The sequence below is a fragment of the Polyodon spathula genome, chromosome 15 (genome assembly GCF_017654505.1).
Source record: "Polyodon spathula isolate WHYD16114869_AA chromosome 15, ASM1765450v1, whole genome shotgun sequence".
Classification (NCBI taxonomy): Eukaryota; Metazoa; Chordata; class Actinopteri; order Acipenseriformes; family Polyodontidae; genus Polyodon; species Polyodon spathula.
Window position 1 is genome coordinate 18,010,947 of NC_054548.1, and position 412,500 is coordinate 18,423,446.

The 412,500-nt window shown below is 37.0% G+C and overlaps 10 protein-coding genes across 29 annotated transcripts in view; 3 read left to right on the forward strand and 7 right to left on the reverse strand.

Annotated features, from left to right (window-relative positions):
• Window positions 1–1,038, reverse strand: part of LOC121327931 (GRIP and coiled-coil domain-containing protein 2-like) — a 26,003-nt gene extending 24,965 nt beyond the window's left edge. The window contains exon 1 of the mRNA XM_041272288.1: window positions 901–1,038. Within this exon, the coding sequence (XP_041128222.1) occupies window positions 901–906 (6 nt within the window). The 5' untranslated portion in view covers window positions 907–1,038. The remainder of the gene's footprint in view (window positions 1–900) is intronic.
• A 38,967-nt stretch (window positions 1,039–40,005) lies between these two features.
• On the reverse strand, window positions 40,006–49,282 carry LOC121327705 (high affinity choline transporter 1-like). Its single transcript, XM_041271853.1, has 9 exons — window positions 49,109–49,282; window positions 48,160–48,393; window positions 47,439–47,552; window positions 46,475–46,630; window positions 44,613–44,761; window positions 44,253–44,396; window positions 43,854–44,007; window positions 43,111–43,328; window positions 40,006–42,481 (listed from the first exon to the last, which is right to left on the reverse strand). Exons 2-9 carry the CDS (start codon window positions 48,341–48,343, stop codon window positions 41,831–41,833), a joined length of 1,770 nt encoding a protein of 589 aa, XP_041127787.1. The 5' UTR covers window positions 48,344–48,393; window positions 49,109–49,282; the 3' UTR covers window positions 40,006–41,830.
• A 9,225-nt stretch (window positions 49,283–58,507) lies between these two features.
• LOC121327766 (serine/threonine-protein kinase 24) lies at window positions 58,508–93,993 on the reverse strand. Its single transcript, XM_041271955.1, has 11 exons — window positions 93,350–93,993; window positions 75,409–75,639; window positions 73,033–73,089; window positions 72,548–72,656; window positions 70,403–70,560; window positions 67,167–67,352; window positions 66,485–66,630; window positions 64,000–64,129; window positions 63,681–63,749; window positions 62,522–62,658; window positions 58,508–61,899 (listed from the first exon to the last, which is right to left on the reverse strand). Exons 1-11 carry the CDS (start codon window positions 93,389–93,391, stop codon window positions 61,863–61,865), a joined length of 1,302 nt encoding a protein of 433 aa, XP_041127889.1. The 5' UTR covers window positions 93,392–93,993; the 3' UTR covers window positions 58,508–61,862.
• A 10,636-nt stretch (window positions 93,994–104,629) lies between these two features.
• Window positions 104,630–214,742, reverse strand: LOC121328165 (dedicator of cytokinesis protein 9-like). 16 transcript variants are annotated; one of them, XM_041272703.1, is made up of 56 exons: window positions 214,292–214,742; window positions 168,445–168,561; window positions 161,781–161,870; window positions 158,975–159,057; window positions 157,347–157,416; window positions 155,276–155,371; window positions 154,016–154,150; window positions 149,723–149,897; window positions 147,706–147,773; window positions 146,446–146,520; window positions 146,170–146,328; window positions 145,634–145,846; window positions 144,763–144,885; window positions 144,041–144,123; window positions 143,247–143,369; window positions 142,611–142,690; window positions 142,323–142,510; window positions 141,861–141,926; window positions 139,847–139,939; window positions 139,241–139,364; window positions 138,596–138,717; window positions 138,376–138,465; window positions 137,966–138,055; window positions 136,146–136,261; window positions 135,647–135,716; window positions 135,388–135,513; window positions 135,082–135,153; window positions 134,276–134,422; window positions 133,448–133,531; window positions 133,082–133,193; window positions 132,308–132,349; window positions 129,097–129,275; window positions 126,941–127,057; window positions 126,708–126,819; window positions 125,857–125,990; window positions 123,390–123,504; window positions 122,868–122,934; window positions 122,510–122,557; window positions 120,086–120,222; window positions 118,878–118,993; window positions 118,496–118,633; window positions 117,488–117,670; window positions 117,001–117,114; window positions 115,694–115,909; window positions 114,897–114,954; window positions 114,423–114,529; window positions 112,378–112,500; window positions 112,124–112,237; window positions 111,493–111,498; window positions 110,969–111,004; window positions 109,620–109,766; window positions 108,723–108,933; window positions 107,626–107,816; window positions 106,574–106,674; window positions 106,293–106,431; window positions 104,630–105,330 (listed from the first exon to the last, which is right to left on the reverse strand). In XM_041272703.1, exons 1-56 carry the CDS (start codon window positions 214,406–214,408, stop codon window positions 105,202–105,204), a joined length of 6,387 nt encoding a protein of 2,128 aa, XP_041128637.1. In that variant the 5' UTR covers window positions 214,409–214,742; the 3' UTR covers window positions 104,630–105,201. The 16 variants fall into 16 exon arrangements, with proteins under 16 accessions (XP_041128637.1, XP_041128641.1, XP_041128634.1 ...); XM_041272707.1 differs by lacking the exon at window positions 214,292–214,742 and adding an exon at window positions 190,441–190,952 and having other exon boundaries at window positions 120,086–120,153; XM_041272700.1 differs by lacking the exon at window positions 214,292–214,742 and adding an exon at window positions 190,441–190,951 and having other exon boundaries at window positions 146,188–146,328.
• Window positions 214,743–224,976: 10,234 nt separating this feature from the next.
• LOC121327836 (ubiquitin-associated domain-containing protein 2-like) lies at window positions 224,977–304,583 on the forward strand. 5 transcript variants are annotated; one of them, XM_041272081.1, is made up of 9 exons: window positions 224,977–225,197; window positions 226,846–226,973; window positions 227,589–227,708; window positions 228,137–228,243; window positions 265,761–265,884; window positions 275,493–275,540; window positions 283,120–283,365; window positions 288,191–288,319; window positions 304,268–304,583. In XM_041272081.1, exons 1-9 carry the CDS (start codon window positions 225,146–225,148, stop codon window positions 304,367–304,369), a joined length of 1,056 nt encoding a protein of 351 aa, XP_041128015.1. In that variant the 5' UTR covers window positions 224,977–225,145; the 3' UTR covers window positions 304,370–304,583. The 5 variants fall into 5 exon arrangements, with proteins under 5 accessions (XP_041128015.1, XP_041128014.1, XP_041128016.1 ...); XM_041272080.1 differs by lacking the exon at window positions 304,268–304,583 and adding an exon at window positions 290,317–291,390; XM_041272082.1 differs by lacking the exon at window positions 304,268–304,583 and adding an exon at window positions 290,317–291,390 and having other exon boundaries at window positions 224,977–225,176.
• On the reverse strand, window positions 229,066–233,699 carry LOC121327838 (N-arachidonyl glycine receptor-like). Its single transcript, XM_041272085.1, has 2 exons — window positions 233,582–233,699; window positions 229,066–231,216 (listed from the first exon to the last, which is right to left on the reverse strand). The coding sequence occupies exon 2, from the start codon at window positions 231,181–231,183 to the stop codon at window positions 230,191–230,193; it is 993 nt and encodes a 330-aa protein (XP_041128019.1). The 5' UTR covers window positions 231,184–231,216; window positions 233,582–233,699; the 3' UTR covers window positions 229,066–230,190.
• Window positions 246,074–261,872, reverse strand: LOC121327835 (G-protein coupled receptor 183-like). Its single transcript, XM_041272079.1, has 2 exons — window positions 261,640–261,872; window positions 246,074–249,260 (listed from the first exon to the last, which is right to left on the reverse strand). The coding sequence occupies exon 2, from the start codon at window positions 249,256–249,258 to the stop codon at window positions 248,080–248,082; it is 1,179 nt and encodes a 392-aa protein (XP_041128013.1). The 5' UTR covers window positions 249,259–249,260; window positions 261,640–261,872; the 3' UTR covers window positions 246,074–248,079.
• A 2,645-nt stretch (window positions 304,584–307,228) lies between the features above and the next one.
• LOC121328185 (G-protein coupled receptor 183-like) lies at window positions 307,229–309,339 on the reverse strand. The gene is made up of 2 exons (XM_041272746.1): window positions 309,264–309,339; window positions 307,229–308,730 (listed from the first exon to the last, which is right to left on the reverse strand). Exon 2 carries the CDS (start codon window positions 308,702–308,704, stop codon window positions 307,679–307,681), a length of 1,026 nt encoding a protein of 341 aa, XP_041128680.1. The 5' UTR covers window positions 308,705–308,730; window positions 309,264–309,339; the 3' UTR covers window positions 307,229–307,678.
• Window positions 309,340–329,521: 20,182 nt separating this feature from the next.
• LOC121327824 (transmembrane 9 superfamily member 2) lies at window positions 329,522–353,588 on the forward strand. Its single transcript, XM_041272047.1, has 17 exons — window positions 329,522–329,861; window positions 331,651–331,718; window positions 334,745–334,838; window positions 335,003–335,130; window positions 336,647–336,776; window positions 339,577–339,701; window positions 340,281–340,395; window positions 342,198–342,277; window positions 342,361–342,469; window positions 343,259–343,391; window positions 345,875–345,994; window positions 346,774–346,831; window positions 347,749–347,908; window positions 348,062–348,213; window positions 350,570–350,681; window positions 350,984–351,155; window positions 352,870–353,588. Exons 1-17 carry the CDS (start codon window positions 329,703–329,705, stop codon window positions 352,935–352,937), a joined length of 1,983 nt encoding a protein of 660 aa, XP_041127981.1. The 5' UTR covers window positions 329,522–329,702; the 3' UTR covers window positions 352,938–353,588.
• A 4,205-nt stretch (window positions 353,589–357,793) lies between these two features.
• clybl (citrate lyase beta like) overlaps window positions 357,794–412,500 on the forward strand; it is a 62,318-nt gene continuing 7,611 nt past the window's right edge. The window contains exons 1-6 of the mRNA XM_041272528.1: window positions 357,794–357,863; window positions 388,655–388,862; window positions 403,346–403,534; window positions 409,409–409,510; window positions 410,500–410,593; window positions 411,016–411,183. Coding sequence (XP_041128462.1) covers window positions 357,814–357,863; window positions 388,655–388,862; window positions 403,346–403,534; window positions 409,409–409,510; window positions 410,500–410,593; window positions 411,016–411,183 — 811 coding nt within the window. The 5' untranslated portion in view covers window positions 357,794–357,813. The remainder of the gene's footprint in view (window positions 357,864–388,654; window positions 388,863–403,345; window positions 403,535–409,408; window positions 409,511–410,499; window positions 410,594–411,015; window positions 411,184–412,500) is intronic.

The window sequence follows — 412,500 nt, forward strand, 5'->3', positions numbered from 1 at the left end:
CACACCTTGCCTCTGGATTTTCCTGAATGACTGTTTTGTTAAATTTGCCAAAAGCTGCTTACTACTGCAGTACTCCAAAGACCAACTTTATTTAATCAGTCAGTCACTCTCACTGTGCTCCTAAATTACAGGAGAACTCAAAAATAGAGCCATTATATATTGGATATCTAAATATTATTTTTTAATCACATGGTGGTTTTATTAGCCATGATTTGTTTCGATAAGATTTCCACAGTAAAAACAGATCTGATGTGTTATGGTTTACTGAACACTGCCCTCTGATCTCAGTCTGTAGAAGACACAATTACCAACGGGGCACATGTCAGTTACTTGAAGTATAACTCCAGCTAAGGAAGAGACAGGATGTTCTGTAAGCCTCAGTCCTGTTCTATCTGAGGTGTGTGTGTGTGTGTGTGTGTGTGTGTGTGTGTGTGTGTGTGTGTGTGTGTGTGTGTGTGTGTGTGTGTGTGTGTGTGTGTGTGTGTGTGTGTGTGTGTGTGTGTGTGTGTTTGGGGTGTGCAAGATGTGGTGTGTTTTAAATAAATCATACCATATGGGTTTACGGGCTAATAAAGTTTCAAAGGAAAGCTGCAACGGGATAAAGCAGTTCAATAGTTGTGGGGAAAAACAATGCAATTGCATTTCCTGAATAACAATATAACTTAGAGTAGCGACAATTTACTGTATTATTAAAGACCAAAGGAAGAAAAAAATAGGAAAAATAGGAAACAACCAATCACTACAAATACAACATTTTCAATATTATCATGTGCTTCTATATATATACATATATCAGTCATATCAGACAATATATATACAGTACATACATATATAGTATATACCAGGGCTCGCTCGCTTCAGTGTTTCAAGATCATTTACAATAACAATAATTCTACTCACCTCCATAGCTGCACAGCTTTATATTTCACAGTTAAATATAACAACGTTGAGATATTATAAAAGCAGACCTCTGTTACGTTAAAATTAAACCCCAGCTAAACAAGAGCACCAGACACAGATCTCTGTATTTCTCGTATTGCTTCCGTCTTCGTAGGTAGTGTTGATAAACACGTCACATTTTTGGTTCAGGGGTTAGGCGGTTTCAGGAAGCTGTGGTATCCATGGAGACGCTAAAAGACAGAAGCGGTAAAAACAGGTGAGGATAGTTGCAAGAGCCGAAATTCAGGTTTTATTCCTGTTCCCCTTTTTGTACTTCAATAACAGGGCAAACTGGATGTGTTCCTTTTTCAAATGAGAAGTATCGATAAAGTTAAACAGCTATCCTGGCGTTTGAGACCCCAGAATATTGTCACTATTTTTTTTTTAATAATAATAATAGTTATATATGCTCATACAAACTTCAATTTTTAGTCAGTTATGCTGAAAATGGCAGATATGGTACACATTGTATTTAATCTGACTGATGTTGTGTTTGAGCTGTCTAGTTTACGAGGGCCACATAAACGTAAATTACAGGAAATTAACCAGGTGGTGTCAGCGGGAGATATGTGGTTATTACACCTGTAATCGGGGCTACACACTAGTTTTCTTAGTTTTATTCTGTGCTATACTACTGCAATTTACTCTGTTGCAATCGTTCTTATTTTGCAAGTGCTGAAAAGTACAAATCACAAGGCAAATGAAGCCATTTATGTACAGCTTATCATAAAGGTTTAAGTAAAGATAGGCTTCTGTGATTACTTGGATGCAGTGGGTATAACACGATACGGGGCCTTACTGCTTAAAAACATGCAAAGAAAGTAATAAAAAGACTGAAAATGCTTATTTTAAACAGACGTCGTAATGTCTAGATCAGTGGTTCTAAATCCTGGTCCTGGGGGACCTGCTGGTTTTTGTTCCAATTAAGCACTCAATTACATAGTTGAACCCTTAATTGAACTAATAATTTGCCTAATCTGAGTTTTTTAATTTCAAACAGTGTTTCTGATTGAGCGACTGAGATGTTTGATGTTAATTGCAGCATTCCCAAAGTCCAGCACTGTATTTTATTACTTTATATAATTAACATTCACAGTTATAAACTCGCCAGATACAGTTTCAGTTTTGGTGGTGTAATGCAAAACGGGCCTATTAAAATATCATGTTAGACCTTTGCATAATAAGGAGACAAATATGATCAGAATTTTTCTGTAATCAAAAGGTCATATAGGCAAAGACAACAATGAATCTGAAATTTATTATTTATGCAATGCCTATTTTGGGAATGTGTAGGCTTTTGAGTTCGCCTTTAATTTAAGAGTGCTTTGGGCAAAACCTTTTACGATATTCTATCACATTCTGCTTACAAAAACCAGATTTGAATATCAAGGAATAATTTGAAGCACCACTGGACTTTATATTTTATCATTACAAAAGAGTCAGCTGTCAGTCAGGAAATGTTTGTGTCTTTAGAGAATAGAATTACACATTTATTCCATGCCTATTGTCATTAAAATGTTGAAATTCAAATGTATACAATTTGTGTATAATTTATTCAGTTGGTAGCACATTTTCTTATGTTTATGTTAGTTTTCAATGACTGTTATATTTATATTAGTTAAGGAAAAAAAATACCTTTTTTCACTTTACCCGCTGCTAAAATATATATATATATATTATATATATAAAAATAACCAAGACTTTTAAAATGTTTTTTTTCATATGAGATATACTGAATTTTCAAATACAATGTATAATATGAATACTTTACTGTAAAAGAAAGCTTTCATCTGATTTTCTAAGTTTTGGCCAGTTTTAACAAAGGGCTAGATTCTCAAGCTCTTTACTCCAAATTGTCATTTGAACAGTTTTGCCAGAAAGGAAGAAAATACCCTTATAAGTTATCTGAAATTAACAATGTTTCATTCAGTGTCTTAAGTAGTCTTACAGTAAGTTGTTTATTTTTTGTTTTAGAAATGTATTTGGTGTTAATTGATGCCACTGATGATTTGGACATGTTGATTTGACAAGCTGAGCAATAGTATTTGCATTCTCCTGAGAACCATAGGCTAGAAATTGTGTTGTAAAACCCCATTGTGTATAATATAACTTATACTAAGGTCAATTCACGACTGCCTCTCACTGTTGTGCCGGAGAGAGAATAAAAATGGCACTTAAGTATAAAAGCTTCTTATCTTCATGCACATCAATAAAGAGGGACAGTATGAGGTATCTTGACTGTAATGTATTTGTTGACCTTTCTGATGGTCACAGGCGCTAATTAAATTGTAGTACTCAAAGATGAAACTGTGAGTAATAAAATTAAGAGACGGGAGAGTTTGCATTAAATAATCAGGAAAGCCGTTCGATGTTCCCAAATGCAGTATCAAAAATGCTAAATAAAACACTGGGAAAACCCAGCTAATATAGTAAAGTTGCCTATAGGTGGTGGAGCACAGTTTCCATTAAAAAGGGAGGACCTGCTCCAGGAACCTTCACTAACTCCCTGAAATATACGTGTTTATGTATCTTTGTTAAACCAGAACCCCGGTTCGACGCAAAGTGGTAAATGGTTTGTTGCTTTTACTCTACGAGTTTTCTCTTGTTCTTTAGTTTTCCTTTGTTGCAAAAAGGCTGTCACGATATGGCTTACAGCACAGGGGGTGTATCTGGCTCCTTTTTATAGCCTGATGCTCCACTGGGACATGACAACCAGTTGGTCAAGGAACCGCAGTCGTACAATCCTCGGCTCCGATTTCCTGTAAACAAAACTCAGTTGATAGCACGTCACAAGCGGAGAGTCTCATCTCTCCTGCAGATGCACACATTTGTCCAAGAAGCCAGTGATGATACTGTACGTTGTCCCTGTTAGACCGGCTTATATGTCTGGAGTCTATTAAACAATGAAGAATTTCTTTCTAGTATCCTCTACATAATCACAACACTGGATACTTCAACTCCCACCTGAGGAATAATTATTAGTCACAATTATTACTACACGCACAACCGCTTCCTTTTTTACAGTGTGAGGAGTAGGCAGCTCTTCAGCAACTTGCTACTTTGTTTACCCATTTGTTAATAACCTTCAGGACACCACATAAAAATATGCTGACCGCAGCACAGACTTGCCACTGCCAGTATGTGAAACTTCCCATCACTAACCTAATCACCACAGCATATACAGTATATAATTTAGATACCCTGAACCTGGGGCTGGCTACCTCTGATTTTGGTGTGATAAAATCATGCAACTATATATATAAAAGCCTTGAAGACTAATAAAGAATCAATTAATAAAGAAATACATTTAGTAGCAAATCAATTCTGCTACAGAACAAGTAATCTCAGCATTACTCCAATTTCCAGTTTGATGCTATGCTTGCAGGCAAACATTTTAGTCTCTTCAAGCAAGCTGGTATTTGCAATAATACAGTACAGTGCCTCTATTTTTGATTAAGTTATTAATATTAACTATTTTTCTGGAAGGCACAGGTATCCCGTAACAAGGCATTGTAACTGTTTGCATGAATAGTCAGGTGGCAGAACTTAATTAGATTCTCCAGTTTTACTAATATATTCCACAGATTTTATAAGAATACAGGCATGAAAACACTGAAACATCAAGGTTTATTGTGGCAGCAGTGACTTCAAATAAAAGGTCATGGTTTTTTTTTAAAGATTGATGCATTCATTTTATGGCCATAATAGAATGAACACAAATTGGTTCTGGTTGTTGCATATGACTCACAAAAAAAAGATGCAGCGGATGTATTGCCAGCTTAAAATAGGTTTGCATTAGAAATGAGAAATAAAGAAATAAAATAAAAAAACTTCCTGCTAGAAGACTGTCTAGTTAATGAGATAGCCTTTTCATCAGATAACTATTCATAGTAATGTGTTATTCTTCATATCTTAAAGAAATGACAACAATTGATTTAATTTACATTACAGTTGATATATTTACATACTTTTATATGCAATTTAAAGAGTGTTCTTTTATATATAAAAAGAACAGGGTTAAAATTTGTAGTCCATAAATGAAACCCTGTGCCTTTTACAGCTTTCACTAATGCAGTGCCACACCTTTCACTATAAAACCAGTTAGCACAGCAAATGTGATTAATATGAAGTACTTTCAATTTGTCACAATTTTTTTTTTTTCAGGAGTACAGTGTACCTGACACAATATTTTGATTTCACAGATGTTTAAAAGGAATAATGGGTAATAACAGCCATATATATATGTTGTTAGGCTATTATTACCCATAATAGGATATAGGCTGTTATTACCCATTATAATTTTTTTTTCATTAATGAGCACACAGTAATACCTGTTGTACACAAAAGAATCCGATATACTGTACTTCCCTCAGCTTTCCCTAGAACTCACTATTTATTTGGCAGGAAGTGACTGGAGCTTGGTGAGTTGGGGAAGTTCCTTTACTGTGATTTGCATATATAAGAACTTGTCAGCATATATAAGTACAGATCATCTTTGCTGCAAAACAAGGTCTGTATATATATATATATATATATATATATATATATATAGAGAGAGAGGAGAGAGAGAGAGAGAGAGAGAGAGAGAGAGAGAGAGAGAGAGAGAGAGAGAGAGATATTACTAAGTGAACAGAAAAGTAACATACTACATACATTATGTTGTTTACCCAAACAATTGGTTATTACAGTTTCATAATTTGGGGGTCCATAGAAAGAAAATTGTCCATTAGCATCTTTGGTTTGGGTCCTTTTTATATTTTTATAAAATGTGTTAACATGGTACTCAGTTCTCCCACTCTATGATGCTTATGCAGCTCTGAAATGTTTTTGAGATGGCTTTTGGATGCTTGTAGGTAATACTATTTTTTTATTATTATTATTATTTATCCCCAAATATCTTTGTAAAAGTACATTTTAGATATTGATTATTATATTATTGATATTTTCAGATAATTATTTTGTGTTGAAAAGCCAAACCGTACAAGGTACTGGCACCACCCATCTTTGTTGCTGTGCGGATCAGTTTACACACATTTTGAATGAATGACCTTCACATTAAATTCTTCACATTAAACTGAAGTTGGTTAGAAAAAGACAAATTGAAGGTAATGTGATCAAAATCAGGTTGCATGCTGAGGTCTGCCAAGACAACGGATAACGCATTTAACAGACCCTAAAGTGAAAATAAAACTTTTTTTTTTTTGCATCTGCACTTTTTTCTTTATCAGCTGCCATTCTTAACGAGCTCTTTCTTCTTGCAAACACTTAGAAAGCTAGGGATATTTAAGATAAGGAAATACTTGTATTTTTATTGTAGTCAAAACAATTGTTAGCTAAATATATATTTTGCTAAAGCTAAATCTAAAGTTTTCATGACAATCAACATGACCAGCATACAGTTTAAAATAATGTGGTTAAAAGTCAGTTTGAATTTTATATAAATTAATTATAAGCAGGTGAAACACTATTTATGTTGGCAATATCAGCATATTAGTTTTTATATTTGCTGATAACTTTACTGGAAAAAAATACAAAAAAACAACAATGATATTCAACAACCTTTTTCAGTATTCATCACACACTCAGTTGTACTGTGGTCCTTGAATATTGAACTTGTCTGCGTTGACATCAACGACAGGACATGCTGACAGATCTTCCCTAACTGGCTGTTTTTATTTTGACACAGAGCAGTTTTACAGTCCTGCATCGCTGCTCCACTGAGCACAGATGCTGTAATGTATCCATGAGTTCATCTTAAAGGTATCCAGATGCCATAACCTCCACGTCTGGGTCACATAAGACCATCCATCAGTAGAAAAAGTTTTTAAGGGTTCAATTCAGATTGTGTTTCGTATTCAGTAATCATTTTTAAAAACCCATCAATCAATTGCTCTTCTGATATCACACAGCTGACAAAAAGCATGGCTTTAAAATATAAAAATACCAATGGCATGCCAATCAATCTAGTTTGGGTCTTCTTACTGCTATCTCTTGCCTTCAATAAACACATTTTTGCTGCTGTCATGCTAAAGCCTGATGTATAATCAAGAAATATGTTTGCATCTTCTAGTAAGACACTTCCTTTTTTATGTAATTTAAATTATAAGTCTCTTTTCAAAATAAACAGCCCCAGGAAAGAACATTTCTGGTGAAGTGAAGTGATGTAAGGCTTAGCTGTGTACAGTACTCTGTATATTTTTAAATAAATGCTTTGATCTGAAAGTGGACATCCAACAATGTGCAATGTCAAAATGTACTTTCCAGATGTTCCACATGTTTACTGTTTCAGCTAACTTATTAGCTATACATTTTGATGGAGTGGAAGATATATTTGATACGTCCATGCAAAAAGATGTTCCATTATCCCATCATGTGCTTCAGCAGTGCAAGAAAGGTTCTTCACAATCTTGTGTTGATTATTTCATTTGGGCTTAAAAAAATGCTGAAGATAGTCAGGAAACTGGCCTGACTTGGCGTTTGGTGCAGAAATAAAAAAACTGATTGCTGTCTGCTATATTAATTATGGATGATTCTTGACATTTCCCTGAATTTCTAACAGTAATCAGGATTTTGAAGCCATCCAGGAAAATAATTGCCCTCTTGCTGTGTGATTGTTAAAATTGCTTTGGGTTAAAAGTCTTGTTATCCTCTTCCTCAACTCAACTACATAATTGGACTTTGCTTCTGATTGTTGTTTTTTTCTGTATTTTCAGTTATTGGTCCCATTATTTGTCCTGCAATGTCTTTAAACTAAGAAACAACTCATAGTGCTCATACCTACACTTTAGTTGTTTTCTGCTTATAGTGTACAATGTCAATGTTTACCATGACTATTGGCACCCAGAATGAGAAGGTTTATTTATTTATTTATTTATTTATTTATTCTCACAATCTAGGTCTTTGAAATCTGTGTTCCAAGCAGGAACTCTGAGAGGAGGTAGCCCAGTGACACTGGCCAAAAGGCTTCACATTACAGGGACAAATTGAAGAATCATCATCTTACTGAGACAGAAATGCACTTATCTTTGTAATCCTGTTGCAAATCTTGTGTTAAGAAAGACTTCTCTCACAACTCAGTATGAAAGACAAAAAAAAACAGGGAATGGGCATGGCGCTACATCAGTGCTTCCCCATTACTGTCAACAATACTTTCTCTGGGAATTTTACTACAGACATATCTGGATAATCTCAAAACAGGGTAATCTGTTTATATCTTTTTAAAAATCTTAATAAAAAATACAGTATAAATTCAAGGTATACACACCTCCAGATTGTTGCTGCTAAAACTATGTCACTGTCCATGTGCAATAAATTTCAAGAATGGGTTAGCAATATGTATTCTGATTCGGTTAAAGTGGAATCCAGAATGTATCCTTCACATTCTCACTGTAGTACATTTTAATATTGTTTCTTCTATTGCTTTGAAAACTGATTCTAGCAAAATGGGGTTCAATTGTCCAAGAAAAATCTGCGCCAGCTGACCAGTTTCATCAGGAATAGAGCTGCTAACACCATTATCCCTGGCCTTTCAATGAGCATTCCTGTGTGACATTAAAAATGTGTCAGTGGTTGAATATAGCATTATTTATATGAGTCAGTAAGACCTGTATTTTTTCAGTTTCATTTATAAGTAGTGTATTGTGAAAACCAATGTGCTTGACTATGATTGAATTAACTTAAACGTTCAACTTTAACCTTTAGAAGGAAGACAAGTTACCCATTATGTAAGTTTTAACAAAGGTCCGTAAACTACTTAGGGAACTTAAATTTGATTGGGCTGAGTGGTCCTATTCTTAATAAGAACAAAAAAAAAAAAATGAATTACTGAATATCCTTTGGAAGCACTCACATTTCCAGTGGTGACCTTCTTGAAATAACAGGCTTTTAGTTTCAAGGTAAACAAAAGATTGTCAGTATTTGTGATGTTTTATTTATTTATTTATTTATTTTTTTAAATCAATTGAGCCTGTAAATCATGAATCAGTCATGACTTTGGAATTCTTAATCTAACACTCAGGGAGATGAACCTCTATGACCACTATTTTGATACAATAGCTGCTGTACTTAATCAAGTCCTAGATCAGACAGATGGTACGAATATATCTCTTGAGAGACTTGACAAGATCACTTGCTTCTGATCTGCAGCATCAGATTAATTTAATGTTTTAATAACTTCCCATTAAATCGTAATGAAACCCATTTTGTTTTCTTGTAAAACCTGCCAGCCGGGTCTTCCTCCATGGCAAAAAATCATTAGGCTCAAAGCAATTTTTTTTTTTTTAAAGCAACAAATCACAATTTCAGTCAGATAATAACAATCTCTGTACCAATGATGTTAAGGTGTCCTATGTCCTATTGTAAGTGACTCTGCAATAATTATTATATTTAATAAATCATAAATAATACAAATATTGCTATAAGTAATTACAATAATGTAACTTAAGGATATGTATGTAGATAATGGGTATTTAAGAGTACTTCAGGTCAAATATTATACATATGTACCAAATAAAAAATTATAAAATAAAAAAATACATGTTCATAGTAAGTATACAAGGGTATAGCAGTCTGAATGGATGAAGACTGGTGTCTCCAGGTATACTATTATATTTATCCAAACTGTACTATGTCATGTTATATGATTACAAGATTTTGAATCCCAATGAAAAGGAATGGCATTTTTGCAACTGTCCTTGTGACAGGAGGACTCCCCAACTGCCATCCCTTAAAACACGCAGACATTAAAAGACAAAGAACAAAAAATATTTTTATATTAATTTTGGAAAGAGGTGGGTCTATTCTATACAACTAGTGGCATCACCAGACCCCTGCACAATGACAGTCTTGTCTGCTTTCAAAAAGAGATAGCAACAGTGTATGGATTTAAAACATTCAGTGTATTTTTACTAAATGTTTGTATTGTCAATTTGCACGTGTTCTGTTTTCCATGCCTAAAAACGTGTTTTAATTATAAAAAAAAAAAAAGAAAAAAAGGCCAGTTTGGTATTTTAGATTTTATGAACTTTCTCCGAACTTTATTTATTGGTCTAAAAAGTAGGTTTTGCATGAGAACAATGTTATTAAACCACAGATATAGAGCAAATAAATGCCTGTCCCAATAGCCATTCTGTGCATTTGAAGATCAAGTAAGTGTGCTGTTACAGTGTTCAATTCTATTCTATATCCAGCTCCTGAATAACGAAATAGCTTCTTCCTGCTGGGTTGAGAGGACAAACCCTTCTGATCCTGTCAGTCTCTTAATCCACCAGCTCAATTATTGAAGAGCCTGTTTGTTTCTATGCTGGTTTTTCTGTGACATGTGAAATAACACTGAAAACAGATTGTGATCCTGGTTTGATGTCTGTCTTTGGTCTCACCTTTCAACCTCCTTCCCTCGGTAACTGTAACCCTCTGATTGAGGCTGAATGCATTTCCTTGTATTGACATGATTTTTTATTCACAATTTTGGAAAGAGGTGGGTCTATTCTATACAACTAGTGGCATCACCAGACCCCTGCACAATGACAGTCTTGTCTGCTTTCAAAAAGAGATAGCAACAGTGTATGGATTTAAAACATTCAGTGTATTTTTACTAAATGTTTGTAAACCGCTGTAATTAAATAATGCATGTGACATTTCAAAATAAATATCGAAGTATAAATACTAAATCAATTCTACTTTTATATTAAAATTTTTCCCTTTTTTTTTTGTACAGGCCTAAAAAATAATCTTGCTTAGTTGTAGTCTTTTATGCAAAGATGACTAGCTGCTTTACTGTAATACAATTCTAGAATAAAGACCAACAGTTGTTTCAGCCATAAATAACCACAGGTGACACTAAAATATGTCTGCATTGATGCTGTCATTTTTCAGCAAATTGTCTGGTGAAAGTGCAGCAAAAATGGTGAATGGAAATAGAATGGTCTGTAGTAACAAACTAAACTATGTTCTGACAGTATTGGTGTGCATCTGGTTCCAGGCTTTGGAAGAATGATATAAAGTATGGATTTAACAATTACATGTGCATTGCTAAACATGTGTTGCAAGTACTGTAGATTAAATGCAATGTAAACCTTCATCTGTTTAAAGTATGAAAGCAATAGCCAACGCAATTGAATTTGTTTCTTATAACAATGGGCAGGAGCCTGCAGTCCCAGGTGCATTGTTCAAGTGGAAACTGGTTCTTATCCTACTATATTTGTTTTTTGATTATTTATTGAATGCAACTATTCTATGTGTCCTAAAATCCTATTTTACACTGCGATTTGGGGCCTATTGACCAATATATAATCGCCTACAATTACACATTGTCAATTTGCACGTGTTCTGTTTTCCATGCCTAAAAACGTGTTTTAATTATAAAAAAAAAGGAAAAGAAAAAAAGGCCAGTTTGGTATTTTAGATTTTATGAACTTTCTCCGAACTTTATTTATTGGTCTAAAAAGTAGGTTTTGCATGAGAACAATGTTATTAAACCACAGATATAGAGCAAATAAATGCCTGTCCCAATAGCCATTCTGTGCATTTGAAGATCAAGTAAGTGTGCTGTTACAGTGTTCAATTCTATTCTATATCCAGCTCCTGAATAACGATATCTGGTGACCACAAGGGTTGCTAAAAAACTGTCAGTAAGAGGTAAAAATAAGGATGCTGTGCTGTCAGCAGGGAAACATTTCTTCATTAGAAAGACTGACAGAACCAGCAGCCCTCTGCATTTATCATACAGGCTTGATTAGGGAAAACACCGGAGTGAGTCAGCTTTCCTATGTGATTTGTTTACGCTGACCTTTTTTCCTGTGGATTCAGTTGGCTGTCGAGTTGGATCTTAGATACATATTTTTGTGGATGTTCCGTATTCCTAGAACGTGTACATTTTAATAAAGAAAGGGAAAGTTCATTAAACAGTTATTCTGAACTTAAATGCCTTTTTCCCAGAGTTGAAATCTGTTTTCTACCCATACTCAATAAACCAGACAGCCAGGAGAAACGATTTGGAAGACATGTAAAAAACAATACATGTGAAGGTTACATTCAATGAAAAAAAAAAAACATGAAATTAAATTGGTACAATCCTCCAACCAGACTTACTGTTAATCTCATAAATAAATAAACATGTTATTCAAAATCTACTGCACTTTCAAGATCCCAGTTGACACTTCTTTTCCAGATTTCCAGACTTGGAAATTAATTTCTTATTGTGGCAAATTTTTTGTCATTTCTTAAGTATGGCTTTAGTTTGTGTATAATATCCAGCAGCAGCCTTACGTTTTATACACGCCTATAACTTGTATTCACAGTACAAGATTTCTTGTTTAATGCTTCAGTGCTTCTCCTGTTTAGCAACTAGCCATAAAGCATGGCCTTTAGACACAAGTGTTTGTTCTTTAATCATGCAAAGGTGCAGAGGGTCACAGCTGTTTAATATGGTTCATTTACTACAGTAAGATCTATAAACCCTGATGTGTCAATAGTGATAAAAAAAAAATCTGTCTTGCATGCTTGTCAATGTGATACATTTGTTCTGTACAGTATCCTCTTCTGACGCCAAAGATTTACAGCGATCCAGTCAGGTTAAAATGTAACAAATGCAAGTTAGTTCAGTGTTAGTAACATACATCCACTGCCACAGCTGTACATTCAAAATCAGTCAAATGTCAACACTAGGTACAGAATAGTATAGAATACAAATGATCAATCGCATTTTCCAGAAATACGCAAAAATATAAATGTGACATAAAGGTTTTTGGATGTATGAAAAGATGACTCCCCATATATATCCAGAATGATATTCTCAATAACCAAATGTTTAATAGTGTTCATGACAACTGAATAAACGGTTTTCCATATACATAAAAAATGGAAAGTGTGAACTAAGTGCATAGGGGTTGATAATAGGGCCTGGTTGAGCAGTCAAAAACGCCGTGAAATCGTGTTCCATGGTTGGGTTTACATGCACATGAAAATTGACTCTACAGTCTTGACTCTGCGACGTTGTCACGCAAATCTGTGATGTTGTCAAGCAAAACAGCAAAAGAACGTCCTTTGGTCAGCTCGACTTTAAGGGCAGGGTCAATCGCTTTCTCACGATAAAAACAGCTGTAAAAACGGGATAGCCGTGAGCGGGTGAATGCGTGTGAATTTGACTGGAGTGATACTGTGAGAAACAGAAAGGCTGAGAGAGTGCTTGTCTGTGAAGCAGTGTGTCAACCTCAAGTGAGTTGCACCGGAAGAAAGAGAGAGAGAGATTACCTGTTTTATTATTTAATTTTATTAAGAGAGAATAAAAGAAAAGTAGAATCCCTTCTGGTCTCACTGACTTGAGTCTGTGTATATATATATCTATATATATATATATTATATATATATTATATCTATATATATATAATATATATCTGACCGTTCTGTAATTTACAAACTGTCACAGAAACCTGAGCTAGAATTGTCGATCCTTTAACTCAACTGACATGAGCTGACTTCTCCGGGTACACACAATAAAGAATAATAACCGGATACCCTTGTGATGCTAATATTAAAGAAGACGAGGTTCAGCAGTACAGTTGGGTTTTTTAAACGTAGTGTTTCAGTGCTGTATAGACATTCTATGTCGTTATCCGTTAGTGATTCAGTTTTATTTGGATGATTGCCTTTACCTTGTTTTAATTTCCCGTTCCTCTCCAGTTTTTCTGAGATACAAATGTACCAGCTTCACGTCATTTTTTTTTTTTTAACGTATTCTCATTTTTTAATGGGAAAGGGTTGATCAACATGAATTGATTACCCATTTCCGCCATTTTTCCGATGGTTTCCAGTGTTTATTGGCTATACACTCATTTACCCACCCATAGAAGAGCCTGCTCCTTAATTATTCAGCTGTACTGGTAAATTATCCTATTTCATCCAAATTATCCAAATAACATCTTATATAATTTTGGTAATATGTTAATTTAGCACTACTGGTACTGCATGGTTTGATTATCATAATATGTTATCAATTGGTTTGCTCCCAAAGCAATCAGTAGATGTTACTCATCTCATTGATCATTTGACTTGTTTTGGTAGGATAGATGGATTAGCAAGACTGTACTAAGATTTAAATGACATGGGTACTGCCATCCAATTTTGAAATGAAGTTATTTTGCAACATAAGTAATGTTGTATTTTTAGCACTGACAGCAGAGATGCATGTAAAATATTACTGCTTATAGGCTCTGACACACTATGCAGTATCAATTAATCTGCTGTAGTCTTAGGTTGATTTTGCTGTGACAATTTTCTCATCTAGCACTTCAGCTCTGTCAAATTACTCAATGTGGCTGATGAGTTCACAGGAAAAGGGTGCCACTCTTCACCTTCGTTTTAGGATTTAATCTTCGTACCCTCACCTTCAATCATGGCTAATGGATCTCTGGCACAAATTCAGCATGCTGTTCATAAAATACAGTTCTGATTTCTGGATTGTTTTAGCACAACAGAGGGGACAAAATGGAACAGGACACTATGCCTCCTCTAACAGATCATTCATTCATGTTTTCCCCTTTTTGTCTAATGTGTATAGGTATTATTTTAATCCTAGTGAGGACTGGTATAATTTGTTAGTGTCGTTTTTTTTATGTAAGGATGTAGCTTTAGTATTATAAATACACACAGTACTATGATGAGGTGTACATAAAACTGGTTCTTAGAAAGGTTTAAACAGATAAAGCCAACTGAACCCATTGGTGCATGCACTTTATAAGTCCTCATTTTTGTGTCTGATAGAAATGTGTTTGAAGTTTCCAAGGGGCTTTGATTATAAAAAGAGCTGACAGGTTCATGCAGTTGGGCCAGTGGCTTCAATTGATGTGATGTAAACCTGATACCGTTATCAACAGAAGGCTCTTATTTGGAGGTGAATGATTTATTTAAATTTCAATATGGTTAACTGAAATTGTGAGGTGTGGCTGAGGATTTCAAAAACCCACAAAGGAGATTTAGCATACATATTCAGCAAATCATGTTTTTACAATGTTATACCCAGTAGTTTTGGAACACATGCTTAATAGTTACTTGAATATGTACAAGCATATCAGGAGTCTTAGCATAATAAGACTATCAATTGTCTATTGAGTAAACTATATCCACAGGGTATCAATTAAAGGAAGCCCAAGTAGGACTTTGTAATAGAAAAGTTCTGTACTTTTAAAACATAAATAAAACTTGAAAGATGTCTTTCACTGTCATTCTCTTTCTTTCTCTCTTATTGAACTGTTCAATTTCTTAGTCTTAAGTGAGTTCAATAGTTACCGTTTAGAACTAAAGCCAATCAAACAGAAGCCTAAATTGAAAACTTACCAGTGTTGTTATTATTATTATTATTATTATTATTATTAGTAGTAGTCGTAGTAGTACTACTACTAGTATTGTTATTATTGTTATTATTTTTATTGGTTACTATTGAATGGTTAATACTATAAAACAAACTTTTAAAAAAGCTCTGATGAAGTGAACTATAGAGGAGGACATAACAAATCTGAACTAACACACAGGTGTAAAATATCTTATCCATCATACTCTTCATTGTTGGAAACCTTCACTCCCACAGGTGCAGTTCATAACGCCCCTGATTGCCCACCCAAATCTAACAGTTAAACCATGTTTGACAACAATTTAATTGACTACTGTTCATTTGTTTATTGTAATTTATTTAATGTTTAGATTTTTTTAATTGACAGTTATTGTTTGACATATTTGCCCTTATCTGTGGGTTATTTAAGCATAGTTGCAATAGTGAAAAAGAAAACAAATTACACTGACCGTTTGTTTATTCAGCTCTCCAAGCCTGCCATAATAAAATGAACTACCTTCCAGATCATTTTGTTGTAGGGTACTTGCATCAACACACTGTATCTTGCAGAAGTAATTTGGAATGTCAGTCTTGTAACCTCTGACACAAGCAGTGAGGCACAGTCATAAATAATACTAGAGTGCATATGCCGGCTGTATTTAACAGCTATTCGGTATTCAATACAAAAATTATGGAACACAAAAAATGTTTTATTAGAACCAGTAAATATGGCAAAACAGCACTTTTAAGATTCATTTGAACGATATCCATTTGCAGGGTTTACTTAAACACAATGCATGTAAATGTTTACCTCAACTGGAATATTCATCATGATGTTATTTCCTTCTAGCAATGATGAACAGATGCACCATCTCATTGATTCAATCGTGTTTTAAAATATATCAGTGGTGCACTTTAGGAATTAAAGAGCTTGGTTAATTGATACAAGTAGAAAACACTACTAGTTCATTTTATCTTCAGGTAAATCCTGTCTGCATGCAAATATTTATTACATACTGTATGGACAAAAAATAGCATGTCCTGTTAAATAGCAGATTTATGGTTTGTGTTTGAAATAATGCTTTTACTGATTGGTTTTACTATAGGACCTCACTACTTGGTGCCATGCACCCACATTCTATTTCTAATTCAACCTCCTTATATGACATAGGGTGGAGCTAAGAACCATAAAATAAGAGTTTGATAGATAAATAATTGGGGCTTTGAATACATTAGGCAGTTTAACAAGTTTACACCACTGCATACATTAAAACATTATACTACCATGGTAAAAGGCACCATGATTGCATTTCTGTATTGTTAAAGCAAAGCGCAGCTTTAAGAAGTAACACCAGTTAATTGTCATTAGGGATTATATAATTCTTTTGCAAGCAATTAAGCACCATTGCTCACTTGGGCACTGCCTGGATGAGCACTCAACGCAAATGACTCCATCAGCATGATTACTTGTTGGCAGGGATTCGAGATATATTTAAAAAATGCCCTCTGTAATGTAATATGGTAAAGACAGCCAGCTTTCCTGCTTTCTAATTCAGTAATATGCTGTAACTAACATACCCACAAAAAGCTACCATTTTAGGTGCAAATGTTGGCAGTTGCTCACACCTATTAAAAACCTACTTCACGTACAAAGGAGCAACTCATAGCAACTTATGAAAAAACTAGTAAGTATCACTTAGTATGGACTGTGCTTGAGTCCTGAAATAGGACATGTCCCAATCTCCTTCTCAGCTTGTAATTATACTGACCCAGGGTAGATCCCTTGTTTAAATTAAGATTCATAATTTGTGTTAGCTAATTGGGTTGATGTAATGCAGTTTGAGGATCAGTATTATAGATAAACAATGGGAGTATTAGTGCTGAAAACAGTTTGGGAAAAACAAAGTCTTTTATTTGTATTACGGAAGAAGTAGGGCTTCCATCCAGGTCTAGTACTAAAAAACAAAAGTTTTATCTGCCCTTATAAAAGTTTACCATGGCATTTTTGCAGTTTGTCATGCTTTTCTCATGGCTATACTATGCATTTACCATAGTTTACCCTGGTTTGCCATGTTTATTAATATGCTTTACCATACCTCGTTATTTTTTATTATGCTCACCTATTCTTTATCATGCTTTCGTATTTGCTATGCTCATGCTATGGTAAACATTTATAAGGGTGGGATTTGTGTAAGGTGAAAAGTCATTCCAGTGTTTTCAGTTCATCTATTGTGCTGCCGTGACAATAATTAACTGAAATTTACCCTTAAGTATATATGTGAAGTAGCTATACGCACAAACACGGTGTAATCAATCATGTGGTATCAGCAACTCATTGCTGTCCATCATAGCTATAAGCAGTCAGTCTTCCTTTGAGAGTGACAGTGGGGGGTCGACAGGAGCAACGCCTGAGCCAGCAGGAAAGGTTCTGCCACTGTCACTGCCAGAGACAGTCCCCAGATCAACATCTATCAAGCTCTCTGTTCCCTGACCAGTGCAGGCCCTTAGCAATGATGTGCATACTGAGTTTCTACAGGCTGATACTGTCTTCATCTCCTCTTCTCCGGGATCTTAAAGGAGTGGGAACTAAGGCTTCAATTCATGCATAGGGTTAAGCAGTAACCCCATAGGCATTTTATTGGGTTTGATGGGTTCCCCACTACCTGTCCGGTGCCAGAACAATATTAAGCACTCTATGCTCCCCTCATAAACTGCAACATGCTTTGCTAGCCCTGATCTCTAAAGAAACTGATTACTACATTTCTTTTTACTACTACTTTGTTGCATGTTCTGTACATGTTCTTGGTAAATGCATACCAAAAAAAGCGTACCACTTTCGAATATTACACGGGTCAGGTTTTGGTACGCGTACTACATTATGGCGATGTACCACTTTATAACACTACACTGGTTCTGTCTAGTGCTTGCCATCTATATGTGACACATTCATGTTTTCAGCCACCACTGACAGCATAGTTCATAATCCAACATCAAGTTCTAACAGTCTTCATCATGTTACTGTATATTAATTAATATTTTGGGGTCTATTACATAGCACATAACAACACAGCAAACAGATTACAGGTATCAACTTCCTCAATATAAGATGGGAGGAAGAAGCAGCTTCATGAAAGTATTTTGAAGACAATATGCTGTACTGAAACTCTACATAATATTCTCCATTTTATTTTATAATGAAAACCTGCTGAGTAGAACACAAAGTGGGTGTGTGTTGAACCCAAAACTCTGGAGGTTGAATGTTTGCACATATTAGGGCAGGGGCTAAGTTTTCTGAGGAATTTTTAAATATTCTACACATTTTGCACATATTCCTCCAGTATATTTGTTTCACATGGGATGACTGTTCAGCCTTTTGGCTTATTTTTTAGTTTCTGTATCGTAACAAAATTAAACAACCTACTGAAATAATGCACCAGGCACCTTTCTTTCACATAAAACAACAAAACAAAAACAAATTCTGTAACTCCCAGCTGTCTGAAGGTTAACAACCTGAACCAACGCACTCATATCGTAATGTGATCATTTCACAGCAGTATCAACCATTCACATGCTATTTTATATTAGGTGGAGGGCACTCTTTAGTTCACTGGAGCAGTTATCCAGATGTCTAAGTTTAAAGGGATCTGGATACACATTGATAATGGCAAGAACGAGCGCCCTGGGAATCATGAAAGCACCACCATGCCTGTAGCTTATGGACACTGTATTGGTAGATTAACAAAGGTTGTTGCACTTTTTTGGCCATATGTCTGCTAAGACATTATAGCAATCATCTACCTATATGAGATTGGTAAGATTTGAAATTAGATTTCATTGTGCAATTTAGTTAGCTGCAATGCCTTTTTAATGTCCCCTTTCCTTGTTCAATTAAACTTTTTTTTTTTACATGAAATATTCATGTTATCCTGTACAGTATTCATTTCCTGCAGCTAACACAGGAAATATACAACACACAGAAATGACCTTGTTCAACCACCCAGTGTCTTTTTCAGTTAGTGTAGCCACAGTCTTTAATATTATGCAAGAAGTAGACTGAGGATGAGGAGACTTCTGTGCCAAGAGAGCTGAGCGCCATTTGCAGGACAGACAGACACATTATATTATTCAACTTAGTCAACTACTGGAAAGTTTATTACAAACCATGAGTTGTACAGTACTTCAAATTCAAAATAAACAGGCAGTCATCAAAGAATGAATACAAGACTGGTCCTCTCTGCAACTAAATAGTTCATTGCTTGTTTAATAACATTGATGGATGTTATAATATTGACTAGATTTAGTTACACACAGTAATGTAATTGCATGTGTTGTTCAGTTAGTAATATTAAGGTTAGAAAAACAATTAGTATTAGGAGCCATGAGTACCAGATGCCAAAAGGGGTGAAGGATAAAGACACAAAGCAGCCACTTGGATGCAGTCTTGAGTAATTTTGGTAAGTAAAACTTCTGAGCTATCCAGTAATCTGTTCAAGTCAGTGATTTAATGATCGATGAATAATATATTTAGGCCCAGTTATTGGGTTAAGATCTGTATTGATTTTATGTTTTGTCATTTAGGCCTTTCAGAAAAAGTAAATGGTCTGAGTTGAAGAAGGAACCCACAGACTGCAGACTGCTCCCTTAGTATGTTCTGTTACTTAATATGTCATATGTTGCAATTGAGACAATACAAGGAAATTCTAAATAAATGCAATGTTCATAAAACTGCTAAACAACAAGACAACACTTCAACCGTTGACTCGAAAAAGAAATCTGCACCACGTGATAAGGATAAACAAAATGCTTATTTTTAATGCTTCAATTGAACGGCTTTCCAAAAATGCAATTTACTGAATAAACATCTTAACTGATGGAAAACAGGATGACAACTCCAACATTATAATCCCTAATTATCATTTATTGATTTTGTTTGTTTGTTTTGCAAGACAATATTTTCTCTTTTATAATAATAAAATAAAATACGTTGACATACAAATAAAAGTTCAGTGACGTGGAACAGAGGTGCATTAAAGTGTTTCATGAGTGAGCTTGGGACCTGTTGGCACTCAGCCAATAGCATATACTGATTGGATTAGCCCCTTCCTCACAAAAAGAGTTATTTATAAAATGTGGATCGATGTCCTTCTTATCCGACCTTCTTTCACTTAAAATAATTAAAAAGCCAGCCTGTTGAGAAGTACCTCCCCTTCTTCAGTCACCGCTGGTTGGGCACTTAAAGTGATTCAATTTTTACTGCTCTTCGAAAGCCATAACATCTGGGTTGCTTTAATTACAGATGAGACACAGTGAAATGATTTTTTTTTTTTTTTTTACTGCAGAATAGAAAAACGACCTTGTTACTGTATTAATCAATCCTGCTTTCTTCATTTTAGTTCTTATTCACCTTTTTCTCCACTGAAATCATTACATGATGGCAGTGATTTGTTAGGACATGTTTTATGTGATTTCCAAGAATATATTTGGTGATGGCTTCCATTGCCACCATTTTATGTGTCGCCGTCAAGAATACAAATGTAAAGGCCCACTTCTTCTAATTAAGCTTGGAATAGTCTCTTCATTGTAAAGCTGAAAGTATTGTGTCCAAGTTTGGTCGCCACAGCTGCAATGGGACATTGTGGCCCTGGAGAAAGTCCAGAGGAAAGCAAACAGACTAATCCCAGGGCTTAAAGGGCTGAGCTACAAAGATAGGTTGAAAGAACTGAATCTATTAGCCTGGAACAAAGACAAACTAACATGTCTGAAGTCTTTAAAATCTTAAAAGGAGTTGGCATAGTTAACCCAAACCAGTGCTTTATGTGCAGCACAGAAACCAGGACTAGAGGACACAGGTGTAAAATAAGTGGAGATAGATTTGGGACAGATGAAAGCAGACACGTCTTCACAGAGAGAGTGGTGAGTGTATGGAATGGGCTTACTAATCATGTTTGTTGAAGCAGAATCACTTGGATTCTTTAAGATCCAACTTGACAAAATTCTGAGAGCAATCAGCTACTAGAAACTGAACACATTTAGATGGGCCAAATGGCAGCATCTCGTTCATGCATTTTCTAATGTTTCTATGTTTTTTCATGTGAAAATGTATCAGCATTATGCATATTGTTTTCCCAGTTTCTTGGAACTCAGTCAATTAAATAAAAACAATGTGTTATTTAATTGATACAATTTGACTTAAATAACAATGATATAATTTATTGAATATTTCACGAATTAATACACAGTTCAGGAATTCATCTTTGTTTTTGCAGGCGACATCATGTCACAGCGACTATTGGTTCATTTGTGTGAGACTACAGAATTTCCATTGGGATGCTGAAATGATGACCCCAATCTCACTCGATACTGTGAACTGTACACTTTCTTTTCTTTCCATCAATACTATTCATCCCTAGACAAATGCACCTCTAAAACACTGTGCAAGTTTGATTCTTATTCCCTTGGAAAATCCTTTGTTTGCAGAGCTGCCAGAGGAAAAGAAAAAAAAATCACCATTGTAAGACCACTGCATTAGCTTTCTAGATTTGTGCTTGTTTTTGTGTTTGAAGCTTTTGCAGTTCATCATAGAATAATACAGGACTTATGAAAGGATGAGTGTTATACAGTAAGATATAACATACTGTATGGTTACAGCATAACTGCATGTCAGTGATTATAAGCACTAAGCAGATTGAACCAGCTGAGGTTGATTTTCGCAGTGTTTGATATAACCCATACACAAACATTAGCTGCTTCTTACTGCAGGTTACAGTATTTTCCTTGAGGCTCCAGAGCAATCACTCTGCTGACAGTTGTCTTGTTCCAGACTGGCTGATCTTTTAACTCTTTCCTCAGCTGCAACAAGACAGGCTTCCACTTAATTAGATTATTGTACTTCAAAAAAAATAACACTTCACTAAATAACACTATTTATTTTGTTTTAAGAACCTACAAATGAATCCTTAAAACACTGATCTTCAAAAAAAAGGACCTATGTACAGTAACTGGTTGTTATTGTAAATTATCTCTATCCCTAATATACAGGGTGCTGCTGTTTCACTAAAATGTAATAAAAAGGTAAGAGCATAATAATGTAACAAGCACATTAAAAAAACATACAGTAGTAAAGCATTGCACTGTCAAGACATAGAATAAGCATGATAAAATCATAGTAATCTGAAAATATTAAAGAGTTGTAGTAAAATCATAAGAACAGAGTGTCTGTTGATTTCTCTCCTTCATTCCAGCCCATTGCATGTTTGTCCCTATGTCTAGATGCAAGGGGAAAGCTCAGTGGTTGGATATACAGATGATTAAATTAGTTTATCTTTTATGTAGTCTATAAATTGAATTTGCTGCCATGGCTTCCTGTATTGATACAAATGGGCTACATCAGAGCTGGTCTTTGGAAAAGGCCTGCATGTGCAAATATTTTTCATCCCTCCCCCTCTTCCATTTCTCAATTAGATAAGCTGCAATTGCATTACAGAGGGCCCCGCTCCTGGATCTGGATCTCATAAATATGTGTAAGCCCTGCTGTCGGCTGAAATTCAAAGTGAGAGCATTTGGACCTTGCTTCTTTATTCTTTGACATGGTTTCATCAAAATGTACAGTGCAAGATGTTTGTTTTCTTATTTGTATTAATGTATGTATTTATTTATGTGCCAATTCTTATTTATGACACAATAGACATGTGTTCTGGCTTGATGTTTCTATTTTTATATTTTTTCTCCTGCAGCTAAGCAACCATTGTCAGAGTTTCCATTAGGCCTTTGAATGGCTTATAGCTGGCCTTTGGGTGTTAAAAAAATAGGCTTATGATAATGTCACTGCCATAACAAGTCATGTTACGGAGTTGTACTCATCTGAGCTCAGCTCAACTTTTCAGAGTAGTTTTAAAAGGCTTTGCGTGCCTCCAGGAACACCATAAATAAAAGGGACAATGCCTGGCCAGTGCTAATGCATTTCTTTTTTATATAGTCATTAATTACATGTTATGCAGTACATTGCTCTTCATGCCGTTGGAAATGTATTGCTCTGAAGCCTTTCAGGCTTATAGTTTTGCTGCTGATTTTTAAAACATTTTTTTAAGGAAGAAAACATTTTTTTGAGGTCCAGATGGTTTTTTGTTTTGCACATTGGAATGTGAAAATTGGAATTGAATGTACAATTCTGAAGTCACTAAATCTGCTGTTTACAAATATTCATTTCGGGCATGTCAATCAACTCATGGACAAAAAGAAGACACCATGTATACTAATATGAATGAATGAATGAATGAATGAATATGTAAAAGTCAAGATCATTGTGGGACCTTACCTTTTTATATCTTGCATTTTTCATGAGCGCATTTAATAAAATTGATTTTAGCAAAAACATGTTTTTTTTTAATCTGATTTAACTGTTGATTTGATATGCCATTTTGATTTTTTTGTTTTACAATAATAATTCTTGAAAATCCAACAATGAAAGGTATTTCAACAATACAGAAAGATAACATTAGAGTAATTTAGTGTTTTCCTAACCCAGTTAGCAAGTATAGGATTTGACAGTAATAGGAACAATACCCATTCCTCAAACCCAGTGCAGTGTCATATCAGTTCTTATTAGTGGGACCATTTTAGGCCTACTTTTAGCCTAACAATCAATTATTGTGTGAGCCATCTCCTCTGATTCAATTGAAATTGTTACTGAGAGTAGAGAAGTGGGATTTTGAAACTCCACAGCAGCATGCCCTGAAATTGTAGCTAAAAAAAGAATTCTGTTCTTTGGCTTCCATGGCTTCCACACAGTTTTCTTTAACCTAGGGTAGTATCAAAGGCAAAAAACACATATGCATGGCGAAGAAATGTTATGAAACTATTTTGCTAGCTACAGTTACTATAATGCGGTGCTTCTGTTTAATCACATTTCCAATTGGGCTGATTATTCTCATACAGGTGCCATACTATTTATATATAAACAGTTTGCAAGAAAAAACAGATATCCAATTACAGGATATACTTGAACAATACTTGATGATTGTACAGGAAAATAATGCAGTCCAATGCCAAATTTGATCATTTCTACGCTATTACTGTATTGGGGGCCAATGGGTTTTACTTTCTTATTGGGACATTATTAATAAAAACAATAGTGTAACTGCAGTGGGTCTCTTGTTGAGAACAGACACTCAAGTTATTATTTTTATTGAAATAGTCTTCATTTAGGTGCATTTCACTAGCAGCCACACAGTCCTAACATGTAGACTGACACAGTTCAAGGAACTTTAGCCTTATAACTAAACATGTAATTTTAAGGCCTTTGAAAATCTAAAAGGTGATTAAAACCATTGTGCGTTATTAAAAATCAGTGTCATGATTATCTAATGGGAGGCTTATGTTGTTTGTTACATGGCTACCTTAAATGCAACCTGACTGCGTCAAAAACAATTTCTGGTAAACAGATTCTTAGCCTATCCTGAATCCTGTAATCTTTTCAATTATACATTAACAAGGACTTTTCATGATTAAATAAAAAGTAATGAGACATTTTTTTTCCCCAATGGCAAAAATGCTCTTCTACGCCTTTTCAAAAACACTATTTGAAGAACAGATAGTCCATTTAATATATTTGGTTGCATGATCACTTCTTTTTTAATCATAATACAGTTGGAAACGTCTGTTTTATGTGTGTTTTAAGTGTAGGTCTCCAGTTTGGGCCACACCGACTTCAGATGATAAGAGGCTGAAGTGTGAATATGTCCTCATTGTCCTGTCTATGAGATCATGGAGCAGAGGGCAGACATGTTATTCACCTAATAACCTCCCTCTGCTCAGCTTCTTTGAGATTGGAGTAAACTAGGGCCGCGCCCAAAGCCACATCTGTATCGGATTCAGAACAGAAATAACCTTTTCAGATAGCATTGAATGCATTCATGAAATCATTACCAGCAGAATGACTGTACTGTGGGTCAATGACATATTGAATCACAAGCAGCAGAAACAGAATGACCAGGAGCAGATATAATATACATGTTTTACTGTAATAATGTGATATAATCATAAAACACCTTTACAGTATATACTTGAAAATATAACTGAAGCTTTTTACCATTTGTATATGCCATTAAATGCTGAAAGGTGAACTTCCATCCCAGTTTCATGTTTCTTGCAGAGGACAGCAGTTTTCTTCAAGGACTTCTCTGTACTTTGCTCCATTCATTTTCCCTGCTATCCTGACAAGTGCCCCAGTCCCTGCCAATGAGAAACATCACCATAACATGATGCTGTCACCACCATGCTTCACAGTAGGGATTGTGTTCTTTGGGTGATGTGCTGTGTTGGGATTGTGCCAAAAATAACGATTTGCATTTAGACCAAAAAGTTCCATTTTAGTTTTGTCAGACCACAAAACTTTTTGCCACATGGCTACAGAATCTCCTGAATGTTTTTTTGCAATCTTCAAACAGGATTCAATGTGGGCTTTTTGAGCAATGGCTTCCTTCTTGTCACCCTACCATACAGGCCAGATTTGTGGAGTGCTTGGGATATTGTTGTCACATGCACACTTTGACCAGTCTTGGCCATAAAAGCCTGTATCTCTTGTAAAATTGCCATTGGCCTCTTGGTACCCTCTCTGATCAGTCTCCTTTTTGCTCGGTCATCCAATTTGGAGGAACGGCCTGATCTAGGCAGGATCTTGGTGGTGCCATACACCTTCCACTTATTAATAATTGTCTTGACCGTGCTCGAAGGGATATTCAAGGCCTTTGATATTTTTTTATACCCATGCCCTCATCTGTACCTTTCAACAACTTTGTCCCGGAGTTCTTTTGAAAGCGCCTTGGTGCTCATGGTTGAGTCTTTGCTTTGAAATGCACTACCCAGCAGAGGGAACCTACAGGGACTGCTGAATTTATCCTGAAATCATGAGAATCACTACAATTTAACACAGGTGGAGGCTACTTAACTTGGTGCGTGATTTTGAAGGTGATTGGTTACACCAGAGCTAATTTAGGATTACAAGGTAGGTGGACACTTATCCAACCAAGCTATTTCAGTTTTTTTATTTTTAATTAATTTTCTACAAATTTCTAGGGTATTTTTTGCACTTGGAAGTTGTGGGGTAGGATGTGTAGATAAATGAAAACATATATATTTTAATGCATTTTAATTCCAGGCTATAAGGCAACAAAAGGTGGAAATTTTGAAAGGAGGTGTAGACTTACTATAGGCATCGTATGTAGTTCTTCAAGTATCAGCAGTAGTAGTGTAATTTTGGGGAAATGTTGAGAGTAGTAATTTACTCTAATGTAGCAGTAATACATTCTACCAGAGTCATTGTCTGATCTCTTATCAGTCTACACCCCATCACGCAACCTTCGCTCAACTGATCTTGGATTGTTGTGTGTTCTCTCTGTTCACCTGCGTTCTATGGGCGACAGGGCTTTTCGCTGGTCTGCCCCAAAACTTTGGAAAACCATTCCTAAAGAGATCAGGGACTCTGCCACTCTTAATGCTTTTAAATCTAGCTTAAAGACCTACTTTTATAGAAAGGCATTTTTATGAATGTTTTTATTTTCTGCTTTGTTTGTTTGTAAAGCGCTTTGAGATGTTGCTTTTAAAGGCGCTATATAGAATAAAGTTGATTATTATTATTATTATTATTATTATTATTATTATTATTATTATTGAGAAAGAACTGTCCAGGAAATCTACAAAAAACATAATTTTTTTAAGGTGTATTTATTAACCAGGCAAAACAGAAACTAAAATGGAATACAATACATTCAGACACTGCTGTCTTGTAGACTCTTTTCCTGACAGGAAGAATTAAAACTGACAACTTCCACGAGGGAGTTGTCACAGCAGTGGCAGCTTCAACTAGACTATGACTGCTTCTCATGAGACACCCTCATTCTCTGTTGTCAGCTAAACTGTGGCCAGTTTAATAGAGATAGAGAGAAAAGCGCAGTGTGACTCACTGGAGTTATAAAATGAAATTAGACAGTCAACCTAAATGTATCACTGTCACCATGAGCCATCACATCAACTTTTACAGAAACAATATTGCTTGGCAAAAAAATGTTTTTTTTTTTTTTTTTTTTTTTTAAATGACACTCATAAAACATTACAATGACACGTAGATAGGCTTGTAGGAGTTTATACATTGCGGCAAAAACAAAGAGAGTGCTGGTTGATTGTAAGAAAGACAGATTGGAAAATTGCTGCAATACATTTTAACTTCGTTTTGAAAATACAACTTACAGTAAGTAACAACAGTCACTAAAATAAGTTTATTTTATTTTTATTAAACATGTTTACACATGCGAGAAAAACCTCATTAAGTTGGCACATCCAGCTTGTTTTCAAAAAAGACACAGGAAACAAAGTAGACTAATATAGATTTAACATGATTGACTCTCACACACATTTTCTTCAATCAATAATTGCATATTATTTGAGCAAGAATGTCATTGTGTTTAAATGTTTAAATGTACTCAGTGAAGCTGCATTTAAATTGTCAAGCGGGAACTGTTCCTTTGTTATGGTTACAATACGACCTGGAGGAGTAAAGTGAAACCGCAAGTGTTTAGTGTTGTCTTGTCTGTCTGATTAGCTGTTGTTATTTATTTGTCATTGTAGACGGCTAAAATCCGGCAGCTGTCACTTTTAACCCAGCATCAAACCCGAACGTCAGTGAACCATTGTATTTACAACACCACTTGTACCCGGAGCACTCACTATTGGACTTGTGAACATGTAGGTGTTTGAAAGTGTGTGTACTATTATTTCAGGCCTGAACCCGTGTTTTTACTGACTTTACACATCGTTGCGTATAGTCAGTATTTATTTAAAGCAATTAATAAAGCTTTGTTTTCACCATTGAAATGTTGGTCTGTTGTCTCTCTACACCTGTGCACTACAAACCACTTTGCCACAAGCAGGTAATGAAAATTGCAGACATTTTTACATCTATTATAATTTAATGTATTCGCAACCTTTTAAATTGTAAACTAGAAGAACAGTAATTGATGTAAAAATGCATAATTAACCAGTGGACAGGATTGACCAGAACCTATAAGTGCTTAATGAAATAGGCAGGACTAAAAAACACTAAAAAGTTGTATAAAATAAATTTAAAAACTGGTTGCGCTCTTACAGTTCCTTTTGTTCCTACCACACCCGGTTCCGTTTCTGAATCATAATGCTGCATTGCACAAGTGCCCCTAAAAGACTCTCATGTGAGAATATGTGAGAAGGAATGGACCTGAACTGGTGTGGTTCAGCAACTAACAGGTAAAATAGCTTGTTACAGAAGCCTAGCAAAGAGTAAGTCCTGTTACCTGCACATGAATTAACACAGACTAATACTGATGCTAAGACTGGTACCCTGTACGATCCTGTCCATCGGAGACATGAATTATATCGTTGTATCCCTAGTGAGTCACTCACTGTGCTAGAATTGTTAGATTTATTACACACACAATGTAACCGAACATTTGAAGTGTCCTCCAAGGACTACAACCCCTGTGCAGTTTATGCATTAAGTAAATCAATTTAAAAGATGGCTAGTCTTCTTGCCTGCTATGCAATGTCATTTATTTCTCAAGGTCTTTAGAGTTCATTGCAAAACCTCGTAATTCTATTTCCGTTTCCGTGACCAGACTCCGGGCTGTCAGTTTACCAAAGAAGAAATTACAATCTGTCAGCTTTAAAAATATTATAGGATAATGCATTTGTATTCACAACATAATTTGTTATTGTATTAATTTGTTCTTGGATTAGTAAAAAAAAAAAAAGAAAGAAAGAAAGAAAGAAATCTCTTAGTTACTTGTCTTTCATTTTTCCCTCTTTTTTTCTGTGTTGTTCTTCTTGTGAATAAATGTTAAGGGCCCTTCTATATATTTTCACATACAGTGCCCTTTATCCTTTGACTCACAAAGTTGTATTTCTTGACTCGTTGCTTCACAAAAGGAAACTACACACCTACACACTGAATACGGACAGTACATTAACCCTTTAGGGTCCAAGCTATTTTCGATTGTTTTTTGTGTTTTGTTTGTTTTTTACTGTTGTTAGCATTTAATCCCATGCACACCGAGCACTGTGTACACCAGGCACTGTTTGCACTGTGCACCTAGCACCACTTGCACCAGTTGAACTGAGCACCGTGTGCAATAGGTGTACCGAACACCATGTGCGCTGAGTACTGTGTGCATTACATGCACCTGGTACCACACAGCACTATATGCGTGTACACGGAGTGCCGTGAGCAATGCTTGCACTGCGCACTGCATGCACTAAGGCACTGTGCGACCAAGACACTGAAGTACCGTGCGCACCAAGTGCACTGAGCACTGTAAGGACCGAGCACTGTGTGCAATGAGCACAGTACGTACAGAGGCACTGAAGTACCATGGACTACACCGTGTTCTGAAGCACCGGGGGTCAGCTCTGCAGCGGTGCCTACCCTAACCGCGTGTGGTTACACACCTGGTCAGCGCACAGCATACACCAGGGAGACACAAGGGCTGAAGAAGCGATGGGCGATCTGAAAATCAAAACACAGCAAAAACAATGAGGGAGAACACACTGTTGTTGTTTGTTGTTATGAAGGCCAGACACACAAGGTGGGCGGGCCGACGCAGCCGGCAAGGTCTACTCTACAGCGGGGTGTATGTAAACATGTGGACTGGTGGAGGAATACACAGCTGCTTGGCTGTTGTTGTTTAAAACAACTACTCTGAAGCTAATCCACAGCACAACCCAGACAAGCAGGGTTGTGCAGTCTGGTATACAGACAGGAGGATGCGTAGCAACAACCAAAACAAACAAGGCCCAGTCCAGCTGCACAGACGGCGGCTGGTGGAACCACTCGACATCGGGGATGCGTGCAGCAAGGCCTAGCCCCGGTAGAGGAACTGTGTTCTCCCAAGTGTATAGACTAGAAAACATGTACACATGCACTCCTTTAAATAGTTACTGCACAGGGAGTCGCTCACTCACCACAGACAGTAAGGAAAGGCAGCCTGCAATGCAAGTGAGCCGACTGCTAAAAGAAGGAAGAAAGAGAAATTGCCTTCAACTTTGGACACACTGATTCCAGGAAAGCGGCAAGCCAGCTTTCAGCACGAATGCAGGGGAACTGCAGTCGACTCAGAAAAGCTTTTTTTCATAAAATGCTCCGTTCAACACAGAGGTCTTACCTTACCATCTTGAGAGGCAAAAAGAGAAATGGTTTCTGTGGAATGACGGGTTTAACCACTCAGTAAGCGGACAGAGGATGTCATCCAGGAAGGGGCCTATCAGCAGCTCTGGTATAGGGAGCTCAGTGAATACCTACCAATAGGCAGGCATATCCCATATCTAATGTTTTGGTGGTCATCTTTGAATTGAAAGCGAACTTCATTTTCTAGGGATAAGGTACATCTGTCATCATTTTGTCTCAGTTATGCAAACAGTTTTGTGGTGTGGTTTATAGAAAATTATAAAACAGGTAAAGATTTTTCCTCTGCACATTTTTTTTGAACCAGAACATGGTTGCTAAATGTTTAATAATTAAATTATAAATGGTTAAATTGCTTTTATGGTTAAATTGCTTTATAACCGCCACAGCCCTGAATTCAGGGTTTCTACTCATCATATCTCTCTCTCTCTCTCTCTCTCTCTCTCTCTCTCTCTCTCTCTCTCTCTCTCTCTCCAAACAATACGATTCTTTAACATTCCCTTGGGTTGAAACAAATCAGCTCTGCAGAGTCAATACTTGTTTGCTGAAAGAAAAATCAAATATGACTTTTAACTGAAAACTAAACTTTGCTTGACTAAAAGATTTATACATTATGTGAAAGAAAATTGTGTCATTGTTTTAAATATTATTGCAAATGCTTCAATCAAGTCTCCATTAGAGATTCTAAATGCAATTGCTTCAACAATGTACTGTAAATTAAAAGCCAACATCTAAATCCCCCTGGCCTCTAACAAGGATTCGGTTCTGTAATTCTCTCTCTCTCTCTCTCTCTCTCTCTCTCTCTCTCTCTCTCTCTCTCTCTCTCTCTCTCTCTCTCTCTCTTCACTCAAATGAGATTATACTGATCACATGAAAATGTTTAGAAAATACCATTAGTTAACTGTACAGATTAACAATACCTACTCAGAGCACTTGGGGATCTTACAAACATATTGATAAGTACTTTAACAACCGGCATATTTTTACCCTCTCAGCTTCCTTGTAAACATCTACATATTAATTATGCTAAAGTATCAGCTTTTACAATCACCTCTTGAAGGAGAACACATTCCATTTAAGTACCTTTCCAGTACACAATAGGGATTGACCCTTCCACATTAATCCTGTCCTACTAAAAACATCTCATTTTGGCACCAGCTGGGCAATTTTAGATTTTTCTTCATAGTGATTTTCCAGTTGGTTTTCCCTATCAAATTTTATGACAAATCAAATGAATGTGCACAGGATAAGATGAGGGATGTCAAACTCAGCAATGTGAATGCTGAGGCAGGAGTATAACCAACACGTAATAGTATTTTCAAATGTTTTCAAATCATATGTTACTCAGGGTCTGTGCTCTAAAGCACATTAAGGTCAAACTTTTGAATAGTAAAAATGTTATTTCTTTATCCTGTCATTTTTTTTTTAGAAAACTTGTAGTTCTGTTGAAATGATGTGTCTCTGTGTAAAATGAAAAGGATGTTGTCTCAACTCTACTTGAGCCCTTTGAATAAATGAAGCTGTCTCACACAAACAAAGGTTAGGAGTCTATGATAAAAGTTCTTGTGATCACCCAGTATATTGTGACAGACTGATGGCTGGATGAACACAATTAGTGTATAGTAGTGTCCCTTTTTTGAACGAGGACTCGAATAAAAAGTAAATAGCTAGGTGTGGTAATCACTGTACATCTGTGATCTGTCCATATACCATACTACTGCATGTCTGTTATGCTTTGCAATATTCAGCATTTGAGAAACCTAAAATTCAACTGAAGTAAATTAAAATACTGTATTATGACATTTGGAGCGTCTCACAGACAGTTAAACTGGCATGCCTTGTTAATGGTGCCTGTATTTTTTTTATTTCCCTACTGTTTGATGACCAGCTGTCCCATCACCAGAACCATTTTAGTCAAGAAGGATTTCACAAGATCAAGGATTTGTGATAAAAACCAGAGCGAGGAAAATCAATACTGCTAAATAGGTGGTAAGATGCCCTGCAGATCAACATCAATCATGTTCCCCATGTTGCCATTTTACTGTGGGTTTCCACTGAGAATAACTAAAAAGGCAGAAATACAGTGTAGGGGCATATCTTGCAGTAAAAGAGGGAAGCCTTCTTTTTTATAACAACAATATCAAATGATACTGTGTGAAGAAGATTTCAAATGGAAGTTTACTAAACACCACAATGTCTTCAAGTCATTGAGAAAGACTTGTAGTTGAAACATTTTGGATGCAGGACCTGGTTATAATAAAATATATAATTCAACTAAAACAATATGCAAGTTTCAGTATGTTGACCGTAATATTTTAAAACAGCTCTACACTGGCAGTGATTAAAATGTGAGCTGTTTAAGTTCTGTAGGCTTTTTATAATAATTCTCAAGAACGAGGAGCTGCTCCTCAGTAACCCCAAAAAAGTAGCATCACTGCTGACGTGAATCATTGCTTGGCAACAGTGGGCAAGTCCTTAGGAATTGATATAGTTCGCAAAGTGCCAATTCATGCAAGTCTCTAAGGGAGCACTGGTAAATTGCATCTGCTTTACCAAGGGCATATAGTGTACTATACATTTAGCTCCCATAATGCACAAGATCAGGAAACAGAATGACATGATATTATTTGAAGCCTCCGGTTATAGGCACAAAGAAACTGATGAAGAAAGTTTTTTGTTCAGTAGAAACCAAAAAAAAAAAAAAAAAAACTATTTTATTTGTCAGAGTCTACTTAATGCAAAATAATAACTTAAAAATATGTTTTCAATGCTTAGAAATTTTACACCCAAGATGTGAAGTTCTTTATTACTTGGTTAAGCGGAACAAGTAGAACAGAGCAGAGGCTGGGCATTTGCGGTTGTAGAGATTTTAAGTTCATCTCATTGCACTGACGGGACAGAATCCGTAACGGCAGTGTATTACACAAGTGTTTGTTACAACAGCTTCATGTGGGGTATAGGCTCTATTCTAAACAACACCATTGTGGCAGGATGGCTGGGCGGGTAAAGTCACCATCCACGGGTTGAAGAGCAGTTGTGGTGTTTATTAAAATAAATCAAACAAACAGAAACACTTTAATTAAACAAAACGGCACGTTGGCCAAAACAAATAACAAACACAGTAAATCACACACATATTGGCTCGAATGCAGCCAGCCGGATAGCAGTTGTTTTTTTTACCTTGTGCTTCTCGATCTCTCTCACTCTCCACAACTCTCTCACCCCTGCTATGAGTGCCTGCTGGGCTTTTATATACGTGGTCATCTCCAAATTAATTCAGTGATTCTGGATGGGGACTTTGAACCCCATCCATGCTGCAAAACAACAAGAATAATCAATCCCCTGTTTTAAATAAACACAAAACAATACATTTAAATCATAATAATCCATTTACCGGCAGGACTCTGCCCTGCCACAGTCAATATTGTTGCAGTATAATGAACAATTGTTTTTCAAATCAACATTTATATATCATATCTTTATTAAAAATGTTTTTTTCTAACAATGGTTGTTTATTTTTGATGCGTCTAAGTTGTCAACTAGAAATTATTATTCTTAACGCAAGGCTGGACCTAAATGATATGACCCTCACCACTGTTATTTTAGTTACTTAACAATGAGTGAAGAAGTGCTACCATCATGTGAAGATTAAGAATATTAGAGATGACTGAATATAGAGGTGAAGTACAGTAATAGTCTGAATCTTCTTTGGCATAAAGACCCCTAATAATAATAATAATAATAATAATAATAATAATAATAATAATAATAATAAAGCTTTGTGTTTCGAAGAGCCCTTACTGCTTCAGCCCCTCTTACCCCCTGCTCCTTCTCCATGTTGTGGTGTGTTGAAGTTAATGGCCTTGTCTGCTAGTACTCTCACTAATGAACTCTCTGACAGTGCCTGGAAGGTTGTGTAGTTTAGTTACAGGTTCCCTGTAAGTGACCTGCAGTGTCATATAAGTTCTAACAATACCTATAAGAAGACCATGCCGTGCTGTCTCCTTCCCGAAAAACTTAAGCTAACTTTCAGTACTTTTTCAATATTATGAACTGCTTCGATGTTTGACTGAAATTCTAGGATTAGCATATTCTTTCAGGCAGTAGCAGTTGCACCCTGATAAAAGTCAGTAGATGCACTTGTTTCACATTTTTGAGAAATGCCTCGTGAAATGATAATTGTATGCAGTAATTTTAATACAGAGACTTTTATAGTATAATTGGCATGTTTTACCAGCAATCTGGTCTTACTCCCAAATCTACTGACAAAGATTGATGGGAAGGGTTAGTGGAAAAAAGTGCAGAGCCTCTATATTGCGTGCCTCGTGGCAATGAACAAATCCACACAGGTTAAAACTCCTGTCACATCAGCATCAAATATAGATGAAATTAATTTGCTTTGCCTGCTGGATACACAATTGTACAAGGCATTAGGTTGGCGTGATGACTGTATAACGGAACAAAAGTATGTATTTCCCAATAGAGATCTGTTTATTGCAGAAATCCTCCCCATCATAGCATTTCATTGTCTGTATTTAAAGAGTGTAAAAGTCATTGTTTGGGTTACCCTGACCTCAGGACTCCTAATCATGTGAATCACTTCAATATCGGCAATGTGAGTAAATATTAGAAACATCAAATAGGCTCTTGTCTCCTCGTTCGAATTTTTGTAAATCATCCATTTCAACATTTGAAGCTTTCCTTTGAACAAGACCCCTGGTTCAGTAAACTGGGATTTTGACTTCTAGGCATTAAAAATGTATGGTCTGTTTGTACAAAAAGGCCAAGCTCATTATCTTAAAGGTCATGCTCGCTTTCAATCCTTTATCTCCATTATTATTGTATAGTATGTAGAAGTGGTCAAAACATTCATAGCTTATGGTGTAAAAGAGCTTACAATAAGTGAATATAGGAAAAGAGTCAGCAGTACTTATTATGCTTGAAGATCGGTAGTCTACTCTTTGCTAACCATTTAGAGAGCCATGGTAAAATAAATTCATATTCATAAGACATAGTAAGAGCTATTTCTGTTTCAAATATCAGAAAATCAATAGTGCTATCATGAATGATTTTCCATCTCTAGTCACTCAGGATCCCATTACATTTCTGGATAAGTGATCACTTGCTCATGTTTACGAAGAGGAAAGGAAAAACAAGGACACAAAGTACAGCCCCTGTATGAGGAAATATTGGAAATCATGAGCTGAACCATGTACTTTGTCAAATGATGAATATGATTGTCAAGGTGATTCACATTGTTTACATTGTTTCATGAAGTTAATCGCTGGCATCATCTCCTGTCAGTTCAAAACAGTTGTAGTGCCTATGGACATAAATAATGCCAAATGCCCACTCTTAGATGTAATTATTTACTGTATTATCTACTTTACTCATTTGAATTTGATCTTATTTACTACAGATTTTATTGTACTTTATAACTGCTCTTAACTGTAATGTGACATTCTGTAATGCGATTTTCTGTACTGTGATATTTTGTAAGGTGATACTTTGTATTGTGATATTTTGTAATAACTGTAATTTGCCCTGGATAAGGGAGTCTGCTAAGAAATAAAGAAGAAGAAGAAGAAGAAGAAGAAGAAGAAGAAGAAGAAGAAGAAGAAAGAAGAAGAAGAAGAAGAAGTCATGGAAAATAATGACACTTTAAATGAGTTTTATCTTTTGATCTTTTTGCATTGCTTGAGGAGGACCAACCTGATACATTCAGTGGTTAAATGTGTGTTTTTTTAATTTATGAAAAAAAAAATTATTCTGATTGATAGTATAAAGCTTTGTGAATGTAGTTGTTTTTTCTCAGAGTGTATCTATTGAATTGCGTGATGCGAAGGCTTAAAGCTTCATGCTTTTTGCTGCCAAATATTTATTTAATTGGATAAAGTCCAGATTTTCGTCGGGACTTAATGCATATCATTCATATTGAGCAATGGTTTACTGACTGACAGACCTGGGAGCATCTATAGGTACCGGCTCCTGTGCCAAACAAGAAGTGCCAACTGTATAGCTTGGCTAGCTCCCCTCATGCCAAATGGAGACAAAGGACACATTTTTAAAACAGTACAGGGTTAAATTGGGAGGAATTTGATTCAAAGATTTCTTCTGGATTTTTTATTCAATAATTTTGTTTGCATACAAAAATATTTTTTAATCAATGCTGGTCATTACAGGAATTTCCAGTTTTCATATGCTTTATATTCACTACAGTACAGTAATTAACATGAATTACCTATATTCTTATATGCCCAGTAATAGCTGTTAATAAGAATTATGTTATGGTTAGAGTTGAAGCCAGAGTTAGGGAAATGCATGGTTGTTTTTACTTTATAATATACTCTAATGTAGAATTTAAAACCGTCTCTGTCAGTATCTATACATCTTTTCTCTTTTCTGGAGCGGACCGTTACAATATCTAACATTTCTCTAGTGTCGAAATGGATGTAATATTTTCTGAGTGTTTTAGGAACTCCATAATGTCATCTGATAATGGTAAAAAAAATATATGCTTTCTTTTAGGCACTGGAAACCTTACAAATAAAAAGCAATATCGTTGATAAATCTGTTTTACTACATCTTGTTTGCCTTGGGCTGCAATTCTGCTACTGTAAATAATGAGTCTGTTAAGTGCCCTGCTTTTTAAAAACCCCTAAGGGAGCCATTCTTCAGACAGTTTGCCTTTCTGTGTTTAAAGTCCATCTCTGGAAATGTGTAGAAATGCAGGCTGTCAGCTCTATGCATACTATCAATGCTTTTAGTACATGTATCATTTCTGGTTACAGCCTATTTGGCCCTGGTCTACTAAACCACTTATGAAAAGCTTATAGGGGTAGCATTGGATTGGATGAAAACTTTACAGTCTCCTATTATGTTTAATGTCACTCTTTTTATTTATTTATTTTTGTTCTCCAGAAAATATAACTGCTGCTGTGTTGTAAACTTTAGGTGAGATTTCTGGGATTCTTATAAATTCTAAGACCTTATAATTTTGAACTGAGAGTTCCTCCCAACCTTTTTACAGGCATCTAAGGAACAACAGGTGGTGAAAGATTTAATGTAGGATAAAAGGTTGCCTATGATAGTTTATTTACAGGAGTCACAATACCCCATTGTCCCGTTACGTTGTGTATCTGCCTACCTTTATGTGTAGGTTAATTGTAAGTTGTTTTGTTTTAAAGTGTACTTTTATTATCTGTCTATGATGATCACTAAGCTGTACTGCTTTTGTTTGGTTGTGACTGCTGCAGTTTGTGTTGTCATTAGGTTCGTAAAGGAGCCGTTAATCTCAATAGCCACTCTCCTGGTTACATAAATCAGAGATGTGTAATTGTATTTATTCAGGTCCAGACTCTTGGATGGGATTTTGAAGGCTATTTTAATTAGTTTCTTTCTTGAACATGTGCTTACTTCATGACTAATGGCACTTTATACAGAATAAGGTAATAGATTAAGTAGAAGGCTCTGGGGACGGCTATCACAACACCAGCTTGCAACAGGGGGAGGTTACTTGTGGACTGAATCTAGAATCTCATGCATAAAATCAATACAAAATATATGAAAGATATTGGGCTACATCTGAAGCCTCTGATCTACTGAAAGGTTTGCTGCAAAGTGATGTATAAAGTTAGTAATAATATAGACAGATCCTTGTCATTTCTTACTATTTAAAAAATACTTCATATATATAAAGCAAACTGATCTGCTATTAACATTAATAAACAGCCTCACGTTTTCTTGATGCTGACCAACCTGGTTGCCAGACTATTGCTTAACATGTAAATCAGCTTACTACACATAGAAATCAAGACAAGTGTTTGCTTGGTGTACCTCTGCCCCGATGAATGACCTTGAGTTTAAGATTTTAGATCATGGTTTGGCATTCAAGACATCAAAACTGATGAGGGCAGGATTTAGTTCACCCTCCATTTGAGCTTCACATGTTGTCTGCTCAAAATGATTGACCAGTGAAGTATTTCATCTCATAGTGGAATGTGGAGAGCAGCATCAATCAGAAATGTGCTCAAGAGCGTAATAACTGTAGCAAGTGTCAGATTTATCAATCTAGCAAACCTAGGTGTTAGTGCTTTGTTACATGAAACTGAATTGGAACTCATAATATCTTCTTCTTAAAATGTCCATGCTACAAACAGAATTATAGACTTTGTTTTGAAATCAGAATTTCCTTGAGTTCCGTTGGCACTTTGCAGCTCTAACGGCACGTAAGCCATTTTTTGTTTTAAAATAAAAATGATGCTGGCACTGTTAAATACAGCTCTGAGTCAGGAATATTTAAGGTTAAGGAGTAAAAAGATACAAAACAATGTTGAATAATCTTGAAGTTTGTTCAAAAAGGGTGTTCTTGCTATTGTAGCAATTATTTTTATCATTTGTTTTTAACACTTTTTCTTTGCAAATTCTTATTCTTGAAGATTGGTAGTCTGCACTTTGCTAACCATTTAGAGAGTTGTGGTAAAATAAATTCATATTGATAAGACAGAGTAAGCTCTATTTCTGTTTCTAATATCGGAAAATCATTAGTGCTATCAAGAATGACTTTCCATCACTAGTCACTTAGGATCCTATTACATTTCTGGGTAAGTGATCACTTGCTCATGTTTACGAAGAGGAAAGGAAAAACAGATTTTGGACACAAAGTACAGCCCCTGTATGAGGAAATATTGGAAATCATGAGCTGAGCCATGTACACTGTCAAATAATGAAAAGAAAATACAATCGCCTGATTTCTCATTATTATTTATTATTATTATTATTATTATTATTATTATTATTATTATTATTATTATTATTATATTAATTAATTTATTAATTTATTGGTTTGTTTATTTATTTATTTAGCAGGCGTCTTTAGTCTAGGGTTGATTATGATGTATTTGGCTGATAAAGTTACAACGGATAATTATTTATGAATACTAAAGTGTACATTTTAAATAATGCTCTTTAGGCTACATAGCCTTCAAAATACAAACTCAGCTAAAATCCATTTAACAACAAGACGTATAAAGATGTTTATAGGAAGCCTACTGTATACATTATTCTTATTTCAACCTCTTTCAAACAGCATGAATCACACACACAACAGCCTGTTTTTAAATAATAGAATTTATTCAAATTACATCACTTTTTAAACACCAATTTTGATATGAACACCTCATAAATAAATATATTTCTGTAGATGGAACTTACATAACTGAGGAGCTGTACACTATTTACGAATTTCCATTGGCACATGTAAAAACAGTACTATTGCATTTGAAACATGTACTGTACGTGCATATATATATATATATATATATATATATATATATATATATATATATATATTATATATATATATATATATATATATATATATATATATATTATATATATATATATATATATATATCATAATTTATATATATATATATATATATATATATATATATATATATATATATATATATATATATATATATATATATAACCCATAATATATAGACAAAAATATACATTGTCATTTACAACATATAATCACAAATACTGTACTTGCCTGCCAAACTGCGGGCAGAACTATCATGTTCTTGCTACACCTATAACTATAGTGGAACATGTCATCTTGAAATTTATCACATCATAAACTCATGATCACATGCTTGCCAAACAATATACAAACTGAAAATACTACATTATCCAAATGTGTTTGATGAAGTTTGTTCTCTCATTGGAAGACTCACATTCAAGTTGATTCATATATGGTGATGTGCCTGACACATCTAATTTTGACCTTGCATAGCATCAGGCTAGGTCCCCCAAAGGATGTGATTAAGGCGCTTTGTCTATGAAATATACACGACATTCAGGTTTGGTATACACTGACTAGTGAATACAAACAATAACTGTTAAAAACTTGTTGAAAATTGTAATATATTGAATATTGATTTTTTTTTTCCCACAAAAGAAAAGAATTCTTTTTCAACCAAACACATAATAAAAAATCATAAGTCTCTATGGCCCTGCATAAACCTGAAAGCTATCCATGTTCTTGTTTTGAAAAATAGTGATGAAGCTTATGGCACCAATGACACTTTTGTGCTACTGGCTCAATGCACTCATAGGTAACGTTCTATTTTAACAATCTAATAGCTGGGGATTTGTATACAACCACCCTTCATTTATTATACTATATTCAAAATGAACAGAATATACTTTTGTTTTAAATAGCACGACATTGTAAAAAAACCAAAAAAAACCAAAAAAACCATTAATGTTTACCTATTCCCTAATAATATAAAAATGAGATTTGGATTTGAAGGAAGGAATCTTCTTTATGGGTTTCGGGATGCATTTGCTTTTAGCACAAATTCAAGTTTATAGTGCAGATAATAATATTTAGATTTATCGCTCCACAGAATGAAAAATAGGCAAGAAACAAATATAACATTTGTATTTTACTTGCGTATTGTACAAGTTAGAGCAATGACGGTTGTGCAAACTGTCCATCAGATTGTGATCCACAACTGTACAATAAGGAAGGGCTTGTATCCATAGAGGAAAGAGAGGTGTCGTATTTAGAGTTGGTGGACATAAGGGAGTGATTCAATTAAAACATACAGAAGCCATGATATTTCCCAGTGAGCAGCATTCAATTAAACTTTCTAAGCCGCAGTTTAGACATTTTAAATGAAGTTCTTAAAAAGTTTTGACTGTTAACTTTTTAACTGCTAACATTTTGACCAACAGTATATCTAGAAGTTTGATTAAATAGCGCAATAATATAACTCAGTACTTCGTTATCAATCTACTCCTCAGTAGGATTTGTGGTCTAAATTGCTCTTTAATGTGTGATTCCTGTAACCCTAAGTAGAATATTTGTATGCGTACAATGGCAGTTATTATATAACAGGGGTATTAATGTTAAACACACTGAATAATCCTACTGAATTACAGTCCTTTTTGTTAGTAGTTAATCTATTGCTTGTTAATGCATTGGTAGAAATTAACACATTATTATTGCTCCATTGTTCCAGATTCCCTGCAGCAAATATTAAAGAAAACTGCACATACCTATTTAAACGGAAGTCAATGTATCCAAACATGATTGTGGCTATTATTACCTTCCAGTCTAATATTGCACTGCAGTTCATCCTACAGTGCTTTTTAATAGATGACTGTGGTTCAAATTATTAATTAATCAAGTTGGTATGTTCTCATTGCCTATTGATTTATATAGCAGCAATTAAAACTGAATATCCAGATCCAAACACAATGGTTAATTGGATGAAACTCTTCTTCACTATATGTTTCACCTAAACTGGTTTATTTGTCCATTAAGGCTACAGAGCCCTGAAGAAGCATCAGTCATGTTCATTGTTTGACGAATTTGGGCTAGTATCCTCATCACTTAAAGCCTCCTTGTTTACGAATCCAGCAGCGACCGTGGTGCTATGTCTTGGTTTGACAGGTGCTAATTCAGACAGTACAATATTGTTGCTGTTAACCAACGTGGTTTTATCCATGTTTTCTTTGCTGTGCTTTGTCAAAACAGCATCGAAGAAGTCATATTTAGGAGCCAGTGAACCACTTTCAAAAAGATACTTGAATAGGTAGGAGAATGCCACGTTTGCCAAAAAAGAGGACAACATTGATATGGTTTTGAATGGGAATTTCTGAACAATGACATGTTCTATTGCTCCTGTTAGAGGATGCTCTTTCACCTGTTCGGTCCAGCCGGGATAGTAAATGAAGGGGGGGAGTTTAAGATATGGTTCTCCTCCACTGATCCTCAAAAGCAAACCAAAGATATATCCCGCCACTGACCCGTACGTGTTTGTTCCCTTAACGAAGAGCACACTCAGCAGCTGGGGGAAGATGATGACGTAGACGAGGTCTGAGCTCAAATACCACAGGCCGTACACTGTTCCAGTTAACAGGGCCATGGCCGTTGCCACAGCTCCAAACACGAAAATGGTAATCCTCATTACCCACACGATCTCTCTATCAGATGCCTATGAAAAGCATGTAAACAAAAAAAAAAACACATTATAAAACATAATGCAAAATGGTTGATTTAAATAATACTGGGTAGCTTTTTTTAAGCAACATTCTTTACACAGAAAATCAACAAGATAAGATGGTTGAGATAAGGTTGAAACTAATAATTAAAACCCTTTTTTCCCCCTTCTCACATATGTGTGAGAAAAGGGCTGAGGTACGGCTTCAGGTAGGGATGAGAAGGGTTTGGATTTTGAGTCAGAAATGGGCAGGATCAAACAGGTGGACTTCCAATTATAGCAGCCCAGCCCCCCTTTGGCACAACGTATTAATTGTTGTATTAAAATATGTACTAAAATGTGATGAAATGTGTGAAATTGCCTCGGTAAAAGCCTGCAAATTTACCATAATAAAATAATAGTTTTTATATATCATAATATACAGAAAGTCTGAATTTTAAACATTAGTAGTCAAAAATGTGGCATTAATATAAGCGTGCCGAATTTGCTTTGTGTTTGGAAATTATGCTAATTTCTGTTGATAGTATTTAATATTCTCCCAATGCTATTATGTTGAAAGTGGGAGATTCTGACATAAATCAGCCTGCCTTGATCAACATGGGAGTGCATCTTTTTCAATTTACCGTTTGTCTAAATGCAAGCTGGTAGATGTTACGGGCAAACATGGAGCTTGCAGATAGGATTGATGAATCAGCAGATGACATCACTGCAGCTGACACAGCCCCAAGACCGAAAAAGGAAATATATGAGGGGCAAAGATGCTGGAGTACTATTGGCAGAATCATGTCTGACTCCTCCTTCATCTTCGGCTGCACAGGCCCATACGAAGTCTGATTCCAGTCTGTTACCAAAAAGATGAAATAACCCATATTTATGCCTTTGGATCTCTATGCTTTTCCTTACCTTATTTAATTATTTATGAAGTTCACCACGTAAAATCAAATGGAGTAATGCAGTAAAACATGATTAACAATAACACTTGACATTGTGCGCGTCTGTTTATGTGATACCACACGCCTCGGGTGTGTGTGACATGAAGGAAAATTTTGTAAACCCTCTTTTTGCCTGTATACACTTCTCCCACCAGCACACAAGCAACAAAAAAGAGTTTGGACAGCTGTTTCACATCCTCACTGTCCTGAGCCTTTGGCATCTTTTTAAAGTTTAAGCTGTTATAAAAATCCTGCCAGCCTTGCTGAGAAAAAGAGTATTGTTGGTGCATGACAAGTTATCAGTGTTCGCTCTCCAGATCAGTAAGTCGTACCACACAACCACCATGGAATGCACCCCCTGTAAGAACCTTGTAGTAATAATAATAATAATAATAATAATAATAATAATAATAATAATAATAATCAATGTTTACCTGTAGATGCACCTATTGCGCCAATAAGAACAGATGGCACAGCCATCACCAAACAGCCGAACGCTGCCAGGAAGGACAATACTTGCGCATAGGTAGCTGAGGAGGCAGAAAGAACCCGCTGGAAATACACCTGCCAGGGAATCCCCCCCAGCATCTAAAAAGAAAATGCCATGTTAAACATATACATGGTTTGAGAACATATGTATGTAACTTTATAATCACGCTTTATTAAAGAAAGCCAGTTAGCAGTCCATAAGAATAACGTTTAACAATGCATACTGTACATCAATCCACAGGGACTTTTGTCGCTTTTTTTTTTTTTTATATTAATTTTTAGTAAAAATGTCAAAACCACCTGAAAACAAAAACATGTATTCGAATAATCTGACTTCTACTTACTAATAAAAAGAAGTTGTCCAGCCACATGTATATATCTGATGGGTTGATGGATCCCAGCCAGGGCTCCTGATGAACATATTTATAAGCGGTCACTCCTATATCTGACACGGCTGGGTTGGACAATGCAAAAGGCACACTGACCCACTGCAAATGAAAAAAAAACAACATGTTGAACTGCTCTTTTTTTAATGACTTTTTTTCTTCTAAAATGGGCATTCCAGCTGAAGTAGACCTATTCATGAGGAGGTGTTTCCTCCATTGTAATTGATGATATATCATGGCTGTAATTGGCAATTAAGAATACACACAAAGCCAATGCATTCACTCAATACATGCAAAACCACTGAAGTATATACATACCAGCCCCAAGAAAATGCAGAAAAGCTGAACCACATCTGTATAGGCAACAGAATACAACCCTCCCACCAGAGTGTAAAAGATTGCTATGAGAGCAGAGACAATGACTGACGTGTTGATATTCATGTCCACTATCACACTCAAAGTTGCACCTAAGGAAACAAACCACAAGATTTACATGAAGGTTGTACCACTACATTTAAAAAAACAATTCAAGCGGGACGTTTTATGTAAAACAATTTTGGTGTGGCAACCCAATCTGCTAAAAAGGTTAAAAATGAAGACACTCACAGAAAATTATTCAATTTTAATTGAATAACACACAAAAGGGTATTCCTCACATAGTCGTGTAATCGAAAGCATGCCGAAATGACTTCCAGTCAATAAGACCTTTTTTTTTAATTTTTATTTATTTATTTTTTTGCTTGAATATTTTAATTTCTGGAAATTGTTGTCCATTCACAGTTAACAATATTGCCCTTCTTAGACTCCATGGGAAAAACAGCAAACCTTGATAATTGAAGACGGACTTCATGGATAACCAAGATTACACACACAAAAACAAAAAGTATGAGGAAATGTTACTGTCTCTTTCCTTCTAGTTGTAGTTTAAGTACATATTTTATTGGCCAGTACTGTTAAATACACAGATAGCTTGACAGTTTATTCAATTGACACCAATTACTTTAATAATCCCAGAGCATGCTTTAGAGCCGAGTCCTTGCTGGGAAAGATACTCTGTTGAAACTGCAATATATAAAACTTTGTGTCTGAATATTTTTGGTTCCACTGTATATATTTAAAGTGTGAGATGATTCTTCCAGTCTAACGTTTTCCCTGTGTGGAATTTCTAATCAATAAGCATTGCAAGGACCATTTTGTGTCCCGTCAACACAACAGAAGAGCCACGGCAACTGATTTTTCCATTGCTGCCAGCAGAATTCTGAGAACTTCAAGTGCACATATTGATTTTTTTATAAATTCAACCTCCAATAGACCATGTGGTGCTGTACCAGAGGCAGGCAACTCAATTCCTGGCACCCTGTCACATTTCATGTTTAATAGTTACAATGCTTTGGGACAGGAGAAATGTTTTCATTTTGTTATTTCAATACTATAAAAAATAAATCACTATTGTTAGGATAAATTACAAATTGTACCTTTTAAAACATTTTATTTTCCACAGGTTGTGGAAAAAAAAAAGTTTGGGTTTTTATTTTTTTGGTTTTGTTTTTACACTATATAATACATAGGTGATTCAATTAGGTAATTTATATCCACATATTATATATTATGTTATATGCAAATTCAAATATTAACATTACATCTTTGAGGAATTGCAGAGTTGTCCTCAATATAAAAGCTGATAGCTGCAAGGATTTACATGTTTATGCAGATTAGGTAAGCTTTCATTTATTCAATTAAATTGTATAGGCGACTTTTTAAACTGGAAGAACTAACAAAACCTTTTCAAATGTGAGAAGCACCAAAAAAGCCAATTCTCTACCGTGTCTGACTTCCCACAATTCTCATTGTTTAGATGACTCCTTAAGGTAAGTACATACACACATTGCAATATAAACGCAATACAACTGTTTGTGCTAATTTTGATGTAGTTGGGTCACAAAAACGATCTAAATATACTTGAACTGAGACGGGACGTGTCACTTGGGGATAAAACCCATCATCAGAAAAAAAAAAACGGAAACCGTTTATTGTTTACTATAATCTGCGGTTAGACTACTAGAAATTGGAATGATATACAGTAGTAAAGGTAAAGGTTTTTTCCATTTTTTTTCCCCCCCGATCATGATAAATTGACCACTGTTCATTTGAAATGACACGCTCGTTTCCACTCCGCTTACCTAGCGCTGATAGGATAGCTGCCGACCAAAAGATCTCTCCCATGAGAGCGGGGATGAAGAGTAACCCTCCCATTCTTTTACCGTAGATCTGCTGAAACGGGTCCAGCATGGTAACGTAGCCTCTGGAGCGCATTGGTTTAGCAAAAAACATACCGCCTATAGATGATGGGAAAATACACAGTTAAGACTTGATCCAAGTACCGCTGTAAAACCAAATGCTGTGTATAAAATATTTAACAAAAGGGATTTCATTTTCTTACGATTTTAGTTTGTCAGCGTATTGTACAGTATTTATTTATTTTTTATTTTTTTTTACTGGTAATATGTTTTTTTCTTTCTGGATTAAAAAACAAAACAAACAAAAACGTTGCATGTCAAGAGACTCCTTTGAACAGCTAGTACACGAGTCTGTCCAAAAGAATAGCCCAAACTAGTCATAAGCATTAATGACTGGTTGTTTATTTCTGCTCATACTTCCCTTCCTGTCATTATGTTTACAGATGACACACACTGATAAAATAGCAGTGCTACTGTTTATAATTGTGTTTTTTAACATTAAAATGACATGAAAAATGCCATATTTCACATTTGACATAAATCGTAAGCAACACATTCTAGACGCATTGAAGTAAGGTGACTCGAAAGTAAGTTTACCACATCAACGCACCATATCATCGGTCTTCTTACTTTCTAATCATCCTGTACTTTATTGTACATTTCTTTTGGCTAACAGCAAAACGTGTTTTTTTGTTTTTGTTTGTTTGTTTGTTTTTTCTTTCAAAAACGAGTCGGTTCTTAAAAATCTGGAGCGTGTGGAAGACTGAATCGTGCATTGTTCCATTTGTATTATTACCATGTCTGGTGCTAGGTTACTGGATCGCATACGAGAGTTTCCAGCTGAAATATATGTTCTTCGTAAAAGATGATGTAAATCGTGTGGAAACAGAGAGAGTGTTCTTCATACCTACTATCAGGCTAAGTGCGTATCCGAATGGAGCCTGAGCCCAGGCTAGTCCAAACCCGGGTAAGTATACATATTCTGCCGTCCCATTGATATATCCTCCGCCGACCCATGTAGCTGAAATACATACTTATAGTGAGCCTTAAGCATCTCCAAACAACGACATACACTGTAGCTCCACTATAGATCTTATTCTGTGCAGAACTTCTATGGAGATCAGACATTTAAGTTAAAATAAAAACGATGTAGCTTGTTATAGATGTTTTTTTTTTTTTTTTTGGGGGGGGGGGGGGGGGGGGCTTTTACAATTTGGAAGACTAAAGAAGCTAATAAACTGTACATATATGGAATTAAAAAAAAAAGGCAAATATTGATTAAACTTACTAATAGTTTTATCTGCATTTATTAAATACACACGAAACACACAATCTGTATTAGTACTTTTAATTATTTGTTGTAAAAAAAATTATAAATAAATGTCATTAGAGTTTCTTAGTTATTGAGTCAGTCAGTTGAAATTCCTGTATAACGCTTGATTAGATCTTGACTGATTTGCCAAACAATGCATGTAGAATATGTAAATAAAAGTGTAAATCAAACCCTTTCCACAATTGTATCGATTAGTGTGTATTAAATAATAAAAATAATAATAATAATAATAATAATAATAATAATAATCAACATATCAGAGAAAAGTTGAGATATTACCCAAACTGGGACTTACCTGTCATTGTAAATCCCCCAACAAATAACCCTATATCTCTCCCGCCAACCATGATGGTTTCACTGCGATCTGTCCCGGCTGCAGTCCCGGAGTTTTTGTTTTTCCACGCAGCCCATATTCCAACAAACAGAATGAGCAGATAGAACAGAATTATTGCTACCAGCCCTTCCACGTGGATTGCCATCTTCAAATGGAGACCAAACTGCCGGCGCAGATCAGTATTGCATTGAGAACCTGCGGAGAGAAGAAAACAATGCATTACACATCTGCAAATTGAATTAAAAAAAATGTAGGGCAGCACTAGTGTTTTCTAAGTTCTTTATATTTCATTGTAGCTTTTATTCAGACTGTACTCCAAAACCCCTTGCTCTTTTTGACAATTTGCAGACTTGCTCCATATGTGCTTGGTGCTGATTTCAACTATTAATGTTTTACAATTTGTTAAAGTTTATTAGCTAGAGGACAATTTAATAGTAATTGCTTATTGTTGAGGGGTCAAGACAGCTCAAGCACAGTATACAGAGCGGTTTGATTTTCCTGGTTTATTTATTTTACCCGACTTGCGCTCTTTTGTAAGCACCATCTGCTTCTTTAATTGTATTGTAATAAGTCAAAATGCTGTTGCGCAACATTAACTTTTAGTTTATTGTATAAGAAATGCTGCAGGAAAAAACTGAATTTACTGAATGAGTTGGGAGAGAATACCCGATACAGCAAAATGCAATCAAATCCATGTTGACACCGGTCGTTTTACGTAATTATTTGAACTGCTGTTAACCTAGACGTTTTAACATGTGTTCCAAATTCGTAACACACATAATACATATTTTGCTTTAAAATTATGATACAAAACCGATATGTTTATGTGGTAGCAAAACATAGCCAACGGAACAGCAATAGAAACACAATATTAGCCCAACAACAATTCTTGCTGGCTATTTCACCATACCTTTGCAACAAGTTCTTGGAGAGTTGCCTAAGAACGCAGGACTCTAGAAGTCGAAATATTCCAAACACAGAACAGATTCCAAGTGCAGATGGAGAGCACCAGGTGTATAATTTTCTCCCCCGGTCATTCTAATTTTTTAAAGATGCCTTTTAAAGGACCAGCGTTCGTCACTGGTCTGGGGCATATGGACGTCAGAGAGATGTGAATGGAGACTGCTTTATGAATAAGAATGTCGGTTTGTGCAAATGAGGAGAATGTCCCCCAAGGTCTTCCAGGGGGTGGGCAAAAATAGCAGGCTGGGTTAATTGAAATTAGCATGACGCATAATGCAAAGAGGAACACTCCTTAAAGCAATGCTATCGTGCATTTTAATACGGACCTGCAAGATTCGTAATTTAAGCATTCTATATAAGAGAAGAAGGAGCTGTGAGGTTGGAAAATATCCGGTCCTCTGGTAAAATCAATACAATATAGCAAAAAAGCTTAACCCAGAGACCTGAAATACAATATCCACCTCAAAGCCTACCGCTACTGCATTCATCAGTTATTTTTTTTATTCTTTTTTTTTTTTTTTGTGAAAGCATGTGGATAGGTGGTGTGGTGCTTGACAATCCCTGGTACCAGAAGCTTCACAAAGAATACACTTGAATTATTTAAAGTCTCTGATTAACTAAATACACTTTAATATACTAAAATATTTTCTAGCCTGCTGTATTAAACCACCAACAACAGTTTTGAACAGTTTTGGAAATGTTAAACTTAAAGATGCTTGAGAATCATTGTATTCTTGCATTCGTTTTCAAAGAAACAGTCATTTCAATCTGCCTGCTTTATACAAACTTTATTCAAAGTTTAAAAATTGCACATCAGCAGTAAAAAGCTGTCCACCCTTGATTCTTTTTTCTACGTATAACAAAAGGAATACATATCAACAGGAATATAAAGAGACATCATTTGTGTTTAAAAACATGTAGGGGAATTCAACTTACAAATAAACAACCACTAAATAAGTCACAAGTTAAACTGTTTTCAGTAGAGTTCATTATTGCTTAAATGGGTAATTTGCAAATTAAACAGTGAATAGGTTATCCAGTTTGTATAAGGAATGTGAAATAAGTTACCCCATTTCTAGACAGGGTTCAGCTATAACAGCATCAAGGGGAGTTGAGCAGAAAGAAAATGATAATGGATGAACTCTTCGATTATTTCCTTTTTTTATTTTATAAAACAAGGCCAAAGTCATGCATAAAGAATACTTTTAACATTTCTGTTGGTTTTAGTTGTGAAAAGCCATTCTAAAAATTTAAATTTTAACTTTTCAGACATGTTAATGACAAAGCAATGGCAGTGACCTTGCCAGCAAACACCAATCTGGTGCAACGGACTATCACATTTACTTCTTATGGGTCTGGAACTTCTGCAAAGTCCATGGGGACAGCATCTATAACTACTGTAATGGGTATCAATTTAATACATGTAATCACGAATGGGGCTGGCTGAAGAAATGCTTTCTGATATAAAAAATTCTAATCTATTAAAGGATTATTTTACTCTGAGGAGCTTATTCATGGAAATGTGCTCACTATAGACAACATGAACCCATTCATCATTCAATTAGCCTGCGATAGTCATGCAAACAGTGACAGCAGCTCGCTTCCTCCTTCGCCTTGCTACTGGGACATCCAACTCAACACCATAATACCATGTGTAATTCTCTGCAATGTTCTTATTATCACCCATGTAAGGGAATAGTGGAAACCGTTCACCATCCGTTTACCCAAAAGGGACTCCGTTTGGACACACTGATTCATTTCCAGACACCTCATAATATGTTGAGATTGGATTGTGTTTCCAGCCATACCACATCTTTTCTGATCTCACTGAAATCTCAATATCTAAGCAAGGTTTGGATGGGTCATTATAGACCTCCAGTGAATCTTTATGAAGTGGTTTTGCTGGATCAGCAGAGCTTGGGATTCCCTCAAGGCCTACCAAGCTAAGAAGTGGGCCTGGACCGCTTCCCCAGTTTGGAGTTCAGAGAGGCTGATGCTGTCTTCAGATAAGTCATCGCAATTTCTACTTCCTACAGGTCTCAAGGTAATCTTTTCAAAAAGTTCAGAGGATTTAAATTTGGTTTCCTGGCCTGGTTAAATTCAATTTTCCAATTTTCCAAAGTCTTCTATTTCACTTCCCCAGATGTGGACAGGCATTCCTGAAAATGAGATGTATCGTGTTGAAATAAAGTTTTTTTTTTTTTTTATCAGTCCTTGATGCCTGTCAATCCTGAAGTTTTACTTTTCACGTGAGGCACGGATCCAGTTTCACAAAACACTGCTACTATTGGTAGCGGTCTGCTAACAGAGTTTAATGCTATAGATGAAAATACACAAAAGAAAACATCGATTATTTTATTATTTAGACTAGATCAGCAGTCCTCAAACTAGGTCTAGTTGGGACCCCCTTTGAAGTGACTTTGGTCTCAGAGGAGATATATCTTTTAACTGATAAATGATTGAAATATCTAGATTTAGATTGAATACATATGGAATTGTTTAACAATAAAGCTAAATGACATACTCTATATCTATAAAAGACTTGCTACAATGCATTGTAGCCAAAACGTACAGTACAGGTTTGTTAGTAATGTGGTTGTTTCACAACCCCCCTAAAACCTTTCCACGACCCCCCAGTCACTGGTCTAGATGAATTGATTTCTGGAACGCTGTACCATTCTGTCTTTGAATATTAGTCTGTGAAATATGTTGAAAGAAGACGGTTACTGTTGAGTATTGTTTGCTATCTAGCTGGTTCATGAAACTGATCCCAGGTGTTCACCTGGAGCTATCAAATTATAAGAAAAAAAAAACAGCAAGGAATATCTTCCCGGCATTTTCTAAGAAGTTACAAAAGACCAAGATACATGTTCTAACCTCTTCTTAACCTTCAGTACTGTTAATTATTTAACATAATCATGCACATTTATATTCAACCTCAGTTTATGATTTAACTCATGGTTTGTAGACAAACTGATGGCAATAAACATTTGATTCTTCCTCTATAATTTCCAAAGGGAATATTGAGTTGAATTATAAACTTCTTTTCAAACAAATACTCTCATCCCTGAACTGTTGATTTAGTCAGGCACCTTGGCCTACTGCTAGTTACTGTCTGAACTACAGCAAGACAGGAAATCTAAAGTTCTTTCAGTAATGACAGCTTCAAATGCATTAGCAAAACTGGATCACTTCCACAACTGTCATTGCAGATTTCTGAGTGGCCATTTTTGTGCATTGTAGATGCATACTATAACAGTAGTATAAATGCATTTTTTTTGTGTGTTCCTGAAATAATAGTTTTTATTTTAGTAATCTTATTCTGTGCTGTATGAATGTTTTAATGACTAAAACCAATCATTCTTTTGTTGCAAGTCATTGTAGTTAGTCATTAGAATGTAAGGGTTACATTCAAATAGTTATTAGTTCGTTTAATTTAGGGGTCTGTATATAATTGAAATTTGTTTATAAGATTTCATGAACAATATACTATTTACGACTAATATTAATATGCTGTATTCATTTAAAACTTACAAAATGAAAACTAACTGTAATGTTTTAATTTAATTGGACACGATGAATCATTCATAAGAACTCAATAATGGCTACATAACACTGCAAAAGTACTTCATAATCCTTCATAATCACTCATGTGGAAACTGACATAACATGCATATAAGAATCCATAAAACTGTTATCAAAATTATACTAGATAATGCAAGATAGTGTCCAATTCAAATAAAGTGTTATGAAACTAACTTCCCACAAGAGTCTGTAAAACACTCACTCAATCATTGTAATTGTTAACCACCCAACTGAGTGATGTCTGTCACATATATTAATTATATCCCTAATGAATGTATGCTTGTGCTCATCTGTGATAGAAGCATTGCACAGGGCTTTGCAGTTGCTCACTGTGCTTGCTTTCGCTTGTTGGTTGATAATTATTAATGGGTTTTAATATTTTATATTGGATATGTCAATTTACCCCAATGAATGCCACTGTAAATGAAATGTATGTGGGCTGCTGCTGGCCAAGACTCCCCGGAAAAAACAAGGACTTCAGCAAGATTCTAAATTCCAAACCAGAATAGCATTCATATGGTGGAATTGTTTTCCAATGAAATTTAATAATCTTTCGATAACTGTAATCTCGATGCCTGATGAGAATTCTTATACCATGACTGTGTTGTTATTGCAAAGCACATACTGGATATTTATGAGAATGTAAGAGAAAGTAGTTAGAGATTACATTTTCTACTGTTTCTATATGTATCCCTACATTTATTAAATGTTTGTAAAATTCTGACTGGTTCTTATTACACTTACTCATAGTCGGTTTGACCTGAGGTCAAAAGCTGCTCTTCAGACATATGTAACATTAGAGAGATTAGACAAAGTGTCATTATAAAAGTAAAAGTCAGTACCACATTGTGTAGAGGTAGGCAACACTGGCACTACCAGTTCAGGTCTTTGTTCTAACCAATTCCTTAATTGTTAAATTGAACCAGTTAAACCTTCAACCACGTCCTAAAATACTCAATCATTTAATTATACCTTTTAAGTATAATTTGGAACAACCCTCGATATTCCTGATCGAGCGTACTGACAATACACCAATGTCCACTAGATGGCGCTGGCTTACTTTTCTACAGGTATTGTAATGGCTTGGCATTCCAGTCCATTGAACAAGGAGGCAAGGGCTGGATGTGAACCATTGACCTCACAGTTCAACGACAAACATCTTACCATTGAAAGCTTTGTAATTGAGAGGCAAGTATGTGTCTTATGCTGATGTCAGTATTATTAACTCCTCAGCCACAAGGAGGCGATCCATTACATTTAATTTGTTATCCTGTGGTAGCCTGTGCAGCTAGTATGTATGGGCTGGTTTGATCAACCTCAACCATGCCATGATAAGCCACCTCTGGAATTTTTTTTTTAACCTGAGCCTTAATTAAACAAGTGACCTCATTGTCAATCCACTCAGTCGCTCAGCCCAGATTTTATGAAGTGCATCCACCTACAGTTTTACAGTGCCAAATCAACCTGTGACAGGAAGAGGCTTATTTCAATTTCAAAAACAACAGTTCATGTCAACAAGAATTTTACAGGAATCAAAAGCTCAGGGTTTTTCTGCTGAACATTTTCAGTGAATAAAAATAAATGAATCAGCTATAAAGTGCACACAGGGTTTGGACACTTCATTACAGAGGGGGTTGTTTCCCATAAACGGCACCCTATTTATCATGGCTTGGTGAAAATATTTCCTGTGCACTGTTTTGGTCGATACAGCTTTCTGATGACAGGCATTTGCTTCAATTCGTCAGCAGTTTGATCAGTCAGTGAATAACCAGGCTCTTTATGTTACACTTGAAAATGGACATTTTAAGGAATATGGGTATGAACCTAGGCTGCAGCAGTGTAACTGTTTTTCACCAGATGGCTACCTGTACATTTACAGAAAAAAAAAAAAAAAATTGTAAACTGGAAAATTTACAGAAAGTTACCAGTAAAAAACACTGTTATGATACTCCACAATTTGAAGAGTTTTCATTTTTTTATAGAATACATTTTTATTTTACAATTGCATTACATTTAATCTTCAATAACAGTGATTATTAAACATGTACTTATGTATTTTGTATATGAAAGTACAATACTGCTTCTTACTTGTGTAGTATATGTGATGTGGGTCTGTGCTGCTCCCTAGAGGTAGATTCAAGATGCTGCACTAGCCGTGACTTGAAGAGCTACTATTAGATTATTAACAAATGAGACAAATGGTAGTAAAATGTAAAATATTTGTCTTTCAGGTTGTTTTCATTTGTATCCAAATAGCATCTTAATAAAGTTAAAATACTTGCAGTGCTATATTGCATGCAGTAGTGTAAAGATTTTAGTTTTGAGATCTGCCACACGGTTTACAATATTGGCCCCTAGCTTAGGATTTCTCAAATTTTCTTTAATATTAATAAAAGCACTGGACCAGCCATATGCTAGTCCCTCTGTTAAACCAGACATTTTACTGAACAACTAAAACATTTCAATATTTTGGTCAAACTACTGCATTCAGTCAACGGCCTGAAAGCTGAAGCACTTCCTCCCCATATTGTTAATACTAACCTATGCTATAATACATTGTATGCCACTAGTATTTCTAACCCTGAAAGTGTTCTGAAATGTCTCAATTTGATGCTTTTTCTAGTCATTTGAATACTGATGTTTTATAATTAAAGGCAGCAAGATGAAGTTACAAATTGTGGACTGAAAGAAACTAAATATGGATCATTTTGTTATGTGTACTGTTACATGTTCTGTGCAAATACATAATCAGTTCTACATTTTTGATGTTTCTAAAATTATGTTGACAGATTTCTTTTCTGACTAAGACCAAAATACTGTTCAGTGGTCCTTGACACATGAAACTTTTCTGCTGTGACTAAAGGTAAGGTGATAAGAAATGCTGTGCAGCATCACACTCCAACCATGTACAGAGTTGCAACACGATAGGTAGAATTGTTTGTAGCAACAATGTTCCAACTGGGTACCACTCACGTGGCAAGCCGAGCTTCTGGTTGATGGCGATTCTTCCATCTCTGAAGTCCCTGAACACCTGTTGCCATTAAACCTTTGACCCTGGGTCACAGAACCACAGAACGCAGTTACAGCAGGCCCAGGTCATTACACAGCTCCCCCCCTTGTCCCTGAGTGGACCAACAAAGTCCCGAAAACAACGTAGCAGTCTGCTTTAGCACTGGGGTCTTGGCAGCTCAAGTCACCCACGGCTTCCTGCATCCACAAGTGGCAGTCTGTTTAGTGCAGATGGACGGGGCTATCCATAGTGTTGCAACTTTCTGTACACGTGGTTGGATTCTATATATTATAGCATTTTTGGGTTGTTCTGGGACAGAAATGAGACTGAAGCCGTGAGTAATGAAGGCTCAAGCCGTTTATTTTTGTACAGCAATTAATTAATAAAATAAAATCATGTACTCACACACACCCTCTACACCAGGGCTTCTCAAACTCGGTCCTGGGGACCCCCTGTGGCTGCTGGTTTTCACTCCAACCGAGCTCTCAATTACTTAACTAGACCATTAATTGAACTAATAATTTACTTAATTAGATCTTTTTACTTGTTTTCAGCTCTTGAACAGTTTTAGTTCAAGTTACTTATCAAATGTTACAGCTAACTCTAAATATGCAACTGTTCAAGAGCTGAAAACAAGTAAAAAGGTCTCAGCTCAGACATATTGAATACACAATGCTTGGCTGCAGCTTTTTTCAGATCAATCCAAAGCATTTCTATTGGATAGAGATCTGGTGATTGTAAATTCCATTCAGAACTTTTGTCTGTTTTCTTCAAGAAGTCGAGTTTACTTATATGATTTGGGACATGGTCATTTTGGAAGATAAAGTGTCTGCCAATCAGCTTACGAGCAGATGCTATCATTGTACTTTGTAGAATGTTTTAATACTGGCTGTGATCTACAATCAGGAGTGTCTCGTCTCTGAACTGCTAACACACCCTAATCGAACCACCTACATGCTTAACTGTAGGTACAAGGTTTTCTTCATTGAAGGCTTTCCTTTTTTTCTCCAAATATACTGTGGTTCATTTTTGGGGGAAAAGTTCTATTTAAGTATCACTGGACAAGAGAATCATCTTGAAGAATGCTTCAGATTTATGAATTTTCTTTCAAAGTGTTTGCAAGGTCTATATGTATATTCTGTGTTCAGGTGCCTTTGTACAGTTCTTTCAAGTACTATTATGCATAATGCTTCGAAGTCTTTCATTAAGTCCTTGGCTGGTAATCTTGGATTTGTATTGCTCTCAGACAATTCTCCTACATGCTGTACCTGTAATTTTCTTTGGATGTCCACTTCTTTCAAGCTGTTCACCAATTTGTTCTGTGGTACTTCACGATTATTGCTCTGATTGGGGATTGTGGTATTCCATATTTCTTTGACACACTTCTGTAGCCATTTCCTTTGTAGTAGTGTGCAACCAGAGATTCAAGACTCCTTTGTCTTGACAATAACATGCTGTGTTGCCAAAGCATTCTTCAACAGATGTTGGAAATAATTACCTCTTTTTCTGGCTATTGACTTTATAATGCAGCTTAGTTACTGTGCAATGGTTTTCAATCAATGAATATATTTGTCATTTAGTTCCATTACATTTTTACAGAATGAACAGGTGCCAAGTACTTTTGTCATGAACAAATATTTGAAATTGCTTTTTATTTTTTATAGATTATTTGTTAAAACTATCAGAAAAAATATATTAACTGGTGGCTAATGTTCAGTAAATGATTGTATTTAACACATTTTCTCGAATTATCTTCTTATAAAGTGTAGGGTGCCAATAATTTTGTCTACGACTGCTTCCTTACCGGCACATTCACCGCAGCCACAAGATCAACTGTACATTTGGTTTAATCTTAAAGTAGAGGTCATTAACTCGTTTCTGTTGCTTATGAATAAGGTTTTTTTTTATGGAACACACTTATAATTAGGCTTGCTCCTGTTCAGTGGTTATTTTTCTGGGGCCCACAACACTCTAATAAATCCCTCACCTTTTAGAGTATGCATTTGACTTGGGTTCTTTATTGGAACACCATGAGACCTGGTAATTATAAAACAGGTTTTGCCACTTTCAGTTTGTGAGTCCTGAAGTGATGACACGCCATGATGGCCATACTGATATCCAAAGCAAACAAGAAACATATACAAAGTAAACAAGAAAACATCAGGTTTGATTAACACCCTAAACATTTGCTGTGAAATTTCTTAGCTTGGATATCTCCAGCCCTGCCATACTTGATTTAAAATTAAATTAAAACATTTTTATAAAATCAAATCAGTACCAAAGTCAATGCAACCAGTTACACAAGTAATACTCTCCACAATGTTTCAATGACAAACCAAAGCTGGCTCAAAAATAAATACCTTACTCTAAAAGGATTGTGATTTATTACAGTATTTTGTTAGCCTCTAAAAAATAAATGTCAAAAAGGAGCAAGCCGTTTTATAATAGTGTGTGTAGTTTTGGAATGTTTGGAGACGGGTGAAGCACAATCTCTTCTGAAAATAAGGTCAATTGCCATAGTCTTGAAGCATTTAGTGGACTTAGTAAACCCTGTGTGCTGGTTCAGCCTGTATTGAAAACACCTTACTTTCACTAGGATTTACCCAACAGGTCAGTCAATAAGAAGCATCTATTTGACACGGTCATGTTCCTATCTCTGGCTATGGTTTCCAGTCATCTAATATAGGCAAAGTATTTTATAAAAGCAACTCCCCGCCCCATGAACTGTACATACAAGGCTCAGGGCTTCAATAAATTTGCATTAGATTTTATTTTTTCGTAATCACTTGAAAGCTTACAAGGTGTTCAATACCTCAGTGTTTAATGACATAAGCAAGGATTATATACAGGTCTATAAACTGTCAGCAATGTTACAGAAAACAAAATTTACACTTAATTAGCATCTGTAATAAGTATCCCATCATTAATAATAAACACCATGAAGTCCCATATTTTACTGCATTACTTTGCACAGTTAGAAAAATATTGGATTTCTTTAAATCTTTATTGATTCAACCCTACAATACACCTGTGCTGAAGACTGTATCCTGATGATCACCCTACTTTATTGCCATTTTTGCAAAGGTACAGTGCAGTAACAGTAAGAAATAACAACACAAAATGATGGCCTCAAGTACCACGTTTTTAAAATATCAAAAACTCTGACAAAGTGCAACACAGAGATTAAGAACTCAACTGGACAGACTCCACAAGGTGCAAAATATATTACAAAAAAATAAATCTAAAAGAAAGCATGGCACTTTATCTGGGAGATACTGAAGGTGGGAACTAGGAAGATGCTTGGTCATTCAAATCACACAGGCATGTTGCACCTGTTAACACACACCTTCACTGAGATGGACACTGAAGGTAGGAGGGGAAACAAACCCTTCCATAACAAGGGGGCAGTGTCTCCTATCTTCCAGTAACGTGCTGTTGAAAATAAAAACCTCAAGACAATATGATTAATATTTATTTTTGCAAGACTTCTAAAGGTTGCATTACTTAGTGCCTAAGGTGCCCCCCAAAAATACAGAAATGATTACCTGACCAAACTGCACCACCCAATACAGTGAAGCATGTCTTCTTAACTAAAGCCGTGTGAGATTTACATACTAGCACATGGCTGCCAAAGAAAAAAACAGGGTCCAAATGTGTTAAAATATTGTCAGTAATGAAATAAACCCTTGCGTTTCACGACTCTGTCTTTTGCGTTCCTGTTAGGCATACAGCAAACAGTGCATGGCAAGCCTTCTGCACTTGGCAAATACTCTGCACAGAACTAGGAAAACCCTTTTGAAAGCTCACAAGCCTATTAAAACCGAACCCTAACATGGACAACTAATTGTAAAGGAGCATCTTAACCACCTGTTCCTTTAGACAAGCAAATCATCGTAACTGACTTCCATTAGGAACACCAGGTGCTAGCAAACAAGATTCTACTCTTTTCCCAGACTTGCAATTAAAAAATAAAATATGCAAATAAAATATTTTTTTCTGATTTAACAAAAAAAGGACCGAAAAGAAAAAGTAAGAATATAATTAATAAATGCCAAATTCCGTATCACAAAATGTTCCTGTATTCTCATGTTTTTCTTTAAATTGATAAAAAAAAATGGTTTACAAAATCCTTAAAGCCGTGACAGTTGCTGATGCCACATCGTGGTGAAAAAGGTGTAAAAAAGATCACGCCCAGCTGCTTAGTTATCCAGTATGCTACAAAGCACACAAGCTTTATTCCATGCATTCAAAATTGCCATGCTAAGAACTCCAAAAACTGGACAACCTAACTTTGGCAGGACAACACCATCAGCCTCCCAACTTTACAGACCAATGGCTTGCACAAATGACTGCATCAGTCATCAGACACCGTAAGAAATATTTCATCTTTTTAGCAAGTGGTACTACAGTACACATTAACATGTTGTAAGTAGCAAGGTTAGTACCGACTTGAAGAATCATGAATTTAAACATATGGTGTAGAAACTGAAACATGATCACCCTTTGCATCGTATTACTATTAATTGTCAAATTAAATACATTTTCATTGTACTAAGAATCTAAAATTGTCATGTATCATAATAATTACACAACACGGCCTAAAATGCCTTAAAAATGGGTACCTCCACTTCAGATTGTATTGGTTTTGGCCGAAGACTTTTTTTTTTTTTTTTTAAATAAGGGACTTGCTCTCTGTTTTATTCAAAGAAAGCTAGTTTTCAATCCACAGAAACTGGGCCCTACTCACAAAGCCTTCACCCATCAGTTGGTAAAACAGCTTTTTTTTTTTTTTTTTTTTTTATAAATCTGTTTGTTATTCAAGAAACTGTTCTAGACTACAGTTGACCAGTTTAAAAGCACTAGCCTAGACTAGTTATAAATATCAAACCACCTTCATAAAGAATCAAACTCAAATCTTTGTGAATAGAGCACCATATGTGTATACCATTATGAGTTGCAGAGCACCAGAAAGAAGTCGTTTATAAAGAAACACGACTATGAATGCAAAATAACATTGTTAAACTACTTGAGGTACATACAGTACTTAAGAATTATAATTTTGTTTTGTTAAGTGGGGTATCAACTTTTCTTCAAATAGGAGACCACTGGAAATAATATTAATAATAAAATCTAAATCTCCTCTTATATCCAAAATGTACATGTAACAGAGGCGAGGCAATTCTCAGTTATGGCCATTTGTTTTTGTTTTTTTTTGTTGTTTTTAAATATTTACCTCTACTAACAGTATCTACAGAAGCACTTGGCCATTTTGTACACAGTGATTATTTTTCTCTCCACTCTTTCTCAATATCAGTAAAAACGACCCTATATACATATTTGTACACCCAGCAGAACATATTCCGTCTCCCAGAGGAGTCATCAACTTAAAGCAGGATACCTGAGGTTTCGCAAAAAAATGATCAATCTGCTTTGCACAGACCCAAATATACAACGGAGCATTTTAACACAAGAGACACACCTTGTAGAAATTCCAGATACTTCCAGCAGTCAAATGGTTTCAAGCAGCAGGAACCAGATTGCCAAGTTTTCTGTTGCTAGGTTTTCTGTGGATTATCACAACTCAAAAATGGGTTACCTTGTTCACCAACTGATCTTGCCTCTGAGGGAGTACAAGCACTAGGACTCATCTTCAAATGTCAGGGGCCGATGTGAACGCTTTTTCATTATCAGAAGAATATATTATGGTTAAATTTTGGTAGGCTTACTTTGTCAAGTCATAACTACCTGGCCAAAAATCCAGTTGCAATTATCTGCTTTCTTGCGAAGACTGACTGGAAGTGATTACCTGGAAATATCAAAAGGAGGAAGGCAAACCCATCTCTCCTCCCATACACATCTTTCACCCACCTTCCTCCCCACCTGCTCTTTTCTTGAATATGTGCACTACGACAATAATTAAAAATAAAAAACAGAAGAATCTTTTGCTTTAAGCAGCTGAAGAATAACGGCCCTTCTGAGAGACTTCATCTTGGCTGTCGCTCACTGGAGAACGTCCCCCTGAAGGAGAAGAGCGCCTCTCTTCACTGTTGTATGTGTGCTGTTTCAGTATATAGGAGCATCTCTTCACGTCCAAGTCGGGGAGCCATCACTGAGAGGAAGACGATGCTCCACTTAAAGAGAATCTGAATGACACAAAACAGCAGTGCATGTTATTAGAAATGCTTTATCCTTTGCCTTTCAATAAAGGCTACGTAGGCAGCGATGCAAGCTTCATTTCAGATGGCCTAGGTTATGTGGAGCTAAGTTCGAATGCTCTCAATTTCATATAAAGTACATATAACAAAACTACCAATCAATTCGGGCCAGACTCTCTCTTCAGGCTCACTTACACAAAGCCTCACTATGCATTACTACTATACTAAGTGCTTGACTTAAAAAAAAAAAAAAATTCAACTATGAATACATTTCTGCACTGTTTCATCTAGCTAAGATAAAACATGAAGGTTTAGTACCGACACCGAAATATAAATCTCAAATTCTGCTGAGAACCCCCCCAAAATTGGGAAGTTACAAGACCAGTATTGCCCTATAATACACCTCACTTACAACAACCTAATTGACTATTGTCTTACTTCACAGAGGTTACTTTAGGAAAATAGTTTTGGATTAAAAAGTGAACTGAAATTCATTTAAGATGAATAGTACCAGCCACCATCCTAATTTGTCAAGCATGGCATTTTATTCTAAATATGTCCCTGCTCTGAGGACCAATTTTAACAATACCCACCAATGCCATGAACTTACCTTTGAAGTCTCTGTACTAGTTCAGATATCATAGAGTCAGAGATTCCTGGACATGCTTCCTCTGCTAGGAAAATAGCCTCCCGCAACTCTTCTACTGCTCCTGGTTTACCGCTACTGGCTTCATTTTTCTCTTTCAGCTGTAATATACATAAGTAAGTAAATACTATAATAATCATCATCATCAATTTTACATAGCACCTTTCATTGTGGACCACCAATACAAAGCACTTTACAGATAGGCTATGAAATATGCAGAGTCACTTACAATAGGACATTGATTTAACTACTCATTCTCAGAATGGAGCACGAGGTTAAGAGACTTGCTCAGGATCACAAAGTGAGTCACTCAGTGGTAGAGGTGGGATTTGAACCGGTGACCTTAAGGTGGAATGTAGGTCTTTCTCAGTGCTCCAAATCTAAACGAGTCAGTGTTTCACTCAGTGAGTCACCATCTGCCACCCTATATATATGAGTCACTCAGGGGTAGAGCTGGTGTGGATTGAAAAGGTGACCTTCTGTGGACAGTGTTTAAACCACTGGACACTTTAGTCAATGCACACTGACCGCCCAACACCGAGTGTAAAACCGTAAACACGAGGTATTACGGGCTAACTCCAGTTTGCATTTGCAAAATATGTACAATATTTTAGGCTTGTTATTAGCGTGCCAGAACCATTAGTACCCGGAGGGGTGATATCGCAATCATCGGTCCCCACTATACGCGATAGACGAATACACACCGCAGGTGACTGGTGTGTGTATCATATGGTGTATGTGCTCACCTGTTATAATGCGAAATCAGTTATAACACGGGCGGGTTGTGGCTCCAGTTTGCATTTGCTCCATAATGCCATTACAGTAGCCCTTTTATACTCGTTATAAAGCCGAACAAAAATAGCACGGTCTTGTAATATGGCTCCCCACTATAGCGTTATAAAGGGTGAGCGCTGTGTGTGTGTCTCTCTCTCTCTTTATGTGTGTGTCTATATATATATATATATATATATATATATATATATATATTATATATAATATATATATATATATATATATATACACACACACACACACACATACACGCCATCAGTAGATGAACTGCTATATTATATTACAGTTCAGCACACATGCACTCACAGATCTGTCCTTGAAAAGTACGTACCTCAGCAAACAATGGAGAAATAATCGTAGACAAGCTCTGTGACAAAGGCCTCTTTGGAATGTCTTGTATCTATGATATATGCAAAGGAGTGTTCAGAAAGTTATCAACCACGGGCAAAAAATAAATAAAAAAAAAGGTACCTTTTTTCCTTTAACAATAATGCAAAACTATAGAATTTAACAAACAGGCTTTACTGGATTAAGTGGCAGTACACAAGCCCCTTATTGTATAATTATTATAATTTTTTTTATATAAATAGGTGCTATGTAAAGGAAATGGACTTGCAAAGAGAAAAGACGCATCTAGTCTGCAACAGCACCTTGTTCCTTTCAAACTCCTCCAGGTGGGCTGCTCCATTCTGCAGTTTCTTGGGATCCTTTTTCTCCCTAATGGTGTTAAAGATCCAGTCACCTGGGTCGTTTCCACCAGATGCCTGACCATCTTGTTCTCTGAAAATACGCATAAAGAGACACAAACAAAAAGCACATTTATACACCCAAGCAATACCTTTTCCAAATAAGTTTGTTTTCTTATTTTCTAATTCACCCATTTTAAAAATGAGAACTCTGTAAAAAGAAAAAAAACGCTTTGAACATTTAAAAACAGACAACTTATTTTGTATCATGCATTGACACATTGTCAGTTTTCTTTACCGTCACTATTTTTGCAAGTTTTATAAACTGCACAATGCAAGCTAACAGAGAAAGCCAATGACAACTAACCTCAGAATAACTTGTATAAATTAAAAAAAAAAAAAAACACAGGTTTCACAGAGCTGCTTCTCAAATTGAAGACACAAAAACCCAGAAGATACTGTTTGATGTCCTGTCAAATATGACATTTTTACAGTACCGAAGAACTTTCTTTTATGTTATAGTATATATCAATATGTTATTGTTGTGGCACATTAGGGGGACTTACCCTTACATTTGCAAAAAGTGAAAATACTATGCAATAAGTACTTAGTAATTACAGTTAAAATTCTATACGGAATGTGTAAATGTAAAGATCAAACAGTAATGAAAAAAACACACCACGAACAGAGTCAAAAAAGTTGTCTTCACTTGCGTGTTTCTCAATAAATTGTAACAGCTGTTGAGAAGCACTTTGCACCAGCTGTTCCCTGTTAAAAGCAGGTGCGTCAGTTTAGACTTTAGCTGGAATAGGCAATACACAAAGACGTGTAGTTGCTCAAATTGTTGTGACCCCTACTATTGTTTCCAGATTGTGGATACCTTATCAAAGCACAGGTTTGTACACTGGACGTCCCGGACATTGAGAGAGGCCAACCACACAACACAATGATCGATATCTACACATTATGTCCACTAATGATTGATGCGATGAGAGTCAGAGAACAATTTGCTGTATTCAACATCGCTGAATATGACCGTTTGAGGGGATTCACTAATAGTGTCGGGAGGCATCGGGATTGAAAGTGGCAAGGATCTTATTGTGCTTCCAAGGGGTGCATTTACAGCTCTGTAGTGCAAAGACACAGTCTTGGACCTTGCAGTAAAACCATTTACTGGTCCAACTGGCGAGAGTTTGTTCTGATGAAAGACTACAGCGGTTATGGACAGGCTAGCAAGAAGTCTGGAACTTAACCCTTTGTGGTCCAATGTCGGACCAGGTCCGACATTACGATTTTCCCTTTCCAGTCCAATGTCGGACCCTGACCGACATCATCGAAAAGACGTAAAGCACAGGTCTCTAGTTGTTTTTTCTTCAGAAAAAGCTGCGAAAACCATTAAACGGCCAAGTGAGACCGATAGGAGCCAAATGAAACCGAAAAAAAGGAGCGTGTGAGCAATAGCAGACAAACAAAGGAGGGAGCTTCTTCCGCATCTAGTGCTCAAAGAATATCAGACATTTGCAGAGCTTTTTGAGATGTTATGGTAATAAAATAATGACTTGGATCGCATTATTGAGGACTTTGGTGATAAAACGAGTGATCAGGAGAGGATTTATCAGTATGCACGACTTATAAAGAGGTATGTGAAAAATACAGCGAGCACGGGGTGGGGCTTGGCTGGAGATGCAGTACTGATGTCACTAAGCATTGCAATGCCCTTTAAACCAGTTTTACTTTGGCGGGGGGGGGGGGGGGGGGGGGGGGGAGGGGGGGGGGGTAAACAGCGTGTGTAAAATAAACAGCGTGTGTGAAAATAAACTGGACGTGCCTGACAAGCGCTGAATAAATGGACTGCAAAGGGTTAATCCTTGAAAATGCTTGTCACTGGTGTTAGTCACATAATAAAATGATTTAAATATTAATTTCAGTGTGTAAAGAGTGATCACTTGAAATAGTGAAAAGATAATTGAAAAGTTGATTTTTCAATAGGGTACATACTGAATCACACACAGGACAACAGTTTAACTGTAAAGATGACCTTTAACATTGTATGTTATAATTGCACTCACCATTCTCTTTCAGAGTTACAGAATTCAGTTTGTTTCAAACAGGGGTGTTCCATAATAAGAAATAGGAATAAGAACTGTAAGAATTCACAGCACTCTAGAACGCTGTGTACTACAGTTGCTAGTTCTCATTATGTGTAGCCACATATGATTCTGTGTGGGCTAGTTTACATAAGAACCTGCTCTTGTAGTATCATTCCTTTTGATAGTCATTATTTGAAGAAAGAAAAAAAAAATTCTCTCACTGCTGCATCAGTCAATATGAAGGAAGCAATCCATGGAGTATTTTGCTTCCTATGTATAGTATGTGTTTCTCAGGGTAGAAATGGGAAGGAGGGCACGGGTCTGGGAGGAAAATATATGATGCTGAAAACAGGACTTACGAATCCGACTCGTCTGAGCTCGAATCATCGTGGGACTGCTCGGCTTTCCACCTCTTGTACCGGTCTATCAGCTCTGTTAAGTAGGAAGTTTTCTTGGCGTATCGTACAATAAATTTGTGCTTCAGGAGCTCTTTTGCTGTCGGTCTCTAAGGGAAATGAGGTAAAATGGCATGTTACGCTTCTGTTGCAGGTTAAAGCAGTTTAACAATGCGTAGACTCTTGCTTCTCAATAGCCTTTTTACATTTACAGGGAAACCTTCTTAGCTACCAGCAAACAAAAAGGAAAATGTCATACAACTAATGTAATCTGCAATATGATAGCATTTGGCATGAACAGTGTGGAGAAGTAAAAAGAAAGTATGCCACCCTCCTGGGCAGCAAATGGACGTCTAAATCAAATATACTGATGTCTGGCAAACAAGCTATGTATGCTTGTACACACAGACTTGGTTTTGTTGAATGAGCAGAACCTTTAGTTCTTCATAAACACTAGACAATAGCATAGCACCACTTCTGTCTTCACCTTTTCACCTTTCAACAAGTAGTTTTCAGTATATTAATCCTTTAAAAGGCTAAAATGTAGCTAATTTCTTAATATATTGTATGCACCCCAAGTATTAAAACAGACCAACCCAGATTTCAGTTGCTACATCACTAAGAAGTAATGTATCACTCTACTTACAAAACTGGGCTCTTTGTTCAAGCAGGCCTCTATGAATTCTTTAAGAAGTTTGCTGTAGTTTCCTTCCAGTGTTGGTGGGTTGTTCTTTGGGATTAGAAATAAAACCTTCATTGGGTGTAGTTCTGAATGAGGGGGTTCCCCTTTCGCTAGTTCAATCGCTGTTATTCCTAACGACCACATGTCAGCCTAAAAAAGAACTGGAATCAGTGTCTTAAACATCCACACTTACAGAGAAAATGCAACAAAAAAAACCCAGACTTCAAACATGTCAATTAAATAAACCCAGACAATGTCTTTACCGTTGGTTAATTTTTTGGGTCAAGTTATAATTATGTATATTAATATATATATATATATATAGATAATTGCTAATACGACCATTCACTATCTAGGATATAATCTACCATAGAATACGTTAGAGACCTTTTTTAACTCTGGGAAGTTTTCTCCCATCATAGACTATCTCGAAGGCGAGCAAATGAGAAAAATTTTAACACTGCCCACATTACGAAGCTTCGTGTACTGAGGGGGTGTGGGTGTGTGCACATACATATGATATATAATATATATACATACATATACACATATGTGCGGACCACATAACACACCTTTTTTAATATATCTCTCTGTATCGTTAAATGCTATACACACACACACTACATATCACACTATTCATATATATATATATATATTATATATCATATAATGATATTCATATATATATATATATTATCCAGAGATATACTATATTAATATATATGTGATAACATACAGCTCTGGAAAAAATTGAGACCACTGCAAAATTATCAATTTCTCTGGTTTTACTATTTATAGGTATGTGTTTGGGTAAAATGAACATTTTTGTTTTATTCTAGAAACTACTGACAACATTTCTCCCAAATTCCAAATAAAAATATTGTCATTTAGAGCATTTATTTGCAGAAAATGACAACTGGTCAAAATAACAAAAAAGATGCAGTGTTGTCAGACCTCGAATAATGCAAAGAAAATAAGTACAGTTTAATTTTTAAACAACACAATACTAATGTTTTAACTTAGGAAGAGTTCAGAAATCAATATTTGGTGGAATAACCCTAATTTTCAAGCACAGCTTTCATGCGTCTTGGCATGCTTTCCACCAGTCTTTCACATTGATGTTGGGTGACTTTATGCCACTCCTGGCGCAAAAATTCAAGCAGCTTGGCTTTGTTTGATGGCTTTTGACCATCCATCTTCCTCTTGATCACATTCCAGAGGTATTCAATGGGGTTCAGGTGTGGAGACTGGGCTGGCCATGACAGGGTCTTGATCTGGTGGTCCTCCATCCACACCTTGATTGACCCGGCTGTGTGGCATGGAGCATTGTCCTGCTGGAAAAACCAATCCTCAGAGTTGGGGAACATTGTCAGAGCAGAAGGAAGCAAGTTTTCTTCCAGGACAACCTTGAAAATCTGGGTTATTCCACCAAATATTGATTTCTGAACTCTTCCTAAGTTAAAATATTAGTATTGTGTTGTTTAAAAATTAATCTGAACTTATTTTCTTTGCATTATTCGAGGTCTGACAACACTGCATCTTTTTTGTTATTTTGACCAGTTGTCATTTTCTGCAAATAAATGCTCTAAATGATAATATTTTTATTTGGAATTTGGGAGAAATGTTGTCAGTAGTTTATAGAATAAAACAAAAATGTTAATTTTACCCAAACACATACCTATAAATAGTAAAACCAGAGAAACTGATAATTTTGCAGTGGTCTCTCAATTTTTTCCAGAGCTGTATATATATATATATATATATATATATATATATATATATATATATATATATATATATATATATATATATATATACACACCCACACACACACACACACACACACACACACACACACACATACATATACAATGTAGTAGTATGTAATCTACACACATATGTGTGTCATGCTCAGACAGGTGAAGTAAACCACTTTTTGTTGTGGAATCTTTATTTGAAAAAAGCTCGTCGGCAGAAGGTTAAAAATCTTTATATTTTTAGAAATATACCACTTGTTTCTCTTTCACACAGCACCTGTGCAGTCCTGTGGCAATTTTATAAGGTCAGTCGAATTAATTCATGAAAATTAAAAGCTACTGAGTGAACAATACAAACATCATATGCTGCATTGCCCAAGCATAGACTAAATACATTTAATTGATATCAATAGATATATAGACAGAGATACAGATTATCTAAATATTACTTATTTATTAGTTTATTTTTAAAAGACCCCCATACACAACTTCACACAGAAATTCAAATTTTCATACAAGTTAAAAATAAATACACCAAATAGATATGATGCATTTCAGTAAAAAGCTCATTCTTGGAAGCCCATGTTCACATCTGTCAATACCTCTCATTGCCAGAGTGCTAATTTACATTTGGTCAATTATGCATATTATTAAAATACATTTTGACAAAAGATTTTAAAACTGGACAATGAAACTGTCAAGAGACATGGACCAAAAGAAACACTGGAACACAAGCCTGCTGACAAAGTAATCCGGATAATGGGGAACAGTTAATGGTTTGATTCTCCTATCTTTTTTTTTTTCTTTTTATTGCTATTTTAAGCAGTGGAAATTTTAATGCATTTTAAAGTTTCATGAACTTTACTGCATTTTTAATCAAGCAGGCTTCAGTCTGCTGTTGGATATGTGCACTTAAACATTTACAGTACAGTAGGTACTTTACAGTTTATGTTTAACTGTCTTTCCACTGGTTGAAGGACACACTGTCTCTGAAACTTTAAAATGAGTACATGCTGCTCTATAAAACAAAGCCCAAGCAAACTATTTCCGGACAATGGCACTGTGCTATTCAGCTTCAATAAGGACTCATGTCAGTAACATACATACTGTATCCCCACTCTATAAATGTAACTACAAAGTTACTTTCTGTTATCTGGACTTAAGAATTATTTATGAGCCAATGTTATCTGGCCCTGGGTCAACTGCCTGTCGATGCCCACAAGCTACAGTTTTGAAATAAATCAATGTTAACCCCCATGTCTCTAACCTGAACCAGATCTGAGGTTCACATATGGCTACAGAAAAAGGAAATGACACAAAAGATGATGACAGATACAGTACAGGACTTCCCCACAGGGCTGTCACTAGAAAACTTTGGGGTGTACTGCTTTGGTTAAGTACAAATTTAAACTCCCCTGGGGAGAGCAATGCAACGCCTCTTACCTTGGAATCATAAGCGGACTGCTTTATTACTTCAGGAGCCATCCAGAAGGGCGTGCCTACAAATGTATTCCTCTTTATCTGTGTGTCCGTTAGCTGTCCCGCAACACCAAAATCTGCTAATTTAACATCCCCCTGCTCCGACAATAACACATTGGCAGCTGTGAAACACCAAAAAAAAAGGAGAAAAAGGACAGTCATAAGTTATGTATGTGCCCAGCTGAAAGTGGAACCTTTGACCTCATAATTTATTTAAACTTTAACCAAGACATTACCCACTAAAACCCAAAGTTTCTACTTCTCCCAGTGGCAGGAAATCTCAATTAGTTTTAAATTGGACGCTTACATACCAAAGACGTGAACTCAAACTTGTGTCAGAATTCCAGAACTGCTGAGCATACTGTAGCAACGTTACATCAGTTAGTTCAATGACAAGTGCATATCGAATTAACACAGAAAAAGGCTTTTTACAAAAAAATTCTAAAGGGTTTTGTAGTTTATAATCTCAATCTCGTTATCTAGTTTCTGAAGCCTAACAAGTGAAAACGTGCACAGTGATAGAAGGACTATATCGGATAGTCCCTTAGTAAATGAGGAATGCCAGGAAATCTGCCACTGAAGATCTTCACAGTAATACAGCACTAGAATAAAGAAGTCTGTGGTATGTCCACACATACAGTGACTCATCTAGCTGAGAAATAATTTTAGAATTGACAGGACAAGCCATAGGGAACACAATGACGCAATAAAAAGAAATATTTAATAAACCAAACTAATATCTGAAGAAAAAACTACTCACTACTTTTAAAAGCTACTTCAGATTCAATGCTGAATGAATAAATGAGGCCTCATAGCTGCTGGGCTTCAGCACAACCTCTGTGTTGTGCCAGGACTGAAATTCATCACACTGGCCTCAAACCAAGTGACTTGATTAGAATGGATAGGCTGGAATAAACATTGTTACTTGAAAAATCAGGCATGCACTTTTGAATCAGCTGCTGACCTAGTCGGCCCCGGTGAGGACTGCACACCGGCAGAAAATGATCATCTGACAGATGAAATGATGCAAGAAGCATCCATACAAATTACACACATAGACATGCAAGAGCACTCTCTGACCCTTGTTTGAAACATTCCATTCCAGATCGACTCCCATGTTGTAGATGGAATCCATTTAATGCCTGCACTCAACGTAACTGGAGTTTGATGAATCCAATTAATTTTGTAGTGTCGCATTAAAATGCTTATATCAGAATGCTGATGTTTTAGGGATCACGACTACACTAAACTAAACTAGAAGCCAACGCACACTAATCCACGCCTCTGAAATCAGATCAAGCAAATATCTGGTATGATTTATTAACAACAATATGACTGGCACCACCTTCTATAATGATTCCAGAAATATTTGACCAACATTGCAGTTGTACCCAGAGGGGGGAAGAAAATAGGATAGACAAAGATTGCTGGAGGCTCCCCATATTGAAATTTGTGTGCAGAACAAATTGGATGGAATTTGAGCATCCTAATTTTTCACAAGAGACTGTCACAAGAGATTCAGAACAAGGAACAATGAGACAGACCTAATTACCTTTCATCTTCCTTTTCAAAAGACGGCTTGTCTCTCTCTACATGTATCTAATTTCTACATTAACCTTTCACATCCATTAACATGCTGCAACAGAATAAGGCTCCAGAGGGAAAAAAATAAATTGTTGCAGAGTTTACAAAAAGGCTTTTATACTGTAAACTATTATTGAGTTCAATAAGCAAATGCAGGTGTGTAATTTATATCTATCTATCTATCTATCTATCTATCTATCTATCTATCTATCTATCTATCTATCTATCTATCTATCTATATATATATATATATATATATATATATATATATATATATATATATATATATATATATATATATATATATATAAAATCAAATAAAATAGTATTTTATTGTTCTCAAAGGGTGCAGTGTCCTGTAATTCAAGTTCAATTTAAATACAGTCAGAGAATTGCTTGGTAACCTATTGCTTTTCAGATTTCCACCTTGTTCCTTTTGCAGCTCTCTGCAACACTCCATAATACAAAATTTCCCGAGTCCATTTTAAATCGTGTATCACAGAAAGGTTGTACTGTAGAGCTCACCTTTAATATCTCTGTGGATTTTCTTTTCTGAATGTAGGTATTCAAGTCCTTTTAATATTTCTCGGAGTATAGTGGCGATTTGAGTTTCATCCAAAGCACCTGGCTCTAACTACAGTAGAAAATAAATAAACAAATATCACACAAATACGCTACTTTCAGTGCGCGCCAGCTATGTGGTGGAATGGATCCAGGGAATAAACATTGAAAATGACAGTATTTCGGGCACAGCAGATTTGAAAGTTATGTTAAATTCCTCTCTCCAAGATTATTGGCCATCAAAGCAAAATGTACATACAACAGTCAAATACTGTTACAGGAACAACTGCTTAACCACAGTGTTGCCCAAACTATGTGAACATTGGTAATTAAATATATGTGAGAATAATGCTTCGTTCAAGAGTACAACTGAGTAACACTGGAATTCATTAAGAAATAATTGTAATCTCTCTCATTCACACCACTTAAGAAACACAGACTGGACTCACCAGATCCAGAGCCGATCCTCCACCTAAATACTCCATTATTATCCACAATTTTGTGTCCTGTAACAGAAGGAGCAAACAGAACATTAGAACTGTGTGTAAAATTGGTTGTGATTCATCTACAGGCAAAGTAGGTAATGTACAGACCAGATATCTGGGTCTTTACTTTAGCAGGAGTTAAACTCTTGATCAGTAAAATAGTGAAATGTAGAATTTTACAACAGAAATGTAGTTGGATTTCTTGAATTACTGTAGGAAAATATATCTAAATAATTCATGCTTGGGGACAGTGCAGTTGTGCTTCATTCTGTTTCGACCGAGAACGGGCATTCTACTGTAGAGACTGTGCAGCTGGACAAGGCCAACAAATGCATAACACTTTATCCTGGGCCAGCGTGAAGCACTGGATTTGTGCAGCCATGCATTTTACACAAATCAGAAAGAATGTACAGCTCACTTCATGACTCTACGCAGACACCTTTAACTTCACACATGTTGGGAGTCAGCCTTTTAATTAGTCAAGGAAATAAGCGGTACTCAAACATTAACATGTACTGACACTGAAAGCATTACCATTGACCAGGGTGCAGTATACTTTGACGACATACTGAGGCACCAAAATATCAGCCACTTACTAGAATGAACAAATCACCCTGTGGTTTGTCTAATCCTCAAGGAGTGCAGACTGCCGTACTGCACGTAGCCAGCAATGTACAGGAAGTGGAGCGTAACTAATAGCTGCGTCACCCTGAGCAGCTTGTTTTTGCAGCACTTCGGGTAACAAAGGCATACAGCAGCCTCGCTCTACACAGTACAACATTCCCATAGAAAACCCCTTGCAACTACAATGGGGCTTCTTCACAGGTTTTAGATTACACTCTGTAACACAATTTGTTCCTGGGTAGTAAGTGTTATTTCCTAATTGCTTATGCCTCAAAAGTATAGAAAATGGCTATTATTCCCCACAAACTTTGCTTTTGTGACCAGGACAGTGATATTTCAAAATATCACTATTTCCAGTGGGAAAACGGGCAAATGTTCACATAAAGTCAGAAAAACACAACATATGAATCCAAATTAACATGTATTTATACTAAAGCAATACAAAAATGACTACAAAAGATTTAGAAGCGAGTAGTTTTTCGAGATTTATGATTATACTGTAAATACGTTTTTGTAGTCATTTTTGTATTACTTTAGTATAAATACATGTTAATTTGGATTCATATGTTGTTTTTTTCTGACTTTATGTGAACGAAAAGACACATTTGCCTGTTTTCCCATTGGAAATAGTGATATTTTTAAATATCACTGTCCTGATCACAAAAGCAAAGTTTGAGGGGAATAATAGCCATTTTCTATACTTTTGAGGCATAAGCAATTAGGAAATAACATTTACTACCCAGAAACAAAAAAAATAATAAAAAATTTGTTACACAGTGTTATTGCACATGATAGTGTCTGCTTGTCTAGTATGATCAGTTTCTTCCATCTCAACCACCTACTCTTGCAGGTGTTGGTGACGTTACAGTTAATGTGTTTTTTTTTTTTTTTTTTTTTTTTTTTTTTTTTTTTTTTTTAAAAGAGTTTTAAATTGTCAAACTGATTTTGCCATGAGTACACGGGTATAGGAAGGAGGGGTCAGAAATGACAATTAAAAGGGTGTGTTTTGTACTCTACAAAACTGAAGTGAATGCATTGTCTGGGGCTCAGTTTCTCTCAATCTCACTGAAGCCCAGAGTAACGTGACCCTGTTTAATACAATTGTTCTATTCTGAGCTATACCAATAAACATATATACACACATATATATATATATATATATATATATATATATATATATATATATATATATATATATATATATATATATAGCAGCTACATGAATGCACGGGCACTGCAGTATTGCTCTTTTCTATTTCTTCATAGTATTTCTTGCTTAAATTTGAGATTTTGGTTACAAATATTATAAATTTGACCTAAATATTCGAAGTTCTGGCCTACAAGTCCAATTCCAGTGAACAAAAGTAGCTGCAGTACTTTTAGTAGCATCCCTTCAGAAAGTGGACGTATGCCTTCTGTAATTATGAGTCAAGCTTCAAGAGGAATGTTGTGACCTGATTTCTCAGCAGCCTGCACAGTGGTCCCAGGTGTTTTACCAGACCTACAGAAATCCAGTGCTCAGAGAGGAGGGGTGGGTGGGGGAGGAGTCTCCCAACAGGCCAGGCATCAACAAAAAGTGCAAATCAGCAGTGCCTGCTACTTTTGTATGCATGGCTGCTTGCAGAGGGCAAAAACAGCAACCAGTATAAACTGTATAGGTTTCCTTGTCAAAAACATTATCAATGCGGTGCTACCAAACCATGGAAGGAAACATACCTTTAAATAAGATCCATAGTACTTGGTTACATAGGGGCTATCGCACTGGCTCAGTACTGTTATTTCCTGCTGAACGTCTTCTATTTCATCTTCGGCTTCTTCCAGATCAATTGTTTTTATAGCCACTACTTTCTGAGTCCGATTGTCAATGCCTTTAAAAACTTCCCCAAAGGAGCCCTTGCCGATCTTCTCCAGTTTGGTGAACAGTTCCTCTGGATCAGCTTTTAGATTCTGTGGAAAGCAAAGCAAAAAAAAAAGTACTAGGAAAGTAAAGCTTCTGAGGCAATACTTTAGTACAGTGTATGTTTGTACTGCATACTAAAATGACAGACATGGAGAGTCACAGTTTCTGTGTTATCCTCCAAATAGAAAAGAATTACATTTCCCCTCATTTTAAAAATTATAAACATTTTTTTCCTCATTCTGCACACCCAGACCAGTTGATTGCTCTGTTGTACCCGAATCTCAGCCAGCACACTGCTCACTAGGGGCACTTGCGGCTGGGTGATCAGATATGTTTGTCAGGTGAATAGACAACCGTGTTCAAAACTGGCAAACTGATCGGTTACAGGCATAAAAGAGGAGAAAATAATGCATCAAGGAAGTCTTGATGATCCTAAACCAAAATAGGGATTTTTATAGGGGTTTTGACAGCGCTATGTTTGTGGTTTCTCTCCAAGTCTTATTAGTGTGTAAGAATTTTGTTTTAGAAACTTTTCTAAAGCAGGAATGGCAAGTGCAGTCATAGGCTAGTATTTAAAAATCATGATCTCCCTTGGGAATGTTTTTTTCTTTTTTTTTAAGATTATATTTCATTCCTAAGGGGAGTCCCAATGTTGTTACCAACGAAAGTCTGAGAGACATCCACTACCACTTCAAACTGAAATCACTGGCCACTGAGTGGACTGCAGTTTTAATTGCAGTTTGAACCCATCCCCTTTGAAATGCTGGAGGTGGCAGTTCAAATTTGGGATGAAAAAATGTCAAAGATAACACAGATGCTAAACTACTGGTGAACATGATTCAATATGTGGGAAGTCTCCCTGCAGCACTGCCTGCAGGGTTTATTTATTTATTGATTTATTTGTTTTTTAAACTTTGATTTCTCCCTGGATTAAATGTTCCAACCAACTGAAGTTACAAAACGGATAACATTTAAAAAGAACTACAGTGAACAGGCATCTTAAACGTGAATGTAGCTAACAAAACAATCCATACATTTTTCCATCATATTGAACAAGACTTAATACATTTTACCATATGAATAGTACTTTAATAATAGAACACTGTGAACAAATTAACGAGGCTTCATTACAAACATCTTAAAATATTTGTGACATATCAATAGTATAACTTAAGAAGGGATCAGCGCTTTTATTTTTGAGCTTCTAACTATCCCTCTGGATACGTATTTCCAAAAGCTCCTTGTTTGGTTTCAAAATGCCTTTTCATCAGTGCTCCGGATAAGAGGTGTACCGTCGTAATTCCCAACTAAAAAAAGCCATTTACGACCTCCCAAAAATACTGATGATTTGTTTTACAGCCGTAGAAAAACAAATGCGACCCCTGTGCGTTCTTGTAAAGCAGATTTCCGAAGTTCTGCACAGATCTGCGTAGTTCACACAACACTGCAGAAATATCCGCTTTTTAACAGACAGAAGTGCTTATTGGTGCTTCAGTGGACATGCTTAACGGTTACAATTCATTCTCTCTGTCTCTCTCACGCGGCAAACACACGTGTCGCGCAGAAGCCAAAATAAGATGAAGCAGGCAGTTAGCACTTTCTAAAAAATGTCACAAAGACTAAAAAAAAAAAAAATGTCATACAAAACACGGTTTTCTTGTTGAAGTGATAAACAGTGAAGGGTATGGTTGACTGTATCGCAGTGTTTTTGGAAAGTTGAAACAAATTACAGTATACTGTGCCATATATTGCATGCGTATTGTTCAGAGTAAATGGTATACAGGTATGTAATTAGAAACTTTAATTTTATCTGTGGAAGAGTAAGAAATGCAGATTTTGACAGTACACAACCATGTATGATAAGAAAGTAATGGAATTGTTACACTACTAGTCTATACCACACACTCCATTAAAAAATTCTGTTACCAATGCCTAATTCCGCGATCATGGAGAATCAGTAGCCCTACACCCTACAATAGTACCGCCTGTCATTTTTCCAATTCCGCTTTGCAAAACTGCACAGTGGAGACCTAAGCTACATAACAAATGGAAGTGCATGACAGGTGCAATTTGTGGAATTCTTTTGCTCGCTATAAATCACCAATAATTAACTCCCACACAGCTCCTTATTGCAATACAGCAACACCTGTACACTTTTAAATGGCATTCACTAAATCTAGGAAATTCATTTTTGTAATATCCTGCTACAGTAAGCCACAAGCATCAGAAACAGTTTCTTGCAACCCGAAGCAGCGTGGAGGACAGCAAATAAGGTCTTATTTTTAAATATATATTTTCTTTTACACTTTAAAAAACATACAAGTATGAGGGTAATATTGGTCTGAAAGTCTTACATGCATCTACCTTTCTGTGTGCTGGTTCGATTCTATTGCTCTAAATACTGGCTGATCTGAAAATACCAGCACAGTGGAGGATACTGTATTTAGACCTGCCATGGTTTAGGTAAACTGTAAACTCCAATGTCTTTTTCTGAGAGAATATTTTGGTCTGTCTCATTCGCCTGCTCCACATTAAGTGGTTTCTAGTTGGAAAGGCACTCGCCCTGCTCTGCTGTAAAGGGTTGCACCTTCAGGGACTTGTATATGAAAAAAAGCTATGAACATTTCAACAGCATAGCACTGAAATATCACTGAAAGAAAACACGCCCAATTTAAAAAAAAAAAAAAAAGTATTATATATATATATATATATATATATATATATATATATATATATATATATATATAATATCTGTTTAAATTTTGACATTTGAGTAAACTGTGGACTCGGTACTGTCCCGAATGATATGACATGTGAGTCAGGACAAAGTTACGATGTTACTACGACACCGTTAAGTTTTAACTTGTCTTAGTAAGTCACTCCCTTGTGAATGAATGAATGAATGAATGAAAGAATGAATGAACCAAACACGAACAGAAGGATTTGTATATAAATTCAGACAGTGCGTGAGAAGCTTTTGAACAGACGTCAGCCGAGGACAAGGCCAATCATCTCAGACAGTCGGCTGAAATCAGCAACAGTAGACGCCCGCTGGAATGAGACCACATCAATTGTAAATCAGACTTAACATCAATCCGCACAAGTGATGGCTTCTTCATTTTGACTTGCTTTATTGAAAGCTCAGTTCACATCTGCAGGACAGAAAACACTTAAAACAAAGACACAATTGGTCCAAATGTATTTTATCACACACCAAAACCAGCCAATCAGAACTCTGCACCGACATAAACAACCAATATAGTACCCACAACTGCCAAGTCAGACGATCGGCTCGACTGGAGCTCACCTTTCAACAGCAAATCGGGACACGGACAAGTCAGTAATATTGCTCCATTCAGATATCCACTGTCCAGATAAACCATAAGCAGCTCTGACAAGTAAACAGGTTATTTTTTTAATAAAGTAATTTTTATTCCAATTATGTACAGTATGCGATCGTATGAACATTTTTGTGGCTCGTGGAGCATAGCTCCAGTCACGGTTAACTACCACACGGTACAGCCTTCATCGACAGGCTCTATTGCTCAAGTGTTTGCTCATTTAGATTCTTCTGGTTATACAAATATAAAATACAGTAGTCCATTTCTAAACTGAGGACAAAAATAAATAAATAAAATAACATGCACATTTATACTGCACAATTTATTTTAAATGTATTTCCCTTTTTGCTATAATACCATATACATAGGGCCATATGAAATTGCATTGAGGAGAACATGGACGGAATAGTGGAATTCAGAGAAAAAAAATGGAATTAGGCACTCAAGGTTAAACAAACAAAATATATATGTATATATTTTCAAAATTACATTGAAATAGCACAGTGTTTGTAGGACAAGAGGCTTCAAGAAACACACGTCATAGGAAAAAAAAACTATTTTTGCACCTCTCAGCCACTATACACGATAGCTGGCTCTTGTGCTGTTCACTTGCTAGCTACTGTTATCACTTGGGGGAAAACGACTACCCAAGTTATTCTGAGCAGATAGTACTGTAATAACTACTGCAGAATTAGTTGTTGCATTTGTTCTCCAAAATTCTCAGGAAGATAATACTAAGTGCCTTTTTATTAAACTAGAATAAATATTTAAATAGTTCGGCTGTTATTTATATTGTTTGTCATTAATTATTAATTAAAACGTTAAATCTATTTTTAAATGTTATAGTTCAGCTTGTGTTGAAAAGAAAAACTACTAAAAAAGCCTGCATAGATTTTTTTTAAATTTACAATGTTCTATTTTGTTTCTATTACATTGTGCCAATTTGTACCCTTTTATCCTGAAAGCACTCAATTAAAACAGTTTTTTTTCATGCATTTCTAGCTTCATCACTGCTGTCAATGTTTCAAACACTTGTGGTTATAAAAAAAACAAACTAACTAACAAAATAAAGATTTTTAAGACCGAAAAATCAGAAATCAGGGAAAAAACGATCAGAAAATTCAAAATAATCAAACAGATTTCAGGGGGCTCTATATACAGTATACAAATAGTAAAATCAAATGAATACCAGTGCAATTTTTCTGCTGTAAATAATAAGTTACAAATTACTGTTGAATTCGGAAATACAAGATTTGAAGATTTGAAACTAAAGGAATTTAGCAAACTTTCTTTTGTACTTTAGTACACAAAACCATTCAAGTTGCCGCATTTAACTACGACATCATAAAGTGCCTTACGTAAACTGCACCCAATAAATACATTTAATATGTACATAGAATAGTTTGCAGTGTACACATGGCTGCAAGAACAACACATAGCCTACCTGCTATTTTCAAAATAGTCCACAATTGTTTTCTGTTGGTGTAGCATATTTTGGCAATAGGGTACCTCCATTTACTCCAGGAATACCGAAATTGATAATGAATTTGAAGCGTTTCTTTTGCTGTTTTGAAAGAGTGCCCACTGCTGCTTTCACTCACCGGCTTTTCTCAACTAAATCTCGCAAAAGCCTCCCAACCACTGGGTCATCGTTAGGGAGGAAGTGGAGGCTGCTCTAATACACTACAAGACATACTAATTCAATATTACTAGAACAGCTGGAACACTTGGAATTACTTGAATGAATTCAACGGTCATTAAAATCGTTATAATGAATACAATATCGTACATTTCCGATAACTCTATAATTGCATTAGAATTTTTATAATGCACTTTTTTTTATTGTGACTTCTGTTCGAGACGATATTAGAGTTATTGTAAATTGTCCCAACTTTACTAATGAGACACACCTGAGCTTGTTACCTATAAAATGTGACCAATCAAGCTTGTTGTAAAACCTGGAATGGGCGAAACTGCTATGAAATAGGAGTCTTACTTCCCTCCCTAAAGCATTAGGTCTTCATCTTTTGAAAAACAAAAAGTAACATAGCCACAATAAGACTGCCTTTTCAGGTCACAGGTCAAAGTGAATGGTACTGTTAGATTTTGGAGGACATCCATACAAGAACCTGAAATGCTTTTAAGATTCACTTTAAGCAGAACTACTAAAACACAGATAAGCCTTACTTGTAATAAACAACCCCAATAATGATAAAAAAACACATCTTACTAGTTCTCTGTAAAAATTTGCTAAATAAGTACCATGCAACTTTTGCCTATTTTGTGTAAAAACATCCCTGCCAAATTTTAAAAAAAACAAAGACTTTCTATTCAGACAACAATCAAATTAAATAAAACAAGCCCTTGATTTAAATAATTAACTAAGTTGTTTATTACCATATTTGTAATTTGTGACTCAGTAACTGACCAATTTTCTGACTTCAAGTGGACTATAACTTCATAACCAGACATCCTATCAGAAAAAAGTGCAGTGCTTGAATTACACTGTTTGAAAAAACTATATAAAACATACATAAAAGCGATCTTATGTGTTAGTCTGGTATTGGTAACAACACCCTCGACTTAGTCTGTTTGTTTTTTACACTCTGAGGACTGTTTTCTCAGCCTGAGAGGACAGGACTGCCACCACTGTTGAGAGAACCCAATCTGCTCACTAGACACAAAATAGGGCTGGGGCTGCCTAAAATTAGAGAGGGGCAAGCCAACAATGTGCTACTCTTTAATTACAATGGAAGAACTGAGGAAATGCATCTGTTCAGAAATGACTGCTCCGCTCTCCTTTCAACAGCAAGCTCATGAGCTGTGGCTGCTAAGACGGAAGAATTAAAAGGGGAAGTGAGGCCTGATACTGCAGGTCTGTGAAGCATGGAAATCCCCATGGTCTGTTATGGCCAGATTCTTTCTGTAACAATGTACTGTACAGTATAGTATTGTGCATCAGTTTGTTTTTAAGGCAGAAAGAGCCCCTGGTTAACCCAAGTACTTATAACATTACAAATGACTTGTCCTGGAGTACCTAACTGGTTAATGTTGTATTGCACCCACTTAGACTTTTTTTGGTTCGATACTGATTTTTCCATCTCCATATCAGAAACCGATTTGTTTTTTCTTTAATGATACAGAAAGTGGCAAGATTTCTGGCAGCTTAAAAGTTTGAGATTGAAACCGAACCAAAATAACATTTTATATTCCACCAGAATAGTACAGTAAGCCAGTAAGTTGAATTCTACCAACATCTGTATTTGTCTCCATATTGAAAAACATTTATTATTGATCCTTTGACCCAGATAGCGATTTGAGATGTTCTTCACAATACTACAAGGGTTACCAAGGTAATTTGTTTCTCATATCAGACACTGTATCACAAGAATGCTCTGTGCATCACCAAGGTTCATTTATTGTTCGACAATTCTACATAACAGTTTTCCTATATTAAAACTTTTTTTTTTTTTTTTAAATAAAATCTCCCTTCTTGGAGCAAGCAGAAACCTTTCAAATTTTTAGTTCTATTGTTTGCAAAGACATTGACTGTGAGAATATCCTATTGTACATACACACTGTGAATACTGTATTCCGTTAACACCACCACACCACTAGACAGACCCGATAAGACACGGAGTCGATTTCGCTGTGTCGGTTTTGTGTGGGGCTGAAACAGACGCGAAACGATATCAATGGATTTTGCTCGGTCGGCACTGAGCACTGACGAGCAAAATCCATCGTGTTATCGGGCCGGTCTAGTGTGAGGTGGCCTTTAGGGTTGTTCTTTGGCTCACAGAATGACCTTTAACTTGTGAAAGTGGCTACCTTTTTATCAAATGAACGTTGTGTGACACAGGACACTTGCTTAACCAACTGGAACATGCACCTGCACAAACCACCCTGGTTTAATGGGCGACACATATTTCCACTGTAAGTGAGAGACAGTGCTGCATGGCAACTCTTAGTCCGTGTGTTAATCCTGCTGTCCGAATATGGTTATTCAGACGAAAGATGGTATTGTGGAATAGTTACAGGAAGGAGGAGAGATTTGGGTTTCAAATCCAGCCCTTCCACAGGCTATACTGTATGCAAAACAAAGTCCTCTGACTGTGCCTGTCCAAATCTGTCTGTCAATGAGATTTCCTAACTGGGCTACATCCAGTAGGCAAACTATTAAGTGCTTACTAATTCAAAATGTATGAGGATGTGGAAAACATAATCATAATCATACTAATCAGAATATCCCAATAGTTTGGTTATCATGTTTTTCCTACCACACCCAGAAAAGCCTATTCAGAACAAACACCTCAGTGTAAATATTCACTAAGTGTGTTTTCTCAGTTTGAAAAACCATTAACTTGGCACAGTGAAGCGACCACTCAAGGGTTGTTTGTGGATTTGGCAGATAGAGTAATTCTCAGTCGGGAAAACATTGTAACAAATGGAACCACTAAATGTAGCTCTGAACAGAAACATTTCATTTTAAAAGAGGTCACAGAGGTGAAGGACTACTATTTGTAACATGTTGGTCAATCTGTCAGCCAGGGTTCCAACACGGCAATGGAATGAGAAAATTGAAATGGGGGGCCCAATCCCAGAATTCAGCTGTAGTTTTGACAGTTGGAAGTTTCGAAACAATCGCTAAAGCCTCCTAAAGCTCTCTGCGAACTAGTCTGTTTAATTAGCTCAAAGCCAGAAAAAAAAACAATTCTGGTCAAGACAATGGCAGCATTAGGAATGTTTCCCTTTCAGTCCCAAACCCATTCCCACGTCAGGCACGACCACCAATCAGGAACCTCCTCTTGTCTGCAACGTTGCAACACAAATACCACAAAAGGTTCGACCAGGTAAAAACAACGAGTGGCTATTGTGTGACACTAAAGTCTCAGGGAGCAAAATTGTTTTTTTCAAAACGCTTCAGTAGGAACCTAGAAATGTACCTTCACCAACTGTACTCCTTACATTTATTTTTCTGTTCTTGAATCCTTTAAAAAACATATCTTACATGCAAAAAAGACTCAAAGTCCCTGAGTGGCTCACCCAGTAAAAGTACTGCTCCTGGGAGCGCAGGATGAGTCCTACAGCTAAGGGGGCGCCAGTTCACCTCCAGGCTGTGCAAACAGACCGAACATTGCTTGGGACCCCAAGGAGGACGTCACATTGGCTCTGACATTGGACATTTCAAATTGGGGGGAAAATAAAAAAATAAAATAATAAATTGGTCACTCTAAATTAAAAAAAAAACAACAGACTTCTGTCCACTGCATTTGCATTTAATGTGACTGAATGCAACCTTTAGGCGCCTGTATTTTGAATGTATAGGCATTTAGTTCTTCTCCTCACTTTTTTTTTTATTTTTTTAAAAGATTCTTCATTAGTTGTTGATAATGCCAACACTTACAAAACACAGTACCATAGGACATATGAACCCTACTTGTTATCATAACCTTCGTCCCACAGAGCAGTGCAGAGAATCCATCTCTTATGCCAGCATAAGATGGAAATTTTTTCTTCTCGCATGCAGCTAGTAGTTGATCCTGTAGCACACTTCGGCTCAAATGAAAACCGACTTCTACGTTGAATTCTTTAGTGTGTAGATAACCTTCTGGTTTCCAGATACTGTAAGTGTTGATTCCAACTGGATGTTTCTGTAAGCAGTTTTTCTTGTCACCCATATACTGTGTGCATACATCCAATGAAACACTTACATTACTTAACAGAAATTACATCATCAGTGCCATTGATCTTTAGAACACTTGGACTGCTCTGTACAGATTGGCTGAGTGGGGCTTGAAGGAAATCCCAAAGAACCAGCTGAAGAATCACATAAGATGATGACCCCAAGCTTGACTGCTCCAGGAAATATCACTTGACTTCAAGCAAAGTATTTGGCCCACACACAGTACTGTATGAAACTTGTCAAACCATTCTAGGAAGCATGTGTCAGGTTTACTGCTGTACTGTACATAACATTTTAATTAAGATGTGAATACTTCAAGGTCTAAACATGCAGTGAAATTATGTGCTGAACTAAATAAAGACCTTCAACACTGTGGGACACTGGTATTGGCCACTGGGTTTAACGTCTAGCTACATTTAGTCTCAGTGTTGTATTTTATTTTTTTTTGTTTACCATAAGTCTACTGTAACTATTCATGCCTTTGCTATTTTGCCTGAAGATGTTTGGAGAAAACAAACAAAAAACCTTTTTGAATAGCTTAACAATGTATTAGTTTTGCTGGCATCAATTTAAATTCAGATCATTGGAGAAATATACGGTACTAAATGAAATCAAGTACAGTAGCAAAACCAGGGCTGTGTTTTTAGGTAAACTCTATCTACACTTGTTTTGCATTTTTACATGAGACATGGTAAGACTAAATAAATAAAACCTGACTGTGAATTTGGGCAAGTCACTCATTTACTTCCCTGTAACTCAAGTCTGCTGTACCTCGGGTTGAAGCAGATTCTGTAAATTAACTTGGGCAGAACAGCCTCAATAAAGAAAACATTTTAAGACTGCTGTGATGTAATTACAGGAACACCCAATATAATACACCCACATAACTGGTGAATAACTTGCTCTGCCTTGGCCTCTCCCAAAGAAAGGTACAGTTAAAAAAAAAAAAAAACATATGCTCTAAAAAACAACAAACAGATCAAGAAATCACACCTGAAAATGTACAAAATTGGGTTAACAAAATACTAGTGCTTGGTTGAACGTGGAATTTATGTTTGGCTATAAGTTCATGATTCAGATAAGCATTCAAATATTTGTTTGTTTGCAAAACGTTATCAAGGCCATGATTTTTAACACTGCAATGAAGACAAAGTAAGCACAGGTGGTGAAGGTCTAACTTTATCCAAGTGAATTAACTACAAAACAGAATGCCACAGAGTAGTTCCGATAAATAAGAAACAGTACTGTAGACACCACTGCAATATAAGTGGCCATAGACACATTTTCATAAAGTAAACATTACTTTCAAACTTAAATAAACACTTCAAATAAAATAAATGTGAAAAAAGGGGACGTTATGCAACAATATTTAATCACTTCTGTTTCTTTGTTACTACATTCCACAAGGATTAGCCATGCTCTGGCTTTGCTAGCTCTGGTAGCTCAGCTAGAATGTCAAATCTGGTCAAATTCCATTTTACCTTTTATTTTAAACTTAGAACAAATTTAAAAACATCTAGACTGTATTCTCCTTATATATTAGGGGTCAATCAAAATGATCAACATTTTCTGAACGCTTACAAAGCATGTTGCTAAGCAATATAGAAAGTCTACACCCCCTTAAACTTTTTTCACATTTCGTTGTGTCAGTGCCTCAAAGTTTCATACATTTAAATGAGGATTTTTTTCCCCACTTATCAACACACCATAATCCACACTGTTAAGGGGAAAAAAAGTGTTTATTGAGAAAAAAAAATGTATTAAAAATACAAAACTGAAAGATCATAATTGGCTATGCCTCCCCCCGAGTTAATACTTGGTGGAAGCACCTTTGACAGCAATTACAGCTGTGAATCTGTTGGGATAGGTCTCTACCAACTTTGCACACTTGGATTTGGCAATATTTGACAAATTCTTCTTTATAAAACTGTTCAAGCTCTGTCACGTTCCTTGGGGAGCGCTGATGGACAGCAATCTTCAAGTCATGCCACACATTTTCGATTGGATTTAGGTCAGGGCTCTGACTGGGCCTCTCAAGGACATTTAGCTTTTTGTTCCTTAGCCACTCCAGTGTAGCTTTGGCTGTGTGCTTTGGGTTGTTGTCATGCTGAAAGGTGAACTTCCATCCCAGTTTCAGCTTTCTTGCAAAGAGCAGCAGGTTTTCCTCAAGGACTTCTCTGTACATTGCTCCATTCATTTTCCTGTCTATCCTGACAAGTGCCCCAGTCCCTGTCGATGAGAAACATCCCCATAATATTATGCTGCCACCACCATGCTTCACAGTAGAGATGGTGTTCTTTGGGTGATGCGCTGTGTTGGGTTTGCGCCAAACATAACACTGCATTTAGGCCAAAAAGTTCCATTTTAGTTTCGTCAGACCACAAAACTTTTTGCCACATGGCTACAGAATCTCCTGAGTGTTTTTTTTTTTTTTGCATGCTTACAAACGGGATTCAGGGTGGGCTTTCATTGAATGGCTTCAATCTTGCCACCCTACCATACAGGCCAGATTTGTGGAGTGCTTGGGATATTGTTGTCACATGCACACTTTGACCAGTCTTGGCTATAAAAGCCTGTAGCTCTTGCAAAGTTGCCATTGGCCTCTTGGTATCCTCTTTGATCAGTCTCCTCCTTGCTCGTCATCCAGTCTGGAGGACGGGTCTGATATAAGCAGGTTCTTGGTTGTGCCATACACTTTCTACTCCTTAATAATCGTCTTAACTGTGCTCGAAGGGACATTCAAGGCCTTTGATATTTTTTTATACCCATCCCCTCACCTGTGCCTTTCAACAACTTTGTCCCGGAGTTCTTCTGAAAGCGCCTTGGTGCTCATGGTTGAGTGTTTGCTTTGAAATGCACTACCCAGCAGAGGGAACCTACAGGGACTGCTGAATTTATCCTGAAATCATGTGAATCACTACGATTTAACACAGGTTGAGGCCACTTAACTTGGTGTGTGATTTTGAAGGTTATTGGTTACACCTGAGCTAATTTAGGATTGCTATTCCAAGGGGGATAGATTTCAGTTTTTATTTTTAATTAATTTTCTACAAATGTATAGAATTTTTTTTTCACTTGGAAGTTGTGGGGTAGGATGTGTAAATACATGAAAAAAACAAAACTATTTTAATGCATTTTAATTCCAGGCTATAAGGCAACAAAAGGTGAAAAATTTTAAAGGGGGTATAAACTTTCTATAGGCACTGTAGCTTGAAGTATTCTCATGCCTTCCTGCAAAAGTACTATAGCCAACAGAGATGTCATTTTTGTCAGTTCATGATATTCTACTTAAGGAAAAGGATCTTCTAATGCTTGTTTTCTTTCCAGTGCACAAAAGTATAGAAGGCAATGCAGCATCAGCAAGCCCCAGTTATTTCTCTGAAGCCCCTTCCACACATAAATGCCGCTACTGAGCCATCTGAACGATGTTAAGAAAATTTAAAAATACCCAATCTACTGTATGCTGGTATAACACTAACAAAACCCTTTCACACAGCCAAACGGATGATGCGAGTACAACTTTCAAACTTGTCAGTCAACAGATCGTTTTCATGGCAAAGGCAATTATTATTAACACCCATAAATTACATCACCACGCACCGTCCCTTTCATTTGTGAATTCATCTCCTCATCAGCCCATAAAGTTAACAATTACTTAACTTATGTAGACTCCAATTACTAACTCGCTCTTGATCAGCCACTGCATTTGAAAAAAATTGAAAGCATGTAATACCAGCCACAAAAATACCCAACTGCGTCCAGTATATACGTGGGTTGTTCACTTTCAAGCTATGCCCACTATAGCGCTTCAGTGCCGGCATAGCATTTCACATATGCAGCTAAGATGGTTCCGAGACATCATGAAATCCGACCGCTCTGGGATGCTACAGGCAATTCTCACAGGCCAAACAGTGCCGGTTCCGAGCCGTTATAACTCGACTGTGTGAAAAGGCTATCAGAGTGTGTATATTTAAAACTTTTCACGGGCCTGTCAAATTCTTTTCTGATGAGGTACACCATAGTACACAAAAAGAGCCTCTATAAACAAAAACAAAAAAGAAATAAAATAAAAAAATACAGCAAGATTGGAAAATTCTGCCTGTCACGTACTCCGTTTCACTGCTAAATCAGATCAGAAAAAGTGATGCATTTCTTGCAATTCAGAAATAATTGAACTAACTAGGCCTACAAGAATAAAGATCACGCTTCCTGCAATTATCTGCAGCTTGCAAAGTGGGGAGTGGACACAAAAATGATACTTTCACTTTTCACTCTATAGCTCACAAACAAAGTAATTTTCTATGGTCAATTCTCAGTCTTGGTGTAATAATAATAATAATAATAATTGCAGGTAACTGTTCAGTAAAACAATATATAATAACTGAGTGCTGGGACTAATGTTTGACAATGTGTGAATACTATAAATGACACATTAAATGTCACTCATATTCACAATTATATCTTTTCATTTGTATAATGCATACTAAGTAAACAAACGTTGTTATTAAAATCCGCTACCAATCATACAAGTAGCAACTTCACATGGTGCAGCTGCCGTGCATGGAGCAGGATATTGTATCTAAAGCAGTGGGCTTGTACCTCTAGTGACTGTATTGCTTCAATAAAATATGTACTGAATACCTAGTGTTCAAGACAGTGTAAGAGACATGCTATGGTAGAATGTTTGAAACATACAAAATATACTTTAATATTAATAATTTTAAATTTAAAAAACTGAGCACCGTCCACCCCTCCCCACTCCAGCTCGTGTTATCCAGACGGAAACCTTTAATTTCTTCATTCGCCATCTCGACAGCAAAGCGTTGTAGCGCAAGGTGTAAGATGTATTGAAACTCTGCTGTTTGGGATTGTTTTGTTAAATGGCCAGACAACAACAAAAAAAAAAAAAAAAAAAAAGCTGAATACAAACTGTGCAAGCGACTCGTATCATTATGGAGGCATACCCAATCTCTGAGGTCACCTGACAAGCGTAAGTTCATATTATTATTATTTTTAGTAGTAGTAAAATGTAACTGATAACCTGCTTGGAACGGTGACTGTTAATTAAAGCTTTGTTTTGCCTGCTGCAGTTGGTGCTGCTGCAAGCTTTCTGTACATAGCCGGCTCAATTCTGTGTAAATAAACATTTTTTTATTTAAATGATAAAAATATGGTTACTGTTCTATACAACCTATTTTAAAACTACATACATGTGAATGTTTTATTCCATTTATATGGATTCCCTGTAAAATAATAGGATTTTCAATGAAATATAAACAAGTAGCTATGGTGACGTCACCAATAAATTATGCAAAAATTAGTACCATCGAAGGTTCGAAACTTCGGTAATGAGGACTTTGCAGCTTGGTTTAGATACTTGGAAGGTCAAAAATGTACCCCTTGTTACACGCAACGCGGGATATATAATATATATATTATATATATATACTGACTTTTTGACGAAAACTGACTTAGATGATTCTGTGATTTGTGTTAACACACACACATATATATATATATATATATATATATATATATATATATATATATATATATATATATATATATATATATATATAAAAACAGCAAAATGAATTACAAAACATAGTACAAAAGAAAGATGCTCCAAAGTCTAAAATGGTGATTAAAACACCACTGTCACTGTTTTCTGACTTTCTGAAATTCAAGTTGATGTAAACAAATATGACGGCCGGGATATTAACTGGATTATGCAGCAGTCAGCAAGCCAGGCAGAGAACTGTACGCCAAAAAAAACCTTTGATAACTATGCAGTATGAACTTCAAAAACAATTTCTGTTATTTATTTACGTATGCTGTATCACCTAGCTATATTTAAAAATATATATATAAAGTCATACTTACTATCCAACCTTGCCCCACGTATTGTCTTCACCGATTCATATATTAAATATGTAGTGCAGACTCAGTTCATAGTGGACAATTAAACGCCCCTCGGGAAGACTATTGTTACCTCCAGGGTGCCTGTGGCTTCGGGCCCCTTCAGTAACAATAGTCTACAATAATTCTCCACTATAGCCCTCCTCTCCAGCCCATATTTACTAATTTAGGGGGGAATGGCAAAAGAAAAGGCACTTTTGCATATAAAAAAACTATATATATTTTACTGCATCACCACTCACACTGGTGTTGCTTTAAAATGAGCTGTTTTAGGAGACCTAACAGTTGTTATCACTGTGAGATGGAGCACTCAAAGTTTTTGCTGCAGCAGAGGAAAAAGGTGCTTTTCTTTTTAACCAGCACTCCATTTCTTTTTTTTAACACTTTACACTCATCCATATTTCTGCCTATTTTTCACTGTTTTCATTTGTGTATGTTTAACTATTGGACAGACAGTTTGTACTGCATGCATGTAACATATCAAATGAAAGGTGACAACATTTCATATTATGTAAGTTCCAACACGACCAGGCATACTATGTGGTAGAGATAAGAATATGTTTAAAAAAATAAAAAAATAAAAAAAAAAAAAATTTTTTTTTTTGGGGGGGGGGGGTCGGAGTTTAGTTTCTAAGCTTTCCAACAATACCACCATTTCAGTAGCTGCTACAATCACAGAGCAATAGACTCAAAACGAAACCTTTGCTGTAAACTCATGATGGGAGGCTTAATTTTAGGATACTGTGGTTCTGGCTATGAGTACTGTATACACACAATGAATAGGTCGTCAGAAATCCCAGAGTCTGTACTTTTAAACAAGCCATGAACCATGTAGGTGGCTTTTACGGTGCCTGTGTAATGTGTGTGTAACCTTTGGTGTGCTGGCTCCCCAAAATGAATGGGGCAGAGTTTTAAAAGCTAAAGCGAAAGTCACCGTTTGTAAAAAAAAAAACAAACAAACAAACAAACAAACAAAAAAAAAAAACACCTAGATAGCCTTAATACTGTCTTTTATAAAAAAAAAAAAAACAAACAAAAACCAAAACAAAAAAAAAAAACGTTTACTTACTGCAATGTACTGAGTTTCTATAATGCTTAAAGAGATAGCGTCCGAGAATCACGTACAATAAATAGTAAAAATAACTAAATAAGTAAATAGTAACGTGATAAACATTTAAAGTATAGGCTGTTTTGTACTATTTATAAAGACTTTCCCCAACAGAATGCGAAAGATTCCTAAGTACTACATTTCAATTCTTTGCATCCAAGTTTTACGAATGAAGCCTACCGTTTGGTTTTCTGTCTCAGCAAATTGTCAATGCCAGACTGTTGTGTAAAATTATATATTTAAAATAAACGGGAGAAAAAAAGAAATGTGTTAACCAGATTATTCTGCCTTTTATTGCAACTGTGGTACCATTCACAGAAAATTGTAAAGGGTAGTTTAGCTGAAACTTCCCGACAGAAGGGGTAGTTTAAAAAAAAAGGCTGAAAACCCCTGAGTTAAGAGAAGCAAAGTGTTACCTAGCAATAGCCAATCGAGTGCGTTTTAGTGCAAAACTTAATGATGAGAAGACGGGGCCTGCAAATTTTTTTTTTTTTTGGAGTGCATGTTAACAGCAACGAACACAAAGGAAAGAAGATATGTTAAGGTGGGTGCGACACTTGCAAAGTTAAGCGGCATCCTTCAACACCATTGTGAATTGTCTTATACGCAAATTTACCACAATGTTGGTTGTTCTACACAGTATCAGTATTCTTCAGTATCTTGTTTAAACACTGGGATTTGAAAAATGTATTTAAACAGTCTTAAGTGTACAGTCATCTGCACTTTTTTTTTTTTTTTTTAAAACCAGGACATAGCATTTATTTTCCACTGATCAATAAGTATGGTATACTGTATGAGCACATCGTACAGTGTACAGACTCCACTGACGATGCAGTGCAAATCGGCAGCTGGCATCTTAAAAAAAAAAAAAAAAAAATAAATAGAAATACTTCCCACTACATTTGTTTCTGCACACCTTATCCTCCTAATAGCAAGCCATTGCTTGACACACCCTAACAAGACCTAAAACTTGAATTACTTAAGGAAATACGTCAACAGCTACCTACAGAACGTGTTGCTAAATATTACAGAATTGAAAGTTATTCATCAGTGATCAAGTGATGATTGTCTTGTTATTCGTCTGCCTCCTGATTTGTTTTATTTACTTTAGGCTTAAGTCTGTGAAGTCTAATCCAAAAGCAGGTTTACCTTAGAAAACTTGGGCATAGGTATGAAGTCACCACCCACACAGTGCCCCGAGTGTAAACACAGTACTAGTAAAAATGAACACAAACGTAATTTAAATGTTATGTCCCAGTCCACTATAACAATGAGTTTCGCTTGGTTGCTCTCACGAAGCGCATCTCGATTACTTAAGAGCCCCAGAAACAGAAGCACAAACCGCTTTAATAGCACAGGCCTCAATGCCTCTGCACTTCCTTATATAGTTAACACTAGTTACTGCGCAGAAAACTGCCACATCCAAGTAGTTTCCAAAATGCAACGGCTTTTAAAACGCAAAAAAAAAAAAAACGTTGACAAAAGTTTAATGTATGTTTTAAGGTTTTTGTGTGCAAACCATTCTAATTTCAGTACAGTCCAGTACGATACAGTTGTTTATTCCATCTGATATAGGTATTGCTGCATTATATAAACCATAAGTCATATCTCTTCGTCATTTGACGTACACCACTCTGCAATACGTATCATTATAAGTTCTGTTTAAATGTACTGCTGTATAAAAATAAAAGGTGATTATATCTTACCTGCATCCCAGGCAAGCCTGACTGCACCGGGGAGTGAGCCATGGCGTCGGGCGATTTAAATTACAAATACAAAATAAAACAGACTATACAAATTCCCAATCTCGTTCCTTTAAAATTATTTTCGGTATATCCTATTCTCCTCGATTTCCAGGAACAGATCCTCCTGAAATCAAGATGCCCACAAGAGTTAAATGATAAATCAGTCAAGATTGTGCCCAGCCTTCAACAGCCCAGATCTGGTTTACACTTGCAGTTGCACAGTGTGTAAGGTTCCTTTACTTTTTTGGGCTCTGATCGAAACATTCAACTCTGCAAAAATAAAACCAAACGTAAACCAGTTTAAATGATCACAGTCCTGTAAGTTTAAAATAAAAACGTATGCGCTGATAGCTTGAGGTTGCTTGACATTTTTTTACGCAAGTAACGCTGGCTTTTATCTTGGTTAGGTTTACAATTTTCCGCTGATTTATCTTGTACAAGCCAGGGTGCACTTGATCAGTTTTTCCCAGCGCCTGGCTGATTCAGTACAGTCGCAATGCTAACGAATGTCGGTCTGTTATTATTATATTGTTGTCTTGTCCTCCTCACTTTGCTCCAGTGCCCTCCGCCATCTTGTTAGTCCTGTCACTGTGACATCAGGGCGGATCAAGACTCAGTGACAGGACTCTACCTGAAGGGGGAGCCCGACTAGCTCGCTCCCTCGACCGCCCTATGGCTGTTGCTCAACCGCAACTCAACAGACCTGCCCTCTGTGGATGGAAAGTGTCAATATGTATTTGTTTTGCCAAAATATACATTTTAAGGAAGCAAAGATGTGAAGTGCACATATTGTACACAAAAATCACACATTGTCAGTAAATAATAATAATAATAATAATAATAATAATAATAATAATAATAAAGATGAGTATATTCAACTTGCACTTCACATTGAAACTGCACTGCAAAACATCTACCCATGGAACCAATCATTTAAAAAAGAAAAATACACAATAAACTATGGGTAGAAGGACTTGTTCAACCTATTATCTTGCAGATAAGGATTCAGATAAGGATATGATTTGTTGTTGTTAGTGTAGGAGCTTGCATCCATAATTATGCTAGCTGTTTTGAGCAAGACTGATAAAAATATATGTTACTAATACAACAAGTTAAGTAAAAAATTTGAAACAACAGACTTGATCCCTGCACTGGAAAGTCCACCAATTGCTGATGAGCTGGTAACGGCTATTAGGAGTTGGAAGAAATATTTACTGGCCTTTACTGGGCTCCTAGCAAGTGTATAAAATCCCAGACAGCAGATGGGTTCATTTAAGAGTGTAGACAACAAATTGATATAAAAGTGATTTCATAAGGAACATCATAACATCATAACATCATAATCACCTCTGAACTGAAATTATAGCACTGTGTCAGGAAAATCCTGGGTTATAACACATTAAACCCCTTTTCCACCTGCACACCCGATCCGTGAGGGCTCCAGGCCCTCACGGCTCTGGTGGTTTTGCACTAGCAAGATACCCGACCCAATCCGACCTCTACCGTGAAACTCCAGCCTCGCAACATATGGCTCGGGGCCGAAGCAGGTGGTGGGCGGGGTTATTGCATTTCGTCATCACGATCAAGCGTCAATCCAAGGAAAAGTGAGAAAAAATAGGTGACATCGATGTCTGTAGAACAGAGGAAAGTAAAGGCTTGGCATGCTGACGAGGTGCAAGCACTGGTCACTCTCTGCGCTGATACAAATGTCCAGCAACAACTGGAATTAAGCATTCGAAACAAGAAAACAAGCTACCCGAGCCATACCAGGCTGGCTCGGCTCGGCTCGGCTCCGGTGTGCAGGTGGAAAAGACTACCTGCTAAAAGGCTGCTTTTGTTTCAGGTGTGTTTTGAAAGTTGTTGTCATATTTCTACAAGTACTTTATTAATTTTATTTGTATGTATATGTATATTTAATGAATTTTTTTACATTGTCCCAATTAGGGACAATCGTTTTTTTATATTATGCTTTTTTTGAGTTTGATATTCCATGTGTTAACATTTATTCAACTTACATTTACTTGTGCTTATCTAGACAGGTCTCCAGGCGCTTGAATGCCCAGTGCCCTGAGTGCATTTTCATTAGTTCGATACTGTATGGGAACAATATAGATTAAGAAAGGGATAGAAACATCTTGTGTAGAATAATCTGTTTTTATCCCAGAATTTGGTCTGAACAATTGAAGATTTATATTATTTTTAAAAAAGCAGTGTATTTGTTACAATGGATTTGAATGCAGTTTCAATTTTAAATGATTTACCAGGCAGAATGAATGTAGTATAAAATGCATTCTGCTGATCCAGATCAGTGTACAGGTGATTGTACAGCTGCATTTTAAATCATGTTTAATATTCAACATTTAATAATACCATTCAACATGTATTGTAGATTTTAATGATCTAGGGGTACCACAGCAGTTATCTGTTTATCTAAGAATACAAAACATCTGTCTTACAAGTGCAGTGGTAACCCAAACAACGTTAGTTTAAACAGCTGCATGGGACATCTTCATTTAATGAGGTTATGCAATGGTGAGTGTAGACAGACTGTTTACGCTTCGAATGTTACACCGACCTTAGCAGTCACCAGTGTATACACTAATTGTTTGTAATGATTGTAAATCATTATTTAAAAATAACAATTATAAAAATGTGCGTGATAAATTGCATATTTCAGTGCAAAAAATAAACAAACATTGGAAATGTAGTGTACAGTTTATATTCTTTTGTTTTACTTATACATTGTTCCGTGTGGCAACAGTATGGTACTTTATATAAAACAAAACAGAGGAAACAACACCTGTAATGAAACAGTGGTTTTGAAATAATAAAAAAAAAAAGGTTGAAATTGTTTCAGCATTTCTATAAACAAAGAGAGTGAAAGCAATACTGCTGTACAGTGTACAGTTTCCCGGTCTGTCAGGCTCAACTTTTTCTATGTTTAGAGAACACTTTCTACAGTCCAATTCTAATGAAAGATTTTGGGAAATTACATTAAATATGGGGACATTATAAATTCATGTAATAAATCTATGTAATAAGTGGTGCAATAGGTATTTGGTAATGTCTGAGGTAAGGTAAACAAAAAAATACAATCTGTAATTGTTGGAATATGTCTTTTCCATTATGTGGAGTGCAGTTGACTTTGAATCTCCAGCATAATCTGAGATTAAATAAAAAGCACCATTATATTTCAGTTTAAGAATAAATATTATATTTTTATGTCAGCACCTGGAAGCGCTTGGATTTTAAGGAACCCAAATAATTTGGCAGTGTTTTACTGTGATTTAGAATTTAAACTGTAGGAAGGCCGAACACCCGCCAATCTGCTGCTTTTTAAAGTTTAATTTCACTATCAGACTTGCAATAAAGTCCCAAACAAATATAATTCAAAATGAACAGGTAAGGGAGATACAGTTTACACATCACATATAATTGCACTGCACATATAGCAGTTACAACAAACATGAGTTTACCACTGAGTTAACCCACGGAGATGGCTCATAATAGATCTGGCTGCTTAGTCTGTCTCACTACAGTACTCAGAGGCCCTGATTATCTAGTTAACCATGCCAAATATAGATCTCTGTCATCCCCTGTCACTTAACATTGAATAACAAGTGTAACATGACCAATAAGTTGCCACCAGTTCCACCAAAGCATTACACACAAAAGACAATATTCCTCCGTCCAGGAGAGCAACCACCAAGAAAAGATGTTAAAACCAAGCCTCGTTGCTAGAAACTGGAAGATGCTGGCAGATGTTGGTCAACAGCTTATTTTTCCACCCGAGATTAACACCACTAACCTTCGACCAGACATTGTCTTGTGGTCTGGATCAGCACGCCTTGTTCATATGGTAGAGTTAACAGTGCCATGGGAGGATGCTGTGGATGAGGCGTATGAGAGGAAGAAACTTTGATATGCTCAACTAACTGCTGAAGCAGAACAGTGAGGATGGAGAGTCCGGGTTTACCCAGTGGAGGTGGGTTGTTGAGAATTTGTGGCACCCTCTACAACCCGGTTTCTTAGAGATGTTGGGTTCAGTGGGCAAGAGTTGCGTCGCACAGTGAAGAACTTATCTGAAGCAACATAAAGGAGCAGCAACTGGCTGTGGTTGATATGTAAAGATTCTGGCTGGGGTTCAAGTCAGCAAGAAGTTTTAACAACTACTCACATGTAATGGAAATCATGTGTAGCCACACTTGTCTGTCTCCTATGCCTTCTGTTGATCAAATACAACAGTACTAATGTTCCTCACCACTGTGTAACTCATCTTGCTGGACATAAAAGTGGGCATTTGCTGTACAATATATCTGAGCCCTTTTTCATTCTGGTGTGACCGCCCCATAAATGACTTATAGTTATCATTATCGTTATCGTTCCAGGTGTGACTGGGGTATCTATTTTTTTTTTTTTTTTAGCTTTCCAGACGATTCTCCTACATACTGTACCAGTCATTTTCTTTGGCTGTCCACTTCTATCAACTGTTTCAGCTGAATTGTGTCTGTGGTACTTCTGATTATTGCTGTGGTCTTGCATTAGGTATTCCATATTTCTTTCATACTGCTCTGTAGCTATTTCCTTTGTTGTAGTCTGCTACAAGTGCTTTTCACATGAATCCATCTGCTTTGTTGCCAAACTGTTTTTCTTCAGTACATGTTATTAATAAATAATTATCACTTTCCTGGCTATGACTTTACTTGACTCCATAACTTTAAAGAGTAAGTAACAGGGATCCGGAAAATATACAGTACTGTGCAAAAGTTTTAGGCAGGTGTGAAAAAATGCTTTAAAAAATAGACATGTTAATAGATTATATTTATCAATTAACTAAATGCAAAGTGAGTGAACATAAGAAAAATCTAAATCAAATCCATATTTGGTGTGACCACCCTTTGCCTTCAAAACAGCATCAATTCTTTTAGGTACACTTGCACAAAGTTTTTGAAGGAACTCGGCAGGTAGGTTGGCCCAAACATCTTGGAGAACTAATCACAGTTCTTCTGTGGATTTAGGCAGCCTCAGTTGCTTCTCTCTCTTCATGTAATCCCAGACAGACTCGATGATGTTGAGATCAGGGCTCTGTGGGGGCCATACCATCACTTCCAGGACTTCTTGTTCTTCTTTACGCTGAAGATAGTTCTTAATGACTTTCGCTGTATGTTTGGGGTCGTTGTCATGCTGCAGAATAAATCTGGGGCCAATCAGATGCCTCCCTGGTGGTATTGCATGATGGATAAGTATCTGCCTGTACTTCTCAACATTGAGGAGACCATTAATTCTGACCAAATCCCCAACTCCATTTGCAGAAATGGAGCCCCAAACTTGCAAGGAACCTCCACCATGCTTCACTGTTGCCTGCAGACACTCATTCGTGTATGACTCTCCAGCCCTTTGGCGAACAAACTGCCTTCTGCTACAACCAAATATTTCAAATTTTGACTCATCAGTCCAGAGCACCTGCTGCCATTTTTCTGCACCCCAGTTCCTGTGTTTTTGTGCATAGTTGAGTCACTTGGCCTTGTTTCTACATCGGAGGTATGGCTTTTTGGCTGCAAGTCTTCCAAGAAGGACACTTCTGACCAGACTTCTCCGGACAGTAGATGGGTGTACCAGGGTCCCACTGTTTTCTGCCAATTCTGAGCTGATGGCATTGCTGGACATCTTCCGATTGTGAAGGGAAGTAAGGAAGGGAAGCATGTCTGCTGCAGTAAGTTTCCTTGGCCGACTACTGCGTCTACGGTCCTCAACGTTGCCCGTTTCTTTGTGCTTCTTCAAAAGAGCTTGGACAGCACAACTAGAAATCCCTGTCTGCCTTGAAATTTCTGCCTGGGAGAGACCTTGCTGATGCAGTATAACTACCTTGTGTCTTGTTGCTGTGCTCAGTCTTGCCATGGTGTGTGACTTTTGACAGTAAACTGTCTTCAGCAACCTCACCTTGTTAGCTGAGTTTGGCTGTTCTTCACCCAGTTTTATTTCTCCTACACAGCTGTTTCTGTTTCAGTTAATGATTGTGTTTCAACCTACATATTGAATTGATGATCATTAGCATCTGTTTGGTATAATTGTTTATTCATACACCTGACTATATGCCTACAAAATCCCTGACTTTGTGCAAGTGAACCTAGAAGAATTGATGCTGTTTTGAAGGCAAAGGGTGGTCACACCAATATGGATTTGATGTAGATTTGTCTTCTGTTCACTCACTTTGCATTTTGTTAATTGATAAATATAATCTATTAACATGTCTATTTTTTAAAAGCATTCTTACTTTACAGCATTTTTTCACACCTGCCTAAAACTTTTGCACAGTACTGTAGCTTTACTCGCCCCCGCAGCTGTTGCTCCAAATTTTTAAATGCAGACCTGTTAACTCTCCAGTATTCACTGGGAGTCTCCCGTATTTTGGACCCTTCTCCCAGAAATCCCCCCCCCTCCCGTGTGTGATTACTGCAATCGCCGTCTGTACTAGCAGCGTTTAGGTCCCAGGGGAGACATTCATTCAGTGCGTGAGGCATCTGCACCCCCTCAATTTTGTATTTTCAAAAGTTGACAGGTATGAGATTTCAGTTTACAAAAGCTCCCCTATTTTAAATAAGTAATAACCTGTAACTTATTTTCTTTGTTAACACCCTGACAACTTTTTCCACTTATAACTTTAAAGTCTGTTTCAAAGCTCTTTCCAAAATGTCAGCTCCAATGTACTTTATTAATACAATGTACTTTACTAATTAGTTTATGGATAATTGCCCACACAATTCCAGCTTTGTTGCGGGTGATTTTTTTATATTACATTATTAAATGTTATTGCAATGTAAATCATACCATTAACATTATAACTATATTTAGGGCTGTACGTTTAATTTATAACGAGCAGCACCAAAAGCACGGCTTGAGAGGAATGAAGACTTCATTAGCAGAGGTAGAAACATACAAAGTAATACCAGCTCCGCTGTAGTTTTATTATCTATAGCGGTTTTTTATTTTATTTTATTTTTTATCAAAAATGTATTTCGAGGTTTCCACAGCTATAAAACAAATCTACAGCCTGTGTTCCCTTTTTCGTGTGTCCTACTAATGTTTCTTCCCGTTTTCCCCTCTGCCTGGTTACTCCATTACTACCAGAAACTATATCCTGTTTCTAAAAATGCTTGCATATATATATATCTTATAGTAATAGTAATCAATGAGAGACTAACCACTGTAAAATAATTCAACAGGTCAGTTTAATCATACGTTTAAAAAATCTATACATTTGACTATTTATATTTACATGACATCATGATTTTTCTTAAGTCCCAGTGAAAAAGCTAAATTATCAATCTGTCCCTCAGGCAACAGCTTTCTCTCGAGTGGAAGACAACGAAGACGTTGCGCGAGGACAGAAACTCTGGCCTAAGTTAAGACCGCCCAGAAAATTGTTTTGTGAAACGGACTTAAGACTCGGTCATAACAAAGTCAGCAAAAACGAATTAATCGCTTTTTTGGTCTTAGACTTAAGTCAGCTTTGTGAATACAGCCCCAGGAGTGTAAGAACAATAAATAATTAAATAAAATACATCTCAAGTTACATTTAGTAGTGCATGTCAGTCAGTGGGGCATTTGAGCTTGCCTGCTACTGCACAGCAGGTCAATGCGAGATTCAATGTTCCAAAGAGAGAGTCTTAAGTCATCTTCAACCTGGAGTTGATTTCTGTATTTACTTTTCAAGGCTGCAAGTTGAAAATCCAGCTTCTCACAAGTACGTGGAAGCAAAAGGCAGGAGTACGTTCACTGCAGCAGTAGAAATCTGTGGGAATTCCTTTGCAATAGAGTGAGAAATGTGTGTGAGAGCAGGTGCCAAAAAGTTGCTTCAGTCTGTTGTCACTCGATAAACTGTTGTTCTATGTTCCCGAAAAGATCGGTTGAAACAACTGAAGTGACGAACGGATCACAAACCCAGACAACGGAACTGTGATCTTCATGGAGGTAGTCGACAAACTGTTGTTTCAGGCCTGTGACATGTTCAACAATGACGGCTTTCAGATCACTGCAATACACACTACCGCCACAATTCTGGATGAAATCTGAAAATTTAGGAAACATGTCGAAATTTCCACCTGACAGTCGAGCGACCCAAATGTCCATTTTTTTTTTTCTTTTACCAAAATCTGGTACTTTGCCAGCAAGGAGCAGGATATTTGCATGCTTGCCTTGCATTGACGCATTCACTGAGTTCAGACAGTCAAAAAGACACTTGGCAGACACTAGTAGTATTTTTATTTATTTATTTATTTATTTATTTTTTTTTAGAAGATGAAGCTGTACATTTGGTCTGTCTTTATTCACGCAAAACAAAAAGATCCATTTTGTGTAACCTCCTGAACAGTGTGCAAAGCGGCGGCAGTAACTTTCACTGTGCTGTTTCAGCACAAATTTGCCCTTGATTGGCCTTAATGGTTAGTTTAAGCACAATTTTTTTCTTTTTTAAAACATAAAATATAATAACACTATGTAACACAATTTTTGTTCCTGGGTAGTAAGTGTTATTTCCTAATTGCTTATGCCTCAAAAGTATAGAAAATGGCTATTATTCCCCACAAACTTTGCTTTTGTGACCAGGACAGGTAGATTTCAAAATATCACTATTTCCAATGAGAAAACGGGCGCTTTTGTATCTTTTCGTTCACATAAAGTCAGAAAAAAACAACATATGAATCCAAATTAACATGTATTTATACTAAAGTAATACAAAAATGACTACAAAAGATGTAGAAGTGAGTAGTTTTTCGAGATTTACGATTATACTGTAAATGCAGGTAAGCTAGGTCGACATGGACCATGGATCCAAACAACAATGGTGCTTTAAACATAAATAATGCAAATAAATAATGTGCAGTGTATACAAGTATGCTGATATTTGAACACAATTCAAGATACCTGGTGTTTATTCCAGTACTTCAGCACGGTTACCATGGATACAGTCCACATCCCCTCTTAGCATTCTTTCTAACCTGATTAACAGTGTGTTCAATGCGATTTCAGGACACGTGGAACCTGCTTATTTATTTGCTTTCGTGTATGTATTAATGTACTGTCAAGAGTTGTTTTCAGTTGATTCCTGAAAGTTTTATGTTGCAAGAGATTTCTGAAGACAAATTCCAGCAAATACTGCACCATAACTTGCAGATACAGAGATGTCTTATTCTTGACAATAAAACCAATGATTTATTATATGTCAGGAAAGCCTCTTGTTCTCATTGTTTTACCCACTGTAATAGCTGTGACAACATTTTAAAATTGAAGTGCACCCAGGTTGCGTCAGGTTGAAGGAATAAAAAGAGCCTCAGCCCCACAGGACCTTTTATTAAAGCTGCAGCCATCTTGTGGGTACTGATTTCTTCTTGCTTTTTCAGGTCAGTTTTATTTCTATAGATTGCAAAATGTCTACATTGTTTCTCTCCCAATCATCTTTCTTTCATTCATCTGCTTTTTTGTCACCACACCCTGACTTCTTGTGACGATGTCCAATGTGTTTTGCTAAGATGAGATTTAGGTTTTCAATTCTTGATGAATCCCCTTTGCTACATTTCTTGGAAAAGCTCTTCCTCCTTATCATGCATTACATCTCACTCCAGTCTTAAGCATGGAAAAGGCACAGCGAAGGGTGTGATGCAGTCTGCTTGTACGTTTTATATGTGGCCTCCACAAGTAGTGACAATTGATACATCAAGCTGAAAAGCACTGCACATTCTATGACACAGCTAGTCACTTAAACGCAATACAAGCATGCTACTTTTGGCAAATACAGTTTGGAAAAGAAAAACAGTAAGATGTGGGGAACTTCTTTCAGATATGTTAGCCAGTTACGCAGTATGATAACTCTATGTCAACGCAGCTGAATTGAGCACCTGTAGTTGCGCGACAACATTCTAAAGAATCTAAATACTGCTGTTTCTCAAATAAATGAATCCTGCTGGCGGTATTAAATAACTGCATACAATACAAATACAATGGAAGACCAGTTTTATTTGTATTTATATGTGTTGCAGGGCTACCTCTTATTGTTTTAATCATGCGGTTATACATTCTTTGTGGGTAAGGCCTGCGACACTGAATGCAGTTGTGCTTCTACGAAGGCTGCTAAAGATAAGTTGCCCTCCAGTCGTATCAAGAAAACGTAAAACAAAAAGGCAGAATTTCTTTCAAAAAACATAAAAGAAATGTTTATTTGCCTTTCTGTTTTATCTAGTTCAGATTGTTGTTCTTGAATTAAGTCACTAGATATATCAGCAGAATTTAGCTGCTTCCATGTTTTCCATTGGGAGTTACCGTAGGTTACCGGTACCAGTAAGAAAGCGAACGTAAAGAACCTTTGTTGACGAGGCAACACTTGAATTTAAAAAACAGCTGTATTATTACTGTCCCAGCTGAAATGATCTACTGTGCCGTAGCTCAGAACAGGCTTGAAGCAGGCAGCATATTTGAACACTACCCGGTCTACACAATGTTGAACTGTACATTTCAATGCAGGGTCCATTTTTTAAATACAACCACCACCTATCCAACTCGATATTTAGCATTTTGGTAGATTCTCTGTTTAAAAAACAAACCCAACAAATCACAAATCTTGAAAATCTGCAGAGAAATTAGTGATTTAATTAAAATAAATGCATTAGGGAACATTATAATTTAAATACAATAAAATAGTTTTTTTTCAGTTAAATAATAATACAAAAAAAAAAAAAAAAAAAAAAACTTACTTCCCAAATATAAAATTACTTAATGGTTTTAAAAGTACATTAAAATGGTAAAAGACTTAAATTACAACAACCAATTCCACAGTATGCATTGTCACTGGTCACATACTCCATCACTTTGGCAAAAGGATGAACGTTATCATTACAGTGTATGAACCAAATATTGCAAAGACACCTTGCTGAAAGACGAATATTGCACTTGTTTATATACAAGAATACACATAGAATTTGATCTAGCATGTTATACACTTGTCTTAAGACAATCAGTGTTTAAAGCAGAAGGCTAAAACGTGTATGGGAAGATTCTTTAAAATAGGACAATTTTATGCGTAGAAATATACATCTTCATGTACGTTAAGTTTGGAATATACCAATGAACATTACATAAGGACCAATACACATTGTGCAATAAATGTTCATTAATACATTCTCCCATCTGACATTCTGACCATCCAGTTCTAGAGCAGACATGTTTAATACACTTGGATACATACAAAAAGTATGGACAAGATTTTTAGGCCCATTAATACAAAATAATTTCCCAATATGCTAGAACAAGGTGACTAATTACATGCATAAAGTGTTCTTGTTGCTTAAAATCCACATTCTGAAGTCTCCACAGGAAACACTACACAAGAACACAATACAGTTACAGTTTAATATGTAAAATATACAGAATAGCTTTCAAATAAGAAGTACGTTTCAAATATGCTTTCAAAATACCCTTTTTTGTTGCTTTTTCTACACCCTCCTTCTCCTTGTCCAGAAAACCTACTTGATTAACCTAATGTTAATACTTATGTACAGAATAATACAGATTTGTGTAAACTGGCATAAAAATATCCATTAGGTCCTCTTTACAAGACATACACTCTATTCCTAAGTAAGACATGGTACACAGGAGGCTGGACTCCAAATACCTTTTTGGTTTCACCACACTTACCTGCTTGCACATGCCCAATATTCAGCTTTGGAGAAATCCAGAGAATGCAAGCAATAACTTAAAAAAAGAAAAAAGGAGTTCTTAAATATTAAAATGTATCTCTCTGCGTTGCAGACTGCATGTTGCTGTCACACGACTGAAGATGTGCTGGGGACCCCATGGACTGTGGTGCTGCTTGGAGTTCCACTGATGGCATTGAAGATATGAAGTGAGTTCGGCATGACGCTGCTCTTCATCCCATCTTCAATGGGAGAAATCTTAAAATAATAATGGAAAATGAGTCAGCACTCCACAAATCTGACCTGCTCCTTTAACATTTCAGCACCGCACAAACATCCTGACATTTGTCAAGCCTATTTCACAGCTATTGGCCCATTTTACTTGTGCCATTATGAGATGACGTGGTATTCCGATTTATGATGATCTAGTCCAGCGATGACCGAGACGTGGAAATGAACCCATTTTCTTATTATGAAGCAGCAAAACTCATTTAATTCTGACAATTTTGGTGCCACAGAGAGATGAGGGTCAAGTTCGAAACAACTGGGCACTGTTGGGCCTAAGTGGAATAATGATGCCAATAACTAGTACCCCCATTTTTCACTGCCGATTCAGGAGCACTGTTTGCTAACCAACTTGATTTTTACAAAAAACAACAAAAAATATGTTTGAGTGTAAAATATTAAACCGGACAAATAAACATTGCACATTCAAACAAAATGATACACAGTATGCAAAAGTACGACAAGAAAAGCACCATATTACCATCCGATCTGTTCATGTTAGCACAAGAGAGCACGAAGGAAAAAAGATAACACTTCAGTTAGTTGATATATTCAACAACATACGCTTCTATATGCCTCAACTAAATGAACACAGCTTATTTAAAAAGGAACACATACCAATACCTTTAAGCTACCAGGGTACCATTATTATGGTAGACATTACTATAGGTACTGTCTTAACATTATCTATTCTAGAGTCATTGAAGGTGACTTCCATCAAAAACACTGTTCACCCTGTCTAATGGCTAATACAGTTTGTTATTTGCTTGTTTTTAGTAAGTATTGCATAGTTTGTGGTTTATTTGGTAAGATACACTGTTTTGACTAAAAAATGATCTAACAGCATTGGGTGTAAGAGGAACTAGAAAACACATTCAGTTTTACAGTAAGTCTATAGTAAGAATTTTAAGTTACGGATAAGCAGCAAAACATACCTGCTCGTGCATAATTTCAGAAAGCTCTCTTGCCATGTCTCTGTAGTTGGCCTTCATTTCTTCCTGATATTCCAACTGATCTTCTTTAATTAGTCTTTCATTTATCCCTAAACCATGACCACTGGCCTCCACAAATTGTCTGCAAATAAACAAACATTTCAGTGACATATATAACTCCACCCCTATATTGAGTGGCAGACATAAATAACGTAACTACCTTTTACAACAAATCACAGCTTGTTACGAGCGTTTCTACAAGGTCAAAGAGAACTGAAACTCACCTAAACACCTCCTTTAGCTGCTTCACTTTATTATCAGGGAATCTCTTTGTACTGGCGTCATCTAGGAAAGCTCTTGCATATGCTAATGGGCCGACATTTACCTTGGGGAGGGGGGGGAAGAGAAAGTGAAGAACCATTACTATTAATTCCACATTTCAATAACATGTCATTTAATAAAGATGATTGGGTGTGAAGTGCCTCCATCATTTTACAATGGCAAATTTCTATTAGTTATAGGAATAATCCGAGATCAGGAACCTGACCCCACAAACTGAACCACTTTCAACCTCACATCTTGCAAGGTCATAAACATTAGATCAAAACTGACTTGCTACCAGGTCCAAAAATCTACTGTATTTTAAATGTGGGGGGGGGCGAAGGGGGGGGGGGGGGGGGGGGGGGGGTACTCCTGTCCTAAATCTGGACTTATTTATGCCTGGACACAAGTTCCTATGGATACGTATTCAATAGTTCAGTCTAGTGCATAACGTCAAATTTACATAAATTATTAATTATTATAAAAAGTTTTTCTTTTTCTGTTTTTCTCGCAGTTTGAAATAGCCAATGACGATTTAGGGGGGGTGGCGCTCACTCCACCGCTCACTTGTGTACCACCCCCACCTCGCCAGACTCAGGAGTGGCGAAGATGAACACATGCTGTCTTCCAAATGTGACGTGTCAGTGATCCGAGGCGGTACGTCTCGCAGGTTGAGTCAGCCAACTCGATACGTCGCAGCCACGTCTGTGGAATTTACCGTCCACAGTCGGCAGCCGTCACCTTAACGGACCTGAGCTTGACCGTTGGAATCCTCCAGCCCACGTAGGGACGTGAGTGAGGCACTCCACGCCTCGCGCCAGTAGCGGATGCTACCGCGACCCCCTAGCGCTTGTTTAATATTCTATAAAATTTTAATAAATATATCGTTTCTTTATAAATTTCGCAGGGCATTTTCTTTTCTTTGAAAGAAATACATAAAGCAGTCCTTAAACACCTGGATGGCCTAAATTATTTCTCTAGTGATTTTCTTTTTTATGGAGCTGAAAGTCCTTACCTGCACACTCACACTACCCTGGAGCTTCAGCTGTAGTTTGATCATGTCAACATCAGGAGAGGAACAAAGCTGCCTCAGCTCTGCCACCTTCTTACTCATTTCATCGATAGCCACCTCAATGGGGTTCAGATCTGTGTGGTGCTGGTACATGACAGCTATCCTCTTCTTTACATACGGGAAACAGTGCGTAGCTAGAATGAAATGAAAAAAATATTTGTGAATGACTACCTCATGAACAGTTAACTCTTTGAACTGCGTTATAGAACCAATATAAATGTTTTGTAATTCAGATTTGATCCCACGTAGGATCTAACAGGAAAATATTTTGGGGATCTTCATTTTAATAATTTTTTTTTTTTTTTTTTCTAAAACCTGGGTTTTGGTAAACAACCGAGCCTACACCACTGTTCTTTAATGAAGTGCACACAAACAATCCAGTGTTACAGACATAAAAAGTACATAAAAACCTCCAGTTCTTAAAAAGTACAAGATGTAATTTCAAGTCAAAGATAAACCCAAGGACTAGTACAGGCCTTTTGTTTGTATATTATACACTTTATATTAGCACAATTAAAATAATAATAACATTGATAAAACATCTAGAAGCACAGGCACACATTTTACTAACCTTGACAATGTAATGCACAAGTGGGAACAAAAAATATGACTGTAGATAACAGTACCCTGACTGCAAGAGAAGATTGGTAAAAACAATAAAATACTCATTTTGCACACATGGTGTATGGCTTTAATCAGATAATGCTGATAAAGCGTATTTTGACGGACGTAAAACAAAGTCACACCATCAATGACATTTAGCAAACAATCAGTCTCAGGCATTTACCAGCTTAATTATTTATTTAAAAAGCATTATTATCACGCTGAGACATCCCAAATTACTCAAATACAGTCAAAGGGTTTGATCACATAATCTTTCTCAGTAGTTTCAAGCAGAAACATGTTGCAGCAACAGTTTCTGAAGACCAATGGTTTTCAAGTGTGAAGACGTCTATTGGATACAAACCGTTTGGAACTGAATGTCCACTTCATACTCGTAATACAGTAGATGGTACAATTCCTGTTAAAACAACACTTACTCGTTAGGATGGTCCTCCTTTTGCATTGCTCTTCAACGCCTCCTCGTTTCTTCCCCGATCCTGTGAAGGGCATCTCAAACACAAAACGCCGGATATTGTGACTCTTCTCAAAATCCGTCTTCCTGTCAACTAGCTCTTTCTCTTCAAGGAAAGGAGTCACGTGGGTGACTTGAATGTATGCAAATTTTGAATCCAAGTCTTTTGGGTTAACCTGTTAAAAACACACACACACACTTGGTTAAAGAAAAAGACAATGCATGAACCTCAACTAAAGCCAAGATATAAACTAATAAATCCAAGACATTTTTATTTTTGACAGGGAAAATTATTATTGCTAACATATCTGGGTGCATGTAATATTATAATGCCTGTTTCTGATTATTAGATTATTATTAGATTAAATGCAACATGTACAGTCAACTAATGACTGCCTTCGATTAAGCAGTTGCTGCTCCCCCACCCCATACCAAAGAATGCTGATGGGAGATCCTTAACAGGTCAAGTCTCAAATGAAAATATCTACTATGTGAAACTGGCAGAATAAAAAAAAAAAAGAGTCTGGAATAACTTGACAGGATCACTGACTAAACCAAAAACCTTTTTATTTAATGAGAATTTTATATGTTAGGCAAACTTACACTAGGAATACATGATTAAACATGTGTGCTCAAGTTTCACTTAACTAGTTTATGACTTAGGCAAAGCATGTGAAAATGCTTTTTGAAAAAAATTATGACGTAAATGGCACTGCAAAGCCCAATTTACATAAACACAGCAGTCATATCACCGATGAATCCTATTCCAGTTATCTCATGAAATTTGGACTTTGCTGGCATGTTCAGAGCTTTACTCCCTTGTACTGCACCACAGTTAAAGGGAAGAGAACATTCCCCTTACCTTCCCAGAATCTTGGATTATTTTTACATTCTCTTGGCCAAACTTGTCTGAGTAGAGTTTAAGCAGTCTTTGGGAGATCTCAGACAGGGGTGTAAATTTGGGTTCTTTATAAATGTACTCTTTGCCGTCCTCATCCTCAAAGAATCCCTGCAAAATAAAAGAATGGTGATCCCAGAAAATATATTAATAATACAGCTTCAAAGACTAGAGATCTATCAATCATCCATTCCATTTGATTGCCACAATGTATGTTTCAAATACAGTGAATATAAATCAAACATGAAGAACAACATGTATGGAACATAAAATCAGATAATTAAAAAATTAACATAATAAAAATGTAATTAATTTCAGGGCTGAAGGGCTTAAACCCGAAGTCCTACAAGCAAATCACCTTTGTAGATAGTGAACCACATAGTGTCATGGCAAATAAAGTGGTACTAGTTCAACGTACAAATATTGGCCTTGACAGAAAGCAGAGTCCCTGACGTATAGATTTTTTTAATTTATTTTTTTACATGGGTATCCATACGTTACATGTAGAATACTTCCATCCATGAGACTGGTAACACAACACAAGCTAGCATAAACCAATTGACCCTTGAACTGTTCTGTATTTTCTTGAAAAGAAAATCCTGTGTAGGTTTCAACATGCAAGATATCTGTGGATTTTATAATACAAATTGCAAAACAAAACATTAAACAAACAAAAACGCAAAATATTGTCCATGCTGATTTAAAACATGAAACCTCAAGCTAATAAATAGTTTAACCAACCGAAGCAGCAAAATATTTTATAAAATGATAACACAGACTTTTGGTTGAGTTTGATGGGTACAGCTTGTATAGCAATGTGTGTTTTCATCATCCTTGCGTTGGCACCTTAGGAACTATACCCAAGTTAATTTTGTTAAATCTCTCTACAGCACAGTACTACAGGAGGAACCTTTACCAGTTTGGAATTACTTTTCTACTTCAGAAAAAAAAAAAAAAAAAAAAAAAACTGATGTAACATCCATTTCACGCACGTTATGAAAATACCCGTTGAACTCGTTTAGCAATGTCATTTTTTTTTTTTAAAAGACAGTTTAGAGGAATGAATAAAATGTCACACTTACGTAAAACAATGTTGCGATCCAAGGTATTAAGAAAAAAAAAAATATGTATGTTCCAGGTACAAAATGGAAAAAAACAAACAAAACAAACCAATGCTGAAATGGATGAGCTACAGGGAGATAATGGAACACAGGTGGGGTGTGGACTCTGACTACACTCACAGAATCACATCAAAACCATAAGCTTATTGCAGTACGATTACTGCATTACTTGCTTTGCTAACATTCATTTACCTCCACATCTGTCTCACTGTCAGTAAACTGGTACTGCTACAGGGTTGTAAAACAATAAAGAACAAAACAAAAGTTATTTCTAGTATTTTGGATGCAAGTACCTGGTAGACAAAAGCTAATTGCGTAAACTAAAATGTAAAAGAACTATGAACAAGACACATCATGGCACAATCACAAAATCTGCATTAAAAACAAAAAACAAGCAAATAGTTTTAATGCTTCAACATAACATCTGAACAGCAGCAACTCAAACCAGCAACATATATTAATGAAGTCAAAGACATACAAATATCAAATGCAAAGCAGAGAAGGGCAACAGTTTTACAGCACTTTTCAGCTACATGCATTGCTACTACTCACATAGCAAGCTGCAGAACAAGTCAATGCAACTGATGTGAACTTTAAAGAACAACATTATGGCTGAAAAAATAAAAAAAGCAGACTTTTCTAGAAGCAAAATAGCACACCAAAATAAAAGCATTTAGGCTGCTTAAGGTTTGTTAGAGGGCCATTGCAAAACTTACCGCTGCCTTAAAGGAAGACAGAAAAAAGCATAAAGAGTTTTATTATGATAGTTCAGAGGAAATGCATGATGGGGTTGACTGCTGAAAAAACTTGGGTCTCACTACACCATTTTTAAATTATATCCTAAGTGAACACATCCAAATACAAAACTTGAATTTCTAAGTATCTCTTTGGAAACCTATACAGAAAAATATAATCATTAAATATGGGACATTTTTAAAATGCCAATAAAGCCCTTTTGATTTCTCAACAGCAGAACTAGCCTATTAAAGTGTACCAGTAAAGGTCTGGATCATCCAATACCATTGAAAAATACAGGCAAAGTTGGTGATGGAGCACAGCTTTAATTAGCATTCCCAGCTATTATAGTCATGCGCACAGTGTGGTAATAAACCTAGGACAAACCACAAGATATATAAATTGACATATGGCGACTATTTTTAACCAACCAGGGAAAACTGGTCAGTGATGGATTTTCTTGAAGATGTACAGTTCACACCATGAACAACCAGCTGTCAAAACTGGAATTCTATTTTTTAAGGTTCTTGTAGCTGCAGAAGAAACTGTTCAGTTGTCAGCCAAGCTATTTACAAAGTAATTCCACCCAACACCATGTTCTTATTTACTCACCTGTCCAAAAAAGGCAACTCGGAAGTATGTTCCCAAAAGCCTTTTCCCTGTGTGGGTAACCTCTGTCACTTTACTGTAAGCACGGTGCAGCGTGTCATACAAGTGGGCAAGTTTCTACGAGAAGAAAAAAAAACTAAAAGTAACAGCAAAGCAATTCTAGGATCACGGTAATTGTGCTTCACCAAACATTACAACTGAAGCTCTGAACATGATTTTCTACAAGCAGTTAACGTCTGTGCACACAAAGCCAGTACCTCAAAATCTCTGCGTTTCTCATAGATGGGGATGATGAGCTTGTAAATATCAGCTATTAGTTCATAGCGCTCAGCTTTCCACAGCCCATCTGCACACTGCTCCAGCAACTCCATCAGCACATCCTGTTCAAACAGAAAACCACCATGGATGAAGCACTAAAACACCAGGAATAGCAACTAAGTGCAATAGATGTAGCACTGCTTCAGCAATTATGTTTGGTAGTTAAATGTGCATGTTGAAACCCTTGCATATTAAAAGCAGAGGTTATATTGTGATTTTCCCCATTGTTGCTTCTAAGGAGGTCCCAGTGAACAAGGATTTGAACAGTTTTGGCACCTGAGTGGACCAGGAGAGTATATGAAAACAGTTTTTATCACACAAGCGCAGTGAGGATGGCCCAATAGCACAGTGGCAAAGCAAGTATCTGCACTTCAGAAATGAAACACAGACACTGTGCAGAATACACACACAAAAAAGTGTGTCCTCAGGTGGGCACAGTGCTAATTATGAAAGCACAATGGGCTAACCTATAGCAATATATTATCATGTGGAATGAATTGCAGGGGTATTCCGGTGAGGAGTGCTTGCAGAGCTGTGAGGGGAGGCTGTGTTTGACCATGCCATGACGACTACAAATCAGTAAGTGCCTTTCCTGCATATAATGCTGTCTCCAATGGGATATTACAAAACACTGTATTACAGTTTTACTTCAAAAGTGTTGTGTTTGTGTTGAAAGTGATTAAAACCTGTTAAGATACTACTGCACTTCAGTCACCCCAGCCCCACCCCAGGAAAACACATAACCTTGAATAGCAATATAATCTATCAGCTTGTTGCAACAAAATATTTACACAAGCTGAAACATAATAGGAGTTACCAAGACCAGGACTTCAAAATACACCAACACTGTTCTTACATTAAACTTTGAAGCCCATACTTATTCACCAGAGAAGGTTCATAAAAAACTCACTGTTGATAACCATTTCCCTTTATCATCATTATTTTTCATTTCTTTCCACAAATCCTTCAAGTGTTGAATTAATGCTGTGAAGATAATTTAAGATCTGCCTCATGTACTAACCTTGCAACCTCATTTTGTTTCCCTTACTAAAAGCACCCTTACAGGCATAATCACAACGAGATCTTGAAAGGGAACACAATTAAACAGTGTAACTTACTAAAGGGTCACAGTTCCATAACTGGAAATAAAGACTCACTACAAGCTCGATTAGCCTCAGTGTGTAGGTAACAAGCTTATTAAACTCATGGCAAAATCAGGATTGGATCAAACCGCTGAGTTTGTGTTTTAGGTTTTAACATCCAAGAACATTAATTAATACAGAACTTTATTCAAGCCTTAAAAATAGACAAGCTAATGTGCTTACTCTGATTAAATCAGACAGACTTGGCCTCTAATCAAAGCTGGCAGATATGTACTATATGTACACCTAAACAGTTATGGTTAAAGCAACTTTTCTTTCAAGCAGTAGATTTAATGTTTTAATCATTTTATCTTTAAGTTAGTTACTATTTTATGGGGAAGGATTAACAAGAATGGTTTTGATCACAGTTAATTTGTGTTGAAAGAACTAGTCAAATCATTTATGTTATTATTATTCTGCTTGCTTAAAATGAAAGTAAAATCTGAACTTTTTCAATGGGGAGTTTTTTTTTTTTTGTTATTTATTTATTAAGCACCATATACACGGTCTTACCCTAGCAACTCCACTATAAGCGAAGACCAAGTTGTTATGCTACCATTACTTTTTCCAAACATTTTCTACCACAAGCCTGCTCTTCACAGATTTACTTTTCATAGAAAAATCAAGAAAGAAATTGGTTAAGTATCTTTTCAAACCTGACCTATTGTAATGTGCAGCCTAACAAACCTACTGTGGATGAAATCTGTAAATGACTGGGCAGAACTGTAGCAAGCAGTCCATATTTGAAACTGAACATGAAAGGGAAGTCTGTAAGGTTAAAATAAAGTTGAACCCGTTTACAACTGTACATAATGTACTGCAGTCTACCTATCACATCCTACCTCATTGAAATGAACATCCTGCATGCCGACATCCTCCATCATAGAGACTTCTTCATCGATGTTGGGTGTGATCACTCGAAAGGCTGAGCAGCCCTGTTTAAACATGCCTGAGCAATGGCAAAAGAGTATGGTTAATGCTCTACTAGATATCAAAAGATCCAGTGTGGGGCCTCAGGGAATAATTGGTATAAAATGGCAGCTAAATTATATTTAGGTCGAAAAGGTTCTACAGGTTCTACACGTTCTACAGCGTAAACATGCATATATATATATATATATATGTATAGTATGTCCTAGTGGGCACACACACACACACACACACACACACACACACACACACACACATATATATATAGAGACACACACACACACACATATATATATATATATATATATATATATATATATATATATATATATATATATATATATATATTTTTTTTAAACTTAATACTGAGGTTTTAAAACACTTACCTTTTCTTCTAAGGTACTCGGCAACAAGTGCCGCCACATGTACGTAACACATTGCTGCCTAAATAATAAAAAACACAAATGTTATTTTTTGGAAATTATCAGGAAGGAAATAAGACATTAACTGGTCAGTAAGTAAGCCTGTGTTGCAACATGTTTTCACTAAGGGGCATCTGTTCAACGGCTTTCTTCAGTCTTTAATTAATCATTTTTTCAAAATAAGGAACATTTGTTTGTTTCTCTGTGTGTTTTAATGTAGACTTATCTCCTATAAAAAAATAAGAGGTAAAGTAGCTGCAGCTAACAAAATAGTTCATAATTGTTCTTCACCACGCACTCATTTATTATATGTGTCAAATATGCAGTTTTGAAAAAAAACTATTTTTTATCAAATGTGTACTTTCATTTTAAAATATGAAATCTGGTACTAAACTAGATTAAATAAATCATTGTTTTCAAGCCATGCTGTTAGACTGTATTGCACTTCCTGGGTCATTTTACCTGGACAGAGAAATTGTCCTGACACCGTCACAGTCTTCTCTCCTGTCAATAACCAATCAACTGCTTCCCCTACTTACTGACATGTTTTCAGCCAGTAACATGTAGTTAATCAAAGTGCAAAATGGGTAAGATTTATGGAGTTACGTTATTAGCCACAATAAGTTTAACACTTTGAAAACATTGTCCAATTTCTACACATAACATTTCATTATGTGACAGCTATAGCAAAAATAAGACCCGGTGCCCTACATCCGAAACACATGGAATGGAATATCTAGCAAATGGTTCACTGTACCAACCTCGGACAGGTCTCCGTTTTTGACGTGAATTCGTGCCATGCTGTCCAGCCAGGTTTTCCTCAGCTCGGGGGTGCTGGCATATGACTTCGCCAGACTGTACTGCAGATCCACCAGCATCTCTGGGTCATTCTCATGTTCTTTCATCTGGGCCGTTGCCATCAGCACCGTCCGGATTCGCTTTGTCAAGTCTTTCACGTCAGAAGGGAAGGCTGTGTTCTGAACAGCAGGAAAACAAATTAGTTGTGAGATTGTTTTGTACCTCATAAAGCATAATACCTAATAGTAATACAAAGGGTTATACAGGTACTGAAGCGTAACCCTCCAAATACAGACAGACGCTCATAAAAGGCATCTGATTATTATCCTACTGCTTGATCGAGGTGTCTTGATTTCAAAAGCCAGCCGATGTGTGCTGTGGCTCTACCCAGTTAATCACAATCCCATTCAAAGACTTTTTAAAAGAAATTATGTTTATTTTGTGATGTCAAAGAGTTCTTTTAGAATATCTGAATTGGAAGAGTGCACTGCTGTTTTGGTAACTGACTACAAAAGTATGTTGGTACCATGGGCTTTTTTTTATTCATAACAGACCTTGAAGACTGGTTACCTGCTCTACACTTTCCTCTTCCAAGGTGGGAGACATGTAACAATTTGAAATCGGATGAAGGCATATAGAGTGCTGCAGACTACTTAAAGTATGCTGAAACACTGAAGTAAGCATGCAGAGGTTACTACATACTAGTTCAATTTAACAAGAACACAGAGATGACTTTTCATTGAACTATTAAACACGTTACATCTCACTGCTCTAGCTAATCATTAAAAAAACACAAACAAGATAAACCCTGATGACTGACTGACGTGAACATCAGTTCAAGGATACCAGCTCTTTGACTCATCAGCCGAATCAGACTTAATCAAATCAATTTAGTCTCAATTAGCAGAGTTTGCGCACCACAAGAATGACATCCCAGCTGGCAGTGGTACTTTCAAATAGTTTATGAAGACAAAAAACACATTTTTGATAATTTTGCAACTGCTTACTGTGCTATGGTGCAGATTCTGATTTAGGAAACCGAGATGCTCACTGAGACGCATTTTGTTTGGTTGGTGGATATCTTTTCCGTTCAACATCACCAGCTAAAGAATATTGTTTTTTGAATGGTAAAAATCAAGCACAGTGAAAAAAAAAACATATAAAGTAGGACAAATTTATTCCTTCACAGGCTGCTACAGCAGTTTTTGTTTTGTCAGCGATATGCTCTGGTAGAATCCTATGAACTACAGCATACAAGGAAATAACCTACCTTAATGGTTCTGTCATTGTTGGCACAGTTGTTAATGATGGACAAAGAGTGCTGGAACCTGGTTCCTCCAATTCCAATCACATCAGCGATCAACTGGCTTACTGCAATAACCACCTACACAAAGAAATGTTACACATATTCAGCAGTAATACAGGCTCAAGGACACAAACAACATGGTGTGTGGGATGAAATATCTTTGAACACCATTTGTCTTAAAATACATTTAAGACACATCTTTCTGAAAGCTGGTTGATGCTGTTTATAATTTAAATTAAATTATATTCTGGACAATTGGAAGATGCTCATTAATAATTGTTTCAGGCATTCTTTTTTTCATTGCACCTAACTGTGTTTCTTTGGAAGCATGATTATCTCCATGGGTTGGGTACACAAAACTAGGAGGAAGGATATCCGAAATCCTACCAAAAAACATGACCTGCCTTATAGGAAAGCTAGAATTCTTTCTGTGGATGCAGCTGTAACCAACCTGGAGGTGTGTTCGGACAAAAGACTTCCTTCCTGTGTAGTCGAAGTTGCTTTTCATGAGGAAGTAGAGGAGGTGGGCAGCGTCACTTCGGATTGAGCTCAGCTTGGAGTTACAGCACTTGAGGACCTCATAGCAAAAGGCAGCGCACATGTCTGCCCGGCCTTCAAAGAACGTACACGGAAACTAGAAAACAACCGGAGATACAAACGTTTGTATTTTGTTCTGAATATATTTCGGTCCCTCTACAGATAGTAAGAAGTACCCAACAGGCTGTAAAGTATATATTTTTTTAAATTTATTTTTTATTTAGTAGTCGCCAATTCGTTTTTTTTCGTTATTTTCTCCCCAATTTAGTAGTATCCAATTATTGTTAGCTCAGCTCACCGCTATCACCCCTCCGCTGACTCAGGAGGGGCGAAGACGAACATACGCTGTTCTCCGAAGTGTGTGCCGTCAGCCGCCCGCTTTTTTTTTTTTTTTTACACACTGCAGACTCACCATGCAGCCACCCAGAGCTACACCGTCGGAAGACAATACAGTCCTGGGCAACTTACAGGCAAGCCCGCAGGCGCCCGGCCAGACTGCAGATGTCGCTGGTGCGCAGTGGACACCCTGGCCTACCTAGCCCTCCCTCCCCTGGGCGGCACTTGGCCAATTATGCACCGCCCCCTGGGAGCTCCCAGGCTCGGCCGGCAAAGGAATAGTCTAGACTCGTACCGGCGACGTCCAGACTATAGGGAGCATCCTGCACTACATGAGTGCTTTTACTGGATGCGCCACTCGGGAGCCCTTGTAAATTGTTTTAAATCGCACTGTTGGATCTTTTCTTCTACATACTGCATTATTAATTTCATCACACTTGTTTAGGCATGCTTTGTAACAAACAACTGCACTTAGATAGTCAGTGCAACACCATTACCTAAAGGGTTCTTCACACAGTGTTTTCCTATCATGCAGTAAAGTCTTCTGAATGAATGACCTGATCTTAACAGTATGGATGGCACTCACCTTGTAAATAAATGTCCGCAATGAAATAAAGACCTGCTTAAGTGCCATTTCTGACTGATTGATTCGAAGGAAGCACAAGTGGACGTCAAAAACCTTCTTCATAAGTGGGTTATGACCATGGTCAGCACATAACTGAGGCTGAAAAGAGAAAACAAAAAAAAAGTTAAAATTGAGAATTTTATATTTACAGTTAACTCATATTTAATGAACCATGGGATCTGGAGCACATCCTGTGGTCACGAATGTTGAAAAGTGAGAAAAGGGCAAGAAACAATTGAAATGAACTCATATTTCTATATACACACTCAAAACAAACACAAGAGAATGCTCAGAAAATACATACTCAAGGCTGAATGTTGTCAATAGTAGTCGTATAACATACCTTGAATACCACAGTGAATATACTCAATGTATCCAGAACAGTGAAGCACACTTCTGTGGCAATATTGGCTTCCAGCAAAGACTGGTGAAGGACATCTGCATCCGAATGGCTGTAGCCTGCAGAGACAAATGTATCAGGACTGTGAATTCATTCTTTTTGTTTTCTTTAACTAACAATAAAAAATTACAAATAAATCTTTCTTAAGCAAAAAAATGTAATAAATAGTAGAAAAAAAAGCAGGCTTAAAAAGATTTTTTAAAAAGCTGCACAGCTCCTATTAAACAATATTATATTAAATGAAAAAAAAAAAAAAAAAAGATTATTAGGTGCTATTTTTTATATTATATTGTCAAAAATCTTCCCTTTATGGCCAGGCACAGTTTGTTTCTGACCAGACGTAGGACTTTCTTTCAAAAACAGTTTTAATAAAATAGAATGCAATAATATAATCACATGGGGGCAGGTGGATGGGGAAGAGGGGAGGAGCTACTAGGTGCGTTCCCAAATGAAAGACATGCTGTAATTACAATAACATTGTTCACTGGATGCTTACTCAAGTTTGCAAGCTAGCTATCAACCTGATTAATTCTTACCATGGTCTACAGAAATTCCAAGTATACTTGATATCTTTCTTACACTGAAAACACAGAAAAAGTCACTTTATTACGTGTTGTTAAACACCAGCGCAAAGTCGGTCATGGACTTAAAGGGAATGTACAATACCGATGAGGATTAAGCCATATCCAATGGGGACGTGATTATTTGAAATGGCGGCATAAACTCCCTGTGTGGAGTTTTGTAAAGGTCTTGGCCTACAGTTTATTAAACTGGCCTTTCAATATTTTTAAGGATTGTTTTAATCTTGGTAAAACTACGTATATGTAGAACCATCAAAAACGCTCTTACTTTAGTTTAAAGTTATTATATCAGTATATTTTTGTCATTTCAAATAATCAAGTTCCTAAAAAGGATGTAGATGTGCGTACTTCCAAATATAAATTTCACTCATCTGTAAAAGACCTGTTGCTGTTCATATACCAATTCATATTGTGCTCCTAGAATGTATGTATGTATGTATGTAATTATGTATGTACAGTCCATGACTCGCTCTGGGGTGGTTTTGTGGTGGGCATCCTGGAGATTTCCTTTTTTCCCCGATGAGAGGGTATGGAGCAGAGAGGAGATTGTCTGGAGGTTACTGCACTTACTGTGGTTAAAAGTGAAAGAGTTATCCAGGCTGTTGAGCTGCTGTAATCTGGCATGCATCATTCCTGCTCTGTTACGGGACACAGGCAAAGTCTGAGATTTCCGATCATGTGCTATGGGTCCCACCCCCTCCTGGTTCCTAACAGGGAAATGGGACATAAGGCAATGTTAGACAAGGCCAACTTGCAGCGAAGCAGAGTTAGTAAGCAGCCTATTGTTTTCTAGAAACCATCAATAGCGATGGAATAATGAAGATATCTCTACAGCGATTTTAAATGCGTCATTGGCAGTACTTTGTATTCCTGCATGAAACATTTAAAAAAAACTAAAAAAAAAAAAAAACGCACAAACTAATACACATTGTGCACAATAATACACAAACAGTATGTGTCATATTATTACTCCACCCTCCCTGAGACAGTCCTTTGAAGCAGAGTTCGCTCTAGCTGGAATTGCTGTATAAAACCATTACGCTTCCCAAGTCTCCTGCACTGTCCGACATACTATTACATCTGATATAAAGCTCTAACAGCAGGAGGGTGGAGAATATTTTGTTAAGATGCCTTTTTTTTATTAAGGAAACAAAAAAAGGAGGTGGATTCTTGCAAACCAGCAAGCAGCAAAAGCCAAAACATGCAACGTAGATTGGTGTTAAAAAACAAAACAAAATAAAATCACACATTCAAAAAAAAGAAAGAAATAAAGAAATATGTGACAAAGCATGAATGATGAAATACAGCCAGTCGAGACATGAAAAAATGTGAACACCTAAAATCTTACCCAAGCAGGAGGGGAGGGGAGCCAAACACATTATTAAACTTGTCAGCATTCAAGTGTGAAAAACAGAAAAGTGAAGGTGGGTTAGCAAGGGCTGTCATTTAGATCCAACATTGTACCACCACCAGGGTCTTGTGGGCATTCTGTGGCGTGTGAAGTGCAATGTGTTGAAGGAGGTTATAATGAGTGGACAGTGTTATCATTACAAAACAGGCCTGTGAACACATTAGTCAACAAAAAGTTAAATTAAATTCAGGCAAGAACCATTAAATTATATTTGCATGTGGGTAGAGTGGCAAATAGCCCATGTTAGGAAAACCAATGAGGCAATACATTGCTTTTTCTCTCTCACTGATTTGTTGAACATTCTGAATGTTAGTTCTGCTGACATCATCATACATTCTGTACAATCATATCCTCCCAGTTAACCCTCCAAATATTGCCGACAGGTCTGCTACTCTTTGGCATTTTTATTCTCCTTCCTTCATCTTATGTCGAGGCATTGATAATGATCGAGTCCGAGCTGGACACTGAATATGCTCTGAATAGCCAGACAAGTTTCATTCAGTTTGAGGGTAAGATCAATTGGTGTAAAAACATTTTACTACTTCACTTTGATGTTGGGGGGGGGGGGGGGGGGGCATCTATGGTATATTTTAATTATTGGAACAAGAACTGTACTTTAAAATCCTCCGTTCTATACAGACCAAGAGTTGCAGATTTAGGGAAGGTTCACTACTAAATTAAGTTGTCCAGTATGTAACATTAAACCATCCAGTTACAATTCAAAGGGTTAACCAGAGAGACATCTCAAGAATCACAGAATAATACATGTTTTTTTACATGTACAGGCGAGGTACTATGTGATTGAAAGGGCCCTATCCATAAAGGATTTACCCTGCTAGAAGTTTGCCCACTTTTTTTGTTAAACAAACAAACTGCTATCAGAACTAACAAGAAACAATTAAGGTGCGTGTATAGGAGTTCTTAAAATGAACCCCCTGTTATTTATTTGAAGCTTGTTAACATCAGTGTTTTGTTTTTATCTGATGTTAACTTAGCCAGGTGATAAGTGCTCTGCGAATATGGTCCAATGCAAGTGGTCACAACTACGTTACAGATTCTTGAGTCCTCTAATTAACTTACCACTATTTACATATTAAGTGTCCCTGTATTATTATTAGCATAAAAAATAAGTCATGTTACAGTTAAGTCTTATAAAATAACAATGTTTTGCTTTACAATCTTATCTACTTCAACTTACATAGCTCCAAACAATTAAGGGCTATTCAGAGATTTGTATATTAAATGTTATCAAAATTCTAAATTGAAATTAATGTCCAACATCCCTCTAGAATCATTTTAATGTAAAACAGATACAGTGTCAGGTGATGGAAATATCCAAATATCTTACATTACAGTCTGTACAGAGAAAGGGAGTTCAATATTGTCAACCTTGCATACGTCAATGTGATCATCACCGACTCCTTTACAGGCTTGGCATTGATTATGCATATTGGAAATAAATGTGTCAAAGATAGCCTGTATAGACAAGCTTAACATACACTCCGAGTATCCTCTCATTGTTTGGTGCAGTGTGTTTTCAGATCTCAAGAATACAGCAAAGTAAAAAAACTGCAACATGTTACCTTGCAATGTATCTTTTCCCCATGTATCTAAATTGATGAAGACACACTCTGTATAAAAAAAAAAAAGAAAAACAGAACAAAAAAAGTTCAGGATTATTTTCCCAATTTTGTTCCCCTCTCTTCCACACTGAAAGCCTGTACCCTGTAGATGGCGCTGTTGTACTTCAAGTTTATATTGCATACTAAACCATGTACACAGTGTGTACAGTATAAAGTGCTGAGGGGAATGAACAGGTGAATGTCTTTGTAGCTAAACTGTTAGTATTGATACACAGACAGGCACTGTAAACGTGTGCATAGCAATCAGTGCATTTGTGGGATGTCTGATGAAGCTATAAAAATAATCAAATAAACCTACTCTGTTAATGTGAAAAAATCCATAAGCTCTGCTGGCGATGCCTTGTTCCAGTATGTAAAGAGAGCATCTGAAAGGAAATGAAGTTGCTTTAAATCAATCAAAACACGCTTCAAAAACTCTGCATTGGCCAGTCCCCAGAGACTCCCAGGAGGTAAAACAGACACGGTCCTCAAAAATTGCAAGAACACTAAATATTGATTGGGAGACACACTGTACTCATCTCCAATCATGGTATACACCACATATACATTAGACTGTTCTACTGTAATCTTGTTAATTTTGCAAAAAGATGTTCTGTCATAATATTGCAGTAATACCTCTACAGTGAAGACTGTCACAATTTACAGCTTGACATCTGTATCGTGACTCGCACATACTTCATTCACTAGTCTTCTCAAAGTGATTACATCCTGCAAAAGCTTTCTTAAAAATGATGATCTTTTATACACAAATTTCAATCTCCCAAACCCCATACACAAACAGAACAGATGCTAAAAAGCAGCATCACTAATTTAGTCTTACCTTCCGACATGCTCTTTAGCACATGAAGAAAACACATTAGCAGGCTTTTGATCTCGGACTGATCCAGTTTGTCACAGCGAACAACAGAGCCTCCTAGAGTGGCACTCTGCTGGTTCTAACAGGGGAGAAAATGAAAAGTCTTTAAGAGCCATTTCATATCAGGACTGAAAAAATAAAATAAAACACGCCTCACTGCAAATTCACTGCAGCACCCCAGACACTAACACAAGAAGTCACAGGCCACACTTCACTGTAATGGAAACATGATATCATTCCAAGGTTTGAGACTCTCAATACCACTCTAGATGTACTGTCAAAGTACTGCCATGGTATGTACATCTAGTGCCTCCTGTGCCTGGGAAATTGAATTCACTGAGCAGTATTACATGTGTGTGATAGCAGGTGCTGTAAATACACAGTTAGAGCTACAGTGCAGCGTCAGTATCATGAAAAAGCAGATCTTCATGACCTACATATGGCGTATGTAAAAAAGTGAGTCTGTAAAACAGTAAGTGTGACAGAACAGAGATGACAGACCCCAGATTCTGAATGAACAAACGTGTACACAGTGAATCAATAGAATATTAAAAGTACAGAGAATGGAAATCATCTCTCATAAACACTCCTCCTTTGAGGCATGTGTTTTTAATGGACCCCAGGGACTTCTGATGCACAGCAAATTACTACAGCCTCTCGGGATCTCTAAACTGTAAACTAGACGAAGTTAGTGCTGTAAAATTCAGCTCAGCTCAATGCACAGCTTTAAATGCAAAACAAAAACGTCACCCCCTCCCATTCTATACATTGGAAATAGGTCACCACAGTCAGCAAAACAGTGTAACACCAAAATTGCCATGGCTATGGGACAGATTCTTCCACAACAAGCTACCTAATTCCAGTACAAGATCAAATATTCACCATTCAATTAAAATAACTGGATGGGAATCATGTAATCAAAAACCTGCCCCGAGCCCTAACACTTAGACAGCACCCTTTTTAAATACAGATTCAAATTAGACTGTAAATTTAGAATTTGGAAAGATGTTAATTTCTGTACCATGAAATGCCACGTGAAATAGGAATTTCATTTTAGAATGAAAGTGATTAATTAAACCTTAAATCAAATGGACCACAACTTACAGTATATTCACCATTGTATGGCAAATACCTGTACACACAGTATTTTTTGCGTCAGAGTTTAAGGAAACTGCTTAACATCTGTGGCAAAGAAAAAAACCTCAGCAAAAAATACACTGTCACTCCCAAAAGGACACTCTCTTAAGGTGTAGTGGGGAGACAGAAGGGTTTTATACTTGAGAAAAAGCAGCATGCAAGATTTTCTCTGACAAGGCAGGGACAGTGAGCAGGGAGAAGTCCATGATAATACAATTTCTGAGGGCAGCACGGGAGTTCTCCTCAGTCTTCCCACTGAAACGCAGCATGCTCACAGAGTGCCTCCGCATTAGTGTCTCTTTCTGCCAGCAGGAAGGCATGTGAGGGTTCAACGGTACAAGTCAAGGTTAGCTGACTGTGGAAGGGCATGGTGGAAACAATATGGACACAAGCAGGAGATGCACAAATAAACCTTCACATCAATATGGCACTGAACACTGGTTAAACAACGTGGCTTGCCTTTTTACGCTACATTAAAATGATCAATGTGGAAAGTTTTACTCTTTACTTTGGATTGCTGTATTGGTTCACTTCAAAGCACTATTACAAAAAATAATTTCTGACAGTTCTGAAAGAGTCTAAGTTTAGATGAACAAACATTTTATTATTAATTATTTTAATCCCGCTTAAGTTTAATACTTAAAGGGATCTAATCAATTGATCTTTAAGTAATTGTAGCAAACAGCATAATTATGTAAATCTTAGCGATTTTGCACATTCATTAGCTATATACATCTCAAAAGGTGCAGTTTTAAAAGAAACTCATGTTCTAGCCTAGTACTGTCATTTAAAAACACGATATCTGGTACTGTTTTAGGTGAGAGGAAACCCTCACTTTCTACGCCTTATTCTTGGGTTATTTGTTTGCACTTGTACTTCCTGGGTCATTTCACCTCAGCAGTGTCTATTGGGTAAGCGCATGTTCCTGGCTGAAAGCACGTCAGTCTATAGGGAAAGCAGCTGATTGGTTATTCACAGAAAAGACTGTCATGAAGCATGGCTTCCGAATATCGTTTTATTTAACTTAGCGCAGAACCAGATTGAAAAGAGAATATATTTTTGCTGTAACATGTGTTCTTTCAGAACTGCACATCTGAGAGCAATAAAATGAACAGATTTGCATGGTGGAGACATTTTATGGAACTATTTTGTTGGCTACAATTACTTTAACGGTAGCAGAACCAAATACCGTCACAGTCTAAATCAAGAACAGGACTTTGTGAAACCTACATCAGTAGTACTGTGTTTGGAGTACTTAAAGGAAAACGAAAGCAGAATGGCTGTGCAGCACTACCTTATCCAGGGAGTTGGTCTTCTCGCAGTTCTTGTCAGGTAGGCTGTTGCCAGAGTCTGTACTAATTAGAGAGCCCCGGGAGTCAGCGTGCCGCACTGAATTGATGTTCGGAGTAGATGAGGTGTGAGGAGAAGCTGCAGAGAAGACAGGTGTTAGCAGGGCAGCAGAAGAAAGTCTGTCTACTATCTAAATATCATGCATTTAAATATGTATGGTTGACTTCAGCAGGCTACTGCATTGTATTATTCCATCTAAGGGGATCTGATGGATAAAAAAATGAATCCCCATCACATCCTGAAACTGAATTTCAACATTAAAAGATCCACTGTCACTGTTATAGCTTAATAGAATAAACATCTTATCTTTTTGTACTTTTGATTTCATGTATGTCAAAAACTCATTTGAAATATTGGTTCTATACATAGTGTGTATGCATGTGTGTGTGTGTGTGTGTGTGTGTGTGTGTGTGTGTGTATATATATATATATATATATATATATATATATATATATATATATATATATATATATATATATCGGACTGCACAACTTCCCTCCTTTATGGTAAAATATGCCAACTATGTTAAAAAGAACTTTACATCCTGTACAGTTTGTCCCTTTATACCATAGAAACAGTTATAAGGCGTCATGGTCTTGAATCCCATTCTCGTTAAAAGGCAGAATACAAATAACATGTTCTTGTAACTATGGCTCCTGCATGATAAAAAGGGGGGGGGGGGGGGGGGGGGGGCATGGTATTGGTATGTCTTGGGGAAAGCAAACTGGAGATTTTTCAGCTCACTCTACCCATCATGTAAGCCACTGAATAATAGATCATGCCAGAGTGCTCACCTGTGCCTGAGATAACACCAAACACATCCTTGTGCAGGCTGCTGTCCATGCCATTGCCTGGCTTTTGAGGGGTCATCGTGGGGTTCCCCAGAAGAGAGTCATCTCTTGCGTTCTGGAAGAGAAAAGAAAATGAAAAGCAATGCCTACCAAAGAAACTGGAAAACACCCCCATTCAAAAAACTGCAAACACCGTCTTTGCAGTAAATGACCAGCAGGTGGTGCAATAGTCTTACATTGTTGGAGTGGTTCACTGGGAAAGGCGAGACATCCTTCACATTGAGTCGGTGCACATTCTCCAGCAGCAAGCCAAACAGTGGCAAATACAGTGTGGCTGTTCTAGCCTGTTGGCTCTAGAACGAAAGAGAGGAGAGAATATTGGTAAAATAACAGTTTTATCATCAGCCAAGGACACTAGTCTAGAATTGTAATGTTTATTTAACATTTTTATGGTGAAAGCTTCTTATTTCATAAAGGCTAGAACAGGAAGTTAGGTTTTAAATCCAAATTCAGCCACGAGTTACTGTTCCAGTTAAAATATTCTCTTGTGAATGGCTGTCTATACTGTATTATATTAGGGTCGGTACACCCTTCTGTTTTTATCATTGCTTAAACACATTTGTTCTAGCTTATTCATTTTATTAGCATCCACGTTTATTATAATGCTGTTGACCTCTAACGTTGGTGCAGGAACAGGGTTAGACTTGTTTTTTCTATACGTAAGGGGACTGGGACCTACAAAAACCTAAAGGATGACGATATTGATAATTGGGGAGCTTGGGTCCATGAAAAATCATACTGTTAATTGGATGGGAAAATATAAATTAGCATGTAAAGAATTATATTATATGAAGATCGGAACTCAGTTTTAGGCTACCAATAATCAGTACAATAAATTATAATTAACAGTAGAACATGCTATACTGTAAAATGCTCCCAATCTCTCTGTTGGGTAGATTTTCTATGATCGAAGGATCCCAGCCCAGAATAAAGAAAAGGAGACTATCACTCTAAACTAGGTGGCTTGTCCTTGCCTGTTCTTGAGAAATATTATTCAGCTGCAAGGATATATTCGGTCCAATGCTGGAAAACAATCAGACTATTCACATCTCCAAACTGGTCCCAAAGAAAAGTGTTTAAACATTTAAAATTTCTGGTATAATGTTTTAAAAAATGTTAGGATTTGACAATGATTATTTAAAACCGGAGAACATCTTTATGTTAGATAGTGTCTTTCATTATAAGGATCTTAAAGTTCTTTACAAAGAAAAAGGCATAACAGAAAGACTTTGCAACTGCGGGTCACAAATCACAGATCACTGAAAAAAGAAACAAGCAAACAGAATGCATAATAAAAAAAAAAAGAAAAAAGCATTAAAAAAAATCAGACAAAATAGCAGGTCACAAACAAAAAAATAACACTGTATGCAATATAATAAACAGAAGGCTTTATATTATAGCCTAGTAAAATTGGTATGCAGTCTTATTTAATTATTTTAAACAGGCAGTTTTGGATGAAAAAAAACAACAAGGTCAGCTGTTATGCTAATTTTCACTTAGTTTACTTTAGAAATGTTTTAACTAAATAAAATTGTCATTGTTATGTGATAACATTCTTTACCAAAAAAAAAAAAAAAAAAAAAAAAGTATTTCACTCAAAAACATGCCATTTTCAGTTCACAGTGCTGCTTGTCAATTTCAGTAGAAAGACTCTAGTGACTGTGTGTGCTCCAGAGTTCCAGAGAGCATGTGAAGACGCAATACAAGGAAACGTTTAGTTGGGAGCATAAACAAAGAAGTATTGGGGAGAAATAAAACAGCCTATTATTCAAGATAACTAAAAACAAAGACAGAGTGTGAAAAACATCGTTTCACCAAAAACAGTGGGCGAGTCCACCGCCCCATCTAACACTGTGTGGGAATAACTTTATACAACAGTACTTGTAATAAAACCAAGCCCTCAATGTTTTTAACCAAAATACCACACATGTATAAACACTCTTGGGAGTCCAAATGTGCTTTTCTGAAGTTACTTAGAATTTTGGTTTTAGGCTTTTTTCTGTTTAATTTCAGCACAAAATAATGCATTTGTAACTTACAGTTATATATTGTTGAGCAGAGCTTTTAAGTAGTTGTACCGATAACTACTAAAGTTGGTATCCAATACAGACACAGCATATAAACATTACTCTTTAAAATGGCTAAATATGTGTTTAGCATGACGATAATGAAAGCTTGTTACAAACATCAGGATTTGCGAATTAGTGAATAGGTTGACAGAACCAGATATAAAAATCTGTTTCCAATATGGAAACATAAACATAACAAACACACAGACACACACACACAGACACACACACGGCTGACATCAGTGGTCTGGCAGCAGGCTCACCTTTGAAGCATATCTGTCATCGAATGCGTGCTTCACCATTAGGCTCTTGAGCACGCTGATTGAGATCTGCCGGATCTCTCTGAACTCTTGAAGAGCACTCCCCACCTCCCTTAGGAGCAGGCCCACCAAGAAATGGTTTCTACAGAAGTCATCTGTTAGGGAGTAGTCGAGCTGGAGGTCTGAAGGGAGTGAGAAAGGAAATCAGAGTTAGAAAAGAGAAACAATTACAAATCATGAAACTAACAAGAGTAACATAAACCAGAAAGAGACGTGCTGATCTTCAAAATGCTGAGCATCTCGCAACAAAGCACGCATCCCTGAGCTACATCTAAACTGAAAATAAACTCTGACTGACTTCTTAAACGCTCTCTCAGCTGCAAAGACGTAAAGAGTATCTCTTTAATTTAATTCTGGTTATGGTTTCATGCCTATGAGTGGTTTGATTCAAAATAATATATCCTGTATCTGCAATGTGAACATAAAAAAAGATGTGTGTTTTTCATTAAGAAGAAATTGCAGTACGTCTGCAGGGTTAAAAAATAGTTTCAATAGTTGGATATCCACACAGGAAAGACAAGTGCAGCAAAGAAAAGCAGTATTGTAAATTTAGTAGTGGTATATAGTATTTTCATGAATTTAAGGTCTCACTTTTATGACAAATAAAAGTTTTAATTTGGGGGGATTAAATTGGATTATTATGGGCGCTTGAACGAGAGCTACTGTAGACACAGTAATGCCCACTACAAACTTCATGCACATTCTATGATGCAGCTCGTAAAAGAAAATTCTGAGAAACCATGCAGCAGAGCACACATCTGGGACATCTGAGATGTGTGTCAGAAGATGGAGATGCAATCGAAGGCTATTTTTGCTTGTGAATGTGACAAAGCCACATTGGCAAAATTAAGACAATACCAGTTAAATTAAACAAAACGAGGACAATAAAACTGACTGAAATAAAAGCAATTATTTTCTTCAGCCACAAACTATGTCAAAAATGTGGCTTCCTTGCAGTTCAAACAATAGAAGTAGTTTGGTCATCCAAGATGTAAACTGCAGCTCAGTGGAAGTGATGAATGTGGTTACTTTAAATGCTTCATGATAAGCTAGTTATTAGGCATTTACCTGTTTGCAATTAGCTAAAATGTGAAAAATATCAACACACAGCTGTTTGGGCATCTTAAAGTGTTCCACCTATTTTAGTTCCCTGCTATTCTCTAATAGGCACAATGTGGCTACATACAAAAGCTTCCATATTGATTAGTTAGTGCCAGAGCACCTAGGACAGTCATATAATCTTGTTATCCTTTTGTCATGTGCCTACAACTGTTTTACTGATCTGAAGTGAATGGTTTTTCCATTGCAGCACTGCTAAGTGAATTTGCAGACATCCTTTATGTCTTCAAGTAGTGGAAAAGCATAGATTCATAAAGGCCATTTTGCAGTAACAGTAATGTCTTCTTTAAACCCCTCCTCAAGACTTTTACAACCTGCCAGTGCAGTAATACCTGAAAGAATGCACTTGACCAGATTAGAAAGAGTAAAGCCTTTAATGCTAATAGTGGCTGGGGAAATCAGAAGTTAATCTTGTACTAGCTAACCTAAGGTAACATTAGGTACTGCTAAGTCTGTGAAAACAGACAAATATCTTCTCTTTGAAACTATTTCAGAGAAAGAATGTCACTTTTTTTCACCTTAAATGTCTTCTTATTCAGCCTGATTTCCTGTATTGCATTATTATCTCACTAAACTAATTCATTAATATTCATATCATCCATAAAACAGTGACCTTGTGATACAATTATGTGACAATGATTAGCATGAACACAGTGGCCATGACAGAAAGAGGTTCTCCCACTGGGGTAGCTAAAAATAAATAAATAAATCATACACAAACAATAAACAACCCCAAAAAATAAGCAAACTAAAGCAAGCAAATAAGCATTTTTTAAATTGTATTTTGCAAGCTAGGCAAAATCAAGAATACAGTAAATAAACAAGTACTGCAATGCACCAGATGCTGGTTAAAATATGAATAAAAGCACCACAAATCACACTTCTAGAGCTGTTGTTGCAATGGATGAAACACAAGAGTGGTCAAAGACGGGCTGATATGTGGTTTAAAACAAGCTTTGAACTTTAGAAAATATTACACCAAAAGAGACTGGGAATATATCAATTAATACTTTTCTTAAAGTTTTTGTTGTAGAAAGAAATAGGCATACATATCAGCAATTTATAGTTTGGTGAGCTAGTAAAATTCAAATCGGTCTTGCAGCAACAATTTGTGTAGTAGCAGAACTAAGAACGATGCATTATCTTGATTGAGGAAAGGTTTGTGTATAAAACATTGCCAGCATTAGTAGATTACTGTTCAGTAAATGATGGTGCACTGGTTGTCTTGGCTAGTACGCTAGACAGCATAGTTACAGTTCCTGCAGTGACAATTACACTGGCTACAGACTATTGAGGCAGGCGATTTCTGGAATTACACTGTGCTCAGAGGGAGGGCATCTACACTCGCTAATGAGGGCAAAGCCAAGGCTTCAAAACTGACCTTTTGATAAAAAAAAAAAAGAAAACCCCTGCAAGTCTGGATTAGCCAAGATAGCCAATCTGGCAGACACTGATAGAGACACGACTGTCAGCAAGTGCATCTTTATCAAAGACTGCGCAGATTATTGATGGTTATCCAGAAATAGGATTCAAAAGCGATGGCTGACTACCACACCATTGTGTAGACTTTACTGCAGATTTAAATCCCTCAACGGCACGAAGAAACCAGAGGGAAGGGCATACAGTAATTTTTGAAGAATGGTCACACACTCTACCCCTCAAGAACAAATTTAAACATATTGCAATCTCATCAAGTTCAATCAGTGCCTGACAACATGACTGTCCATGTTGCATTCACCTTACTGATAGTGTTAGAGCAGGCGTTTCTCACTTTTTTCTTTGGCACTCAGGCCTGTGCACAGTAATATACCACTCTTGTGTTGACTGAAAAAGCCAATTGCAGTCTATATTAACGACAAAGACTTCTTTGTGATTATTTTGCAATAATGGATGCGAACAAATTACCAATAAAATCAATTGATGAATGATTTTGTGGTTCAAGGGTAAATTAATTGATTTCTTCATATTTTTTTTAATTGATGTTTTGTTTTTAGTTTTTTTTCAGAAAAAGGCAAGCATCACACCTCACACCTACCTACTGGAGTATCATGTGACTCCACGTTTGGTGAAAGAAAAGCTAATTAATAAAGAAAAAAGAAACAAAAGCGGAATAAACACACAAAATAAGCTGCTGTAAGAAAATTCAGCATTCATTAATACATATCATGTATTCTCCTGGAAAACAGCGATCTAGCAAGTTAACACATTCACAAAAACAAGTGTTTCTAAAAATGAGACTGCCATCACCTATCAGCCAGCAGCTAATGTAGCAACCTTACAGCTGCGGGGATCACAAACTGGCAGCTTACAGAGACCATGCACAAACTACATTCTCAAGCACTGTCAACTGCAAAATAAAATGAAGAGGCGACTCATCAACCCCTATACAAAACAGCAGCTGACAATATTTACAAGCGGGACGTTTTAATAAAACCTTTGCCTGGAGACATTCATTCTGAACATCAGGCTGCTCTGGTCACTTGTGGAGTAATGTTAGACATTCTTGGCCAAATCTATTGGACAAATACTGAAAACTGTACTGATTATGTATTACTAGTAGGGAAAGAAATGGGGTCAAAAATAGTATCAAGGTTAACGAATTTCATTCTGATTCTACTTCTCCTTTCAGAGAGAGACTATGCATAGAAGCGCTATACAATATCATGTCAGGTCATTGTCTTTCTCTAGTGAACAAAGTTACTTGCATATTACGTCTAACTACTTTGAAAGCAGAGCTTAGTCTTTTCAAAAGGTGTGCTTAATGCTTCAAGCATGCACAAAGTCAGCAGCACCAAGTAATGGCTGTTACCTTGAAATCGCCGAATCCTTCCCTTCCCAAATGGCATAGGCAGGTTCAAAGGAATGTAGTGCTCATGGTTACACACCACGCGCAGAAACTCAAACTTGAATTCAAACAACGTCTAAAAGGAATTGTGTTTTAGAGGAGACTAATGTTACAAAGGCAAACAACATAAAATAATAAACACACACATTATCTCATATCCCAAAATACACGTATACTGTCACTCACGTCCCAAAATACACATATACTGTCATTAAGATACTTTAAGGAGGAACAAACTGTGAAAATATGAAGAGATGGGTGACAATAGGAGTGCAACTGACATACACTTGGTATAAATATAGATTAACGTTTCAAAATTTGTCACGCTACCTTTGGTTCTCCAGGACTAAAACAACTGATGTAGTTGTTGATCTGCTTGAAGACAAATCCTCTGTCCATAAATGTAAAACAGTGCTAAGAACAAAAAAAGTAAAAACAAGGGTGGTGAGTTTTAACATGAGTCAGAAGCCAGTTGCAAAACAAAGGGGTAGAGAGTCTGAAGGGGTAGAGTATGGACTGATTCATCCTAGCAGTCATCTGGGTAAACACTGACAGTGCAATACATTTCTCAGCTGTTCCCAGTGAGCGTCCAGTTAGAATATTTATTTAAATATGGAACAGTTCAGCCAGAATTTGGCATATATTTACTATCTAGCTGAATGAAGGACCACCCTGAGTACTTGGTGGTGGGTCCAGTCAGAAAGGCTAGTGGGTATGGTTAAAAGAAAAGAATATATACAGATATAATACTGTTGCAACCAGGAAGCACGAAACAAAACAAGGAAGCAGTCAAGAGATGTGGAATGATGTATTCATTACTCATTTTTCTAAATACAGTTACCATTGGCGACGAAGGACATTTTGTATCTCAATATTGTATTATCTTTGCTCTACACTGACATTTTAAAACTAGGATTGGAAGTGCAGCATACAATAACTTGGTTATCCAACTATTCATTATTTGTGTGTTTTCATTATCTTATTGGAATCAGTGAAATGGAATTGTGTTGTCCCATTAAAAGTAAATAAGCAGTTGTTAAGGTTCGAATCAGACTGGTGATATCTGAATCACCAGTGTTTCAGATATCCAAACATTAGTCTTTTACTTGGACTTGTATAGTAGATATAACTCCAAACCCCACACACCATGAACAGTACCTTAACAAAAACAGCAAGACTGTGGTTTGCATTCCTTGCTGCCTCCAGATTGTCCTTGTACTTGTGTGAGATGTGAGGCATCAGCATATTAACCAGGGTCTCCACGGTATGGTGGAAAGAAGCAGAAAATCGCTGGTTCCTTGACAACTGAAAAACAAAATGCTTATGATTACAGTGCAATACCTAAAAAGCTCAATATACTGAGTTTTTTTGGTCAAGTGGGATCACACTGGTCACTGGCATTTGGCGCCAGACTGATTCCTAACTGGACAACAATGTGCCATTTCAAGGTAAAATTGCAAACATATATTAGTCAGAATTAATTTTCTTTTTTATTAGTTGTTTCAGGCAGTGTCTGGTTTTAACAGTTAATTTTGATTATATATTTTGATGCCAGGATACAGAGGAACAAAGGGATATAAGTGGTCATGAATGAAACAGTAAATTATAATTTTGTGAAATGTCATGGGTTATGTGTGGTTACTCCAAGTTCAAAAGGGCACAGCAATAAAATAATTTGTTAAAAAGATGGACAACTTTTAAACAGTTCAAAATCATTAACATAGAATGAACTAGAAAATAAAATCATACCCTGTTGCATCGTACTATCTCTATATAAAAAGAATTGTTTAAATAGTGTTTGGCCACAATACTTTACACTTCTGTTTAAATCATTAAGATGGGCTGCCTTGTGATAATTATTGTATCTAAAAATAAGCTACAAACCCCATTCAACATAAACAAACAAAACTGTTACAACAGAGATCTGTTATAAATGTTAAGGATTTGTAAATCCAATCACTTACCTTCACCTTGCAGCTCTCTATAAGATACTGGGCCATAGATTTTACCAGGGCTTCAAAGAAAAACCACGAATACTACAAATAAAAACAATTGTGATTGGTTAGCAGAATATTATTTTACAAAAACAGGTTTACTTAACCCTTTATAGAACTTTAAGTGACAATATTGTAATAGCTAATTATCGTTATTCAATGGTTAGCCAGTTTATAACGTTAACTGATTAAACACCCCGAAAACAGATGCTGCCCTTATCCACTGTGCTTCAATAAATTTGATTATTTTACATGCACTTTCAAAATCATTGGTACCTTGAGCAGTTTGTTACTTGTGAGGAAATCAGCAGAAGGCTTCAGAATCACAGTCATTGCCTTGGTCAGTTCCTCATGCACTGTCTTAGAAGTGGAAGCACTGTAGGGCTCCGTCTTAAAAACATACTTCACAAGAGGCAAACGGGTTACTTATTCAACACAGCAAACTCAAAAAAGCACATTGTTACGGTTTCACGTAAACAAAACTCCTAATTAAATACAGAGACACTTGAGCAGCGCCTGCAGTTGTAAAACTTACCTTCACATAGGACCGTAAATAATGCTCTAATCCTTCCTCGTGGCACTGGGCGACAACATGAATAATTACTCTAAAAAACAAAACAAAATAAAAAATGCATGCAAACAGAGACAGTATGCTGAATCTGCACATAATTATTTCAGGTTTCACCTGAACTCCTTTGAGTTCTGATCCCAATTTCTACCCCCAGAATTAAATTGTACACCGACTATATGACAAATCAGGGATATTTCTTAAAAATGATCAGGATCCCTTTTCACCAGGTATTTCCATTTTTAAAAGTACATTAAAAAGGTATATTAAAATGTAAAGTTTTGACATTTTATTTGAGTATGATAGACTAGGACACATTTTAACATGCATGTTCAGAAATAAAAACAGATTTAACCGGATTTATCCCAAGTTTTTAACCCGAAAATTGTAATTATTATTATTATTTTTTTTTTTTTTATATAACACACAAAAAAGGTCAGAAACCCTACTTAAAAGCACCACTTGCCTTGTGACGTTAACAGCCACATCTTCCTGTGTTGCCCTAGTGAGGACTCGAAACAACTGGTTTAGTATGGTTGGCAAGAATTTGATCATCACATGGCCCTCCATTGCATGTAAACTCTGAAAAGAAATTTGGACATTTAAAATCTGTACCTGAAACCCATCAAATATGAAGTCACTAGCTCAAATGGCTTCTGAGAATTGAGGCTCTGACACTGTGCCAATGGCAACTTTCTATACTCGGCAGCACCTGGGGTTAATTTGTCTGGCACAATCCCTGCAATTAGGAGTCCTGTGTTTTTCGCAAATACGAAACACCACGAAATGCAACGTATAAAACGACAAATCATTATAAAGCAAACACAGAATGACATTTATAAATTGGGAGGTTTATACAAAAAACACTTTAAATAAATACTTGCAATCGTAGTTGTCAAGGCACAGCCGTTACCATAGACACGTTGTGAAGGGAACGGAAGCTCTGACGCAGATGTATAATTTGGAGCGAGTCTTTCGCCACTTTTGGGAATTAAAATTGTGTTGGAAGAAGAGACATTTGTTTCTAAAATGGCTAAACCCTACATAACAATTAAACAACGCTGCAAAGAATTTGAGCATGAGGGGATGCATGCAGCATGTGGTGACAAAATAACGATGTGCAGATTTTGCAACTGCCGGCTGGAACGGGAGTCGAAAGATACCATCGTTAAGCATCATATGGCTTGTTTGTTTGTACAGTATTTTGCATTAGTATGCTAATTCTTTGTTTTATTTTAAGTGGTGCAAATTTTGCACTGGAGCAAATGCTGTTTGGTTTTGAATGGATTTGAATGAATGCTTGTGTTTAAATACTGAGAATCCCCAAGCTTGTTTTGTATACTGGAGCCCTGCTTCAGTGCAATGGGACTGAAATACAATTCTTAGAATTTTTTGAATGGGAGTCCTGTGTGTGCAATTACTAAGTATATATATATATATATATATATATATATATATATATATATATATATATATATATATATATATATATTGTATCTTATTATATTTGTATGGGCGGTATTTACTATAAAAAAGCAGTTAATTAAAAAGAGTGGGGATTGTACGTTACAGATACTACCGCTAATGAGAAATTATGGTAACTAATGGTAACAGGCATCTTGGGTCATTGGTGAAGGTTAATGTGCAAGATTAAATATTTTAGGAGATATATATTTTTTCAGTTGTAGAAGAGGCAGCTGGATTAATTGTTGGTATTAAATCAAAGTTATTTTGTAAATGACTGATGGACAGTGACTCTTGAGTTACTACAAGGTTATAAAATGTACATTTACTTGGTCTTACTTGAAATTATGACCAAAGATGTTGAATCTAATGACTCGTTCATATTATTCTATTGTGTTTCCTAGTACATTCTCTTGCAACATTGTCCCAAATGGTTTAACATCTCAGTAACATACTAAGCTCAAAATAGCTCTAATGAATCAATTGCATTAACAATTCATGCTATGACAAACACAAGCGCCATGAAAAAACAAGGAAGGAAGCGGGAATGCGGACTAAGAGAATTTTAATGCAAACTCCAACTCCATCAGGTGGTCAGAACAATCAAGCCACTATAAATAATTTATAATGCATGTAATATTGCATCATTAATAATGAATACAGTGTAGTGCATGGGGTAAGTGCAAGAAGTATATAAATTGCTTGGTGTTTTTCTTTTATATTTCACTCTAAATTAATCACACTTCCCACAAATAAAACTTATTTCATACAAGAACATGGTAAAAAAGTACATATTAAGGCCTATTATGTCACTCGCATTACCTTAAGATATTTGACCAGGTCCCCTCCTGGTGCTTGAGCTGCAGACTCTGCAATCTGACAGTGCTGGAAAAAATTGTGCAGGTGCTGGTCCTAAGGAAATACAAAGCATATTATATTGCCATTTAGAAATGGAGGAAATGTAAAATGTTTTTGTGAACAAAAATGACATTGGACATAATGTATGGTATCTGTGAAGTAAACATGAAGTAAAGTGAGTATGTGAAATATGGCCAGTGGTTAAAACACAGTGGCAGGGAAATGTGTTTTTTTTTTTTTTTAAATGTTATTTATTAATTACTTTGCTGCACAACACTGGAGGAACTTAAAACAATATAGTGGTGTAAGATAATGTTGCATCGCTATACCCCAGAGGTGTCACATGACCAACTGCTGATGATGTAATTGCTGACCTGAGTGTACACTGTGGATACAAGGTGTGTTGCGATCTTGAACAAAGGCTTGCCCCCATCAACCCATTTGATGATTTCAGGACCGGAATGCTGCAATTCAATAAATAAAAAATATATATCACAACGACATATTTCTGCTTTTACAAAATGAAATAATGGGATTTTAGAACAGCTGAAAAGCATTATTAAAAAGGACAAATATTACAGAAAATGTTGCTACCTTCCCCATCCCTGTCTCCTGGTAGTTTAGGTAGCCTGCTGGCAGATTAGCTGATACAGGAATCTGCTGCTCGTTCATGATCACTCTCCCATCCTTCAGTAGGGGAAGCCAAGCGTATCCCACTGCAGGCAACAAGGGAGTAACATTCAGTTTATTGCATGTGCGTCAAATAAACTGGGGGGGTGTTAAGAATGTCTAATTGTAATATTGCCAGTATCCAATAGGCTTGTTGAATTCAGTGACACTAAGTAAAAGGTGTCAATTGGTGGCTTTTATCCTCTGAGACTCCCGAATCTAATTGAATTTGTGACCACACAAGCCTAGCTAGAAATTATTTTTGATGACCTGGGCAGATATAATATGGCACAACCTTCTATTTCACTGTGACAATTGCATAATTGTTTCATTTTTTTTTTTAATATTGGCGAACTTATAAAATTTAATTAAAATGTAATTAAGAGTCATATACAGTAATATAGTATAGTGGTGGTTATTGTGTCTATAAAAATTGACCAACAACTCCCTCTCCCTTAAAAAAAGTCACATTTGGCACAGAAGAATCTGTATGTTATACAATTTTCAAAGGCAAAGGCTTGCACATTCAGGCTGGTTTATTCATTTGTTGGGTTTCCTTTTCTGACTGACCTTGTGTCTCAATCTGCTCTTTCTTTTTGGTGCTTCCTTTGCTGGTACTGTCACAGGCGACGTGGTAGAATGTGAACAACAAATGGTGCTTTTCGTTGAGCTGAGTTGGCAGCTCGATTTTAATCTGAGGAGGAGAATCAGCAGAAACTCTTGTTATGAAACACACATGCTTCAAAATACAGAATTTCAACAGATACCACTGGAATTTACTTTGTATTGCATCAAAAGCCAAAGAATCCATTGCTTAGCTGACACCAGACTACACTGCAAAACACAGTGCCTTGAGTTTGTCTGAAGTCACTGCTCTCTCAACACTATTATTAATTCCAATGCCTAGCACCCTTAGCATCACCAATACCTACAAAATACATTCTATACCAAAACTACAATATTTTATTGCCTTCTTCTTTTGTCTTCCTAATAACCGCTAAAGCAAGTTTTATTTGTGCTTTAAAACAACAGCTTGGCTTTCATGTTGCTATCCCTGTAGACACTGTAGCTTATTTTTATATTAGCTTGGCAGATTTCCAGACTATATAAACATAGGAAACATGTTGTTCAGTGAATTGAATGCCATTGCAGTTAAAGAAAAACATTGCTCTTTACCTCATCGTAAAATTCTGGGTTTTGCTGGTGATGTAAAACTGCAGCAAAAGCATTTTTTGTAAACATTGGTCCTCCAGGTCTTCCATAAATACACTGAAAGATAGAGAACAGGCAACCAGTTACACTGTGAAACTGCAGACGTATTGTAAAACCTGTCCGAGACCCCAAAACAGTTTTAAAAAGCACATGCAAACGCCCACTCACCTCCAATTAAAATAAACAGCACACATTTCAATATAAAGAGAACTTGTATCCATGATGCTCTTTTAAAGAAAACAAGGCTGCAAACACCCCTGAAAAATAAGATGGGTCCCTGATTCTTTTGTACTACAAGGAAGCTTCATAATACAATTAGACACACTATTTTCTAATATAATCCTTGCCAGTTTTGGAAAGTTTGTCTAAAGTTTATTTTTAGTATTACTGTATATCTTCTGATTGAATGTTTACACTTTTGGCTCCCATAAGCCAGCAGCAGTTAATTAGATAATTTGCAGGGTGAAGTTTACTAAATACACAGCCAGGTGTAAACAAACACCCACCCCCCTAGAGAGCTAATTGAAGAACATCTCATTTTCCATATACAACAGAGATTTCTATAACCAGACTGTTTTTACCCCATGGAGAACAAGATTTGTGTAGAAATAATGGCAACACTTTATATTGCGTGGCATTATTTAATATTAAATAGATATGTGACTGCATATTAAATTCATGTTAAATTAAAATTCAATAAATATTCAATAGCTAAATGTTAACCAAATGTCGATTGAAAATGTAATTGCATATATCGTCCGTTTATAGTACATTTTGTTACCCTTGAAAATATGTAATAATTTCCCATTGTTTACAAGTTCCTTTTATTGAAAATACAGTTAATCTGACAAATGTTATTGGAAAGTAACAAGGAATAATTGAATGTAAATGTAATAAATTGCATATCTATTAAATATTAATTTAACATTAATTCAATATGCAATTGCATATCTATTTAATGTTAATTTATGCCACCCAATATAAAGCGCTACTGAAATAATATATATTAATATATATTGGACTCAATTTAATCTGAATAACACACTTGCTTGCACGGATCTTCTGTACCTAAAGCGGTTTTTGAAATGCTGTACTGTTGCCCAGCAATCAAAGTGGATTGTGCTGGTTTTGTTTAGCTGAAATTAGATCTGGGCTGTGCAAACAGTATGTTGAGCTCCTGGCTCATAAGCAATAATGCACTTTAAGAAATTTAAAAATAACAAAAAATAGAAGAAATATTTTCAAATAACAATAAGAAAAACAAGAGGATAAAGCAGGGAGTTCAAAAGTAATTATATGTCTGTGTGCAAGTTGTTTATTGTGACTGGCTCACTGCCTTCAGTGAGATATTGAGTTGTAAGTTTTCTGTTTGTGGAAATTCAGGTATTTTATATTTTTGGTTTGTTAGTCCTAGTACTGTCCCAATATTTCTTCAAAGTGTGTTCACTTCATTGTTCACTATGAACTAAAAGTAACCAAAACCAGTACTTTGCTATGACTGCATACTACAATCAAGCACACTATAATTTGACACACTATCATCAGACTATAATCTTAGAATGATAACCCTTATAACCGACAGATCTGACATTAAGTCAGTTACTCTGCTCGGCTGCTGGACTGTTGAGCTACATGTATCTATATATCACTGGGAAATGATGAACTCCAGATTGTGCTCCCAAGCTACATCCATTCCAAGGTAATAAAAGAGTCAGTACTTCCTCCTTTGGTTCACTGTAAATCAACACACAGAGCAAGCGACAGTATTCCTCTTTTTACTACTGTAACCTAATCCACGGCTTCAAAAATAGACTAAAAACATTGCATACAAGTGCCACAAAACACTGATAAAATCTCCTGTTTTAGAAAAGGTACGTATGGAGCGGTCATTGCCTGATTTCACCAGTTTGTTGGTTTATATTTACCGGTTCCCTCCTGGTCATGAGTGGTGGCAATCAAACCTTATCAATTTACTAACCTTCGCAGGTTGTGCATCTTCGTCATCAGAATCTCTGAACTCTAAGCAAACGGCAATGTTTCTGGCCTAAAAGGGAACAATAAAGAGCTTGAACACACACACACACACACACACATATTTTATTATATTATATATATATATATATATATATATATATATATATATATATATATATATATATATATATATATATATATATATATATATATATATATTCTTAAATCCAATCAATGCAATTGCTAGTACTACATATTTGCCTACAACTATTTCATTTACTGCTCAGTAACAGACATTTCTGAAGCTAAAGTTCACATTTTTATTGGACAGATAATGTTCTGCATGACAAAGTCATTCATTGTGTTGAAGGAAACTGATATGTGGTGCAAACAAATCCCTTTATTGTACTGTGTACTGTACAGCCAAATAGTAAAAACTTGAGTTAATAAGTACAGCCCATGTTACCTTTGCAAATGATTTCTGGCTGTCGTACTTCAAATGCTTTGGGTAAACATAGAGGTGATTGTTGTAAATGGTGAAAGGCTGGGAGTATTTGGGTATGCATGGAACAAACTCCTCCACTTCGAACAGGATATTTGTCTTGCCGTTGTTCTCAAACTGCTTGACAGGAATGTATGATGAGGTAACACAATCTGAAAGTACAAATAATGAATACATAAAACACAAAATGAATAACAAAACCCTCGAAAGTAATTCTTTCCACTTTTTTCTCAGAAGAACCATTTTACTTACTTGTTAAATCGGGGGCAACATTGTCGACGGTGACATCTAGATTTCCTAAGATAACAGGGAGTTTGGACATCTTTTCAGGCCTGTAATAACAAATTAATAGGCAGCAGTTGCTTAAACAGATGTCTGGTCTTTACAAGAAATAGAAAACAGAAACTTGGCACAAGCTCACAAGCAATTACAATCCAATATTTTAGTATGCACTCAAAAGCATTTTGATAGCGTGTACAAAAGAAACAGAATTGTATCATCACACTCTGGAATGTTTATTCAAACAGGTTTAACTAAACACTGGACTCAACAAAGCTTATGCAGGCAAGCATGGCCAGCGGGGTTCAGATCAGAAGCATTTGTATAGTCTTTCAACACCCTTTTGCTAAATCTTTTTGCCAATTTACACCAGATACTGCAAGCTATCACAGGGGATATGAGTCATCTTTATCTGGGTTTGAATTGCCTCTAAGAAATATTCCACAGTGCAATGCTGTGCAGCACAACAGAAAAATCATATTTTTTCATTAGCTTATGACCTTTTTTTGTAGCAGATAACACAAATCCTAAAGCATTTGGCCTAGGTGATACAGATTTTTTTTCTCAGTTCTTTTAACAGCAAGGACAGTGATAAAGAGAGATACTAACTTTCTAAAATCTGCCAGCAACTTCAGCAAGTCTTCGTTCGATAGTTTATTGCTGTCCTGTCTGTAAATTGCTGAAAATCTGGCCGACTTATCCAGAGTTCCTTGTGCATCTTTAAATAAAGGCCTACAAGAGAAAAGGAAAATAGCATTTTTATATAAAAGAACAAAGCAAACCCAAACGTTTATTTTCTCAACAGCCGACAATCACTAAGCCCTCTGGACTGCAATTCAGCCTATTTATTTTTTCCAAAGGCTTTAACAGTTTTCCACTCAGTCAAACACTGGTCAGGTCCCAGTTCACTCTCTGGTAGATTTCCTGCCATTTTACTACTGTAATGAAAAGAAACAATTGCTTAAAAACATTGCATATGCAAGCATAGCCGTGCAGAAAGCTCAGTAAAATCTAGTTTAATTTCCAAATCAACTTCTAATATATGGACTGGTTTATACTGGTTTCTGTGATGGGAATTACAGTATTACCTCAGTTAGCCAGCCCAAACTGGCTTGTGCTGAACTAGTGCTCAACAGATATATACTGTATGCTACTTCTAGATAGCTGTCAAGAAAGTAAGAAACTAATCACATTTGGAATTGAATACAAAATGACCTGTACATTGCAAACCTGAGGCAAACCCAATCATCTGTCAACATAAACTACATTATGATTGTGTAACAGTTCTGTGAGACACTGGTGTTTTTCATTACTTATTTAATACCATTATTCAAAAACCCAGCGACAAAAGAACCAGTTACTGATTAGACACAATAAACTAAAATAAAAATGAGATTTCTTACCTGGCAGCCCATGCAAACGGCATCTTGTACTGCCCAAGTCTGCTGCAAGCTAATTTGGCATTTTTAAGCACTTTTTGAGCAGCCTAAGAGAAAAACGATACTAAGTGAATCTAAAATTATTATTTAAAGGCATCTGAATTATTCTCAGCATGAATTAAATGTACCGAATTAGGTTGGCTTGTCCATTTAGCTAATCGCTATTTTAAAACACAGTAAAAGGTCTCCTTTTCAAGCCTAAGAAAAATATTGTGTTGACAATCATCTTCATAAGTGAGAAAAACAACAAGGACAAGTCATCTGTATGAGATGAAAAAATTGTCACATTAAGATAGCCATGTATTATAAAAAAAATATTGTATTGAGGGATGCAAGATACAAACTGACTTTCCTGTGACTCACAGGTTGCCATTAAATAATAAATATAATACTGTTTTTGTTGTTACTTGACTAGGAGTTAAGAGATGCTCTTCTACTTGCCAGCCTTGGACATGTGTAATGTGTAGAACACACTATCTGAGTAACTGCAATAAACACTACATGGAATGATTGCAACAACTCCCCTTTGCAAAAAAGGGACAGTAAAAAATAAAGAAGAACATGTAGTTTAAGGCTATGTACTCTTAATGCAACTACAAGTATGCAATCCTTTGGTGGCGAGTTGATTCAGGGTTTACTGTTTAAGCATCATGCACTGTATAAAATCATGAATTATTCAAAAGTACCTTTGCAGAGTCCGAACTCTTCATGTATGGTTCGGCGCAATGTGCGATTCCCCCTTGAAGTACTTTCTCTATTCTTGCCACAAGGAATATATCGGGATGGGGACAAGTCACTGAGAAAATTCCCTACAGAAGTGAAAAACACCACCATCTGTTAATTTAAAGTTTAAAACGTTTGCTTTAACCCTTAACATCCTGGAGATCCTGCAACTGTCCATCTTATGGAATGTAAGAGTGCCCTTTTCTACTTTATTTTAGTGATTAAAGAGTTAAAATAGTACAGGCTCTAATGAGTAAAGGGCCTTGCTTACAAATCTTTTCCTTTTTATTCTATAGAAAACATATATATATTATATATATCTATATATATCTATATATATATATATATATATATATATATATATATATATATATATATATATAAAATTAGACAACATGTTCTAGAATGTTGTTTTAGCAAATTGTATTTGACCAATAAAAATATATTTAATAACTCAAAGGAAAAATGTAACAAACGAAGTTAGCAACCCTGAAACTGTTCAGGCATTCAATAAAGAGGCATGTCAGTAGTTTTTTTTTTTTTTTTTAAGTGCTTCTTAATAGGCAAAGAAGCACTAAGGCACACACAGACTCTCTATTTATATATTTTAAAGAAGAGAACCCCCCCCACCCCCCCCCGGTTATTTAATGGAAGTTATGTAAGTAGGCTGTAAATGACTATCAGATCTGTAATATATTATACTTAAGCTTCATGAGTTTCTATCTGTTAATAGCTAAATGATTAGTGACTTCCTTTAGAAGGCATCAATTATGGTCTCATTAAAAGACTTGAGCTCTGAATGAACAACAACTTGCATGCCCTGTTTCAACTCACTTGTTTGGTGTATTGCAGCATGCTCTCTGGAAGACCATTAGGCATCCTCTGGGACCCCATTATATCCTCTCCTCCGCCATTCGTCTGCTGTGAGGAGGCATTGGCTATCAGCTGCATCACAGACGGGTGGTTTAGATCAACGTGAAAGTCTGCTGAGATCTTGCAGCTTTTTTGGATGTCGAACAGCGACAATGTGACAAAGAAGGGTTCCACCTGATGAAGATATAAACATTGTAGAGTCCAAAGCAAGCAACACATGCACCCAGTCTTCCCATAGAAAGTAGCTGACTGGCAGTAGAGCCTTTGAACTGTCTTTCCTCTGCACTAAATAAATAAGCAATGCTAGGAAAAAAACATGTGCGTTTCAGTTCTGAATGTTTGACCACTGCAGAACACTGATTTTACTCGATACATTTTCATTTCCACACCTACAGCTTAAATGGTAAACCACAAGACTCACAGACCATAGGTGCTTTTTAATAAACTAGCTAACTTGTGTTCCTTTCAGCCCCCTCAAGCAGAACTGTAAACTCAACTGGTTGTTTCAAACGCACATTTGTCGTAGGTCCTTCTTCATTTTCAGCCACACAGCTCTGGAGGTTAAATGACAAATCATTGCACTTCACCAAAAGACGCTTCCCAAATTTTTCTTCGAAAAGCTTTACATCTGGTTCAATTCCTGAGAAGTCAAGTTTCTGAAACAGAAAAGAAGCCTCCATTTCATATTTTACTGTCAATAATGGTAACAATCAGAACATCTGGGTTGGATTTTAGAAGTGACACTATAACCTTGTTTGGTTTACAGTACTCACCTGTGTATCTGGATCTAAAGTAAAAAGCTTCAGTCTGCTTTCACTTTTTGATTTAATTTCGGTTTCTCTGGCACCCTGAAGGAAACAATACAGTTTCATATTAGAACAATCTCTGGTGTCACACAACAGCCAAATCTCACGAAGTTGCAGTCATACAGTTCAATATATCACATTTTTGTACTTAAAATGCCTGGCTCTTCAAGAATAATAAACCATTTAAATGCCTTTAACAGTTAATATTCATGTTTAGTATCTTACCTGTTTAATGTGTTTGGTATCAGTCTACATTAAAGTTTCTACTTTATGGTAAAACAGATTCTAGATTAAAAACTTAAAACTAACAACAACTACAGTAATACATTCAATATTAGCTCAGCTCAAGCTAGCTAGTTTGTTTATGTCGATGTCATTCAACCTTTTTTTGTCTGTTTAAAATCTGAACTAGAATCAGTTTTGAAGTAGGAATGCAGTTGCAGGGGGAGGAGACTTTGAGCCGCACAACTGTAAGACAACTAGCCTGTCTCACATGCGCATCTTCAAGCCAATTATTTTAAAAGAGACGTCTTAAAGTGATGTCATAAAGTGCATTTCTTCTATAAAACTGTTTCATGAACATGAACAGGATTTCATGGAAACAATTGTATTTCCTATTCAGGAGTAGACACAGGGTATCTGTGACAATATCAGTGCCTATGAGCAGTGTGGAAGGAAGCCTGCACAGCCGGGCGTGTGTTGAGTACACCAGCGTAGTGGGAGTGTCACATTTCTCTTTCAAGTCTCACATCCTGCTTTACTCTGAAGGACAGTTTGGATTTTCCCAGTTAATTACCATGAAGGAAGCACGGGTATTTTGGTACTATTTTCTATCATATGTGCCACTGTGGTGAAATCTGATTAAAAAAATATACAATTACTATTTTTTTATTTTATTTTAAAAGTTCAAACTAAAAACGCCTTATAAGTATGCAAACCAGACAACCCTTAAACTGTTCTAATTGATATCACCTGTTAACACCAATTTCCTTTTTCATGTTGTCACTGTTCTAGTAACAGATTGATAAATTAAGAAACACACAATTAAGAGACAATGAAGGAAAACAAAATCTGAACAATTTAAAATTACAATTTTGAATACTCTAGCTGTTTTGTTTTGCACAATAAAATTGTCAGTAAAACAAATTTGTACAGGCTTTACTCTTTATGGTAGCATCTGAGTCCTAAAGATGGTTAACAAAGTTTCTCAGAAGTCAAAATGCATACCTTGGTCATGTCTGGAAGAAAGTTGTCCAAGCTAGTTGAAGAACTGTCTGCTTTACTGAGCTCATCATCTGGAAGAAGTGAAGGAACAGTAACATTAATGTAAAAGTTATCTCAAAAGTGCCATTGCCAGACAACAGTCTTGGATGTAATAAACACAGTGCTAAGTCTGGCAAGTTACACTGATTGAGTGCAATCACAGCTTGCAAGTTGTCTCTCTGTCAAAAATCACAGGAGGCTGACAGATTAAAAATGACTCTTGCAATGTTTCGGATATTTTTAATAAGAACATAAGAAAGTTTATAAACAAGAGGAGGCCATTCGGCCCACCTTGCTCATTTGGTTGTTAGTAGTTTATTGATCCCATAATCTCATCAAGCAGCTAATTGAAGGATCCCAGTGTGTCAACTTCAACAACATTACTGGGGAGTTGGTAGCAGATTCCAAAAAATTCTGTGTGTAAAAAACAAAAACTGCCTCATAGTTTCTGTTCTGAATGACCCTTTGTCTAATCTTCATTTGTGACCCCTGGTCCTTGTTTCTTTTTTCACGTCAAAAAAGTCCCTTGGGTCAACATTGTCAATACCTTTTACGATTTTGAATGCTGGAATCAGATAGCCATGTAGTCTTCTTTGTTCAAGACTGAATAGATTCAATTCTTTTAGCCTGTCTGCATATGACATGCCTTTTAAATTAAACCCGGAATAATTCGGGCCGCTCTTCTTTGCACTCTTTCTAGAGTAGCAACATCCTTACACTTTTCTCTATTAAATGTAATTTGCCATGTGTTTGCCCAGTCCTGAATCACCTGGAGTAAACTGTCACTTGTTTAAAGTGCCGTGACATTTAGTCCTATTAAAACACTATAATGAATTCACCATCACAGATACAATGCAACACACAGTATTATATATATTATTTTAAATAAACAATGCAGTAAGTGTTACCACTGTAGATCACTGTATAAAAGGAACAATAGCACTACCTGTACTAGGCAATTGCACGTATACAGTATTCCAGCTGCTCTACCACATCATCCATTCACTAACAGGTGTCCTCTGTATACATAGTAATGGCAGTTTATATCACTTACAACAGAAGAGCACTGATGTGTAAGCATTCCCTAATGAGTGTCACTTCCTTTAGGGAATCTGCTGAATGGCTCAAAGAGTCACCCCTTTCGAGATTATTCCTCTTGGAAGTTTTGGATATATAAAGCAACTGCCTACTGAGTACAGAGCTGACAGATCAAGCTGCAAAAGATAGCACAGCTTATTTATTACCAAATATAAATGTCAGAGACATTACATTTGTAAAAAGAGGTATAGACCAGTGAGTTTTTTTTTTTTTTTTTTAAAACCCCAAATATAAAAAAAAATATATATCAAAAGGAAATATTTGGTTATTTTGGTTTCAGAGATGCAGTAGTAAGTAACAGGGATCTGGAAATATAACGTTACACGCCCCCACGTGTTTCTACAACTGTTTAAATAATGTAATTTTTCTTTTCATTGTTTACATCTTGACAACTTTTTACACTTATAACTTTAAAGTCTGATCGAAAAAGGCCGCTCTAGTGTACTGGGGTTTGAAATCTGTCCTCTAAATCACTGCAGGAAGAGCGAAAAAACAAAACAAAAAACTTGCTTTTCTGTTATTGCTGTGTTACCTGTGGGCAATGATCCTTACACTATCAGTGCACTACAGCAGACTTTTTGAAAAGAGCTTTGAAACAGACTTTAAAGTTATAAGTGTAAAAAGATGTCAGGATATTGACAATGAAAATAAAAACATCAGGTACATTATTTAAACAGCTGTAGCAACACGTGGGGACGTGCAACGCTATATTCTTTGGAACCCTGCTACTTACCTCAAAGTTGCTGCAGTGTTTTGGGGTTCTGACGAAACACATGAATCATATCTCTGATGACAGAGTTACCATTTCTCCCAGCTACCAACACATTCTCATTACTTGCTGTGTGTGTGCGCGCACACTGCAAGGAAACTGTCTAAAACCTACCATCATGTGCATCTCCATTTCTTTTCTCCTGCATGGCAGCTTCGAAATTGCTCTGCAGGATTTTGTTTAATGTTGTAATCCATTCCTCCATTTCAAGCTCGCTGTCTGCAGCCAACAGATAACTGCTCTTGTCTTGCATCTTCAGCTCAAAGGCAAAACGACGCACTTTGTTGCTCTAAAGTGAAGGAAAAAAAACACACTTTGAAGAAAACAGAATGAGTTTGCAGAAATGCTGTTCCTCATCTAAATATCTGACTACGAGGGAAATGAAATATGTTTTTTTTTTTTTTCAGGAATTATGGCACAGAACTGCTTTACAAATGAAAAAAGGGACTATACAATATCAATGTATTCAATGAAAATACTAAATTGTATTTTTTTTTTTTTTAAAGACAGGATACAAGATAAATAACCCCAATAGTACATTTAATTAAGAGCCATAATAGTTCAGAATGTTCTTTTCCATAATCCAAATATCTAAAATAATTCCCACAGACAAGAAATTTGTGTTCAGTGGTTCATATTATAATAAGTCATTTACAATAAGCAACTGCTAAATTTGTCCGGGAACTTGTAAAAATTTGCAACATCAGGTAATTAATTTCATTCAAGTATGTTTTAATAAGAATTGACTGTGTGTCTATTGTTAAGACGCAGGGTTGTACTGCATTATTATGGAATTTGATTGTGTGGGCTGGATAGAGGATTTATTTGGGTTCAGTATCTGGATTACCATTTCATGAACCACCCCGTGTACTCCAAATACTGCCTGATACAGCCACCTTCTAGAATGGAAATTGCATTCCAGATACTGATCAAGCACAGCCAGTATCCATAGTATCTATGGAGCAAATCAGTCATTCTACAAAAAGGACCTCTGAATCAATTGAACACATTCACTGTATTTGTTATACATTCATGCCTAGTGACCAGCTCCTTTTCAGCTGTATGAGATAATTTCATAAAATGTTTTTCAATCATATGGTAAAAGAATGGAAAACACACCACTCCTGGAACCTGGAGAGAAAATGCAGCACACCAAGAGAAGATTCAAACTAATTCCACATGTGTGACACAAAGCTTTCAACTACCAAGATTAATCGGAGGTATTTTAAATAAAATAACTGAAGCCAACTGCCTAAATCCACAAGCTGCACAGAAAACCCTGACATCTCAGGACTTGGAATACCCTACCTAGTTAAAAGATGTTCTTCTGCCAGTGCATTTTAAGCAGAGAAGCAGACTGCAGTGTGAATTCAGAATGATTTCCAAAGCAAATTTGGTTAAAAACCAAGATCACTTTTCTACAACCGCTTCTGTACTATATTTATATTCTTCCCCTATAAATGCATTTACAACAAACCCAAAAGACATATTTCCGCAAGGTTTCATCTACTTGCAGTGTGACGTCTAAAGCCATAAAAGTGCCAAACACAAGGAATAATGTGTTACTTATTGTGCAGTAATGACTTTCCAACCATTAAAATGATTAATCAATGTACAGTACATAAAAATCAAGCACACAATTAAAGCCATGTCAGTAGCTACTGGAAGTACAGTTAAAATATTCTAAATTCTTAAATTTGTTAAAGGCTAATCATATTGTAACATCGGGAAATAATTAAAAGACCATTGCAAGTCTATATGGTCAGCCGATTGGTATACCTCCTTTCCCCCTTGGTCAAATGAGTGCTTCAAAAAGCATTAAAATGACAGATATAGTTGTCAGTTTTCTCTGACCGGAATGATTAATAACACTGATGGTAAACTCATCTCCAGTATCACTGGCTCGTTATGAACACCTGAGGTTTTGCAACTTCAGCCTCTGTCTGATTTTGCAGAGCCCAGTCTGTCAAGGTCAAGACCCCAGACCATTCAGGTTTTTCCATTTAACTCGGGAGGTTTCGAAGCCGTAATATTTCATATTCAAATCAGAACAAGAGCTCTAATGCTGTACATCATAATCTATACCAATGTAACGGGTCAGAGGTTAGTATTTTGGCCAACCATCCACAGTCCTAAATATCCTTTAGGATACGACAGACACTGTCAGCAGTATGAATATTGGGCTCTGTATGCCAAGGGCAGCATAGGACTAGACCGATACAGCCTCGTACAAATATATACGATGAATGAACCGTGCTTCCAGAGCGTCTAGTCTAATAAGATAAACTGTAAAGTTTATTTTTTAACAACCATGATCACTCAACAAATGACTCTGTCCCACTTCATTTCTCTCTCAGGGAGATACAAATTCCCTGTTGCTTTTATGTTCTCAAGTGAAAAACAAAAGCTCCAGGGGTCTAAGTGAATAGAGTATTGTATCTAGGTCAGTCCCCACGTTTCTGCTTTTAGTACAGTTTAGCTCCTGAAATAACAATACAGTAAATGGCTTGGCTCCAGTGAAGGTAGGAATGGAAAGTTGGGGTGTGCAGTCTGACAAAACCCTTATCTGAAGGGACACCAACCAAGGACAAAGGATCTACAAAACTAAACATGAAATCACATGAACAAACTATTTTAAATGAAGAGGTAAATTATAGGACAACAGCTGGCTTGGGGAACGATACAAGATATGCAGTATAGGGGTTTCGAATGACATAAGCTAGAGAAGTAAACCTAAAGCGGTTTGCAAAATTTTCAAAAAAGCCAGATTGTATTACTGGTTCACTGTAATGTTTTTCAAAAGAAGTTGGCAGTGTATTCATGACAACATAAAAGAGCAAAAGTGTTGCGATAATAACACGAACAAGTAAGCAATGATGGGGGACAAATTATATTTTGGTCTGGAGAAAATACATAGCAGGGTAAATGTCAGTACCCAGGCGAGAGTCACAGATCCCATGAGGCATACAAAATATATATGTCAGAAAAACAACATGTGCTATTTCACATCCAAGACAGATACATCAAAAATATATAGAATAATTACATCCTGGATATATTGTAAAACCCACTACAACCATATAGGATGAAAATGTTTGAACTGTTAGTGTTATAATACTAATGGGCACAGGCTACAGCCTATCATATGGCTCATCTTTTGGATACCCCAACTACCAAGTTTCATTGTTTTGTAGTGAATGGGTTTTTCACAAGAGCAACATAAAAGTCGTTGATCGACTGTAATGTTGCCAGATCCACTGGTCAAATTCAGACGGCATCAAAACAGTTTTTGCTGAACACACACCCACTACAGTATATGGACACCATGGGGAATGGGGGCGAGGCACCTCATTCATCTGGCAGCACAATAATAAAGATAGGCTTTGTTCTCTCTTATGAAGATTCAAGCCAAGCTTCTATGTTATCTTAAAAGATATTGGTTTGCAGAGTGCAGACTTGGCCCGGAGGTGTACTATTCTCTTCTTAATCAAATGGTACCCCTTAAAACCAAGCTTGTTATTTTTACAGAAAAAATGTCTACAAATGTTAAAAGAATGCAGTAGCCTTGTGAAAAGGTCAAGAGCAAAACATCTGCTATGTGCCATTCACTAAGCTCAAGACCACAACTCCCACAGCTAAAATGTCATAGATAAAAAAATTAATTAGTTTTAATGCACTCAGGGCCTGATCTGTTCATTTTGATACAACGCACTCTTTTCTACTCGCATGTGAAATTTCCAAACAATGGTTTATAAAACTGGAATGAATTTATATGCTTTCTGTTTCCCTTTATTACAGGTGTTATGGTGTATCTTACTAATTCAGTCATTTTGAATTAACTTCCACACTGACTACAATGAACACACGGGTACTGAACACTTCCAGGAGAAGTGATTAATAGTGAGTGGTTAGCAGTCTTATGCAAATCTTATGTTTGGGGACTGTTATTTGCTCCATCAATATACCCAATGAAAGTCTTTTTTGGCATTTACCAAGATTTTATCAATTTTTATCTTTTTGTCATGGTACACAATATATATCGTCATTATTTCTAAAGGAAAAAAAATGGACTGGGGTTTGGGTGGGGGTTGATTTGGTTTTGTGGTTTGAATTTGATAAAAAGCAAAATAATTCATCTCCAGTGGAAACGTATCCAAGTACTTCAAGTGCCATCTGGACATTTGACAGTCGGACCATTTTGGTTTCACAAGATAATAACGGCATCTGGAAATTAGCTCTGTGGTGTTGGCTTGAAACAAGTTTTAGCAGTAATAGCAGACATCACTCAACTACAGTAAACAATGACACATACAAGTCTTTCTGTCTGTGTGTTTTGTGTTATAGCATTATTAAGCAAAGACTTTTCATCAAAATGTTGAATTATAGAAGAATAAACATTGATGTTACCTGAACAACACCCATACACGAGTCCAGGAATATCGACCCTTTGGGTTCTCTGGACAGCTTTTCATCTTTGTAGAAATTAAGGTTGTAGGAGCCATCTCCAAGCTGTGTTAGGTGAAAGTATCTTCTTTTGAATGACTGCAACATAAATAGCAAAACAAAAAAAAAGACCAATAAAAATGGCGCTTTTTGTAATGATTGTAATGAGGAGTATTTTTTCCATCAAAAACAAAAGCATCAATGCAAAATCTAAAAGGTCCAATGCAACGTCAGCACGTTGCTAAGTGACCAGTTGAGCAGTGGGCTCGCCTGCCGCTGAGCTGATCGAGAGGTCCTGAATGGCTGGGAGGTGTGCCCGGGAAAGTTGCGCAGGGGCTCAAAAAACATCTGTACTACAGCTTGGGGCTACTGCAAGGCCACTGCTACACAGTCGGGCACCGAGTGAAAGCTTGCTTGTTTACATCAAGCAGAAGAGCGTCCTCTCCACAGTACAACTACTACGGAACCCCTCGACAGCGTGACAGCGCTCTGGAGGCTGCTCAGCCAGGCCCATCACAACAACCCGGAGTTGCTGGGAGGCCGTAACTTCTGGAGCAACAGCAATAGGTCAGTTTCGGTGACCCCAAACAGTATAGAGAGGATTACTGTAGAGTAGTAGGTTCCTGGAGGGGACGCTCGTTTAAGTGGGACTAGCGCTCTCCATTTTGTGTGGCAAACTTTTATTGTTAGCTTTGTTTTCTTTATTAAATTGACACTAGCACTACCTGTGCTGGTACCCTAGTGTCAGCACTTGTGTTGACAATAAATCTGTGCGGCCAATGCTCTGTGACTGCCTCATGATTATTCAGCGATGACCCACTAATGTAACATACCACTCTGTTACACTCCTATACATAAATTTTGTTTTAAAAGGTTCCCAGTCTCCAGTTTAGTAAGAACAAAAGTTAAGCTATATTATCATTTTATGTAAATCGCACCTGCTTCATAGTTCTGTTGCATTTAATTTTCACATGCGTGTCCCTTAGACAGGGTTATTTAACTTATATGAAGGGGATTTCTACAAGGTTTACACAACGCCGCCCCCTCGCCCACTCCCCTCTCCCCTCTCCCCATCAGCATGAGAATATAAGAAACATATCCTGTGAGGAAGTGTTAAAAGCAAAAACACAGCCAGTGCAGCTGCCTGTTGACATTAATAATACAGATCCACCATGGCATGGAATTATTTGTTCTCTTAAGAGTCGAGATCATTGGCTTACATACCCTCATGGTCACACTGATTGCGCTGTTCATGTTGCCTTTGTAAAGCCATCCATGTTTTGTTACCCCACCCTTCTGGGAGCCTAGAGAGGCTGTATCCTGGAAAAGAGAACTCTGCAAATCAGCCACACATGCAGTACTCTGGCAAGGCTTAGATGCAACTGAAATCTGCCTCCAGCCTACAAAGCTCGGGTGCTGAGGAGACAGACGGAAAACATTCCCTCACAGCTGACACCACTTTATCCTCTACAGGGAAAATATTCTAGTAGAAAAAATGAAATGTCATAAACAATACCATTTTAATGATGAAATATTATGTCATCATTATCCACTCAGGACAAAAAAAGAAAAAAGCTTTTTTTTTTATAGAACTTTCGTTCAACTTTCATTCCTGGTGTTTGAACGCTGTTCGTGAAATTTTCAAAAAGAAGAAAACTAATTTGTACATAGGCGATAGCAGGGTGCTCGCTCTGTGACAAATTAATCTTAAGCAGCCTTAACATTTATTGGGTTACATTAAAAAATAATATACATCCCTTTAACAAAATTACCACATGACTATTTGTTAGCAGTCTCGTTAAAAAAAAAAAGGAGAGAGAGAAGAACTAAGCTGGTTACAGTGGTTTAAAACAAAAGTATGTAAGATTTATTTTGTATTATTATTAGAAAAATTTGTATGAACAGATGAGCTGTTGAAGAATAATGTATTTACAATGTTAATTATAGCAGCAGCCGGTGTTAAACATTAGGTAAGCTGCAGGTATTTTCATTGCTATATTCATATCAAAAAAAAAAAACAAGCCTGCCCAAAACGTGATCAAGTGAACCTGAATGTTACGTTTTGCAAGATACAGTACTGTGTGGCTTTTCAAACAATGGGGCTTTTACCTAATTCGTCCATTGTGATGGGTATTACACTTCAATGTAACTGCCTGAAGTATTCTAGAATCTTATTCCAGTACAAGTTTAAGTCCTTTGCTATCACTCTAGCTAAACATTTTCAGTTGTTCAACAGCACAGTTTGCTGCTAAGCATCCCTAGTCTTAATAACAGTCAAACCTCCTCAGAAGTATTTTGAGAACGACTGTCAAATACAAACAACCTTAAAAAACATGATATTGCATTTTAGATAGCCAAACCTCTGCAAATGAACTCTAAATGACGTAATTTATGATGTATACATACAGGATATAGATTAAAATCACCTATTAAAAGCAAATCACTGCACCAGCCAAAAAATGAAAATTGGTTCTAGCCCTTATTTGCCAATTCAGGAAATGTTTGTTTTGTTTTGAGCAGAAGGATAGCATCACACATTTAGAGCTTTGCAACACAGTTCTCCTTTTCTTTCTGTAACCAGTCCAAGCTAATCTTTTGCAGCAAGTAGAGTACCCAACAAGCTTAATGTTTGAAGGGTTTAACTAATATATTTTCTTAAAATGTACAGACTTGTATTGCTCTCTAATTTAGCAATCTGGAAGTGATGTTTGCTTTCAGGTTTTGCAATGGTACAACAATCCAAAAGTCACAGTGTATTTAGCAGAAGCGGCTTTTACAACTTTGGTAAGAAGTGCAACAAAGTTAGGAAGATCCTGCTGCATACTGAACAAAACAAGTATTCTATAGCTATGCCCAAAGGTTTTGCATCACCCTTTAGAATTAGGTCACATACAACCTGATGAATAAAGTTATATTAACATATTGACTTACATACCGCTCTGTAGTTTTCCATATACTTAATGAAAAACTGACAATTGAAAAATTGTCAGTTTTTCGTTTTTAACATGAAATACTGTACTAGTATTATGGCTTCCGGTAGACACTTGCGATATCATTTTGTAATTGCTTTAATTACATGATAAATAAAATATTTATATTATGTTCATATAGGTATCTATTTTTTTTATTACGTCTCCATCCTAAAATTCTAGGTGATGCAAAACTTCTGGATCTTAGCAGTACAGTAGTCACTTTAAAAAATGCTGTTTGTGGAGTATTCACATTAGACTTCAAATCTTCAAGTCCTTTTCAATTTTATACAGTACACATCTGTGATTGAATACTGTTTACTTACCTCATCCTTATCTACATCTTCATCTACCTCAAACACATGGACTGGAAGCTTTTCTGGTCTGGTCACCTTACTGTAAAAACAGCATTACACATCTTATTGTGAAACACCAACAGATTTATATGCAGGAAAAAAAAAAAAAAAAAAAAAAAAAAAAAAAAATCAGGCTTAATCTTTCTTACAATAAATTATACATGTGTGTTTTTAAGTGATTAGGATTTGACTCATAAGGATAAACTCTCAAGCAGGATCAGTGTGGTCTAGTTGCTAAAGAAAAGGTCCCTGGTTCAAATACCAGCTCACTCACTGACTCATTGTGTGACCCTGAGCAAGTCACTTAACCTCCTTGTGCACTGTCTTTTGGGTGAGACGTTGTTGTAAGTGATTCTGCAGCTGATGCATAGTTCACACACCCTAGTCTCTGTAAGTCACCTTAGATAAAGGCACCTGCTAAATAAACTAATAATAATAATAATAATAATAATAATAAATAATAATAATAATAATAATAATAATAATAAATGAAAACTATATTTTATAACAGCATTAATGTAATATTCTGTGGTATTAAAAAGCTTAAACAAATACTTTGAACAATATTAAACTGATTTTTTCCTATGGCACGGGTAGCACTCTATTTAAAACATGGCAATGAAAACGGTTAAAGACATGTGTTAAAGACATGTGTTTCTGAATTGCAGAGTTTTCACTTCTTGTTTGTTTCTTTTTATGTTTCACTCTGTAACAAGTTAATTTTTGCAAGTTTACACCTGCCCCACTCAGAATTAAGGGTTCAGCAGAATGCAGGATTTGCTACATTTTGGGATGAGTGTATTCTACAGTTTTGCACTGTATTAAGCTCACCCTGTGCCTGGCCCCTTTTAGAGAGCAGAAGTAGCTTTATTGTGCAACCCACTGCATTTTCCCTGCCTGGATAACCCTTACATTTTGGAAATGTAGTGATCATTGTTTAATCTTTTTTGTTGAGAACAAAACCCTCTTTTGCCAAATAGAAAGAAGCACCAAATAAATGTGAAGCTAAAATTGTAAGATACACCATTTTACAAATTGTAGGAGCATTTATATAGAAGTTATATAGGTGTGTACTATACTCCGGTTATACGATTCTATACAGTAGCACACTTTGGTATTTATTATTGGGTAGCATACAAGATGTGTGCCTTATACGAGGGATGTTTAGACATATTATACATGAGGTGCTGGTTATATTCTGAAAATTATGAAACACAATGTAAAAAGGCAAGTAGAAAACTGGCTCAAAAAATGGACCAGGAACTTGTGGTGACCTTTTACACAAGGTTCACATCCCCCAACATTACAAGGTCCAAAAATCGCCAGATTTCGCATTCAGCAGAAAACACCAGATTGTTAAGACATGAATTTCATGACTATGAAAACTAAAAAAATCTATAACATTACACACAAAAAAACACACTTAGGAAGTAGTGCTAGCACAATCACAGATGTAACTTTCATTTTAAACACCAAGAAAATCTCTTCAATTCATTATTCACACAAATAAACACCGCTATTTGCCAGTTTCACAGTCCTGTAACTACTGCAGGATTAGCAGCAAAACAGAAAAAGACAAAGCAAAAGAGAAGACTTACTTTGGAAGCTGTCGGAAATCTCCAGAATAATCTTCATATTTATAATTAACAACGTGCCAGTCAGAGTTGTAGGTCTTGATGCACTGTGAAAGCAAATGAACACATCTTTAGGAAGAAACAATAAACATGTCAATCTCTTTACTGAACAAGGAAAAATTGTCCTTTTTTTTTCTACATGCGATTTCTGCAAATGCCCAGTCACAGAATGCAACTGCAAACCAGTATTCGTCGCACACAGCAGGACAAATAAAACTGACAGAAACAATCATTTCTGGACTGGAAAGCTGTTTTTTTTTTTTTTTTGGCCCTTTACTTTCTAGCTTTCGAATATGCCATCTGCTGTTAATGAGGCAATCCTATAGGGTCCCTGAAAAGCCAGGCACACCTTTTTCTCTTTAACCATTTCCAGGAGATCTTGGCCTGTATGTTTATTTTCAACTAAATCAAATTCTGCTGGTGGGGGTTTTATACTGGCGCTATATTGTTTATTTACAAACACAATACATGACCCAGTCTATTGTCTTATGAATGCCTTAAGAATCCAAGCTCAGTATTAAAATAACACTACTTACTTAACAGAGTTGTATCTAAAATACTTTGATAATAAGCGGTGTGAAAAGTAACGCTATGCTGCAAAACCATAATTTGTCTAAAGGCACTATCCATTCTAAACAGAAATACAGTTGTCTAATGGTTTTATAATACTTCTGCATTGCACCTCCACTCACCACACATACTGTGGCTTGGTGCTTAAAACAAACATGCAAGTCAGCATTTTGGGTTATTTATATATATATATATATATATATATTATATATATATATATATATATATATATATAGATACACACACACACACACACACACACACACACACACACACATCCCAACTGTCACACGTGGTGGGGGAAGCATCATGTTATGGGGATGCTTCTCTTCAGCAGGGACTGGGAAGCTTGTCAGGATAGAGGGGAGATTGGATGGTGCAAAGTACAGGCGAATCCTTAAGGAAAATCTGTTTCAGTCAGCCAAGACTGAAACTGGGGAGGAAATTCACATTTCAGCAGGACAATGACCCGAAGCACAAAGCCAAAGCCACACTGGAGTGGTTGAACAAGAAGAGAATTAATGTTCTTGAGTGGCCCAGTCAAAATCCTGACTTGAATCCAATCGAAAACTTACGGCGAGACTTGAAGACTGCAGTACATCGACGATCCACAATAAACTTATCAGAACTGGAGCAATTTTCCATTGAAGAATAGGCAAAAATGTCACCATCCGACTGTGAAAAGCTACTGGAGACCTATCCAAAAAGACTCATAGCAGTAATTGCTGCAAAAGGTGCTTCTACCAAGTACTGACTTAAGGGGCTGAATACTTATAGAACCAGTACATTTTATTTTGTACATTTTCTGTGCAAGTTTTGCTGACATTTAACCTCCCCTTCAAATAACAGTGTTCCGTTTGACCACTACAGCTCTGAATAAAAAAAAGTTAGTTTGAAAAACTGGACATACATTATTTGTAATTCAGCAAAAAGTGACATTATTGGTAGGGGGTGAATACTTCTGCAAACCACTGTGTGTGTGTGTGTGTGTGTGTGTGTGTGTGTGTGTGTGTATGTGTGTGTATATATGTATATATATATATTATATATATTGGTTTAGAAACATACAGGCAGGTATGTGGGAATGAATGTCTGAATGGAGACAATGCCTGTATTCACCGCTCCAATAACCACCAGCAAGAACAGCTTCTCACAATATATTCATGGCACAGTACTATACGTCAGCACAAAGAGTAATATGTAAGCGTATTACTAAACCCAAGAGCACAGCACATAATCAAGATATGTTTTCAGGTTTTTGATGTTGCTATTCATGATACTTCTAGTACAACTTTAGTCTCTGTTTTATGTCATAAGTTTCACTACCTTAAAGAAGCAAAACATTAGACATGAAATGGCGGAACTTCCTGCATAGCCTTTACAATATGCTCTGTAAAATAAACAATGGGATATAAAGCTGATTCACACTATAATGTGCTCTGTAAAATAAGCATGGGGTATAAAGCTGCTTCATACACTAATGCTGTCTGCAGCTGTTGTTCATGATGTCATGCTGCACTTGACCAAAGGGAAGTATCCTTTTCCCCCACCCATGATCCTGCTTAGCTGTAAAGTCCATATGCACTGATCTGCTTGCTAATGTAATGCATGAAGGAAATCAGACTGCATGGTTAAGTTTGTACAGGAACACCGAGTACTGCTACGTAACTGTCCTCAAATGCTGGTTGGAAAATAATGTCTTAATGAACTTTTCAATCTGCTTGCATAAGAACAGCAGGCCATGAGATTCTGAGAATGAACTCCAGCTGTCAGAAAAAACAAGCAAATAATTTAAGTTTGGAAATTTTTTATCAAAGCCAAGTTCAATTGGAACCATTTTGTGTGAAAGGAAAACTATGAATTTAACAATGCAAACTTCTACCCAAAGCAACAACCCGAGCAATGCCAATAAAACTTGTTGGGAGGTCCAACTATTTATTATCTCTCTGTAATGCTGCTACTCTTCTAACTAACAACGGACTGCCTGGATGCCAATAGTATACAAATAACTCCAGGACCCAAGGGCAGTGACTATACATAATGGTAAAGGGTTACGTGTTAATGCACATTGTGACTTCCTCTCTTACTACTGTAATTACACATTAACTGAAACACAGTACTTTCATACAATAATTTTCTAGAAAGTGTTCTCTTTTGATCAGAATGACTTACCCACGGATAACATTATGAATGGACTTACCTCTTGCACAAAGAGACTTTGAGCTTCTTTCTCTGCATTTTCAGGCACAGTAGAATAGAGTGTTCTGCCTTGGCGTCTCAGTATCGATATCTAGAAAACAAATAAATAAACACCTGTAAATACACACACACACACACACACTCGTTGTGTCATGTAAATGAACACAGTTAAAAACAAACCACACAGACAACAACAAAACACAGTAAACGATACAGTCCCAGTTAGCCACAGCACAGACCAATTATTCGTCTTACAGCAATTAACTTTGACATACCGGTAATTGTGAAAAGTTTAAAATACCATAAAGTAAGATTTTACAGAGCTTCATTCCTTACTTTGTGCCATAACCTAGAAACTAATACAGTGAAGGTTGTAATACCATAAACTATTCTTTACAATAAAGGCAATATGCTGAAGTACTGTACCCTAGTCCTGGTTTTGGAATATCTGATCAACATCAACCCAACACAGGGACTTGTTAAGTTAGGAATTGATTTTCTTATCAATAGATAGTGTACTCGCCATTTACAGCAGAGGGTATAAAAACAGAATAATGGGCACAAGGAAGGTGACAAACCCCCCGCCCCCCCCCCAATCACAGATCACAGTCATTTGCATGAGACCAAGTGCTCTGTGATTTTCTTGTAAAGATTTTTTTTTAAATATTTATTTATTTATTTATTTTGTAACTCGTGTGCCACTCATGCATTTACAGTATCTACTTGAAAAACTTGAGAAAAGAGAGATTTCAACTAAAGCCAAACTACCACCACCAACCTTTTAATAGAATTCATCTGTGTCAAAACAATTTGACACAGCGACAAACCTTATAATTAACCTCATCTGAAAATCCCCAGGGTGTTTGTGGTGCATTTCAGTAAACCACTCAGGCTCTGAACTACTGCCCTTAAATGTCATCTTTCTGACAGGTTACAAGTGGCTCCTAAATAAATTCTTTTTTTTTTTTTTTAGCAGTGTCTTTCTGCGATTGGGTTAGCATGAAATAAAACGACTACATTGCATTTGGCTATATTTCTCATGCGCAATAATGACACCTGCACGGGTGAGAAGATATCTTGCACTATATTAACCCAACCATCCAACACAGTCTGCTCTGTATTTGTTAAGCCCAGACATAAAAAATTATACTGAGTAGGGCTCATCTGGAAAATAAGTGAAGTAATGCAGATTTTAGTGCCCAGGCATCTAATTCTAAAATGCAATTAAAGTCTATGTTCCACAGATCACAACTTCATTGAGCAGTCTTCAAAATAGAGTTAAATGCTCAGACTTCAAAAGGCCTTTGAGAAAACAGGGTTGCTTCTCCTCATTGTTGGACCCCGAAGCCAAGACACACCCGCTTTGGCCATGCGCCACCCTCATGTAGCTCACAATGTATGCAATGCTTGAATGGCAGCAATCCTCCGAAAGTGCTCCAGGAACCTGGCTGGACAGACTTTTGGGTGTTTTAACTGCTGTAAAGGAGATGTTAAAAAAATAATTCTCTTGACAAACATTAAATACCACTCTGTCTAGCAGGGTTGATTTAGCGAGGGTTGTGATTTAACAACATAGCTCCTTTTCTGCTGTAATTTCACACTGCATAAGCATGCCAGCAGGGAATGTAGGGCACATTTCTCAGGATCAAGCATTTCTTTAGGTGTCCCCTTACTACAGCACATACAAGTTCATGTTGTCAGATTTTTCATCCTTTTCAAGTTTTACATAATAGCTGGTATCTTCAACTCTCTTGAACAGGAACCCACTTAAAAACAAGACACGAATCTGAAAATGTTTTTTTTTTATTTCATTATTTAGATACCATGACAAAGATTTTAGAGCTTTTTTTACGAAAGACAAATGTCCGATAAACTTTAGGAAAGTTACATTTCTTGCGATATAAAAAAAAATTAGCATTTTTAAGAACACATCTCTTCACATCTATCATGGTTTGGGGGAACTGGTCTATGCAGCTTAATTTCCTACACAATGTATATGACCAAGGCCAATCATTTTGGGCTCAAGGATGTACTGTAGTTAGTAGCGCTGCACGAACCAATTATTCGAATATTTGGATCAAGGCGAGGGTCATTGGAGTCGATCGAGCTAATTTACCATTCCAAGTGAAATAACTAAAGAAACAGCTGCTTGGATGCTTGGAGATTTCTGTTCTCCACAGAGTCTAAGAAAAACAGTAATTATCACAAATTCAAGCAGCTCTTTCTTCACTTGTTCTACTTTGAATGGTAAACTAATACAAGAAACACCAACCTTCACGTGATTGTCGGCACCCGATTTCGGAGGAGCGCTCAATTCAAATAATTGCTTTGTGCAGCAGTAGTAGGTAGATTATTTTATTTATTTATTTATGTATTTGTTTATTTATTTGTATTCTAGCTCCAACATAAACTAGCTTGAGGTTTTGCACTCATCCACTCTGTACATCACAATCAGTGATTCTGGGAGGCCTGAACCTCTTCTACATCCCACTGTGGTCGTAGCACCTCTGCAGGTGTGTGCTTTTACTTTAGTGATGTAACCTTGCATCCCATTGCAGGACTGTGATCACCCCAAAGCAGCTGAGGCAAAGCAGATGAGAATGAAAAGTGCAACAAAAATGTTGTTAAGAACTCCCAATTGAAAATGTTCCAAATCTGCCAATGCTTTATGGAAACATTAGTTTCCAAATTAGCTTTCCTGCCTGCTTCAGACAAGCTTGAGAAATCCAAAGTACTGTAACAAATAGATGTGGAGAAGACTTCTGTATGCCTACAACTGTACATAAAAAAATAATATTTCTAACAGAGCACAGTGTAACAGGCCAAGCATTCAAGTCACAGCCAAAGCACAAAACTACTGTACAGTACAGAGAACATGTCAGAGCAGCAGGTCATAATTTCTGCATAAAGTAATGTTATATCGTGTTGAGCTGTTTTAATCATTAGCTTTTTTTCATTTGTTTAAAATTTGCTATTCATATCCAAGACTGACTGCTAAAAAAATAAGAAATTTAGCTTTTTTGAAGACCCTATTCAAGTGGATTAAACTGAATGCCAGTTTCTTAATTCAAACAGACTGTAAATAGCACATCCTTGCCATTACAGACTTGTATTACTGCCGAAAAAGGCCGATAAACACAAGTGGGAGGATTACTTCAGAAGGTTTTATACCTTTTAATGATTTCTGGGCATCTGTTTATATATATATATATATATATATATATATATATATATATATATATATATATATATATATATATAAACAGTTCCAAATACAAGCACCGGAGTCAAATTTTATTGAGCTTCATTCCTTACTCTCGACTTTCTTTTTCTTTTTTTTAAACTTGGTGCCATAACCTAGAGACTAATACAACAAGGCTATTGTTCCAGAAACTATGCTTTAAAATAAAAAGCAATGTACTGCAGTACCGATCCACAGCAACGAAACCCAATACAGGGATCTCAGTCACAATGATGATCAGAAAAAAATGTGACAACTGCAAATTAAAATCGATTGTCATTATAGATTTCTCAACCAAAACTGCAGTACATGGCCCCCTGAAAATCCTATTTCTATTACCTTTTCTGGAGACAATGGTCGGTGACTGACGAATAAGCACAGTGGTGACAGATGCATTGGTCCCATACGATACAGTGGACATCATTAAGAACAATAGTAATGACGAATTCAACAGAATCAATACTGTGTCCTTCAGCAGCCTCATGAAGCCACAACAGAAAAAAGCTTTCCTAGCACATATTCTGTTCAGCTGGGAGCAAAAGGCCTCTAAGGAACCCATGATAAAATCATCAAAGTTTCTATTTGTGATCACAGCGTCTTGCCTTCCTCATCCTGTTCAGAATGTCCTGGGTTTGAGATCGCAATCGCTCTAATGCAACCAACAGAAGCAAACATGCGTGAATAAGAAAAGCCAGGATGTTGCCAGAAGGAAATGCCCCGCAAAGGAGTACTGTATGGAAAAGTAATCAATATCCTATTTAAAAGGACCTGTATTCCACAGTATTTACACACACAAGCTCACTTCATAATCAGAAATCAGAATATAAAAGCATTTCTAACAGTTGGTTATTCATAAAAGAAAAAAAACACGATACTGCCTTCATTCATTTGGTTAACTTATGATTATGTAAAGTACGATTCTGTAAGAAATAAGAACACTTTCAAAGTCTGCTTTCAAGTCAGTACCCATCCCAGGAGGGAGGGCACTGCCCAATACTGTAACATAGGCAGAGGTGGGTACTGAGGGTAACTACTCTACACTCTGAATCAGTGGGGCATCATATCCCTGACTGTAGATTGTGCAGGAACGTACTACAAGCCTTCCCTGCCTCAGACTTAAAATGTTTTTTTTCTTAGACACCTCACAGACAACAAACAAATTTAAGTTTATAAAAAGGCCTTAAAACAACAGCTGTGACACTTCCAAAATTTGGGGATATCTAAATCTTAGCAACTCAGCAATAGCTTTTGTTTCACTTCAGCGAATGTTAATTATCACATACTTAATTAAGCAAGTACTGCATTTGTCTCAGCTGCTCTTCAAGTGCTACAAAGTATTTTTGAAGCTAATTAAAAACAGGATCGAATATATTTGATATTATATAAAACAGGCTCGAGACTTAATTTTATTATTATTTTTTTTTAACTGCTTAAATAGTCCAACTGGGTATTGGACATTTAAAATAATATATCGGAAGTGCGATTTGAAGATGGCATTTCCTCCTTCACACAGAAGCCACACATCTGAGAAACATAAAACAGACAAAGAAATTCCCCATATGTAGTTACAGTTCCATATGACTTCAATCTAACCACCAATTTCAATACATTGTCTTTTTCAGGTGAGCTAACAGCCATGAATAGCACTAAAACAATTTGGAAATAATTTCAGGTTTGTGTAGTAACCAGGTTATTGATAAAGGCAACCATCAGATGTGTCTTCAGTATTCTATAGACTACTCCAAGAACAGAAGGCAGAAACTTAACTGATTGGTCCATTAATACTAAATTGAAACTGGATGAAAAAAAAATCAGAGCTGATGAATGTGTTTTTAGAACTACTTTGGTTACAGCAGTATAGTAGGCTGGTCACCCCAAGAGTTTGAGTTATAACTAATTAAACATAATTATTTTCCTAATTCATTAGTTTAAACTGTGACCTCCAGTGGTTAAATAGGATAAGTAACCAGGCCCTCTTGGTTCTTAGTACTCCACAGCCAGAACTGCTACAACAGAAAATATGATTCTTATCAGTTTTAAGAAATGACTGCTTGCTTAATAATAGCTTTCAAAAAGGGGCACTTAATACCCACAGGAAGTAAAGCCTGAAGGCAGTAAAAGCGTAGCGAGTTATTACCAACAAATGTATTTATAGTAATAAAGCTTCGGGATGCCCTGTCTGTCTAAGGCTAAACCTATACACCCACAACAAGCACCCTTACTATGGCCAAACTCTCTCCTTTGAAGAATTCAAATAACAGAAGCTGGCTTCTGAAAAGGATGTATTACAATATGTGAAACGGTACAAGTATTACATATATGCATATATATATATATATATTAACATCCCTATCTATATATATATATATATATATACACACACATATGTGTGTATATAATATATTAACATCTGTTTTGTTTTTTTTTTTTTTTTTTTAATGTATGACAATGCCAGGAACCAACACTGACCCCTGTGAAATTGCATCTCACCACACATCCCAAGATCTTAGCGTGGGTTTTCCTGAGATTCATGAATTGTTTTTGTCAAGTCTTGCGATATTTAACTCCAGTGAACAGTAACCATCGTGGCTCTCTCTCTGCTAAACACTGCAGCAGTGCACAATTGAGTTCTGTAGGTCTGAAATTGAGCAGCTACCAGTCCCTGGGCTCTCGCATAATACAATACTTCCCTAATGTTACTTTTATCAACATTTATTATTAAGAATGTTCAGGCTTTTAGTTGCTTTCGTATTTCAGATACTGTCTTTATCCTAATCCTACGGCACATGGAAATGCTAAATCGCCTGAGTGACGTACTAAAATGTTCCATTGTTTATGATCGCATTGGAACATCTGCCTGAGTGCGTGCAGGAAGCTAAACGTTTCTGCAGGTTTGCCATACTGTATATTAAAACCTTGGTTCTCTTCCTGTTTGAACTGCTAAACACTAAAGACTAATGCAAGAAAAGTAGGTGTCTCTGCTGTTAGTCGAAAAGAAATGAAGGAACCCCCGCTTCTTGTTTAATGGCCTTCCAGATAACCTTTAATCTCGGGTCAGGTCTGTAGAGGAAAAATAAGCTAACAAGCCACGTCAAATTATACCCATTCCTCCTGATGGAGTGATGGAAACAGCAGCATCATTTTCTACAATCTGTCACAGGAAAAGGCTTCTGCCAAGGATTTTAACAATGGTTTGTCTAATTTAACATGTGCTATGGCAAATTAGAAGACTCTGGCTGTCATCCTTTAAAAGGCAGCTATATCTAAAATCAAACCATTTCAAATCAAATGACTTACAAGTGCTTTAACATGACATTTTGCTGGAAGTGTTTTTTTGTGTTCCCATTTACAGAAAATGAAGAGCGTGGTGTCTGCTATGAACTGGACATGCCTTGAAGGGCTGTCCTGAGACTGTTATACTCACATAGAAATCCTCAAGGGGAAACTGAAGCATGTCCCGCAAGGAATCACTGAGGATTTGGGTCTTCCTCTGAACAAGGACATTCTCGTAGTCTATTGGGTCGACTACTTTCGGTTTTGCCTGAAATGCACAGAAATGAATACAAATTAGCTTTTAAATCAACAAAATGAAGCATAGTACTGTATATAGTTAAAAACACACACACACACGTTTAATTAACTACATTCTGTAACATTTGATTTCCGTTTCTGAACTCGTTAGAAGAAAAAATATTGAAACAGCACCCATTTAAATTATACATTTAATACTCCATACAGTAGGATTGACACTATCCTATATGAGCCTTGTACAGTGATGTACAGTAGCATATGATACACAGTACAGACTATATCAATAAACTGCTATCCTGGCCTTACTGTAGTTACTTTTGCTGCTTTGATGGGGGACAGAAAGCTTACATCATCAAGTTAATTATATACTTGTCAATTTCACAGGGTTTAATTAGTTCACGCTGTCATTATCCTGTGAACCCTTGTTTTAGCCTGAAAGTTGTGTTTTTATGCAAACCTGCATGTAAATTTGCTCAGCAAAGTTAGTGTTAATGACCTTTAAAATGTACTGGAGAGTGTCATGTACTGAACAAAATACTGCAGTGAACAATAGCCTGTGCTGGACATAGTGTGCAATTGAATTCATATAAATACCAGATAAACATGATCCCACTGAGGACATTATACTTTGATATTGGTCTTCCAGGTTCTCTTAGTGAATTCCTGGAGCGCACATGCACTGAGATCTATCCCAAAAAACTGTACCCTGACAGAAAGCCCTGATGGAAGACTTTAGCCAGTGACGAACACCTTTCCCACAAGCTAATCCGGAGCTAGACTCCAGCAGCTTGTATAATTTTCTCTTCTTCCAGTTATTTAACAAGATGTTGCTCACAGTATGTGCACTTCAGAAGTCAATCATGTTTTTAGTAATTGCTCTAATTAGAAATCATTCTCATCCACATACCGTACTTACTACATGCTCTTAAATGGACTTTACTCATTTAAGCAATTATTTTTACTGTAAGTTAACTGTTCTTGGTCAAACTCGCTCTTAAAAATATAAGCATTGTTTATTTTGCTCTTATTTTCTACTGATTTTACTGTACCTTATAATTGCTCCTGTCTGTAATGTGATAATTTGTACTCTAATATTTTGTAACAATTGTAAGTCACCTTGGATAAGGGTGTCTGCTAATAAATACATAATAATAATAATAATAATAATAATAATAATAATAATAATAATAATAATAATAATAATAATAACTGAAACAGTAATTGTGGATTGATTATAAATCACTATGGTACCCACGACATTAAAATGTGTTGATCAGGGAATCAGTTTAAAAAACAAGTTGTTTCATTGAGAAGGATACAAGATCATTGCTTTCACTGTTTATTTGTGGTTTATAAATCAGTCACAATAAAGGAACCTGGCTGGGGTGAGCAGCATCACTTGTTAAGGCAGGGGGGAGTCCTGGAGCTAGCATGCCTCAGCTGTCAAAAACAGAATGGAGCAGCACACAGACAAAGTACAGCAATACCACCACTGAAAGCATATGCTACATGAAAAAATGGGGTCTCAACCAAGCCACTACAGTAGCTGGACCGTTCTGTCTGCTTCACCACCACAAAATTCAGCATAATTGTCTCTTTAAACCCAGGACTAAATATTGCAGCAGATTTTGAAGTCAGATTTGTGATGCATTGATAGAGCATCATTGTAAGGTTCATATACAATTAATAAACAAACAAATCCATAAATGTATTTAAAAAAGCATATATTTCCATAGTCTAGAAAAAACAAAGTTCCTAATTGTACTCCCCTTCATCTTTAAATGCACTGCAGATCCGAAGGTTTAGCACAGTGGCTGTACTTTCACCCTTACCACAATGATATATGAGGACTACTGTTACACAGGCAGAAAGGCAAATGATTTCAATTAGCTGCACTTTCTGGTCGGCACATATTGACACAGTGTGCTGTAAACCGCTTTGACTTACGTGGCCCATGAAACCCTGTTGTATCCTGTTTTCAGGGCAGCAATTAACCCTTAGACCAGGCAATCTCAAAAGAGGCAGTGTGTTGGTCATGTTTGAAAGGAAATGGAAAAGGAATCATTTAAGCTAGATTTAAAAAACACTCAAAGTTGCTGAATCTCTGATCTCTAACTGAATAGAGTTCCACAGTTTTGGGGCATAGCACAGAAGGCCCTGTCACCCATAGAGTGCAGACGAGCAGAAGGGACACACAACAGTCTAAGATCAGAGGAGCGGAGGTTGCGAGTGGGTGTGTAAAAGGTTAAAAGATCTGACAAATAAAGCAGAGCCAGTCCATGGAGAGCCTTGTATCAGAAGGATTTTAAAATCCACTTGAAACCTAACAGGCAGCCAATGCAAGGCCTCCAACACAGGTGTAATGTGAAGTATTATGGATTTTCTTGTATTTATTGCATCTTGTAAAGCGCTTTGTGATGGTGTTCCACTATGAAAGGCGGTATATTATAATAAAGATTGTTTGATTGATTGATTGATTCCTACAGCATGACCTAGCCAAAATTCTAGCCGGAGAATTTTGAACATATTGCAATTTGTTGAGAATACTACTAGAGACACCAGCGAGCAGGGCGTTACAATAAATAATCTTAGAGAAAACAAATGCATGAACCAATTTTTCAGCCACAGATAAAGAGAGCATAGGTCGAAACCTAGCTATATTTCTGTGGTGAAAAAACGAAACCTTGACAGTATTCAACACATGTGGCTCAAAGGTTAACCCAGGATCAAAAATCATAACGGAATTTTTCACTTTAGATCTGAACTCAAGCATGGTACCATCAACTGACAAATTTACAGCATTGGTTTTATGGAACTTTCTTTAACAATAATCACGAAACATATAAAAATGAAGGCAAGCAGAATAATGATTTATAGCCCAGGCTTTTTGGTTTAATCGGGTTGATCTTTTTGGAACATAAAAGACATAAAATGAACATAAAAGACTTTTTAGTCTTCAAACCCCAGTTGAATGAATATGGCTTGCCAGTGAACTGCAGTATACAAAAGCAACCCGAGTAACAAAAGTATCAAACATAATGGCCCATACCTTTCATATTCCTAGAGCCTAACCCAAACCTTTTCAACAACAGTAACGTCCCCACTCTTCTGTGGCATCATATTTCATGTATTCCTTATTTATTTTTAAATCGCATCAGGTTTCAGCTTCTTCCTCCAGTTTTGGGTCACACCATCTTATGGTAAAACATGCAAATGCAATACATCAAAAAAAGGATTCTGAATCCTTGATGGGGAACAATAGCGAGCGGAGATGGTAAACCACAAAGCTGCACATCAAGCGGTTGATATCGAATGGATACTGTGACAACGTATGATAAAATAAATGTACTGATACTGATAAAACAATCAATAAAGCATACATACAGATAGTTAACCCAAGGGAACTGTTTTTTGTTTTATGAACAGAAATTTTCACCAATTTAGAAGTTTCAGCTGAAGATCTACTGAAGTTCTTGTGGCACCATTGTCTGTGGTAACTGACGACAAACACATATACAAAACTGTCATCTTCTAATTTCCCATCTTACTTCCTTAAGCTGTCCACCACTGGCTTTATCCCCTTCAAGACGGCTGTCACTGGTGCAAAAGCCGAACAGCTTATGCAAGCAATATGTAGGCTAATTGCCCAACTAATAATTTAAGGTTAAGGCTCCAAGCCATACTCTGCAAAAATGCAGCACTTTAATTTCCCATACTTCACCCATTTGCTGCGATACATTTTGACTCACAAATCTCTGGTATAAACTTGAAATTGCAAAATAAAAAAAAAAATAAAATAAAAAAAAAATCACACATCAAGAAAACCATTTCAAATATCTATTACTGTAACAATGGCCAGTCTTTTTTCTGCTATTGTAGCAGTCTGAAATTCCTTTTGGAGCACAGCCTACACATGTTTATGACTATAATCTCCTCTTTTGTAGCCCTCCCTCATAAAAGTCTACATAAATATTTAAATATTCCATATCAGAATGCAGAGGACAAGGCACAGAAGATAAAATAAACCACAGCATGTGTACAGAGATGAAAATAGCCAAAAGTGGTATTGCTTCACTGCCAGTGTTTAAATGCATTCTTCACAAAACACTGTGTTAAGGATTTTGAACCAGATCACAGAAAATTATAAATTACTGTTACACCTAAAATAACAACTATTGTACACTCTGGTATGATTCCATTGCGCCTATTGTGTGATGTCAGTAAAGGAAAAGAGCCAAGCTCAGTGACTTCAACACCAGTTCTGCTTTTACAGAGCAAGATAACTTTTTATATTTCTCTTCAGTCTCAGTACATGAAAACGGGTTTCAAAAGAAGAAGTCAAAAGCAGTTCCCTCTCCAGAAAAAAATGTTAACATTGTAATAGAGGCAAGTTATACTGATGCCCTTTAACTACACAATGTAAGGTTTTCAAGTTTTGGGCAGAGGGATCAAGATCTTTACAGTTTAGACAGACAGTTTTGAAGCGCATGTCAGCTTTACAAAGCATTTATCTACAGTACAGTAGTTACAGTTCAGGACTTCTTTATTACCAACCCAGCTGGAAGTTACAAGCTAGTATATTTTAGCTGCAAGTATTCCAATTTCTGCAAGTAACAAATACTTTAGAAAACCATAACTGGTATGCTGCAAACATTTAAAATGATTTCCATTAATTGACTATGGTCACATCTGTAGAGATACACTAATGTACAGTTTACTGCAGCTAGTGTGAACATATTTCCAGCTTCAATTGAAATCATAAAAGAGAATGTTTTGGCCAAAAATCATTTAGCAGGTCTTGACTGCAACACCAATAAACAGTCCACAGCCTTGCAAACTTTTAGGCTCCTAATTTGCAACTATTTTTTTTGTAATTAAGAAAATAGATTGCAATCAAGTTCTTAAAAAAGGGAGTAACTACTGTAAGATACATACATACTGTAGGCTACAGTGTATTCAAGGCTTATTGAGATACAAAAAGCCAATTCAAGGATATGTCAGCTTTTATTTATTATTTTTTTTAGAAAGAAATTCTATAGCCACCTTTTTTCCAAGTGATTTTGCAAAACCCATACCAATTTATATGCTGACAGAAGTATGTGAACCAAAATTAACTAACTCAAAAGAAAAAAGATTTTCGAACAACTGCATTGAGAATCAATAGACAGTATCTTTTACATAAAGGAGTCTATATGAAGACAAAAATCTTCTACACAAGCATTGTCTGCAAATTGCGAAGGCACCAATAACAATATAGAACAACAATACCAAACAGTGCTTAGAACAGCACAAAATAAAACTTCACAGAGCTACTTGCCATTTTGTGATTACATACTACAGTGTACAATATCGTCACCTGGCAACTACGGTACCCTTACAGTTCAATTTACAAATAACCAATACACTCCCACAACACACTTGGTTGCCAGTGTGTATTATCTCTAGGAAAACAATACATTTTACTCACCAGCACCTGTACTACAGTCTCCACTTCAGCCTCACAAGTAGCTGTGTTTTTGTACTGCTGAGGAGACTCAATCACCAGTTCTTTCTTAGGAGTTTTATTCGTTCTTCCTTGCATTTTGAAAGCCAGGCAATGAACACCATTTAATAAATCCCTAGCAGCGTGAGCCTGGCTGCCACTAAATCAAATGACATGCTGGAGTGAGCCTGAGTCTTCTGTGCTCTGCAAAGCTTGATCAATCAGAATGCAGAGCAAGGCAGGGCCAGCCTCCAGGGCTGTGCTACACTGCAGGAGGGAGGATACACACCTTATGCACTCTTAAATAAAGTTCAGTGGTCTGTGATATGAATGCTATTTTAATGTCTACCAAGTCACCTGATTGAATTGGAATTCACCTGAAGGTTTGGTGTTCCGGCTGTGCATTTACACTGTTTATTAAAAAAAAAAAATCCCTTCCCCACTCAATGTGTCGGTTAAAACTGAGCCCAATCCAAGGTTGAGTGTTTTCATACTCTATAACTAATCATAACTCATCCCAAACTGAGTTCAAGTTGAGTTCCAATATCATATACAGTATACAGTTACTAAGGTAACCGAGCAAAGCAGAAATCCACACACATCAACTAAAAGCAGCCCCTTTAGAAATGGGGGCTGGGGCCAAATGAAGCCATCCATCTGTTGGGAAAGAGTGAAGCACAGCTGAATTCTGAAGAGACTAAGAAATCACTTCACACCTTGGAGTTCTAGCGATCTTTACCAGAGAGGAGGGGTGGGGTGGGGGGGTGGGATGGGATTCTGACCACAGCTGCAGGATCTTCACAACTTCAGAAACCAGGATCTTTTAACGCAATGGAACCACAAAATACAAAATGTGCAACTGTGAAGACTGCCAAAGTGAGAAAGATCAAAACAATTAAAGCCACAGAAATTAAACAAACAGTCCATGCAAGGTAAATCGTAAGCAGTATGCCTCTTAAAACTATAAAATAAAACATCAAAGAGTTTAAATCTTGAAACATTGCCCATATGTTCAACATTTTGACTTTTGCTTTAACCTTTAATTCAGCTATCTCAAATATTGTGGTTAGAAGATTGAAAGTACCAAGGCCTATGGGATGACAGGAGTACAACAGGTCAGTTTTAGTGAATTCTGTTGTGACATTGATAGGACGGACGGACGGACAGACAGACACACACACACACAAATTCTTCTTTAAGTCAATGTGTTAAAGATTCTGGAATTAGGTTTTTTTTGATGGATGTATCTAACGGTCAGTGATTAATAGCAAGAGGTGAGCGAATGGTACAACATGGACGCAGCTGTCTCTCCAGGCACCTGCCTGCCCCATGTGTCATGGTTCACAAGTTTCTCACCAAACTGTACACAATATCACAGCGCCATGTCATTGCATTAATATACACTTCTCTTGTTTCTGTTGTTTTTTTTGTTTCAGGTAACAGCCCAACCTCTTTGCTCTGAATACCACCCATACAAAATGAAACTGGATACTAAACAAATAATTGTACCTCCATTTCTGTCTTCAAGATAATGACACAAAAAGCCTGCTTTGTCAAAAGAGCTTTTAGTAAAACATTGCTTTGTTTGATTTTTTTTCTTTACATGCTAAAACAGTGCTTACGATGTGGTTTAATTAGACAATGGAATTTGTTTAGATTTCCAAAAACGACAAAATACTATTGTGAATGGGAGCGAATTAATCTGAGCTGCAAATCTACCTCCCAACCAAGAAAGGCGCTAAGTAACGTTGGTGTTACGCCTTCGCAAGGATGGGCCGACTCAGTGACAGACTGATCCGGAAGTCAGCCATCTTGATGGAAGGGCATAGCTGCAAGACTGCTGAACAACTCTATTGTGATCAGCTGTGTTGCGAGTGCCGATTAGATGGCGCGTGGCACTGTGCTGATCACAGGGAGGTGTTTGGCAGTACAAAGGGGACGCAGCTACATGAGTAAAGCCCTTAGGCTGACACGTTGACAAGCTAGAGCAGTGTTTGTGGATTTGTTTGTTTGTTGTTGCAGAAGAATATTATCACAGGAGCTGAAGCTATGGAGCCACTACCACCGCACCTCAACTGGCTACAGCACCACGGAGCACAGGCACCTGTACCTGCACTAACATCACACCTCAACTGGATACAGCACCACAGAGCACAGGCACCTGCACTAACACCACAACTCAAATGGATACAGCACCACAGAGCACAGGCACCTGCACTAACACCACACCTCAACTGGATACAGCACCACAGAGCACAGGCACCTGCACTAACATCACACCTCAACTGGATACAGCACCACAGAGCACAGGCACCTGCACTAACACCACACCTCAACTGGATACAGCACCACAGAGCACAGGCACCTGCACTAACACCACACCTCAACTGGATACAGCACCACAGAGCACAGGCACCTGCACTAACACACACCTCAACTGGATACAGCACCACAGAGCACAGGCACCTGCACTAACACCACACCTCAACTGGATACAGCACCACAGAACACAGGCACCTGCACTAACACCACACCTCAACTGGATACAGCACCACAGAGCACAGGCACCTGCACTAACACCACACCTCAACTGGATACAGCACCACAGAGCACAGGCACCTGCACTAACATCACACCTCAACTGGATACAGCACCACAGAGCACAGGCACCTGCACTAACACCACACCTCAACTGGATACAGCACCACAGAGCACAGGCACCTGCACTAACACCACACCTCAACTGAATACAGCACCACAGAGCACAGGCACCTGCACTAACACCACACCTCAACTGAATACAGCACCACAGAGCACAGGCACCTGCACTAACACCAAACCTCAACTGGATACAGCACCACAGAGCACAGACACCTGCACTAACACCAAACCTCAACTGGATACAGCACCACAGAGCACAGGCACTTGCACTAACAACAATATAATTGTAAATCTCGAAAAACTACTCACTTCTAAATCTTCTGTAGTCATCTTTGTATTACTTTAGTATAAATAAATGTTAATTTGGATTCATATGTTGTTTATTTCTGACTTTATGTGAACGAAAAGACACACATTTGCCCATTTTCCCATTGGAAATAGTGATATTTTGAAATATCACTGTCCTGGTCACAAAAGCAAAGTTTGTGGGGAATAATAGCCATGTTCTATACTTTTGAGGCATAAGCAATTAGGAAATAACACTTGTTTTTTGTTACACAGTGTTATGTGTTCACACCTTCAGGAATAGAAATAACATTTTACTTGTGATTATGTCCATATCATTTTAAATATAACTAACAGAGAGGCCTTGTAAATGAGAAAGAACCCAGTTGCTGGATATCATGCTACTGTAGTTTTTTTAGGTTCTCCACTTTGAGAACAGTGAAGACCATTTTTACAATGTTTTCGTGCAGCTACTATAGCGTTTTTGAAATCTAATAAAAATTCTCCCATGTTTCATGTTCCATATGTTCGAAAACTATTTACCTCATGCTAACTTCCAAAAAAATGTGATCTTAAAGTTTCGCTTCTCCTAACAAGAACACTGTTGAAAAATAAAACAACATTTGTATTCTTTAAATTTGTGGGTCTATATTTACACCTTTGGAGCCGGTATCAAATTCTTAAACATTTTTCTATTCTTTTTTTTTTTTTTTTTTTTTTAAACGTAAAATATTGTTTTTTACTTGTTATAGGCAGTTGTGTGCCAAATTAACCCAAAAGTTAAGTTCGAGAGGAAGGACTGCCCCCTACACACATTATATCATCCAATTCTGGCCAATCATAGCAACACAAATAGACTATCAACTTACAGTACCCCTTTACTGTGTCTGATTAACTCCACCCTTGTAGCTACCCCTTATGCATTGGGGGTGGAGGTGGGGTGTCTGCTACCTCACCCAGCAGGCCAGGAGGGTTTGAGGCCATTTTTCATTTCTGTATGTCGCAAAATCATCAAAAAAAATCTAATGTCCGTGCTGCGGGGTTTGTCATGAACTCAACATCTACTGAACTCAACATCAGCAAAGCTGCTGGTAACAGTGAGATCTTGCTCGACAACAACCACCAAAAATGATACTCTGCAGAGAGAATACTGTCTTGAACTATTCAACAGCTTTTACCAAAGCAAGTGTTGACAATTAAGCCAAGGAACTTGTTCCACAGCTCTTTGAACGAAAAATACTTCAACCAAAATGACAGTGCAATTGGACTATTCCCTTATGAGAACATAAATTAACTTTTCAATTCTTACTTGCATGCACTTGGCTGGCTAGTTTCAGAGCTTTTTGCAAATATTTGCTGCACAGCACTAATACATTAGGATGCATGATTCTCTAGACAAGCTTCATGTTGACTTCAGTTTTCTGGCTGGTATCTGTCACAGCAGATGGGAAAAACTGCATGTGAATTTTAAAATGGTGAAATCATAACACTGACTCAAGCACTTTATTAGTTCATCTGCAGCTACAGCAGGATGTGCACTTTGGAAGTAAAATGTAAATGCTGAATATGAAACCACCACTTCAATAAGCCAGCCTTGAAATGTGTGCTTACAATTTACATTTAAAAGTGATGCATGTTTTTTTTTTCTTTTTTTTTCTGTTTTTAGCAACAAGCTCTGGCTAAATAATTAGTATTTCAAATTGAGAAAAAAAAAAGTACATTGTAGGAGTAAAAAATCTCTTCACTTAAAATGTTTGCCAATATTAAAACACTGAAGCAAATACAGTAATGTTTGATTAAATCTGGCTACAGTCAGCACTCGGATATATGACACTCAGACACACGTCAGTCGCGTTTTACCATCCTTGTATGAAGAATAAAATCAATCCCCATTATATATATATATATATATATATATATATATATATATATATATATATATATATACAAATTAATGCACTTGCCCGTCACATGCGATTTCTGACTCTGTCACCACTTTTCTGATATAAGCCCATCTCTTCAATGTTACAATTGACTTGTTTAACTGTCACAGCCCGTGTTTTTTGGTTTTTTCTTTACTGTGCACTGCAGTTACACAGCGCCTCCTCCAAAAATAAAGCGAACGAGACAAGGCATGGTAATGTAAAAGTTAATCATTAAAACAGTTTTAGATACTGCAATGCTTTTTTTTTTTTTTTTTTAATCCGTGATTGTCTTTTACTGTTGTGTTATTCCCCCAACTCGTGCGCCAACAAATTTCAATTAAAGAATGAATCTCTCCCTGTACAGTTCCTCGAACGCAAGTCATATTTGTTCTTTGTACAAAATGTGTGTGTGCGCAGGCAGGGGGTTGTTTGGACGGTAGGGAGCAGGTTACAACGTGCTCACCTACATACACTTCAAATCAGATGAAATAATCAGATATGCGTCACACTCGTTTAACCATCACAAGTCAAAATTGTATAGGGTCGGATGTGTGAATGCTGACTGACTGCAGTACATTTTTCAAAATATGTATGTGGTTCATTAATAGATAACAAAATGGCATCCCACCCCTCACCCCCAAGCACTATTTTAAATTACGACCCTCCGCCTCTTGTCCCTTTACAAAAAAGGATTAAAAGAAGCAGAAGGAGAGTTTAATGTCAGGCAGATCTTTAATTAAACAAGCTTGTAGTAGACAGTAACAAGGCTGTTCTGCAAAAGAGTTAACCCAGCTCCTATTCAACATGCTGGCAGCACTGCTTGCATTTAAAAGCGGAATATATGCTCATAAAAAATAAAACCAACATATGAATTATACAACACCCATACAAAGAACTAGTATGTAATTGCATGCCTTCAACTGAATTGGTGTGTAATGTGTTCAATATTTGTAATTGATTTGACTGGGGCTTTGGGTGGAGTTCAATATTCTAAGAAATGTTCTATGCAACTCCTGGCACCCCTTGGGGGAGGAAGTCGGGGGTTGTAAAAGGGGGAGGTCTGATGACCTAATAATATCCCACCCCCACCCTCGTCTGATCAAAAGCCAACAGGGATGAATATCTATGAGGAGTAGAGTAACTGTGTACAGCTATTAGTCCTTCAGAATGTTAGGAACACACATAATCGCCCTTGCTGGCTAAAACAAGAGGCTTTAATCTTGCAGATCTCTTTAAATTTGGCCAACTGTGATAGGAGAAGCATAATAAAATAAAATTGATATACATAGGTCCTGTATGATATGGAAATTTAGTAATTGTAGTCTGCCAGGATAACAACTTTTTTTTCTGTAAATATATTCATAATGTATTTCAGAAACACTCCCTCTCCACATTTACTGGAATGGCTGGTTCTCATTCTCCCAATACCTGACAATCAATTTTCACTTGCTCCATATACTGGTGTTTATGGCAATTACTGTACAACCCCAATTAATTCCCACTGAGCAGCCTTACAGATAGATCAATAGTGTTCCATAGCAACCACACAATTAACACCTCACTGCCTATTCCACGACACGAGAAAATGGGACAATCCATTTCCTAGGCTAATTCTGAAATATGTCTGGCAAAAACAACTATTGTTTGCCACTTAAGCTGCAAAGCCATTTTTTAATCTGCTCTTTTACTGTAACCAACCTCACATATCCATCACAATACACACAGGGGATCATATTTCCCCCACCACAAGTAAAATGGAAGAATCAAATGCAGGAGACTCAATTTTTTTAAAATTAGGTTCTGTGTAAACGCCTGACCTTTTTTCACTTTTTCAGCAAATAAAATGTTCTGCCTGCCATCACTGGATGTTTTGATTAGCATTACTTTTGCATGAGCGTGCAGTGAGAGAAGGGGCTACTGGGCCTGGGTGTGCTGCCACAGTAAGAAAGCAGGACTGAGGGGTAATGTCATACTGTACTGTACTCTGCCTCATTTAAAACTCCAGGAGTCCGTCCATTAGGTTCACACAGGTAAAACGTTATTCCTCGTAGTGCTAAATATTCTAATACAATGTGTGTTAGCTGCACCAAGTAAAACAATTGATGTTGTTAACAACATATTCAATAGTACCTTTGTCCAATTTTAACCACTTATTACTACACGGCTTGCAAGACAAAAACAACATATAATTACATAACAAACAAAATACTACATGATTTATGAATTTTGAGAAGAAATAATTACAGACCAGTGGTTTATACTGTCCTACTCACTCTATTAAATGAGCGGAATTTTGGAAACATTTTGGAAGTACCTGCTTCTACAAAAACTCTAGGGAGTCCCTCTATCAGATTGCCACTAGTAACATTTTATTCCTCTCGGGGAGCAAAAAAAAAGTTAAAATCTGGATTTGGGCCCCAGACTATACGGTACAATTCAAACAAATGTCTGAAATGTCTCAAACCGCAGCAATGTATGTTTGGAAAATCAATGGGTTACATTTTTGAATGCCCATAAAAAGGAAGACTCAGTTAATCAAAGTTATGCACATGAAATTAAAGGGTAAAACAAAACCTTCACTAAACAAAGGGAATATTTCTGTTAAACATGGGATCTAGTAGAACCTGCTACCACTTTTATCTTACTTTTAGAGACTGGCGGCACTATCACATTATTTACTTCATGAAGTAAATAAAACACCATTGTGCACTTCTCCTTTCAGGGAAGAAACAAACCCTCATTGTAAATTTAAAAAAATTCCAGTTTCTCTCTGTACTTTCCAATTAAATGTAGCTTTTGTTTGCAGTTATACTACTGAGCAAATAGATTCACCATTGCCAAGTCTCTAAATCTGAAACCTGCTCCCCACCCTAATCAGACCGGAGACCTACAGAAAGTGCTATTGCACTGGGAACAACTCAGCAGGGTTCCTCAGTTTCAACAGATGGAACTACAGCCTTATTATGATCAATCACATTTATTCTGTATAGCCTTTCACGCCAAGGCATCCCAAAGCGCTTCACATGACAAATAAATATTCTATACAATAATATAATATAAATACACAATAAAATATAAAAAAAATAAAAAAAAATCGGCCATGCCGACCTACAAAAAGGCGTCTGCATAAAGATGTGTTTTAAGCTTTGATTTAAATGCATTTATTGAGTCAGCTTTACGGATTTCAGTTGAAAGATTGTTCCACAATACATGTGCATAGTGACTAAAGGCTCTTCCATCACAAGAGCTGCGTTTTATCATTGTAGTCACCTGAAGCCCCACGTCAGCAGATCTCATCTGGCGTCCAGGAACACAAGGTAAAAGCATATCATTAATGTAAGCAAAGCCATTTCCAGAGACAGCCTTAAATGCCAATAACAAAATTTTAAAAATAACTCTGTACTTCACCGAAAGCCAATGCAAGTGGGAAAGAACAGGTGTAATATGTTCAAATCTGTTTGTACCTGTCGGAATTTGTGCAGCTGTATTCTGAACCTGCTGCAAGCGATTGATAAGTTTACAAGGTAGACCAGATGGGATGAAACAAAGGCATGAATTAAAATTTCTACGTCAGATTCTGCAAGATACAAACGGACTTGAGATATATTCCGCAAATGATAATAAGCGGACTTCACTACAGCTGAAATGTGATGCTGAAAACCAAGAGTACAATCAAACAGACTAAGTTACAATTTTATTTTTGCCCTCAGCCAACTTTTGATGAACTGCACTGGGATGGGAAGGCGGTCCAGTTTTTTTTTTTTTTTTTTTTACTTTAGCAACGCTGCATTGTCTTGCTTGGATTTTCTGGAGAACGCCTAGTCTTTTGGAAAAAAGACTAGGGCATCTGCACAAGGCGTCAGATTTTCCACTCGCAGAAGCAGAGGCCGAGAGAGACTGCTGTTTGGATAACGGCCCACCTCTACTCAGAAAGAGGTAAACATCATCCAATCAAAAAAAATAAGACACCACAAAATGGACTACAAAGAATCACTAATAGATTGGCAAAGAAATAAAATGCCTGAAATTATCTACAGTAAACTCATTTCAATGTTAGGGGACCAGTTAATTATATATTCAACATATTTAGATTATATAAACGGTTCATTGGATATTCACAGCCCATTACATATTAGGGCTGTCAAACGATTAAAAAAATGAAAACCGATTAATCTTTCAATTAAATATTTTAATCTGGGCTAATCTTGGTTTTAAATCGCATCTTCACCTCATTCTTCTTTCTTTTTGAATGATGCTGTTATTATTATTATTATTATTATTATTATTATTAGTTCTTCTTATTACTATAAGGCCGTACATGGTCTTGGACCTTATCTTCGTGATCTGCTCTCCCCATATATCCCTGGTTGTTCCCTGAGACAGGAAAATGCTAATCTTCTGACAGTCCCTAAAATTCATTTGAACTCTGTCTGAGCCGGGGCATTTAGTTATAATGCCGCTTGTCCTTGGAACTTGCTCCCGATTCATATCAGGAATGCTAGCACAACTGAATCTTTTCAATCCTGTTAGAAAAAGTAAAGTATTTGTTAGAGTCTGTTTATTTGTAGCTGGACTATATATCACACACAGGATTTTTTTGTATTTCTTTTGTAAAGCACCCTGCAATGCTTGCATGAAAAGCGCTATATAAGTGAACTTTGTATTGTACTGTCGTTGTATTATTATTATTATTATTATTATTATTATTATTATTATTATTATTCAACAAACACAGCATAAAAAAAGTATCCTATTTCTGGATTAATATCGCTGCCCTTCTTTATAGTTTTAATTTTATTTACACAGAATTATACAGAAAAACTCCAGCATTTGCTGTTAAATTGTTTGAACCATCTGCTCAATCACAATGGAATCAGTTTAATACTCACAATAATTCATTTCAAATTATACTGTATATTTTCTTATCAGTTTCCTTAAAAAAAAATAGTCTATAATAATGATTATTTTATAGCAACTATAGCAGTAATTACACAGATAGGCAATACTTTAGTTTAGGGATTCATTATAAGTGGTTATAAACAACAGCAAAAGTGTATAATAACTGTATTGCAAAAACAAAGCAATCCCATACAACTGGTGAGACAGACATATAAAAACAGACAGACACACAGGCATAGAAAGACAAACAGACCTGAAAAGACAGACATACTATCCGTTATAAGTGACTATAAACAATAGCACAAAAAAACAATAACAAAAGTGTGTAATAATACTCTTATTTCTATTCATGTTCTATAATTGTTAATAGCATAATTAATAACATATTTATAGATTGTTTATAATCACTTATATCGGATCCCTAAAGTGTTACCGACATTTGCTAGGCACTGCCCTTCGTTTCATTTTGTTGTGCTAGCTTGCTGGCATTTATGAACAGTTTCTTTCACAAATGTTTTATATCAATCTCTAATCAATCTGTAGGTATGACCATTCAGTACTTTAATGCTATTTAAACCACATTAAACTATAAACATAATTATTATACATGATTATAGTATTTATTTTAACAAAAAAGTATTGGTCATGATGAATTGGTAAGTTTTCAGGTCCCGGTAATGTGTACTGAAAGAGACACTTACTGCAAAGCGAGAGGATTTTGGTTTATTTGTTCTGCACACACTTCCCCACCCCTTTTTACCAGGGGAAGTCAGAGAGCAATCAGTGCAGAGCACAAACAAACTAGATGCTGATAAAAGCCTGGTGTATCAATGCAAAAATAAGTTTTAAAAAAGTAAAACATCAAGGAATAATAAAAAGACAAAAGCATGTTAAAATAATTAATCTCCAAATAAATTAACGCGTTAAAAATCGCAGACGTGATTTACTGTTACTCTACATTTCTGATCCTGCTGCCTCTCTTCCCCATGCAACTCCATTTTGAAACAGTTTGAGAAGTTCTCAGGATACAAATTGAACCTTGACAAAAGCGAACTTTTTTCCCCCCATTGATAAAGCTGCCAATCAATACCCACTTCACACCTTACCATTTAAAATTGCCCATAACAAATTCACTTATCCAGGAATTTGTTATGCACTCCCATGCAAATCTTCTTCAGTCTAACTTTACTCCACTTTTAGAATGTACTAAGCAGGACTTTATACATTGGTCCACCATACCCTTGTTACTTGCCCGACGAATACACTTTTTTTTAATCTCTTTCAATGCACCCCAATTCCTTTATTCCTAAATTGTTTTTCAATAAGTTGAATCAAGTGATCTCTTCTTCATTGTTGGATGTTTCGTTAACAAAGCAGACAAAACTAAACAAGATTAAGCTGTGTTCTACATACTATTTATTCATTTGTCTTTGTTTGGTATTGTGTGAACTATTGTAAAAACTCAATAAAAAGAATAAAAAAAAAAACCAGAAGTGAACTGTGATTAACTGACAGCCCATATATATATATATATTATATATATATATATATATATATATATATATATATATATATATATATATATATATATATACACACACACACACACACACACACACACACATATATATATATATACATACACAGACACACGAGGTAGTGGACAAAAAAATGGAAACACCTCGGCAAAATTAGGGACACCAAGTGTATTGAAAGCAAGGGCTTGTACACAGGTGTGACTCATGTGTTAATTAAGCAAATAACACCCCAGCATGTTTAGGGTTATGTACAAAAATACTGCACAGGCTATAATTATGGCTAGCATGACTGCAAAGAGGAGACCTCAGTGACTTTGAAAGAGGGGTGATTGTTGGAGAGCGTTTGGCAGGAGCTGCAGTGACCAAGACAGCTCAATGGTGTCTGAGGTGATGTCGGCATGGAACTCCGAGGGAAAGACATCATCAGCAAAGGACAACAGTGGGCGGAAGCGCATACTCCAGGATCGTGGTATCCGTGCATTAATTCGAATTGCAAGCAAAACAGCCGAGCAACTGCAGATCAATTGAATGCAAATTTCAACCTGGGGCACAAGCAGCCAGTTTCATCAAAAACGGTCTGCCGAGAACTCCACAGAGTCCACTACCATAGTCAAGTTGCAGTGCACAAACTGCTCATCACACTTGGCAATGCACGTTTACGAGTCCAGTGGTGCAAAGAGCACAGGCAATGGACTACCGAGAAGTGGAGAAATATGATATGGTTAGATGAATAATCCTTCACCATGTTCTTGCCAAATGGACGAGTGCACATGTGACGCCAACCTAAAGAACTCTACAGCCCTGAGTGCTTGGTTCCAACAGTGAAGGGATCTGGTGGTTCAGTAATGTTGTGGGGTGCATTTTCCTGGCATGGTTTGGGTGCACTCATTCCCTTAGAAGGCAAGGTCAATGCTAATCGCTACTTAATGGTACTGAGTGATCATCTTCACCCCATGTTGCAGCATTTCTTTCCTGCCAGGGGAGTTGTCTACCAGGATAACAATGCCCCTATCCAGAGCATGTTCATGATACATACTCCCTTGTTATATTACAGTTATGGAAAGCTTAGACACACTTGCCAGAAGATGGGGGCATCTGATCCTCCAGCAGATCGCCCAGATACTGATTTGCATGTCCAAAGTACTGTTATGTGGATCAACTGCTTGTGTGGTCCCCTTGCATGTTTTCTCGTGGTAAGGTACATTGTTTAACTTCACATAAACCCCTTAGTAATGTGTAATATAATTTGATAATGTCAGAATGTTACCCAACACAATTAATACGGTATACGATCACACTTTATGAAAATTTCTGCATCTTGGATTGCAGCGTTTATTGTTCCTGTTTGTTATTCAATTGATTAAAAGGGAAAGAGCGCGAGAGAGACAGCACCTACCCAAATACATTCATATATCCTGCTTGTAAGCAGTGTTAATGTACACACGCATAACATGTCTACAAAGCCTACAGGCTTAAAAAAAATAAACAAACAGAACAGAAGCTTCCAAAAATTGAATTCAATCATCGGGCTCCACCCTGTTCAACATGCCTGACAGCCAGGCCTAAATCACAATTAATGTTCCTTTAATTGGTTGTTTCATGATCAGAGGCAATTTTAATTTACAATAATACTTAAGTCAAGGTTCTCCCAAGGAATTCTGTACAGCCGGGCAGAAGAACATTATAGCTGGGAGCACTTAATGGAAAAATAAACTTGCCTTACCTTAAATATCTAATACAACAAAGAATTTGAATAACATGTTGTCTTTCGTTGACTATATCTGGTTGCTCTTTTTTATGTTCTGCATTTTCTTTTTCATTACTGTTTTTTACTATGGTAAATGACCGTGCTTATTTAGGCACTTGACGATTTGACTGGGGAAAGATAATGTTGGGTTAGTGGAGTTCACAAAAAAAGGTAACTTTTTTCTAACTATTGAGCTTAATGCTTCATTTAAATTGTTTTCTTTATGTTAAGTTTTCAAGGCATTTTGTTAATGCACGTCTCTGTTTTTCGCTGTTCTACATTTTTTTAATGCAACTGTTCATTTTAACCCTTTTTTTTTTTTTTTTACACAACAGTACTCTTACATGCTTGGTCACCATCATAACTGTTGCATGAAACCGGAGTGCAACAATCCAGCACCTCTGCACTTAAGCATTTGTATGTCAGCTGACAAGTGTTCCGCTGATATCCCGTCACGGCTTTCTTCTTAAAGGAGTACAGCCTCTATACATGAACCCCCAACGTCTCTCAAGCACCTGGGTACATATTTTTACGAAATCACAACAAAAAATAAGCTTTTTTTTTGGTGCATATCTATTATGTACTACCTTACAGTACAATAATACGACAAAAACATGGACAAAATGATAATACCCGAAAATAATCTTGTTATTTTTAATAAATTAGCCGGCGCAAATATAGCATTAGGCAGTGGGATGCGCTGATCACCATCTTGTTTTGCAAACCCTGAATTTAGTGTCACTATGTTTGCTTTGAAATCAGTTATCTTTCCTCTGTGCTTAACACAGAAAACCCGCCCCTTCAACTCTCTGATTGGTTAAACGTTGAGTCAAGACATAACACAGCTGTCATGTGGTTCCAAGATGTTTTTTTTTTCACCCAGCAACACGCAAATGGTCAGCTAGAAGCACAATCGATCCTTACTCTTAAAGGCACAGTAGCACCTGCAAGACGGGCGGATTGGGTTTTTTCAGCCGGACGACGACAGCCTTTTCGCCAGGCGATATGCCCAGCTGAAAAGGCCTGGGGAGAGCCCTGTTAAGTGCCAATGTCATGCTTGTTTAGTAGATTGGGCATCCGTGTTTGATTTGAAAATTACACTTATTGTAATAGATTTCTAGATTTGTAACCTCTAGGTTTAAAGGATTGCACATACTGGCTTTGGTCAACAAAGAAAATGACATGCGATTTCATTGAGTTTTACAGGCTTCTTCACATGCTTCTTTTAAGAACCTGCCTTTTTTAAAATGGGGAAAAAAGAGAAACTTTCACCTCACACACAGACAAGAAAGGTCAAGTCGCTTCATAACTCCTAAAAAAGAACTAGACTCCTACGCCCACCCATCTTCCCTTATCTTTCCTGGGGAAATTCTGAACTAAACACAAATAAGGCAAAGACGCTGCTGCCTCCACTTAAACTCAACAAGCAGATGTTAATTTCCTTGAGGAAGGAAACACCAGCACTCGCTTAAAAGGGACCGATTGAGAAGGCAGAATAATATCCTGTGTAAACAAAGCCACTTTATTGTTGGTGAGTGTGAGCTGCACACCCATCAGTCCTGTACACTGCAGAGATTGTGACGGGTGTTCCCAACATAGGGTGTAACCTAACATAAATGCAGCACACACACAGGGTGATTATAAAGTCGAAGGGCCACTGTGAACTTCTGTGGAAGACACTTTCCTAATCAAACTGAAGGATGCGATTTAAGAGTGAAAATGCTTGATTCTGATTCTCCTAGAACAGAAAGGTGTCCTTATGCTGACATCCTTTCTTCCCCATTCTTTTCTTTAAGATTTTTTGGATCACTTAAGACTTGAGGGAATTCCAAGCACCAATGGAGATATAAGCATATCATCAACTCTAAAAAAATGTGCAAGACGGTCTAATCTTAAAGAACAGAAACAATACAATAAGAAAGCCCTCTCATCCGTGGCTTGGTATTTTGCAGCACAGTTTCCAAATTAACCTAGAATCACATTCTTTTCCAAGCTCTCTTTCTCCCCCATATACATCTGTTCACCAACACCTCTCATACAATGTATCTTTCTCTATACAAACTACATGCAAGCCATTTCTTTCTTAATGCATTCAAGGAGGTTACCTTAAAATCTCCTAACTGAGCATTTCCATGTAATTCTTTTTGACTCTTAAACCCAGCTGCAGTACCTGCCTACTTGACGACCCATTTAATTCACAAAGCTTCATATCAGGTGACAAAGCCCTGGTTCTCTTTGTCCCTTGGAAAATTGCCAAATTATATTCTTAAATTGGACAATGCCTTTGAGTAGAATACTGATTTGGTAATCACACCTTGAAAGACACTGGTGCCAAATTAGTTTGCAAGGATCCAATAAATAAATAAATCAATACATCTTTTGGAAGCATCTAATCTCATAACACCCACTAAACAAACAATAATAATAATAATAATAATAAATAATAATAATAATAATAATAAATATCTTGCACTAGCTTTGAATCAACCTCTCAAGTTACAAAGTTTAACAGTTCAAATTGTTAAGGAAACATCTTTTACTGACTGGTAAAGGATTTGAAAGGCAAAATCTAATTTCCAAAATTGCAGAAGGCATCCAACAGCAGTGTGACTGTAGAGAGGTATTTTTCACCCCATTAAAAACGTTCTTCCTACACCCTATCCGAGACTACAGCCGACACTACGAGTAATTTCGCTTTTAACCCACAGACCCTACTTCTAGGATGCTGTTTTAATTGCCCGTGCCATCCAAACCTGTCAGTTTGTAATGAGATGGAACGCAAATGAAAAGAAGCTTCCTTTAAAACACGTACTGAGGAATATTAAAAATAAAAAAGCACAAACATTAAGGTAGGTAACCCTTGTTATTATATAACAGTGACAAACTACTCAAATTGAAAAGGGTTGATTTCATTTTATAAATCAAGATGCCAATTATTTTAGTACTGAAAATATTTTTTTTTTTCTTCACACGATAAGATTTTTTTAAAGCTTGTATTTGTCAGTAACAGACCTTTCATTAGGGGAGGCATAGCAACACAATAAAAGTAGGAGTAGGAATCCATTATCCTATAAAAGCAAATGTATTTCATGTATTATAATGCTGAAGTCCTTTTAAAAGGGGAAGTGCACACATACAACCACGCAAGTAACCATACATTTCAGTGAGCCTGCATAATTCATAAGATTCAATTGCAGGGATAGACTTAAAAGATTGACTTAATTCCTGCCTTTTCCGTTTAAAAAAAAAACAAAAAACAAAACAAACAAAAAAAAAACAACACTCTCTCAATTTCAATGTCAACAGTGCTTCAAGGTATACAGCACACAAAACACAGCAAGTCAGCATTTACCAAGGCAGAATGCATCCATATCCTGGAGTCTCCTCTGCTCGGTGATTGCGCTGCTTGTTCTAGGGCATTCTGCTCTGGCTCGTTCTTACATATGTAGCCACAGTTCCTCTCAATGACTGTGCGAAGGCCTTCAAAAAGAATGACACTGGTCGTGCAGCCCATCCCAGTAGTGTGCAGGATTCACACATCACCAGCTGCATACCCGTGCTCCTTCAGACTTGATACCTACTGCCCAAGATCCCCAGTTTAACCTCTTTCCGCTGTGCTCCATACCCTGCTGTATCTCCCAAAACGTGTAGTTGTACAGATGGGGGGAGAGGGGTCTGTGGACAGCAGCAGTAACCTTCTTCAACTGCTCAGCAATGCAGTCCACTTCAAGATGAAACACAGCACATCCCTAGGCAGTGCAAAGGTATCAGAAAAGCATCCAAGGAAACTCAGCTGCATCAACTGCCGAAATTACAGCAGAAAGGGATTGCGCTATTTCCATGCAATACTGCACAAAGGTTTCTCTGTAAGGCAAGTCACCCTTCTGCACGTTTACTCAGCCTGCTTTACAGTGCCTCTGGTGAGTCTGGTGCCCCAGATTAAAGGATGCTGTGAATGATGCTGCTGCTTCAGCTACTGCACATGATCACACTGCCAGTCTCTAGAGCTGCAGTTGCTGACGCTCATCCTAGTAACCCTCTCACTCTCTCTCTCTCTCTCTCTCTCTCATGGCTCCTTTCCTAAATGAAAGCAAACGATCCCATCTCTTTCCTTGACCCAAATCTGCAAGCGATTTATAATTTTACATTCCACTAGGGAACACACAAAGGGACAGTAGGGTGAGGGGGAGGTGGCAGTGACGAAAAAATATTGACTTGTAAATGAGAAGGCTGCTTTGGCCTCTGCTGCTGCTACAGAAACCTTTCTGTGTCAAGTACCGACCTTCAAGAACCATACAGAAGTGAGAATCAAATGCTGATGCTCAGACACCAGATGATGCCAGCTTGACCTGAGGAGGGGCACCCAAATCTCCTCCTTTCCTGACAATGTCAGGTTTCCCTCCCACATAAAATGTGGCCATTATTTCCTCTCAGACCACTGGCAGTTACACTTGTGAAACTTTAGGCCTTCAAGGGTCAAAACACCTTGAAAAATGCAAAATGGTGCTATCACTGAATTTCACCGATTTAAACGCAAGCTTGTCGAGTCTATAAAATTGCATCCCGAAATAATTGCACTGCTTCGATTATAAATACCTACAGTCTCCACTTACTTGTCTGTGGTAGACAATAATGTTTGAATCAAGTAAGAATGAAGTTCGGCTCATATTGAGACTAAAGGCCAAATACCAATACACCACTCCTCCTTCACAAGCAGTCTGTACGCATTTCCTGCAGGTGCATTGTGTTTAGGTCACTCTATAGGGAGGATTTGTTGGGGGTCGATGTCTTGTCAACATGAATCAACCTGCCCCGGAAATCTTTACAGGAACTGTTTGTCATATAAAAGATGGAATACCCAACTCTTCCAAAGAGGATTTTACATTGGTGGCATCCCACAGATTTTGGGATCCAAAATATTTGTATACATTACTTCAGTTCTATCATATCCAGTTAACAGGCCAAGTGAGTTTCCAGTTCAGGGCTTGTTTAACCCATTGGTTGAGAGTGCAGTTTTGAGTCTCCTGGGTCTTAGTCCTTTCTGAAAATGATATTTACCAGTATTTTAAAAAGCATCAAAGCATGCCCTTCAGAGGTCTCATACATATTCAATAAGATCAAACTGCTCCCAATTTCAACATGAAATGAAGGGGCAAAACGCTGCAATTAACATTTATGCTCGACTGGTCTTTTACTGCAAAACAAACCAGAGTTTTTTTCCTCATTTACCTTTCAAGAGATGCACAATAGCAGAAGCCCACTGGATCAAAAACAGGCCTGATTTTTCTTGAGTGTTTCAAGTGTCCTAGACAGAAAGGGCACAACAAGGGGTCTTCTTGACAGAATAAAAGCCCTCCAGATAGAACGTGTCACCTACTTGTTTTAAAACAGAGAAGAAAAAAAACCTGAACCGAGACGGCGAGCGCAGTAATAAGAGCTCTTCAAGCTGAATGCACTGATCCTAGACAGGAGCAAGGGAGTCTGTGGGCATTTTAATTATCTACCTTGTGGGGAACTCTAAGGAAGGGACGATTATCTCCTTCACACAACACACTTCAGTGATCAGCATCTGTGGCTCTCTAGTTAGTCATATATTATATAATATATATATATACATATATATATATATATATATATATATATATATATATATATATATATATATATATATATACACACACACTTCTTTCCCAATGAAGGGAAGACCTGCATGGTATGAACATAAAAACACTGCAGGACTGCACTCGATGAAGCAAAGAAAGAATGTGTGGGCAGGTCTACTTCTCTTTCCATTTTAGCCAGCAAAACCATGGATTTATTGTAGCAAATGAGCCAAATTATATTATCTGAGAAGACAGCAAAAGTATTTTTAGGCTTAAACCTCTGTGGGACACACTTTGTGAAGATCACTCAACGTTCCGTGTCAAGCACATAGTTGTAGTCCTGCACTCTGAAACCTTGTCTCCTTATTACTGCTCGGGAAGGTACTTTCAGATTTGTTCAACCGTTGAAAGACTAGCAATGGATATTCAGAGGGATGCTGCACCTTTAAATAACACAGCCAAGTAAATACATCGAACACCACAGGTTATGTTTTACACATTTACCCTCAGTTCGCAATATAGGAAAATAAAGGAAAATGGGAAGTATTATGTGCTCTTCAGTCAGGTCACTGTATAAGGCCAAACAAAGCCCCAAACCATACACTTATTGTTTGCGTGTGACAATCTTCACAGTATTTTTCAGGGGAAAATCTCAACAAAAGTTGAAAATCATAGCTTGAAAAAACATTTTTAAAACAATCAAATAAACTTTTGAGCAGGAGTGTGATCAGTCCTTTCGGTTTAGTGGGGGACTGACGCAATGTCAAGAACCCTTTCTTAATATCAGTCCATCTAAAATCAGCAACAGCACTGTTGGAGGTCTGTGGCTTTGCACTGTGTCAACTTCAGAGGACATAGGAATGTGTTAATTAAGCAACACAAGGAGAATTGTGTCAAGAGACTAAAAGTACTAGCTTTTATAATTTTACTTTGCAAAATATACAAATTATGTAATAAAAAAAAAAAAAAACAGGGATTGGATTACTCAAGATTGTTTGTCAACAAAATAGCGAAAATCTTAAAAGATAGGTCACAAAAGCTTTTCAATATAACAAAGCACCCCTATACCACTCTAGTGTATGGTCAGCTCTTTGTCTTTCACAAATAACCTGCTGAGTTTTAAAAGCAGTTACAAGTAGGCTAGACATGGTTAATTCTGGCAAAAATACAAAACTAACAGTAGGAACAGTACATAAACAAAACTGGTACATGCTGATAATCTCAGTTTCATAGGTGTTTGTGCAGCCATTTTCTTAACTACTCAAAAAATGTGTTTACCACTGGCATCACAACCTTTACTTTGGATTTCTATTTTCATTCTAACTTGTGTAGACATGATGGCAAAACTGTTTTAATAAACACCATGTATTTTAACAAAACAAAAAAGCACTGCATACTCTCTGGAACAGGGCATAGTGATTCAGAATAAAAAACAGCAGACATACATAACAAAAATCATATCTCGCCAGCTTACTTTCCTCTGACATAGATCATCTCTGCCTGCCTCACTTAACTGGGATCAAAATACAGCAATGATCTCAATACTGGATGTGTGTTTCCAAAAGGCTCCCTTTCCTGTTTACAGTCTTGGATTCAGTGACATCACCCTTGTTTTTAAATAGCTGTGTTCTACATACTATTTATTCATTTGTCTTTGTTTGGTATTGTGTAAACTATTGTAAAAACTCAATAAAAAGAATTAAAAAAAACACAGAAGTGAACTGTGATTAACTGACAGCCCATATATATACACACACACACACACACACACACACACAGTGCTCCCTCACTATAAGGCTCTCCGTTATAACGCTCCTACAGCATGCCCCCCAATTCCCTATACTAGTTATTCATACAATATTTCTACAGTAAATACAGTACCAGTGCTGTTCAAACTGCAAACAACTTCTAAGTCTAACTTCTGTTTCTGTCTCTCTCTTTTGATACAGTATCTGAACTGAAGAAAAGCTGCGCTAGCATTCGTTTTATAACTAAATAAATATTAGGCCTACTACGTGGTTCTTTCCTGATGTATTTACTTTTTTGCTGCGAGAGGAGTTGTTGCTTTCTCCGGGAGGCGAGACGCTTCAGCTACACTTTAGCCCCACTCCAGCAGCCGAACCTGAGAAGAACCCATTCCCTCTTCCCCCTCTCCTGACCCACTCTCCTTCTCACACTTGGTTTGCTTGTCTGTTGCTTCGAACTGAACTCCTGACTGCCATTTAGCTAGATGTTTACATGGTGCTTTATGCATGGTTAATTCACAGAAAGTTTTAATTTTTGCTTCACTATGTGTGCATTATAGAGAAGGAGTTGTTTTATTTTGTATTTTAGTCAGATGTGTGTTGTGTCCCACTACGTCCCCTACCCCCTCCCCCATTTATAACTCTCTTCGGTTATAACGCTCATATTGTGTGTCCCACGGGACCCTCATAATAGCAAGGGAGCAATGTGTGTATATATTTTACACAATTTTTCTCCCTAAATTTGAAATGTCCAATTCATAAGGCTGCAATCCCTACGCTGACTCGGGAGAGACGAAGACTAACACGTGTCCTCCAAAACGTGTGGCGTCAGCTTCTTTTCACTCTGCAGTCCCACCATGCAGCTACCTTGGAGCTACAGTGTTGGAGGACCACGCAGCTCTAGTCCGCTTACAGGCAGGCCTGCAGGCGCCCGGCCAGTCGTACAGGGGGGGGGTCACTGGGGTGCGGTGAGCCGAGGACACCCTGGCCAACCTAAGCCGTCCCCACTTTGGGCAGCGCTCAGACAATTGGGATCTCCCATCCACGGCAGGCAGTGAAATAGTCTGGACTCGAACTGGTGACAGACAGGCTACAAGGCTCATCCTGCAACCTACGAGCAGTGCCTTTAGCTGATGTGCTACTCTGGAGCCCCTACTCAGCTCTCTTGGTTTAATCAGCTTGAGACAGATATATGCAGTGCAGAACCCAGGCAAGGAAACATCTGGCATTCAAAATAAACAATGTGGAAAATCAGCATGCATGATCTAAAGGGCTACTACTGAATCACTGTGGTAAATCAAAGAGTTGTCAATACTGTCTTCAGTACATTTCTAAACTGGGTTTGAAAAGCAGCATTATTGCAGCAGTCTGTGACTATTTTCAGAAGTTTTTTCTAAGCAGATGATTGTGATCATGATAATCTCAAATTTTGATACAAAGTGGCCGCCCCACATGGCTGACAGCTGACAGTAGTGTGATAGCACTGGTATTAAAACAGATAAAAAAGGTGAGGGAGATTGCTCTGATATTGGAAAGGTAGTTGATTTTACACTGCTGTCTGTCTTATGTCTGCAGGACAGCTGTCTGCATCCTCTCACAGGCTGTCTGGACCAAGCGATAAACATATAGTATCACACACCCTCTGTGAAAAAAACATGATCAACAAAATGATTAAATTCACCTATTCTTCTTTAGGAACGCTTGTTTTTGTTAAGGCACAAAAGGGTCACAAGAGTCTCTGTTTAATAACAAACATGGAAAAACGTTTTTGCAGTTAACCCATGAGAAAACTCTGGGAAGACAACAAATGTACAGTAGGCTGCCCAAGAGGTTTCTCTCTACATCACAGGTCATGGCATGGGCAATGTTTTGTCAGCCATGCTAGGAATCAAAATAATCTTTTAAATGTAATGCAACAAAACTGCTGTGCTTGCCAGTATTTACTTGTGAGGATCCACTGCAAAGAGGAGGGGTTTCAGATACAATGGATACACCATGTCAACATCCACTTACCCAAAACATAAAGGTCAATGCAATGTGAACCCAGGGGATGATCCTTCGGAAGTGCCCGTTTCCTTGCATTTTATTATGCATTTCACAGTATATTCCTATGTTTCTACAATACCCTTGACCTTTGAGAAGCGCAATATTGTATAATAATATTAAGAAAGTTAATAACCCTTTCCCATTATTCCTTTCGCTTTGTAATCATTTCTTCGGACACGATAAAAGCCATTGTAAAAGTGATGTGCAAACCGGTTTGACTTGCATAGATCTCAAATCACACCTCGTTCATAGTTATCATACCCAAAATTGGAAATTTAGGGGGTTGAAATGTAATTTGCATTAACAAATAAATGAACTAATTAATAAATAAATGAGGTACTTAGTGAAATTTTATTTCCTGCTGCTTTCATCTAAATTGAACCACAATTAAAACACACCTTAACATCTCTATACGGTACAATGTCATGCTGTAGAATGTCAGCAAGGGTCATTCTGTATGACTTTTATTGAATTCTGAGGAGGCCAATCAACCCACAATTTGGTTCACTTTAACTAATATATATATATTAATATAATAGATATATATATCTATATATATATATCTATATTATAGATCTTATATATCCTATATATATCTTCTATCTATATTAGAGAGAGAGAGAGAGAGAGAGAGAGAGAGAGAGAGAGAGAGAGAGAGAGAGAGAGAGAGAGAGAGAGAGAGAGAGAGAACTTGGCAGATCTAAGCCAACATTAAATATGCTTCATTTCTTTTTCCTTTCAGTATTGTAACAGAATGCTATACAGCCCATCTGGCTTATAATGCAGGCTCCTGAAGTGGGGCCAGGAATTCACAAGGACCTCACAAATTCCCCAATCCCCAGCATAATAACAATGACCATTAATAAATAATATTTCTGAGCTCATGTTACTCTATACAACAAGGCAACTGAACAGCAGCCAAAGATGAAGTCTTGTTTTATTTCTTATCCCAGTTTTATTTCAGCTGTGCATCAGAGAGTAAAAGGACAGCAAAGCATTGAGCCAGTTTGTTGCTAGGGATGAAACATTACAGTAGATGCCCTTCATCTTTGATGTGTCTGCTCACCAGTTTATTCAGTAGCCATAGCAACTGTAAACGCAGAGTTCAATGGCATGGTATAACACTCTGGAAAGGTTCGCAGTACCATAATGCATTACAGAACAGTACATGGCTATAGCTTAAAAGGAAACTGGGTGTCCAAGTCTACAGTACACAGAGCAGCACATATTGGATTTGCCTAATTAACAGGGAAAAAACTCTCCCTGTTACTGTAAGCGATTGAGATTCATTCATTACTTCTGTGGCCTGGAGTGAGACTGCTGACCGTTGGAAACCCAGGGTCAAAGTGACAGTTCATTAAAAGAGAGTTAAACCACCATCATGTGGTTTCATAGCTGCTGCAGAGGAGCAGACAGACTGGGATTAGAGTAAGCAGGAGATTTTAAACCAAAAGACAAAAAAAAAAAAAAAGGTGTTTGAAACATATTCCTTTCAAATAAAAACCCATCAACTCTCATATAGTGGCAAGAGTCTTGTACAATACATAGTGACCTGTCCAGTGAGGTCACGCAGTGAGCATGTTTCAGGACTAGTGTTCAGGTGCCACTTTTTATAATGTTTAACCAGTTTTAATTTAATTTCTGATAATATTTAACCAGGATGGCGCAGCCTAGATGAAACATGCCATTTTTAGTGTGGTCCAGGTGGAAGTCTTCCCAATCCATCTGGGTAAGACTGAAGTGCAATGCTAGGTAACATCTGTACAAAACAAAGCAAATGCTGATACATTCCACAAACAGTGACTCAAAGTAAACTTTTTAAAAAGATATCTTCCTAAGAAACTGCACAGGCCACCGTGCAGTTACAGTAAAGGCCCCTATGAAACAGAAATATAGTAGAAAAAGGAAAAACTGGGTCAAAAATGTGGTGATAAAACAGCAAGGGGAGCTGATCTGTTGAGCAGGTGGAGGCAGGGCCTTGGTACCTCAGACACCAGCACCATGTAGGGCAGTAGGTCAGGGGCATAGGAAAGTCAAAAATTGAAAGCAGGTGGCCACACTGGGTGATCTACTGCGACCAAGCGGAGCATCTCTGAATTCAAAAAGAGCAGTCCACAGCATCCCTGCAAACTCGTGATGTGGCTGAATCTATGCTGTGTAGTGCAGTGCGAGGACAGATGGCAGGCAAATCCAAGTAGGGGAATAGAGTGATTAAGCAGGACAGCACATACTGCACCAAGTTTACACAGTAGATTCCCACACCACGGTACAGTAGCAGCCAAGAAGAGACTAGTATCACTAGCAGTACAGTCGGTGCAAACAGCGCAAAATAATATGCCGGTAGAATAAATTTAAGGAAAAGTCTCTCATTAAAAATTCCTGAATGTGTTGAATTAATTAGCATCTAAAAGAGACAGTTACAGTAGAATATGTCTCTACCCTCCAACAACATTAATTTGGTTGCAACCATTAGCTGCTGGTGGAATCAAGCTTCATACCATATTGCTGTGTGCTCAGTGAGCCTAAGCTGTTCTTATTCATTGGCCCTGCTTATTTAAACTTACAGTATGTTTCTACTGTTGTTTGAATGCATAAAAGAACATACAACATGAAAGAATCTCTGAACCTGTTTGCCATTCTCTGTAAGTGTAACACCATGCACGACTCCCTCCCTCTGTCAATGCAGCAAAAGAAGATCCCAGGCAGGATCTCAAACCCCAGCTGACTTCCCCCTTTATACAGTAAGCAGTCTTGTGATCTTGCTGAGGAGAGATGGCTAATCAGTATTTACAGTAAACCTACAACCTCCTGGCCCACACTTTCCAGAGATTAGCCTCATACAATTTTCTAGTGCACTTCAAAGAATTCCGTTTTAACCAACATGTAAAGTGCTTTGAGTTACTGTGGTATGAAAGGCACTATATAACTAAATAAAATTGAATTCTGGTCCTACTAGGACAGTTAAAATGGTAGTGGTGCAACAATGAACTGATGCATTGATTATTGATAATCTGTCCTTAAATTTCCTGAGCTTCGATTACATATTGGTGAATCGATGCATCAAATTAGAACCCAGTTTGAAGTCTCCTGTTGCTGGTTTGTGTTAAAACCTCAAGTGTGTGAGAGTGCGCTTCTTTTAGTGCTATTATGGTAGATAAACAACGTCTGTGCGTTGCTAGGATACACACTTTAGGCCTCTACATTCGCGTTGGATATACCCTGTGTAAAGCGAGTTGAGTTGCTTCACTGGTGTGTCTATGCGTAACTTTGCACTAAAATGTGACACGAACACAGCATACACATTTGATGTTATGTGTAATCATTTCAAAAGAATGCCAATATTAAATCTACCTTATTTTGTTTCAAAGTATGTTTTGGATTATATGGCAATATTATATAAAAAAGCTGAATTTAGTACGGTAATTAAATTTGTCAGGATTTGTGAGATTAATTAAAAACATTTTGCTTTGACTAAAACGTCAATGCATTATCGTTGCTAAATGCCTATACGATAATAGAATAAGAAATTAGGAGGCTCCCAAGTGGCGTATCCAGTAAAATGCACTCCACATGGAGTGCAGGATGCGCCCTACAGCCTGGAAGTTGCCGGTTCGTAGACAGGAGCTCCCAGGGCGCACAATTGGCAGAGCGTTGCCCGGGTGGGGGGGTTTACGTCAGCCAGGGTGTTCCCTGCGCTCCAGCAACCTCTGTAGTCTGGCCGGGTGCCTGTGGGCTTGCCTATAAGCTGCGTCGTCCTCCGACACTAACTCCTGGGTGGCTGTATGGCGAGACAGCAGAGTGAAAAAAATCAGTCGTCTGACGGCACACGCTTCGGAGGACAGCGTGTGTTCGTCAATACCGCTCCAGAGTCAACGCAGGGGTGGAAGCGGTGAGCTGAACCTAAAAAAATTATTGGACATATCAAATTGAGAGAAAATAATAAAAAATAATTGTCAACGACTACAAAAAAAATAAAAAAAATATATAAGAATAAATTAGGTTGCCGATTGCACCACTATCAAATGGTATTATAAATGGGTGCCGTGGCACAGAGGTCTTTAGATGCAAACGAGTCTAATAATTTAAGGAGACGGCACATGTCTAGTTCTGTGACAATAAAGAAGCAAACCCACAATGATTCTAGTTGTCGTGGTCATTATGACAAGGCTTCTTTATAGTTCTGTGGTGTTTCAGCAAACTAAATGAAGTAGGATTATTCTTGTTTACTTTGAACCCCAACCAGAGTCATGTCATGTAGTGTAGAAAAACAAGAAATACACAACATGATTAATTGAAAACAAAAAATATATAACTTACATTGCAGGAAATGGGCTCCTGTTTTTTTTGTTTATCAAGTTTAGACATACAAAACATGTCAGAGAACAATTAGATAGGAATTGTCAGACATGAACAGTTTTCCAGGAATGAATGATGTCCCCCCCCCCCCCCAAGGATAACTGCTTCTATGTGGACAAAGTGCCCCCAGGTTTACACAAAGACACAATAAATAAAAAATGAATAAAAAAAAAAAAAAAATCCACACGAAGACTACTATAAACACAATCCGTTTACTTATATCATTCAAATGCTCTTTGAAATGTACTGCAATTTTGTCTAATTCGAAATGGATGCACTTGACTTCTCCTTGTGTGCTGAGATGTATCATTTTTACAATTCACCTGTTTAATCACAGTGCCCTCTAGTGGAGACAAACTGTAAAAATAATTATCCAGAGTCATTCTCCGGCAGTGTCAGGAATACAGTACAAGGATATTTGGAAGGTACCCACTATGGCGGTATAGAAAATGCCACCCTCCGAGTTAGGCTTTCACAATACCTGTTGCAAGTAAGTATCTTCTCTTTTCAGCTTAAACTACAAATACACTAATTCAAATAGACAAATGAATAACAAAATAAATAAAGCTAAATTACTTTAATTAAGTGTGTGTTGGCAATAACACTAGCTATAATACTATTATAATTTCCTTTGTGCTAATTTCACTGCATTCTTCAGAAGCAAGCCACAGTCCACGGTTTTTTGTTATTTACAACTGAAGTAAGTTCCATCTTGCCAGTGCAAACCTGAATGAACCATGTTCATGTCCTTTAACCCACTGGTTAGTTCACCCTTATTTTTAACAAGGCCATGTCTTTGCGATAAAGGGCTGTGCCAGGGTGGCCGGGTGACTATGATGGTCAGGAGGCAGAAAGAAGACTCAGGACTTAAGCGCTGCAAGTATTTTATTTTATAAATAAAATATGATAAACAAAAAATACAGCTCACAGAGCCAAAATAAAAAGGTTAAACAAAACAACCATGCACAACAAATACTAAACAGAAACTCCTCACCCAAGTCTCAAACTATCACAGTGAGTTTCAATATGAACAAAGGAGCCTCCCTCTCTCTCTCGGGAGCAGCCACATTCTCACATGTTTTTGGCAGGGACAGGAATTAACCCCATCCCTGCCAACCAGTACCAAAATACATAAAACACCCACACTTTATTTACAGGCAGGGTTCTTGCTCTGCCACAAAGGCAGACAGCGGATATGACTGTATCCCTCAATCTGCCTTGAGGTCGTTAAGCACAAAAGCGGTATGAAGAACCAATTACTTATTCTGTATTATGTAATACAACAAACAACCATAAATGATAAGCACTTTCTCCAATAGAAGGAACAAGACAAACTCTTTCACACGGCATACGTTTGTATTGCTGTTAAAATCTCAAAGGTCAGCCTACTGTATGTAAATATTCAAAGTAGCTGCTTATGAGATTACAACTGGAGAAGATATCTACATCATCCGCTGGAAATAAATATAATGCTGCAGGACTGTTTTTTGGCTGAGCTGCCCAGACAAGCTTTCAGCCCAGTGCATGCATCAAAACAATTGAGACTTTGTAATCCTTTTCTGTATTGGAGGCTTGTCACTACAAAACTGACTCCTCCTTTCCGATAAAGCTGAAAAGAGTATTACTCAAAACAGCTTTTGTCCATGGCAAAGAAAAACAAATAAACAAAGGATTATAAAAAAAATGAATAAGAAATCAGGAAAGTACAGCAGAGAAGGCAAGCAAGAAGACCCCCTCTATGGTTTAATCCCAGGCTTAGGCACTGCACCTCGTTCTTGTTTATGAGGAGTGCTGTACTGTGTAATTAAAAGTTGGCATCAGGCCACTACAGACAGATAACTCCCAGTGGTGCGGAGAGCTTTTTCTGAAGCCTGAATGTCTGGGGAACAGCCAGAACTACACAGTCTGTAACCAGTGATTTCTTTAACTTACTGTAATACCAGATATTATGTTTTAAACAAATATGTACCGTACATGTCTGCACATTTGAGACCTGTATAGTGAAGTGACATGCTTGGTGGGGAAATTACTTTAAAGCAGTTTACCATTCATACATACCGGCTGTTTTCATTTAATAACTTAAATATAACTGAGTAGAGAGCACCCAGAAAAAAAAATACAATTTCACAAAAGTTTTTTTTAAAGTACATTTACAAACAGAACTCAGTAAAAGCATGGTCCAAACCTTCCCCGACACTATCTGGAATGTTGGTACAATTGTTGGTTCAATTCTCAGGACAACTAACTAGAACTGCCCTGTGCACCTTGATCTCTTGAGCAGATTACAGCCTTCGAGTCAAATTACATTTTTTTCAGACAGAGAAAGTATTTAAAGCATGTTGCCTGGTACTGAAAAACTGGAGGTGGGACATTTTCAGTTGTATGCTGGCAGTCTATTTGAACAACAGTTAGGGCTCTCTGTATGATGCTGACATCCACAGTTAGGGCCTGCTACGTTGCAGAATTAATATGCAATATGAAATCACAGCAAAATATGTCATTTTAAAAGGTATTTCAGTCTATTCAAAAAGCACAGCCATTCAATCACAGTCAACTCGCCCAGCAAATCCTACTTACTCTAAATCACAAATTCTTCATCAGAGACTTCTTCAGAGTTTTTATTGTGTAACTTACATGGATGGATGCCTCAATTATTCGAATTAACCCCATCAACTGCAACCGGATATTAGATCCATTCATTTACACAGACATTGACTGTGCAGCAGGTGGAAACAGCCAACCTCTCACTGTAAGGTTTTATGTTTAAAACAATACTATTTTTTATTTCTACTGAACATTTATTTAGTGTTTTTTTTTTCTGTGAAATGGACCTGATCCCAAAGTTTAACTAACTTCAAGTAGTAGTCTAAATGAAGCTTCCTGACAATAGTTTTTTTGTTAAATGTTTGCCTTTTTTTTTGTTAAATACTTCACAAGGAGTTCCCAGACTGCAGTCCAAAATGTTATAATTTTAGTTTATTATCCTCAAGAACTCACTCCTCATGGCCAGTTCGATACAAAAAAAAACAACAACAAAAAAAACTCCTGCTCAACATTAAGTACTGAACAGTACAATCAATGTGAAACTCTTTAGGACTGGCACCATTACATTTTACAGATTATTCACTGCTGTGTTTAACACAAGAAAACAAGTTTCTGTGAGAGGTGTCATGTTTCAAAGCAACATGATCAATGCATTCTATTCTTCAAGAAACCGATTCCAATTGGGAGATGGTTGTTCTTCGGGTTGGAACCTTGAAATATTTCTACATACGAGAGGAAATGTGGTTTCCAGTCAGTGTTTCCTATATGCAGGGCTACTGTAAAAGGAGCTGAACAGTCAAACCACTTGACTAATTAAACAATGAAAAAAACAGGCCAGGTTGTTATGGCAAAGAGTGGTCCACTCACTACACTGTAATACCGGAAATCAAATTTGAAAAGCCACAAGGAGGACTAAAGTGGGGGAAAAAAGGTTGCCAACACATCTGGGAGTTTCATTTAGCCAACCAACGAGACAAACACTCTGGGTCGACAATCGTTAAGGTAGACTTGGTTTAGTACATGACCTTCTGTTTTTTGTCTCTTAATGGCCTGTAAAACATCCTCTGAAGTGTTTAATTCAGAAAGGCTATAATTGCTTTTTGGATAGGCCAAACAAAATAGAACACCCCTTTCTCATAAAAGGTAAGATCACTAACCGCCATTTCAAACTGATGCTCCACCAGTGTGCCGAACTGAATTCAGGCACAAAATGTGAACTAAAGTGCCGTGAAAAAGTATTTGCTCCCTGTCTAATTTTCTGCATTTTTCACATTGAATTTGGTCAGATCTTTTTGTGGGCTGTAGTAGTATATAGTGAGAGTCAGAGAAAAAATTACACCAAAGTTTAGTGCTTCTTTCATTTGTTTGGTGTACAAGGTAATCAAACATGCAATCTTCAGATGTGAAAAAGTTATTGCCCCCCCCCCCCCCCCCCCCCCCAGTTAACTCAACCCAATTAAAAGAGATAATTAGCGTCAGCTGTTTGAATACTTTGGTTAACAATCAGGCCTAATTTGGGCCAGCTCTGCCCAATATAAATCTGACTAACTTTGGCCCTTACCATCAGAGTGAAGTTGTCAACACACAGGCTCTAGTGGCACATCATGCCACAATCAAGTTCTAGCGCACTTTCTTCTGCCACACCTTTGTTTCATACAGCACTCCACCAGCTAACTGTACTTAATGCTGATGTATAAAAATGATATGCTAAAGAGTATTGTGTGTCGCACAGTGGTACACTGATCACCTGTAACCACCCAAATTAACCGCATTCGCCATGTCCTTGTGCTGTTTTTCATACTGCATCATAATTACTGGATTTAAGTGGTTCAACAGCAAATTAAGCTTGACATACGGGACCCAACAAAAATAGCTTTTGCCTTCAAAATAAATTAATGGGAAATTGTATGGGAAAATCCAGTAATAGTAATTTTACAGTAAATCAACCAACTATCCCAGAACAATCAAAATCCTCTCTTCAACAGGATGTCATTGTAGCCACACATGAAGCAGAGAAAGAGGCTGGTTACAGGTTACTGAATGGCATTTGATCCAGATACTGATACCCATGAGCTACAGTGATCCCAGGGCATTCTTTTCTGTTCTCTCCCTCTGTTTCTATACAGGGATAGTGGATAGGGGATGTGCAGTTGTTTAAAAAGAGCTATGTAGAGGATCTTCACTTTTTTTTATAAAACAATGATAGGACAGCAATATTTTGTTCTTGTTTCGCATTAACCTAAAATATTTACAACTATGTGCATTCAATACTGCAGTCTGGTGAAACCAGTCAATCAAGTCAAAAAAAGCATGTCTCATGAAAGACTGCTGCATAAAAAAAACACATGTACTAGCTCACACTGATAACAACAGCATCAAAAGTGTAAACATCTCAGAAATGCAGGCAAGAGGGGCAGTTTTGAGTTTAGTTCAATTTGTCGCGTTTTACAAATAAGTAACTGTTCCAGCTTATTTGGCTCCATCAGCCATGTCGAAATACTGTAGCTCACAAACATTGTAATTCTCTGAAACTTAAGTTTCGGTTCGAATCTGAGATGCATTTAAAACATGGGGGGGGGGGGGGGGGGGTCAGGTAAATGAATAAACTAACAAGGACCAGCTCATATTTAATCTGGTCATTAATGGAGAGGTGCTGCTTTCTCTCTTCATGGCCTTTGGGGAAGGTTAAATGGATTTTCAATGAACAAATCCATAAACACTGCAAAACGCTTTCATGCAAAATGCACAATACTTTCTCCAGAACAACTGCAAGACACGGTGCTGGTCTTTTTAGCCTGCATTAGGAGACGATAGAACATGCACAACTAAAGCACTATTTCACAGCAATTTATTTTGAAAAGACCCCTTTACAGGGTCGTTGAATACAAGGCTTTCAGCTGCAAATCAGTATTTCAGAAATATGTGTTCTCTTCACTAAAACAGCGATCAGAAAACAAACACACACTCTCCCGTTAGTTTATGGGATGAAAACTAATTGAGTTTACTAAGAGAACTTAACCAACCAAAGTTTCAAAACACTACAACTTACCAACACGGTGGAAAACATTTTGGTTCATTCAATGTGACAAGACCTCTTCTAAAACAACTTAGCACAGCTGGGAAGAAAGCACAGCAGGGAATGTGTGGTAGCTCCTGATGCAGCAAATATTGAAACACAGGATACAAACTCATTTAAAAAGGGGTGACGTTACGCGGCACAGCTGACTCAAAATGTTTGCATTTCCTACATGCTGTGCAATACAATGCACAGTATGTGTTTTTACCAGCAATCTGACAATTATGTATGGCTTTTTAAACAGGTTGATTTGATTCACATGATGCACCTTTTTTGTCTTGCCAAGTAAAACACTTCTCTTAGATCTGTTCTCACACTTATTTCAGCCCATTCGTTGTTTGTCAGTGAATTTTTTTGGCCCTGTGGTATACCACTGCAGTTTGACCTAATTGCACAAACAATTGGGAAAAGTGTATTTTTCCTTTGCGCAATGGTATTAAACTGTGCACTTGCAATATAATCACAGTTCAAATTATTTCAGAAATTCCCATAAAACTGTTTCCCACTTTGTACCACCCACTTCTAAAGGTAGCACAAAGTGCCAAAATGCAACCACAAGTGTGTTCCAAAAACATTACCTAGCGCTCACCAACAGGAAAACATGCAATCTGTTTTTTCCCTTTCCAAGGCTTACATTATTTTGTTTTTGTAACCCCTTTCCCTGTCCCAATACATTATGCTTCCATCAGGAATATCAGACGCCATTAGTGGCTTTTCTGGGACAGTCAGTAACTTCATTGCTTTTACAATCACAGGAAGTCCATGCTATCTAGACTGCCACATGAGAACAGGAGTCTGTTTACATGTACATTTTGTTTCCACAAACAGAAGCCTATTTTACACAAAGATGAGGCACGAACAAGAATTTGCAGATGAGCTTATGTTCAGCTGCAAATAGAACATGTTGTTGCCAAGGGTACAGTTGGCATCTGCATTACTGCTGAAAACACAAAGAGACAGAACAGCAGTAAAGGTGTGGTTCCAACTAGTTCCGTGACAGGCATTTTCCTATTATCCTTATGCAAGGAGAGAGATCTAGATAGCAAATGCAATTATGTATTCCTATTTATGCCCCTTTATAGTAAACTGTCAGATTGTTAAGGACAGTTTAAATTTGGCCACGTTGCTGCTTTTAATATAAAGATGATTTCTGTCAGTGAGACTCGTCTCAGCAGGTATCTCTTGTGTAAATATTTTTATAGCAAGACTCCCCCCTTTAAGGAGTCTAAGAAATAAAGTTGCCTGGTACGTGTTGTATATCTGTACTGTACGTGAGGTTGTGACAGTTGTAAAATAAAGCATCATTGTTTTTCTAAAAAGACTATGAAAGGACTTTTTTCCAAAGGCTGCTTACAGTAAACACATTTAAAGAAGCGCCACCGTATTACTAATTCATACAATCGTGTGCACAAACAGGGCATGTGCATTGCTTTGGGAGCTGCAGGTTTTTATTTCCATGTTCTGTTCAATGTACAACAGCTATATAATAGGAACCTTAAGGTTTGAGATGGCTCATAAGCAAACAGTGTTAAAGTGACACACTCTCACACCACATGTGCTTCTTACCGATGCTAAATAACGGATGCAATATCTTGAAATTGTGAATGAACGAGGTAGAAATGTTTGTTTTTGAAATCAACTTGTTCCTGCTACAATGGGCTGACAATTAACTTTTATGAGCCCGAGAAGTATGCAAAGAAAAGTATGCAAATCGGCCATTCATATTGGCCCAGGGCCATTGCATGATGGATTTACAGTAACTAGTCTTAGAGGAAAAACAACATTAGAATCAATGGCTGCTGTGGGGACAACCCCCATTTAAGGACTTTCCAGTCTCAGTGCTTATCCCAGTTCAAGTACATAAAAGTCAAACAAGAAAACAGAGGCAGGCCTGTAACTTGGAATACATTATACCTTACCAGCAAGGTACTATTGTTAAAAGGATCCTTGTTTTTTTTTTTGATTAGGAAACAAGCTCCAGGTGCTTTCTTGAATGTTGACTGTAAACTAAAATGGAACATCGGGGTAGTGAGAATCCACTGCCTTGCTGGAAAAGCCAGAATGTGTACAAGCATAACTACAGTGCTGTACGCTAAGTGTCTATTGTTCACACTGCTTGGCACCAATAAATAAGGGTTCTTTACGTCATCTGTGTTCTGAACAGTGTCTAGTTGCCAAAGGGATGTTCTACTACAAAAAAGCAGGAAGCCATCTGCAAATTATAACAATCATTTTTGTTGTTAGCAACATTTATCACCATAACTGTGCTGTAAGTGGAAAAAAGAAAAGAATAAAATAAATCCCAGCAGTGCAAGAAGCTTAAGAGGTCACCCAGGGTTTACTCCGGACTGTAAAGCTACTGTACTGTACGTACGCACTGTCTCTCTCTAACTGCACAGCAAACACACAACAGGCTTCTTAGATGGAAAGTGGTGGCTAGCACACCAGGTTTCATTCCAGCATCTCATCCATTATTAATTTCTCCACAGAAAGTTAATTCACAAGATTTCTTTCATTGGTGCACCAAGATCTGCTGAGAGATGTAAAAATACCATTTTAGAACACTGATTGGCTATTAGAACTGGAATTTCCAAAATTCAGACAATAGCTGAATATCTTCTGCTACGCCTCATCTTGTTGTGCAGCTCAGCTGACAAAACAGCAGCAGAAACAAGATAATGAATGCAAGAAAAGGGAAATTCCTGTTACCAGCCACACACCTGTCACACTGAGGAATGTGTGTTCCTTAAACAAAATTTCAATAAAAGCAAGTGAAGCTTTTTACATTAATATAAACACTGTAATAAGGTGATGGGCTATAACAGAAGCCTGGTTCCGGGCAGGTTCTATGCTACTGTAGCTTTCCCACATCACGCTCACCACTGCTACTTGGTTTTGGCGAATGTCATTTTTGTGAATAAACTTAGTTTGAATCCATGTAAGTTATCAAACGTTAATGACGACTCCACAATCCCAAAATCTGTGTATAGTACTTATACAACTAGGTAGAATTACTCTGGTGCCAGAAAAGAGGTTCCCATTCATTTTAATTAGCTGCTGTCACAGTCTTCTTTTTTGCAATCCACATTTCAAGAAGCAGGCATTACAGTAACTTTCTAAAAGTATTGTCAAGTACTTTGCATTTAAACTCAGCTTCATAATTTGCAAGTGTCTATTTTATTTTAAACACAACACTTAAAAAACAGAAATGTGAATAAGAAAGATGTGACTGATGTCACCTGCAAGTGTAAGATGTTTAAAGGGTACATAAGGGCCTTTTTATTTTATTGTGTTACACGTTCCCATGTGTTGCTAAAACTGTTTAGGTAAGGTGTGTGTATTGGTTTTTATTCACATTTTGACCACTTTGTAAAACTTTTAAATTGCATTCCCTGCCTCAAGATGGCTTCACATGTACCTGTATGGACCTCTCAGAACTACATTCCCCATCATCCTCCTGCTCACACATGTAACAGATGGATTTACAGTTGTAGCAACACATGGGAACATGTAACACAATAAAATAAAAAAGGTCCTGTACGCTTTAAGTATTTCAGAATATCAGAATTTCACCTATTGTTATACGATAATGGTAAACATTTATTTTAACTGCAAACCATTTTGATAACATGCAAAAAACATCATATAGGATTGATAAACAGGCTCAAACATCATTTAGTAACAGATTACACAGCAGTCATGCACTGCATTGATAAAATCCATGTGTAAAATATGCACACAAAACCAACAATCAAAAGACTAATACTATACAATACTGTAGTAAAGTATACTATGCAAAGTAATTTGTTGCTTTTAAGTCAAGATTGAAGACGTATTTATATAAACAGGCCTTTTTATTTATTACTGGGTTTTTTTTTGTCTTTTTTTTAAATATACATGATTGGAAATGTATTTACTTTTATATACTTTTTAGTATAATCTTTTTTATGCTATTTTAATGTTTTATTATGCTGTGTGCATTATGTTTTCTGTAACGCACCTTGGGGTCTATGATGTAAGGTCCTACATAAATGAAATAAATAAATAATGGAAATCATAACTAAACACCCTGTTCAATGGTAATGTTAATTCCATTATTAAGACCATGACAAAGAACCCACAACTGTAGCAGGCAGTCACGGTATCTGGTAAAAACAGAGAACTGGAGTAGCGCTGTATACCCTGTTCAGTTCACTTACTTCTTTGTATTAAAACAATGAACAAAAAGACCTGCTAGTGGTGGACGTCATTAAATATTTATTGTGTGGAAGCATTTTTTCTCTGTATTGCAAAAATGAGCACAGCTATGCTGCATAAACTGCAAGACAAACCACATACTTTTCTAAGGTAGCCAATACACCGCCTACGCTGAGATACAGCTGTACAGTTTATTTAATTAATGCTTAAAAGGTGCCGATATGTTTGTTTTTTCTTACATTAAAATGTTCAGCAACCATGTAAAGTAGAAATATATACTGGGAGTAAGACTTCGTCCTCTTCTTGGAATAATGTGTCACTTCTTTTTAAGCACTGATCAGCAATTTTTGAAACCATTTAAAATTAATTTAAGAATTTTGAATTTCCGTAAACCAAGTATTTTATGTGCTTGAAACACTTCTGCCATAACAGTGAAGCTGTAAGCCTGACCATTCCTGTAAAGGATTACTGTAGATGAGATGTAGTTAACAAAAATTTAACATCAGTGAATGGTTTAACTTGTCCTAGACAAGAATGGGATTCTTCCAAACCTGTGATGTAATGCAGTCACTACATGCTGGTGTGAAAAATAATAAAAAGGTGTGGTATGTGTGTCTGTGGTCGTGGTTCAGCCAGTGTGCAAGTACAGTGCACTGAACCAAGCCTATACTCCGTCTCAGCCCTAGGCATTGCAGACACCTTAAATTCAATGATGTTAGTCAGTAAATGTTTACTGCAATGTATGTCACTATAGAATAGACATTTTTGCTACAACTGCTTTGTAGGTTATGCTGTTATAAGAAATCCAGGGCTGGTGCTATCCCCAAGACCAGAATATCTTCCTTTGTTCCCCTTCATCACAAAGAAGTTTCTATAAATCCAGAAGAGGCTGGGTTTGAATCACTGTTAAGGTATTCAACCTATTGCCAGTTACTTCACTGTGTGTTAAACTATGAGAATTAGAGGTAGGCAGTAGCTGCATATAGAAATATATGGTTAACAATATATAGAACATGTTTAAAGTCACAACACTATAGACAAACAACACTGCACTATACTTCAGCAGCATCTTTCTGGAGGAGTCTGTTCCTCGCCCTGCTCGCTCTTACTCTTAAGAGTCCCTAGAATATTCAGCCAGGTGTTCTCATATGCAATACATATTATTAATGTTTTGCTGGCACAGCCTTCTGGGAACATTTCATTCTGACCAGCATTGATTTCTGAAGAAGCCGTAAAGAATTACATTTTGCATCACAGCAATAGCGTACATAAATAATAGTTTATGGGTATTTTCTATACAGTAGCCACTAACATGTGCTGGTTAAAACAAAAAAAAAATGGGTTGGGCTCCCGAGTGGCACATCTAGTAAAGGCTCTCTGCGTGAGTGCAGGATGAGCGTCGCCGGTGGGGGGTGTGGGTCTAGGTCGGGCCAGGGTGTCCATGGCTCACCGTGCACCAGCGAACCCTGTAGTCTGGCCGGGTGCCTGCGGGCTTGCCTGTTAGCTGCTCCCGAGTCAGCGCAGGGGTGGTAGCAGTGAGCTGAGCCTAAATAATAATTGGCCATTTCAAACTGGGAGAAAATAAAAATAGTTGGCAACGACTAAATTAAAATGTGTGCATTGATCCATACACTTAAAAAGAGTTGAAACAAATCACGAACTTGCATATTTGGTGCAAATCTGAATCCCTGAAATACTGCATATGCTGTAATATATAAAAGCTGCATCTTCCTAAAGTATGTCGGTTTCAGTTTAAATTTCCAAGACTGAGCTGACATACTTTGAGAAGAATGATGTAGGTGCTCCACTCGCAGATGCTTCCATAATGCACAATGATGTTTCAAGAGTCACACAATTGAAATACCCTGCAGACATGAAAGCAGTCCTGTTCTTGTTGCCTATGGGGTCCATTCTCCCTATTGTATTGACAGTGTCATTTAATGTGTTTTTGTATTATTATTATTGTTATTATTATGGACAACATGTACAGTGTATTGTATAAATTGTACATTCTATTGGAAAAGTGAAATAGTCGAAGAAAAATACATCAATGTATACAAACTACAATAAAAAATATGACAAATTCATTCTAAAAAATTGTTTAAAAATTAAACAAAAGGCTTAATATTCTCATACTGATGCTTGTTCGACTGTAAATTTCACGCAGTCTTTTACACAGCCAGGAAGCATGTAACCCAATATAACCATGGAAGAGGAATAAGCCGCTCTGGAGGAGCAGGCTGAAGGAAGTGTGGGCTTGGGTAAAGTAGCATCCACCCAAACACACTCTCTGCAGCACCGCCCCCAGCCTATCAAGTGAAACTCATCTTCAGCAGTATGGAATGAGCCCCTTTCACGGGCAGGACTGCAATGAAACCATAACTTAACTTTCAATAAGGCTTGCCAAGAACGCACCTACTGTAAGTACTAATAAAAGCACAGAAACATCACTGTCATTTAAATGCAAGTGCTAAAATAAAAATGCACTGCACAAAGCAAAGGTAAAATAAAGACTGACAGTATCAAAAAATACGCAGGCTAAACAGTATTTATTTGTGTTGCATGTTTCCAATCAAATAAATGTGGCTTTGCAGTTGGTGTTACTTTGTTCACCAGTCAAAATCCATAACTGTAGAAAGCGAGGAAATGTGTTTCAGCCACACTAGCTTATACTGCAGATAATGATCGAAGAAAATGAGAAAATATTGTTTATTAATGCTTGAAAAATGTTAAATACTTATGAAACACATGAAAGGTAAAGGTGTGCATCATCTGCCATGTTTAAGGATACATAGGCTACCCTAAATAGTTACTCAGCATCTCTTATGTTGGAAGGTTAAAGGTTAACAATGGCCATACTAATATGCTAAATCATCATCTACAGTGAGCAGTATGCAAGACTTTATCTAAATCAGATCTAAGCAGGCAATGTGGGCTTTGAAAATATTGGACACATTTGAAATGCAAATGTATGACATTTAATTGTGAAACAAACAGGATTATCATACTGCATTGTACAGAACTGTGACAACTGACTGAAGAACAATAATTCTAATAGCAATACTAATACAAAAAAACTTACAGTAGAAATTAATGAAATACCAATTGCAAATCTCAGAAATCCGATAGTGATGAATATGAATTGATGATCTGCCCCAAAATTAATCACTCGCATGTTGTGAAATAGGTCAGATCTATGCTGTTACGTTCTTCACAAATATATACTATTTGTGTGGATTTCTAGGGAACTGGAACGCAGTTTACCTTTTTTTCCTAATTTAATATTCGTCTGTGAACGCATCCCAAGTTACACAATGTACAAGTATGATAAATGCATACTTTAAATAACAACACTGCACGACACAATAATAGAACCAATCAGTACAGGTAAGGCACACTAAAAACTGTTTCAGTAACACAGTACACACTAAAAACTGTTTCAGTAACACAGTAGGTTTATATTGGTTTTTAAGAAGATCCTACCTTTAAACGCAATGCCTGTAGGCCACATTGTAACTGCGGGCAACAAGTGGCTGCCGTTTTTCCACATTTTTTCCCAAATCAAAGGCCGAGCGAGCGCTCCACTCCACAAAATAAAACGTGCGTTTGACATTGAAATGTGAGTAGTTTACTTACTATGAACACGGACGTCCTGACAACCTCAGAAACGCTCTGACGGAGCTCGGCCGCGGTTCCCGGTTTGCCGAGACCCCGTGTGAACTTCCTTGTCTCCGGTACGACTGTGAAAGACATCGCCGAACGCAGCCTTCAGCAACTTATTTAATAAAAAGTAACGTTATAATAAGAATCAGAGTCCCAGGTGGAAAAAAAAAAAAAAAAAAAAAAAAAAAAACATTCGCTATATTCTTCTTTATTACCAGAGTACACCACGAGTGAAAACCGGGATCATGGTTGCTTTCTGGGATATTTGTGATATTATTATTCTGAATCTGTTCATGCCTGCTGTGTTTGTGTTTTAGTAATAAACAATCCCCCCCAACGCTGTCATCGTAGATATCTTCTATCCCTAATCTCCATGCTGCTCTACCTCCACCCCTATCTCCTGTCTGCCTCGCGTTGTGTTTACTGAGGAGCCTCCAGCTATTTCACTCCTCCCTCTTGCAATGAGACCAACTCCCTCTATTTGTCAGTACTCCAGCACGCTCGCCAAATCTGCAGGCTCGTTCTGTAGCTGCTAGCACTGTACCAGCTGATTTCCCTATCAGAAGATAAGCAAGGTTTGACGTTGGATCATTCTGATTCAATCCAGGCGAGACATTTGTTTTCCCAGGTTCCAATTTAGAGTATTAATGCATGGCAGCTTCACTATTAATTAAAGTGATTATGTGTTGTTTATACTTTGCTACATTTGATTTATTTACAATTGGTATCACTATTTAAAGAGGATAGATGTAATTTAAAAAGTTAAAATGAGAAGTTTAGTCATTAGGTGTTTGTTCATATAGGCTAGCCACTGTTAGGACAACAACTGTGGTTCTGAGTTATCCACGGCAATTCACAAATATGCAATTTACACAATGTTAATAATAACTCAAGAAATCAAATGTGGACTGAGGTTTTGTTACCAGTTTTGTTACATTAGCTATCAGTTTGATTTTCCTTTTATAAATATAAGGTACATGGAATGATGAATTTAGGACATTGTGCTTTGTGGTCTTCCACAGGAGAGCTTTACCTATTTTATAATGGAATCACTTATAAAGGATTAACAAGGTTTTTAATAAGCAAGGGAAATATAATTTGAATCCTTTTAGAACACAACATTTGAAAAGAATCCCCTATAACGAGTAGCTTCGGAGAAGAAGATTAATTTGATCTGGAATACATTTTAAACTCATGTCATGGAAAGACAATATTTTAAGAGCTTACGGTAGCTTTTATAGCCCTGAAACACTTTACAGTGCTTCCTCGATATTTCACGATTCGAGTAATGAAGAGGGAGTAATATTTCAAATTATACGTATTAAATTGGCAAGTATATGTTTTAGAAATAGTATTGGCATTTATGAATCAACAAAATCACTTGTGTCTAGGTGTGTGGTTATTTAACTAGATTTAACATTCAACAACATATTGACTGTATATTGCAATACATTGGGATATAAAGATCTTTACCACAATCTTTTATAACTACATGTAATCATATTCACATAAGAAATCTCATTTTAGCACAAGAAGTGAGTCTTGAGAACATAGAAGGAGCAAACTTGTTTTATCAAGTAACAGGTTTGGAAAGAGTAGCTTTATATGGATCAAAATTCTATATATAGTATCTCCTCAACTTGAGAGCTTTTGTTTGACTGTGCAATTGTGGCAAAGTGGGTAACAGTGTGCAGGTGCAGGTTATCAATAATCAGACAGACAACGATAATCCAGGTGCAATGGTGGTTTAATATTTATTATCCAATGGCCTGATGGCAAACAACAGTAAATAATAACAATGTTAATGAAGCAATACAGCTCTGCGTATTGCTTATTTGTAATCCGTAATAACAGTCCTGTTTCAGTTCACCCACACGTAACACATACACAACACAAACACCAGTCCACAGTGCATGCTGTAGTGCTCGTAATGAATACAGTTCTTTAGTGAAAACAAAGTGCAGTGGTGTTGATCCAGGTTTAGTGCTGGCCTTTGGCGACAGCTCCGGATCATGTTAGCCTTCTAAATAACAACAAACAGTGTTATTAATGGCAAATAAAACAAACACAACACAGGTTCTCCTTTTGGTCATGCAATTTTAACCATTCACAAAGGAACAGATCACATCACTGCATCCCCTTAAATACCGTCAACCAATACTCCTTGGTTACAAGTGCACCAGCTCCTCCAATAAACGGATCCCACATCGTTTCCCTTCCGGGTCAATGATTTAGTGTACCGTAGCTTTGCCCCCTTTCTAGACGGCCGATTTCCACCTTACCCTGGGAAAGAACTGTCAGGCCATTCAGTCCAGGTACTCTGTTCCCTTTACACAGCGCCCTCGCAGGTCGGGAGGAAGATCTAATACCAAGAATCATTTGATCTCTGTCACATATCCCACCGCTCAGAGTGGAGCTGAAGGAGCACTCGGCTGAATCTACTTTTCCCATTACTCCCCCCTCCTGGGAAAAATAATCTGCATTTTGGTGGTCTTTCCCCACATTTGTACCATGTGGTACATGAAGGGTTGCAACGCTAGGTACCTCCGAGTTATCCGGGCATTCCTGTCCTTTATTGTGCTTAACCACTTCAGTGGGGCGTGGTCAGTAAATGTCCCAGCAGGTAGTATCATAAACAGTAAGTAGCCCATTAATGGCCAAACACTCCTTTTCAACTGCGGAGTAGTTGCGCTCCAGAGGGAGCATCTTTTTACTGAGGTACAAACCAACATCCGATGCATCGGTGTGGAGGATGAATCTCTTAGTGAAGTCTGCAGTGATGAGGACGCGGACCTGGCAGAGTCTCTGCTTAATAGTATCAAATGCCCAGAATGCATCGAACTTGGCAATAGCATTTATCTTACAGAAATCAACGCAGATGCAGCTAGTGCCGTCCTTTTTGGCCACTAAAACAATTGGACTGTACCACTCGCTCCTGGAAGGCTCAATCACCCCAAGCTCAAATATCGCCCATACCTCTTTCCTAACATCACTTTATTAACTTTCTGGGATCCGGTAAGGCCTCTCTCACACTGTGACACTGCGGGGAGAGATAATGGCATACTCAACAAGATTAGTTCTACCGGGCAAGTCAGAAAAAAAAATCGTTGAACTCCTCAATTAACTTAAGTAGCTCTCGTTGCTGATCAGGAAGTTATCCGTTCCTTCAATGTCGAAATGTCTCTAGTGCTAGAGGTCTCCGGACAGGGGCCTAAATTATCCTCTACTTTGCCTGGGGCTATAAATAAGGCCTCCCTTGCCTGCCAGGACTTTAATAAATTTACATGATACATGCCTCTTTCATTACGGTGATCAAGCTGTCTAATTTCACAATTTACCTTCCCTATATCCTGAATCACTTCATGTGGCCCTAACATTTAGCAGATAGTTTCGATTCTGAAGAGGAAAGCAGCAGCATTACTTTGTCTCCTGGTCAAAAGGTTTGAATTTGTGCATTTTGTTTGTAATGCTGCTGTTGCCGGTGCTGAGACGATCTGAGGTTGTCCTGGGCCAAACGACCGACCAAATCTAGGTGATCTCTAAGTAGGAGCACATGCTTCACTACATTTTTGGATGAGCCTTTGTGCTCCTCCCACCCCTCTCTCAGCAGATTGAGGATGCCGCGAGGCTGTCGGCCATACAAGACCTCGAAGAGGGAGAACCCTGTTGAACTTTGCAGCACCTCTCTCACTGTAAAAAGGAGGTAGGGAAGAAGTGATGCCCAATGTTTTTGCTCTTGGTTCACAAAACGTTTCAGCTTCTGCCTGATTGATTGAAAAACGTTTCACCAAACCATCTTTCTGTGGATGATAAACAGATGTCCAGATGGAACGTATTTTTAGTATTTTATAAACTTGCCAGACAGAAAGTTAGTTCCATGATCAGTCAGGATTTCCTTGGAGATCCTTACTCTAGCCGTAATCTGCAGTAATCCTTTGGCTATCACAGCTGCACTAGTGGACCTCAATTGAACTGCTTCCGGGTAACGCGTTGCATAATCTACCACCACTAATATAGCTTAGTGACTGAACAATATTACAACAAGGTCTTTCACTTTCAGTATAACTATTATCAATGCCAAAAACAAGGTTATGTAAGCATAAGGCTCCATTTTGGATAAGCACTAACATACATTATGGGTTTAGTGTTGGGTGTAAAAATAAAGAGTGTTTCGGTATAATTAAAAATTGTAGATATGTGAAATTGTGCCTTGTTGAATTCTACATTTGTTTTAATAAATACAGTCCTATTCCTGGTTTGCGACTGGTGGCTTTGGGTGGTCTTTTCAAGTACCCTGTGTGTAACTGTTTAAAACATGTGTGTTTTCTTTAATATGGCCTCTTCTTATATCCCACTGTTATTAGGTTCATTGTTTTATAATCTGTCTTGCTAAACCATATATATAGTAAAAATATAAACGCCAGATACATAGTATTTTTTTCAGATGGCAAAAAAAGAATCAATTCAGGTTCAGAAGAAAGAGAGACAATAATAGAGTTTCCTTACTATAGGGTTGTGTGGCTTTCTACGTATACAGGCTATTTGAAAATGCAGAGGAATGCAGAGATGTGGGCTGGTGTTTTTTTTAATTTTTTTTTTAAACTTCCTATAGCCTTCTCACTAAAAGTAATCTTGTTTGTTTTTTCTTAGTGCTGTTATAATGTCCACAATTTGCCATTCATGTTTTTTTAAAAAAAAAAAACACCCTGGCCTCCGTAACTCAAGTTTAGCAGTCTGTGCCAGTGCATTGCTTTGATTATAAACTAGAAAACGTGGACAAAGATGGAAAGAAAAAAACATGACAAGGTTTATTTCCTATTTTGGGCCCTATTCTGTGTGTTTAAGAAACTACTTTGAAGAGCGCTGTGACAAAAATTCAATGAATCTTGGTTGTAAATCTCCCTCCCGACCAGTGAGGGCGCTAAGCAGCGAGAATAGAGTTCTTTGGACGGGCTGGCCCGACAGTACATTCCCCGGGTCGGGAAGTTGGTCAGTCTAGAAAAAGGTGAGACTCCGTTGCAAGAATGTATTGACCTGGAAGGGAAAAGACATAGCAGCTGCAGATTGTAAAGGCAGCTGCACTTGTTTACCAAGAGGTCATGTGTGACAGCATAAAAGGGGACAGAGAATCGTAATCTGTTCCTTTGCATTGGTTTGTAATGAATAAGAACCGAGAAGGACAGTAAAAGTGCATAAAATTCTGAAATTGTGAGTGTTGTGTTTTTGTTTGTTAGCAATTGTTTTGCACCCATAAACATTATCTTACTGAAGGTTAAAACAGTTAACTAATAAAACACCCTGTAAAACAATTGAAAGGGGTTAATAAACTAATCTGATATGATTTTAAATGGCATTTAAAAGTCTGATTGAGGGGAAGTGGTTTGTTGTGAGCTTTGCGAGGCGCACTAGAGCCATTTTTGCTGCAATACAGTAGGAAGGATGTAAAGCAGAAACAAAATAGAACATGTAGGTTTTTAAAAGCATATTTAAGATAATTTATCAAATCCAAATGTTCTGCATATTATTTTATTTTATTATTATTTTTGTATCTGATTATTTCCCTAGCACATGTAATAGTGGAGATTTTGGAGTTGTGCCATTTGGATAGAGTCCAAGTCCAAAGAAATGTTGGAAGTTTTTACTTGTGTTTGAGACATGATTTCATTACACTTGAATGTTTTTAGCAAACAGCCAATCTGGCAACATTAAAGGCGACCCTCCTGAGATAAATACTATGTACATATGGAAATCGTATTAAAAATTGACAGAATATATAAAATACATGGTTGACTTGTAAGAATTCAGATGGGTGGTGTAAAAGGTAGCTTTTTGAATGATTTGATTAAGTTTACACCAAATGGTCCTGAAGCAACTGTATCTGCAATATCAATAAAACTCAATCAAAATTTAAATGTGTTTCAGCTTACAATGACACACTGAAAACCACTTATATTTCACAATTAAAGAGTGTGAGTAGCAGCCTCGGGGTTTACTGTTTCTGCTTATGTCAGTAATTCTCTGCTCAAAGGGCTGTGTTCAGGCTTACATATCACCTTATATGGGGCAGATTGTATTACTTTTAAGTATGACATTGCTAACAAGATTTTCTGGTGACGACAGGCAAAATATGTTAAAACATGCAAGTCAGAAAACCTAGAGTCACATGCTATAATGTGTGCAAAGGAAGCATTAGAGCAGTGGGCACAGTAAAACAAGATTGTGAGATTATTGTGTTATTAGAGGGTAGGTACTTATTGACTTTAAAGGAATGATCAAAAAAGGCTTATCAGAAACGCTGTCATAAAATATCATGTCCTTGTCAACACCACCATGAAAATGCAGGCATTTGTTAATCCACTTTTTCAATAGAGAAAATCTACAAGTGCCCCACTCATTCTACATGTTCCTTATCACAATATTCCAAATGCATAAATGCAAGACCTAAAGGTGTGAACATGGATTTTGTAACCCTACAGCAATTTGCCCTGCCTTTTGTAAAAAAAAAAAGAAATAAGAAAAAAATAGAGTGCTTGAGACAATGGCACCACCTACTGTAGCTAACAAAATCGACAGCATGCAAATAGAAAACAAACAGGAAATCCTGTCAGGAAAAAAAAAAAAAACCTGCAGCAGTGACTCACCAATTCAGCTTCCAGAAATAGTCTAAAATTCTTAAAACTAAACAAGGAATTCCACTACGCTGTGTGGAAACAAATATGATGGCGAAGGATGAAATAGAAATGGTGGAAATGACAAATGACTGCTTCCTAACACAATTTGTGAAGGCACCCACTAGAGGGGAGGCATGCCTTGATTTAGTCTTTTCAAATAACGAAGATAGAATAACTAAAACAGAGGTCAGAGAACCACTGGCAAACTCAGACCACAACATGGTCTCATTTGAAGTGTTTTTTAAATCCCCAAAAGAAATGACTAAAGCTAAGGTTTACAATTTTAGAAAAGCAAACTATGAAGGTATGAAACAGAGACTAACAGAAGTAGATTGGAGTAAAATAGAGAAAACACCCACAGAAGAAGGATGGTTGTTCTTCAAAAATGTAGTACTAGAGGCGCAAAACAATTACATCCCTAAAGTAGACAAATCTAAATGTAAAACTAAATTGCCAAAATGGTTTAATAGATCAATTAAAAAAAATATTCAGCGAAAAAAGGCACTTTACAGAGCATTAAAAAAGGACCAAAAAGAAAGTACGCAGAAAGAGTACACAGAACTGCAAACGCAAGTCAAAAAGGAAGTTAGAAAGGCCAAGAGAGAAATAGAAATAAACATTGCTAAGGGAGCTAAAACCAATTCCAAAATGTTTTTCCAATATTACAACAGCAAGAGAACATTCAAAGAGGAGATTAAATGTTTAAGAGATACAAATGGCAAAATCGTAGATGAAGAAAAAAAATAGCAAATATGTTAAATGATTACTTTTCACAAGTTTTTACAAAGGAAGATACTGACAACATGCCCCACATGTCATCCAGTTCCTGTCCAGTTTTAAATAACTTTAGCATAACTGAGGCAGAAGTGTTAAAGGGACTAGGAGCTCTTAAAATAAACAAATCCCCTGGGCCGGATGAGATCCTCCCAGTAGTACTCAAAGAAATGAAAGAAGTAATTTACAAACCGCTAACCAAGATCATGCAGCAGTCTCTTGACACAGGGGTGGTACCGACAGACTGGAAAATTGCAAACGTAATACCGATCCACAAAAAGGGAAACAAAACTGAACCAGGTAACTACAGACCAGTAAGCCTGACTTCTATTATATGCAAACTTATGGAAACTATAATAAGATCCAAAATGGAAAATTACCTATATGGTAACAGGGTACTGGGAGACAGTCAGCATGGTTTTAGGAAAGGGAGATTGTGTCTAACTAACTTGCTTGATTTTTTTGAGGATGCAACATCCATAATGGATAATTGCAAAGCATATGACATGGTTTATTTAGATTTCCAGAAAGCTTTTGACAAAGTCCCGCACAAAAGATTAATTCTCAAACTGAACACAGTTGGGATTCAAGGAAACACATGTACATGGATTAGGGAGTGGTTAACATGTAGAAAACAGAAAGTACTGATTAGAGGAAAAACCTCAGAATGGAGTGTGGTAACCAGCGGTGTACCACAGGGATCAGTATTAGGTCCTCTGCTATTCCTAATCTACATTAATGATTTAGATTCTGGTATAGTAAGCAAACTTGTTAAATTTGCAGACGACACAAAAGTAGGAGGAGTGGCAAACACTGTTGCAGCAGCAAAGGTCATTCAAAATGATCTAGACAAGATTCAGAACTGGGCAGACACATGGCAAATGACATTTAATAGAGAAAAGTGTAAGGTACTGCACGCAGGAAATAAAAATGTACATTATAAATATCATATGGGAGATACTGAAATTGGAGAAGGAATCTATGAAAAAGACCTAGGAGTTTTTGTTGACTCAGAAATGTCTTCATCTAGACAATGTGGGGAAGCTATAAAAAAGGCTAACAAGATGCTCGGATACATTGTGAAAAGTGTTGAATTTAAATCAAGGGAAGTAATGTTAAAACTGTACAATGCACTAGTAAGACCTCATCTTGAATATTGTGTTCAGTTCTGGTCACCTCGCTATAAAAAAGATATTGCTGCTCTAGAAAGAGTGCAAAGAAGAGCGACCAGAATTATTCCGGGCTTAAAAGGCATGTCATATGCAGACAGGCTAAAAGAATTGAATCTGTTCAGTCTTGAACAAAGAAGACTACGTGGCGACCTAATTCAAGCATTCAAAATTCTAAAAGGTATTGACAGTGTCGACCCAAGGGACTTTTTCAGCCTGAAAAAAGAAACAAGGACCAGGGGTCACAAATGGAGTTTAGAAAAAGGGGCATTCAGAACAGAAAATAGGAGACACTTTTTTACACAGAGAATTGTGAGGGTCTGGAATCAACTCCCCAGTAATGTTGTTGAAGCTGACACCCTGGGATCCTTCAAGAAGCTGCTTGATGAGATTTTGGGATCAATAAGCTACTAACAACCAAACGAGCAAGATGGGCCGAATGGCCTCCTCTCGTTTGTAAACTTTCTTATGTTTTTATGTTCTTATGTTCATCTGACCTATTTTTTGGAAGAACCTTTCAGAATTTTATTCTTAGAAACCGGTGAATCAATTGATACGTCATCAGCAACCAAACCTGCTTCAAATTTGCGAAGCATAAATTGCAGCGATACATTTTAATGGCTGCCAGCAAATTCACAGAAACGCGCTCCAAACATCAAACTGCTTCTGTTTAAAAACCGACTAGCTCTGAACTGCGTAGGCATCATGCTGTGGACAATGGAATTCAAGTAGCGAAAATGGTGTTCTTTTATAAAACAAGATGGCCATACCTACATTTTCTTCTTAAATTTTAAACCGCTTCAGTTGAAAAATGGTTTATTTGATTAACTCCAAAGTTGACAAGCATCATCCCTGTGTCAATAAAACTGACTTTTTGACTTTTTCAAAAATAGTGTTTGTGCGTAAACAACTATGACCACCTGACGCATTTCTTAAAAATTTCAAAATCTTCGGTCAAATGTAAAAGTAGCTTACAACTCCTTACAAAGTGCAGATAGGCTAATGGGTACTATGGAACACATGTAAGAAACCATATGTGCTCTGTCCAAAAATGACCTTACCTGTGACCTTTGACGTCTCATTAAGTTAAATGTAAAACTAGCTTATAACTCCTTATAAAGTGCAGATAGGTTAATGGTTACTATGGAACACATATAGGAAACCATGTGTGCTATATCCAAAAATCACCTTGCCTGTGACCTTTGACTTCTCTAAGGTCAAATGTAAAATGAACTTATAACTCATTACAGTTCACATAGGGTTATGGTTACTATACAACACTTTTAGAAACCCATATATGCGCTATTTAAAAATTACCTTAATTGTGACCTTTGACCTATCCTTAAGGTTAAATGTAAAACTAGCTTATAACTCCTTACAGTGTGTAGATAGGATCATGGTTACTATGGTGTTTAAAGTTATAAAGCATTGTGAGATAATGAATTAATGCAGTATTTTGAATAGAAACTGCTCCATAAAACTGATCTGTTGCTGACACTTGTGTTGCAATGCTACAGCTTGCCAACATTTCCAACTGGTACTGAGCTTGGAAGCCATAAAACTGCCTGGCAGTTCTGGTTATTATTATTATTATTATTATTATTATTATTATTATTATTATTATTATTATATTATTATTATTGCTGTTGTTATTATTGGGTTTACAGTTGAACAACATCTACTAGTATGTACAGTGTTTTATTAAAACATACCTTAAATACATTTTTAATTGTTTGGTTGGAATAATATAACATTCAAAATGTAGTCTATTTAGTTTTATGTTTTAAAAACCTTTCCCATTATTAAAACTTACCATTAAGTTTTAATTTTGTTCTTTCACCAATCGTTAATTGTTCTATAAATTAACAGTCTTGTTGAGATCGCCTTTTTTTGTGAAAAACTATTCACACACATTTATCATCAGTTTGCTCACTGTTTAATTAAAAAAAATCTGCAGTTAAAGACAGGTATTATTTCTTTTTTCTTTGCGCATTCGATCTATGGGTGGCAGTATTGAGTAGCTTTTTAAAAGGTTTGGACCTTCTCGACCGCCTTAGTCGGTAACCTTTTCCAGTGTCACCGTCAGTTGATTTTTTAAATTTTATTTTAACTTTTACGTTAACTTTTTTTTTTTCTAAATCTTCATTACACGGTCAATCATTTCTGGAGAATTGTTTACCCCGGTTGACCGTCTTTTCTGGCTGTACAGTAACATGTTTACCACTACCGGCTCAACGGGGCTCTGTGAGTTATTTTTAATTACCGGTATGACAGTATACTATACTAATTTAGTCAAGGTGATCTGTAATCTAACACATTTAGTCAACATGCTACTGTTGCAGTATGTTGGCCTATAAAGCATTTTTTGCAAATTAATTAACGTTTATTTAATTTAGTTGGACTTACAGCCGACTGTCATTCCCTCGTATCAACATTGCAAGTGTCAAGGCAAACAGACTCATAATTTCGCCAATAACATAATTCAACGACTTTCAAATAAAACAACACTTTGTTAAAATACAGATAACTCGACTGAATTGAAAGTAAGACACGTTTAAGTTTGCTTCGTAGTTTTGGCTACTACTAGTAAGGTCTGTAAATATGAATTTCATGTTTCATTTTAATTTATTAGGAGAGGCAAATGTTCAGCGCTGTTGTGTTAGAGAAGGCTTGCATGCATACTGCGTTTGTTCTTCCTATTTGATGGATATTATTAGGCAATGTTAAGCAACTAATGGTATGCAGTATACAGAAACAAACAACATAAAAACGTTTGTGTTTGCCCCCAAACACTTGGACCAAAAAACATCTAGGTACAGTAAACAGTGCATATCACTAGTGTGGACAACAGTTAATAAACCATGGTTTCTTCATTTCGAACATGCAATGAGATTTTCTGCTGTGTACTTGTACGCACTGTGTATTAGTCAGTTCCAAGTATTAATAAATATAATGGAAATTTTCCAGCATTTAGTAGTGCTGTGTGACATGCGTTGGTGTGCTGTAATTGTATATTAAAAAGCCTGAGGAGATGCACTTTGTTGAAACTTGTGGTCCTTTAAATCCAGCAATAACAAAAAAAGAAAATACACCCAAGGAATGTAACTATCATTACTGCATAATGTTTTAGCCACTGCCCTGAGGTTACATAATCTTGAAATGTACCGCACACCATATTATAATTAATTTTGATGTTTATTTTTGTATTTTGTTAATACATTCCATCATGTTTTTTAGGTGGAACTATAGCAGTTTGTGTAATAGAAGGAAAAAGGGTTTGAGGTTACAGTTAGTCATGTGATTTTCCTCTCTTGGTTTTATAAATACACAGTGGTTGTTAATGTGGTCTTCATGTAGCACACTGTAACATTACAGAAGGCCTACATTGGCAGCCCTTGATGATCTGTTTCCGTTGCTTTACCGTGATGTATGAACTGATGACCAATGGGGTGGGTGTTTTCACAAGGCCTTTAAGTGCTGTTTGCTATTAACACACCCTCAGACCAAAAACCCACCTTTGTGAGAAATTAATCTTCACATTAAGATAGTTGCCCACCTTGTCAAAGAAATATAAGGCACTGTTAAAAACAAAACAAAAAAAAACCCCTTTGATACTATTATAAATGTCACAGGGATTAATAGGTTGTGTGAGAACTACGTATTGACAGAATAATTTTCATGCAGTTTGTCAGTGTTCTTTAATCTGATGCTGCTGATCTTGAAATACTTTAGCATTCAGCTATCTGTGTTTTATAACTGACTTTTAAAACTGTTCCAACACATTTCAGTCACTTTGGTGACTGGTTCATTTAGGTTTCATTGCATTATACTGTATACTGTAATGTACTGTGTCAGTGGTCATTTTCTGGCAAAGTAAAGCTCAGTGATATGTGCTCTCTTTTCCATCTTTCAGATAAAGCCCCCTTTTCTAAAAGCCTGCTGATCATCCTAAGTGCCCTAGCCTTCTTGTTAGCAGTGCCATTCTCAAAGTACAAGAGCCTTTTTATGTACAACCTACAAACAATCAAACAAGAATTTCAGGTACAGTAAGAGTCATTAAACCTTATTTATCAATGCTGTTGTTGCCTATTGTAACTTTCTTTTGTACATAATATACTATAGGTGTTTTTTCAGAGATACAATATGTTCAATTGTGACAAAAATAAATATCTTAAGAGGTAATTTGATACATACGCATTCATGTGGCGGGTTATTAAATGTTTTCAGTTGTGTTTTTTTTCAGAATTATCCAAAATATCCTTTTAAAGTACTTTCAGATAACTTTTACTACTGCTTAAAAGGAAGAATGGCTGTATTTTTTAAAGCATGCCTTCTCCTACCAGCATGCAGTAGGGTTTCTTGTGCAGTCGAAGGAGTTGCATGCTACAATATGTTGTGTATTTTAGCAGTCTTGCTCGTGTGATAAATAACAGAATTGATGAAATGTGAGGTTTTATCTGCATACAGTACACCAAAGTATTAAATACCAGTACATTCAGAATGTAACACTGTCTCATGAAACCTACCATTATGAGGGAATTGGAAAAAAATTTAATAATTCACCATTTCTGCCATAACATATTTTTCTGTGCTATGTATATAAAATAAAATAGAATGGAGAGATGAAACCGTATTCCTGCCCTTGTTCTGTTTTAGATCTGGAGGTTAATATGCGGAAGGTTTATTTGCCTGGACCTGACACATGCATTCTGTAGTAGCCTCCTTATCTACAATTTCAGGATTTTTGAAAGACGATACGGCAGCAGGAAATTTGCAGTATGTATTGTTTTGTTACCCACATGAGAACTGGTCTTTTTGTTCTAGTTATCTGTTTGAAAAAGTATTATTTGAACAAAGCTTTGTGCTTACATTTTTTGATGCATATAGCCTATGTTTTTAAAACTTTTTTTTTTTTTTCATTCTGCATTGTATATATATAAATGTCTTCATCTTTTTAATAAAATGTGGCTCACGTAGACAGATTGTGTCTAGAAGAAGGGGAGAGGGAAGGGGCCTGTGGCCTTGCAGCTAAAATCACTTACTGTGTAGTTTTGTGTACAGCACCTGATTCTTTAGCACTGTATCTTTCCTCCAACTGCGATGGAAGGTTTTTAAATATTCCGTGAAAAGCTTTTGTTGATAAAGATACATGTATGTTTGAAACTGGTTTCAACATGATCTGATCCTCCTGGTTCTCTTTGCAGTCATTCTTATTGTGCTCTTGGGTTTTCTCTGCCTTGTTCGACACCCTGCTTGTTGAAGCTCTGCACTACGCATGTGATGTGAAAGTGGATGTCCTACCATCGGGGCTGTAAGTTTTCTGATTATTTTACCCTTTAAATAACATATTCATTAATGTTAGGAAAAGACCAGAGGCGGTGCGCTCTCTTTCAAGTTTAATAATTTCTCTACCAAAAAACGTAATGTTTTTATTATCAGTAGCCCAACTAGTTACAGACATGATAGAAATGACACCTGCGTATCCCTTGTCATTTAATAAAGAAAAAAAAAACTGTCACTTCAGAAACTCTACTTTTTTGAGTCTTTTCAGAAGCAGACCCTGTAAAAAGAAATTATTATTATATTTTTTTCTGAAATACAGTAGTTAGTAACCATGGTAAAGTATGATTAAGCATAAACAGAAACAGAATGGTAGCGAAACAAGCATGTAAGGAATAAAAAAAGTAAGGATATATGATAAAGTATCCCCTTGGTATACTGTAAAATAAAATACAGTTTCAGTCTTAAGGCTCTCATTACTTCACAGACTGAGGTTAATTTGGCACAACTACTGTAGAAACCCAAAATGCACACATATTCTTCCACAGCATGTCATCTGATAGCATAGCCTGTACTGTACGTTTTGTTACAAATCTAAAGTGTTGCATTTTGCGTAGAGTAAAATGTTATTATCATCTCACAATTATTGAATATTTACCATGCATAAATAAAACTTTTTTGGTTGTGGTTAAATATTCACACTCTTATGCTATTTTTAACAATGTTGTATTTGATGGATGGACTGTGAAGTTTAATTAAGATGGTAAATAAAAGGTGTTAGCTTGTGCACATGGCATTTCTGTATGTTTTATCAAGGAGAGGGGCCACTTACAGATCTGAGCTTGGGAATTTATTGTGTGATGGGTAAATATCCCTGGTTACTGAGATGTACTGGAGGCTTACGCACGTATTTATGAAAATAAAGCTGTTGTGCATCTTGAGAAATGGGGAATAGACATTCAAGTTCTTCAGACTTAAGAATATAGGCGAAACAGACAGAACATCTGGACAGTTTATTTTTTAAATTGGATTTTATTTTACACTTTATTTAGAAAAACAAACAAACAAGCAGATCTTGTCCCCCACAAAAAAAAAAAAAAAAAAGCATCACAGCTTGTTTTACCTCGAGAAAGATATAGGGCTGATGATTTTCAGTGCCAAACACGGAATTAATTATATGAAATGGAATTAAGTGCTGTGAAAAATAGCTTTTTTTTGTATAAAGCAAAATGTGCTAAGAAGTTGGTTGTTCTATTGTATGAGACGTCATATGTATGTTACTGCTGTACTAAACATATCATTTATATAATAACAGGATGTTTTACAGTGGCATGTTTCAAATTGGTCATATCAGTATAAAAGTATTACAGTGATCAAAATGTTAGGTAATGCAGGGTACGAGTGTTTGTACTGCTGTAGCCAACTAATAGGTTTTTGAACGCAGTAACTTTGCGGTAGTAGTGCTACAAAACACATTTTTCATAAATGGCATATTGCTTTATTAAAACATACTATGTCCCAAACTGTGTGGTTGCTGTATTGTATATTTTTGCAAGGGATGCATTTTTGTCAACATGCTTCTTTGGAAATGATCATTACAGTAGCTCATAGAAAAGACATAGCTATATTTATGAAATGTATGTAGTTAACCTGGAGACAAAATGCCTTCAGTTAAGACCATATACATAAAGCAGGTGCAAATCAGGCATACATATGTATTTTCCTTAAATAGAAATCAACTTTTTCTGAAATGGAATGCAGTGGTGTAGAAAACAGAACTGTTCCAAATTTCTATTGGAAAATCAATCTACAAGACTTTGGAAAAGTCCCCTGTGATATTATTGAACAAGACCGTGATCCAGAGCACAGCACAGATGCACCAATGCCCACAGATCTCAAACAAGTTGACACAAAGTGAAACCGTATTTACAAATAATTCAAATAAAATGTAAATCAAAGATTTAAAAATGGTGGATCCTTAAATCATTTCACTGTTAATGTTGCTGAGTGAACGGATGCTGCCGGATGTGCGGAAACTCTTCCTTCTGACACTGCGCAGGTAGTTGCGGTACAGAATGACACTGATGACTCGATCCTGGAATTGTTTTGACACTATGTAATATAAGATAATGTCAAGGCAGGTGCTCAGGTTCATAAGGAAGGTGGTGAAGGCCCCCCAAGCGCTGAAATCCTTGCCACTGTTCTCCAGCAATTGGAAGACAAAGCAGATATGAAAGGGGACAAAGCAAACAATCACTTGAACAATCAGGGTGATGATGATCCTAATAGACTTCGTCTTGACCTTGGGCTTCAATTTGGAAGTCCGCCCATGAATGAGGTTGTCGACGATGACTGAGTAGCATCCGATCATGATGAAAATAGGGACAAGAAAAAAGAAGATGAGACGCATGAAGTTCACAGGGTTGGAGTGTTTTAAGTGTATGATGTCGCTCATTTTCAGGCAGGTGGTGAAGTTGGAGAAAGCATCAGGGTCGTTTTCTGAAGTGAGCACTGGCACCGTGCTGCCCAGAGTCATTATCCACACGCCAACGCAGGAGATCATGGCTTTGCTTACATTCTTCAGCTCCTTGGAGTGCTTGGGCTGCACAATAGCCACGTATCGATCAGCGCTGATTAAAGCAAAAAGCCAGAGAGCGATGCAGGGGTAAAAGACAGTCAAGGCGGCTGTCATCCGGCAGAAAATGTCTCCAAAGGGCCAGTAGTTCTTGCCATAGTAAACCATGCGGAAAGGCAGAACCATAATAAAAATCAGGTCCACTAAGGCCACATTCATCATGTATACAGTCACAGAGTTTCTCCTCTTTGTGGTCAAGCCAAAGACCCATAGTGCAGTGATGTTTACAATTATTCCAATTATAAAAATAGAACTGTAGAAAACCAAGGCAGCTGTTCTGTATTCATTGGGCTCAGTTTCCAGAGGCATAATACTGTAAGACATGTTGAAGCTCATTGTAGATGATTCTCTTCAAGACATGACTCCGCACTAGGAAGACAAAAAACAAAAAGAAAAAAACAGGTATTATGTCTAAATAAAAACAGAAACCAGAAAAAAAAGAATATTAAGCGTCTACATTTTCTGTTTGTTATGTCTGTGGTTCCACTGTGGTGTTCTCACGGTACTTACTGACCCTCATTGATATGTGCAAGTCCAAACAGATAATTCATTTTTAATACTGGTAAAAATTGTTTTATAAGGACACATGAACAATATATAACCATTGCAGCAATCGGAACATTATATCTAAACCTTACCAGAATGTGGCAAGGTTTTAAATATTGAGAAAGACTTGTAGTCAAAATGTGTGTCATACTTTTTGTCAAACTTTAGAGCTTCTTTTAGAACTTTGCTGGAACAACTGTTTTTGAGCTATGTCTTTGAGATGTTGCACCTCCACCAAATAAATAGGCTATCTGAACTTAATTTTTATTCATAAACCTGATAACTAATGCTACTGAAGCCATTCCAATGCTATTATTTCTATTACAAACAAAGATGTTATCTAACCACACACTGAATACATATTACTGATTAAAAACCAGCAACCAGTGTGGCTCAGACAGCCCCTATTATAGGCAGGAAACAGCTGTGTTCTAGACAAATTCATTTATAAGTGTGTGGCTTGTGATTGCTAATGTAGGTGATGTGTTTAAATTGCAGCTGCACTGAAGCGGAATGCTTCTAATGTTAATGCTGCAAAAAATAATCTAATCAATTTTGCAGGCTTTTTGCCTATTAATGTATTCTTACCCCTGTGTGTCTGAAGGATTTGAAAATAGTGGCCTAGATCCCACATAATTGTCATTCAATAATAGCTGTCATACAGTACAGTATATTGCAATACAATGTCTGCAAAGACAGTAAAACCACCCTTAGTGTTCAGGTTGAGAATTAGTTCTGTTTAACTTATGTTATAAAGTACATTGTTATAGATTATAATGTCACTGGGGTGCTGTAATAAATGGACAACATGCAATAGAACTACTATAGTGACTAGGGGAGAGGCTCCTTTGCTGTAGCTCACCTGGTGAAGTTCTAGCTTTGGAGCCAAAAGCTGGTCATGGGCAACATTGTTCAATTTCAATGCGAAGGCAATAAATAACTGTTGTACGCAGTAGCAGTTTGATTATTATTCTAAGCAGTTTCTTGCAAGTTTAATGCCAAAAACAAGTCCTGAAAGTTTTGCAGTAATTGCAATCCCGCCCACACCAGCCCAAGCTTAACACAGAAATGAATACAGAATCCATTAATTACACCCTGTAGACATTTACAAGCTTTCTTGGCTGCTGCTTGGTTCCTTAAAACCTGAAAATCAGTCAAGCCTGTAATGTGAAGTCAGTATTTTATAGGTTTCATTTTGATTCATGTTCAAATGTGTGGGGGAGTGTGAGTTGAGGGGGAGGGTGGTGTAAAAAATGTCTCTTCCACTGTGGGATGTTAATTGCCTTCAACACAAATGGTTGCCACTCTCAATTTCCAGTCCTGAAGGTGTTTTTAATAATGGAATCAAATGCTGTCCAAAGGAAGATGGCAGATAATACAGCATTATGTATGAGTAAAAATGTTAGACCAGTTTCAGCACAAAGCTGCACACATATAATAAAATAAATGACTGCAAGTATCATCATATAACTGAAAGTAATTGTCAGTAAATATTGAATTTTAAATATTAATATCTAAAGAAGGACATTTCTTTATAATGCAGTACATGCCATATAAAGCACAGCCTTACAACAGCCACTGTATTTGGAGTGTACATGTGTATGTTACAAACAGATTTGTCATGCTTCAAGTTTCTGTAAAGAACTGGCACACTGGTTATTTACTACTGTCTATATTTTTAACATTAGGTATAAAAAGTGAATCAAATATACTGTTGTGTTATGAGTCTTCCATTTAATACTTCACGTATCTATACTTTCTCTCACTTACAGAATTTTTCCATGATTTAGTTTTTTTTTTATTTTATACCTATATTCACTGGTTTATGGCTAGCTTTAGCTGTGTATTCTAAAATCTGGTAGCAGATTGTCATTCAGAAACTGATGCTGTAGTCATTGCTACAGAAAAGAAATTCAATCCACATCAAAACTGACTCAACACAAAAATAAATGTGAATACGTAAAATTGTATTGTCTAACAATAACTGTAAAGCTTATAAGAAGACTAGTAAGCATTTGTCTCAGCTAATTTCTTCTTCAGTGTACTGATAGTTACTGTAACATCCGAAAGTGGATCACATTTCGTTTCTGTAGCTTTAAAAACCAGACCCCTCATGCCTTGTTAGTAATTCACATTGTGTTGAAATGATAAAGCAGTAATTTGTTACCTTAAGGTTTTCTTTACTTACCGAGCAGTGACATGCTACATCGGAATGTCTTCAGTAGATGTATGCTAAGTTCCCTCTGTAGCTTTTCAAAGTGCAGTCGTACAAAACACAACACACAGGGTATGAGGAAGTGATGCAAGTGGATATTTCGAGCAGTCGATCTGTTACTGTGGCTTCTTTGCAGCCCCTGTGCTTCCTTCCAGTTCTTTTAAGATGTGTGGAACAAAAGTTCAATAAAACTAATTGCATTCATCAGACTAAAAACATATTTCATGTTTGATTTCTGTTTTTTTGGTGTACATTTTAAAAGAAATAGCTAGTTCAGACTGTGGAAATCCTCTCTTGTGGTGAGCAGTATAGAGCACTGACCAGTGGACAAAATACTGCAGAAGCAGAAATCTGTAACTGTGAACAGGAAATACCTTTTTCAGATATTGCTATACAAAAAAAGAAAACAGAAACATACTAAAAAGATATTTGCCATTATATATCTTTTTTCAATTATATTTCTTTCTGAAAACCACAAACAAAAATAGAGTTCTCTTTTTTTCACTTTGGACTGGAAACCAGGGGCCGTATTTTTACCAATCCGGCTCATATCTAAATTCATCTGCCTTTTTAGACAGTTTCCTTCCTTCAGATACGTGCACTACTAGAGATTAGGTTTTTTAATAAACTTACTACACAAATGTCCCACAAATGTATCTAAATGTATTTAGATCAAGCACTGTGTAAAATAGGGCTCTCCCCCTGTCATCTGACTAATTAGATAATGCTTATATAGGTTTGTGTATGAAATGTACTTGATAAGGCAATGTGCAGATACTGTGCATAGAGCTTGGAGATGCATTTAAATCAGCAAAACTATTAAAGTCTGCAAGTGCAGCTGTGGGTGATCTTGCGCTTCTGATTAACGATTGAGAAATAAAGTTACAGGAAGAGGAACATTTAGTTTCAGTTGAGTCTGTGAAACCCCCTAAAGTAAAATAGGGTACCATTTTACCGAAAATATAAAGAAATGCAAGTGAAACTTAAGAGTTTTATATATTACTATATAAGTAATCGCAAAGCCAACACATTTAATGTATCTGTCACCTTGCTGTGGCACCTTCAGGCTCTTTAAAATATTTGTTTTAAAAACTCAACAATAATACTAAAAGCAAGCAGGTCGTCAAAACATCTGATAAGTTAAGAATCGGAGAAAAGGCTACAAGGGTATGGTTTCTTATAGTAAGACTACTAGGATGTTTGGAAGAGTACAGGCAGTTAACTGTTTGCTCCCTGCAATATTAGGGCCATCAGTCATTATTTTGAAAAAATATTATTTGGTCTTGGGAGCTAAGCAAGTGCTCAGTCATACATTACAAATCATCCATTTATTACATAAATTAAACACTCCAGTGCTCAGCTAGTGTTCAACACCAGTGCAGTGCCAATGGCAGTGAATTCCAGGCTTCAGAACACTTACTAAATCATTTGGTTGAGGCGGATTTAACAGTAATGGTGACGGTAATCCATGCTTAAGGAGAAGTTTGGTTTTCAGGGAACTCTAAGGACTGTTCATTAAGATATTTGTATATTTATTTCTTGGTGGGTGCAGTTACTTCCTAAACAATCCTCAAGTAGACTGGGTGAAAAATGCTGATGCTGTACCTGGTAGCTTGTGTGTGAGAAGAGCATTGGCTTGTGTGACAGTTTGGCTCGAGTAGTGACATACCCAGACCAGGAAGCTAGCAGAGAGATGTAGGCAGGTACTTGCAGGGTTGAAAGCACTGGGGCACACTTATTTATTTAAACAAAAATAAACAAAGAAAAACAACGCTCACAGAGCAAAATAAAAGGTTTAAACAAAGTCTTGTACACTTAAAACAAATAGTACTAAGGTCAGGCTGGGCTATTGTCTTCACTGATCCTAGAACACTGTCATGATGCCTGGAAAGCAGGTAGCAATATGGTCTTATTCGACTAATAATTATATATAAAAATAATTAAAAAAATAAACGCTTACCTACCGTTTTAAGTACTTATTAACCCAAACTATCACATAGTAGGCCTATGTTTAAGTCGGAAAGTATTTATTGAAACCACCTTGTGCTCAATTAAGTAATGGAACTAATGCAATTGCTTATTAAAATGTATTTTTTTAGCCTTAAGTTCTACAAGAATGCAACCATATCTGTCATCTAAGCATTTAATATGCCATCAGTACGGTTAACCAGGCTATGTTTCATCGGTACAAATTAAGAGGTACGAAATTATCCTCTTATCTGTCAGTTGTTGACTGAGGTTTCGGTAACTAACAAATCATACACACCTATAAAGACAGTGATTTAAAAAAAAAAAAAAAAACATTTTAAAAAAAGCTCTGCATTGGTACCGTGTGCACCTGTGAATGTCATTGCAGCTTTACTATCAGCCTGCATTGATATCTGTGGATACCCTATGAAAAATAGATAAAACAGTACCATCCTTGGTCCAGTACCAGCTGTAACATACTTATTACAAGTACTGAATATCGCGCTAGCCCTGTTAAAGTAAACAATTAAAGTAAATACTACATACAGTAGCTGCAGCTCCCACCTATTATACAGTGGTGTTGCTGCTTCAACAGATATAGTCAGCCTCGGCTGGGGCACGATCTAGAAAGACAAGGGGGGCGTTGAGCACTAATGTTCCTTCAGTACTGTCTTTTAACCATACCTGTCCCCAGCCTGCCTAGCTAGCACCAAGCAGGCATATTGACAGTCCGGTTACTGTCTAGCTTTCTGAGGCAGTAACAGTACAGTTTTAATGTACATCACTGGTTATTTGCATCTCGTACTATGCGGGCCTTGTTGACATTCCATTCCAGCAACTGCACACTTTACTGTACGTTGCTTGCTATTTGCATAATGCCAGGTTTTTAGCCAGCCTGCCTGTCTAGTACCAAGCAGGCTTGGTTGACAGTCCAGATACTGTCTTTAACAAACTGAGCCAGCAACTGTACATTTCTTCTGTGCAATGCTTGTTATTTGCATTATGCCTGGGTCTTATCATTGTGACATGCAAACCAGCCTGCCTGCCTACTAACAAGTAGGCCTTATTGACAGTCCAGTTACTGTCTTATTATACATTGCTTGCTATTGCATTGTACCTGGAATTTACCTGGGGGACCCTAGGGGTTTGCTATCACAGGTCCAGGGCCCCTTCTCAGGGAGCTGTCATGCTCCCGCTGTGTCTGGAGAAATCTCACAGGACTGGGCAAGGGTGCTATTAGTAGCTCCTTACAGGCCAAGAGTGTGGTTTTTTAGTTCTGATGTAGTAATGAGCGGCCAGCCGTGGAGCCTGCCCGAATGTCGTGACCTGCTCAATAAGGTGCAGGGTACCTTGTGCCACCCCAACCCATCAAGACTGCAGCTCTGCGTCTGGCCCCTGAACGGCTGCATTTGCGCCGTCTGGGGTTATCAAACAGGGTGATTGACACCCTACAAAACGCCAGGGCAGCCTGTACTTGATCCCAGTATGGTTACAAGTGGGGAGTGTTTCAGGCATGGTTTTTGGCTTGTGGGTTCCAACCCACGATGTGCCCTATGAGAAATCCCCCTCTACTCTAAAGGTCTATTTGGTAGCCATTTCAGTCTGCCATACAAAAATCTATTCGGTCTCCCCAGGAGCTAATTTCCTGGCTGGGCAAGTAAAAAAAAAAAAAAAAAAAAAAAAAAAAAAAAAGCGACCACTGGTGAAGGACCTAGTTCCTTGTTGGAGGTTAAATTTAGTACTTTTTGTACTGACAAAACCTTTATTTGAGTCCATGCACATTTAGCTGGGCTGCACTTTTTGTCTTTCAGGACATCTTTCTTGTTTGCAATCACTTACACTAAGCAGGTGAGTGAAATGCAGGCATTCTTTTTATCGAAAGCCTGTCTGATTCTTTTCAGAGGCCAGAACGAAGGTCACCCTTCGTACTAACCCAGCTTTCCTGCTGAAGACCATCTCGGTTTTCCACATTAATCTGTCCCCCCTCTTTTCCAATTTGACAAGGAGTGCCAGCTCCATATGCTTTGTCCGGTGCAAGCGTTAGCATATTATGTGGAGAGGACTAAAAGCTGGAGGCAGTTGGAACAATTGTTTGTTTGTTGTAGGGCTAAGTCCCAGGGACAGCCTCTGTATAAAGAGCGTCTATCCAAATGGATAACAGGTGCATTACAGACTGCTTGTGAACTGGACAATCTGCCTCTGCTTGAGAAGCTCACCGGCCTTTCCACCAGGGCTCAGGCGACTTCATGGGCTTTGTTCCAGGGTGCATCTATTCAGGAAATATGCACTGCAGCGATTTGGACTTCATACCATACGTTTGCCAGGTTCTATTGGCTGAATGTCGTGGACCCGCAGAGTCCTGGATTGGCACGAGAGTACTGAGGGCAGCTTCCAGTTCACCCTAACGACAGTTTTCAGTTTATTGCAATACTCTTTGTAGCACAGAGTGGTTTTTGGCTAGCTTTGTAGCTCAGTGTTGTATACCATGTCATTGCGACAGATTGGGTATATTCACAAAACATTAGAGTTGAGTCCATACTAATGTTGTTATTCCAGCTTGCTGGTGTATTAATTATAGTCACAAGGCGGTTTCGGCTTGGCTTTGCAGCTTATTGAGGTATGCTCCATGTCCTTGTGACAGCTTGGATATACTCGCCCATTTTTTAATGGTTAATATTCCCTACTTGAAAGGGAACGTTAGGTTATTATCATAACCCTGGTTCCCTGAAATAGGAATATTGACCATTAACTTCGGGGTCGCGTCGTTCATGGTCACAGTCTTTGAAAGAAAATGGTAGGGGGCGGTGAACCTACTCTAATTGAGAATCTTTGGTATAGAGTTGTCAGTTCGGGTGTCTTAAAGGGAAGGACCCGTTTTGTAATGGTTAATATTCCTATTTCAGGGAACCAGGGTTATGATAATAACCTAATGTTTCTGCATCTGATAAACCCATTTTGGTGGTAAAGTGAAGGGAATATATGGATTTGTTTCAGAAATACACACTGTGGATTTAGGTAATTATTTTGTACTCCTTTTTTTTTTTTTTTTTTTTTTTTTTTGACACTGATAATTCTATTTTTGTAATTGCAGCTGTGACATGCAGTGTTTGTTACTCACAATCGTCTTTCTTTTTACTCAAGAGATCTGCAGACCACAATAGAGAGAGATGACCCAAGCTGCTTCCTGTTGCTGATGTGCCTGAGCTTCTTATACATTAAAAACACTTTTACTTAGCCAAATGAATGTCGGGTCTAGGGTGGGACACAACGTGTTTGTATTTATAACTCGTGAACACCTGTTTATAGCAATTGCTGTTTCTTATCGTTGTGTTTTTGTTGGTGCCTCCAATACTGTAGACGTGCAGACTGGCTGGCACCCTCCAGTTCAGGTTGAAGTGTTAGATGCACACATATATTGTTGTTCGACACAAAATAAGTTATCAGCTTTATAAAGAGGACATTCAGCTCTCTATAAACATTTTTCCTGTGCAATTCTGCAGCATTTAATCAGCTCAGTACACAAGCCTACTGCTCAAATGAGTGTTCCGCCTCTGCTTGTTATAGTGTCTGGAGCAGTCCTTAAATAGTTAATTGAGGGTCACTCTCAGCTGACGTCTTATACAGTACATTCACTAGACTAAGCACTTTAATTGCACTTTGTAAAAACTATAATTATAATAAGAACTGTTTACATTGGGGGCCTGGCTTCCTGTATTCTCGTCCATAAGAACGGTATTGGCAGATCGTTTCTTTGTTGGGAAACTGGCACCCAGCGATGTACATAATACTACTGGCCATGGAATACAGCAGCCTATTGATCGCTGACCAGCATGAAACATTCAAATAGAATAAGTCATAATCAAAATTTGAAACAAATGAGAATTGAAAGAACTCTATAGATTTCCAATGGCTAGTTTTATTGAACGTATGGTTATTCTTATTTCTGTACTGATGAGACATATTACTTCTGATGAAATTCTCTTCTGTGTCTAATTTAGCCAGTTTCCCTCTACTATATGTTTATTACATAGTCTGGAATCCTTCTCTATGGCTCACTTGATTTATATTTAGAAGACAACAATGGAAAGAGCCTGAATCAACTGGGAGCTTTTTTTATTGTAAAGTTTGCTGAGGAGTCTTTTGTAGTATCAGTGTTGTTTCTGTGTGTTTTTATCCTCCGCAAGGTGGGTCAAAATCTGCTTTAATAAAATCTTTATTAAGGTTCTTTACCTGGTTTACTTGCCCTGTCCTGGGTTGGAACCCTATCTTTCACCAGAGACACCTGCTCAATGGCTCCTCCAGTGCTGTGCACCTGTACAAGAAGATTTGAAGCACAAATACTCCCTCTACTGGTTTAAATGTGAAAGGAGCTTTTTTTCATACACGAACAAGTATGGCCTCATTGCTCATGTTTTGCTTGTAATTTGTTTTACTTTAAACATAACATATTATATAGGGTGCTGTGTTCTACAAGCTGATATCCAGTCCACTAAATCTACTGGTGGTTACTTACTGAAACTCAGATTGTATCTTACCCATGTAATATGGTTTATAATAATATAATATATTATATATATATATATATATATATATATATATATATATATATATATATATATATATAAAATCTAAGTCATAAAACTGTATGGTTAATTTTAATGTCACGTCATTTCTAACTGACAAAAACTGTGATATGAAGACATTTCAAATGGCTGTCAATTAATCATTTTCATCATTGTGGGTGGTGTGGTGGTTAGCGCTGCTGCCTCAAAGCTCCAGGGTCCTGGGTTTGATTCTGGCCTTGGGTCTGTCTGTGTGAAGTTTGCATGCTCTCCTTGCATTCATGTTTTTCTCCAGGTACTCCAGTTTCCTCCCACAGTCCAAAGACTTGCTGGTTAGGTGGATTGGCCTCTCTAAATTGCCCCTTAGTTGCCCTGTGATGAACTCACATCCCGTCCAGGGTGTAGTCCTGCCTTGCACCCTGTGTCTGCTGGGTTAGGCACCGGCTCACTGCCACCCTCTATAGGATGAAGCGGTTACAGGTAATGGATTTTCATCATTATTGTTCTTTCAGAGAAGCAGACATTTTTTTAAAAGGCAGGATTCGCTGAATACAGCAAGTGTCAAGGTACTGGGGCCTGTTTTATCCAGTGACAAACGGAATGAGATTTCAATCTCTCTGATCATTTAAAAAGAGGACATTTACACTGTCTTGGAACTGTTGAGTCACAAGTTTTTTTTGTTTTTTTTTAATAGCATCATCCTTAGGTAGTGGCTAGTGTAGAAGGTACCAAAGTTTATCATACATGCTTCTGCTTTCTTTAAAATTGAATACACAAATCAATGCAAATAAGTAAAAACTGAGATCCAATAAGAGAATTGCTACATTGCTACATACTGTTGTGTCAGGACGTTAGCACCACTGTTTCCTCTTCTCAAAGCTCTTTTTGATCTTTTTTTTTTTTTTTTTAAGCCCTCTGATTTCTGTAGCATTATAGTCTTGAATTATTTTTAAACTACCTCACAACATGTCCCATGATTGTTGGAAGATGTTGTACAGTATTTGGTAATACCTTGGGACTGACCCATAAAGACTGCTAAACTTTTAGCATGATATAACAACCCTGAAAACTATTTTAACACCAACTTTATAACTGTTTTCTTGTTTTTATTGTCTTTTTCTTATAGCTCAAATATAGTTTGTTTTGTTTCAGATTTTTTACTTGTGGGCCTTGGAGCTGATCTTAGACCTCTGTAACCCAGGCTAGGTTTTTAGATTTTCCCCAGGGGTGATATAGAGACCCACTTAACACCTAACCATTACTAGAGGCAATAAAAAAATAAAAAGTGAAATGAGTTAGCAAAAGGTTTAGAAAAATACAAGTTTATAACCTACTATACTATGATTACAATTGAAACAGTTAATTAAAAACCTCCATTAACCTGTTCAATCTTTTCCAGCTAATTCTCGATGTAACAATTGTGTTAATTAACCAGAAAAAGTTCAGTGCGGTATGTGATAAAAATATACATTGACAAGTTGCTGTCTTAATCCTATATTTTTTATAGATAAACTCCAAATTAACATGATTTTTTGACCTTCGCTGAGAGGCCACTAGTATTCGAGGAGACAGGCCTAGCATTTTTTATTATCTTGCCTATTATTTTTGCTTTGTTTTATTTTGAGTGCAAGAACAGATAAAATTACAAAAGCCATAGCTAGATGGCAGTGATGTGTAGCAACTCAAGCATTAGCTTTCTCATTTCTGATATTAGACATCTTCTAATAAGCCATTCAGTAAGAGAGATTTCACATGTTTTAATATTGTAGGTATGCAATATGAAAAAAAAAAAAACTCATGGAAACGTTTTTCAAATGAAGAATCCCAGTGAGGGGAGTTTGTTTGCCATTCCATCTCTGCTAGTACAACTGCTAATAAACAATTCTATACAACTGTATTCTATAATTCTCTGTCAAGTGGGATTCTGGGTATTGTATAAGAAAATGTACCCTTTGTGGCAGTAATTTTGACCATTTGAGGTAGTGACTCCATATTATCAGAGACTTTTTACTGTCCCCTTACCATATTATGGTGTTCTCAACTGTCCTTTTTATACTGTTATCAGTCTATGTTAAGATGCTTTCAGCTGGGTACAAGAGCTGTTCTTCAGTTGTTTGCCATAGGGTTTTGTCATCCAGAACATATTCATAGAAGTAAGAGCCAGCTACAAAGTGGTCTTCTTTTGGTTTCCTTTGTTTTTTCTGGATATACACAGCTGAGCACTGGATTAGTGCTGGTGCTTACTTTTATATAAGGCTCTGTCCTGTGAAACATACTCTATATCTGTGGAAACTAGAAATAAACATTTCCTGAACGTCTTGTCGAAGCACAATAACACAGACAGAAAAAAAAAAAAAACATTATATGTGTGTAGTTGCAGAACCACTCAGAGTAATTACAAAAATCACCCAAATCTGAGGGAACAGTAAAAAAAAAAACCAAACAAACAAAAAAAACAAAAACAAGAACATGTTATTTGAAGCTAGTTATTCTTCAATAATATTATTTCTGTTACTGTTGTTAAAAACATGAACCATTACTTTATGATACTGTCTTTGCAGTTTGTAAACAGCTACTTTCCATGATTCCTTCAAACGTTATGTTAAAAATTACTGTTTCACTGCCACATTGTTTTAACATAACCATTTTACCTAATGTTTACAAATCATTCCATCAGAAATGCCATTCTCTTTACATTAATTATACTCCAATGAAACCACAGTACAGTGGCTTGCGAAAGTATTGACCCCCCTTGGCATTTTTCCTATTTTGTTGCCTTACAACCTGGAATTAAAATTGATTTTTATTTGGATTTCATGTAATGGACATACACAAAATAGTCCAAATTGGTGAAGTGAAATGAAAAAAATAACTTGTTTCAAAAAATTCAAAAAAATAAATAATGGAAAAGTGGTGCGTGCATATGTATTCACCCCCTTTGCTATTAAGCCTCTAAATAAGATCTGGTGCAACCAATTACCTTCAGAAGTCACATAATTAGTTAAATAAAGTCCACCTGTGTGCAATCTAAGTGTCACATGATCTCAGTATATATACACCTGTTCTGAAAGGCCCCAGAGTCTGCAACACCACTAAGCAAGGGGCACCACCAAGCAAGCGGCACCATGAAGACCAAGGAGCTCTCCAAACAGGTCAGGGACAAACTTGTGGAGAAGTACAGATCAGGGTTGGGTTATAAAAAAATATCTGAAACTTTAAACATCCCACGGAGCACCATTAAAGCCATTATTAAAAAAATGGAAAGAATATCGCACCACAACAAACCTGGCAAGAGAGGGCCGCCCACCAAAACTCACGGACCAGGTAAGGAGCGCATTAATCAGAGAGGCAACAAAGAGACCAAAGATAACCCTGAAGGAGCTGCAAAGCTCCACAGCGGAGTTTGGAGTATCTGTCCATAGGACCACTTTAAGCCGTACACTCCACAGAGCTGGGCTTTACGGAAGAGTGGCCAGAAAAAAGCCATTGCTTAAAGAAAAAAAATAAGCAAACACGTTTGGTGTTCGCCAAAGGCATGTGGGAGACTCCCCAAACATATGGAAGAAGGTACTCTGGTCAGATGAGACTAAAATTGAGCTTTTTGGCCATCAAGGAAAACGCTATGTCTGGCGCAAACCCAACACCTCTCATCACCCCGAGAACACCATCCCCACAGTGAAGCATAGTGGTGGCAGCATCATACTGTGGGGGTGTTTTTCATTGGCAGGGACTGGGAAACTGGTCAGAATTGAAGGAATGATGGATGGCGCTAAATACAGGGAAATTCTTGAGGGAAACCTGTTTCACTCTTCCAGAGATTTGAGACTGGGGCGGAGGTTCACCTTCCAGCAGGACAATGACCCTAAGCATGCTGCTAAAGCAACACTCGAGTGGTTTAAGGGGAAACATTTAAATGTCTTGGAATGGCCTAGTCAAAGCCCACACCTCAATCCAATTGAGAATCTGTGGTATGACTTAAAGATTGCTGTACATCAGCGGAACCCATCCAACTTGAAGGAACTGGAGCAGTTTTGCCTTGAGAAATGGGCAAAAATCCCAGTGGCTAGATGTGCCAAGCTTATAGATACATATCCCAAGAGACTTGCAGCTGTAATTGCTGCAAAAGGTGGCTCTACAAAGTATTGACTTTGGGGGGGGGTGAATACTTATGCATGCTGAAGTTTTCAGTTTTTTTGTCTTATTTCTTGTTTGTTTCACAATAAAAAATATTTTGCATCTTCAAAGTGGTAGGCATGTTGTGTAAATCAAATGATACAAACCCACAAAAAATCAATTTTAATTCCAGGTTGTAAGGCAACAAAATAGGAAAAATGCCAAGGGGGGTCAATACTTTCGCAAGCCACTGTATCTTATTTGTTCAGAAAACCCCACATTTCTAATTTTATAACTGTTTCCTACTGTTTTATTTAGTGCCACTTTAATTCAACATCCCCCTCTGAAAAAAGTCCCTTTGCTAAATCTCTAAACCAGTAAGAAAAACTATCCAGGACACCTGCTGATATTGGTTACTTGATGTAGTTTTTCTGTTGTGATGTTGATATATGTCCAGTCATGTACAGTATTGAGTGCTACTGCATTGGTCTTTTGACCGGCATACTTTATAAATAGCTTTGAAAATATAAAGATCTTGTATTAGGCTTTAAAGTAAACATTAACTTTAATCACAACAACTTTTAGCAGTAAAATGATCTATTTTCTTTTTATTGGAATTAGATGTCTGTTTACTCATATTGAAACTTGTATAGGTTAGTATGTGAGTAAAGGTTATTTTTTCATGTTCTTAGCTTTATGATTCATTGGAGTTTTCTAATTCGTTATCTCTTGGAGTGATTAGCAAGATTATGCATGCTTTTTATGGTACAGTTTATGGAGCAGTGTTGTGTGAGATGCACTGTCGTTGTGGATTCTGACCCCTGCTGGTGAGAAAAGGTTAAAAGCTTGATGAGTGCTCCTGTAACAAGGTCTTTTGCACAGTGGTTTAGGTGCACACTTGGAGAGTGTGTGGTCACCAGCTTGCGCCAGTCTGTTTAGTTTACATTTATGGTTTAACAGAATGACTTACTCCCACCTCTTGTGCATGCACTCTGCCCCCTCTGTTAGTAACCATACACGTTGAATTACAAGTTGAAATACAGAATTTCCAGAACTATTACGCAATTACTAAAACTGGTCACTAGATGGGAAGTGTATGTCAACGTAAAGGAAACATAAGCCTGGTCTTGGAGCTGTAGTACCGTGAGCTTTTTGACAAAAATTCAGTTTTACTTGCTCACTTTTCCCTATAAAGTTCTTACTCCATACAGTACTGATGTAAAATGATCTGATCTACTACTTTTTTATGTAACTTGATCAAAAAAATCAATTTGTTTAGAGAGCTGGTGCCATAGCAGCATAATTACATATGAATAAGGCTGTGTTTTTTTCACGGTCATCACCAAGTCACATCTCTGTTATTTTAACATGTTTTTATTTTGTTTGATAAATCACTGTTGGTGAAAATAGAATGACTTTTAAAAAGTGGACATAACAAAAATGAAATATTCTCCACATTAAAACTGTTTTTCAGATAAACATTTAAATATTTCTGAACATTTGTTGTGTAATAATTCTAAAGAAAATGATTAATTTTGAATGTGGCAATATTTATTCTGCTTTAATGAATATCTATTTTCAGACTCTTAAATTCTGTGAAATAAGCAGTTATTTATTGTGAAACAGCCCTAATTATGAACTACTCTACAACTGTGTAAGCAGGTATGTGCCAGTATCTGTACTTAGACAGACCAGGAAAAAGCCTCTACTGACTATAAAATGGTGTTGTCCGAGATTAATTACCTACCTGCATTCTATCTACTATTAAAAAAAAAAAAAAAAAAAAAAAAAAAAAACAGTAGAAAGAGGAATGATCTTTGTTTACTGTGTAAAATGTATGTTAACATTTAGGAATTAACTCTTGTAATATTGACAGTAGATTTTACCACACCTAAACTGGCAGTGGTCCGGTGTTTCAGGTGCTGTGGATATTTTTACCTAGAATCAACAAGGACACCAATGCACTGCTTGATAATACTAACAGTAGCTTTAAATAGATGAGTGATCGTAAATAAAACAGGATTCTGAAATGAAAAGTGGCAGGCCTGAGAACTCCACAACTTAACAAAAGTTAGCTTCTACCATACCCTCCTTTTTTTTTTTTTTTAAATGTTGTTTGTCTCAGACCGAGCAAAACCCAATGGAAGGTCCCCCTGCATCAGTTGCTCCATTTTATAGACAGATTTCTAAGTACAGTAGTATATAGTTTCAGTGGTTTGAATTTGACCAGTGTGCAATTTCGGAAAACAAATCACTCCTATTGCAGGGGGACACACTGGAGATTTTGAAAAAAAAAAAAAAATTTTGAAGGGTTAAATTACATTTTACAGACATCCTAAACAAAGCTGATAGAAAAAAAAGCTTCTTGCAGCAAATCAGGGATCTCCTGGTAGCCATGGAAATGCCGACTCAAACACGAAGAACAGAAGATTCAAAGCAGCAAGGTTTTAGCTGTGTTTTTTAAATGTTATGTTTTCAACCTTTAACTGTGTCAACTCTGTGGTTTAAGCCAACACCACCTCACACCTCCAGTGTCATTTGCTTTTAATGATAACCATATTTCTGAGAATTGTATCTTGTGTTTCGTGTCTGACACAGGATGTAAAATGCAGTTTTTCTAGTTTTCCAGTTTGAACGACTTTTTTGTTAATACATATAACAGAGGAATTGCAGTGAACTGAAAACAGCACAGTATTGCACAACTTTTCACATAGTTTATACATTTTTTGCAGGGTAGAGCATGCAAAAAATGTGTAATTTATACAGTAAACTTTGAAAACAAGCAGCAAACTCTTTTAATGCAAATAATGTACATGCAGGTATAAAAAGGACAAACAATATATACAAAAGAAGTTACTATTAAGATTACATTACCGGTAGATTATCTTGAGGCTTTTCAGTAAATTACGTTTTACTGTGATGGTAGCAGCTAAAATATAGGTTTTACCTGGTTAAATTGTTGCTGAAGTTATAATAAAGTACTACGTTTGTAAACTCCAGTACTCTGATAGATGCAAACTGTACTGATGTGGCTGTTAAAGCACTAAAAGGTCAGTCTTTTGACGGTGCTCAATCTAACAGTTAGCTATTGTATATACATAAGACATGGCATTTTTTCTTAGAAACAAGTACAGCATTGACGGATAAATGTGTTCATTACAACACCCTTAATCTCAAGACACGTTTAAGGTGTTTTATGCAACTGGCTAACGTTCCTTATATGTGCTAAGGAAATACATAATTTTGTCATTTTTACTGAACACAGTTCATGTTTTGATAAAAAGTTACTGAATTAATTGACTTCCCGTTTTTAAAGCTAGAAGGAAAAAGGTGTTGCTGGTTCACATTCCCAACACCATTGTTGTTCAAGATTCAAGCAGAAATTAGAAACCCCTAAACTTGAATTATGTTTTGCTTATATATTTTTTAGCCAGCCTGTGTGAAAGGCTTTAATTTCAAGAATACTTTTAAACAAAGCTATAATTAGTCTTCCTAAAAATAAAAAAAAAAATAAAATACAGTGTATTTAATATTTATACAATGTAATTGTTACCCCCAAAAATGGAAAGACTAAACAATGCTTTTATAACTAGATATAAGCTTCACCACTGTACAACAAATGGAAAACATTCAATTTTATTTTATTGAGAGTTGGATGCATCTCTTGTAATAGCAAATATTTAGTGGCACATTACTCAGCAATCTCAGATTTTAATTGTAAAGCTGCCTGTGTGTAGTCAGGAGAAGGCAGATTGACACTGCTCACTGCTGGACATTTGTTTTTCTGGTTGAATTTTGCTTTCAGAAACGTTCTTGGGATTTCTCCTTTTAAGAAACACCTTGACCCTGAAACTCTGTGTTTGTAAAATCCTCCACAGTGGTATTTGTTTCTAACTTGCCACTGTTCTGGGACTTATTTTTATGACTATTTAATGTCACTAAAACTATTTTGTTATCGATTATTTCCCGTGTGGAGCCATCTGGAGAAGTCTTGACCACGCTGGAGAAGGAGGCACTGACCTGTCGTTTCAATATTTTCATGATTTTTCTCTTGTAGCCTTTGCAGGCAAAGAAGTAGATAAATGGGTCCATGCAGCTGTTGAAATTCATCAGACACACCGTGAAATGAAGGGACAGTTGAAAGGCATATTGTTCCGAACAACTGGGATCATAACTCAATTTTTTAATCATATGCTGCACAATGTCAATATGGTAGGGACTGAAGCATATTACAAACACAAGAGTCACAAAAAAGATGACGCGAGTGGCCTTTTTGTTCCTCCCAGATTTATCAGCAAATTGTTTTTGTTTTGTAGAGATTTGCAGTTTCCAACATAATCCAGAATAGCAAACCAAGATGGTTACCACTGGAATAACGTATCCTAGAAACACTGCACCCAGAAGCATATAAGGCAGGTTTGGTATTATTTCAAAGTTTGGGTATTCCATGCAGGTTATGTAACCCCCTTCGACTTCTTTGGAGAGAGACATTGTGAGTAATGGTAGTGTCTGAGCCAATACTATCAACCACACAAACATGCAGATGTATTTGACATTGTGAACTTTCCGGAACTGACTGAAGCGGAGAGGCAGTACCACAGCAATAAACCGGTCAACACTCAAGCAAGTCATGAAATTGACACCAGCATATGTGTTGATGTAGAATATCAGACTGGTAATCCTGCACAATGCATCCCCCATCACCCAGTGAAAGCCCATTGCATAGTACACTATGCGCAAAGGCAGAGACAAGGTGAAAAGAATATCGGAGATGACGAGATTGGTCGAATATAAGGTAGTAGAGTTCATTTTTTTTAAGTTGGGACGGATGACATGCAGAGCCAGTGCATTTCCAATTAACCCTATTATGAAAACGATGGAGTAATGCAGGGGTATCAGAATCCTTGCAATACTGCGATGCTGATACAGGTCACAGGTGTTGTTTATGGTGTTGTGGAGAGTACTTGATTCCATTTCCATGGACTCTGTAACACTGGTCTTTTCCATCTCTGTCAGAAACAAAAAGATAAATTGCAGGTTTTTATTTAATTGGATTTATTTTTACAATCCTCTAAGCTACAAAATCTAATATAATCTAAATCCAGAGGAAAAAACTTCAACTTGTCATATCAGTGATATCTGTGTTAATTTCCACGAAGTTAGACATGGCCGTGGTTTAATGCTTCCTTACCAAGCCAATTACAGCACCTTTTTTTAAAAGTCTAAATAATGTACAGTACTTAATTGTCACTAAGACTACCAATGGAAAAAAAAAGAGAACATTTTATATTAGTATTTTTCCTTTAAATGTAGTTTGTGTTACTGTGGCAGAGCAAAGCTCTGCCCTTTTAAATTGGCAGGGATGGGGTTAACTTCCCCTGCCTGCCTGGGTTTATTATGTTCAGGTGGCTGGGGTTGATTAGTTGATTAGGTTGATTAACGATCAATCAGCGCCCAGCCACCTGATATAAAAGGAGGCCTCAGCTTCTCATTTGAGAGAAGGGAGCTGAGGAAGCAGGTTGGTGTTTGTTTTGTGGTTTTTTGAATTTTCTAAATCCAGTGAAGGCATTGCCCAGCCTGGAAACTTTATTTTTGTGAGTTTTGTTTTTGCTTTATTTGTGTTTGAGTATCTGTTATTTTGCCCTTGTGCACTTTATTTTTGTTTATTTATAATAAAATAGTTATTTTTTGAACTGCAGTCTGTCTCTGGGCCTCTATCCACTCGCCAGCCTGCCACAGTTACATACGCTTTCCTCTTCATGCAATCCGTCATAAACACTTCACGTCAACTACAGTAATAACGTTATTGAATTGCTACTTTACCAAATACGCAGTTGATACACACAGAGAAAATTGTCTGTATAATTCGAAAAAGGACAAAAAAAGCAAGTTATTGTTACTTCCTTCAAGCAGTAGCACTTTTTTTAGTCACAGGATTTCCTGTAATATAAACATTTCCAGCAGATTTAATGCAGCTGTATTTTTACTTTTATATAGCCTGCTGTTCTGTTTAGAATTGCAAAGGTGTTTAGAATGTGTTTTGATTACTTAGTATTGTTTCTAAATGCTTGTTGCCATAAAAAATCTAAGTTTGCTGTATTGCTTCATTTTCACTTCTCTTGGCATCTTGGGGGCTTAAGTGTTCTTAATTAAATCTTTACCCAATCAAGTCAGGGTGTATTTTGCAATAGTGGCAAACCAACAAAATGTCGATCCGATGACAACAAACAAACAATCTCTAGATTCTCAAACTATTTCCAGTCACAAATTTTAGAGATGTTTTTATGTTTTGTTTTAAAGAAAACTATGGTGGGTTATTTCAACTTTGCAATTTAAATGAAAGGCACTTTCATTAGTGTGAGTGTCTTCATAGTAGCTTGGCTATATAAACCTTGCATGCTAAATGTGTTGTGACCATGACATTGACCTTCAGTTTCTTCTGTTTTTCTCTAATGTCTGGTTGTCACAAAGATGGCCGTAGTGGGTGACGTCAGACCAGAACCAGGAAATAAGCAACAGAGAGATGGAGTTTGGTGGAGCTGAGCGAATGCTTTCACTCAGCATTTAATAAATAAACAGAACAGAAAATAAAAAAGTTGTAACAAACAAAAATACAGGACACTGCACATTCGCCAAAACAAGAGACAAACAAAACAGACTATAACAGACAAACACGGTGAGCTGATTTACGATTATTATTACAGTTATTACCTCCATCTCCAATCCTGTTCTCACTGAAACTCACCGAAACACTCAACCCTGAGTGGGTGAAAACATGCAGCTTTTATGCAGCTGTACCGAGACTCGACTGCTAACACTATGTAACACAATTTTTGTTCCTGGTAAGTAAGTGTTATTTCCTAATTGCTTATGCCTCAAAAGTATAGAAAATGGCTATTATTCCCCACAAACTTTGCTTTTGTGACCAGGACAGTGATATTTCAAAATATCACTATTTCCAATGGGAAAACAGGCAAATGTGTGTCTTTTCGTTCACATAAAGTCAGAAAAAAACAACATTTGAATCCAAATGAACATGTATTTATACTAAAATTAATACAAAAATGACTACAAAAGATTTAAAGTGAGTAGTTTTTCGAGATTTACGATTATACTATAGATACAGTATAATCGTAAATCTCGAAAAACTACTCACTTCTAAATCTTTTGTAGTTTTTTTTTTCAAAAGAAATTTGTTACACGGTGTAATCAATCATTCAATTGGAGTCGCGGTACAACTTCACGTGAATTAATAGTGCAATTCCACGTGCTCGCATATTATTACTTTTTACTTACACGTGAAGTGCTGTGCAATCCTCGTGCTTAAATACAAATATACATTTTAAACACTTGTGTTACACAGATCCGTTTATATCCCGTGTACCAATGACTATACACCAACATTAAAACACAACACATAACACAAAATATACACAGGGGAAGGCACTTTGCCACACTGGTACATAGCTGTATTCTTTTTTTTTTTTTTAGTTCTGTTACTGGTGTTGTTAAGTTGAAATGAACCTTTTTAATTAACTTCATGTTTGCAAGCCATTCAATCCAATATCGCATACACCTTAAGCCCATGAAACACCAAGACACTTTCTGGCAGCTTTTTCTTGCAACAGGAAGCAACTTGTTGATGGGGAAGTTCTTAAGCAGTTTTCACCATGTGAATAGTTAGTGTTACAAATTCTAAAGTCTCGATTTGAGCTGCTTAGAGAAAACTGCTTGAAAATATCTCCACAACAAGTTGCAAGAAAAAGTGGCCAGAGAGTTGCCTTGTGTTCCATCAACTTGCTACCGTTTATGCTTTGTTTTTGCTCACAAATACTCCCATTTCTAGTATAATCACCGAAAGAAATGGCAGAACAACAGGAAACGTCACAATCCTCGTTTTCCAGTTGTTTTTTTTATGGTCCCTAAGCAAGCAGCTTTGGCCAAGCTAAGCTGTCGTCTGCTTGATGTCACGGGCAGCAGCTCTAAGTCCCCTTGTTCTTAGTTCTATGTATATAGCTAAGAGATTCATGCCCCTGTGATTTGTTTAATAGTGTTTTTGTTGTTTTGTATTTTTTTATATTTTTATTTACAGTACCAATAAAAATGCATGCAGCTTGTGCACATGCCTAGGGTCACCATGTTAGTAGTCTTGATTCCATCCATAGTCATTGTAGAAGTTTATAAGACTATGAAGAACACAGTTTTGAATGTGCTTAGGGAGATTCTGGAGAACAGACTTCCCAGAAGGAAATTAATCCAGTTATAATAGAGGAACAGACATAATGTATATCCCTCGCCCAGAACAATTTAAATTCATTTTAGTCTTGTCCCATTGAACCAGTGCAGTCCTTCATGATGGCCTGATAACCAATTGGCATATGACAAGGGTCTACTATTTTGTCAAACCTCAATAAATGGGTCATGCTTAACGGTCAAATCGCCAAAATGCAGAAGATAACTGAAAACCACAGCCTTCCTGTCACTGCTAGTCATGCAACACCAGACATCTAGTGGCCCCAGTCTGCAACTAATAGACTTAACTGTGATGATTTTAGACCTCTTACTATGATATTCAGGGTTCTCAACAGGAATTTTTCACAGCATGGTTGTGGGAGGAGTGGGGGCAGGGAAAGAAACAGAGATCTTTGCAACCCCCTGCAGGCAAGGCACATGCTTATACTTTGTGGAGGTATTGTTAGCATATCTAGTATGTCTATATCTTTGTCAGTAGGCAGAGTCTGCGATAACATACTCCCAATCGTAGCCTACTGCAAAGTAGTAGTTTCTGTATGTGAGTTGTATTGTATTATTTGTAGTTAAAATAATATAGGCTACTTATTGATTACTAAAAAAAAGCTATACTAATAATGTGCATCAAATCACATTTTAAATATTCTAATAAACTTTACTGTGAGCATGTGATTGTGGAGTTTAATATTTGTTGTCGTCGTTCCGATGTGTTGTTCCACTATTAAAAGTCGCAACTTACACTTACAATAATAAATGGAAAACCCGTTTGTCACTGTTGTTCCATAGTTAAGGAATATATAACATAAATGTTTTTTCCACTTACCACAAGTAAAACTGGACATGTACTGTGTCCCACACTTTTATATTTTAAAATCTACGTAGTATATGAAAATCTATCTATGGGAAACTGAAGTCATGCATACAAAAGGATTATTGTAAAATTGTGGAACTTTGGATTTTTTTTCTAAAGACCTTGAAATAAAAAAGATTTTATTATTTATTTAACCCAGCTTTTATGCTATTGTCACTACAAGCGAAACGTTTCCCCTTGTGGCTTAAATATTTTTCACCAAGTTCACCACGGTGGCAAAGGCTTTGAAAAATGTACTTATGTAAGACTGCCAGCGCATTCAACGTGTGCTGGTAGAGGAGTCAATACAGACTGTTTAGTTTGATTTCATTTTACCCAAATGAAAGCACTTTTGATCACGTAACATATGAATGCCACAAACATGTTGTGTTTGACGGGAGGATAGAGGCTCTAATAGAAATAACGTTAGGTTATTACCATAACCCTGGTTCCCTGAAAAGAGAATGACAACCATTACCGAATGGGAAGAGCCTCTCTGACTGTCAGTCACTGAGCAAATATACAAAAGCTGCCCTATCATGGCCCTGCTGTGAGGGGGAAGTCCCGCCCACCTCCTGCTGAAGAGGGACGTCCTCACAGTAGCACATCGCCATTTTCTTTCGAAAACATAGGTCAGCTAGCGGCACAACCTCAAAGGGTAATGGTTGTCATTCTCTTTTCAGAGAACCAGGGTTATGGAAATAACCTAACGTTCCCTTTCAATTCGAATGACAACCATTACCGAATGGGAAAGCTGTCGTGGCTCCAGATTAGAAACCAACAGAGCCCACATGATGCCTAAGGGCATGCCGCCTGCAAAACTCTAGAGCCCAGAGAGGGTATCGTTCGGTTTGTCACATCAAGGCAGTAAAAACGCACAAATGTCTGACTAGCTGTCCATGTAGCAGCATTACATAAGTCATCTAAGGAGGTGCCATGAAGGAAAGCCCACAAAGTTGCCTGGTCTCTGGCAGAATGGGCCATAATGTTCCCCGGTAACGGTGAGTCCGTCTGTTCATACGCCAAGTGTATTGCATCTGTCACCCAGTGCGCTAGACGTTGCTTCGATAGGGCCTGACCTCTAGAGTGGGACCTATAGCAGACAAACACCTGGTTGGAACTGGGCATAGTGTGTGTTGTCTACGGTCCTACTCTGACTCGTGCGGGGAAGGTCTGAAAGTTTCCAAAACCACTGATTGGTTAATATGGAATGAGGATACCACCTTTGCCAAAAAGGATGGATTTGTTCTTAATGTTACCCACGAGTCACTTCCAGTGAAAGCCATACATGTGTCATCGATGGACAACGCATGAAGCTCACTTACTCGTCTGGCAGATGTTATGGCTATTAAAAATGCCACTTTCAATGAAACAGGGCGCAGTTCTGCTGACGCCATGGGCTCAAATGGGGGACCCATAAGGGCCCGCAGTACCAGTTCTAGATCCCATTTGGGGACCATACTTTTCATGGGAGGACGAAGCCTAGGATCCCCTTTTAAGAAATTGTACTGCCAGGAAATGTGCCCCAGGGGACACAGTCAATTTTGTTATGTCACTCTGATATTACTGTCAGGTATACTTTCAAAGTGGTTGCTGATTTCCCTGCATCAAACAAGTGTTGTAAGAAGGTTAATATTGTCTCAATCGGGCAAGTCACTGGATCATGACCATCGGCAAGGCACCAGTCTTGGAAAACTTTCCATTTATATGAGTACTGGGCTGTAGTGCTCGGTGCCCTAGCAGACTTTAGTGTTTCTACTAATGCGTCTGGCAAACATTGTCTGAATAGATGGCTCTGTTCAACAGCCAGACCCAGAGTTGGAGCTGGGCTGGGTTTCGGGTGCCATAATAGCCCCTCCGCTTGGCTCAGGAGGTCCTTGCGCAGCGGGATTTGCCACGGCTGATCCGACATGTCGGAGAGGGGCGTTTTCGGCCATCTGGGTGCAACCAGGAGAACCTGTGCTCTCTCCACCCTGATCCTCTCTAGTGTCAGGGGTATTAATGGTAGTGGAGGGAACACATACAAGAGCCCCTGTGGCCAGGGGTGAGCTAGTGTGTCTACTCCCAGGGGGCCCCCTGTCTGTCCATGGAGAACCATAGGGGGCAATGAGTGGACTCGGCTGTGGCAAAGTGGTCGACTCTTGCCGGTCGAATCCTCTCCTAAATCTGTTTCACCACTTGAGGATGCAGCCTCCACTCCGAACTGTCTGATACTCCTCTGGACAGGGGGTCTGCTGCCATGTTGTCCACACCGGGGAGGTGAACTGCTCTGATGGAGCGCAAGTTTCTGTGCGTCCAGGACAGGAGTCTGTGAGCTGTGTGGTGAAGGCCTGGTGAGCGCAGGCCGCCTTGGTGATTTATGTAGGCTACCACTGTGGTACTGTCCGTCCGAACAAGCACATGTTTGTGTGCTAATTGCTGGCGAAAGTGTAATAACGCCAGGCTCACTGCTTGCAGCTTTTGCGCATTTATGTACGCTTGCTGCCAGTGTCCCTTCCATTGACCTCTTATTCCTCCCCAGCCCAGACTGGAGGCATCTGTAGTGATCACTTCCCTTCTGTAAGGGGATCTGAGGGGAGATCCGAGGCGCAGATTGTCGGGACAGAGCCACCACTCCAGTGACTTCCGACATTGTCTGGACACTCGCACCAGCCGGAACCGGGTGCACCTTGAGCGTATTTACCCAGACCTGAAGCGGGCGCATTCTCAGCAGCCCTAGTTGAAGGATTCTCGAGGCTGCTGCCATCAGCCCCAACAACCTTTGATATAGTTTGACCCGTCCTCTCTGAATAGGGGGAGTGTGGTCTCCAACGACCGAATCCTATCTTCCAACAGTGAGGCAAGCATGCTCACAGAATTCAGTTTCATCCCCAAGAACACTGTGGACTGAGACGGTACGAAGTTGCTCTTCTGTTGATGTGTTGAGAGCCCTAACATCGCCACATGATCTATGACCTATTTTGTGTGCGCCTCTGTGCGTGCTTTTGACTGAGCGCAAACCAACCAATCGTCCAGGTAATTTAGGATCCGAATACCCCGCAGCCTGAGTGGAGCCAGTGCTGCATCCATGCACTTTGAAAATGTTCGGGGTGCCAGCGAGAGGCCAAATGGCAGCATGCAGAATTCGTATGCGTTGCCTTGAAAGGCGAAGCTCAGGTATTTTCTTGCAGGTCGATCGATGTGAACCAGTCACCCGGTTGGACGGACTGGAGGATACGCTGTGCTGTCGACATGTTGAACTTCCTCTGTTTTGAGGAACAAGTTGAGGACCCTGAGGTCCATAATTGGTCTGAAACCGCCGTCCCTTTTGGGCACCAGGAAGTACCTGGAGTAAAAGCCACTGAGGGCATCGCTTGGAGTTACCAAGCGTACAGCATTCTTCATTTGAAGATTGGCGCTCTCCTGTTGAAGGAGTGTCACTCTTGCTGGTTCGACGGTGGTGAGGAGCACACCCTTGAAGGGTGGCGGACCTATGCGGAATTGTAGAGTGTATCCATGTCTCATAGTCAATAGCACCCAGGAGTCCTGGCTGCAGCCTTGTCATGGGTCATTGCCGTTGGTCAGTGCGGTTGTGGGGGGGTTTGATGGCAACCTGTGCTCCTCAGGGGCAGTCTTCCTTGGGCTTGGGAGGGGGTGGGTCTTTCTTAGGCCCCGGCCTTGGTCTCCAACCGGAGAAACGGTTACCCTTGGCCTGCGGACCAAATCCAGGAAGTCCTGGCATAAGGGGAGGCTGTGCTGTGGATGCCCTCTCTGCTGGAGGAAGCGGTTCGCCTTTCCCTCCTATTCTGCCAGCCAAGGGATGTCCGTGGCTGCAGCCGCCCGCTGCATTAGTGCCCGGAACTCCTCCCTCTGGGACACGTGTGGCAAGGGCGGCAGGGTGCTCCCCACTGTGGTCTGCCCGACAGAGGTGGCTGGGTCCAACATGTCCGACCTGGACACAGTGAGGCACAGCTCGTCTGGGCTAGGTGGTCTCGGCAGAGGGGACTGGAAAAGAGACTGTGAGGGTTGGGGCTGCCCGGTGGTAGGGGGCAGCCTGCCCTGGGATTTTAATAGGTTCTCCAGCATAATTTGCTGAGCCCTCACAGAGTCCGCCAGCTCGGCGAAGCGCCGCTTGGCCCAGCTTGGGCGCCTCTGAGGCGACAGCGATGGAAAATGTCTGCGCTTGTGTGGTTAAGGGGAGCGGTGTCTGTGTGGCGATCTTCTGTCTCCTGGGGAAGGGGAGCGGTACCTGTGCGGCGACCGTCTGTCCTCTGGTGAGCGTCCCCTTGAGTGGTACCGCCTGGGCGGTGACCCTCTTGCCTCCCCTGAGAGCTGCCTGCGCCTCTGTACAGGTGGTGGAGAAGGGGAGGGTGACCCAGTTGTGCGGGAGAGTTCCCTGGTCACTGTAGCAGGGGGGGTCCTGGATAACCTCTGCGGAGGCTCTTGGACTACCAATCTCATTCTCCCATGACTTGAGGAGAGAGACTCTGCTGGGGATATGGCTGTTCTCCTTGAACTTCCGACAGGGAGAGCAGTCCAGCTCACCTGCCAGTGCCTTGGCCTCGTGTTCTGGCCCGAGGCACCTGGCAAAGGATCTGTGTTCATACTGCCTGGGCAGCTTGGCTGAACATCGGTCACACTGGTGGAAGCCCGCTGATCCAGTTGACTGCACCGACATGTTTGCAGTTGTTGTTGTTGTTGTTGTTGTTGTTGTTGTTGTTGTTGTTGTTTATCCAAACTTCTGTGTTGAATGAGCAACCTGCAGATGCGTTTTTTTTTTTTTTTTTTTTTTTAAACGATTCACCGGTGCCGAATCAGTCAGTGCCGGGATCGGCATCGAGGCGAGCACTGTCGGTGCCGAGAGATCGATGCAGACGTGTAGCGCAGTCGGTGCCGGGCTGTAGACTACCTCGAAGCTATTCACAGGTGCCGAATCATTCGGTGTCGGGATTTGCGTCGAGAGAACGCGCTGTCGGTGCCAAACAGTCGGTGCCGGGTGGACCTGTTCCAAGGCCAACGCCGATGGTAGGCATGGTTGGGGCTGAGCTGTAGGCGGCGCCGAAGATGTTCACATCGGCTCTGGGTCAACTGGGGCCGGGTGGGCTCTGTTTCTCTCAGCCTCGCAAGTCGGCGGGAAACCACTGTCGGTGCCGAAGTAAGCAGCTGATTCAATCTCCGTAGTCGCCGAGGGCAAGCACAGCCGCACTAGGATAGCCGGAGGCTTGACAGTGGCGATAGGCCAGAGCTGTTTTTTTTTTCAGTTCGCTGACCGATTAAATTGGCGCCAATCCCTGAAGAGGGGTCAAAACCAGCTCTAGCCAGAAAACTGACGTGGGACTATAGCGAGAGCAGTGTTACGAACGCTCGAAAGCGTGATACCATGGTTTTATAATTTATTTGGAGCATAAAATAAACCAGCCAAATTCGGACGCAAACGCAGAAGCAATTTACGACCTGTCTGAGAGATATGAGAGAGAAAATGGCGGGTGGGACTTCCCCCTCACAGCAGGGCCCTGATAGGGCAGCTTTTGTATATTTGCTCAGAGATTGACAGTCAGAGAGGTTCTTCCCTTTCGGTAATGGGTGTCATTCGAATTGAAAGTGAATCACCGGATTGCGCTGCTTGTAAAAAAAAACAAACAAACAAACATGCCATCCAATGAAAGAAAATGCTATCAAATAAATTGTAGAGACCAATTACCAGAATCCTGTTCCAAAAGATGCAGCCCAAGGAATACCAGTCACCCATGTACACACAGCTAAAATATGACCGTGATATTACTCAAGGGGAGGTGAAGCGGTCATGGTTTCAGACATACACTCTGGTCCTGAAAGAACATTTTCACAGATGGCAAGCACATATCACAGCTTTTTGTGGATTCGAAGGAGGAATATTTTAGTAAAATAATAAACACATTTGTTATTATAAAAAGAATGATTGTTTTCACTATGATTTTTTGAGTTTTTATGTGAAAGTACAGTACAGGGTAGTTGACATTGTGTTTAGAGTGCATAAAACCACAGTTTATTGCTGTATTTATAAGTTTGTCAACTCCCTTGTTCTGAGGCACTGCAATACGTACATAGCTATGCCAGATATAACTGAAGCAAAAAGAGTTGCTCTGCGGGACCGTCACTCTTCTCCCGAACGGCACCTCCCTGCTCATTCCTGCAGGTAGGACTGTTTCAATCTGTGGGACTGCGCTCTATTCTTATTTCAACCACTTGTTGGTACACATGCTTGTTATGCTATTTCGGGTGATCGAGCTGGCTCAACACATCCAAGTCACTAACTATACTTATTAATGCCCAGGTTTCCTCCTCGCTACAGCAATTTTGAGTGGTGGGTGGACACGCGTTGCCTTTGGACATAACTGGGATCAAAAGCAAGGGAATTCAGTTACAGACATTTAGTAAGCAGCTCACTTGCTCTTCGTGTTTAACTTTAGCATAGTTTTTACAGCAAGGGTATTCTCAAACAGCTGCTTTAATACTATAACAAGGGCATAACGCAGTTCATGGCAAGTGGGTTTAAACAGAACTGTAAACCCGCAAGAGATAATAGAGATAAAAAAAACAAAACAATAATAACAAAAAGCTGCCCGCATTATCATTAAGGTGAACTACACCACTGCTAATCGTAAAACTGCCCATCAGCCAGTACTTTCTGCCGCCTTGGAATCCACAGTAACAACTGACCTGCTCCATTGCAGTATTTCTAGATCGTTTTCGATTACGTCTTAAATCACCTAGCAACCGTTCTTAAGAGGTGCTGGTGGATCATGTTGGTGGGCTTGTGTGAATTTTACCGATACACATCATTGAACAATGTCAGAAACGGCAGCATTTTCTCGCTATTTTAGGAAAAGTGGTGGATCGTCTAAGAAAAGATACAGTGAAAAGGTACATCCAATTGGTAATCAAGATCCGTGTGCTATTTCTGAGCAAAGATGGAGCCAGGACGTGCAATTATTGCCGAGCGTTTGTTTTCCGAACAAATTATATGGTTAGTACACCTATCCCAGACACCCTCGAAGATTTGAGATGCCACAAAGGACTGGAATTATACAAGCAGTTTATCTGTGGATGGGTAATAAGAGAGGTGAACACGTTCATCATGAACAACCTTTGTGTCATTAGAACTTTTACCTGTGTTTTTTTCTATTGTTATCTTATTTATGATACCATGTTACATTTACACAAAAATTAAAAAAAGACCCAAACACTAATAAAACAAATAGCAAGTTTACAAATGTTTACAAATGAAACCAATAATTATATATAAAAGGAAACGTTGTCTCGTCCATGCCTACTGCAATAGCCAATGACTACAATAGTGTTCACCATTTTTTTCATAAAAGCAAAGGTCAAAAACCGCTTTAAGTGAATCAGAGATACGGCTTGCCTGCCCACCAGCTCGAGACACGCGATAAGGATCTCGTGACTTGAATCGTCATTCGAAAACTCTGTAGTGATGTCTCAAGGATAAACAAGCTCATTAACATTTAAACATGAAATGCGGGTTTCCATGCGAAACTAGGCATCGATTTTCCCGTGTGTTTCGTCATTTACACGAGTAAATGAGATTCACCCTATCCCTCTCTCGGGCCATTTTTTTCGGCGATAAATCTGATTTACACTAGTAATTCTCACATGTGTAAATTGCCCCGCATGGAAACCCCGTGATTCTCATATCAAACTAGTGAAAGTTGAAAAATGTTATCAGTTTTATCCCCCAGCTGAGTTTAGATGTAAGAATAAAAATATAAGTTAATAAATATTGTGCCACAATTCATACAACGTGAGATGCATAACATTTGATGTATTATACAGTATGTACAGGTCAGCAGTGCTGAAAGAGTTGAAATAGACCCTGATATATTCAAACTATCAAAAATAAGGGTACGCAATACTATCTATTCATTTCTTAGATAGATTTTTTTCTTTTGAAATACTTACCAGCATATAAAAAGCATTGAAATACTGGGTCAAATATTTGGCTCAAATTTTTAGTTGTTTTTTTTTAATGCAATTTGAAAAGTGTTAATTCCAAAATAAAAACACAGACGGAAATAAAGTTTTTTTTTTTTCCTAAGCACAATTTTGTGAAGATAACTTTTTCATAAAGATGTCAATATTGTGAGAATAGCACACCTAATCAAAACATGTATCCCAACCTTTGAAGGCTTGCAGAGTAGTTAGTCATAAAGTCAGTAAACACACCATGTGGTTCACTGCTCCAACATTTTCTCAAAAACATGTATTGTATATACATAGTATTGATCATTTTAGCTATAAACAGTACTTACCAAATATAACTGTCGGATAATTCTTCTTTCTGTGCTCAGTCTGGGTTTTGATGACTAGTTAGCTGCACCCTCAATACACAACAGTCCAGGATCTTTCCTGTTCTCAAAACTCATTACCGGCGCACATTTCTTAAGTGAAAATAGAGAAGTATGATTCGGTTGCCATTTCCTGTGCTTGTGCACCAACCCTTAAAGATTTTTTTTTTTTTTAATAATGTTTCTGTTACCTTGATGGGAAGTGAAAATTTCCCTGTCTGCATGCAACACATTTGACTGTAGTTATTAATTGTCACTTTTTTTACCATACATCTCGAGTTTCCTGCCGTACTGGTATCTTTGTATATAAGACATGTTTTAAACTAAAATTATTCGTTTCAATGTAAAAAAAAAAAAAAAAAACAACACTTAAATATGTGTGCAAAAATGTAAGTAATGTGATATCATACAAAATATATTTTTGTGTGCGAACATGACATTTGTAAGAGATTTGTAAGGGAATTTAAATTGTGTATTAGCCAAATGAACAGGGGTTCCTAATTCGTATTTTAAAGTATGCCCAAATGCAGTATGAAAATTCAAAGCAGTTATCGTTTTACCTACATTGTGGGGCAAGGACAGGCATTTTTAATGAAGTCTCTAAAACATGAACAAAAAAACTGGCACCCAGCATCAGTCACCATGTTTTTAAATTAACGGTTTTAAGCGTACAGATGTGATCTGCCATGCTTTAAATGTGTCACATTTTCTTTCAGAATGATTCACTGCTAAAAGTCAAAGGCTCAGTGTTGTACAGGGGAATTTAAGTTTACACTAGCACTCAGAAGTTTGGAACATTAATAGGTTCCTGTATACTGTATATTTCAGTATGTTTGTTATTATTATTTTAAACAATTAAAATTTTAGGTGTTTAATAATAATAATCTTTGAATGTTCACTTGCTGTTGTAATATTGGAAAAACATTTTGGAATTGGTTTTAGCTCCCTTAGCAATGTTCATTTCTATTTCTCTCTTGGCCTTTCTAACTTCCTTTTTGACTTGCGTTTGCAGTTCCGTGTACTCTTTCTGCGTACTTTCTTTTTGGTCCTTTTTTAAAGGCACTTTACAGAGCATTAAAAAAGGACCAAAAAGAAAGTACGCAGAAAGTACACAGAACTGCAAACGTAAGTCAAAAAGGAAGTTAGAAAGGCCAAGAGAGAAATAGAAATGAACATTGCTAAGGGAGCTAAAACCAATTCAAAAATGTTTTTCCAATATTTCAACAGCAAGCGAACATTCAAAGAGGAGATTAAGTGTTTAAGAGATACAAATGGCAAAATCATAGATGAAGAAAAAAAAATAACAAATATATTAAATGATTACTTTTCACAAGTTTTTACAAAGGAAGATACTAGCAACATGCCCCACATGTCATCCAGTTCCTATCCAGTTTTAAATAACTTTAGCATAACTGAGGCAGAAGTGTTAAAGGGACTAGGAGCTCTTAAAATAAACAAATCCCCTGAGCTGGGTGAGATCCTCCCAGTAGTACTCAAAGAAATGAAAGAAGTAATTTACAAACCGCTAACCAAGATCATGCAGCAGTCTCTTGACATAGGGGTGGTACCGACAGACTGGAAAATTGCAAACGTAATACCGATCCACAAAAAGGGAAACAAAACTGAACCAGGTAACTACAGACCAGTAAGCCTGACTTCTATTATATGCAAACTTATGGAAACTATAATAAGATCCAAAATGGAAAAGTACCTCTATGGTAACAGGGTCCTGGGAGATAGTCAACATGGTTTTAGGAAAGGGAGATCGTGTCTAACTAACTTGCTTGATTTGTTTGAGGATGCAACATCGATAATGGATAATTGCAAAGCATATGACATGGTTTATTTAGATTTCCAGAAAGCTTTTGACAAAGTCCCGCACGAAAGATTAATTCTCAAACTGAACGCAGTTGGGATTCAAGGAAACACATGTACATGGATTAGGGAGTGGTTAACATGTAGAAAACAGAAAGTACTCATTAGAGGAAAACCTCAGAATGGAGTGTTGTAACCAGTGGTGTACCACAGGGATCAGTATTAGGTCCTCTGCTATTCCTAATCTACATTAATGATTTAGATTCTGGTATAGTAAGCAAACTTGTTAAATTTGCAGACGACACAAAAGTAGGAGGAGTGGCAAACACTGTTGCAGCAGCAAAGGTCATTCAAAATGATCTAGACAAGATTCAGAACTGGGCAGACACATGGCAAATTACATTTAATAGAGAAAAGTGTAAGGTACTGCACGCAGGAAATAAAAATGTACTTTATAAATATCATATGGGAGATACTGAAATTGGAGAAGGAATCTATGAAAAAGACCTAGGAGTTTTTGTTGACCCAGAAATGTCTTCATCTAGACAATGTGGGGAAGCTATAAAAAAGGCTAACAAGATGCTTAGATACATTGTGAAAAGCATTGAATTTAAATCAAGGGAAGTAATGTTAAAACTGTACAATGCACTAGTAAGACCTCATCTTGAATATTGTGTGCAGTTCTGGTCACCTCGCTATAAAAAAGATATTGCTGCTCTAGAAAGAGTGCATAGAAGAGCGACCAGAATTATTCCAGGTTTAAAAGCCATGTCATATGCAGACAGGCTAAAAGAATTGAATCTGTTCAGTCTTGAACAAAGAAGACTACGTGGCGACCTAATTCAAGCATTCAAAATTCTAAAAGGTATTGACAGTGTCGACACAAGGGACTTTTTCAGCCTGAAAAAAGAAACAAGGACCAGGGGTCATCAATGGAGATTAGACAAAGGGGCATTCAGAACAGAAAATAGGAGGCACTTTTTTTACACAGAGAATTGTGAGGGTCTGGAATCAACTCCCCAGTAATGTTGTTGAAACTGATACCCTGGGATCCTTCAAGAAGCTGCTTGATGAGATTTTGGGATCAATAAGCTACTAACAACCAAACGAGCAAGATGGGCCGAATGGCCTCCTCTCGTTTGTAAACTTTCTTATGTTCTTAATAATAATAAACTTTATTTTGTATAGCGCGCTTCACAATTAATAGTGCTGCAATAAATAACCAGATTATGCATAAAAGAAACACAAAGATATAACAATCATTAAAAATCATAAAAACTGTCAAGTCTGTTCTACACCAGAAATCATTTGAGGTACTGACTTCATATTTTCTGGGCTGTATGAACCGTGCATGCTAAATGTGTTGCTGATCATGACAATGACCTCTGACCTAAATATAGCTTTTTAAGTTCCTTCAGTTATTTTCTTAATATCAGCAGTTCCATAGAAATAGCCTGTTTACCACCATATCAGTTAAATCTCTGATCATATCAATACAGACCATGCACTTTGACATGCTGGTATACTGCTTTATTCCATTATTCTCACCATAAAGTTCCTTGACGTAACCATTTGCTATATTACAGATTCAGATTTTCATTTTACTTTGTATTTACAAACAATTCATTCATATTTGTTTTACACAGCGCCTTTCATAGTGGACCACCATCACAAAGTGCTTTACAAGATACGAGACTAGGGAGTGTGAACTATGCATCAGCTACAGAGTCACAGACAGCAACGTCTCACCCGAATGATGGGGTGGTTAAGTGACTTGCTCAAGGTCAAACAGTGAGTCAGTGGTTGAGCTGGGATTTGAAAGGGGGACCTCCTGGTTACAAACCTGTTTCTTTAACCACTGGACCACACAGCCTGCTATACACAAATTCCTTTCATTAGTCCATCATGACTCATTACTGAACTGTTTTAAATGAGCCATATATTAAAAAAGGGAAATGTAATGCCTCCATACAGTGAAGCAACACTGCTTATTTTTCCATTGACAAATTCGGCACTTTTTATTTTACAACTGTAAACACAGTGAAAATCAACAACTTCTTCTTTTTGTTTTATACATGTCAACTGCCCATTCAGTCGGAAATACCTATTTACTTTACTGTCATCTTGCTGTTAACAGCACAGTAGAAATCTAGGTCTCATCTAGGTCTGCCTGACAACCGGATAAATATTAGGTTAAAAACATTGTAGGTCTATGTAACGTTCCTCAACATGCTGTTTAACCATGCCTTTTATGTGTTTGTGTTTTTCAGTTTGGCTCCTGTTTTTGCTTTGTTTGTGCCGTTCTACTGCTCCATTCCAAGGGTTCAGGTGACTCAGGTCCTTGGGCAGTTCACAATCACCAACAAGTCCTTAGTCTACTTGGTGGGTCTTCAGGTATGTCTCCTAATGCTTGTATAACAAAAATGGCAGTAGCACTTGCTTCAAAATATGGCCCAATGGTATAATTGTAATATATTTAGAAATCAGTACAATGGTACAGTACATTTAACACAGAAATGGGATAATATTATAATTGTTTTCCAATGTATTCCCAGTTCGCCTTTAGGTTACAGCAGAATAATCTGATATGACTTGTCTTAAAAAAAAAAATAAGACATACCATTTTGTCATTGTTCTGCAAACGCATTAGTTATGTAAGAATTGAAGTGTTGCAAAGCTCATCACAACTGTGTTGTAAGACATGCCCATTATAAACCACTCTTGAAAACCACATTGCTGCAACACAAAATTTCATCTCCATCCACGATACACGAATCTTTAAACAATTTATCTACATCCCTACAGTTAATAATGTTCAACTGTCTTATATTTTAATATTTAGTTTTTCCTTATTATTATTATTATTATTTTATCTAGTTGTCTCAGCTATTTATCAGTAGCAAGTGTCTAATGACAGATAATAACATCTGAACTGGTCTCAATGTTTTGATGAATTGCTCAGGTTGTGAATTTACAATATACATGTTTTGATCTTATCCAGTGAAGTTAGAATTTGAAATGAATTTGTATAAAGTGGAACTACACCTAGAATCAGGCTACAGGACTGCTTTTCCAGTTTCTTGGTTTATATGCAAAGCTGCATGTTAATACACAAGTGCTAGAGAAGAGAACAAATGGTGTTTTTCATTTCTGAAGAATCAAACACATCTTAGTAAATTAAGGAGGCTTTAATGAAAGTGTGGATAAAATTAATCCAATAAAATAAAAAAAACATCCTCCTCTTCAATCCTGTCTGGCCCTCCTCCACAGTATAACTGTAGGGGTTGATAGAACCCAAACTCCCATGAAGCTGTCTGCAGAATTTTCTCTTCACCGAATCAGGATATAAACATTCTGAATCTACACAATATGGCTTTGTTGTTAAATTTCTAAATAAAATGTAATTTTAATAATTCAATCAGTTTGGGTGTGAAAGTTTTTCATTTTTCAAACGTGATTTTATCTTTTGAAGATTGCAAAGGTGAGGTTCAGTGGAATCGTTGTTTTTACAGCCTATCAGCCTTACCTCTATAGCATGTTAAACCAGTAATGTTACACAGTAGCATCGTTGGAGACAGCCAACATGCGGTCTTCCCTGACTAACCTCCTACACTATGATATACTACAACGATGGATATACATCTGGTACAGCTTTTAATATACACTCATATTTTGTTATTTTAATTCTTCTTAATACACACACAGTTTTCGTTTTGTTTGTATTTTTACACACGTTGTCACTAATTGTCATTCTTTGTCATTATTTTCTAATAAACACATTTTCATTTTCATTCTTTCATTTCTTTATTATGTAAAGCAGTCCTGCCTAAGTGTGAATTCGCTTGCACACTTCCTCTACTTGTTAGAAAGAGGTGGTTGGAGGGCAGCGTTAAACAGAAAGAGCACATATAAAGATCAGGCACACCCATTGAAACATGCACATCGAATCTGATGTAGACATCACAAACTTGGTAGAAAAAGACCTGTCAGTTACAATTGCTTCCTGTGAAATTGGTAGTGGAGAGCCAGGTTTGCAGCCTTAATCAGTTTTGTATGATTTGGTGCCTGAGCCATGACATTGTAGGTTGACAAGAGATGGGGAATTTACCTTTGTAAGGTAAATTCATAGAACTAGGCAGAACATCCTCTGTAGTCATCTCAAAACTACTACCAGTGTATGGACGTCATGGGCAAAGGATGTGCTAAAACACATGGTTCTAGCAAGAGGAATTCAAAGATATGAGACACGGGGAAACACAAAACCGCCACAAATTGGATGGGGGCTACACATGAGCAAAAAGGAACCCATTATGTGTTTTTACAAGATTGTGATAGACTGTTTAAAATAGGTCTGAGGAGAGCATTTATTTACAGACAAAAGCAGAGGCTATCTTGTGCTAAAATAAGTAGAAACTAGTGGAACTGACAAGAAATAGTAAAATTATAAAAAGCTTTTAGAACTAGAAGTACCGCTGTGGCTGAAAACATGGCTTACCGAAGAGAAGAAATATCAGTCAGTGGGTTCAGGTTGTTTAGGAGGGTCAGTTACTTTAGAAAGGCAGAGTAACAGGGCTATGAGCCCCCTGTGCAGGAGAAGGGGGCAGGGCAAAGCCGTGCTCCTATAAAATATATTTGTTTTGTATTATTGTTATTATGATTTTTATTATGTAAATGTGATGGTGTAGCCGTGCGTTTTGTTACTGTTTTATTAAATGTGACAGTGAAGAGTCGTGGGTGTTTTTTTTTTGGTAGTGTGGATGGGAAGCCCCATCCACAATTATTAAAAAAAAAAAAAAAAAAAAAAAAAAACTGGCCAGAAGGTGGCCATCGCCCTATTAATTAATTGTTTAATTTATTGCCAATTGGGAGATGGTCACCTGCATAAAAGCCAGCAGCTCTTTGCTCCGGGTGGGTGTTGGAAAGGAGGAACGAGAGTGAGCGAGTGGATTAGAAACAAAACAAAACAAAACAAAATAATATATATATATATATATATATATATATATATATATATATATATATATATATATATATATATATATATATCTCTATATGATTATCTATATAACAGTGAAGGCGTTTGCCCAGCCTGACCTATTGTTTGTGTTATTTAAATAAACGACACACGCCGTGTCTTTTGCCCTGCAGTACTGCCTTCAATCCTCCATTTCTTGTAATCAATCTTGTTTTAAATCTTGCAAGTGTGTTACAGTCCTCGGATAGAAATGAAGAAATTTGCTGTCTCTCAGTAGTAGGAAGGAGGGACATTACCCAGACAAGAGAGTCAAGTCAGCGTGAATTGAGTAACCATTTGTTTGTTTGATATACACTGATTACACTTTTTTTTTTATTATCCGTTAAAAACAAATAAGAAGCCCTATATATATATATATATATATAATCTGTGTGTATATATATAATATATATACACACATGTGTATGTATATAGTATATATTACACATGTATTAGTAATATATGTGTGTATAATATATATATATACACACACACAACACTATATATATATATATATATATATATATATATATATATATATATATATATATTTTCACAAATTTGAATTCATATTAATAAACCATTTGATCACTATGGTATTCCCATATTACTATGGCCATGAAGATGCTTTGTTTTTGTTCAAAACGTGTTGAGGTTCCTTACCTGTTAGGGCAGTATTGGGCAACTTAATCAGTGCAAAAACTCCAAATGTATAGGGGACTTCTCGGGAACTGATCCAGCCACGAGGGCCAGAAAGTAAAACTATTGTTACAACTAATGAACATGTGTGTCTTGGATAAAAGAGAGTCTCCATGCTGTATGAGGGCTTTAATCCACATCGAGTAAGGAGACAGGACTGGACACCTTCTATTGCTTTTGACGAAATTGAATTATGATTTTGTCTTTTTTTCTAATACTTCTGTGTAGCCTACTAATGTATTCATACTAGTAACACCAGTGTCTCAATGGCAGCAGTTAATATGACCAAATAAAATCACAGCAATAAACTCACATTGTATCAATCAGGGACAATCCCCAGACAGTGTTTAGCTTTCTATGACCAGTTGAAAAACACAAACGTTTATAAAGCTCTAGAAATCATTTTCCTTGGGAGGCCTGGGGCCTGATCTTCGATCTTCATGCAATCCCCTCGCCAAATTTGTGCCTTGCAAAAAAACAGTGCTTTGGCACAAAATGAGAGATATTCAAAAACGGCACAAAGCAGTTGCGAGACATTGGAATATAACAGTTTTTTGAGCAATTTGCAAATCTGTGCCTCGCAAAACCGTCTGCGCATTCACTACCAATATAGTGCATTCACTACGAATATAGCAACTGCACACAATAGCCAAGTGAGAATGCAGAATGATAGACAGTCACCATTAGTAATGCGACAAGCTGCTATCATTGGTGATGCCACAGTATGTACCGATATGACAACAGACGAGACCACACAATATATCGTGCACACATACATATGGACCATTCAAATACACAATTGGCTCCATAGCTAGGTGCTGACTTTTCAAATTAATGTACTGATAACGCCACTGTTTTATTGAATACGGACAGAATTGGATCATGAGGAAATACTATATATGTTTCTTTAAAGGCCAGCTGATCCGACATAGCTGTATGTTTTTGAAGTAAAATTAAAAAAAAAAAGGCTTTGGATACTGTCTTTTTTTTCTGAATGATTTTTTAAAAATATAAAAGTCGTGCCATGACAAAGTCTAACTGTGGTAGCACACTCTCTGATTTGTAAATGTAATGAAATGTTCATTCACCTGCAAAGTAAACATCAATCAAGCATTTTTATATACACAATACACAGAAATGCATTATGTTATTCATTCTACTCACCCATTTGAACATCATGATTAAGCCTAGTTTGTAAGGTTTTGAGTGTCGCCGGAATGGATTTTTTTCGTTATGCCATTTTTTTTGTAAGAATCGTAATTAATTCTACATACGCTCCTAAATTGTTAATTGTAGCCTACTATGATTTCTCAATAAATGAACAGTCTCTGAGTTCTGTAGTATTGTACATTTGTACTACTACTACTGTACTCAACTCCACAGTGGACTATTACTGACGCTATTTGAACCAGCGGTGTGCAGTTATTGGTACTAGCGGTGCGCAATTATCACGCAGATATTGGTATATTCAGACAAATTAGGGCTTTTGCCCAATTCAAATTTGATTGTGCTATGTGCATATTGAATGTCCACCTAGAATACATTTGCATCTCATATTTCTGTTTACCGATGCATTACCATATGCTAATAGAACCGTATTAAAGGAACAGAAAGAAGGCAGTGTGCTGGACAGAGGTGAGTGCATGTTTCCACACTCGTCTGTTGGGCATGGGAATACGCTATAAACGTCACTGAAGTACTTGAAAAATAGATGGTGAGTAAGTAGATTCAAGAAAATGCACAGAGTCCTTTTCTTCAATCAGTTGCCAGGTTTATTGAAATATGCAGGGAGTCTGGTCCCAGGTACAGGACAAACAACACTAAAAATTACAATGTTTGCGTGACATTAAATACCCTTCTGTATAGATGGTCCACCTCCCCTTTCTCTGACATTAACCAATGGTCAAGGTAATTTAATTTATTGCGTGAGTGTTAATGTGTGTGTGTCTGTGTGTGTAGTCTAGTGTGACAACCTCTGAACTCAGTGCATTCTTCACACTCCTGGAGACAAAAGGTCCATACATCTGCCTTTTGTTATCTCCTTGCGACCCCCATTGATGCCAGTGGGATTATCTCTTTTGATCTCTCTGAAGTCTAGAGCCTGTTCCCTTCTAGTCCACAGCATTGTTATCTCATTAGCTTGCAGTCATTGTTGTGCAGTTTGTAGACGCATCGTCTCTATCAATGGTTAGCAGTACATGCAATTTGAACCAAACAGTCTGCTATCTGCAATATTAGTCTCTTTTCAGAAAAGAACACCAGTATAGCTCTGCTAGTCCACATGCGTAGCAAACCCCTAATCAATTCTCAATCCATGTTTTCCAACAGTCACTATGATATGCATATGTTATGGAAACAAAAAAGAGGCTTATTGCTTTTATGTTTTTGCTGCAAATTGACTAATGTGATGCAGTATGTGGTTTGCATCACCATCAACTTGACTCGCTATATCATGCGGCATTGAGATACAATACACATACAAGATTTAATATTCATCATTGTATATTATATGATTTGGTAGGCTGGACTTCTTTGGCTTTACGCAGGTTGAAGCACTGGTATATTCTGGTATATAAGTCTATTCAATCTAAATTATCTGAATATACTTATTAAATGAATACCTTATAGCTTCCCATGGTAACCATAGCCTCAGATCTCATTCTTTTTTGCATTTTAAAATCCCAAATGTGCGTACTGAGGCTGATAAAGGATCCTTTGCTTATTATGCCCCATGATCCCGGTCTAAACTAAAGCTGCAGACCCAGATGTCTTTATTGCAATTTAAGAGTAAACTGCATGATTTCGTGACAGAGAGTTGTAATTGTTTTAAATAGTTGACTACTTTTGTGTATTTTGATTATTGTTTTAAATGTGATTTGCCTGTGTCTTAATTGTATTTTATTGTGTATCGTTCTTGTTGTCCGATTGACTTGCTGCTACCTGCTTGGCTAGGTCTCACTTGTTAAAGAGATTTTAATCTCAATGTGACTACAAGGATAATAAATAAATATAAAAATAGGAAGATATTGCATAGTCGGCAACCAGTTTGGGGTCATACAAGTACTAATATATTTGTGCACAGTTTTTGCAAAGGCTTTGTTGTCTAGAAGGGCTAGTATTCCGATAGTATCCTAATACTAAGTGGGTATTCGGTATCACGCTTTCGGAATACTGGTATCCAGAATACGGACGGATTCATTCGGAATACCCTGTTTACATGGCATGGAATAGCTATTCAAATTTCCCACTATTCCGAATACAACTGGAATCCTGATAGAACAGGACAACTGGAACAGGTGCCCGGATAGCAATATGGGTGCAGTCAATTGCACCTACCACGTGCGGCAGATGCGCGACCTCATAAAAACCCTGCATTATCTCCTCACTGTTTGCTCTGGTACTGGGGAATTTAATATGTTCCTCAACACGTCGCAGCAACGCGGTTATGAACCGGTCGAGGTTGCGGGACACGGCTGACTGGGTGATCCCCACTGTATCACGTGTTACCTTCTGGAAGGTCCTGGTAACCAGGATACACATATAGACAGACACTACCAATTGCTCAGATAAGGCATGACTGTGCAGGTTTGTTCTGGCCAGGTCATCATGCAGCTTGTGGCATAAATGAGTCGAGACGATACCTGGACACGATTTGCTCATTGCTGAGCTCCTCATGTGTGCCGAAGCCGGTACACCCTTTCAGCATATCTTCGCCTATGTCCGGGTTGTGTTGCTGGGTGTGCCTTTTATCATTCACATCCACATGTCGACGGACACGCTGCATGCTACCCATGTTTCCCATTGTTGCCTGTTTGTAGTCGGTGCTGGAATGGTAGTGTGGACGGAGTTAACGCAGTCCTTTTACAATCCTTATTCTCTGCGTCACAAACCTGGTTTTGTGCTTGGCGCATACCTTCGAATAAAGCAGGATCACGCATATTGTCGGCCACTCCCCCCATGTTGCGTGATGCATACATTTTATTTCTGCACAGCGTAGAATGGATTGTGACGTGCAAAAGGACGTTTCCAATATGGCAACTTGGCACAACTTCGGCACAGCGGCCATTTGCGACGCGTATACCCTTCTGTACAGTGCGCAAACCTTTCGAATATCGGGCCCCTGGTCTTGAGGTTAGACGTCTCAGTTTTAGCTATTTGTCATCATCACAAAAATATCACATCATTTCACACAACTGGCAGTCTGTTTGAATAGCAGGGGTTGTTGAAATGTGGTGGATACAGCTGTTTTTTTTGTCTGGTAGTGGGGCAGGTGGTTTGTTTCTTTAAGCAAGTTTGTGGCTGTAAGTGTTCAGTGCTTATTTACATTTTACATTTTTAAGGAAACTATTATACTAAGGTAAAAAGTTTTAAAAAAATGTAAATAAGTACAGTAAATTAATACAAAATAAAAATTGCTTTCTGTGTAAAATAAGCTGAAAAACTTGCTTGATACAAAAAATATGTGATCATAGCAGTATAAACTGATCAAATATGAATTGATAGTAACCTCTGGTTTACACAAAAGTAAAACTGGATTTTAGCCTTGCATATGCGAAGTTTATAGTTTAGGAACCCAGAGGATTAAAGATTTGACAAAGATGCAATGGATAATATGTGTGTATGGAGCGACATTTTGCAATACAGAGAACTTTGCTCCTTTTTTGCAGAATATGTGAGTTCTGTGAAGTCCCACACTGACAATAAAATTATTCTATTGGTATATAAAACATTGCGTGATCTAACCCCGACCTAATTGTCCCTTATATCTGGTTTTGAGTTCCAATGTTGAGTTTTTATTAATTTTTCCATACACTTGTCTCCGTCTAACCTCACTTGGATTTTCACATTTACCGAATGTTATGTGAGACTAGGCTTCATTCACCTGCTCGATACTGCAAATAACAATACGCACGTCCAGAACGTAATAAGACTAACTGTGAAAACGTCCGACACAAAAGAGTGTAAATGAAGCACATAACTGCAAATTACAACTGTCTGATCTCTAGGTCAGTTCAATTTTGAGACGAGGCATTTAAAAACACCCAGTTTAGTGAAATTACTTAACCAGCTACAGTGTAAAAAGTATTCATTATTTTTTCATAGCACAACAAAGCAAAATGCTATTAACTTCACAGACAACATTTTATTCTGTAGAATATTGGTAAAATACTCATGTTTAACATTGTTTTCCGTGAAACAGACTCCATTTCCTCTAATCCATTTTACAAGATAAAACGCATGCAATTTCCTGCTTCTCGGGATGCAACCCATTTAAACTGCCAGGGCAAATACCACAATATACAAGAACCTGTGAAGGCGTGTGACTGAAATAAAAAAAAAAAAATGAACTAATTATTAATAAAACACTTTAATCCATTGCGTTTCTCAAACTTTGCGATGCAATGCCTAATCTCGAGTACTGACTTTAAAATGAGATGTTTGCGTTTCTCTGATGTAAAGCTGTCACAAAGACGGCCGAGTGGGTGACATCAGAACCAGGAAGGAATGAACACAAAGACAGGACAGTGAAGTCAAATGATGAAGACGCTTGCTTGCGCCGGTTTATTGTAAATAAAAGGTTTAAACAAACAGAAAACAGGACACGGCACTTTACGCCAAAATAAATAGACACACAAAACGGACAATACTAGACGAGCATGGTGAGCAGATAGACAGACTAACAAGTATCGTGCTGGTCCCACCAGCACGCAATAGCAATTGATAATAAGCTCTATTACTCCTCCTCTCTCTCCCGTTCCCTGCTCACCGAACACCCAACCCCGAGTGGGTGAAAACATGCTGCTTTTATGCAGCTGTACCAAGACTCGATTGCTAATCAGTCATTCAGTTGGAGTCTCGGTACAACCGCAAGTGAATTAATAAAGTGCAATTCCCCGTGCTCACATATTATTACTTTTTTCTTGCACGTGAAGTGCTGTGCAATCCTCGTGCCTAAATACAAATATACATTTTAAAAACTTGTGTTACACAGACCCGTTTATATCCTGTGTACCAATGACTATACTCCAACATTTAACACACCACACGCAACATATAACAGATAATATACACAGAGGCGGGCACTTTATCACAAAAGCATTACTTTTTGATTATTTTTAAGTATATGCACAGAAGGGGGGTTTGGCTGTTATGTTCTGGAGCTCAAAGTGCCTCTGACTGGGCCTGTACATAACATATTTGAATACCACAATCCATTGCCTTCCAGTTATTAAATATAATAGATATTCTCAACCGCTTTCTAATTAATATTGTTTTTGTTTTTTTGAAGCTTTTAACATCAAGCTCTTTCATGTGGATCATTGCCCTTAGTGGACTGGTAAGTATGCAAACTTTAATAAATCATCCCAGAAACTCTGAACTTCCACACATTGTGATGGAAATAACAATGAAATAGTGAACATAACTACAAGCTATTTTAATAAACTGCAGCTCCCTGCAGACTGTCCACATGTTCCCTGCATGATGCCTATGTAGCCTACAGTAAAGTTAGCTGATGTCTCAGTGCCAGTCTCTCTGTTAATATTCCCCTCCACAGCCATTGAAGTAGCAAAGAGGAATTTTAATCAGAACTAATCTAGACTTTTTCACGTATCAAAGCACTTGTTTTAGTCCTCTAGTTATTATTTACTACAGTACACATGCACTCAATTCCTGGTCAATACAACCTCCATTCATTGTTTGAGTCTGTTGTCTTACCCCTGTATGTGCCATACTGTTGAATATTGTTTTAAGAACATGCTCCAACATTTCTTGAATTGTATTTGTCAGATCGAAACTACTCAACCACAAAGCATTGTAACCGAGAAGACTTGTTCAAAACAGCCACAAAGACCCTGTTCTTAACCAACTTTATCCACTGTGAAAGCTTTTAATTGCATTGTAACTGTGCAATTAAAAGCACAAAACTAAACTCACTCAGAATAGTGGGGGTGCAACTGGGTTTATTAAACTGTAGTTTTATACTGATAAAAACTAACTTTATAAATATGATTTTACAACAAATACAAATCAACAACAGACCTAATATTCTGTCTGTACACCTAGCTAAATTTGACTGCTTTGTAGTATAGGAGCCTCATGAATGGATGGTCTTAAGATGGACCAGAAAGCTTTTCCTCTGACCAAGTGTTTGGGTGAAAGGACTTGTATTCCCCAGACTGTAAGGATGACTGCTCATTGCACATTTGCGTATAAAAAAAAAGGGGAATTACAGATGATGGCAGGTGATTTTACATCTGGCCACAAGACCAGATGGGCTGCCTGCAGTATCATACTCTTCATACCCCCACTACCTGATAAATAAAACAGACTTGCTGTGACATTTACAGTGATCTTTGATGTTTATGTAAGTTGTTATCATTTGCTTATCATTCAGATGAAACTTTAAGTTAAAGTGGGAGATGAACCACCCCCGCAAACTCACTTCCCTAATCATATCATGATGGAAACCATGAGCTGTATCTGATGTTTCTGAAAACAAGAGTAAAGCTCTGAGCTTTGAATTGTCTTGCAATTCAAAACTTATGATTGCAGAATGTAATTAAAAGAAACGATTTAGACCTACACAGTAAATGGACACACAACAGTCTTTAGACCTCTTCTGTCCAGTGTTTTGATTGAGTAACTATTTTTAACGTGACCACGATTTAACTGGGGAAAAAAAAGAAACAACAACAAAAGAAAACAACTTTTTCTACCCAGGATGTGGTTCTGCTGTCACAAAGTATTCAGTTCAGCTTTTGTACAACAAGAAAGAACATTTTGAATTTTATTCTGCCCATAAAATGTGCCCACAATCAGATGGAAGAGTAACCTTTTTAGTTTTCTCTTCATTTAAAAGGAAAAGGCTGGTAGTTTTAAAACTTTTGCCAAAGGTTTTAGTAGGTCTGAAATGCTGCCACTGTGCCTTCCCTCCTAAGTTAAACTTACTGGGTTTTGTCATCTACACAAATACTACTTTTTTTGCAACATAGTATTGTAAATTGATTTTTTTCCTTTTTTTTTTTGAATATAGAAAAAATAGTTAATTCTGTTCCTGACACTGGTTATACTTTAAACTGGATGAAAAAAGAGTGAGTAGCATCTGGCATTAAAGTGTATGTATTTGCAGGTTGTAATTTGCATACTAACATGTGCAGAGTTGAAAATGCATGAGCCTTAGATACGCATGCATTAATCTTCCCAATTATGCAGAAATCATTTACACAAACTTGCTAATGATTACTATATATATATATATATATATATATATATATTATATATATATATATATATATATATATATATATACAAATTTTATATTAATATTACTGACCTTCCTATTTTGAGAGAAGATGTTGTAGCCATAATTCATTGTTTACTGTCATGGATTTCTGTTTTGAAATTCACTGCTTCTCTGAAAACTGCTTGTTTTCTTCACCTTTTTTGTTCTGCCAGTAGGAGACTTTAAATAGTAAATGTATTTAGTGTCTCATTTAAAAAGACACCTTAAATAGCCATAGTGAGTGTCATCAACAAAGAATAAGATCTTGGGCACTGACACGATGTGAGGGAGGGAAGTAGTGAATGTCCAAACAGCAGTGTGACAGGGTACTTCCTGCCCCTGTGCAGATTTAATGCAGTGTTATTTTGTATTTGTTGTAATATTATTATGTAAGTGTGCTGTTTTGTGTTTATTTGAAAATACGCCGTTTTTATGTATATTATTATTATTGTTTGACAGCCTGTATGGGGTTAAAATGCCCCATCCAGATAAAGTCGTGAGAATGCGTGGTCTACAGCGAGTGCTTATTGATAAACTGGCAGTTGACCACGCATATGGTAAAACCTGTTGGTCAGTGTTTGGTCAGTGTTTGTTTAGTGTCTGTTTGTTTTGGCCATTGTGCCTCTTTGTTTCTGTAAAGTGTTTCTGTTTTGTCTAAACCTTTTTATTTATTTATTATTAAACTTGCAGCAGGGCTTTCATACCCTGCGGTACTGACTGTGTGTCCATCTTATTCCGGGTCTGACATCACCACCCAAGCGATCCATGACAAGCATATATTTTTGCAGTTCTATTTTTTGTTATTAATATATACCACTCTAACAGCATGCAATGGTGGGAGGGGTTTAAAATGGTAGGTTGCAGGTGAAAATGCTGGCTCCTTGTCTACAGCTCCCAGTACAGTGTCACTCTGCCAATACAAAAACCAAAACAAACACACAGTGCTCCGGCATGATTACTGTCTCAGTGTAAGGGGCTGTACTCCTGTAGCTGCATCCCCTTTGTACTGCCTGACTCCTCCCTGTGATCAGCATGGCGCAATGCTCTACCCAATCGCCGCGCCCAGCACAGCTGATCACAATAGCGGTATTTAGCATTCTGCCGACTTCCAGTTCCGTCCTCCCATCAAATCGGCCCATCCCTGCAAAGGCGTAGCACCAGGTCGGGAGGTAGATTTGCAGCTCAGATTCATTCTCTCCTGTTCACAGGCACTTTCAATGAAACACTGCATTTTTCTAGTCATGTGGGGTCCTGTAGACCTTTCACAGTTGCCCAAAATCACTTGCACTGGCGAGGCTCTGATTTGAAGTAGCAATGGAAGAATAACAGATATCCCCCAGTTTGAGAGGTCGGAAAACAAAATCAGCATAATCTCTTGATACTTGTAGTAGTCTCATACGCTCCACCATTTCATGCACTTCAGAAATCAAAGGCTGTAGGCCGTATCTACTGCAGCAGAGCAATCTGGCTGGTCAGAAAAGGTTAGGTTAACAATGCTGGAAAATCTGGAACTGGGCACCTATTCTGAAAAATTCCAGAGGTAGTGTTTGTTGTTCCTGCAAGAAAGCTAATTATTATTCTTGCTCTGACTCATACTGTGTTCCAAAAAAAGATGGCTGTACTATAATCCCTATAGTCTGCTACCATCTGTGCTTTATCTTTACATGCCCTTGGTGAGCATTTAAAAAAAAAAAACTGAATCAACTGACAGCAGCCAGATTTGTATTAGAATGCTGCCATCAAACCCATCACTGCCAGTTACTGGCTTCTTTAGATTGGAAGTTGCTGATTTGTAGAAGGCAATTGCATGGGGTACTTTTTGTGTGCAAAACTGTAAAGGTTTGCTGCCAGGTTACCTAGGCTCGATGTTACATGTAAATATACCCAAATACATTTTACGATCTAGTCTTATACTTGCTTATCAAGACCCTTGGAGAAGGTCCTGTGTTGGCCGATCAGCATTTACTCACAGCACCCCTAAGGCATGTAATAGTCTGTACCAGAGTATTCAGGATATGCTATTTAGGGATGTGATTCTGAAATATATGTATTCTTGTAATGTAATACTGTAATTAGTATTTGTGCAAAGTAAATATATATTTAATGTGTTTTCTTTTAATACATGCTTCTAGTCAAAAGTAAACATAGATTTTTTTTAAACTTACCTTTTTAAAAAAAAACACCTGTAACAGGAATGTGCTTACCTTTTAATTTGAACATGTATATAAAAAATAATCTGAACGCTGAAATGTTGTTTTTTTAAAATAAATGTTTTGGTTATAAATTGAGAATTTTACAATATCCTTTTAGTTAAAGCTGTGTTTTTGTTATTGCAAGATGCACATTAAAAGATAAGAAGGTTCGTTCTGCATTTGACTGTTGACAGGTTAATAACGACTGCAAGAGCTGCAAAGCGGGGTTCATGCTTCTCCAGAACTGTAAACCGTCCTCCCTTTAGGTTTTGCATTATCAAGTGTATTCAGAGGTATATTTTCTGCAGAAAAGGCTTTGGTTAATTTGATGTTTGTTTCTCAGTAAAGCTGCTCCCTCCACTTTCATAAAATTGTTTCAGCTTGAACTTAGTTATGCCCCTTTGTCTATAGAACTGTTTAAGTATTATCCGTATTGCTAATGCTCTGCTAGTAGCTTAGAACTTAATTGCGCCCTTTTTTCATAGTTCTGTTTAAGTATTCTCCTTTATTGCTAACTGCTTTAACTTTGCACTGAAACCAAAGACAAAGATTAAATGTGTTTCAATGAGTAGGTTCCAAGAATTATCAGCGTGTTGATATGTTTCTGATCCCAGATTTAATGTCTGATGTTTTTAGAGTGATGTTGTTTTTAATGTTGTAAATTACTGCAATCTGTTTCTGGTCATCTTGCCAGGACACTCTTGTAAATGAGGCCTCATTGGTTTATTCTTGATAAAAGAATGAATAAATAAACAACATCCTTTTTAAAATGTAAAATAACCAGCACTGTAGCAACCCAGAGATGACAGTAACACCCAAATCATAATTTGTGCATGGACTGTAAAAAAAACAAAACAAAAAAACAAAAAAAAAACACAAGGGTGGGGTGACCTTTGTGTTAATGGTACTTCCGCTGACCTCTAGTGTTTATTTTGTAATAATTATGATCCCCAACAACAAATTTAGTTTGAATAAGGAAGCATTTTTCTAGTTTCGCAGACTTCTGTTTTGCAAGAGCATAATATCTTATTTTTGTGTGCACTCAAAGAGCACATGAAGTTTCTGTTTCTCAAATTCTATAGACCGTTACATTAATAATAAAAAGTTTCTTGTCCTTTAACTGTTCATCACCCTAATTAGCTACCCCCAGAGAGATGAATGTTCCTGGCAAAAGGGAGAAGTCAAACCTGCAAGTATGAAAAACACACAGGCACACAAAGCACATGTGGGTGCTTTTGTGCAGGTTTACATGACACACAAGCAATAAACAAACATAAGTTTAGCTTATTGTCCTTACTGCAGCACTTGAATGCTGATTTTAAGGTACGTTTATAGTACTGTAGCTTTAAAAACTACCTGCCTCACATTCATCTGTTAATTCAAAAAGGAAGCAAAAGGGGTTTTGACAAATACGCCTAAAAATGAAAATCTATAGTAGGTTTAAAGGTTGTTTGCAAAGTTTTATCTAACATTTAGGGTAACGTTGTTTGATTTGGGAGGGGGTTGGGGATCAGCTTTTCAAAAGAGACACAAAACTTTTCAGTGAAAAATGTTATGAATGAAACAGGAGTACTGTTTTTATTGTTTAATACATTTGAAACAGTTTGAAAAATACTTTTTAATAGTAAATTACATATTTGTGAATATCCCTGTGGCAGAGCAAAGCTCTGCCCTTTTTAAATTGGCAGGGATGGGGTTAATTTCCCCTACCTGCCTGGGTTTATTATGTTCAGGTGGATGGGGTTGATTAGGTTAATTAACGATCAATCAGCGCCCAGCCACCTGACATAAAAGGAGGCCTCTGCTTCTCATTTGGGAGGAGGGAGTTGAGAAAGCAGGTTGGTGTTTGTGGTTGTTTGTTAGTTTGAAAGTTTTGAATCCAGTGAAGACATTGCCCAGCCTGGAAACCTTTATTTTGTACATTTTGCTTTTTGTCTTTCTTTTTGTGTTTAAATCCCACAGCTAACACCAAATGTTGCAGACTGTCTCTGGGCCTCTATCCACTCACCAGCCTGCCACAATCCCTTATAAAAGTTTAGTGAAATAGTGAAAAGGATTATGAAAGTGTGGTAAAGCAGCAATGTATAGTAAAGCATATTAATAAACATGGCAAACCAAGGTACTGTGGGAAAAGCATGGTAAACTGCAAAAATACTGTGACTTTTATAAGGGACAGTCCAATGTTACCATATAGTACTTAAAGTTGAACTCCTTTTTATTAAACACTTCCTTTTAAACAAAAAAAAGGCTGTCCTGTTAATTGAAAACCAATTATTTAACTCTGGCTCAAGAGGATTTTAAGTATCTTTTATATTTAAATGTTTTGTGGTGAACTTGCTAACAAAGTTGTTTATGCTTTAGGAAGTCAGTGGTAATATGCTCTTATCACTGATCAGATCTGCATCGTCACCATACATGTATATGGCATGCTTTAAATCATCAAAATTGCACATGGAACTATCTAATGGTTCATATCAGCATAGGCTTACAAAGTGCAAGCCAGTGTTTTCCACCCTACACAAGGCAATACTGCTGCACTATTTGTTGTTTCAGCACCGCAGTGGAATTGCAATTGGTCGTTTAATGTGGGAAGAAGGCTGCCATTACTTAATGGTAACACTGCCTAAAATGCCAAGCCATCAGTTATCTTTGACAGTTGGTACTTTTAAAAGCTTTTAGGATAGAGGCATCACAGTTAAAGGGTAGGTCTTTTTTATTCCATTAAGATTTTAGCTTAGTTTTGTAGCTGAAAACAAAATGCTGGGCAGGTACATCTTGATAAAGAACTGTCAAAATCCTTTTGTTTGTCGATCTGGCTAGGGTCCAGACATCAGACAAAAGACTATTATGATATTTATCTTACGCACTACTTTTGGTAGATGTGGATGACTATAAAAAGTGTCACTTTGAAAAGTCTCTTTTCCTGTTGCCACACAACCTGGGTGCCACAAGTTTGTAGCCCCAGCCCCAAAAGAAAAACTAGTTACAGTTTTCAGAATTGCATGCACAAAAAACAGGAACATCAAAATGAAGGAAAACAGAAAATAAATTCCCATGTGCCACTTAATAGAGATGTTGAGAATGGATGAGAATAAGAAGACAGGACAAAGTATTGAGTCTGGCTTTGGGGAACAGGTTTGAGGTCTATAGCATTTTCCTTACTTTATCCAAATCAGAGCAAAAATAACATCTGGAAGACAAAAGGATATTCAGTTTTACTGGTTTCCCGAAGACAGTGACATAAAAAAAAAAATGCAAACAACCACCCAGACAGTGAATGCAGTAGTAGTTAGCAGCGCACAATTAGTTTTTCAGGGTGGATTTTCACACCAAGTACTGACGAAGTGGCTACTATAAAAGTCTAGCTTGTGATCACCCCTTATAAATAAACCATATTGTAATCAGTTTGGCTGATGTTTTTGTGTTGTTCTTGCTTGCAGACTTCTGGCATGCTTTACCACAAGAATGTTTTTAAAACGCAAAATGTTATATTCATCCCCGACTGGGTTGCCCGATGTGGCTCTTACACCCTTGAGCCTCTCTTCTCCATCGATGAGCCGACCCTCGAGTCTGCTGTTGGAATGGGAGCCACACTGGACATCCAGCGGCAACAGAGAATGGACCGGCTGGATCAACAGCTGCTGCTTTCACAGCTCCCACACATGAGGAGGAACACACAGCAGCAGGTACTGGTTATAGTTCCCAGTGTGTTTGCCTTATGCACAGATTGTGTCTGTCTGTCACAATCTACACGGTAAACACAATAAATGTCTTTGCACCAAGCATTTGTCATACCCTCCTAGCCTCCTACAGATGTTTCAGACTGCATTTGCGAAAACTACTTGGTTTTAATACAAATATACTGTGCAGTTATTATGTGATTACACGTGCACTGGTTGTTTTGTAAATGTAGCTGTAAAAACACGATTTTTTTTTTTTAAGCAGTAATAGCTACAGTATAACACAAAGCATGAAAGGTGGCTTCTGCCAAATGTTATACGGTATAGAAGCAGGATGTGGCTTCACATATTCCAAGCATGGGCACTAACGTAGGTAGTAGTTTTGATGTACAAAAGTGTACAAAATCAAGCATCGTGAAAGGCTTATTGGAAAATTGCAATCACCCTCTGTTTTGTTTTGAAGAGTCATTTTCTGTGAGAAAATGTCAATGCTTATAGACTTTTCTATGATCCTGATTTTGGAAACTGAGGATTATGAGAGCGAGGGAAGATTCCATTAAGGGTATTCTTTCAGATTTAAAAATAGAGATATTTTATGGTGTTTAAATTATACAACAACTGGACACTGCTCCATTGCTTTCAATGTGTTATTCAATAATTAACAAACCCTGTTCTAAAACCACTGCTTACTGATGAAACGCTTCACTATCTCCCAAAAATGAACTCTCTCAGTAGATTACAATGAATATTTTGGACAAACCGAGGTGAGTGAATGAATAGTTAAAGTTGTAGTATAATACCGATAATGGCATTGCTGTGGTGTGTTCCTCCAATACTATGTAACACAATTTTTGTTCCTGGGTAGTAAGTGTTATTTCCTAATTGCTTATACCTCAAAAGTATAGAAAATGGCTATTATTCCCCACAAACTTTGCTTTTGTGACCAGGACAGGTAAATTTCAAAATATCACTATTTCCAATGAGAAAACGGGCGCTTTTGTGTCTTTTCGTTCACATAAAGTCAGAAAAAAACAACATATGAATCCAAATTAACATGTATTTATACTAAAGTAATACAAAAATGACTACAAAAGATTTAGAAGTGAGTAGTTTTTCGAGATTTACGATTATACTATAAATAATATATATATATATATATATATATATATATATATATATATATATATATATATATATATATATATATATGTTACACGGTGTAATGAAACTCCCTCGTTCAAGTAATGCCCTCGACCTCCCGTATTGGACTTTATTGACTGGGTAATTCCATTATTACCTTGTAACACACCACAGTTTTTTAAAAAAAAATTTAATGCAATGGCAGAAGACCCTCCACTATGAGAAGCCTACTGTATCTTCTGTAGATACTGTAGTGTTTTCCCCTCACACACAATAAAACTGAGCACCATCTTGTTTCCTTGATTCCTCTGCTGATGTCCAATGCATTTGTAACTTAACATTTTGAGTTTGCTGGTTTTCAGACGTGTTTTACAAGTAAAATATTGAAAATAGCATTCCCCTCAGTAAGGCAGAATTAAACACAACGGCACTGCGGAAATTAACACAGGATAGGAGTGCTTGTCATCTGGAAGGATGTGTTGTGTGATTTTGAGTCAGAGCACCATTGAAACGTCTGTGTTATAGTAATAAAAACATTTGTACATCAAGGTGTACTCACGTGTAATTAATATAAGTTTTGTATTCGGCCGCCAGGATATGAAAGGGAATAGGACTTCATTCAAAATGATCAAGCCCAGCAGACTTGATTTCTGTGCAAAGCTTGTACTAGTTTCTCCACCACAGCGCTAGAAACGAAAGGTAAACGGTATTCTTTTTTGAAAGAACTACTTTCTCAGCAGCATTGAGGCATATTCATACATTGAGAAAATAAAACAAAACGATAAAGTAATATTTAAAAAAAAAGTTTTCTTTTTAATTTAAAACATTGCTGTAAAGTTAAGACAACTGCAGCGGGTGTGATTAACTTGAGATAATCACATCCCTAAAGGGTTAAAGACACACTGCTTCATTTAATGCCTTTAGAGGTGTGATTTGTTTTGATTTAACAAACATTTGTAACATTAATTGTCCTGGATAAATTGTCACCAGTCATCTTTCCAGCAAGCAATTACCTATCAAGCAGGAAGTTGAGTGTGCACAGGATGTAAAAATACTTGGAATGTGAATGTAAAATAAGCTAGAAAGTTCCATTGGTGACCTTGGTTTCTTCATCTACCTAATATAGTCTGGATTCTCCCCTAGTGTGTTTCCCTGTGAAAACGGGCTTGGTAAAATCCCCTTCATACCAAAGGGGAATCATAAAATACTACCCAAAGGATTTTCCTGCTAGTAAACCCCCTGTTGGATAGTAAAACAGAGTAGACACAATAGAGAAAATGTGTTTTGTATGCTCTGATTACTTGTGAATTTTTATACTGTAGATGGTGTGTGTGTGTATAGATATATATTATATAATACTCACATATTGTATGTTGGCTTTTCATGTTTAATCTATACAGAGCAGGCTATATGTGAAGAATCTTATCAAAGATTAGTCATAATCTGATTGAGGCTTCACTAACTACTTTCATAAACCAAGCTTGTGTATTTATGAAAATGGCATCATTAAACCAGACAAGAAGCAGTGTGATTACTGTCTGTGTGACTTCCACAAAGAAGCAGTGCGTTTGTCCCAGTGCAAAGGCTGTGTGTATCAGAGGTAAAATTGCTTTCTGAAGAATGGTAAACAGTGAGTGTATTTACCATTTTGACATGTCCCTAGACTGAGGGAATCTCCCTTTTAGTTGTAGTTCTTTTTTTTTTTTTTTTTTTTTTTTTTCCTTAAGGTACCTAAATTTAACTGCCATTGAGGCACTGAAAACAACAAAATGCAGAACAGATTTGGTGGTACACCACACACACACACACACACACACACACACACACACACACACACACACTAAACAAAGACTGGGGCCTCATGCTACATAGCCGTTCTTGAGAACCACACTCAAACATTTTAATTAATCCAGCTCAAAGCGTTCACACTAAAGTACTGTTTCATGTTTAGTCAGGCAACGCGTGCACACACTATTAAAGTAGTCTGGTTATAGTTCCTAGCAACGCAGTGGACTGTGGGACTTCATATGACATTATCCCACTATGCACTGCATTTTATGTTTACAACCCAGCAAATATATCATAATCTGTGTGTGTTGTTTTGAACACTGAAGTTCTCCTTGACCAATTTCATCGCTCCAGATATCAGTATGCCTTGATTTTGGGGTCTGATAACGTCCATCCATGATGCACCATTTTACAACAAGACTCAGAAATTGTATATGGTACAGTAGTATTGATAGTCGTTCTCAACTCCTTCAGACGTCTGTTCTGAGTACTGTATTTGTATTGTCCATGTGCTTTTTATTCGTTCTGAATCTTGTTAAACTCAGAGGAACCCGAGATTACCGCAGCTATTGACAAGTGATTGCTTAACACGCTGTCTTAGTCAGAAATCAAAGAAAGTAATTCCACATAATTGCCTTGTGCCCTCTGAATGCCAGTTATTGCTTGTTAAGGTAAACAACAGAATCAGCCAAGAATTTAAGAACTTCACGATTTTTTAGAAATATTATTTAATATCGCTCAAAATATAGCTATTCTTACATCGCTTACCCTAGCTTATTTATGTCCTGCCTCTGCTCACTAATGATTGGGCAGCTGCAAAACCAGGGCAGATCTTTGATTTTCCCATTGGTTAAACTCACACCCTCAACTGAAATGGAGAATAGCTTCAACAGTGTATGTCCCACCTCTGCTCACTCATGATTAGACACCTGCGTAACAAGGGGCTTTGACTGTCCCATTCGTTAAACCTACTGAAGACCTTCAACTGTTTATGTCCTGCCTCTGCTCACTTATGATTGGACTGCTGCAGAGAAAATGAATCTTCTATTGGTTGATTTTATTTTATAAAAAAATAAAATTCTGCACAATTTCAATTGTAAAAAAAAACTAATAATAATAATCTGCAATCAACTCTGTTTAGTCGATTAATCGGTCTGATAATGTGTTAAGGAGTAGTCCTAGTTAAACTGGATGCTCATAAAGCAGCTCCGGAACTGCTGTGGCCTACTTGTTCTGAAACATTTAGCTTTTACATTGAATAAATACATGTAAAGATGTAGCATTTCCCTGTTGGAAAACATATTTTTGATTTAATTTATTTTCCTTTATTTTGTTAACCATACAAATAAAGAAGTAAGCAGTGCCAAAGTGTTGTTAAATAGGACAGTAGGAAACCATGTTGATTTTTATAATGTAGTCAGACAAAGACAGACTTGAATGAAATTATTAATAGGTACTAATCACATTAGGGTACAGTGCTAACCCTTATATTGCTCAACCCATATGCAGACATTATGCATTGATATAACATGTTGTATGTAGTGTTGCACAAACATTTACCTTTTACTCTTTTGATTTATAGATATGAGTGAAAGGACATTGACATCCCCTGTTGCATGTAGGGTGTTTAGTACTATTTGTAACCATAATGCAAAACAATAGTTTTAGATGGTATGACTGGCAGAAGCTGGTAGCAGCTGTAAGTTGGCTTTGAACTTAACAGCCAGGGAGTTGTGAAAGAACATGTTTTTAAAGGAAATGCAGTGGGTTTGTTCATCATGAAGAAACGATTAGATTAGACCTTTATTTATGAATACTGTTCCCCAGTTCTTTTTCTTTGTAATTAAAAAGCAGCTGTAAATGAACTCGTTGCTGGCTCTGAATGTTGGTGCTTCCTCTCCAGGGAGGTCAAATCAACTGGAACAGGTTTTTCCCCTCTCTGCGTCAGAGGTGGAACGCTAACCATCAAGCTGATCCACGGCTGGCCCAAAACACTCCTGCCAATCCCCTCCAAGAAGTGTCAGAAGAGCAGGTGGGAGCATATTTTCTTCTTTTTGTATTGGACTCTTTAAAAACTGCGTACATGCGAGTCTTACACAACATATCTGCAGAATGCTCTAGAAATATAGGAAAAAGTAAAACAGCACTTACATGGCGTTGGTAAAGTACACACAAAACAAAAAACAGAAATACCGAAAATAATATTTCTGTGCAAAGCAGCTTGCTAAAACTTCTTTTTTTTTTTTTTTAAATAAGGAAGTTGTAGTGGTTGTAGTCTTTTGACAGTTCTTTGGGTTTTATAAAACAAATGCAAACGGCTCCATAGAATGACACAAATGGGGTGGAGAATAATACAGTATTCTGTAATCTGCATTCCCTGTTCCGGGGTCTTTATTGCACCTACAGCATTCTGTCTGCCAATTTCACCCCACCCAACTGGATATTTCTGTTTTATACGTTCTTTAGTTCTGTTCATATGTATTCCTTTCCATTTGTCTCTCTCCAAGGGCTGCTTTCTGTCAGTGATAGCACTGCAGTGCAGTTTTGTCATGTGGAGTTTTAAATTGCTATATTTCAAGATTATTTAAAAAAAAAAAAAAAATTCCCCTCTGTGCTATTAATCTTGCTAGAGACTAAAAATCATTTGAGTGATATTGCCTCACCGCAAGCATTGGAGCCACCATGTTATCAAACCTCCTCCTTGTCACACTTTTTTTTTTGCTGGCAGAGGACAATAAGGTAAAAAAGAGAGACCATACTTTTTGTTCTCGAGGCGTGCTCCTGGTACTGAACTATTGATGCATAGTAATCGCTGTTTTCCTATAAAGTTCTCAATCAACATGATTTTCAAATAAGGAAAATGTACAAATCTCTTAAGTATGTACAACATAACACCCGGTCTGATTAATAGCATGATATCCATTTACATTACTTTTTTTTTTTTAATATTGAATAGTTTATTTTTAAATCAAGTAAGTTTGCTGCATTGTCTACAAAGTTTATCAAACACTAGTTTTTATACTTTTTCTCAAACATAACATACAAAATATAATGTTTATTTTCTCTGTTGGTATTCTTTAGTTTTCTAGAGGAGAGAACCACCCCTCTCTAGTGGTTGTTGGAAGAATTCATTCTGCCTGGTTTAAAATTTGACACTTGCCTGGATATTTTGCAGTTCTTAATAAAACCCTGTGATCAGTACAATACACTATACGTAATACCCAAGTGCTGTTGTGGGTGTTCTATAGAGTTTTTTGTTTCATATTTGAATTCAGAGCTCCCTACAGCAATGGCAATGTTTAATTTGTAAATCAAAAATAAGTTACTTAATTAAATCTATCCTCATCAGTAAATTAATTTCATGTGGGATGACCATAAAACATGATGGTTTTGTTAATGCAAAAATAATCAATTTGTAAGTAAACACAAACAACTTGAGACTTTGTTCCTGTATTTACTGTATGTCTTCCCTCAACTGATTCCTTTTGTGCTACCCACTTAGAACCATTGTGTATTGTCTCAATAATAATAATAATAATAATAATAATAATAATAATATACCTAGGAGTGACAAAGCACTAAATCTCTAAGGTCCTTGTTTTATTGTTCAGTATGGAGAGGGGTCATTTTTATGTCAAGAAAAAACAATTAATTTCACACTTATTGTAAATCCATTTTATTGGCATGCCATTAATTGTAACTTTATTTTACGAAATCTTTTTAATTGCTAACTTAAATGTCTGTTAGCTGTTAATTGATGTTAGCTTTTTGTGCTCCATTTCTAAAATGTAGGGCTTCTAATTCTTTGTTTCCTGGAAATGGTTTTCAAAAGAGGCCACAGATTTAAAGTGTTTGAAATACACACCTGTTGTATTTGAAATATTTATTGTGGGATATACTGGTATGCAAACTCCACAGTAACTTGCCAAAAGTTTCTGCGAAGGGGCACATTGTATGGAAATGGGGGATGGCACAGTAGCTAATTCCTGGTAGTAAGTCTGATTCCAACAGTGTTATTTTCTGTTGCAGGTGGCTAGACTTATGGAGATGGGCTTTTCCAGGGTGGATGCTTTAGAAGCACTAAGAGCTTCAAATAATGACATTAATATGGCTACTAACTTTCTACTACAGCACTGAGAGCTGTTTCACAAATGTGGTCAACGTGGTCACACAGTGAGAGAAGGAATAACGTCACATACCAAGTGGGTATTTTGAAGTTCCTTTATAAAACACTGCTAGTTTGCATTTTTATTTCTTTGAAATGGGCGCTAAACAACCGGAAATTACTGTGTGGTTTCAGAAGGGCAGTAACAGGATGGATAGTTGATGATTGCAAGATCATATTTAATTGTTAAGTATACGCATTAAAAAGTATAGATGATATTCTATTGCATGTTTAATTGAAGGAGTTTTTTAAAACATATATATAAAAAAGAATCTGGCAAGTTCTTATAAATTACTAGGAGTCTCAAAATGAATGCACTTGTGCTGGTAAAGGGTTTATCATGTCAAATACAGTGAACTTGGTATTTGCTTTATAATCCCTAATTACTGAATTGGTGTTTAACTTTGCAGTCTGATGAACATAACCTTTAGTGAGTAGAGGTGCTACTTTTAATTTTACTTTATATATACTGTAATGATGACTAATCGTACCTTTTAATATTAAATATAAACAAGAATATACTGTGTTTGCATGAACACATTGTATTTGTATATGTCTACCGGTACTTTAATTTGTCGGAAAAACAAAACAGATCCCATGGTAATAATGGTGATCAAGCCATTAAAATAATATCTCATTTTTCTCATCAGCATTCACTTCAAGTTATGAAGTTGCACCAGAAAATGTTCCAACCCTACAGTTTGTTTTCATAGAACACCACCTGTGTTATTAGATTTGTTCATGAATGTTCTTGCACACCACAATATAAAGCACACAAATGGAATGTATGAATACAGTATATGGCAAATGGTCTGTCACTCACTTGCAAGGTTTGGTTAATTAAAAAGTAAGCAGTTGTTTTTGTAAGTCCCCTTTTGTAAGTTAAGCACTTTCCTGCAAATGATTTTAAAGTCTTTAATAAAGCCTACCTCACCGACTGTTCCTCTTTGTGTCCACTTCTTTGCTGTTTTTTTTTTTTTTTTTAATAGGTAGTTGGTGTAAACCTGGAGTCTATTCATGATCGTAACAGTGATGGTAAATAAATGTTTTTTACTTGGATTATGAAAATGAAAAAAAAGCAAACATTCTACAATGCAAAAGAAGCACCTTATCAAGGCAAGTCTTCAGAAACTGCTTCACAAAAAGATCAGGACCTTTAATCCCACTCAACAGAACTTGCCTGTTTAATTAAAAACAAGGGAAAATGAATATGTATACACTTAAAAAGTAAGAGGGTGTAAGTGTTCTATAAACACAGCACACAGCAGCCGAGTGAGCAGCTTCACAGAATGACGTGTTTTGGCACTAATGGGCCAGACAGGCCTGCATTGGTTGAATCATCAAGCACCCAGGATTATCTGGAAAATGAAAACATGTATGTCGGATTGACCTTGAAGAACTTAGTAAATAGAGGCAGCATAAAAGGAGTGGAGTCAAATTGTTCAAAACATTGATGGCTGTATGACAGCTGCCAAAAGCAAGTAAATGAGAATAGTGATTTACTGCTCTACCTACTCTATGTTCTGACTCTATGTTGACTACATAGTATTAGTAACAAAAAATAATAAAGCCAAAATAGAGTGACATTTCAATACATGTATGGACATGCTGGGTAGATACTGCCAAAATTGAGAATTGATGATTGGTTTCCCTGTCTTAAACCACACATGAAAATTATAATTTATTCTGATACACGCAGGAACATAGAACTGTATGACTTGTGAAATGAAGTCGGATTTGTTCAAATGTTGTCTCTAGCAGCTAAAATGTTTGAATACTATGACCAGAAAGTATTTCCTCATTAAATTGTGCATGGCACGGTGATAAAAATGATAATGCAAGTAGCAGTTAGGATTTTAGTGGTACCCTGGCTCTGTGTTAGCTACACTGGCTATCTGTCAGGTTCCACATAACCTTTACAGTTATCTTGTTATGTTACATTTGAAATCTGAACTACCTCTCTGAACAGCTCACCTTTATACACCCAGCCACTAGCTGAGTTCATCCAATGCATACCTTCTTCACCATACACCCTTAGGTTACCATTGGAGCCTGCCTGCTCCTAGCTGTCAATTGATATCTCCGGTGGAGTGGTACTCGGAGACAATTAGAAATGCTTCTACTTCATCACTTACCAATTCAAAATTGATCTTTATTTTAGAGCCCCCTTTACTGTTCTTGCACAAAAAACAGGTGCAAATGTTTTTTTTTTTTTTTTCTTGAAACAGTTTAGGATGGTTAGTTTTGTTTCCCTTTTTGGCTGCCAAATAATAGTTTCAGCAGCTGCCTGAAGATATTCCACATGATGTGTGTGTGTGGGGGGTGGGGGTGGGGCGTTGATTTTTAGATAGACATGCACAAACAAATGGTAACTACTTTAGTCACCTGTTTTTGTAGGATATTGTGCAGTGGACCCTTTCAAGATTCTTAATTTTTCAAAATCTGAAAGCCAGCTACAACAATAAAGGGAGGCATTAGAAACATGTTACCTTTACCTGAAAATGTACTTTCATTCTTGTGATGTGTTTTCTACCTGACAAGTGCTGTTAATAGTGCTTTCTCGGCTGAAGGGATGGATTGAGTGAAGAGGCACGGCAGTGCTCCGTGCCTCAATAAAGATGTATAAGAGCAGAAACAAGTACATAAAGGCAAAGCCCCGTTTTTGTTTTCCCTGTAGATTGCAGAGTAAGTGTTCATGGATTAAATGGCTGTACCTGAGGACTCCAGTGTACAACTGTGTACGACTGTTTTTTTATGTTTTTTTTTTTTTTCTGTAGCACTGGAAATGCTTTTTTTCCCCATTTCATCTGTCTCGTTCTAATTGAAATGTCTCAGATATACTGTATTTGTTGTGGTGCTTTCACATGGGCTCAGGAGCTGCTCTTCACTTCTACTTGCCTATCATATATATGAAACCTGGGGCTGGATCGGCCAATGGCTTTATACGTGTAGGAGCCACACTATCTAGTGATCTTCTAAAGAAACAATAGAAGTCTGAGATTACAGTAACATACAGCTATGGCCAAACATTTGCATCACCCTATAGAATTAACTGATTTTGCTTCATAAAGTCAAATGGAACCTGCTCAATAATGTTAACATCATTTGTAATTTTCTATATACTTAACGAAAAACTGACGAAAATATATGTGACATTTTGAAATCTAACATGAAATTTTATACTACTATTATGGCTTCCAGTAGGCTTTTGTGATAACATTTTGTAGTTTCTTTGATTACATGTTAAATAAAAGATCTAAATTATGTTTCAATCCTAAATGGTGATGCAAAACCTTTGGCCATAGCTGTAATTAACCAGGGGCTACATTTAAATAATGCATCAAAGTGAAGTATTGGAGCAAGATATCGGAGCACGGCTGCAGGACATGATTTGTTTAATGCATACATTTGTTACACTTTAATGTATAGATATGTAGTTGCAAGTGTGATCTTGTTCCTCTCATACTCATCTATGCCACTTTCTTTCATCTCCTTATATAATATCCTTTCAAGCTGTATTGTGCTTCACATTCAATTCATCTTCTTGCCCTTGAAATATTCTTTCAGATCACTTACACTGATTGAGGAATTCATTAAATTATACAACCGTATTAAAGACGGTCCAGAAGATGGCAGCAACATCATTTGTCAAGCTTAAAGAAAGGAACCAAAAGTTTGCATCTCATGAAACTAACTTTATTAGTAACTTGTTGATTGTAGTAATGAAATAAATCAGTGTGAATAGCCTGCTGAGATTCCTTCACCATACAGTTGCATAAAATGGGAAACTGACATTTTGAATTTTGACAAAATAATCTGTGGCTTGCTAACACCATATTGACAGATATCTTTCTGACAACATTCTACTTGTATCTTATTTTACTGTAGCATATGCCCAAACGATTACACAATCTAGGCTTTTGATTTGTCCTGACTACACTAGATTACATCTCTTCACCAGTAAGACAGCATACACACAAGGTACTAACTTATAACACAGTAACACCTTGAGGAAGGTGAGCAATGGGGGGGAATATATTAATTGCCCCATACCATCCAGTCTTATAAGAGGCTGGGGATCAGTGACCAATCTGTTTCTGTAAAGAACTGGAATGGATTTTGTCTTGCTAGTTCATGAATCTTCCGGAGAGAATAATACAAGCAAACATAAAATAAACTAGTATTACAATTTCATACATTATATATATATTTAAAAAAAGAGTGGTCATATCAACAGAAATACTGTAGATATTTTATTTATTAGTATTTATACCATAGCTTTATTTGCAGAATTTTGTATTGAGACTTTGTGTTTGCTTTTACATCTTGTTATTAATTGGGATAATTAATTGAAGGTTCTGAGGTACAACATTCATTAATATCATTAATGTGTTTTCCAGTAGAATAGCTGATCTGTGTGGTGTGCAGGGTGAGTCATTTAGTCAGGGCAGTGCAGGTTTGTGTCCTGGATGTGCAGAGTCGCTGGTCATCGCTGGTGATTTCAGAGGGAGCATCACATTGTTTCTGGTGTACATAACATTTCATTCTCCACTATACAAATATTGAATATATGGAAGACTCGGGCGTTGTGCAACATGAGACGGTTCAAGTGCCTCCAGCCCCCAAGAAGTCTGTATATTTGATGATGCAGGCACCCTGAAGGGCTTTATGCATTTATAATCCAGGTCAAACAGTGGTGTTAAATAATAAAAAAAAGTAGAAGTATTTTATAGGGCAAAAAAAAAAAGTTTTTTGTTAAATATCCTTACGCTAATGAAGGGATCACAAAAGTATTCCCATTTATAACTTTGAACTACACATTAAGTTAAGCTGAGTAAACTGATTTAATTGAAACATGCAAAAGTAAGTAAATATTTATTTTTGATGTGTTGAATTGCACTTTGCCATTGAAAAGATTCACCAGGAAGCGAAGCTGAGACAGCACTGAATTCATTTTTTCTGTGAGTGCAAGACATTGTTGTTTCAGCAGAACAGGGGACATTGCAGTTGTATTCAAACTTTTATTTCTAATGTATTTGTATAATCACTAGTCAAAATAGCAGCCTCCACTAGGACCCAGCGGAAACACCAATCAGCTGAGGAAACGTTGGTGCGCAATGCATTATGGTCGATTTCAAGCAGAGAGGAGAAGGAAGAGTCCAATAGGAAGAAAAAGTTTTTTTTTTTTGCTTTTCATTGTGAAATTTCTCAGTCAGGATATGATTTCTGATGTCTATGTTCTCAATACTATAAATAAAAGATGATATTGGAACACTGGGATCTTACTGTCATAAAGTGGCTGTGAGACATTCCCTCTTGTCCAATGAAGCTCTTTTCAAGTTCACAATGCAAAGGGGCCAATCTGAATGAAATTAATTTAGCCCCAGCAACAGAAACTGTCCCCCCTACTCTTGAAACTAACGTTATGCCATTGGTTGCAACCGAATATAATTATGGTGCATTTCAGATGTTATTTTTCTATGGATTTTGCCTTTGTTCTCATAATACAGAGAAATGCATAATACATGATAGTAGCATTGTACATGAAATAGTAGCAGCAACACAACAGCTAATAGCAGATATCAGTCTTAAAGATCATGGAAAGATGGGTCTTGAGAGTTGATTTAAAGCGAGCGACGGTGGGAGCATCACACACCAAAGCTGGGAGAGAGTTCCAAAGAGTCGGAGCCATGAAGCTAAACGAGTGTTCTCCAAGTGTGGTGCACTTTTGCTTGGGGATAACAAGCAGGCCAGAGTCGGAGGACCTCAGCTTGCGGGCAGGGACAGCAGGTTGAGGAGGTACTTGGGACCTGTGTGATGAAGGGCATTGTAGGTGAGCAGGCGAGTTTTGAAAATAATCCTGAACCTTACAGGTAGCCAGTGCAGATGGGCAAGACGGGGGGTGATGTGATCACGTTTTTTACATCTGGTAAGGATCCTGGCAGTGGCATTCTGAACTAGCTGCAGTTGGTTTATGGTGCGTGCCAGGAGACCACCATATAGAGAGTTGCAGTAGTCGAGACGAGAGGAGACAAATGCACGACAAAGTATCTGCAACTGGGAAGGAAAGGTAGGGACAGACTTTGGAGATGTTTCGAAGATGGTAGAAGGAAGATTTGACCACAGAGAAGATGTGGGCATCAAAGGAGAGGTTTCTATCAAGAAGTACACCAAGGCTTTGTACTGTGGGATAAGGCAAAAACAGACTTTCTGAAGTTCAGGGCAACTATATTTAGAAGATTGTTAAGTTGAGTTTTAGCTCCTACTAGGAGTTCAGATTTGCTAGTGCAGCTGAAGAAAATTGGCAGACGTCCAGGCCTCGATGTCTTGAATTGAAGCAGAGATCCCGACCATGGCAGAGGGGCTACCAGGGTCTAGTTTTATGTAGAGCTGGGTGTCCTCAGCATAGGAGTGAAACATGAGGCTGTGTTGGCAGATGAGGTGACCCAACAGAGGGAGCACCAGCATCAGCATTGAGCAGGAGATCATTCACAATCCGGAGCAGAGTAGTTTCAGTAAAGGGATGCAGCCAGAAACCAGACTGTAGAGATGTTTCATCAGCTGACTGGCTGCAGCCCTTTCGAGAGTTTTTGAGAGAAAATGGAGATTGGAGATGGGATGGAAATTAAATACATCAGCTGGGTCAAGGGAGGGTTTTTTGAGTACCAGCATAACTTGGGCAAGCTTAAGGGCAGCAGGAACTGAGCCAGGTTAGTCCAGGGACAGGTTGAGAGTGTTCATAATGGAGGGAGCAAGATCAGAAGCACTGAGATGGACAAGGTTAGTTGGCCAGGGGTCCAGGGGGAATGTCAGTAGTTGATTTCAACAGTAAGCCAGAAACATAAGCAACGGAGAGAGGAGAGGAGAGAAGGAGGAGAGGCAGGAGGGGCAAACCGGAGAAGCGTCAAGACGGTCAAGTAGTAAACTGGGTTTGTGGTAGATGTCAGTGGTATAGTAATCCGCCCAATTCTGAAAGAAAAGTAAGCATTATAAAGCAAAGAAAGGTATGGCAAAAGATGGCAAACTAGAGTAAATGCACAGCATAGCCATGAAAAAGGATAGAAAAACTAGTAAGTTACAGTGCAGATTTATCGTGGTAAATCTTATAAGGGCATGCCCATGGGAGAGTTGGTTAAATCATTGAGGCAAAGCTACAATTTCCAGTATTGTTATTGCATCAAAAAAAAAAAAAAAAAAAAAACTTGTTTTCTGCAGTTTCACCAATAGTCACCAATAGTAAGTGTATATAACTGACTCTCTTTACCAAACATGAAGAACAGAACTGTTAGACACCAGTGTAGACATTATACACTGCATATTGCATGCATAGTTTCAGTGTATGCAAATGTTCTGTTTAACTGTATCTAAACCAAAAATAAGAAAAAGCAGAAGTCTGGTTTTCTTTAATCTGATGCTTTGCACATATTTGTTCTCTTTTGCAGTAGCAAAAAGTTAAACATACAGATGTTATCTGTGTGCAGCGTGTACTGATAAGAACTCCAGGTAACTTGCAGGGTTAGGTCTTTCTTTATGAGGGTATACAACCTTGTTCTATTTCACTGCCAGCGTGGAAAATATTAATGTCTGCTAAAAGAACAATATATACAAATGCATACAAACTTTGCAAACAAAGTCTTGTATGGCAAAATAAATATACATCAGTGAGATAATACAGGTAGATACATCAAAACTAATTTCTGCAGTGGCTTTTGTTCATTGTGGTCAGGTTGTTTTTACAGATAGGAATGTACTATGTGCACTGTCCTTGCTGTACAAATGAACTGTAATTATCAACATATTGGAAGAAATGTGGTAATATACCAATATCAATGAGATCTTGAGTTTGAATCTCAAGCATAGATTACATTGTGTTTTCCCCCACAAAAAAATACAAGTTCTGATGATTCTTAATCAGTAGTTTGAAAAAGGTCAACAAGAGCGAGTGACTATATTTGAAAGCTTTGATTACTAATGAACTTTTGTTATTATCATGCATCTGTCTTACAATCAGCTCACTGAGAGTTTTTATCATCTGTCACATAGCTTTACATCTCTTGGCACAGTATTATAATTTAGACTGTTTACTTTTTTACCATTTAAAGGCTGAGTCTTGGTAACTGCTCATGAATTCAGTGAAACGTTTGTTACCAAAACGTACCTATATTATGAATTTAGGTTGCCATGGTCCTGGAGTAGTGAAAACTGCCTCTCAGAATTTGAAACAAGTTTTATAAGATGTTTTCTTACTGAATATTAAATAAAAATCTGCAATTTATGCATGTGTCCACTGTTTGGTTAGATTACTACACTAGTGACTCACTGAAAAACAACCATTAGCTTGCTTTACACACCTTGTTGGTATTCCTGGCACCCTACTGATTGCGCCACGAGCTTGTGTTTGTCTGTTGGCACAGTGAATACAATTTGTTTTGCTACAGGGGATTGTGACTGGGCGCAAGCACTGTTGTATTGTTGCTCTTTCAGTTTGGCAGAGATAGGGTTAATCCTATCCCTGCCAAATACACGTGCAGACTGGGACTTAAGTGATTAATTAACAATCAATTAAGCCCAAACACCGCTATATATATACATGGAGCAGCCTATCCACTTCCGGGGAGAAGAACTCAGGGCAAGGAGCAGAGCAGAGCAGAGCAGAGCAAAGGAACCAAATCAAACCAAACCAAACCAAACCAAACACCACAGTTCTGTTTCTGTTTATTTCCCAGACTGAAAGCAGGTAAATACCTCCAGAACACCCAGAGATTACCTGCCAGCCCAGCATCTACAGCTGTGCATGTTAACAAGGATACCATTTGGTTCTTACTTGGACTCTGTAGTATATAGTCTCATCATTTTTAGAGACACTGTACCAGTTATTTTGATGAATATTTATTTTAGTTTTGTTTGTAAATAAATATGCACAAAAGTGCGTAAACTGCCTCCTTTTGCCTGTGCCTGCTATTTTACAGCCATTCAAGGCTGCACCACAAAGCTGCTCGTTCACAGGGATACTGAGTTGTTTTTTTACAAAAACACACTCTTCTACTTTCTACTGTGTAACTTTTACAAAGCATATGCCTAGAACTATATTTAGAAACTGAACATACAAAAAGTGTTCTACATTTTGTAAGACCACTTGTGTCTTTTTTTAAGCTGTATGGTGAAAGCAAACCTGCAACATTGTACCACAGAGCTTGAAGACAGAGATGTAGTCTCTCGTGAGTAAATGGGGCAGCAAAGATAAGAGACTCTGTGGTTTCCTTTTTTCCAGGTAGAGCTCCACCTCCATTCCACTCCTTTGCAAGCTGTAGACTCCCACAAAGCGTTACAGTATGTTGAGAGAGTCGCTCACTTCGCTTTCATGGATGATGCGGATTGAAGATAAATCTTTGAGAATGTCTCTCATTTACTCTTGTAAATGAAAAACGAGTGAATAACACGTACATTGGAAATTCAGATGTTCTCAGAACATGTCACACACCCTCATAAAAGCATTACTAATCCAAGTGCAGTTTCCAGTGTTTACCACCAATATACCACGTTCCCCTTCCTTTGTATGTGCTTGGAGTCAACAGCTGTTGTGTTTCTCCAGACTAGCACTCTTCAGCAAGACATATAAAAAAACAATCCGCCAATAGTTGGAAGTTTAACTGACCAGGAAAGCTCACTTTCCTAGACAGAATATTCTTGTTAAAGTAAATATTTAGACCTACTTCTGGACTATGTGGTCCTCCTCGCTTATTAGTAGTAACTACATTTATGAGGTATTGTGTTGTCGGACCTTTGTAATACAATAATATTTTTGATTCACCTGCATTTTTAGGAGGTTTTACAACAAAATACATTTAGGGCATACAGTACAGTAAAATAAATGTAAAATAAGCTGTTAACCATATAGCAAAGCTCTTTATAAAGGTGTTTTTTTTTTACCTTGTACCTGTTGTCTTTTAAGAAGGCGCAAAATATTATAAAAGCCGACATCCTACAGCCATATTTTGGAGGAAGATTGCAGGTGAGATATCTTCATCGGTCTGTGCAGGCTTTTATGTAATCGATTGCAGATGTACAATAGTAGGCATTGGCAGATTAACAAACAATGTGTGTGCGTGTATAATGCTCATTGTTCTAACCCCTCAAGAAAACAATACATTTTTAACTTCCATTTTAAGGTACTGTATTGTATTGTTGCAAGATTAGGTGTTGTTTTTTAATGTTGCTATGCTTTGTCTGGGTATTTTCTTTAACTCAATGTAAAGGCAAGCTTGGGGAAAGTTACTGATAGGGACACACTCTGTATTTGGGTCTGATATGATGTATGGAGATTTACTGGGTCTTGTACTCTTCCTGCATCTTGTTCTAATCTCTTGTAGTGATATCTTATTAGCAGGATGTGTGTGTCAAATGCATGAATTGTGATTATGTTTATTAGTAGCACCAAGAAAAAAGTATAGGATGATACCAAGCTGCAGAACAGTTACAAAAAGAAAGAATTGTTGAAGGATGGTGCACCAGAGGTTAGCTATAAAAATACTTATTTAGAGATATTTGTTAGACCAGAGGAAGAAAAGACTGCAATACAAAATAAAATAACTCCCTCTCTATAATGCCCATATACTGAAGCAAAAATGCAACTTTCCGTGAATTAACCGTGCATAAAGCACCATGTTATCAATGCTATATATTTTACAAAAAAAAAGGTAACATTCCCACTCATGGATCATTTTAATTAGCAGTTTTTAAACTATAAATAGTCTGGCTAAACGGCGGTCAGGAGTTCAATTCGAAGTGACGGCCGGATCAGGCGAGGAGAAGAGGGAATGGGCTCGTCCCAAGTTCGGCTTCCGGAGCGGGGCTGAAGCGAAGCTGAAGTATTTTGTATCCCGGAGAAATACATTAGCAAAGATAACCATGTAATAGGCCTAATATTTATTTAGTTATAAAACACATGCTGAATAAAATGTCTATGCTATAAAGTGCCAGCGCAGCTTTTCTTCAGTTCAGACACTGTATTAAAAAGAGAGAGACAGAAACAGAAGTTAGACTGAGAAGTTGTTTACAGTTTGAACAGCACCAGTATTTTATTTACTGTAGAAATATTGCATGAATCACTAGTATGGGGAATTGGGGGACATGCTGTAGGAGCGTTATATCCTAGGCGTGTTATAACCACTGATCTATAAACACTGGATATAGCACGTGACACTGTCAGGCTAAGGCAAGGGTTGAAGTCACCGAAGTTTCCCATGTCCAACTTACCCCACCCAACCAAACCTCTCCTGCTATGTTTGTGTATTAAATTCTCCATTCATTTGAACAATATGCCTCGCTGCTCAGCTTTTGCCTGCAGCAAGTTATCGACTAAGGGATGTGGCAAGACGTCCACTTGTAAGTATTCATTTTAGGTTCATAAGGTATCAGTTAAAATAATTTTGTTGACTTTCAAAATGAACCAAGTCACACCTCGGACACTCCCGCCTACCTGCTTAATAATATAATAGTTTCTGTTATTTCATGTAGTTTTTGAAATATTGATTAAGATATGTATATATTTTATATATTTTAAAGTAATGTTTGTTAGTTATTTCATTTAGTTTTTGAAATGTTTACTTTTAAGTGCAATAGTGTAATGTTTGTTTTCTAATTTTGTTTTAGAATATTTATTTTCTAAATCCTCTTAATAAGTTAATTGTTATTGAAAACTTTTCTTTCTGTATTTTTTTTTTCCATGGTATTAGATCTGTTTTGACTAAGAGAGGGAAAGTAAAAACCAAGAAACTTGTAGTGAGTCATAAAAATGAGACCCCCCCCCCCCCCCCCCCAACACACACACACACACACACACACACACACACATACTTACATCCATAGTAGATAGCCCATGTTTATATATCTATAGCATAGATATACATAAAAAAATTGGAGTTAGCATAGATTCTATAGATAAAACCAAGCTGGCTAACCATTCTAAATAATTGTGTGTGTGTATATGTGTATACTATATATTTTTATATATATATATAATATATATATTTATATATATATATATATATATATATATATATATATATATATATATATATATTAGCAGTTATTTTGAGAAGATAAATAAATGACTTTACAATTTTCATTAATCTCAATTAACGTTTCCCCAGTGAAATTTTCCCCATCTTCAATTTAGAATAAAGAGTCTGTACACATAGCGAACGTATGAAATACATTTTACTTTAAAATAAAAGGGTAACCCTAGGAAAAAAACCAAACAAACAAAAAAAATTCAATTCCTGGAAGCAGGCTTGCCACTTCCCTGGAATCAGAAACTTCTGTGAACTCAGCTTTAAACGCTGCACAACCGCGCTGTGTTAACTCTTTTTCTTTTCAACAGCCTACATTGCTTTACGATTGCAGTAATACAGATTTACACCTCACCCGCTTGGTGTGGTGACTGTGTTTCTCCCATCGTTGAATTACAATGTATGTAAGCCTATATTGTTTTCCTATTACTGCCTTTGCAGTTAAAAAAAGAAAAAAAAAAGCTGCACACTTTTTCTTCCTGTCTAACACACTGGAGCACATGGTCCAGAACCAGGTAATCGCCACACTGCACCCTTGTGCATCACCATTCGCTTCCCTGTACTGCTCTACTGATTGCCTACTGCAGCCACTCGAGCCTGTGTATGCAACCCGGTGTATGCTATGCGCTACCCTGGGTTGTTTTGACTACACGTGGTTAAGACTAGGCACCTCTCGGTGCCGAGACGCTCTATGCCTCGGTGCTTAACGCCTCAGCATGTCAACAACACCAGCACTCGGTGCTCCGATTCTTCAGTACTGTATTATACCTCACTCAGTGTCCTCGGTGCTTCTGCACCTTTGGTGTCTGAGTGCTTCAGTACACAGGTCTACACCCTCTGGTGTTTAAACAACGCCCTTAGGGCCATACAGACATCAAGCATGTCTAAATGCCATACCTGCACGTCCTGCACAACGTCCCCTGCTAAAACGGCTGATAATGCTGCACGGCGGTCACCCTAGATGTTTCAGAACTGGATGTCAGCATTGCTGAGGAGGACCGTGATGTGACTTCAGTAGCAGCCCTACCCCCCCTGACCATTTCTTGAACCAGAGGTAGAGGAATTGCTGCAGCGCTCTCACTGAGAACGCAAGGTGTCTTGGCAGGTAGCCTCCCCTCCTGTACTCTGGTACGGGAGAGAACGTGATGCTAGCGTCTGCCGTACTTGCTAGAGTGTCTGACCAGGCAAATGGTTTATAACAGTGGACCGAAAGGACGCGTATTCCACATCCCTATTCGTCCAGCGCACAGGAAGTATCTCCTCTTCGCCTTTCAGGGGAGCGCTTCGAGTTTTCTGTGCTGCCATTTGGCCTCTCCACATTTTCCAGAGGTCATTACCCCAATTATTGCCCTATAGCAACTATTTTGCAGTTTCTGCAAGGGCCGTTAGAGTCGGGTTGATCCATCTCTGCGTTGAAAGTGTACCTATATCCACATATAATGTCTCAGTCCTAAAATTCTAGGGTGATATAAAACTTTTGGCCATAGCTGTACATCAAATGAATTCATTGTATTTAATAAGTTAATGCTTTTAGGTCAAGTCTACATTCCAACACACAGAAACTGCATTTATTTAAAAAATATAAGAACTCTTAACACATCTGTAGGGATGCTTCTGATTTATTTTAATATTTTAAGAAGCAAAAAGTATGCAATTATTATTTATTTTATTTAGTCGTTGCCAATTATTTTTATTATTTTCACCCAATTTGATATGTCCAATTAATTTAATTTTCTTTTTTTAGGGTCAGCACGCTGCTACGACCCCTGCGCTGACAAAGGGAGCGGCGAAGATGAACACAAGCACTCCTATATCACATTTACTGTTGAAATGTGTCTCAATTTAGCAGAGCCATTATGGAAGTTTAACAATCAGAGCTCTACATTGGAGTAAGCTATGATTTTGTACAGTGTCAAAAGCATCTCTGTATAAGTCTTCTTTTCCATGGCAAATTTTGATAATAATGATTCATAAAACACTATCAAACATACGGTTCTCATCCTTTTATAATGCTACAGTCAGGAGCCATAGTTAAGAGACTGAACTGTTTGTACTCTGCCTTATAACAAGAATACTAGTGTTAGTGTAATGGCATTATGGGGCAAATGGGAGCCATGACTGTATCACCTTATAACCTGTTCTGCAGTATAAAGGGCCGCCTTACTGTATTAGTTTGAAAATGTACTATGTGTTGCTGTGTTAGAAGAAGCATTAAACATTGATTTAAAAAAAAAAGCAAAAAAAAAGCGCTACACTGTTTTGAACCAGACTATTATTTAATCTTCTACATGATCAAGTTTAGCTTTCGTGTTAAAGGACATACTGTTTCTGAAACACTCGGGTATACCCCAGGATGGGCGTAAAAGGCATGAACAGTTTATTGTAGATAAGACATCACTTCAGCTTTCCCTTGAACTCTATGCGAGAAGCCACTGTCTATATATTTCACAATTATTCATAATTACCTTAAACATTTCTGACTAATCTCAATGAAAATTCGATTAGACTTTTTAAAATCTTGTTTGCTATCTGTGAAGCTCACGCAATTCTTGAAATGAAAACTCAAGCCGTCATAACAATGTTGTAAAGTAAGGTTTATTTCTCAAAAATAATAAATCCAGTCCCCTTGATGTGACTTTCAATAAAAAAACAGTTTCATTCCGAGGCAAAGAGGAAAATCCAGTGAAACACAGTACACATATACAGACTGCACCTACAGATCTCAAAACAAAATAATACTGTAGGTTTACTCCTACAGGACTCTTCAGCACCATCAAATGAGTTTGATCAAGAATCCCCTAGTACAGAAAATACAATGGTTAAATAGAAGACAATAGCAGCCCCCCCACCTTGGAGTCGTCCAGCTGATGTCTTCTGTAGATCAAACCAGCTGAAGCTGGCCTGACTGTGGCTCTTACCTGGGATCGCAATCGGCATTTTAATTAACAAAGCAACTCATGTTTAACAAAGAGGTTCTCAACCATTGTCTAGATCATAAACTGACTGTTTACCTGCATGTTTACAGACCTACAAAGAGAACTGTAGCATTTACAATTAACACTTACAATGTGTTTACTGTGTTTAAGTGTTTTCCACAAAACCCATTCCAATATTTTGTCACGCAGGATGCATCTGAATAATTTCAAAGCAACTTTGTGCGAAAGAATTTCAAACTTTAAATCCAAACCGGTAAATCCAAATTGTGTATTTATTTAACAGATTATTTTAATTTTGAATTATTATTTTTTAAAACTTTAACAGTTTCCCCTGTTTTTTTTTTTTTTTTTTTTTTTCCATCGGAGAGGAAGCTGTTATGTGTATTGCCTGTTCATAAACAATATATTCATTGTCATTGTCAATCAACCCCTGGCCACATGATATAAAAAGACAAAGGAATGCTGTAAGAGAGTGTGTATGTGTGGAGGAGAGAGAGAAAGAGAGAGAGAGAGAGAGAAACTAAAAGTAAGAAAGAAAGAGACAAGGAAGGAAAAAACATAGCCATAGGTTTGGTGTTGTTTTGGGGTTTTTAGGGTTTTGTTCAAACTTTTATTTTGTTCCATTGTTGTGTTTATTTGTGAATTATTATTAAATTGCAGTTTCTGAGTTTGCTATTCCTGATATTGACCAGCCTTGAGCGCCCGCTACTTTACCACAGGATCCTGATAAAAAATGAGGATAAGTACTTTGGGACATTTCAACAGACAGGTTGAAAGTTTTTTTTTTCAAAGATTGATATTTTCTTAAAATGCTTTTACCCAGCTATAACTGAACTGAGCTCTTAGCCTCTTGGTATTAAAATGACACAAACTATATAACATATAATCACGGCACTAGTGTTGTGTTTTTTATTTAAAATACTAAAATAGACAGAAACACCCAGTGCAAAAATTTTTTATAAAAATAAAAGGTTTATTTAAAACCAAACAATTACAAAATGACCTATAGAACAGGTTTCACATTTCATTAAAACAATTACTGCAAAATTTCAACACCTTACTTAACTGTATGAATATTTCATACAAAAATATACTTCTGTATTAAAAAATACAAGTGTAACGTGATTTATTACTATTAGGCAAATTAAGTCAACCTCATTTTACTGAAAAGTCAATCTCATTTTACTATATTGTTATTAATTTTGCCCCATTTCTAAATTGCACAGTGGTACAAGAACATCAATATCGAGATCAATCACGTAGATGCAATTATGTTTTTTTTTTTTAAGTGATCTAAAAAAACAAAATGTAAATAAAATACTAAATTCAGTCGAAATGACAAAAATATGTTCACACCAAATATACAGTAACATGTTGACCAATTAAAGAAAAAAAAAAAACTATTCACATTAAATTTGCATCTGCCCCTTTCTGAATCTTTTACATACAATTATTATTTACATTAGCTAATTCATAACTTGTTAAACTAATGAACTAATAAGCTTAATAAATGCTCAAAATTTTTTTTTTTCCCAAAACATGAGCGTGCATACAATACAGTAGCCAGATTTACCAGAAGCCAGCAGTTTATAAGAGTGAATAGCCCACGCATCTATCAAGATTTCTCTTATCTTATTGTTCCTATTATAGAAAAGGTCAGATAACAATTATATATATATATATATATATATATATATATATATATATCATATATATATATATATATATATATATATATATCAGCAGTTTACAGTATGTAATTGCAGGCATGGAAGCATTAAATTGTGTTTTTATTTTATTTTTTTGAAGAGTAAAAGATTTTTTTATCTCTTCGGTGAAACTTGCAGCCTGTAGTTAATCTGTCTCAATCCTTAATGTTAATTTAGTCACACCAGGCTCTTCCTTCATCATTAATAAAATAGAAAAACTCCAAACAGCTTATTAAACTACAGTAGGAAAAGGAATCTTAGAATCGTGCTTAGAAATCTATCTTTGTATCCGTGTCTTATTTTAAATAGTAATTATTTTCAATTCCTCAGTTTGGAATTTAGATTTAGTATAATATCCTGATTTCAGTTTAAAAGCTGTTAAAGGTTATTTTCATGGAAGTTTGTCAAAATGTTCTTGAATAGTTCATTGTTTAACCTGCAGAGTGATCCCGGGACTGGATGGAGATAGATGACTTGCCAAAACCTGCATTAAGGCCAAAACATGCCAATTTAGCTAATGCTACTGCTGTCAGAAGGTGTTTTTGATGAAAAAGTAGACGTGGAAATGTAGGTCTTGAACAAGCTCATGAGCTTTTGTTTGTAGCTTTTCACAGCAAAAAAGTAGATAACTGGATCTAAGCAACAATTTATGTTCATGATGGACACTGTGACCTGAAGAGACATCTTGAAGGCTTTAAATTCCTCACAGGTTTGCTGGTAATAAATCTTCCTGATCATGAACTGCATGATGTTTATGTGGTAGGGGCTGAAACACAGTACAAAGGTAATGAGGATGAGAAGTATGATGTTGGTTGCTCTTTTATTGCGGCCAAATCTGCTGGTTATCGGGTTGCGTTTTGCAGCTTTGAACAGTTTCAGGTTGATTTTTGTGTAGCAGCACGCAATGACCCCCAAAGGAATGCAGTAACTGATGGTGCAGGCAAGCAAAAGCAGGTAGGGCAGTTTTGGAGATGCTTCAAAGTTAAAGTACTCCATGCATGTTTCTTTGCCATCCACAGTTCTCACCATTTTCTTGAAGAGCAGAGGTGCTGTCTGACAAAACACCAAGAACCAAACAAGGCCACAGATTATCCTCACAACCTCAACTCTTCTAAGCTTTGTGAGACGATGGGGGTGAACCATTGCAAGATAGCGGTCAATGCTTATGCAAGTCATTATTGCGATGCCCACATAGGTGTTTGTGTAAAATATGACAGTGGTAATCCTGCACATTAAATCACCAAAAGGCCAATCAAACTCCCTGATGTAGTAAATTATTCTTCCAGGCAAGGCCAGAGTAAACAAGGTGTCTGAAACTGCCAGGTTGATTAAGTAAAGGTTTGTCGAGTTGACCTTTTGCTGTTTTTGAAAGGTAATGTAAAGGACTAGTACATTTCCAAATATGCCAACAAGAAACACAACCAGGTAAAAAAATGGGAAAAGAAATTTGGCTGTGTTGCGGCAGATGTAAACATCACAGTTGCTATCATTCAAGGTCTCATTATTCAAATCTTCATTTAGTTGCCTTGATTCCATGATTGCGTCTAAGACTTATGATGTCTCTGTAAACAAAACAAAACTTGTTTTAATACATAAAACAAACACGTTGGAGCTGCTTTAATTCAAGTCTGTATTTTCTGTTAATGTCTATCTATGACCTTAATCATAAATGGGTCTGGGTTATAAATAGTACAACTTGGAGAGCCTGAAAACATTATAGCAACAAATATTGAGGTGTGCTATACATAGGGTTTGAAGTTTTAGGTTTTAACTGATAATAATCGAAAAAAAAACAAACAAACAAAAACACCGACAGTATTTATAGTATTTACTATAGTTGATAATAATAAGATACATTTTGCTTGAAATCCATCATAGGAAACAAAATAAGAAATGATAAAGTTCTTGAAGTAATATACATCATCCTCGTTTAGCTTCCGCAGTCCACTTAATCATAATGAAAGTATCCCCTCTTATCTCTCTCTTATAAGATCAGAAATCTTTCAAAAGACTATTTAACATAATGATTTTAATCCTTCATATTATTTTGTTATATATGTGTGTATGTGATAAAAATGCTGATTTAAATACTCACAAACTCCTGCAAAGTATTAAGGCAGAAAGAAAAACTCCGTAGCAATGTAGGTCTGACTTTTCTCACTCCAAGTGACTTCACATCAACTGACTGCTGGCACTGTTGCTCTGCACATAGTGTATGTGTGTGGCTTTCTGAGTTTATCTAAAATCTAACAACCACTCATCATGCAGCTTTTAACTACAATGAATTGTATGTTTTGCAACTGTTTTAAGAACAATGGTAGAAAAACATAGGAATTTTTAACATGGGATCTGTAATCCACATTTGAATAGTTAACTTGAAGAAAATGTTGTCATACTGAGATGTAATATAGGACATTTTTTATTGATTTTAATGTTGACTAATTCTTTTTTTTCTATTGAAACTATTAAATTAATGGTGTATGAAAATGGTATGGTGCCTGTCTGGTTCACCCTAAAAAACATAATCTTTGGAATGTAGAATACATCACTGCATATACAACATATTTTATTACAGAAGAACAATAAAAGAGGGGAGACGTGTACTGACTGTCTGACGCATATGCGTGGTACTCCAGGTAGGAGGCAGCAGTCTCAGATCTACCTGTCAGGCATGGCAGTGATACGGAGAGGTGGGGAAACAGAGTGTGGCTTTCTCTCTCTCCGAGTGGCTGAGAGGCGGACCTTGAGGGATTGCTGGTCCTGTAAAGATTATGCTCTGTGTTCCCTCAGGCTGCCCCTCTACATGAATACGAGCCAATGGAAACGCTATGGATGGACCAAGCGTGACTGGAGAAAACAACAACATAACGAAAAAAAGAAAGTAAAGATTATTTTTGCAGCCGGGGAAAAACTTGGGCAGACCCCGATAATTGTATAAGGCAGTGAGGGAACGCATGACTGTAGGATGGAGACCCGGGTCGTACGGGTAGCAATCGGGGTACACGCTGCAGAGTGCAGCACCTTTGTTTTGTAGTTTTATTACTGTATTTTATTTTCCATTTTTCTTTCGCCTTTTGTCCTTTGTGATTATTATTTACAGAGCACCTGTGGGTGCACCTTCATTGGACTGTGTACCTGTATTAGTACAACCGGGGTCTTGTTTACCGTTGCCAGTACTCAAGCCACAGACAACAGCGCCCTCTGCGTGCAAAAGTGAGAATTAAAAAAGGAACACAATAAAACTGGGCACCTGTGCGGTGTTTCCAATTACATCTTTCTGTATCCCGTGTCAGTGAATATCCACACCCTTCCACACAGGGTAAAATATGTTTTCAACTCAATTTGTGAATAAAATAAATATATTATTATTATTATTATTATTATTATTATTATTATTATTTATTATTTAATTTTTTATATTCAATTCAATAACTTTTTTAAATGTTTGTAAATTTCGGAACTACATTCACAGAAAATTCCTTCAGCATCTCTTCATAACTTGAATTTGATGTGTGCATAAATCATAGTCTAAATGATGTCTGATTGGAGATAACTGATTAAGAGTGCATTTTAGAACAATTGCGCAAAGAACATTGCCTTCCAGTCCAGAAGTAGATTCCCTGGGTTGAGGAACAATCTCTGATAGATGTCAGAAATCAACCAAGACTGGGTGATGGGAGACATTGAACCCCCTGGCAACTGGAGAACCCCCTGGCAAGGTAAGACCCTTATTTAAGCCATTAGGCCATTGCTGATGGCATCACAGAGGGCTGTAATCTTGCCCCATTGTGCAGACGGAAAGTCTGCTTGAAGTGTTCCAACAGTCTACTAAGAGTAACAACAACAGCAACAACATTTTATTCATATAGCGCCTTTCATAGCAAGTATCCCAAGGCACTTTACAAGATTTAAACAAAAAAAAAGACAAAGTACAATTAAGCACAGTTAAAAGCCAGATAATAGACAAGAAAGTGAGTACTAAATATGATTTGATAGATTTTGTTTAAATACAGCTGTTATAGAACATATAAATAAATATTACAGCAGAGAATTCTCGGAGGAGTCAACTGAGTTTGTTAACATTGCAGTTATTTACATATTCGAGTTGGATTTTTTTTTAATCTTATGAAGTCAGAAAACACTGAAAGTTAGCAGTATCTTTGTTTTGTAATATAATTTTGTCATTAATTTTCTGTAATTTCAGAAAATCGCTGTCCAGCAAGATACAGGTTTGTCCGCCATTGTGCTTTGTTTTTTTTTCTGGCAAAATATATATCTGGCAAAATTAACCCCGATATTTACGATAATTAATGTGGAGGTTTGTTTTTCACCGATTTTCGCCTGTTTTTAAGTTTTTGTGTGTGTGTGTGTGTGTGTGTGTAGAATTATGTTTCTGATTTTGCTCTTTGTTTTCTTTTTAATTAGTGATATTGCCCCTTTTTGATTTAGTCTAAAATTCCCATTAACTTTTATATTGCATAATCTGGCTGTAATATTAACTGATTCACTTAGACAAATGTATTGCTGACCAAATTGTCTCAGAAATAAAAGTTTATATTAAATCTGTTTTTGTCTCTAACATTTCTGCATTAATGATTGGAAAAGGTAACTGCTGGTTACACAATAATGCACATATATATTTTTTGTCATAGATTAACATGTTCTCTTCAAACATTACAAAGAGAGTTTGTGAGGGTCGACTCTGGTAAATCACTTTAAACTGCAATAACATTCTATCTACAAGATATCAATTCTGTTTTCACTGGTAACTGGGTTACAGCACTGAGCAGTTCAAGCTGGGTTAAAAAACAGGGATTGGGGAGCAGTCTAATGATGGTATTAGCTTAAACATTTGTCTAGTTTATTATACATTTATATTTGGGGGACAGTCCATGAAAATGCTATGGACTTTTACACAGACAAACAATCAATAATAAACTAGTGGCAAGCCCAAGATTTTCATACTGGTATTTACACATTTGGTCTGCGATCTGTAGGTGGTTTAAAAGGTGAAAGTGTGAAAACAACAAAAGATAACTATAATCTAGGGCCTACATTACGAATAAGATATGTGTATAAAATGTGGTTAGTAGTCAGAGCAAAACGCAAAAAAGAGGGTTGAGGTACAATATTTTATTTGTGTTCCCCTTTCGGCTGTTGTTATTCTTCAAATCAATATTTTTCTCTGTTTTTGCTAACAGTAACAGTAGCCCTCAATTTCGTTACTCAAGCCAAGGTCGTTATACGAAAAATATTCTACATGATTTAACTGAAACTGCTGAGGGTCGTTTTAATAATTTAGGACCTGACTCATGTGATTCGCAGAGCTGGGTTTTTGTTTATCCAAAATTCAAATATACCTTATTAGCACACATCACGCTCTTCCAAATCTCATGCTCGTCATGTCAAAACATCTCTAATAAATAGGTAATGGCTGTTAATATGATCAGATTTAACTCTGCAGTCCTACAATGTACATGTCATTCTGACCACTTCTTTTATGCTGAAATATTGTGCATATAATCGTGTTTGCTAATATTTGCATTGACTTTAATATATTAAATATTGTATATTTCTATTTTGAATAACAAGTTAAAAAAAAAGATTACACATACAAAATATGTGCACGTGTTCTTTCATATGCTCAAATTGAAGCGTATTACCTTGATTTCATGATCCCATTACAACAGGATTTCCAAGCTCTCCGTTGTAATTATGTAGCTGTTATTTTTGTAAATCCAGAACATTAAACACTGAAACATAATATAAATAGTTGTGCTAAAAACAAATTATACTTGTACTGTATAGCTTAACTTAAAAACAAACATCAAAAGGGTTTATTATTGCTGTATATTCACAACAAACCAGTGAAACCTCCTGTGAAATTATTATTGAGGTGAAAAGGTAACATGACAGAACAATGTTTCTTCCAGCACAAGACAGATACATTATAAATTATTGTGCTTGTGACAGAGAAAGAATTAATCTTGGTTATAAATCTCCCTCCTTGTCTGTAAGGGCGCTGTGTAAAGAGAACAGAGTGCCCTGGACTGGATGGCCAGACAATTCATTCCAGGGAAAGGTGGAAGCCAGCCACCTAGAAAGGGGGCGGTGCCACAGTACATCAAGTCATTGACCTGGAAGGGAAGCGATGTGACAACTGCGGATTGGAGGAGAAATGGTTGCACTCGCTAACCAAGGGGGTGTGACTGACGGTACATAAGTGGATGTAGCAAGGTGATCTGTTCCTTTGTTTATGGTTAAGCTGAGCCGGAAGGAGTACCGTGAGTATTTTATTTGTTTTGTCGTGTCTAAAAATCTACTTGTTTGTTATTATTAGATGGCTAACACGATCCAGAGCTGTCGCTTAAGACCAGCACTAAACCCAGACAACACAGCACCATTGTACACGGATAAATTGTATTTCACCATGAGCACTATCGCACTCACTCTGGACTTGTGAACATGTGTGTCTTTGTGTGTTTTACGAACTGTATGTTATTATTTTGGGACTGCAACCCATTGTTTTGGAGCAGTGCAATACACATTGCTGTATATTGCCAGGGATTATTCTTTGTGGTGGCCACACCAGAATTACAAAAATAAAACCTGTTTGGATTGTGAACGTTGTCTGTCTTCTGTTTCATAATCACATCACCACCTGCGCCCTGCAAACCACTTTGCCACAGAGCTATTTTAAACACTGACACACATTCAAATGTTGTTTATTCAGCTGTTTTGCAGTATAGCAGTCAAGGGTGTATAAGACCTGTGGCAAAGTGGTTAGCTGTGTGCAGGTGAAGGTAATGCAGCAGCGATCAACAAACTGACAGCGATAATCCAGGTGCAATGATGTTTAATGGTTTGTAATCCAATTGATTGATGGCGTAACAACAGTAAATAATAAACAATGTTAACAGGCAATACAGCGGCATGAATTGCTCTGTTTAAATCTATGGTTGGTTCCCAAATAATACAGTCCCACTCTTTTTCACCCACACGTAACACAGTGACACACATAAAAACACAGTCCACAGTGTGTGCTCTGGTGCCCCTAGTGACAATACAGTTCTTCAGCGATACAAAGTGCAGTGATGTTGTCCAGGTTTAGTGCTGGCCTTTGGCGACAGCTCCGGATTGTAGGAACGATTCAATAATTTATAATTTAGAGTTTATCTGGGTTGATTAGTTCTCTTTATTAATAATATTTAATTGATGTGTTACAAAGATCGAGGATTTACTATGAACACACTCGCGCAGACAAAAGGCATATGTAGTTAACAGTAGTATTTTATTAAGTACACAAATATTAAACAGAAATCAGAAAAGTCAGAAAGTAAATCTCTTAGTCTCTAAGCACAAAACTCTCACTGCACTCATGCTGGCTAGCAGGCAATTCAAATATGACTATGACCTATCTCCTCACGCACAAGGCAGCAGCCTCATCAACCCAAGGAAGCTTTGATGTAGCTAGTAACTTGCTCACACACATACACGCCCACATACACACACACACACACAGCCTAAACTGTAATGATGCAGACAATCCTAGAATAGATCACATTTAGCTTATTAATGGTATATAGATTAAGGATATGACAAGTATACTTTTAAAGAAATTCTTCATGGAACAATATGACGTAGATTGCTTATTGTTACTTCATCAAGTTTCACTAAAAATTATTTCACACGCAAAGTGTGCAAACTAAATAATTAATTGTTCAGTTCTATGCAAATGTGTTACAATTAATTAATTTAATTAATTAATTAATTTACAATTAATTAATTTGAAAGGAAAATGCAACTGGAATTATACTCAGTGGTTCCTTGAAGCTTAGACTTTTGGTCTGCTGGTTTGGAAACTCAATCTGTTGACGTGTCCAGTACAAAAGGCTCTCCTCTCAGTAACAAAGTCTTCAATTCTTGGGAACAAACTCAACAACTGAGTTTTCAATTCTCGATAGAATCAACAAACAGCTGCAACAAAGTCTTCAGTCCTCGGTATAGAATCCACATCAGCGCCCGTCTGCTCTTTCCTCTTCACTGAATCTTTAGCTACACAGGTAGCAGGGCACAGTTTCTTTTGGATACTGTGTTTTAGGTGTACAGCAGACCTAGACTGGTTTGTCTGATAACAGTCACTGTAAGTTTTACAGCAGTCCTCCAGCCAGGCCTCAGTCTTGTTGCTTGTGTTATTGACTCGCGTGCAGCTTGTTTACTCTTCTTGGGTCCGTTTTCAGGCAGTCACTTCTTGCGTTGGTTTTTCGGCATAGTCCCGGAGTTGCAGCTTTGCTTAGCAGAGTGACAGCACCTTGTTTAGCATTTGATGTGGAGAGCAAAATGTTTAGTTTTGCTTGGATATTTATATTTTTTTACTCTGCTAAATTGCCACTTTCATGAGCTCTTTTGTGTATCCTGCCTCCTTAATCTCCCAGTCCTTTGATGTTTTAATGTTCGTTTCCACTAGGACATCACTAGTTTATATCTTCCTTGTGTCAAAACGATTGTTGTTGCATGTGTGAATTATCTGTACATAATTCAGCTGTCCTTTCAGCTTAATCCAGTCCAGGCGCCACCTAGCCCTGGTCACCTCGTTTATTAGGTCACATAGTTCAGTAAGTCTGCAAGAAAGAGGCCCCTTCTCAAGACACAGCAGTTTGCCTTATTTCTCAAGACACACAGTTTCATTAATTAATCCAGTTACATTTCCAATACACGTTCATGTATTATCATATTCAGGGACTATGTCCCTGTCACAGAAATACAATGATTCTTGGTAGTAAGTCTCCCTCCCGACCTGTGAGGGATCTAAGCAGCGAGAACAGAGCTCCCTGGACAGGCTGGCCTGACAGTTCTTTCCCAGTGTTCAAGTGAAGTCGGCCAGCTAGATAGGGAGTGGGACTCCACTGCATTAATGCATTGACCCGGAAGGGAAACGACGTGGCAGCTGCAGATTGGAGGGGCAGTTGCACTCTTTTACCAAGGGGTCATGTGTGACGGCATAAAAGGGGAGAGAGAAACGCAATCTGTTCCTTCCCTTTGGTTTGAGTCATTGAACCTGTAAGGACCATGAGAGACCCCGTGAGAAATTACGTATCGTGAATGTTTTGTTTGTTTGTCTGTAATTGTCTTGTTTTATAAATTAGTGCATGACTAACACGATTCTGGAGCTGTCATCATGGGCCAGCACAAAGTCGGAACAGCACTGCACTACTGTCACTGTCACGAGCACTGCTGCACACACCCAGGACGGGTGACCATGTTGGTATTATTGTGGGGTGGATATTTGTGTTTATTTTTTGGGACTGCAACTCGTTGTTATTTACTCCGTGCAATACACATTGTTGTGTATTGCCAGGGTCTTATTATTTGGTCACCAGACCTAAACACAGTAAAACCATTTTCCAAACTGGATTACAACTCTTATCAACTTAATCACTTTGCCACACTCCCACACGATCATGTTCAGCCATCTAATAATAACAAACAGTGATTGTTTAGACACGACAGAACAAAACAAACCAAACACTCACAATAACAATTCCCACATTCTCCTTCCAGTTCACCTTTAACCAAACAAAAGAATAGATCACATCCCTATGTCCCCTTAAATTCCGTCAACCATGACCCCTTGGTTAATGAATGCAACTGCTCCTCCAATCTGCAGATGGCACATCGTTTCCCTTCCGGGTCGATGATTTAGTGTACCGTAGTTCCGGTCCCTTTCTAGATGGCCGACTTCTGCCTGACTCATCTGATTCTATACTATAACTGATGAAGTCAACAGAGTTGAAAGGTCACATTATCACTGAACCATTCAGACTGATTGCAAACATCAAATAAATACTTTTATTTTGATGCATTGCTTGCTGTTAAACACAATATTCCCTTGACTGTTTTCTTAAATCATAATGACGGAGGCGAGAGACCACAGACAGTTTCCATTTAGCTTCTCTTGTATTATGTTAATGATATTTGTTCTCTCTGACATGATTCATTTTAAATAGATAACAACAGGGGTAGGCGTTGCCTTTTGTTTCGTCATTCCAGGTAATATATTAAAATTATATTTTTTCCTATATCATGCAGTGAATAACAGAGGCGGCTTTGTTAAGTGATTTTCAGTAAATTATATATATATATATATATATATATATATATATATATATATATATATATATATATATATATATAATTACTGTGTGTTATTCCACAAAGTAAACCCATGTGCATTAATCTGATATCATTTCACATGCTCATGAACTTCAGAACTCACTTGAAAGAGGAAGGCATGGGCATTGTAGGAGTTTCCCAGCGAAGCTGTTTGTAGGAAGACATTCTGAGATCTATGTTTAACTTTTCATTGTGACACTGTCATTTGTTTGGTGCAGCAGCTTGTTAGAATACACGCTTAAGCTCTGAAGATTGATGGTTACTCTGAAATTATTAGTTCCTGTATGAAAAGAATTCACTTCACAAAATGCTCTATAATGAATCAATGTCAATTTAATTTGTATTTATTTATTCTTGTATACATTTTTATGGTATTTGCAATAATTATATGTGATTCTGCCTGCTGTTCGTCCAAAATTAAAATGTTCTCTTAATCTGCCTGTGACAGGGTCTTCCTCGAGTCACGCGTATGGGTCGCCGCTGTTCAAGCATACAGAGAGACAGAGGTTGGTGTTGAAACGCCGGCACAGGCGCGCAGGATTTATTAACAAAAAACAGAAAGTGAAAGTAAAATAAAGGCGGTCATGTGACGTTACCAGCGATGGTAACGCACAGAGGACAAATACAGTAAACCGTACAAAAAGTGCAAAATAAAACACAATACCCCAAACTATAACTCAAAAGGTGCCGTGAAAACGGCAGGCCTTGCAGCAGCCCCGATCACAACGATCGCCATGCTTTTATCTTGACGCTCTGTTGAGACACGCCCACCTGCCTGCTGGAACAGCTGATTGCTTTCAGCTGCTGCTCCACGCAGACGGGTAATCGTCCCCAGCGGAGCGCCACAGCAGCTAAACAATTAAATCAATTGTAACAATTAACACAAAAACATACAATAAACTACATATTTCACTGTGCAAGGCTTACGCTTTGCCACACTGCCTTTTCCTGCTTTGAGCTTGAGTCCATTCCACATGACCTTACAGACCTTAAAAACCCCAGCTACTCTTATATGAATAGACCGGGAGAGTAGATGGGGCCCCGTCCCTCTGCACATTTTGTATTTTATGTTTTATAAGAACATTTCTGCACATTTTGTATTTTATGTTTTATAAGAACATAAGAAAGTTTACAAACGAGAGGAGGCCATTCGGCCCATCTTGCTCGTTTGGTTGTTAGTTGCTTATTGATCCGAGAATCTCATCAAGCAGCATGTTGAAGGATCCCAGGGTGTCAGCTTCAACAACATTACTGGGGAGTTGGTTCCAGACCCTCACAATTCTCTGTGTAAAAATGTGCCTCCTATTTTCTGTTCTGAATGCCCCTTTGTCTAATCTCCATTTGTGACCCCTGGTCCTTGTTTCTTTTTTCAGGTGGAAAAAGTCCCTTGGGTCGACATTGTCAATACCTTTTAGAATTTAGAATTTTGATAAGTCCCTTGGGTCGACATTGCCAGTACTTTTTAGAATTGCTTGAATCAGGTCACCGCGTAGTCTTCTTTGTTCAAGACTGAATAGATTCAATTATTTTAGCAGGTCTGCATATGAGATGCCTTTTAAACCAGGAATAATTCTGGTCGCTCTTCTTTGCACTCTTTCTAGAGCAGCAATATCCTTTTTGTAATGAGGTGACCAGAAGTGAACACAATATTCAAGACAAGGTATTACTAATGCATTGTACCATTTTAACATTACTTCCCTTGATTTATATTCAACACTTTCACAATATATCCAAGCATCTTGTTGGTCTTTTTTATAGCTTCCCCATATGTCTAGATGAAGACATTTCTGAGCCAACATACTCCTAGGTCTTTTTCTTAGATTCCTTCTTCAATTTCAGTATCTCCCATATGATATTTATAATGCACGTTTTTATTGCCTGCTTGCAGTACCTTACACTTTTCTCTATTAAATGTCATTTGCCATGTGTCTGCCCAGTTCTGAATGCTGTCTAGATCATTTTGAATGACCTTTGCTGCTGCAACAGTGTTTGCCACTCCTCTTATTTTTGTGTCATCTGCAAATTTAACAAGTTTGCATACTATACCAGAATCTAAGTTGTTAATGTAGATTGGGAATAGCAGAGGACCTAATACTGATCCCTGTAGTACTCCACTGGTTACCTCGCTCCATTTTGAGGTTTCTCCTCTAATCAGTACTTTCTGTTTTCTACATGTTAACCACTCCCTAATCCATGTACATGCATTTCCTTGAATCTGTGCACCAGCGCAAATTCAATTCACCACTCTGCGTCCTGCATTTCCTGGCCTGACGTAACCACCAGCCAACCTGGTCACAGGCTGGCACAGATCAAAGGTCACACTGCCTTGGGAATCTCAAGACAAGCTCAAGGCGTTCAAAGCCAGGAAAAATAAGATTTAAAGAATGTGGGAGCAAAGCAACACCCAAACCACTCATTTAAATACAAAGGGAAATGTAAAAAAGCTATTAAAATGACACTGGAAGAAAGAGGGAATATGCAGAATTTAGAAATACAAAACTAAAAAAACATAACCAATGTTTTCACTAAAAGTCTCAATGTCTTCACTGTAAGAGTACATACAAACGATAAAGTCATACTGTAACTGACAAAACTAGACTTTGGCTTTACCGTATCAGTTGCAGTGAGCAATAGTAAGGTTATCATTTACTGTAGACCTTCTTAGGCCTTTTCTGTGCTAAACCAAACAGCCACTGTTCATCATAATACCCCATTTTAATAGTTTCTGATCCTGTGACAGTAACATTTAGAAGCATATATTTGCAACCTCTGGTTTAGCAATAAAACTAAATCATGTATTTAAAAATGGAAAGTGTTTCCTGTAATATAAAATCTGTGGTGTTGTTTCCTGCATTAGTGCGGTTGCACACCTTTAGTATTTTGTAGGTTGACTGACTACTTAAAGGTTCCTTTCAGTTGCATTTTAAAATGTTTTGAAAAAATGTGGATACCATATATACTGTAGAGATAGACCATCATTTGTAATTACTGGGCATTTGATATTTTTAACAAAAGTGAACTACTCGCCAACAGGTATTTAGACAGATGAATGGCAGTAACATGCTTACATATGACTTAATAAATTACATCATGTGGCAAAGTGGTTTGCAGTGTGCAGGTGTAGTGATGATGTGACTGTGAAACAGAAGACAGACAACAAAGTTCAAGATCCAAACGGGTTTTAATGTTATAATCCTGGTCTGGCAACCACAAAGAATAATCCCAGGCAATACACAGTAATGTATATTGCACTTATTCAAAACAACGGATTGCAGTTCCAAAATAATATGACAGTTTGTAAATAACAAACACAGTAGAACACACGCAAAGATACACGTTCAGAGTGATTGCTATTGTGCTTGTGGTGATTTACAATTTATTCCCAAGCAAAGTGCAGTGTTGTCTGGGTTTATTGCTGGCCTGTAGCGACAGCTCCGGATTGTCTTATCCGTCTAGTAATAACAAACAAGTCGAATTTTTAGACAAGACAAACAAACAAAACACTCACGATACTTTCACAGGATTTCTTCCGGTTCAGCTTAACCATAACAAAGGAACAGATCACCTCACTACATCCCCTTATATACCATCAGTCCCACCCCCTTGGTTAACGAGTGCAGTCCTCCAGTCCATGGTCACCACATCGCTTCCCTTCTGGGTCGATGATTTTGTGTACCATAGCTCAGCCCCCTTTCTAGATGTCAGACTTCCACCTAACTCTGGGAATGAATTGTCAGACCATCCAGTCCAGGGCACTCTGTTCCCTTTACACAGCGCCCTCGCATGTTGGGAGAGAGATTTATAACAGATACATTTTATTTGTATATATATCGTATTCCTTCAAATTTAAGATGGAGCTCAAATTTATCACTCTCAACTTGAGGAAAAATAAAACATATGCAAAAAAAAGAAATGCAAAAAGAAAAAAAAATACAAAAATAAATATGCATTCATAAGGATACAACCTCAATTACGCTGTTGTATCGTACAAAACTCACACAAAACAGTGTTGCTGTAGATTAACCACAGACCTTGTTTATTGTGCTCCGCACTGTAAAATACTTAAGATACTTAAGTAAATACTTAATACTAAAATACTAAAATACTTTGTGGTACACATACCTCTCACTCACTTAGGGCATCACGTTTCCAGGCAACAGCAGGCACGACATCAGGCAACATGTAACCCAGCAACCACAACAGCATTAACTGCACTGCAAACAAAACAGTCAGAACAGGTTGTTCTCCAAATTGGTGAACTATGGTATTGCTTGGCATGTTGGAAAATACGGGGGTCTGATCAGCATTTCCGGTCTGTCCAAGCTGGTGCTGTTTGTCAGAAACGATTACATTGTGAAAAGCTTCTGCTTGAATTCTTCGGGAAGCTAAAGACGCTTCTTTGAAAATGGCTGATGTACAACATGGATGGTTCGAAATCGGGCAGTAAAGTCTTTGTTGTAATTTCTCGTTAGTCAGTCACGTTGGTGTTTGTGTATTCGGATAGTCACGTATTGTTCCCGATTTTAATACACGCATCACTATACTTGAATTTAAGACACAGGAATTTTTTGAGAAGCAAAAAAATGGTTTTAAAGTGCGTCTTAAATTTGAAGGAATATGGTATATATATATATATATATATATATATATATATATATATATATATATATATATATATATATATATATATATGTTATAGTGGTGTTACCTCAAGTTAATAAATGATGGCATATGTACAAATGATGGCATCATATACCATAACATGTAAAATTCAAGTTTATAAGTTAACCTCTTTCTCAGGTGCTTTTAAGTGTATCTCAGTGGTAAAGATTACATCTTCACAGAGCATAAGATACCAAATCAGATGTAGCTGTCACTCTTATTTGTGACAAATGCAATTTGCTGTTTGTTAAAAAAAAAAAAAAAAAAAAAAGATATAATCCTTAACAATAAAGTTTGACATTAAAGTAGCACTCACATTATCAGTCACTTACTAAGCTAAAAAAAAACTTCTAACCGTTATCACAGGCATGTAAAAAAAATCTGAATAATCAGTCAATTAGATAACTAAAGGTTAAGGGTTTCATTCTTGACAGAGAAACTTTCAAAAGATCCCCCTCCTGCTTCTTTCTAATAGAGAGCTCCACAGGCATTCTGACTTTATGTTGTAAAGAAGACCTACATTCTTCTAACATGTATGAATGCCTATCATAAGGCCTGATCATGGGGCCAACCTACCACCAACCTAAAATGTATTAAAATCTACAATACAGTATAAGCAGAGAACTACTAGTAAAATATACTGAAATTAGAACAAGTGGGGTCTGTACTCTTTAGCAGTTAAATGTTCTGTCCCTTCAGTGAACAATTTATTCATGTTTCCCTGTATTTATAACATTTGTAGAATTATATTTTAATTATGACACCATATATACTGTATAGTAAAATATAAAAAAAACAAACAACAACTTAAGGTAACTTTTGTTTTTAGAATGATTATTTTTTTATTGTTTTATGCATTGCTGACATTATAAAGCACACAGTTGTGATTGTAATTTTTGTTATTGGTACATTTTAAAAGCCGCTCTACACATAGCAAATATACTCTTGTATATATTGTAATTTCACCCTCAAGAAAAGTCAAGCTAAACATTCCAGTTATTTTTCCTTTTACTAGAACTCTAACTCCCAGAAGCCATTGCAACTGTTCCGCACGTTGGCTCCCTTTCTTTGTAACCAATCACTGCTTTTCCTATGACTCAGACGTTGCGCAATGTTCATGTAGGATCCAAACTTTTTGTACACTAATTATGATGAATATTGAACATTTCAGCCATAAGATGTGTGCCTTTCGTATTAAAAAAATATATAAAAATGAGACCTACAAAGTGAAGGTAAAACACATTAGGTAACATTTACTGGCAATATTTGTTAACTCAATGTCCTTTACAATATGAGCCAAGTGAAAATCTTCTCAAAAATACAAGATTTTTATCTTGGTGTTATATTCAGAGAGTCAAATGTTTGATATCTCTTAGAAGTGAATATTAAAAACTGGGAACAAGAAAACTAGAACAGTGTGTTCTAAAATAGAAGGGCCATAAAGAACGCCTGGAGCATATCGCTGAACCACAAAGATACATAGTCCTGGCCACGGTAAGTAAACAAGAGGACCCACTTCATCTTCTGGACACACAGGAAACCAGTGGAATCTAAACAGAACAGGGGTGAAAGATCAGTTAGAACACTGACCACTGTGAATCAGAACTTGCTGATTCAACTACAGCTTTGATTGGATGGTTTTAGGGAAACCTAGAAATGGGGCATAACAGTGAACAAACGACAGTAGTGACTTAGGGACTGACGTAAGAATACGTACAACATGATTTGTGGCTGCAAAACACCGGCAAAAATCACGCGGCAAACTGGCTTTAGCGGCCACTAGAAATGTGGTGTATGTAAAGAATGTTCTTCACCTGCCATTCTGCACCCGCTATCAAATCTGCCATCATTAATCCATTTAAATGATATTGAAATGTATTCAAATGAAGAAAAGAGCATAGAATTTGGCTGGAATCTGGAATACTAAGCAGAAGCAAACATTATAATGAGATGTAAGGATTTTGCCTTGTACCTGGGCAATTGCTGACCCTCTAAAAACTTTGCACCTCCTCTTACAACGTGCAAACCATTGTAGAAGCGAGTAACTAAGAGCTGTATAAAACCACACACCTTCAGAGACCTGTCATTGGCCTCAGGATGGCTGCTATGGTACACTTCCTGATGCAGCTACGCCTGGCTCTTGTTCAGGACAGTCAGGAAAACCTTTGGAGGAGAAGGAAAGAATCAGGGTGCCTTTGTCTGGGATGCCAGAGGTAAGTGGTAAGGCGCTATCGTCTCACTCCGCAGGTCATCCTAGATTAATAGCTGAATTTCACCTTTTCATCACCTGGTTGACTGTCCTCCTGGTAACACCGACTGCATTAACTTTCTCCACTATAGAGGACAATATGGCCGCTTTGATAGCATAATTGATATTGGCTGAGGCTTTTCCAAATAACTCATTTTCATGCTGAGTGACCTCAGCCATAAGGACTCTCAGCTCCTCAGAAAACTTGTCTTTTCTTTTCTGTGCATCCAGAGGACTTTGCTGCCCTTCCTTTGACATATTTGTTGGTTTGGTTTGATTTTTGTGCTCCACAAATCTCATACAGCGCCTACTGTACTCTCTGTACTCCTAACTCACCTCACCTCCGGGCTCTAAGTGTGGCTGCTAAATAGCCCGATGCACAGGCGGCGCTCTGTGACCCTCATTATCATAATTGCAGCTCATTATTTGTGCTTGTTGAGTAATTTGCATTGCTCTTAAGCTTAGAAAGGCTGCATTGCAAAATAATTGCCTGGCCACAAGTGTATAACCAGTCTCCTTTTCTTGTTTCCATAGTAACAAGCAACAGCCAGTGAAGGCAAGTACAAGCAAGTAGATTCCCCTCACCTCAACAACAACAAGGGATGAAAGGAGTGAGAACGAGGTATTTTTAGTATTTTAGCCAGCTTGTCTATGGCAGTAACTGAAAAATAAGGAAATATGTTCACTTCCCTGGATTTTTTGGCATTTTATTAATATAATTCTGTTTCCTATAACACTTTATGTATATAGTTTCCTGGTATTGTATGTATATACTTCACGTACAGGCATTTTATGCACACAGAAGGTAGTTCCCTGGCATGTAATGTAAATAGTTCCCTGGCATTTACTGTACATAGTTCCCTGGCATTTTATGTACAGAATATAGTTCCCTGGAATTGTATGGAGTTGGTAATCTGGCACATCAATTGTATATAGTTCTCCTCCCACAATTTAAAGATAATAAAAACAATGACATGAAAACAAAACATGCAAAAGCAACATGTGTGCAACATATACACGTCTCCTCATATTGTCCCCATTTGAAAATGATGACCACCATAAAACTTCACTTGGCCACCAGAGTTTGAAATCTAGTGGCCAAATGGCCACCAGCATACAAAGTGATTTGTCCCACCCAATATCAGCCTGTTAATGTGCTCACTGTTCTAGGGGAGTTCCATTTTTTTGCCATCTTCCATCAAGATTACTCAATGCCTAAGTATCAGAGGAATTGCTCTATGACCTCTCCTCTGACATACCTTTTCTGCAAAGGTAGATAAGCTATGTTCGCTTGCATTGACTAAATCTGACATCATTGTAACCCCAGAAGACATTTTTGTAAAACAGTAAGATTCAGAAGAGGACAGGACCAATAAATACCTATGGACATCAGATTTAAAAAAAAAAAAAAAAAAAAATCAACCAAAGGTATTCCATGATGCTTTAGGTAAAGAAAATGGACAAAGAAACAAAATAAAGAAACAACAATGGCAAGAGCTTAAGGAATGGCACCTTGCCAACCAATGTCATTTATCAAAACACAACATATCCTCTCTTATGATCGTAAATGATGATTTAGATTCTTGTATATATTTATTTGATAAAAAGTTCAGGAAATAATTAGTTGATATTATAAGTCTTTTATGTTGCAAGGTGCATATATGAACAAATTACATTACAATCATATATTGACATAAACCGTAATTCCAGGGGTGCATTTTCGCATCTGTCGTTCCACTGCACACATTCCCCAATGTTATTTACAGTTGTACAGGTTTTGACGTGATGGAAAATCTGGCCCCAAACACAGGAGGTTTTGCGCTTCGACAGCTGCATCTAGTGGTGAATGTGTGAACTACACTTCAGAGACTACCATAGTCATACATCGGTAAGTCAATTTAATACATTGTAAGAATATATTGCAAAATGTCTTTTGTAGCTTTTGTATTATACAGAGCAGGACGAATTGTATACATAATTTAGTGAAACAAACTTAGTGGCGCAGTGTGTAAATGCTCTATGCTGTGCCATGGGAGTTATTTGTTTTTGTTTAAAGAAACACAAGTTTATTTGGTTTCTATCACTTTTGCTATCTTACCTGCACTTCTCTGAGTAGATTTTGTATTTTAAGCTGTGGGGCTGGACATGAACCTCCATGTACAACAGTGGAGTGGAAGACATTATGCTTCCCAACACAGTGGTGTAATCGTTCCCCATGATGTTTTCAAATGTTTGGGAGGAAAGAGGTATTCAGACTTTACAAAGCACACGCTTCATTATTGATTTTGGACAACTATACACCATACTTCTAAGTGAGTGCAAACTACTAATATTAAAATAATGGTCAATACTTTCAAAATGATTCATCATTAATAATATGTGCCTGTCATTCAAAGCTTTGTATTTTCAATGTTATTGGACATAACACTTTAAGTATTTTTAATTTTTTTTTTTTTTTTAGATTAGAAGAAATAACTGACCAGGTAAATATGCTCCAAGTAAGAGCAAAATGTTCAAACTGTTTTATAGCAAATTACACGTTCTACCCTGGATTCACACCAGTTTGAATTTAAGGATTCATCTTTCTTGCAGCCTTTTGAAATTCCAAATATATTATCATATGCTCTGTTTATAAAATCAACATGGAAGACATTGAGTAAGATTGTCAAAAGTTTATCATTGATTTGTATATATTTCTGTTATTATTACTACTTTTATCATGTTCTGTTTGTGGATGAAGCATTGAGTAGTGTAGGGACTTCAGTCGAACCAAAAGTTATTATTTACCAGTGGAAAGCCTCATGACTGAATGTAGCTCCAGGGTGAGTGAACCAAATACACAACCATTGTTTGTTTAACTGCGGTTGTGAGTGCAACCAAAGAGCATCATGTGCTTAACTGGGGTCCTCTGCATTTAGAAGAGAGATTATTTCAAGGGATTTAGTTTATTTAGTTTTGTGCTAGGGAGAAGGTTCCTGGTGCGGTACCTCCCTGTGTACCCTGAGTAGCGCAAGGAGCTTGGTAGCCTTTGTTTATAGTTGTTTTTGACTGTTTAGATTTGCATTTTTGTAATTATGGGCACGTGTCTGTATGTCCTTCCATACTGGGATACCACTGCTGGTACCCTAGTGGTGGTCACCTATCCCTGTATGACAAGCCAAATGATAATTTAGAGATATCTCAAATTAATTTATAGATATCTCTAAATATTTAAAGATATCTCTAAATAATTTTAAGATACCTTTAACTGTTTTTGAGATATGTTTAAATACTTTTCAGATATCTCTAAATGAATTTGAGATATAGCTAAATGATAATTTGGCTTGCCATACAGGGATAGGTGACCACCACTATATCTCTAAAACATTTTAAGATATCTTCAAATAACTTTCTGTTCATTTAGAGATATCTCTAAATCATTTAAAGATATCTTCAAATGAAGATTAAGTTATTTAGAGATATCTCTAAATGAACAGGAAGTTATTTGATTATATCTTCAAATGATTTACAGGTATCTTTAAATGAACAGCATGTTATTTGACGATATCTTGAAATGATTTAGAGATATCTTTAAAACCCTCATTTTAAGATATCTCTAAATGACAGCTTGGCATGTCATGCTAGCACAATCCATATGGTTTTTGTAGTATTTAAAGATATTTATAAATCAATTTGAGATATCTTTATTTCATTTTTAGATATCTCAAATTGATTTATAGATATCTTTAAATAGTATGGAAACCAATTAATTAATTTTAGAGATCTTAAAAAACTGCATAATTAAAGATATCTGGAATTTAATTTGAGATATCTCGAAATGTTTTACAGATATTTCAAGATATCTTAAAATGTATAATTTGAGATATTGCTAAATGATAACTTGGCTTGCCATATCCCTGCATCTGACAGTGTGTAATTTAATAAAACAGGATGACTGAGCAGTGTTTCAACGTTAAACCCTTTGTGTCTCACTCATTTCTCAGCAGACACCCACACAGTAACAAAACCTGTTACACCGACATCAGCATTCCTGATATGTTTGTAACTTTTGAGTTTTTACTGTAAAATGTTTCAGGTTGGTTTAATAAGCAGACTACAAACTACAAAAAAAAAAAAAAAAATCAACCCAGGTAAAATTTTATTAACGAAAACTTGCAGAAACAATGACAGTTTTTTTTTTTACACAATACCTCCTATTTTTGAAAATCAGCCTCAAAATTAATGTTCAGAGAGCCTATTGTGTAGAACGAATGAGACTGCTCAGAATGTATTTATTTACCTATAATAGATATAATGTATTTTATTGTGCGCTGAAATGTCTAAAGTGAAATTCTGCATGATTTTAATTTGTTTTTATTTTCCCTACTACCCCCCAAACTGATTTTGTATCTCTGCATCCCTGTGTAAAGTGGTTGTAGTTGAATCCTATTATTATGTTTATTATAGTACAGAGCTATGATATATGGCATCCCCCTGACTTTTAAACGTTAATACTTAAACCCAGTTAACATACAACAAGTAATACTGTTTCCAGTTGTGTGTTTGTCCAATCAAGGGTACAGAAAGTATTATAGCAAGTTAATACACATTATGCGATATCACCAAAGGTAATTACATTGACACATGAAATTAACCCTAAAAACCACTTCAACATTAGTTGGTTGTCTCATTGAATGTTAACCATTTTAAGTCAGGGGGTGCCAAATATTATAGCTGTATACCATAATAATAATAATACGATTCAACTACAACAAATGACTACACGTCAAGGTAATGTACTAAAGGTGTTGTAATTTAGACCTCTATCGTTTGAAACGTTAATAACGAGTCTGTCGTATACCATGTATATATATATATTTTTAATATATTTTAACCTTCTGGTTTAAATAAATAAATAATAAATAAATAAATAAATAAACAGCACACCACGACGTTAAATCTACCAGCCGTCTGTCACAATTGCGTGTGCATGTGACGTGAAACTGAAATCAGGGAGCAGTTCCGAAGAGACCCAAAGGGGGTTCAGAAATTCCAGAAAATACTAAATATTAACGCCTCTCACCAAAGTAGACACATACAAAATAGAGTTCTCATCAAGGATTTTTTTCTTTTTTTAAGTTTGCACACAGACTTGCCAAACACGCTTAAGTCCACATTCCATCATGTGTCAAAGAAAACAAACGCCTTAGAAATCATTGCTCTAAAAACTCTAAAACTACTCCGTACTCCGCGCTCCTCCTCCTCCTCCAGTGTCCCACAATCCTTTTCGGCACAGCCCAGCAGATGACGTGTCCGGATTAAGAAGTGGAATGCAGTAGGTTTGCCATAAACCGTTCAGCGTGATAACAGGTTTCATTTCTTAATAGTGACTTTTAAGAAGGAAAACAAACACATACATAGTGTTAGTCTAAATTTAACACTGCTTGATTGAAAAAAAGCAAAAAACAAAACATGCTTGTTTTTTTCGATGCCCGTTGCACCGTGAGGGTTTTTCTTCTGCTAACGAGCACCCTCTGTTCAGCTTCAACTTTCTATCTTCCGGGTTTAGCTCCTGTCAGTTTCTGCGAGAAAAATCAAGCTGGGAAAGACCAAGAAGTACCGGATTGCCGGGTAATTATCCTCGAATATGTTGGGATCTACTCATAAAGGATTACCAAACTGCTTGCATTATACATTGTTTTTTGTATCCTAATTGTTGCAAGGCTTGGTGTCATTCCAGGGCCCTGGCTGTATTCATCCCTGTATGAATAACAAAGCATCGCAAATCAAAACATCAGTGTGCTTCTTATTTGTTCAGTATTAGGCGATACTGGTTATTCAATGCTATACTAAAGGCCGCTACATATTTGCAGAATTTTCCAGAGTCGGCAGCTTGGCCAAATCCAAAACCTCGTTCTCACTTATGACGACTAACTAAACTGTTTACACTTGAAATCTGTTGGAACTAGACTTGTATAGTGTACTGTTCCTTTCAACAGAAATATCCTGACCCACGTAAACAACACAGTAACGAACAGTATATGTGTAACCCGTATTCTGGTTCAAGATAGTGTTAATTGAATTGCCTTTTCAGGAATCAATCTCGGACATGCTTATCCAGTTACTGCTACATCATATATCATGTGGATGGTTCTGGATAACCAAAAGGTCACTAAACGTCACCAGCCATATCTGGTTATAGGTTCACTCTGATAGATCACAATAAAATACAAATGGGTAGACAGTGACACCTGTGAATTTAATCACACCCTGCTGCAGTTCAGTGTTTGATTTCATGCTCCATTAATTTGGAGCATAGAGTTAAAAACCGGTTAATGCTTGGTAGATAACCTAAAGGCATGGAAGAAGTGTTTTGGCTGATGGGAGAAGGCCTAAAATCTCCTGTAAATCTCTGCTGTGTTTTTTTTATTTGTTTTTTACTTTGGGGGAGTGCATTTTTACCACCTTTGTGGATACATCGTGTACCCTTTGATGTAAAATTTGAGTTCTGGGCCAACTTTGAAAAAAGTACAGGTTAACAAGACACAGTCTGTTTATTCTATTTGCAGTGGAGTATGCTGTGCTTGATTCAAAGCTGTAAGTGAGTAGGTCACTGTTCATATAGATGTACAGGGGATTGAAGCACTTCTCCTGTTTGCCAGAACACAATTATTTACTGTAGTTCGAGCTACACGTTACATTAAGGCCCCCTTTCAAAGGTGAAAGTAACTTTTAATTTCGTACCCTTCCCCAGGTTATAAGTATACAATTAACAGGATGGAGATAGGGGACAAGGAGTTTGAAAAGGATCTTGGGGTTATAGTGGAGTCTTCATTAAAAATATCTCACCAATGCGGTGAGGCAATTAAAAAGGCAAATATAATGTTAGGCTATATTGCAGAAAGTGTGGAACACAAGACTAAAGAGGTCATGCTAAGAATACACAATGCCCTAGTCAGACCTCACCTAGAATACTATGTGCAGTTTTGGTCACCTCACTACAAAAAAAGATTGCACTCAAATGTACAAAGAAGGGCAACTAGGCTGATCCCAGGCATGAGCTGTGAAGACAAGTTTAAAGAAATAAATCTCTCAACACAGAAAAAAGAAGGGATAGAGGGGATTTGATTTGAAGTCTATAAAATCGTAAATGGTATAAAGTTAACCCAAGACACTACATTTAGCACAGAGAAGAACAAGAGGGCATATGTGGAAGCTGAGTAAGTAGAAGTTTAGAAGGATGGTATAACCTACCGGTTGAAGTGGTAGGATCTAAAACTGAAAACATTTAAAAAAAATTACTAGATTTTGTGCTTTTAAATGAGTTGTCCCGCTATCCACCCCTCCCTCCCCCGTAGGGGAAAATGGCATGCTAACAAGGGGCAAGCCTTTTCTCATTCCCAAACTTATATCTTTTCAGTCTGAAGTTGAGCTGTTTGTAAACAGACTGGATTCAGTAGAGTCTGTACTGCCCTATGAGTACACAATGTAAGTACTGAATTTTTTTTTTTTTTACTACTATTAGAAAACAATGCATAGAACAGTACAGTTTCAGAGCGTCTCCAGCAAATAAATCACCACAGATTGAACCAGGGCACAGAATTCCTGCCCTGTACATTTTCTATATGATGTTACTTGGCATCTTAAATCTCTACCAGCTACACTGCAACATATAATCATATAAAGATATCCTGCAACCTTCAAAGTTATGAGATATAGTGTATTTGCACTATTACTGTTGACAAAGGGTTAAATCTTACCTTTAAACCCGAGACAGACAGGCACCGCTGGTTGTTTTCACGGTGCAGTACCGCTAGTTTGCACCCAGACACACAGGAGCGGTATGCACTACTCGGTACAATACAGTAGTCATTACCACACTGTAGGCTATGTACTAGAATATAATTTACATATATGGCCAAAAGTTTTGCCATGCGTAGTAAAATAATGGGATGCAGACATGATTTAAAAAAAAAACAAACAAAAAAAACCTTTATGAACATAATTTTTTATTTTATTTAACATCATGCAATCTAAGAATTACAAAATATCTCAAAAGTTTACCGAAAACTACAATATGCTATATATGTAATTGAACTGTTATCATCTAAATTTAAAGATCAAATGAAATTTTATATACAGTGCCTTGCAAAAGTTTTCAGACCCCTGACCAATTCTCTCATATTACTGAATTACAAATCGTACATTGAAATTTCGTTCTGTTTGATATTTTTTTTTTATTTTAAAACACTTAAACTCAAAATCAATTACTGTAAGGTGACATTGGTTTTATGTTGGGAAATATTTTTAAGAAAAATAAAAAACTGAAATATCTTGCTTGCATAAGTATTCAACCCCCACATATTAATATTTAGTAGAGCCACCTTTCGCTGCAATAACAGCTTTAAGTCTTTTGGGGTAAGTATGTACCAGCTTTGCACACAGTGTCGGAGTGATTTTGGCTCATTCTTCTTGGCAGATTTGCTCCAGGTTGTTCAGGTTGGTTGGATGACGCTTGTGGACCGCAATTTTCAAATAGTGCCACAGATTCTCAGTGGGATTGAGATCAGGACTTTGACTGGGCCACTGTAGGACATTCACCTTTTTGTTTTTGAGCCACTCCAGTGTTTCTTTGACCTTGTGCTTGGGATCATTGTCCTGGTGAAAGGTGAATTTCCTCCCAAGCTGCAGTTTTTTAGCAGACTGAAACAGATTCTCTTGCAGTATTTTCCTGTATTTTGCTCCATCCATTTTTCCTTCAATTGTAACAATGCCCAGTCCCTGCTGATGAGAAGCATCCCCACAGCATGATGCTGCCACCACCATACTTCACTGTAGGGATGGTGTGTCTTGAGGCATGGGCAGTGTTAGGTTTGCGCCACACATAGCACTTTGAGTTTTGGCCAAAAAGCTCTATGTTGGTGTCATCTGACCACAAAACCTTTTCCCACATCGCAGCTGGGTCACTCTCATGCTTTCTGGCAAACTCCAGACATGCTTTCAGATGGTACTTTTTGAGTAACGGCTTCTTTCTTGCCGCCCTCCCATACAGGCCAGTGTTATGCAGAGCTCTTGATAAGGTTGACTGGTGCACCATTACTCCAATACCAGCCACTGAACTCTGTTGCTCCTTCAAAGTGATTGTTGGCCTCTGTGGCTTCTCTCACAAGTCTCCTTCTTGTTTCAGCGCTGAGTTTTGAGGGACGCCTGTTCTTGGCAGTGCCTGGGTGGTGTGATGCAGCTTCCACTTCCTGATTATTGATCCAACTGTGCTCACTGGGATATCCAAACACTTGGATATTATTTTGTACCCTTTCCCTAATCTATGCATTTGTATTACTTTATCTCTAACTTCTGTAGAATGCTCTTTGGTCTTCATTTTGCTTTAGATTCACAGCCTTACCAATGATCCTTCAACAGTGGGGTTTTTATCCAGAAAATGTGACAGCAACTTTAATGGTTCACAGGTGGAGGCCAATGGTAAGGTAATTGTGTCCTCATTAGGGCAATTTCTTTCATCGGTGCAAACTGGGAGCTTCCACAGCACAGTGGTTGAATACTTATGCAAGCAAGATATTTCAGTTTTTTATTTTTCTTAAATATTTCCCAACATAAAACCAATGTCACCTTACAATAATTGATTCAGAGTTTCAGTGTTTAAAAATAAAATATCAAACAGAACAAAATTTCAATGTACCATTTGTAATTCGGTAATATGAGAGAATTGGTCAGGGGTCTGAATACTTTTGCAAGGCACTGTGTGTGTGTCTATATATATATATATATATATATATATATATATATGTATGTTATAGTCTTTTGGGCCCTAATTGTTTAAATATTTTACTAGTATTTCTGACTTTTCTTCCTAAGAGTAGATTGTTGGCTTAGCCTGTATGTTTTACCGCTATACATTATCCTTGTACCTAATTATTTATTTTTACGTTACCTGGTTACCAGCAATCAGGAGCAATCAATAATGTGTACAGTTTGAAATATCTGCATTACCAAATTAAAGTATAAAAGACCAAAAAAAAAGGTCTACCTTCCACACAAAAAAGTGGTATTTTGGTGCATCTTTGCTGCCACGTGGGGTGCCATAACTCTTCCTTGGTTTAAGGAGGAAACTAGAATGCTGATGACAGGGTTACAAATAAAAATATGTAAACATTTCCAGATAGCATAGTTCATTACAAGATACCAGTAAATACTTACATAAACGTAGTAATGGGTATGATAGAAAAGGTTTTGGGAAATTGGAAGTGACGACCCAGCGTGAAATTTGCATGCAAAGTCACTTCTTAAAAAAAAAAAGTGACCTTTTTGTTTGTTAAAATAGGGGGGTGGGGAGTTGATGTGCTGAATTGAATTGAGTACAGTTAAAGAAAAATTCCCAGAAGGCATATCAGTTTAAATAGTCATATTTGTCCAAATTGAGTGACTGTTTGTACGTTGAATTCAACTGAGAGTGACTTGGGTATGACGTTAATTTAATTTTGTTTTTAATTATCCAGGTTTGATTTCTGCGCTGAAAAGTCAGAGAAGCGTCCATCTGAAAATCTTGGGCAGGTTTTGTTTGGGGAGAGAATTGAACCATCGCCATATAAGGTTTGCATTATTAATTGTTTGAGTTTATAATAGCGTGAAATAAATACTTTGTTACATGTAATTGTAAAGTTATATAATTAAGCACCATGCTATTTTTTATTTAATTTGTATTCTGTGTTCAGCATATCTTTCTTCAATAGGCAACATTTTTTTTCCCCCTACAGTTTGAATTTAAAAAGGAAGAACAATGTAAACATGTTTGCACCAAAGCATATGACACAAAAAAAACGGAAGATAGGCAAAAATTAGAATTTTTAAAGAAGGGCATGCTTCTTAATTATCAGCATCACTGGTGAGTATTTTACTTTTAAACTACTACTTTTACCTTTTAAACAAGTCTTTTTGAATTAATGTAAACTTATTTGCTTATTTTAAATCGTGAAAAACAGTAGTGGTATTTAGATGAAACTGTGTCATGACAAGTTTACATACTGTGAATATAAATTAAGTCTTGTTCTCAGGAACCACTTCATTATTTTTATTTTTCAAAATGTGGCTTGTCTACTCTTAATGCAGCAAGCTTCTTTTGACTGAGGGGGTTGTGTGTTGGTGACCTTGACATTGATCTCCTAACCTAATATGACTGTCATATTGACGTCATGTGACTTTGTTATCTGGGGTATAGAGACAATGCTTTTAGTTACTGTCCTAATGTTTGGTACCTTGTTGTTTTGGTTAATTGGTTGTGGTTAATGTGGTTAATTTTTACACATATACAACATCTCTTTATATAGGAAAAAAACTTGAAATAAGTAATGAGTTATAACCTTACACTCTGCACATCCTACTGTATACACACTACAGCTGACCTCTTGACCTATCCCGTTGTTTAACATGTTACACATATAAGTGTTTAAAATGTAAACTTAACCTCTAGCCATAGAGTAGATGATAGACACGTTCAGATGCTTCTGTTGTCCAGCAAACATGAACCCTCTGACCATGTCAGTGATGCAGGGTTTTTTCAATTACCCATTTTGTTTAATTTGAACACATTACTCCATCAGATACAGTATTCCACAAAAAACATACTGTACCTATTTTATTTTTTTAATGATACAAACACCTGTAATTGGTCTTTATCATAAACTACAGTGTTAGTATTCATGTGAATACATTGTGTATCAATAATGCAATACAAAAAACAGTGACTGGCAATATTTCAAGCTTTCTAACTTGTCAAGAGGTTTATGGATCAACAGCCATTTAACTGTACCAGTAATTTACCAATACATTATTTTGGTGGCTAGTTATCAGCAGTTTGGGTATTCTTGTCTGCAGTGATGAAGGTCTTATCATTAAAGCATCATATCTAATGAAGTGAAATTCCTTCATGCAATGTTTTTCAGATTGACATTGTCTGTCATGATGAGATCTGAACTCTGCCTTGAGATAAAGCAGGTCTCCAGATCTCAATTGCACACAGCAGGGGGATGAGTGGTTGTTTTCCAGGGAAGCTGGAGCCAGCTGGCTTCCCACAGATTAGCCGAGTGCTGGCTGCTGGCCCCAAGAGCAGTCGTTGATAGGAACTGGCTGTCTGTAAGCTTGCAGCTAATCTTTTGACAACCAAGGGTCAGCTTATGAACTATACGTGAATCAGAAAAATATGTATTGCAAATGTGTATTTATGATTCTTCATCTTTAATATTATAAATGGTTTCTTGAAGTACAAATTCGGTCAAGATTATTGTATATATTATTATTAATTTTATTTTTTTACATCTCTCCGTTGAGAATCAGTTGCCTCAGAATTTCTCCCAAGCCAAGCAACATATCCGCACAAAAACTAATTGCTTTTGCTTTTGCAGGATTGTCGATAATATGCCAGTGACCTGGTGCTATGATGTAGAAGATGGACAGAAGTTCTGCAATCCTGGTTTTCCTATTGGTTGTTACGTCACTGAGGATGGTCGTCCGAAAGATGCTTGTGTTGTCAATGTCAGTAATATTAAGATTGTTTTCAGACCCTTTTCTATTGCTACTTTTTATTATTATTTTTAAAAGATGGTGTCTTAAAATAACACAAGTTGATGTTTCCCCAACTGAAAATGCGTATCACCAGAAGCATACAGAGGTGTGCTACACTGTGTAGTTTTAAGTATATCTAGAGAACTGCTTATTCAGTGAAGATGAAACTTTGTTGGAACATTCTTTAGCAAAAGTTATTTACGGCTGGTTTTACATAACCTAAGACTACTTCATCTACAGTGCTAATCAGTCTTTGAGATCAGCTGTGACAGTACCAGAGTCCTAGATACCTGTCCCATACCTGCCTAGATACCTGTCCCATCTGTCTATCTATGTATGTATGTATGTATGTATGTATGTATGTCACCCATATATTTTTTACTTCTGTCTAGAGATCCACTTATCCAGTTCTGCTAAAATGTCTCTGTCCTTTCGTCCATAGATGGATCATGTTTTTCCATGTGAAGGATGTAGTTTATGGCTTTATGATTCTGGTAGCTCCAGTGTTTTATGGTGGGAGATTGTTACTAATAACATGCTTGTTTCAACAATATTTGTTCTCCAGAATATTTGTCATTTTGATAAACAGCTATACAGCTATTGCCAAAAGTTTTGTATTGCCTAAAATTGTAGGATTGAGACATTAATTAAAAAAAAAAGAAGATATGAACATCATTTATGTCTTCATGTAATCAAAGAAACTACAAAATGATTTTGCAAAAGTCCTACCAGCAGCCATAATTGTAGAAAAATAGTGTTCTGTATGGTATCATCGTTTTGGTATTGACCCAATCCAGATGCTGCAGAAGTAGTGCATTGTCCCTGAGATTGTGTGTCATTCTGGCTCCTACTTCAACTGCTTGAGATGTTTACATGTTTTTAATGTTATGGAAATCCTCTGGAAAAATGTCCTTTAAGTTGGTGACTGTGACATTGACATCTGTCCTAATATAACTACCATGTTGAGGTCATGTGACTTTGTGTTATTGTCTTAATGTTTGGTACACAGTTGTTTTCCAGGGGTTCCTCAATTAAGGTTCATTATGTTTAAACATAGTGAGCATTTTTGTAATCAATCAAAAAAAGCCTTCATGACAAGTCCTCCATTGGAGCGCTCGTAATAGTAGTACAGTAATTCACGTTGGATTTCTAAATGTCAGAGTTTTTTGTGAAGTATATGAAAAACTACAAAGCAGTATGTAATTCAATATGTTAATGTAAGATTATTCACTAGGTTTCAGTTTACTTTTTATGAAGCAAATTGTGTTAATTCTATAGGGTAATGCAAAACTTTTGGCCATAGCGTTCAAGCATTTAGCCGTGCTTGAAAGTTCTGATGGTAGCTCTTGAAGTACAGTGCAGTAAATTGTGATCTCTCTTGTGCAAGGATCAGTGATAATTAAGAATGCAGCTGTTTCCCTCTTCTGGTCATAGTAAATAATTGTGATTTAGGCTAATGTTCAAGCAGAGTGTAACTTATTATTTATTTATTGGCAGATGCCCCTATCCAGGGCGACTTAAAGTTGATACAAAATATCACATTACAGAAGAGCAATTATAAGATACAATAAAGTCAGTAGTAAATAGAAGGGAATTCAAGTAAGAGGAGAAAAAAAATTGTAGTAAATATTTGCTTAAGAGTAAATTCCATTAAGAGCAAGTAAGTTTGGGTAAGACTGATACTAGTGGTCTGTTTTGGTGGACAACAATGCATTACTTTTCAGGAGATATGTTGGTGTTAAGCTGAGATGAATACAAACAAATAGTAAGAATATTAAGGCCGTATTCATAAAGATATATCCAGTGAGTGAGTTCATTACAGAATGTTTTTCAAAGGTCTATTCTGACTATTAAACTGTTTTTAGAATCTTTTAGCACAGTTTACAGGAAGACTACCCTAGGGTATCTGATGAAGTTTCAGTACCGGAAATGTACTGGTCTGCTGTTTTGAGCGGAGTTGTATTGTCTATATTGTGTTGTCTGCAGTTGTAAAATGCGTTATCTTTATAACAGGTCTTTATAACAGATGAACCCGTTTTATATCACCTTGCTTATTATCATACCCTGTTTATTGTCACGATTTTTCAAAAACCACTCGCCATACACCATAGTTCTTTGAGAAATGACCTCTCTTAATATCTAATCACAAACCTGTTTATTGCCATGTTTTGTGCAGCCTGTCAAGTGCGATGTGGCCGGGCTTAACTAAGTAACCACAGGATATAATTAATTTCAGACGCAACTAACAACCAGTCTCGGCTGATAAACTGACATTTTGTGCAGCCTGTCAGATGCTGTGTGGACAGTCTTTAACAGGATACAGTCCAGTTACCAAACACCAATGTCACCAAATTCATCTTTAACATAGTCAGTCTTATAGAAATGCGCACAAAAAAACACCAAGTGCAACGCTTAATTGATAGCTCGCAATATCGACAATTCATGCCTTTTTTTAAGATAATGACACAAACTATTTCATTCCAGTTAATGATACAAAACATTTGTCCTGTAGTAAACTGTATCCATGTGTTTAAATGTAAAGAAGACAATGTACAGAATTAAAACACTGCTCTATAATTCACCGTTGGGTCTTTCTTTTTTTCTCGCACTCGTAATGTGCTGTAATGGGCAAACCTGAAACCCGGTTTATATCAGGACCCGCTTTGTATCACAAACTCTGCTTGCATGGCAATCGTAATACAAAGCAGGTTCATCTGTACTTAGAGATTTGTGAATAATTCTGAACTTGTGTTTTTTTTTTTTTTTGCAGTCTGAATTTAATGACAAAGATACATTTTACATCTTCAACCATGTCGATATCACCATTTTTTACCACGTGGTAGAACACGAAGCAGCAGGTTCAAGATTGGTAGCAGCTAAAATGGAACCTAAAAGGTAATTAACCCTATTGCATGAACCTGGTATCACATTTGGACTTTTTGCTGGTATCAGTTAAATGAATGTGGCATCCAAATTGAAAAAAGTGAATTGTAATTCAACATGCACCTTTTTAATTATTTAGAAAGTATTACAGCTGCTGAATTAAAAAGAAAGGACTAAGTCATTGTATGATCAGTGTGGAAAAGTGGTTAATGTTTATGCTTAATGTATATTAATCGTACCATGTTTGCTTCAAAGTAATTTGTGGCCAGGAGTAACAGAATGTAGATTTTAGTTCTACTGTACATGGAAATTGCTTCCTATTTTGACAGTCCTCTGAATACATCTTATTAGAGTTGTAATGAAAGTGCATGACAAGAACATAAACCATATTTCAGAAACTGTCAGTATTTTAATTCAGATTCAAGAAGGAAGTTAAAACTTCTACTCAATGTCTATCTGTCTTATCTACCTCTTGAATAATGTTTTTTTTTTATCTTCTTGAAAATGTAGTCTGCCAATTTTCATATTCAGTACAAAAATGAATAGGAATTATGGCAGTATATTTCTAATTGTGTTTTCTTTTTTCCATAGCTTTAAGCACACTCATATAGACAACCCCGATTGTTCGGGTGTTCCTATGGACTTAAGCAATAAATTTGCAGTAGGAGAACTCAAAATTGCATATACCTATTCTGTGTATTTTAAAGTAAGTAGAGTACATTTTTGATCTTGTATAAAGTGTTTAAATATAACATTTAAAAACAGGGTTCAACACAGTGTGTTGTACTGTGTGTTTGTACTAAAGTTGATCCCATAGGAATGTTATCTTGTTAAACATGAACCAAGAGGTGCACAGAACTTTGGGGCAGTTAATTTATACTTACCAACACAGATGGGTCTTGACTGGCAGTTTTCTAGTTAAAATAAATATATAGCTAATAGGGATGTGCTTTTGGTAATTTTTTATGAACATTTAAATGCTTTGCAATGTCAGCGTTTAAACCATATCTCCACACACACACACACACACACACACACACACACACACACACACACACACACACACACACACACACACACACTCTTTATATTACATAATGATACTGACAGCCCTGATTAGTATTGTCTAAGCAAATGTTTTAACATTGCAAAGAGTTAATTACAAAGAAGAAAAAAAATTACACATCAAAGTATATATTGAAATGTTTGTATTTATAGTTGTAATTAAAGTTGCTAGTGAAGATATAATTATATACATATTGAACACATTTTCGGATAGTATAATTTTTTTTTAGAATAGTGTTTCTTAAAGGTTCATTTTAACAACAATAAAACAGGAACCTATTTTTATTTATTTATTTTTTTAATAAGTAACTTTGCCCCAAATTATTATATTTAAGTTTAAAAAAAAAAAAAAAAAAAAAATCAGCCACTGTATAGTGCTAATGCAAAATGGCTACAGTAAAGTGAAAGCAAGTTGTGCTTACAATTTAAACAATACTTTAACTTCTGGGGAAAAAAAGGTAATTACCAGGGATAAAATAGCACAATATTTTGTAGTTTTAAAGAACACTATGACTGATATTAAAGATTTTTGAGATCTATTGTTACTCGAGACGAGTACTTGAATCAAACACCACTCTCCTCTACGTACTGTACTAGTGTACGTAATACTCCCAAATAATTCAAAATGTCTTCATTGCAAACTGAAGTATTGAACTTGTGTTTTTGTGATACAGCAATTTTGTTTGGTATAATTATTTACATACCATGGTTTTTTCGTCCGGTTCCTCAAAATATTTCCAAACATGGCTTCCTTTGTTTACAGATGCCATTTTAAATATAGAACAAACTCGGAACAAAAACGCTTGGCTTCCTTCCTTTGGAGATGCCATTTTAAATCAAACTCAGAAAAAAATGGTTGTCATTAACGTTATTACCATGCCGTGTGGCATAAACGCACACAGTGCACCAATGAAGCACCAGACTGATAGAGAATACAACCGCCCCAGTGTCAATCTTTCTGTGGACACCAATTAGTAAAGCTACTTGGAGGCAATTGTCAAACCCCTTCCTTTTTTTATAATAATGCCCTTACTGTGGCACTGGAGCAGTCTGATACGCGACGGACTAATGATAAAATAATAAAATTAATGCTTACAAAAATATGCATGTGGTGACATTTGTCAAGTGACAAATGTCGGTTATATGTCTATAAACATTTTACCACTTTAGAGTTTAAACGTTTTCAAATTCCCATCCCGAATAGCTAAATGTATGTTATAAAGCAGTATTTTAACTTGGGGATAATAGATCTCAATAGTTTTAGCTTTTTACCTGTTTGCAGATTAATGAGATAAAACTTGCTTTTCAAATGCTTCACTCACTTTGTGTATAGTAGTAATAAGTATGAGTACTACCACAATCATATAATTATGCAATGAATCTTTTTTTCAAAGGTTATTTATCATATTTTGAATTATAATTAAAACTTTTGTGTTTCCATAGGAAGATAAAAATATTCGTTGGGCATCAAGGTGGGATTACATTTTGGAGTCCATGCCTCACACCAACATTCAGTGGTTCAGGTAACAATTTGTGAGACTTAAGAGAAATGTGTGTAGACTGTTGTAAATAATTGTTAACTTTCTGTTTTCCTACCTACAAACAGCATCATGAATTCCTTGGTGATCGTTCTGTTCCTTTCTGGTATGGTGGCCATGATCATGCTTAGGACTCTTCACAAGGATATTGCAAGATACAACCAAATGGACTCTATAGTAAGTGAAAATCAAAAATTAAAAATCCTGAATAAGGTTCAGTATTTTTATATATATATATATATATATATATATATATATATATATATATATATATATATATATATATGTAAAAAAGTTTTCGGTCACAAAACTGTTTTATTCAAATCTGTGACACTGGGGTTCTACTAAATAAAAGGCGGCATAAATGACACAGTATTATACAAAATGTTTAACTGCAAATGCATTGTTTTATGATCTGGCTTTGATTTTCACAATCTGTAGAAATTTGAAATGAATACAAAAGAAAAATATGTACATAACTTAGATACAAAATCAAATCTACCTTTTCATTAAAAAATTGATAGTTTATACAAGAGGTTTAAATATTGAATCTATTAAACACAGATTTACAGCCTAAATTTAATATTTTACCATGTAGCCTGTATTTAGGGAACTCTGATTATTGACCCGTTTGGCAAGCTCCTTTTTTAAATTTTTATATTCTTCCATGCTTCTGGTGATTAAGTTATTCAGATTTAGTCTAGTTTTTAGTTTTAAGGCCATTGACATATCAGTATAATTGGAGCATTTAATTTTAGATGTTTTATTGTGGTTTTATTCACTTGGCATAGACTAATTATTTAAACAGCTCCCTGCCAAGCAAACGGACTGACAACTCCAATAATGTTAACTATCAGTCAGCCTTCAGCTTTAATGGCCATTTCAGGGCTGGTTGAGGTATTTGAAGTATATTAAAAGTAATTGGTTCCACAGTGATATTTGGAAAATCTTTGTGTCATTTTTCAGGAGGATGCTCAAGAGGAATTTGGTTGGAAGCTTGTTCACGGGGATGTGTTCAGACCACCGAGGAAGGGAATGCTGCTGTCTGTTTTCCTTGGGTCCGGCACACAGATCTTCATTATGACATTTGTCACTCTGTGTACGTAAAGTCATCAGTTGTTTTGAGTCCTCATTTTATATTTTCCTAGGCTGAATGGTTGTTTAAAAATGAGTACTAGACAAATGTTTTAATATTGAAATACGCTGAACATTATTTGTGTACAGTCTTCATTGTCAGGATGAAAAACGTAATATGTTTAGTATAGGGTATCTGTTATAAAATATAAATTTGCTTAGTTTGAGCTCAGCTTGGTTTTGCAGTCCTCTTACCAAACTGCACACAATGGCATCTCTTACACAATACGCACTGGGCCCTATTTAGCAAATATGTGCACAACCGCTTCTGCTCAGCGATAGCGCACTGAAACGTGATTTAGAAGTCAGGTCTCCTGTGTGGGCTAACACACATCAAATGGCGAATAATGCACCCAGCCAATCAAAGCACGGTGGGAGGAGTAAGGTCTGTGATAGCAAACGGAGGAAGACAAAAGAGCAAAAAAGGTAATGACCAAGCCCCTCAATCAAAGCTACAATTTTTTATTTATTTTTAGCTGCTTGGAGGGGGAGAGTGAATGTTTGCAAAGTAAAAAATGTAATTTTCTAAGGCTTTGTTGACGTGCCTGGCACTTGCAGTATCTCCAACCTCCACCACTGGGGCTTCAGGTTCACCGTCTGCTTCCCTCAAACCCTGTATTCTTTCCTCTAAGTTCACTATCCGTTACAGAGAGCTATGTTATATAAAACACAACCAGCCAGGATGATTTTGCTAACCTTCTGAGGAGTGTACTGTAGTGTTCCCCAAGAGACATCCAAACATCTGAATCTCATTTTGAGGATTCCAAATATTCGCTCAATTACAGTATGAGTACATTTAAAGGTACAGTTATACCTCTGTTCGGCAGGGGTTGTGGCGTTGAGCAGCAGTGTCAGCAGCCACCGCTTCAGCGGATACCCGTTGTCCCCTATCAACCAGCCTCTCGCTGTCATCCCGCTGAAATGCAGCTGCTACCTGCAAATTAGTGAGGGTAAACCAGACATGAGTGGAGCAAGAGTACTTTGCATACACATTTGTAATGTAGTTGTTGGCATCACACACTACTTGTACGTTGACAGAATAGGCTCCCTTACGATTTACGTAGAGGTGCCTGTTGTGTGTTGATGCGCATAGCTGCACATGTGTGCAATCGATGGCTCCCAGGACACCAGGGAGCCCATACCTCCCAAGAAAACAGTGCTTTGTATTTTGTTGCAACTCGTCAAACTGTGATCTCCACAGGTCTCCTTCCAGGTTAGCCTAAAGCTGTTGGCACATGTCAACGATTGTCTGTTGAAGCGAGACAGAAAAGACAAGTGACTTCTAAATATGTCTCTCTCTCTTTGCCTGGCCATGTAGAATTCCAGTGCGCACTCCATATTTATTTTATTTCTCTCTTTGTCTCTTCTTTGCCTGCTTCCCTGGTAGTTTCAGCGACATTTATAGTAAACAGTGTATTTGGCGCAGAGTTTAGACCTGGATTTCACGTCAACTGAAACACAAAACACGAACACTGTTGATGGTTTGCTAAATCACTACTTTAAAAAAAAAAAAAAAAAAAAAAAAAAAAAAAAAAAATAGTAGTCAATTGATTTACCCTGTTTTTCTCCCAGTTTGAAATGGCTAGTTGTATTTAAGCTCAGCTCACCGCTACCACCCACGCGCAGACTGAGGAGCAGCAAAGACCAACACGCTGTCCTCTGAAATGTGTGCCATCAGCCTACTACTTCTTTTCACTCTGCAAGCCTGCCATGCAGCCAACCCAGACCTACAACGTTGGAGGACAGTGCAGCTTACAGGCAAGCCTGCAGGCAGTGGATTAGTCTGGACTTGAACCGGCGACCATCAGGCTATAGGGCCCATCCTGCACTCCATGCAGAGTGCCTTTACTGAATGTGCCACTTGGGAGACCCCTAAATCGCTACATTTATATGTAAATGAGGACACACCCCTAAAGTTCAGGCCATGTCCAGCACTAACGCTGAATTGCTGGGTGGGCACTAAAACATGTTTGCTAAATCACATAGGTTGGCTAAGTCTGTTTGCCCACACGTGCGCCTGATTCTGGTGTGCTAACTGTCTGCAAAAGTGTTATGCGATTGCCTTAGGGGTTTGCGAACATTGCTAAATAGGGCCCACTATGTATTAACTTATAAAATAGCACTATTGCCGAAATACATTATTTATGCTAATCTGTTTCAATAACAGTAGAATGAATTGCAGTTTAATTCAAAAATACTCTTGACAGTTAAGAACATTTTAATTCAGTGAGACATTTAAAAAAAATATAGCAATATATAAAAAATAAATTTTGAAAAAATTCTGGTGGAGACTAAAAATGATTTTAGGTATATTTTAAACAGCTTGCTTCTCAAAACACTAGCAAAAACATTTTAGCAACTAGGTAATAAGGTATAGGTTTTTGTGTTTTTTTTGACGTGTTTTGTAATGTTTACAAGGCTGCTTGTATGTGTTTTTAAACCCTGCAGTTTTTGCATGCCTGGGATTCTTATCCCCTGCTAACAGAGGAGCCCTGATGACATGCGCCATGGTTCTGTGGGTTCTGCTGGGAACTCCAGCAGGTTATGTTGCTGCCAGATTCTACAAGTGTAAGTAGAGGTTACACGTACCGACAAGGGCTTGGCTCATTAGTCAAATTATCATCAGCATCTGACAACTGTACAGCAGTGACTTCTGGTTCTGCTCTTAGCTACACTACTGTGTTGATTAAACCAGGTTAAGACCACTTCTCTTAAATGCTACTTAAATAATAATGCCTACTTAATTGTACTACATGTTTAAAATGCAGTGTAGCTACAAGGTTCTTGCTCTGACTAGGTACCATAAATACTTCTAAAGGGCTTGACACATAAAACTGAAGTTCTTTGCCTTTATGAAGTACCTGCTCGCAAGATTCTGATAACCTGAGATGACATGCACTTGTCCTATTGGCGTTAAATAACTTGTGTTCTATTTGTTAATGCTTAATATCCTTAGTAACTAAAATTAATAAATTAATATACTACACACTAAACAAGAAAATGGATGTCTCTAAAAATGTGTATACAGCAGATCACATAAAGCAGTATCCAGAAGGAGTTTTACACGGCGATTGAGGTAAGCTCTTCTGTACGGTACTGTATAGAACTACTGAGAATCTGCTGTTGACAGGCATTTAGATTCAAGTATTCACTTTAAGAGAAAGGAGGAAATCCAGAGCAGTACTGAGACTGCTTTACTTGCAAAGAAACAAAAAACAGTGATTTCCATGTTCCAAAAGTCCATTGAAAACCGTGACGCACATTGCATTTATCTCTATTTTATGTTTAAAAAAAAAAAAACTGTACCTGTAATTTATAAAATATGTATCAACTTTCTTTTAAAACAGCCTTTGGTGGTGAAAAATGGAAAACAAATGTTCTTCTAACAGCCTTCTTATGCCCTGGGTGAGTACATATTAAAACTAAAAGGACACTTGTCATTGAAATGTAATGATATAAAGACAAACCCCTATTACTTAATTTCAAATAAAAAATGCACAGCTTTTAATTCCAATTGAATTTCAGCATAGTTTAAATGTGCTGTGTAAAGTATAAAACATGGTGGTGAATCCCTCATTTTTGCCATCCCATGAACTCTCTTGTAGTTTCTATGGATGAACCTGGAAATCACTGACCCTTAAAACATGTATTTACGGTAGAGAACAGTGGTGCACAACTCGGTCCTGGAGGGCCGGTGTCCCTGCAGGTTTTTATTCCAATTGCACCCTAAAGTACTTTATTGGACCTTATTAGAAGCTGAATTGATCCAATTAACTAATTTAGGGTATGGTTAGAACAAACACCAGGAGGGACACCAGCCCTCCATGACCCGAGTTGTGCACCACTGGTATAGAAGTACATTAGTGGATAGGATTTCACCACCACGTATATATTTAAACATTTTAAATACATCTTTAGAAAGTCATATTTCAGCAATGCATTTGTATATGAAAACAAGTCATTCATAACGCAATTTTAGCTTTAATGTACATTTGCAGAATGAACAAATACATGGTTATGCAACCTATAATTTGTATAAACAATGCTAATAGATTTTTTTTCCAAAATAAATTTCTTTCTAATGAAATGAATGAAAATTGTAGTCTTGTAGAAGTTATTAGATAATAGGTTTCTTTTCTAATAAATTATGTAAAAGAAATGCTATATTGGGAATCTTTGAATTCTTAACAAAATCAAGAGCAAAGGTTAGCATTTTAGAGGACTGATTCATCATTTGTAGTTCATTTGTTATTTCTTTGCTTGAGAAAGTGTTCTGTATGTTCATACTAAAACTGTTTTCTTTATTTACATTTTATTTCTAGAATAGTTTTTGCTGATTTCTTTGTTATGAACCTCATTTTATGGGGAGAGGGGTCTTCTGCTGCAATTCCGTTTGGCACTTTGGTTGCTGTTTTGGCGCTCTGGTTTTGCATATCCGTACCACTGACCTTCCTTGGTGCTTACTTTGGCTTTAAGAAGAATGTAAGTACCCTTGTATTACTATTTTAAAACAAATACTGACACATTTGCTTAGTCCAGTACAGATAATACTTAAATATGTTTTTGTGTTTTAATGTTGGATTTGAATGTTTCTCCTAAATTTCAATTTTTTTTTTAATTTTTTTTTTTTTTAAGGCCATTGAGCATCCTGTTCGCACTAACCAGATACCTCGCCAAATTCCAGAGCAGTCCTTCTACACTAAAGCGCTACCTGGAATCATCATGGGAGGAATTCTTCCTTTTGGATGCATCTTCATCCAGCTTTTCTTCATTCTCAACAGCATTTGGTCAGTTTACATGGATTACAAAATTAAGGAGTATATGGACAGTTTGCATGCATTATCACTCTCCTCTTCCATAGTTTAGTGCTTTTTCATTCTTTTAAAACAATATATACTGATGCACAAAAGAAACGCAACAGTCAGGTCTAATGGATTTAATCAAATATTTTAAACATGGATATCAAACACGATCACAGAAAATGTGAACAGAAGTACAGATCAAAGAATCACGGTAAGTTTTCAGTATGAAACGTGACACACTTTCATAATGAAAACATTACAAAGTTAGTATTGCGTATGACCTCCCTGTGCATTAACACAATCCTGGCAGCATTGACGCATAGACCTGATCAGCAGTCTGGATAGACTGCTGTGAAATGTTCCACCACTCTAGTGCAGCTGCAGTCAGCTGGTGAAGGTTGGCTGGTCGTGATTGTCTCCTGTGAATAGCACTGGCGATTTGGTCCCACAGATGTTCTGTTGGCCACAGCAAGACCTCGACATTTTCTTGAAGTCGTGCAATTGTAATCCTAGCACTGTGTGGTCTTGCATTCGACACTTCCGGATTGGCTTGTAGGAATGGAAAAACTGTTGCCTCAAGGACTTCGTCAGTGTATCACTGAGCAGTAAGGTTGCCCTCAATCTGCACCAAAGACATTCTTGTGTTTAAAGGAGATTCCTCCCCACATCATCACACTTCCACAACCCCACGGGTTGGCTTGAGCAACGCAGCAGTCAGCATAATGCTCACCATGACGTCTCCGCCACGCTGTCTTCCGTCAGGTCTGTCAGGGGTAAAACAGCATTCATCGATAGGAAAAAAAACTCCTACTCTCTGCCACCACCTCAGGTGTTCTCTGTCCTACAGAAGACTGTGATTTCGTCATCAATCATTTTCATGCAGATGGTGAAATAGCCGGTATGGTGACCTTCTGCCTTCCAGGACGTGGCCTGTCCCTCACAGAGCCAGCTTTCTGGTTTCTCTGGTCTAGTCTGCTGATTTGAAGCATAAGATCTCATTCTCTGGGCAACTTCTGTCACAGACAGGCCGCCCTCAGTAATGCTGATAGCAACCAGGCAATCTTCATTACTCAAGCGGGGCATTGTCGTATCTTTCGCTGTGCTTGTGTTAATTAAAATCATGTCTTTTCGAATGGCTATTTCGTACAGATTCTTAATCAACTCATCTTGGCAAGCTCAGTATTTTGTTATCCCAAGGAACAATAGTACTCAAACAATCAACAAACTTATCTGCTCACTGTTTAAAATGTAAATGACATTATATATGTGCCAAATTAGCTATTGACATAAAACATACTGTTGTGTTTTCATTGTGCAACAGTTTGTAAACCATAATTTGCAAATATACCGGTGCAAAACACGCTCCAATGCATTCCACACACTTTAATTCCTTTTTTTCTATTACACTTACCTATGGATAACAAACAGTTTTCTATTAAACTAACCTGTGGATAACAGTTTTCACCACCCAGGTATCGGTTCTCTACACTACATTCCTCTGCATACTACTTAGCAACAAGCCGTATATGGTAGGGTACTAACTGCCTTGGTGCAAGAAAAAGCAGATTAACTTAAGTCCAAAACATGCAATGAGGCACTTTGATCTTTAGATTTTGTTCAACGGAGTAAGTTTGAAATTTTCTTTTTTTTCTACTGATATGGTCCGTATAATTCACTACTAAAAACTTATTAAATATTGTATTCCAAGTATATTTTTTATTACGTGTAACATTTTACAAATGTACAAGTCTTACATAAATGTTACATTATACATTTTATTTACAGCTGCTAACTTAGCACTGTGTACAAATTATATACCGTGAAATATATTTTAGCTGATACATTTTAATTTAGCATGTCTTAGTAAACCACATTTTCCTAGTGTTACGCAACATCAGTTGTAACATGGTATTGTTAGCAAAACGTTGCACAATATTTATTCTGTCATTGGTTTCAGAAGTTCTTATATAGTCTCATTGATTTATTGTAATCCAGTATCAGCTCGCACACCCTTTTCAGGAAGCCCGTATATTTTAGTAGTTTTAAAGTTTTAGTGGGGTCTCTCTTATCTCAGCTGTTCTCTGCAACATGTAGGCATGGAACTCATGTGCGCAACAGGGCCTGTGGTCCCATGGGTGTTGCACGTTCACAGGAAATGCGGTAAATTTTAAAAACGAATCACAGATGCATTCTACGCACCCCTCTTCGTCGTCTTCAGAAATATGCAAATAGTTGTGTGTTACACTTCTAAAACTATGGTATATCTAATTTTAATATTGTTTTTCTGTTGTATAGCAATGTAATCTTTTTTTTTAATATATTTTTTTAATCTGTGTTCCAGGTCCCATCAGATGTATTACATGTTTGGATTTTTATTCCTGGTCTTCATCATTCTTGTAATCACATGCTCTGAGGCCACAGTTCTGCTATGTTACTTCCATCTTTGTGCAGAGGTAAGTTTAAAATCTATCTCAGATACAAGGCTGTACCAGTAATGCATTCATCAGTTGTAATATGCTTACAAGAATGCTTTTCTTTAAAAGAGAAGTTTCATGTTTTTTTTTAATTTTATATAATATTGAAGATCAAGTGTACCTCTTCGTAGTATAATCCCAATAGAAAAACAATGTTTAGTTTTTTTTATAATCGATTCTTGTTTTGGAGCAATATGTGGAATTTATAGTATTTGTGCAAAAGTACTAGTTATCTATGTTACATTTGAATGCATGTCTTACATTCATTTTTGTTCTTGCAGGACTATCACTGGCAGTGGCGTTCGTTCCTCACAAGTGGATTTACTGCTGTGTATTTCCTAATATACGCAATACATTACTTCTTTTCTAAACTCCAAATTACAGGATTAGCCAGTACAATACTATATCTTGGATATACATTGATAATGACTTTGATCTTCTTCCTTTTTACAGGTATGTTTTTACTCCTCTTCCTAACATGCATGCATACATGTCACCTGTAATGACATTTGAATCCCTGAAAACACAATTTTACAATCAAGTTCACTAGTTTTGCAAATAAAGCCACTATTCACACTGTACATGGTCAGAACTGGGCACCACTGCCTCTTTAGGAAGTTCAGCAACATGGTGCAAGGACTGGCATGTACTTTTCATTTTAAGTAGGATGTGTTTTGCTGCAGTAAGCCAAGATGAAAAGAATCAGTCCTGCTATAAAAATCATGTGCTAAAGTGAAGACGAACAGACAAGTTGTTTCTTGTTTTTTTTTATTATTTATTTTTACATACCCCCCTTTTTAAAAGTAATTCTACAAAATTACTAATAACTATATAAGGGATATATTTACATTGAACACAGATGACAAATGTTTTAGTATCTCCTTGAACAGTACCGACACATTTAAATGTTTAATTTCTAGGATGACCAATATGTTGTTATTCATATATCTCCCACGGCTACAGCTTTCTGTACATATTGTAGGAGTCAGCAGCGGTTGGTGAGTTGAGGTTGATTGGTTCACCTCTTGAGGTTGTTTTTTTTTTTTTTTTTTTAAAGACTCCTGGGAGTAGTAAATATGACCTTTTTATAATTGGGTAGCTTCACATCATTGTAATATTTTTTACTACAGGACAAAAGTCATGGGAGAGGTCAGAAATAAATGTATTGTGTACTTGCCAGATAATTAAATAATGCTGTCTTACATGCATTATTATAATAGTCTATTGGTGTGACCCAGGAATTAGACAACTTTCGTTATGTTAACTATTGAAAAGTGTTACACAGACACCAGATGACACAATTTCATTATGTAATGCAAAAAAAAACAACCCAAAAAAACCCCACAGCCACTGAAATGCTATTAATATGATCTTGCATTTTCCTACCAAGCTAAGTGCGCATCCTTGTATACCAAGAAAACATCTGAATTGTTTGCTTAACCTAACAAGTGACCCTGTCGCATACAATATATGTCTTGAGGCACGGATCCACTGTTGCACAATGGCAATTACACATTGTATGTCAAAGAGGCCAGAAACGAAAAAAAAATCACAATTCTTGTATCGAACAATACTTTGCCAGTGTTTACTCATCTGTTAAAAACAGAGTGATTTTGAAAGTTTGCATCGGAGGGTTTTTGACGGTGCCCTGCTGCTATGTCAGAGCGGCACATGCTGTAGGCACTGGCATCCCTATTGCATTCCAGGTCATTGGTTAGACTTGGCAGGGGTACTGCCGCAAGCTTCATGACAAGTCTCTGATTCACAGCTGGGTCTGTAACAAGGTATCGTAGTAAATGAGTCAGTAAAACATCACTGGTTTGAAGAGCGTGAAAAATTGTCATGATATTGTTTCTAATTCCTAATCTGAATTACTGGTTAGCTTGTCTCATTATGAAGGTTTATTACATTATTGTGCACTTTTTGATGATATTCTAATGGACTGAAATGCTGCTAAAATAGGAAAGCTATAATGAATTATTTTTGGCTTAATTTGGTTAGGTGTTGTATCATTGATATGTAATAATCATGACACCCTGTCTCGTTTTGCATTTGATATGATATTGACTACAGTTAAACCGTTGTGCTTCCATATGTTGGATATTTGGGCAGTAGCAGACCTATGGATCTATCTTTTTAATTGTTTTTTTTGTGTGTATTTTTACAGGAACTATTGGATTTGTTGCTTGCTTCTGGTTTGTGACCAAAATATACAGTGTGGTGAAAGTGGACTAGATGGCCACAAGAGACTGACTTTCTGCAGCTTGGGATACTGTTTGCTGAAGAACACAAAGTACACTACAAAAAGTATGAGGTTTGAATTTTAAAACAAACAGATGATACGAAATAACCTTTGGAAATCTCTAAAATGAGAATATAAATTTGGTTTGTGAATTAGTTTTACTTTAGAAATGTAGTAAACTCAGATCAGCTTAATGTTTCTTAAATTACTAACTGAGATGCAATCAACAAGAAGATACATTTGTAAATATTAGTATTTACCTTTTGCCATTATGGAATTTATTTACAGTACTTCTCCTGTGTTGCTGTTCCAGTGCTTAGCTAACATCTATCAGTGAAACTTATGTAAGGTAAACATTGTAAATAACATTTTCTAGCATTAAAGAAAGGGGTACGATGTGTGTGAAGGAAACCTCAGATCTCAGGTTAGGCAGGTCTAAAACATATACAACTTTCAATTACATCTGTTTTTTTTTGTTCTTGTATAGGTAATGGCGTTGTCTAAAGTGTTAAGCATTTCATCTTTTTGTGTTTTTGGTTCCAATGATGTTTCTTTGCCTTTCCATTCTTTGTGCTTCTGGGTACAGTATGTTGTTTTTGTAAATTTACTATAATAAACATTGTACAAAAGGTTAAAACTTTTAACTATGCGTTTCAGATTTATTTATTGCGATGATTGGAATGTATTCAAATATTGTAGCCTGATTTTATTGAAGAAATAGTGTTGTTGCAACAGTGGTCAGTAGAATCTTCTAATCCTGCACAACAGTGATTTATTTTATTTTATTTATTTGTTTATTTTTGGGGGGTTTACAGATTACCAGGATGAAAATGTAATTTAACAGGACAAGGAAAGAACACAAAGCTGACCATTTTAACAAGTATACATTTGTGTGAATATTTGTATGTAAAAAGTGTAAAGAATCTGCACAGCTTAAAAAAAAAAAAAAAAAAGTTTTGAATGCCATCATTTCACAACAAATACAGTGACATTTGTTTGAATTTACTCATCAATTAACATGACTTTAATGTGCCATCACCTTTTCTGCCATTTCTGTAAATCTGATCCGTTCAATTACTCGTGTCTTACTGAACATGTCTGTCAGATAACAGTAGATGTACATGTCTTGTAATCAGAAGGAGCAAGTTGTGATGTTGGCATTCGTTTGTTTTACTGATGACATTAATTTGTTTCAGAAAAAAAAAAAAAAAAAAAAAAGTTGAATAGGGGACACAGTCTTACTATGAATGCTGTGAGTTTCCTGTGTCAATGAGTTTTCCTATGAATGTTGTGAGTTTCCTGTGTCAATGAGTTTTCTTCTGAATGCTGTGAGTTTCCTGTGTCAATGAGTTTTCCTATGAATGCTGTGAGTTTCCTGTGTCAATGAGTTTTCTTCTGAATGCTATGAGTTTCCTGTGTCAACTGCATGGTCTTGTCCCCAACAATTTGGACCCATTCATTTCAGACACATTTACTACAATGCTATCTATATTTAACCTTTAACCTTTGTCATATTTGATAAGTATATATTTTTTAAAACTAATTTCAGAATACTGCATTGTGCACAATCTTATGGAAAAGGGGATTGTTCTGACTGGGATGTTAACGAAGCTTTAAAGTCTCCCCCCCCCCTCCCTTTTTTTTTTTTGAGCTTGGAATCTTAGTTCTTCATTTGTTTTTGTTTATTTTTTATGTTGATTCAGAATATATGCAAATTCTTCAAATTCAAAACTACAGATAAATTGTTCGGTGGTGGCTACCTCTAATCAAGTTGAGTGTATTTCTCATACTCTGTCATAAACACATTTTATAAATCATTAAATCTAAATAAAAAAAAAAAACAGACCAAACCCTGATATTAACATTCTTACTCTGCTTATATAGAACCTGGTTCAAATGTTTAGAATGTTTTGTCATTCTGCGTGCGAGATCTGCACTCGCAGAGAAATTCTAAGTCTAGGTGCAGCCATTAGGTTCCAATAATGATGTTATAGTGTAGATCACATGGTCTTATTGCATGTAGATTTATAGAAGTTTGAATTAACACATTATGGGCTAATGTAAGAATACATGCAAAGTGATTTGCGGCTGCAAAACAACCATATTGTGGCCAAAATCTGCGTTTTGCATGCGCAAACCGTGTTTAGCGGCCACTAAAAATGTGCCCTGGTTGACTGTCCTCCTGGTAACACCGACAGCATTGATTATATCCACTACAGAGAACCATATGGCTGCTTTGATAGCGTAATTGATGCTGGCTGAGGCATTTCCAAATAACTATTTCATGCTGAGTGACCTCAGCTGTAAGGACTCTCGGCTCCTCTGAAAACTTTTCTATGTGCTGAGAGGACGTGTTTTTTTGTTTGGTTTGATTTTCATGATCCACAAATCTCATACAGCGCTTACTGCTCTCTGTACCCCTAACTCACCTCACCTCTGGGCTGGAAGTGCGGCCGCTAAATACCCTGATGCACAGGCAGCGCTCACTGTGACTCATTATCATGACTGCAGCTCATTATTTGTGTGTGAGTATTTTGCATTGCTCTTAAGGTTACATAGGCCACAGTGCAAAATAATCGCCTGGCCGCTAGGCAATTTGGATTTTGCAGCACCAATTGATTGCACTATGCCTATCCTTGCATCAGCCCCTAAGTGACTAGGTAACAGGAAGCAGCAATAAAGTTAATAATGAATTAATGAAATCCTGGACAAGTTCCACAGGGATGCAGAATAAACATCCAGAGCACACACACGCACACTCACTGGGGGACGGTGCTGAGCCACCTCAGCAACTACAGTGACATTTCAAAAACCCCTGCTGGTTTAAACATAGCAAATAATGTGTGTCATTTGTTACTTACACTTATATACGTGGCTAGTGTTGATGGTGGTAATATTAAATCACCAGTGATGTAAGACCAGCTCTCATGTAGTGCTTCATCCACCTATACAGCAGGCTCATGTTTGTACATCGGCTGCCCTTAGCCCTGTGTTGTCATTTGCTGGTGACCTCGGATGACCTGCCCTAGGGGACCTGGTTGGGAACACTATGAAGTCCATTATTAAAAGAAATGAAGACTTGTAAACCTAGCATCTTTTGGGTTGTCAAATTCTGTGGAAACAAAGTAAATGACTGCAAAAAAAAAATAAAATAAAAAAAAAAAACAGTCCTGCATTGTACTTTTAAAGCTACAATACCACAAATGAAACAAACTCGGTTAGCAAAAGTAGTAGTTAGAAAAGTGTTAACTTTGATTAACTGGCCACTTTATATAGAAAGAAGCTTAAATAGTATAGTATAATACATACTGAAGCCATTTTTTAAATGCATTTGATATTTGAACATTGATAAAAGTATATATAAGAGGTGCTTTTTAAATTTATAGCATCAAAATTTTAAAAAGGAAAAATTATATTTTATAAAAAGCAGTATTTTACTCCATCTTGGGGATCCGATAGGAATTCGCAAAAAATAAACAAATAAATAAATAATAAAAAAATACAGTCAACAGATCTTTGTTTTCATTATTTTCAGTAGTCTCGCTCTCTCTCAGTTGAGAATATGTAAGCATGAATAACAAATGGGTCCAGAGGAATGTTGATAATAGGAGCAACACAATCAGAAAAACACAAACAATCTAATTCAATACACACCGTTAGAAAGTCGGCTTTACTATGAAATGGTAAAATACGGAACATGCTTTAGTTGTTGTAAATCTGTGTTGGGGTTTTAAAGACTGTTGGTTAAATTCAACTCTCTTATGTTACCTTTACTCTCTTTGTTTAGTAACTGTTGATGTCCGTGTTAAGGTGCTTTCGATGAGTTCAGTAGCTTCTCTTCGGTTCTTGTTACCTGACATAGCTATATGTAATCCAGGCTAGATCACTCAAAGTGGCTTTAAAAAACGAACTGTCAGTGATCTCCCACGTTCTGCTGGCAACGCACAGAAGGTGCTGACACGTACTAATATAACGCTGACACTTTGGCGGATACAAAACGTGACGCGGATGCAAACAATAAAGGCGTGCTGAAAAATCTCGACACCTGGTACTCTGCCACCTAGGTAGTGGAGGGTAATTACAGAAACAATGGGTTGACTATTGACTTGAAACGATGTTCTTTGCACTTGATAGAATAACACGGTTGTATTGTCGAACCTGATATATATATTATATTATTATATATATATATATATACTATATATATATATATATATATATATATATTCATGTGTTGATGGAATACTGTTCCTGGAATTCCTTGTTATAGTAATAGTGATTCATGTTTCTGTGTTCCACAAATGACTATTTATACAGGTATGTTAATATTTAAGATAAACTTTAATCTTTAACTTTAATTAGATCTAGTGATAATTTAACAATAAATACATTTTAAAAAAATGCTAGCAACCGTTAAATAGAGAAATAAAGAACAAAACCCTGTGCGGAGACACTTTTACTTTCATGAGTTTATTTTCAATTAGATTAAATATACTGACATATGGTGCAAATATTGTATCCATATTTAAACACGTTTAATGTTTGCATAACATAAAAACAACACAATTCCAGAACATGATAAACAAAATAGATGAAAGGCAGTGTTAAACTATGTGTACAACGGCTATGCTTAACGCTGGAGTACGGAGAGTCCGAAAAGTGTCTGATGCTGCTGCAGCATTGCAAAGGCAAAAGTGCCGCAGACAGCGCATCCGCAAAGATTCAAAACGCACCCTGTGGCTTTAAGACCTCTGCACTTCACCCCCCTCTCTACCTTCTGGCCCATCATCCAATTAGGATCTTTGACACACAGTTCGGGAACGTCGCATTGTCCAATAGCTGATCACAGATGAAAAGACACGTGGGAAGATGGCGCTTGTATCTGCGAGCAGGGTGTTGCGGAGACAGCAAGCAGCCCTGTAAGTTTGAATTTCTTGACAGTGTAACGGCTTACAGCAGAATTGTTTAAATTATTGGTCTCTGAAACATATTCCTCTCCCCGCACACGTTCTCAGTATAAACGCATTAGTGGATAGGCAAACTAGGTTGCACAAAGCTCCTCATTATAACAGTATTTGACATTGATTGTTTGTAAACAGGTATGAGTTGTGCACAGGTCTTTAATTATAACAAGAAGGTTCGCGTTTTCGGGCTAATGGTGCGATGTCTGTATTCTAGTGTTGTAAATCGCCCGTGTTCAATTCATGCAGCATAGTTAATTTGAACTAAATAACACTGATGGAAAATAGTACTCTAGCAGTAGCTTTCCACTGAGACAGAATTTGAAGTCGATGTTAGTGGCCCATTGAACTCTGCAAGGAATTGTGTAGCTCCAGTCACTTTTCATTAATTTACTTTTGAGCAGTGTTCTATTCCAATCAGTTTTTTGAAGTAGGCCTGATCCATGAGCACACCTGAATGTATTAGAATCTAAAGACAAAAGTTATGTTCAATTCAATTTAGTTAGGGCCTTTCAATAGAGGTGAGTCTGCCTAATTTTTTCAAGCCCTCCTTCAGGAACTGTGTAACACCAGCAAGCGTGGTAGTCAGTGTTTTGATTGCCCTAGTAACAACATTATGTATCTCAACATACACATACATAGCTGGTGGTACTGTACAGTTATTGTGTTTCCTGTTGTATGCATTATGAACCTTCCAGACAGTGGATGTAATTCCATAAACAAAAAGTTATTCAGCTTATAGTACCTATTAGGCAGATCCCAGTTTTCTTATTTAGAATAATCTAAAAGCAACTTAATATAGTTGCAAAGTAATAGCAACTTCAAATGAACTGGCAGCAGCATGGCATTAAAATCCACTGATACATACAGGGCGATTAGAAAGTAAGTTTACCACATCAATGCACCATATTGCATGTGGTAAACATACTTTTTAATCACTCTGTAAATTGCAGCAGTAGTTCAGGAGAAAAAAAAAAATCCATCGTGTTGTTAGGACAGACACATTTCAGCAAATCAGCAGTTAATTATGTTGACCTGCTTGGTACAGTTCTCTTCCTCAATTTCCCCAGTACTGTACATTGTTAGTTTTATACATCTGTACCTAATTTGTTAGAGAAACTTAATGAGAAACTTCAAACAGTTTAAATGTCAATTACTAAGAAAGCAGGGTTTTAAAGTTCCAGTAATCTGTCCATATTGGTCATCGCAACATGGTCCCAGGTGGATTTAATTCAAACCATATGATTTTCCAGAGGTGCAATTATGAAGGTCTTGCTAATCATCAGTGTGAAGTAACTGTCACGGCATGCTGGAGTCTATTTGGTGTGCAGCTGAGGTGCTTGACTGCTACATGTGGGTGTTTATCACTGTATTGAGGCCTAGGCTTAATGCAAAGATATTAAAACACATCAAATGTTGCCAATTAGCTAGGTGAACATTTTGGACATTTTGAGTTAAAAAATAAAATTGGGGGGGGGGGGGGATCCCTTTTACATTAAGTTTTTAGATAAATGGGTTTCTATAACAAGCTTGTCATTATCATACATATAAAAGTACATTATTTGTATGAAGATTAAAGGAAGGTAGAGCGAATGTGCTGCTTTAGATTAAGCACAGTCATTGCCTTGAATTTAAAAGGCATCTTGATCTTAGCTGTAGCCTTTGATTATATAAGGTATTGGAAATATTGATATGAATAAAAGAAAGACAAGCTTGAACAGACTGTCTGCTGGCTTTCCGTTATCCTTAACAAAAGCTTCAATTGTAAACGATAGAACAGAAAGGCCTCTTTTTTTTTTTTTTTTTTTTTTTTTTAAAAACTAACCCTAGAGCTTCCAGTTTACAGCAGGCTGCAGTGTGTCAGAAACACCATAGTGTCAGAGATACAACGACATCCAAAAGGAAAAATCGACTGCTGTTATGAAGTTGACAAGTGATGAAAGTAGCCCTGAGGTTGCCAATTAGAAAGCCAAGGCCTGGAACTGATAAGTTAATGGGCAGTTTCCTATTTTCAGGCCTGCTAAAGCTTTACAGCACAGGTTATAAAAATCAGAAGTCTAATCTATTTTTATAACATTTCCAATTAAGAGCAACCACATAAACTATTGCTGACATTTGCCAGTTGAGGTTAAACATTTAACAGTATCATTTTAGATTAATCAAAGACAAATTTTCTATAACTAGGTCCTGTAGAAATTCACTCCATAATTTGCACTAACTGAGTAACCTGCAGTTCAGTTATATACATCTAAATGTCCATATAGCAACTCCAGTCAACTGATCGTAAGACTAATGAAGTAATTAACATATTAACTACTGGCTAATTAAAACATTACCTGTTAATGGGGGACAGTTGTGGCCATTGATAGTTGTGCAGACTTCTTGAATCCTAATCTTTATCTCTTCACCATATAGATTTTTAAAATAACTACCCCATCCCACTTCTTTACACTAAAGGCCTATTCCATAAAGTTTACTGGAAAAAATAATGTCCATTAAATTTGGCTCCGATTGCTGGGTTCTATTCATCAACGTGTCGGTTTTGAGTTTTCGTGTTGTTTTTTTTTCTATCCGAATTTTAAACACCTTTTTTTATAAAGTAGAAGTGTTACATATATATTTTTTCTTTTTCTAAAACTGAGGTTTGTTAAGCCTTTTCTCTTTAATGAATTAAGGTGCTTTCTCTCTGTGACTATAAATAAATAGTAATAATAATAATTTGAATGATGTTTTCTCAGAAAAAAAAGGTCAATAGTCTTGGAGGATTGGGTATAGTTAGCGTCTGTATCCATATAGCATACAAACAAGCAGCCTAGCCAAACTGAATTTCTTATCAGTGAAATTGTCTGTTTAGAATAGAGTGGTGTTTGTTTATATCCCAGAAAGTAACCGATTTTGATAAATAATAATAATAACTAGAAAGACCCCGGACCAAATAAAAAATAAAACCCACAAATTCAAGCCCTTCATTTGAAAACTGTTTAATTCTCTGTTATCAGAAAAGGTACTGGCTCTGGGATCCAGTGCAATCTGGTACAGATTACCCCCCTGATAAGCACCTAGTTGCTGTTTGCTGTGCTGGTTAGTGTAATCTTTGCTGCCATGATGTTTGGGGCAGATAGCATTTTTTTTTTTTTTTTTTGCCTTGTTAATCAATGTCACCCTGATGATAGATCTAAAGAGTTGATAATGTTAATTGGATTAACTGTGATATGAAAGCACTGGTTTTCAATATCTTGTAGGTGTAAGTAGACATTTCAAATGCAAAGTGCTTGAAATGTCTGTGCACAGAACAACCCGTTTTAATTAACTGCAGGAAATGCAGTCCAACTGTCATATTTGAAATGTAAAATTATTTTTCAATGCAGAACATCATTTGGAAGCCAAACCACTTGAAGTATTATGCTGGGACCAAAGCATACATGATCATAAATTATTTGCAGTGGGGTGCTTTTTTTAAAGTAAAAAAAATAAAATTAAAAAAAAACATTTAAAACTATGCCTTCACATCAAAGGCATCTAGTTACATTCCTCTAATTCAAGCCAATGTTACAGCAAATTTTAACACTGCTTTCTGTTGTACCTGTCTGTTGCAGATGCAAAAAAAAGAGACTTGCTCAGAAGTAGCATTTTTTTTTTTATTGTTGTTAAACCAATATGTAACTTGAAGAAAATTTTTAAAACAAATGTGTAAATAAATTAGGATTTTACCTGATGATGACCTTCCAAAGCTAGCCTTTCAGAATTTGTTACAGAGCATTAACTTAACACATGTTGCAGAGGTAAAGCAAAGCTGTGGTAACAGTACTCATGCCAGCTGAGTAAACTAAGGTGGCCGGGTGGTAGTCAGGGCTGTACCTTGAAGATACATAAGGCTAGCAGATGGAAATTCATGTTTCGAATCCCGGCAGAAGAAGACACGATCCAAACAAGTGCATCTACTACAGTGTTAAAACCTTTGATCAGCAGCACATCTTGGATAATGCTTGGCCTTTGAAAGGTAGCACATGGAATTGCATCTGTATAAACATACCATGCAGGAACGTGTGAACAATAAAACAGGAGCCCTCTGCAGAGTTGTTATGAAGCTGCTTCTAGTTTGTTCAAAGTGATGTATACCGATCTTTATTAAGCCATGGAAAATGAGCAAACAAATTGGAACAAAAAGTAAACCACAAATATTGTAGAAAAGCATTTCCTTGAATGGTGGTGGTGTTTTAATGGTTTTGCTGGTTTTGTAGCAGTGATTACGGGAATTTAGAAAGCTTTTACTGAACATATTAAAAACAAGACCGTGTAACTTACAGTAAAGTTTTTAATAGTGTTGGTTTTCACAAAGGCGAGCTGTGGAACTTTAGAAACTGGTTCAGTTTATTACAGGAGAAGTAGCACAGGAATTGGAAGAATGTATACATTATAATAATGATGTATTAAATGACTAAACTAACCCAGAGGAAGTGTGGCAGCTCAAATGAGTGAGTTCATATTTAGGTCATAATATATTCAAAGAATATACAATTTTTTGCATCGGAGACCTATGTTTTTGTTGTCACATGAGCCTTCAGTACTCTGTAAAATGAGGGAATAAAGATAACATGACAGTGACGTACCCTTGGAAAAGGGGCATGTGTAGTAGCAAACGGGGAAAAGGTGATAAACAGGCTTTTTTTTTTGTTTTACTTAAATCTGGTTTTATAATAATAATTACGCAATAAATTGTGGATTGTCTTAAGGAACGCCCAGATTAAATTGGGTGGAGGCGTATTAGCATTTGAACTATAGATATGAAGTACTTTACTTGCAGTTCAGTGTAAAACCTCATGGTGTCAGTATTAGCAGTGTTTTTATTTTGAGACACGAGAATTGTTTACAAGGGGGTCCTGGCAAGACAACACGGACAGCCGCAGTAACAAGACATCCCAAGTACTGCAAACACAATTACAACATATTACACCAGCTGAGAACACATACAATAAAACAACACACTGTTACATGAGAATGTATTTCTGTGTGGAAATGTCGTATTGCCTTTTTTCAACTTAACAATATTAACTTCCTTGTTGTATTGTTTGCTAATATACATTTAACTACATTAACATTACAAGAGTTACGCAGTTACAATGTGTTTTACAAGTAATGTGTGTTTTTATGGCCACATTTTTAAATTTTAAAGAGGTACCTGTAAAAATCATAACAATAGTTTGTTTTGGGGTTATGAAATACTGCCAGTACTGTATCTGTGTTTTAATTCAAGTTCTGTGTAGATGAATTTGGTAGAATTGTTGCTGTCCCCTGCAATATGCTGTCTAGCCATTCTTCACGAAGGCACAGCAGATGGCTGCACTGTACCAGCTCCCAGTGGAAGTACAACCAAACATTTACAATAAAAAAAAAAAAAAAAAAAAAAAACAGAGCTGGTCTGTTTGAATTGCAACGATTATTATATAATGTTAGTTCCACTAAAAATCAACTTAATTCGTTAAGGTAATTGACTGAGTCTGTTTTAGTGTAAGTTATGATTAAATAAAGGACCAATGTTTTTTGAAAACAGCCACAGCTCCCTCAGTTACCTGAGGATGTTATGATTATTGTTAAATAAGATATTTTATTATACCTCTTATATGACTAGAAATACTCCAGTGCATTTTGTCACACTGGTTGAGCACTGTGCTAACAGCCCTTTAATGAGGCTGATTTGTAACCTTTGAACTAGTCCATGGATGGGGGTGGATTAACCATTTGGGTTTTGCTAATTGGAAACAATGGAAAGGCTGTGAAAAACATATTAATAAGTGAACCGCTCTTCATATATATATCTTGAGTGTGTGTATTATAATGGTTCATGTAATTTCATCCAAAAATATTGTCTTACGTAAAATACATGCATGCTATATGTTGTGTATAAAGAGGAATTGTCTTTGTCATATTGGAATAAAACAAAAAAATGAAAGAGGTTTAAATACTCTGAAATAGGGTGCAGCTTCCACTATGTTTTATTAACGAAAACCAACACCAAGATTGCTAGTTCATATATTAAAAAAGGAATAACATTGCTAATTGGGTTACTTGTATTACATGTGGTATAGAAATATAATAAAATGTTTAAAATCGGCCATAAAAATTAAATATTAAAAGAACATAGGCAATAACAGAATTTTAATAATCCCAACATATTTTCTGCTAGTGCGGAAGATATAAATCTGTTGAAACCCCTGAGGTGCAACCCAGCCTACTGTATGGGACGGCTTCTCCTTTGTGCCTGTGAGGTTTACTGAAGGCCAGTGCTGTTACATGAGATTCATTAGGAATTGGAAATGAGGATACCACATCTTGCAGCAGTGTAATCAGTAGGGGGCTTTCCTCACTGTTGGTGCTACAGTAGCTATTGCCTAAATCTCTGTGTGTGAGGTGGGGACAGTTTGTGCTAAACCAAAGTGTAGCAGTCCATGTAATACAGAGTGGTCTGTGGCTGTGTTTTTTTTGTTTTTTCTTCCACATTAGTATAATGCTAGTGTTTCAGCTGTTTGTGGAGTAAAGGCGAAACTGTTGCAATATCATTTCATTGTTCTGACAACAAAACGTTTTTGAGATTAGTCCTACAGCGTTTTCCTTGTTCATTTAATTAAGTGTTATAAGGGCCCCTCTACACATTCATGCTTCTTAAGGTTGGTTCTCTCATAACTTTCTTTTCTCTCTGTTGTCCAAATTAACGTTGCTACCACTACTGGTTATTAATCCCAGGTTTCTGACTGCCTTGTTCCTGTGAACAAATTTGAAGACGAATAGAACATAAAACTTGTACCGTTTTGTACAGTACTGCAAAACCTCCATCAATCATTAATTTAAGCTAACTGTTCATTTGAATAAACAGAACTCCTCTGAATGTGGTTGGCTATGCGGAGACTGCCTGTTTGTTTCATGGTTTATTTGTTTATTGTTTCCAGATGGTTGGCCAAAACATCACATTAACGCTCACGTTTTTTGTTAAACTTTGTTAAACTTTATGTTTTTTTCAGTTTCCTCTGTTAATGTATGAACTCATTCAAGTAACAGTTGTAAGCCAGATTATCGTACAAGCCCTGTGCTGCCCTAGTAGTAACAATAAAATAAATAAATAAATAACTCTTATTGCCACAATTTGTATTACCATCTGCACCGTTAATTCTGTGTGCAAATTTTCTCATGTCGGAATATTTCATGTTATAACTTGTGCAGGACGTCTATGCTACCAATACATTTTCTAAATAAATAATGTAGCAGCACATAAACATAGTTTCCCTGTGGCTGCAGCTGTATTACATGTAGCTGTTTCTTTATGGAAAGGAGAGACTACTGCAGCATAAGAAAACAGAAACACTTTCTATACAGCATACCGCTATTTATTTACACTATACCATCTATTGCCTAAAATAAAACAGCTGAGATCTAATATACAGTTATCCTGTGCAAGCATTTGTATATTCTTTTATTATTTCAACTCACAAAACCAGGGGAAGAGGTGATGATCTACTTTACTATAGTAAATCAAAGTACGAACTTTAAAGGTAATTCACTGATTTATTTATTTATTTATTTTTGCATGGTCTTTTTTTGGTCCTAGTTAACTGGTATTCTGATATGGAATCGTTAAAAATAACAATGAATACTTGTCAGGATTAGGAGAAGTCAGGGGTTCTTCATATAATAAAGGGTTGAATTGCTTAGTCATCGGATGTGGTAAGAACAAGACTCGAATCAAAGCTTTGAGCTATGTAAAACCTTCCCCTTCTTAAGAGATCTTTTCTTTAGTGGCATTGAGTGAGTGATTACTTGGGCATTCCATGTTCTTTATTCTCATTTCTAATAGTGACTTAACCTGGGGCTGGAATGAGTGAATCATCACCTCATCTGTTTGGGGTCTGTTAGGCTTTAACTTAGACCAGAACTCTCAGTGTTTTGCACAGACATAACATTCTGACTTTCCCATAAAACAAGACACGCATTTGCCAAAAGCAAGCAATAAAATACAAAATATAAAACCAACCTTTTTTTTAAATAGGCATTGTCCCCAATGCAAAGAAAAAAAAAAGTCACATTGGATCTATTAGTTAAACAGCTTAGATGACGTCATTCTTAATCATAGGTTCATTACTGCATAATAAAGGAGCAGAGAACATGTTCATGTCTAGCTGTAGTATGGTAAAGGGCTGAGCTGGATTTGATTTTAGGTTGTTTTGCTATGCTGTGGTTTTCTTGTGAAGCCTAGTCAGTTCTAAAATTTGGCTGTACTGGATCGCATTTTTGGTTGTTTATAGCAGCTTCTCTTTGGAGTAAGCATGGGGTGAGGGAGTATCAGCGAAAAGGGCTGTCAGATTTTTTGCAATGGACATTTTTCTTTTTTTTTTTTTTTTTTATAATGCCTGCTGTTCTCCTTATTAAGATTACTTTTTTTGGAACTAAATCATATGAAGCAATCTCAATTTAGCAAAGTCTGTTTTATTTATTTATTTAGTTTTTAATACCATATTTTTAATTTACCATAAATACCCTAGTGCCTTTGGATCTTTAATTTCTAGACATGGTCTCAGTTTAACAGCCCCTAACGTCAAGTTGTAACAAGATCAATCTCAACAGGATAATCTTTTACAAATCTTTAAATAAAAGGGGCAAATGCCCCCATACTGTGCCACTTCTTACAGCACCTGGCGTTCCCTGAAGGTATCCCAGGTAGTGTCCAAAGCAAAACACAGTTATCTTGAGGCCTAACAAGATCCCTGTACAAGATGCTATACCTGTAGGTGTACTGTAGGATAATTGATTCCTTGGTTTCATGAGGATAAAATAAAACAAGAAGGTACTCAGTAGAAATTACTCAAAATAAGTATTTGCTAAAATGTTTGAACTAAAATAATCTATTACACTTGAAGCCTGTATGTAATCATGTATACTTTTATTTTTTACATTTCATAAATATTATGCATTATTTTATAATCGAACCCCTGAGATGTAATTTTAAGGGGTGCTTGGTTCTTTACTGTGAATGCTGTTGTATACTACCCTGTTATTTTGATCTGTTTAGGATGATCTTGGAAACAATATAGATGGTACATAGAAAAATAAATAATTAAACGGGACAAAATGTATTGTTTCTCTCATTTACAAGCCTGCCTTGTCAAAGAAGCAGTCTTAAATCAAAGTGTGTGTGTGTGTGTCATTTAGAGATGCCTTATTTAATATACTGTAGTTTTTTTAAACTGACACATCAGACTTTTCCATTTTTCTTTTTGAATTAGATTTTTTAATAGCTGTCACAGCTTCTGCTCAAGGATTGGCTTTGTCCCAAAACCGGTTGAAAAACATTGGATCAGTTAACACAAAAAAAGAAGACCTTTCTGATGATATAAGCAAAACGGTGTAGATTTTTAATTTCCTAAAGCCTCTTGACGTTTTTAATTGGGCATTCGGGTGTAATAAAGGAACTTCCGCGATGTGATGGATGAATTATTTTCCTATTGGGTTAAAGGCTGAGGTCCCAACATGTTTCCATTGTGCAGCAAAGCTAATAGCAGTACAGATGCCAAAAATAACTGGTGTGTTGAAAACATTCCAGGCATCGTTTGTTAGGTTTTAAATGAATTATCTTAATATTTAGGGATTGTATAATAAAAGCGTGTTTTAATAAAATCATTTTTCTGTTGACCTATTGAAACAGAAACAGGGGTATCTATAGCGACCAGTGGATCACATGCTTTTTAGCCATGGATGGCTTCCTTTATTGTCAACATTTAATTTTTTTTTTTAAACTTTTCTCTCTTAAACAGTGATTGCTATGCCTGCATCTGTAGTAACGGTTGTAAACATGACACTTTGTCCAGTTAGGGATATATTTTTCATTATTTTATTTATTCCCTTTGGTAAAATAAGCCACAAGCAAAATATGTGAAGATCTGCAAAAACAAACCCAGAAATAAATTGATCTTCTCTTCATCACATCTGTTTTGCTTTTGGTACATTTGCATTCAAGTTTAGGCCTGAAACAACAACTACAAAAAAACAAAGTAATCTTCAGAAAATCTGCTAAAATATGATTTTGTTTTTGTTATAGAATGAGCTCACCTGCAGAACCACAACAAAACAACATAAAATACATTTAAAATAAATTATAATATATTACGACATTGGTAAAGATTCTGTGAGCCAGCTGTGCAATTCCCATCAGGTAAAAATAACAATATTACAAACGTATTACAAATGATAAACTTTGCAGTTTCTTCAACATGTATAGTTTCCTTTCACAAAACAGTTAGGCAAATTGTAGTAAATAAATTTAGCCCTATGTGCTGTGGCTGCACGCATGCTTGTTTGCTTGATTCCAGATGGCAGGCTTGAAGCTCAGGATTTAACTGTCTTTTCTAAACTGGTTGTTTTATAATGTTTTTTTTTTTCCCTCCTCATTGATACCAGCGTGATAAATATTATGTCTTGTTTTCCAACCCTGCTGGACTCTTAAATGAGAATGTTTAATTAATACAGGAAACATAGATGCTCTTCTGGGAAAACTAGGTTTAGATCAAACAGTCTGTATAAAGCATTTTCTTCTAATCTAATTAACACCTATTAGCTGTTGTAGGCGAATTATGCACTAGCAAACAACTCATTATGCACAGATTTTGCTTTCCCGGGACCACAAAGCGAATTATTTTAACACTTTTCTAAGTGTCCTTAATAGGGAAGTATTTAGCAAAATCAGTCCCAGCTGCTAAGTCTAATCATAAATTAATGGCTAGCGTATATAGTTTTGCATTTTTTCATCCGGTCACTTCCCATGCTAAATTTGCTATTTCCTTATCATCTTTGTATTGTTGTATTGGGCTCTTGGAAAGCCTTTCATTTAACATAAAGTGTAGGTAATGCTGTGTATCTGCTTGGTTCAGGTTTGATAGAATTATCAGAATCTCATGTGTTACGGCTTGCCTTTTTAAAAAGCCTGTTTGATTTGTATTTAATCTAATTGAATGGGTTGGATAGCCCTGGGAAGCTTGACGGTTACTAGGTCAGTTGAATGTGAAACAATGTTAATGGTGCCAAAGCATATGCTTGAAAACAAACCTTTTTTTCTGTGTTTTTTAGAGCTGATGTAAAGTGGGTCTCTAATGTTCTCTAGGTTCCTGTGTTGATGTGCTACAGCCTGGGAGTCTGAACCTTTGGTATCCATCAGAGCCACACTAAATGAAGCTGTCAGAAATCAGGATAGGGGTTTGTCATAGCAAGGCTTCGAAGCCTGAGTCTATACTCTGGCATTCAAAACTTTTTAACAGCTGCATTATATACAGTACATTAAACACTGTCTGTGTGCTAGGTGTTTGTTTAGCTTTTTGATCCTTACCCATCTTGGAGAGTAACACCCTTGACTTCATCTGCCAGACTGAAAGCCAGTGGGTTAAAGTGAGACGAAACACAAGCAGCCAAGACTGAATACAGTAAAAAGAATGTGTTGAAATTGATAGGCTGTCAGTGTTACTGTTACAGACTCTTTCTCTTTGTAAACTGGCAGAAGATAAAACATAAACGGGTAAGTTCCCACTACAAAAATAGAGCTACATTTTGCAGAATGTTACAGCAGTGAGATTTTAAGCAGGAACAGGCTGTGGACGACTGTTAACTTTACCCTTGATAGCTGAGCAAGGTGTTTGTGTGGGGGTTAAACCACAAGTACTTTTTATTTCCTTCATGTGTCATTTGAGACTACAATATGATGTTGTCCCAGTGTTGAAAGTAACAGGTTTTTTTTTTTGCCTTTGGTAGTGCAAACATAGATAGAAAATACCCTCAAGGCCAAAAAGACTATATGCACAATGTTGCAGGTTCTTATTATGCACCAGCAAGCCACACCACAGCAGGGTTTATCTAAACATGAAAATTAATTCCGAGTTAAATGCTTCTATTTATGGAGAGTGGAGGAAACAGGAAAGAAAATCAAGTGGACAGGGAGAACCTGGGTTTGAATCACAACTCTGCATTTGTCCAAATCTCTTCACTAACTACAATACTATGCTGGGAATGGTTTGATGGAGAAAATACAAAAGTAATTATATTAAAAAAAAAAAAAAAAAAAAAAAAATGCTTTCATTTTGAAGTTTTTGCAAACATATGTTTTGAGGAGTGTGTACTCCGAAGAAAACTGATATATTCTGTAAACAAACTGTCTTTCTTTATCCAGGCAAGTCAAATGTTTGGATGTTGACAGAAATGCAAATGAAGGTAATCTAGTATATGTTGATGAGTGCAGTAATGCCTAATTGATTATGTTCTCTCCTGGATGGGGGTTCTTTTTTGCTTTGGATACTTTGGCTATGGAATTAGCATTGTGGTGACCTGTTAAAAAAACAGTTCTTTCTTCTAATGAACTTTACAATTGAAGTACTTGATCATGACTTAGTCTCGGAGCAATGCAAATGGAATTGCCCCCTGATGATGTGGAATGCACCCAGCTGGCTTGTAAAAGGTGATAATTAGAAAATACAGGATACGGGGATAGTCAGAATGAGGACTTCTAGTTATATTTAGTTAACCACTTAATGCTTAATATTGAGATACAGCAATAGCTTACAAAAAAAAATAAAAAATAGAATCCTGTTTTCGGTTTTGGCACAATACTTACTCCTTCAATTGTTTACTTTTGACAAACCACTCCTTATTCAGTCATTAGCAGTGAGGCTTTTGGCACGTTCAGTGTACCTCAATGTGATATATCCCACATAATTACAGCTGGCTAGATTTTCTTTTGTCTGATTGTTGCCTAAATGAACACGCAGACATGTCTTGCTGTACTGCAACTTGCATATTTTAATTAAGCTCCTGTCGCAGATAGAGAAAAAAGCATCCCAGCTGACATTACATGTATATAATTTGTCTTCCAGGGTATGCATTACTACTTGTGCTTATTTATAGAATTTATAGAATTAATGTTAAGAAAAGAATGCTGGAGTCCCCAGTGAAGGCACAGTTGTGTGGAGGAAGGAGTCATGAAATCAGGAGCTCATTGGTTCAAATCGCAGTTGTGTTGAGTAGCCGATCTTGGCTGGGCACCCTTGCATTCTCCTTTGTGTGCTTTCTACCCCCTCAGGATATGGACGAAAATCTGGGCTTGTCTTGCCTAAATAATATATGGTATTTTAGTAACAGTGTATCTAAAAACATTTGGTAAAAATCAAACTTTTACATAAAAAATAAAATAACAAAGATGTCAGTTGTTCAGTATATGCATTACATTTCTGGCCTTTCTGTATTGTGTTTTTTATTTATTTTTAAATTTAGTCGTTGCCAATGTTTGTTTTTTTTACCCCAGTTTTCTCCCCATTTTGGAGTGCCCAAGTGTTATTTGTATCCCGGTTCACTGCTGGAACCCCCTGACGACTCAGGAAACGGAGGCTGAAACACGCGTTTGTGATGATAAGATTCAAAGTTACATGGACTGATGGCCTCGCTGTAGATCGACAGCGATCTACGATGCAGATCTACAATGCTGGAGGATAACACAGATCTGATGGCTTCTCTGCAGAACTGCAGGCGCCCTATCAGCCACAGGGATTCTGTGAACCGTGGATTACCTTGCTGACCTAAGCCATCCCTACCTGGCTGGCGCTTGGCCAATTGTACGCACCCCCTAGGAACCCCCGGTTATGGTCGACAGTGACATAGCCTGGATTTGAACCTGCGATCTCCAGGCTATGGGACACATCCTGCACTCCACGAAGAGTGCCTTTACTGGATATTTCTACCCATATTTAGTGTGTTAATTTAATTTATGCAGATTTTATTAATTAAAAAAAAAAAACAAAAAAAAAACATTTGAATCTCTATAAATTAGCTTTTTCAGTAATCAATTCATCTTTACTTGATTTTAAGTCCCGATAAACTGTAACCCGTTCATCAGCGGTTGGAAATGACTGTGAATGCAAGGTATGTCTCACCAGTCAAATCTTCCCATACTCTAGGCTGCCTTCATTTGGCATTGCTCGTTATGAGCTGGATCAAGTGACTTGGCTCCGGGTCTCTAGAACGATAGGATTCCACGTGCTGTCACAATGCTCCTGTAGAAACCTTGAGGAGTGTTCATCGTGTTTCTGTCATTAGTTATGATCATTTAGCCCTTTCCTGGGTTTTTTTTTTCTCTCTATACAAATTGTTTGCAGTAGTAAAGAAAACGCTATTGTGATTTCGATCCAGTATTGTGCTGTTACAGTCTCCCATGTAACTTTGAATCTTCTTATCACATTACAGTATGTACAGCTCAATTACCTTCTCTCAACTGCACATCATTGTACAAATTATACAAGCACAAAATAATCCTGAAATACAGCATTTAGAAAATCAACAAGCAGCAGCTTATTACAAAATATAATTTTGCTTTTATATATAAAAATATTATCTCTTTTATTACTGAAACATCTATAGTCCTTTTAATAATTTTTCTTGAAGAAGTACTGATATGGGCTTGAAATAGTAACCACAGGATAATAAGGGACACATTGTGTAAATATTCTACTGGGTAAAATAAAACAAAATAAAAAAATAAAATGTTTTTTTTTTTTTCCCCATAAATGGAGGCCTAAATCATTTCTACCTACTAGAAGCCAGACATACATATTAATGTTTCCATTAATCATAGGTTGGACCACCCTTAATATTTAATTACTGTGTGCACACATTTGCTTATGATAAAATGTACTGTATAACGATGACAGATAGGTTGTTTTATTGTTTTGCCCTTTCTCTGGCAGGTTCCATTTCCCATGTTCTGGAAGGGGGCAAGCCTTAATCAGTTTAGGAAAGGGAGCTAAATATATAACTTGCGGCTGATGATGTGTTGTTGGTACACCAGAAGCTGACAGCCTGACCCGCCTCAACACACACACACACACACACACACACACACACACATCAGTAACAGCCCTGGTCTCTGAAACTGGCTTTGGGTCTCTGCCTTTTTCTTCCTTCCTGTCCTTTACATCCTGCAGGAGGGGTTCCCCTTTGCTTTTCCTGACTGGAGGGGAGTGGAGGCTTCAGCCTGCCCCCTAGCAACTCTCTGACAGGTCTCTTGGGTCCCTTGTTCCCTTTATTCCCACACTTGTTAGCCAGATAAGCAGGCCTTGCCTGGCAACCCTGCATCAGTAATTTCCTACCCTGCTGCTGCTGCTGCTGTTGCTGCCGCCACAGGGCTGTTGAGGCCTTGGGATTGATGCTCCGTTATTTTTGTCCTGTTTTCCCCCTGCGTTTTTGCTTTATGCCTTCCTTCCTAAAGCTATCGTCAACATGGCGGTGGGGAGATGCATAAAAAAGGCAGTGCTTGTAAAAGGCCGGCACTATGTCAGTATTTGCCGTTGGTACTTTAGGTGTAGGACTCCTTGATCCACTTGTATTCAGGCTATAAACAAGGGCTTTAACTTGCCAGATAGCAACCTATAATGAGGGCTTTTGAAAGCTGAGGTTACGGAGGGGACAGAGTGTGGTTTTGTTTGTTTGTTTGTTTATTTTTTTGCTTCAGTTTCAAAGTGAAGGAAGACAGGGTTATACTTTGAACGACTTACATTCTTTCATGTGATTCTTTAACCCCTCCCTCACCCCCACCCTCTCACAGAAGCAAACATACCGGTTTTAATATCGATTTACAAAGATGCTGTGAAGCCGGTATTCTCCAGGTGATTCTGTTGAGAAATGCAGCCACCTGGTAATTTTAGTAAATTGATTAGCCAGAGGCTATAAAACAAACACGACTGGTTTATTTATTTATTTACTCGATTATTTACTTCGATTTTTAGTTAGTAAGGGAAGAGCTTTGATTTGTTTTAGGAATGTTAAGGAGCCACAGCCCTTTCCTAATTGATTAAAAAAAAAAAAAAAATTCTGAATAACTAATCCTAGCAGAGGAATGCAATTTTAGGAGATGTAGCGCTCTACTGCACTTATTAGTACCACCAATCATTTATTTTTGTACTTTGTCAGCAAACTCATAGTGTCCTTGTAAAACACTGTTAAAGTATGCTCTGGCTTTTACAAAGGCAAGTGATGTATTGAAAAGCCTTAAGCTAAGCCCCTATTAATATGATATATGTAACTTAGAGCTGGGTTATAAATTTGTCTGCCATTTCTGGAACCGGGTTGTAAATTCAGTACATATTGAAATAGTTACTAAGCATATTTGTCTAACATCAACATAATTGTAGCAGCAGTAGCACTAATAAAAATAATAATAATCAACTAGGACATTTATATTGCCACTTTCATGACTTTGTTTACCAAATCAAGCATTCTGAGCAATTATGAGTAAAGGGTCTGTTAAAGTCTCAACGTTGGCCCCAGTATTTTATTGACAAGGGTTTCCAAATGAGGAGCGTACAGATTGAAATATAAAGAGTGGAATGGAGATGGAGATCAGGACAGCATCCAAACACATGCTTGCACTGATACCATACCAGGTACATAGCAAAGATAGCTGGGGTCAGCGTCAGATTCAAATCACTTCAGATCAGCTGTGATGAAAGCCGAGTTCTGAACAGATTGTAACTCTAGAGACGATTGTCTTTAGAAGCCCCAGCAAACACTTCCATCAATCTTCTCTGAAATGTAATTTATTATTAATTTTCACAATAAACAGATTTAGGTTTGTAGATGTGACATTGCAGGGTTACACTCACCTCAACATGGAAGGCTAATGGTGCTTTAAATTGAAATGGTAGTACTTAGTAGTACTGTTGTTGTCATTGTTTTTCCTTCCATCGTTTTCTCCGGAGGTGGGCGGGAATAGTTCCTGTACTGTCAGTATCCACCAATGCCTGGGCAGGAGGAAGCACCCTGGAGTGTACGGACTAAACCTGCCTAAGCCAGTATTAAGGGATCTCATCTGTAAAGAGACCTCAGGGCACAGAGGACTGGCTAACTCTGAGACTCTAGCATTTATAGCATGATGCATACTGTCTTCCAGTTTGTCTCTTATTGTAATGTGCAGAATAAAAGGCCCTTGAGTGAAAGTGTGTTTTGGGATGGAGGTATAAAGGAAAGGCCATTCTTGACCATTTTAAAGAGGCCTTTTAAAAACATTTGTTTAAAATATTATACCACATTATATTAGAGTTGTTCATTTTGGCTGTAATTTGAACCTACACTGATTTAGATTCATCCTTTTTCATTGGGAGAGATGCACTAGAAAAGAGAGTTTAAAAGTTAATTAGCAGCTGTTCTAGCACAGGAAGAAGATGGGTCTCTTTATACTGACATGATGAAATATCAATCTCTTTTATGAAAAGCAGATTCATAAATGATAGGATTTCAAGCATTTTTATTTTTTTTTTAATTTTTTTTTTTTTATATATATATATTTTATTATGTGACGCTGTACTATATATTAGGGGGCTGTGTTCTGTGTTGGTCATGTGGGAGTATCTATCATCTTTAATGGGACATTTATCCTGTCAGTAATGAAAGCTAAGTACTGTTGTTTCCTTCATGGACTTCCAGGGTCAGGGAGCATTAAACGGCTTGTTTCTTCCTCAAGTTAAATTCGGCGTAAATGACAGGGCTCCTTCTTTGAGACCTGAAGCCCTTAATGTTAATAAATGTGACTAATTAAAGGCCGTTGTACTGATCTGTCCAAAGGGTAACGCTAGTTTCTCCATGCACCAATTAACCCATAGTAAAAATAGCTATGATTAAAATGAACAGAATCTATCCCTCCCTCGCTGTACTCCCGTTCCCTAAAGCCCATGTAACACTTGCTTAATTGGTTAGATGTTATTTTTAAGACATTACCCCTGCAATCTTGGCGGTTGCTGAATGAATGTTGGCCTTTTGACGCTTTCTATGTTTAACCCACTTTACTGTGGTGTTGCCAGTGCTACAGCATCTGAGTGGCTGCTGAACAGGAGTTCCTTGAACTACAGGGAAGCTGCTGTTTCCATACATGCTCCCCAAAAAGATGTACGTAAATAGGAGCTGTAAGAATACAGAGGCTAAACAATAAGGTTGTTATGAAACAACCAGTGTTTATAATGGTGATTTATTTTTTAAGTCATGAGTCAGGGACAGCTTTCAATTCTGGCCTTTTTGTTTTTTAATGCTCTGAAATGTAGTTTTTCATGGGGGCCTTGGAGCAGCTATTAGTACATCTGAAAACAAACCCAACTGCCCTACTGCCAGCTTCTTGTGAACTGTCTGTCATTCAGGGGTCCTTACAAAACCTGTATTAAGCACATATTGTACTGCACAAGGAATTAGGTTAGCGGTCAGATTCTGCGGTGAGGGAAAAAAAATGGCCCTGCCAGCTGCACAGCTTGCTTTGAACTGACGAATAGACGCCAGGAAAGCAGCCATTGGTGTGCAGAGAACAAGGCTATATAGCCTAAACCTTGTGGACAGTTTGGGAGTATATAGGTAGAGTAACAAGACTCGTCAAGGCAATAACTAAATATGAGGCTAAAAAAAATTGGGTGTCTGCCAGATCACGCTGGACACACTAGACTTTCCATACAACGTTGTTAAGTTATATAATCTAGTTACATTTAACTTTGAATTAGGGACGGACTCAATGCCAAACAGTTTTATCAGTCATCGTCCATACCAGAGGCCAGGCGGAGGGAACTGAAGCTCTGTCCTACGTTTTGGTTCGGCCATTAGTCCACAGTGAGTATGAAACTGTGCTTTCCATTGCATTAAGCCCTGGCCCCGCCTGGGATTTGAACTCTAGCCACTGATGAGGCAGATGGGTCACTTCCCATGGTGGTATGACATGTGCAGGCCTGAGCTTCAGAAAGGCCAGTCCTTCCAGGGAGAGTAGAGGGCTGGCAAGTTGATCCTCCCCGCATTAACAGACATGGGAAGAATAGGTTCTGTAAAGAAGTCAAACCACTGTTCTTTATTTTTAAACTATGACTAGAACAACAGGTTATTTCAGTTGTCTTTCTTGGTCACTTTAGGTGGTCCTGTAGTGGGGCAAATCATTTGAATATTTATTCATTACCTGGGGAGTTGATATACTGTACTGTGTAAATAGTTAATTGCTACTTTTATATATATATATATATATATAGAGAGAGAGAGAGAGAGAGTTTGGTTGCATATCCATGGAGAAACTATTGAGAACAGTGCAAGATTGTGGAGAACTCCCATTGTTATACATATGTCAGTACAAGCTAGGTACAACACTTATATTTCACGCTTAGTTTGCATTGCATCCATAATTGCAATCTACAGTTGTGTATAAAAGAGAAGCCTTGGGATTTAAGTGACATGCTATTGCTTCAATTAGAGTAAATGTCCAAAAGGGAATTGTGGTTTGAACTACCTGTAGTACTATGTGTCACCACTAGAGGACACACTCCACTAACCAGCAAAAAAAAAAAAAAAATCTGCTATGGAAAAAAGTATTACAAATATAAAAATAAGTTAACGACAGTTCAATCTACAGTATATCCACTGTTTCAATTGTATATTGTTTAGACAACTTCATCTGGTTGTTAGAACTTTAGACTGGGAGCCAGACAGTGGTTTGGTTTTTAATTTCTTTTGATTGTACATAAATCTTTTAGAATTTCTTGTGCTTCGGTACTACCAATCCGCCTTTTTTAAATATATATATATATATTTTTTTTTAATTTAACAGTTAAATTATCAAAGCCTAATGGACATTTTCTTTAAAAATAATTAAACCAGTGATGAAATTTCTAGAACCAGCTTTCCACTATGCACCCTAACCAGTAGAATCAGGACTTCTGTTGGCTAAAATCACAAAATCACAGTTCATTCATGATAAACCCGGTTGCGCTAACTGAAATAATTTACCTATACAGCAAAGCAAATTCTCTCAATGTGTTTGGCATAGGTTGAGACCTGCTCCCTTGCTTTGTTGACCATAGATGGTTTTCAACGGACTGCTGCCTGTGGTGCTGGGAGACTGTAAATTACTTGCTGTCAATACCGTGCAAAAATGGCAGGACCCACACACAGGGTAATATATACCTAATGCATACCTAAGAAGCTATAAGGAATGTCCTGTCACTCATGTAGTGCAAGGCTGTCCCTTTCCCTTTGGAGAGTCTCCTAGCTCAACTTAATTAAATCTCTGTGTCAAAATCTCCTGGAAGGGGTCAACAGTGGCTGACCTTTTATATGTCCCTCGAGCAGCAATTGTTGCATGTGAACGTTAGCACGTAGTAGGTGGGTAATACATTATAATCGGCCAGTACTGTCTGACATTATGGTAAGGTTTTAGTCTGTGGTTTTTTGTTTGTTCGTTAGGTTTTTTCTTTGATGTTTTGAAATCACTTGCTAACCCTTGTGTTGTGTTCGATTCCTTGTTTAGGAACAGATTGAACACAGCAAAATAGGTGCATTTTAACTGGGTTCCTCCTCACCCTCCAGAATTATAAAGATGACTCTGTATTTATCCAGGAAAGCTGTGTTAATAGATGTGTTGCTCGGCAAACACAACGATAGTGAATGTGTGAGTCAGATGTCTAGAGAACAACCAGCAAACAAACAATAAATAATCAAGATTATTTTTCTTCTAGGGTTATATCATTCTGCTTCAAAGAATCAGAGTTGATGTTTTTTATAGTCCAGTAAATTAATCATTTATAATACAATTGCTCTTTCACAGACGTGCTGGGTCTGGTGATTAATGGTGTTTATGATATTTTAGCTTTGAGTTCGATACAATTGTATAGCTCTTTGAAATTGGAGGGAGGTTTGTTACTGTTTTAGTTAGAACACACTGGTTTCACTGATTCACACTACTCTTGGAATACCTAGAGTTGCTTTAGGAAAGGTAATCCATGAATAAAGCTAATTTGACAATTTTAGGATATTAGGAATAATCATTAAATTCAGATTTGACTTTTCTTCCAGGTGAACTGGGGAATTATGTAATTATGTTGCTATTAAGACCCCGTTCACACTTGCGATTTGAGGTGGCTGAGGGGCGACTTTTCTTATATGTGAACGCTCCAAAAAAGAAAAGGCTGCCTACGGCCGGCCCAGATTTAGGCCGTTTTAATGTGACCCAGGGCCTGCAATCTGGGACCAGCGCTGGCCTTATATGAGTGCAAAGCAGATTTAGGGCCGGCTTTTCATATCGCGTGACCAATGTGGTTACGTAGCTCAGGAGACGCTTCCATACGTCCACATGCGCGAAAGGTAAATAGAAAGCTGCATGCTGTGCTGGGCAAAACGGCAGTGGATCAGTATTAAATGGTAATTATTTCCACGTCGTGCAACTTTATAAAAATATTACATTTAACAAAATCTAGCGGGTTAACGTTTACGTTGTTTCTGTACATAATATATGCGCTGCAGTGCATTTATAATTATGCTTAATTTGTCACAATTACATTTTCTTCCTGTTATTTAGTAACAAAATGATAAATATAAAAACTGCAGGATTGTGGATCTCAATAATGGTGCTGGTGACTTGGCATATTCAGTCACCATTGTTGATTTTGCACGCAACGATATACATGGCTACAGCAGTGTGCGTCTTTACATTAAATTACAGATCATTTCTTTTAGCTGCTTGCTTTCACACACACACATATAAAATACTATTCTCATCCACAAATACTAAGATTGTTAATGCACCATGTGAGGGTGAGACCCACACTGTAATATTTCAATGCCTGTTATTGTGATTATTGTTGTTAATATTATTCTGTTGGCACTAGAGCAGTGGTTTATTATGTAACGGGCATGTTGCTGAGCAAAGATGAGGTTGCAAATCTAAATATGGGATGTAAATGGGGTCTCGTATACTGTAGGGCTTTATCTCATTGAGCTGGTGCAAACACCATGATATCAGAACTTAGGGAATCATATCACCGTATAGTATGTTTCTCCCCATTTCTGAAATGCCCATATATTAAAAAACTATTGGTCAGATAAAAAAAACAAAACAAAAAAAAAAAAACAAGAGGAATTTTCTATCACTCTGCCAATCACACCACATTGCAAAACCCAGAGATCACTTTTTGAAAGTCTCTTATTTTAGCATAGAAGTGTAAATACAGCTGTGCGTATGTATTGGCCATCTGTCTCTCTGGCAGTGTTTAGTGTTGCAAATTGTTAGCCTAAATAATTGCAGTGTAAATGCAGTTTTGTTGGCCGAAATAATTGCAGTGTTAATGCAGTTTTGTTGCTCAGCAGTTGTTGTTGTTTTTGTTTTGTTTTTAATCTATAAAAGCTTCCCATGGAGAAGATATTTTCTTTGCAGTTTTATCCCTCTGTCATCTTGTTGTCTTGCTATGGGCAAGCAAATATGGTTTAATTAAGATTTTATAAATAATTAATACTAAGTGTCGTTAAACGCTTGACTCCATATCGTGAGCATGATGACAAGGAAGGCATTATCCGTGGTAAGAGCTGGGCACAGTCTTGTACTCTGTGATGTGCCTCATTAGCACTCAGCTAGTATTTGTTTTCAGTTGGTTAACCTAGCTTTAAACGCAGTAACTTCTGCATAGTCAGACAGAAGGGCTTTAGGAAAGTAAAGTAAGCTTGAAGTTTAGGCCGCCAAACGCGGCCATTCAGAGAATTGCTTTGACAAAATCACGAGAACGCAACACCTCTTTGGCTTGATTTAGAGCAGCGAAGATAATGAAGCCATTTAAGCCTCTTATTTGCTGTTTTACAACTTGTTTTATGAAGATGAATTGACAAGCAGCTCCCATAATAGTTCCTGTCAGTTTAGCGGACAGCATTACCAAGAGAAAAGGGCCAAAGAAATGCAGAGCACAGGAGACGGGGCAGATCCTTTATTTGAATTGCTTGTCTTTGATGACGTTCTAGCTGCAGGCTATCATTTTACATTTTATGTCAGCTACCTTTGTCAGTGAGTCATTATTGATGCTGAACTCCGTTTTAATTACCACTTCTCAGCTAATCAATTACAGCATTTATCCATTAATCAGGCATACTGGCAGGCTTAATAATAGCCCTTTCGTTTAATCTGAGCTGCTGGTGAGGTTTGAAACAAGTGTTGAACATTCAGCAGATTATTTGTGTTACAGTATTCTTCACTGTTGGTTTGTGCCTTGAGAGGGTAGTCAGTAATCTGCAAAAATCTGGACTGCAGACTTTCAGAAAGCGTTATGATCCAAACCTGTTAAATGTTGACAAACAAAAAATGCTCCTAGGAATATATATTTTTCAACACTTATGGAAAGAGCCTGATAAGTACACTTTTCAGCATTTTGAAGTCCCCATCTCCCAGTGGGTCTGTGCTGACTGAATTAAAATTCAGTTTTCCTTTGCAGTGGCATGAAATTACTTAATTTACAGTATTAGGAGTGATTTAAAATTAGGAGCACACACAGCTCCTGTACTTCATGAAATGCGTTTTCAGTAGAAGCAAAATATGAGAAATGGGGGGTGAGCTTTTAGTATAGTAATGCCAAGACAATTATTTCTGTTAAGTTATTCACAACAAACAAACATTTGAAGTGGTGTTAAAAGTCAATAAGTAAAGCAGAATATAATGGATGTTGATACATGTATCTGTAAATCAAGTATGGTATTGAAGACTGACACTGTATAATGAAAACTGTGACTATCTTAAACATAAAACCTGTAACAGAATCACAGGCAAGTGTTAGTGTTGGTTGGCTGAGAAACGGAGGCATTATAAATCTGCTGAACTAATCTGTGCTCGAGGTCCAGAACTTTGAAGCGCAACGGGGGTGGGGGTGGGTGGTGCACAGAGTCCAGTGCTCAGCTGAGGCAATTTTACCAGATTTCAGTGATCTGTTTACAACAGCAGAGCCGACAAGTAATTGTTTCTTGTCAGGTTTGGAGAAGAAGAGAGACACTTTTTCTGTAGATTTTTCAATTCTTCAGCATGTCACTTGGCTGTGTGTGCTATTGTCTGAGGCCCTTTTCTCTTTGCCTTTCTGCCGCAACGAGTTGAGTCATTCCCTCATGATCAGCACTTTTGTTGCCTTTGTTTTTTGCTGTACCTCAGAAGTCCATCTTTTCTTTTATCTCTTTCCCATTCATGCATAAGGGAACAGTTGTGCTCTGTTGTGGGGATGTTCCACTGGATTTCAAACAGTGGGGTTTCTTTTTATTCTCTTCAAAGTGGTACAATAGGCCTCGAAAGGCCTGAATGTCTGTTGCAGAATGCACACTCTTAATATGCCTGTTATTTTGTTTTCTTGGAGTCAATAAAAATGCGAAGTTAAAAGCTAACCCCCTGCCCTTCCCACACCCAACACTTGATTCACCTTTTTCAAGATGTTTTTGTCTTAAGAAAAAATAAAAGCAATAACAATCAGTTGTCCTGATCTTCTCTGAAATCTTCTCTAAACAGCAGCCCAGAAGTTTGATCTTCTGTAGAGCATCTGATACAGCAATTAAAATATCAGTTGTGTTGTGGTGCTTGTCAACAATACATTGCTAAGAACCTCCTGCATTAAAGAAGACTCTTTTTTTTTTTTTTTCAGCTTTACCCAAGATGTGTGTCTCAGATGATCTGCTTATGAGCAGAGTTTTTTTTTTCATAAAAATAGAAGGCTGGGTCTAAAAACCATTGAATCTGATTGGAAACCAAAGTGATACTATGTTATAGGCTGAAGGCATAAGGGCACAGTCAGTAACTGACTAGTTATTTTGTAAAATGTAAATGTGCTGCTAAAATGCATCGATGTAAAAAGAACGATAGTTTACAGGTAGATGTATCGGGGACTGACGAAAGCTAGTGTTGCTTTGAGCCCATTCTGTAGATCAAGCTGCAAAATCCTCACTAATGAGCTAGAGTGTAGGAAAGTGGAACAAGTAGTGCTTGTGTAGCTCTCAAGATGGGGGGGGGGGTCACTTGCCACTGGTTTATCCTGTTTAGGCAACTATTGGATCAGCCAGTCAAGCCTTGTGTTGAGCAAAAGCAGTTTGATTAGTTCCCTCACCCCTCCTTTGTATGCTGGATAATTTCAGTAAATTTTTGGGTCCAGGCTTGAGTCTTCAGACCCAGGGCTTATAAGGAACTGGTACTTCATGCTGAGAATTAGCTTTCATTGGGATTGTTTTTCTCTCTTTGTTTAGCCGGGGGAGTACCAAACAAAGTGAATTATTGAGGACTTTTGACGGCTGCTTTAATGTTTAAGGATTTCTTGATTTCCTGCTTTACTTATTTATTTGATGTGCTTTATGTTTGTGTTGTTACACTTATTGTTTGTGTGTGTGTGTTTTTTTTCAATTGGTAGACTGTTGCTCTGGTAAAGTAAGAGAAACTACAGACATGTTAACATTACCAGAGGGATCACTTTTTTTAAAATCATATACAACCACAGTTTCATCTAAACACCAGGCGCATTTGGAAAAGTGAGAGAAGTAAAAAAAAAATTGAAAAAAATATTTCAGATCATTAATGGTCCTTTTTATTAGGTTTTATTTGGCTTTGTGGTTCATCTCTGAACTTTATACTAGATTAAAACTAGATATTGTTTGCCCCATGACATTATAATGCCAATAACTGGAAGAATGGTCAAGAACTGCAAACACTGCATTCAGTCACGACAGACAGGACTGTCTCTGAAAGGGTGTCGGAAACAAAGGAGGTAAAGATCATTTTTTAGTCTTTTCCAACTGGGACCACTAAATATACAGCCTTAGCATAATTTGAAACAGTTGCATCGAACTGCGTAAGATATGAGCAATGTTTCTGTTAAATCCAGTAAAAATGTGATTGTTTTACAGCAGTTAGTAATGTATATATGCTGCCTATATTATTATCCCCCATTGTGCAGGAGTACTGTATAAATGTTATGTGCTAGGTGATTGTTAAACTATAAAAACATAATTGGTTCATGGCAGGAAAATCTTTAACAGATGGTCAGTCGTTTTGTGGCTTTGAGGTACTCAATGTAATAATTCTACATATCTGAAATATTACCATAGTTGGCAAGAAATGTACATTTCGAGCAGCGTCTTCCATTCAATTCAGAGGGTGTGGCAGAGTGGGCTGTAGATCTGAGCTAGAACTTTCCTGTGATACTGTACAGTAATAATAATAATAATAATAATAATAATAATAATAATAATAATAATAATAATAATAATAAAAAATAATATTTAATCTTAACTTTTGTTTTCCACCAGTGATCCAAGATGCTGCATACTTTTAAATGAGTCCATTGACATTGTATTATGTTGCTAGAACAAAAAAAAAACAAAAAAAAAACAATAAACTAGTCAGCTGCTGATTTAAAAACTCCCATGATGACAATTTGACTTTCCAGCAATTTGTTGTGGCAGAAAATGAAAACCCTTCCCTGACATGTACAATGCTGTGGTGTGCATGTCCTGGGGTGTGCCTGCCTCTGGGGGCACCAGCTTTGAAAACATCCTCTTTTAGTCCCCTCACCCCTTTTTCCACAAAGGCTTAATTTGGCAACTCCGGGAACTCCGACTTAAACCGTTGATATATATATATATATTATATATATATATATATATATATATATATATATATATATATATATAGAATATAATATAATTTATTTTTTTTTTTTGTTTTTAAACGGGATGCATTTTATCAGCATCTGATAAATTATACGAATCCATGCTCAGAATTCAGTTGCGTCATTGGAGAAGTTTCTACATGCAGACTGATACAAGGGAATGCTTTAGAGCTATACAATAGAAAAGCTGCTGCATGTCTTTTTAAACACTTTGGCTGCTACTCTGGCTTGTTTGCAATGAGACATGACCTTATTTTTTCCCATTGTGTGCAGACAGTACAGTATCCTGTGTTACGATGTTTAGGCCTAGAAAGGGTTTTCTTTATCTCCCTGTATAAATACCTTATTGTGGGCTGCACAGGTACCCACTAAGACCCCGTTCACACTACTCAGGGCTGCTTAGCTCTGCAACAATGTTCACATTTGCGGTTTAAGGCTCCTTTGCGCATTCACACGTGACTGAAAAACAGGCATAAAATGTAGGGTTTTTTTTTTCTTTTTTATTTTTTAATGCAACGACAGCCTGCACTCCGAGCTACAAATCAAGTAATCCTTGAATTGTAGCTGATGTTTCTTATTAATATTTTTTTCAATACAGACCAGTAGTAGCAATTTTATCATATATATATATATATATATATATATATATATATATATATATATATATATATATATATATATATATATATATATATATATATATATATATATATATATATAAAAAAATAATATATTATTGAATATTTTGACTTAATATAATGGTGTGTAACAGGGTGACGGTCCGAGCTTACCCTAACCCACAGTCAGATTATTCTCTCAAGAACACTGAGGTATTTAGAATGTGGGAAACAGCAACTTGCTATTGTTCAGAGGTTTAAATATTTATTTTCGTAATGGAAACTTCACTCAGATTCCAAATGACTAACAGGCTGTACATACAAGGACTGACATTCACAAGATGCTCACAACTGACCACCTAACACTACTTCCCCTCCTAAGAAACGACACAGCATTAAATAATAATTAATTAATTATTCATTAATCAGTTACACCTGGAATCATTTTATACAAAAATAAACTATTTAACATTCATTGCATTTACAAGTCAGATAATTTACGTTAAACATGTTTCTTCTCAGTTATACGTATTCTATTCAAGTTACAAGATTACCAGTGCCATTAATCAATAAAACAAACAACCTTTTTTATACTTCAAATATTACAAATAGTTCCCTGTTATAAAAAAAAAAAAAAAAAAAAAAAAAAAAAAAAAATATTGTTCAACTCAGAGTGTCTTTGTTATCCGGATGGCTATTGTAAAATGGAGTTGCAGCATTCTCCAGCCAGATTGTCGTGACACGCTGGCGTTTGCTGTTTACATTTCCTTTCATTCAATTTATGTTTAGCGCTTCCCATGTGTTCTAGAATCGTCTGTCTATAAATGTAATCTAGTGTAATCTATAAATGGAATCTACAGCTTTGCTGCATGAAGTGCAAAGCAGCACATTACCATCGGCATGAAATTTGTCCTTGCCAAAGTCGTTGATCTGATCTTTAGGTCTGTATTATTGTTTTCGGCATCTTTGAACAGCTCTGGATACTGACTGAAGTCAACACCGGACTTGAATACCGGAAGCAGTTTTATTAGACGGGTATGTTTACATAAATTTCAAGCAAAGTTGCCTTTGCTAACGTTTATATATGGTACTTGTATTGATTTGGTTATTATCAAACAAACAAAAAAAAAGCCTTGCATTTGTTTTTGTCCCTCCTCCAAAAAGAGAAGATCTGTGTTTGTCCTGCGTTATCATACATAATCAAATTGATAATGTGACACGAGAAGGCGGCCCCCTCGGTCTGCTTTGCGTTCCATAATATATGTAAAGGTCCTGGGCCTCATCAGAATGGTGGCCTAAATCTAGTGGCTGTGGGCTGCCTTTTTTTGTGGGCTGGCCATGGGCCACCTTAAATCGCAAGTGTGAATGAAGTCTTAAGTAAAATCTATCAGAAATCTGCAGACTGTAAAACCTTGAAAGGGCTGAATTGAGTGTGTGTCAGGCACATTTAAGAACTGGGAGCACCGCCTTTTGTGTTATAGGATCTTGTTGCCTTCAAATGCAACTGTGGGAGGCAAACCATCCCTTAGTGTCCGATAGCTACCAGGCTGTTGGGTTCTAAACCCCCTCTGTGTTACCCTGTTTCATTCAGTGAAAAGAACTACAATACCCATGTTGATATGATAAACCATTTATATATATATATATATATATATATCTTTAATTGCTATCTTCTGCTCATCCACTTGCTATGAATTACTTTGTAAACCCTCCTCTTACATCATGCTTGTTTGCCTTTCAAGTGGCTACTTAAAATGTCTTTTTAACATTCACTCTGCAGCAGCTTTCATTGAATGTTGAATCTGTTTTTGCGAGCCTTATTTTTCATTAGTTTTGCTGTTTTGCTTTTTTTTTTGTTTGTTTGTTTGTTTGTTTCCCCATCAATGTGGGTGCTGTAGGTTTTTGTCCCTCAAGTGGCTGCAAATTCCTCCTCCTTTTTCTGTTTCACAATCTACACCAAAGTTTTTGCATATTCCTCCCCCTTCCCCTTGTGAGATATTGTTACTGACCAAATTTAAACACTATAGCATTTAGAATCCCCCCCTTGGACCTGCAAAGTGCCCTAAGCAATAACTACATGAATTGCTATTAATTACACAATGTAGGTGCATCGTCTTAGTTCAGATTTTGCTTGATTGATATTGGAAGGCAATTGTAAGCGTGGGTGACAGGATTAAGTGCCTACTGTAGTGACTGTAGCTTCTTGTGAGAACAAAGGCAGGAAGTAGAATACTTTACCCCCTCTAGTAGTGAGCAGTTTTTTTCTTTCGCAGCTCACAGCATACATAAATACAATCAACAAACATTATCCCTTAAAGTTAAATTGAAATGCACATGCAGGCGAGAACTGTTCTTGACTCTAATTAGACATATATGGTCTCAGCTATTTTGGCCATTCATTAGCGCTAATTGTTTGAGAGCCCGGCCTACAGAACAAATAATTAAAATGTGAGTACCATAACTGCGATTTATTAACATGTGTGATAAAATGCATGCTTGGCAGCTGTACCAATAAAAGTCTTTGGAAGACTGCTTTCATTAGGCAAATGCTTAGTGTGAACAAGAGTTTTTGGCTCTGTTGTGAGCTGTTTGTACAAGCTTGGCTGATGTTTACAGCAAACAGCTTCCATTGTCCCGTGTTAATTAGTGGAAAGTATTGTGCAGATTTGTTGTGTTGCTCAAACTTTTGTTTTGTGAATTCTTTTTTTTCTTCCCCCCTTCCTTTCTCATACTTGTGTCTACCTCTTAATAGATTTATTCAGCTGGGGGCGCTAAGCCTTTCAAAATTGGGATGAGTAGTGAACAATTGTTTCTGATCTGTCCGTGATAAACCATTGCAGAGTGCTGGTCAACACTGCACAACTAGCTGAATGAGAAGCTGAAAGGAAAACAGGCTGTGGGAGTCAGAGTTGTGTGGGAGCTTCTGTCATTGCTGTTGCAAAGTTTGTTTTAGTACTTGTCAGTGTTTTGTAATGCATCGTGTTTGAATGATTTCAAAGCAGGCTTCCTGCAATAGATTTTACTTGACATGTGTGCCTGTGCTGTATATGTGTGGGTGTGTGTGCTTTAGAAATATCGAGTTTGTTAAATGAATAGTGTAAATACCTTTTTTTAATGTAAAAATGTGTGAATACATTTAAATATACTTTAGCTTAAGAAGAGTACCTACACATGTAAGAACGTGTGAAGTACCAGCACTGTTTCTCATAAAACCATTGTTCAACTTTAAAGTTACAAGTATTAGACGTTTGTCCATATTTACTTTAAAAGACAACACAAATGAACTGTAAACACATGCAATGTGGATCTTTCCTTTGTGAATTCAAATCAGCTGTTTGCTTTCAAGTCATGCTTAATCTGCATGAGAAGTGATGTAGATTTGCTAAAACTTCTGTAAACTTTGCACTCCTATGACACAAAGCAGAACAAATGTGGGTTTTATTAGTTTCAATAAAATGGAAATGTTTTTCAACAGCATTTGGAAAACAGGAAATTGCTTATAATCCCAAATTTCCAGCATACATTCCTTGTTAGGTTATTATCTCTTTAACCAGGCAGAAAATGTCACGAGTAAAGCAAACACAATAACATTTTTTTAATTATTTGCAATATGGGTATTTTTATACAGAGCTTGTGTTTATTCTTGTTGTTCCAGAGGCTGTGTTTCATGGTCAGTGTGGGTCCACAGACAGGAGCTGGATGGCCAGCACCGTTTCCAGCATACTTTTCCCTCCAACTACATCCCAAGGCGGGCCGTCCTGTACGTTCCTGGAAATGATGAAAGAAAACTGCGCAAGCTGGCCTCTTTAAACGTGGACTGCGCGGTGCTCGACTGTGAAGACGGTGTGGCGCTGAGCAAAAAGGTAGCACCTGCTGTTGGTTGGTACATTGTGTAGTTTGTTCACCAGGAAGTAGGGTAGGCCGAGACATCTTTCACCTATGTTTGCCAGAACATTCCTTTGGCTAATGGGCTACGCACATTTCAATATTCTCTTATCCAACCCAGCAGACCGTGCATCCAAATCCTGAGATTGCATCAGAATGAATGTACTTGGTAGTATGTGGCTTAATGTGTTCAGCTGTGCAGAATGCATATCATATTTAATAAATCTTTGGACAAAGGGGTGCTGCATTAACAATTAGTCTAATTTCCTTCAGAAACAGCAGAAAAATGACCTTATTTTTCATTTATCCCCCGAATCGAGACCATTTACAGTACAGCTGCGAAAGGTCAGGATAATTTAAAATAATTTTTTACTTGCTTTCTATTTATTACAATGAAGGGCCTGTGCTTCTATATTCCGCTAACTCCATACTTGCTACTCATTTCTACTTAAGCCGCATTGGCTCAGATTATTTATTTTTTTTGACACCGTCTTAATGCTATTTAGAAGAAATAATTGAAACAGCTGAATAAAAAATCCTTCGTCAGTCAATTGACAGACTGGGTTCTGCCTGTAAAGGATTAGCTTGCTGAAGAATATTAACCAAAGTGGATCTGAGAAAAGGGAAAAAAGGTATTAGGATAAGGCTTTATTCACTCAATAGGCAAAGTAACCATTCTCTGCCAGTTATGTCATTGTTGTAAACACAATAAACATGAAACAGATATAAATGGATTTATTTTGCTATTCCTTAGAAGTTGCACTATTTGCACATTAAAAAAACAAACAAAAAAAAAAAACAGTAGTAATAATATTCACTTAAATAAGGATGCAAATATTATGGCAAATTCAGTCAGTTTTAAAACTTTAACTAACCTACCAGGAAATATCAAGCTAGCCTAAATGCAGTTCAGTTCCCTTGCTTTTCATGTTTTGTTTATTATTGGCTGCAAAATAACGTTCACATATTGTAATGCAGTTTTTATGGCAATGTAATGTAATTGTCTAAGGGGAACTTCAGAATACAGTTGCTTTAAAATAAATAAATAAATTCACAATGACACAAAATCAGAAACACTAATTTTTAAATCGGTCACATTTTATTAAAAGGGTAGGCTATGTTGCTGCTATGTGTGAAGGTTGACGTTATTGAAATGCTATTGTATTTGAATAACATTAAATAAACAAACCAACGACAGAACCTTTCTTCTGCTTGGACAATGAAAGGCCGAGTCAGCTGCTGTCGCTGCTCCTTCCCTGAATCGCTTCATGTCACAGCACTGCCTCACCCTGTGGATTGATGAGTCTGAAGATGCATTGGAGAAGGCCAGTGGCATTCTTAAAAACAAAACACGAATGTCAGTCATTCTGCTGTTTGGAGGCAGGTATCATATTTAAAAGCCAGAAAAGAATGATGTGACCACATGTGTGAGTGCTGTTAAACTGCTTACCGAAGCTCTAGGCCATGGTGGCGTGACAAGTCAAACAGAATGCCAGTAATACAGAGAGAATGTATTTTCTTAAATTTATTTTTAAATGTGATAAAATAAAGCCTATCACACACCAACAAGAGTTAGCTAAAGCCCAGTTCTAATCTCTTTTCCTTTTTTTTATTTTTGAACAATGTGCCCTATGGTCTCCTACTTAGTTGTCACATTCCTCCTTGAAGCTTTGCTTTTTCTATCTGTCTCATCCTTTCCAGTAGAAGAATAGATGCTGGACTAATCCCTGGAAGTTTGGAACTAATGAACTAACTGCTGAGCTGCCGCCACGGAGCTTGGTCCCAAACTATACTGTACTTCACACTCGATTTATTCTCCAGATGGCAAGACTGCGCAGTCCTGCCGCGAGGGACCACCTCTTCCACTGGAGTGTGAACGTGGACGGATGTTGTTTTCTTTGCCGGTTTTGATAATTTAGAGCTAGGAACTTGCGAGGGCGATTAGTTATTAGCTTTACTGGATGCCAATTGTAGGGACTGCACACAAATCTTTTTTTTTTTCTTTTTTCCCCTCATCTTTTTTTGGCCTTTTAATTTCGCTGTCTGTACGCCTCTGTGATGGGTGATTTAGCCTTGCTTCTGTGTCATCAGCGCGCCTCTCTCCTCCAGGTGGTAGTAGTGGTTGATAGCTGAAATCATAATGTGTCTTTGCTTTCGTGTCGGCTCACAGCTGTACGTGTATGGGAACACAATAACAAGTTTATTAGCAACTGGGCTTGCAGTGCACCTTGATGGCTTCAGAAATTGAATCCCCCACCCCCAACACCCGAGGCAGCACAAGCCTGGTGATTTGTTTCAAAGAGATGTACTGCACTACTCTTTTTGAAGAGTGATGCAGTGCAAATAAATTCTGGTGTTGGCTTTGACACAGGTCAGAGGATACTCTCCTCGAGTTGTCTTTATATGTACTCCATGATATTTATGGAATCCACTGTGCAATAATTATACAGTATACCTTGCGTTTTAGGAAATTTATTTCTCACTGTACAATAAGGAGGTTATGACCAGACAACACTGTGAATAATGTATGTATGTATTTATTTTAAACATATCCTGTATTCATTTAAAAACCCACACCTAATTAATCATTGTAATCAATATCCAAATTATTTTCATTTAACGTATTCTAGACAGAAAACTCAAAATAAGCTGCAATCTATGTCAGAGATGACAAAACATAATGTAACATTTCCGGATGGACTGCTTGGGAGAGACTATACAATGCCCTATTTGCTGGTATCCTAGGAACTCAATAATAATCCTTTTTGGAGGAGTAAGGAAACAAAGTGTTGTGCTTTTTGAGCTTCTGCAATACAGTATCTTTGTTTTCATGTATGTCCTGGTGGTGGCAGCAGATATATGCAACATGAGGATAAAATAAATAAATAAAATAAACCCTCAAAGTGATCCCACTGAATAAACACAGGGAAAACTCTTCACAAAACCATTTGTCTGCATTTGTAAATAGGGGAACAAATCCACTAGATATTTCTGTTAATACATTCATGGATAATATATATGTCTCTCTTAAAAATATGTATTTTTGTCTCATTAATAACTTGCTTCCATGCCATAGTGATTCCTTATACATTGTTTGTAGTCTAATGATGACATTTCTTGTTTAACAAAGCGAGAGATACCACTTTCTTAGATACTCTGTTTAGAAACTGTGCGAAGCAGCATATGCTTGCACTTTCTCATTTTCATGTAAATGAACTGTAGCACTGATTTGAAGGGTTGCTATGTAAATATTGGGATGGCTGTCCTTGGGTTAGTTCAATAGAAATCATCTGCATAGTAGGAAGTACATTAATTAATAACGACATTACTGCATTTTGTTAACATTTAGAAGAAATCTGAACCTTTTGCATTTCTTTTTTCTTGTTGTATACAGAGCATGTGTATAATTAATATTTACTTCCAGTTTGTATTAATACAAATAAGATCATTTCAGTACAGTAAGAAGTCTTTTGACAGGCGTTACTGTAGAAGACAGACTGAAAAGCAAACGTCCTTTCTGAGATTAGTAAAATATTGCAGCGCCGCTCCTGTCCCCGGGAATCTCCTCGTAACACCCTGTGAATGAGTCCTCAGTAGTTTGCTCTGTGCAGTTCCAGTCCATAGAGTGAAGACGTTGAAAAGCAGTCTGTAGGAAGAGCAGCATCTGTATCATTAAGTACAACAGAGCCTTTGAGGTTGCCTGCATTTATTTTTTGACAAAATTATGTGTCTTCTTCTTTGAACCACGTCATTTTTTGTTGTTGAACCGAGCCTCTGAAAGATAGTCTTATTTAGTTTTCTTCTTGTTTTATTTTAATTTTAAAAAGCAAATTATGTTTTTTCTTCCTGGAGCTGGCTGTACATGTATCTGTGAAGTCGCTGTGATCCCATCCAAAGGACAACTCATAGGAAAAGTGTGTGATTTTAAATTCTTTCGTTGTCCGAGGGTTTTTAATGCCTTTTAGGTGACAATGGGCTAGATTCTCACAACAATTTACTTAGCATGATATTTTCACAAACTCACAGTTACCAAACAAGAACGAAAAAAAACCTGCAGATATGTGATGCTGGGGCTTGTGGGTAGTATCGAGTTGTTTCTTATTTGTTTTAGAAGTATAAATGGTGTGTTTTTTCCCCTTCATCAGAGAAAAATAATGCTAATGACAATTTGGAGAAAATGGCTCAGAGTATCTAGCCCAATGTAAGGAATGCACTCAACTATTCACAAATGTGCAGAAACTAAAGACTAAAATTTTGAGTGGCTGTGGTCAAATCTTGGCATTACATGCATTGTCACATTAGAAAATGCCACATGAAGGGAGAAGTTTGTGACTTTTTCAGCAGAGAATTGTGTTAAAATATCAGAGATTATCCTACATTTTAAACAACAAAAATTGCCCAATTTAAAAAATGGTCCAAAGGCATGGTCTCTCTGTGGATCTGCTCAGTTTAATGTTAGGGAGGGGAACAAAACTGAAGATGACTAGCACTTTTTTTTTTTTTAAGCCTTTGTAAGTGTATTACAAACAATGACAAATCTTGAACCTGAAAAGCCTGCTGTTTTCTGCTCCTGTGCATTTCAAGCAGGTAACTGTAAACATGACAGCTATGCTCCTGCCATGCTCAAGAAACCCTCTCTTGTCACTTGTTTGAAATGGGGCTGATCCTTTCCTGTTTCCAGCCCACCTGTCTGCAGTGTCCTCTCGTTCTACATCGGCTCTTGTGGGTAAAGCTCCCCTGTGCTTGCTGCATGCCAAATCTCTCCTGGCCAACTGTCTCTTCTCCCTATAGACATAGCTTTGTAGTCCCCAACCGTATCTCTACCCATAGTTTCAGGGAGATTGCTTACTCGGATTCGTTTGCTCTCTGTCACACACACATAACAAATATTTCACCTGACTCTTGGTTAACAATTACCTTTAATGATTTATTTTAACAGTTTTTTATGTAATTTTTTTTATCGGTAAAACTTTTTATAGGACAAGCGCCGCCTTCAGTGTACTGAAACGTTTCTCTACTTGACTTAGTTTTACCTCATAATTCTGATGGAGCATTGACCATTTTCTAGTATGTGTATCTGGACACAAACCTTGTGGACCCTGAACACCTTAACCAAAGAGCAAAAGGGTTAGTCCAGTAAGCAGTGGTTACATTCATTTCCTACTCTCACTGACAGAAGTACATCACCTAACATTACATGACCCTTTACATTTAAATTTTATATTTCTGGACATAAAAGACACAGAGACAGTTAAATTGGAGGCAGTCATTCTTGATGCGCGCTTGAAAATTGGTTTTGTTGGCTATATTTGAACTTGTTTACTTGCCAAACTAAGCATTCCTACTAGTAGAAATGAGTCAGTGGTGGCAGAGGGAAGGCTTCTCTGAAATAGATATTTTCAGTATGTGTACATTTCAAGGCAGGCCGACATCACAAAACGCTGGGCCCAAGAGCAAAGAAAGCAAGTTCTCCTAGGCTCCTTATCAAATTACAGGCACTTTTTTTGCACCTAGGGGATTCTGTCTGTGGTTGATGATCGTGGCAGAGAACAGCACAGATTGTATAACGGTCGTGGAATGTTTTCACAGGGAGGCTGCTGGAGTCCTGCTGAAAAATTACAGGGGTAATAAAAAAGGAAGAAGTGTACAGTAACACAAAGGAATACCCACAAAAATGCCATTCTTTCCATCTGCAGATACATCTTTCAGACAAGTTGGGTTTCATGAAGCATTTGAGTTTAATTGATTAAACTGCAGTAGGCATTTAAATAGCGCCATCCTTTACTTCTTCCATAAAAGCCAAGAATAAAGATACATAATCACCATACCATGTATATTTGACTGTGTGTGTGTGTTAAAAAGGCAGTTGCCAGCTAAGTTGTCTCTACACTACTGACATGGGTCATAGAGGGCGATGTAGTCGACACCTATTTGTGTTGCTGCATTAATATGACGCATGCTATAGCCAACATTCCTCTCAAGGAGGATTCCATTGTACTAATAACATTTAAATATATACAGTAATCCGTGCAATGCCGGACTGCAGTGGGACCAGAGTAAGGGCAGATATGTAAAAAGGCGGATAAATTAATCCTGTTTTAAGTACCGTTATACACAGTTGTAACAATTACTATATGTAAACAATTATTGTTTTGAGAGGGAGCTCCCCTAAATCCCTTGTTTAGAAAGCTACATGATATTAATGCTTGTAGCCATCTGCTGTGTAGGTGTGTGCATTTGCTGCTGAGTGACAGGCAGGAGATCGAGACGGAGGTTGAAGTTGATATGCCCCGCAGGCAAACAGGACTTATTTACATATCCACACACTGAACAGCTCACGTGACACTACCAGCAATGCAGCGATTAGAGCACAAAAGCTTTGGTAGAATCTACAATCTCTGTACTAATCTTCTTCGTTCAATAATAAAATAATGTTGCTGAAGAACTTAAACAGTTTGGGTGGATATGTGACGGGCAGATACGCGACATATTACTGTATATTACAATCACCCAGGCTTTTAAGCAAAGTACAACAAAAAGAAAATTATTAATTTGGTTGACCGCCAAAAAATTCTAGTCATTTGGTTAACAAATGCCTTTTTTCTCTATATGCAGTGTCTAGTCTATCCAAACAATTACAATGCTGTAAAATGCTGTCTTTACAAAATGAAGCTTGTGTGCTAGACGAGCAAACGAACCACTCCTGCCGGTACTTCAGTACTAACTATAGCTGCTTTTAAATGGCGTTCATTTTGCAACACAGCAGGTTGCAAAATGAGATCATACCAGAAAAACAGATGTCATTCTTTACATCTGCAAATAAAAAAACAAAGATTCTTATTAAGAACTGCCACGACAAGCCAGAAGATTTCAGAAAATGTATTTGAAAAGCACAGATACAGTATACTCATCACTTTCTCAATAAGTAAACAGTGACAACCAGGTAAATTACTCTTTATACCAGTGAACTGGTATCAAGTACAATTCATGTCCTGTGTACCAGTGAACTTTTTCTGTGCTCATCACATGACAATACAGTTTTAATGAATGCATAAAACAAATTAAACAAAAAAACTAGGAATTCTTTTTTGGGTTCATGAAGTGCATTTTTTGGTTTGTTTTTAGTAGCATGAATACCCTCTGCAAGTAAACCTGCTAGATAATTGTGTTGTGTTTAGTGGCCCCTGGAAACATCATTAAGAGTTTTAATTTAAGCAGTAAAAAAACATTATTGCAGATTTGTGGATAGCAAGAGGGATTGTGGGACGAAACCTTGAATTGTTTTGCTGTCCTCCAATTGCAGGTGATGTGCAGACACAGGTGTTCATTTATTAATCTGAAATCATTTGAAAGTAATATCTGTTATCTTTGCTGCTACCGGGACTTGACACTCACAATGACAGTGACACAACATTGGAGACGTTTAAACCGCAACACATCCTGAATAAACAGATAAAATAAACTAATATCAGCTTTTGTTTTTTTTTCTGTTTGAATCTTATTGCGTGTGTGTACACCTCAACATGATTAGACGAAACCCCCAAGCACTTATTAACATGCTTTAGTATGTGTTAATATTCATGTCATGAAGGTAATTTTGGATGTAAGACAATTCAATATAGGATGCTAATTCCACTGGGGGAACTTTATACTACTTCATAAGATCCCAGAGATGGAATTCAAGTCTTTAATGGTTCCTTTCATTTGTTAAATGTGTAATTTGTTCTGCTTCATCTTTTAAAATGGTTTTATTTCTTGGGAAGGCCTGCTGCTTCATTTGAAAAGCATTGAATCATGTATGTCAAAGTCATTTTGACTGAGAGACCAAAAGGCCAATCAGAAGAGTTTCTTTTAATTTCAGCATCCTGCTGTGGGTATCACTTGGATCAAAAATCAATAGTTTAGACTTTATGCACTTGCAATCCAGGTAGCTTGCAGTGTGTGCTAAACAGAGAGTTTTATGAGAGTTTTACAGAGAGTTTTTGTGGTATTGCACTTGGTGAGGTTTTTAAATCTGAGAAGTGATGTATTTGACAAAAAGAACAATACCCTCTTTAAACAAAGAACAACAGAGTCACCTGAAAAAAAAGTTGACATTTTAAAACAAAACGCATTCAATACCCCACCTTTTCAAAAAATAAAAAAACAAAATAAACCGGTAATGTATAGTTTGCTCCTTATGGATGGTAACATAAAAATGAAAGGAAATTGAAGTACTGTTGCTGTGGTCACGATGTCTTTTTGTGAGGCTTTAATTATGACACTGGTCTCTGTTTTTTTTTTTACTGCCCTTGCAAAGTCCCTCAGAACAGGTACTGTAGGGGTGTGTACAATGTAATGTCATATAGTAGTGATCGCCATGCGTTTCTGAATTCTGTCTCCTACTAAGCAGCATGTGTTAGCATTTCAAGAAAGTATGATTCCCTGGTTGTAGGGGATTTTTATTAAGGTTTCATTAACCTTTCAGCTTCATTATTACTCATCTTTAACTGTGGCGAGCCATCATTCGATTCTAAACTAATTATCAGCAGTCCAGACCCCTGTAAATCAGTTGCGCCGTAGAGCTGTCTCAGACTGGTTTTTGAGGTCTGTTTGTTATCTGACCTGACAACTGTAAGCTACTGTTTCCTCACGCTGTTTAACTCTGACCACGTTTCTAAACCTTCACGTTTCTTCTCAGGTAGTGTTCACATCCATCTGTTTTGAGTCTGCTGTCTTGTGTTGCTGTCTCCCTGATAGGCATTTGACTGAATGTTTACTTTGATTTTTTTTTTTTCCTCCCTTGTCTTCCTGTCTTCCGGTTACAATACACAAGTTTGTATGTCGGCTGGATTTGTGTTCAGTGTGCTAGTGCAGGCTTACGTTATCGGCAATAAAGGCACTTGCTTGGATAGCCCTTTATTCTTTAAGAGCATCTTTGAGCAGTAAGTTCTGGACTTGAGAGAGGAAGGTCCTACCTGATAGTCTGATAGGGTAATCCCAGGCGCCAGTCATGTCTCCTTTCTTGTGCCTAAGTACAGTATTGTACAGCTATAAAACAAAATACTTCTTAACAGAAAAGTGATGTTACTTGGGCTGATCTTTGTAGCTTATCTTATGGCTGCAAGAACCTGGTACATCATTTAATCACTGCATCGAATATCCCATCTTAGGAAATGACATTTAAATAAAAGTTTAAATATACAATGCAGCACTGTGTGTGTAAAATCAAAAGGTAATGTAGGTACACAAAAAAAAAAAAATAATATATATATATATATATATATATATATATATATATATATATATATATATATATATATATATATATTATAGTCCACTTTCAACTGGAAGTATGCAATCACTCAATCATATGTGCAATGCAACCAGATAGGCGCTCCTACATAAGAGGCAGTGCTGGTCATGGAGAAGGCAAAATTACTGTACCAACGAATGTATTCAGAAAGGAGAGGCAGATTTCAAAGCAGGTATGGGCAATTCTACTGGGAACATTTTAGTTTTAAACAGAGCACAGTTTTTTTTTTTTTTTCAAGCAAAGGAGGCTGAATGGCTGAGCAAGCTGCGCAGATGCATTCTAAAATTAACTCTTTCAATAGATCTGTATACAGGTCTAAGGATACTTAGTACTGACGGTCAGTTTAACCAAATGTAGTCTTTTTTAATTACTGCTATAATATATACTGAAATGATTTCTTGAGATCTGTTGAGTGTGCAGCACACATTTACCAGATGTCTGCATGTTCACATTTCTGTAGCCTGCTTGGTAGTTGTGTAGTTTACAGCATTTAGTCTGCCTGTATTTCTGTAAAAGGTGTGTGTTGTTTTTTTTTTTTTTTTTTTTTTTTTACGGGTCAAAAGTAATACCTTGACTTGAACCTATAGAGAATATGATGGTGTGCTCTCATATTTGTAGAGATCGTTAGCAAATTCTTGATCTGGCTTTACAAGCATATACTTTATACACATACTGTGTATCAGCAAGTAATAAAATGGACTGCATCTCCATATTGTCCTTAATACTTGTTGGATGAGAGTTTAAATGTCCACCAGTCACATTTTTATTTTAAATAAATTGGCTGCCTGCGAGTTATCCGATTTTTGAGAGAGAGAGAATTTATTATTATTTATTTTTTTTACAAATAATTAGGTAAAAGGTTTGTAAAGCTAATTAAACTGTAACACTCCCACTTTATAGCCCATTTGCTGAGGGTGCGGGAGACCTGTGTTTTTGCATGTCATAGTGGGAAGTGTGCTATAATGAAGGGTTTTTTTTTTTTTTTTTGAAGGGGTTTCACGCAGTTTTGTTTCTTTATTAGAGGTGACTTATTTAAAAAACATTCACACTAATTAAACGGAGAGACCGCAGATTTCCCTTCATTTTTGGACAATATAAAATCTGTAAAGAATCTGTAAGTAATGCTTCACTTCAGTAACTTACACCAATAGTGCTTCTGCTTGCCACAAAACAGGGATCAGAACAGGATATGCAGCAATTAATTTACTGTGCTTGTCATTCTAGGGTCAACCCTGAAAAAGGTTTAAGCAAAAAAAGTAAGCATGAGTTGCCATACAGCTTGTGGATAGGCATTACATTAGCAGACTTGTGCAATGCTGTGGCATGTTTTCGCCTTGGACAGAAGTTGTTCCCTCTTTATTTCATCTGGAGAATCCCTTATAAAAGTTTCATATAGTGAAAGCACAGCAAAGTGTAATGAAGCCTAGCGAAAGCATGCCAAAGCACAGGTAATCATTGTAAAGAGGTATGGTAGTGCAAAAGAACAAAAAATAATTAAAGCACAAAATGTCAGGTTAAAGCATGTGCAAGTTCACACACGTTTTGAAAAGATTTCTACAAATTATACCAGAAAATATTGTGTGTGCAAAATAGCATTGTATTGTAGGTGCAGCAGAAATGTTTACGTCTAATTGTAATTTCCTATTGGCATATCACATTCTTATAATATACAAATATAAGTCTGCAGGGACACTCCAGGTTTATTTCCTATGGGACAACAAACAAATAAATGTGATTCATTTTAACCTGGGTTTATTTTACACCTGAGGTTTTTGTAAGTACAAGAGCCTACTGCCTTTGCTGGTAATTGCAGGTGATTATTTTGTGATGTGAAATTGATATCCCTCATGAAATTTAAAACAAAACAAAGTGCTTTTAGAAAATATTTATGTTTTTGTGCAAGTAAACATCCATATATTTTTGGACAGAATGATGTATAAACCACGCACCATGTGAAAATAGAAGATGTTTGAAATGAGCTCCGAATTGGCCAGGAACATGGTTATTTGAACGAAACTTCAAATATGCCAACACTGTGATCTGACTTGACTTTGGTCTATGTGGAAACTTTTCAAGGAAGCCTCTGCTCCAATACAGGCTCTTTTACCCATGTCTTGCAAGCCTGAGCACCAAGTCCTCTCATTTGTCAATGCTAACATTCCCATTTGACTCTATTTGAATCCTTCCAGGGTTTTCCTCATGGGTGATTTGTTAAACCACTCATTAACATAGACTAAACATCAGGTTTATACATGTAAGTATGAAAAGGGAGTCAGTTTTTAAATTTGCTGCAGTTTATTGTAGGTCATTAAAAACACCCATGAAAACCTGAACAAAAATAAGAAATGTTCGGTAATGTTGTTTTGATGTTTATGGATCGTCCTGCTTAATAAAACCCTTCCAAACCAGTCGTATCATTATAGCACACTGTGGTCGTAGACTGGGGCATTGAGTCTCCATCTCTGTTCCACTGTGTAATGAAAAGGCATGTGTCTTCAACTGGAATATTTAACTTGCACTAAATGAAAGAGAATTTTAAATACACATAATAATTAAGCAATAGTGCCCGTCGATGAAAGCACTGCCACGTTGTAGTTGATCTTGACTGGAGTTGTGTCCTGAGCCGAAGGTGAAGTTACTGTCTATTGTATTTAACTTGCATTAGAAAACAATTCCGTGTCATCAGCCAATCGGCTGCCAGCTGTAGTGGGCATTAATTCACAGTAGGTGCCCGCTGGTACGTTCCTGCATTACCAGTGAATCAAACATAAAGTCAATCTGCGCAGTTGCCTTCTTTTTCATTTTGACTATCTGTTTTGAAAACCTTCGGCTCAGGACGAATAGCTCCCGTCACGGTTAACTACCACACAGTAGAGCCTTCATCGACAGGCACTATCGCTTAAGTGGAACATCCTAGCCTCTTCTCTTACTGTCTCATCAGATCTTTTTGAATTCCAATTCAAAACATAAAAAGCAGTACACGCTTTCTGTCTACATAAAGGTACTTCTTATTGTTTGTTTATTTAGCAGACACCTTTATCCAAGGTGACTTAGTATCTTAACCACTGCTATCTAGTAAACAAAATGCATATTAACTTGATTCAGATATGGACTGCCCTCTTCAATTCAAACCACAGGTTTTCAATGGGATTCAAGTTCGGAGACTGAGATGGCCATTGCAAAATGTTGATTTTGTGGCCAATTAACCATTTCTTTGTGGATTTTGATGTGTGCTTGGGGTCATGCTGGAAGATCCACTTGCGGCCAAGTTTCAGCCTCCTGGCAGAGGCAACCAGGTTTTTGGCTAAAATGTCCTGGTACTTGGTAGAGTTCATGATGCCGTTGACCTTAACAAGGGCCCCAGGACCAGTGGAAGCAAAACAGCCCCATAACATCAAAGATCCACCACCATATTTTACAGTCGGTATGATGTGGCCAAAGGCTCTATTTTCGTCTCATCTGACCATACCACACGGTTCCAATCCAAGTGCAAATGCTGTTTAGCAAACTCCAGTTCTGCAATTCTCCAACTGTGGCCCGTGGATTCTTCTTTGCCTCCCGAACCATCTTCCTCACTGTGCGTGGAGGCAAGATGCACTTGCGACCTCTCCCAGGCAGATTTACCACTGTTCCACTGGTTTTGAACATCTTAATTATTGCCCTAATAGTGGTAAGTGGTATATTTAGGTTTTTAGCAATTTTTTTTGTACCCATTGCCTGATCTATGAAGGTCAACAGCCATTTGTCTCTCTTCATTTGTGAGTTCTTTTCCTGTCCCCATGGTGATGGATGACATATGGATTTTACATGTGTGTTGCCTCATTTTTATACCCCAGTGAAACAGGAAGCCATGGAAGGCCACAATACAGTTACTTAAGACTGAGATGTACTTAAAAACAGTAGAATGTTAATGCAGATTTAATTTTGTTTGATTTTATTTATAAGAATCTTTAGGGGTGCCAGTTAATCTTGGAGGTGACTGTGTGTGTGTGTGTGTGTCTATATATATATATATATATATATATATATATATATATATATATATATATATATATATATTGTGTGTGTGTGTGTGTGTACAGCTCTGGAAAAAATTAAGAGACTACTGCAAAATATCAGTTTCTCTGGTTTTACTATTTATAGGTATGTGTTTGGGTAAAATGAACATTTTTGTTTTATTCTATAAACTACTGACAACATTTCTCCCAAATTCCAAATAAAAATATTGTCATTTAGAGCATTTATTTGCAGAAAATGACAACTGGTCAAAATAACAAAAAAGATGCAGTGTTGTCAGACCTCGAATAATGCAAAGAAAATAAGTTCATATTCATTTTTAAACAACACAATACTAATGTTTTAACTTAGGAAGAGTTCAGAAATCAATATTTGGTGGAATAACCCTGATTTTCAAGCACAGCTTTCATGCGTCTTGGCATGCTCTCCACCAGTCTTTCACATTGATGTTGGGTGACTTTATGCCACTCCTGGCGCAAAAATTCAAGCAGCTCGGCTTTGATGGCTTGTGACCATCCATCTTCCTCTTGATCACATTCCAGAGGTATTCAATGGGGTTCAGGTCTGGAGATTGGGCTGGCCATGACAGGGTCTTGATCTGGTGGTCCTCCATCCACCCCTTGATTGTCCTGGCTGTGTGGCATGGAGCATTGTCCTGCTGGAAAAACCAATCCTCAGAGTTAGGGAACATTGTCAGAGCAGAAGGAAGCAAGTTTTCTTCCAGGACAACCTTGCACTTGGCTTGATTCATGCGTCCTTCAAAAAGACAAATCTGCCCGATTCCAGCCTTGCTGAAGCACCCCCAGATGAGTCCAATTTTCAGCTTTGCCCAACACCTGGTCGTCTAATGGTTAGACGGAGACCTGGAGAGGCCTACAAGCCACAGTGTCTCGCACCCACTGTGAAATGTGGTGGAGGATCGGTGATGATCTGGGGGTGCTTCAGGAAGGCTGGAATCGGGCAGCTTTGGCATGAATCAAGCCAAGTACAAGGTTGTCCTGGAAGAAAACTTGCTTCCTTCTGCTCTTTGGAGAAGTGCCCACCCCTAAGTCAACACTGGTATCTGTGAAAGCACTGTTCTGATTATTTCTGTCTTTTATAAAATACAATATGGATCCAATTTGCAATTTATTTATTTATTTTTTTAAGGCAGAAGCAAGAACCACAATCCCGAAAATGCTGGAGGCGCTGAATCTGGGCCGCACAGAAAAATGTGTTCGGGTCAACTCTGTGTCCAGCGGTCTTGCAGAACTGGACCTGGAGGCAGTGCTGCAGTCAAAGGTATTGCCTCCAGCTCTGATGCTTCCCAAGGTTGAGAACACTGAAGAGGTCAAATGGGTGAGTAGTGTTAAATTTAGCATGATGCCTAATTTTATTGAAATTCTTGTTAGCTGCAACAAAAATAAATGGGTGCTTAACCATTTTACTGACTGCAACCTGAGAAATTATTTCAGAATTGCTATCTCAATAGTACGTAATTTTCAATCATCAGTATACTGTTTGTATCAAATGTTTTATTAATTAAATTAATTGAAAGAAATGGGGGGGGGGGTGTCGTAAAACAAAGCTACTTTGCAGAGAGTGAGAGAGAGAGAGAGAGAGAGAGAGAGAGAGAGAGAGAGAGAGAGAAATATCTAGTGGTAAGTGTTCATGACAAGCTGCACTTCAAGGAGAATTGTCCCTGTGGTTTCAATAAAAGCTTGCAGTACGGATGTCAGTTACTTATAGGTCAGGAGATAGTGACATCATTAAACAGCTCTTTCCTGATCTGCTCCATATGGCTTACATTTTTTTTTTTTGCGGTTCTGAGTAGAAGTAGAGTACGTAGTCCTTCCTCCCCATCAAGGTCAGTGAAGGTGTTCAGTGTTCACCCTTCATAGTGAACCATGACAGATAAATATTAAAATGTAAGTAAGGGCGTGCCTCTAACTTTAAAGGCTGGAAGAAGTTGTGATGCTTGCGGCTACTTGAGGCAAGCAACAGGAAGGTTTCAACTACTGTTCTTAATTAGCGCAGATCTTATTTTCCTGGACAGTTCTCAATTTTGTCTCTCTAATTGCAGACAGGTGTGTTTTTGTTTTTTTAAAACGTCCTAAAATGAAAACGGGATATGCCTGATCACTTAACTAAACTTGTAAATGATCCATGGTAGGTTGACCTTTTAAATTAAGCAAACACTTTATACATGTATATCTCAATGTTTGTTTATGTACCTAATTGATCATATTTGATACTGTTTGAAAGTAAACAAAAATCTATATAGTATATAGCATTGTTTTCTGGAATAAAAATATGGTGTGTTTGTGTCTGTAGTGCCTTGCAAAAGTATTCAGACCCCTGACCAATTCTCTCATATTACTGAATTACAAATGGTACATTTTTATTTTTCTTAAAAATATTTCCCAACATAAAACCAATGTCATCTTACACTAATTGATTCTGAGTTTCAGTGTTTAAAAATAAAATATCAAACAGAATGAAATTTCAAAGTACCATTTGTAATTCATTAATATGAGAAAATTGGTCATGGGGTCTGAATACTTTTGCAAGGCACTGTGTGTGTGTGTGTGTGTGTGTGTGTGTGTGTGTATCTATAATAATATCAACGAATAGTACGATATTACTACTAGACATAAGCTTAACAGTAGAACAGCTGGATTTTTTAACTACTTTGAACGTCCTTTTAACCCATGTATTTTTAAACTGCTTCGTTATGAAAATGAAACACGCACTATCGGATACAACACAAAAGTTCTTTTCAGGCTTAATTTTCAAAATGAGCGCATATACAACAAGACTACAAACGGTGAAAAAATATAATAAAATATGCATTTCAAAAGAAACTGATGTGTACATATACCCATTTACAGATGTTTCTAATACTACGTAAAGAAAATATGACACTACTGCCGGTATGCCAGCTGCATTGTACTCTATGGAGCATACACATCTACCTGCTGGCTCTGTGCCTGCATCCAGGAGCTGTACTGTAAACACAGATGTGGTTCCATTGAACACTATTGTGTAAACATATGTAAACTGGTACTTACAAACCTGTAAAAACTGAAATATTTTTTTTCTAAAAGTAATGTAAAAAAATGTGTATATATACAGTGACATACGTTTCATATTCGCCACGTAAGTTGTTATCCTACCTCTTATTTCAGTTCGATAAGTGCAGCTTGCCATATTCCAATCAAAATGAGTACTTTCAAGATTAAATATTTCCTTCTGATATATTCCCAGTTGCATTTCTGGAACAAAACGAAGGATTGATGTCTCCCGGGTACATTGAGAAATAAAGCAACTAGGCTTTCACTGAGTTGGCATCTTGGCATCTTGGTGCAATTGTACAAATCCATAATCATGGCAGTCTCTGTCTCATAGTCAATATACAAACAAAGAAAGACTTGAAATAAAAAAAAACACATGTGCTAGGAATAGGAGGTATGTCTTGTTTGCTGCATTTACAAAAAAAAAAAATAGATTGTCTTACGTTAAATTAAAGACCTATATTGTAATTCATGGGTCAAATTGACCCACATGACGGTTCTAGGCAGAACTGTTTAAAACTTTAGCATTTTTTATGATTCTGGCTATCAAATGCCATCATGATATTTAATTCATGTACTATTTAGGAAAAGTCAAAAATGGACGATTACGATTTACAATGGAAGAGTAATTAACACTTGAAATCCAAAATGGGTCAAATTGACCCACATGGCAGTTCTAGTGTTAAGCTTACATATCAGTTAATAACAAATGAATGATATAAAATAAATATTCAAACACCTTTACTATCATATCAAAGACACTAAGCAAAAATTATAAAAAAATAAATGGTGTTGACTTTATCAGGAGCACCAATAACTGACAAAATGAGTATTTAAATTAAAACACTAATAAATTTTTATTCTATTTTTTGTGCGTGAACCATCAGAAGAAAAACATCTCATAAAAATGGAAGTTATTTTCTCCATTTGAGTACTTAAAGTGAAGTTCATGCTAGAAGTGAGGAATATTGTTTTATGCCACTGCACACAGCATTCTTGAACATCCAGCCAGTGGACATTTTACATGGAACCTGTTCTGACATGAGTTACAGATGTTAGAATTCATATCCTCAGCAGGGCATGTCGATTGTGAACGGGGAAGAAATTAGATTGCACTTACCTAACACAGGCACTGGCTTCGGCAGTATGCAATTTAAAGCCATAAAGCAACTGGATCCTCATTCCTGCTGATACCACCCCCCCACCTTCCAAGAAAAAATAATTATAGAGAAACTATACAGAGCGTAGAGTCTTCCCCTTTTTGTTTCAAATGCACCATGTTTTATTTTTCTTTGGGCATTTTTAATGAAAGACGTTATCTCCCCAGCAAAAGACAGTTGGTAGCTCCATATAAGAGTTGATTTAAAAAATAATAATAAAATACAAAAATAACATATTCCTCAGGGAACCCAATGTTTGAAAAATAATCTTTAATGGGTTGAAGGGACAGAAACAATTTATTATTAACCTTTTATTAAAGTGTTTCTGATAGTAGAAGACAAAAGATTCAGTAAAGGTCAATGTTTTTTTTTTTCCTGTTGGCTGTTCCAACCTTCCTCCTTTCTCTTTTCCTTGTCTTTCACTTACTTGCCTATCCTGAACAGTTTGCAATTTGGGAACACTGTCATATCCCTTGATTGTAATGGATGCTGTAAATCCTTCTGCTGTTTATTTTCCTTCCTTTTTAAAAAAATGTATATTTGGTATGAAACCTAGAGGCCCATTTGTAACTAAAAGATGGGCTTACTTGTTTCCTTTTGTGTGAGAAGCTCTTGCTTTCCTATTGTCCCTTCTCTGGGTACTTGTTTGACTGACAAGGCTTATTGGACTATAACAAGCGTAACTCTCCCTCCTTTGTCTGGAGACAATTCTCCCACAAATCCTGATCAGTGTGCATTCTTGCCAACACACTATTGGGTGTGCATTCGGATTGAAAGAATTGCTGAGGCCTGCTCCTTCATCCCCTCCCCAATTTCTTTCTCCCTTTTTTTTTCTTCTGTGAAGTGAACACTTCAGCAGGCCGGAAACATTTAATCTTATCCTTTTGATGAAAATTAATTGAAACTTGTCCACTTACCGCCTTCGTGTTTACTCTTGTAGTACCATCTTCGCAATTTTTTTAGTCCTTACCTGCCCTCTTGTCATCTTACACAAAGCTGAGCATTTAACTTTCAAATGGAGAGGATGATGTTTTAGTTAATGTTACATAAGCACCATTAATGCTCGCAGACACAGAGCAATTGACAGCTAGAAGTGTTCATGTACTTCAAAATGTGAACCCTTTAATAATGTTACAATGGGGCCAAGAAGGTATCCCTCGTTACAAGGCGTTAAGGACGTGTTTTACGCTGTAATGCTGTGAGCTTACTGTGTTTTCTAGACAGACCATAGAAAGTAAACATTTAGTCTACATATAATCTGACCAGTAAAGATGTAATTGTTTATCATTCAAAAGCATCTAGTGGCTCTTTCAATCTATGGACCTTTGAAGAGTTTACATTGTTCAGCTCCCTTGTACACTGTCATATCATCTAGTTAACTACATACTGTAGTCACATGATGTTTGGTGAAAGCCATAGCGACAGATGTTTTGCGAAATAATTAAGAACATTTTACATGCTAATACAAAAAAAAACAGCTGAAATAAGTTAACAAATATTAAATCTGGCGTCCGTCAAATAAGCTGGCGTTTTTTAAAAAGGAGTTTTCTTTCTAATAGTAACAATATTATGCTAAGCCTTTAGCATTCGTTTTTATGTTGCCATAGCAGCCTTACTCCTGCAGGGTTGTGACCTCTGATGATTACAGTACAAAGCTTATTGGGTCTTGGAAACGCCTTTGAAGATGAAAAGTCTTTGATGGTTTATATTTATGCAAATCTCTTAGATATGATTTATCCAACTGAGATTGAATGGAGAGATGATTAAAATTCCCTTTTTAAAAAAAAAAAAAAAATCCTTCAATGAACAAATATTCTTAGAGTTACTACAAACGTGTGAGTGGGACATTTTTGTCATTTACAAAAATAGCTTTTACTTACCTGTGGTTATTTTTATCTGTCCAGAAGCCCCCCCCCCCCCCCCCCCCCCCCCCCCCCCCCCCCCCCCCCCCCCCCCCCCCCTTTGTTTATGAAAACATGGAAAAATAATTTATTCCAGATTTGTAGTCTCTCTTTTTTTTTTTTTTTTTTGTACTTGCTATGAAAGGAAATATCTGAGCAAGGGAGCTTTTGTGTGTTTCCAGATGATAGATTTGGGAATTTGGGCTACCCCACTGGCAGCCCAAAGCTAGCTGTGAACCGGTCTCTTGGAAAAAAAAAAAATGGAATGCTTTGGTCTTCAAAGAATAATCTCTGTTTTAAAGCCTTCTTAGGTAAGATAAAATATTAAAGGAATCATAGAGAATAAGAGGTATAAGCAGCGCCATGTTAAACTCTGTGTCTACTGTTCCCACACAGGCCATGCTGTTCTTCCTAACTGGAAAAGTAAACTACAGGCTACCACAGTAATCTAAGTAGCAGATGGATTACAGAATTCTGGTTGATTTATTGATTTATTTTATGGGTTTTTTAAATTTTTTTTTTATTATTTATTGTATGTTTCTTGTATTTTTTTTTAGTGTGTACTGGTGCAGATAAATAACATAATATGCAAACTATTTTTTAAATATTCAGATAGTGTAGTTGTTAATTATACTGTATTTATATATATTTGTATAATGTGTGTGGAGAACATCATTTTAATTTTTAAATCCTAATTCAATTAACTTGGTTGGGGAAAAAAAGCATTTTTGGAAGATATAATTGTGTGCAATAAACAAAGTGGATGTGGAGAATTATTATTTTTTTTTTATATTAATGACTTAACAGAGATGTCTTTTCCTTAGAAATAGTTGACTGAATCGGGCCAAACAAAAACTGACCAATGCTTTGTAATACTGATAGCAATAGCGTTAGTTAAAAATATATTTAGAACCACGTCTTCATTCTGAGTTCATCATAATAAAAATGTAACCGTATTTGGTGAATCATCCAATATAACAGGAGTACATTTACTGTAGGCCAGAAATGTATTGCTGCATCCTGGGTTTGGCTGGTCAAGCCATTTTGCCTATTGTAATATTTATTTCTGTATCAGATTTTGATATATTCTCATTTCAGTTTGCAGAGAAATGCGCACACTTTTTGAAAGGAAGGACCCTGACAGAACCCTTGAGGTTAATCACATTTGTAGAAACTGCAATGGGATTGCTCAATTTTAAGGTAAGCAAATAATAAACAAAATACACAGTTTAATACAGATGACATAGTTGTTTGCATTTACATTTTACAAGATCTACACTGATGACCCAAAATGAAATAATTGAACCTTTACTGTATATTGACTCTTTTTCCTCTTGTATTATTGCTTGAAAGAAAGGGGGGGGGGGGGGGGGTCACACAGACAGTAGCGATTTGCATATTTATTTTATAGCTGGTAGTTCTCCTAAATAAGATGAGAGTAACATAAATGTGTTTCTAACCTTGTATTCCCTAAAGAAAGACAAACCTAGAAATGAGCATGGATTTATTTGAAAAACATATGGTTATAAATAAACTTTTAAAGGTTTTGTGTGTTTTTTGTGTTTTGTGATGGAAATTTATAAAATAAATAAATAAGGGGAAACTATCAGTCTCTGTTCTTGTGTTGTTTGTTTTGTTGTTCTGAGGACCTCTGTCCTGAGCCATGACAGGAAAATATCACTGTGTCACAGCAAGAACTGAAATTCATTTGGAAACTGACAAAAGCAACAGACAAATTCCAACTGCTCCATTGCTGACACAAAGCCATATCAGATTCCAAACTTTCTTCACAAAGAGTTTTTACAATGCTGTGCCACAGTGATCCCCCACAAACCTCTCTTCCTTTAAAGCAGAAGAAACATGACTAACTTGAGCAGCATTCAGTGAATACTGTGAAAAGAGTAATGATATTGTTTATTTCCACCTCTAGAGTATAAAAGAAAATAAACTTCACTCATCTATTTCTTTTTTCGTTCATAATGCTGTGCTGCACCAGTACAGTATAAGCAACTTCCTACATAGAGTATGCATGAAAGATTTAAAAACACAATATTTTCAGTCACAGAATGTCTGTCTACAAACTTGACATGGATAGTGACAGTGTGCCAGCCTGAGTTTCCTTCCAATGCACTATTTTTTTTTTTTTCAACGCTTCTTCAACTTACTGGTTTCTTTTATTTAACTTGCAGACTGTTTGTGAAGAAATTCAACAGCTTGGACCACAAACTGGCCTTCGTCATGATGGGGTTGTGTTTGGATCTGATGATTTCTGTGCCAGCATAGGTTACTTTTACCATGCTTATATTTTATACCTGATTGTGTGCATATCTGTTTGCTACAATCTCTCTCTCTCTCCTCCCTCCCTCTCTCTCTGTGTGTGAAGGGGTTAATAGCTATGACTTGCAGTTAGAAAACAGTTCAATCCAAAATTATCATAGATTGCATATTCTATAGTAAATAAAAGCAAAAAAAACAAAAACATCTTGAATAAAGCTTATATATAAAACACAAGAACAAAGTAATGATTATGTGCATTTTTTTTCATAAGAGGGTAGTCTTTCAATACATATAGGTATAATTTTTAATACCTAAATTTGTAATGGTATACTTGTACATGCTGAAGACATTATCTAACTTATATATCATTTTATTTATTATTATTATTATTATTATTATTAATTTTTATTATTTTTATTTTTTTACAGGTGCATCAAGAACCAAAGAAGCTCATGAGCTGCTGTATGCTAGACAAAAAGTTGTTGTCATAGCTAAAGCCTTTGGCCTCCAAGCCATAGACCTTGTTTACATCGACTACCAGGATGAGGAGGGTCTTCGCAGGCAGTCAAGGGAGGGCGCCCTCATGGGTTTTACAGGTACTGTCTTCATACTGCATTTCTCATTGTTTTGTTGGCTTACACATACAATTTATTGGTTCCGGGCGGCAGCTCCCAGCAATGTTGCACAGAAGGTTGCCACTACTAAACTCAGTACTGAATGATTGTAGGAGGTGATGTGAAATGTTCTCTGAAGTCACCTTTTCAAAATAAATATGTAACAAAATGTTTTTGGGATGGAAGAGGGTTGGTTTGTTAATAATGTGTTGCTGCCATCCACAAGTGAGAAATAAGGGCACTGACTGGCCTTTGTTGTTTTAGGATGACAGCCAGAGAAGGTTTTTACCAAGTAATGCATATTAGGGTGTAATTGTGAGACAAAATATTGCTTGTGCATATGGAGCTTAAAGTCTGGAAACTCATCACATCTCTCAGCCAAATCCCTGCTGAAGAGTAAAAAAAAAAAAAGATTCAAACTGACCTGCTTCAGGTATAGAGGCCAGACCACTAGGCTATTTGTGTCAAACCATCAACTGTCTGCAATAAGAAAACCTTAATATTTGTATAGTGCAATATTATTATCAAAACAGACAAACAGTTTGTGCGATTTTTAAAACCCAACTAAAATGAAGTAAAAGGAAAAGCTATGTTCTCTAGTTTAATTGGACAGGTGTTGTTTATTGTATGATTAACACATTTTGTTCCAAGATTAAAGTAATGAGAGATGCAAAGAAGAAGAGGAGGTGCTATATGCCATAGGGGGCCTTTGCTTCCAACACCATCCCCACCCCCCTAAAATAAATAATTATAAACTCCTTAAAATACATTAAAATGACTATCAACTGAAATTATTCCACGCAGTGCATTCAAATACACTTCTTGGAAGCCTGTTTTAAAATATTATGAACACTATTTTTTGGTTGGCACAGCAAAAAAATAACGTGCAGGATCAAAATTGATAACAATCTGTCCACATCCATATGCAGCCGACACATCATTTCCAATAACCTGAGTACCTGCACTCGTGTCTCTGTGTCAGCTGTAACCTGTTTTAACACCATTTCACTGTAACGTTATTTAAAAGTGCATACAAAATCCGCTTATTGTTGCCCTTGCTACTGGTGTGAACCAGCAGACTGCATAAAATACATGGCTTTAATAGACCCTTTGTATTAATAGAGGAATCATCTTGTGTTTTAAGAAGATTTCTATTTGAAAAAAAAATGGTTCAGAGCTGTCTAAATGTATTGTACTCAGGGAATGTATCAAATATTTTATATTTAGTCATCCTGTAAAAGATTTATCAAGGGTTATCAAATTAAATTGGCAGAATAAAATACTGTACTTTGAGTTTGA

Bases quoted from the DNA above. Each gene is read 5' to 3' on its own strand.
- LOC121327705 (XM_041271853.1), bottom strand. From the start codon at position 48,343: ATGGCAATCCACGTGGAAGGGCTGGTAGCAATAATTCTGTTCTATCTG. The intron at 44,762-46,474 runs GTAAGCGGAGTG...TTGTTTCCTTAG, and splicing joins AGCTATCCTATCAGCGCTAG to GTGCAACTTTGAGTGTGATA. The intron at 44,008-44,252 runs GTAAGTAGAAGT...TTTTCTTTTTAG, and splicing joins TGGACAACTTCTTTTTATTA to ATGCTGGGGGGGATTCCCTG.
- LOC121327766 (XM_041271955.1), bottom strand. From the start codon at position 93,391: ATGGCTCACTCCCCGGTGCAGTCAGGCTTGCCTGGGATGCAG. The intron at 75,640-93,349 runs GTAAGATATAAT...TGCTTTCCACAG, and splicing joins CAGGCTTGCCTGGGATGCAG to AATCTAAAAGCTGATCCAGA. The intron at 62,659-63,680 runs GTACGTACTTTT...TGTATATTACAG, and splicing joins TTTCTCCATTGTTTGCTGAG to CTGAAAGAGAAAAATGAAGC.
- LOC121328165 (XM_041272699.1), bottom strand. From the start codon at position 190,602: ATGGGCTGCACGACCAGTGTCATTCTTTTTGAAGGCCTTCGCACAGTC. The intron at 144,124-144,762 runs GTACTTTTGAAT...TTTTTCTCTTAG, and splicing joins AGAGTTCGGACTCTGCAAAG to GCTGCTCAAAAAGTGCTTAA. The intron at 139,365-139,846 runs GTAAAGAGCAAT...TCTCCTCCTCAG, and splicing joins ACCCAGAATTTTACGATGAG to ATTAAAATCGAGCTGCCAAC.
- LOC121327836 (XM_041272080.1), top strand. From the start codon at position 225,146: ATGTTTACCACTACCGGCTCAACGGGGCTCTGTGAGTTATTTTTAATT. The intron at 228,244-265,760 runs GTAAGTTTTCTG...TGTGTTTTTCAG, and splicing joins GATGTCCTACCATCGGGGCT to TTTGGCTCCTGTTTTTGCTT. The intron at 288,320-290,316 runs GTGGGAGCATAT...TTTCTGTTGCAG, and splicing joins AAGAAGTGTCAGAAGAGCAG to GTGGCTAGACTTATGGAGAT.
- LOC121327838 (XM_041272085.1), bottom strand. From the start codon at position 231,183: ATGAGCTTCAACATGTCTTACAGTATTATGCCTCTGGAAACTGAGCCC.
- LOC121327835 (XM_041272079.1), bottom strand. From the start codon at position 249,258: ATGGAAAAGACCAGTGTTACAGAGTCCATGGAAATGGAATCAAGTACT.
- LOC121328185 (XM_041272746.1), bottom strand. From the start codon at position 308,704: ATGGAATCAAGGCAACTAAATGAAGATTTGAATAATGAGACCTTGAAT.
- LOC121327824 (XM_041272047.1), top strand. From the start codon at position 329,703: ATGCTTGTTTTTTTCGATGCCCGTTGCACCGTGAGGGTTTTTCTTCTG. The intron at 331,719-334,744 runs GTAAGTACTGAA...TTAATTATCCAG, and splicing joins CTGCCCTATGAGTACACAAT to GTTTGATTTCTGCGCTGAAA. The intron at 342,278-342,360 runs GTAACAATTTGT...ACCTACAAACAG, and splicing joins ACCAACATTCAGTGGTTCAG to CATCATGAATTCCTTGGTGA.